The 426153-nt window shown below is 38.3% G+C and overlaps 3 protein-coding genes across 5 annotated transcripts; all 3 read right to left on the reverse strand.

Annotated features, from left to right (window-relative positions):
* Positions 1-34299: 34299 nt before the first annotated feature.
* On the reverse strand, positions 34300-55231 carry LOC139690265 (replication termination factor 2). 2 transcript variants are annotated; one of them, XM_071587610.1, is made up of 6 exons: positions 55003-55231; positions 54746-54925; positions 54398-54613; positions 42017-42163; positions 37061-37256; positions 34300-34747 (listed from the first exon to the last, which is right to left on the reverse strand). In XM_071587610.1, the coding sequence occupies exons 1-6, from the start codon at positions 55069-55071 to the stop codon at positions 34548-34550; spliced, it is 1008 nt and encodes a 335-aa protein (XP_071443711.1). In that variant the 5' UTR covers positions 55072-55231; the 3' UTR covers positions 34300-34547. The 2 variants fall into 2 exon arrangements, with proteins under 2 accessions (XP_071443711.1, XP_071443712.1); XM_071587611.1 differs by having other exon boundaries at positions 54746-54942; positions 55003-55074.
* A 3713-nt stretch (positions 55232-58944) lies between these two features.
* Positions 58945-298308, reverse strand: Galphao (G protein alpha o subunit). The gene is made up of 8 exons (XM_071588259.1): positions 296658-298308; positions 227684-227726; positions 221789-221930; positions 185516-185676; positions 124642-124770; positions 90818-90947; positions 73058-73211; positions 58945-65673 (listed from the first exon to the last, which is right to left on the reverse strand). Exons 1-8 carry the CDS (start codon positions 296773-296775, stop codon positions 65486-65488), a joined length of 1065 nt encoding a protein of 354 aa, XP_071444360.1. The 5' UTR covers positions 296776-298308; the 3' UTR covers positions 58945-65485.
* Positions 298309-300347: 2039 nt separating this feature from the next.
* Positions 300348-365042, reverse strand: RanBPM (Ran-binding protein M). 2 transcript variants are annotated; one of them, XM_071588721.1, is made up of 10 exons: positions 364844-365042; positions 347569-347680; positions 345759-345811; positions 345284-345474; positions 337054-337238; positions 329921-330033; positions 325221-326039; positions 305893-306224; positions 304093-304204; positions 300348-302065 (listed from the first exon to the last, which is right to left on the reverse strand). In XM_071588721.1, the coding sequence occupies exons 1-10, from the start codon at positions 365034-365036 to the stop codon at positions 301932-301934; spliced, it is 2244 nt and encodes a 747-aa protein (XP_071444822.1). In that variant the 5' UTR covers positions 365037-365042; the 3' UTR covers positions 300348-301931. The 2 variants fall into 2 exon arrangements, with proteins under 2 accessions (XP_071444822.1, XP_071444823.1); XM_071588722.1 differs by lacking the exon at positions 364844-365042 and adding an exon at positions 363531-363733.
* Between the last annotated feature and the right edge of the window lie 61111 nt (positions 365043-426153).

Here is a 426153-nt window from a genome sequence, read left to right on the forward strand (position 1 = left end):
ATTTTTTAAATGGCATGCCGCACCGTGGGCTTGCAGCTTCACTCTTCGGGAGGGATTGAGGGAGGGGCGGGGTCCGCGGAAGCAGCCGAGAACCCAGCCGGCCCCGGGGAGGTGGCCAGGTGGTAGGGTGGGGAAGCATCGAAGGGGAGAACACAGAGTAGGGGAAAAGAGAATGGAAAAAAAGAAAAGGTAATGAGAAATACAGGTTGCGTACCCAGGAATTGCTCCTCACACCGCTGTGGGAGCGTAGGCTAATGTCCGTATCCATATCTGAAAACGCCTATTTTCATAAGTGGGTTCCTCGCTCCGAATCGATACTTTTGGCTCTCAAAGAGCGATGAGGGGGGTAGAGGTGGGAGGGGAGGGGATGGGCGAGGGTAGGGGAGGGCGGGACGTCCGGGAGAAGGGTTGGTTGACGGGGATGGAGAGGGAGGGTGAGAGGAAGGAGGGGGTGGTTGGCGAAGGACGCGGAGGGGGATGCGATGGGGCGGGCGGATGGGTGGGAGCACGGAGGGCGGCGAGAGTGGGTCGCGGGGAGACTGGAAGATGGTTTAAAGGCCGATTTTTTCACAATTCGAGTCACTGGGACGATCACTCGTCTTTCCAATTGCTCCATTGTCGATTTGGAGCCAGAGACTGTGTACGTTTCAGCGGATGCTGACCGAGTTCTCTCTAACAAGTTGATTCGAGCGCGAAATATTGTTAAACAAAGTACTCTGATTATTGACAAGGCTTTCCGTCATGAAATTAATCAACACTTGAACGAAATTAATACATTGTTGGATTTTGGAAATCAATTTTGTATTTTTTTTGCTTGCATTAAAACAACGCCAGCAACGTGGCTCCTGTAATAAAACATCAGACATAAGACCACGGTTTTGTATTCAGTCCACCGGCTACGAATTTTCATTGCATTGCCCGAGATTTCATTCTGAAAGATGTTTGATAATGGAATATATACCAGACATAATTGTAAAAAAAACATTAAGTAATCAAATCGACAGGATGATTCCCAACGCCACGCAGATTTCCGAAGGCTTATAAAAAGGAAAACGACAGATATTATTTCAGAGAAAAGCCTAAGATGGCGTGGAAAAGAAATTTAACCATTATCTAAAATTTCAATGCGAAGGATTAGCCAGCAAAAGTAGGGCAAATCTTCAGGAAGATTACGACAGCAAAAACGAATATGGTGTTAATAGCAACGCACGAGAAAGATCAGTCAACATTTTTAGTGTATATTCATAAATATTTTTCCTAATCGCTTTTAAGCAGGAATTCCGCATTTCGAACAACATGATAACTATAAGTAATAGCCAGATTTCTGGATACAAAATTCTCAGAAGTCTTCATATTCCATTTCCCACTAAAATATTGGCAGTATCATTGGATTTACTCGTGGTAAATGGATGACTTATTGATGATAAATATGTATTTCCGATCCGGTAACAAATAAAAAGAAAAAAACGATATCTTCATGCAGACGATATAAAATCTAATATTGAAACTCTTGAATCGTAAAAATACAATGGGAAATGAGTTATATTGAAAAAGATAATGGTTGGAGTTCCCCTATATCAACCCAATAACAGCATTTCTGACCACAACAGAAGAAAAAAGGCGAAGTTGAAATAACTCTAATGCCACACCTTAAAAATATTCCTCTCTTTTCGGCCGAATCTAAGTTTTGATTCTATCGTTTTGGAGGCATTTGTTTGCTTTACATGGTGGCGAGGTAAGAGATCATAAGACTATAAGTTATCCTCACTCGTATAGTGAGGATAACTTGTAATAAGAAGGGATACCGTCATAAAGAACGCTATTTAACAGTTTTGGGAAAGAGGCGTGGAGAATGTGAGCACAGAAACGGAGAGGACTGGAATGCATGGAAAGGCGGATTACGTCCTAAGAAGGTGAGATTATAAAGTAGTAGGAATGACTATAGAGTATTTCAATGAATACGGGTAACCGACACACCGCAAGAATTTGACAGCAAGGAATTGTGAGAAACTAAAGAGGAAGGTACGGGAATAACAGATTGGAAGGTGAAGAAAACTAATCAGCATTCTGGTAAGAATTATAATATCTGTTGGCTATGTCGTCGGCTAGGTCCACAATATTAGAAGTCGCATGCTCCTCTGCCGGCTTAGAGGGTAACCAAAGCAAGTGGCCAGTCCTCGTAACGTTAACGGTTTGCATTCATTGATAATGCGTACAAATAACCATTTTTAACGAAAGAAGCGTGACAGAAATGTTCGTTTTAATTATTGATTAAATTGCAAATTTCTCCATCCACACACTGAACAATTGCAACGTGCATTGAGAAGTAAGATAAGAGAGAAGTTCTGAGTCAAAATTTCATATCCGGCCAAGTAGCGAAGATTACGGTGAAAGCTGTTTGCATTTCTATCCACTACCCAACCTTTCCAGACCTTTATTACGGTGTAAACAATTATGTTTGTATTGGGACCTAGTTACCCTAGAACTTTAATTAAACTACAGAAATAGTCTAAATGTATCATTAGTCACGGAACTAAAATGATAGTACTGTTTAGTGTTATTTCACTTTCCGTTCCTCCAGGACCTCTTTAAGAACTACCGCGGAGACATTTGGAAATCCGCATGCGAATACAAATGGAAGTTCTCTAGGGATCATTAGAAATGAAGAACCAAAGCCAAAATATTTTTAATGCATCATATCTCGTTCTAGACTCATTCAAAGACTGCTTGTTGCTAAACACGTACGAGGGAGGCAATGAGGCAGTAAAAACCCAGCCCTGAGGAACAAGAACCAAAGCAGTTGAATGCCTCAAAATGATTCCAATAGGAAAAAAGATCGTCTTACATATATTTCTCTCCGTAAGTCTAACGGGTTTTGCAACAGTGTATTGAATTTTGAACGTCAAAACCGATCGATTACTTCAACGTCGTACTGTTGATAGTGATACTTTTTGAAGCCGTTCTTTCCTCGTCAGATGATTTTTGAGAATTTAATGTAATTTAGCAGCACATATGTTTTAGTACTAACCTATTTATTTTCTATTCAACATATTTTTCCTCCCTGCATTGCGTACATTCTGGATTAAAGGGATTGGAATTGAATGTTCCTCCCAAGGACTTATTTTCTCATTAAATATTTGTACACGAATTTATAACTTAATGGACACGCACGATAAAATTGGAGCAGTTAAATGAAACGAAGATAATGACATCCCGGACATCAAGATCCTATTTACACCCATTTCATATTCGTGAAGAATTATTAATCTCGAGATCACATAAGCCTTAAACAAATTCGACTAAAATTAGACGTAGATTCTAAGTGCACAAGGGTGTTGGGAGAATATAGCCGAAAAGAAAATAGGAGGGGGAGAGAAAGGTGCAAGTAAAATGGGGAGTGCATTGATGAAAGTCATTATTGGCATCGGTGTGGTATCACATCATTTAGAAGCACGTCAAACGATATCAGTGGCGCAACGTTTATAGGCCCGTCAACTCCCCGAGTCATTAATGCCCACGGCACTGGAAAGGCGGCGGCGGCGGCGACGAAGGAAGGATAGGAATAATGAGCTAGAGAAATGGGGAAATGAAACCTGGCGTAGGAAATGGCCTACTTTGAGAAGAGCGCCCGTTAAGCTCTGCCGCTGCCTAGCCCGTACCTCCTCTCCTCTGCCGATCCTTCACAAGGAGCAAAGGAGATCGAAGTCCTCCCTCGTGCATCTTCTCGTAGGTCACACGGCAAGCCGAGATAACATCATTGTGAAAATGCGCCCTCCCCCGGAAGACGGACGAAATCCCCTGAGTGGCGATGGATGACGAAAACTCTTCGACACAGTACTTTCGGTGGATGACTTGCGCGGCCGTAGAACACGTAATTCGTGGCTTTGAACGACGGGACTAATGCTCCATCCTCGATGGATGCTGGATGTGGCTCTCATGCATGCTTGTTCCTCAGTAGTGTTTTCATTTTGGGTGCAAACCACGCTGAGCGACAGCACTACTCGGCTGGAAACAGAATCAATTTTCTAATAATCGAATCGGTATGCCGTGAGCCACACCCGCGAAGGCGAGCGACAATTCTTGCCAAGCGTCGTGTTGAGCAGATAACGCGGTTTATCACCGTAGTAGTGGGAATGGGACTGTTTTGATCTTTAGAGAAACAGTAGAAGTAATACTATGGCAGTATTACTCCGCTACCATGCTTCACAACTGTTGTTGCTCTCTCCTCGAATGATTCCTATGGCCGATTCGATTACCATAAAATCGATCTGACCTTGGTACTAAATAAAGCAATTGTTGATCAATTTATCTTGATCTTAAATTATATTCAACCTTTTAGGAGGAATGCAACAAATGGGCCTCACAATATTAAACAGTTTTATTAGTCCAATGAAATGGATTAGAGAGATAGAGGATAAAAATTAAACAAAATTAGAGAGCTCTAAAAAATATTATGATAGTTAGGAAATCAACGTATCCATATCTGATTTATAGGAGCAAGCCCTATCCCTAAACCATTGGAATGGATCTTCTTTGTCAGTGTGATCCTATTAGTGCACAAACAACTCCATCGTAAACTCGAGATAAAACGCCGCTTCAGGTAATTTCAACGGAGTATATCCTTCATTGGGATCAATAACATTTATTTCGTGTGCATGACATATTATTATATTATTAAAAATAAGCAAGAGGTCATTTTTTCCTTACAGGGTTCGATATTTACCAAATTTTAATGCCTATACGAAACCAATTAAAGTTTTCTGATTCAGTCGATAATTTCCGCTTATTTTGCCCTAAACCTATGGCCCATTACATTAAGCTACTAGTCAGTTTACGACTTCTATCAAAACAATCCTTTATAGTTTCCCAATGCACATATTTTGACATTAGGAGGCAACCATTTCAAAGTGGAAAAATCATTCACCTTAATAGGGACTCGAATCGGGATCCCTCGTTGTCCGTCCGAGTGCAAAAGCCAACTAAGCTACCGAGATTTCTTCTTACATTCCGAAATCGGCTCCTTGATACGACTCGGTAGCTTAACTGGCTAAGCACTGGGCTGAAAATCGAGCGAATGATTTTTACTCATTGAAATTGTTTCATTGTAATATGCAGTAGTAGATGGTTCCGTTAAAAGTTACTAGTGTGATATCCCCCGCATTTCTTAAAATCTTTTGACATGCATGATAGGCGATAAACATTTAAACAGATTAATTCCATCTGAATACATTTATAGAGTAATCCGTGATGACTCATAAATTAAATTCAAATTTTGATGGATGCATCAGCGGCCAAAATAAAGGAATAAAGAGACTGGGATGGTAGAAAAACGCCTAAAATGACAGAAAATGGCACGATTCTTGTTATCGGAATCATTGAATCGGCCGGAGCTGAGCCGATCGTTTAACTCAGAAACCAACCGCAAGATCTTCATTCGTTATTTTTTCCATCTATAAACACAGAGTGAAAGGCCGTTTCACTCGAAACGAATGGCTTGAAAACTTATGGATTCATGGGCTAAGGAACATTGTGCCTCGACCTGATTGAAATGATTATTATTAGTCAACATAAGAAGTCACGGAAAGACCTGGTGGGAAGAGAAGCGAGCGGTTTGAACACACGGCAATGTCGAACTTTCCACGTGACCACTTAGTGCGTAATGGGAAGTGTTTTTTATTATCCTTAAGCACACCAAGACCGCGCCTCCTTTCTTCCCTCCCCCATCCCCAACCAATTACCCCCCAGAGCATTCCGGCTCGGATCCTCGGGCAAAGAGATGGACCACTCCCGGCGGTGGCGGATGTGATGGAGAGAGAGAGATGGAGAGGGGACGCAGCATCATCCGCCTCCATCCGATGCAATACGAGAGCCATCCGCTGCCCAGCTACGACGGTAGTCACATCGCCGGGACCACCGTGAATTGCATTACGCAAACTTAACTCATCTCGATCATCGATCATTAGATGCTTCGCACCTTTGCAAGAACGATTCCGGAAGGGAGAGAGAGAGGAAGAAAAGGAATAGCGGTCGAGAGGGGTCGGGAACTTCGCCACCCCCGGGGAACGCGCGACCACTCCCAGCGACCCCACTCCCCCCAAACGCGACCGTAAAGAGTGAGGGGGGAAAGGGGAGAGAGGATTGACGTTTTAAAGTCGTTATCCGCTCCCACCCTAAGAGGGCAAAATATGAGCGGGAAAGAGTGCGAGGGGGAGGGGGTAGGCAAGGCATAAGCAAGCCAGTCCTAGCGTGTGCTGCCCATTCCTCCCCAATCCTTCCCTTCGCTCTCACGCCACCCTCCTCCCCCGTCGTCTCACGATAATGCGCGCTGGTGGGCACACGACGTTGCAGATCATCACCCCATCTAAAGACCGGCCGTAATACATCTTCTGCATCAACTCTCCCCCAGGTGTGTGTACGTGCGAGTGTGTGCGCTCTTGATCGAGGTCGGGTGGAAGACGATGATTTCGGCCGACAGGGGAAATCGAAGCCCACTAACCCCTTCCCCGCCCTTCCTTACCGGGGAAGAGGGGAAGCTTCGGGGGTTCCGTCCCGCTCACGCGCTCACCCGCGGATGGGGATCGTGCTGGGGAAGTCGACAGTGAGTGCGGGGGGGGGGGGGGTAGCGGAGGGAATGAGGTGGAGGGGCCGGGCGACGGAGGAAGGCGAGATGAGATAGGGCGGTGGCGGGAATGAGGCGGCAGGAGGCAGGGGAGGGATATGGGAATTTATTAAGAAGAATAATAGAGCGGCGAGGGGAGGCAGATGCGGATGGGACCTGGGAGAGCGGGGGAGGGGAGGTGGAGAGATGATGCGGTGCGGAGAGGGATCGGGGGCACTCGATGGGGGATGGCGGTGGGGGAGTGATGGGGAAAGGAAGGGTTACGTGTGATGGAGTAGGGGCGGCGGGATGGTGCCCGGGATCGGAGGGGGGCGAGAGAGGGGAGTGGGAACGATGAAGGCGAAAGAACCGTAGGGGTGGGGACCGGAGGGGGAAGATTGCGGGCGAAAGACGCTTCAAGTTAGCGAATAGAAGGAGATAAAAACCGTACCGCGGTTCCCCCAGTCATTGCTGCCGTGTTGATGACGCATTTCGGGGGTGTGTGGGGGAGGGAGGGCACTGATCCTTCCCCTCACCTCCTCTGCCCCCCCTCGGAGCCTTAACGCCTGATGCCCTCTTTTTAATAGATGCATCCACTAGTGACGGGGCTAAATATTTCGGGTCGCCGAGTTTAGGTTGTTCGCGCGAAAGCATATTCCGAGAGACGTGATGGTGTAAACCTTCGAAGGACCATCCACAGTACGCGGCCATACACATTTCTGTAACCACTTCTCTGATTGTATCTATACCTATTATCCATCGGTATCATCCGACAACTGATATCCTGCCAAATGCACTGATATCGACCCTGAGGAACTACCTCTGCACGTGTTCAAATTAAAATAAAAATTTTCCTTTTCGTTCTCAAGCCGTTTTAATATTCTGTTTCTAACTCCTTTCACAGGGCTTCTTTTCCTTTCCCAACTTAAACGAATTCCTTCAATCATCACTCACTCATTAATGATGATAGGTTTTGATAGTATGAAAACCGTTTCAGAGCGTGAAAGATGCCAACAGGGTAGGTTTATGTGTAAGTACATTTGACTATGCAAAATCCATCTCTACTGGCCAATTCAATCTATTTTTCTCAAGTTTAAACAATCCCATGAATACACTCTTGTTCTTCGAATAAAGTTAAATATATGATTAATGAATCACTGCTATTTATTTTTTATTTTAATGTTCACTTTGGAATAATTCGCTTCTACGAATATTTTTTTATGGAATAAAAATAATTTTTGTTATGCCTTATTTGTACGTTTTCTAACAACTACACCATTTACAGTGTAATGCTCTAGTATGGTGATAAGGTGAAATGTTCTCGGCCTGACACCGAGCCAATCAGCGAAAAATTATAATCCCTGGCTGGGTGTATGTGTCACTTGTCCGCAAGACAAGTTTTAACAAGTTCTCTCAAGTTGTTTGCCTACACGTATTGTTGTAGTAGACGTCTTTCGTATTTTTCATTAACATGGAAAAACTTAAATATCGAGAAGTCATAAAATTCTTCGCTTTGGATGGATTTACCCCTGAGGAAATTCATCCGAAGTTGACAATGTGTACGGAGGCTCTGCTCCTTAAAATTGGACAGCTGAATTTAAATGTGGTCGTACATCCCTCGAAGATGACCCACGTGAAGGACGGCCAAAAACCATCGAATAGGTCCACGATATGGTGTTGGACCATAGGCGAGTGAGGGTAAGTGAGATAGTTAAGGCCGTGGGGATATCGGAAGAAAGGGTAGAAAGCATCTTCCACGAATAATTAGGAATGCGAAAGCTCTGCGCAGGTTGGGTGCCGTATTTGCTTTTGATTGGCATTCAGCGAGAAGTGATATTTCATTCTAATGGGATAATGATTAGCTTTATTCATATTTGCGTGTAATTTATTTTCTCATGAACGGGCGAGTCACAGTTTCTCATGGAGGGAAGCATGCTGAATGGCACAAGTCAAATGCTGCCGTAGTGAGGACCTTTTCATAAATAGTTGGCCTATCGACTCGAAAAGTCTCCCTAACAGGAATGTATTTTTTCCAAAATGTCCTGATAGACTATTTTTAGGGATTAATATATCCTGTTCAGCTCTGCGTTGCGTTCGTCCTTGTCCTAACGATAGTGTAATTCGTATTTTATGACTCAATGAGATACTCTAAAATGTTCACTGGTCTAATTTAATACGTAAAATCAATACCATTATGCAGCTAAAACAGTCAGGCATAAAAAAATTCGGAAACCAAAAGTTTTAATTTTATCAACCGGAAGTGGAAACTTAAAAATTACTCTATTATCAGATGATTTATCTTTCCACATTCTTGAATAACTGTTATAATTATTCCCCAAATAAAATGCTTCCAGTTTGATAACTTTTGACTACAGTTGTATCAAATTTTTACTCTCGGCGTATTTATTCAAGGTTCAGTCAGGCAATCCATCTCATTTTTTTATTTGTCTCCTAAACTTTTAATTTTCAGTACATTTTCTGTTTCCTTAAAAAAACGCAATTTTTATAGAAAAATCATTGGTTAAAATGAATCTGACACTTGAGATAGGAAACCTCATCACCGAGTATGACTACCGCTAACAAGTGGTATTTCTAAATGTAACCCAAAGGAAAGGCGAAACCTCTTAGCACAAATTTAACAACAAAACAACTTCGATTCGTAAATACATTTCTATGACTGTGGATTTAATCAAACAGCATTACCCTATATGTTATAAAGTATTTTTTATTTATGGTGAATTATTCATTTATAAGTAATTAATTTGTTGCTTATACCATTAGGGCTTAATTTATTATCTAATGATAGTATGATAAATAACAAACAAAGAGTATAACCTGTGCAATACCAAAGCTCTATTTTAAAACTGAATAAAAATTAACCATAATTTCGTAAAGATAGTTTTAGCAACACCAAAGCTATATTCCATGTATATAGATAAAACTTATGATACAGGTTGATTGGTACGACAAACGGCGCATGTGGCGGTATCAATGGTATTTCTCCAAGTTTGAAAGAAACCTACCCAAGCAATGCTACGCGCATGCGGGTGGACTCGGTATTTATCTTACGCGGTATGGATTTCATTCACGTTTCGAAGGTTGGCAAACCTTCCAATGCCGCCAGAATAATCAATTGGGATATTTTAGCTGTCAACAGGTTTCTCACACTCCCACGTCCTAGAAATCTAAATGGTGAATTGTATATTTCGAAAATCCCAAAATATAGAAAGAAAATGGCGCCACCTGTTACACCGCATTTCTCCTTCATGGAGCAATTCCCTTCCACGTTGCAAGACCAAGTTCAATTATGGAATGACACGATATTTCCATTCTACGGAACTGAAAGGAAAATAAGCATTTTACCAGTATTGAAACCCGAGTCGTCTCCAAAGTGAAAGCTAATTCGCCATTCTTATACTAACATCTCAGCTTCAAATCCCGTTCCTGCTCTGTTACCACTAGGACTTTAGTTTGAGACTGGATTCAAACCACGGACATTGAAACTGTCTACTCAACTAGGTCCTAAATGTTCTTATAATTCAAGACTTGTAAGATTAAATGAAAATATACTTTTCTTCGGGACCAGATTATCTTCGATGTCAACAATATAGCTTGATGATAAAAAATAAATGCATAGTTTGTTGTAAAAAATTAATACATACGCCACTGTACCTACACATTTCTCCCATTATCCTCCTGCAATGGTTTTTTTCTTAAAAACGGTTGCAAAATATGGACCAATTGAACATTATGGCTCAAAAACACAGCTGACGGTATCACCATATCTCTCGTATAATGTCTCATGTATAACATTTTAAATTCCAAAATGTTACACAGCAAAAAATATTTCTAATATTTGACAAATGTTTACCCATGAGCGTAAATAACTTATTGACATGTTATTTGAAATTTGAATCGTTACACTAAACGCTTTAATTAGAAGAAATAGTCTTAAAACGCATTTCATGTTCAAGGATTTCTTGTGTCATCAAAAGCAAAGCGGAAAATTCATCTCGGTAGCGTGAGCCATAGTGAATTTGCACAAAATTGGACACCGGAGGCACTTTTGATTTCATAGTTGGACCCAGTGGAAATGATTTGCAGGGGAAATAATCCCTTCACTCCTATCTTAGAACAAAAAAAAGAATTTGATGCCGATGAGAGACGTCAACTGTGTATGTCTTATTGCCAGGGATATTTTCAACGTGATTTACTTCTTCGTTTCCATTTTTATCTGTTACCAGTCGGATAAAATGGCCCGTTCTTGACATTTTCCTCAATGGATGTAAACTCTATCTTCCAGAAAGACTTCAAAATCTGAGGTGACGTGGCTACTTCCTCACCCATGGTAGGGGGTGTACTCAAGGATATGGGTAAAGGCAGTGAAAGCGCTGAGATATATAAAACCTGGTAATATTGTTACCATGGTAAATGCGTCCATAATAGAGCGCGCATGAAGTGGACTACTGTTTCAGCAGTCCCCGAGTTTAATGAATATTATCACGGAAGAACAAAAAACCTTGAAATCAAAACTCATGAGGGTAAGTGATTTTTCTGATAAATTTTACAAAAACAAAAGATTAAAGGTTGTTGATGCATATATGTATAACCTCAATATGATAAAACGAGTCAGTAATTTTTATTATTCTAAGATGATTTGATAAGTACAAATTAAGAAGCAGGAAAAGGAATTAGATCAAGCCTCGTATTTTATTTCAAAGAGGAAGAAGAAACAGAAGATTTATGCATGGCGGGGGCAATTCGGAAAAAAATAGTGTGAATTCATTTCATAGATAAAAGACGCCGAAGAAAATCGTTGAAAGAGGCTTAGTATAATAATAAGGCTCTGGCTTAAGATGATGTTTCCCTGACTATGTACCCACGATACCTGTTCGGATGAAACATTCTAAAGAACGCCCTATTTTCTGTCGTAGGTAATTTGTAATAATGCACAGATTGTGCCTGAGGATCTCACTAGAACTGAACTCCAGTACTTGAGGATTCACTTCCCTTACGTTTTAAATATTCATTTGAAAAGAATAATGCTACCACATGAAGTATATACGAGTATTAAAGGGAAATAAAAAATCACAAAAATTGTGCTAGCACTATTTATTATACAAAGCAATATACGTATATAGTATTACGAACCCCACGCATATAGTGAACAATTTATATTTAATACTTTCTGTCTTCCTAAATGAGTTCAATTGAATGAGTGAAAATTAATGAAAGTCAAGTATGAATGGAAGCATTTTCTTGTCAAGTATTTTACATGAAAATTATTAGACGAAGAGGGATTTCGAATTTGTTATTAATTGATTTCATAGAACTACATTCCGCATCATGAAATCAGTAATAACGTTTTATTCAGCTTTCTAGTATTTTTGCTATCAGCTCTTGGAAATACTAAAACAATTGTGAACGTTAGGCTCACAAATTTCTTTCTGTCTCCCTCTCTTGACTTCCCTCTTTTCTCTGCATTCATGATTTTACAAAATTCGCACATTCTTCCTGATGGCTAGTGTACTTACTAAAATCCTCTTGCCAGGTACATGTCCGATTGGTACCTTGCACACGTACGTTTAGATGTAAACGTGTGGCATATTCATACAAGTAATATATTTCAAATCTGGGACAAAACACGCACATAGCATTACGATTAGAATTTTAGTCAGTGGCTCATACTACAGCAAATTGGCAAAAACGAGTATCTATCGACTGGGCACAAAATGTTGCCGACTAAATACTTTGACTCTCACTTTCTTTTGGAATTGACGACAGAGTTTTCCAGCCGTATTTCTCTAAAGATAGATGATGAAGTGTGAAACTTGAGGAAGTCAAGAAGTACACATCGTTAGTAAAGTGCTCCACGTGTGGAGTGTGAACAATATGAAATAGTTATTTAGAAAAGGGTGAAGCCAAAGCTAGATTATGAGATACTCGGATAGTTTTGGGACGGAGGAAATGGAATAATATATGTGGATTCAGAGGATGTGGGTTGTTTGCGGGAGACAGGTCGAGTAAGTGGTTGCCAAATTTTCTGGCGCGGGAACGAAACAGGCAGTTTAGGCTACCCTGAGGGACGGACATGGGAGCGAAGGGAAACAAGTAGAATTTAAAACAGCCAATGTGGAGTGCAAGATGGGCGCAACGGCGTCGGTCGTAAACACGAGATAAAACTAGTTCAGGACAAACCAAACGAAGGAAATGTCGCCTAGTTCACATTGTCTCATTAATTTCCTTCCTACCCTTTGGAGAACGTCGTGGCATAGGTCAGTCGCGCATATCACTTGATCACAGGTAACCTTCTAAGTCAATGGAAGATAAATTAATGCTATTACTAATATTGAAACAAATATGTTACCATAATATATGGAAAAGTGCAGCTGAAATAAATTTAAATCAATAGATGGGAATTTGATTTTGGTTACAGAAAATGTCCACGTTTAAATACTTATTTATACGCTCATAAACAGAGAAAAATATTCAAAGAACTACAGGCAGTGCCAAGATAGTTCTGTAACTGAGTCAGCCGCCGATGTGAAATGGGATACAGGACTTTAACAATGTAAAAATCGTTCACCTTGGCGCCGTCCTACGCTGTAAATATCTATAGTGTATAAACAGTAAATTTCTATAGTTAAAAAATCATTCACCTTTAGAATTTCACATTGTAGCAGGACTTCTTGGCGAATGATTTTCACATTGCGAAATAAGAGTATATCACTGACGATTAAGTAATGACAAAGAAGTATTCAGTTTATAGCCAATAATAGGTAAACTTGCTTAATAATATGTAAATGTTTGAGAGGACAGAAGACGCTAACAAAATCAAGAAAATTTAAAATTAGATCATGAGTTTGGTATTTGTGTGAATACTTTATATTCACCTCCACTGTTTTAAAATACTAATACTGTATGCTATTTTTATACCTTGGAGTGCCATTTCTTTCATGATTTTTCTTTAAATGACTCCTTGCAGGATTACCGAAAGTATACATATTTGAAATAAATGTACGAATTTAATGTTACCAGTTGGTTGGTAAATGCTAATGAATGAAGGGGTAGGATCTAAAAAAACAAACCACTGGATAATAAAGAATATCAATGGTAATGGACAATAGAGAGGCTGAATTGATATAACATATTGAACATATAATGTCTCAGGATCCAATATTTGTTTTCAAAATGGCCTCTAACAATTCAACCAAGTCGAGTTCCATCACATCGAGACAGCTAGCTTACTTATTCGAACCATTTACCCTTCTCGGTTTGACTAACTGACTCTTGCACAGCCAGAGGGGCTCTATTTTGACTAAAGAATAATATTCTATGCGAATCAAAATTTCCCATTCTCGTCCGATATCTTAAATTGTTGAAACACTGGTTTCATAAAAAGTTACAAATTTCAATCTGATTTTCGAAAATTTTCACCGGACAAGTATTTTTAATGCTAGCTCCTATCTTCACCGTTTTAGGCAGAACGTTTGATTTACCATCACACTGATATAAAAGGGATTAGAAATATAAAAGGTTTTTGATAATGATACAGGTTACGTATTTGATTGATTCCAAATCTTTTGAAATTCATTACCAATCAATTTCAATAGATTTGGAGGCCAAAAATCAGTACTTTCATACTTAGTACTTATGTCTCATTTTCAATTAATATAATATCCTTTTATGATACCATTTTACACTATCGTTTATGTCAATTGTAGAAAAATCAGAGTCCTCATTTGTCAATTGATTCTTATCCGCGAGGAAATTTAATTTGGGAAAATACTTATCCTAAAAAAGAACAACTCTAAGTTGATATTTAATCAAGTTTTTACTCAGCACAGTCGCAAAACCCTTCGTTCATGGCAAAACTCATGTTGGCCGACATCAACCGTTGTAACAATCTGCCAATTCCTTAAGAGTCTGAGACACAAGAACATCATTTTAATGCCTTTCGATAAAGAAGGGGAAGGATTTCAAATCACTGTTCTGCTCCCCATCCCTTCAACACAATTTCCTCCTCCATTTCGAAAAAAATCTCTCCGAGATTTTCAATTAAATCACCTGCACCGATTGAAACCCCTTCCAACCCAATTTTCCCTTTCCCATCGACCTTCCCACCAGCCACCACCAGTAATGAGATAACAAGTGGATTTATTTTTCCAATGAAAACCGCCACACTATTAGAACGTATTTTCCTGCCCTTATTTATTTCAAGTGACCAGCCAACTACTTCCTAATTACTTTTCCTTATTTGTGTATTTTCCTATCCTTGAAAATACTATTTCAAACTTCTCTCTTCTTATGTGCACACTGAATAGCCCTGTTATACATTCAATACAATTAGTTCTTGACTGTTCTAAATCACTACAAAACGTATTGTGACAACGCGAAGGGCGCCAACTTCTCTGTTTAGATAGACTGTGGGTCTATGAGTATTGATCGGAATGTAGTTCCGTTCAATTAAGTTATTGTTGGTTGAATTTAATAAAATTCTTTAAAATAACCTTTGAAAGACTTAAGCTAAATTAAGAATTCCAACACACCAAGACGTTAAAACTATAAATGTTGTTTATAAAGTAAAAATGAAATCCTGTTCTATTCATCAAAGGCATCAAGATCTGAGAACTGAAATTTTTTTCAACAAATTTTGCAATTTTTTTACATGAAGCCACCATTCGATGTACTAGAAGTTTGAGAAAATGAAGTTATGTTCGTTCAAAAACTAGTTAGTGCCTTATTATACGCTTCAGCATTATTATCGTATGTTACTAAAATGGAATAGTGATAGAAGCTATTTTAATAATGACAGACTTACGCCATTATCCATACTTATCCGAGAGGGCTCGGGCTCGGATATTGGGTGAGAAAGCGATCAGTACCAAATTAACCCAATTTCCGTACCCGAAGCTAGGAAAACTAAGGAACAGGGAGTGGAAATGCTTGAAACGAGATAAGAGAAGGCGCGAGAAGCGTTAGGGGAAATGCGCAGAGATGCGATGTTTATCAGTAATTAAATTTTACTACTAACTGTGAAAAAATGCGGAAATGGAAAACAAGTACAGTAATGACAAATTTCAAAGAAACTGCGTGAGATGCCGCAACAGTAACTTTCAACGGAGTCATCCGCTAATGTGCATTTCAATGCAACAATTTCAGAGTGTAAAAATCATTCGCCTTGACTGGGATCCCAGTCAAGGCGAATGATTTTTACACTCTGAAATTGTTGCATTGAAGTACAGTAATGATTTATAAGCAGAGAGAAAATTATTCGAAAAATATGCCACATTGCCAAAAAAAATGGCATCGAGATGAGAGCTGTGCCTTCACCTCATGCATGGATAATGATATATATTTTAACGAATATTCGGAGGCGTGACGATGGATCACAAATTGAACACAGAATGGTAAGAGGAACTAAAAAAATAACTCCAATTACACGCTTAATGACAAGGTCACTTCATTATCAATGAGAAATACTAACATCGAAGTGATACAATTATTTAGACGTCAGAAAGGTTGAAAATCGTAGTATTTGTTATTCCGGGAGGATCGAAAGAGAGGCTGATAGGAGAAGCAATTGGAATGATGTTGGGAATTTTGGCGCGATAGCGGTGGCGATAAGGTAGCGCGAGAGATAGGAAAGGGTTGGAATTTCAGATGGTTGATAGAATGCAGGAGAGAGAGAGAGAGAGAGAGAGAGAGAGAGAGAGAGAGAGAGAGAGAGAGAGAGAGAGAGAGAGAGAGAGAGCGAGGCTTGCCCCTTGATTGGGTCTGAGAAATACGAGGAATGACGGGAGAAGGCAATGAGCAAAGGTGAGAGAAGTAACGGAGATTCGGATCTTTTCACAAGGAAAGAGACAACTCTAACGAATGACTACGGGAAAACGCATTCCGTATTCCTCTGAGTCAAGACCATCAATGGTAATTGCATACTAACGATTAATTGCGGGAAAACAGAAGGAATGAATTAAGGGTCGAATGAGGAGCGGATGCTGGGAAATAAGGAATATATTTTGCTTCCAAATAAGCGTTTCCTATTCCTGGTTTTCAAAACATTTCTTAGCATAGTACAACGTAGACCACCTTGCGTATCAGTCATGTTCCTTGCGTGGCCTAGTGGCAAGAGGTCACAGCCACTAGATGGTCATCGATCGACTCCGAGCAGGCTATACTTTTATCAATGAAACTTAAGAGCTGGTAGTAGTCTTGGTAATGATTGCTCACTTTCTTACAAAGCTTAAGAGTAGATAACATGTTTAAGCATTTATAAAATCAATTTTAACCCTACTAACGTGAGTCCTATCAAAGCCAATCTAAAGTGTTTCTAAGAAGTTTTTCCAATTTAAACTTGCACGTGAATAAATAAATATTGATTTAAAACAGAAAATAAAAATATGTATGGTTAAAATGATAACCATCTTCATTTGATAGGAAAAGGAACAGTGATTATCAAGCTCCTGCTATAGGTTACTCCAAATATAAAATAATATTTCGATAATGAAAGCACAGATAATATTCGTTTTCATTCGCCGAAAGAAATAAATGATGTCTCATGCTGATTGGTCTTTGATAAGTAGCTGATGCTTAGGACAAATCCAAATGAATCTCAACCAATCAAATTATCATTGTTTCACTTCATACACTCGCACATGCAACAGTTTGAATTGGACTAAGATGAAGTTTATTATAATTAGGATAGAATTTGGTAAATTTTTTAGTATTCACGAAAATCAAAACTATTCAACTTCCATCATATCACAACTATTTAAACCATTATGGTAGTCAGAAGCATCAATAAACATCCTTCCACCGAAAATCAAACTAATGGCCTTAGTGAAGAATAATACATATGTAACACAAATCACAGAAATTGTAATTATACTTAATAAAAATCTGTGGGTCGGTGACTATAATGTGCACAATTAACTCAGTAAGTAAATATATGAGGACACTATTTTATAATAAACAAAAAGGGTTGCAATCACATTTTTACCTATTGGCGAAATAGTCATTATTAATTATATGATGAATTACTATCCCAGAAAAATGTGTACAACTATTTGTATTCTCTCAGAGACTAAATAATTTCATAACTTCAAATGAAGCTGTTAGCGTAAATGCCACGAGACGATAAAATATATAATATATAATAAAATAAATGATGAATATAAAAATAATATTTTTCCTCGACGAGTTTTGTTCGAGGCAGAAATTGTTACCCAGATCAAATTTATTGCTGGGCAACTGTTGAGCGACGCCAGAAATGTCAATTATATGGATAACAACGGTCGATACAAAACACATTTACTCCCGTCGAGCGATACATCAAAGCTACCGTCCAAAAATCGATTTTAACCGCCACTCAAGTTCATTCTCCATCAGGAGAAAATGTCTGTGTTTCCTTTGACAAAAGTGAGCCCTGCTTGTGAGAAAACTCGGTTTTATTGAAGCATATTGCACTATCAGTATGATAACATAAATTTCAGTACAAATGAATATCATAACGTCATCAGGACAAGTCGGCCTTCACTTGAAAAAATGTGTTAATCATTTTCTTGATCCATGAGTCAGATACATAAATCCAATACCAACTGTTGAAAACTTCATTTAACTACTTTTGAAAACGAAATTCTTTTTATCATTTACCCTCACATCACTTTGGATTTTTATTAATTAAGTTTTTCATGGAATTCTAAACATATTAATAGAAAATTCAGAAACTCAAGAAGCATAAATAAGCAAGCTAATCAACAAATTAAGGAAAGATAATTCACTGAAGAGTTAACGAATCGGTATTAAGAATACGACATTATGAGTAATGATGCTACATACCATTCTGTTGAAATGCTATACAATTTAGATGCAACAAGCTTATCCTCATTTATAGATAGAATGTTTCATATATTACAATAGCGAAAAATCTTTCTGCTAAATAATGCTATCAGTGGCAGAATATTGCACTGAAATTTCGTAAGCATGTTATTACGCGTACATTCGTTCAAATAAACAAGTACTTGACAATGCAAAATGCACTCACGTCAAGTACAGTTCACTCTAATCCATGTCAAAAACGTGTTTTCATTTAACCTTCAAGGTATCATTATCTCATGGAGGGAATCAATTTTCAGCCGAATGCTCTGAATTCACTTTACGTGGGCCAAAGGGCATGGGGTCAGAACTCCAAAGGTTACGCCTGTGGAAAAAATCTTCTTATCCACCTAAATATCGATCCTCTAAATTATGCGTATATTGTGATTTCGAATTGCAAAGTTGGATGAGGGAAAATGGAAACATATGCTGCGACAAGGGTTTGGGCGTTTCCCGCATTGAACTGCTCGGCAACTTCCAAATCACTTAAAATCAAAGGCTTCGATTGTGTTCGCCTCGCGGAAAACCTCAAATTACACATTCATTTGGCCTTCTTTTCATCTATCTACATTCCACAGTATCTCAAGTTTTGCAAACTCCAGTAGTACAGTTGTATGCGTTTTAAACCGTCGCGCTGGTCATGAAATTATAAAATAACATCAGAATGCCTAGTTCCTGTGACGCCATTGTCGATCGTCCACCGAATATACCCGGGGCAATTTCCTCTTCTTTTTGGCGATGGTTCAGTCTTGAATATTTAGATATAATTGCTCCCTACCTCAACTGTCGTCACGTATGTCTACTATTAATAATATCAACTGGGAACAAATGAACTTTTTAATGTCTGTACAAATAAAGTTATCCGGAAAAATTGCCTTGCTTATATTCCAGAGTAAATTAACAGCGGCAAAAAGTGAGAATCATGAGAACTGGGGAGATATTGTGTTGAAGCATATGAACATTATTTTATTAGAATGATTACATGCAAATTAAAAAGCATTAAACAATACCTTTTCTAATTTGAATAGAAAATTTTAATGGAGAAAAAACACTGATCAACCGAAATGACGTAATACCTCGAAATAACTTTGTGAATTTTTATGTTATATCAAAGAGTGGCGATTTCCTGGGCGAGGTTCCCTGACGTACAGTAACCGTGGATAAAATTGGTCACAGTTAGCCTACAGAGGGCAAAAAAAGCATTAAACCAATAGGCATTTTATAGAAGATGCTTTGTGTTATTTGAAATAGATCAACGTAGTCCTACGCTCTGAAAATTATTGCGTACACGCCATTTTATCAGCTTTTCCTTCAGAGTCAGAAGTATTCCGTTGATATTGTTTTCCAATTATTTCCGCTATAGGACAAAAATGGATTTTGATAAACTATAATTTATAAAATAATAAAATGCAACAAATTCCGAAGGCATCACTTTACTTCTTCCTCTACAACGGACCTGCTATCCAGCTTATCAGTGAACAGCTATTCTTGGCCTCAAATTTCTCCTTCTCTTGCGCGTATCTCCTATTCGGCCATATTTGTCAGATGGGATGCGGACGAAGCGATATTCCTCAGAGGCCGAAATATTGTTATTCAATTCGTGATCCGTGATTTATTCCATTAATTATATATTTTCCACAATTATTAAGTTAATAAAATGTTTAATCAGATGAACGCCATTTATCGATCTATGGTATATTGCAATCAAGACGTTGACCTTCCACCCACACGGTCTAACAGATGGACCAATACAAGCAACCATCACCAATTATGTCATGCCACAAAGTCGTATGAGAGTACAAAAAGTTTGTATGAGGGCACAAAGAGCTGAACGAATTGAAACGCCATCCCCACAACGCCACACAGCTGTGATTGTCATCACAAGTGACTCATGCTTTCTATTCAATGCTTCTGAGCTTCGGTCGGTAATACAGGTGGTGGCCCATTTACCCAATGATAACTAGAAAGAACAGTAAAACGCATACAGGGGCAAGGGGAAGTTGGGGGCTCGGAAGGACGAATGCTACCGCTTTTAGGGGCTCTTGATGAGTTCTAGCGAGGCGCAATCATAAATTGGAAGTTGTTTCGAGCATCGCATCTCTTCCTAGTCAATAACAAAGCTTCGCGGGGGCGGACGGGACGGGGTAGGAGGGCTGAGGGGAAATGGGCGGGAGGGCTGGGTGGTGAGGGGAAGAGAAGAGAGGAGGGGGTGGGAAGGCGAGCGAGGACGAAACCTCCTAGCTCTCTGTTGAATTTCGACTCTCAGTAGCACTACGGTGCGACCTCATTAACGTAACAGCCGCCCTTATGGCCCTAACCAACCACACAAGAAGATCCACTCTTTTTTCCTTCTCCCTCACTCGTCCGCTCACTGCTAACGTTTTCAACATCTCACTTTGCTCAAACGGAGGGAGGATCGGGGGAGGAGGAGGAAGAGAAGGAAGGCGGAGGAGGAAGAGGAGTAGAAGATGGCTCAGTCAGTCAGCGGAGCAACACTTGGGAGGGCGTTGGGTGGGGGGAGCGGGGGTCCGGAGGAGTGGAACTCCCAAAAACCACGGATGTGGGCCGCCGAGATGGAAGCATAAAAATCTCGCTCACTCGCACAAACACTCTCCTCTGAGTGTAAGGAGCCGTGTGGGGAGGAGAGAGAGGTCTGGCGGGGAAAGAGTGCGATGGAATCGGGGAAGAACGGGGATAGGGAGGGAGGAGGGGGTGATGGGGTGAGAGAGGTGGGAAAATAAAAGCTAACCTGATTGTGTGAAGCACAAGATCTCTCATCCGAACTCACACTCCTTCCAATCCCACCCCCTCCTCACACCACCTCGAAAAAGATTACATTTGAGCCACAAATCGATAATGCTGGTTGCCCATTAACGGGCACATTATACACGATGAAGGCTGGGAAAACACACAGAGAAATGGAGAGAGAGAAAGACAAGAAAGGATGTGGGTTGAAGAAGGGCGGACGGATGGAGAAGAAGATGAAGACATGAAAGAGAGGGTGAGACACGGAATGGGAGTTAGCAGCGGGGGACGTCGGTGGCGGCTTGCGTGATGCACATGACTCAAGGGCCAGTGTTGAAGAGGGAGCCAGGGGCGGATGGGGAGAAAGTAGGTGACAGATGCTCACGAGGCCCTGAGCCGAGGAACGTGAGCGAAGGAGGGAGCGAGAGAGAGAGATGCGTAAGGTTAAGTGGTGCAGGGGGCTGATGGTGGCGACACGGGAATATGGAGGGATGGAAGGGCACATGATCGGATCGAAGAGAGACGGACGAATTCGGGAGAAGAGGGTGGGAGGAAAAATGGCGAAATGCGAATAATGACGAAATAATGGGAGATAGGAAAGGGGGACTCGGCGAGGGAGAGGTATGGGTCAGAGGGCGTAGGCGGCGGGCAAAGGAGAGAGGGTGAGTTCATGGAGGAGAGGAAGGGGAGCTCGAACCAAGGGTAATGGAACGGGTGGGAAGGAGTAGAGAGAGAGAGAAAGGAACGCGAACAAATTTTAGCGGAAAGAAGAGGGAAGAAAATGAAAGACGGAAAGAGGGTGTGAGAGAGAATGGCACATGAGGAGAGGGAGGAGGAACGGGAGAGCAGGGGTATTGGGGCGGAATGCGAAGGTGGTGGAGTGGGCGTGAGGGTTTCGGGACGGAAGGGAGGAAGGGGGTGGAAGTGAAGGCGGAAGATGGCGGGGAAAGATGATCGGGATATGGTGGAAGTGATTGAGGGGGTCGGGGGTGGGGCGGGAAAGAAGGCGCCCGAGGGGCAGAGGGAGCAGAGGGGGGGGTAGAATGAGAGAGAGTGGGAAGGGGGAGTGAGTGAGGAGATTTCGAAGGGGGCGGGGCAGCGGGATAGGTGTTCTCCACCCTCCTCTCATACGCGGCGGGGGGTCAAAAGGGATGACGAATAATGGAAAATGAAGGTGGGAGAACGGAGAGGAAGAGGGGCAGAGAGAGTGAGAGATAAGAGGTCGGAGGGAAGCGAAGGAAGGAAGGACGATAGAGGAAAGAGGCGGGTAGCTACTACAGGTTGGCAGCACTGCTCCCTCTCACCAGGAGGCGTCCCGGGCAGAGCAGCGTAGGCAGGAGCGGCGCACCACACACACCCGCTCGACTTAACTTCGAACCAACTCCACCGCCGCCGTCGACGCGAAAGCGCGGTGTGGGTCCGACGGGATGAGGGACGACGACAGCGATGGCCTCTTCTTCTGCTTAGCCTTCCTTCCTAGTCTCCTTCTTCCCTCTCTCACACACACTCGAGGGGAGGAGTGGCCTCCTCCCGCCTTCCCTTCCCTCGCTAACACTTCAGGAAAAAAATAAAGAGCGGACGGCCCCTTTACTTCTTCCTTCTCTCTTCCCCCCCTCCCCCCCGAAGCCGATGACTCTTCGATAAATAATAAAAACTTCGATCCCCCTCCTCTCTCTCGATCACCGAAACGAACTGTTCCCGAACTGTTGACTGGTCCCCCCTTTTTACGCCGATCGATAAGCGGAGCCTCTCTCGGGAGGGAACTGAGGCATACACACTCGGAGGGGCTCGCAACACCGCCCCAGCAGAAGAGAGAGCAGAGCGGCGGCGGCCGACGAAGAGGAGTGCGGCGGCAGCGGACCACTCGGAGGGATACCTCTCGCCCCCCTACCGGGGGCGGGGGGTTTCGGTTGTGGGGGTGCGTGCGTGTGTGTGTAGGAAGGGGGGAGAGCGCAGGAGAGGCGCGCGGGAGAGAGGAGTCTTTAAAGGGGGCTGATGCCAGCAGCCGCGACCCCCCGCGGGGGCCGCTCAGGGACCCCCGACGTCCCTCATTCGACGGGGTCTTTTCTTGGCCGCCTCGGACCGAAAGGTGTCACGGATGGTTTTCGCGGTGCGGGAGAGTTTATGCTCTGTCCCCCTTCTCACCCCTTCTAATTTCTCACTTTTTACTCTGCCCTCTTCTGTCCTCGTCACTCTTACACCCCCGCGGCCGGATACGGCGCCTCCTGCCCTCAAAAAACCGGGGATATTAAAGACACGGCTCCCACGCCGGAGTCCTGCCCTGAGAAAGGAGAAGAGCCACACCGACAATCGACACAAAAGCGCGCGAACACACACACACTCGCTCGCTCACTCACAAGTCACTGTTTTAAAACGCGCCGTCTCTCGCGCGCGCGGCGGGAATGAGTGAAGGAGGTGCCTTCCGCGTGCGACGTCTCCTCTCGCCTATCTGCCGCCTCGGCGCGCAGGGAGTGAACGGGGTTCCCGAGCGAGGTTCGCCTCTTCGCATTGGAAGCCCCGGCGAGCGGCGGGCCAAGCGCACCGAGGAAACCGCCCCTTCGATCGCCCGGTACGACACACTTCCCTCCCCTCCCGACTCGCGCGCCCACCGCCCCTGCTCCCTCCCTCGCCCACCCGCCTCATGCCCCGCCCTCCTCCCCTGCCCCTTCCCCCCCTCCTAGGTCCCCCTCCCGCCGAACCCCTTCCCTTCGAATAGCGGGCGCGGAGAGAGAGAGAGAGGTGTGGTATATGAAGGGGGAGGAAGTTGAGGGGAGGGGAGGAGGTTTGGGGGGCGGAGATGGAAGAAGACGGGAACAGTGTTGAGGCAGGAGAGTTGAAAGTGCGGGGCGGAGAATGGGAAGGAAGGGGTGGGTGCGTGTGGGAGGTGGGTGCGTATGTGTGTGTGTGGCGGAGGGAGGGATGCCGGGTGGGTATTTTTGTGGAGGGGCGGAGGTGTGTTTGGAACGGGTGGAGGGAGGGGGCGGGTGCAGGAAGAGGAGGTTTTTCGGGGGTACAATGAGTGAGGGAAAAAGAGAGAGATGTGTGCGAGGGAAAGTAGGTTTGGGTGGGCGAGGTGGGATGGGGAGTGGTTGTCGGGAGGGAAGGGAGGGGGTTGAGGATGGTGGTGGGCACGAGGCTTTTTATTCCACACCGTCACATGTTCGGGGACTTGCTCGAAACCCAGTCCACATCCCTTCATGACATTCATCCCGTCCCGCCTTCCGTCACCCGGCCACCAACCCTCCCTCACCCACATTTCGCCCACCCGCGACCCTCCCCCTCCGTTTCACTCCACCTCCCACCGCCTCACTTCTTTCCCACCTTCCGCGCCTCCTCCCCTCCGCATCCCTACACACCTCACGGCCTCTCCCCTTACTTCCTCCATCCCCCTCTCCCCTCCCCCACCCTACCAACCCCCAGTCCGACAACTCCCCCTCCCTCCTTCCCCACCCCAACAACCCTCCCGGTACACACCCCTCTCGCATCCTTTCATAAAGTCTCCCATCTCTCCCTCTGCTGTTGGAGGACCCCACCCCACCCTTTCCCTAGCTCCATCTGCCCCCTCCCTGTCCTTTCCCTCTCGCCCCTCCTTTCCCCATTCAGGCTCTACCCAGTTCTTCTATCCCTCCTTTCTTCTCTCTCTCTCCCTCACTTTCTTCCATTCCTTGCACAGCATCCCAATTCCTGCCTACCCCGCCCAAAAGCCGCCCCCCGTGCGCTTGGAGCCATTTCCCTCCCCGTCCCACATCCGCGACTTTCTTCCCTTCTCTGGATCGCCTTCCATTGACCTTTCCCCTCTCTCTCCAGCTCTTATTTCTCTCTCCTCACTATACATCTCCCATTCCACGTAGTCCCTCTTCACTCATTAGCTCCCCCTCCGCCGTCCTTGTCTTTTCCCCCATGTCTTCCTCCCCACTCTTCTTTATTCTCCTTTTCCATGTCCACCTTCCCCCTCCGCGAAATCCTCGGCAAACCCCTCCCCTTCTCACCCTTCCCCCCATTCAATTCTACTCGATTCCTCTCCGTCTTCCCCATTTCTGCACAGACTGCGTGTGTGCATCCATTCCGTTCTCTTCGTCAAAAATGCATTTGGCCTCCTCCTTCACAGCTCTCACTCTCTCTCTCCCTCCTTTGCGTTTCTAACCTACGCACACCCCTTGCCCAGGCTACCCAAGCCCAGAGCACAGCTCACCCACGTGAGGCACATCGCTTTTTGGCGTTCGCTTAAACACCGTGAGGAAATAAAATGCCGCCGACATAACCCAAGGGGTTGAGTGTTTCCCCTCCCCATTCATAAATCCCCGAATTTCCCATCAAAAATAGTCCTCTCGGCTGCGGCCCTTTCAATCGGTTGTTTTTGCGAGACACCAGCGATGGAGCGTTGAAGTGAAGATGAAGAGGACCCCTGCGGTTTGTATTAAAGCATGTGAAGTAATGAGGTTATTTCCATTTGCAATCTTTGGAAACGACTTGCAAAACATCACGCTAAAGGCAACGGCTAACGAGTAGAGTTTTGATTACCCGCCATTCAATTGATGGCTCGAGAGTATTTTCTTCTGGTTGAAGTTTGAGTTCCTGGTCTAAATAAATCCCTCATACAGAGCGTTAATAAAGACATTATTTTCAAACAACAAGATATTTCAACTAAAGAGTCTTAGGTTTCAGTTACGTATTAATGACAAGCTATAGGTAGGCATAGCAGCGGAATATTAAATACATATATAGTATTGAGTGGTTTTCCAAAAACCTTTTCAAATTTTAAATATAGCGTATTAATCCATGGTAGACGCGATGACACTGGGAATATTTCTTATATATTGCCGCAAAAAGTAATCCGAAACTTCTTCAACCTTCACACTTCAATGAATATTTTCAAGCAGTAATAAGAGCACGTATTGGTCCAATGACTTAATGCAATTAGAGTGCATTAAGACCCGGTCTGTCCGATAGGCACGCTTGTAGGCCTACTCGAAGGTTGTGGATTCGATTTTCGTAATTTAGTGTATCTTTCAATGTCGAATCTACAAAGTGCTAGTACCTCAGCGACGGAGCAGCACATATTCCGGTTATACAGTCCATACTACTAGGGAGTGGCTCACCCAGTTACTACTGCTCTGAATACATTAACTGCTAGATTAATCCTGAACTCCAAGTGTATTCAAACTAAAATATACAATTCAGGTGTTCCTCAGAGTTCAATTTGTAATACCACGATACAAATACTTACAGCTAGTGAAGGTTAATTTAAGAATGCAAATGTGGAAATAATGGGAAATCACGAACACGATTGTAAGGATATTGAAGAATTGCATTCTGTTTTCCAGATACACCTTGAACAACAAATGTTTTCAATTTCAAAAAGAGATACCAGATTAATTTTGCAAAGTGAATTGAAAACTCTCGCTGGCCATTCGTAGCGTTTGAATTTCTAGAAATGTCAACAATAAAACAATTCACTGATAATTTTTTAAATTAATTGTAACATCATTACTTCTTACGCTGCATGCACTATGGTAATATAAATTTTCGGCCACAACATAATTTCAATTCATTTTTTCTGCAAAAATATCAAAATGAAAGGTAATATACATCTGGTAAGAAAACTTTTTTTCTGTTTATAAGCCATCAACGATACGTAAATTTCACGATGAATCATCAACAGCCGAGGTTGATTGGATCCAGATTGTTATGAAGTTACCTGCTATCTAGGGATTCATTTTCAACCCAAACGAGTTTTTCTCTCAGAATCAATCCGTATTGAAATCGTCGTGCTGTAGCCCTACGACTATATAAAACTCCTAGGGTCCCTAAAGTAAGAAGGTACTTCATACAGTCATACGCAGTTACCAGTCAGAAGATTGGTTTACTACGTTTATGAGCCTAATTGTACCTGACTATAATACCGACGCGTTGAAATGTGCTTTTTTTAACAGTGAGCAGAAACAATGTTCTTTATTGATTATATTCTTTGAAATCTTCCTTTCGATGAAGCAAAAAATGTGCGCAGCATAATCATGAGCCAAAATCTCAGTTGCATATATCTCTGCCAAACATAGCTTTTTCTTACATAGACACGCTCCCTGAAACTGGAAGATATTAATTACTCATACATGAATAATCATGGCGACCGCTTTTACCTCTAAACCAGTAGTTTTCCATGTTTTTTCTCGAACAATTAAATCCGTGTTTTAAAAATTTAATTAGATATAGTTAAACAAAGGATAATTTATTTCAACAAAGACAATCCAAATCGATTCTGGGTCACATTCTTAGAGATATTCTAAACGGAAGTACTTCACTCCTACGCCATTTATTCACTTACCGGGGATTTATATTAATTTCGCACTTTTATTATTTAAATTCCTTATGGATAAGTTCGTAAGATATGACATATTCAAGAATATTACGCGTGATAACTGTCACAATTTCAATGTTTTTCATGAATATCGGTTTAACCCAAAGATGACGAAATTGTGGTATGTATATTATTATGTACATTTCCTCGAGCAAACATTGTAAAAAAAATCTTTCCACTTTAGTACGAGTATGTTCTTTATTGTGATATTTCTTATGAAAATCAATAACCTCATTCGCAGCGGAAGCTAGGCATCACGCACATTCGCTTGTAAGGACACATCACCCAGGTTTTTTTTAAGCTCAAATTGTCAAATTCAAAAGGAAGATGTGCTTCCGATTACTCAATTGCATAAACTTTAAAAGATCATAAAGTTTGGTAATCCCATGAGACGACTATTCACGATTTGTTTATCACCTCAATATCACGCATTAATAGTTTTCTTCAGATAATAACAAGGATAGAAATATCGGCTACAATTCAATGGAAAAATGACTTTATTTCCAAGTTACATATTTAATATTCCACGCTCAGCATTACGCATGAATAAAGTATAGTTGCAGTTAATGATTTCGCATCTAAATTCATTTTTAGGGCCATATTTTTCGTCGCAACTACATATTACTCTATCATTGATCATTATTTTACTTAAGTTTAACTTTAAAAGCATTGTTGCTGCTACACATGGGATACCCAAATGATTGTTCGCAAAAAAGAGAATGCATCTAAAATAATGCGAAACCCTTTCGCTGAAATTCTCTTAAAAAGCGTTTTACATTTCTTACGCTGACATGCTTCAAATGAGCATGGGTGGACAGAAATGCTGAAGGTAAAAGGGCACACTTTCTCACTCCGGTGGAGCGCGCCGGTAAACAGTCTATTTCGGTCATTTAGAAGTTGTAAATAGCCTCGATGTGTGACCATTGGGATGATATTTACTCACACTAATGAACTTGAGAAAGGAACGAACCAGAAAAGGTGCGATACCAAAATTTACCTTAACAAAAACAAAGGAGGATAGGATCTTTAAGATAAAGTAATTGGTCAGACGTTATAAGACTTTTCTTATTTAAATAAAAAAATTACATGGAGATGATATTTTGATTTTTAAACGAAATCTTATTTTATAGAGGTCTTTATTAGGTCTGGAAGTCCTTGCCCTTGCCCTCTTCAATGGTTTCTGCTAATTGTCAAATATCTTTTCCCACACTAATGTCACTTCAGTGCCTATTTAAATTAATTCATTGTGCTTAGTTGTTTCGTATCTCCGTTCGCTCCGAGAAAACGGTTACCCTGAAAAGCACACAATGTTTGCGAGTAAAGACACACAAACATGTATTTGACAAAAGTTTATTCATTACTGGCTGCTACAGGGACCATACGAAATGATGCGAGAAACAGTGCACTATGGCCAACTTTATCTCACGTACGTGAATTACACATAATTCATTTCGCACCTCCTATTGAGAAAATGTAAACAAGTATTTCATCGCATAGGAGAAGGAATGTGAATTTCACAAGGGAAGTAAATATTTTGGATAGGATTGTGGTCAATATGAAATGAAATATTACGAAAAAATGTTTTGTTCCCAGGAAAAATAATTACACAAACGGGGACCCAATATTACATAACCCATTGAGCGGCTTGCTACAAAAGAACTCATGGTGGGTCAAGGGCGGATTCAAATCTATCAAGAAAATATGGGTTATCACTGGGATATGCAAATCGGGTAGTGACGGAAAAGGGTAAAAAATCAGGTTTGCCTAATTTCAAAGCCAAGGGTCAACATTTAAACATTTGTACCGGTAGATGTAAGTATTTCTACGAATAGCGCATGTAAGGAGCATAACAACAATGCTACTACCTCTTGGAATTAAACTAACATTAGGAGTTCATTATATTTCATCATCGCATCATACATTCGACAGCTGACATAGAAAAAACCAGCAATCTATTGCAAATAATTGGATCAGCTATCGAGAAGTAAACACTTTGTTAAATGCTCCTGCTGAAATGGAATATCCTTTTCGTATAAGGCAACAAAATCCGTTCGCAACACGAGCACAGAAATTTAGCTTGGCACACATCTTAACGTGCAAACTTGAATGAATACTGAGTCTTCTAGTTGTAACACTGTTATGGATTGATACCACCAAAAATTGGCATGAAAAAATACTTGTGCATAAAAACATGCACCTTACGACTTCGATATGTTCTAATGGATTTAAACCATGAGAGACATTGAAATCTTGAAGAATGTGATTGTAGAAATAATTTCCTATTTGTGGAAAAATATGGGGAAATGTATACAGTAGCTTTTTGAGGTGAACATTTTTTTATGTCCAAAGGGAAACAGAAACTATAACGCCTCTGGAAAAGGTAATAATGGAGATCAAAATGTTTTTATATTAGACATAAGTGCTTAACAATGCGTGTAATAGCTTTTAGGGGCCATCCAAAAAGTTTTTCCAATGAAGATTTTAGTAGGGCCACGCATTAAACATGTGCAGACACTTTACTTAGGTCCTACTAAAACCGCGTTTGCCCCTGGGTGCACAGCAACAATATATACTCCCCTGCGTGACAGAAATAAAACAAGGGGTGAAGGGTGACTAGTTGTTATAGAAGCTCCAAGTCATCCCAAAACAAATGCATATGCGCCTATTGTGGGAGAATTAATACTCTTCATTCCCTTTCGAGTAACATGGTTATTTATCCAGCTTATCAGCCAAAGAGAAAAGACAGGGGAAATATGATATTAGCATACTATATTTATCACAGTTACTTACACACTAAACATATTGTCTTGCTAGCTGCTGCTTAAATGTATTATTTTAAAAATAAAATCAGCTGACCTATCAAGTAAAATTTTCCAAGAAACATTAAATAATTATCAAAAAAATATGGTGGCATTTAAAAAATATGACCCTTTAAATGTTAAGTATTACTACATTTTTTACCAATTCCATACCTTTACCTTAAGCATTCTTCATTACATTCCATTTGATTTCAGAGAAATTTTCATGTATTTTGGGGGCCCAAAATAATTTTTTTGAGTTACCCATTAAATTATTTCAAAAAATGAACCTTCAAAAACATACAATACATTTAGAAACCACAAAGTCAAAAGGGTGAGTGGTTTTAAAAAGCTTGGGAGAAAACCACATACATCTATTCGTACAGGTAGTGGCCCTCAACAACAAACAGGTGAGACATTTGGGGTATCTCGCCATGACAGGGGTGGGTAGCACAGAGAAAATTGACTATTTATCAGCCAATCACATCTTAATTACACCCCCCGAAAGACCGAGTCATTCATTAAAAGCTTACTTTTAAAAATCATTATGATGCAGTTCTCAGCCAACCAATTACATGAAAGCTCTGATCAATATACTTGTTAATTCACTGTCCACGCTCTATTAGAAGTTATGAAGAATTCTTTGGCACACCTTATGATATTTTCATGAATAAATGTAATTTTCATGCAATTAATGCAGATAGTTTTTAAATATCTTTATGGATGGGTAAGAATTTACATCATAATTTGGTGTCACTACTGGCTCACAAATTCTATATTTCCCACTCAAGGAACTTCCTTACACATAATGTCGTCTTTCTAAAATTATATTTTGACCTTCTGTTAAAATAATGAATATTCACTTAAAATATTGTCACATGCTTTAACCATATTATTATTATTTAGTAATCTACCAGTTAAGTTAGAATTTGGGTAGACATAACTTACCAAATAATTATTTGGTGACTCCTAACAAAACACAATCCAGGCACCTACTCTACATCAGGCCTCTTCATCTCTGTGCACTTCCTTCCTCCATTCATCCTGTCCAACATCCTATTCTGTTCCTGCCCTTCCCTTGCTTGCCTAAGATTCTCCCCTCTTATTACCGTTTTCAATACCCCACTGCCGATCAATACGCCCTTCATCCATTTTTCCTGCCTCCTAAGGTTTCTTCCAACAAAACACTCTTCTTGCCCACCATACTTAGTACCATATTTTCCCATCGATCTGATCTGATCACCTTATGTATAATGCATACCCAGAAATTTCTAGTTATCATGAATTTGTGTAGATACCATACACCCAGAGCTTCATAGTTATCATGAACACGTATAGATGCCGTGCATCTGTATATATGTACATATATATGCACATAAGAATTGTACATGTTTTGTGTAAAAATACATCTATATCCATGCACTAATAAATGGTAGCAACTAATGAATACATGAAATCATAATTAACTGTGGCTATATCTACCATAAGTATACTGAAGATTAGAGCCAGGTGATTGAAATTAATTCCAAACTACAGAAGGATCAAAAAATAAATAACAAAAGGATTGTTGACTGCTGAAATTCATTGGGAGTTATGCCCAATTTTATGGACCTACAGTTATGAGTGAAGGAAAGGTTAGACAATAGTGCCGTGATTTTAAAAATGGACAAACAAATGTCCATGATGAAGAGCAAAGTGGCAGGCCCAATATTCTGACCAATGAAATTGTTTTGCAAGGGGAACAAAAACTGCAATGTGATCGTCGATTGACAATTAATGGCCTGGCTGAACAATTTCCTCAACTTGGATGCACTACTGTCTACAATATTGTCATGGAAAACCTCAGATACCACAAATTGTGTTCAAGGTGGGTACTGAAACACTGCTGCCAAAACCAATAAGAAAATTCAAGATTTTCGTTGGAAACTCTTTGACCACCCACCATACAGTCCTGACCTTGCACCTAGAGACTACTTCCTCTTCTTGCACTTGAAACAGTGGCTCAGGGGACAAAGTTTCAAAACCGAAGAGGAGCTCAAGAACAGCGTTGTCAATTGGTTCAACTCTCAGGCAGCAAGTTTCTATGCAGAAGGGCTAAATAAGCTGGCGCAGCAGTACAAAAATGCCTAGAAGTGAACAGCGATTATGTAGAGAAGTAAAATAGGCTTGCAGCTAACTAAAAGTGCCAATAAAATGTGTTTCATATGAGTACATTTTTTCCAGTAACCAAATGGCCTTTACTTTATCAGCATGCCTCGTAATACGACATACTCTACGTACACGTGAAGTACTATGCATTAGAATAAAGAAGTACTACATATTAGGATATGTTTCTTCTTTTTCTAATGGATTTAAGAGATGAAATAACTGTAACAGTGGCAGATGTGTATAAAATAGAATGTAATTAGAAAGACATGCTTCCAGACTAATTTATTTTTGCAAGACTCTTCTTTAAATTATTGTGTACATAGGTATGTAAGTTTTTGGATTTTAAAAATTTTCATTACATAATGTGCATCATCATTTTATTTGATAATCTGAACATTTTTGTATAGATAACACGCACATTATCGATGGGAAAATACAGTACTTCATTTGTTTTCCTTTCGGTCCATTTCACCTTCTCCATTCTTCTATCATCCTACTTCATTGACCACATTTCTGCACCGTACATAACTACGCTCCATATCAAAGTTTTGACGAGTTTTTTCTTAACATCCCCACTCAAGATCCCTGCCATCAACTCCCTCCTCCTTGTAAAAGCCTCTTTGACCAGTGCAATACTTTTCCTCATGTTTCTACTACCATGACCATTTTGATCCAAAACACTTCTGAGATACATAAACTGTTCGACCTGCTCTATTTTTGCCCTTCTATTATAATGTTTAACTTAGCCTTTTTCTTTCTGGGAAATCACATAACCTGTGTTTTATTTATATTGATTCTCCTCTCGTATCTATTGCACTGAGTTTCCAATTCACTCAGCAATGCTTGCAAACCCTTAACTGACTGATAAATTAGAGCTTGGTCATCAGCAAACCTAACTGATTTTACGAATTACCCTCCCATTTTTATTCCTAACTACAATTCTTCCCATGCCTCTTCAATCATTTCCTCTACACATAAGTTGAACAGCACCAGTGATAATAAGCAACCCTGACTTACACCTCTTCCTAACACTGCCCATTCAGAATCTCCATTCCCAACTCGCACCCTAGTCTCCTGTCCCTCCAATCTATTCCCATTTTCTGCTATATACTCATTAGATTTTCCAATTCACTCCATTAAATGCCTTTTCAAATTCTACAAAAGAGGCAAATATATCCTGATTGTATTCTATATTCCTCTGAATCAGTAATCTCATTAGTGACTTCAATGGCATCACGCATGCCTCTCCATTTCCTACACACAAACTGATCATCCCCTAAGTAATCATTCACCCTACTCTCAATCCTTTTGTTGATGATCCTGAGAACAACTTAAGCTGCGTGGGAAATCAAACATATTCTTGTGTAGGTCTCACATGATGTAGCCTTTACCTTTTTCAGAATAGGAACTAACACTGATCTCACAAAGTCTTCTGGCCAGATTCCTTCCTCATAGACACTACGAATCAGCTTTTATCATATAATAAGTAATTTATTTGCATGATATTTTTCAATAGATTTGTTTGTACTTACCATGATTACCTGCAAAAAAAACAAATTTGTATCTTGTTATGCATACACCCTATTGATGCAAGGATTATATCATGGCACATAATTAGCATATATTATACAAATTTTCAGAATTTGAGTTGAAATGACACTAATTGGAAGTTTCACTTGAATAAGGATTAGCTTAGATCTTAGTAAAATTGCATAGGTATATTTTTAAAGTAAACCAAAACCAAGATTGATGAATGAAATTACCATTCTATTTCTTCCAAAGTATTTATTTTCAACTAAGTATTTTTAAACAAGAAAAATTATGATAAACTACTGACAAAAATTAGAGTTTAAAATACAGCTATGTATCTTACAAATTCGATAAATAGTATAATTTTGTTTGTCTAAGTATTGATATCACTGCATGCTGCCAAAGAATCATCACTCCATCACAGATAAATGCATGCTTTATCAATACACCAATTAGATAAGAAGATCAAAATATAAATCACTCAGTAAAAATGAAGTGATCAGTTGTAAAATGGATTGTAAGTAACCCAGTGGGCCTTGGTCTGTTGGCGTGCCTTCTCATGGGTGGTGAACAAGGACTTATACACTTCTGATGCAGTTGGATCTTTGGAGACACTGTAGCTATTGGCTGCCTTCTTCATTAGGGGGTCCACCAATTTTGACTTGCCATTGCTACTACTTGCACTTCCATCAAATATTGCTGCATAAAAGAAACATACATTCAGACATCAGACACACTAATAAAGTGCATATTCAACAGCATGGCACAATAAATTAGATGCTTAATCATCCCCTCAATCATACAAAGCAACCATTTCATTTTATTAACAATATTACTAATTAATATCATGGTGGGGCAAGGGGGAACTTGTATCATAGGATTCTGCATAAATCTAAACAAAATCCAAAGCATTTAGATATGATATCCCATCACACCCAGGTTTATAAACTTAGAAGAAATAATTGAGGAGAATGGAATCCCTACCTTATTTGATGTCAAACTAAGAGGGAATAAAGACAATGAGAGGCTAATTATGAGGGTAAAAAGAAACTTAACATTTCCACAATAAAGACAGCTTTCACAATTTCTTTATTGAGAAAGTTTCTTTTTACCCTCACAATGAAGGAATTCCACAAAGTTCAACTTGAAACTGTTTTGAGAGGCTAATTATTAGATTTTACTGACAAAACAGATGGGTCACTTCCTCTATGCCATGCTATAACCATCCTACCACTTTTGAGAACTTTCCCTCTACCCTCCCCACACCTCCCCCTATTCCATCCATTGACTATGCCATAAGAAGAGAACTATGCCCAGCCTATTACCTTCCACCTTCTCCCCAACTCCTTTGCATCCTCCCCCTCCTTACCCACAGCTTAGTAACATGCAGATTCTCCATAATGTATAGCATATTATTATGCCAGTGCGGCAAAATAAATTGAGTCAATGCCTCCTTCATAAAATTTATGGGAACCACAAAGTCACCAACAATCTATCTGCACTTAATATTTTTTAACAACACCAGAATTTACATACATGTATGTGAATTCTGGTGTTGTTATTTGATTCATCACCATGTGTAACAATGAATGATTCATAAATTTGAAAACAAAGAAAATAACATCGAAAAGAAGCATCAGAACGAAAAAAATATTCAACTAACCACACTTGAAAAATTAATCAATAAGAACATTAAAAAGAAAAAATGCAACCAAACTAACTGCACAGTCATCACTAATTGATGGTTAAATGATATTGAGTGTTTGTAATTGCTTATTGTGCAATATCATCATTAAAAAAAGTTCGATGTAAAGGCAAAGGTAATTTTTGCGGATAAATGGGAAATAAATAAAGGGTAGACTGTGGGAAAAAAAATCAAATTTGATTCTCATTAATTACCAAGGGTAAAATTGGGTAAATTATTTGGCATAAAAAAATTGGCAGGAAAATCTGTCACATATTAAAAGGGTTTTATAAAATGTCAAGAGAATATATAACCTTGTGCCCTGTTTTCTATGAGTTAGTGATTAAATGAGCATGAAAGGACCTTAAGGTGGCATCTTGCCTTATACAGCAAATCAATCTTGAAAATGAACAGAAGAGAAGAATATCAAAATAAATAGGACACTGCATACGTAAAAAGAAGTTATTGCTTCCCTATAGTGACCACATAAAAATTTATAGCAAACCATTTTAAGTACAGAGCAGAGCTATTTCTTCCATAAGCTTTTGAAAGTCTTTAAAAGAAATCCAAATAGTAGGGGCAATGAGAGAAAATTGTTGCCAGGGTCATGTAGAGGGTGTGACAACATAACTTCCTTTTTTGAAATCGTCTTGGGCTTGAAAAAAGGAAGTTAAGTTGCTGCACCCTGTATTAACAGAGATAACACCTCAATTGCTCCATTTACACTTGATGAAGCCATTGAAGCATCTGGAAATACTAGCAATCAGATGGTTTACAATCAGTGAAGTGAAATAATCATCATTACACTCTTTTACTCACAATTAATTTTTCAATTTCAATTTGCTTGTATTTTCTTGGCATATAGTTGAACATTCTTGAGGGATTAAAAATATAAACAATTACAGGGGAGATTTAGTAAGTCCAAGAAAAGGCGGGGTTACATAAATATTTTCTAACAAGTTAACCTTAAAGTAACAGTGAACATTAAAGTACACAATTAAAAAAAATGCCTGCAAGAAGCAATATACAGTGACTTCTTTCATCCTATTTCATTTCTTGTCATAGACACTCAATTTTTAAAACTAATCTTTTTTGCTTCCCTGATGTGGTGGTTGGCATTTCCGTAATAAGCCACTTAGACTTGCTTCCATTTTCCTCATATTTCCCAGGAGCCAAGCCAACAGAGTTGACAAAAAATCCATATCATACAAAACCCAGTCCAAGGCAGGACTTGAACATACAACCTTCAAAGTTAACAGGTAGGCACACTACTAATCTGACTAATCTGGCTGGCATATATGATATTAAGAGACACCTGTAAAACATACCTTTTGAATTAGAAAGCTTGCTCTGAGGTTTTCCATTCATCTTAGCTCCGGATGTACTAGGTCCTTCAATTATTTCCTTTTTGATGACCAAAGTTTCCAACTTCAATTGTTTTCCATTTGATTGGTCATCATCTTCGTTTGATTCTTTCTTTATTTCCACATTAATTCCACTTGGCCCTGCTTGAACCAAATCACTCTAAAGATAGAAAAAAATCACCCAGATCAATTAATGAGTACTAATAATATTTTTAAATATCCGAGTACATTATCAAATGGATACGTAAATACAAGCCACTGTCATAAACAATTACTTACCTCTATCATTTAACCCATAATGAAGACAAATTATTACTCTCAATGAAAGCATAATTTGAACTTAAGTACCTTTATCTAATTTTGAAATGTACAGGTTAAAATGCATGTTTAATTAATGACTGTAGGCTATATTATTCCTGGTATATTAGCTGGTGTCAAATGTTATTTTCATTATTTTTTAATAACTTGAATTATTTAGCAATACTTGAAAACTTTTCCTTGATATACATAGATATTTTCATGGGTAAAGGAATGAGTCCACCGCACAGCCATTCTGATAGGTAACATATTGACTTTTTTAAAAAAGACAAAGGATTCTAGTTTTGTGATTTTAGAACTCATAATCTTATAATCCCCTCCCCCACGGATTACAACCTTGATGAGGAAGGGCTTGTGCATTCTGATTACCCCTAGAGCTGTGCTGGTAGGAGCAATGATATTTGCTCCTTGTAGGGTCACCCATGCCAGAAAGAAGATTTAAGGGTAGAACCAGAAGAAAGGTAACTTGCACATAGTGTATGTTCCTCAGTGAGGCAGTAAAGGCATTTAATCCTAGTGGGTTGTCTAATTGAGTAATGGTGTCATATTTAAACACTATTGAGGAAGGCAATGGGAAACTACCCCAATTATTTATCTCAAGAATGTTATGATGAATGCTATTATGACAATGAGTCCATGCAACAATGAGACTTATCCCAACTTCTTCAACCTGGCTTCTTCAACATCAACTTCTGAAAACCTGGCTAAGCACAAGCGACAAAAGCAGCACAGAAGAAATCAAAGGTGACTGAATTAGAAAGAATATTAGGACCATATTGAGGACAGAAAATAAAAAAATATAAGGCAAGAGATAGAGAGAGGACACATGGATATTTTAGGGCTGTGCGATGAGAGATGAAGGGACAGCAGAGATTATGTGATAGTTCTAAAGTAATTACAGCTGAGGAAAAGAGAGCTAGCGAGGGTAGACAATAATATTGAACAAAAAGGTAAGAAGAAGAATAGTTAACACAGTACAAGCAAACTGATAGAATATTATTAGCATAATTAAAAACTGCGCCAATGAACTTAGTCATTGTCTACAGGGGAAACAATCAGACAGAGGACATGATTACAGGTGCTTCAGGAGGGAAACATTGATAGCGATGGGGGATTGGAATGCAACAGTAGGCTATGGAAGACTTGGTAAAGAGATAGGAGACCACAGTTTGGGAACAAGAAATGACTACAAGGGTGGAGTTCAGCAGGAGGCAGGTAAACATTACGAGTGCAGAAGGAAGTATAAAGAACTGAATAATAAACAGAGATTGGAAACCATTAGAGCAAAAGAAGCATAGTCGAAATGCAGTATGAGGTTTTGAAAAGTTTACAAAGGAATGGTGAAACTGGTGATCTATATAAGGGGGTGCCCAAAAATAACGCGAATAGTGCTAGGGTTGGTGGAGCTTACGCAGTATGCATTTCTTCCACTAGGTGAGCATTGCACAAATCATTTTGTAAACACAATTTTGCTTGCTCCTCGTTTGTCATCATGGCGAATTTAAGTAAACGCACGCTGCTGTGAAATTTTGCTTCCTGCTTGGGAAAAACACCACAGAAACTGCAGCGATGTTAAGAGCAGCTAACAAGGATTGTGCAATGTATCAATAATTTTCTCATTTAAAGAAGGTGAAAAGTCACTCGATGACAAACCTAGTTCAGGACGTCCATCAACTTCTAGAATTGACAAATATGTCGAAAACTTTTGTGCAATCATACTACCTTGATCAAAAAGTTCCCGGAATAACCACCGTGTGGCGCTCCCATCGTTCCGATTTGAGTTCTGTTTTTTTTGTTAAATTGGTACATCTGTTGTTGTTATTCCCTTTAAATCTTAGTGTCATAACTTGACATTTGCAAAAGTTACGGTCGGTTTTCGGTATGTCTATCAGTGCTTCCTGCGATTTTTCCATTACTTCCTCTCGGCTGCTAAAACGCGTTCCCCGTAATGGTTTTTTAACTCGATTGAACAGAAAGAAGTCACAGGGAGACAAATCAGGTGAATTCGGTGGCTGTTGGATGGTATTTGTTGCATTTTTCGTCAAAAAATTACGAATAATGATAGCACTGTGCGACGGTGCGTTATCATGGTGCAAAATCCACGAGTTTTCTGCCCACATTTCTGGTCTCTTTAGGCGAATTGCTTCACGCAAACGTCTCATAACGCCCAAATAATACTCTTTGTTTACTGTCTGGCCTTCTGGCAAAAATTCATGATGCACTACACCGTTGTAATCCATGAAAACCGTCAGCATTGCCTTCTTTTTTGACTGAAAACGACGTGGTTTTTTTGGTCTCGGCTCATTTGGTGAACGCCATTCACTTGCCTGATGTCTGGATTGCGTGTCGTACTCATAAACCCACGTCTCGTCTCCAGTAATGATCCTTTTGATGAATGTGGGATCGGATTCAGCCTCGCAAATCATGTCTTTTGCGACGTCAACACGGTCTCTTTTTTGCATGAAATTGAGGTCTTTTGGCACCAACTTTGCTGCTACACGACGGAAACCCAAATCATTAACCACAATGTCTTGGGCGGATCCATAGGCAATGTTCAAGTCCTCCGCTATTTCTCTGATGGTTAATTTGCGGTTATTGACCAACATTTCTTTTACTTTATCAATTTTTTCACCGACTTTCGATGTCGATGGTCTGCCACTGCGTTCATCATCTTCGATTGACTCACGACCACTTCTGAACCGCTCGTGCCACTGGTAAACGACCGTTTTTTTTAGAGAATCGTTGCCGAAACACTTTTCCAACATTTCCAACGTCCGTGCGCCACTAAATCCGTTTTTTACGCAAAATTTAATACAAGTTCGTTGTTGCAAATTTAAATCCATTTCTGAAATTGTAAAAAATCGCCAACACACACAGAGATAGATGTACTCTTGGCTACGTAACTTTGGCAAATGTCAAGTTATGACACTAAGATTTAAAGGGAATATCAACAACAGATGTACCAATTTAACAAAAAAAACAGAACTCAAATCGGAACGATGGGAGCGCCACACGGTGGTTATTCCGGGAACTTTTTGATCAAGGTAGTATTTGAAGACTGATGATGGACTATTGAAAATATTAGCAAGTTATCTTATATAACATGGAGCTCGGTTCAGTACTTTTGTCGGAAGATTTGAATATGTTTAGAAGAAGAAGGGTCACTACAAAATTTGCACCTCAGGTCCTGACTGAGCAGCAAAAGAGAATTGAATTAAAACTTGCCGTGCATTGAAACCCCGATTTTTTTTCTAAGGTCATAACTGGTGATGAGTCATCATGCTATGGTTACGACCACTAAGCCATACAACAGTCAAGCCAATGGAAACTTCATTGTCGCCATTCCCAAAAGAAGTGTAATCAAACCTCAAGATGACACTAGTTTGTTTTTTGAGAGGGATAGTACATGTTGAATTTGTCCCACCAGGTCTTACTATTAATCAGACTTCCTAATTGGAGGTTGTAAAAAGATTGCATAACAGTGTGCAAGAACAAAGGCCCGATTTGTGGGAGATGAAGGACTGGTTTTTACATACACCACGATAAAGCATATCAGCTCATGCGGCCATTTTTTAATTACTTAATTTTTTTGAAAATTTGGAATAAATTTTGAAAGATTAAAATGAATAGAAGACAGCAAGCAATTAGTACAACAGAAGCTATGACTGGAAAAATATTTTGGAGTATTTCAATGAATGCAACAATTTCAGAGTGTAAAAATCATTCGCCTTGACCATTTTACACAGTGAAATTGTTGCACTGTAATGCATAAAAGTACATCATATTAGTGGATGATTCCATTAAAAGTTACTGTCGTGGCATCTCCTGCAGTCAGTCTAATGGCATTTTAATGAAGTTTAGTCGGGATTTTGGATTGGAAGAGCAATTTGGAGGATCAATGAGAACAATGACTTACAACTGGGAATTGAAGAATTCCAGTTTAAAAAAGAAAAAGCTAAATATTCAATTGTTCCCAGCTCAACTTTGTCGAAATTCATGTTAATTAAATGGAGAATACAAGGCATCTTTCCACTGTCCTGGACAGTGGAAAGGTACATTGGAAAGATACATTGTATTCTTCATTTAATTAAGAAAAAGTTACATTAATTTACATCCAGATTAATACTACTCAACATCATCACCACTGCAATACTACTTCTCATTTCTCTTCCCACTAAATTTAATTGAAATACCATTTGGCTCGGCAATATTAATCTACTTAGGATTCTAAACACCATGAGCAGCTTATGCATGCAGAGGAGAACACTAAATTGACTTTTTAAATATTTTAACTAATTTATTGTTGGGAAACATTTACAAGGTCACAGCTAAAATGGCCACATGACCAGTGTTTCCACATAACAGGCAATGCTCTGATGATGATGATGATAATGTATTAAAACTCTGTTCATGTTACTGTTTTACCAGTGCTTCTATGAAATTTTCCTTACAATAAGTTATTAAGGATAACCACAAAGTTTCAAATGAATGAGTTTTATCCATAAATTAAATAAGATTTGAAAAAATACAACTATTAAGATGCTGCCAGAAGGAGCATAATAATTTTTAGTGTATGGTTGTTTTTATTATTGGAATGTACACCTTCTCTTCTGCATGATTTTTCCTTTTCTTGGACTTCCCAGCTTTCTCCCTGGCTTTGCGGGCCTCCATTTTTACAATTGCTCTGTCCACATCATCCCCACTTGGATTCAATACCACAATGTCATCTTCAGTGAAGGGTTTCTGGCACTGCAAAAACAAAGAAATGTTGGAGATATAAACAATGACTTTAAAGTAAATCATGAAAAAGCATATGCCCATCTCTTTTTCTCTTCTGTTTGAGTAGACCTTTATGCAGTCAGATAAATACCAAAGAAACTATTTTAAAGTAGAGGGGAAACCAATTCCATGATTATCCACAAGCACCCTGACTGCTATTAGGGAGGAATTCAATAAGTAATTACGAACACGCATGAAAACATACCATGTCTCATACATTTTTACAGTGAGATAGAAATTATGGTGTTAGTTGTCATTTTGGATTTCTGACTATTTCCCTTCAAAATTAAGATGCTGATGGATATTTCCCTCAGATGTACCTCTATAAGGAGTACCAGTTAAAACTAATGAATATATTGCAGAAAACAGGAGTAAATTGGAAGGATAGGACACTATTCCACAGCCTGTACTAGTCTCAAACTGCTCGGGTGTAAGCGGTGGATGGAGAGTCCAGATGGGCAGTATTAGGAAGAGGTTTAAGGCAGGATTGTACATTATCACTGGTGCTGTTCAACGTATACGCGGGGGAAATGATTAAAGAGGTATGGGAAGAACTGGTGATAGGTATGAAAGTCAAAGGGGAATTCGTAAAATCAGGTTTGCTGATGACCACGCCCTAGTTCTTTCGTCAGCCAAGGGGTTGCAACCATTGCTGAGTGAATTGGAAATTAAGTAAAATAGATATAGGATGAGAATCAATGTAAATAAAACAATGGTTATGCGATTTTCCAGAAAGACCAAGGCTAAAGTTAACATTAAATTAGGAGGGTAGAAACTAGAGCTAGACCACTAGAACTAGAAACTAGTTTTGGACCAAAATGGTGAAAATAGAAGAATTGCACTAGACAAAGAGGCTTTCACAAGGAGAGAGTTGATGACAGGGACGTTGAGTAAGGATATCAAGAAAAGACTCGTAAAAAATTTGATATGGAGCGTAGCTATGTACAGCGCGGAAACGTGGTCATTGAAGTAGGAGGATAGACTTAGATTGGAGGCTTTTGAAATTAGGTGTGGAGAAGAATGGAGAAGGTGAAATGGACAGAGAAGAAAACAAATGAGGAAGTACTTGGTATGGTGGGCAGGGACAGGGGTTTGTTGGGAGAAATCCTATGGAGGCAGGAAAAGTGGATGAAGGTGGTATTGACCAGCAGTGGGATGTTGAAGATTGTGATAGAGGGGAGAATGTTGGGCAAATGAGGAAAGGGAAGGAACAGGATAGGGATGTTGTACAGGATGAAGGGAGGAAGAAAGTACTCTGAGATGTATATGTTACACACACACATATATATACGAGGGTCATCCGGAAAGTAGTACCCGTTCGTGAAATAAAGACACAAAAGTAAATATTAACAAACATAAAAAATTTTATTTGAAAGAGGATACTTTAAACTACTTCTCAACATAATCTCCAAGCAAATTAAGGCATTTGTCATAACGTGTGACAAGTTTCTGTATTCCTGCTGCATAGTCCTTCGCCGCCAGCTCATTGAGATACGCGAGGGACCCATCTTGCACAAATTTTTGCATAATGCAGATGGTGTTTAACAATTTCATGAACAATTGTTCGAGAAACATTGGGAAAATGCTCACAGATGTCATCAATTGTGACGCGCCGATCGTTCCTCACGAATTCGTCAACTGAGCTCACCAGTTGGTCTGTAATGACAGACGGTCTCTCCGAACGCTCATCGTCGTGTGTGTTCCCCCTCCCCATGTTGAAGTTGCGACACCACCGCCGAACAGACGACTCGTCCATTACATTGTCTCCATACACCTCCTTTAATTGGCGATGAATATCACATGGGCGAACGTTTCTTGCATTGAGGAATTTAATCACTGCCCTCACTTCACAACTGGCGGCGTTCTCAATTTTTTTAAACATTGTAAACAATCACAGAAACAACACAGGCAATGCTAGCGTCACGCAACTTGGCTCAGAGAAGGCAGACAAGCCACTGAAGCTATCTGACCTCGTCCAGCGGCTACTCGCGTCGTCAGCACTTCATGCGGCACGAACGGGTACTACTTTCCGGATGACCCTCGTGTATATATATATATATATATACATATATATATATATATATATATATATATATATATATAGATATATATATATATATATATATATATACATATATATATACATATATATATACATATATATATACATATATATATATATATATATATATATATATATATATATATATATATATATACATATATATATACATATATATATACATATATATATACATATATATATACATATATATATATATATATATATATATATATATATATATATATACACACATACACACACCTATATTACTAACCAACAGGCAATGTCAAACAATCAAAGGCAGGCTGTGGCATTAAGTTGCTCCAGTTAAAAACAGAAAATTAGTATCAGACATGTAAAAAATAAAAGAATGAAAGAAAAAAGAAGGAATGAAACACAGTTGGTGACCAGTTGATATGGCATAAGGTGGCTTTCTCGAGCACAACGGCATAATATCACTACAACACAAGGCTGGAAAAAATATCCTGACACCCATATTAAAAGATTTTGTATTTTTCCACAGACTTACGAGAGCAAAGTGAGCAAAAAGAAAGATATGCAGACCCAATAGAGCGATACACAAGGTAAAATTCCAGTGGCTAAGGGAAGATCTGAAACTGTGGTAAAACTTTACAAGGTGTCCTTAAAAACCTCAGAAAGGTACTTGGCATAGGAGTATGTTTGCTGTTTGCGGCTTTCCAAGCCAAAGAATTATTTAACAGTCACAAGGACATTAATTGGTGCAGTGCATGTTTGCGTGACTGTTGCCGGAGTGAGCTTCCTGTTTTTATCCCCAACGAGGAGTTAAATTTCCTTGGAAATCACCACACAATATTTTTCAAAGTCTAGCCATACTGTAGTTGCCCCCTCCCTCAATGTGTGGATTTCACATTCCATTAGACTAAGTATGAGGTGAGCTCCAGCCTCATCTCTCAAACCAATTAGGAATTGATTATTACGGCAACTGTGGTTGCTATTGCATACATGTTTTAATTGTAAAACATTCCACAACCAAGACATGTAACATGTATACACATAAAGTGGGAAAATTTTCCCAATTTATTTGAATAACCATGGCCATAAGATTTTATTTCTTCCCTTTTTCATAAAGTTTTCTTTACTTTTACTATAGTGAGATCTTATAACTTGCCATTCATTTCTCTAAAAAGAAATTGCAACATTCCAGGTGGTAAGACCTGAGACCAGTGTCACTATTATTGTAACATATTTTGATTTTTGTTAGATTTATGATTTTAAAGATCAAATCTCTAGAATTTTGCATATTAATTTACACATCTCTACAAAATCAGGCTCATTGATGATTAAGGCATTGTTGCAACTCAAGATTCTACCACTAGCTTAGCAGAATGCAAACGTACATAATATAAAATATATAAGTGCGAAATTACATATTTCAACACTATTTGGTACTGATTTCTTTGTGGCATTTTGCTAGACCATCTGCTGAACAGTGCCTACCTTGCTGTGGTTTCAAATTGTATAGAGAGAATTATTATTAAAACCAATTATTGACACAACACCAGCTAATTCAAGGGTCATGAGTTAAAATTCCATTTCCAATACAGTACTTCTCCTGATAACCATCATCATATCCATACTGAGGCGATATATACTAAGAGATCTGATTTGCTGACATACTTTAGATTCTCAAATGTTTTCAACCATCTAGTTTTTGAGCTATGAATGGCTAAATGTAGCTATTAGCTACCATCAAAATTCCATGCCTACTTGCAATGAATACATTTTAAGAACCTAACAGGCTATGCAGCACTAGAACAGTTCTTATGAAAAAACAAACTAGCATTGAAGATTAGTGATGGATGGAGTTTGAGCAGTTTGATTATGGGATCAAACACTTGGCTCTCTTGTTATGAGGTAGAACATAAATCAACTATTAAAGCAATAAGTTGGTACATGAGACATGCTGGTTCACTAAGTACGAATTATGCCTATTGGAACTGTGTGATTGCCTGCTGGCTCAATTAGAGAGAGGATATTTCAATAACAAACTTCTTTACTGAGTTGAGACTTGGACTTAACAGTCCCTTCTTCCATGTAACCCTTAACAACAAGGATGAAGCTAATATTATGGTACTGCAAGGTGATGATATTTTTTATTATTTTTCATTAAGGGAATGCATTTCTGGATGAAGGGAAATCAATGAGAGGTGCATAGGTTTGAGAGCGACCACAATAAAGGAGACATCAAACAACTTTGCATAACAGAAGTGGCTTTTAAAGAACTAGGAAAGATAGAGAGGAATGACAGAGAACTGCATTTGCAGAGCTGTGTGTGAAGGAACCAAAGAAGTGTTTCAAATGCATTATTGATATTCAGTGGTAAGTGTACACAAGAAGAGGTTTACTGACAACACATTATTCCATCTTCTGATGAAGACATTAGAAATGATATAGATACTCAGCTCATTGAGAATTACTAGTGGATGAGAGGAATGAACTTACCATGGAGAAAAAAACAGAGACCTTGGTTACTTTGTAGAAACAATCTGCAAACCATAAACTTGACAGTTTCAGGCTAGGTGAAACTTCTTATATATTGCAGGACCATGGTTTCAATGCTGCACATCATCATCACCTGATGATGATGCGCTGCACTGAAAGGAGCACTTAATGATGCTTAAGATGCTCTGCATCATTACATGACGATTATGCCCAACATTGAAACCAGGGTCCTGCAATATACCTTTTTAAGTGGAAGAGCAAAGTTTTTTTCTCTACCCTCAGTACAAATCATGGCATGAGAAGCATAGCTTTTTGAAGAACCCAAACATAGTAGGCTTGAAGTGGAAAACCAAGTATCTGGTGAGATAAAATATGACTAGATACAATATATTCCTGTGAGATGAAGAGCAAGAGGAGTATAAGGATCCTGGGAATAACACCTAAGAAGCAGACCACATGAAACAAGGTTCAGGATTTTACTCGGACATATAGTGGAAGAGTGGACACATAGGATCATTAATGATTAAGTATTAGATTTTAACGGTCTCTGCTTAAAAGATAGTTTTGGACTTTCCTATCCATCTAATGAAGCCACAAAAGTAGAAGCAATAGATAGAAGTAGGTGGCAATCATTAATGGTCTTTCTTTCCCCTCAGATTATTTAACATCAATTTGTATTTAAGGAAACAAGACACATAGAACTGAATACCTCTTTATAAGCATGCAAAGTAATGAAGATAATTGATTATGAAGGCTGCCCAGTCATTATTATACCAACTAGGAAGATTCACAAAGCATAATAATAATATGACAGGTAAGTTCACAACAACATTTTAAGCTTGCCTCATTGAATGACCAGTGGCAATACATTCTTTGATCTTGACTAATGCCTCGCATAAGTTTTCATTTTTCTATGATCACAATAGTACAAAGTTTCAAATTGTTTCCATCACATGGAAATGTTAGCAGTGACTGAGCAAGTGAAAACCTGCTTTCAGTTGATGCATCAAAGCCATTATATAAACTGAGTAATTGACAATTAAAGACAATTTTCCATTAAATACAATTTTAATTCTTCTTTAAATAACAGTAGAGTCCAGGGAATAGCCTATATGATAATACGTTAACTGCCCAAAAAAAATCTTAACTTACAGGTTACTTTTCAGACATAACTAGCATATTACTCAGACCGTTACTCCAACACAGTTCATGTTTAACTGTTTATTTAAGGAATGCTCCCATTTATACGTTTTTCCCATTTCTCTTTCACTACTGACCAGAGGGCCCAAGTTCGATTCCCGGGCAAACCTCACCACTTCACCCAAGCTATGCTATTTAAGGGTACCAAATCTTCCTGGGAAACACTAACCGGCACAGGGAAAGGCACTGCCCTGCCTATCCTACTGTGTTTATGGTTTTCCCATTTAAGGAAAAATGTTCCACTATGCTTAGTTCAACATGTCACATTTCAATTTTGAAACAATTTTGTTGATTATTGAATGCATTATACAACATTTTGCTTTTATTGACTAAATTTGGATTGATATTCATATGTGACACATGATTCTAAGCATCCTGAAATACAAGCTGAGCTTTACTTTCGGTCAGGTCATGACTTATCCACTGATGTACTGATATGCTTCAGTCAGGAATAATTTTAGAATGAAGATTTAATACATTTTAGGGTGATGATATTTGATATAATCTCGAGGGTAACTTTCATTTACTCATGCAATCAGTCTCTCCACTTAAAGTAGGGCCAACAATTGGAAAATCTAACAATTATCATTCCAAGGTATGATACGATTCATCATAAAAGAAACCTTACCACCACAGTGAAGTGAACTCAGAATTTATACATGAATACCACTAACCCTCTTTCAGAAATTTATTTATAACCATAGACCTTAGGCCTATTATGTGGAAACATAAATGTGATAAAAATTATGCCTTTTTTCCTCTTTATTTACAGAACCTCCCTTTATGCACAACATTTCGATAATATAAGTTATTTCAGAATAATCCTATGACATATTTAACATTTTCAACCCAATTGCAACATTTAACTATATTTTTCAGTTTTTTCACCAGTCCCTTTAAAAATATAAATTCAAGGTCTCACTGCATTCATATGACTCTCATGAAGAGAATTGGCATTATTTGGGCATCAGGATTACCAGTGATTGAAAAGGAGCAAGAGGAAGATAGAATAATGGCTCAAGCAAAGAACTGAAGACAGCCTCCATTTAGAATTCATAATAATTAGCAAGAAATAATGCTTCAATTAAAATGAGTGGTTATGTATATTTTAGAAAGAGCTGCTAAGCAGTTTGCACAATCCATGTATGCAGAGTGTTCATACTGTCCTTTTCACTCACACAGCATCATAAATTTCATGACCACAGCAATTATTTTCATAATAAGCGATTTACCATTACTGCAGCTACTTAATCGATAATAATATCTCAATGGTGCAGCACCTTCATGGTGGATTCAGTTTCTTTTTATAAAAGAAGAAACAACTATCTAACAATGGCAAATAGTACTAACCTAAATATTTACAAGTGGTTCATCAAAACAAAGAATGATAGAGGCGATGGGAACATAGTGACACAGAAGAAAGGAGAAAATAAAATCAAGAGAGTGACACATGAAGAATGACAATGAGGGAGTACACACATCAAAGAGGAGAAGAGAAAAATCTAAGGAGACGTAGACTGGAAAACATAAGAAACGGTGGAAATCTAACAGAACACATCCAGAGAAATAATAGAGTACTGGGAACCATAAATGAGCCATAGTGGAGAGTAATAACAGGGAAAGACCTATAATGAATTACTTGAAGCAGGTTATGGAAGATGTTCACTGAAAGGAACCACTAAGACATTAAAAGATTGGCAGGCAACTCAATAGCCTGAAAAGTTACAACATACCAATCTTCAGAATGATAATATATGAATATGTCAGTAACTTATTTCCACACCAACAAAAATGATCAAAAATAACCTTAACAGTCATAAATATACGAAAGAACCAGAACAGGAACTCAGCCAGTTGGATTAATTATTTCTGTAACGCTTGCAAAAGTACAATGCAAGTTACTTCAGATGGATCATGACAATTAACCTACAAGTCATAATATATTAACCAAAAGGGTTGGTTTGATAGTTCAAGGTAGAGTTCACCTAGAACTAAGCTCAACAGCATGTGAAATTTGCACATCAGAGTATGTGCGCCAAAGCATTTACCTGTGCTACCTATGGTTACCCAATAAGTTCTGGTAAATAAAAAATCATGCAGCTTAGATGAACCTGAGGGTGTACAGAGGGCCCAGGAATTCAGCCTGGGTCCTTAAGAGTATTAGCCCAGGGTTCTACCTATTGGACTGCCATGTCCCTCAAGATACTAATGCAGTTTAGTTTACATGTCATTCAATGAAAGAGAAATCAAAGTCAAGCATTAAAGTAGGTTTGAATGAGTTAAAAAGTCAATGGTGAACAGCTTGATCAAGAAATATTTATATAAAAATATGGTGTTCAAAGCAAATGCTGAGTAAGGCAATCTGACTTCCAGGAATATGTTATACTGAGGAAAAATGCTCTGTAGTACAACATTTACATTTAACCCATGACAACTGTAACTTACAGGATTGTATAAAAGGTATCGGTAACAATTTTTTCCTGACATGTCCATGAAGTGCTGAATTTAGACCATCAGTTGAGCATGCGCATGATTGCAGATCATACAGGCATCAATAAGATGATAGCGCCCATCATTCCCACTGAACATTTGGCAATGTGAAAGGTCTGTACTAAACTTATCCCGAAGGTCTAGAAGGGCGACCACAAATAAAGTCGAATGCCTACTTGCTAAGACCTGTAATGCAGCACAATGATTACCTAACCCCCTTACAGTCCTGATTTGGCACCAGCAGACTATTTCTTATTCCCAAAAGTGATATCCTGCCTTAAAGGACATAACCATGGGACATAAAGGATCCTGCCTTAAAGGACATAACCATGGGACCCTAAGTGCCATCAAAGAAGCTTGTATGCATACCCTTAAGGATCTTCCGGAATCCACCGACCAGGGAGCCTTCGGGTTGTGGAAAAGCCACTAGCAAAAGTGTGATGATGCTCAAGGGATGCACTTGAAAAATTTTGAGGCATTGTAGCAATATATGAAATAAATTTATTTTTCCTATACTTTTCCCAATACTTTTTACAAACCGTGTGAAAAATAATATTATGGAAATGTAATGAGGGAAAAGTACCATGCAGTAGTAATGCTAGCATTAGCACAAATAAATTGAATTTATAAGACTCACTCAAGAGTTTAGCAAACTAAACCCAAGAAATGTGAAAAACAACATCAAACAAGTTGCATTGAGTTTGATTTCTCTTACTCTTAATTCCTCTCACATACTCGTACATACTTGTGGCGTGAGCGACCTATAAACCCTCTTCGACTCCTAATAATTATGCTTTTCTAGATCTTGAGAATGACCTCAGTGAAGTGATGTGGCAGTGCGTGCAAACCACAAGGGCATGCTAGAAAACTAATATGCGAGTGGGTTTTTGAACTTTGCCAAATACGATTGAATTAGTTGGAAATCATGACCACATTTAGAGCATAAATTGATGAAAAGAACAATAAGTTGTAGAAAAAATGTTAAGAAGTGAAGGATTCCTTTCGAGGCCTTTTGATTACATTAGATTCTACGCTAACCAAAGAACAGTTTGGATTTGTGGGGTCACTGAGAAAGAAATAATTAAGGCATTTGCCCAGAAGATACAGGAAATTGGGGAAGCTATTTTAGAATTAGTTCATTTGATTGTGAAGTATCATCCTGTGCTATGCAAACATTTATAAATCAAACTGGGAACATAATTTGCTATTTCCCACATGTCTCCTACTACACAGAAAAAGTTTATATAAATTTGGGAGAATAAGTAAGATGTAAAAGTATCGAATGAATTCAACAATCCAAACACTTTTTATAGTATTTAACAGTACTCCTGATATTTGATAATTGATGAAAATATAAAATTAAATGGCAAATAGTACTTCAAATATGTATGATTTTGGAAAACTTTTCGAAATTACAGAACTGACATTAAAAATTACAGGTGGCATGCATATGATAATGCTACTGTGGTTGTATACTGGTGCTCCGTGATGTATTAAGGTAAGTAACAAAAAACATAATTGTAACCTGAACAAATTGCATGCTGAATGTGACAGGTGTACATGAAGATATCATTTCTGTTACCTTTTTTGGAAGTGTGGAATATTTGTTCACTCTTTTCTTCGCCAACCCATTGTTAGGATATTCTGACTTAAGTCATCGGTCAAGTTGTAAAGCACAATGATACTCAATGGAGTGAAAGAAGAGAAGCTGTGAGTGTTGTAAAAAGTAATTTATCAAAAAAATTTAAGTTCTTCAGTCTAATAAACTGTTGTGAAAGAAAATACAGCAACAAGATCAGATGCTTGAGAGCTGTTTGATGCATTGAAACCAGTTTCCTTTCAGTGTTTCTTGGCCTGTGAGGAGCTATACTTCCAGAATTACTTCTATATTAAATGATTACACATACAATGATGTGATATGAGAGCTTAAAAATATGTCTATTTGAAAACATGGTAGATGTAATGAATCATGCATTAACATAACCCAAAAAAATGCGTGAACACCTGGAAATAGTCATTGAGCATAGAAGGGAAAAGACAAATAGTCAGTGGAGAATCAAAAGATTCTGAATTCCCACACAAAGTTAATTTGAGAAGAGAAATGTTTTCTTGTATTTTTTTCTAAATTGGAGTAATAAAGAATTACCTATGACCTACTGTGATCATCATGAAATTGAAAAATCTTTCCATCGCATGCATAAAACACCAACTGACAAGAGGAAATAGACCCTGATAATTTCATAAATGGAGGGCATCAATGCCACCAAAAAGAAAGCAAGAAAAGCAAATTTGTGGAATATTTTTCACATAAGAATTGACATTTAGTCCTCACTTTTACAGTTTATCAATATTTCACCCCCACTTTTTGTTCAACCCATTGATGCCACATTAAATTGTTCACACACAAAAATTCTGTATCAAAGCAAAACAATTCCAGGGTCTCAGAAGGAAATGCATCCCAGAGACTTTGGATTTTGTGAAGAAAGTATACCGAGAGTGAAGAGCAAAACTAAAAAGGTATAACTTGAATATTTTTGCTTTGTCCATGAGAGTCGGCAAAGTCAAGAACCACCCTAAGCAGCACTAACTCTACATAATACTCTACTATAATACAATTTATTTGAGGATATGTAAACTGAGTTCATTTATAACAATTAATCACCTGCATAATCACCACTAAATATGAAATTAAAATGGTTACAAAATCATAACCGATATGATACTCTCAAGATACAAAATGATATTGGTACCATCAAATTCTGACAATTCACACTGGAGGAGGATCAAAACTGAATTAGAAAATCTACATATTCCACTCATTATTTATTTGATGAAAGCACAAATCTCTTCTCTTGATATATTTCCATCTTAAAATAATGTTGATGCATAGTTCACAACTGTAAAATTATCACAATCTTGGAAGAATTAATCTTCCTCCTGTTAACTAAAATCAATGAAGGGTTATTCTTTGCTTCAACCAACTTGATTCACATGGCTTTTACGCCATGGATATTGGTGTTTTCTCATAAATAACGAACGTCTTCTATCTTACTGTTACTTAAGAAAACAATTCACAGTGCCAACATGAGATTTGCACAGCAGGTCAAGTGTCATTTAGTATTGCCAAAAATATACCTAATACCAGCAATTCATCATGAATGGAATCAAATTCTTTATTTTTGCAGGGAAAGTTCGGAATTATTCCATGAGTCTTTAAAGAAAAATGAGTGTTGAAAAGACAACAGGGTATACAGTATGTTGAAAATCCAATAATTAGGCCATATTGACCAAATACCACTTAAATTTGCAATATTGAAATTAATTGTCCTCAATTATTTTCAGGGAAGTCGTTACTCTCTACTCAATTGAAATTCATTACGCGGAATAATTTAAAAAGTAATAGTTTTTTTAGTAACTCACACGATGAGCATATTTCTGAGATAATTGATTGATCATGTGTACTTGCAAGAAATTTAGTCTTAGCTTTTTCAAAAAGTAATAAATATGCTCATGACAAAATTCTGGGACATGGTTTTTAAAGAGTCCAATAATAAAAATGCAAGGTAATATGCAAAACCCATTTTCTATGAATGGAAAATGAAAGTGTAAACATTGCCCTGGGGTTGATCAATTCATTACTGAAGGAAAAAGAGCTGTGAATATGCAGGCCGAATTTAATGTTAATTAATCTGATTGCAATGTTAGAGATCATTGGTATTTTCATTTTAAATTGTTTAAGGAGGGGCGTAATTATTCAGAATTACTTTAAGTAATTGTTTATAAAGGAATGGCATCTTAGGAACGCTCGTGTATATATATGTTGAAAGCTTTGTCATGTATAGCAAACTCCAGATATTCTATTTTTTTCAATTCAATGTTTCAAGATCGATAGTGCCCATACACATTATCCTGAACTTATTTACGAGGAATTCAAGGATTTCGTTTGAAAGAAATTAGTTACATACCTTGTGGCAAACGCTAGTTTTCACCACCTTCAAAGCCCTCTCGGAGAAAACACAACCGCAGCTCCAAAGAAAAACAAAACTAAAACGGCCATTCATTTCCAGCCCAATGACGGGGCATATGTAGGGTGATATCCCGGGGTCTCCAGATGCATCTCCCTTCTCAATAGAGCCATCTTTGAAGGCTGGATTCGGGGTCAGGGACAATTCTCTGACATCCTTAAAAAAAACCGCAAACAATGAAACTTAGGTCATCTGAAACAGATGTTGTTTCAGCTATTGCCAATTGAAAGGTAAATTCATAACATAATGAACAGTTAACACAATTTTTTTATTGCACCGTTACCATACCTTTAAAGTTTTAACATGTTTAGCTACTTCGGGAAATTCTTTTTTTTCAAGAAGGTTTTCAAGCACTGACATTTTACTATAAAGTCTTCCTAGACCACAAGCGACCACAGGTTTCTGCAAAGTATTCTGAGAAATTGTGCAGCAATTCCACCTGAAAGCCAACTCGGCAGCTTTGTCTTTCTGTAAAGCAAATAAAACTGTTTAAAATAATATTTTTAATCTATTTAAATAACAGAATTTTTGTGACATTAAATTACCTTCTCGGGCTTCTTTTTGGTTCTGACAAGTTCATCTCGCCTGGGAATTGTTCCTCCATCACAACCCATTTTCCACCACTTACTTTTAAGCTAAACAATATTTTTCACCACTAGATGATTCTTAGGTCATTTTTTCGGGTGTATAAGAGGAAAAGTCTAACCAAATCACTTAAACAATTGTTTAACAACGTTCGCCTAGTTTACGCTGTTTACCAAACATTCATGAAAAAAGCGCACACGATGCGTAATTGTTTGAAATGAGTTGATTCCGATTCGACCAATGGTAGCACTACGAACGTGGGCCATTCTTCAAGGCTATAAAATGTCATAATCATGAGCTAAAACTGCTAGCGCTTGTGGTACGAAGGAGGGAAAATTAGAGAAAATTATTATTTAAAATACCTAACTTGTCTCCATTCAATTGAAGCATTCTAACGGAAGGAAAAGCTTTAATTGATTTTTTAAATTTACTTGATTAATTATGAACATTACTCACGAAAGTTGCCAAATGTTTCCTTGAATTAATTTGACCGATGTCCTGACTCAATTTTTAACAATTAAAATATTTATGTATAATGGCAACTTACAGCGGCAAAAACTTTTCAACACGTAAAAATTAAATGTCTGAATATCCAAGGATTTGTGAACCATATTGTGATAAACTAATCAGTTAAAACAGGGAAACAAATTCTGTACATTTTCTCGTACTTAAAAAAATTAATTAATGTATTGAATGAGAAGCTTCACTAATGAGGCAACTAGATGCACTCTACAGTGGCCACCACAAAGAGCCAGAGGAAAAAAGGCATTCTGGATATTATAAGGTCCTACCTGGTTCGTTTTTACATGTTGGAGAGAGTAATGTTCTCTGTCACCTTTCGCCCACAATCCGGCTGTTACGGCCGAAGCGTTAATGTAATACAAGAATTTATTCACATCAAATATCCTCAGTTTATTTGCTGAATGAAATCATACTTATTCAAGTTTGTTTTCCCTCTCAGGTACTGCGAGTAGGTGGTTTGCACATTCCATTGCGTGTTGGATGGGCACCTTTCCATAGGATTAAATGGCCCCCAATTCTCACACACTCTGCAGAAAGGATACAGCAACGAAATATATGCCTGGTTCAAGATGGGTAGACTAGAGAGGAGAATCTTCAGTTTTACAATTGCCTCCCCATGCTCAAGAGTCAAACTACCAAACAAAATGGTTGCCAAACAACACTATTAACTAGCATACAGTTTGCTATTTTTTCTTTTAAAGTGGGATTAGTTATTCGGGCAAGAAAATGCATTTTTCAGATATACCTTCATTATACAGAGCTCTTATTGTATCTTATATTTACATTTTTTAAGTTTCTCTCATCTTTTACTCAATTGTCATTAATATAAATTAGCAATTTGGATAAGCATGATGCAGAATGCTACACAATTATTTAATGCTCTAAATGAAGTTGCTTCAACAACAAACCTGATGGTTTTGATTCTTTTCATTTAAGGACTACGGTCACCAGTTTAAATCTTATCCTCAATCACATATGATTTCTCTAATTTGAAAACTTTGGGGTGAGTCAGGAAAGAGAGTATTGACTAAAATGTGGACACTGTTCCAATAAGACTTTTCCAAAGATATGGGTACTACTGGGGCTGTCTGGCAGTATGGAAATCCAGGGAGGGGAGGAATGAATTTTTGAAATGGTTTTTTGTTAGAATATTGTATTGCCATGAAGAAGGTATCTACGAATTAAACCATAATAATATAATACCAACTATTTAAATACCTTAGAATCTAATTTGTTGGTGCTTCTTTAACATCTCTTCTATCTGTATGTTAAACAGTTCTGGCAGTGGCTTAAGTAATTAATTGTATCATACATCTTATAATTACATCTTTGCCTAACTCCACACTATATTTTCTACCCCTTAATACAAAGGCCTACGTTGAGGAATTATCTTCCTGAAATTGATTATATCTCGTCTAATAATCCAGAATGACTTCAATTTCATTCATCAGTGGATGCAGTGCTTTTATGAGTTTATGATATTCTTAGAATTGTGGAGGATGTTTGTCCAGGGTGTAAAGCACTAAAATGCAGACAGGAGGCCCTGGTTTTGATTCTGGGTGGTACCTCTGTGCACCCTTCTCCCAAGATGAGTGATTTTTTGGAACCCAGATCTTTCCAAGTAGCCATAGGTTGCCACCCTGATATTTAAATTTTACATGCTGTTTGGCTTAGTACTATGTTAGCTCTGCTATCATCTCTCAAACCAACCTTTGGTTTAATAACCATGGTTGTGTTGTAAATTTGTACTTCAATTAAAATAAAGGTGAGATAAACTGCTGTCAATAAATTACCTAATTATTAGCATAACATATCTGACATTTGGTGCATTTAATTATGTCATTATGCATACGTTCTCTTGTTCACTGCTACCGAAAGTTTCATATCTTGATGCTCATTCCTCTAGGATCCAACAACCAGATCTATGATGTGCATTTTTTTCTGGGAATTTCAAAAATGATTTCTTGCATTCTCTCCAAGAATATAAGAGAGCATAGTTCCCTAACTTCTAATAAAATTGACTTTATCAGAGGTATCCTTCTTTATTTTGAATATTTAAGAAGAAAAGGAGATCATTAAGCACCTTATCAAGTATTTTATTAAGGGTTATACTACGGCCATCAGATACTATAACTTTTAGTCCCTTAGCTTCTAAATGACTTTTTCAATAATAACTCCTTGTTAAGTGCATAAAAAACAAGAATTTAACTCACTTCAGGGTAAAATGCTAATGACCTGGGGCTTCCCAACAGAACATGGTATACATATATACTGAGAATATTAAAAATGGCTCATCTATTATTGTGCAAAAATCATCACTGTATTGAAAAGAAACCCCAAACAACTTGGAAGTTTCTCGGAAGGAAGTCACAGTATTACTAAACTTGTCAGACCGCACACTATAAAATGTACTGGATAAAAGTCTTTGTGGTGTAAAGAGGAAGCAAACAGAAAATCATAGAAAGGAAGAATTTCATTTATGGGATTATTTCCATTGTGGGTGCAAGGAATAAAGTTAATCAACTTGAGTGAACTGGTGGCCAATGAAACTAAAATAAATACTTCATAAGTAACTTTCCTGAAGTCCATTGATGTTAGTGTTTAAAATGACTCATTTTATATATAAATTAGTTGGTAAGTTAAACATTTTGCCTTTAATGTGAATGGTTATAAAAATCTTCCTTAGCATTTGTTTGCTAAGGTTTTTCTTATAATTAGTGAGAGAATATGTGAGGTTCACTCCATAAAGGTTAGACACCTAGTATGCCCACGTTATTTGTACATTATTTTCCTTCTTTATCTGTCATTACTAAAAAAAAGTAGAATGGGATGAATTCATTCACCACACAATATGTGAAATGATATGGTGAACCTAATCAACTTTTCATTTCATAGTCATTTAAATTGCAGGTACAAAATAATTCCTTTATGAGAATTAGATGACATTTGTATTACTTGCAGGTACTACCTTGCGGATTAAGCGCTGACTGAGACCTTGGAAAGTAAACTAAAAAACTTTTTTCAAGCTTTTCATAAAATTTTCTTGAAATCGAAGCTACCATAATTATATATTTCAATCATCCTCACCACAGGACCAAATGTTGTCCACCACGCTAAACCAATCAGCTTGAGTATATTTTTCCATTGATTACCATCCTTTTTAACTTGAATGCCATTGCATAATGGATCAAGTCATCATCAGCTCGTTAAAATCCATTGTACAGACTTAACTCCACATTTAAATTTAAAATATATCTTATTCGGAGTGCACACAACAAAGACGATAGTCAAAAAAAAAGTATACCGATGAGGAACCAGACACCATCACTAAGGTAATCAGGGTTGTAACTAAAAATAAAATGAAATAACCAACAACAGGGTTTGATTTGAAATGAAATGTACATTTATTTGGCAATATGTTGGTACTCAATAAAAATGGCATCCACTGTCAATGGGTCATCCTTCAAATACATTAATGTGTGTATGTGGGGGTGTATTTTGTGTAAGTGGAGAGAAAAAAGTTTACGCAAGCTTCACTGTCTATATAAACAGATAAATATTCCAGCCAACACAATTTTTAAAAATCTTAACATACAGGGATGGATCTACTATCAAGGATCTTACTAGTGGAGTGTAAGGGAGGGGGAGTAGTTGGCCATAGAATGAAGGGCTAATTCACATTTCTATGGTATGGACACTGTACAAAAATGAGCAGCTGACACCATGCCATTGTTTTTTCTTAGAAGAGACAGAGAAACAGAGAGAATAGGAGGACATTACTAAGTCTACAGACACAAGTTGTGATTGATATATTCCTTCGTCTTTGAACCAGGTCATTGTCCAATCAACATCATCACCTTCATTCACAATGTATCAAATAAATCACTCTTTCAATAATATCTACAGTTCCTTGATTCGAGGGGAATTTAGAATTGTGAAAATTTCATGTTTTTCTTCACACTATACACTACTATAAATGTCCAGTAAACAAAAATCCCAGAGACAGTACTGATCTCTCATATATTTTGTTGCAGCCATTTTGGCCAATTGCTTCTTATTTCTTGTTTTTCATATATAATGATATATAGATAGAAGCATTACCAAAACAAACAGTAATCATCATGTTTCTTATTATTATCATCATCAACAAACCAAGTACAACTATTTGATGAACACCACTGATGAGTCATGCCTCACAATTTTAAATCTTCCTCTCCCATGATAATACAAACATGCTGTAAAAACTCTACAACCATCATTTCTTTTTATATTTTCTCCACACATAGCCACATGAACTAAAAAAAATACACTTTTGAATTAGGGATAGTTTTGTTCTTGTGACACTTTAAAGGAGAAAAACTCCACGTCCTTCTTGGAGCTAAGGATGAAAATGGTAGTGAGATCAGTTTGCAGAGAAATAAGACATAGAAAAACAATCTTCTCTTTTAAAACAGCAGCTAATTTTGGGGGGATGGGGTCACATCATCAGAAGGCATCATAGTAAAAGATCTGCTTGTCTAAAATAACACATTCATTATGATATTCAACAAATCTCTCATTTGGCTCTCTCTTACACTCTATATATTCTAGGACCAAGGAAATGACCACAACTCATATGTGCTTGGCAAGACATCCAGCTTAGGAGACAAACAGCAGCATAATGAATCAATACAAAGACAACTTTTAAATGTTACAAAGGTAAAATACAGAAACTCAGAATGTGTTAAATACATAGTTACTGGAGGGTTAATTTGAGTTGAATGTAAATCAGCTTAATTTTTGCAGAGGATATATTTTCCCCTAAATAGTATTTTTTTCCTTTCACAGTATTACATGTTCCCAAAACTGCTCTGATGTGTAGAGATGGTCCCACCAGGCCAGAGGATAGCCATAAACAGTATGCCATTTTTACTACACCATACGCCCCCTCCATTAAGCATCTCTCCTTCTTCCCATTAATCCTTCCCCCTCCCAGGAAACTCTCGCCTGTCTGTTTCCTCTTCTTTGTATTTTCCCTATGAATGAGGAGTCCAAACCATATTCAATGGCAATTGACACTGAATTTGTCCATTGGCCAGCATGAAATAGAAGGCAGTGCGCATATTCTCCGGGGGAGCTCAGAGGAGGCTATTGGGTACAGTGAAAACGAGAGGGGTTCGCATGAGGGAGGGGTTGGGCTAGAAAGAGAAATTAAAAATATATATTTATAATAATGGTAACTCTACATTTTTTGACAGTTCTACAGAATATCCATTGACAAAAAGAATGAACAGATACAATTGCCTCCCAAAATTTATTTTTTCCTCTTGGCTCTTTTCTCATCTTTTTAAGATTCTTCACTGGAAACCTAACAGTTTTCAGTATTTTGCATGGATCACGCAGTCTCATCTTCACTTGTCTTCAATCACACACTCTTCCCCACTAACTCCATTCTACAACATGATAATCCAAAGAGGAGTCACATTTTTATGAATATAAAATTTTCTAAATTTCACTGCTTCCAACATCAAAACTAAAATTGCACCAAACACCTCTCCCTCAATCATCTCAACTCTCATGTTTAAATTCCCCCTAATTCTTGCCCTTACTTCCTCCTGTTACCTCAGTAGAAAACAGTGGCTTGGGAGTGAGTAAGTCCACACTCATTTCTTGCACAATTTCTCATACATCATTGTCCACAATCAAGTTTACTTCTTTGCCTGAAGAACATTAATATAGTAGTTGGTTCTCTGTTTTAATTTTATTATTATATTTATATATAATAATAATATGTATCATTTTAATTATTATTATTAATATTATTACTTTCACAACTAAGCAACAATACTGTTTTTATGAGTGTATATATGTAAAATACATACTATTTCTTATTTTTTTAGAAAGAAAAAAAAACTCACACATCAGGAAAGTGTTTCATTTTCCATGAAAGGCATTAGAGGAAATGCAAGGAATTATTGGATTGGATACGGAAAAGATCAGGAATGGCTGTTTCTGTTTCCATTTAGCATCAATTGAATTGGATAATATTATACTATTAGTCTCCATTTAGTCAATTCTTTCTTTAATGCCTTCTAAAACAAAAATACTGGACATTGAAATGGACAAAAAACAATGAAATATGATGCTCAAAACATCAGGAAAAGGAGTGCAAAAGGAAGGGAGATAGGTGGGACTAAGGCAATGTCATAACTTGAAGCCTGACACTATCTTCTCACACAAAAATTATACTGCATTCAAAGTCCCATCATACTGGTGTTGACTCAGAGCTATAAGACCACAGATAATGGGAACAAGAAAATGTAACAGGTAAACTGTACTGGGAGAGCTGGATGACTTAACTGCATTCATTAACACATTAAAAGATTACAGGTAATTATGTCACTCAATTCACAACTTCTGCTGCCCACACTTTGTGTATCATGGAAAAGACTCTCTTAACAATAGTTTTGTCCATTTTAGACAACAATATTCATCCTACTGTCCTGCCTCTCGGTCTTTCCCTGTCTCACTCTTTCCAGGCAAACTCAGCCACAACATAGTGGCTTCTTAGGACATAGATGAAAAGAAATTATGCTAATCTGAAGGAATGAAAATGCATTCATATGGATACATAAATAAGCTATAGTATAACAAATAAATTAAACAGCATTAATTCTTCTTTCACTGTTTTCACATCCTCTTCTCACTCATTCTATCGGTTATATCATAGGGCGTGGCATCCAAGAAGGGATTCCCATCAAATTGAGGAGGGAGGGAGGAGGGGGCCAGAAGCCAATCAGGGAATTTTTTGAAAGGAACAGAGAATGACATTCTGTCACATGACTAGACTCATGAGTGACTTAGTTCTTACAATTGTGCCAACATTAACCCTTTGATGTTGTGATTTGCACTGCAGTATTTCATGACAAATAGACAGACAGTGGAAAACTAATAACCCAAAATATAGCGAGTTGATGTCTTACATTAAAGCTCATGGAATGAGAAACTTGTAATATACAATTTTGGACATGTTAAATTACAAAACAAAGAGAATAGATTTTGTCCGTTCAACAAAATATCATTCAAATGTGTACATTTGTCAACACATCTTCTTTTTTGTAATCCTATAAACAATGTTGCTTCAGGTAACAAGTCAGCAATAAACATGCAATTTTTAAGCTGAAGCAGTGAAAAGGTATTGCTCGACTGAGATGATTGCTTTTAAGGCTAAATTAGTTACAAAAACAGAGCTGGCAATTACACCTCTGTTACATAATGGTCAAATTTTCAAAACTTTTCCTACTATCATAGAATGAGATTTTACTTAAAAATTGATTGTGAAGATATTGAAAATGTGAAGTAATAAATCATTTAAGGTCATCCAAAATACTGATATGTCAATGTTATTTTTTTGTGTTCTTTCATTATTTCTCCAGTAAATCAGCCACTTTTACAGTATTTTAAATGCCTTCTCAAAAGAATAGCACGTTGAAAAAATTAAGAAGACGTTTTTTGGAATCCAAAACTACCCCTCAGAAAAGTTTTAGTTTGAGCTTGTGTGCAAGAAAAATAAGAATTTCAGCATTTATAAATAGCTCGTCAATGCAACTAATACCAATTCTTGCTTTGGCTTAACAAATATTCACAGCCATGGTTGATTTGGCTTTAATCCCATATTAATAGTGTCCAATGTCAGTTTCTGGCTTCAAAGCCCATTTTATTATTTGAAAATCCTCCGGCATGTGAAACTGGCAGTTATTAACGGCTTGCTTGCTTCAAACAAAGCAAAAATATCCATATTGGAATCACAACACTTGATTTATGGTGCAGGCTGTAGATTTATTTATGAAGGATTAAAAGAAAGTACTGCATTAAGTAAACAAAATTAAGCACTTAAATTTTTAGTTCCCTATTTGAAATTCCTATTTATAGCTGTGCGCCTAACTCAGGTCCCATTAAATTCATCTTGGAGCTGCATGAATAGTTGAGGTGAGAATGTACTGAAAGGGATACATCTGCCGCAAAAATGGAAAAAAATGGGTAAAATGGAGGCTAAGCTGGAAGAGCGCGAACTGTGAATCGCCTGCGACAAGTATGCGTCCTCCTACAATCCTCTAAAAGTCAATAAAAATAAATATTGTAGACTTTCTACTGAACATTATTTTATCCTTTCCTGTGCTCTTTGTTTGGTCCACAGCTCTATTACTTCTTTGGTAAACATGACAATGAAGAATGATTGTGTGATAAATCCCCATGTTAGTTTCTTTCCTTAATCCTGTATATTTTGCCCCTGCAGCACTCAAAAAATTTCATTCTCACATGGGAAACACCCAACTAACCTTTAACAAATGGGAAGATGTCAAGGAACAAGTATTGGGGGGGCAGGTAGAAGGAGGAGAAAAAAGGCTTTTGGTGATGGTGGAGGGGTAACTATGCTCAATATTACGTTATTCACAGTTTACATGGGGAAAAACTATTTTTCCCCTCCCCTTCACCATTAATACCTATTTTAATCAATTCCTCAGCGATTTTTTTCAACCAAAAACTCACTCATTCTTTTAACTGGCAAGAGGAGGTAGACTTGGCAGGTTTTGCTTACCGAGGCATTTTCTTTGATGACAAGTTCCGAACCATTGATTGCTTCAATAATAGTTTTGAATATTTTACTTGACAACTGCTACAACTTATTTTTGGAAAACTTTTAAAATTTGAATTCTGAAGTGAATATTGATTAGGATTAATGATGATTTAATTTGAAAAATACAATTCATTTTGATATGATGAGAATAGAAATTAAAATTATTCTAGCCGATTTTTTTTACCTTAACAAGGATGAGGAAACATTACGGACCACTAAACGTTTTTTAATGCCATTTAGCTTCTTCTTACAAACATTTGAACACTCCTGGTTTTTGTAAGTTGTAGTTGAGGTGGCCACTAAGGAAGCTAAAAAGAACCAAGTTAACAGACAGGTCGTTCAAACGGAACAACTCGAGCAATGACATATCGACTTTCGTGCCTCAGTGGCAACCTTCAACAGAGTTAGCAGGCCTCCCACGCCTTCTCTCTAAGGATCAAAGCAGGCTCCTTCCTAACTGTTGCCTAACTACTACATCCCAGGCCAAATTTTTCTGCAGAAGGCAGTCATGGCAGCAAGATTTACTGCATTTTTGTCAGCGTAAAGATTGCATTAACATTACATCTGCTCCTTGATACTAATCTTGCAAGCATTTCTATCTTACCTCTTTTATACACAATATCCCATGGCTGTTTCCTTGACTTTCCAATTAACTCAGTGGTCACTCACTTGTCTCTTTTCAAAATTACCCTCACAAAAGCTTTGAACTTTCACACCTTGATTTTTTAAATTCAAGGAAACATTCCTACTTCCCTCATTAATGCATACCTTATTATTTTTCTTCTCGCATTTTCTTGTATCCTTTCAATTTTCCAACCTCACATACATTTTGGTAGCCCATCTCTTAAACCTCATTATACATCCTCACTCTCCTATAGGCTTGTTCAACCATGAACCACATACACCTATTGACCAGCTCCTAAACAAGGCCATACACTGTAACACTGATCAAAAAGCACAATCTTCCCAATTTGATAAATCTGCCATGTTTTCTCTTTAACATTGAGTTTAAAGATTATTCAGCACATACTTCTCCTTTACAGTTCATACATGATATACCCGTCACAGGAATACCTCGTGCCCATTCACACCATCATAAACATACCTTGGCATACAATAACCATCTAACTTGAATCTGCACCTTGTCCCTTAATTCCCACCAAATGCATATCAAGCAACATGACTCTGCTCAATATGAAATGGGTCCTCTGCCCCCTCCTGCCTTGCATTCCATGCTTCCTCCTTTCAAGACAACTCAAACCATAACTCCCTCCCACTCCCTTTCCACCCGCCTCTATCTCTACTTAGTAGAGCCCACATCCTCGCAGGTTGTTAGCAATAATAACATCAGTGACAGCATCAAACACAAACTGGATATTATTGGTGTCAGTGGCACAGGTCATGTGGCAGTAAATCTCTTTGGTAGTGGACTTGTTCTTTGCCTCAAATTGGGCCTGTATATAGGCTGCTGCTTCTCCATATTCCTGAGCTCCTGCAAAAACCAAACACAGGATTTAAAAATAAAATATTGGGAATTCAACCACAACACATAAACACATTAAATATCTCCCCTACTTCCACCAATTTAGAATGTAAGTAAATCATGCATGCAATAATAACACAAAATGACCATACCAAATACCAAAATTATATGGCAAGTACTGATTCCTGTTATAGACCAAAACTTAAAATGGAAACTTGAAAAGGCTTAGAGAAAAGCTGTTAAATATGCACAAGGCAACATCTTTGTTTGCCAAAGTGATTACTGTAAAATTTTGAAAATACTTTTTGCATCAGGACAGAAAGAAGTAACCATTTGCAGAATGCATATAGGGGTTGAGGAATCACTTGATAAAATTAACTGTATACCTAAGTTGACCATGATTCAAAATCTTTGGAATTTGTAAACGTATAATTAGAAAAATTAAGAGAGCAATCAATTCTTATCATTATGAGACATACCCAACCTGTAAAACTTATCTTATAAATTACATGGTGGAATACAATGGTGTACCTTGAAGTTTTGGTGGGTCACCCCTCCAGAATATACTTTGGGAATACTTATGAATGCTTTAATTTAAAAACATAAATGCGTTGTTAACTTTTAGAACACTTAAAGGCTTGCACATTTTATTTTAACTTCATTGATTGTGTGTATTAATTTGTTCTTACTACTGCTGGTCGCTTCTTGGTGGACATATGATGGTAAACCTAAATAATATTCATGGAACAGTTAAAGTGGTTGAAAGAATCTGCTGCAGTAGATGGCTCACCTTTCTGGTATTCCAGGAAACAGTGTCATCCTGGGTTTTTATAAATTTCTTTACATTTGCTTCACAAGACAGCAGTGTGCAGAGCACATAACAATTCCTACAAGCTGATTTAAAGTATGCTTTAAGACACTGGTATGTTATTACACATACTAGAGCAGTCAGAGCATGTATTTTGTAAGGAAGATTTTCCCTCATTGCCTATTGCTAGCATTGGACTTCAAGACACATCTTTTCATCCCCTTTTCTCCCATCTCCTTTTTAGTCTTTTATCACAGAGTTGAGTTGTCCCACTAATCATCATGATTGTAAATAGTTTTATCCATAATTTTGAAATACAATTGCAAAGGAATTCTTCATAATCAGCCAATATTAAGCCTGGTTTGGCACCAGGGTCATCCTGCAACCAAACTGTTTTAAGTCATGTCTAGAATGTTTCATATGTTTCACAATTCCTTTCTTCCACATTCCTCTTACTTCCACATTCCTTTTATTTTCATGGCAGGAATGAAGCATCTATCAAGATTAGGGCAAGGCAAAGGGATATGGCATTACCTTCCATAAAATCTTGAAACACCCTTTAATTATTTAAACAACAATGCCACTCTAAGCTAAGGCTAATGAAAATATGCATCTCACCCCTCTACCTAACTCACTATTCCCTTCCCTCTTGATGTGCTCCACTAAGGCCTAAGTTCTAATTCCTCCACTGCTATTAACATTTCGTTGGTTTCAAGAAATGGTGGTACATATATGTTAGTTATATATATAGAATAATTCAATTCAGTAAAGATGAAATAAGTACAGCATAAATGCATGGTCAATAGTTAACTTGAGCCATAAATATGAATTCATTCATCGAATTGTATGAACTAAGAGACAGTTCAAATTTTCAATTTCACATTTTATGGTCAAATATCGCTCGTCATGGAATTTGCAATCTCAGCTGCTCATAAAACTTGAATTATTCTAAAATGGTAACTTTTGCTGGATAAACTCAAGTTATAGGAACAATTTAAAGACTATTGGGGCCTACAGTATTATATCAGTGTACAGTAGTTTTTCAGTGTTGAATAAATTGATGATTTTGACAATGACTGTGGTATGAAAAATACTTAGATATGGTAATGGAGTATTTTTGAAGATATATATTAGATATATATTATTGTTCCATGATGTCTCACACTGGATTTTGAGGACCCATGATTTGAATATATACATAAAGGTTAAAAAATATCAGTGCATGGTACTCTCAACTTTTGAATCATGAATGAAGTGCGGTTACTAGATTTAGGAGAAACTTCCAAAAATATATGATTTTGATAATAAAGCATACATACATTTATGAGGGAATACAATGAGGAAGAATGTTTTAATGATATTGATACGTGCATTTTTTAATTGCAGATAGAAAACTCTCTTGGCTAATTTGTATAAAGTTACACTTAGGACCTTAAGGCCAGGCATTTTCAGTAAAATGCCTTCAGTAGGTGTTGCCTTAAATACAGCAGCAGCCTCTTCTCCCCTGAGGTAACTGATAATCATGCTTGTGAAAATTCAAATAGCTCTTATTTCTTCTTTCAACAAATTTATTAGGATTAGCTATAGTAAAATTAATATTTAAAATTTAAAAAAAAAATAATATTTTAAATAAAAAAAATTAATATTTAAAATTCAAAAGCGAGCCGTACGGCTAATTGTCAAAGCAGAGCATAATGCTCCTTGTCGTCCATTATTCCATAAATTGAACATTCTACCTTTGCCATGTATTTATATCTATGTATTACTGGTGTACACCTTTGTAAACCTTTCAATGTATGACACAAATTGTGGTATTCACCACTATGGGACCAGGTCTAAAAATGATCTGCACCGAACTTACGTAAGAACTAGAACCACCGCACTAGGCCCTAAATCTATGGGTCTCCTTATGTTTAATAAGCTAAACGAGGACCTGAAATCCAGCACAAACATTTATCTATTTAAAAGAAAATTGAGAGCTTTTCTTCAAAGGAATTTGTTCTATTCTATTAGGAATTTCATGGAACATGAAACTTAGAATAGGCATATGTATTTACATTGTGTATTATTGTATATATTGACGTGTCCTATACTATGTATAATTTTTTTTGTATGATGGTCTCTGGACAAATAAAAATTATTATTATTATTAAAAGAAATTGTCACAAGTTTTGGTAATTGATCAATAAATTCAGTCAAAAGAAGCAGTATCAATAAAAAATTGTCATCACTAGATCATTTTTACTTTCCTATATTTTATTCTGTACCGATTCCATGCATATGATAAACCCATTAAATCTTTAATTATTCTGCATTAAGTGTTCAAAATTTTGACATAGAAATAAATGGTGGTGAAGAAAATACTATAAAGAGCTTTTAAACAGGTCATAGAGATAACATACTTTGGTTGTTCAAACATTTTATAAAAATGTGATACCAGTTTACTCATCAAAGTCAGTTTCTACTCTGCTTGTCATACAGTACATATTCATGGGATGGTTATAATTGCAAATATTAAATTCATGCTTTAATAAACCTTTTGAGCATTCTTTGTTGAGTTTCGCCTTGTATTTCAATGGCATCCACATGTAAGCTTTGTATAAGTTTTCAGAGTAAAAAATCTTGTTAAACTGACTAGTGATCAGTTGGTGTCAGGCTAGGCCCCAAAGAAAGCAACATGGCATGAGTAAGAATGATCTTTCAGTCTTAATGATGCAGATACTTACAAAAATCAAACTATCACTCCTGTAACACATATGCCATAATGAATAATACTATTACCACTAAACTTATTCAAAAATTTATCACAATACCTGACACAAACAAAATCCTTTTGATTATGCACATAATCCTTTGTATTACCATTTTTGTTACTGATATAGAAATATTTCTTCCTCTCTTTTTTTTAAACTTAAACCAATGAATGACTACACAGCTACTTCATCCATTTTTAAGTCTTACTTAAATAAGCCCCAATTAGTGCAAAATAAAAATTATGATTCCATAAACCTGACATTCTTCTCATTCAAAGCACAAATGACATAACGTAACTTGTTACATTTTAGTCTCTTCAGTGAATCTTAGTGTATTTTGATTATTGCAGCAAACCTTGTGGCTCCATTAAATATGTTATACTCATCGCACATATGCACTCCCTCTCTGGGATGCTAAGAGCCACAGCATATTTTTGAAAATATTTTTCAAAATGAGTTAGCTCATGTAAATACTTTTTAATCATAAGGACTCTTATAATAATGAAGGACTCTCTTTAATTAAAAGTTGAGAATCTCACAATATTTCTAATTCCCTTTAAATTTTATGTCAGCAGTGTAATGTGACATATTACTTTCAATATAATGTCATATTAACATGTAAAATAATATATATACATGTAATAGGCACAAAAAATTTGATACTTTACCCTAAATAATGTCAGTTATTTTCAAATCAAAGGCAATAAACTATTCTAGTGTCCAAGCAAATGAAGTAAATTGATAATTTTATGCTGTCATATATCTTACAGTGATATTGGCAAAATACGGCACTAATCTTTAAAAATTTTTGTGGCCACTTGCACGGTATATCCATATGGCACTTAAGCATGTTTTTGTTTACATGATGCTACATTTGGGTGTTCATAAGGTGCACCTCACAGATCATTTCATTTACATGAATCTTTAGATATAGTTTTGAAGAGGTTGAAAATTAAAAAGTTTTTGTGTAGTTTCTGCCTCTAAAAATCAATTAGTTTCATCTTAAACATTTTCAAGTTTGTGACGAGCAAATAAAACAAATCATATGAAATGAAAATATTCAGTTTTTTGCGACATAAGGCCATTTTTTGTGGTCAAAAGTTAGCTTCAAGGGCATCATAGCATCAATACACAACCTGCATGGAATTTTGGCTTTTTCTGTAACATTACCAATGACTTAAGTTACCTTGTTTTGGTAGGGTATAGGTGATTCACATGTGGTATTAGAATTCACAAGTGAGTTATGATATAAAATTAATTCATTTGGCAAATTTCAACTTCTTGAGTCTCCTGCAGGTGGAGTAAATGCTTTTAAGCATACATAAGAGACTTATACTTATTTACTGAATCACTATATCAATCATCTAACAAGCAAACTATCTCAATATGGTATATGATAAGGAAATTAGCTCAAATCACATCAATTAACAGCTAATAATGGTTTCTTAACAAATAATTTATTACATATATTTTTAAAGCCATTATGTAATACTTACAAAACAAGGACTTTGGGTAGTATAAATACTATTCTATGTAGTTAATAAATATGCAAGTAGAAAACATCTAACAATTTTAAATTGAAGAAGTATTATTTATTTCAAATTGAGAGTTAAAATGCTTAATTTAAACAGAGTTAACAATTTTTACACACAATGGAATTTTTATTGTATCTTTATGGCAAGTTTTTACCCTGTTCTATTCCAACACACTAAAATGCTTACTGAATGATTTTTTTAAATTTAAAACATAACAATTAGAAACATTCTCATTACTTATTTCTAGATTTGCTGCCTATTTACACGCACCCTATGCACCCAAAAGGAAGTGTACTTGGCCCGCTCTTGTTTTTAATCTATATAAATGATCTCACAGTAAATATTAATTCTCAGATAAGACTTTTTGCAGACAACTGTATTATCTACAGGAAAGTCGAAAATGACAGTGACCACAACATACTTCAAAGGGACATTGATAAAATGGCGGATTGGGTGACAAATAATGGGATGGATATTAATGTTAGCAAATGTAGCCTTTAGTAACAAGGTATACCGAAACAATAGGGACAATAAATCCTCAGAAAATGTCATTCCTAGAAGTGATAGCTGCAAATACTTAGGTGTATATTTAATTAAGATTTTAGGGTAGGGGCTAAACGTGGAGTACATTTTTAAGAAAGCTTTCAGAACTCTTCATTGGGTGATGAGAAACCTCAAAGGGAGCATTAGAGCAACTAAGGAAAAGGCGTATCTAACCCTGGTAAGACCAATTTTAGAGTACCCATCTCTTGTATGGGGCTCTCATGAAGAAGGACATATCAAAAAACTGGAAAAGGTACAAAGAAAGGCTGCCCGATATGTACTGGGGAAGCATAAGGAGGATGGAGAGAGTGTCTGACATGTTAAAAACGCTGGGCTGGGAACCTCTACAAACTAGAAGAAAAATAAGCAGACTTTGTGGAATGTTCGGCATTCTGAAGGGGGAGAGAGCTTGGGCAGATCTTAGGAAAGAGGTGGGGAACCAAAATTTTATAGGGAGAAATGACCACAAATTCAAGGTAAAATGCCGGGCACAAAGAACAAATAAAAAAGAATTTCTTTTCTAAATGAAACAATTGTTGATCAGAACACCTTACCTACAAAATTATTCAAGCCCTTTCCTAACAGAGTGCATACTTTTAAGAAAAGATGTAAGGAATATTTGTAATAATTCGATTAATGTGTGGTGTAAAATTATATGTAACAGCTTAATTTTTTTTTAATTCATCTTTTTTTTCTTGCTGATTGATTGATGTTAATGAGATGGGGATTTTCTTGCTTTGTGAAAGAGATTTAGGTTTTGAAGTTCCCTTTAAATGTACTTTTGTTTAATGATTGATTTTACCGATTATCTTTTGTGATTACTTGGGACTTGTGTGCCACCTGACACTGTCTATCAGCCCACGTGGATTTTAATAAATAAAAATAAATATAGATTTTCCATTCATTATTTTGTGCTGCCAATGAGCTGAGGTAATAAGGAACCTTTTGAATAGGAATTCATTTGTCTACATTCACTCCCATCTGTCATGTTATATATATTTTCTTGGGACATTCAAGAGCTGGTAATGAAGCGTTCTCATTGCTAAAAAGTCAGACAGATTTCTGGGGTATCTATTAACCATCAAGGTAGGCTAATATTTGGGTAACTTCAAATCCTTCCTCCCTTGTAGACTACACAATTTTCTGTTTTTATAATAAAAATTTTCCTCTGTCCCTCATAAATTCTGTTGTCCATAAGTTTATGAGTCATGGCAACATAAAAATCAACATAAATAGCCAAAACCTAACCTGTTCTAACCAGGACCCTATGCATCTCAAATTTGTAGTAACCTTCCAAAATCTATTTATTTATTATTTCTCCCATTACAAGCCAAATGAAACCACAGCAAAATGATGTTAATCAAAATGTAATATATTACACATAAATTCTTCCATGACAAACTGTACATGTTATCTTTTGCCGTATCTTCAATTTTTTCTTCTTCGTCTCTGTTTTTTAAGTAGATATTCTGTTATTTAAATGTACATCTCTATTTGGTAGCAATGTAATTTGCTCAATATTGATTAGTTCTGTCTTCTAACCCTTTAAACTATAACTAATGATAATAATTATTACCAATGAGATCAATCCGAGCATGAAAATTAAGCATCAAGGAGAGTAAAATTAAAAAAATGTATTGGACAGAAAGTGTTTATGGTATGTTATTAGAAAGAAAATGTTTACCATAAATTCTTTTGATAAAATATTCTCCAGTTACTGAAAGTGTAACATCAATATTTCAACCGCCACCTACCTGCATACTCAACAAAGCATATTGTGAGAGGAGACTTCTTTATCTTCTCCTCAAACAAGTCTTTCTTGTTTAGAAATAGGATGATGGATGTATCCGTAAACCACTTGTTGTTGCAGATGGAGTCAAAAAGTTTTAAACTTTCCTGCATACGGTTCTGAAAATAAGAGGAACAAATGTTAGTCCACCAAATATAGAAAAATAAAGGATATGAGGTAATTTTAATTGAATTTCACAAAAACACAATTTTTATGGATCGGGCAAATAATAATAATAATAATTTTTATTTGTCCAGAGACCATCATACAAAAAAAATTGTACATAGTATAGGACACGTCAATATATACAATAATACACAATGTAAATACATATGCCTATTCTAAGTTTCATGTTCCATGAAATTCCTAATAGAATAGAACAAATTCCTTTGAAGAAAAGCTCTCAATTTTCTTTTAAATAGATAAATGTTTGTGCTGGATTTCAGGTCCTCATTTAGCTTATTAAACATAAGGAGACCCATAGATTTAGGGCCTAGTGCGGTGGTTCTAGTTCTTACGTAAGTTCGGTGCAGATCATTTTTAGACCTGGTCCCATAGTGGTGAATACCACAATTTGTGTCATACATTGAAAGGTTTACAAAGGTGTACACCAGTAATACATAGATATAAATACATGGCAAAGGTAGAATGTTCAATTTATGGAATAATGGACGACAAGGAGCATTATGCTCTGCTTTGACAATTAGCCGTACGGCTCGCTTTTGAATTTTAAATATTGTGTCTGCAAGCGGAGAAGAACCCCAGAAAAGGATACTATATACTATACAGGAGTAGATATTTGCATAATATATTGACATGAGGACATCCATTGTTACGGTAAACCTGATGCTTCTAATAAGGAAGCAAATGGTATTCATTTTTTTGCCCAGGTGACATATATGCTCCCACCAGGACAACCGCCCGTCTAGAACTATTCCTAGGAATTTTGCATGGGGCGCTTGGGGAATTAGTTTTCCACTTGATTCAATTGCAAAAGTGGCCATGTTTTTGTTTTTATTAGCAAAGTAAAGTAGTTGGGACTTTTCCACATTTAAATTCAGCTGATTCCTGCTACACCATGAGTTCAGATGTTGAACGGTTTGTTTAGCATTGTTTGTTAAACTTTGGACTGTAGAGGCAGTGAGTATGATACTGGTATCGTCTGCAAATAGGAGTGGATCATCCCTTTCGTTGGTTCTTATATTCTCAGGTAAGTCATTAATGTAGAGGAGAAACAGGATAGGACCCAGAACTGTACCCTGTGGGACACCTTGGAATACAACTTTACCAGGAGAGATGAATTTTTTTCCATCATTGAGCAATACCACGTGCTGCTGACGGCCCTGAAGATATGAGACTAACCAGTCATGTGCATTGCCCCTAATGCCGTATTTATGCATTTTTTGCAATAGTAAATTGTGATTTACTGAGCCAAATGCGTCAGAAAAATCAAAGAACATTCCTACAGATTCTAACTTGCAATCAAGAGCTGTCAATATATTATCAATTGCCTGATAAGTAGCAGATTTGGTGGACCTATTCTGCCGAAAACCATGCTGAAATTTTGACAGAATCTTCTCAGATTCAACATATGGGATGAGGCGATTGAGAAACACTTTCTCAAATATTTTGCTAAACTGATTTAGGAGAGATATTGGGCGATAAGAATTCATTTCGTGGGGGCTACTTTTCTTTTTATAGAGCGGGATAACTTTTGCAACTTTCAAAGGAGGTGGGAATATTCCTTGCAGCAGGGATTCATTTATAATATGTAATAGAGGTGTCCTGATCAGATGAAATGAGCGTTTAAGAACTGGGCTGGGAATCTCATCCAATCCTGAACTAAATTTATTTCGTAGATTCTGAAAAATATTTTTCAATTCTATGTCTGTGCAGGGGTAAAGAAATAAGGATTTGCAAGAACTGGTAAAGCTTGGCTCCAATGGGTGAGCTGGATTTAGGGGGGCACTTGTTTTGGAGAAAAATTCATTGAAACTATTTGCTAGGATGCTGTAGTTGGAGATAGGATGGCCTTTGGGGTCATTGATATTGAGTTTGACTCTTTGTTTTCCTGCTCCCTTGGCTTCATTAATTATTTCCCATATGGCCTTAGTCTTATTTTCTGCCTGATCAAGTCTATAGTTGTTACACGACTTTTTAGCATCATTAAGCATTTTGCGGTATAATTTTTTCAAGATTTTAAATTGAACTACAGTTTCCTTGCACATCGAGGATTTACAGACCACAGCCATTTCTTTAAGATGAATCGACATCAGACGAATTTCATCAGTGATCCATTTTTTACGCATTGGCTTACAATAACAATGTAGATGAAGTATTCATTACTTGACATCCTGATAAATGCATTTATATTGAGGTCAAAATCTTACATGCATCTACATGTAAGTTCTTTAATTATTCATGGGAATACACAAGATAACATTTACATGCTACTATGAGCCTAGTCACTCATTAAAAATGCCTGGGTAAATTTCACATGGTCCTCTATAGTCATGCCATGAGATTTCATAATATAAACTACTGTCCTAATATAGTACTAACATTAGTGCAGTAGGTGTGATATTAAGCTATACATAATTATTCATAGCAATCTATTACGACCTCCTTCCATAACTTCATGGAAGTTATCTGATAACTTCATGGTATGATTTGATTATGCTGCAAGTGATAACAACATTTACATACATTAGTAGGTAAGTAAAAGAAGGACTTTTCCTAGATGATTATGATTGAGCCTTTTTATATTAACTGCATACAACATGAAAGAATAAAGACATTCAAAGTCAGGTGATCTTGCATATAATTCTGCATATAAGAACAGGTTTTTCAACTAATTAAAATTGACAGACAACAATTAACCCAATTACAGCATCATATTATTTAGCTCTCATTTTATTTTAGATTTTGAATAGAGTTTAGACAGTGCAAATAATGATGACAGGATAATTAGAAAAACAAAATTGGAGCAAAAAATTTTATAACCACTGAGGCAAACAATCAACTCCAGAAACACCCATTCTGCATTCATCCTCAATTATTATTCCATTTATTATTTTATTCTTTCCCACTTCCTTTATCTCCTTCTGATTTAATCTGCATTGCGTCTTTTACTTAAACTTAATCTAACCAGCTCATAATTACTTTATTCAATTTACCTATTGTATTGGCAAGAGAATGATCTTGGGAAATAGAAAATGTGATGATTTTCCCTACCAAGGGTAGACGTTTAATTCTTGGATGTAGTAGGATATTCTGGAGATAATTCAGTTCCCAGTCAGATGAGAGCAATAAATACAGCACCTAACACCTATTATTTGGCTCATTTCCCACTGTCTTGGGTAAGGCCTTCGACTGTGTTAATCATTCAATATTACTAACAAAGCTAGAATATTATGGTATTAAGGGAGTTGCACTGAAACTAATGAAGTCATATTTGGATGATCGCCACCAATTGGTTGAACTTGATGGCTGTCGGTCTGCAGCTCTTAAAGTAAAATGTGGTGTACCACAGGGCTCTGTGCTTGGCCCAGTACTTTTCATTATCATGATTAATGATTTGCCCTGTAATATGAAACCTAGATCTGTTTTATACGCTGATGACACTACTTTTGTGCAAAAGTGTCAACATCCAGAAGATGCAAAGTTACGATCTAGCGCTACCCAAAAACAGGCTAAGGAATGGTTTGATGTTAATCATTTACAATTAAATACTAACAAAACTCAGCATATTGTGTGCAGCCTTAAATCAAAAATAACTGATATTGAAACCGCTAAAATACTAGGAATTTATATTGATACAAAACTTAATTGGGAGACTCACATCAGTCAGACCTGTAATAAACTTAGTAAAGCTGTTTATATGTTAAGAAAGCTCAACTTTATCATTTCAAATGAGTATCGTTTAACACTTTACCATGCCTTCTTTCAATGTCATTTGAATTATGGTGTTGAGTTATGGGGTCATTCCCCTCATGTTAAACAAATTTTGCTATTACAAAAGAGAGCTATTCGCTCTCTTGCTAATATACCACCACGTGATTCCTGCAAACCTTTTTTTATTAGGTATAGAATCATGACTGTATTTTGTTTGTATATCTTTAAGGCTCTGATTCATGTGAAAGTTAATCTAGAAACTTACCAATTAAGATCCAACCTCCATAACTATTCCACAAGAGGTAAATCGAATCTAAATACTACTTATTGTAGATTGTCATCAACTTACAACACATTTCACAATATGAACATACGACTGTATAACTATCTGCCTACTCAGTTGAAATCAGATGGTATCCAGAGTTTCAAGAATAGGGTATATACCTGGTTACTTGCTCACCCACTATACTCATTGGATGAATTCTTTTGTGACAATTTTCATCACATTTAAGAAAGTATGTTTATATGTTAAATAATACTTATATTGACGACATTTAATATGGTTGTACCATTTTTAAAATGAATAAAGTATTATTATTATTATTATTATTATTATTATTATTAACTGCGCACTTCTGATAGTTTCACTCAACTTGTCCTCTTCACCTAAATTTCCCAGATGTTCATAAAATATTGAACTAATTCCATATGAGAGCATTGTCTGCTATGAAAATGGTTTTTATATCACTAATTTTTAGGATCTTCCTTCAAGTCTCTAATCTACCACCACATACTAATTATATAATAACACAGAGAAGTGTGTTCCAAATGGAGTTATGAGAAATCTGATGATTCCATGCATAAGATAGAGATTCAACAGAGTCGGGCGAGATGCAGAGGAAGTTCATATTATGAGAAACAAATTTGCACTATTCCACAGATTAATTGTAATGTACTAGTACGTTACAAAGTATGTTGTAATAAATCTGTGGAAAAGTGAAAATTTGTTTCTCAATAGGAAATAGATGTTAAGTGAGTCATGTAATAGCAAGACTCCTTGCTAGAAAACAAACAATCCTCAGATTGGAGAGTTTAAAACATTGATGGTTTATGTACGCAGAAATTTTCATAAACTTATATGCCATTTTTTCAATATGATAGGTAGTCAATATGAAATAGATAAAATTTAACATGCTATTAATCATGTGCCCTTTCAAACCAATAAAGTTAACGCTTATGTTTTAACTTTCAAGTTATAAAAACTAACACCATTTGGGTAAGGCACTATAAGCCCGTTTTCCACTGCAAATATTAAATAATTAAAATTCAAATAGTTGAATAAGCTACAAGACTTCAGAGCTATTTGATGATACCCAGATAGTGCAGCTCGTCACATTAACAAATTTATCCTCCTCAAATAGGAAAAAATAAACTTTACAAAAATTTTTTACTTAGAAAAATTCTTTTAATTGAAATTTTCAAAATTGGATATACTATTCCATTTTCCAAGGGAAAAAAAAGGTACCAGGAATGCATTGAACGGGGACCCAAAATTCGCACACTTGGGAGAATAAAAGCATACATCCGTAACTCTTCTCCCGCTTTCTTCAACTTAGCGGAAACTTTAAGAGATAATTATGCAGTTTATAATTTTTACTCAGACTGCCTTGATTCCACTTTGTCTGCAGTAAAGACGACAACAATATGAACTATTTTCGCGAAGGAAATTATGAAGAAAGCGCATTTATTCTCGCTGTATCTTGAAAAATGAACTATTACACAACCTCAGTTTCAGCCATCGTGGATAAGGGCACAAATTGATCTCGAGAGGCGATTGCTCACGAAGACATTTTGGGTCAACCATGCAATGAAAAATCTGGTTCTGCGGTTGAAAATTTTCAAAAAATAGTTTCATGAAACTGAGAACAAAACTTTATTATAAGGGTCATTAGTGGAATGCTATAAGTTTCTTTTCACGAAGTCACAAACTGAAGGTACACCTATGGAAAATGACGAGGCAATGCATGATAACTATTAAAGAATATAATTGGTTTTACGAAAAGTATCAAATGAATGCAAAGAAAAGAAAGAGAGTACTGATGAGGAATTGACTGAATAGTCAAAACGCGCATTCTCTGCGTTCATTTGATCGAACAAAGATATTTTAGGGCTTTCTTGACCATGCCTTTCTTAAATAAATAAGATCAATATTTTGGAATCTGATTATGATATAGTAGATTCGGAAGGAATTCGTCAGTCTTGGCATATAATATTGGCAATCGAAATATACATAGAAAAAAACACTTATTGATGGATCTGTCAGAATTTTTGTCAAGAATTGACGATTTCGGCTCGACGTGCGCGTGTTAATTACCAGCGTTTTTGTAGAGAATTCGAAAAAGCTAATGATTTTTTCACCGAGAACTCTTGAGGTCAAAAAGGTCATTTTCACCGACAACTCCACAAGAAACATAAGAAAGAAGGGGAATCGGATTAAATGTTGTCAACCAAACTCTCCTGAGAATGTGCTGAACGGTGAAGCGTTAGTTCTGGGTAGCGAGTCCGGCGCGGACTCAGCGTCCAAGTACTTCGCGTGAGCCGAGGAAATTATTCGGGCGGGCCTCCCGAGAGCCTTTACAGGACAGTCAATGAGATACTGATATGGTTACGGAGTGGAAATAATGGCGCCGTATAAAATATTCGATTCTCAGGGTGGAAAATAACACGAGACCTCGACATAGAACAACTAATTTCAATTCACAAAACAGCCCTCCTCAGGTTTGTTTAAGAAGGAAAAGCCTGAGTCGAACGATATGCTCCATGAGAATTTTTTCTATTCTCACGAAAAGTGCTGCGCAGAGTGAAAATTGATATTCGCGAAGATGCGTTAATGAAACAATCGATATCTAAAGGGCGGGTTGGTATGGGAAGAGGATGAGCGAAGGGCCAAGTTTTGAATATATTAACATCACCTGGGCTATTTTTTCATAAAATTCTAAGTTGAAATTGGGTCATGAAGGCAAAATCGGAGATCCGAAAACTTAAAAAATAAGGAATTTCGAGTACTAACGAAATGCTGAAGATGACTCGACCAGGAGACGTCAAATGTCCATCATCCCAGCCACCGGGGACATGATGATAACATTTTGATACCCCAGAAATTTTACGGTATATTCGGACAAAATCTTCCGCTTTTGAGCTTGATTTCCCTAAACCTTCACCCATCTGAACATGTGCTATGAATTAGTGGAGTCTTTTGCCATTCACGCTGTAATCCTTTTGTCCAGTCGAATTCGAATAAGGATGCAAATGCAGAAACGCAACTGCGCATACCCCACTGCGTATACGCGAAGGCCAGGACAATTACGCCTATTCAAAGTTCCAGCTGAACCGCTTGTTAGAAAAACTAGGGTACCTGGGCGCACATTCAGAGAATTCCGTTTTCTCTCGAGATCGCTGCTTGTCTTATTAGGATATCAAGTACAGCGCAAGAAGCCTAAAGATACAGCAGCCCGTGTAATTTTCTGAGTTAATAAACGATGTTGTTATTAAATAGCAGAAAGCCTTAAGATTTATTTTTTTGTTTTGAAAGAACGATTAATTTCTCATACATTAGATTAATAATTGTATTTCTAATCCAAATTATTAAGCCAAAAATGTTCCGCAGTACATTTATTTTAATTTACACGGTTTTCCCGGTTTCTTGATACACTAGCCTATCTGAGGGACCTTAAGAAGAAACTGTCAGCGCGCCAGGTAAACGGAGATGTAAATCGGAGAAAAATCGAAAGGGAGGGACGATTTAGAGCGAGATAACATTTTTATCAGTCCGCTTCGTCCGCGTCCGCTTCCAAAGACTCTAACTGCAATGCGGGAGAAAGGTAGCGCGGAAGGCCAGGGGAGAAAGGAGAGAGAGAGAGGGTGGGAGAGAGAGGAAGGAAAAACATGGGAGAAGTGAAAGAGAGGAAAGGGATCGAGCAGGGAATGTTACCAACCCGCAGGGAAAGAACCGCAGATGATCGGTAATTCTAGAGCGGTGGTGCAAAATGTTGGTCGGGGAGGGTGAGAATTCGTTGAAAGAGAGAAAGGGTGGCACAGAATATCATGGATGGTCTAGATTTGGGAATGAAGAGAGTGGATCGGTGGCGGCAGGACACGAGGGGAGGTGTGAACAAGAAAAAGTAGCACAAATACAGGGAATCAACAAACTGCTTCCGGATTAGTCCAGTTATCCTGTTTCTTTGATTAGTTTCATTCGTCGGTCTGGTCGATCTGTTCGAATAGAAGACTGCAGTCGAATGTTACAAGCGTGCTTGCAGATATGCACAACAGGAAGTTTTCTGGAACGCTCGATACCAATTTGAATGACGGTGTTAGGGATACAACACGCATGCCACAGAAGTTGTGTCTCTCTTTCCTAAGTGAATTCAAAAAAATCAGGCTGATAATTTACATGATTTTAATATTGAAAAGAAGAGTTGCGCGTTGCACCTGCTATTATGGCAATGCTATCTGGTATAAAATAAAATGACGATGACCTAAAATCATGGAACGCAAACAATTGCCCGAAGTCTGAGTCGAATTATAAACAAGTGATTGTATTCTCTGAATGTATATGCGATTCTCTGTTCTTAAATGGCAAAGTAATATCTCGCTGGTGTCTTACAAAAAAACCAGCCCAATCCGGCACACCAATTATACCTAAGATTTAGAAGGCGAGTACGCCGGCCACTGCGCTAACCGAATTTCCACGAACTCGACGTGAATTTTCATTCTCAGAATGGACATCGTAGGGCTAGACGATAGGATTGCCCGAATTGTTTCACAAAAGCTATTTCATCAGGGCCTTAACAATTAGCAATTAATTTCAAGGACTTAAAGAATCTCAAAGGAGCAAAAATAAAACAGTTTTGAGTCACGCAAAACCCACCAAAACTAAGATATATAAGGAGATATCTTTCAAAAGGCACACTTTTTAAATTGTGCAGGAATAACCATACAGGACAAAACCGACCAAAATGTGAGATATACGTATTAAGCTCCAAGAATTTAGATTATGTATTAAGGATTACACTGAAGAAAAAACAAAACTTAGATTTCTTATTCATAATTCAACAGAAAATTGGAACAATTATTGTAACTAGTGAATTTACATTCAACTAGTAATATCAGGAAAACTACGACGCCTTTATCAGAAGTGGGGGATTAGAACTGCTCAGTTTTACGATTCACAATGCCTTATCTATCCAGAGTAGCGTTTTCACTTCATGTAACACAGTCGCTATTAGTGATGAGCTCTGGACCCCCCAAACTCAATCCAAGACACGCGATTTTCTGGACAGCAGAACTTCCTGAGAAACCACAAGCATTTCACGTCAGAGAAAGGAACTGAATGTCTGAGAAACATATGTTAAAATTTTCGAATAAAATCAGTAATTTGGAATTATTTTCTGACCTGCTTTCTTCAATTAGCTACCAGTACTCATTAGCCTTCATGCATCAACCTGGATAACTCAGTAAGGGTGCTAATCATCTGAAAGTCACGCCGAGGTCATGCCATACTCACGCACGTATGTGTCTAAATACTGCATGTTCTTACGAGATAAGTTTCCCAGCGGAATAAGCACCGTTTTGAGAACGCAGAAGAAACCAAACTTAGCTTCTCATGCATGTGAAAAGAAAATGTGTAATTTTGTCCTCCAGGACGCTGATTTCGACTCCAGCCAAATTCTTTTTCGGCCTATCTCGGTCGTAAGGAGAATAACACCATATTCAGGAAAAAATAGCCTTCGCATGGAGGAAGGGGAATATGAATAGAAGAGAATCGAAAATGGCATGACCTGGCGCACACTGCTCGGTTAAAAGCCACCAGACTCAGGGAGAGGTCGCCCCGGAGCAATCACCCTCCAACTCCATTCGCCGCGACACAAAATTCAAATTCCACACCAACCCCTGGCCCTGACTCTCGTACCTCGGAGCTAAACTGCAGCACTTGGTTCGGGGGTAGAAGAGGTTCTCAGAAACCCTCGCAACCGGGCCTAGGGTCTAAGTCCCACGGTTTAGAGCCCTCGAGGGCAGAGAGAGGGGATGGCCTACGTTCTTTCGGTGTGGGTCCCCGCATATGAATGTATGTACTTCTGTCCGGATCCGAGGGTCGGACGAAGGAGGGAGCGAGCGAAGGAAAACGGTCCACCCAGCCAATGAAAGATTAATGCACCTGCACGATAACGCCTCCTCGCGAAGAAGCGTACAGCTGTGAACACATGTGTAGGTGCAGGGGGATCGCCAGGGAGTGAGAGAAGGAGAGGAGGGAGGGGACTTCGAGGTCTTAGATGGCGGAGAGGAAAGGATTTCCTCAGGACATGGAGGAAGAAGATAGGAACGGAGTTTTAGGTTTAGGGAGTGGATTTTCGGGATGAGGGAGCGGGAGCTCGAGGTGTGTGGGTGGACGAAAGGGCAGATAGGCAGGGAGGGGAGAGGGAGGAAGGGTCGCTGCACCAACTCCTCTCGGGTAATTAAGAGTCAAAAACAGTATGGATAATGGGGCTTCCGAAATGAAAATGAGGTTCACCCTGGGGATTCCCGCGAGAAAGGAAACCTACCTGCTCGACCCCGTTCACAAAAGTTGTTAAGGAAGAGGGAATGGATGGAGGGAGTGAGTGCGAGTTGTAATGGGGTGGGTGGGAAGGCGGAGACACGGGGGCAAGAAAACGTTTCACCGGGTGATTGATAGAGAGAATAGCGGGCGGGAAAGAGAAAGAGGTGGCTACATAAATGCAAGGCGTCAGGACGAGGGAGGAACGGTTGGGAGCGAAAGAAATTATAATCCAGCACACCCGAGGCCCTGCCTTAAGCCATGAAGCGATTTAACGGGCGTGACGAGATGATAGGTAATGGAAATGCGAGAGCGCATGCCGAAGGAAATTAGCCAGGGCAGGACTGGATTGAAAGAGAAAGGGAGGGGAGAGGTGCCATGGGGTGAGAGATGCTGGGTGCGCGGTCGAGAAAACTGAAAGGAAGCGGTAATAGGGAAGGCAAGAGAAGGAGGGCATCGTGTTCGTAATTAATGGCTTTGAGGAGCCTTTGTACCAAGCGACAATAGAAATATCCACAGCGAGAAGTCTGCCAATTGTTATTGACGTTTAATGTAATACGCCTTCTGGCATCCAAAACACAAGAAAGAGGTTTATTTTCGTCTTCAGATAACGCTGCACATAAATTTGAAAGGTTGAAATGAGCATTTTAGGGCAGCAATTCGATCACGTCACCAGCCATTAGTTCTGGTGCGTGAGTCCTGCTTCGTAGGAGAGAGGATATTATAAGTGAATAAATTCAAATTTCGCTAAATTAACTTACATATTAGAACTGATAGCATCATATAAATTTTCACATTTTCCAAAAATTTCGTAAAATGGGAAGACGTGATATTTTCCCAGGAGTGAATTATTTACCCTTGGAATAGAATACTAAAAATGGGTGCGTCTGGCAATAATTTTGCTTGGGGAGACAAATTTGGTTGTGCTTTTGTTACGTGGTTCTTTATGAAACATCCCAAAAAGTGACTGATTGGGTTTGAAATTGGACGAGGGAAGGTTAAGTTTTTGTACCAAATGGAATTGAACCAAAGAACTAACTACCTTAGGAATTCGGCCTATTTTCAGTTAGAGGAGTAAAATCGTTCGTCCACTGCTTAATTCACAAAGCCGCGGGCGGGACACTACTGCACCATGCATCAAGTGATGACCATGAGAACAAAATGATCCAGATAGGCTGCCTTGTTTCCAGGATCACATAACATTAAGGACTTTCGGACAGCAATTAATGCAAAAGCGATGCACATCGGAATTGTAACGGACTCCCTCAAGGGAAGATTAACGGCAATGCTTTCGAATTTGGGAAAGGGCACTGCGGAAATTCCGTACTACGGTTATTGGTGTACTGGGAAAATAATAATAATGGAGTTCCCTAAAAATAAAACATTAAATAATACAACAAAACCATTAAATAGTATTTGAAGCATTACCAATCAAGCATATTACAATGGAAATAGGTAATGATAATCAGCAACTAATTTATTTATTTTATAATAATAAATAGACTTAAAGCCATTCTGGTTGACATTTTCTCGTTGGTAGAATGACAATGAATTGAACAAATGCATTCAATTTTTTGTCAGTAGCATTGACATGTATATTTTTGTTTTTGATTTAAATTGTGCAAATTTACTTACCCGAACACAAATTTTCTTTCTAGTATATTAAGTGAAGGTCTTTGTAAGTAATTTGTAAGGTCATTATAGGCAAATCAGTTAGCATTACGCAAACTTTGCAATCAATAAACTTGACAAGCATTTCTTTTTCAATTTCAGTTAAGAAATTACTTCTTTGACTTCACTACAGTCTCTCGGCTTTTTAAAGTCCATGAAAAATGAAGCACCCGGTAGCTTGATGACAGCAATACATTTCCTACCATTTACAAATCAGAGAGGTTCTGAACGTCTTTCGATTGTGTTGGAAGATGAAGAAGAAAGAGTACCTCTCAAGTGTTCGCGCCAAACATAATCACAATGATGTATATTTCCAACGGCATGTTTTACTAATTAATACAAATAAACAAGAAAAAAAAATTAATTTATAATTCCAACTTACTATCTTGATCTTTCTACCCCCAGGGCTCCAACAGAGTAATATACGATCTTCAAGGCGTGATCATTCTCTTTTAAGGTCTAACACTCAAACTCGTTTTGATAGCCACCCAAATCCGAAATAAATTTCTTCACAATGTAACCTAAAGGTATGATCATCAAAAAGCTTTTTTGCACAAAAAACTGTATATCAAACCCATACGCGGATAACTAAAAAGTTAATCTTGAAGAAGGTGCAACAAAGAGCAACCTACTCCGCTACGTTTCTCGAGAAGCGCGAGTTTTGACGGATAAGGAAAGTGCTAAAATTGTCACGGAAGCGAGGCGCCAATCTCCCCGTCGTGAACGTGCTCCCACACACGTATTTTTTTCTGGGAGCGTTTAAGTGATCTGTGTAAGCAGTAAGGTTTCTAGCGTACAGTTTTGGGAGTCGGGGAACACATGAAGGACACATTAGTTGAACGTCTCCGGGCAATTCTCAGTTAAATCTGCACTTCAGTACAATTCGTCTCGAGAATTGAGCCTGAACCTCTACGATACTGAAATTAGAACCCTACATTATTGATTCAAGTAGGGTCAACGATTCCGACAACCCACAACAGGATCAATTAGCCCTCGTGTTCTACGTATATCCACTCGTTTGCTCTGAGTCGATTACATGTACTCCGTTTGCCACACCATGATATCTCTTCGCCAGACTTAGAAATAAAATTTATGGAATTTAGAGGAAACAATTTTGATCGGGACGGATAGCCTTCATATGGATTGATCTTGGATCTGAAAATAGAGCGAAGTATTTGCAACGCACTTTGAAAGAACACTTTGTTGTGAAAAAAACAGCAGCATACAATCTACTGATAAATAAATTTACATTAGTACAGACACAAAACATTACGCCCTTGTTCCTGAAAGCCATACGATTTACTATGGAGTGTATGGGAAATATAACGTGTGTTACTAGTACAGAGTTTTTCAACTTCCTCTGCTATCTAAGGAAACGAATCTGCCCCCCCTACCCTGATGTGTAAATTTCACATGTACACATAATACCCATTGGGCTGAGTGCTACTTGAGCTCTAACCTCACTTTTCATACCAACCTCCGGGTTGATAACTAAGGTTTTTATATTATCAGAAGTTATAGCAGCAGCATATTTCAAGTCTCACCCATTTAATTGAGATTTTGAACAAAAAATATTCAATTTTCAATGTGAAACATCAAAAGGGAAAAGCTGCATTCAGTGAACAAGTGTGAATACAGAGATATAACCACCTGAATAAAGAGTGAAAATTGACAGGTCATTTTCACAGGGCAAATTTATCCACGAATTATGATGAGCAATCGTTTAGGCCGTCTCGAATTCAAAGACGTTCACACAAAATTGTGAACTCCACAAGATGGAAAAATAAGAGGCGGATTAATCACTTTAATGTTATTATTTTTGGTATTCTACAGGCTAAGGTAGGTTTTGGATGGACACAGCCAACACAATTTTACAACAACACATTTAAATGCCTCTCCTGTAAAAAATAAACATCGGACACTAAGGTGAAGCCCTATACAGGCTTCGTGATTATTTTAATAGAATATACATGGATAGTATAAAAAGTATCGGGAAAATTTTAGGAAAAATAGATTTGTTTCAGATATTGTAACAATGCCTCGAAATTCTTCAAAGTACATTCCCTTGAGCGTCGACACACTTTTGCCAAATGGCTTTTCCACGACTCGAAGGTTCCCTGGTAGGCAGATTCCGGAAGGTCCTTAGGGGTACGCGTGCAAGCTTCTTTGAAGGCTCTTAGGGTCCCATGGTGGTGTCCTTTGAGAGAGGATTCCATTCTCGGGAATAGGAAATAGTCGGCTGGTGACAAGTCGGGACAGTAAGGGGATGTGGGAATCTCGCAAGCAGACACGAGAGGCTGCTTTTGGTCGTCCGTCAAGACCTCAGGGACAAGTTTAGTGCATATCTTTCGCATTGCCAAATTTTCAGTGATAATGATGTGCACTGCCATCTTATCAATGCCAGTACGATTTTAAATCATGCGCACACTTAACTGATGATCTGAATTCAACAAATTCATGCACATGTCAGGAAAAAATTTTTACCCATACTTTTCATACAAACCTCATGAATTGACTTAACGACTCTTCAGGGAAACATTAGCATAAACTGCTCGATTCCATACGTTAATAATGATTTCAGAATCTGACGCGAAAAATTCAAAGAGTTCAATTTTATAAGATCTTAGCGGGGCACAGGGGCGACTGAAATGGGCAATTCCCTTCCCCATCGCACACTTCACCTCCACCTCACTCTTCCTCTTCCGACTGACGCATCTTCAGGCACCATTACCGTGAATACAAGTGGAAAGATGTACTGCAGCGAAATCTATTCTAGGCAAAAAGCAATGCGGAGAAGATGAGAGGACTAGCAACGGTAACCCTCTTTTATTTCTGCATTGCCGTCGAATTTAGATTACTGACAGAATTTTCAATTTCGCCAATTGAAAAGTGGACAATGCGTGCAGAACGAAATGAACGAGTGTAGAAAATAAATAGGGCGTGAGGAAGGGTTTAGGGCAACGGAAGAGAGATAAGTGGGGAAGGACGGAATGATAAAATACGAGGATGGGTAAAGGAAAGTGGGAGAGGTGAGTTGGAGAGAGAGAGAGAGAGCAGGTGGAGGAGGAATAGAGAGGAGGTGGCAATAAAGGGAAGGCAAATAGGATTGGAGGACGGAGGAGAGAAATAGGGGGGACAAGGAAGGGACAGTCAAATTTATGAGTCTTGAATACTGGCTACCTTGCGTGGTTTTTATGGATACACACTTCATGCCATAGGTCGTACGTCTTTTGAGAATGTTCAGAATATGCGTAGTTTTCGAAAAAAATACACTAAAAACGAGGATAAAGTGTAGAGAATTAAGCGAAATACAGATTCGGAGCAAATCCACCAATTGGGTACTTTTCTAATCAAGTAAATATTTAGCAAACGTTTTGACACTAATCTTCAAGTTATAATATTGAAACTAATTTCCATGGCTAAATATTTAAGAAATAGGGAACGAACAACATCTTGGTAAATATTTCGAGTCAATTATGAAACTAAAACCCACCCATAAAGGGAAATGATCCTAGATCTTCCGCCCATGATTGTTTCAAACCGCTCCAGCTAATGATTCGTGGATTTCCATCGCACACGATAGTGGACATGTACATTTTGAATTGATTAATGAGGCAGTCCTTAACCCAACAAGAAAAACGAAGAAGAAAGAATTAGGGTTAAACAAAGTCGTGAGTGTAACAGTCATATTATGCATCACATGATATTATCGTAGCCTGAGGAAAAAATAACGCATTCGAAGAAAGGACTTGAGAACAAATGAAAATTCGTAAACCCGAATTCGTTTTTATGCAGAATGGAGAAGCATTTCGTGACGGCTACTACTCTGAGATGATGAATTATTCGACTAGAAGAAGGACCGATCCTAAAAGATCACTCAAGGGGCTCGTTACTTGGAGTAGGCCCTTGGGATGGAAGGTCTGCGGGGATCACCCTCAGGCCATCCCGGAGAAAGGGACTCACACGCCAAGTTTCGTGGTAATTCGCCCGTTAGTGTCGAAATTTGTATGTACCTTGTACATATTGGGGGTACACACTCAACATTCAAGGCCTCTTCGTGAGGTTGTTTTTCCTCGGCGGAGCAACCTATAAAAGGGAAAGGGAGGGAGGGAGGAAGAGGGACTGGGAAAGGAATAAGGAGAGCAAGGCAAAGTGACTTAATGGGGGGAGGGTAGGTAGGGAGGGAGTGTCAAGAGGGCGGCGATTAATGGACGAGCCAGGCGATAATGAAGGCGAGGGATTTTTGTGTATTATTCACTGCAGCAGGGACAAAGTGGGTGCGAGGGGTGTGTGGATGAGATGGAGGGAGACGAAAAATCCTCTCATCCCGAGGACTCCCACCTACCTCCTCCCCTCTCCCCCTCCCGCCGCCGCCGATCTCACTTAATGACGAGGGCAATCACACCCATGCTAAGGGTGTCACCGGACAGACATCGCAGAGCGATGATCTCAGGAATTACATTTTTTAAACAGCTCATCGTTTTACACTTAACACACATTGGCGAATACATTGTACACCCTACGAGCTACCCCACGAGAGAAAAAATATGCCTCTGTAATATGAAATCATCGATTGCCCCATCTCTGTGTTGGTTGGCTTAAGTTGGCTTAAGATGACTGGAGCTGTACATGCATAGAAAAAATCCATTAGCGATCAGATCTTCTATTATGGAATTCTTGATCAAAGCGTTACGGGTGAAAAGGTTATTTTACTATACTATTTCGCAACTCCCACTTAAATGAATCGATCATTATACACAGTAAACGTGCGACGTAAATGGGAAGATTACACTCAAAGCAATTGATATTTAAATTTTGCAATTGATGTCGAAAATGAAGGACGAGGTTCACTGAAAAAGAATGCATTAGGGATGGAAACGCGGGAATGAACGAATGTGGGATATGACAGTAAATTAAAGTCAATCGCATAAATTCCTCTGATTTTACAGCAAAGAGCTATTTCCTCTTTGATCATTCCCTTCATTATAACTTCATCCTTTCAAGACCATTCCAAGCGATTGGAAGCGATCAAGTCGAGTCATTTATGAATCAATTTTGAAGTTAATGTAACATCGGAAATACGATCTTACGCTTTTATTTTTCACAGTCAAAAGTAGAAATCCCCTCATATTATTTTTTTCCAATATACTCGTATTATTACTAAGTAAGCAAAGGGATATCTTAGATAAGGAGGAAGCTAGGACTTCAGCCAATTTCCTCAGTATTAACTTTCAACTCCCAGAGCCGCCCCTTGTATCTCATCCACCAACAAGTCATGAGACTACTCCACCAAACACTTTTTTGACAAAAGTTTAATTCTTTATTTCAACTAAAGTTATTGCAAAGGTTCTCCATGATAAATCGTATTTCGATCCGAAAAAGGTTCAATTCCAGAAAGAAACTTTCAACAGGAAGCCTTCCTCAAAATTAGCCACAGGAAACCTAATTTTAGATTTCTGGATGAGGCCCCACCGCTGCCAATCGCGAGCTAACATTGCCACACCCTATGGAGCGATTGAAAGTTGACATGCTGATCAAAGGGGGCCGTGTGTAAGCGTTTCTTACCGTGGTCTCGTCTTCGTGGAGCACCTGGTCGTACTCTGACATGGCGACGCAGAAAATGATCGCCGTCACGTCCTCGAAGCAGTGAATCCATTTCTTTCTTTCGGATCTCTGTCCACCTACGTCGAACAGCCTAAGGGGAGAGGGAGAGAAAAAAAGTATGTCAGATACTGATGGAGAGCAGCGGCGTTCAATTGGCCGCCGTTCAACGGCCGTCCTGGAGGACACATCACACACATATCGACGGTGGATGCCCAGGGAGACTCGCAATTGGCTCCGAGAACGGTGAGCTAACCAAGGGGGCATAATCAATGGAGGGCTGAATGAGGGTGGGAGGTTCACCTTTGCAGGTGTCGAGCTCGGGACTCCGACAAACGTGCCGGGTGTTCCAGTAGAAAGTAAGTTTTCACAAGGCAAAAAGAACATTTTGTGGATTTGAATACCATCATTAGAGCACTTCATCAACGGCACTGCGAAATTATGGGAATTTGTGGGCCACTTTAAGCAAGGCCACTTCGGTGGGCGTTGCATACCCAACAATTTACATTCGATATGCATTTTTTAATTAGTAACTTCAAAGACAATGGATCCAGGGTCCGTGAAATTTAGGCGATAAAACCGTCAATTACTAGCAACGAAAACAACAGTGATATCAAAATTTTACCAAAAAGGAGTAAAAGGTATCGTTTCATCCTGATCGGAGTTGATCTCTTATGCCACGTCTCCAATCGATTAGTTTAAAATCAAGAGGTGTTGTTTTTCTCGTATTGGCATTTAAAACGATAAAACAATCGTATGTTCTGCAAATTCTGCTGAGTAAAAAGCTCAATGTTCACAATTAAAGAAAGGAGACGTACGAATACATAAACTTCAGCCTTATGAAACACACCTAAGATACGAAATACTAGGCAAATTTGGTTTCAATACGTATATAGAATTTATATCCATAATTTAAACATCAGGCATAATTTTAAAATACCTGCTCCATAGCTCAAAAAACCTGAAAAAAAATTGATCAGTATGTCACGCAGGACACGACAATCATTTCTTAACTAGCTAACCTGCAAATGATGGCAATCAAGCGATAAAAAATTGTTTAAAATTACAAAGCAAATGAACTGAATTCATACTCCCGTAATTTATTATAAAACCCACCAATAAACAATATTTAACTTCAAACATCAGAGAAAATTTCTAAGTTTGGTCAGCAGTAACTCCTAATTTTGTCAAAGCAACAATCCTTCATCACTCTCTCATTTATTATATTATTATCTTTCATAAAATATTTCACCTATTTGGAACTTTATTTTCATACTTGAAAGGGTGAGTGAGTCAATCTTTCTTCACTCAAAAATTGGCTCACCTAAGCCCATTCTCGGTATTTTCTTCCATCTTGCTGAACCATCTGCGTGAGAGGATAACTCGGTTTCACATATTATGATCGAAGAGTATCACTTTATTTTGAGAGTAGAAAGTAAAATAATATTTAATATCTTATAAATGCCTTTCCGAGGGCTATACTTTAATTTAACTTCTCCCATCAATTATGATCTTCAAAAAGTTAGTATACCTGAACATTTTCCCCATCAACATGATTGTTTAGTAGTTAATGTGATAAGATTGAACGAAATCAAAAGCATTCAACTCCTTAACAAAGAAGCTAACACACGATGAGGTTCTGTTGGCAATTTTTACCATCATAATATTTAAAATACAGGATCGATATTTGTGATGTGGTTGTCGTAATACAGGGAGACCTAAAATGCTTATTTCCAGGGCGGTCATGTTGACTTCGCTATTTTATACCACGCTTCGAAAAAAAGGGAGTCCGATATATATACGTGTGTGTGTGTGTGTTCGATTCAAACGCACCTATAAGATAAAACACTTGTTTTTAGAAAATATTCATGAAACCGAAAATGACTCACTTAAATAGTTCGGTGGTTTCAGCCACCTTCATGGAAGCAAGAGGAGCAACCTTGTCATGTCCTTCTACACCTAATAACATAAAATATTTCCTGCACCGATACTACTCACGAAGGTTGTTGCCGTCTTTCCCCAAGAATATTAACAGAGTGCTTAGTTTCAAAAGGAAAGTACAAGGAAGACATTTATTTTCACGATCACCTCAGTTTCCACTTTTTTTAAAATGAAGAGATTAAAAATTGTCAAAACATAATAGGTAAGAGTTTACACTAGAACTTAGAGAGTGCTTCCTTTCTTTTACAAAGTTAATCCTTTTATTTTGTCATTTCTTAAAATGATTAGATTATTATTACCTCAACCGTAGTTCAGTGAGAAAAGCTTAAATTCGTGCTCAGGAATGGTTGAGGAAATAGCCCGACCTCGAACCATTCATTTCGATTCCTGGGTACTTGAGCCTCCTAGTGCCTCGTTCGAGCGCCAAGACGCCGGAGGACAGGCAACCCCACTGACAACGCCTGAGAATTATATATTCATATATACTGTCACACAATATCGTCTTAAAGACGATGACTTATCTCAGAAAATTTACTGAGAAAAAAAAGAATGAAATAGGAATGGAAAACTGATTTGGACGGATTGCAGAGGCAGCGCTATTTGCCGAACGGATGCTCTTCACCGTTAGTCCAAAGGGAAGGAGGTCATGAGCATGAGCGCCGTGAACAGGTAAAAATAATTGGTAAGGTTTCATAACTGAAACTCCTGATAAGAAAAAGTCACTTACTCTCCTCAAAAAGCATACAATTAACAGCATAAAACTGATTAATAAATATGCTGTCATTAAACATGGATGACTTTTAGGATATTTTGTGGAAATGGAATATATTTTAATTGTAGCTTTTTTACAACTTAAACTGAAAGAATTTTTGAAGGACCAAGGCTCGTATTCTGTAAATTAATACTTAAATTCACGAATGCTAGTTAATAAATTATGAATACGCTCAAGTACTAATACAAGTTATAATAAGTACGCTCAAATATATCGCATAAAACGTATATTTTATGCTTCCAAATGTAGGAGGATGGATGGATCGTAAGGAATAAGCATTTTAAATATTATGTACACGAAGCATTTTGGTTGCCAATGACTCTGACGACATAGATCAAAACGTAGTGTAAAAGTGACACAAGAAGTTCAATTCATGAAAATATGCACTCCCTAGATGAAGTTCGAGCTCATAACTTAGCGCTATCCAGTGAGAGAGCTAGTCACAGAACGCAACAAATCTTATCAGCTAAGAATGAATTAATCAACTTTTAGAAATGGCAAGAGAATTTGCCTAAAATCATCGTAGATATAATTTCATAACAAGGAACTCCATGCCTTCAAATTTTTATGAAACCTACATTTACATTTTTCAAACCATATGGCAATATAAAAGAAAATTAGATCAGACTTCGCGTGCTTCTGAGATTGATTTTTCGGTTCCGTCCATCAATAAAAGTGGAATAACACTGATCGAAGAAGAGGTCCGAAAGGAAAAATTAAAAAGATAAAGAAATAATCAAATGTATTGCCAGAATATCATCGTCAACCTTTTAACGCTTGATCGGAAACATGTAGGCTTTTAAACGTACCGACAAAAAAGCTTGATTATTTCATTTATTTTTCGCCTACTGCACGAAAATTGCAATACTTCAGTTATTAACATTATTAGTAACACTTTCAATTTTCTGTGTTTCATGGATATCTCCGTTGATTTAAATGCATTACCTAACTGAACATGACAAAGAAGATGAGTATTATTCAAGAATCCTACAAAAACAATTCAACGATAAAGCACAACGTAACAAAGATATAAATTAATAAATTTTTTTACAAGCCATTTGAAAAATAATTACGAATTTATATTCTTTATTTCCTCACGAAAAACATGAACGGTTTTCACCGAGTAACGTGAGTTGTTGTCCTCCGACCTTAAATTTTTACCACTTCTGGGCCTTCGAAATCAAATTAATCATCGACATGCATTCTTCACAACAGTAGTGTCGAGGGATGCCAGCAATTTATCTCAAGGACAATCAGATTCTAAGGGGGCATTTTTGTCGGAATGGCGGAGAAAAATATCCTTAAAAATCTCCACAAGATCAAAGCAAAACTGCAGTATCCATTCGAAATGAATAATCAGATGGGAGGATAACGACGACAGAAGATTTAGAATATTGCACACAAATGTTTAGCGGCCGATACTACCATGGTGTATAACAGTATGGCTACTAAATTATATGGTGCGGAGAACGACTTTTACTTTCACGTTTCCCAAACGTTAAACGCACCTCTCTGGGCCGCTAAAAATATTTTTACTGCCGTTTGACCATTTATTCAGGCAGGAAAGGAAGTTAATGTAACGAAGTTTACTTACTTTCGAAAAAGGATTCTTTCTTCCCTATCGATATAGTTTCTGCTGATCTTTTTAAGTCCAGAGGGACTCGCAGTCAGGCTAGACGTTACATTTCCGAATTCGCCAAGGTTATGCTGCGTTGTGCTGTTACTTGATGTAGAGTGTATGATCCGAGTCAATCTGATACACCGAAGTACTTCAAACACTTCACGTTACACATAGCATTAATTATTTTTTAAGAATTCTGGTTGTAATATAGGTAATTTATTGTTAGAAGTTCCGATATGCCAAGTCACAGCTACTCCATTCAACTTATGGGATATATCCCAGAGAGAAATTGTAGGGAGTTTAAGCTTAAGTATAAGACACTTCGGAGTCCTAAATAAAATAATGTTCGTCAAATATTAAAACGAGAACCTTTATCCTATGTTTCTTAAAATATTGGAACTCATGCATATAATGCATGAGTTCCAACATAACCATGCATAAAATACACATTAAAACCGTTTCTTAGGTCCATGATATCACGAGTTTACATAAAGCATTTGCTGAAAATAAAGTACATATGACGCGACAGAATACTAAGCAACTTAAAATAATCTAATATACATACGGTATGATGTGTTCATATAAAGGTTCTGTAATACATTTTCCAAGGACTATAACTAGTATCCAAGTAGGAGTTTTTGAGTTTCGGCGTAAAAGTTATAGGTAACAGATTACTGGTAATTGCTGTCACATAGTTAATTAGGAGAAAAGAAATATACCCCATTCACGGAATCACTTATTTTGTTGCCAGTCCATTTAGAAGCTGAAAACGAGACAAAAAAAGGACGGCCATGAAGTTTATCTTCAGAACAGAAAGTCGAAAATCCTAAACCTCGCAGCTCGTGAAAGAAATATACACATCTTCATCATGCGTCGGCAACGATGTCTCCTTGAGATTTTATTTTTGATTTTTTTGTTGTAAATTCATATGACACACACAATAAAGAGAAAAAAATCAATGATATCCCTTGAACATTAAATAGAGACGCTGCAGGTTATCCTTCACTACCCCGGCCTGGCTTCCAATTTCAAATTCTTCTAGTTCGTATGGAACCGAATACCTTGTAACGTGAAAATTCGTCCCACCATGGCTTGCGGTTGATATAATAGCATTATTTTATAGGCGATAAAAAATACTAAAAGAACATTAGAGAGGTGTGCAATGAATCGATCTTCTTGTGACACCAAGAATAATTCGAAGCTCCTGTAAAGTTGACCGCAACGACTCAGCTCGAGAGGGTCTCTATTCATTAAATGCTTGAAGGTGCTAACGGAAAAGAATAACGATGCGCGGTGGGTTTGACTACTCAACCATGAAGAATGAAGAGAGTATTCATCGATTCCCATATTGATACTAATACATTTAGACACAGCAAATAAGCTTTGAAAGAGAGATAACGTCATTCGCCCTAATCAAAATTATTTTTTATACTTATGTCTTGACCCAGCGAACGAGCGAATTTTTTTTGTAAATTCCTTCAGGTTTCCTTAACACCGTTAGAGAGTATATAAATATATCTTTTCACCCTGAACGAAAGCGTTAATAATAAACTGAAAATTCTATTATCACATACCACTAGAGTATTCAAGCAACCATTATTTGGAAAATTGGAATGGAGTTATATTACGCTAACACGTGCTACTTCCAATACCCTAAGTGTTTCGCGTACTTCTAAGAATGAAATTGCTTCCTTTATGCTGCAATGATTTCGGAAGCGAAGTAGGCGACGCTTAGGTTGAAAAACGTAATTGAGGTTACTGGAGAAAATGAGTCACGTATTCAGTTTGGAAAAGAAGGGCATATTATTCTGCAACATATTTGGCCCTAAAAAGTCGTTACTATACCAACTAATATTTTAAAAAATTAGTCAACACATTTGCAATACAATCGAAGATAAAATTGATGAAAATATTTCAAATAAATTCACTATCTCAAAGTAATTAATTTAATTTTTGGCTTAGGGCGTGGAGTATTAAATTAAACGCCAATAATTTCTCCCCAATCATCCATCCTCTAAGAGAGATTGTTAGTAAATTGACGCATTTCTTCAACGGTTTTGGATTATTAAGCTAAAAATTCGATGAAAGAGTAATATGCATATTTATAAAACTACTTCACCTCCTGGGTTGAATCAAAATATTGTTTGATAACGGTTATTTGCCAGAAAAATATTTTGTCGCTAATGTTAACAATAAGGTTTCCAAGGAACACCTTATTTTCATATTAACATGTATAGGAAATAAAGAATTGATAAATTGAATTCTTATTTCCCCTGGAGCCTGCCATGGTATTGCAATTTTCACGGAACTCATATTTATTTACCACTCTAAGGAAAATGTACTATGCCCGAAAGTTATCAACTAAATCACGACATTCAATACAGTTTACAATGAAACTCATAATTTTCTGACATCGTGATATTAATTTCCACTCTAGGTTCATTGAAAATAGACATGCTATTAATGACTGAACTGATTCATAGCAGATATAATAATTGAGAGTTTATCTCTTATTAAGTGACGTAGGTACTAGGCACTTGGGGTACCAAGAAACCTACGAAATTATACATCATTATAGAAAAATGGTACAATTAAGTTTTGAGGAACAAATTTTGCAGACAATGAGAATCAACACCAATATTTTCTGAATTAATACGAGTATATCAAGTAAAAACTCTCCCCAGTTCTTTAACTATTCAGAAGAGGAAAAAGGCAAGATTCAGGTTTCTCTATGACAGATTAAGTCAATTAAATTAGGAATAGTTAACTTATATTCCATGAAGATAAAGAAAATGGGAATATTTGATTGTGTCTCGTATCAAATTCTTTTTAAGCTGCAGGCTGACTAATAGAGAAATATGTGCTGTGAAAACAAATCTGACAAAATATGCGTAACTAAGCTTTTGTACAGATACAAACTTGAAAATTTTCGAAGAATACACACCAAGAGTTTAACTATTCTTTACAACTCATTAAGCAATGATTCCACAATTAAAGGGGAATGCCTCGTGAATAGAAGAAAGGATCCAAATTTTGGAGCTTCGGTACGTGAAAAATGAGTCCTCTACACGATCGCACGTTACTCCAATCAAAAGAATCTATGTAAGTTCACAAAAGTAAATAACGGAGTGAAGAATAAAAATTCTCCAGCTCACATTAAACATTCTACCACGTTCGCATCCAGCACCCCCACTTTCGACAGATCCAGAAATGTTAATGGCGTAGGTATTTTGGAATTTTCTAAGTAAGACAGCATTCTTAAAAGCGCGGTGGCTGATGGGAGCGGAAATGGGCGAAGGACATAGTGCACACGCGCAAGCATCACCCCTCTACCTATTCCCCGCCGTCTCCACCCTTCTTCCCACCCTTTCTCCCACCCAATTTACTCCCAGTCCCTCCCCTCCCAACCCCCTCGCCCAGAAGACTACGCTCTCGCACACACCCCTCCGCCATCCAAAACCCCTCCCACACGTCCCTCCGACACCCCGTCCCCCTCCCTCTCTCTCCATGCACCACCGCTCGAGATCGAATGTTCACTTGTTTGTAACCATGGCAACGCGGATGGCTCAGCGACGTTGCCACGTCTCCTAAACGGACCCTCTCCCCCTACCCGCCGATTCCCTCTATCTCCTCCCTGCCCTTCGGCTCCGCGGACCCTCTACGCCACCCTCTTTACCCCCAAATCCCCCTCTTCCCCTCGCTATCCCGCACTTCCCCTGAACTCTTCCCCTCCGCCCTCGAACGTCAAAGGGACCAACTCGTACACTCTCCCTCTCTCTCCTCAACCCCTCCGACACCACACCCAGACCCCCGCCCCCGTCCCGTATCTCCGCCCCCACATCGCCCCGCCGCCACGCCACACGCCCCAATGGCTCCTCCCCCTCAACCTTACACACACATATATACACTCACATACACACACACACCTAAACCCTCCAAGGGGCCCATCCCTCCCCACCATTTTGACTCCACCGTACCCCCATTTCCCTCCCTTGACGCACCCTCCTCCTCCCTCCTTTCGCCTGCTTCCACCCCTCTCGAGCCCAACCCTGATTCCCCGCCCCGAACCCAGCCATCTACACCCACGCCGAGAATGGGAGACGGTCCACGAACAGCCCCCACCACTCCCATACCCTGAACCACTCCCCGCCCGTTCGTTCCTACGAAAACTCACCGCTGCGCCTCTTTCTCTCTCATCTTCCTCACCCCATCCTCCTTCCTTCCCTCCGTCCGCCGAATGACATGTGGAATGGGGGCCCCCAAGGTTCATCCCTCCCCGCGCGATGGATTCAGTCATTTCCCTCGCGAATGTCCTTTGCTTAAGACATCTTCTAACCGTCTTCCTCACTTCTCTCCCTTTTCTCTCTCTTTCTTCCTTCCTCTTTTTCGCTTTAACTACAAGGTGGGGTAGGGATGTGCAAGAAACAGTTCTCTCCACGCTCGCGTCAAATTAAGCGAAGATGAGGTCCAAGCCTCGGCGAAAACCCAATTAAAAAGAACGTGTAGCTGACCCATGGGCGGAGGAGGAAAGCGGTATGACTGCGGGGGAGAGGAGGGGAAATGAGAGACGACAACGGAGGCGAGGAAGGGCGTTGGGACGGAGGAGCGAAGCAGAGGAGGCCGAGGATGGAGAGGAGAGGGAGAGAGGTCGTTGACTATGCATAATCACTGAAGTAAATCCAACATTTCTCCCAACTTTCAGGAACGCTCCGTATATTAAACCAAATCGTCGAAACCCGATTAGCGCTGGGAATGAATCCCAGGAAATTACGATGTTCAAAGAAATGGTGATTCCTGGATACCGTGGGCAGAAAATATTTCGTTCAAGAAGTAACTCCATAGTAATAAATACTGGCCACTCATTCCTGGGCGTGAATAATTTTAGCAATGGAAAACGCTCCAGCCAAGAGGTTGACAAATAATATTTAGATTCATGTCAAAAATTACTTGAATCTTTGATAAAAAGTCTGCGGAATCGTAAAATTAAAAGGTTGCATACTTTATCGTTGTGATCCAAAGTGGACAGCATTCTGTGCTACTTTTTCAGTTCTGTCTGATAGTACTCAATCCATTATTTTAAATAACACTTCGGCATGGGACGTGGCAGTAAAAAATTAAAACAATTAAATAAGAAGTGATGAACAAAATTAAATGGCCTAGAATGTTAACATACAGGATATAGTATATTTGTAACTTCGTATAAAAGGGCGATTTTTTCAAGCAAACAAGAAATACTAGGTCAATGAGTTTTAGTAGTAACATTACTATTAAAATAAACCATTAAAACTTCTGAGGAAAACAGGGAAGCCAATGCGAAGATAAAGGGATCAACAGGGTTGTAAAGAACATTTACGGGAGATGATTTGAGCGTGGTAAAAAATTAGCCTTACGAGAATATAACTAGATTAGACTTATTCTCATTCCTGACAAGCATCGCAAAAATTAACCCAAACCTGATGAACAACATTTATCTAAATGGCCATTTCTACAACTCACGATACTACAGAGAAAGAAAATATCTTTGCATAAAATAAGCCTTTAGGGCATGTTTTCATAGGAATTTAACGGCCAATTTACCGACAAAAACCAACTAACAATAGCAGAAGTAAAGGCGTCGCGTTCGCTCGCTCGCATTTTGACAGTTTGCCTACAGAGGTTCAAGAAATATTTAATTCCACTCGAGCATGCAATAAACATGGTCAATCTGTTGACGTTCATGCTCTCGCTTTCCGCCACTCGCCTTAGTTCAAGAGAGAACGGGAGAACCGCGGAGGATTGCAAAGCAGTTTATTTACTGGAGAGAAAGAGGACAAGAGGGATGTCGAGTGGTGAAAGGCTGACGAGCGAAATAAACGAGGGCGTAGAAGAAAAGACATAGAGCCAAAAGGAGAGCGCGGAAAGAAGAAAAGGTGGAAGGGAAATGAAGTCAAAAAGAAGGAGAAGTCTCGGAGAACGAGCCCGGGATGGAAAGAATATAACGGAGAGAAGGAGGCAGAAAGGTAAGACGGCCTAAAAATTTCGACGGCGGTACGGACACCCTCGGGTGCCCTCTTTAAATTTTTTACTAGCGTTTTCCACAGCGATAATAGATAACCACAGCACGTATGGAAAATGACGAGAGGAGAGGACGGGGGACGGGACGGGGGCTGAAAGGGGACGGGGGCTGGATGGGAACGAGGGAGAAAGGGTTCGCTAAAGGGCATGGGGGGCGGGAAATGGGTTGGGGGAAGAGATCGTGGGCGTGTGCGTGTTGTGGGAGTGAGAGTGAGAGTGTGCTGGAGACAGACGGGCTGCCGTTCCGCCGCCGAAGGAGGGAAGGGTGCGGTAGCAGGTGTGGGGTGAGAAGGAAAACTTAGGTGGCGAAGGAAAAAATATATAAGGAAGGAAAAGGAGAGGGGAGAGGTGAGTAAGGACGAAATCGCGGGAAAGACAGCTCTCGAGATTGTGTGTATGGGGAGGGGGGAGTTGGAGGGGAAGGGTGCATTATATATCGATGGGACAATGGTGAACGATTCGATGGAGACGCCTAGGTGTGAACGGTGACCGAGCACTGCTCATTACGATGATATCTCTTTCATCACAGGTTGGAGTCTGAATCTAACTTAAGCTTTAAGACCAACGAAAGATAAAAAATACTGAGAAAATTCTTCTTTCGTTTAAAACGGATAAGTATCTTTCATGGAGGAATGGCGACAATCATTCTCGCTCAATATGATTTTCAACATGGCAAAGCACATTTGGACGTCAGTTGTTACTTAGCATCGAAAAGTTGCCGCTTATAACTTATGGAAAATAGTTGAAATTCGATTGATATCAATGAAGAAATATGTATCAGGTGGGTTTATTACGTAGGAACGAAGAGTATAACCCAGCGAAGAATAGAAGCCTTTGAAACATGGTACTGGAGGAGAATACTGAAGATTAAATGTACAGACCAAGAAACAAACAAGGAAGTATATAGAAGAGCAGAGGAGGATAGGACCATATGGAGAACTCTTAGGCAAAGAAGAAATAGATGAATTGGACACACACTGAGGCACAATGGATTGATTATAAATATAATAAAAGGAAAAATAGAAGGGAAGATTCCACCACGAAGACCAAGAGACATGCACATAGGACGAAGTAAGAAGGACGTTAAACAGAGAAGGTATAATAGATTGAGGGAATGGACATTGAATTGAAAAGAATTGAGGGTTGCATTAAAGCAATCCGAGGATTGAAATACTGATGATGATAAAACCAAATTACATTTCGCGCTAAACAGACCACAAATATAAAAATATGATAAGCGTACTCGAACTAATTACAGACCCAATTTTTCCTCCGCAGATAGCGAAAACTTATAAGAACTGCAGTATTAATCAAATACCTTAAAACCTCTCCCCATTCCTGACTCTCTTAATTGGTGTTTATACCCCTAGGGGTTATATTACTTATGATGCAAGCAGTAGATGTACAGATAAACGAATGACTTTCCCTCATTTCAAAATTAAGCAATAATAGTAACTTTGGTTGGTGGTAAAATGCAATTTAAAGTAACTTCCTGGGCTTGATTTATGTTCTGATAAATGACCAATTATATAATAGTAACGATGAGTCGGTCGTTACTAGTTACCAAAAGACTATTCAAATTCATTTTAGTTGGTCGCAAAATACTAAAATTTAAAACACGTGCAATAAAATAATAGATGCATTTTTTTAGATTTCTCTCATGGTTATAATCAATCGGCCTTGATACTACTATTATGAATTTGGGTTAGCACGATATCGAAAGGTCACCCTCTTGATTGAACATACTCTGGTTGTTTTGAGACCGGGCGGAATTGTTTAAAATAGCGAAGTTCGAAAATATGAGTGATCGCCGGCCACCAAAAGGAAATCATGACCATTTGTTACTAATCGAGAGACCGAAGTGGACGGCACGGTGTCTCAAACGAATGGTGAATGCTCATACGTGACGAAACGCTTTCGGCAGAAATGTAAGGGGGGCTAGCCTAGCTACACCCCTGGAAAGATCGGATGGCAGCATCACCGAGAGTGGGCATTTAGTGGGCAGTTTAGCAGGAGAGGGGGAGGGGCGGGAATCGGGGTCAGGGAAGGGCGGGAATGGGGAAAGGCGGGAACGCGAGGGCTGAGAGGATCATCTTCTTCTTCGAGGGACGGGGAGATGGGGGGAAGGACGGGCTGAAGGGAATGTTTAGGCGACCGAATGGACGGAGCGTGCCGATTATATATGAGATGACGGGGACCGACTAAACGAGCTGCGGGAGGGCACTGTCGTAACAAGCCAATTCCGAGGATTTCCTCCCTCGATGTGTTTTGCGGCACCATCCGTCTTTAACTTGATCTTCTTCCCAAATTCCACAGGGATATAAAAAAATTAAAATGCCGGGAATTTACGATCCGAAAAAGTCACGCGTTCCTGGGGATTTGACATTATTGTCGAATCGTTCGTTGGGGTCCGTGAGTTGCGTATAAAAACCCTGGTGGTTCAAAGATTGTTCTGCAGAATAATGTGCACACGATCCAAACCAAGTGTCTCAAACTATAAAGAGACTCCAGAACGCAAGGTTTTGTGGGATATCTTCCTTCACTCTAGAGGACGGACGCTCTCTGAGGCGCTAAATGCAACGTCAAGCCACAAAATGTTCCATTGCAGCGACAATCGAAAGCGATGAGAGCATCAAATATACATAATTTCGTACTTTCGGACGTCATACGAACAAAACTCACTTTTTATGGCATGACATGAAACAGGGAAAGATCCAAAGGTAAATAATTAAATACCGCCCACAATTTAATCACTTAGCGCAGAGATTTGAAGTATTCGGAAAATAATTAGAGGTTTCTACAAAGAAATAAAGACGAAAAAAACATCAAAAGGCCATTATGACTTAAGGAACAACGCTCTTCCACATGGAAATTTTTCTACTACAAATTTACAAACGGACTAATAAGAATGAATGAAATGAGAAATTCAGATGAGTGAAAGGTTTTTGTTTTGATGAATTGAACAACCGACACCAGTCGCTCACCACCGTTCTTCAACTCAGAGTCAATCCGAAGGTGAGAGTATTGGTACTCGATTGGGGGTGTTTAAAACTCACACAACATTCGATACGGGTAATATATGCCTGAGCATCCTACTATTTCCATTTTAACTTACGGCACTCAGATGTTCTTAGCCATGGGATGTCTAAGCTGCTGATGTATGAGCGTCCAAGATTTAAATCCCTGACCATAAGTCAGGGATTTAAATCTTGGACGCTCAAACATGTAGCCGATTGCTGGATGGCATTCTCTACAGCGATGTGAGTCATTTCGAGAACATGAAACTGGCCAACAAGCAATTACGTACCACGGGACCCAATCCTACGAGCCAGCTTATGAAAGCAAGCACATAAACCTTGAAACTTCAACTAACTCATATTATTTGGATGGCAAGCCTGGTTCTTGGAGGGAGATGGAAGGGGTTCGGCGGGTGAGCGTTGGCGGAATAAGGGGGGCGTTGCGCTGGAAACCGAATTCAGCGCACGCCACCGTCCATACGCGTTACGGCCAACGCGTCACTTTGGCGCGAGGGGGAATTAATCACGTGCGGGGGGAGGCGAGATGAGAGTGGGCAGAATGAGGGGGAAGGGGGAGCCAGAGGAGAGTGTAGTAAATCATTCTTGTTCATTCCAAGGAGCGGAGAATTTTTAGAAAAACTATGGGAAGATGAAAACAGGCTAGATTAGGTGGGGATACGCGAGGAAAGGAAAGGATCGTGCGACCCTGGATACTTCCCGCGACATACAAATGGGCTTGCTGAGAGGGTCGATGAGCCGATGGCCTACAACTTAAGATGCCATTACGATGATTTTTATGAGGAGCTATTTCAGAACGGCATGGTAGCCATGTGGGCAGTGCGTTAGGGCATTGACTGGTGTGCCCCAGGTCCATATCTGGTTTACGTCTTCGGGCACCTCTAACTAAACCGAAGATGAGTCGTTTTCCGAGGTCTACGAATTCCTCGGAAACCAAAATCTCCAGGAGAAGTTGAATTTCCCTTCCTATTATGAGTGTGTGAATTTCACACACTAAGATTAAGTGCGAGATGAATTTTGCGCTCACCAGTCAATATCAACCAACGGGTTAATAAAGGTGTGTAGCTTTTTACAATAATTAGGAATGATAATGAATTGGTAAAAATTGGATCGTGGATAAAAATATTCCTTTCGAAGGAAAATTATCCTAAATTCTTACGCCACGGGAAATACGTGGACCCATCCTTACGGAAGAGTCAGAATTTATGAAAGGAAGAGGATAAGCGATTTTACTTTCCACAGCAGGAATATTTACTGAAACAGAACAATAGAATACGACGATGACTGCCAAAATGGCACATATAGTATACATCCTCGTTTCTCCTTAGCAGCATTAGTAAATATGGCCATAAAACGGTAAAAACAAGGCAGCGAACGAATCCTGAATATTTCCCATTTCTTTCTCCGCGGAGATTATACAAAATGCACAGGCATGGCAAATCGAATGTGCAAAAGCACTGGTTAACACCATTAATGATTTTTCGACGCACATTTCGCATTTTATTGAGATTTGATGCTGGATAGGATATGGTAGCTTACAGGAAGTCAACAAGTGTATGCAAGGTATCATTCTCAAAAATTCACGTACGAGTTGGCTTAATATTTGCTATCCCAAAACAATGAAAAGTGAATAACAAGCCTAAAATTATTTCCACAAACGACCGTCATTCCTAAAATTTAAAAGTTTTGTAGGTTAACAGCTTGAACTACATCACATACCCAGATTCAGATGCTCAAAGATTTCCAGATTCGACAAGCACCCTGTATTCGCCCTTTCTTCTTGCCAACGACAATTTTATAATTTTACCACTATAATACAATAATACCCCCGACCACAGAGCTGCTACCATTAAAAATAACTGCAACTAAAGTCTAGCCCTAAAAAACCAGCTATTTAGAGGATTGAGAATGGAGGCTGCGGAGGAAAGGTCTATGGGACCCGTTAACTGAGTACAATCTTAGGAACGACGCCTCCTTCATGGCATTCACGTTAAGGGCGATTACCCACAAATACGCCTCTCGGCTGAAAGCCGCGGTTATCATCCGCGCGGGTCTTCAGAGAATGGGCGTGGATCGACCGCAGGGAAAGAAAAAAAGGGGAGGGCTCGAGGGGATCTTTCTATCACCCTCTGGTGAGGTTGCCTCGACGCAAATGAGGCCAGGACGGAAGAGTCCTTGCGGAGGAGATGTTGGGTTGGGTTGGCGGCGAATCTGCGGCTATATCACCCGTCTCACTGACCATCACCATCACCATCCACCGAGAACTTCCAGCACTCAAACGAACACGCGCGCAAGTTGAGAGGCGGGGTTGGAAGGCGAGGGTAAAAATAAAATCTACGCCGGCGAGCGGCGGAAAACTATAGCGACCATCCCTGCCGTGTCGTCATTATACACATACAAACCCTTTAGAGTTGGGGGTGAGGAGGATCGATTGAAAAATGTCCACCGCTTCTACTTTTACCTACGGGTGCTCTTTCGAGAGATGTTGGGAGAGGAGAGGGGGTGAGAGGGGGAAGTGGAGTTTTCGGGGATGGGGGCGTGGGCGTGGGGAGGGAGTTGTCGGTGAGGCTGGGTGGGTGGGGTCGTCGCTTTTTTTAAAACGCTCATGTGCGCCTCACGTTTTCCGGTCTTCTTCTGTTCTCCACTGCCGCCGCCGGAGGCAAAAACCCTCCCCGCTGACGCGAGCGCCCTACGCCGCCCCAATCCCCAAGCGCTCCGTCAAGCCCTCCCCCCTCAGCCTCCCCACACCCTGCGCTCCCTTTAGGACCACTCCGGTGGCAGATGGCCGCCGCTTCCGACCCACGGAGGCATCGCATGCACTCTCTCCCACACGCCCATCGAGCCTTTAAAAATCTCTCCCTCTGTTCCCCTCTCACCCTCCTCTCCTGAGATCTCTAGACTTCTCCCCTTCCCCACCCTTGCTCACCCCTTTCGCATCCTCTCCGACGACGCCACGGAGCAGGCGTCTCCCATCCGACGGAGGAAGAAAAAAAAGGAAACGATGGAGAGGATTGGGGAGCGAGGAAGAGGGTAACCCTCCGGTCGACGTCGGCGTCGGGAGGAAGGTGGATTGAGGGGGGAGGCGGAGAAATGAGAGAAAGGAGCGTTGTACGTTATATCTGCATTCCAAATCCTTTCTCGGAGGAGCAGTGACGAAGTTTCCCCGTGACAGCGCTTTCGAGCGCAGCATCAGACATGCTCACATTATATAACGACCACTTGGATGGTTTTAGTGGAGCTCATTCCACAGATATTAAAAATTCGACAGGTGGCAAATAAATATTTGGCCATGTATTCACGATTAATATAATGCCCCCAGATTCATAACTTACCACCAGGCTTTTCGACATATTATCCTATAACATTATTCAGAGAATCAATTCTCTATAATCACAGGGTAAAACAGCTCGTCAAGTCGAATGAAAAGCTTTTCAACGAATCTCAGCATATTTTTATTCATTATTTATTTCTAATAAAAAAAATAAATTCTTACTGCAGATTGGACCACGATGGTTTGAGGTAATAAGTGTTTTTCTTTTCCTTTCTGCCATAAACTGGGGTGCCAGTTTCCATGCACTTGAGCTTATTGATGCCGGATTACGATATGTATGTAGAGAGAGGGTCGACTGAAAATCTAGGACGGCAACACTGTGGCCGTGGTGTGGAAATGGTCCGCGGGAAGAGAGCGGCTAGCCGTGGGTAATGGAAAGGGTCTCTTTCCCTGCGAAGCCTAGGCTTCATCCCTGGCAAGGGGAAATTTTCCGTCCTTCGACTTAATTCCCATTGCAAGTGTGCCCACGGGTACAAGTCACGGTCAGATATGTTATGGAAGGAATTCCAACTCGTGAACCGCGAGCCACTTAAGATAACGACATCATGAGAAGAAAGGATTCAGAATGCATCTGCCTTCGTTACGTTTTATATTTCTTGTGAATATGATCAATTCATCGAATGCGTGACCATTAATTACATTCCGCGAACATTTTTTTTTCGGAAAAAAATGAGACCTGACATTCCGTAAACGGGTCTACACCACTAAAGGAAGTAAACCTATGAGAACATTCGTGAAACTAAAACACGATAGTTTCATCCTTGGAAGTAATTACAACCCAAAGATTAGTTATTTTAAACCCATGCAAGCCACCGCTACGGTGTATGGCAGGGGGCGAATACACACCAGACTATTTTTACCCGAACACCAACCTACCGCGGTCGGACAATGTTATCATGATCCCCAATTGTTCGTGGAAAAAATTACATCTTAAATCTGTTCTAAACTTCATCTCTCTACATGGTTTCTCCTACCGTAGTACGATGGGGGGTAATAATACATTTTCAACATCACTACTAAATAGGTGTCCTACCAATTTATGCCAGAGATTTAATCTGTAATTTAACCTTAGCTCCGGGGGTGATTCCCAGCCTAGCTCCTGTCATATTTTGGATACGCTACTAAGTTTATCATAACAACGTTACAATTATATCTCATCTACGCTGCACGCGATCCCATTGGCATTCAATCCAACTTCATAAGGATCCCATATTCTAGCAGCATATTCTAAATGAAGCCTACCAGCGAAATATAATATTCCTCTTAGACATTTTCATTACATTTACCCAGTACTCCAGGAGTTCAAAGAAATCCTAATTTTTTGTTAGCTTTTCCCCATATTCCTCGTGTGTTTCACCCAGGAGAGGTCGTGAGTGAGGGTAACACCTAGGTGATCAATCGAGTATACACATTCATTTCGTTGTTCCCGATGCAAAAGTAAGAATAATCAAGCATATGAGATACCAACTAGAGTAAATAATTAATTGGAATAAAGTCGACGTTCATCTGATTATTAGGGGATACATTTTCAAATACTGAATCAAAATGACAGAAATGAATCCCTCGAAAATACGAACACAGCAGCCATATTATGATAAAAATTTGGCAGTAGTGCTATAAATAGTGTTTTTTCCAATGACAAATCAAATCACAGACTATTAATGGGTGCGTTTCACTTCTATATGAATGCTTACGCTTTACTTGGAAAAAAATTAAGCGTCCTCAACAGAATAAAAAGAACTCATTTTGGGAAGACAAAACGAAATGAAATGGATCAAAAACATACACAGACCTTCGAGCGGAGGCGTCTTCATGAATATAAATTAGCTAGTGGCAGTTAGTTCCTTCGGGGATTACCACGTCGTGTTCCAACTGTGGACTTAAGGGGTGGTTTTAACGACGGCATAAACGGTTTGTGTGCGCGGGAGCTAAATGGCCAGCGAACTTGCACTCCATTGGGAAGGTCGGGATCGATCTAAAGGGGGCGATGGGCACTCCCGAACGTCGCCAAAAACTCCCTCGTTTTTACACCGCGGAGAAGGACCAGTCAGGAGTCGTGTGGGGTGGGGGAGAGGAGGCTGGGGAAGGGAGCATTGGGAGAGAACGGGCAGGCGCTGGCGTTAATACACTAGCAATAAGTCCTTCACTGACTCTCTATCTATCTGGATCTTCAAGGAAGGGAAATCTGGATGTCGTGATCCAAAGGCGAGTTGAGTGTGAAAAGACTTTTTCCAGCATTGGGTTTTTCTCGCCACTTCGCGGTCGTGCTCGGGAGAGGCCCGGCTTGAATCCTCGGTTAGAATAAGTTTCAAACTATTTTAAGACTTAAAAGCGAGGGGAGAGGAGGAAAAACTACCATTCGCCGACGAGCCGACTTAAAAAGAACGCTCAATCTCGTCAGCCACACAAGGTGGGAATGAGAGTAAAAAAATGTGAGAGGCGGAAGCGACGATGATTGATCTACGGTAGCTGGACGATGGCGAGAGGCATAACTCAGTGGAAATAAATTTGGAGGCAGGTCAACATATGTACAGTTTATTTAATTATACAGCAATAATGTTGGGCGATTCTCTTAGTTAATCTGGTTATAATCAAACCATATTGCCTCCCGTTTCCACCCACCGCGTGAAGGAACAGCGACAAGAAATGAGGGGAAACATGCCGAGTTTTCGTAAGTCAGGATTACACTCCCAACTTTTCATAACGAACGGTAAAAAATCTTATCAAAGATGTGTGTGAGCGGAGAATGTAGGAATGGAAAAATGGAGCAAAGCTATTGGCAGGACAAAAAAAATCGCAAAATACATTTTGCAAAACATTCTGGTTAGAAAAAAGGCGATTGAAAATGGATTGTACAAGGGGGAGGAGGGGAGGCGGCGGGTGGTGGAAGTACACCGGAGATGGGGCGGGATGAGGCAGAGGAGGCGGCGGGGGAAGGAGCGGAGAGGACGGCGGGAGCGAGGGGAACCGAAATCCTTGCGACGCGGGCGTTCGATCGCTCGCCGCTCTCGCTATCGCGCCATGGCGACCCCGGCATCGATCCCAAAACTCGTCGCCGAGGAGAGAGAAGGGGGTGGGATGGTGGGGGCAACAGGGAGCATAGTAGTTTCGTACCCCCCCTTCCCGCCCCCTTTTCTCCTCTCCTCCCGCTCCCTCCTCCCGAGCCGAACGCGCACTCACTCACTCACACACGAGCCCGCTGCTCACCACTCTCTCCCGCAGAGAGACGAAGATAACACGTCTACGTGAAGGGGCGGCGCGGCGTGTGCGAGAGCGGGAGAAGAGATTTGGGGAGATACGAGAGAGGGTTGGATGGCGAGGCGCGAGAGGGCGCGCGCGGGGCGGCTCAGGCGGGGATGATGGCCTCGGTGCGGGGAGAGCGTTTGCCCCCCCCCCCGCACTTCTCTCCACCCACTCTCCGGAACCCCCACCCCCTCCGCCGGCGAGTGAGTGAGAGTTGAGTTGGGGAGGGGAGGGTTGCATGGGGCTTGGCAGCCGCCCCTTTAGCCCGGCTCCACCTCCCCTCTCCCTCCCCCCCAGGGTATCTTGCGGCGGACCGGGAACCTGACGGACGGGCTGACGGACTGACCGGCCGACCATCCGGCGGCCTGGGCAGGTTGGGAGAGAGAGAGAGGGAGATGGGGGAATGGATGGAAAGAGGTCGGGGGAAGAAGGGTCGGGACTCCCCGCGGGACGATGCTACTGCGGCAGATGAGAGCGGAGCTGAGGCGGTGGCTTCCTCTACCGCCGACCTACGCGCCCGTTCGGCAGAGAGAGAGAACGGAAGTGGTAGCGGAGGAAAGAAGAAAGGCGTATGGTGCGTTGTTGGTTCGGAGCGCACGGAGGGAAATCTCCTTTCCCCTGCTTCGCCCTGTGTATGTACACTCTCTCTCTCTCCGGTCCTTCCTTCCGAGCCAATAAAAATTTGAAGCTTGCAGTTGAAGGCGGCGAGGGATGGCAAGTATCGATCTACCTCACAGCACTACGATGGGGAGGAGCCGGGAAGCCTGGGGGAGGGTGCGGAGAGGGGGGAGGAGATGAGGGAGTGGCTTATGGGGTAGGGGTGGAAAGAAGGGGAGCGAGAGGAGGAGAGGGGCGCATGGTAGACGGAGGAGGGGATGGAGGAGGGGGTCGACGAGGGGGGCATCGCTCGGGCGGCGGCAGGGGAGTGGGGGTGCTCGGGGAGGGGACGTTGGACGCTTGCGCCCCGGAGGTTCGGGCGTTGTGGCGCCACCACTGCAGCCACAAGAGAGAGGGGAATACGGGAGGGGGAGAGAGGAGAGAGAGAATGAAGGGGAGAAGGGATGACGGAGAAGAGAGTGGAACGGGGAGAGAGGAGATGTGGAAGGTGAGGGAGATGAAAGGTATAAGGGTAGAGCGACCTACGGACGAATTCTCTTGTGTGCGTGAGAGCGAGGGGAAGGGAGGAGTGAGATGAGGGTGGTTGGAGAGAACGGGGGGTAAGGAAAAAGAGGGAAGTGGAGGAGTAAACGTGCGAGAAGGGGAAATGGGACTGGGTGGGGCGTGAGGGAGGAGAAATTTGCGGGTGAAGAGTAAAGAGACGAAATGGAAAGAGAGAGAGAGGAAAGATAGGGATAGAGAGAGGAAAAGAAAGAGGAAAAGAGAAAGGGAGAGAGATGGAAACATAGGGGAGGAGGGAGTCAGTCATGGTGAGACGATTTCGAAAACGTAAGGATTTTTGGCGGGAGATAAAGACAGAAAACCTGACAGGAAGAAATGTTACTGTATTTACTCTCTGGAACGAGGCCGAGAACAATGCGGTCCGTTATTAAAGACAGTAACGGTCCATGGAATAAAAACAATGATACGAGTTGGCACACCAGTCTAGTGTGAGAAAAAAAATGCACTAGGAGACTCCTCATATTTCACATTTGAAGAAATATTCATCATATTTCAAGAAAAATTGAGGATTTCCCATTTCCCTCGTTTTTCATATAAAAACAAATCCAATTCGGAAGTACGCCCAAGTGAAAGTGAGACGAGGATGCAAATAAACTCCGAGAGTCCAATTTTGAGAGAAGCTGAAACAAAATTCTAAAATCTTACAAAGACAGAAGAGAGGTTAAAAAACGAGGACGGTGGCGTTGAAGAAGAGTTTGGGGCGACTGTTGGAGAAAAAGGGAGAGAACTCGGCGAGGAGAGTGAGCTGTTGAAGGAGGGAATAAAATCGAATGGGAGGGAGGGGAAGACAGTGGGGCGAGGGAGAATAAAAAAAGTGAAGTTGAAGGAATGGGATGGAGGAGAGGGTAAGCACCTGCGGGAGCGACATAGGAGGGCCAGGGCTGAGGCGCGATGGGAGGAATGAGTGGGATGGGAAAGGGAGGAGAGAGATGCCAAGGGGGCGAGACAAAGGAAAATGAAAGGGAAGCAGACGATGAGTGTGTTGGGAGGAGAGGGTGCGAGGGTGAGGATTAGGAAGGAGGTGTAAGGTGAGGAGGGAGGCGCGAAGGCGGCTGTCTGCATTTAGGTGGCATGGAGCCGCAACACTCCTCTCCTCCGCCTCGTGATCCTTCATGAGCTTTGAGTCCCGCGCGACGATGAACACACAAGTTCAGATTGGCGCGCTCCCTCGAGCTCGGTTTCCAGGACCAGTGGCATTCGCGCCGAGTCACGGCTCGACCGCCACGACGGTGGCCCAGGGGAACTTGGCTGCATCAATAAAACGTGTGGTGTTGCTGCTCCTGAGTACGCAATGTGATGAAACAACGCATAGATCTAAATGTTCTTCTTTATCCAGGTATTACTTTGCAAACCGTGACGGATTGGTGGAGATATAGGGGAGAGTGACGCTAGGAACTCTGAGACACCAGCTAATAAAGATGAAGGATAAATGTTAAAAACCATTAAGAGAAAAAAATAAGCGACGAACAAGTTGAAAATGGAGGTTAATTTTTCTGTCTGCATGCATTCCTTCCGGTCCAAGCAGTCCTCCTGCATCTCTGTGCACTTGCTTCCAACCTTCAGCCCGTCCAACATCCCTATCCTGTTCCTGCCCTTTCCTCGTTTGCCTAGCATTCTCCCTTCTATTACATTCTTCAACACCCCACTGCCGGTCAATACCCCCTTCATCCACTTTTACTGCCTCTATAGGATTTCTTCCAACAAACCCCTTTCTTCGCCCACCATACCAAGTACTTCCTCGTTTGTTTTCTTCTCAGTCCATTTCACCTTCTCCATTCTTCTCCACACCCACATTTCAAAAGCCTCCAGTAAACTCTATCCTCCTGCTTCAATGACCGCGATTCCGCGCCGTACATAGCTACGCTCCATACCAAAGTTTTTACGAGTCTTTTCTTAATATCCTTACTCAACGTCCCTGTCATCAGCTCCCTCCTCCTTGTGAAAGCCTCTTTGCCTAGCGCAATTCTTCTCCTTACGTCCCTACTACTTTGACCGTGTTGGTCCAAAACACTTCCGAGATGCGTAAACTGTTCTACAGGCTGTAGTTTTTGCCCTCCTATTTTAATGTTTAGCTTAGCCTTTTTCTTTCTAGAAAATCACATAACCTTTGTTTTATTAATATTGATTCTCATGCCATACCTGTCGCACTGAATTTCCAATTCACTCAGCAAAGCTTGCAAACCCCTTGACTGACTGACAAACTAAAGCTTGGTCATCAGCAACCCTAACTGATTTTACGAATTCCACGCCCACTTTCATTCCTATCTCAAGTTCTTCCCATGCCTCTTCAATCATTTCCTCCCCATATACGTTGAACCTCGCAAGTGACATGGGAAAACACTGCCTTACACCTCTTCCCAACACTGCCCATCCGGACTCTCCGTTCCCAACTCGCACCTGAGCAGTCTGATATATGCACAAGTTGCGGATTAGCCTCCTATCCCTCCAATCTATTCCTATTTTCTGCAATATCCTCAGGAGTTTTTTCCAATTCACTCTATCAAACGCCTTTTCAAAATCTACGAAACAGGCACATACTCAGATGATGTACCCTTTATCTTTTTCGGATAGGAACAAACACTGTTCTCACAGTCTTCCAGCCAGATTCCTTCCTCATAGTAACTACGAATCAGTCCATATAGCCTCTTCCTCCCACATTTTCCTAAACCTTTCAGTAGTTCCGCAGGAATGTTGTCTACCCTAGCGGCCTTATTTAATTCATCTCCCTTAATGCCCTTTCTATCTCATCGTCGAGTATGCCTGGACCTAAGCTGTCTATCTTCCTCTACATCATGTTCTCTTTCTATGTCTAACCTTATTGGCCTGAATTCTTTAACATACAGTTCTTCTATATATTCCTTCCATCTCCCTTGGATCTTTTCTGTTTCAACCATTATCTTACCCGACTGATCTCTAACTGTTAGCACAAATCTTCCCTTCTTACTTCCCGATAGTGATTTAACCTTGCTGTATAGCGCATCACTTTCACCCTTCCTCAGCAAACTTCCTATTTCATCGCACTACGTCTCCCACCATGATTCATTTGTTGCCTGTCTCAAATTATTATTCCACTCTTTGTACTTCCTTCCACCTAGTTCTGTGTTTACATTCTTCCATTTTCTTCTCTCCTCCTTCTTTTTAATCATCTCATCAGTGATCCATGGTTGCCTTGTCCTTTCCCATCAACCGTTTCTATAGTTTTGTTTGCGGTTTTCAATAAGATAAAATGTTACAAATTTGCGCGTTAGTCAGCAGTATTTATTTATGTACCCTGCAAGCTAGGGTGTGTGGCAAGGGGTGAATATACACCAGACTAATTTTTACCCGAACACGAATCTACGGTCTGACAATGTTATTATGATCCCCTATCGTTCGAGGAATAAATACATCTTAAATTTATCTGTACTGCACTTGATCTCTCCAATTTTATTGACATGATCCCTCCAACCGTTGGGCGATGGGGATAATAACACATTTTCAACATCACTGCTAAAGAGACGTTCTTTCACTTTATGCAAGAGCTTCAATCTGTAATTTAACCTCCATTAGTTATTCCCAGCCTAGCTGCTCTAATATTTTGGATACGCTACTAAGCTTATCATAACAACGTTTTACAAATCTAGCTCCTCTACGCTGCACGCGATCTGATTAGGCAATTAATCCAACTTCATGAGGATCCCATTTACTCGCATCATATTCTAAATGAGGCTTAACTAGTGAAAGGGAACATTCTATTTTGCCTTTTCATCACATTTACCTAGTACTAATCTAATAAATTCTAATTTTTTGTTTGCGTGTCCACATTTTCCCCATATGTGTTTTACCCAGGAGAGATCGTGGGTGAGGGTAACTCCTAGGTATTTAATTGAGTCTACACATTCCATTTCGGTGTTCCCATGCAGTAAGCGTTCGGAAGGGAATTGCTCTTTTTCCAAAAATTACTGACGCACTTTTTTAAGTTTAATTCTAAATGCCAAGTAGACGAAAAAGTTTTTAATCCAACCCCGGATATTTTTTATCTATGCCATATGCTTCTAGCTTCGCGAGTAGTTTACAATGAGGCACTTCGTATATATGAACAATAAGTTTGATTTCCCATGCAGCTAAAGTGGTTCTCAGGATCATCAAAAAAAAAGATGGAGGGCAAGGTATATGATTACTTAGGGGATGATCAGTTTGGGTTTAGGAAGGGGAGAGGTGCGCGCGATGCCATTGCAGTAATGAGATCACTAATAGAGACGGTCATAGAATACAATCAGAATGTATTCGCCTGCTTCGTAGATTTTGAAAAGGCGTTTGAATGGGGGAACTGGGAAAAACTAATGAACATATTGCAAAAAAGAAAAACTCGTATATGGGATGAATAGGATATTAATCCGCAACATGTGCATGCCTCAGACTGCTCAGGTGCGAGTGGGGGATGGAATGTCCGGGTGGGCGGTATTAGAAAGAGGAGAAAGGCAGGGTTCTCTATTATCACCGGTGCTGTTCAACATACAGGGTGCATTCCGAAAGTAATGCGACTGAATTTCCCGAGCCGCTCCCAATGATTGGAGTGGAATCAAACCATTTGGAAGAGGTGGGGAGGGGGACGCTAAGCTTTGCTGCGAAACCAGTTTCAGTGCTCTCCAAGCTGTGGAAGCGGCCGGACGTCATTTATTGTAAATCTCTGCGCGCCGACCGTGTCCCGCAAAAAATGAAATCGACGATCGAGTAACGTTAAGCGATTACTAAGTTTTGTGCTAAACTGAACAAAAATCCTGAGAGGAGACTAACTAAATAATTCGTGAGGCTTAAGGGGACTCTGCCCTGTCATACTCACGCTTTTGAATTGGTAGAAATTATCTATAGTACAGACTTCTTTCTCAACAATTTCTACATCAATTTATGATTAATAGAGTTTACGAAAGTGAAAAAGCAAGCCTACTTATGTCTATTGTCATCCTCAATGAACTTACGATGAATTATCCATGTGATGGTATGGTTCATTTTGTGAGAGATACTGAAAAGACGAATATGATTGAGAAACATTTTTATGATCAACTGAGGATTTAACCAAGAGAAAACGGAGATATACGAAAACCCATGACAACGAGACATCAATGATTTTGCTTAGAATTTTGAGCTTCGGTGGAAAATCTCTCTTCAAGATTTTAAGTCTACAAATAATAGACAAGCAAAACAATTTCTTTTTTAAATTAATTAATTAGCCATATGGTAGTCATTAATAGAGTTTAGGTCTTTTTTAAGTCATAAATGATGCCATTAATATACATAATAAAATTCGAAAAATTCGAATCACTAATATTCCCAAGAGCCATAATATTACGCATAAATATAAAAGCAGCGAAGTTTAAAGCATCGGCCAGGGATTGTTTTCATATAAATTACCGCTAAAACGTTGCACCCAATGAAAAGGACTTGTAAAACAACTGCGATGGACTCAATTCCATTCTGTTAACATTCACGGAGGAGGTATCCCTCAATTTTTCATTCCTATACAATTTCAAGCACAACTCCCGGAACAATGGTCAATGTATTCAAAACATGAATCCCACCTTGAAGCTAAATCATTACCAATTAGAAGGATAATGTAAGGCTCAGCACTGTTATGAATCTTGAACGGATTACGCGGGAAGAAGAGTCTAACAGGATTACTCTTCACATTGTAGTTCCAACGAGAGGCTCCAATGCCACGCTCTGACCTTAACAACACACGCCATTTCCATGCATCAACTATTCATACACGGTACACAAAATTGATGAAGAGTCTGGACGTACTTTAAGACCTCACCATATCTATTCAACAGAGTGGCTTGATAGCGATGCCATAGGCTAAAGCATTTCCCTTAAGCACCTGAGAAATTACTTTACTTTTATTTTAAAGCCATAGCCATTTCGTGTCCATTATCTTTGATGCAGGAAATACACCATTCGTAGGTAGGTAGTGAGTTTAATATCGACAGAATTGGGCAATATATTTATAAAAGCAAGCAAAGAAAATTCATCAAGATGAATTTCCTTTGCTTGCTTGGACAGCGTCGGACTTACTCAAGCATTGTAGGTATTACAAGGATGTTATATTACATCAACTAACCATATAAAAAATTACCGAACCAATTAAATTTTACATTTAAGTAGTTCACGCCATGACCTTTCAAAGATCTAAGTATTTTTTAAATTATTTACCCCACATCTTCACAAGGGAATTACCTTATGACGGCTGAAATATAGAACACAACCAAATTTCACTATGATTTGATATTAATGGAATTGAATTGGACCGTGGTCAATTAAAAAATTCACAATGCATAAAGTTGTAATTCTAATATCAACAAATTCAATCCATTAAGAGGTATGCTTATGACCAACCGATTATAGTGACTGCTAATACGAAAAAATGCTAAGCTGTTTTGAGGCCTTAGAGACAATAGTCAAAGTTAAGTAGAGTTAACGGTCTTACCAAAGTCTTACTCCTCACCTACTTTCGTACAAGGGACGTAAAGAGTGACAGTACTAACTGTAACCTCTGTAATGATTGCTACCGGATGTAATGTATAGCCGTGAGTAAAACTTTTCTAGAATATACTTTCCATTCACATTTATCATTTCAGAAGAGAGATGAGGATAATTTAAGTAATTATACATAAGAAATTCAGAATTCGGAAATTAATTTAAAGCAACTGAATAGAGATATTTCTACGATTGCCAAAATAAAAATATCAAAGCTTCAATGGGTATTCGGTATACCATTTCAAGACTTTATTTTTAATCGAAATTGTTTCTTCATTGAAATGAAGATAATTTTGAGACTGAAATTGTTTCTAACACAAAAATTTCAAAAATATGAAAAAATCAACACAAGAGCTTAGGTTAAAATCTATGAATAAAGCCCAAGTCATCACCGGTAACACGAGAAAATATGACCCAAACTCTTTACACAATTCAATGCTAAGGTATTTTTCGCGATTCTATTAAGATGGACCAACCATGAGTACGGTACTAAACCGGTCAACCAAAAACAAAAAAAAGCATGTGCTGTAAGAAACGATAGTGGCGCACTTATGTCAACTACGCTACAGTCGCAATACAGTATTTTTGGCATTAGTCCTGATAGGTTCCATTGTACACATTTATTTTTAATAACGCTGCTGAGGATGTGACTTTCACTGGTGCAAGAACATAGCTCTTGGAAGACGACAGGCCATTGTTCATGTTAAAGAGGGTCCGTAGAGTGCAGCAGGAGTGGAATGTGGGGAGCGAAAGGTAGATGAAGATAGGAGAGGAGGAGAAGTCACGGGACAGGGAGGATAAAGACGAAAAGGATATTGCTTAAGTGTCGTGTTGAGGGAATGGCTGAAAAGATTTCGTGCCCGGAGTGGTATGGAGGGGCCGAGAGGGTTGTAAAGCGACCTCATTTTTTTATTAAACGTGCCCATTGGAACAGCACTCCGCGTTTGAAGCCCCAGCCACAAGTAGCCGTGATAGCAACCACGAGGATAACCTTCGCCCACCCGCTCACCTCACAGACACCGTCAAATCATTTTCTTTTTCCACTACAGTGTACACACTTCCACTAAAGTGACAACGATACAACTAGTTTTGATTTCATTGCTAAAATATTGCTAAAAGTAGAAAAGGTAAGCAACTTTAGTCACCTAGAGTTATTTTCACACAAAGGCACATAATTACGGCAGTGCGGAAAATGTGAATATAAACACTTATGAAATGATAAAAAATGGCAAGAACGGATATTTGTGATGGAAGATCAATTCAACACGGAGGTTGCATCCTCCTTTAGGCCATTAGACCAGTCAATGCCGTTTCCCTAGAGGGAATGATTCTGACGTTAGGGCATCGTCGGAATGGGGTGTAAAATGAATGCAGTCAAGCACTTATTATACCAGTACCAAAGCCAGGATACGTCTTACTTTACTACCTTAGGCCAAGACCAGGAGGGATATTTCATGAAATATGACGGTGTTAATTCGTGAGATATAACTTTCAACTGTGACTAACACGCTAAAAGATGGTGCCATCACCAAACTAAGGAAACCTTACGATGATGAAAAATACAAACGCCAATGTATTAGTGTAATATTTGCTGTTTTGAATCACAGAAAATTTAATGATTAACTACGCCGTTCGGTGTTTATTAAATTGTCGGCTATCTTGACACTAATTGTGTTCATGTATGGAGCATATGAAAAGTCAAGTTAATGCATATCAAACTCACTGGATGAGTTTTAGTCAGTAGACAGCGACTTAGTTAGGATTACGAAAGACAACCTAGATTGCGAGTTGAATAATATGCTCCTGGTGTAACTCTATTTAAAAAATCTATTTCTCGAAACACAGGAGCTTTCTCATGCTCGCCAAAATAAGATTATGACTCAAGTACCGAGGATTTTGTTCCCTGAAAAAAATAAACTTCTACTCCGATGCCTACTCAACATAAAATATTATAACCACTTTAGGGAGCTCAGTCTTCGTAGCACCAGTCATATTTCTACTATTTATCGTCTGAGAAACTCTTGTAGTATGGAGAAAAGTCATTTCTCCAAATTCTCGTAGAATTTCAACTGAATGAAATAAGAAAATCCCTCCCATAAAACTCATGTTCTTAAAACTGCCACTAATAGTCAAGTTTTTATATAGAAGAAAAGTGCTTAGCTCTGGAATCAAGGATTACTGCCTTATTTCCGATCCAGTAACCGTAATTGCTCCATACCAATAAAAATTCTTTTTTTTATGGTCATGTAACACATAAACGTGAAATTGAATCATCAAATCAATCAATGGCAGCGAAAGCATGACGGGATATTTATCATGAAAATGGCATTTGATAAATGAAAAATGTTTTAATTTACATTTCAAACAACTGGAAAAGACGTAAATGCCAACAGAATTCTCCAACTCACCCCTGTTTAGGGGAAATAATCTAACTGTTCTCATATGCATAGGATATTCCACAAGAATTCTAGGTTATCAATAATAAAAAAACAAGGTTGCAAATGAGATGACCTGGAAGTCCGGATTTTTGAACTTAATACATAACTACTTCATATTTATGCATGAATACGGATATGAGGTTCTTCCTTTCCAGCACGGTAGTATATCAACAATGGTTCGAATCTATGAGCCTCTTCATTAATTCTGGCAGTTTGAGGGATATTTTACAATGATACCATGTCAAAAGGTAGTTACATAAATATATTATTAATCTCTACGAATACAAAGATGATTCTATACATGGAAGGGTATTTAAGGTAGATTATATGAATGATAATGAAGACTATAAATTTTGCTGCTCAATTTTTACGGCCATTTTCGGGGAATATCGCTTCCAAGTTTGTGGGAAGGCCAGACATGAATAACCAATAAGCCTCCCGTTCCGCCAATTTCTCAAAACAGGTGTGTCACCCCTGATAATTATTGGTGATCAACCTGTAATTAATAAAATTTTTGACGTTGCAACGTAAATATTAAACGGAGGAAATAAGTGGGCGCTATTCAGCAGACAGCATAGACAAGCTGCGACGTTCCTTCTACACGCGGGAACGCTGGCCAAAACGCTTGACTTTGAGACCTCTGTCGGGTGCATTTTGAATTTTCACATCTCGGAATTCTCAAGCGTTTGCAAATAAAATCACACCGCGACCTTGGCTCCCAGAAAGTTCTCCAGGTTCGCCCTCACAAAATTCACGTTGCTACATAAGGAGAGACTTGAAAAAGAGAGAAACTTCCAAAGAAAATATCTCACGAGGGAGGATGAGCGCGCGAAGTCGTCTACCGATGGCAGCAGAGCCGTGGTGGCTCTTAGGATCAGGGATGAATGAAGAGGTTTGTTTTGAAGGCCATTAGAGGCGTCAAAAAACGGATGGGCTACAGTCGCGGCGGAAATTAAGAACGGAAGAGTGCTGCTTAGGAATGCCGGAATATATTAGGCCTCTTTACCAAACATCCTGACAAGATCTTGACATTTGCATTAGCTGGGATTTGATCGGATTAGGATATCCTCAAATAAAATGGGCTCACGGAAGAGGTAAGATGATTTTTTCCCCCTCTCGACCCCATACTCTCCCTTACGCCGGCACCACAAAATGACCGAAGTGACTTGCAGTTTCATCAGGGGAGAAAAAATGGGATGATGCTTGAGAACGTTAAAATTCAAGAATTATGTTCATCTGTTGTATTTCCATTCGTATGGAATTAAAACGAATCACGAGCATCGCATTTACGTTCTCTTTGAGTAATTTTCTTAGCTCCAGAGGTCAATGTCCTCCTAAGAATGTCAATGCCTCTTTCTGATGCCAGGATCTTTATGTAGCATCTTTTTTTGATTCTTGTCAATCAGTCTTTCTTCCTCCAGAAGCTGACACAGAACACTGTACTGCGTGAAGTTTAACGCATGTGCAGGTTGTTAACATGAAAGCGACGACACGTGACATCATGCGAGATTTTTAGAGCTTTAAAAATCAGGGAATTTTTCTTTTATCTTTTTATTCGATTAACACAAAGATATTGTATTAGCAACTAATGTAGGTTCCTGAATGTTCTCAAATTCAGGGATGACAAAATATTTTTTCAAAAAGCCACTTTTAGATAAGTTTTCGAAAATTTGTTAGAAACCTTGCAAGAGTGCAGAGGACGTCGGAATATTCACCAGAAGAGGAGAAAACTGTTTCATTAGAATAAATATGAAGACAGCTCAGATGTCTGGCAAAAGAAATTAAATTAACTACATCATCTAAAAACCAAGATAAAAAACGTATTGATAAAATTTCAATTGATTTAGAAACAAGGAACTCCTTTTAAGTCCTTAGTGTTAAGAAATACTTGGTGCCATTACTTAGAATGAGAGGTATCGTTAAGTTATTGCTACCTTTATGAAAGCGTTCGCGCAGATCGAACCAATTAATTCAGTATCGACAATTACATCGGGGTAACGCAATTGGCAAACCACAGTCACGTAAAAATAATAAATCTAGACTTCAAATAACAAGATGAGATTTTGATTTCAGGTAAAACAAAAGCCAGAATGTCATCACGACTTTAAAGATTGAGTTTTCCTGTTGATTAGTGCCATTAAGCATTAGGAAATAGGTTTTTGCACTAAAATGGAGTAATCCGAAAAGAATCAATGCAGTATACGAATCGTATAATTACAAGTAGACCTTGAGCTCATGAAAAACCTTTAACGCCTCGTAATTGCGCCACCTTCACAAGGACGTCAATCAATCATTCCCAATAACCGCGTTTCTAACATTCACTACTCCTTTTGACATTTGCCAATGATGTCGCTTTAAGCTTTCTGATCTGAAAAGTGCAACAATCCACAGTACCTACCAAAAAATTCGTAAATAGATGCTCTTCGTCAGAATCATTTATGAGAGTACTAACCTATTACAAACGGCACTAAGAAGGAGAAAATTAGACCACTAGCGCGACTTAGAAAATCTTAAAGAAATTACAATCGAGATATTTTGACGAATTTGTTCGAATTAATGTTTTTTGGTTCCCCCATAATTCCTTGGGCGCGTTTTATTTTCACCATTCCAATTGGAAATATGATCTTAAAATATAACGCAGAACACTAAATGTTGGCTGTATTATTTGGTAGGATTGCAATCGATTTATTTTCTCTGTCACCAATTGGCACCAAGGAATATCATTTGATTGATCAGTAGCTAAGTAATATTCCCAGCGAGGTAGTGTATTAACAACCTCTGTTTGGCAATTATCGTTGGATGCATCAAGGTATAAACCATTATACTATATATCAATCCTTCCGACAATTAATTCAATACATCAGATTTCCCTGAAAACTGCTATCGAGGGCTTCCGATGAAGATACGGCCAGTGGCATTGGCCCCTACAATGATCACTTCCCGCATAACCAGATATTCACCTTGTGTTTACCTTGGTGCCTACGTTTGCGGCGCATTTTTCCAATGCTTATCACAAATTGGGGACGCAAGGAGAGGTGCGAAGGAAAACCGCAGACAAGACAACAGGATGTATCTTGTCCAATTCTACAGCCCTTGTAAAAAAATCAAACCAAAGACGAAAGATAATAATATTCTGGTAAGATTACTCGCCGCAGAAGATATTACACAAACATGTGAATTAAGTCACACAGTCTCAAAAGTCCACAAAAAATGTGATTCATAAGGTCAAAGAAATACATTCAGCACGACAGCTAGACACGGAGTCACTCCATTTCCAGGGTCCTATTGGAATGCAAAGTTATTTCCCTTCGAACCGCGCAAAGATGTGACTTAGTGGATACTTTCTTAGGTATAAGTTAGAGTCAGTGTCATACAGAAATCGGAAGATTTAGACCGGATTTTGGATCGTCGGGAAACTTCGGATATTATTTGCCGACATCCAACCGACCGTGGAGAGAGAGATTACCGAGGATTACCGCACTGAGTTTGCTTTCCCGACACAATTTTATGGGATCGGAGAAAGTTCTCAAATAGTAATAAGAAGCACAGGCATATGGAGGGAGGTATAGGATTCGTCACTTCTAAAATTAAACACAAAATGCGACAAATTTGATAAGACAAATATATGAAGCGGAAAGATGCGCGATTGACGTGGACTCACTTAAAATTGAGGTTCTTGAAGGAGAAGTGCACCTCGACGATCCCCGTCGTCTTCACTCGCGTCCGAAGGATGTCCTGTTCCGTGGGTTGGTAGTCCTTCGCGCCCAAGCGGTCCAAATCGTCCAAGAAACTGTGGGAGAAGAGAAAATTAAATTATTAGTTCAGGAATTTCTCCTATAAAGCTTACCATATTCATCCACCAAAACAACATATAAAAAAGGAAGGGTTACACCCCGACAAAAGAGAAAAGTTCACCACGAAAGGGAGAGACAAGAAATATAATATGGGATGGCGACAATGAATTAGTAGTAGATACGTCTCCGTTGCTAAAGATGATATTTCATTCATATTTATAAATAAATAGGGATTCAATGATGAGAGTATTTTTGACACCAGCATAAAAATAACGGGAGGCCAAACGTATCGCGACGCAACCGTCTTTATCTGTAGTTACTACTTGATAAATTACATATTTTAATTTACAGTATTCACAATTCCATGCTCGAACAACGAGCATTCGTTCTACTGGTTTTTATTATAATTCTTTCCCACTTAGGTTTTCATGGCAGTGAAAAATGTAAATAAATTTCGGTACTCGCCAACAAAATGAAATGGTTAGGTCATTCGCGAGCTTTTGAAGACATTTTAGTGTCAGTTCTATCAGATCTGATTTATTTCTATATACATTATCAAACAGATAGAAGTATTCGAAGAGACTAAAAAATCACTCCGCCCACATTTGCTTGTTCCTATTAGCGCACCCATGCCCCGCAAACTCGAGGAAAATTGCAGATGAACAAAAATTGGCCGCACCGTGGCTCTTCCGCAAAGAGAATACCAAGTCCACCATTATTTATGAACGTAATCGTTTCTGCTCAAGGATTAAATAACAGCAATTCATGAGCGGAAGCCAGCTAATGGGTAGGAATTTAGACAGAAAGGAGGGTGTATCCTAGCGTCCATGTCCATGCTGTTCACGGAGGGATATAGCGTATTTCTGGAGCAAGAGTCAACTAGCTTTTGTTATTAGTCACACCTGACTGACCACTTTGATTTTGCGCTGGGGCATTGTGTGCTTGGACACTTCACATTACTTACGGTGTGCATAGTATCCCTCAATATCTTGGATTGAGACATCATGCTTATTCTTTCAGACCTCACGTACATGCACACTTTCTTTGTTCGATTTCGGAAAGGAAGGGGCGTGGCAAAACGAAAGTGAAGTAGCTTGGAAGCATGCGAGAGAGATTGGGCGCAGCGCAGTAGAGACAAAATGCGCCACCCTGGTTGGCTTCAAGACATGCGGCGCAGGAGGTCACAGGTTTACGATCTTTTCCTGCGGAAGGTCGCAGTGAATGTTCCGGCGGGTGCTTGAAAGATCCGTGGTCGACTGTGCCCAGCCTGGCTAGCGAGATGCGCAGACCGAGTAAACTGATCGAAGACGCGGCCTTGCGATTTTACTTAGGTACGTGCATTGCCTATATTTCACTGCTGGAGGAAACATAACAGAAATACTTTATTACTCGGAAGAGTCTTATCTCCCTTGCGAAATGAAATTGTAGTTTCTCAATCTTTGGCGTTGCGTCAGTAGACACCCGCAGCTTGGCTTTGTTAGATTAATCCATAATGCCAAGTGAACACGATACTTCACATAGTTTCATTCTCGGGGAATTTTCCTCTGGCGTATTTTTCTCGAAAATAATACGACATACTATAGGAATAAAAGGGAAGTGACTATCATTAAGTAGTTTATACGTAGCTGTAGAAGAGAAAAAGATATAGTAGACTTTCATTTATTTGAATTAAAATAAATGTTTTGTTTGAAGTTTCTTGAAAATAGAATAACCGTTCATTTTTCCTTCAACAAATCAGAAGCATGGCCGATCCACCTTGCGGTTTTTCTCGAAGCAAAACATTCTCAGTATTTTATATTTTTCTGTTCCTAGTTCTTTGAAGTTAGGAAAATCATTCACTAGTTTTCGCATCCTTCGATTTGTATACGCCGCTCCACGCAAATAGGAGAAAATATTAGGGTATAACTCGGACAAAATAGTAAATTGGAGAGATGGTGGTATGACATAAAAACACCAAATATTCAAAGATGAAATACTGGGCATCGATTTCCATTTGTCTTTTTCATGTAAAACACATGGAAGGGTTCCACCTTCACACGAGCCACATTTTATGCAATTTTCATTTTCTTCGTCTCCAATCTCGAAATGCTGAATGCGGATTACCTGTTTATGAAATAAGCACTCACCAAAAGAATTTTACGGGATAATGCTCATTTACGGCAGATCTCTGTTTAGCACATAAATGAAATAAAGCACAGAAATTGATGCTAATCTTGGACATATTTAAAGTTTTATTGTTAATTATTTGACTTTTTAATTTAAATATTCGCACAAAGGAATACACATTTTTTTATGTAGCAGCAAAGGAAAAAAAACAACACAATGAATGCGCTGATTTGGCAAAATGGTGTTTTCGAACACAAGAAAGCTCAACAAATCCCTTTACAAAGTCAACGGTATCCATTTACTTCCTTAAATAAAACAATAAAGGAAAATGAAGTTTTTTTTTCACTGGTAATATGTAAGAATATGAGAAGTCTCCAGCCACAAAAGGCATTTTAATCCAGGAAAAATACAATATTGACTTCCTGTGCAGAAGCGCATATACACAATTATAATCCCTCTGCTTTCATTCTATCTCTTTTTGGGCCTAAGAACCGATTTGTTTACTCATTATAAAAAAATGAGCATTTGATAATTACCAACAGAGCCAACAAAGGATTTCACGAATCAAAAATAGCAGTTGTAATTAAAACTCAAAAGACATTTTTCTAAAATTAGACCGGGTAAAAGCCTAAAATGTGTGCAGCAACACTCGCAATACTATACTAGTATATCAAGAGAGCAAAATAGCCAAAAGGACCAAATAATGCCATGGATGAAGCCACAGGAACCAAAGGAGATACATTACAAATATGTAAGAGTGCGAACATCGCTTTTTAACTCCTTAATTTCAGTGGAATATCCTTCACTCATAAAATGAATTTTTCATAAATAGCACCAAAGAAAATTCATCACAGTTAATTCAATCGGTAATAAACAAGTCGTTAATATCTAAATATAAATTATGCTATCTTAAGAAATTAATCTTTGAATAAGTAGAAGAGGGGGATTAACCTCTATTTAATTCTGCATTGGTTCACATTTAATTAGGCAAAGACCATCCACATATATAAATGACTACGGAATATCTACAAGTCACCGTCAGGAAATGCTCGAAGATGAACCTTTTTTAATTAGCTAATTGACAGTTACAACTTTCACCCGACGACACGCTGTTCATCTGTTTTCTTAATGACCGCTCACAAACTCGAGTTCACTAGCCATGAAGAAATTTCATTCAATCACCATTTTACCAAATGCTATGGAACGAAGAAAACAAGTAAAATTGTATAATTAGAAAATATTAATGTATTTGAATTACAGGTATTGCATGCTCTTTTTGCTTATCTGTAGACGCATGTCATTTGAAGTACACCAGAAAAAAATGCTGCCATCTATCTAATGTGACAATAGATTATTTGGAAACCTTGGATTCATATGGATCGCCTAGCACATTAGGAATCATGAGATAAACAAGCAATCGGTTTTTCAGAGCACAGCGAAGAAATGGGTTTTACGAAGAAGTCATCGCTACCTTATTTGAAAACATTGCATTCAACCAGTGAGCTTTTGTAAAAATCAATAAAAAATATTTTGCAGATTGATTCTGTATCATCAATGCATATTTTGGTACTTGTAATTCTGGAAATTATAATCCAAGCATTGTTAAATATATTTGAAGTTAAATATATCCAGTCACTATCACAAATAAATAATCCTTATTCATATGTTTTCCATCCAAAAGATATAATAGATAAGCACATAATTGTAAAGCATATATATCAAAATATACGATGAAAGAGAAAATGTAAGGAAAGAGAAGGAAAGGAAGGAAGGGAAACAATTCAGTCTCAAGATCACAACTGAAGGCGAGAGAAGAGGAATGTAAAATGAAGGAATAAGAGAGAGAGAGAGCGACATGTGAACGCGAATGTCGTTAAATCAAAATATAATCACAATCTTGAAATAAATAAATATAATAATTTTGATATAGCATACCTCCATCTGCCTTAATAACTATGAAGGCAGGTAATTTGAAACAAATTATCACGGAGAAACTCGTGATGTCACTCTGGAGAGACCTTTATACTAATGGCAAATGTATATTAAGTAACATACCGATGTTGGTAAACGCTCGAATCGCAAATGCCTAAAACAGAGGACGTGATGATAACTAGAGTTAAACACTAATTCCACTAAAACAACTGACCTCGCCGATTAATGACTCAAGGCAGACTATGGTAAGGAACTATCAGGGAAAATGGAACGATATGGAAATAAATTTTCTCACTCACATTAGAAGTTACTTAAACAAAACAAATTTCAAGAGGCTTTTAACAACCGGCACCACGCCGTGAAAAACATGTAACTTTTAACAACAAAGGAATGAATGGCATGCAAATCCTTCAAACTTTGACGAGTACAACCTAACAAAACACTGACTTGAAGAAAAAACATTCTGTGGAAAATGAAGCCTTTACTCATGGAAACTCAGTTGACGTCGATGGAGTTAAAGTACCGCACGGGCAGCGTTTTCGCAAAATTATAACAAAACGTGGGGAAGTCCGTCGTCTTGAGTGGTCTCGAAAACTGGGAGGAAACAATTTTTTTGAATGAACGTTTCTTTCCCCTCTGCATTTCTTTCCCACCCTCCTCCGCCTCTTTTGCTGCCCCACGCCCTCTCGAATACCGCCCACTTCGCATGGTGGCCAACTGCCAAGATGGTGTTCCCACTGCAGGGGCAGCCCGGCCACTCCGAATCCCTTGACCGAGGCGAGGCCCGCTCACTTGTTAACCTCCTTTCATCTCACGGTCCTCGCCCGCTCTCCCACTCGCATTGCTTTGAAATCCGAGGATGCAGTTTCCTTATTTTTTTGCCTTGGACCCCTTACGCTTTTCTTAAAGTATAACGTGGAGCTGTGTGGGGCGATGTGGTACCAGGAGGGGTCAACGTATTTTGGTAATGGCTTGGTTGGATTCGGAAGGTAATAGTAATCAGTGATATTTTTCGACTATCAGATCTTGGGAAATCGAAGGCAGAATGGGAAAAATAGCTGTAGGAGCGAATACTACACGATTTTAGCACGATGTGAGCATTGCCTCACCAATCAAGCGCATCTCTAGCGAAGTTACTATTGCTAGGCTAGTTATTGACTAATCGATTACTAAGCGGAAGAGTTTTTTTTTCAATGTTCAAAGGAGAGTAAAATGTCCCAAGAATTACTTGTTTGTGGTAGTGCGGCATTACGTAAACCTTGATGCAGTCGCATTATCCCTACCCACGACTTAAGCATTTTCCATCTCCAGTTTTTCGCAATTCGTCCTTGGCCTTTCTCCATAGTTTTTAGTCTTGCGTAGTTCCTTCCATTACCGTCTTCGGTGCACTAATGAGCCTCGGAACAAACCCAATAAATTTCATTCTCCTTATCAGTTTCCACCATGGATTCCTCGCTTCGCCAACTCTTCAAAAGGCTTATTCGTTATTGCAATGATAAGTAGCACACAGTAGTGATACTGTCTGCTACTTATCATTGCAATTATACCACTCATAACTTATATTTTCTATTTTCAACTTCTTTCACATTTGAAAAAAGCATTCTTAATTTTAATAATGTAACAGTATCGACAGGACGTTCACACTCGACATATTAGTTCTTATTCTTTATCCCCAGTCCTCAAAGTTTGAACTTTTTGTCGCGCTTCTATGTCACACGGACGGAAAAACAATCGAGAATCGTTTGAAGATGTTCCTAATGCATTAGTGAACGATTAAAGTGAATTAAACTCAATCATAGTTTCAAGGTTATTTCCTTTCCGAGTGACGTTTATTCTTACCCATATTTCTAGAGGTTACTTCAATGAAATGAAGAATTAGAAAGTACCCAACTGTGCCCACGTGTTAAGGAGGGAAAATTAGTACAGGGAAGTTATTTCAACCATTGGATTATAGGTGAAGGAACGAGTTTTATTATGAAATGAATTGACAACCGTTTGCATTGATACAGAAAATCGTTATGCTTGCAGCCAAAATATATCATCTAGGATTAATTATATTAGGAGTAGTATTGGCTTTGGGAAGCATCTAACGATAAGTTTAAATATGGTGTTAGAAAAGAGAAAGTAGACAGGTTATATACGAAGAAGACAGAAAAAGTCGGTGGGGGTATTTTGAAAGGTAGTGAAATGTTAAAGATCATCATAGAAGAGATAATGTTTGGAAAATGGGGTAGAGGAAGGAGGAGATTGGGCTTTTTAGACAGCATGAAGGCAGGTTAGAGGAATTCAGAACTGAAGAATGAAATAACATAAGTCAAAGGATTGGAGGTTTCCGTGAAAAGTATTAAATTATTACCATTAGGCAACAAAAAATATTTGAAATACCTGCTAATGAATAATTACAGCATATTCATAAGATAATTATTTTTTATTGCCAATAATATTTTCAAGGTTGAGCCCTTGGTTGCCGATTAATTATCTAATGGTAAAATATCCCGAATGGAATTAATTAACTATGGGAAACATCAATACTATCCTTCAATTAAGATTGTGGTAAAACTGTAAATTGAAGAATTAAAAATATATGCATTCTTTAACTGGGTGAGATGGTGAAAAGGTACCCCACCCATACGTACGTACTGCTGGCTACTGGTTGCAGTCGGAGGATTGGTTTGCCAATCCAAGAAAATATGCACTATTGCCTAAAGCGAGGCGTTACAAAAAAAAACAAGTCACTTAACAGCAATCTTCAAACTCATGGACATTTTTTACAAGTGACTTTGTCACATTATGACGGTTAAATAGACAGGGAGGCACTGCTTTTCTCGTACTTTCAATACGAAAAACATAAGAGATTAAAGTCTTACTTTCTGTTTACCCTGATAGCAGAACTGTCAGGATATCTACAGCAACAAACTTTACACTGACACAACGAATACTAAACACAGAAGCACTAAAATATAGGCTTTGATATCGGTCATATAAATATTTATGGGATAACCAAACAATTCACTTGTTACCTACCCGCAATAGAGAAACTAATCTCTGATGAAAATACTAGAGAAATATTGGCTGTTGAGGCTTCCCAGACTTTCTAGTAACAAGTAACATTTTGATCAAACAAAGTATTGCAATTAATTTCTACGCAATTTATTCGGGGAATAACGCGACTTTACGAATCAACAAGAATCTGGAATTTCCATAGATTTCAAAACAGACATTCATTACTTGTCCTATAAAAATTTTGTGGAGACTAAACTTATCCTTCTATATGACGACTGATAGAATCCTTCAAGTGAAGGATAAAAATATCATTCCTAGCCCTGAACGATTTATGCAGAAATGAAGCAGATTTGACAAAATAGTAACATGAAACTCGTAGGACCATCCCAAAAGCTAAAATATCATTCTTGACAAAGGATTTCAATGCTTCCGGACTGCCACCATGAATCCCTGGGTGCAAATGCCAATTACGAGATTTGCCTTTTGGTAGCTTTCGATTGATAATGGAAGGCGAAAGTCGAAAAACCCAAAAAACGTTGTATCATTAGTGAAGACTTAAAGAAAGGAAAGATAAAAATGAGGTTTGTTGCCAGGTCTATTAACAGGTGCGCCACAATTTGCATATAACGAACATGTAAGTGAGCAAGGGAGACTATGATGTGACAGTTGAATGTAATCAACAGCCAAAGGATAGATAATACCAATTATGCTCTTTGAAGAGAGGCCTTCCACTATCTCAGCTTATAGTATTCAATATCGCTCACGTCCCACAGTTAGATTCCGATTGGTGCACTGAGTTACTGTTGTGGCATCTCCCGAAGTTTCTCAGAATTTGCAAGTGAAGTGACCAGGTTCTAAAAACTAGACGCTCACATTCGCTTAACTCAAACACTTTATTTACACATTTATCCCATATTAAGCATGCATTCATAATTAAACATTATGGGGGATTCTATCTGTCGCTTAAGGCATCAGAATTAAATGCATCATAAGTAAATTTACATCAGACAACCCTGCTCCGACAAACACAAATTCATTCTACATGCATCAAGATAAGAAAGTCATTTGTGAAATTCCGATTGAGCGTTTGCGAAATTGAACATTACTTCAACACACAAGAATGAGAGGACCTCATATAACTTCTAGCAATTTACTAAACTGATATATTAAACCAAAATGATAGGGTGCTGGGAATAAAATATATATCTAAGCGGCTACCACGCTATCTTTCTTGAATTTTATCGTTTTCAAAATTGATATAGGGAACATGGCCTCAGAGAATATTCGTTGTGCGCCCCAGAGAAGGTCCATACGCTAGATGATTCGTATTTGAAAATTTCTTCGAAATATCACTTAAGGTGTCTCTATAAACTTTTCGAAACATCATTCGTCTCCTACCAATGCACGTAAAACTTAGTAATTCAACATTATTCATTTGCATACTCCATTTACTTAACAGGGTATTTCTTATTGATTACTATTTGTATAATATCAATTGCAATAATTAGTTGCAATGTTATTGTTGGAAATTTTACACTCTCTCGGGACCTTATTAATATGGACGTTTGGTAAGCCGTGCTAATGTGCTATCAAAATGGCTTCGTATCCTTAATGACAGCCATTTAACTGTCAATTTAAAGTATTCTGCACGCCAAACGAGTCTTACAACACTATTCCTAAAACGGTAAGGGATAAAGATAATTACTAATAATACGATTATGGTTAATGGATATATTTACTTACATTTTTATCTCTTTTAGGGATATGACACATTTATTTCGGGTTTTTAGTTTAATTGTGATCGGCTGGTTGAATCATTTTCGACTTGAACGTGTATAGTCTAATAGGCATTTCCTCAAGCTATCCAGAAGTGTTATTCTTTTTATGTATATAGTATATATATCAAATTAAATTAAAATATTCCCTTATGACGGTGAATTTTCTTTGCCACGCTGTTGTTATTATATCGACTAGGTTAACTGCTTAGGTTCACACAACGTGCCACTTACGTATCGCGGAGTCATAAAAGCCTCTCGGGGGTGAGGCTGTTATGACTCCGCGATGCCAGTTATTTCCTCTACAGCAATTCCTCACAGTAAAGTTCAAACACGGTGAAATAAAGTGTATGTAATTTTTAAAAAGAGGCGAATCACGGGCACTATGCTATATGTGTACATTTTAAATTGTCATAGCTGCATTTATTGTGAAATTTATCAAAAACCATACTTGAGAATGAAGGAAATATTTGCAAAGCAAACGTAAACCAGAAAAATTAACTGTAATTCACTTACTGACGAGAACTGTTTTCCATTTAATTTATTTTTTTCCCAGGTCTAAATTAAAATTTACTTCCCATTCCAACATTGCATCCTTACGATAGTTTTAGCGCGCACATTCACGAAATACCTAAATGCAATAATGGTCCCTAACAATTACTATCTCAGGTTAATAAATCGATAATTTAATTCAACTTTCCAAAGCATGAAATACAAATTTCTCTACCTTATTTGACATTTTAATACATTTCTGTCTCTCTCTTTCTCATCGGTTACTGCTGACGCATATATTATATGATTTATCGATTTAAAAACTCAAGATGTTTTCCTTTTTTTCTGAAATTTTGAACAAATTGAATGATTCCTGACATCTTCCCTATTTTCGCGGCTGAGTGGCTACTTTGATATTTGGATTTCATTTCGAATTAATATCAATTCAAATTCAATAATCAAAATCCACGAAATACCAGGATTACGTAAGTGACATCATAACACGCCCACTCACTCAAAAGCCTAACCGTTCACGGAACCCATGCGAACGGCATTCAAGAACGTAGATAACTCCCGACATCCCCCAAAAATATGACATATTCAAAACCGAAAACACATTCTGTTTGAAAATATACTATGATACCACTTCTAACGGACAAAATCCTTAAAATATTGACATTTAATTTCGAAGCTAAGAAGGTGACAGCAGCCAAGAGCTATTTATGTGTGTACAGCTAGTGACTTCATCTTAATTAAGGCTATCCCTATCCTATGAGCATCCTGGATACTTTTCAATGGCCTGAAATAAATCGAAAGCAACAACTCGTCACGTAGAATACAAGTAAAATGGGAAAATCCACAGTGAACGAGGTTCCACCTACCCAGAAAGGAGCTAATTTAAAAACTCCATAATCATCATTGCTGGCATCATTGCAGGGAAAGTTCATTTTCGACTTCAAATAAAGAAGAATAAAAACCAAGCAATTTTTTTCTCGTCGGTTGAATTACCTTGGATAACGTACAGAAAAATGTAGCAGCACTGACTGACATGTCACTTAATCAACCACAAATGGCAAATAACGAATCATCCCCATTGCCACCGGAATAACTACTGAATTGTACCTCGCCATATAGTAATTGGAGAGTTCTCACTCCATAGTGTTTCTGTTTTCAGATCAATAAAACAATTCCATAAACGGTAAATACCAGGATAGAAGTGCGGTGAAGAATCACCATCACCGAGACATTTTCTTAATGCGAAGTAGAAAAGCAGCTTAATGTAATAATGGCTAGAAGAATTCCAGGAAAGGAGACTCATAAATTGGGATTTTTCTTGCGAAAAACAAGCCGTTTCCAGTTTCTGTTTCTCACTATGAAAAAAGTTGATGGATATTAGTCTTGGAAAGACATACTTATGACGTGCATGCGTATAAAGGCCGTTCGTGAAACAATAGTGTCATCTGACTACATGTATCGTATTAAATAAGCCCTGAAAACTACTTCTTATCCAAAGAGATACGCAAAATATCCTCTTTCAAGGTCATGACGCTCGCAACGCAAGAAACGTGCTAGATAAAATTAAACTTAAAGATACCTAATTCGCTTAGGAAACTCACCACTGGCTGCGTTTAGTGAATATTTTAAAACTTCTAGCGAAAACACATTCTATCTCCTTTTAAGTGTAGATAATACTGTTGGTAATTCCACTATGGACTTCACTTCTCGACAGCTTGCTGACGTAACTTTTACCTAAATATGATTGTGATTGATATTAAAAATAAAACTGATGTTGATATGCATTTGATTCAGGAAATTTGGTTAAGCTAGATTGAACCGTAACCTAGGACACTATGGTCGACTAAGTTTCAAACTAATTATAGTAAATTCAATATCAACCGATAACGTTGGTCTCTCTCACTACTTAAAGTTCTTTTGGAAGGTACCTCTTCTTCCGTAAAATGTCATCATTTTTCTCTTTGCAGATTATTATTAGATAAACCATATTGCTTCAGCTATATAATACATACCATAACGGGATCAATAGAGCCCAACGATTAAGGCCCACTTTTCGAAAACTGCAGCGATAAATATGGGAACTGATTGAAAATTCAAACATTTGATGATTCGCCTAGGCCCAAGGAATTGAAGGAACTCGAAATATTTTCCATAGAGAGAAGTAAAATTGGCTGCCCAAAATATCTCCATGCTATATGGCATTCAATTGGACAGACGTAATATCGGCAAATTTCTAACTGTATTTCCAACACGAGGGAACCTTATACGACAGTTCATGTTTGAAGCATATTAATACATCACTTAATTATACAGCGTAGTTTATTTAAAAGAAGATAAATTCAGATATTGAATTAATATAGCATTTATTGAAATTAAGAGCTTATTCTTTATTTTATTTACTTACACGGACTTTATTAAATTAAGATAACATTTTAATTGATCCAATTGAAAATATGACAATGTTTTTAAAAAATATATGAGCTTATTTACAGTGACAATAATGATGAAGTTTTGATTTACTAGAATTTTCGTTAAAAATGTTCACTTAATCCTTCAAGCTGCAAGTCGTTTAGTAAAATTCTTATACGGCTGTATTATGTATTTTTTCTAATATTTCTCTAAGCAACACTACAAATTACGAGTCAACTAACTAAAGGGTAATGTAATATTATGAAGGAGGATTATTATGAGGGTTTCTTATTCTCATCATCATCATGACTGCACATCATTCCTGGGGCAGACGAAGTATTCCAGCTATTTCTCTCACCATCCAGCCTCATCATGCCTGCATGTAACTTAAATTTCATGCACACCAATGGCTTTCTTTCATGTATAGCATCGGCCGCTGAAGTTCTCCGAGGTCTATTAAAATAACAACATAGTAAACATTTTTGGGATGAGTTTAACACTTCTTTTAGTGTTTTCCATGCATACATTTTATGTATTACTACTCTGAAGAGATTTCGCTAACTATTCGAGCCTTTCATTCGAATTCCATAATTTTGCAGTAATGCCACATTTCCATAGCTCCCAAAATTCGTTTCTTTCCTGAGTCCATCCTCTATTTCGTCCCTTCCTCTCGTTCGTCATCCTATTTTAAATTTTCTAACACTGATCAGTGTTCCCACACTTGTTGACGCTCATTAAGCCTTTGCAGAACACTTTCCTTATTTTGCTTCGTACTTTCCAAGGCCGTGAGTGCTCAACAAAGCTCACCTACTGAAATAAATTGCTCATCTTGAGGAGTACCTTATCAACTGATGTTATTCTGCCGTGCCCTTTTGGCCTTTGCCGCCATTGGTGACCTTACCTCCGAAACAGAAAACATCCTCTCTTTTTCGAGGTTTTGATTGCATAATTTTAAGTTTTTTCTTCCTTCGGTTCTCCTTCACCAGACTTGTACTTTGGCTCTGACTGTGTTTTGCTTTCAATCTCAGGTTGTGCCGTTTCACAACCGACTCTCAATCTAATTAGCGTCTTCTCTCTCTGACATTAAAGATATGTCATCGACCAAATGCAACTTGCGGACTCGTTGAGCAGGAACTCCTTTCCCCAGCCTTCGGTATATTTAGAGCTATTTCGATGTACTTAATTCAAACACCGTAGGGATGAGTAAGGTAGCATGACGGCTAAGGATGAACTTAGATTTAAAATTAAATGTCAAATATGTGAATAGCAACAGGAACCCTTAACTACATTTAAAATTTCAACGCGTCGACATTTTTTAAGTTCTCATACACAAGTAGTGTGCAATGCATCAACTTTATTACTGCAACTAACATAAAACGGTTTAAATTACAGTGGGAAAGACAGGGTAGAGGTGGGCAACTTGGAGGGTGATGGGGATGGCGAGAAACACAGTCAAGACTTGAGTCCAAAACTCAGTAACGCGCCAATACAGGGTTTCCTCGATGAAGAACCCATACCATCGCAGGGGAAGAACGCAGTGAGCACTCAAAAGATGACGCAAGGAGAACGACTCCTTCGCTGGTCAATCCTCAAAGCCCTTTCACAGCTTCTTTAACGCTTTCTAGACGGACTCGATGTCGTGGATATATGATGGAGTGGGTTAAGGAGTGAGAGAGAGAGAGACAAAGAAGTTCGACGGGGAAGAGGAAAAGAAGGAAGGAGGGAGAGGAGGAGGCAAGACAGCAAGGAAGAGCGGGACATAATGGGTGAGATGGAATGGCGTGTAAGTTAATACGGAATATCACGGGAGATGAGATATTGTGTGATGAGAAGGGTAAGTGGGTTTAGGCGGGGATATCTCAAGTTTAGAGGGGACATTGTGGGGTGTTGGAGGAGGAGAAGGGTGATGGGGCGTGGAGGTGGGATATGGACATAGAGAGAGAAAACAGGAGGGCTGATGTGTGGATGGGGAGAAAGAGTTTGTGCCCGCCCGGGAGGGAGATGGGGCGGGGAGGAGCAAAGTGGTTCCCTCTCCACACTCGTGCCCATCCACCCATTCCTTTCACCTCCAGCCCCCACCTCCTGCGAGACGGCCGAAGTGGGTCGAGTCGGGATCTGCCTGGAAACCTGGAGTGTGGGGTGGTTGGTGGGTTAGGGGGGGGGGGTTAGCGCGAAGGAGAGGACTAGGATGCGAGGGAGAGGAAGGCGGAAGAAGAGGAAGGGGTTGCAGAGAGATCTTATTTTGGGTCGGGGCGGTGTAACGTCCGTTGCGACTGAGGATACGGTCGGACTGAACGGAAATGTACGTACGCGTGAGCATGCTCAAGAACGCGAACAGGTACGTGTTTACATACGCACGTGCACATGCAACACAAACGGTGTCTGTACGTGTGGTTCCATGCACGCGAATCTGTGCTCGTGTGCGGGGGAGAGGGCACGAGCGTGAGTGTCCTTTCGTGAGTTTGGTGGCTTCGAATGGACATGTGCGCGGGGGGGGGTCACAGGCTGTGGGACGAGATGAGATATAGCGGGGGTAAAAGACGGAAGATTTGCGGGCCTAAATGGGATAAGGAGAAAGGGAGAGAGGGGCGAAGAGAGAGAGAGAGCTGAACGAGTGAGGTGCAGAGATGAAAGAGGGGCTGGATGGAAGGAAGGGAGGGAGGGAGAGGAGTTGGGGTGAAATGGGGCTTGGAGAGGCGTTGAGAGAGGGGGCGAGACGAAGCGGGGAAGCTACGTGTCTGTGTGTGTTTGCTTCTAGAGGATGGGACGGGAGGTTACGAACGAAGGGGATCTGAAATAGGATATGGAAAAGGGAGTTGGGGTGAATGCGAAAAGACTAGGGAGGCTTTGGAGGGAGGAGAATATATATATATTGCGAGTGATGGATGGGAGAGGATGACGACTCCGAGGGAGAGTGGGGGAGCGTAGGAGTGAATAGAGGTGAAGATGGAGTGGAGGAAGGTACAAGGAATGCATGAGTAGAGAATGAGGAAGAGTTGGCAATATGGTTATGGCTGAATTGTACGGGAAAAGTGATGGGTGGTGGTGAGTGGGGGGTGCACCCAAGCGAGGGGGTGTGGAAGGCGAGGGGAAGGATAGGAGAAATGATGCAGGGAAGAGGAGGCTGCGTTCCGGCGATAGTCAAAAAGGGTGCGAGGGGAGGACGAGAGTAAAGAGGTGAACGGAGGAGGGCGTAAAAGGTGTGGTGGAGAAAGAGGAGAGGATAAAAAGGTTGTGGGGAGGGGATTTCCGGAACAGGAGGATGAGGCGGGGAGTGGGACGGGAATCAGCCCGAGGATGAGAAGGGAGAGAGGCAGACTGAACGGAGCGCGGGAGGGGGAGTACGGGGAGGGGATGCTAGCTGTGACGTCACACATTTGGGATCAATAATAAGCCAGAGCAAAGCAAAGAGAGGAGGGAGAGTGTGGGATAGGGAGAGAGGGGGCAGAGAGAGAAGTGTTTGTTCGGGGGAGGGAGGCGAAGGCGCATAGGAAGAGAGATGGCAGGGCGTATTGTAAAGATAGGAGAGGGCCACGCACTCATATAATTACATGCTATATATGGACATGTACTAAATATGTATATACGCCTGCCTCTGAACGCATGCATGTATGTTTGTAAGGTCTGTACGCATAAGCTTGTGTGTATATACACCAACCCACAGATATGTATGTGTGTGTGTGTGTATATATATATATATATATATATATATATATATATATATATATATATATATATATATATATATATATACACACACATATAAAAGGGTCGCGTTAGTCAAGGGGAGAAAGTTGGAGCGACTACTGGAGGGCCCGGGTACGATCACCGGACAAGCTTCTTTGGGCACCTGCAGCTCCACCCAAACTAAGTGATTTTTCAGGTACCAGATCTTCCTGGGAAACCATAACCGGCACAGGGGAACGAACTGGCCTCTCTACCCTGGTGTGTGAATTTTACACGCCGTAAGGCTTAGTACTGTGTTAACACTACCATCACCTACCGAACTGACCTTCGGGTTGATTACTGTGTTTATGGTTTAAATATATGTGCATATATATGTATGCATGTATATATATGTATGTGTATATATATGTTTATATATGTATGTGTATATATATGTTTATATATGTATGGATATATATATATATATATATATATATATATATATATATATACACATACATACATATACATGCATACATATATATGCACATATATATCAACACAAAAGGGGAGGATATGGGCGAGGGCCTGAATTGAGAATAGAAGTGAACGAGAATGGAACCTTTGGAAAACCGACCCGACGAAAATGCGTGAAGAGGAGAGGATGAAAGGAATAAGGAAAAAAGGAGAAAGAAGCAGGGAATTAGGAGAGAAGTATGTTGGATGGAGGGAGAAGGAATAAAGGAGGAGCAGCGGGCAGATATTATGGGAAGTCGAAAATTGAAATAAAAGAAGGGATGTAAAGGAAGGAAACGGAGAAGCGGCGAAATACGAAAACGAGATGGATGGAAGGAGGGTAAGAAAATGGGAAAAGGAAAATAAGGCCAAAGAAAGGTGGTCCAAGGGGTTGATGTGACCGGGGTGTGCCGGAACAGGAGAGGGGAAGAGATCGGCATGGGCGGGGTGGGCTATATGGAGGGGGCAGGAGAGGTCCATCGATGGGATCATAGATGCAAAGGCGGGCTTCATGCTTTCACGCCGGAATGCGACATAGATCAAGGGAATGAGTGTGGAGGGAGAGCCAGGGGATGTGGGACTCGGGGAGAACGGGCAGAAGGAGTGGGAGGAGATGTCTGTGGGTAAAGGAGAACCGGGGGCGAGAGGAGCTCTCGGGCAGCGGTGAATGGGGAGAAAGTGGTAAAGGACAGGATGAAAGAGGATTGACATAAGAGAAAAAACTGGAGAGGATTAGAGGAAACGGGATCACGGACGGTGAGCATGTGCTCGGCTGTAACGGGTTTCCCTATCCGAAGGCGATGCTGACTTACGAACGCAGTAGGTGCGGCACGCTAATTGTTACCCACATGTTTCGCACGAAGGGTGTGTGGGAGATGGTCTCAGGGTGCCGGCAAGAATAAAATAAAAAAATGACAAAAAATAGTACATTCTATTTTCTTAGTGAACAGAATTAGCGAGTGGCTTAGGAGAAAATATTTTTTCTAACGGGAAAAAATGACACATTTCAAATAAATTTAACGCATGTGGAACTAATTTTACCTGCTGAAACTACATGAGGGGTTCGCAGGGGGATTCCTTGATTCTTCCTTATACTCATGAAATTTTGAGCAGTATAAAAACCGAGTCTATAAAATCTATATTCCGTTCTCCAATCGGCTTTTCTAATTTTATCGCTCAGCTTTAACCTGACAGATAAATGACCGGTTATAATTATCACCATACTTGGTAAAAACAAGATAACGCAAAGTTATCAGCCGATTCCAGGGGGAAAAAATCAACAAGAGCGCTCAAAAGCGTACTCCGAATCTGGCTCCAAATTAAGTCAGTTTTATTATTTTTCTCAAAGGAAATGCACCGAACGGGAATAGAGACTATTAAGACTGTCACCAGTATCGCGTTTATCACCCTTGAATGAATTTGAGTCTATTGGCTGTGGTTACTTTTTTTCATTCGACTCATCTTTACTAGGCTTTCACTGTAGGCTCTGAAAAAGGCCGACCGCCATTAGATGAGGAGGATGAAACGGGAAGGATGAGCCACTGCCGCTAAATCGGATTTTGGGGACGAGAATGACATTAAGAAGTGCTGGAACACACACAGGATGACGAGCACAAAATAAATGGACGCATCGAGAGAGAGAAGTGTAAACGGATGCTACATTTCCTCGGCGACATGTCCTCAGGGATGCCTCAAATAGGTCTCTAGTTGGCCTTCATAGGAATTCCCCGATTTCTTCTCAGGGAACCTACTCAACACTGGCTTCCTAAAATGTGATAAAGATTCTTTAAATAATCTATAAATTCCCAGAATATTGTGTGAATGACAGTCAACCACTGGAAACACATTCATGTATGTATTTTCTCAAAACACAACGTTGGCTAAATAAATGGAGTGGTTGTCACGGTGCACAGAGGCTTGACTAAATATCATTCGGTAATATTTTGATTGATTTACACATTTTTAATTTAAAATATCGTTTTTCAAATATCTCACTGTTAAATTGATTTGGATTTTTATGTTTCTTTTAAGCTTATGGTAGTATTATTCTCGTATTTTAACATTGAGGAAGAATTTATGGTCTCAAGCGTAATTTTATGGAATCAATTCGTATTAAAAATGAAACATTAACAACTTTGTAATTCCATAGAAAATTCTGTGGAATCACAAAGTTATTAGCATTGTGTATCATTAAAGTGTAAATTAATAGACATCGTCATAAAGCAACGTCATCCAAAGTTAGTACTATAAACGAGATTTAATGACCCCAATGGTATGTCACTTTGAGCACCACCTCGCCAAGGTATCGGGTCTATCGATATACAATATTCACTACAATGATATAATTTATGCTGATTTCAAATCTATGAGGGGGTAGGGACATAAAATGGAATTTCGTTCTCAAAGTCACATCACAACACTTCATTTACCTCAGAATTTGATACAGTATAAAACTAACATCACAGTCAGCAACTCGAAGGTTGGTATGACAGGTGAAGGTAGAGCTCACCCAATACTAAGCCCATTGGAGAGTGATATTCACACATCAGAGAAAAAGTGGGGCCAGTTCCTTTTCCGGTGCCGCATATGATTTCCCAGCAAGATCTGGTACTCAACAAATCGCACAGTTTGGGTGAAGCCAAGGGTGCCCAGGTGCATCCTCAGGAATCGAACTTGGAACTCCTGGTGAGTAGCCTTACGCTCTATCAACTGGACAACCCTGTCCCCGCTATGAGGTGTAAACACCAGAATCGTATTCATTATATTGCAGTTCAAATTTGACAATGTTTAACTAAAAAGTAAAAAGGTATCGTACATGACAAATTGTTTTTGAATTCAGTATAATTTTTCGAATGCACCAAAAATGACAAAATACTGGAACTAAAACAAACACATAATAAGGAGAAGAACACTTATAACCTTCCCGGGTTCATTCACCGACTTCAGATAACACTCATTTGACTTCTCACGGATTTACAGGTAGATTGTCAATAGTGAGTACATAACGGCTTAACATGAGAATATAATCATTAAAAAGAAGGGATACGCAGCGCCGAAAACTGTCGCGATTCTTGTGTTTGACAAAACCGAGGTTCTTCATGCAAAGTGAGGAATCTTCAAGAACGCTTAGAAGGTTTTAGTCACGTCCCAAATCTCTACGTCGTTCTCCGAACTCCATGGTCTCCTTCTCGGAGGAGCATTTAAAGCAGCACATTTAATATGAATGAAAGGATGTCAATTGAAAGTCCCGCGTAACCTTTGTGATGTCATAACCAAAGCAGTCCGAGCGGAATGAAAAAGGGCTCCAATTACACGTTTAAAAGGCAAATATTACATCCAAGCAATGAAAATGCTCCATTATTTAACAAAAATCGACGTAGCGCATTATTTGTTCTAGTTGTGCATACTCCATGAGCGTAAGAAAAATCACTGGACGTGGCGGCCCGTAATAAGGAATTAAAAGAAGGAAGAATTAAAACAATCCGGAAAATGAGTCGAAAATTAATGTATAAGAGTGCATGACAACACGTAACTTAAAAATGAGAACAGAGCATTTAAAATAATTTGAATTTTTTCGGGTACAAACACGGAACAATTAGCACAATTTCCGGTAGGATGTGCGAATAATTTATGCTAATGAGCTAGCTTGACAACAGGAGAATTTCTTGTGGGTTTATAAGCAATATATTCCCCCTCTAAATGGATTAAACAAATGCGAATTATTCTTGAAATGTCACAACTGAGCTGAAGATAAACTTGCACTTTGTGGCTCAAAGTGACGCGGTGTTTATTAACTGTGGATTACTGTTTAATAAGCCCTTAAGCTTGAAGAAATCCTCGAGGTAAAGGAAGGAGTGAGTGGAACTTCTCGAACAAACGAAGGCCCCGGGAGAAGTGATTGAACATGTGGGAGGAAAAATTCCCTACAACTACTTCAGTATTATTTCATTAATATTTTGAAGGCTTTTACGGCCGGATAAATATCCCCGAATCCCTCGGAGAGACCCGGAGGGAATTCTCCTGGAAAGTCGTACCGTCCCAGACCACCAAGCATCACATAAAATAGTAACACGATGCACACGGGGATCAATAGATAAGGCGAAGATAGTATCCCGATGCCCGTTTTATACGAGCATCGTGGGGCGATGAGGGTAGAGCTCGGAGCCAAGTAGGCCCAGAAGGCACAACAAGGGGTGCGGGAGGCAAGGGAGGGGAGGAGGGTTAGAAGAGGCGGGAAAGGGAGGGGGCATCCTTTGTCCTCTAGCTCCCTTCTCTGCCCACATAATTCACGTCCGCAGAAAGTCCACATGGCCATGAGTTCGAGTGGTCGGGTCTGAAGACCTCGACTTCAACCGTGGTCCACCAACCACCAGTCACCGTGGGGTGTTCCCACCCACCCACACGAGGACGACCATCACCATGACCCCCCAATATCAATACGTAAATCGTTTATTTGCGAAAGGGGTCCGCATCATTTTGCTCCTAACACGACTTCCGGATGCTGATTAACCGAAAATTAGGGAAGAAAATAGAGAAACGCAGGCCGAAATTCTATTTTCCGCCAATGATTTTAAATTAGCGTAGCAGTCTAGGGTGGATTTTCCATGTTAAGAGTAATTTTGAGCAATTGCCAAAAACGAGTAAATTCCTCCTTCATTTCACACTGTTCAAATTGCAAGGATGCATATTCGCACATCACAGTGATCCATTAAGAGCATCTATTATTAGCCCCCAGTCATTGCATTGTTTTTATTGAAATAAGATATATGCCTACTCATACTATGGCCAATATGCTTAAATGGCAGGAGATGCGATGTAATTCAAGGATAGAGAATATTTTAGGTGAAATATCTTAAAATATATTAAATTTTTAAATAAATTTGAAATATTTTAAATACCACAGTATCTTCTTTTAACGTAGCTGACTCGCGGATGCTATTTAGAGATCCGGTCACAATTAAAAATCACTGAGCATATATTTAATAACGGCTTTGGGTGAAGTTTAACGACAACATATCGGTGACCCTTGAGGTCATGGTGTCATCACGAGGCGCTTTCGGGGTGGCACGAATGCATTCCTGCTTTCCGAAACGGCGGCGGCCATTTTCCGGCCCCAACGCATCACTTAAAAACCGAAAAGAAATTCCTTGTTTCTCCTTTTTCGCCACACTTTATTTTTTGGGTCTGCGATCCAATCTAGCATTTCTTCCGTCCGCTAGTCCTCTAGAAATGTGTCTGGTCCATTGCCATTTCAATTTCCTCCCTCTTCCATTAAGCTATACTCCCGTTTGGATTCTGACCTATTTCTTTCAATCCCCATCTCCCTGGGCGGTTCCCACGTAATCTTTCAGTTTCTTCGGCCCACGTGCAATCTGCGAGGTCATAGTTCTCCTCTCAAGGAAGCGAAGCAGAGGCGTCCAAAGGAGATGAATGAACCCTAAATAAACTTCAGGCTTAAGAACGATAACATAAGAGCTAGAGAAAAACTTAAAAATGACTTGCTCACGAAAGCAGAAATACCTTATAGCACCATGACAACTCGAAACGTGATTATGTTGCAAGTAAAACTGCCCATTTCACCAACTCATGGACTCCTCCGGAGTAGCATCAAGCATGCAATGACTGATTAAAGGTACCTACGAGATATGCATTTTGCTACCGCAAAGAATGCATTCAGCGACCTCTAGGATTTCATCAAGTTATAGAAGCTAGAAAAGACGGCAGAGCAATCCGTGTCCTCGCTTTATCAATGGTGGTTCAAGTCCCTCCGGAATTAGAGGCGGAGTGTTGCAGTTTAAGCTTATTTCGAATGCGTCTCGGACCTTCTTGGATTTTCCTGTTGCTCTCATTTTTAGCACAAATTTATCACAATTTAAGTGTTTCACGATTTGTAGCGCTGAACTTGAAGCAGCGACTTTCGCTCAAGCTATACATACATAGCCAGTGATTTTCATTGTTCACTCATTTATACAAATTTCGCATTTTTCCATTCATTCGACTATTTTACATTCACTTGCACGAGCAATAAAATGTAAATGTGCTCTAAGACTTCCCATTACCTATTTAAACGGAAATGAAAATAGTTATATACTTATATATTTTTTCTCCATGGATCAACGGATCTAAACAAAACTTGTCACACACGCATTACAATAACTTCATCTTCTTTATCAATCTTTTCTTTATTTCAACCTTCCTCTAATAAATAAAAAATACTGATGAGGTTTTATTTCAGAAAATAACAGTAAGGTCCAGGGCTCAAAATTCACCATATTTTCATTCATGCCAGAAGACGGCATGAGATAAAATATCTAAGGAATATATATTCCCTTATACTGTTCCTAGAGCCTCTAACAGTTGTTTATAAGTATACTTCCTCTATTTCCTTATCTGAATGGCTGGACGTCGGCATATAAACCTGTACTATCACTGTATCCGTAGGTTCTGCCACTGACTTTATCATCATTGCCCTTTCATTATATTGTCAGCACGATATTATTTTCCTCGTCCATTTCTCCGTAAGTATGATGCCTACATCTGCAATTTTCTGGTTGTCTCCTGAATCTATCTCCCGCACAGATACACACACACATACATACATACGTACATACATTGCCCGGGAATCGAACCCAGGACCCTACGGTCAGTAGTCTAATGATCTATCCCCTGGACTACTGCGACCCCCCCCCCACACACACACACACACACATATATATATATATATATATATATATGTATATGATAAGGGAAGAGTCGGAAATGCGGAAAAATATACTTTTAGGTAGGCTATAAATGTGAATACCGAAAAAAAATATATCATTTTCATCAGGCTAACCCAGGAGGTAGCACTTAATATCGTCAGCAAATTTTAACGCTATATTAAATGAAGGGAGGAGTGAGAGGCAGAGAAGGAATAGAAGGAAATGCTGGAATTGACCCAACGCAACTCGATGTAAGACATCAAATTATTAATCTATAAATACGTCAAAATGGATGAAACGATGCATATCTTATGCATAGAAAATCAATGGAATAAAGAAGAAATGCACATAGAAGAGGAAAACGAATGCATAGAAAAGGAGACATTTCATTCGTAGAGAAATCTGAAAATTTCATCAAAACAGAAAATTGTATTTGAAGGGTTATAAAGGAATAATGATGCCAGATGTTGCGGATTAACTCAGACTTAAATAACGTAACATTGAGTTATTAAACGGCAATAGAAAGAAAACCATTACAAACTTTGCAGTTAGAACATTGCATCTATTATATGTCCAGGGAGAAGAAAAGCAAAATTTTTTAACATTTTATAACTGGATATTTGGAGATGAAAAATTAAAAACCTTTTTTCCACTATGTGGACATGTTTTGATAAACGCAATCGTCGTTGCTTTAACATTAATATTTCCTGATTATTGGGTCGCGGTAGTCCAAGTGGTAGAGCGTTGGGCTACTGAACGGAGGGTCCCGGTTTCGATTCCCGGGAAAGTCTCTGGGCACCTGCAGCTCCACCCAAGCTGTGTGATGTTTCGGATAGCATGGTCTTCCTGGGAAACCATTCGCGGCACAGGGAAATGAACTGGCCCCCCTACCCTGATGTGTGAATTTTACACGCCGTCGGGCTTAGTACTGGGTGAACTATACCATCACCTACCAAACCGACCTTCGGGTTGATTACTGTGTTTATGTTTCTTTATTTCCTAAATATGACCATTATCTTCATAGATATACTATCCCTCGTTGCATTTCTGCAGGACTTCAGCTAGTCATATATCTCTCAATACATATAATATGATAACACGTGGGTAATTTTCCTATTTATTTAAGTTAATCATCTAGCTTGGATTCAACTTTTATGGCTCAACTTAATTACGAATACCGCATATTATTTTTGTGATAATTACAAATTAAAAGTCAAAAAGAGAGATTTACTTTTTTACATTGTAATACTAACTCGGAATCGGCTAATGAATATAATGTAAGGCCACCCGACTCCTCGGGCGACCTTACATTATATTAGCGCAAAATGCTATGAATAAATTCATCTCCTGAATACTACAGTTTAAAGGAAAGAGATTGAACGTTTCAATAAACTTAAAATTACAAGTGGAAGTTAAAACTGAAAATTTCCATGACTTTCTCAATACTTCGTTGAATGCGTTTTTGATACTTTATTAGGAAAGGCACACCAATGTACCCCAAAGCACTGCGTCAAAAATCAACATATCCCCTGGAGTCGTTAGGATTAAAAATTAGGAATTTAATAGTCTCAGCGTCGTATCCACCGCAATACATAGATAATAGACGGATTTGCATATTGATTTTTGAACGGAAAAAATAATTCATTTTCAGTAATCTGCCTTGCCAATGTCTGCACATTGGATAGAATATTAATAAAAAATGGGTAAATTGGTGAAATAACAGCGTCCTGAAATGAAATACCTGAGATCGTACCACGAAAATGGAATAAAGTTTCTGAAGAGCGAAAAAGGAGAAAAATGCCATTCGTTTTCCAGCACGAATGGCAGGCACGACACAATTTTCTGTACACATTCACTGAGCTCATAGTCAATTTTTCATAAGTGAAAAAAGCAAAATTAGGATAAACTCCCATAGGATCATTTTTCCGCATTAAAAAGGAGGATTCTTAGAGAAAGAGAGCGAAATGTAGCATATCTTCTTCCAGCTACCATCGGAGACGCATAGTTTGGCAGTGGATCTTGTCACGGCATATACATATAGAAAGTTTCATATTCAAATCAAAGAACGTAGCTAGGCTCTTAATTTTATTACGATAGTATGCGTTCGGATATTTGAAAAATTTGCCTCACAAAACGCTCTTAGCCTTGTACTGGGGATTCAAGAATTACGTGACACCATTGGAGTGGGAAATTTTGTGATAGGATATTGCTTTTGCTTCAAGGGAGAGGAGCGAGGTGATTAGCAAGGTATCATAAATAGGGATCTAATCTATCATGCTGCTGAAAATGCTGTTCACGCATTCGGTAGTGTAATTTCAGCTGTTCTACCGAGCTCGCTCTGCGGTCACGCGGCAGTCGCATTCAACCATATTGACGGCTAGCAAGGTCATTAGTCAATAGGCAAACTTTTAACGTAACCTAGTTTTAAGCCGGATCGAACCTGTACATTTTTTGCGATCAGATAGGACGGATGGGAAAAATATTGAAAGAATTGGCTTTTGAAATTAAATTAATAAATAAACTCTTCAGTGACATTTTGTGACGTTCAGGCCACGGGATACCGTAAACTGAATAAAAAATCGAATTTTTAATTATTATCTTTTGCGTCTGATATTGATCCGTAAAAGCAGGTCGTAGTCGAATAATTTAGCGTGCGAAACTCCATACTCCAAACTTGACAGTCCGTGAAATTGTAGGACGTCCAATTAAGGTAATTTTTTTTCATTTGATGTGGACATAGTCGCAAGTAATTCAAACTTCAAATAAAACAGAGTGAATAATTGTAATAAATCCTTTCGAGAACACTAAAAGAAACATCCATGGAGAAGAGAAGTGGTATTTTGCTGAACAAGACATTAATTCTTTCAGCAGACAAAGGAATGAAGGTGAGAAGCTGCTCGAAAGAGTGGGGATACTCATTTTTATACATAATGAGCCGCTGAAGGCACTAAATCACTGGAGTTAACGAGAAAAAGTGTGAAAAGGAAACGACGCAAAAATGCCGGATCTAGCTTTTACGATATTACGAAGTCGAGGTTCTTTAACTTGCCATCCTCATCAGACGCATGTACGTACTGGACAACCCTAAAATTGAGAGATTGGATTCTGTTTCAGGAATGGATGCTGTAACATACTATGGTTGGCGGACTAAGTAAACAGCATGAAATTGCCTGGGATGTCGAAGCAATATGAATAAAAAATGGCAGCACGAGTTTGGTACTACCCCTTTGATTGTCACCTCCGAAGACTATTGCTCTTGCCCAACCTTAATCTCCCTGCAATCGGGTCCAACGAGATCAGAAGATGTTTCTGACGTGAGAGTACACATTAGATAAAACCAAGTTCAAGATCCAATTTTTCACAAGTTTTATACCGATTGAGTTAACAATTGCTAATGCCTACGTTTCTGCATATGCATAACCTTTTACTTTCAAGTTTGAACGGTGAAACATTCTCTCATTTTTCGAATGAGCAACCATGATTTTATTTGCCAACGAAGATTTTTGTTTTACACATATTAGTCATAGGTTTAGTGAATCCCGCCAATAATCGAGTCTTATTGCATCATAAGCTTAATTTATGAAAAAATATCTTCCATAATTTAGTTCCAAAAATGTGTCGCCCACTGAATTACCACCTTCGTATTTTTCTCCACACGTCATAACTTGCCATAAATACGCTCGGGATAGTCAATAAATCTCGAGCTAGCGCTTTCCTTTTGATTCAATAATACAAGTATGCTTACTTGCAAACTTTATTCCTACGATTTACTTTTACTTCATTTAATATTCACTGCTTACATTCATAAAATCATACATACGAGGGCGATTCGAAAAGTAAGGTCTCCTATTTTTTTCATGGAAAATCAAATTCATTCTCATCTTCGCGTACATCATTGGAAAGGCTGAGCATTTGGCTATTTCTCTACAGAGTCGACTAGACGATCAATCACTTTTTGCATCCTTGTAAACAGCTTTTTAATACCGGCCTCGCACCTTTCTCCCGCCGCGTTGCGAAGCCAACTGATGACTGCTTCTCCGGTATAAATTCACCACCATTCAGTGGAAGCGTACGGTGAGAAGTGTATGGACGCCAAAAACGTGCGGAATTGGTTCAGGGAATTTTTTGATGGCCGGGAAAACGTCCACGATGAGCAGTGGTCGGGGCGGCCGAGTTTGCCGGAATCAACGGTGGCTCCAATTGACGAGATGGTGCGCAATAATCCGAGAATTACCCTTCATGAGACAACGGAAGGCCTTAATGAAGAGAGTGGCTACCTCTCCGTGCAGAATATTGTGTCGAAGGTCCTGGGTTACAACGAGGTGTTTCACCAAAGGAGTGTGTTTGCATCATGACAATGCACGTACACATGTGTCACATCAAACGACCACCCTACCCAATGAATTCGGCTGGGATACCATCGACCAGTCGCCTTACAGCCCGGACGTTGCCCCCAGCGATTACTTGTTCCCCGCTCTCAAAAAACGCGTTGGAGGACAGAAATTCAAGTCAGACGAGGAAGTGCAAGTCGTCAGTTGGCTTCGTGACGCGGCGGGAGAAAGGTACGACGCCGGTATCAAAACGCTGGTTACAAGGATTCAAAAAGTGATTGGTCGTCAAGGCGACAATGTAGAAAAACGATGCACGCACAGTTGAGAATGAATTTGATTTTTCATGAAAAAAATAGGAGACTTTACTTTTCGAATCGCCCACACATAGAGAGTCAACGATACTTATGGTAATGGTCTTTTCTGAAAAAGTATTCTAATATTCTCACAATCAAGCCACGTTTTTAACTCTACAAGTATTTACTTAAGCTTTAACAACTTCTAAATTAACATTAGGATTAAAATAAGGATTCAAGATTCAGAGAAGATATTTTTTAATTCATTAAGGCCTAGGGATAAACTATTAAATATTATTCCATCTTCCCAGGATTCCAACCCAAATCTTCTGACCAATCTCCAAAAGAAGCTCCATCCACATGACGTAATGCTTACCAATACTTAGGATAAAACCACTCAGAGGGCCTGGGTTCGAATCCTAGAGATGACAGATATTTTCAGTGCTATCCCGATCCCTACTTGAGGTTCCTTGTGGAGAGCACTTTGAGTGAGTACGCCGTCCGTCGGATGGGACGTTATACTGCGGACTCCTTGGTGCCTTTCGATAAGATTAGGCTAATACCGACGCTGGGTTTCTTTCCACCCTTCCTCGTTGCCCTACCATCCCTAATGGCGTGAAGGACCTTAGCTGTCGATCTCGTCTACCCTAAAACTATTACCACTACTTAACGTAACATCACTGCCAGGTTTTTCAGCAGCACCACTGTGCACGTATTTCTCTCGAGTTGAGTGACCTTGTAACATAATTTCAGTCACTGGAGGAGGTCGAAATTCTAATAACACCGCTATCGTCGAATCAAATAATAGATGAAGATCCAAATGAATAACTTGTCCACAACATTAGCGTTAAACTAAAGACCTACCTACACTATCAAACAAAACTAATAATACAAATGAGTGAATTAACAGACGGCACTATAAATATCTATTATAAACAAAAGGTGCATTCCCAAAAGGCGATCAAAGCTCCTCCTCAGATAAGGCTACCGGAGTGGAGACTTCTCCTGGTTAGAGAGGTTGGGAAAGGGAGAGTCAGGAATTGAAAGAATCTAGATTCTTATCAGCACTAATAAGGGCTGAGGAAGGTAAAATCTTGTACTCACGATGCTATCCTTACATCTATGATTAACCCACAAATATACTCACACCACGATTAGAGTGAGTTGAAATGTTCATGCCTTCTCGCATCCAACGGAATGATACCCCAAGTAACCAGGATTTTGTAATTGAAAAGTACAAAATATCATTGCTATGGATAAGAGAAACCATAAAAAAACCCACGTACACGATGTATACTTGGAAATAAGGGCGCTATAAACTAAGCCGACAACAATGACGCACATTAATAAACTCCGAAACCATTACTACCGATTAAAATGTCACACGAAACTAAGTGCGCAGATGCAAAGAGAAAGAAGTTAACATAAGAATTTACTTTGAGAAAAATTTTAACAATAATCAGGAGGAAAGCTTATCAAAGTATCATGAATAGTTCGCTCAAAACATTTAGAATTACTGAACTACAACATTTACTTAGGCGGTCTGGTTCAAATCTCGGTCTTGCCTCACGAATATCTCACGGTGACTCGGTCAATTTGGGCACAAGATACTCATAATGGGAATGCCATATACCATAAATCATTCATATGCAAAGTCAGTAACGTAGGAATAATGGCGACTACAACGAAGATACGACGAGCTTTAACAGTTTATATAAATACAGTTTATTAGGTTTGGTTACAGCAAATGAAAGCTAACTCGCAACTCGAATTGCTTTAGCCATAAATTCTGCCAATTAGAGAATAAGAGGCAGAGTTACACGTGGACTCATTCCATTCACAATTTACGTAATGAAGGGAGACCGAAGCAACGATAGAAGCAACTATTGTCCACTCAGCACTTGAAAATTCAAATTCTTCAAATATGCCCAGGGCTAGAGTCGAGATAGCATCCATTCCAGCAGGTTTATGACGTCATGGAGGCACATGGATGGCCCATAGCATATGCAGTAGAGGAATAAATAATTTTGCAATGTGAATGCACCGCTCAACCACTTCCAACTCGATTACTTACAACGTTGCTGAAAGAGAAATAAAATGAAAAAAATCCTTAGCGTCAAAGTCAATTCTAAATTACGTCAGAGAAACATCCTGAAGAAAAGATCCACTCGTTTGTTCTCGTATTCAACCGTAGCGGAGCCGACGGAGAATGACGGGGTTCGGAATGAGAGCACAGGGGAAGGGGGGAAAAGGAGGATGAGGTGCGGGGGTGGGTTGAGGGAATGAGGGGGAGGAAGGGGAATGGGAGGGGAAATGATGAAAATTCTTCCTCGACGGTAAATCGGAACATGACTTACATCGGTCGAGAGAGCCCTCGCACCCTTGCCACCGTGCATACGCTTCTCTCCGGTGGTTATAATGGAATGGAGAATGGTAATGGACAAACGCTCAAGAGGCCGGGGTGAGACGCCTGGTGGGGCGAGAATATGTGTAAAAAAATGGAGAGGTGGGAGGGGGGGAGAGTGATATTTTCGGGGGTGGAAGCGCTGGGAAGGGGGCATAAGAAAAATGAGAATGCGGAAGGGAAGGGATGAACTAGGACTGGAGTGGAAACAAGGGAGGGATGGATGGGCAGCGGGGCGATGAGGAAGGGGGCACCTCGGAGGGAGAGGTGCGGGCAGAGAGATGGGGATTTGTGCGGCGGGAGGGTAGTTGAAGGAGAAATGACGACGGAGGAGGATGAATGAATTTAAAAGCTTTAAGGAGAGGAGGGAATGCGAAAGAGGGCAGCGGGAGGATGGGGCTGGAAAGGAGAAGGTGCGGATAACATGCAGACGTGGGGTTGGCAGGGGGGATGAGGATGAATAGGAAAGGAGTGGAACGACGACAGGCGACGGAGGAAGGCGAAGGAAGGAAAGGAAACCGATATGTGTGTGTTTGGGTGGGGCGGAACTCAACGCGAGAGCGATGACTATGCACATAGGTAAATGCACCGAGAGAGGGAGAGAGAGAATACGTATTCCATTCCCTTCGACCACAACATTTTTGTTTATTAGTGCCTTTAACATTAAGGCCCTTCAAAATCGAAGATGAGATGGGACGGGTTATTTTTTTCACTCGCCCGAGGACATGCAGAAAATAAAATGTTAAACCCACACGGCCTCGCGCAAAAAACACATTAACGATCCAAGCAGAGATGAGTGGGTATAGAGCAAGCTGGAATGAGCCTCACTGCACTCAAATGATATAGGCTAGGTTAGATATATGGGATGGCAACGTGTGTTGAAGTACGCGCTTCCCACACAGCCAGCGGAGGGTTGTCCAAGGGGCCTGGCAGCAACACACTCACCTACTGACCTAAAAGGTCACCAGATCCAATATCGCCACGAGCGCTATGGATTAAACGGGCTACGATTGGATTGGCGCACACTGAGGTGTAAATGCCAGGGACACTGTCCTCAGTCGTCATTGCATCAATTAAATACTACTCTTCGGCGCGCGCTTGGAATTTTCACGGACAATGATTAGGACTGTTTAATAGATTGGGTAGGGAATTAAGTCAAAGCAAATTTATGTCCGATTTTCAACAGATTATCAAGTTTAGATAGGTTATGATGTGATGGGAAATGTGTTTTACACGCACGCATTATGTAATTACAACATATGCACTATAAGGTTTGAGGAATCACCTGTACATCAAACTCCTAACTGAAAATGTACCTCAACAACTAAGTCAACATCTAAATGCAGTGATACCACATGTTTCCTCCTCCGGAATATGTCTTTCCATAACTTGGGGAATTTCTTTAAACCATTAAATGCCATACAATTCAACATGTTTCAATTATACCACACCAAATATATTTCAAAACACTGATATAGATTTTTAAAACATATAAACAAAAAGAAAGAACACTCACGTGTATAGTGTTGACGTTTCTAACTGCGTGAGTGTCCTTTCTTTGGGTGTATGTTTTCAAAATCTATATCAGTGTTTATATATATATATATATATATATATATATATATATATATATATATATATATATATATATATATATAAACACGAGGGTAGGAGGGCTCCAGGGTTCAATTCCCGGGCAAGTCTCTGGGAACCTACAGCTCCACCCAAGCTATGTGATTTTTCGGGTACAAGATCTTCCTGGGAAACCATAACCGGCACAGGGAAAGGAACTGGCCCCCCTACCCTGATGTGTGTATTTCACACGCCGTCGGGCTTAGTACTGGGTGAATTCTTCCATCACCTACCGAACCGACCTTCGGGTTGATTACTGTGTTAATGGTTTTATATTATATCCATACACATACATATATGCATATCGCCCCAGAGACTTCTTGCATTTATATCCTACAAAATGTACTCCCCTGATTTACATTTTTCGCACCTTAAAAAATGCAAAGGAAAGGTTTCACTGCACACAACATTTTCAGCATATTATATTGATTATCCATCTCTCTCTTTTCATTTTATCTATTCTGGACTGCTGTGCAAACTAGTATGGATAAAACTTTTTGTACCCTAGTCACTTAGAATCTACAGTAGTCACTGTACATCTCACGAATATTTCAGAAGTTGAAAATGAAGGTGTCGTATAGGTTAACATATGAGCATATACATGTCATTTAATAGTAGACAAAAGTCTATTATCAGATTGTTCTATGTACACAATTTAAAATTTCCAGCTGAAATCACTATCGGTCTTAGGAAATTAATGTATATAATTGCTATTTTGCAACTAATATAGGTGTAGAATTTGAATTTCAAGGTTCCCCGGCGGCGAAACTCACATCGCGCAGTTAAATCGTCTCGATTTGCTCCTTTGCTCATACTCAACGCTGGGCAATTCTTACCTTGGTGAACGAAAAAGTGAAAATTGTGGAAACATGAACGGTGTGGATATTGTTCGAGGAGACAAACTGAGGTGGGAAAGAATCTGGATTTGGGACGGATGGTTAGGATAATCTGGTTCGGAGAAGGAATGATTGAGGATTCCAGGTAACCTGGAGTATTTGGAACATATTTAAGCTGGAAGGACAAATGGACGGCCGAATACGAACGAAGCGAGGGTTTGGAGATTTATAATGTTTTTTGTATATTCGCGCGAGGCGGCGAGGGCAGGGGATTGCGAGGGTCCTTGTCGAAGAACGAATAAAAGAGCATGAGATCGATGGGAATGGGGACCGCGGTAGAAACGGGGAAGGCTGTGTGGGAGCGATAATAATTAGTTTTCCCACGGAGTGATACATATCTGTGTATCCTCATGAAAACCGCCACCGCGGTTTTTGAATGGAGGCATTAGGACATTACCAATCAGCGGAAAAAGGGCAAAACTCGACAAAGCGGTAGCAGTTTATTAGGCAATTCAGACTAAAATAAACTTCCTCCAAATAATTACTATGCTATTTTATTTTATTTAGGACAATCGTGTTTAATCGACAAAATTGTCTTCCAAACGCTCTATCTACGCTGGACATAATGTCAATGAGCTAACTATTCTCGGTGGTCAGTAGTAAATCCTTCCGAGAACGTTTTCTACCTTTCTAATGAAGTCTGATGAAGGGCTGCAATCGTTTGTATTTCCTTTTGAAATTATACTCCGGGTAAGCTTCCTTTGGCTTGAAGTCTCTGGCGCCTTTTTGATACCTTCTCTCTCTATGGACAATTTTTCTGGCAAATACAACATAATTACAGTAGTCATTTATTTAGCATTAGCTGAAGAGATACACAGTAGAAAAAGACACAATCAAATTATTTTTGCCAAATTTCAAGGGCGCAAATTCTAGTTGAAAGATATTTATTGCAAAAGGTATATTCCCATTAGGTCTCTCTTCTTTTATTTTTACTTATTCTCTTGTAAAAGTGCAGCGTAGTTTCGTGAATCCACCAATGTGTGGTGTATTTTTTCAAAATATCTTTGCAATTAGAGATTCCATTGAAATTCTTCTCCAAATTCGCACAATTTTATCTTTATTTTCCACACAATCAATAGCCACAATCATCACTAATTTTGAGAGTAAAGGCTATTTTTGAGGCTAGACAATCAAAATACTTAATAGACGATCAGTTTTCTTAACATTTTGTCAAAAAATAACTGCAGCAATATACCAGATCCATACAAAACATACAACACAACATACAACAATATATGTTATCCACATACAATAAGCCTACCAACTCCCTATTTTTTTTTCTTGAGCTTAAAACGACAAATTTTCTCCACTAAAGTCCTACATAACCTATGGTCCATTTTCGCCAAATTGTTTTACGAGATCTTTCGGTTATTCATCGGTTTTTCAAATAATATTCAATTAAAAATTTTTTTCGGAAGAAGCAGTGTCTGAGTGTTCATAAACTCAAAACTCTCGATCATTTATAGAAATCCACATGTGCCCACATTCTGGACGATGCCATTGGCAAAATAATGAACAGTTTTTGAGGACCTGATAACACACCCAATTCCAGACCTTGGTATTATTTTGACCACAGTATTTTTCTCTCTATGTTTCACGGAAGAAATAGACTTAAATTATCTTTAACAAGAAAAGAGAGGAAAAACATAGTATAATCGTGCAATTAAAAGTAATTTAAAATGTTTTGCGTAGGGTTTAAGCCAGGAGAAATGAAGAGTAGCAGGATATTTCACACCCTTTTCCCATGAGATGCTATACTCAGTACTCTGCATTTAGTAAGTGTGATTATTTAATAGGCGTCGCCAAACTAAACTAATTATGTTCCATTTAGGGTTCTTTGAAGGCCTCCCCGAGGCCCTTTACACTTGTCAGATTAAATACAAGCCGAGGTATAACACCGGTTAGATCGAGATGGCTAGGTGGATTGCACCTTCCAGCGAGTTGTAAATTCAAATAAGATTTCATGCCATAATCTGATAAAATCAACATTCGCAATTATTGAACAGAGGAACGAATGAACCAGAACGGAATCGATCAAAGCCGAATAAAAATTTTCGCTTAAATTTCTGAACATTACACAGGATACTTAAAAGACGGAACGAGATAGGTCATCTTGCATGGAACATAATCTTGGAAATGTATAGGAGTGGAGGCGCCCGACTGGCAAGCGAACATTTACCCGGCCGCCAACACTCGGGGAGCCGGCAACGCAAGGTCCCACGGCGCCGAGGAAGAGGAAAGCCCCGCCACGGGCGCCAGGTTTCTCCTTCCACCCGGGTCACCCCGCCCTCCCTACACGTCCTTTTTACCCCTTCCTGTTGGTCGCCAATAACTTTAAATGTTGGGACGCTTCTAAACAGAACAATACCATTATCAAAACCGTGGGGAATAGATGGAGCCCGAGGGATGGGAAATGGATAACGGAGAGAGTAACGTTAGGGGGGAGAGCGAGGGTGTGGAGTAAATGCGTAGAAAGAGAAAGGGGTGGCGTGTGGGCGAGAGGAAGAGTTGAGGAGGGAGGAATGTGTGGAAACGGCGGAGGGATAGAGAGGGGGGGAGTTACCCGCTACGCCCCACCCACAGTACCCCTCGTCCACAACCCACTCCCCTCCACCACACCCCTCCCGACACTACATGAAGAGATAGGACATAATCGAGGAGGAAGGAAGTAGAGGGTGCAGTGAGGGTGATGGCTATAAGCGAGTATATATTTTTTCATGCGGGGGAGGAGGAAGAGGTGAGTGGCAAGAAACACAGTTTTGGCGGATGGCTAGAAGTTTTGCGAGGGTAAGAATAAAACGTAGTGGGATGGTGTAAATTGGGGAAACGGGAGGAGAAATGGACGGAGGATGGTGGGAGGAAAAAGAGATGAAGGGAATACATGAGGGGATGTGGAGAAACGGTGAGTTGAGAGGGGAGAAAAATAAAATGGTGCGAAAGAGGGAGAGAGTTGGAGGAGGGCGGGGCCGGGAAGAGAGACGTGGGGAGAGTGGGAAAGGGGGGGGAGAGGAGAGATGGGTGGAAGTGGAGGGTAGCAGGGGGGGGGTGATCCCCGCCCTGCCCCTCAGCCGCCAGGGGGAATCCCCCGCCTAGCCTTCCTGGGGAACGGATCGATAGGAGCGAGCGAGGGCAGCCGCCGCCGCCGCCGTGGAGTGTAGGAGCGTGGGCGGTGGCGGAGATTGCGAAGAAGGCAGGAGAGAGAGAGTTTAGGTGGAGAGAAAGAGGGAGTGAGAAAGAGAGACCTCCCGGGGAGGACCCGGCAGCAGAGCAGAGGGAATCGTTATTAGCGGTCCACGGGGCTGGGCCCATCAAAACGGCCTCGGGCAAGGTCACGTTCGCCAATCGTCCCCTCTCTCATACCCTCTTCGTCCTTTCTCCTTGCTCCATTCCACCTTCCTCATCTTCTCTCTTCCTCTCAGCCTCTTACACCTTCCGCACTCCCGTTCAGCTCCATTGCTTACACCTCCCGCGGTCTCTCTTGTTTGAGGATAGGTAGTGAACATCGACGGCGTTATATGGTCAATCTTCCCCGGACCAATCACTCTCTCCACTGCCTACCGACCACCACGCCTTATTTATGTTCAATCAAGGTCTCACATGAAAATAATCTCTTTTCAAAAATTTGAGAGCACGCACGAACGTGCATACAAGGAGTACACTGGAGAAAGATGCCACACGACGCGACATAAAAGAGTTGTAAAAAACGTGCATAAAACAAATTTTGTCTTTTGGAATTTATGTATGGGTACCGCTATACTAAACACGACAAGATGATGGCAAAAATTATCTCGGTCAAGAACGAAACAAGGTGCCGAGCCCCGACGGCATGAATCTCTCCGTATTCATTCGGAGAATAAACCGTTGTGGGTTACTTTAATATAGCTGAGATATTGTGACGAAATGACGAAATGGCCTCCATCACACAATTCTCCATTAAAGTTCATGCAATTCTTCCGCGGAAAAAAATGGCACGAGAATTTCATTCGCAGTGTTCTGAGGAATAACAAAACGGACTTTCTGTTCCCCGAGCTCATTAGTAAGGAACCTAAAAATGGCAACAAGCAAATGAAGCATTCCATCTGAGAGAGGAAAATGGAGCCTTCTTTCCAGAATTCCTGTTTGGAGGCAGCGATTGTCATTTTTTTAGATGTGAACGTACCACCTTCACGTGGGCCTTAGTTCAGCGGTAGCGGAGGGCGGAAAATGGCCCCTGAACTCCCATTCCGGCTACGCCCCCGTCTTTGGGTAAAACTCCGTGGAACGGCGAAAGTCGTCAACCCGGACAAATTATATCATCTGCAAAATCATCCGCTCGGTTCCATGCAGCACTCTGAAACCCCAATCGATGATTTTCAAAGTGCTTAAATAAATTAAAGCCAATTCTCCGATCTATGGCGCCAAAGAACGAGCTCATTGAAACTGTGTCTACGGTCCATTTTGCAGCATAAATTATTTGCGCAAATTCACATAAAAATCTATAGAAACAATTGATAAATACCTTTTTTTAAATATTCTTATATAAACTACGGTAGAATACTCCACCGTAACAGAAATACCAACTATTACCGTTCAGCGTGGAAAAATTCAACTGGATGAAAACCGGTTAGGAGACCTTCAAAAATCCATTCGATTGAGCATCTATTTATAAAAATTCTCACTAATACTCGATAGAAAGCTGTAGTTTGACGGGGGTTTTCTGAATGCGGTATGATTTTCACATGTCCATTTCAAAAATACTTTCCGTCTCCAAGACGACCTATTAACCTGTTCGCGATGGACGATTTAGTCGGAACAAGTCTCAGTTTGGAAGCCTGCCTATGGCATGAATGTAGTCTTGCCATGCTAGGTTTCCTGTTTGCGAATTGAGAGTTTGGTAACATGCGAGTGTGGCCTGAGCAGGAGATGTTAACCTTATTTGAAGAACCTATTTGTCAACCCGAAATTATGGTCATGCTGTCCTACAACCGCGGCGATAAGCAGATAGAGTAGTTATTTGAGCTTAGAAATTCTATCTTTCCCCACACGCATTATTAAAAAAATCAAAATCATCGAGTTAGGGCTCTCTAAAACCAAACATCCAGGAGTAATTTTAAGGTTTCCAATCGATCCATCACCACAGTCAAAAAATAACTCGTCGAGAAAACTTCCTTAAATTTCTCCGGAGAGTCAAAGGCAACCCCAGAAGAAAGATTTAAGCAAGAGAAATCCTTAATTCAACACTCCCTTATTCCCTGCCTCCGCTCAGTGGGATTGGAAGATGAGCACGCATTTCGAAACCTTGGCTTTGAAGGGAGTGGGGGTGTGAGACGATCCGCCTTGAGTCGCCGTAGGAAGCTATAAGTGCCCTGAAAGTCGGAGAATTGGGCGGATAAAAAGAAAAAAAGCCATCGGAAGGAAGCTTCCGTCGGATTTCCTTAAATACGCAATAACAAAACTTTACAAATTAGAGTCCCATTAAATAAGCTCTGTAATGATAATGGTATTCTCTGACGATGGGAACATGAGCTCTAAGACGGCAACACAAGAAAAATACAAAGGATAAATCGCAGAGCCCAAGAAATTGACGAAATTATAGGTGATATAATCCTAACTTTTAGAGAAACTCAAAATGTCCGTAATTTATATGCTCATAACAAACTTCCAAGTCTGGAAGAGAGTACTGAAATGCTTGATAAAAGATATCTTCCCACGATGAACCTTCCAATAGTTTTTTAGCAGAAGTGTAACGCCGCAGAAATATCAAATATCTTTTCCAATCTACATGAGTAAAATAAATATGACCCTGATAGAAACACCAAAAATAATTATTGACTCGAAAAGTACAAGAATATGTAAAAGCTGAGCAATTTCATGGGATTATTTTTTTATTGAGACTAAAACAGTCAGTTTCTTTACTCTATCGAACGTCGCCGGTGGCTCGGTGTGCCAACTGGGTACCCGATAGAACGCATTTGGCTTTCCATAAGATTTCCCAAAGGCCACATCGCCCGAGTAAGCACAGCACCTATGCCCGAGGTGTCGATTCGATTTCGCGACTTTTTGGTTCGACTACGTGAAACCAAAAAGTAAATCGTCCAGCCAACATAACTGAGTCCATTCGTTTAAGCCATCTTGAAATCGAAGGAAATGAGTCGACAGAAGAAGTATTTTTTTGCATTTTCATAAAGCTCTTGGTAAAATTTCACAGAAAAAAACTTCTGTGTCGTAACTTCAGTTTGGTATCCTTCAAAGTAGATACTTAACACTTTCATTCAAATAGTTTTAAAAAATCAGGAGCATTTGCCCATGAAATTCTTTATAATCTCAATAGTAACAGATGCTCGATTGAAGAAGTTCCGATTTTTTAAACTTATTTCCTGGCTATCCACAAGGAAGCGAGTTCGATTTTTTTATTTATTAGCATCTCAAACGTAACCCTTTGATAGAAGATAAGCCATTCTGTGTGAAGTTTTTTCACCCCATGGAATTTAGCGAGCGGTGAAAAGACTGACTTATATGGTAACAGCGAAAAATAAGCATAACTGAACGAAGCAGAAAAATGAAAATATGCTCCTTCCGTATAGTCTCGATGGCACATAACAGAGCTAATTACAGATGATAATAAATTCTCTTTTACGTAGATGTATTTATAATACGAGCCCTATCTGCTTCACCATTTTCATACCAGATGCGCATAGTTATATGATAAACCAAAAGTACAAATGTTTTATCGTACTAGAGGTGCATAACACATCATCTCTAAATAACTTAAAAGTTAATTCTCCATTAAAAATTTGGGAATGGTTCATCAAACGGTTCCAAAATATATGCCATGTGACGTTTAACGTTACCTATTAGAACCGTGAATAGGGGCATATCAGTACTTGAAGATTAAGGGTGTTAGCACAAAGAACTCCCATATCGGAAAAATATAAATCTATCGATTACATCAAGACACCGAGCGAATAATCGAATATTTATTAATATTATGAAGCGATATGTAATTTTACTGAAAAAATAATTCCAACAAAAATATTAGAAGGCATTTTCTGACGCAATAAAGCAGCAGTAAACATACCATACTAAAAACATCTGGAAGTATCCAACCTTACAAAAATTTTTAATTTTACTTTTTAATAAATATCGTTTCTCTATAAGTCGATACGTGCCTCAAGTTCTCTAAATACAATTACTTTGGTATTATCAATATTTTCCTAGTATGCCTGACACCTGTGAAGGGGTTTTGAGTAATAAAGAAAACAAAAAGACAAAATAATGGTTCCCTCAGCTGCGATTAGATAATTCTGGAGAAACTAGGCGTATAAAAAAAGGAGTTGTTGAAATAGAGAAAGTACTAACAGTCTTAGCAATATCGCTAGCGCCAACAGCGTATCATGAGACCCACGCATTGAACAACATGAAATGGCATGGTGCCAGCTGACGAAGGTGTGACCCCGCTGTTTCCCTCGATGGGACCCCAGGAGAGCTGAAGTCCATTGCATTACTTTCCCTTAGGCCACACCGATGTGGAGAGGGCATATACGCACACCTTCGTACTCAAACACGCACAAACACCCCGGCCATGGAACGACGCCAATGTACAGGTCTCCTTTGACGCGAACGAGTGAGGGGAGGTCCTACAAGGCATGCACTTAACTCCAGACACTCAGGTTTGCATCATATTAAAAAGCCTGGCGCGAAGGCTTGCGACGAATCTGCAGCACGAACTCCTTTGAATAATTCAATGACGACGGGGGAGTATCGTTCGAAAAGCATCACCGAAGAAGAAACACCAGACATCAAGATCAGCGGTCGAAACACGGTTCCCAGGCTTTAGACTTAGGGCGGGAGACCAGTAAATAAATTTGACTTTACTCCTATGTGCTTTAACAGACGGATGGGGAGAAAAATATTTCCCCTTGCCATTTACATTTATTTAAACGATTGATAACATAAAAAAATAACGTTACGGTCAATACATTTAAACTAGTGCCCATGAAAGTATTAATTTGAAAACTGTGGCATTTTTATTGCAATTGAAGGGAAATCGATTCTCGACGGAAAATTAAAAAAATGAGAGAAAATTGAAAAAACCTATGATGTAAAAATCCAGGTTTTTTAAAAACAGAAAAATAGATGGGGGGCTTTAAAAACAGGTACAGTCTATCCAGGCACCATAGCTAATTAGAAACGTGGCTTCTCCATCCGGGCACCTGAATGTTAACCCTGGGGTAATATGGAATCCAGAATTTCTTAAAACAAATTTCAATCATCCAAGTTTTCTGAACTAGTGATGACAGTTCCGACTTGAAATTTAAAAAATCCAGTTCATCCAATATTTTGTGGTTGGAGTAATTTGGTAATAAAACAACACATCTACGAGTGAAAGGGTGGTCAAAATAATATGGTGAAAGTATGTACATGTATATCAATACCGTGCCACATTCAGAAAATGCTTGCTTAGGGATAAAGTAATGTGTGCATGCGATGTTTGAAATCGAGTCTTCACTTATCATAGTGTCAGAATAAGGAGTAATACTGACTTATGAAAGGGTCAGAATTTTTTAAGAAGAGCATTGGGAAAGTCCTCAATCACGACGCTAATATTTACTTACTACATAGTGATTCGTGCACTCATTAAACAAGACGTTGGACTTAATTTTAACTCTTTCACTTTAGGAGCAAAAAATAACTGCAGTGCTCAAAAAATTGATTACCATTACCTGACCACAGTTAGAAATGACCAGCTTTTAATACAGGAAGTTTATTGACTTTGATCTCTTATAGAAAAGAACTAGAAGATGGTTTAAAATGTTGAGGAGGGGAAACAATCGATTTCAATGGAAGGCAGTCCCAGATCTACAGTCAATGTTCATACGGAAGAAAATATTAACTTGGCTGCTGCCATGTTAGAGAAGATTGTCGAATAGCGTAAACAGGACCATCAGAGACACTCTGAAGATGATAACGGAAAAATTGTACATTAGGCATGTCTGTTTGCCGCTGACGATATACTGGAAATACAAAACTTGTACACCTATGAAAATTGAACCACATTAAACAATACGCTACTAACATAAAATGGCACTCAATTTTTGCAAAATAGATCATGACAATATAAATAGGTGAACACTATTTAATAAAATGCTTTCGCATATTTTCCCAAAGACATTAATTACCCTCCCGTCATGGAAGAATGGCGTTAGAGAAGAAATTATTCAACAACCTCATGGATTTAAACCCAATTGACTGATATTAAGGTTCCATTGAAAAATAATTCGGTATGCTTACGTTAAACGGCTTATTTTACCTTCAGTATCTTTTAAAAAATCCTACTACGAGATTCTTGAAGAAGGTAGGGTCCTTTGTATAACAGGAATTTTGAGTGACAAATTGCGAAATTTCCCATTTTTCGAGGTAAGCCTTTGCATGATTGCCGTTTCCACCAGTAAAAAAAAGTTCTGCGTTCGGCGAGTATTACTAAAATCACTACTAAAAAACGCGAAATCCAATCCTGTACGTTGGAATAAAATAAATAAAACCAATTCGGCGAAGGGCTCAAATGCATTGGAGTTAAGAGAAATCGTCGCGAAAGAATCGATCTCTTTCGTCAATCTAGTGATACGTAAATAAACGACACCGCATGAATTAAATAACGAATATGAATACATTTAACATTGTCGCTACATTAATCTCCTAAATCACAAAAGAAGTATGTACGCCGTTATGTTCGTATTTCCCTCTGGCATTCAGCTTCCAATCGATTAAACATCTCACAATTATTTTGGTGAACTACTGACAACGCATATTTCATTTCACTTAAAAAACGAAACAGCTGTAGCTATAGATTTGGCTACACTTTACATATCCTCACTCTCTTTTAACAAAGTTCTTTCTTCAGATTAGCGGATATCAATGTTCCTTCGGAATTGTTTCCCAATTAGCTCCCCAAGTCGACTTAAATATTATATCAATGGCAACAATCACATGGCGTTTTGGTTTTTATTGAATGAGAGGTAGTTTTCCATCAAACAGCAGACCCAAACTAACACTGTAAAAAACTGAACTTATTATGGGTGATATTTTTTTCTTTTATTTGGTAATTGTGATTACGTTATAAATGTATACACACATTTTATATATATATATATATATATATATATATATATATATATATATATATATATATATATATATATATATATATAATATCAGTACTTCTATATCTTCAGATGAAGACGGATTGTTTCCGTCGAAATATTAAGAAACAACGTGTGAGTGTTCTTCTTTTTTTGTGTTTCTATATTGTGTGTTACTGTGTATTGTACTATTCGGCACTTCCGTGTTACGTCTACGAAAGTATATATATATATATATATATTTATATATATATATATATACACACACACACACACATACATGTTTATATGCCAGACATGTATATCTGTTATTTATGTTACATAGTGTTATTTATTTCTCATCCTCTAATATTACTTAACACCTTATTTCTTTATTTTGCTACACTAACTCATTCACCAAGCTTATGTGCCAACATTAGCCTCGTAAACTCATCGACAACCTCTTCTCTGATTTTTTCAAAATGTTCCAACATTTTTAAAGAAATTCTAATATTATATCAAATGTCTATAAGTGATAGGGAAAACTCAGATTATCAGAGTAATCTACGTGTATTCCATCGTTCTTCGATGTAAGTGAATTATAAACTTCATTAATCGATTGGGCTAATCCACGACTTGTTTGTATTTTGAACACGAATCATTTCAATTTTTACTACAGTTATCAACCTGAAGGTCGCTTTGCTGGGTGAGGTGAGAGATCATCTAGTACAATGTGTAATTTGTACATCAGGGCAGGGGAGCCAGTTCCTTTCGCTGTGCCGCATTTCTATTTCTTTGTAGTTTGCATTCTATTGACTAGTTGTCCAACTTTCCTGTCCTCCGTCCCTCCTTTCCTTCCACATCCATCCCCCCTCCTTCCCGGGATAGTAAAATGTATTTAAGACGGCACTTGAATTCATTTTGTCACCTGAAGATGATGTAATACATCGAAACCCGGTCGTGCTATTAAACTTATCGGAAAATATTCACTATCTCTTCTTTATTAACTTTGATTTGTTCATAAACTGGAAGCACGAGAGAAAAATTAGCGCCGTAGGGTAAAAGTTCAAATATATGCATCAAGGACCACTACCCGTAGCACGTAGGCAATTATATTTTTCCGATCGCCGACTTAAAATTAGATGCTGAGCCGTCAAAAGATCACCAGTTACTAGTAATAAGATATAATCTGCCCGAAGAACGAGAATTTCAACCATTTCGGACATGACGACGGATAAATGAATGAGTAATTTTATGGTACAAATATCTATGTATTAAACACAGAAATCACCTTGAGACTACAACCGTAAAACTAAGGATTCATCAACCACTAGGTAGAACATCTTTTTTTTTGTTCTAAGCAAGATATTAACCTATCCTTCGTTTCTCCATTTGCTCAACTGTACCTATTTCCATTTTATATAAGTTACTTCACATGCAAGAACGCCGGGGAAAAAACCTAAAAAATATGCATAAATTACGGACGACTCTACACAAACAAAAAGCCTACAGAAATAGATATCCATTTTCAGGGAGTAGGGGGGGGGGGAAACGCCTGCAACGCACAAAAATAACAGGACACAAAAAAATGAAATAAAAAATGGAGCGTTAATGATTGATTGAAAGGGTAGTGATGTGCAGTGAGTTTTGGGGAGAAAATCAATAATCTGAGGTGTATGCGCGGGGGAGGATGGGATGAGAGGCGGGAGGAAGAGGCCTGGAGATGGGATCTGGAAACCAAAGGGAGGGGGGAGGTTGAATGGGGAGCATAGAGGGGGGGAAGGATGAAAGGGGTCAAAATGGGGAGTGGCGGTGTGCGGGGGAGGAAAGGGGGGGGAGAGGAAGTAAGGGAGGGGCAAGGCATCGCCGTCATCATCGTCATCACCATCCGACCCAGAGGTTCTTCTCCCTCGAGTCGGACCCACAGAGCTCTAGGACCATCATCAGGGCCCTCAAAGGGCCGGGAAGAGCTGGGTGAACATGGAGGGTGAGCGCGTACGCACGAGTACCTAGGCCCTCACCCCCCAAAGGGTGTATAGGTGCGTGATGGAGGTTTTTGATGGATACATGATATCCCAACCCTGAATCCACCGATGGGAAAGTTCACCTGTGGACTCCTTAATGGCTTTCTCGCATCAATAGATGCCTCAAATGATAAGAGATGCCTGCAGCCGTTGCGCGCATTCTCAAGCGCCTTTAACAGCGTATAAGAGCTGTTCAGTAAAGAATAGACATATTTTAACTCGAATACTTATAATCATCCTGCAAATTTTGATGGCCCTTCTCAGAGGAGCCCCCATGGTACAAACATGATGATCGAACATAAAATTAAACGTCATCATCCTCATCACTTAGGAGTTTTCCTTGCTGATTTCCTAACTGAGTGAAGATGTATACACACAATCAAATGGTGCTTCTTTAGCCACGATTTTTTGGTACTTTGTTTAGTTTCCCTGAGCATTCATTTCCTGCGCACTTATCAAGGTAACTCGTGGTCACACGATATTACTATATGACTACAGCTCTTAAGCCGATAGCCTTTGTAACTTAAGGGAGGCACAATTGTAAATCGTAGTTGTACAGTGCATTGAGCTACACGCTTAAGCTTATAAAGCGAAATGAGAAGTCGAGAAAACAAAAATGTAGGTCACCTGTAATTTCCCTGCCAATATTTTTTGCATATCAGGTTTCCATAAAACGAAAAAAAATCATTCCGTATTAAATATACAGGTAATACTAAGAAGATTAATCCTTAAAAAGATGGCTTCACGTGTGTACTTCCTACCAAAAATTACCATTAGGCTTTATTTGCTCCCTAGACCCCTCTGGTACTTCGTGCGCTCCTTAGGATTTCGATAAGCTTTTGGCTTCTAATCAAGCTTCTCAGTGGCCTAACCGCCAGAGTCGATAGGACACCTATACTCGAGGCTGGGATCGAATCCCCGACATTTTGGTTGGCAGGCGAGTGCGTCCACCAACCTCAGTCGTATTACGGCAGACTCTATGAATCTCACAGCTCAACATCAAAATTGTATTTCGCAAATTTTAGTGCGCTCATTTTTATACTCTAAAATAAATACCATGGTGCACTTGATCCTCGACAGAAATAAAATATCAACATTTTCTTTAATAATTGAGCAACATATTATAAAGATAGCAGATCCAGACAGGAATATGGATCAGACATAGCAATATTCGAAGCTGAGTATCCAAAGTCACTCAGAAAGAATACTACTTTTTAATTTCATTGCGTTTGATACAGCACGACTTGGAGACGCTATAGCGCAGAGTAAAGCAACGAAGCGCTTAAATACAAAGGATCTTTCTGTCGACATTTCTTTGGAAGACGCGAGGGATAGGAAAAATTAGTGACAACGAGGAAGTCCAGATGACTCGCTCACTCAAGGGAGTCCATTGATAGAAAACAAGCGAGGCTATCCAATTGAGCGAGTCAGACCACCAATCAAAAGCCCAACTGCGTAGCTGCGAACTCGTGCAGAACTTTAAATGGAATACTCGTGGTTACCCCGCTATCCGTGACCGGCCCAAAGAGTGTTTGGCCAGGAATGAGTACAGAAGCAGCACGCTAACATGACGTGTGCAAACATCATTCACGTAAATAATTCAAAATGCTGGTCATAAATAAAGAGCATCATATCCTTGGCACGCACCGGCTCAAATTCATTCAAAGAGGAAGAAAAGAGAACATGAAATAAATTAGTATTTTTGTAATTTCAAATCAATGAAATTCCTAATCGCTTCAGTTCTGACTCATCTGGTTATGTAAGGAACGACAGAATGCCACACTCACTAACTTGATCAGTCACGCACCTTCTTTAGCTTAACGAGAGCTTGGCCGGACTGAAAAGCGAGAGCAAATGAAATGCGACGAACCGAACGAGCTAGAAAGGACTTCGTTCGCATGCACACGGGATGGACAATGCGTAAAGCGGGCCCGTCAACTCAATTTCAGCTTGACAGTCTGTCGGAAAATCTCTGGCCTTCTTCCATGACGCCTTACAGTGACGGCCCTGGGGTGTGCACGAGCGTTTTGCAAGTCTTCGAAACCCTCCCACACGCTAACAAATACCAAACCACAAGGCGCCCAAGACGGAAGGGAGGGGGGGGAGCGGCGGAGACGAATGGATGGATGTGGATGCAAAGGCCGGATGGATGGGGTGGCCTTGATGCGAGAGCTGGAGAGACGCCTACAGACCACGCCGGGCTCCCTCCTAGGTCCTCACTCCCTCCTCTCCTTCTTCTTCTCACACAAGAATCCATTCATTTGCTCACGGCGGAAGAGGAACGGAAAACCTCAGCGGAGGAGACGAAATGATAAAAAAGCGATGAAAGGAAAGGCTCTGAGGAAAGTGTTGGTAAGAGGGAGGCGATACATTACGTGGAGGAATAGCGCGGCGGAGAGACAACAGCGATGACCGAGTGATCGGAGACCGAAAGAGAGAGAAAGTGTTTGGTAAAAGGGTGGCAAAAGAAAGAGGGTTAAATTCAAGCGTTGAAGTACTCGGTGAAGAATTGAAGTAATGAAGTAATGGCAAACGAGAAATGGATAAACATATACACACATACATACATACATACAGATATATATATATATATATATATATATATATATATATAGATATATATATATATATATATATATATATATATATATATATATATATATATATATATATATATATATAAGGGGATGTAAGGATACACACACATAAACATGTGTTTGTATCGAAAAAATATGTATCTTCGAAAAATAACGCTCTCCAGCGACGACAAAAATTTATCAAAACTTTGATGAAAACATTTGAACACAGAGAAAGAACACTCACATTTGTAGTTGACATTCCGACAGTAAGGCCGTCATCTTCAGATTCTGTAAGTCTAAACGTAAACTAGATATGTGAGTGTCCTTTCTCTGAGTTTCTATACATAAATGTTTATATCAAAGTATATATATATATGTATATATATATCTATATATACATATACATACATACATATACTACCTTGATCAAAAAGTTCCCGGAATAACCACCGTGTGGCGCTCCCATCGTTCCGATTTGAGTTCTGTTTTTTTTGTTAAATTGGTACATCTGTTGTTGATATTCCCTTTAAATCTTAGTGTCATAACTTGACATTTGCCAAAGTTACGTAGCCAAGAGTACATCTATCTCTGTGTGTGTTGGCGATTTTTTACAATTTCAGAAATGGATTTAAATTTGCAACAACGAACTTTTATTAAATTTTGCGTAAAAAACGGATTTAGTGGCGCACGGACGTTGGAAATGTTGGAAAAGTGTTTCGGCAACGATTCTCTAAAAAAAACGGTCGTTTACCAGTGGCACGAGCGGTTCAGAAGTGGTCGTGAGTCAATCGAAGATGATGAACGCAGTGGCAGACCATCGACATCGAAAGTCGGTGAAAAAATTGATAAAGTAAAAGAAATGTTGGTCAATAACCGCAAATTAACCATCAGAGAAATAGCGGAGGACTTGAACATTGCCTATGGATCCGCACAAGACATTGTGGTTAATGATTTGGGTTTCCGTCGTGTAGCAGCAAAGTTGGTGCCAAAAGACCTCAATTTCATGCAAAAAAGAGACCGTGTTGACGTCGCAAAAGACATGATTTGCGAGGCTGAATCCGATCCCACATTCATCAAAAGGATCATTACTGGAGACGAGACGTGGGTTTATGAGTACGACACGCAATCCAGACATCAGGCAAGTGAATGGCGTTCACCAAATGAGCCGAGACCAAAAAAACCACGTCGTTTTCAGTCAAAAAAGAAGGCAATGCTGACGGTTTTCATGGATTACAACGGTGTAGTGCATCATGAATTTTTGCCAGAAGGCCAGACAGTAAACAAAGAGTATTATTTGGGCGTTATGAGACGTTTGCGTGAAGCAATTCGCCGAAAGAGACCAGAAATGTGGGCAGAAAACTCGTGGTTTTTGCACCATGATAACGCACCGTCGCACAGTGCTATCATTATTCGTAATTTTTTGACGAAAAATGCAACAAATACCATCCAACAGCCACCGAATTCACCTGATTTGGCTCCCTGTGACTTCTTTCTGTTTAATCGAGTTAAAAAACCATTACGGGGAACGCGTTTTAGCAGCCGAGAGGAAGTAATGGAAAAATCGCAGGAAGCACTGATGGACATACCGAAAACCGAATATAAAAATTGTTTCGAGGATTGGATCAAGCGCTGGCATAAGTGTGTTGCAGTCGATGGGGATTACTTTGAAGGGGACAATATAGATTTAGATGAATAAACTTGTATTTTTAATTTTCTGAATAAATTCCGGGAAATTTTTGATCAAGGTAGTATAGCCAGAAAGTCGAAAGATCCGTGCTTCAAGTCCCAGTGAAAGAAATATTTTTGCACTTGTGATCTGCTCAATTCCGCCTTGCCCGACTTTCCGTGTTCGTCCTTTTATGTATGTTCCCATCCCTTCCCCTTATATCTATTATCATATGATTATATAAATATATAAATATATATATATATAAATATATATATATATATATATATATATATATATATATATATATATATATATATATATATATATATATATATATATATATATGTGAGCGTTATAAAGCTCGGTTTGTGAAAAATGGCCTAATAATTCTTGCCAAAAACGAAACTATATTTCATATTCTTAACACCAGAGAAAAAGTTAATATCGCCACTTAAAAACACACAAAACTGCTGAAAAAAAGATAAAAATCGGTTAAGTTTGAACTAATATAAAGAGAGCCATATAGACTTCATTTATAAACCGCCAGAGAAGTGCAGAACGACCTATTTATTCATGAAAGAACAAATTCTCTCTAAATACTTCTCGCCAAGGGGTCCGCAGCTTAACGTCCCATCCGACGGACAGCGTACTCACTCAAAGTGCCCTCCAAAAAGCACCTGAAGTAGGGATCGAGATTCCTCTGAAAAATATTCAACACTTCCGGGATTTGAACCCGAGCCCTCTGGGTGGGAAGCCATTACGATAGCCATACACAGTAGTATTATATGAATAATTTTAATGCAATTTGCTTTCAATAGCTATACACATGAATATGTGTGTATATATACTATATATATATAATTATATATATATATATACATATATATATATATGTGTGTATACATATACATGTATATGTGTGCATACACACACATATATATATATATATATATATATATATATATATATATATATACACACATATATATAACCCCCTCCCGTAGAACCCAATTTTTAGGTGGTGGAAGAGCTTGTGCGTTCCGATGTCCCCTGGAACTATGCTCGCGGGAGTAATGATAATTGCTCCTGGTAGGTTCACCCATGCCAGGTCGAAAGATAGGAGCCAGACGAAAGGTGGTGTCCACGCAGTGTCTGTTTCTTAGTGAGGCGGCTGTAAAGGCGTTTGACCCTAGTGGGGCGGCCAATGAGTGATGGTGTCACGTTAAAAATACTATTGAGGAAGGCACTGGGAAACCACCTCCATTATCCAAGGGCAAAGCCACCTCACCCAAAAGCATTATGATGGACAAAATAGAGAATATTAGTCCTGGCAACTACAGGACTCGGCCCAATCCGTCGTGTGGCGTCCCCGGCAGCGGGAGAAGCAAGGCTTCCGCGGTCGTCATCTCAAGAAACACTTGCAAAGGAAAACCGACAGTTGTAGGGCAGAAGACGCAGAAGAAGAAGACCAAATTAGTTAGAATAGGAACTTGAAATGTAAGAAATGTTGAGGCCGAGAAAATTAGAGAATATTAAGCGAGAGATGGAAAGAGGAAATAAAGATATTTTAGGTTTATGCGAGGTGAGATGGAAGGATAGCGGGGATTACTGGAGTGACAGTTATAGAATAATATACAGCGGCGGGGACGAGAGCCAACGAGGGGTTGCCATAATATTATATAAAGGGGTAGGAAAAAGCGTAGTCAACATAGGACAAGCAACGGATAGAATATTACTAGTAGAGATAAAAGCAGAACTGACGAACTTGGTCATTGTTCAGGTATGCACGCCACCGAGCAATCATAAGGAGGAAAAAGTTGATCGGATATACAGCCTGTTAGAGCAAACAATCGCGTTTGTTCCTGCTGAGAAATATTTCATAGTAATGGGGTTTGGAATGCAACTGTAGGCGAAGGAAGATATGGTGATTAGGTTTCGGATAAGTTCAGGGTAAGATACGAGGAATGACCACGGGGAGAAAGCATTTGAATTCTGTGGCAGACAGGGATTAGTCATCACCAAAACGTGATTTAGACAACACAAAAGGCGTCGGTTTACATGAAAAATGCCAGGTGACTCAGATAGGTGTAAGTTAGATTATATTATGGTTAGGCACAGATTCAGGAACAGTGCGATCAATTCGCACAACTTCCCGGGAGCGGATGCGGACTCTAACCACAATTTAGTTGTTATGAAGTACAGCGTCCGTTTCAAAAACATTAAGCAGGGACGGCGGTTATGAAATGGAATGTAGAAACATTAAATGCCTTTGAAGGAAGGAACATCAACAGGCTGTAAAGAAAATCATTGATGAGGGTAAAGAGCTGAGTACTATCGACGAAAAATGGGAAAAGGACAAGGAAACCATGGATCACGGATGAGATGATTAGATAGATAGATGTGGGAAGAAAATGGAAGAATGCCAACACTGATCTAGTCAGAAGGTAGCACAAAGAGTCAAATAATAAATTGAGACGGGAAACAAATTAAGTAAAAGAAGCATGGCGGAAAATACAGCGCAAGGATTTGGAAATCTTGCAAAGGAAGGGTGAAATTGGTGCGCTATACAGCAAGGTTAAACCACTATCGGGAAGTAAGAAGGGGAGATTAGCGCTAACAGTTAGAGATAAGTAAGTTGAGTAAGATAATAGTTGAAACAGAAAAGATCAAAGAGAGATGGAAGGAATATATATAAGAACTCAGGCCAACAATGTTAGTCATAAAAAGAGAACATGACGTAATGGAAGATAGCTTAGGTCCAGACAGACACGACGATGAGATAGACAGGGCATTTAGGGAGATGAAATCAAATAAGGCCGCTAGGGTACACAACATTCCTGCGGTACTATTAAAAGGTTAGGGAAAATGTGGGAGGAAGAAGCTATATGGACTGATTCGTAGCGTGTATGAGGAAGGAACCTAGCCACAAAACTTTAGAAGATCAGTGTTAGTTCCTACTCCGAAAACGGTAAAGGCTATATCATGTGAGGACTGCAGAACAATAAGTTTGATTTCCCATGCAGCTAAAGTAGTTATCAGGATCATCAACAAAAGGATGGAGAGCAAGGTATATGATTACTTAGGGGATGATCAGTTTGGGTTTAGGAAGGGTTGAGGTACGTGCGAAGCCATTGCAGTAATGAGTTCACTATCGAAATAAATACTGAGTACAATCAGGAGTTATTTTTCTGTTTCGCAAATTTAGAAAAGGCGTTTAATAGAGTGAATTGGGAAAACTAATGAGTATATTGAATACGTTATAAGTAATAAATGCACACACACACACACACACATATATATATATATATATATATATATATATATATATATATATATATATATATATATATATATATTGGGAGGGCCCAAGTTCAATTCATGGTGATGCCACTGGGCACCCTCTATAATAGACCTTAACTGCGAGATTATCCACGTACCGTTTCTTCATCGCCGCAGGCAGCACTCGAAAGGAACTGGCTCCCCTAACCTGATGCGTGAGTTTCACATACCGCTAAAATTAGTAATAATAAGTATTCAAAACCTACCTTCACCTACTAAACCAACTTTTGGGTTGATAACTGTATCGTAAAAATTCATTCCAGTCATGATTTTACATCAACGCATGATTCTCCATTTACTATGGTCATGATGGATCTCCAATGGTCTTCAAGTCCATTAGATAGCCTAATAACTCCTCCAAGAACCACTTCCAAGCTTTTAATGCACAGTCAGTAAACGACTGAATGAATCTACCACGAGTACGAATACTGAAGATCAGCAGGCCAATCTAAGGGTAGCATGTTCCAATCTCCGTTTTTGGATAGTAAGTAACCCTATGTCCTCTTTAAAGATAGAGAACTATGCTTACGACCTTAGTCAACGCAAGGGTCACTGGAAAGAAACGCTAAATTTACCCATTCCGAACCCTGCCCGAGGATAAGAATTGCATTGACGAACGAAAACTGATTATGTTGACGTCGTCCTCAAAAGATGCAGATATATCTGATTAGAAAAAAAGTTGAGCACATATATCCAAACGTTTGGAAATACTTGACAATAATTTAGAGAAAACTGGCCGTAAAACACATTGCCACAATCTACTAATATTATACAGCTTCAATATAAAACATCATTAATGTTCAAATTATCTTCCAGGATAATTGTACAAATCTTTTAAAGACTCTAAAAGCAATTATCACAAAATGAAGCTGTTAAAAAGCCTGAGCTGAATAGTCCCACTTTTGATTCTTTTGCTTCAATTATCGCTCAGGTGAACGCATGTATTTGCGACCATCGCCGGCAATGGAACCGGTTGGAATGGAATGGAAATCACCCTCAAACGTTGCAGGAAAGAACCACTCCCTGATAATCTACGGACTAACCACATTTGCAAGTTACTAAACGTTTCCACCTAGTGAGTGAACTCAGCCACGCCCCCAAAACGAAGACCCACGCACAAAATGATTTTGGCCCTGTGCCTGGCGAGAAGAGACGCGAAGGTAGCATGCCCGAGAGGAACTGCGGGGGGAGGTGTCAAGGAGACAAACGTGGGAAAGGTAAGGAGAGTATACGAGAGAAAGAAAAGGAAGGTAAGGTGACGGACTAAGAGAGTTATGCTCTATGGATGAATCAAATCAGTGACTTCAGAATAACATACTACCTTGATCAAAAAGTTCCCGGAATAACCACCGTGTGGCGCTCCCATCGTTCCGATTTGAGTTCTGTTTTTTTTGTTAAATTGGTACATCTGTTGTTGATATTCCCTTTAAATCTTAGTGTCATAACTTGACATTTGCAAAAGTTACGTAGCCAAGAGTACATCTATCTCTGTGTGTGTTGGCGATTTTTTACAATTGCAGAAATGGATTTAAATTTCCAACAACGAACTTGTATTAAATTTTGCGTAAAAAACGGATTTAGTGGCGCACGGACGTTGGAAATGTTGGAAAAGTGTTTCGGCAACGATTCTCTAAAAAAACGGTCGTTTACCAGTGGCACGAGCGGTTCAGAAGTGGTCGTGAGTCAATCGAAGATGATGAACGCAGTGGCAGACCATCGACATCGAAAGTCGGTGAAAAAATTGATAAAGTAAAAGAAATGTTGGTCAATAACCGCAAATTAACCATCAGAGAAATAGCGGAGGACTTGAACATTGCCTATGGATCCGCCCAAGACATTGTGGTTAATGATTTGGGTTTCCGTCGTGTAGCAGCAAAGCAAGACCTCAATTTCATGCAAAAAAGAGACCGTGTTGACGTCGCAAAAGACATGATTTGCGAGGCTGAATCCGATCCCACATTCATCAAAAGGATCATTACTGGAGACGAGACGTGGGTTTATGAGTACGACACGCAATCCAGACATCAGGCAAGTGAATGGCGTTCACCAAATGAGCCGAGACCAAAAAAACCACGTCGTTTTCAGTCAAAAAAGAAGGCAATGCTGACGGTTTTCATGGATTACAACGGTGTAGTGCATCATGAATTTTTGCCAGAAGGCCAGACAGTAAACAAAGAGTATTATTTGGGCGTTATGAGACGTTTGCGTGAAGCAATTCGCCGAAAGAGACCAGAAATGTGGGCAGAAAACTCGTGGATTTTGCACCATGATAACGCACCGTCGCACAGTGCTATCATTATTCGTAATTTTTTGACGAAAAATGCAACAAATACCATCCAACAGCCACCGAATTCACCTGATTTGTCTGCCTGTGACTTCTTTCTGTTCAATCGAGTTAAAAAACCATTACGGGGAACGCGTTTTAGCAGCCGAGAGGAAGTAATGGAAAAATCGCAGGAAGCACTGATGGACATACCGAAAACCGACCGTAACTTTTGCAAATGTCAAGTTATGACACTAAGATTTAAAGGGAATATCAACAACAGATGTACCAATTTAACAAAAAAAACAGAACTCAAATCGGAACGATGGGAGCGCCACACGGTGGTTATTCCGGGAACTTTTTGATCAAGGTAGTATGTTTCATGTTCAACATAACATTCACCATTTTCGATGTCAAGAGTTATCTACATAGAACTGATTCTAAACAAGTTCTTAATGTTAAGAAATCCCGGGTTTTTTATATAAAATGTAGATAATTGAATACACAAATAATTTTATAAAAATTACATTTTCCAAAGTAAATCTACTGTAGTGAAAGAGTTGATTCTAATAATGCTATCTGAGAAGATTTTTTGATATGATGCCTCCACAAAATTTCGTTTTAAATCATTTCATAAGAGCTTCAATGTGGCCAAGGGGGGTAACATGTTTTTACTGAGCCGAAAATAAGAAATTGCGTGTATTATCGGTTACCAAAAGTAAAAGGAGTAAAATACAAAGAATTCACAAACTAATTATTACTTCGCACGCTCTTTACTTTTGCTCACTGACTAGGAAAAATTATCTCCGAGAATGCAATATACCGCACATATATGGATTTACAGAGATTATGAAGTTTAAAAATCTTTTCATGTAAGCACAAACTGAAATTTTTACCTGCTGATTGCATTACATATTGGTTTTAAATTACTCTAAAATGCACTTAATTCATCAAAGGTTTTGGAAAAATGATTCACTCCTTGAAAGTCGTCGCCTTCGGGTATGCACGAACTATAGTAGCTGAAATCTCTCAAAATCCAGAAAATAGGGCGTGTCCAATATCTTTTTTCGATTTTATATGACAATAAAGCATACTAGATGCATAGAACAGGTACCAATTATTAGGAAAATTTAATATAGCGCATGAGAATAATTTCAAAGTAATATAAGAATATTCAAATAAATAATCTTAACAAAAATTAATGCAAGCAAACAATAAACCATAAAATAATGCTACCTGTATGACATGCCATCGTAAACGAATTTATCAGCTATGTCCACTGCTTTAGTATCTCCAAATAGGTTATAATATAATAGAAGCCGGAAAAGAATTACTTAATTATTCCACATATAACTAAGTATTTCTTTTCCGATATGAATCGCTTCCACAAATTGACGTCTCAAACCATTCTATTCGTCATAGAAGCCAATTTCTTATACGCACGTAAATACTATATACCGACGGCCGTCACGAAGAAACTAAAAGCGGCAAACATTAACACGACGCAATTAGAGTTTTTTTTTACTTTTGGAGGATACATAGGAATATCCCTTGGAGATGCATAGTCCTTTATCCCTTACAGCTAACGGCAGCATTGGCAACTTTATTAGTAGACTGGACGGGCAGGAGACAAATTCTAAACCTGTGTACGTGTCAGACAACACAAATTAAAATGGGAAGGAAAATCGGCATAAGAGTCCTAACACCCCCCGCCACACGCCCTTGCGGCGGCTTGAGGGGTATTAAGTAGATGTAGATGTAGAGAGCGACGATGGCCGGTTATTGCCTCTAATTTTTTTGCATTTATGCTGAGGAGCTAAAGCCTTTCCTGCGAAGAGCTTTAGCTCCAAAGTTTATCATAAGTGGGCGGCGAAGTCATTAGTAAGATATGTTTGTACATGACCAACCATTAGTTATTCAGACACCTAAGGTCATGTAGCTATCATTGCGTGCGTTACAGGAGCAATGCTAGAGATAGGTGATGAAGACTAACATCAGAAAACCAAAGTAGATTTTCCAGAAATTAGAATTAGCTAAACTTTACGAGTGTAATAGAAAGGAATAAACTGGTATAGGTGGACTAGAGGAGACCATGTATTTTAGTAGTATGTTGGAGGAAAAATGAGACTAGGTAGCAGTACTGTTATAACAAGATGAACAGCATTGGCGAATTAAGTATTAGTAAGAAGAAAACTGACGGCAGATACGCTAATTAAAGATGTGAAGAGAAAAACTTAAATACCAAGAGTAGTGCTTCATTATTCTGAAACCTGATCTTGGAGGCATGCAGATGAGCGTAGTTTAGAGTCTTTTGAGATGTGGCAATGGAAAACAGAAAATTGACAGAGAGAGAAAGAACCAACGACTAAGTTTTAAATAAGGTACGAGATAATTTGGCTTGATGAAATCCAAAGATAACGGAAGACGTGGCTGGAGGAAACAATGAGAGGAAGTATTAGCGGTGTGTTCATAATCATAGCAGAGGGCAGAATATTAGTTAAGCGGGGTAGGGAAAGGAAGAGAATAGGCTTTTTAGATGGAATGAAGGCAGTAAAAGGTACGAGGACCCGGAGAAGTAAATAATATCGGACAAACGAGGACTTTCACTGGGTACATAATGCGGAGTGCTATTTAGGAAAATGGAAAACCTATATTCAATAGGCAGATTATGTTGGAACTTGGAACTCCGTGGTGAGAAACTCATCACTTAAAGCAGCCTCAAGTAAGAGTCCTTACGAATGCAATGAAGACCTCTGCCCTGCTGGTTAGACGATATTCAGCAGAAACCTATTTATTGTGATCAAGCAAATTTCTATCAGTGGCACCAGACGATGATTCACTAGTGCTAAATACACGTGGTATTTTTCCTTCAGAATTATGTTGAGGTTCGAACTCTAGTTGTCTTTCATATTACTTTCTCCAAATGATATCAATTGGTTACTATAAAACGTAAGCTTCTTTCGATGGAACTTAAATTAATCCCTGTTTCCTTCATCTCGAAGAAATTACTATTTGCACTTTTTCTATAGAGGAGGAGTTACTAATTATAATTTACAATATGAGTACAAAACAAAGCCTAGAAATTGCGAGATGAAAATGTTGTGCTCAAGGTGAGTATGAGGGATGAAATACTAAGGAGTACGTTAGCAATAGTGAGGAGATGGAAGGGTGAATCAGTGTAGAGAGAATTGATACTGAACGGATGGTAGTATTGTATTAAATTTAAATCGAAATGATTTTGCTTTAATTACTTATAATCATATACAGATACATACATAATGTCAGCCGCCCAGCCTTGTCAGTCAGCCATGGGATTGCAAACATTGCTGAGAGAATTGAAAATTCAGTGCGACAGATATGGGATGAGAATCAACATTAATAAAACAAAGGTTATGCGATTTTCCAGAAAGAAAAAGGCTAAGCTATACATTAAAATAGGAGGGCAAAAACTAGAGCAGGTAGACCAGTTTACGTATCTCGGAAGTGTTTTGGACCAACAAGGTCAAAGTAGTAGGGACGTAAGGTGAATAATTGCGCTAGGCAAAGAGGCTTTCACAAGGAGGAGGAAGTTGATGACAGGGACGTTGAGTAAGGATATTAAAAAAAGGCACGTAAAAACTTTGATATGGAGTGTAGCTATGTACGGCGCAGAAACGTGGTCATTGAAGCAGGAGGATAGACGTAGACTGGAGGCTTTTGAAATGTGGGTTTGGAGAAGAATGGAGAAGGTGAAATGGACCGATAAGAAAACAAATGAGGAAGTACTTGGTATGGTGGGCGAAGAGAGGGGTTCGTTGGGAGAAATCCTATGGAGGCAGGAAAAATGGATGAGGGGCGTAATGACCGGCAGTGGGATGTTGAAGATTGTAATAGAGGGGACAATGTTGGGCAAACGAGGAATGGGCAGGAACAGGATAGGGATGTTGGACGGGATGAAGGGAGGAAGGAAGTACACAGAGATAAAGAGGGACTTGATGTAAAGTAGGTTGCTGGATTTTGTTTTGTTAGAAGTCACAAAATATTTATTTAGTAGTTGTATCCACCCAAAACCTACCTACTATACAATCCTACAAAACCTACCTACCTATATATATATATATATATATATATATATATATATATATATATATTGTATACACAAATAATAAAATTTAGAAAGGTCAAGGAACCTTGAAAGTCAGGACAGAGAATCAAGTTCTAAAAAAAGTTACAATTCAAATTTCACCTAACGCTGTGAATTCATCCCGGGGGGGTAAACATCCCTCGCCTCCAACACTAACTCGACTACAAAGACGAAACCAGAGAGCATCGAAGGAGCAGGGTATGGATGTAAAAGAGGAGAATTAGGCTGTCCTGGTATTATAAAGACAAGTATTTGCGACGGAAACCAAATCTGGGGCTTCCTAACAAGAAAAAGTCGGAGTACAAAAGAATCAACATTCAACCCTATATTTTGATTTTCGTGGGTTTAATACCCTTCGCTAGAATTTGAGGCTTAAAGCAAAGAAAAATTTGAATACAACCTTCATTATCATTTAAAATCTGCTAAGAGACATGCGCTTAAGGGGTGCCATGATATTTTGCAATTTAGCATTGGGCGGGAGTGAAATGAAGTCAGGAGGGATGGAACGAAGGAGTGCCCGGGGGTGAAGGGCTGCTGGAGGTGGGTGGAAAAGATAAACTACGGAGACGCGCGCGCAAACACCACCCTGGTTGCAATTATGGACGGGAGTATCAAGGGGGTGGGGGAGGGTTGAAAGAGGGCTTCGTTGGAAGGGGGACAACGCTAGCTATCTACTTTCGTACGCTCATCGTTTTTTCCCCTAGATTTATGGCACCCACGAGCGAAATCTATTGCCACCAAAAACTCCTCAACCTCTTCTTCCCCCTTCCTTCTCACCCACCCACTCCCTCCGGATCCTCCTCTCACTCCCTCCGAAACGCTCTCGAGTCCACCATCGCAAACACTAAAAGCCGACGACGGTAAACACGCGGGCGGCTGGCTGGGCGGGTGAGTGAGGCGCGGGGACCGATAGACGGCTCAGATTCAGAGCCCCGGGGAAATTAAAATTTCAGGGAAAACTTTTTTACGGTGACCGTTTTGCAACTATCTGCCGAGGGGCCCCAGCTCTGGATGTGGGCGGGAGAGGCGGGTGCACACGGCTGTCACGCTCGACTACGCACTCGGAAGTAGAGGACATAATTTGCATTTTCGCCGCCCCAATAGGTCAGACATGGGATGGGATGGTTCATTAGCGTTCCTCGGGCTCTTGTAATTGCGACATTTATCGCGACGCACCGTGGTATCCTCGATCCAATTAAAAAAGGCATGTTCTTCAGTTCGTCTATCTCGGCGCAATAACGAAAAACTATGAGCGATTCAAACGTCAGCGTAAATTCATAGCTTGCGCATCATTATCGCAAGGGAAAACACTCCGTTGAACGAGCATTTAGCTCATTAGGAGGGAAGCGTCCAGAAAACAGTAACAAAAAGAAACCAAAAAATATTTTATAGGACAACGTCCAGGCCTTCCAGTTATTACTACAATAGATTTAATGAATGGAGAGACCATTACTGAAGAAGGCCATAAAGAGCTTAATAGCTAAAGCCTGAGGAAAGCAGAAGATTTCAATCACCGATAGTTAGAGAATAAAAGAAAAGCATATGAAGAAGACACACTGATGCACAAGAAATATATAACGTCCACGAAATAAACCCTCCCGGTTAAGCCTGGTTTCGAAGAACTCCCCATAACCTCACATGTCTCTTGCTTTCGTTAGTTCAAGAGGAGAATATTCCAAAGTTGATATGTTACTGACAGACGAATCGATGGCCAAAAAAGGTTGACAAAACTTTTTGACACAACATTTAAAACACTTCCTTTAAAATTCAGCAATTTTCCCAGGCTATAATTTGGTTAAAGTAACCACTCTTACTGGGTGGCGATTAGGCAGAAAAAAAAATTTCAGCACCACACCTGTGATGCAAATGCAGCAATGTGGTATGCTTCACTCATTGTTAAACACCACAATTTTATACCAAGTTATTGACACACTGACGTTTTAAAATTATCACAGAACCCGTAAAAAAACTACTTGTCTTCTTCGAATTGGTTTAATGAAAAATGAGAGAAGGAGCGTGAGTCAACGATAATACAGGCAGGGTATTTAAAGTGAAAATGGGAAATAAAAAAAGAGTCAAATTAAGCAGGAACGCAACTATGAAATGTAACTCGCGTAAATATGATCAATTAATTCAAACACACTACCATAGTGTTAATTATAATTAATTAAATTGACTTCATTTAATTTTTACATAATTTAAACTTGTTCGTACTGATCATAAGAAGAACCTATCTGCCGAACTCATGAGTTTGAATACAGGGAAGTTTAATCAAGTATCTAGTTTTATGAATATATCCCTATGATCAAAACAAGCCAACAAAGAACCGCAGGAACTATTGAAAAAATCAAGGTTAAAATACGGAAGTGCTAGTATCATTCACTTAAAAATGAAGTTGAAGACTAATTTACGATATTCACAATCCAGAATTCTGCTTTTCGAGTACATATCGGTATGACAATCACTGAAAACTCACTATTTGGCGGAGTCGTTGAGCTGATACTCGTTGGAGCGACCAAAGCACTCCTGCACCCCCGTGTCCGCCCATAGCCTTTTCATGGCCGCGAGGAGTTCCTCCGAGAAAGGTTCTGTGTCCTCCATCCTCTGAATCACGTCAAATACCATCTTGGCGTCGGACTGCGGAAAAGAGAAAATAGAAAAATATTAGGGCACCATTAATTGATTTCTAGGAAACAAATCATGCATACGACGTGTTAATACAGCACATGGGAATTAAAGTTTGATTTCATCCTGTGACTGAACATATTATAAACTGATGGTAGAGACAACTATCAGTACACTTACCATTAAGAGTGCTTTTAGTTAATTATTTTGATTTCAAAATTTCATAAGTGTATTTCTTATTTTGACATGGAATACTTCTCCTGAATAAATACATTTCGTGACTTTAATGTAAATATATTTATTTACCTTATAGATACTCAGAGAGCCATTTATAAATCTCCATTTTTGACAGAATTTGCTTTAATTATGGACAAAATTCACAACAATAGGCTCATTTTTTAATCTTAAACTCTTTGTTCAGGCGTGATGCTGTAATTCGAAAATTCTTTCTATTTTTAATACATAAAAATGAAGTAAAGTTAAACAATATTATTTTATAATCATCTCCAACGTGAACCTTATAACACCCTAAAAGGTATTTCAGCAGGAGAAATGGTAATCGTCGAAAGTATATATGAGCTTAGAATTTGTTCGAACAAATCTCGGAGACAACTTGGCGTCGCCATGACTCTAGGATGACCATGGGGAAAAGCGGAAGCCCTTACTAGAGCAAAGCATTAATTCTGTTTTGACAGCAAATTCTGCCATCTTGAGGAAGACTAACGCATATCGTATTCCGTTTCGAAGTAGTTAAAATTCACGATGTACACAATTTAGGCACTTTATGACGTCCCTAATGTCACTACTATTGAACGGTGATAATTTCAGGATACATATATTTAGGTTAATCATGTTATCGAAACTAATTATAGGCATAACATGTGTCTGATGCTGTCGATAACTGTTGAAAAATATCAACCCAATCTCTATCTCAGATCGTAATAAAGTAAAGCAATTCGACTTCGGCACATCAGCAAATACCGTTCCATTGCTTTCGATTCCATACCTATCACAATTTACGAGTAATTGCAGGTGGAGAATGAAAATGCCCCTTTTATCGCGAGCACTAAAAATGCAATTCTTTGATAAATTATGGTAACTAATAATTTGGATTCTTCAATGAATTTTGTTCAATTTTTTGTCCACGGTCTGCGTGCAAATGATTGAGGGGATGTTGGAAGGGTTGGAGGAGAGAGTACGAAGATTGAGAGGGGCTTTGTGGGATGGCACCGTATGGGTGAGTGGAGGGGGGTGCACGGGCAGTTGAGCAGGAAGTCGCTTGGAGGCAAACGGTAATGGGGATTAGGGGGACACTGTGGAAGGGAATCGGTAGTGGGGGAGGAAATTTAAAGAGGCGCGGGGGAAAGAGGCGGTAAGAAACTAGGATGAAAGGAGGACTTTGGAAAGAAGGTGGGGCGAGATGGCAAGGGGAGGCAAAGGAATATGACCGAGAGTGGAAAAAGAGATGTGAGCGGAAAGTGTAGATCAATGCACCTTTCACTACCCTATCAAATATGCATTCCTCAGTGAAGCGAGAATTACGACGGAGGAAGTTTTTGTTAAGTAATGCACACAAATTAAATGGATCGTTTTACTAACAAAGCCTCCTAAAACCTCATATCCCAACTGATTCTTCAAATAAGACCGCGTGAACATTCGGATTTTTCAGCGCGTCCGCATTGCATATTCGCACGGTCAAAATGCTCGATTCCAAAAAATGGAAAATTTGGGGCATCGACATTTTTTTGGCATTTGCTCAGTCCAGGATGTCACTTTTTACAGTAAGCATAATCTTTTCGCTAAAGACTTCGCTTCTTTTCAGCTCCTTTAAAGTAAACTTCCTCCTTACTTTTTACATTATGAACCCTCTCCTTACTCGTTGCCATGCATTGAAAGATGTGTTTGAAGGTGAATAATAAATTACGAAAGCGCATTTGATGATTATCAATTTTGTAACATGCCATAGCAAGTAGAAAAGTAAACAAAAGATTTATACCCGGCAGATGGCGGATTCATGGCCCACCGTGGGCAGGGACCTGGTTTGGTCGCGGTTTTTGGAATTGGAGTAGCAAAATAAATTAATACTCGATTTGACATTGATACCATTCATACCAGTTATACCACAACTTTTCATTCATTTTACCCAACGAAAACCATGCCCTCTAGCATTACTATTTTCACAGAGAAAGACAATGATCTGATTTTAGACTTTAATTTTTATGAATTAAAATATTCATTACTTTCTTCTGGCTTAGTGTTACGAGTGTTTATAGCTAAATCTTTATCTAAATTCTGCATACTTTTGTAGATCGATTTTCAAATCTTCATGTTTTTATTCTAGGTTTTTATAAACATACATTAGATGACATCCTCACTATAACTTTCCGTTAAATTTCTTCCCATTTCGCTAAATTCTCACTCACTCCTTTTTATGATTTACAATAATTTGTAACGCAAAGTAAGTATATACGTAATGAACCTAAATGCAGACGTAGCTTTCACTCTTTTAAAATTCTCATAGGCGACCTTAAAAGTACACATTCCCAGTTTTGCAAAACGACATTTGCGACATCACTCCCTTCTCTTTTTCGCTATGTGATCCCGAAATGCAATAATCGTAACATTTAATTGCGAAACAGCGCACCAAAGTCGCGTATGAACTCTGACTGAATTAAAACGAGGAAACTAATGAATTGGAAAATGCGGCTACATCCATTAAAAGCGAAGTATTTATCATTGGGGATTCATAAATTTTTATGCCCTTGGGACAACCAGGAAAACACGCATATACGTGAAGTCAAGGGGAAGAAGGATAGTTTGAGTCAGTAAGAAACGAAAAAAACATATAGGTAATGCATGTGCAGGCGCAGATAGCAATCAGGTAGCTTACATTGTTCGTCAAAGATTTAATTATAGAAGTATACAGACTCATTTAATATATAATGCGTAAAACCTAAGTACCAATGTATATACGGCGATATGTGAGGCTTTAGAAAAGATAACAGATGAACATTAATACTAATTATTTAAAAATTCGTAATGTGGAAGCAAAGTTAATCAAGGAGCGATAAATAAATTAAAGGAAGAGAAAAAATTGTTAGCATTAAAATTCATGGGTTAATTTAGACTGCTAGATGATATTATTCAAACAAGCTCCGAACAATTACATTGGTGAGTAGGTACCTGAGGAGAGAGAGATAGACTGCACAACGGGTAGATTTAATACGTCGTTTCTTCAGAAAACAATCAGAGACAGTAACAGGTGCTATTAATATAAAGTAGGAAACAAATAAACCCATCATTACGTGTATATACGACTCTAGGTATGCATGTGTGTGCATATTTTAGTGTATGTATATACATGTATGAATCTGAATGTAGATGTCTATGCATGCACATGCATAAGTACATATATTTAAAGTAGCCCAAGTAATAATTAACAATAAACATATCACTCTTGTTGCATGATTTTACTATAAATGGTGGCGGCGCTATGTGCATTCCCCCTGAGTCCGATAAGTGATTACAAATTCATTTGCATATCAGAATTCCTATCCATTAAATTGTCTCATGCACTGAGTTTGATTTTATCTGCTCGTGTACAGTGCACGCCCGGTTTGGCTACACCCTTTGCCACACACCTTCCGGTAGCTTGCAGGGTTATATGTAGACGTAGATGTACCTCTTGTACGTGTAAATTAATTAATTTCATTCGACGAGAGTTAATGTGGGTTCAGGCGATACTGAGAGGAAATGGACTAAGACTCTCATATAAGAGAATGCTGGGCGAGGTAGTGGGAGGAAAAGATTAGCCATTTTTGTCGGCATGAAAGGAGGTAGGAAACGTGTGAAGTGAAAAATAATTATTGTAATGTGGAGTGCTAGAATATTTAGTGTCGTGCCTTGGTGGGTCCAAGATATCTGGCAGTGCTCAGTAGTCTCTGGGTCCATACAAAGCCTGCCTTGGCCAGGTGCTAACAACGCTAAAAATGCTAACAATAATGAAATCCCTCATTTTTGCATATTCATACACATTGGTGATGTTATGATTTTAATTTACAGACGCAATTAAATTATTTTAATGAACACAGAATCATCATACTGACAGTTTTCACTAAATGGCTTCAAATTTGATAACATCATACGTTTCCTTTTTAAATAATTCTACATTTCCAATTAATGGTAGACAGTATAAATCATTCGAGCTTAAAATAATATCTTTTAAGTACATGTCGTGATAATTAAAATGCTGTTTGCTATAAACCAGGTTAATATAGGACCAAGAAATAAATATCATCATTTAGGTTTACTGGGAAATAAATATCAAGTCTCTAAACTCACACAAACACTACAGAATGTCAGAAATGTGCATGACATTCCAGGCATCACACTCCTTTCGCTTCGACCAAATTTCGAGTCGCTCAGTCATTTTGAATGATCTGAAAAATACTCGAAATTCAATTGTTACCCTGATCAAATGGAAGGGATTTAAAAATTTAAACATATATTGCCGTGTTATTAGATTTACTAGCACTTAGTGGAGAATAAAGTCATCATTAATCTACATCACAACACATAAGTGTGGCGAGTCAAACAATGCCAGAGATAAATTTACTGAAAATAAACTTGGCTCTAAATCTTTCAAAGTGCATCCCCTGAGCGTCGACAGACTTTTGCTAGAGGCTTTTCTGCAACTCGAAAGTTCCCTGGTAGATGGATTTCGGATGTCCTTAAGGGTACGTGCAAGCCTCTTTGACGGCACTTAGGGTCCCATAGTCGTTGTATCCTTAGAGGGAGGGTTTCACTTTTTGAAATAGGAAATAGTCTGCTGGTGCCAAGTCGGGACTGTAAGGGAGTTGGGGAATCGCAATAAGGTCTTCGCAAGCTGACACTCGACTCTGCTTTTGGTCGTCCGTCAAGACCTTCGGGACGGGTTAAGTGCAGATCTTTCGCATCGCCAAATTTTCAGTGATATTGAAGTCCACTGTCCTCTAATCAATGCTAATAGGATCAGCGATCATGCGCACACTTAAGCGACGGTTTGAATTCAGATCTTCACGGACATGTTGCACGTTGTCGGTTCTTGATGTCGACGGCCGTCCACCGCGGGGTCATCCTTCACACTCTCTCCGCCTTCTTTGAAGAGCTTGTGCCACTCAAAAACTGCAGCTTGTTACATACTTTCATCCTTCAACACTTGTAATCATGCCCAACGTTTCCGTACCCGATTTCCATAGTCCAACGCAAAATTTGATGGCGAACCGCTGATCAATCGTTCGCTGCATTTTGCGCTTGCACCAAGTCACTCCACAGAGGTCCACTAAAAACACGATCCAGCCTGAACGAACGCTCGCAGGCGATTGGCGCGTGTTGAAGGTCAGACCCCCCACCGTCGAGCCTGCGCGGTGTGAACGCGCTGCGATGTACAGCTACGCCATGAAAAAATTGTTTCCGATACTTTTTATACAATCCTTGTATGCATATATTACATCTATCCTTATCAAACCGATGGATATTTCGCGTTAAATTCGATTCAAGCGTTAATGCCATTTGATGCTGAGAGAAAGAGCCCAGGATCAAATTTCTTGAACGATGCCAGAGCTCTTTGAGTTAGTTACCAAAGTGCAACGGCTGGCGCATGTCGATTTTTGTTCGTTGAGGAGACTTTTTGGTCGGGATGACATCGTGTCAAATCACAAAGCGATTTGCTAAAGTAATCACGAGATGTGACTTTAACACTTCATAATAGTCTCTACTCTCCCCCGTTCATGCAAGACTCGTTACGACGATTCAACATCACTCAAAAGGGACAGTACGCTTTGCTTCACCCTGAGAATAACTCCTGAGAGATTTTTTTGTCCTGACTACCATTAGGTAATTAAAATAAAAGCCGATGCTGGAGAAGTAAAAAAATTAAAGACCCAGCAACTAAAACTCCTGGAGAAGTCATAATCGTGCCAAGACAATGAGACTGACAGAGTATCAAAACTTTCTTTACAGCTAAAAATACGACCGAGGACCACAAAAGAAATTAAGAGGAAAGTTCTCTCTTAAAGGTTATCACGGGCATATTTTATATTCTGTGGAATTAAATCATATAACATAAATCATTGTGTAACATGGCAAAATAGATTGAAGAACGAAAAATTTCAAGATTGAAATATATAAAAGTTGAAGTAGTATATACTTGAACTTATTTGACTATGAGTAAAACTTAAAAAAACCATATTCGTTCAAATATTAGTAATTTTCCTTGCGTGACAGAATGCCATCACACTTCATGGATATCCTAGTATATTAACCGTCATCCAATGGAAGAATAAAAATTAACTAAATACCCAATAACGTTAAAGCAAAAAATGAACAACACAAAGAAGACAAATACTGAACTATCAATTAAGAGTCGGCTTTAAATAGAAATAGCAGAGATTAAAACTCTTCTATGCAAAGAATTATGAGTGGATTTCCACTTAGTTCTCAGTCACTAGGCATTTCCTGTTTCCGCACTGTATAAAACTTAAGTTCAAGAGGAAGATTATAAAATATTATTGAAACTCGTGGTTGGAATCAATTGTATAGTCAAATTATCTCATTAATTATAACGTTCGTTTCGCCCTGTGACACGACTATAGCGCCATTATTCGGGTGAATTGAGTGATATATTGTCTCTTTGGCCACTTTTTGTCGTTCCATGCCTCTCTCAAAATTGTCACGCAACTTTAAGACGCTCTGCGGTGATTCATTACTTCATCCAGCCCGTCAAATTTCTTGATATGGACACCTTGGGCCCCATTCACCCAAGTTTTCAATATCTCCTTCATTGTGGTATTTTTCTCTTTAAAATGCAAATACAGGAAAGCTGTATCAGTTAAATCCAGGCCTCGAAGCTTAAGCATAATGGAGTTTAGGAAGTTAGATTTGTGAAATTGAGGTATGCCTTCATTTCAAGAGTAAACTCGACCATAGTAACAAGGTATAAACCGAACTGAGATTTTAAAATCTATTTGCGCAACTTAAATAACATAAAAATGACACCCTTAAGATATTATCTATTATCATTGTTAATCTACCAGTTAAGGTCATCATTATGGTCATTATTATGAAAGACATACCTATGATGTAAATTTCTAAGCAATCTAAAAGTGAAAGAATCGAAAAAACTCGTTAGAATTTCATTTAGAACGAGATATGTGATAGGTAAATACAGCCACATAATTTTTGCTCTTCCCGGTGGAAGGGATAATGGAGTAAATCTCACATTAACGGGTAAATTAGCCTCATAGGCTGAAAAATAATTGTAAGCTCTTTGGGTTAAATTAAAACTTAGATCCCGAATTAACACATTCATTACAATATATTAAATTTAAAAAGGCAAAACATTCATATGCAGTGCAATATTAAGGATATCTACAGCCATTGAAGGGGTGAACATAACAGAAGCTTCCAATACGCATTTACGCATAATTGAGGATAATAGAAATATGCATAACTGTGTAAACGCTTGAATGGCTTGTACCAAGAATGTTTTCTTAAAAGAAATTCTTTCAATTTTAGAAACCTAATTTCCACATTACTTAGGGTAATTTTGAAATTAAGTTACCTCGTACGCCGTGCCTGACTCATAAAAAAATCAGAATGCGCCTATTTAATAAAATGACCCAAAACTATATGCGATATTATATTGACAATAGAAGATAATAAGTTGACAAATGTAGTACATTGAATTATGTATTCATCGATCCAACGTTTTCTCTTTACTTGCAGTGATGACACTAATATTACTACACAAAAGAATTAGGGTAATATTTTCGTAATGCATCGCAATCGGTATCATGTCTGTTTGGTAATCATAGCCTCGTTCATTTAAAATTAAAAATCAATCCAAAACTTCAGGGTACGCTGTAATTACATAGAAACAGATAATAACATTGCATACTTAAAATGCGAGAATGTCACCCCCCGACGTAGCGTCAAAATAAATATATCGTTACTTGAAGACATTAGAAAGGTCCATTGCGAAGGACCTCAATAAACCACAGAGGCGCCGCTGTCTATCTGATGGAAAAGAGATCAAACGGCGAAAGGAAATAAAGGCGTGAAATAAACAAAAATGACGAAGGCCAGAAATACTACATAAGTCTTTGGAGTACAAATAAATAACCCACGTGCATGTATTCTTGGAATCCGTGGAACTCTTGCGTCCATCTTCCCTGTCTTGAGTAATTTTCAGCTTTTCCCATCCGCTTATTTTCAACTTCATCGGATTGTGGATGCCACACGTATTTTTACGACCTACTCCATATCCCTTCGCCTACATCTCCTTCTCCCACCAGGCAATTTTTTTCGGCTACATATGTTTTTGCTAACGTTCCTTCCGCTTGAAGCACCATCATTTACGGATTCCAATTCTTATGGGTATACTTTTTACAGCTGATGAGAGACTAACAGATTGTTGCAACAAAACGGAAAATAAAAATAAGCCAAACGTCGAACTCTAACAAACTACCGGAATTCTATTTCCTGCGACTCAAACAACGACGCGTAAGGGTTTCTAGACACGAGAGGGAGAAGGACGAATTAATTGAGCATTGGCGGAGACCGAATACGGGAGATGGCGGAATCGAGAAAAAGCAACAGACGAATGGCGGAAGAAATCAAAAACCATGGCAACACATGGAAGGAATCTAAAACAGTGCTCTTTGAACAGACGCATCGGAACACAAACATTTATTGGGGTGCGAAAGGCAGCGGGGTGAAAGTTAATCAAGAGATTTTTGAAAAAAAATGTAAGGAAAACGCTCATATTAACAAAGTCTCTGGGAGAGAAATCGCCCATAATACTCCACTTCATCCTCTCTGACTCTGAATCATTGCAAATATTGGCAAACCCTTCCATTTAAGATAATGCGAAACGGGAAGAGAAATAACTAAGGACACATTACAAAGGCACCACTTACTGTCGATAGATTGAGCAACACAGTACAGAATGAGAACAGAATGTATTTTCTTCAACTTGACCCTGTCTGCCTTCACTCACTCTCCCATGGGCATCTAGCTACTCGGTGAATTTTATTTTCATCATTCTTTGTTAGAAACAAACATCGCACCTAATTGACTTTTCCGCACTGCTGCTATTGCCCACCTATTACAAATTAAGGTTTACATAAACTGTTGTCTTATGTCTTCTGTCATTTCCTGTTGTTATCTGGTGTTAATGAAAGAAAGAATTCCTATATTCGGTAACTCCGCTATTTTCCTCTGGGTCCTTCCATCACAAAATACTCCCGCTTACAAGTTTATTTTATTCAACTGCATTCTTTGTCAAGGTTACCAGAATATTCCCAGCTTCAACTATAGATCTTCGTTTTACATTTTATAATTTGTACTTTTACATCCTCTTGTCCGTCCCGACCAATACCCTAGACAGATTTTATATCTTCTCTGAGAGTGAAACTATGTCTCCTTCACAGCACATTATTATCTTCTCTCCGCGTAATCAAAAACCCGTTATATCTTTTGCTTTATCTCGTTTGCTGCCATCCCGATTATGTTATCAGTGAGATAGTAGCTTCAGCAATGAATCATCATGCACACAGCCCCTTCTCATTACTGAAGACGTGAGGTCATCAAAATTGAACGAGAAAGCATACATTTGCAGTGGCAATCTGACTCACTCATTTCACAAAATACTCATGAAAAGAATTGAAAGCCAATATGAAAACAATGAAAATGTACATATAAGGATTTATGTACGAGTTTTTCCAACTTATTTCTTAATATTAAGTGCTCGTTTCGAAAGAACGTAAACGCAAAGATCAGGAAGAAAGCCATGATAGTGGCATATACAATTTTCAAATTCACGTGTTGATGGATAAAAAAGAAAACTATTGTAATTAATTCACCCCTCACACTACGAAATGACGAAATAAATCGAAGCAAATTACAGTTTACTGGTTTCTTTAAGGAACAGTGGCTATTCCTAAAATTTTTTTTTTTCGGCAGCATACAATAAATTAACACTTTTAAATGTACCGATTAACTGGCAAGCAGCTCAAATGCTGAAGAAAGCACGCAGACCAATATTATAATAATTACTTCTACTACGGAACTGTAGGTTAAAATTCCATCGACATTTCTAAAAGAATGTAATGTTTCAAAAACGCTGAGCATTCATAGAGACATGCATATAAGTGGAGAAGTTGCAGTGACCACAAATCACTGACGGCTAATTCATTAAGGTGGATATGGAGATCACAAAAAAACACATGATGACTGTCCGTAGGGCAAGAAATTTATTTCCAGGGGTATGAGCATATGGCCAAGTTAAATATAAATAACCGACAAAAGAATTAGACACCCTAGTTTGAGACGAAAGAAAAGGGGCCTTAAAATACCCCTCCTAGTCCCCAACAACGCCCATTTCCCAAATCACACAGTTCACGAGAGGACAAGATTTGATTCGTCGCAGCATACCCGCAAAATTCCTTTCGATGAAAACCAAAATAAGACGATATATCGATCGGTGTTCAAAAATGGAAAATAATAATGGAAGTCCGCATAGGTCTCCCACTCCAGCCGGCTGGCGGCTTGGCAGGGGCACGGGCTAGGGCGTGGTATTTCCATAACAACGACGCCATTGGAGACGTGAGATGATTATCCGTCGAAACACTCCCAATGGCGGTGTTTCTGGATTAGCGAACTCGGACAGTTGGAAGTGCGAGACGAACTAAGCAGCTGCCCAGATGATATTATTCAAAGGGAGCTCAAGCATTCAAAAGCAAACTTTGGTTAGGCTGCCCAAACCAAAGTTTTCCACCATTTAAATTGGCCGCTTCTAAAAGAAATTATCACAATTTCCCCTTAAAGTTTATGGGAAACAATCCATTGAACAATCAGATGCTTTTCTAAAGGCGCTAAGTATACTTTGAGAATAATTCAAGACTGCGATCAGGAAATCATTGAACAATCTGGCCAAAAAGTGGATATTTTCTGTGTTTTCAGTCAGTGATAAGTCATCTATTCCCCGTGTGAATAAAACATTTAGCGCCATTTACAATCTGAATTCATTCAAAACATGCTATTCTGTAATTCGACCAATCGACCCTTGCGTTAAATAGTCAGGGGACTTTTGGTGGTATGTAGATAATGCAATCAGTACCTTTAATCATCAAAGAAGGAAACCCACATGGAGGAAGGAGTAAGGTCGCCAATTATTAGGATTGAGAATCACTGCGTCAGAGCGTGAATAGGTCACGATAACCTGGTCAGAATGATCTCCGTCGAACGCCGACTCTCGAACGAAATAAACGCTCGTAGCCATTGGCAAGAAAACGAAAGCTGTAATTATCTGCATGGAAGACTTAATTTTCATTGCTGACAAAGTGTGGAACGGCTTGCAATAGAAATGTTCGGGAAACAGAATGTCATATCCCCGTTCCTTCCACTTTTTCTTGCTCCCTCTTTCGATTCAATTGCCCTTGCGCCACGTGCAGCGGCGGCGCCCCTGCAACCCTCATCTCCTTTCATTTCCTCCCAGGGAAGGGGAAAAAACGAAGTTCGACAACCCATGACGTCGGGGAGGATGTTGCCATTTTCAGCTCATCCTGCCTCATCCCCACACTGAAAAGCCTGCCGTTACTATGGAGACACTTGGCGGCAGCATGGTGAGGCGGAACATCCATCTACGGCACATGACGAGAAAAAAAAACTCCCAATAAACACGAGTCGTCCAGAAGTATCAAGGCAAACAACTTCTTAGAGAGGGGCGTTTGTTCGTGAAAACTCACACCGAATCCGTACGGTGGCGAAAAAAAAATCTTTACACTCTTTACGAGGAGAACATTCGGATCTAAAATTTCCTCGACGACGTATCATTCCTTCACGGGAACAAATTATAACCTTACTTTCCACATTGTTCGGCTGACACAGCACATAACTTCCCTACTCAATTCGTCTTCCGTGCAATTGCCATCCAATTAACGTTATTCCCGAGCGCCGTCTCCGATATTTTCCCCTCCCCGAAAGCATCTCGCCAATTCATTACTCAATCAAGGCAGCGTTCGACGGGAAAAAGGGGGGCAACGAGAACGGGGAGGGCCTCACGGGTGGAGCATCGAGAGACTGCGACTCAATTAGCTTATAATTTTCGAAAAAGAGGACCATCCAATGTGCTCGGTGGTGGATGCCCCTGACTCAAAAAGGAAGCGACGATCTACGTGAGCGGGAGCATGTCGCCGCCATTCAAGCAACCCTTTCACCCAACCTCTTCTCATCTTCTTCACATTACGAGGAGAACCTTTTTGCGTCGAAGAGCACAAATGGAGAATTCGAAGTAACCGATCAAAATAACTTGCTTTGATGTGCCTCTACTGCACACTCTCCGGTCGGAGTATCCTAAATAGACTAGGCCATGTTTGTCAAACTGTTCACGAAAGCCTTCGTCACAGAACCTGGCGACTACGTCTAAGATGATAGAGGCAACTACAGATGTAGGGTCGTTTAAGTTTTGGATTGAAATTGTTGTAGGAGCGACAAAGAACTTAATAATTTTTCCCACAGTAAATGTACGGCAGAATTAAAACATTCAAACAATTCATGCAATCCTTAGCTAACACTGAAAATAATTAGCAACTCAATAACAGCATCAAAAGATAGAACGATTTGGTCAAGTAAACATTGCGGAAGTTGAGGCAGAATATATTTCACATTTTTTCTTTCCAGCATTTCCAACAAATTGGTTTCTACGAGGTTAACAGATTATGGACTCGAATGAAAATTTAGCCCCATAAGTTTCATATAGTCTGCGTTTTCGGTTGATTAAATAGTAGCTAGAGTGTCATATTCACATCCGATGCCAATTCATCCACCTCGAAAATCATCCCACGAAAGAATTCTATGGTTTAGGGCTCAACTTGATGGAACTTCATGGTCCTGATGATGTCGACTATTCGACGAAACCGGTCGTTTTTCAAATAAAAATCAGTGGAACTTACAAAGTTATTATTTTTCACTTTTCATTCCACGAAAGCTTTAGCTCATAGAAGACGTCGTCGGACACAATGACCTTCACAAAATGAAGACGAAAACGGAGGCAACAAAGATTTATATGGCCAGCAGTAAAACTGTGACGAGTCGCACTGAATGAAGAAATAAAGCTGGGAAAAACCCAGGCTCTTCTGGGTAAATTCACGTTTGAAAGTCCCCAAAGAATATTAAACCAAAAATGCACGAACGCTACGGCACATATTTTGGTCGAACACTAATTCATTTTTTTAGAACAACACTTTCGAAATACCAAAAAGGCACAATATTGACTCTTCAGCAAACAAAAATAGCGCAAGTTTGAGAAAGTGAGAGAAAGTAAAAGAAAATAAAGGAGTGAAGGAATAGCACTTTAAATAGACTTTCGTTAAGCGCTTACCTATACTGTTCATGCGACGAGATTTTTTAGCCTTGAAACAAAATTCCAAAATAATAACATGAAATCTCAATACATCATTCTTCGGACGACATGCTAAATCATTTAAATCAAATATTTCCACGACTGAAACAAGAATTCCTGACATACGAGTATTTGGGTACCTCAATGATTTAGTGTTAGAAATCAACATCAACACTTTTCTATTGCTTTTTCAATGACGTCTCTGAAGATTGGGGGACGATGACAGACTCGACTAAAAATAGAGCCTATTCCGATTGCTTCTCTACTATTTTGTGCCTTCTTGGAATCCAAGGAAAACTCTTTGTGTCTAATGTTTTTTTCCTACTGAGACCGTGAAAAATCTCAAAATCATGGTCCTTAGCTCGAAAATAAGGTCACAAACACGAAAACACCAGAATAAATTTAGATTCACAGGAGGCCCCAAAGAGGCAACCGGTAAAATATGTTCACTACCCGCATTCCTCGCGGAAACGTACTGAGAATATAGCATTTAGAGGGAGGAACGGAAATTTAAAAAAAGAATTTTGGTCTTTTTGATCAATCGAACGTATTATTAAGGTTCTATTAGAGTGTACGTGTGTGGTAGACTTCGTCCCAAAACATCAAATGAACTTTTGCAATAATTATTCAAGTTCAAAAAACACTTTTCAAAAAATAAATTACACCATGCGGTGTTGTCGCAACAGATTTGTTTCGTTTGCGCCCGGGGAGAAAATGCGTCATCCCAGTAATCTCGGAAACGAGGGCATTTGGATTTCGTCGCGAGTAAACCGGTCATAAACAACGCATGCAACCGCGATACTCCCTCGCGGAAGAAGTGGGTGGGGGGGAAATTGGAGGAGAGGGAGTAGGAGCAGGAGGAGAAAGAAGTTTTGGACCAAACTCCCGTTTTCATGCTCGCTGGTTACGGATTCCTGAGAGCGCACGAAGTGTGTGTGTGTGGAGCGGCAGAGAAGAGGAGGATGAGGACGAGGCGGGGACTGTAGGTTTCGGGGCTGTGGAAGAAAAAAATACAGGGAAGGCGCGTCTAAATATAGGTGGAATGCGTGGGCGACCAAGGACGCGGGGGAGGGATTGTATGCATGCATGTAGGGTGTGAGGTAAGGCAATTCTTACGGGAGGGCGGGGGGGGAGGAAATCATGGCCATCGTTGAGCAAGTAGGCCAAATAGGTGGGGGGAGAAGGGAGAGAAAGGGTTTGGGTAGGGGACCTATTTGCCCTCCCTCCCCCCAAATCGACCCAAACCGCGAAAAGGCGGCTGCGGTATGAGAGGAGGGAGGAAAGGAGGGGTACACGCGAGGGAAAGCCCCGAAATCTACTTGCGTATGCGCGCCGCCCCTCGTAGGCGACCGCTGCGTTGGGTCGTCCGGAATCTCTCCGCATCAGCCCTTCCCTCCCCCGCCTCTACCCGCGGAGGGAAGCGGCGCGAAGACGACGGCGAAGAGCCATATCTCAAGGCACTGGTGGGGAGCGGGGTGCGGCTTACCCGCCCACCTACTTGGTCGGTCATTCAAATCACGTGGACGGATAGAATACCGCGGAGGGGATAGGTACACATAAAGAGGTGGCAGGGAAAAGGGGGCAGAGTGAGGGGAGGGGAATTATTAGTTGCGCGGGGGCGTGTCAAGTTGGAGAGGGGGAGGCTGAGGTGCGAATAGAGGAGAGGGTTGAGGTGATAAGAGGGGCACGGTGGGGTGGGCTTGGCAGGGCGAGCAAGAGGGGAGGGGAGTCGCAGAAACGAATTGATAGCTGGCGAAGGGACGAACAGCGATGATCCCTGACGAAGTGTGCTGTATGATAATTAGCCCCGCCGGCCTTCTTTCACCCGCATTGCCAACTGAATGCGAAGCTCTGTGACGGAGGTTGTTAACCTGAGGCTCCTCAAAACTTTTCTGGCGAGTTTTGGATGGTTCCTGCTGTCTGTGCATACACGAATAGTTCGAGTATACCAAGGGGTAAAATAATCACCATCATTTTCACCGTAATCATTTCATAGTTACGAATTGCACTTCAGGTTAAAATTCATTACATTTCCCAAACACTTGCCAATTAATGAGTGTTCTGGGATTAGGGAAAAATAATATTTTAAGGAAAGATACTATTTTGGAAGATTGAAAATCCTTAATACAGATTGAAATTAAAATAGGTAAATATTTAATTATACGTACAATCGATGACGTGCGTGAATGTTTACTTCAAATTGGACTCGCTATTGCGCACAACTCTAGTGACCTAGAGATGAGCTAATTATTTAATATAAAATTAAAAACTTGCTCAATCCACGGCACGGGACATAACTATTTTGACGATTCCGATAGGTTTGTTCATTAGAATCTACAAGAACAATAGGCTTTCGAACGCTTCGAGAGAGTAAAGATCTTCTGGGGTCCCGAAAATGATGGAAAATCTTCTCCTTTAACAGAATGCTATTTTTTCAAGTGGAGACACCAATAATTTCATCTTAATTGGTTCTGGTGTATTTGCTCTACGAGACTTTTCTGACATGTATTAAATGAAAATACTCACTTTCGAGAGAAAATTTTAAGAGTATCATTTAATGCTTAAAAAATTCAAATCCGTTGGTAAGTACCGAATCATTTGCCATTAATTATGCATCTATACGGTTCGCCGGAAATTTTAATTGACTAAACCAAATCGACCTACTAATATTAATGCTTGAACTCTGAAATTTTCTTGATCCGAGCGGAACAAAGAATGACGGGCGTGTAGTTGTTAGGTAAAAGAAATATGTAGCTGATCTTTATTTCTATTTGGAAGTGACTTTGCATTATTAACTGTTCTCTGAATTGAATTGTGTCAATTGTTTATTTCACTAAAATTAGAGGTTCTATAACAATGGAAATGGAACTCGGGTCAAGTCTGTGAGATACTTCGGATGTCAATATTTAGAGTATGGATCTATTCTAAATCCATCGGCTTGGTAACATTACTGTATGAGTTAAATTTTTGTTTGCAGGCTATTTGGAAATTAAGACCAAAGTCAGATATTTTCAATGGATAGGAATAAATAACTGCCGGCATCTCTGCAAAGAATTCCCGAGCAATACCCTATTAAAATGATGAAGAAAAGTATAGAAATTTACACTCTTCCATATTCATTATTAAAAATTAATCTAACTGCCGCATAGCCTGAGTTTTATACAAGAATAACAACGATTTTTTGAAAAATAATCGAAATATAATATTTTAAGTGAAATGGTTTTAATTATTAACGATTGTTTAACAACGATCATAAAATACTGGCAAAATATAAGAGTACCCTGGTCCAACTAATGCACCGGTCACAATCAAACAAACAGCCTAAATCCTTATCTTTTTCCTGTCTACGAGTAACCTTACAAGTTGAAAGTTCTTTTGATTTGTCACAACAAACAAAGCTTCATTCATGTAGTATCTGAAAGGATTTTTGAAAAGGTTCCAAACTGTTTCTCGAAAGTGGCTGTCATATTGAAATTCAACTCTCATCCATTAAGTCACAGTACGTTTCAAGAAATATTATGGCAAATTACTCTTTAATACCATACCCAGCGAACGTACTAGACGTCAAATTTGCATTGGGATTCACTTTCGTTTTCGATAATTTACGACGCAGAAATTCTCGAGATAGCTACCCCGACCACATATGACGCCATGAAAATTTATTGTTTCAAAAAACCTTGAGAGCATTAAAAGCGAAAACCATAGCGGATCCGAGGAACATAAAAGAAACAGATAAGATAGAGTAGGAGTAGAGAATGAGACGTGACATAACACTTTTTTTGAAAAAGATATACGACATGTGATAGTCAAATGTCTCAGGGTTGCGGCTAAAAATATTCTAGCAAATTACTCCTGTTTCATCCTATACCAATTATTACAGTACGAATCCAGCAAAAGAGAATGGCATTAAAAACCGGCCATGTAACGCCGTACGTGAAATTCATTCCTCCGAAAGCATACTACTTAGCACGTCGCAAAAAATGGCAGAAATGAAATTTGGTACGGGTAAGCATGTCCACGGTGTGAAAAAACGTGTATAAATCTCAGTTATGACTGATACCACGGTTAATAAAAAAATCTTCAAGAGGAATAGACGATGTCCTGGTACAGATTATTTATAAGTAGCTATACATGGCAATCTAGAAATGATTCCCTGCACCGAATTAACGCTAATCCACCCCTGCTCCGGGAGAGGAAGGAAAAATTCAATTCCGCTGTCGCGAGTTCACACCTTCTGAGTCCACAGATTTCCGTCCGGTTGGAAAGGAGCTGAATGCAGTCGCATTTCGCCAATGACGACGAGTTATGGGACAGTCCAAATTCGGCGGCGGCGACGACGGCAGACTTTTGCCGGGAAATCCGAGAGGAGCAGGGAAGGGGGTTGGAATGGACGAGAGGAGAGGGTGCACGGGCGTAAGGGAAATGGGAGGAAAATGTTGAGTAGGCCACGAGAATCGGAGATAAATGGCAGGTGATTGAGTTTTATAGCGTTTAGATAGGAGAGAGGGGGAAGATGGAAGGGGGACAGAGTTGATTGCGGATACACTACGAGAAGTCATGACTGAGGGAGTCGCGAGGGAGCACCTGGTGTGCCTGGGGTGAGGGCATGAAAAAGGGTGTAGAGGGAGGAAAAATAAAGGGAGGCATTCATGATTATTAAAAGCAAAACCGCACTCGGTCACGAGAGACAGCTTCGTCGTCAACGAAAGGTGAAGGGGTGTTTACCCACGGTCTAATTTTTTTGGAAGAGCACTTTCGGGCTTTTACGTGAGCCGACGGACATATTTGCTTAAGAAAATGACTTGATTATTAATAGACATAATTAGGAAAAACGCTCCGTGAACAGCTGAAAAATACCCCTTGGATGTCAATTGAAAATAACCCAAGAAATTATTCCAAACGAAAAAATTATTCGGCATTAAAGCAAGAAATTTTTAAAATAGGAAGAGTATTTTTTACGTGATTCATTTTCATCAGGATTTGAATAAATCTCGTAGTGTTTGGGTGCTACTCAGGTCAGCTGTTTGGCGCGGTTCCTGATGTTGTAAAATACGCGAATATTTAGCCTCTTGGCGATCCCTATTTCGGATAAAAAAACATGGTCGCGTACAACGCAATAACGATATAAGGCATGCTGGCTTTATGACAGGGAAAACTACAGGGATAGAGAGGAACTCGACGATAGTGTTAGAGTGCACGAAAGTCACCGAGGGGAACACAATTCAACATCCAGCTAGCTCCAAGGATTGTACATTTGGAGAACTCTACACACGGTGCCCAGTAACGGATTAGAATAGCCGAAATATTCGTCATCTTAGGGAATCAATTCGAATTCCTAAGATAGGAAACCCTGGCAACTAGACACACAACCAGTCTGGCATCCAGACACCGTTTTTTTTTGGAATAAAAAACTAATGCGTCGCGCAGCCGAAGAGACTGTCATGGGAGTTACGACCCTGAAGTATGTAAATACAACACCACACATGGCTCTCACGCTATACCCGCCTCCGGCCCCCTGCTCCTCCAAGCCATTTCCTCTTCCCAGTGTCCACCCTTTACCCCTCTACGGCCAGCCGCCAATCCCCATCGGAAGGACAAGGGTGGGAGGTTGAAAGAGAAAGAGAGGTGAAAGGTGATAGAAGATTTTTCGAGATGGGGAAATGGAGTGAGGTGGTTGGGGTGGGGACGGGTGCTCCGGGAGCGAAGGTGGGGGATGGGAAAGAGGGTGTGCGTGCGAGCGATGGTGCCCGCCTGTCTGAGCAATATTGACCCAGCGGAATGGCAGTGTCAGGGGGTAGGTTGCGGGGAGAGGGGAAGGCGGAAGGAGAAAGGATGGTGGGCGAGGGAGGAAGAGGGTGTGCCGGTTGGTCGGGCGGGGATGCCGGGGCGGGCGGGTGGATGGGGAGAGAGTAGGAGGGTGGGAGGCGGCAGCATGACGGGCGGCGGTGGTTGCACGAGTAGCAGCGACTTCACCTGGCTGGGGCGAGGAGGAGGAGGGGAGAAGGATCTGCTGCAGGCAAGAGCTTTCTTTCGGCTGAGCATTTAGTAGGAGGAAGGAACTGGAAGTGTTTTGCGTTTGTGTATGTTTTTCTGCCGAAAAACGTTCACACACGTGCATACAGTATATACGCTTTGTCTCGGACGTGACGATGGTCTAAAACACAAAAAAAGAAATTATTTAAAAAAATATTTCCGTGACACAACGTTTTTTAACGAAAGGTATTCATAATTCTGCTGAAAAAGGTGGTTGTGGAACGGAATTATTAAAAACAATTTTCAATGTGCTTTTTGGTGTTTTTATGCCATTGCTAAGCCTGCAAGTATGCGTATGCGTATATATATATATATATATATATATATATATATATATATATATGGGGTTCGCGGTAGTCCAGGGGGTAGGGCGGAGCGTTGGATTACCCACCGGATGGTTCCGGGTTCGATTCCCGGCCAAGTCTTTGGGCACCTGCAGCTCTACCCAGGCTATGTGATTTTTCGGGTACCAGATCTTCTTCGGAAACCATAACCGGCACAGGGAAAGGAACTGGCCCCCATACCCTGATGTGTGAATTTCACACGCCGACGGGCTTAGTAATGGGTGAACTCTATCATCACCTACCAAACCGACCTTCGGGTTGATTACGGTGTTTATGGATATATATATATATATATATATATATATATATATATATATATATATATATATATATATATATAAATAGTCAATGTATTTACCTGGATTACGGCAGCCACCCACACAACTTAAAATTTCCTCTCACGTTCAGCGACGAGATTTGTTTGCCGGGGCTTCCAAGACTGACAATGAGACGGGGAGGACTTGTCCTTTTGTAATACTGTGCTTAAAAGCTATCGTGATTTTTTTTTCGAAACTACTTTGACGGCTATGTGATAAATTAAAAATTGTCGGAAATGGCTACGTAAATGAGAATGTTTTGGTGCTGTGGAGCAGATAGCAGATTCCCATAGAGATATGACTTACTTAACGAAAAAAATGAGTTGAATTAAGCTTTTAAAAAAATGATAAACAAACAATTTATTATATATTGCTACGTAACTGTATTCACAGTAAGTAAGAGCGTTTCGATAGCTTCGATGGGTTTGCAACGGACCTCAATATTACGAGATGCTTCATTAAACATAATTCTACTGCCCTGAAGCGACAAATACATCTGCTCTAAAAGTTCTAATCCTTCATCCGGAAGTTTTGATGGAAAGCGTTCAGATCAACAAAATGATTTAGATTTATGTCGGTATGGTGCTGCGCGCGTATAACGCGAATTTGGATCTTAGTAAATTGTGAGCAACAAAAATCGATTTTCGAATAATGTAGTACAGCTGAGGAAATTTTAAACTAGAAAGAATATGGGCAATTAGTTTCAAAATTTGAGAGAAAAAACTGTATACAACCAATACATTATCAATAATTATGTATCTTGTGAACGGACTTTCACAACAGGAAACATGGCTAGTGAATCTTTACTCCCAAAGATCAATTTTTAATGTATCCTTGACGCACAATAAATCGGTTTTAATGACCAAGCGCTCTGCTCGAAAATGTAAACTTGAGTTTTAAAGCTGAATCCAAATGATGGTTATTGCGGAAAAGTGACATCAGGCATGTGAAAATCGAACCTAAAATTAAACTCTATACTTGCACTGTCGGGGCAAAATTTCTCTAAAACATATGTATATTCACGTTTCCCAGGATCGTAGATTCTCAAAATTACCTCGTGAAAAGTAAGAAAAATGAATTACACGGCATCCCGTACTAGCCTGTCGAGGAATTATGGACGATATCACATGAATATTTGAAATGAAAGAACAAAACGTCGAAGAGCTGTTGTACGCAAGGTTGTAAAAGGATGTATTTAGAAATTGGAAGATATAGCAAAAATAGTATTTTCAAACGATGTGAATAGGTCACAGAATAATAGCCACCAGCGTTTATTTTTCTGTAGTACTAAAATAAAATCATAAAAAAGAGAATGATAAATAGATAAAGAAAAAAAGAAAAATGCATCATAAAATGCCTTAAAACACTTGTTAACGAATTACTTTTGAGCAATATGACAAGCAAACAGAAACGTAAATTACCTCCTCTCACGTCCTCCCTTTCTTGATTGCATTCGCTAAGGCGAGAAAGAGAGAGAGAGAAAATCAATCTCTCGCGGCCACTTTGGATGGTCATTTATTCAAACTGCGTTCATATCACATAGAGTTTCATAAGTTTGAGTCTGTACGAAGTAAGGCGAACTGGAATTATTAGTACCATCAAACAGAGACGTGTAACCTGAGCTACTGGATAAACATAATTTCCATTTATTCATAAGGAGATATACATTTTTTCTACGGATTAAAATCCCTTGAATGTGGGAAGACAATAAGTATCTCGACATAAAAATGCTCATCCACGGGCTAGGAAGTGGGACAACCTAATCCAAAGCTTTTAATAACATAAACATAATCAGCAAATAATATGCGCGAACAACGTAAAAATTCGAAGAGAAACATGAGAAATTCAGATAATGTCTCAAGGATTATCACGCTGAGAAAGAACCTAATAAGATTCAGACAGCTGATTTCGTTTTTACGGCGACTACATGTCAATGGACAACGAACGTAAAAATTTCAACGTCTGAGGTGAGAAATTGATTGAGGGCCTGTCACAACCGAAATAAAACATGAATAATGGCAGAGCGCACTAAAACGCGTTATCCTTGAGGTAAAAATGGCTGGCTTCCGGAACGGAGGGCAGGCCACTCTCCTGAGGCCACCAGTTACGCGGCGAACCTGTTCGGAGTTGAGAACCTGAGATACCTAACGGTTACCTGCGTAACATTCTGTGTTGAACGTAGGGGATAAGGGCGACCAGGGCAGGAAGAAAAAAGGAATTTCCTCGAAGGAATGCAACGAAGGAAGAGAATCCGTAAGTTTCAGTGGAGGCATTGAGACGACGAAAACGGTGGGAATCAGTGTGTACCTGTATTTTCACAAAGAACGCCAAGGTCTTTAAGTTCATTCGCCGAATTCAACGAGCTTGGGAAACCAGACAAAATAATACAACGCCATTCCGAAGATGTTCTACTCTAAGAAGGGGAAATAGAATGGATATAGGGATACTTAAATCATCTATCCTTAACAATTGATGAATTGGTTAATAAATCCTAGCATCCCATTCATGTTCACCAACTCAATTCATGGACCATCTACTGGTTTTGAAAACGGCGGGAATTATGTGCTTTTGGACCAGGCATAGCGCTCGCAAAGCCGAAGGTTTCTTTTATCTTTTATTCGATACTTTCTGTATCAAATCAGGTGTGTTTCGCTGCTCAAACGGCCGCCGCTTTCATAGCCTTTAGAGCTATCTCTCGGATGGAGCAAAAAACTGCCCTCCATCAGGACAATTCGTGAAGACTAGACTCTCTTGTTTATTTTCTTCCTCCATTACGGACATCCTTTTATACTTGCCTTAATCTATTTACTCATCCATTTTAAATGGTGAAAATAGCCAGTGCATTCAAACAGCTGCTAAGGCTTCAATAACAGGCTACCATTTCAATCCCGGGAAGTGAGTGAGAGGACATTAGTGTAACTAAGAAAACCTTTCACTAGTATTAAGGCAGTGTTAATCCCATTGAAAATATCCAAAAATGAGTGAAGGAAGAAATAAACAAGGAAGAAACTTTCTGAGTAGTAATATTTAGGGGAGGCGACCGACAGCTGAGGTTATTTGCGCCATTAGGGATGGACAGGAAAGGATTAAGGGTGGAGAGAAACCCGGCGTCGGCATTAGCCTACTCTTTACGAAAGGCGCCAAAAGGGCCGCAGCCTAACGTCCCATCCGACGGACTGCGTACTCACTCTAAATGCCCTCCACAAAGCATCTCAAGTAGGGATCGAGATACCACTGACAAAAAAAATTCAACACCGCGGGATTTGAACTCGGGCCCTCAGGGTGGGAAGTCAGCACGATAGCCACCGCACCATCTCGATCCCCGAAACTTTCTTACTTAACTACATTTCCTCTGCCCACTTTTTGTTCTAAGTTCGTCGGACTACCTTATCGAATGCTCTACATTTTCTAATCCTCGTAATTGAACATTTGAAATAAGTTAACTTCTGCTTCTCATTGATTCTAATTGAATTTTTAATTGTTTTTCACCAACGCATATATATATATATATATATATATATATATATATATATATATATATATATATATATATATATATATATTAACAGATAATAAATGCTAATACGAGTTTCAAAATAACGCGACAATGACCAATCGTGTGCAATGCATAGTAAAAATACGTCCCTATACAAGACCGTAAATGCTATTAATTCCGGTAGTAGAGAAATATAAATGATAAGAAAGTACTGGATAATTAATATGAAACTCAATAATGATTCCAAATCGTATACCATTTACTTCCATACATATTCAGACTTGGATCAGTACCAGAGCTTTGGCGAATCTCACTGCCAACAACGTAAAATTGGTGGAGCATTCAAATTGTAAGAAATCACAGATTTGAATAAACGGAGAACCATTCACTTATGAAGGCGGGAATTGTATCACATCACCTGCTACTACTCTCCATTATTCTCTTTCTCGCTTATGAATTGTCAAATGAGCCACCACGTAAACGTGTGCTGAATCAAAGACGTTTACTTTCAGGAATTATATAACTAAGCTTTTTTAACCACACACATAGATCCTAGTCAAGATACAATAAAGCTTCCTTATGTCCAATATATAACCGGCCACTATTATGTGAATATTGAAGCCATAAATTTAACTCAGTACCTCATAATAAATGGCGAGACCGAATCTTGGCAGATTTTCAATGAATCAGACCTCGGGTATGGATACGGTGCTTACGCCGCTCGTCCGCCCCGCCTTACAATTGACACCCAGACTAATAATCTAGAGAAACCAAAAAGTAAAGAGCTAGACATTCCAACTGAATGCTCTTATTTCACTGGAGTAATTTTTCTTTCATGCCGTTTCCATTTGAACCGAGCTCCCATGTCGTTTTTAGCATTAATCGTTTTTTTGGTAGTGGAGTTAGGAAGTTCAAACTACAAAGGCTACTGTTCATTTGGGAAAGATTGAGCGCCGAAATCTTCACTAATGCCAGAGCAGATGTAACTATCGTGGTGGAATATATACTGTAAGAATAAACTGCACACAGAACATTTTTACTAACGGCGACTAAGTTGTTCTCCGCGTATGTCCTTTTTATTAGGTGGCTGAGGTATTTTTGATGAGTTCCGTCAAAGTAATTACAGAGTTAGCCAACGATCGAATCGTTATTTTTTTTAAAAAAAAGGGGAATCGAGAGCGGGGGATGCCAGCTACTTCCCATGGGGCTGCGCCACCCGAGGGGGTTGACCCGCCTTAAAGATTTTTTGCTGAGTATTATCAATGGTTTAAACAGAAGCACGATTGCGTCATAATATATATATATATATATATATATATATATATATAGAAATATATAGGTATTTAATAATTTACATTTGCCGAGTTATTCACGGATATATAGCATGCTGAAGTGAAGTGGGCACGAAAAGGTATTTCATGAGGTTAACGTTCATGATTATAAATGAAAGAATAAATGATAAACTGCACTAAAGATAAAACAAGATTTGTTTTTGATCTGACAGAAAATCAATGACTTGCTTACTCAAAGTGACATTTGGAGAAAACATCCGCATACAGCGAGGCTAGTGAAATCAGTCTTTTTCTGCGAAGGACTACACAGAGACTGATTTCATTTGAGAAGTTTATGATATCCAAATTTTGAGCTACGTATCCTAGCTGGCAAAAACAAGGACAATCAATGTCTTACCATATGTGCTTGGGGATGGTTTTCGATCTTACATGGATTCCATTTAATTGGCCAAAGGTTTGCAAGGTGTGGGTTCACGACAGGTGAAGGACTTCAATCACACCTTTGATTATGGGTGTATGCCAGAGTTATTCAAAGTCCCGTGTAGGCACGCGAGTTAAATTAGAAAATTCTCCAGGTTTCGTTAATAAAATGAAAACGATACTGAATACATGGATGAATAAACGAAGCACAAGAAGGTAACTTAACTATCCTCGCACCTGGTCAAGAGAGACAGGCTCGGGGGGCATGCAGGTAGTACACTTATAGCGTTGATCCAGCGTAGAAGACAGTCAGTTTTAATGACTTTGATTATGAAATTAATGTCAAATGAAGAGAGGGTGGAAACGGTGAATTAAATTACGTTCACTTGACGATGACGACACATTGAGTACATAAAAAGCTGTACGGTGCGTCAATGCACATATTTACCTTCGAAGCACACATACGTATGTACGCTTACGATGGGACTAGTGATTGGGTTTTCTCCAGACAAATATCCATCAGATCCTAGCAAACGGAAACATATACACATAATTATTGCTAATTTTTAAGCCGCTGACAGTGATGCTCTTGTGACGATTTCCCGAAATAGTGCCTACTAGCTCTTACATGACTTATTTGCTTCTACTGAAGGCACAGAATTTAAATAACAGTTGGGAGATAAGAAAAAATGCGAAATCGACATTTATTTCGCCGGGAACATGGCTATCCATTAATGTCTCAATTTAAATTCGACCGACCAGCCGTTCGGAGCATTCATATCTAGCACGAACGGCAAACTGAGTTACATAACCAATGTTTCGCTACTGGACCGCCTCAAAGGTACGAAGAATCGGACAGACGTCCCCAATGTTAATCATCAAAATGTAAATTGCTGCTAATTCAAGGTTGTTAAGGGGTCTCCGCATACACTGATCGCCCCGAGCCCAGCACCCACTTAGGGACGGCCCTGTTTTGCGCATTTCTGTTTCCGAGCCATTAAAATTTTATGGTATTTATGGGTAAACGAGTTTTCAATCGTGTATCGGGGAAAAATTCCCGATGGAGCCATACAAAGAATATGCCAACGTTCAATGCGTCCCTTGAACTACGGGTGGCTCTGCCGTAATGGAAGAAGGAAACATCTGGATTCTTGGAGTTAGAAATAAGCAAGACGACTGTCAGAATATAAATTTTTTCTAACTTGTATAACCTCGTGATTCATATGGATACGTTACGCGTCTCGTTTAAATCGTATCTTGATAGTCGTTCAGCGTCAAAGAAGCTTTTTCCTTTTGACCAATTTAGCCACGTTTGATGCAATACGGAAAGCAAGTCAATGATGGAGACTGCTACGAAAAAGTGAGCACTACGCCATTTGATTAATATAACTGAATGAATGAAATTACTCTTACCTTCAAAGTAATCTTTCCCTCGTCTTCAATGATTATTTCATTGAGCTGTACGTATGGATTGCGGAATGAGAGTTCATTTTATTTCCAAGGTATGTTTTCACAGATAGATATCTATCATAAAAACTTGGCTGCATAAGAATAGCAAAAAATTTACATCTGCATCATAACATGCGGCGTTTTGGTGGCTTACACATCCATCACATAAGCTGTGCATGGATAGACTGACTCTTGACCTTTTACTTTGTTACTTACGAAATACGTTCGGTTCATGTTCATCCCTTGGGATTAGGGTGCCGTAAGAGGAGCGATTTGAAGCTTTAGCTGTAATTCTAAAAATCAACAAAAAGTTAAATAGACCCTAAATCCTACTTCCGATTGATCAATTCTTTCTGAAAGGAATTTGTCTTCTTAATGCTACATTTAATAAATAATTTCATGAGACAAAATAAAATGAAACGGTTGAATATATTAACCAAAAGTTAAAATTAAAAAGTTGGGGTCGTAGCAGGAGGCGGATATAGGAAACTGCGTATGGCCGGGGCCAATCTCCCTCGGCTTCAGCACCTGGATGCCACACACCCTCGTGATGAGGGCGGGGGAGCATTCAACATACTAGGTGCGGATGTTCAGCACGAGCAAGCGCTCAAGCTTGGAGTTCCGCTTTATCCGGTTGTCCGCTATTGATCTCTGACACAGGAGCCGTCTCTCACTCCTTCTCAGACCTTCCGCATAAAATTTGTGAAAAAAACCAACATTTCGCTCGACGGAGGAGAGAAAAATGACAGGAGTTGGGGGGGGGGAGGATTCGAGGGGGTTTCTATTTTCAAACGCTCTCGCTATCTCTAGCACCCGCTCCGCTCTCCACAGTGTAGGTAGGGCGTACACCCACCACCCGCCCACGGCTATTCCTCTGTTTCGCTCCACTCAACCGGGGCCCCTCCCCTCTCGTCCCCCACCTCCACTTTTTCCTCCCCCCTCTCTCTCTCTCGCCTCCCCTTCCTATCCAATTCTTCTCTCACTAATTCCCTCCCTCCCTCTCACGCTCTTTCCATCTCCCTTTTTGCTCTTTCTGTGACGTTCGCAACCCGTTTGGCACGTAACAAGGAGGGTGGGGGGTGACGCGAAACGGGGAGAGTTTAGAGATTACGCAGAAATGGTTAAGAGGAGGACTGGGGAGGGGTAGGGGGCGGAGGGAAGCGTTCGGCAATTCCTTGTCTCGTAGCATGAACGAGGCAAACATTTCACGTCGTGTACGTACTGTTAGGTGGAGCGAGGGAATGAAGGGGGGGTTTCGGGAAAGGGCTCACTGACCAGCCTCCTTATCACGGAGCACGAGTATTTACTTGTTTGCTTGGTCTACTTAAAGGTGTGGCAGATGGCGTGATAAGCTCCCCCACGATCCTCGCCGCGTGATGGACTGCACGATAGGAACGGGTTCTGAGCGGTAACAAGCCAAAATCTCTACCGGGATGTCCGGGCACTCAACTCTTGAGAACTCTTGGGGAAGGCAGTGGTTGGGTGCTGGTACACGGCCAGGCCTCATCGCCGTCAACATGAAGCGTGCTATTAAATGCAGATCGAACACCAACAATAAGGGAGAGAGCGTGGCGGATACCCGAAAACCCCTTTCGGCGTTCTAAGTACCAAAGTTTAACCTGTTATTAGCGAAGAGCTACCTCATAAGGGAGCTGCGTTGGGCGACATGTTGACATTTTTGTATCAAGTGACCATTAATTAAACGGCCATCCTCCCAAAATGTCGCATTTAAATAGAAACTAATCATTGGTCCCATTTTATGTATCGACTGTTGTTGTAGAGTCAAAAAGAGGGAGAACATAGCGTGATGTATGAGCAAAACCCATATACCTAATCCCACGTGCAACGACTCCATTCCCTTAACTCATTCACACGATATATGCCATCACTAACTCATCCGGAACTTGATTATTGGGCGCTTCTCAACCCTGACCAAGACAACTTTGGTTCGTCAGAAGGCCGACGCAAATTTTGAGCGATCGAGAAAGTTTTGAATTTCTTCATAAATATAAGTATCAAGTGCCAAATTCCTTCTTCAATGCACAGAGAAGACCATCTATTGCACTCCAAAAAAACTCAAGAAAGAAAGTACACCCGTCAGATTTATTACGAAGTCACTTTGTTCACTAGGCGGGGTGGACGAAGTTGAAAATGGAGGACATGCCCATGTTTTCGGAAATTAATGGGTAACTAAGATTGAACAAAGGTTTTCATTTATAAAACCGGGACCCATCGCTTCTTGAACGGTACATACTCGTACATACGCGTTATTATTTTTAGGTAGTCTACCGTTTACAGTAGATTTTGGATGGACACAGACTGAACACCGATACAATTCTTAGAATCCTCTCCGCACACATCGTGTGTATTAGTATTTGCGAATATACAACTGGCCACTTTCATTACTAGCTAACTTTCATTTTCGAAAAATTATTTTCTTACACACTATACAGCACTATTACAACAAGTGGGCAGTAGAACAGTGCGCGCTTTAAATAATAAGAATAGAATCAAAAAGACAATAAATCTTAAAAATAACTTTTCCACGGGAGAGTATCTCCACCGACACTTTAGAATGACAACAACAAACCGATGTGCCTTACACGAGCCATGGCATTACCACATGTAGCCATAGTTCACATATTGTTATTATACATACAAAAAAGCTTTAGTGATAAGGTTTGAAGTTCCCTATACACCTGCCACTAAGCGTTCTTTCTGATTCATGCAAGACAAAGTTTTTCTGAAACTCTATTTCCACTGATTTTTTTCCATAATTTATTTTTTTAATGTATTTCCGCTGATTTACGGTCCATCATGTGGGGATAGTGAAATTTAAAATAAATGTGGCCTCTTTAAGACCACAAGTTGGTGCGCTCGAAGCAAGTGAAAGCCCCACTTCGTCAGGTGAAACATGTCAACAAAATAAAACTTCGTGACAGTGACAGAACGACAATGCCAAGAGAATAGAATATTTATACATAAAATGCGTGCGAAATCTAGCTGACGGAGGTTATTCGTCGATACATTCCCAGGCCGGGTGTCTTTTCAAAATGTTCACAATTAATATCCCCACCTCGCACAGCAAGCTGGAGATTGGGGCGGATGTATGCCAGGCACCGGATTCTTCGGGAATTCGGGCCCGTGGAATTTAGTGGACAAGTCCCGGATATTATCGAGGCTTCCGTTCGCTGAGGTCGTGGGAGAGAGAAAAGAAAACGAGAGAGGCACAAAACGTATGACTGATCGATGTGAGGATTCTTCTTTCCTCCGGCCCCGTTCCGTCAAATATACGAGATGAAAAAAAAACATTTCTGGAAGGCTGGTACGACTAGCCACAATCGGGCAGTTCCCTTCAAACGCAATTTCTTTTGGCGTAATGAAAAATATTCTCTTGGCCCGAAATCAAATTATTTTCTTTCTGAAAATGTTGAGATTCTCTAATTAGTGTGGATGGAGTACATCATCCTTAAAATCACTAGGCATCATTAAACACTTCAGCCACATATTTAAATCAAAAGTGCAATGGAAAATGTGATGATATTTCGGTTTTTAAGTAGTGTATGTAGAAGAGTGAGACTTAAACAAAAATGCCGATCTTCAAAATGTTAAGCAACCTCGTTAATGACCGTAATCACCTCAACAACACAATAAACACAAATTTCAAGGCGAATTAACTAACAGAAGTAATTAAATTGACCGAATTTAGGTAAATAGTATGCTAAAATGCATGTTTTGCCCAAAAAACGCGGGTTGATACATACGTCATATGTGAAATTTTTGTGCGTTTTTGTGAATTTTCTAACGGGTGTAATGAACAAGGAAATCTAAAATGGAAATAAAACAATTATAAGCAAAATCCTCATTAATTATTAAATGGGAAACATGTCTTTCAATCGAATCCATCCAAGTTATAGCGACAAAATCTTTTTTACCGAGCTTCATAAAAAAATCCGTATGCGACAGCGAAGCTAGCAATTCTAAAACAACTAAAATTTTTAAACGCCTCATTTATTTTCAAATCGATGTACAATGAATTCCCTCCAAGTTTAGAAGGTTAAGCCTACGTATTGGGCCAAGATATGCATTTTCATGAATTTACTCTTGAGCAATACAGGGTGAAATTTGGAGAGAATAGCTTGGGGTAAATCTATTAAGTGGAGTAACAAGAATATACTACATTTCACGAGCAAATCCAACCATTCTAAATCTTTGCTTTGATTGCAATACTGCGTTGACTCTTGATTTAGCTAATGAGCCATAACAAAGGCCTAAAAGCGTTAGTGACGTTTTTATCAATCCATTAGACTTTTGAGTACCATGGTCTTGCACAAAACCTTTCGTGTGCGAAATTAATGTCTTTTCTCCTTTTGATTTATTGTATTTCTTTCTTTTATGCCATACTTCTAGCAGCAAAGCGGAAAGCTGACAAAAACAAATACACTCACTTCACTTAATCATATTAAATAAATTTTGGGATACGCTCCATCTCGGACAGATATTTTGAACCACTCCATGATACTTTTTCATTCACAAAGACTTCTTTGTGTTTATGAGATCTTTCCCATACATAATTAGCCTCTGCGTACGTCGTAACGGAATCGTACCGTTTGTATTGCTAAATATTTGCTAAAATGTCAGCCCTCCTATGCTTCTGAGCATAGAGAATGTTATGATCATATTCACCCGATTCAATTGGAACATCACTTTTGGGGACAATTTCTGAGAAATATTACTTCCATAATTCAGTATAAAACGTGTAGTTGGATTCCGCAAATAAGCACGATAGTTTTAAAACCTCAAGCATACATGAGAAGTTCTTCACTGACCTAATATCTAATACATTTCAGAATCGCAATTATTTTAAAATATAAGAACACGGGTAAGCCATTTAGAAAATATGTATTTTATACGCTAATGGGAAAGAGAAAATGAGGTGTTCTTACATTTCATTGTTTCACTTAGAAATCCTTCAAATTTCTTCATCAACAGTTCAATTCCACACAAATGCATTTATAGATGATCATTCATTGCATTGATTATCTACATTATTTTACATAAAAAGGGAAGGTTACACAAAAATTTCAGGTTTAAAATAATTAAAAATTCAGGGCAATACGTTACTTAATTCTTTGATTTTCAAGCATAGTAGTATAGCAATAATGGTAGTGACAGAGCTAATGGTACAATCCTTTAGGTTAGCTTATCCTTAAAACCACAGAATATTATACATGACATGTTTTTATTGAACAAGCGCATATTGATACCGCCCAAATTTTCATTCTAATATATACTACTCAGCGTTTTATCTGTTTTAGATATACAAGATTTATATAAAAAATATTTCGCGAATGAAATTACTCCCTTGTACTTACGCAATGATTTCCATCCTGTTACAGGTGATCCTAAACAGAAAATTCCACGACTAATTTAGTTTAAAGATAGAAGATTGGCCCCATAATTGTTCCCAAACTGTTCTACAGTCTGATAGTAGCAGTTGCTGAGGGAGACGACTAACTGAAATTTTCCTGCAGAATGTACAAACATTCATATGCATGTTCCCAAGGCATTTGAGCATTTTTATCATCACAGAATCTGCAGCAGAAATTCTCAGACAGGCAGGCATGCATTGCACAGCAGGTCTATAGCTCAAACCGACGCTCTCATGTGCACGGGAGACTTCCTTTTTCGTGGGTCCAGCAAGGCCATCGACAGTATTACGCGTATCTCACCGATTCCCAATTTCAGCAAGTGTTATTGTAAAGGTTAAATAATACGGTAAGCAAGCTTAAGTAGCAACATTTGGTGATCTAATGGGCAGACATCTCGCTCGAATAGCCCACAGGCTTATAAGATTAGCTCATGTAAGAACACATGCTATGTACTAGGAGCAGAGGAATAAGGTAAAAATGACGCGGAAAAACTTTATATCCATAAACAAGATTATAATTTTAGCGGGATAGGTTTAGATGACTTTCTATGGACTTTTTTTAGCATAAACGATAACGGTTGCAGGAGAAAAAATGATTAGAAACTAAGGCATGGTTAAAAATATAAGTTAATCTGGGAGATACGTTCCAAATATTTTACCACCAATGAGAAACGGTATTTTTTCTCCACAAGAGCCCATGAAGCTCTTGGTAATTTCATGCTTCACTTGGAATACTCACACTTACAACTATTGGCAAATATGTTTTACTGCAAAATTAAAGTATAATTTTAATACCTAATAACAATTATTAACGGTTTAGTTAACTTTTCGAACAACCCCATCGCCGTATATTGTAATGTTAGATATGGAAAAAAGCGAACACGTACTGATAAAAGAAATTGCATAGGGACAGCAATCAAAGTAGATGGCTGAAGGACAATTTTTAAATATGCCGAAGAAATATCGCTGCTTTCAGAAATTCCCACTATCACTCTCAAATATGTGAAGAATGCCAAGTTTCGACAAAAGTTCTCAAATTTGAAACTATTTAGCGGCATGGGGTTGATATTGAAGAATAAGCTTCGGGTGAATGCAAAAAATATATAAACATATGAGTTTCCGGTAAACTAGCGCAATAGCCATTTAGAAAAATAAAACGCTATCCTTTGATGAGTGACACCAAAAAATTTATCTTCATCAAAAGGTTACCCAACAATAAAATGAATAAAGAAAAAAAATTAAAGATATCGCTCGTGCCGCTCATTGAAAATTGAGGTCACGTTAGTGGCCGCAGTGAAGTACTTAACAAAAACCGAATGAATGATCCTCACAAAACAAAGGAATACAAATTTATCAAAAGAAGCTGTTAACGGGGTCAAGCGTATTAAAGCAATTCTCCATCGGCCTTAGGCAAAAGTAGTGATGGGCTTTATTGCAGGTTAATAATACTTCATTGGGATGTATGGGATATATCTATGCTCAAAATACTCACAGAGGAACATTAAAGGATATACACTGTGTGAACGCGTTAAAATTAACAAACATTTTCTATTATTAATAATTTGGCAACTATAAATTTCCGGATACGTATAGTAACCGAAAAATACCAATTAGTATTGTGTTTATGATGGTACTTTGCCATTAGCTGATGCACAATGGATAAGATGGTAAGCGACATGTACTAACTCTGATTCAGACAACGGTTCTGATAAAATAAAAATGTGTAGATAAAATACGCCGAAACAATGTGGAAACAATTCATGTGAAAGGAAATGGTAATCTTCACTTCCCTTACACTGTGGTCAGGGAGTTCTGACGTCGCGCCGTTCCTTCGACAACTGAGGTCGAAACAGACTCGGAGAAGTAAGAGTACCAAGTGATACAACTGAAAACGTTATTTCCCCAAAACGGAGTATATTAATTAGAAGGGGAATACGAATTTTGAATGTTAAAAAGCCTACCCTCCCAATATCTCCCCATCTATCCACCACTTCCTCGCAACAGTGGATGTGACACGATTGCGGTTTTCGGATTAGGTTGGCAACCATTGCACAGATAACGCCTTCACGCGAAAAGTCATATCTTAACCAACGACAGGTTGGCAACCATTGCATGGTTAAATCCACTGCATGACAAGCCATGCCCACACCGTTGAGGAAATGTCTTGAATGACATTCCAAAACGATGGGAAGCGAGGGACCTAAGAGGCCTCACCTAAGTAGGTGGAATGACTGTATTTGCGGATTGCGGGAAATATAATGCAATGATCGATTCAAGAGATGATAGAGAAGTAAATTAGGCTTCGAAATAATTGCTTCATCGAATGTTGGAGTTACACTACCCGCAAAAATTAATTCTAACCGAACTTGCAATTTCATGGTTTTGCATATGCCTTTGGTCACAATTTGGAAATTAATGCGGATCACAAAAATGAAAATTCATCGGTAGTATACATCACGAGGGGGGACAAGCATGCAAAAATTAAATTTTTAGGCAGGGTAAATTCAGAATGAATAGGATTTTTGCAAAAGGTGAAATCAAATTGATTCGTTCAAAATCTTCTGAGACTGAACTAGGTCAGAATCCCAAATGGCGACTTTTTGGTTTTGGTTAGAGAGAAAAATAAATTGATTTACAGGACCCCTCATACGGTATTATACCAGGACGGTTTAAATAGGAGGATGCATCATTCGTATAAGAGTCCAGAAAGTTACTTTCGAACCGGAAATACTTACGGTGTTTTGCCTAGGAAAGGACCGTATATAAATGGTACGTCGTTAATATCAATTATTTGTTCGTCAATTACTGAAAGTCGAATAACAACTCACTCTAATTCTCACCACGTCCGTGGTGGCCACTGCTCTGTGTCTTCCGTCTGATCCGTCTCTGTAGACAGACACTATCACTTGGTGGAAATAAGACTTATGCCGAAGACTTGGGAGGACTAAAATTATTGCTGCCAATTTAAGAGAGAGCTATGTATTTATCTCACGTATTTTAAAGCTGCATCTTTATGTTTCCTCACAAGAATGCTGGGAGTTTTTAATTTGGCCGGTTTTTGGAAATATTTCTCTAAATGTTAGAAAGTCATACTCCAACAAGAAGAATTGGAGTGGTCAGGATAAATATGGGAAAGCATATTAAACCTGAAATATTTAATGCATTAAATCTATTACAAAGTCGATTTATATGATGTGCATAGATTTTTTTCTTTCATTTATTCTATCCTGTAAATATGAACATCGAGTAATTGAAATTATTTGTTTATTCCTTACCAGAATACCATCCGGTAATCTGTTGGTTTTTCATTGATATATAGAACATGTATAAGCCATGCAAAGTGAATACTTTACTCCATGACAGCTCAATGCAATTATTGTTTAATGATTTTGTCTATGAACCATTATTTCTACGTCTCTTATCAACAACAACCTACTTAATTGTAATATATAACCACGCAATACAAGGTACATCCATTCTGAGTTGAATGAGATTCGGAATTTATTTTTTCAGGGTTATCTATATTTGGAAACCGAGTTCCGATAAATTTTAATGGATTGTAATTAAATAATTACTGATGCAAATACCAATTGATCTAGGTTTATCAATATTTTAGCAATAAATTCCGCTAATTGTAATGATTAGCAAGTTGATATTTTAACTAGTAACCGTTAAAAAATATTGTGTTCAATGATAATTACGCCAACAAAATCTACTCCAGTCATCTACTAGTTCATTGAGAGTGACTATTAAAATGACTCCCACGAACCCCTATTACATTTCGTTGTTATGTTATTTTGAAACACCGTTTCGTTTAATTTCAAAGGAAATTCAACACTCCAGCGATGCGTTTTCCAAAGTTCCCTACAGGACGGGCCAACATTTAGAATCAAGCACTCACCTCTCTCTCATTGTTCCCAAAAGCGATGCCGAGGTTTGGCATGGCACGAAGGATAGCCACGAGTGACTGTATCGTGTTGCTGTAAACAACCGGCCGATATTGCTTGAAGTCTTCCGACGTGAAACCGCTCTCGTGGATGATCCTGGAAGCCAGAACATGCCACATTAGTAAAGGGAGAAAGTGACGAACACAAAACCCTTAAAACAAATGTGAACAAATACTTATCAGATTTTCGTGCAACTTAAGTCGAAAACAATCGCAATTCCATGCAGTTCCTTTCATCAGGTCAACGGGGGGTCAAATTCTATTAATCAACAGTCAAACCATATCAAGAAAATACTTAACTAAAATATTTCGGACATATACAGATTTGATTTCAATAAAAAATTTTCATTCAAACAAATTTTTCAAGGCATCTCAAAACGATGCTATACCGGTGTCATATTCATTACTGAAATAAAAAGGGAATTGAATAGGCAGCGGATGAAATAGGGGAGAGATAAAAGAGAGAGTATTCCAGATATAGCAAAGAGATTTCAAAGTATAATTTAATTGAACCTTGTTAAAAACATTAAAAATTAAGGAATTTATATTCTTTAATCGATAATTACGGTGGCCAAACAGACATTTTTGAAGGATAATAAATATAAACCGACATAAAAACCCTTTAATAATGGAAAACTTTATCTCCACAATATTTATTCACAAGAAAGTGTGGTTGGCAGCGTGGAATCAGATCGTGAGGAGAAGATAATTATTTCGATTCTACATGTGTTTGGGAGAGGATGGAAGAAAATGTAGTTAAAACCACAACATTTTGTTGACACCCACCATCACTCTCAAAATATCATTAGGAGAGTGATGCTATGGGAGTGTAATAGCACTGCATAGGCCACAATCAGGTCACAACTTATAAGTACACCGAAGTTATGCTGTAAACCACAATGTAGAGTGAAAATTAAGTTTAATAATGTGATATATATAAATATATATATATATATATATATATATATATATATATATATATATATATATATATATATATATCATGGGGTGTTTTTAGACAAATACTCAAATTCTTTTGACAAAAAAATAACAAAAGCAAGATACTTAATATCGAAAAGTATATCATTGATAGGTTTTTATTAACCACTAAATTAAATCAAGATACTGCCTTTACCGTAACTTTAAACAAATCATTGAAAGTTGGTCAAATAATTTTTTGTCATTCATATCCACTAGTAATGGACCAAAAATGAATCAGTAATAAACAAAAGAACACGAGCAGTCTTCAAGAAGCAATACTATTACTAAATACATTCTGTGGATATAAATCCGAAAATTTGGAGACATTGATCACAACGCAAAAATTGCATTGCATATTTCTAATAAGACTGCGATTGAATTGCATGAATTTTAGTACCAATTTCCGAAAACTATAACGTAAATTGAAAGCATTTCCTTTAGGATATCACTACCACATCAATACAAAAGTAAGAACGTATTTACACGTGGAACGAATTCACTCCCGCTCGGAATCATCCTCGTGACGCTAACCCTACTCTAACGATGTTTAGCGACACCAGTGAATTGTTCGTGTCGTACAGGTAGGACTTCCCCTCCTCATTTATAAAATACGCCGCTACCCGCCCCAACTTTTTTGATCTCGGAAAGATATTTGTAAGGATGCGGTGCTTAACAAGGCGAGAAACACAGCCACTTGACAGCTTATCGCCCACTGCCTGAGCTTCAGTGCATTCGGCAGCGCACTCCGCCGAGGTAAGAAGCCCTGGAGTGAGAGCTAGTGAGCCTCTCTCTCTTTCTCCCTCTGGAGGCGCGGTTCCAACAGCGGGTGGGCGGGGGAATGCGGGCGAGGGGTTCGGCGGGGGTGTGAGGGAGGGACACTTGTTGCGCGCACTAACGGGAAAGAGCGACCACGATTGCCAGAACCCTCACTCTCCCCCCCCCCTCCCCCCCTCTGGCCATTCTCTCACATGCATGGAGTTTTGGAGGAGGAGGAAAGAACGTGCGAGGAGAAGAAAAGGAGAGGAGGAGGAATAGGGCGATGTTGGATGTCCTTCGGCAGATGCGTCAACTCAGTGAAACAAATGGCACTGTTTAAATATTTATTAGGGGTTTTCTTACCTAGTGGATGTTCCTGAGCCCTATTATTAAGAAATAATTGCGGAAACAATTATGCACTCCTCAAATGCATTTATTTCATACACACAGGGTAGAAAAAAATGCTCCTTTAGGAATACAAATGCTTTAGAAAATGAGTTAACCACACGAAAACATCAACCTTGTAATTTATGAGAATGTCAACGTTATAATTTCCCAAATAATTTCAATTAGTTACCATTTGCCAGAAGAGTATGCAATTGTATGAAACTGGCTACCGATATATTCTCGGATGATATCTGCATTAATAATTATGATATCCTTAGCTCGCATCTACAGTTTATATACTAGGACTGCACAAATATGTTTAGTGGTTATGCACAAAACAATGCTGTTAAATCAACAGCTCATGAAGAAATCCTAGACAATGGAGTTACTGGGCTCGTTCCTATCTGCGACGTTTTCTGTGGCGCCCAAAACTGATATTGGAATTGTGCATGTTTATGATACTGATAATTTCATTCTACTGCTTCTCATTTAAGGGATATTCTTCTCTTGAACATGTACCTAATTTTTATATCTCTTCATTAAATATTCGCCAAGAATCCCATTTCATCTAAAGGAAGGAATCTTATTTCTAATTCTTACTTATTAATTGATGTCGACTAATTTGATAGACTCATAATGCTCAAAGACCTCATAAATGCATTGCCTAACTTCGAGATAGAAATAAGGAATTCACATGAGGGCGCTCCTTCATTTTCGAGATTGAATATTTAAAATAAATAGTCCCTTATTTATACGGATGACAGGTCGCATTAGGAATGAAAATTTGAGCCTTCATGAAACTAGAAATTCAATTTCCATACTAAGTGATGTAGTTCTAAACATAGAAATTAACAAAAGCGTATTGAAGCCCGGCAGTCAATGATCAGCGAAGATAAGAGGCCACTGCATTCAGAAAATGACAAAATATGGCAAGACAGTCCTCGCAACACACCAGCTTTGATGACTTGAAGACTATCGTGTGAAAATCCATTATTACGTATTTCGATCCCACTCTTCCTTCCTCTCTCCATTTCTCTCCCTAAATCGCACCCAAATAAACACATAATTTCCTACGAGTAGTTCCTCCATCACCACATAATTCTCAACCCCGCCTCTCAAAGAACGCCTGCTTTATATAGCAACACCCGACTCCACGCGCCACTTACACCCCATTTCCAACTTCCTTCCCCACCCCTCCCGTACCCTGCCTTTCCGTATCACCCTCCTCCCGAACCCTCCCCTCCCACACCCAGGCTTTCATTGTTCACCAACACCACTCCTCCCCTGTCTCCCTGCGACCCATCCCTCAAACAACCACGCCCTCTCCTTCCCTCGCTCGATCTAGAACGTCGCACTACTCTCGAGCTTCCCCCATCTTTTCAAACCCGCTCTGCCTTCTTCTTTCACTCGGACGAAACTTCTCAATTACAAGTGCCGGTCTTTATTTAACCTCGCCTTCCTTTTCGGTGAACGACAACAGGTGCCGTTCTTCGGCTTCTTTGCGACCGTACCACTCTGCAACCCCTCCCTCCCAAGATACCTCGAGCATGGAATGGCGAGGCAATCGCCAATTATCATCCGAGCCTCGGATACGAGGACTCGGGACCTCTTCCCATAAGCAGCACACGTACACACACTCCAGCTTTTCTTCTCACGCTCCCTCCCCCGGGCCTCCCTCGCCCCTTAGCCCGGCCCACTTTCCCCACCGATTACCAGTACCGCGACCACCCCGAACCCCAACCGCTCCCGTACGCTCCTCTCGCTCTCTTCCTGAATGGCTTCAGATAAACATGTCAGCAACAAATGCCGACCGATGCGGACTGGGGCGTACCCTCCAGGACCCAACGAAGCTTGATGACCGGCGGATCGATTCGCGCGGGATCAACCGGAAGCTAAATCTAAAAATATAGCGTTATCTTCTCTTGATGCAACTGTAATACCAATGAGGTTGGTAGTGGAGCTTACGCTACCTTTGATCCAGATTGAGACCCAGAAATATTAAATATGAAGATATTTGTGTGTACAGGTGTATACGTAGCGAAGAGGTAAAGATAATGGTTGTTGCATGAATCGGACTACGGTTACGAAGAAGAGAGATTAGTAGCATGTGTAGCTAAAACCTCTCCGGTTCGATTGGATGATGTTCGAGGGCTGGTTTTCACGGACTTCATTTACCCACAGAATAGAATTAAACATGCACCACTTCCATTCTGCCAAGATAAACCTGCCGTAGCAATACTGTATTAACTTGGCAAACTACGATACAGAAAAAATAACAACCACCATGAATAGACACCTCTTTTGTAAAAAATAAGTCATTTCTTTATAATTTCAGTTAACACACGAAATATAAGTTATTAAAACGCTCACTGCTCTTAAAAAGAATACCGGAATTTATTTGCCATCATGTTAATATCAATAAATTAATTATTGTTTGTATTGACGGAGCGTTTTTCACAATGACATTTTCCTCTATGATAGTTAAAGGATAGTGTAAGTAAAATCCAATGATCCAATTATTTCTTCTCTCTTCAAACGGCTAAAATGTTCCACGCGAGAATGATTACGCAAAGAATGTTCGGATGCGAATCACAAGATGAACCACGCCGAAGAGGAGAAAACCCATGAAATGAAAATATAAATTTGAGAAACGAACACTTGAAACGATATGATACCATGTGTATCGAAAATGAGGCAATAAGGGAATAATACCAAATATTCCAATAATACAACACTTGTACTTTTGAATGAAATCATATCGAATCAGAATGGAAAAAAACCCTGCAGTAGCCACAGAACATACTGAATTTTTATTTTCCGCAAGGTTTTCATCATAACAGGTATCGAATTATTAAATCAATGAATCAATCAATAGTGGAACCATGATTGTCAGGATCAAATGTCAATAGTTGTTTCGTGGGGAGAATACATGAAAAGGATATAGGCATAAAATTAAATTCACAAAAAAGAGCGAGTGGTATATTTCGTATGAATGCATTGTAATTTTCAATGAATTTACTAGTGTTTCCATGAATTTACAATTCTAAAAATGTCCCTATTCTACAGCTTCTCCCGCCCTCATGTGGGGATCAATGAATACTTAAAATATTAAAAGTCATAAATTATATTGGTTTATTGTAATACCCCGCAATCCCGCCATATGGCATATTTTTTCACTGATTTTTCGAGATTGAATCAAGGTAATGGAAAAAATCTCCAGATCTGGGCAATGCGTCGACCAAAATTACAAATACTGAGTTGTAGTCCCACACATACGTCACGGCGGAAGAATAAACACAATTTTACACATTTCCTTTTAACTAGAAAGATAGGTTTGGATTTCACTGCGAATTGCATCATACAAAAATGACAACTTGATGTAGTACGTACCATAATTATTGTAGGGGAAACAAATATTTATTTGAACTGGGAGAGACCAATGCTCATGTGATTAAAGAAAAACGTGTTCAATTGCCGACTGTCTAACTACAGATATTTAGAATCCATAGTATGATTCAAACCCCTGATATTTCGAAAAATGACCTCGCACGAAATTTGGCTATTTAAACATTTGGAACGAGTAATTTACAGATTTTCTTCCATTAGTTTACTTACTACGAACTGTTTGTTATTTAAATTTTAATTACAATTTCCAGCAATATAAATTAAGCAACAACAACATTTGCAATAATTAAGTCTATACAAAAATTAATCTACGGTACTTACTTCATTTGTTTTACGATTGTGCTTTTCCCGGATTCTCCCGCACCTGGAAAGAAAATAAAAAAATTAATAACGAGAAACATACACACATGCAATAATTAACTGGACATCTTTATGAATCACTCGCATAAAAGGACAAAGAGTTCTACCATCTGTCTTAAGGCACAAAAAACTGCACATAAAATGCTGCACATCGCATGAGTCGATTACCCACCAGCATTCAAATTCATCGCAGAAATAAACCTTTCATCTCAGATTGAATCGGACCATCATTAACTGCAAAGTTTACCTCGAGACCAATTTTGGAAGACATAAATATTGAACGGATTTGAAAATGGATGCAAACAAGGGAAAAAATATTCACCAAGAAAATAAAAAGAATGTAAACGCGAGCTGACATAAAGCAAGATATTAAAAAACCAACTTTGGCATCGTGCTCTTGTTTACAATTTTTCATCAATTTTGGTGTTATAAGACAAAACATTTATCATGATAAAAATAAATGATAGATGCTCATCCCGAGATTTGTTATTCGGGTAAAAATTTCCCCTAGAAATTAATTATAAAAATGATCACTCATCGACCGATAATCCCTCAGCAAACGTACTACTTTCTTCAGCCAGTAGTTCCATTCGGAAAAAAGATATAACAGAGATTTTATTGGGGGGAAGATCGATACATCCTCTTTCACAGTGCGCTGTGAATTTAGACCAGTGACCCTAATATAATAGTCTTGTACAACCTTCATAATCAAAAATCCATTACCGATTTATTTCAGAATTATAAGTCTAGATTTCTTACGATTTCAAGTAATGCAGATAAATTTTTTAGGGGTCGACAATGACCTAAAATGAGTAGTTGGTTATATCTCAAACGTCTCTCGTACTAAATTCTACCCAGGAAATCTATAAAGGCGTATTTTTTATCCGAATATTCAAGCGGTCGGTATTCAGTTGTAATCGAAACTCCTAATTATTCGAACATGAAGTTTGATTGGGACGTTTAAGCGAACAAATCAATATTGGGAGGCTGGATCACCTTATCCAATACACGTGGAAGTATGCCTTCAACTATAGACTTCAGTAAATTTTTGAACGCTACGTACTTGGTGCCGTAAAGTCTCTTTCATTAAGTTCAATGTTTCTAAAATGATAATTAATTTCAAACAATTTTCCCCTTTCAAATTACAATGCTAGCTTCCACCTTTGAATTCGACAAAGGTGATCAATAATCAATAGCAGTAGCATGAGGTACATCGTGGGTCCAAATGTAAAGTAATTCAAGTTGAAAGAAAATTTAAATGGAACTAATGTCAACTATGAAAATCAAAAAGGAAGGTGTCGCAATAATTTACGGTCATGTTTTAAACGATAATTAAAATGATCTAGGTGTGCGTTAATAACGATTACTTTTGGAGGGAAGCATACATAGGCATGTGGCCTAGAAGAGACGACATGGGCGTGCCCATAAGAAAAATGGGCACGCCCATATAGATGACTGTGAAAAAAATCTACGCCGGATATTCATCTTCAAGACTACCCACTGTGATAAAACTATATTTCCGCCAAGCTATGAGGCCAAGGAGCGGCTTCTTTAAAAGCTGCCTCCATCAGGTGTCAACGCTGTCAACCGAAGCACTTGGCCCACAAGCAGTGAGGCGATGGCGAGGAGGGGACGAGAAATTATGGCGAAGAAACCACTCTTTTGTAAATCATGCAATTGCTTCCGCTCTAATGATGCGATGTGATGACGCTTAACCTAAAATTCTTAAAAATTAAAGCTACTCCTGACATGCTCGAACTGAATTCTCGTTAAAGTAATACCAACACATAATTACTACGCACGTCTGTCATGATACAACCATAAAATTGATTTAAGAGTAATACATATGTTCGAGAAAAGAAATCTATCTGATTTGGCACATCAAAGAATGGTTTCTACTAATTCATAAAAAATACACTTTATACTCTACATCAAATCCTGTCATTCCACACATGAACACTTTTTTTCCTGCTGGAGAGGACTTCAGTGGCGATGTAAAAATAAAAGTAAGAAAATTATTTTAACGCAGTAAAAACTAATTGAACGTCTGGTAAAAAGGAAGATAAACTCATTCCCTAATTTTATTTATTTTTTCCAACTTCTTTTCTCGCGTCAAATGTCCATGACAAAGTTTGTCAATAAGTGAGGGACGATGTCGATATTAAGAGAGAATTGATAATGGGACAGCATTAATCGTTGCAGAAAAATAGGGTACAAATAAAACCTTTGCAAATGGTAACATCTGCACACAGAATTCATTAATGCCTATATCAAATCGAAAACGAAACAGCAGAACACCACTTCAGTCGGACCGCACACGGAAAGTTTAAAATTTTCAGTAAGGGTAACGAATAGATGCATGAATTCGGTTGAGTTACAACTCAGTCCTCAGATGTAATAACAGAATATGAGTTTACTGATTGCTGCACGCAGGAAATTTGAAATCGGGCACAGGGCTGTGCTTCGATCACTGCCATTCCAGTCTGCTTTAATAATAGAGTGGGTCTGGATTGGAACATTCAAGACAGAACTTCTCTAGAAACAATTTCCTTGCAAGGAATAATTAAGGTACTTCCGTGGCAGAAACCTATAGGAGACTCATGCAAAAAAACCTGTATGTCAACTGGCTTTGCACTATTAAGAAGTGAAACACTTTTTAACGGGGTCTATAGGAACGCAATTCTAAGCAAAAAAAACCTCAGAATATCTCTTCTGTTGAGCTGTAGCCCATCAATTTCACCGAGTGAATATTATTTAAGATAATTCACGGAATTTTAACAGAGGGAGGGTATTTCAGCGAAAACCTAATATCAAATCAGTTCCATCCACAGGCAATCAACATTTAATGGGAACATTCTTCTGGAAAGAAAATAAAATGTAAAACATCAATCAAGCAGGGAAAGAAACCATATTTTCCAGGAATTAAGATAATTCTCAAACACTTTATAATGAGACGTGGAATACACCTCAGATACCAATCGCAATGCCCTTCGAGGGCTTAATATCACATGCCCTCCTAACATCTCTTCTAGGTTTTGCCGCCTTCATAATTGCATTCCGCAAAGTGGAATAACGTATTCACTTGGAATAATATAAGCGTCACATTTCGCTTGCTCGAGTTTCTTTAAGATTATTGGATTTTTCTTTATTGCAGGGAGAATATGAGCTTGAAGACTAACACTAAAACAATAATTCTATTATTCCACATGCAAAATAAATTTGAATGCGACTTCCAGCGTTCAAATTTCATTTACCATGTTAAATTAACAAGTTTTATATTGACTTAATTCACCATTGAACAATTTCACAAAATGACGCCTAAAACGATATTTTCATAAGGATTTCAGCCGTAATTTTATTCTGTTCTAGAACTAAAAGGTCAATTTTATTTTTAAAATTAGGTTTATTCGTGCAAATAACAGCATCGTCATTCTCTAACAATTAATAGAGTGAGAAAAATTCAAGGTTGGAAGAGCGAGCGATTTGAAGATGCAAAAAAATATGCTTTAAGCAAAAGTAAAAATGACTGCGTGACAAAAATACGGGAAAACTAAATTGCTACCTCAGGTGCGACATCATCAATTTTGGTATTTAAAATATTCCTAGAACTACCTTTGACAAATAAATTAAGTTTTATGTAGGTGAAACCACTTAGAAATGAATTTTTGGAGGCTTACACATACTCGCACATCAATTACGTGATGGTGTGTCAGTTAACGTAAATTTCCGGCAATGCAATAATTTTTCTGTAAGTTTGAAATTCTACGTTAACGAAAACCCTGGCTACGTTTTGGAAGAGAATGGAGTTTTCTCTTCAGCTTTTTGATCTATACCAAAGTCTTCATTAATTTAACATTATGTATCTAATTTCATCGTTCTCTATTTGATGTAATAGAAAACGCGACCCAAAATAACGAATGCCTTGAATTATTTGAAAAATAATAGCACAGCTAAAAGTTTGATACTGACATAATCATTAATTCGTTAAGGTCATGATGCGCATATTTCAACAGAAATTGAATACGAAAACACTTATTATTTCGCGGAGAGTACATTTACCGGCGGGTTTTGGAATGCACCTGAAAACTAAAATAACACTACGTGGATACCTAAATGTTGTGCAAAATCATTCATCTTCAGATCAGAAATTTCCACTCTTTGCTCATTACTTTTCCTTCACCCATATCAGTTTTCTTAATGCATAATGTTACGCTACATGTTTAAAACACTCACGGAACCTTTCTTTCTGTACAACTACTCGAAATTCTGATTAACAGCTTCCTTCAAGTTTTTAAAAGCTTCTTTCTCGGACAGGATTCATCTAAGCCGAAATTCGCTCCAAATGGTCAACAAAATTTATCTAAATGCTACAATTACTGCCTTCCCTTTTTTAATTATTTATTTGTGCTCACTCCTTGAGAATCTACTACACTTCCCTTTTACCTTTGCAGTAAAATTCATCTAGAGAGTTAAAATGAGGCAGCGTTCCTCCAGTTTTCCTATTTGTACTTGTAATTTTTTCATTAACTCTCAAAGATGAGCATAAAATTATATTTTCCTCCAAAACAACTCTCCAGACCGAATCTAATCCATACAAAATTTTTGATAAATTAAGCTCTTGATTAAAATAAGAGACATGGTAGCCGGTGAATTCCTCGCTAAATTTACAATTAATAGATAATACAGGTATATCCACTAGATAACAACGGTATATCCAATTTTAATATTGAATCCGTTTACGGAGAGTAAACGAAAAACGGCGAATAGAATTTGACACTGGACTCACAGGAGAAACACAATAAAATGAATTCCTGCCTTCCTTTCCGGACCCGTTGGCGATGTTTTCTGAACCTTTCAGGAAACAACACGCGTATTACAACAGATTTGCCAAAAATCGCTTTGAAAAAGATTAAAATCAAAGTCGATTGTGATTACGCCATGCAATTTTACGTTAATTATAATAAACGAAGAGTTGAAATTAACGGCGATTATGTAATTCGAAACTTTCGAGCTTATGCTGAAATAGCATTTTAGTTGTTTAGTGTACCTACCTTGGTCCGTGGAAGTTAGTACGAAATTCTGCACACACGCATACCTCAAATGATCCTTGGCGTTAACTCCTGCCTTTAATTTCGCACAGCTAAGTTTTTAGTAGGCGCATCATTCGCCAGTTATACACATTACGTCGCGATGAATTGATTCCATCTCCGAAGTTGCCCGACATTTAATTATTTGACATTATGATCACTTGCATATTTCACTAATCAGTCAATAAAATAAAATATCTGGAGAGAAAACACTGAAAACTGGTAAGAAATGTAACTTACATCCAGTATAGAAATCTTAATGCAGCAAAGAGTTATCGAAATCCATCAAAACTTCCATAACCACACGCCCTTGCGGCGGCTTGCGGGGTATTATGTAGATGTAACCAGACACTCGAAGCTACGCGTTGGAGACGCCATATGCTTCACGGTTCGATAAATTCGTGCGACCGGTATAAACACAGCCTTACCCCATTATCAGCAAGATTATAAGTACACTAAAATGATATTTATGATCAAGCTTCCCGGATGCTAAAAGCCGAGGGGATCTAATGCACGGTAGCGATTCAGAGAGGCATCTGGAGAAAAAGAATTATCATGCCCCTACTGCTTGATATAGCGACATTCGAGTGTAAAATGAATGGAAAAGCAGTACTTCATTACATGGCTTTGGGCATGACTATAACGACATATTAGGTTCGAAAAAAAATAAAACCTGATTAATATTGAAAACGCATAATTAACTGAACGCATATAAGTGATTCCTGGTAAACGTTACGGAAAACTTATTCTATTCTGTAAACAAGGTACTTTCAAAACAGAAAAACAATAACTGTTAAGACTGAGGGATAAGGAGGAACAGATCATGAAGAGTCAGCGCTACGCACCGAAGGACTGAGTGAAGAAAAACGGGACAAAGGCAATGACCCCGTATAATAAATGCAATACGTTTCAATTATTTTAGTCTGCTTCCATGTGATGGATGTAAAAAACGCCCGCATCCAATAACAGGGTGTTGGTTGACTTCACACCTGTTGTGCGGGTGATCAGGCGACGGAAGAATAAGCCGTTTAAACTCCTGGCGTGAAAGATGATAGGGATGCCATAGGAGAGGATTCCGTCTTTCCTCAATACCGCAGACGGACGCGAAGTTAATTGAAACGAACCAAGGAATTGAGAGGAAAGAGAGACCCTTATCGACATTGAGGGCTTTTCCAGAACTTTTCTTTTGAAATGTTTTCAAAATCGAAAACAGTGACGAAATAAACTGGGAGCAAGAGAGGACAACCAATGGGGTCCCAACTCCAGTTATTATGTAGTTAGTAGTGGCGACGTATTTGCCTCGTAAATGCGGGTCAATAATTCGCGAATTTCAAATCTAGGCAATGCCATTAAATTTAGGTTCGAGAGGTCCTATGGGCATCGGATTCATAAATGAACTAATCGAAAAAGCCAGAATAAACTGCCTCTCTCACTAGTGACGCGAAGGCATAAAGTTCTTTAGCGCAATAGATATGCTACTAACGTAACAGATACGTTCATTGATATCACAGATGGCAGATGAATATCTAATTATGGTGGTACGACTGTTCGAGCGAAAGCTAAGGCATCGAGGATGCATGAATGTATGCGGGTGTGATGGGCTCCAGCAACATAGAGAAATTAATTCATATGCACTCAAAATGAGGTACGAGGAGATAAAGAAAAATACCTAAGAGTAAATGCTCGACAAATCTTATTAACATTACTGAAAAAAAATATTATTTGTTAGAACCAGGAGGGATTTAATAATGGTAATATGACTCACTACTGACTACCAAATCGATGTGTAAAGAAAATGAAATTCTGATCACTATCATAGACCGGAACTTTGAGGTCGATTCTAAGAATACTTAAGTAAGCATTTCCATTCATCCATTGCAAGGACATCCTATTTAATATTGCATGCAGAGGTATCTGGGTAGAGCTAATTCAAATGTTGCTATTCAAGCCCAAAATCGCTCTAGCATAAAGTCTATCTTTGCATTACAAAATCTTATCGTTGGCAAGCACTATATTACAGAGCTGATTCCCGAATGACCTGGGATCATAATGTGAAACTTATTTCACATGGAATAGTTTTGGATAGTGTACTATAGAAAATCAATGAATGGCCTTTTTGGATATTCTAGTATAGTCCTGAAAAAATTAATTGCAATAGCTACATTACAATACAGACAATTATAAATCTCAAATTTGGTTTGACGTATGAAGTTGGCCTGAACTAAACTATTACTACGCCCGAAGGCGGGTGAAGTACACACATTGAAGGCAGTCGCAACAGATTAGTGTTCGCAGAGCGATTAATAGTTTCATTCCAAAATTTGAAAGAAAAACCATACTTAGCATACACAATTTCGTCTCGGAGAAAACTGAAATCCTTATTAAAACATAATTCACAGGAAGATACACGCGATCGAATCACATTTTTAAGATACTCACGTTTCTTCCAAGTGGTCATACCTACTAACACAGCATTCCCGTTTTTTATCAAAAGTCCGTCTAAAATCTAAATTTCGATTTGCGACCTCAAAAAAACGAAGAGTGACTAAAGTTTTATAATGTCGCAGCAAGAAGGAAGGACCACTTGATGGATGACCAATGACCCGCAACACCCAGCCAAGAGACTAGATTAGATACCGTATTGCATGTAGGTCTATAAAACTCAGCCATGCTACTATTACTTACATCTGGCGAGAGAGAAATTCCTCACAAGCCGAGCACGTGCCTCGCTAAAGAGGAGGGCTCAATTTAACCCATAGCCTTCATCATTTAAGCCGACTGTCGGGGACGTGGAAGTCATGGTCGCAGACAAATGATTCGTAATTTATACACTTACACTAAGGGTGGGCGGGGAAGAAATTATGCAGGTGTGAGGAATAGGACAAAGCAAAACGCTGCAAGAGAAGGACACCAGCAAGAAGTAATCGATGGTAACAGGATCAGGAGTAAAAAGGGCAAGAAGGTAAGTGAGAATGTTAGCTCGAGAAACGCATCTGGGAAGCAAAGTTTCCTCCTGGAAGCATATGCAAGGAAATATATATTGTAAAGGGCTTAGGATTCATTTTTCAAACAATTAAGATTACTCACGAAAGAAATGCCAAGTTTCATACAAGAATTATATTGGGAGAAAAAACGTTGGTATTACTCGTATAACTTCATATTGCTAATTAAATAGTCAAAAAGCGCTACTGATTCCAAACAAACTGTATTTTATAATTTTGATAATGAATATTAACAACTTTTTATGAATAATTTTAATAGAAATTATGAGTTATATTCAATTCTATTTAGAATTAGGTGGTAAACTAAAAAATCAACTCAGATATTTATGTAAATTATGATCGCGTGATTTCAGAAAAACTCTTTCCTTGAATTATTTACAAGATAGTCGCTTCGTTCTGTGGTGTCCATAAATGATTGCCTTTTTTAATTAATCATTCTGTCCTGGGATATTCTGGATAGGTGTGTACTCGCAGATAATTCCCTCGTAAGTATGCCAGGTCATATATCAGACTCATACTTGCGCCGCAATATTTAGGAAAAATAAAATTATGACGAAAATAAAATGAAAATTATGAAATGTCAAAACTACACATGTGAGTGTCCTTTCTCTGTGTTTCTACGTTTAAAAAATATACACCAGTGTTGTTATATACTTGTGCGTCGCCGAAGAGTATTCTATTTCGAAATATATATATATATATATATATATATATATATATATATATATATATATATAGCAGATCACAAGTTCAAAAATATTTCCTTGACCGGGACTCGAAGTACGGATCTTTCGACTTACCGGGCCGATGCTATATATTGCCCTTAAAAGTAACGAATCATTGATGATTTCCTCCGGTAATCTCGTAAGCCAAGATTGTCAGGTCGATGAACTACATATGCCTGCGAGTATTTCACAGAGCACAATGGAAATGTTATGCATTAAAGTACATCTTCCATTTTTTGTGCTTCGGAAGTTGGGTACATCACACACCCATGAGTTTAAGGAATGGATAAAAATGATGTAATGCATGCCGAACTTCGTGCGAGAACTCTAGTGTCAATGACAGATTCCCTCTCCTCTCCATCTTATCCTCGTGCTTCCTCCTCTGCCTTCCCGCCCCACAGGCGTTAATGACTTGAAACGTCGACGCGCCTAAAAATAGTTCACGACCACGAGAACGGAGAGGGATAAACTTCGGGGTGTGCCGGATGGACGCCAGGAGTCCCATAAATAAACAAAACAAAAACAAACGTAAGCCCTTCACTAATCTGCGTCATCTTCAACGGTTATCAATCCAGGGGTTGGTTTGCCACAACTCTTCAGCTCCCTGTTCTCGTCTCAGATGGCCCTTTCATTTTTTCCCAACATCTCTGGATGAGGTATTCAGTACTTCGTACTCGGTACCTTTGTTCAATTCACATTACATTCCAAGGTTGTCTCCTTGATGCTCCTATTCCACACAGAAAGTTGAATGCCTAAGTTTATTCTTTTTCAGAGAGTTTTTTTTAACAATTTCTTAGATTCTCTAGTTTTCGTCAGATGTTTCCATTGGTGTTTCGCTCCCTCTTTTTTATCTCATTTCTTCTAACAAATCACATCCCATTACTCCCAATTTTCTCCTTTTCACTTTATCGTAGTTCGTGCCACTCTCAACCACAGAGCAGCACACTGCACGTTTAATTACTGCTGTTCCCTTGCTCGCAAAATAATTAAGCTTTCCATCAAATTGCTCCTTACATTACATGGAGATCCTTCAACCCAAGTAAAAAAATCCTTCACTGTTCCATTATTTGCTTCCCTAGTCTTGTCCAAAAATTAGAAAATCTTTGCATACTGAATTTGCTTCTTCCGTATCCCTGAGGTTTTTATTTTACTATATTTATTGCTATTCGAATCAATAATCAACGATCACGGCTAATAAAACATGACTATTTCTACTACTCTATTTCAGATGGCATTTCTCTATAGGATTTTCTTTTAAGTCGCTTCTCCTGGATTTACTATAGCTGTTTCAAAATTTTCCGGTAAACAAATTTCTTTCCATATTTAGGTACCTACGTTAATTATTCCATTCTCTTCAGGCTTTTCTAGATTTAAGGCTAATTATAGTTCTGATAATTTTAGATCTCTGCGCTTATCACTGCAATTTCTTCGGTTCTTGCGTTTCAGTATTTCTTGCTTTCCTCCATGAGATCCATAATTTTCTTATCGACCTATACTTAATGCACTCTTTATGCTTTCCTTAAACTTTCTTTCAGTTATTTATTTTCAATAATATGTTTCTCTTCGAAAGACGCCTTTACTCTCGTCATAATGTAAGCTTCGCCCCTCAATTTACATATAATTCCAATTGAAAGTTTATTTTCTTGAGGTACTCACATACTTGCTGGGGACATAAATTAATCTCAAGCGGAAAGGAACCTTGGGAAAACAAACCAGTTTGGAATTGTATACGCTGCGAGACGAAGCTGACAATATGATAATAGTGAAGGGATCAATCGAAAATAAAACTCAGTACTGAAGCTAGAATAAGTAAAAGAAAGTTGTAGGAAAGAATATAGAGGAAGACATTGGCAAAATGAAAGAGCAAATATGCCAGACATTAATTATTTATAGCCACCATCTCTTCTCCATCGCCACATTCAGGTTTAAATTTTTCTTTTCATCATCAAGAAGCACTATTACTGCTGATATCTCCAAGTGGAAACCTCTCTCAGTCTATATTATGATTTCAAAATCATTCTACACCTGAAAGTTATTATCTCTGCCCAATGGCATTCTCCTCTGACCACTGGCATGCGATAATGATTTCCTAAATCGCACAATTTCCTAAAAATCTTTGCTACTGCAATGCCGATTCGGATCCAGAATTCGAAGTGTCTTTCGTGTCTCGTTTCACTTTCCCGATCTATATTGCCAACAGTTTTTCCAGAGATAACTAAGTTTACTCCCTTTGATATTAATTAATTCGTCTGCCATTCCTCACAGACTAACTTACACTCCCTCTACATCATTTTCTGATGTAGTCATTACTTTCATCATCACTTGCAAGAAAACAATTTCCTTACTTTTAGCTTTTATGCTGCTCATAAATTTCCCTTCGTTGCAATGAAGACATTCTTCTTCTTTCATTCCGGCAAATATGCAAAGAATGAGTCCTCCTCCCTTTTCTTCCTCGGTGTGAGTAAAACATTTTTTTACTGCGTGTCCACTAGGCGCAAAGATATCTATCATTTATATTACTCCTGGTCCCATTGACGCAAGATACCGACAATTTTTACGAGGGTGCTTCGTAACACCGCAATCCGATAATTAGTGAAAAATTACTATACACATATAAACTAGAACTCACTGACGCGTAATCAACATAAAACCGACAATAATACCTTCATGCTTCATTTATTATCGTAAATGTCAGCACAGCGATTAAAGTAGCGAGAAGTGGTATAAGGCATTTCTAAGCAGAAGATGAAGGATTCCGGTAATTCAAGAAAGAGAATGAAAAGCATTTCCTGATCTTCCCGACTATATGCGATTAGTTCTCTCTGCTTCGTGGATGCCAGTCTTTTAAACGTTTCCACGAAACTATCCCGCGGTGACATGGGAGGGAATAAAGAGGAGCCTGAGCTGCTGTAAATGGCAACGCTGCATTTCAGTCCACCCGCCCAGATTTTCTATATTTACTGTGGGCCCTGTAAATTTCCGTCCCGATAACATCGGTTGGGGTATAATTAGGGGCGCGTGGCCTACAGCGATAAGGTGAGCAAAAAATGACGTTCGGGAAAAGCAAATAAAATGAACTGGAAAGATGGCTGCTAATCGAGCAAATTGCAAAAGTGATTAGATAATTCAGAACGAAATATTGCAGCCGGCCCGTAATTTCTTTCGTCAAAACACCAATCCATTAGAAATACAAAACGAATGCAGCTATATGATTGCGATGACAACATTAACTCGTATCTATTCTGGAATAATCAGAGGGAAAAAAAAGTTAGATATTAACTTCGCACAAATAGTTAGGCTGAAATACAGAGACATCGAACACAAACGTGACTGACGTTTCTTCACGTCAAACTGTCGCATTTAAAAGAAATGATAAAAGATGGAAGATACATAATAAATCCTAAGATACTTTTGCCTCAAGGTCAGCCCATGGAGAGTTGTGCTCCGGCAAAAGTATGACAATCTAGTTCTCTCGATCACGTCTCGGAATTAGATTAATTTTAGCCATGTTATTCCACGGAAATTCGTTCTTAAATAAATCAGCGCAAAACTAAATGAGAAACTCCAAAGGTTTTCTTTTATTTCCAAACTTATTTTTGAAAATTGAGCATCAAAAATTTGGCTTTCCATTTTGAACATGGTGATGATATAACAAGAGCTTTTTCTCAACAGATAAAGAGCTAAAATGTAAAATGTTGATGTAATACACCATCTGTAAGTATAAGCCATTTTTAAATGTATGTTTAGTAAAAATTGAATGTAGGTAGACAAATATGACGCCCACACCATTCGGACAATGTACTCCATACGTATGTACATACTATACGTATTTTATATATGTACACCACCCAGAAATTGCATAACAAGCTAACATGGGTTGAATTACACCAAGCTTCAAATTACACAATGAACTTTTCAGAGCATCGATTAATATAGCCGTGCACACAGCTTCAACGAACACTCCATGATATTTCCAAAAACATTCGTGGCTATCTAGTTATTACTGCCAATCAATGAACCAGCAATTAATAATATAACACAATAAAACTAATATTTCAGGAGCATCAAACGATCATCAGAGGATTCATTCAAAATATTACAACTGGCCTAAGTTCGTACACGAAAGATCACAGCTTGAATACTACTACAGTTTCATAGCTATCCCTCGCATGCTCTGTAATATACACCACCAGCAACATTGCAAAATGGGACCAACGGATCTTAAATGGGAGTAAACGGTCGATACAACACACACTCTTTCGATGAGACAAATATTTGCATGTTTAAGGTTTTCTTTACGGGTATACTGTTTACTTTACAGGAACTGTTTGTCTCGTAGAAAACATCCCACGGTTGTTGAATACAAAATTTGTCACCAACCTTGGATGTTTCAGAACAAATGTCGTCCGTTATCCTACAAAAATGTTTGCATGTAATAACCTAAAATGGGTGGTTACATATCATTCAAATATAGGAGGTAATTTCATTTATTATCTTCCCAAGAGTCACCACAGCTGGATGGATGGAAATCTGAATTTTTATACATAATAATACTATTTGGCAATCAAAAATAAGCTCACATAGGACGATTTGGATACGATAAAACACTTATGATAGAAGGGTCACAGAAAGTGATCTTTTCTGGAGAAGATTCACTACGCGTGCTCACCCAAACTTTGAGAAATCTACAACATATATTGAATAATGAATAGAAAAATGTATTCCATTTAAGAATATATAAATATGGTTTCATCATAGATTTTTAAATCATTATTATTAATAAAAAAACAAACATAGTAATCAACCTGAAGATCGGTTTGGTAGGTGATGGTAAAGTTCACCCAGTACTAAGCTCGACGGCGCGCGAAATTCACACATCAGGGTAGGGGGGCCAGTTCCTTTCCCTGTGCCGGTTATGATTTCCCTGGAAGATCTGGTGCCCGAAAAATCACATTTGATTCATGAGAAGTTAGTCAAAGATGGAAAGAGGATAATCACCTTTTACAATCCCTTGAAAGCTTGTCATTCCATAACAATGAGTTTCTGTTGTTTCCTAAAGCGTAGCCTTAATATCGCTCCCGCTAAACATTCTCAACCCTTATACGGCCGCTGCGCATACCACCTGCCACATTGTCCACTTATTCTAACGCCAACATCCGCGGCCCTTTCTCCCTTCCCTGCAATGCGGATCTATTATGCGGTTCATCAGTTACGCCACCACTTAAGGTGCTTTCATTTGCAGAAAGCACATGAGGCCGATGGAAAACATTTTTTCCTTTCAATGTGCCTCTCATATTTTTCCCATAGCCTATAAAACTGAAACGATTGAATCCATTATGCCTCTCTTACCTACATCAAACATTTTAATTTCCATTTTTAATTTTTTCCCGAACCTATCCACCTTCATTTAGTGTTTGCTCAAATATTCTACCGCTGCTTCGTTACTCTGAATACTTTTTACAGGGAAGGTATTCCATACAGCTGGAAGATTATTCAATTAAGTAATTAAAATGCCCCCTAATCTCTTTAAAAAATACCCAGCTATATTACTGCAACTCTTGATACTTTTTGCAAAAAAGAAAAAAAAATTAGGGAGATCTCAAAACTCAATGGAAAGGGCTAGAATAAGGCATCATATTCCCATGCTCATGCACCGTATTTAAGAGAAGATGATAATTAGTCCCACGTACATTGGGACAATTACCAATGTTTTTATTTATAATAGTTATATTTCATTTCCAAAGACTCCACGGGTATGTGCATCCAGGAATACTAACTTTGGCTAATACTTGACAGTTTTTGCACGAGACATCAAGGGCATTGTAAAATGTGGTAATTGTAGAATTGATGTCTCACGGCATTTTGGAATTCATTTATTCATTTAACTGCAAATAAATTGTTTTACTCAACATTTCCTTCTCACTCAATATTTGGTGAATACAATTATTCCATTTGAAGCGATTTTAAAGTGTATGCAGTATTGGTGCTATAAATTACCGTTTAAAATGGCACTGAACTAATAATTAGCAATACTGAAAAGTATCTGCCACAAATTTTACAGCACGACTCCATGAAAGAAAATTTATTACAGGGAATTAATATTTTCCATTGGGATGTAAACAGTGAATAAATTAGTAAATCATAGTTGCAAAATGCTGACTGAAACCCAGGTGAGTTCAAAACGTACGCTCCTTCGAAAAATTTGGTTATTCACATTATATTGATAAACTACCGCACCTATTAAAGGCAGTCACCTATCAACCACAATGTCATTCTTACCCACAATGATTATTTATTATTAGAGGATGCCTAAATTAGAATTATAAGGTATAATCGCTGTTTTTCGACCCATCCACTTTAACAATATTCCAATACTTTTATAAAGATAATTTAGTAATGTCCTGCGACATCGGCGTTAAGCATCTTTTAATTTAGTGAATTCTCAACTCAATTAAACTGAATTCATAATATACACCATTATATCATCTCAATGCACAGTTTACATTCTTGAAAGTTAGCACAGTTCAAAGCATCGATAATTCAACATGCATATTTTATGATTTTCAAGCGTCGGGTATTTTGGCAATGGAAAGCGGTGGACTGGTGGATTTTAAACGAAGTAACATTTTAACTCTAAAATGCAAATACTAATACTTCCCATTTTTATAATTGAAATTTTTAAGCTTACGCAGATAGTGCTAATAATGATACATTTCGAATGAACCAAGGTGCACTATGAATTGTGAGTACTTTTCGCTTCATTGACTCGGAAGCTTGAAGAAGAAAGATAAAACAACATTTTTCTGAAAATGTCAGTCTTCATCGACATTGCAGTACATATAATAAACCTTTAGTCGACAGGCAAATTAGAATTATGGAACTAATAAAAACAGATAGTTTACCTCTTTTAGGTAAATATCTGTAGTGACAAAAATACTTGCTGCGAGCGTTGAGCGCATTTAAATTGTATTATTTTAATGAAGGAATACAATGAAATTGGTAATTATTTTTTGTTCGTGTCCCCACATCATGTCATTATGTTAATCATTGATGATGCATATAAAAAACATACGAACTAACATATTTCAATGGCAAAGCAGCAACTTAAAAATGTGCAATTAAGAGTAAAAAAAAGACAGATATATGGTATATTTTTACCAAATCCAGCTACTCAAATTTTTCAAGTTTCAGTATTCCAAAAAAATGGAATTATCTATTTCAATTCATTACTTACTTTTGTCATCATTGAAAGACTTCTAAAATATAGTCTCACGAGATAACCTGCGACTGCTTGTCCTTTATGAGCCTTTGAGATTTGCGAATTTTCCTATTAAATCGAGATTTGTTCAGATGTAAACCACGTCAGTCATGAATATGACAAATCTCAACCCTAAGAATAACAAAAGAATGAATAACAAAAGAATGTCTAAACATTCCACTATCTTAACTGTGATCAGTTGAAGGACATAAAAACATTGATGAAACTTAATGTAACGGAGACATCTTAAAAAAGGAAGTCATAGGAGTAATATATCGTGAAAAATAAGAATGCACCCAATCAGTTTGTATCATCTGACTTACAGATACTACTCAAATCACGATCACTGTGTTTACTCACACACTTCATTGATGATTCTCATATGCATTCCGTGATACTTTCCCGAATTCTGTATCTTATTCAAATGTAGAAAAAATTTACAAAACTATCAAGTATTTGAATTTGTATTCAATTCATTGACCGTAATATCGCATTCCTGTATGAGTGTTAAATGGTAAAGAAACACCCTTAAGAATAGGTGGTCATTAAAATCGAAGTCAAACGGTAAATAAAGACTCCACTGGACAAATATATATTTAAGAACCGCTTCGGTGTCATTCTAATGAAATTTGCTTGTGCTGAATTCATGATAAATAAATACCGTTCATAGGTAGATACTATCTGATGCTCCGAAACGCTTCTAATTATGCTGCCAACGGAAAACAGATAGGGAAGGAAAATCTAAAAAAAATATCTACTTGCCCGCCCCGCTTCAGGAAATGTAGTGGCACTTGGTTTCCCATTTTTCAAATCCAAACTCAGTTTTACGTAAAGAGAAAGCAATTCCTTAACTCTAGGGGAATGAGTTAAACAAACAACGGTTCTCTCATTTGATGGCATGTAATCCATTTGCTATTCCGGATGGCATGTATTCCATTTGCTATTCATTAATGCATGGAGAAAGATGAGCTCCAAGAAGTTGTAGGGTGGGAGGGAAGGAGAAAGGCGGGGGAAGGAGGGGGCAATCGCGAGGAAGAGGAAAGATTGGGGAAGGGACGGGAGGAATGGCGAAAGGGACGAAGAGTTGAAGACGATTCGATCAAACCCCGAATTGTAGACACCGAGAGCTATGAGGTAAGCGTAAGTATAGCCTTCTTGAGGAATGTCAACACTCAATGCGCTGGCATTCCTTTGTGTAGAAAATAAAAGTAGCCTGTACTCACACTGCACTAAATATAACCCAAAATCTACCCCAAGGTTGGTTTTATAAGCGAGGGTAGAGCTCACCTCCGTAATAACACAAGTGCAGCGGCAAGTGAACAAACGCATCTGCGAAGGGAAGGCAGTTATTTCCCTTGTGCTGCCGCGGTTTCTCGCGAAGATCTGGTACCCGAAAATCACGAAGTTTGAGTGAAGCTGGAGGTAACCAAAATGGAACCCGGTCATTACCCGAAAATGCTCTTAGTCGGCCACCAGCCACACTAAATCGAATATTTATTTTTCATATTTTTGGCCACCGTTTCATATTCCAATCACAATCACACGTTTCGTCAAATGCCAGCAGGTATACGACTCGAAATAAAAGTAAAAATTGCGCTAAAGACCAAGCTAGCCCGCTGGTCAACATGTTCGCCGGGCCGAGTGAAACCGCAACGTGTTTAGATTTCACCACGGGCGTGTTACGTTGCCATGTAATGGATGATCACTAGTTGATTTTCAGTGCTACAAGATCGGAGTTGTTAAAAATTCAAGTCATCGCAACCAAGTATTACGAAATCATTAGTTCGTTCGTAAAATAGCAACTTGTCGCTAGTCAAATTCGTTTCTAACAATAAGTAAGGAATGGAGCACCATTCGATCCGACTTACGTTACACCATTTTATAACAACCAATGCAATTTAATAACAAAAGTATATTGCACTTCATCAAGAATACAAAGACTCATACCACTACACCCGAAGAAGACGATTAGACGGGTGTAAAATGAAAATCCGTTTAATAGAGATATAATAAACAAAACTTATTAAGTTACACAATTTTTTGATTGAAACGACCGGTTTCGTCAAATATTCCACATAATCAGCTGATGTCAGCTGTTCGACGAGAACAAATATTATCAGAATCCCTATCACTGTTATATCCGGAGTTAAGGAACATATATGACACAAGGATTAGTTGAATGTATACAGTTAACCGTGAATATGCGGGAGGTGTGATTTATAAACTGAAGGCCGTCAAGTAATAATATTTCCGTAAAGCAAGACGAACCACTTCGGGGCTCCACGGGACGATATTTTCTCTCTTAGCAGGCGAATACCGCGGGAGATAAGACAGACAAATGATATGCGCATTTATCACTCAAATAAATTTAAATTTTTTAATTATTTTTCGATAATATTAGCAATAACCATTTAAATGTGCAAAATTACAATTTGAAATTATTCACTCCTGTTGATGCAATAGAAAGAACAATAAAATACCTATTTAATAAGAGTAGATCATGTTAAAAGGATCAACTGATTATCATAAGGCATTTTGAAAAACGATAATTAGCGATGAAAAAACGTGTGAGATCGGATAAGTCTCGATGATAAAAGGAGGTAAATTGGCTGTAATATCTTTTTCTGATCTTCCTCAATATCTCTCTGAAAATGCGTCATCTTTACCTCGCCATTCAACCACGGTCGATACTACGAACACTCTTTTTTTAAATAAAATAAATAAATATTGTTATGCAGCTAAATATTGCTCAGTTTATTTATTTTGAGTGCTGATCTCACTGTAATGGATATTCTGTTTAATACATAGCTGAAATCGTGAATGTTGATTAAAGTTATCAAAATTTTTCATTAATTTTTTTAATAATGCAATACATTCATTTTAAATATCGGCCAGATACGTGCTGACCTCGCAGTGATAAGTAATCGCGGTGACGTTAACATGTAATCGTTGTAAGAGAGGACACGACTATTCAACCGGTATCCCTTAACTGGGAACAAGAGAATTTGTTTTCCGACTATATTTTCTTTAGTAACTCCAAGAACCTGTGCGTAGGATATTATTCAAATTAGAACGTACCTACTACTTAATTTTCTTCCATACATGGATTCCTAAAGGAAGGGGCCGCCAAATGCGGAAGTCTGGGTCCACCCCTTAGCCAGATTTCTCGGGACTGGAATGAATTTCTGCACAAATTTCAAGGAAAATCACGAAGACCATTTCCGAGTGCATTTTATAAGGCCAGTACAACATCGAAAGTGCCTTCCACAGGATTCCGGGAAATGTGTTCTAGAGCCACATCTGAAATGCTCGTCGCTTCGAGAAACCGAACTGGTCCTAACACAGCAGGATAGCCGACACAGAAATCTTGCCTCGCTTACTGCTTTTCCGAGAAACGAGAAATATAATGAGGGAAAGGGATTGGCTGACGGGCTTGCGATCCTTTAATGGCCAACTCATGCAAACCAGTCGCATGAAAGCAACATCGCAGATCAAAACCCGAAGACATACGCTGACTAACCCAAGTTAGTTGATCGCCTTTCGACTGTGGTGCATGGTGCAGTTATTGCAGAATGTGGCCGAATTTAATGGCATGACATCTTCTGCATTCTTAGGAAGAGGGCAGCATTTAGGAGCGAGTAAAACATCGCGAGTGGGCAGGAGGGAATCCGAAGCTGCGGTGCATAGCAACTCGGTATGCTGGTTAGTTCCAACGTGTCGTCGACGCCAAGAATACTTTTGATGATCGGGACTGTGAAGTCTCAAGGTTTAATATCTCATCCGATGAACGGAGTACGACGTTTGGAAGTACCATACGGAACTAAATTTAAGAAAAGGAGATAGCCTAAGCAATACCCATCACCGCTAGTATTCAAACTAAGGCCCAGGACTTTGAAAGTCAGTACATTAACCAACCAACCACTCCCATCTCCTCGTTAAACTATCTTATCACGTCTTCATGGGATAAGAAAGAAGGCACTTCATCAGTGTCCAACTCGTAAAGGCAATACTTGGTATCCTCCAAAAAATGGCTAGTGCCAATGCGATCAATAAAATATTATACACGAATGATAATAGAAGCATTTATGTCTTTCCGGCGAATGTCTTTAATGAGATCATGCTGGCCGTAGAATAACATCATTTTTAAAAATAAAGCAAATGTGCCCAGCATTCGGTCATAACTTATTTTGGTATTCCGCTCACAATGAAAGCGTGCCTTTTGTCTGACAAATCCGGTATCTTATTGAGTCCAAAAGTACGAGTGCGCTTGGCGCAGGGAATCTATCAATCACTTCAGGTCGGTTAAGTACTCTAAAATTCAGTTGCTTCCTTGAATACAAACATATTTCATCATAAGGAAACATCGCATCAGCTATTGACCGATAAATCAGCGAAAATACACAATAAATAAACCATATCATGCTAAAATTTGACCAAAAATTGAACAGCATAAATGAAAGAGAATATATTTTCACGAAATTCTATCGTGATAAAGTTTTTATGAAATACGAAGTATATCCAATGCATATAGCAAAGCTATAGATTCAAAAACCCACGACTTGCTATCACCCCAGATGAAATGAATCTTAGTTCATAATCATATCAATTATCTACGCGATATTCATTTCACACAGAATGGCTACATTCAACATTTAACTACAGAACCTTTCGGATTAAATACCCGACTAAATAATATAATCACCGACCCGATGCGTTTCAATGATGACGTAATCCGTAAAAAACGATTCATGCGGATAGCATAATGCTATATTCAATCATGAACTCCTAAAAAAAAACACAATGCTATTATAAGTACGTAAAACCTTTTCTTACACCATTCGATCATAACAAAACTCGACTACAGCTTAGAAATATTTCAATACCAAGATGCAAAAAATTATGTAATGAAGATAGAATACCAGGAAAAAAATAAAACAGAAGTCCCTGTTACCGCTAATCGAGGAACGCAGGCATCGGCTCTCGATTCCGGAATAATAATTACTAGACTCAACATAATATCAGAATAAAAATTTTCGTGTAGTTTTGGCTACTACTGTTCAGGAATGTGTCCATATCAAGATTCAATTACCCTGTGGAGCTAAATCTTTATGTGTAATTATCACAGCCGTAGGGCAAAATCGTCACGTAGCCTTTATGTTTGATGATAATATCCTACGGTTACATTCGTTAACAATCATCATCGGAATACCATATTACAAGATATTCGATGAAAGATTGAGCATTGTGAAAGAGTGCTCGAGTGCTGCGGAAATTCCATTAAAACATGCACATGGGGGCCGGCAGAGGGAGGGCAGAAATGGAATAACCGCCACCATTTCCATTGTGGTAACAGAATTACGAGGCTTAAGAAGCAAACGGCATGACTAATAACTCACTCGTCAGCTCGTACACTTAACAGTTAAGATTTTCTAGAGCTCCTCACAACCGAGATAATTAACGTTCGCGCTACATTTTTTTTGAGGAGCTCATCTTCTATTTATTTTTCCACTTGCTACCGTCACTCCCACCGTTCATTCTCCAAGAAAAGCACAGAGCTACGGAAAATAACACAGAAGTCGGAGAGTCTCCAAGAGTAAGATCAGGTCAACGCACTGACCAGTTACACCGAGGACGGAATATTTCAGGCATCCTTTCTTCATTTTCGCATTTGGGTTTGGCGTAGAGAACCTCTACAAGAAACCCATCTTATTTCGACGAGGATGTTGCAACATGTGATGCAGTTGACGTTATTCATTGAAATTTAATAGAGATTTATTTTCTTCTTTATGATTTAAAGGATGAACCACGACCACTTTTCGAACGCGTTTCAATTCGACACTCAAAGTTAACATTGCTAAATTTTTGCGGGAAAATCGTTTCAGTGTCTGAAAAGAATTCTCCGCGTTTCTCATTTTTTAATCGGAAGTTGTTATCCCGTTTCTAGAGATAAAAATTACGGAACATTAGATCCTTGCTGAATAAATTTCTTGGATTGAACGTTGACGACTGCACTTTAAAGTTTCCCACCCATTCAGTACTAACTCATTCTACTACTGAACGAAATCTCCATTGATTTGCCTCAAAAAGGTAAGATGCTATGGATTGGTTATAAAAATGGATAGATTCGTCGACGGCGAAGAGAAAACATGCATGAAATATGTATCTATAAATCACATATGTCCGTCGTAAAACATTTCAAATGGAGGTTCTGAAGCGGGCACGGAAAAAAAAGCACGGACAAACCCTTCAAACTCAGCCCCATATATGTTCAACTACGAACGCCACTGCATGACAGAGAACGTGCTCCCCGAATGCCTGGGCACGAACTTTCATTGCCGACCGTGTCGATGTCGTTCGTCGTCCCAAACCCTCGTCGGGAGCCCCCGCGTATCGATCCGACGTCGGGACCCCGCGCAGTGAGCGAGTTGTTCATCCCTTTGAGCTGGCCGCCGCCCCGCTCGCCCGAAATCATCTTTCAAGGCACGGCGCATAACCTCCACGGGATAAATAACTACCCCCCACACACACACCCATCGGCCGTCGGCCCTCCCTCCTCCGACCGACCGACCGACCACACGACGCCGTCATCCCCGTCCGACCACCCCGCCGTCTCTTATTCGACCGGCTGACCGACGACACGGCTCGTGACGGCCGTTAATGAGAAGATCGAGCCCATTCCGCACGCGTCCGCCCTCCCGCCCCCAACCCTTCGCGCGAGTGTCGCAGGAAAATCGACCTCCCTGCTCTCCTCCTGCCCCCACCCCTCCCCCTTCCGCTCCCGTCCCGTCCCCGCTTTGACAATGAACGGGGGAGTGGAGGCGAGAGAGGCATGAAGTAGCTGGGTGAAGGAAGGAGAACGGGGAGGTGGGGGTTGAGGGCGAGCTGCCTCCTGCTGTCCCTCCATTCAAACCCTCCGCCCCGCCCTGCCCGTTCCCTCGCCCTTTCCTTCCGCGCCGGCCCCGCGTGATTGCACCTGACGACGACGCATGTGCAACTGTGCACACGCCTTGGTCCGCCTTTACCCCCTCCCCTTCCTCGCAACGGGGACGCTCGTGTTTGTTTTCGCTCTCCCTCTCCAAGTAAATGAATGCTTTCAACGAAAATCAAAAATAAATTATTGCAAAACTACGAATTTTAAAGAATCCGTTCCCCGACAAAACTTATCAACTCGGAGAGTGATTTGTTTAATCTATTTTCAAAACTATTCCTTCCGCTGACATAAATATCCCTAAATGTTAATAGCCGTTTCTTCTCCCAGTAACTGCTATGTATAGGTTGTCTCGTCTTCTTGTAGAGAATTTGCTTTACCATGTTCGGTGTGAATTCATCCGCAAGATGCAAATAATGGTTTGGCCAAAGTTTTAAGTTAAAGATTCGATTAATTTATTATTATAATTATAGATTCGGATTAAGATAGCCCTTTTAAACTTTCAGGCATGTATTCTTGGACGGTTGGCTACCTACCGAAATGAAATTTCAATATTTTAAGATTCGTTTACCTTGTTATTTAGCATTATTATGACTAGGTATCACGAATTAGTGCTACGTGAAATTGCAGTAATTTTTAGATAAACAAAATGATAGGTGAATTTAATAGTTACTTTGAGGTGTAGTAGTGCGATTTACGCAAAAAAATTAAATAAGAAAATGCTTGTGATTGAATTGAGCGCAAACCACAAACGTTTCCACAGCCCACCCACCCACCCAGCCAAGTGCATTTACTAATTGTCATTCAGTCGATTTCAGTCCATGCTCACTGTACACTGAAACTGCAAGATTTCCGGGAAATTCAATTCCAAGCATAATGAAATATATTGACACAGACATACACCACATAGACACACATTCATTAAGACGACAAACAAAGAAGTCAATATACCCAGTCTACGTGTATGAGTGCGCAGGTCGATTAATTTGTCAACAAGAATATATAAATACTTACCCATAATAATGTCGAACGCTTTTCACCATTTCCAGAGTTTGGTCCAAATCATGAGCACTGATATATTTTTAAACTCAAATTATAAGCATAAAACAAAAGCATTACTTGTTAAGTCTGTAGCAAACAGCTAGTTTACCAAACTCATTTCCTTAAACCGAGATGCATCCTATAAGCATAGCGCCCCTTCCTAAGTCCCATGTGAACAGCAGGAGTTATCACTGCAAAGACATAGGTAGCGTACATGCGAGATGACGAGCAACTCAATGCACCCATAAAATCATCGAATAAAAAGACGACAAATTTTACAGACTTATTCAGCATGTAAATGTAACAAAAGAGGCATCAATTTTTACATCGTGAAAACTCTGAATGAAAAATTATATTAATCATAATTTTGATAACGGTGGTATAAAAAAACGGTTTAATCTTCATATAAAAAACCATTGATTAGATGGTGAAGTACTCACCAAGCTTCCAATGGTTAGTTAAACGAATTAACTGTTACGAGGCTAAATATTTCAATTCATTACCCAAAAATACCAATGAATAATACAATGAACGATGCGATTACTAACGCTTAGTCTTGGGAAGGAGGACTGATGCAGGAAGAACCGCTATAATTTGATGATTCAGCCCATTGCTGCGAAACAAAATGACTAATATGCCATCAACATACCAAGTACCCACCTGCCGCTATTACTAACGTAGGCCTAGTGACTAAAAGTCGCGATTACCAAATTTTTTATAGACCACCTCACCAAATGTTGGGGTCCAAAGATTTCAAAACTATACGAACAGATCGATTTTGTAGCATATAAGTACTAACCTTATTGTAACCCATTATTAAACACTTTTATTATTGAAATATTATTAAATAAAACATTATATTACGCCATGGGCGACCAGAAATTGACCACTCTTGTACCGCGAATTCCCAAAATATTTGTCCGTTTCCCTTAAACCTCATCAGTAACTTGACTATCAATTTTGCAACAAAATAAGAGAATCAAATAAGGATTAACTCATTTTAAGTTCCCAATTAGAGTTTGTCGTCCAATAAAAGCCACACCTTCATTTTGAGGTTGACTAAAAATTATTATTACCAATTATTAGATACAACTTTTGGACGGTCCCTGAGATATCACATATCTTCACGGATTTCACGAGGAAATTTACTTATTCATGATAATGATGACAAATATTATTTTCCGAAAAAATGAAGACAGATCCGCACATGAAACTGAACGTTAGCGTTCTTATGACGCTTTAAATAAATCCCTCCTTTATCCCTCAGAGTGTGACATTTGGGAGAATGAAAAAAATACTCTCTCGTCTTTACTATCGTAAAGATGATCGTAGAAAATTCAAACAATGGTTTACAATCCAATGTTTCATTATTTAGCATGGGTATGGTATTTGGCAACAGAGAAAAATTTCCGATCGCTTCTCTTCGGCGATTCAGAGAAATTGAAAATCGGAAGAAAATCCACTCCACAACAATTTTCGGACGTTTTAAGTTTTACAGGACTATATTCACCTGAAATACTATATTTAACTATCCTTTTCGTTTATCCTTCCAAATTGAGTAAAAAAGCAGTTTCCTGGCATTTTCGCATTTTCTTCCTCGCAGGATAGGTCGACATCACGTTGCATTTGTTCAGAGAAGGTCGCACCAAACTTCTCCGATAGTGAAACAACCAATTATCAGCGACTTATTTGCAGAACCATGCAAGCCGGGTGTCTTTGGCTATCTCGTTTCCCACGCTACACCACCCACGATCTAAACAACGATAAGAAATTTCTCATGAATTCAAAGCATTCTTCTTCGATTTCTCCGTCACTCTCAACAGAAATGGCTGGCTACAGGTTAGGGCTTAAGCGAGCAAGTATGGCATGCTTTTGGGTACGCACATGGCAAAGACCTACAGTTTGAATGACTAGAGAGCGCAAGAGACGTCGCACCATTCATCACACCCACACACATGAAAGAGTAGCAGCCGGGGAGGGGTGATAGAGAGAGAGGCCCTGCGATGACACGACGCCCTGAGATCCCATTGATGACGTGGTCGACGGTGGTAGAGCCTAATTGACAAGAAAACTGATTAAACCTCTCTAACCCAACCTGCGGTGAGGGTTCGATGGACCTGCTCAAATAGATAGGCGGGCGGAATGGGGTCGTCCATTGTGTGGAGAAACATCAATTCCATTTAGGAGTCCCGTGTATAACAGCAGAACTTAATTTTTGGTAAAACTAGTCCTCTCAAAACTGCCCATTTCACACTAAATGATAATTAAAATACATTATTCACTCCTGTATGACCCCTGCGTCACCAGAGACAGATTAAACTATTGATTCAAAATGAGTGGTTTACTGTATGACCCGATCATAATCACTAGTGTCACGAGACAAGCAACGAACTGCTTACAGAAAGCGTCGAAAGATTTCACATAACTATTTAAATATTGCCTATAATATATAGAATGGAGCGCACAAAGCCCTCTCGCATCAAAGCCGAGGCATAATATTGCATAAGACTTCCGACACCTTAAAACCAAAGCCGGAGACAATTTTGATTCTCTGTCACACCAAAACATTTACTTCGGTGCACCATCACCATTAACTTTTCAATTATGCTAAAGGAAGCCTTTCATGATCGTGATAGATGTCATCGTATGCTTTCAAAAATTACCTTTAACGATCTTCATATTTCCTCACAAAAGAGGGTGAAATAATTTCAACTTAAAACCTATTTAAACTATAATGAGTACTGAACGGAAAATCCTTAGACGGTGGAGCTATGAATGAATTAAACTGCGAATTGTCAACAAAAACTGACACCTAAAGGCGAACTACACAAGTTTTAAGATGAAAATGAAGCGGTTTTCTTAGATCTGTTGACAGAGTAGATCTACAGCTAAATATATTTTACCGGCCACCGCGAGGATGTCCCTACTACCCGAGGACTACCCAAGAAAACCCTTTAAGACATGTGCACTTCCGAATTTTAAAGAATGGCGTTTCCGGGGACAGGGGCAAAAGTGATCAACTCGTCTTTTAGGCAGGTCTCGACACGACCAAGGTTGACACAGCGCTGTGGCAATAAATGGTGATGTAAGAGAGACCAACACACTGTGGACCCTTCCTTAATTGGTTGAGTTCCTTTATCTTAAGCCTCCTTCAGCTACATAGACCGTCAGGCAACAGAATGAACAACATACAAATAGGTATTTTTATCATCATAATCCTATTACAAAATACGCCAGCAAAAAAGTATATACTGACGAAAGTAGAATTAGCCAGCACACTGGAAGACGAGAGGGGAGATCAGAGGTCGGCTGCTTTCACGTAGTAATACAAGGAATTAATGGCATACCATTAGGCTAAAAAAATGAGTCGTAGAGCAATATATTTTACATTACTGTTAATTGAAAGATAATGCAGCAAAAGTAAAATTCGCATTGGTCCTTACAGGTGGAGTGCATAATGGAGAGTTATACTTTCTCATAATCGAACTGAAGAAAGTTTCACACATGTGATGCGAAACAAATATATCTAAATAATACAAGTTTACATGAAGGGAGAAATATGTCAAATGGTAAATTCCACGTTTTGAGTGAGAAATTGCATAATCAGAGGCATAGCCATTGGAACATTAGACCAGAAATGAATAGGAAACTTTGAAACTTGATGCTAGAGGTGGACGCTGGAAATTTCATGATTGATAAAATTGAGAAATTATGCGCATAGTACGCATACCTTATGAAGAGTTAAGTAGGAGAAGGTCATAAGGAGTACTATACAGAAGAGAACAGGAGTTAGTTTGAACATTGCATATTGCACAGCGGGTTACAACGGGCACAAACTTATTAGGATGAGATATTCCAGGAGGAATATGTGGGAAAAAAAGTACATAAATTGACAAAAAATAGGATTAGGAGAAATGACGGCCATTAGGGAGGAAGTGAATTGACATAGAAGCGGGAAGATTGGGGCCTGCTTTCAACATTGGCCGGATTAAAAACTAATGATTGATTGAATTTTACCTAGAATAGATATTATAACATATATCGATTTCTGGAAAAAGTTCACAAGGAAAAAGAAGCTCATATTCTAATCCCAATAGAAAACATATGAGGAATTATGAAACTGTGAAATGAAAAGATAAAGAAGTGAAAAGAAAAAATGTATTCGCTATTCACATCTTATTCTATTCATACATTCCAATCGTTAAAGATGCCATTAATCCCGTGATACAACCCAAAAAGGTGATTTTAAAAATTCAGAAAATACGAAAATTGTAAATAAAAATTTTCACAATGTACGGATAACATTTATGAAGTCAACCATGGCGAGGGTAGAGTGGTAATTTTAATGAGAAACTATGGGGCTGCGTGCAACTTGGTGCGTCATGAAATGTGACATCCGAGTTTTTTCTGTATCACCCAATTAAAATCCTGGCTGAATTACGAAATTTAGAATTTACCATAATGGTAATTTCCGCGGCAATCATCAGAACCCCACCTGATGACTGTCATCTGATCCCACTAGGATAAATAAAGTGAATGGAATGTTATCAAGTTTATTTAATATCATAATGGAGAGAAATTAGTTGGCACATACAAAGTATACATCGTACAAGCTTTTCGGAGGAGCTAAAAGGATTATATTCAAATTCCTCCCTTAGTAAATATCTTTTTGTGCTTACGGCTTGAGCAAATTTTATGGATGTGACAAGGAATGGCAAATTGAAGATCAATGAAAATCTTTTCATTCCCGTTAAGATATTTGAAATGGTAAACCTTAATGTCTCCAGTTTCTTTCACTCCTAAACAAACATTATTTTAATATCAATATCACATGAATTGACATCAGAAAAGTATTCGAACGACATTTATATCATCAATCATGGAAGAATTCTTCTAAAAGTGCCCGACAACCATGGTCCTTTTTTGCGAAGTAAGGCGAGGGAGCGGGAAAGAGCAAACCCTACATTTTGCACGTCCATGGCTCAAGGAATTTCAATTAGGAAACATCGACTGCCATCCAACGGTTGTCGCCTATGAGGATGTCCATAAAAGGGCAATTCCACAATCACACACTGCCCTCCAGCGGAATGGGAAGGGACGACGAGTTACGACGGCCCCGAGCCTTTTGCGAGATACTACTCACCCCGATAGCAACGGGATATTTAGCCTACATGTAAGAGGGAGCGAAGACACGGAAATTGGGTCACTCAGAGCATAGATCTTTTTCGAAATGTAAAGTTGAAATGGCAATCTGTAAAGATAATCAACGAAACGATCGCGTTAATTGTCAAAAAAAATGTTGTGCCAGATAAAATTGAAATACTCCCACCCCATGGATTATAATTCATAAATTGTGAAAGCTATAAACTTGGGCATAAATTATATGTTTCTTCTGCAAACATGCGAGCAGATTTAGGATATTTTGTAACAATTTGGTTGGCGCCTGACGCAACAGCCATTTCCAAGCATACAAAAGGAACAGGGTTCAAAAGGAATGGCAGTAGTTCAGTTTCAGAAAAGGACTGCTGACGAACCGTTTCTGGAAGCCATATTTTCTATTAAAAACAACTTAGAGGCAAACAACTCTTTAAATGTTGGCGTTCACTGGGTACACATCTGCCTATGAGATCACTTCTGGTTCCTCAGAAGCTTTGTCGTAGAATTATATAAATTCGATATCAAGAGTAGGATACACACCGAGTTCTTCATAATCATCAGTCGCACATATGACATCCACGAGAAACGACAAACGCTCAACTCAAAACTAACTTTAATTACATAAGTAATTTATTTTTCATCTTTTGAGTCATACTTTTCTTCACCTAAATTCTGAGCTGTAATAGTTGAGCCACGTGATTTTATTCGTTTAAAAATACCTTGGAATTTCACGCTTTTCGAATTGCTGAATTTTCAATACTTGGATCCGAAAATACTAAGTTCGATGTGTTGCAAATAATGTATACATTTTCAAAACTTTAATTGATATTAATTCATAAAAATATAATTTTAACAGATTCAAGCACGCACTCGTATCACAAGGATTGTTATTGCAACTATAAAAAAATAGAGTCATTTCTCCGTGCTTACTGCTATAAAAACACGTCAGCCTAAAATTTAGTCCACGGAAATCATAGACTGAGGGACAGGAAGATTGTACATAATAATATCAGTGATTTTTATGGCGACGATAAAGTCACTACGTGATGAAAATAATATGTAATTCATACCAAAGACCTCGGATCTCCAATAGTTCTACGATCACGTTTAAAATAATGGAAATCCACGTGCGTGGATTTGTACTAATAGGAAATAATGCCCCTAGCAGAACGGGCACATCGCCGCGGCAACCAGTGGCGAGGGCCGAGTACGGTGCACAGTTAACCGTCTCCCGCGGATGTGGAGGAGGCGGCGGGGGAGGTGGGGAGAAGGAGGAAATGTGGTGGGGTGGAAGAGGAAAGGAAAAACGGCGAAAATGAGCCGCGGGAAAAACCGTGCCAGAGCATTGATCGATACCGGCGGGTCACGCAGGCCGAGTCACAAGAGTTTGTTATCCCTCTCCTCACTCCCCGGACCACTCGATGGAGTCACTCAAGAACCTCGCCCGGCATGCAGCACTCGAGTCCTGCGCCAAACGGAACGCCGAAAACTCCCTTCGAGGTGGAGTCGGCGGAACGCGCACACACACGTAGGCCTGCCCACCTCCACACACCCACTCGCCCACGACGCTGATGCGCGACGCTACCCGAAAAAAATGTCCAGAATTTTTTAAAATCCTGAGTGCCCTCTAATGACAAGCTTCATCAAGTCGTCTTATCGCTCCTACGAAAAGAGAAGCCCAGCACAACAGTATCTTAAGTGAGTAGAAGGTATGTCCCTTGAGCAAATAATTTTCCCTGACCGCAGTAAACGTCTAGATCTACATCTGAAAAGAAAATATATTTATCGGTTATTCATATGTTAACACTCAAGCACAAATAATCAAATATCGATTCCATTCATGAATTATAAAAATAAAAAACGTAACCCAAGGATTGCGTAAAAGATTACCGCATTCAACGAATTTATTCTAAAATCGTAAACCATGATAAAACTTGCTTAAGAAATACGCACTGAAAAGATTTGCAAGTTCAGGCAACATGTGAAGATAACTTAGCATACATTTCTATCTTACATGCGTTTTAATTTAGTTCCACCGCTGCTCCGTGAGTGAGAAATTCTCTATCTCAGTAACAGACAGAAAATGATCGCAGAATATTGCTGAATTTGGAAACATTTTGCATGTATTGATTAGGATTCATTAAGTGTATGGATATAGTATTGACAAAAACATTGTAAGGCACCATCAGACCTTACACACGGGCGTATGTCATTTTTGTACAGCTCTATATATTAAATTCTACACGTTCACATCGCCATTATCAGGGCCAATTCATGATTTTGTCATTTGTAAATCAGCCCATATAAAGCAGCCATCCAACAGTTTGCCGAAATATTTCTCCTACGCAAGCAAAATGGTGGAAATCCACAAACAGCCTACGCTCGATCTAAAGCGACTATTACACGCCGTAAGAATTGCATGCTCGTTTTTCAAACTCATAAGAATGGTTGTTATGATGAATTTCACTCGAGGGCATTGAAAAAATAAACTGATTCTCATTAATAAAAAAAAGATCTCCAGTGATAGTAAGAATACAGAACATTAATTCCTAAACCTTCAATGGATATGATACTAATTCGCATTGATCGAAATCACGTCAAAGGCCGTGAGAGTGAAAAAGTGAGGAGACAGTGGCCTGGAGATAAGGAAATTTTATGAAAGCGATTCCGCAATCCAAACATTATGATTAAATGATGATGACCAAATAATAAAACAAATTAATTTCGTTATGCCCGTTTATTTTTATTACCCACTTCGCAACGCGCATCAGTGTCACCATTAGTTGCATGCAATAACGATTCTCAAAATGGAACGTGGATATAGAAGTACGTGCAATGGTTGAAAGGAGGAAGAAGTGGGGCGAGCGGAGCTGGCGCTAACAGAATAGGATATGACTCCCTCTCTCTTAGGGAGTTCGTCAGATGGAGAAAAAGTAAAGAGACCAAACTGAATGAACAGAGAAGTACGAGGGTCATCCGGAAAGTAGTACCCGTTCGTGAAATAAAGACACAAAAGTAAATATTAACAAACATAAAAAATTTTATTTGAAAGAGGATACTTTAAACTACTTCTCAACATAATCTCCAAGCAAATTAAGGCATTTGTCATAACGTGTGACAAGTTTCTGTATTCCTGCTGCATAGTCCTTCGCCGCCAGCTCATTGAGATACGCGAGGGACCCATCTTGCACAAATTTTTGCATAATGCAGATGGTGTTTAACAATTTCATGAACAATTGTTCGAGAAACATTGGGAAAATGCTCACAGATGTCATCAATTGTGACGCGCCGATCGTTCCTCACGAATTCGTCAACTGAGCTCACCAGTTGGTCTGTAATGACAGACGGTCTCCCCGAACGCTCATCGTCGTGTGTGTTCCCCCTCCCCATGTTGAAGTTGCGACACCACCGCCGAACAGACGACTCGTCCATTACATTGTCTCCATACACCTCCTTTAATTGGCGATGAATATCACATGGGCGAACGTTTCTTGCATTGAGGAATTTAATCACTGCCCTCACTTCACAACTGGCGGCGTTCTCAATTTTTTTAAACATTGTAAACAATCACAGAAACAACACAGGCAATGCTAGCGTCACGCAACTTGGCTCAGAGAAGGCAGACAAGCCACTGAAGCTATCTGACCTCGTCCAGCGGCTACTCGCGTCGTCAGCACTTCATGCGGCACGAACGGGTACTACTTTCCGGATGACCCTCGTATTTCCTCAATGACAATATAACAATCAATCGGCGAATCATCTAATGGAAGAGGTATATGCTGCCAAATCAAACCAAAAATACCGCATGTCGAAGACAGTGGATACCGCGTCCATTGTATCTCGCCTTTGCTCTTACTACGACAGAGAAGGAAAAACAACGATATAAACTACATACAGCATTAATTTTGTACTTTATTCCCCAATCTTTTCAATTCCAATTTTAATCCACCATCCCGATATCATAATTTATGGTAATACTTCTCCGTAGCCCTCGCAACCGTTCACTTTGTTCGTATGACGAACTCGAAGTGCAGATATTTCAGTGTGAAAATTATTCACCTTGAATGCAACTCGAACCCGAATCCCCCCGGTGCTTTCACCAATCAAGCTGTCGAAGCGTCCTCTATACATTTCGAATTTCTATGATTTTTAAATGGCCAAAATGATGTGATGAATTACCGTGCATTAAATGTCACAATTGGTTGAGCCACTCGGCCGGAAATAGATAGGATCCGGGTTCGAGTCCCGGTCAAGGAGAGCGATTTTTTCGCAGTGAAATTTCTTCATTTCGATAATCATTAGCGGATTTAGCGGACCGTTTAAGTAACTGAAATCTCCCACATAAATATTGAAACTCGTTTTAAAGTAAAACAAATGGGTAGAGCGGATAAATATAATTTGTTGCATACATTTATCAACGTGACGGCGTTCCACACCTAACGTTTAACAAATGCATCGGAGAGACATCATTTAATGTCACACATGTGTTACAAACACATGTTACAAAAATTACATAAGAACTCGGGGCGACCAAAAGTGATCAGTAACTTTGATCCAGCTTAGCCATCATTTCCAGTCAAATAATTTCTCTTTTACAGTATTAGTAATTATCCGATTTGAACATTTCAGATCAGGCTTTTAGGGCAGAATAACTAAACTGGTCGCTTCAAGTAATGTGAACAACCGTTCGTCAAACGGGTTTCTCAGACAGAAAATACCGTAAATCCCAAGAATATTAACAGGCGGCCTCCGGTTCGAGCCGTCGGGAGTTTTATATAGCTGCTAATACAGAACACATGGTGACAACAGGAATTAACAGTTAGTAACAGTCGCGGAGAATGAGAGGATCGCACGTAATGCGTTAAACAGATGTAGAACAATTTACGAGCGGAGGGGTGGCAATTGAGGGATGGGGGGTTGGAGCGGGCCCTTTTGCTGTGGATAAGGTTATCTCCTCGATCGCAGCCAGGAACGTCTGACTGAGTTGTCAGGCGTAACTCAGGAATTAGGAGGATAGATATCAGCACGAGTTTAATGAAGACAATTGAGCGACCGGAGTGAAATAAATAGCAGGAGAAGAGGTGGCGGAATCCAAGACATGAGACACAAAGGCCAGGTGTTGACCAGGCGTTAGTTTTATTTCCCGTCCGTTCACACCCTGTCGGACAAAAACCATTCAGCTATTGCAATTAAAAATTAATAACATGGCGATCGGTGAATTTGGGAGTTGAGCATTAACCTGCAATAGCCTCAGCAAAACTTCTAAAAGGCAAGGCGGCACCTTAATCCCGAGTAACGGATGTGGCTTCCTTTTTATGAAAAATGTTTTTTTAATATGTTTTCTTGCGAACATGACAGGAAGCATTACTATGAAGCCAAGAGTTGAGTTGGTTGGAGCTTTGGAGAGTGGAGTTGGAGGTACTTTGAGCACAAAAATAAAACGACGGATGCACACAAAGATTTAGGTTCGAATCCTGACTCGAAAGAAAAGCCTGAAGTGGCAATTTGATCTTTCCTCCAAACAACCCTACCCAATCACGCATTTAAAATATTGGTAACTTAGTGAGGGTAAGTTAAGTTGTAAATTATTAAAAAGTTTATTAGGACAATGAAACACTTCAAAAGAACCTTAGTAAAAGAAATCAAAACGTAAATTATGATCAAAATTAACAGCAGTGTAGTGGCTTAGAGTAGGTTTTTGATGGGCTCCGGCAAACCACAGTAATGTACTCCTATCCCCTCAGTTAAATGATGCAAATATTACCTAAGCCCTATAATACATATTGCAAAACTCATTCTTTAGCTTGACACACTTTATAACTCCCTTAATTCAATCCAAAATTTTCTTCCATGCCCAAATATTTCCGAAAAGTCTTTTAAGACATATTTCTACCGAAATCCATCCCTTTCAAGCTTCGATGGATAATAATAAACTAAACGCTATAATATCACCAATACTGTCATGCTTGCAAGTATTTCACAAGCTGCATAAAATCAGAAAGAAGACAGTCTTTATTCGACCAGGAAAAACATTCAAATGCCATCTATAATAATCCCGTATACATCGATAGCCCTTACCTTTTCATGCTGATCGTATGACTTGGCCAATTTATTAATATAGTAAGCAAACGCCAAACAGGCATTTTTTGTCAAGCGATATGCGTGACGCATTCTAATACGCAACCACCTTTTGAAGAGGGACACGAAAAACTCACGCACACCATTTCAGTTCTTTGAAATACGTCATTAATAAAACAAATCATGAGCGAAAGGAAGTGAGTCCAAGAATGGTTAAAGGAAAACAAAACAGAGCCAAAGCCAGCATTGAAAATAAAAGCTCACATCAGCAGGGAATAATTTCCATGTTCACCACGCGGAATACAATAAACCTGGAGATGTGAGAACGCAATATTCGGAGTCTTCAAGATACGAAGAACACAATGGATCAGTGAGGCTGACCTGTGTCCTAAATTGCGCGTCCATCAGAATAAGGAAAACCGAAAATTGAAAAGCAAAAAAAATTTAAAAAATTCTCTGTCTCCCTCGTCTTCGCCGCGAGGAGGTCTCATTCGCGTCCCTCGGAGCATGCGACAAGGCAATCAATGGAGTCGTAGGGGAGGCGAGGTGGGAAGCGGGAGCCCGCAACACCGGGCGAGGCCTTCTGCGGGAGCTCGACTGCCGGCGGCGGGGGAACGTTGCACGCCCGATATTTACGTCACGCGGCCGGGCGCGGGAGGCATAGAAGGAGGGAGGGAGAGAGGGAGGGCTGGGCGGGGCGGCGACATTGCGGGGGCGGCGGAGGATTGCGGCGCGGGGACCTCGCGGCTACACCGCCGAGGTCTCGCTCGCCGCTGACGACGAGGAGACGACAAAACGAAGCATTCGAAAGGAAAAACGTGAAGCGAATAGAAGGAACCGTATACGGAGGTAAGAGAGGACGTGATGGATGCGAAAACAATAATCGATCAGCGAAACAGTTTCGTTCTCTCGGGAAATGAGCTTTTTCATCGGTGCCGTCATTATTGCCATCCTCCCCGGGAAACATAACAGTTGGAATATCATCTTCCTCCTGCTATTCGAAGGGTGATTGAGATGGGTGAGGGAAGACCTATTATTGAACATGACCCCGCGAAAAGCGAGACTGGAGGATATATTCACTCAACGAACAGCCTTTGTCCCGTCTTTCGTCCTGCATCCGACTGGTCGCAACGTCATCATCCATTCCAACCCGCGTTCGCAGAAATTCCTGTCGACAAAAACCCCACCCAAACACCCACATCAACCCAATGGGCACCACCAACCAGGGTCCCCCCCACCCCCCTCACACTAAACACACCCAATCTTTCCTCCATCCCCTTTAACGCCATCATCCACATCCGCTGACTCTAAATGCAACCGCCACTTTCTTTCTCCAGCTCTCCCAACCACTGCGCGGGGATCAATAGGGAAGACTCGAGGGCGGCGGACGGAAGAGGGGAAGGGGGGACATCGACTGGAAGAGGGGAGATGGAGGGGGAGATGGGGACGAAGGGAGTGACACGCGGGAAGAGGGAGGGTCCGAGTGGAGGGGTAGTTCGGAATGAGGGATAGGCTTAGGAGAGGGGGGGTGGGGAGGGCGTGGATGAGGGCGACAGAAGGGGCTCAGGGCGGAACGGAGTTTCGGAGGGGGGGCCGAATGCGAGGGTTGGGAGGAAGGGATCCGAGCAGGCGAGGAGAGGGAGCGCTAAAAAGGGGGCCAAAGCGCTCGTTACCACATTAACGCACCAGAGCGACAACAGTGCCGCGCACACAAGCCCATGAATCTGGAGTATTTCTCATTTTATTTCTCTGTGGAGGGTTAGGGAGTCGGGCGTGAAGCATTTCCGGGGGTAAGAACCAAATGAGCTGGAAAATTCACTTAGGGAACTAAAATGCGCACTCCTAAGGCCGAGCACCGTCCCGGGACGTCTTCGGAGAAAAGGTCCAACCGTGACATCGGGTTTCAAGTGAGCGATGTAAGCTTACCCGGCAGGCAGCAATTAGGTGGAAAATTCAAAGAACATGGACATTCCGTTAAAAATCATTGGTTTTAATGAAAATCGTTCGTATTAAAGTAGCCCGCGCGTGAAATATATCCTCGCGCCTCTTGCCAAGAAATACTGAAGGGTGAGCTAATTAGTCAAATCCGTTAAACAGATGGCATAAGTATTGCAAATGGTCCGGCGAGGCACAGAAGGGCGATGTATAACAAAGGATAGAAGATAGAAGTGTATCAGAGAACAGTTGGGCTAAAAGGATGATTCCTCTATGTTAACTAGAAGGTGATCCTTGAAAATGGAAGTATACTATATCTAGGTACCTAGAAAAATATCAGTATGCCTGTTAGATGCAGAAAATACCCTTCAACGATCCCATGTGGATACCAAAATTCTCCTAAGATGAGTAATTTAGTATGTTCAATCAATAACTTTTTCAAGAATTTTCAACATACCATTGACAAAAAGATGAAGTAATCCAAATTTAGAATCAATTACTATTCGCGATTGATGTGCCGTCAGAAGGACGGGACGTGACGATCGTGACTCGCGTATCTCGTGTACCGAATGCTATAAGTATCATTTTATCAAGAGATTTGGTGTGATCAGTGGCCCCGTTCCTCGAAGGATTATGATAGGGTTGAACACTGAAACGGAAAGTGTTTTATTTTCGATCTATCACAGTTATGAATCGGAAAGTTTGTTTAATAGTTGGTAACTCACCTCACACTGACAGTACAACCTAAAGTATGTGTAATTCACATAACAGGGTACGGGGGACAGTTCCTATCCTTGCTCCGCCTATAATTTCCCAGGAAGATCTGGTACCCGAAAAATTACACAGCTTGGGTGAAGCTGAGCATCACCAGAGGCGTCATCCAGAATCGAATCCGGGCCCTTCGGTCAGCTGCTCTACCCTCTAGACTACCACGCCACTCTTCTTTTCAATAATAGACTTAATTTAATTGCAATAAAAAAACCATTAACACAGTAGTAAACTCGAAGGTCGGTTTAGTAGGTGATATAGTTCACCAAACGCTAAGCACAACGGCGTATGAAATTCACACATCAGGGTAGGGAGGCCAGTACCTTCCTCTATGCCAGTCATGGTTTCCCAGGAAGATCTATTATCCGAAAAATAACACAGCTTGGTTGGAGCTGAGGATGTCCAGAGAGGCTTACCCGGGAATCGAACCCGGTAGCTCCGGTCAGTGGTCCATCGCTCTACCCTTGAACTACAGCGGCCATCAATTGCAATAAATGGGTACGTAAAGACGTAAAACACGATTGTAGAAAACTGATTTATTTAATCAGCTTATCAATCTGCAGCGGACTTCAAATTGAAAACCCAAAATACGGCAAAGTAGCTATCCTGATGCAGACGGACGCCCTCGATAGGGGGGCATACGTTCACTCGCAAAATGCGGAAATTAACCAATTCTAAATATACTAAATTTTAAATTGTAATTTTTTATCTAATTCTTCTTCCTGAATTTGGAATTGATTCCACAGTTCATATCTCTCCGGAGCAGAAGGCAACCTTCCGAGGAAACATGCGATAGAAAGAGCACAATACTGCCGCTGTTTAACTCTCGATTCGACGGGGGAGCGGCGGGGCCCAGGGGGCCTCTAAAGAAGATCCCACCTTCGCTCACAGGGTCAAGGAACTTATTACATTCTCTTATACCCAATTACCAAGACAACTTAAGACTTTTCCCAGTGACATCGAAGTGGAGCGGATCATCATGTGGTTTGGCGCGGCCGCACGTAAAGTTCACGCACGTCAGAGCGAAGAATAATGAACCGAGAGAAGGTGGTTCGAACGTGTTTGGAGGGGCCCTAAAAGATTTCGCTGGCAGAAGCAAGGCAAGCAAACGTAGGAGATCAATGGAGGATGCCTGCCAGTTTTAATTTACGAGATAAAGGCTACCTACGGCATGTGGCTGTGTGAGTGAAAGTGGCGAGGAATAGTGAAAAGTGTTGTGACGAAGTCTTCTTCGGTCTGAAGAGCGCAGTCAGACAACGTTTAAGTGAAATTATTCTCACATTCCGAGTCATTTAAAAGGTTGGGAGGGTGGTCCTTACCGCGACAATGAAAACAAATTGCTCCTTTCACAAAATCCCACGAGCTTCAATTAGCAGCATGCTGTGCTCTCAAAAAGCAATTGTCATCAATGGCATTAAGGCTTTTGTGTTGGCAACAATAGAAGCTGTTCTAATGAAGATAAGAACTCTACTTCCTTGCACTATCATTTGTCCATAATTTTGCGAAGCTATGGCATTCGATCGTTCGGCTAGTAGCACTGTGCCTGATTTAATCGTAGCACGCGTTTCTTTTTCACAGTCCCTCACCTAAACATTAGCCGTGAGGATAACTCACTTGAAGAGGATATTTCCAACAATCAAGGATCTAGTACTGACTGTGAGAAAGATCCACGGACGACCTGTCGATGGAAAAATATTTTAACTGCTTAAACTAAATTAGAGGGAAATCAAGATTATAGTATGCAATCATAAATAATTCGGTATCTACTTGGCGACTCTTTTCTAGTTATTTTGCAACAGAATACTCAAGGTGATCCCCCGCACAATTATGCTTTCAATTTACCTTCTTCCAGACCAATGCCTTCATTTTTCTTGACTTTTTAAAAATATTATACCTCCTCGATTTCCAATACGCATATCTCGTTTCCATCATTTTCCTTACCTAAAGAGAGAAGAACTGAGAGAATATGTCGCGGAGATTGGACTGGTGGTGCGGTGACCATCTTATTCTCAGTTCCATGATTAATCTCCGGGAGGTGGAAGGTTTTCTGCGATACCCCAGTTCCTATTTTGGTGACATGTAGAACGTGTTATTCATATTGCACACGTAGTGCGTGGGAAGAGATGTTAAACGACCTCTTGATGCATTGTGATAGTGTCATTTGAATACAAATTCATCTTTCCGCCAAAATTTCCCCACTTTTTAGACGACAAATTTAATTAACAATTACATTAAATAGATATAGCAAGTAAAATAGTTTATCATTCATTTTGTAGTTAACGTACCTACAGATATTAGAAAATGAACTAGATCTGACTTTTCATTAATGCATGAATTAGCTATCAGATTTCAAACTTTCAATCGAAATTATTTTAATTTTTTTACTACTGATAGATGCAGGAAAATACCAAAAATCCAAAGGGATAATATTTTTAATTCGGTGATTTTAGTGTAGAGAGAGAGGAAGAAGAAAAAGAACTTGAGGACAAAAATATAATAGTCATAAAAAAATGACTTTGAGCACTCTGGACTTCCTGATATAAGATTGAATATATAAAGATAGCCAACATTCAGGGTAGGCATATATACTTTTCAACATGAGCATACATTAACCTGAAATCATAACTTTCCCAATTCAAGGGGTTCCTATTAAAAACAATTTTAAATGAACAAACTCCCTTTCACAGAGATGAAAATGTAAAAAGGTTGCCAGAGTATACATGAACACAAGAATAGTTCCACGAAATTCTATTGGCAGTGATTACTTATTTTCTCTTGAGCAGGCATATAAACAGCAAATATTTCGCTTGCTACCCTGAGGTCCTTTTGAAGCTCTTGCATTACTAAGTTCATGAATAGTAACGTCTGAGACCGGACAGTGAAACGAATAACTTAAAAGATCCATGGTTGGAAATGGTTATCATTAGGTAATGTTTTTCACTCAACAATAAAATCTTCATCATAGTGAAATAAAGGCACCTATGAGAGGACATGAAATATAACATGATAGTTCATATTTTATACATGGTACCCTGCAAGCCACCACAAGGGTGTGTGACTGGGGGTGCTAGTACACCAGACTACATTATTATTAGGTTATCTACCGGTTAAGGTAGGTTTTAGATGAACATAATTACTAATTAAATAATTTGTGACCCCTAGCAAAACACAACATCACTTTACAGCAACACCAGACTACATTTGATGTAAAATATTATCCCCCCTAGCATGGTCAGACAATTTCATTCAGATTCCTTATCGTTCGTGGGAAAAACGGCATCTTCACTCTATCTGCTCTACTCTTAATCTCTCTAATTTTATCGAAAATTTCTCTCTTACCATATTACAATGGAGCTAGAAACACATTTTAATATCATCGCTGAAGAAATCTCCTTCCTATTTATTTTAGAGATTTAATCTGTAATTTAGCCTTTTATTCCGTGAGTGATTCCCAACCTAGCTCCTCGAATAATTTTGACACGCTACTCAATTTATTATTATGTTTTACAAATCTAGCTCCTCTATTATATCATAGGTCTTTGAGGAACACACTTAGATGGAAACCTTTTTTTTTAAATGTATTCTGAAGGTGAAAAAATATGCTGGCAAGAGTGCAAATATGAATACAATTGGTAATATAAATGTAAAATATAGGGTTGAGAAAAAGATGAACATGGTGTGGGAAATACGGTGTTTGAAGTAGTAAACTATGTTAGCCTTTTACACATTACAGTAATAATTCCACATGACCCAGGTTTCAATGTTCTGAAGTTGTATTCCAGATCACACAAGTTGCAATGTTAGCGTGTACAAGCGTTAGGACATAAATACTAAAACGAACTTGCACAAAGTTCCCAGCAGTAGTCTCATCGGTGGATTAGTAGATATTAGAATATTGATAAGTTTAAGGCAGCTATAGAAGGGAACGTGCAAGGAAACAAGAGAGCAAAAATTGGTATTTTGGATGGCATTAAGAGAATATCAATGTTGAGGAACTTTAGAAAGTAGCTACAATCATGTGTCATAGAAGTTTTTTAGAACACTGTTCACTGTTTTCAGGGCCTACCAAAAACGTACCCCAACATTGTAGCATACGCATAATGTTAATTAGACCAAATTCCAAGAAACTGGGGGAAATGCTGCAAGAGTAACTTTTACCAGAGTCATCCGCTAATATGCATTTCAATGCAACAATTTCAGAGTGCCAAGTCAAAGCGAATGATTTTTACAGTCTGAAATTGTTGCATTACTTAGACCAATCAACACCTACTGCCAGCCTGTAAAAAATCTTTAATCTCTAGTTTACAACGGATGTCTATTGTATTATAACATTTATAAATGTCCATATGAATTAAGGTTCCCATTTAAAACAAGAGATGTCCATAATATGAACATATTTAGCATGCATCAGCAAAAAAGTATTTAGGCCTAACCAGCAACCTTGCAACTTTTGTCAGCCACAGCTTATACCATAGTTAGCAAATGTTTGGTGAGCAGCTAGGAATGTATGAAGAATAAATGCTAGGCAGCACATGCTGTGTCCAAGCCAATTCTACAGAATCTAACAAAACCACCAAATGCAGATATGAATTTAAATAAAACAATTGGAACTTCACCGATTGTAACAACTATTAACAGATAAACTTAGACTAGAGCAGGTATCTACAGGAAATATTTAATCTAACATCCCATTAACTGTTGGGGAGGAAATGAGGATGTAGGCCATATTGAATCCAAAGGAATGTTAATGGAAGAGGAAGGGGGAGAACGCTGTTTAGATGAAGAAATTTAAGCCATATGTATTGGAATTTTGAATAGGTAGATAAGGAAAAAAAGTAGGAAAGGAAAAATAACTGTGCAAGTGAGGAAAAATGACGCATATTGAACTGAATAAAGAAAGAAAAGAAATATGTGGAATATGAAATTATTGTGTGTGGGATGTTGTGGTGTAGTTTATTGCACTGTAGGATTTGTAGCGTGGAGTGATGCTGTACATGGTGTTGCCTTTGGTTTGCATTGCAATGCCATGCTAGACATAGTAAAATTGTTGCAATGCAAGTCTGTCCTGTTCATAAAAAAATGTGGTGAAAATGCCAATTATCTTGAAAACAATAGGCAATGAAACATTCATAACCATCGAAAAATATACATTTACATATGTAAAGCAGAGATATGAATCTCAAGACGAATTAATTTCAAATATTAAAAGCATGATCGAAAAGAGCATAATAAAAGCAATATATACTTCCCAATACTTGTCAGTTTCATATTTTATTTCGGGTTTGCTTTGCTCTATTAGGTTTTCTGATTTACAATGCATGGCAAGTGTATTGGACTTTCTATTGTAAAGCTAGTTTAAATTATTGATGGAGTCGAAAAACTGTTGGGAATAATGGCCGTAAATCTTATGGAATAGAATTATTACACATTAAGTTTGTAACGTTGCATGTAATTCATTCATATATTAGAAAAATGACATGAATATCACTCACTATATTGCTTCAATGTTTCCTAAGTAGGTTGTTCACGGTTCTAACCCTATGTTGCAACGTCGTTCACAAATCTTTCCGTAATTGCAACTCAGAATTCCTTCCATCTAAACAACTTTTTGAAAAAAACAAACATAATTACCTGGAATATAATAAAAAATATCTTCGAAAAGTTGATCAACATCCTCCAAATGCCTTCACAAATTACAAATAAGCCCACCGGATACATAGACGTGAACTTGGCCAAACGGAATATTAACGGGCGTAACATCCAAGGATACAAATTCAAATTATTTTAAATTAGAATGGGGTGCTAATATTATTCCCGTGACGCTTTAACGAATGTGTTGGAATGCGTACCCACATAAAACATTAGTGCATACTATAATGATTAAAATCAGACAGCATAAAACGAAAATAATGTCACTCACTAAACTCCCAGTCGAGTTTGTAATTTAGCTCTAGCAACTTACGCTCTCAAACGATTTCAAAATTTACAAAAAAATATGAAATTTTCATTAAACGGTGTTTTCAGTAACTGGTTAAGTATTTTTCTCATGTCGTAAATACATTGCCATAAATAACAGATTTCCATGATTTCAAACAAATAAGTGGTGGTTAGAGGGTAAACTTTGAGAATCCATAGACAAATGAAATATATTCTTAGAGCAGAAAAAGCTCGTGCTCGTTCCCCGAATAAGAAATCTCATAATCTGTTGATAACGTATTAGGATGACCGACTAGGCACGCAAACTGGTGATAATTTCATAAGTAACCCACAACATTGACTATCGTAAATTCTCAGAAGCAAAGGATTACTATACTTTTCCACTCCGAGATTCTCACAAAATATTCCAATTTTCTGTGTTTCTCTTCCTCCCATTCAGCAGCTTTTATAACACTTCACCATGAAAAAAGCATTTGACATGTATCCGTTATCAGTTACATATTCACATAGGTCACAACATTTCAGTATAAAAATGTATCTAGGATGTGACTCTTAGAGAAACTGGAAAACCCGAAGACTAAATACTATCACTAGCCCAAGAGAGATTCCAAGATTCAAGATTCATGCATGGTTCAATAATCAGATATATAGAAACAAACTAATGTATTTTCAAGAAAAACGATCGATTCGGAACCTCACCTGATGAAAAATTCCCATCCCACTCAAAAATATTACATCCATTTTCCTTGTTTCGTAACGGTTTCTGACGTGAGCGAAGTGAGCGTGCTGAAAATTGAATTTGACATCATCATAGGTTCCCTTCTGCCTGAATCAATGGCATTTCCACTGAATTCGGGAGTAAGAAATTCGGGTTGTATGAAATTAATGAAGAATAATTTAGTCGATGATTTACTTAAGGAAATGGCTTAATGTTGGAGATACCTTCTCCAACTACCCCATCAGCGCGAACTCACGTGAAAGATTCCCAAAAATGGAACTGTTACACATTTCATGGGCATTACTTGCAAAATATTTTAAACAATACATGTAACCTTCAGATATTATGAGGTTATGGATGAAATTCCGATACGACATTATTATACGATAAATAAAATTTCAATGCGCAAACACAATTATTCAGAAGATCATACTATCATAGTATACATAAGGAGCGCAGTATTTGAGGACGGTTGCGTGGGATAAATTTGTAGATTCACGCCTTCCACAAATGTAACTCGAGAAATTGTGTGAGTGTACTTCGAAGAATATTACGGCGAAGCGAGAATTTGAAGAACGTTAACTTATAAAAAAATTTTCGTAATCTTCAGAATTAAGGAAACTAAAAATCAACAACATCCTGAATAGCATTGAGATTAAAACAAACTCGCGCGATAAGCGACGTTTTTTCTCACAGTACGATGTCAGAATGTTGAAGTCGACACATGTACGAAATGCCACAACATTTGAAATTCTTCCTCTAGATAAAACAAAAAAAGATAAAGAGTTGTAGGAACGGTCTCTGTGCTTTTGAGCAGAAATCTATAAAACGAGGCAACAGACGGTGGTGCCTCATGACGACTGCATTCTTCGTCTCCGGTTGCAAAGCCAAATACCTCCAGCTGAGACGCAGCTAGAATACTGCATCCAGGGCAGCAATACATGGCGAAATGTAATCGTTGAATTTTGTATCAGCGGCTACAGCTTCACTCCAAAGAAAGACAAATATGAACATAACCGGTGTGCCAATAGAGTTTAGTTACTAGGACACGAGTATGGACGGAGAGAGAAACTTGACTCTCCTTCTAAATAAGGCGTTCTTCATACGCATTACAAATTTAGAAACATTGAACGACCTATGACTTCTGACAATCCTATACCTTTTATCAGCCCTCGCCACATTAATACTCAGTTGAGATAAAAAGATATGCCATATGAATGCAACAAAATAACTCTACATAAATTAAAGCCGGAAAAATAATGGCACAAAATAAGGACCATCAGCCATTTACTAATATACACGGTATTACAGAAGTAATTAAAAAAAGGAATATCGACCGATGATCGAGGATCTTTGGCGAGATTCCAGTATGCCCAGATGGGTCTTTTTTAATTACCCAGTTAAGTCCTTTGCCGAAAAGGAAAAACTGGGTTATTTAAAACGATGGTTTACTAAAGCACGTTGTTAAATCTTTATTAATATGAGTACAGGCAAAGCTTGGCAATTCCACTGCAGATATAATACTCTATCATAGTTTCGTTTCTATGAAATGTTTCATTGTTATAGTGGGTTTGGATTTGTTAGCAATTTGCCAAATTCTACCTTCTGTTTAACGAGACACTATTAAATCAGGCCCTAATCCAGTCATTTGTTAACTGAAACATTCTACAGTATTTGGTATCACCACAAGCAACGATCATAACGTGTATACACGAAGTACCGATGTTATAGTTGTCGAGGGGATGGTTGTCGGAGTGAGAGATAAATAAAGTTGTTGATGCGTGGTGATTGTACCAATTCCAAAAGGAGTTAATGCAATCAATGCAACCGAAATTCCATAACACTATATCAGCCTTTTTAAACAGGTATCAATACAGACGCGTATGGTCTGACTCATTGATTCAATACCACAGAGCCTCAAACATAGTCCCAAACCTCCGAGAGCCATGAAGTTGATGAGCAGGAATGGGAAGGAAATAGGGTATTAAGGCATGATTAGAAAAAAACCACATCTGATCTCATTATTTAAATTCCTTAAATACAAGTAGATGTAATGATTATGAGGTTATGATGCCGAACGCAGGACAATTGCAATTATTGCATTCCATTATACTTCCAAACTGATCAAAACCGTACCTGGATTCAAGCTTTGCTGTGATTATGAAATAGTAGCATTAGAACCATTGAGAGTCCCACCCCTGCTGCAAGAAACTGGGCGGTAACGATGGCTTGACGATGCATTTCGATAACATTTGTAACCAGCTGTTGGAGATAAAACACATGTATAATAGAATGAATATACAATAGGATGAATGCGTGGAATAAAACTATATGGCATGTCACTACGGATAAATGAGTGAAGTAGTAGTATTTTAAGGGAGGCGACCGACACCTATGGTCATTTGCACCAATAAGAATGGACAGGAAAGGATGAAGGGTGGAGAGAAACCCGGCGTCGGTATTAGCCTTACATACTGTTAACAAAAGGAGCCAAGGAGTCCGCAGCTTCAGCCCCATCCGATGGCGTGCTCACACAAAGTGCCCTCCACAAAGCACCTCAAGTAGGGATCGAAATACCATTGAAAAATATTCGACGACAACGGGATTCAAACCCAGGGCCCTCTAGGTGGGAAGCCAGTGCGATAGCCACCGCACCATCTAGACCCCCTACATGAGTCAAGCAAAAAGTGAATAACACAAAAGCATTTTTGGACTAATTAATAATAGGATATTAGGCGATGATATATTACAAGATTTTCAATTGTACAAGCCATATTGTATAAGCCATCAGCTTTTAAAGAATATATCGTAGTTGCATTATAATTAATAATTTTTAATCATGTTTTTGTGAATATAACTATTCATTATGATGTCAGTATAATGTTTTATTTCGATGTATTTTTCAGCTAGTGCAATATTAAAATAACCAATAATCACCTAAGAAATAAGGAAAATATACACTCGGAGAATTTTCGAGCATTAGGATGTTTAAGAAGCTTTATTGAGAGACAGCGTCGGGATGGAGGATCGGCACCGTCCAAGCAGTGCCTCAATTTAATTCAAATGTGAACTGTAGCAGTTCTTCTTTATATGGGAGAAGGTGGAGATTGCACAGCCACATCCGTCTGAATGTATGCGTGGTGAAAGACAATGGGTCAGCGGAAGGCGACGAAATACAACCACATTAGTATCCCTAGGAGCAGAAGCTTACCATATCTTTATGTATTTCCATTAATAAAGGACATGACGACACCCTATTGAATAATATATCCCAGAGGCTTACTAGTCCTCAATTCGGATCTCCGACCGGGATTACTCGAGAGTGTACAACACATTCATAAATCAAATGCAGACAATGATTTAGGATGCCAAGAGGAAGAAATTTAAAGGCAAGACGAAGCGAGCAAGGTGAATCGATCGGAAGAGAGCTGCATTTAACTTATTTTAGGGTTGATAGCTTACGGTGTCAGATATATGGTGGGAAGATCTACCCGCTCCGTACTTTTCAGTCAAGTGAAAGGGGGCAGGGAGGACAGGCCGTTATGCTGTCAACCCACAAATTCTCAAGTTATAATGGAAATTGAACTGTCGGAGAATGAGACCGATATTTTCCCTAACCATTCCCAGATGAACCAAAACACTTACTATTAAAACAATGGCACGTGTATGGAATGAAAATTGGAAGGTCGCCCCTTATCAAAGCCCTTAGGGAAATTTCGCTTTATAATTTACAACCGTCTTGACCGGAATTCGAACCTGGGTACCTTGAACACAGGCCGAACGCTTTAGCCAGTTAAACTACCTCGTGAATTTCTGAATCAATCGACTGGAAATCGACGCATCCGGGTAAGAATCCCAATTTAGCAATATGATTTCTGCGCCCTGAATTGTCTCGTAGTCTGTACGCTCACTACCGAGTGACTCCGCTAACGTTATTTTTAGGGCATTTTTGTAATTTTTTATTATTCCCTTTTGGGAACTTCTAAATGCATCTCTAGTAAGAGTATGGTTTTCAAAAATGAGATTAAGACAACAGAACGATTACCTGAATTGTAACAAGAAAAAGAACGAGAAATCAAACGACAGAATCGTATTTTCATCCAGTGAATTACACCAAGCATCTATCAATCAATTAAACGTTCTCATTTATAATGTGAAAAAAATAAATAAGGCAACCATCCTATAAAATACAACAATCAATGCACGTTGAAAATACTACCACTGTGCGCTCACATTTGAACAAATGTTCGCCAGACAAGGTGAGAGTTTCATTCAAATAAATGACGAGGGTATTCCCTATCGTATTTTACGTTCTGAAAACGACTTTAGAGAAAAATTGACGGAGGCCAAAGAAACAAACTGGGTATTGAACTCTCAAAGCATTTAAGGATAAGAGACGCTGAATAAGCACTGCAAAATTTTCGATGCACAAAATCGTGATGTTTGTTTGAACATGACGACTTCGTCTTTCACTACCGAATATCTCTCCGGCATAGGGGCTACTAGATTTTTAAAAGTTCATTTTAAATCGAATTTTCACACTTCTCGTTTCCACGTGTACCATGTCGAGCATATTAAAAATAATGGCATAATTAGTAATTCTAAGCCTTTTTTGCCGAGGAAGATATGTAAAACATATGAGATAGTCACAGGCATCCTGCAACCTTAATAATTTCATCGCATTTCGATATCGACTAATCGAAATTCCCAACAGAGCGATGCACCGCGAGGAATGGAGGGGGAAGGAAATAAAAAGTGACGGCTCAGAGGTAGGGAAGGAACCAAACATCCTCCCTTTGTTAGATCCCTCATCCATGAACCAAGGGAACAACTCACCATGGTATGCAACCCACCCCTCCCCATCCCTACATTTCAAATGGATCTCCAAAACAAAGGGGGAGAGGAGGGCTCATGAGGGATTGGAGAGGGGTGTGGGATTTTGGCAAACGGCGAGACTGGGGTCGCGCGCTTTGGTGATGGAATAAACCTTGTACTGACTGATCCGAGGGGGACGGGAGTTCGCGAGGTAACGGGGTGATGGAGTGAGGACCGGGGTTGAAAAGAGAGGAGGGCATCGCAACAAGAGGGAGGGAGAGAGTCTGTGTAAAGGGCTCCTATGACTTTTTCACTGTTGGATGAACTGTCTCTTTGTGAAGATTTCATCGGCAGTGCATTGGGGGTGTGGGGGGGTAGGGGGCAAGAGGATGACAGTCAAAACGAGCGTCTGGGCTGACGTTAAACTATGACGCTCCTACGCTAACTATGCGTTGCAACAAATCGCCGATTCACAGTATATCAAGTACACTAAATGACAAGAGAGAGAATGCTATACATAAGATGAGGCACGTTTCTGCTCTCGGCCACATCACTCTTCCACAAGGGTAACCAGAGTGCTGATGGGCGATTGCAATCCCGAATTCTTCGTGAATTTAACTTTTCATTTCTTGGAGTAAAGTATTATGCTATTCCACCGTCCATATCTGGGCTTTTCAATAATGTTCTCGTTCGACACCCTGATGACTCTCGATATTCCATTCGAAACCCTAACACTTGGCACAAAAGCACTTGGGGATATTGGAAAGATAATAAAAATTGTAGCTGCTTATTAAAATGAAAATAACATTTGGTATTTTCCTATTGAGTACACTTCGATGTACGTGGATTTCAATATGTGTGTAGTAATTTTCTATCTTCTTTATTATTAACCGATTCCAAAAATACTTTAAGATCATTAAGTTCCCAACACACTGCATGCCAATAATGAACATCTTATTGGAAATAAGTGCTCTTAATTGAAAACTAAGAGCGCTTTTTGCTAGACTCCATCTTACGAAAATAATTAATTTGGTCATTGCTGAGAATCCTCACAGGGGACTCGGTCCCTTGCCAATCAGCGATTTGTGTCCACGGGGTATTTCTCCCAACTAGTAGAAGCTGATCGGTTATTAGATTAGAGACCACACCTCCCAAAAGAGTATTAACTGCAATGGTCATTAAGTTCTGTATACGCAAACCTCCTAGAGCATAATATGGAAAACTTTTCGAAAACAGCTGATCAATGATAGCAATACTTGACTCATTTTACGAACTAAAAGAAATTAGGCAACCTCCGGGAAATAATTCCCCAAGTTCATTGAGCTTCCTGCTTACATCTTGCATGACTAACCACGTTCTAAATCCCACTACAATGGAACGAACTTGGGGTTCGAGAAGGGGTCTTTAAAATCTCTTCTATTCCGTTACGCTCCTTCAACTCGGTATCTTATGTTTACTCTTGGTACAATTTGTCACCTTTCAAACTATTGAGTCCTCGGGCTTACAGAAACAAGATCCCGCCTCGTTAGTTACAGCTTCAGTTCGCCATTTTAAAATTTTGCCTCACCAGCTAGACCTAGCTAGGAATGGGGCGTCGGTTATCGATCCTACGAGACGGATTCATTTACATAGAGATTCTGACGTCGTTCCTCAGACTGCTTCTTTCTTTTCTCGTCACCCCAATAACAGCACATTTTTTATTTTCCCCAATGAATATATAAGAACTAAGCCTCTTGCACAAACTCAAGCTGTACTAAACAAAATGCAATAGCAGTACTATTTTTATTACAAATAAATCCTTAATCAAATTAAGTAAACTCAACCAACCTTTAAACCTTGAAGGACGGAAAGGGAAAACAAAAAGGGCACGGCTCTAATGACAATACCAGGCGGAGAGTACGCCCTTCGCTCAAATGAGTCAAAATACTCGAATAGGCACCGAAGAGAAATTGCGATTGAATATTTTCATTAAGAGAACAAACAACTTGACGCGTAATTTCCATTCAATCACGGCACTATTCACGCCAATGAAAAATGCCGCACGCAATTTCCCACCTCTCCGATCGCCAGACACGCTTGCTAATATGTTAGTTCAAATCCGTCGATACCGTCATTCTGCCAAGGGGATGACGCATGTGGTCTGCAAGCCACAAAACAGGAAGCATCCAATTTAGAAAGTAGACGCTCAAAAACTCAACAGCTCTTATTCATTGTTTTAACAGTTTAAATACAAAGTAAAATACTGCGTTTTAGTTAAATGGTATTTCCCCTCAAGATTTAATGTTACTGAAAGGCGTAACTTGATGGTCGCTTAAACGAGACACTCGCACTAGGAGGACGTCCATCGTAAGGGCAGGGTTTTCTAGCATTCCGGCGGTGCTCGCTCAACCAATCAGGGAAGGAGATGAGCATCGAAACGAAAGCATTCGCGTAAACACAATCGCGTCAAATTCATCCCACTTTCCAAGTTAGAATGCATAAAAATCTCTAAGAGATCAAATGATTTATTTCAAAAGAAAATTTTCTGCAACATCATATCCACAAAAACCGCTTAAAACTATGTATAAGGCTCGACGGGTTATTCTATATCAGTTCGATTTTAAATAGCGACTCACATTGTGAACGCCTGAGGGGAACATGAAGAATAACTCGCGCATGTATATATTAATACAATTCTGTAAAAAGGTGGATAAAAAAGTATTCAATGAACATTTTGCCGGAAATCGAACAAATTGTTATAATATGACACTCCCGATAATCTCGTGCGAATATATTCTCGTATTTCTCAAAGAAAAAAATAAATTCCCATCTTGTATTTAAAATGTTTACCGCAATATTGAATACCTCACTGTTGAAGAGATCTAATCCTCCAACGAAATATGTATTATTCTTCATCCTCATTTAGCGCAGCCTATAAATGCAACGCAAAACATAGAAAAATTCGATGAAGTTAAATAAGATGCTCAATGTCGACTGTGGAAACCATGACGCAAAATATGGATGAGTGCTAAACGAGGGTACAATGAACTAAAAAAAAATAAAAAATGCGTGTTTCATTTTCTTAAAGCATTATCGTTTATTCACAGTTTACACGCAAACTGAAAATACAAGATGAGGGAGTATGCAACTCGTTGCGCACAAAATGGCCCTCTACGCTCACATTTCCCATAAATAATACCCCGAACCACGCTTATTCCTCTTTCACTTCAGTAATCTACCACCTCTTTCCGTGATAACAGCGGCCCTCAAATCACTCCAAGAGGAGCTAAAAGTGATCCATCCAGCCCCTCTGACAATTTATGGAAAGGCCACAGCGTATCACGAATGGAATGGAAAAATCAAAAGACTCATCATCATCATCTGGAAAACGATTAAAGTCATAGTTTCCTCAAGCAGATGAATATAGTTTGCCGGTTCAACAACACGGTTCCATCGCCTTCCTTTTCCCCCAAGTTAGTGTGATTCTGGGGGAGGGATGGCTGATGGCGGGGGGGGGGGGGGAAGAAAGGCAGCGGATGGTAGAGTGCGACGATGGGTGTGGGAATTGGGCCAAAGGGGAAAGAATGGGGAATCAGCGGCCGAAGGCACGAGGTGGAGGACACGAAAAGGGAAAGCGAGACGTAGACGGTGAGAAAGAAAGAGGGAGAGAGATGTAGTAGAGATAGGGGGTGAGAGGGAAAATCAGGGATTGAGAATCAACACTGACGTTGTAATACAGCAGTAGTTGTAATTGAGCTGACTAATTTACTGATTTCGGAGTACAATATTTCTTTGTCAAGAGAAAAAATACGAACGGTACGCTTTAGACCTTGATGGGTGTTCCTTAGCTTTTTACGCAAAAAGTCAATTTTTTCAGATCACAATTTCATTAGGGAAATTAAAAACTTTCGTTGTTCTGGTTGGAACTAGCAAATGGTATAACAAGCACGTGCAGGCGAGCTCTCTCTCTCTAACTGGGTTGATAGGATTTAAATGGTAAGCTAATCATGGGCTGAAGGCACTGTAACAGTTCTAGCTAATGGAAAATTCCACTTCATGAACTAATTTACCCGCGGTTTTCGGGGTTTTGCTAGCCTAACAAATTAACTCTCAGAAAAGATAATATCCCAAACCTATAATTTCAGGTTTGACGTTGCAAATTTGCTGGAGTTCCGTTTTTAACCGAATGAAGACAATGGAGATGCTTCTTGATTATACGTACGTGTGGGAAAGCATCATAGGTATCGGATCGAACCTTTCAGGTGTTTTATGACCCTACGAAATACATCCACAACACAAGGACCACCGACTTGGGAGCCTTGGGCAAAACATTTAAAATTTCAGAATTTCTCGCATTTGATCACAAGTTACAAGACTTTTACACCCAAAAGTGATACTTCTAATGATCCTGAATGTTTAGAGGCGTTAAAAACTAAACTACCCATTATCTGAACCTCATGCGTCACTGATTTCCATATTTTTCAGATATCAGCAACATACACGAGATAAAACAGTGAGAGAGAGACAAATAGTTAGGGCGTAAATGGAGGTGTGTGGCCATGAGTTCTCGCGCCATCTCGCCCGCCGGGGCGAGTTGCACATACTGAGAGTCACCGTATGGCGATGGGTACCGTGAACGGTGCGAAGTGCACTAACCCGGCGGGGTTTAAGTGAATCGAAGCGGCTTCGAAAATATATAAACATTCAAGATGTGAGCAGCGATCGAAATTCGAAGCCATACCCGTCCTCTCGCTTCCCATCCTCCAAAGGACGGTTTAATCAATGTGGAGGGTGAAAGGTACACCGCTCGGGGATTAATTAGGAGTGAGACGTAATTTCGCCGGTTAACTCGAGACGACAATGTTTAGAATCCAGTTTCAATGGAAAATTAGGGTGCGTTCCTCGTCCAATGAGGAAAATGTCGTCATGCGCTCGGAGAGAATCTGCCGATGTCCACTTTTTTTAACTGTAATTGCCAGAATTCCCGACGGAGGGATCCACGCATGATGCAGGGCTTCCCTCGGGTCCATGGTTTGCACTCAGGAATCCCCATTTAGTTTCATCCATCCTACTTAGTGTCCCCGAAACAACTACTGCAGACGCGCTCGGAGATGGGGGCGAATACCTCATTCCAAGATCCCTACCACTTCAGCTTCCTCTCTCGCTGATGATATTGCTCAGAATAATAGCCTCCCGTTCCATATACTTTATCGACCTTTTACAGGAATCCACGTTTCTTAGATTAAGTCCGGAATTTTTAGCCACTGCGATGGGACCGCCAGGGAATTTGGCAATAAAAGAATGACCTAGTTTCAAAGATGACACTCGACTTGCCCAAAAATGTAACGGAAATAAGATATTACCAGGCCAATTTATGAATTAATTTGGAAGCCCTTGTAGTACTTTACGAAGAGAGAAACTGAAACTATAACTCTGTCAGTTTTGGTAAAAGGACAATCGACTCGGATTGTAAAACCGAAGGCATATTCTTCAATTCCTAAACTTCGGGCCTTACATTATATGCGATTTAAATTCTATTTTGTCAGGAAATTAATAAGGTTGAAAAAACTACTAGTTTTGATCAATAGTTCTTGTTTTTCCTTCATGAATAAATCTGTCCTCACTTCCCACTATTAATGGTGGGTGTCCTCTGACGTCTTTCCACAGGTATATTGTAGATACAGAAATAACGGCTAGAAACTTCTCCTAAAATATCAACGGCTAGAAACTTGTTCTAAAATATCGACACCACATATCGATACGTCATACTTCCTAACCACGTCTACTTCACCACCAATACGTTATTTCGTCAAATGTGATTCTGTTGCAATTTAAATCAAACCTCGACCACGCAAACAACATCCATATATCGTGATCATTTGAACGGAGAATAGAGCCGAGATTAAAGCTGCCATTAATTTTTCGATAGGGCATGAATGGGCAATGGCAATAGCGCGGTGCCCTACCAATCGTGCCATAAATAATGAACTAGGGGCCGCCGCAAATGGCCGCCGGTGTGCGCTGGCAGGCTGCTCTTGGAACGGCCCTGGCGGGAGGATGCGGCGAATCGATGAGGGGTGGGGGGGCGAGCGGCTGTGCAGGAGCGGACCGAGGGCAGAGATTAGCAAAGGAAGAGAGGTATGTTTTGAGAGTGTATGGCGAGGCACATTGCAAGTAGAGACTGGGAGGGAAAGGATCCCTGAGGATAAAAGACGGAGAGGAGAAAGAAGGACAGCTGCTTCCGCAAGAGCCGCGTGACCCCAACGGTGTCTAAAATGCTCACCATCCTTTCCCGAAAAACATCTTCGAAAATAGGGACTGCCATTTCACCACTTCAATTTCGCAAGGGTACGCAAGGGGACAGCAGTTATCGAAGCACAAAACTGGCAACGATCCTAAATTATTATTCATGCTCGAAGTTTTCCTTTTAACACTCGATATGGTTAAACAACGGTAAAGAGGAAATGCTCGATAGAATCATTTCTAGGCTTAAACTTGACGAATGTAAGACGAGAAGAGTGAGACAATGAAACCCAACAACACGTAACCATTATGCCAGAGACAGTCTCGGATTTTACGAGCCAATAATTCAATTCTAGATTATTTAGTTGACAAGGCAAACGAATTACCGACGACATAACTACTGCAGGCAAATTACATGGCAATTCCTGGTAGCCACCTTAACTTGACCACGAAATGGGGTCCTAACTATCGTACATTTCAAAAGATATGCACCCAGTACGGACGGTCTTCAATACTGATCATATCTTGTAGCTGAAAATCATTCCGAGCAATAATTAATTAGAAGATAAGGGACAAACTGTAACGGTATTTTTTATGAAAAAAGAGTCAAGTTACTTAAGTTCCATTAAAATTGTAACCAAAAAACCACAGTTATCAACTCGAAAGTTTGCCCCTAAGTTGAGGGTAGAGCCCACTCACGTACAGCTACTAAGCCGAACTGCACGGCATGTGAAATTCACATGCCAAGGTAGGGGGGGGGGCAGTTCCTTCTCATGTGCCACCAATGGTTTCCCTGGAAGATCTGGTAATCGAAAAATCACACAGCTTGGGTAAAGCTGAAGGTCCACAGAGGCGCAACCTGGAATTTAACCCGGGTCTTTCGGTCAGTATCCGAGGGCTCTACCGACTGGACTGCTCCACGTCCCCCATGAAAAATATAAACTAAGTAAAAATGTATTGGTTGAAAATACTTACGATTTAAGGGATCGTGAAATAAATAAGATGCCGCTGTACATCAAGTTGAATGTATAAAGTTTTTGGAACTCAAATTTCGACCCCATCTATTATTCCTAGCCCCTTCCAACTTCAATTTGCAGAACTAGATCAAATTACTACAGAACTCCAAAACGGACGTTACCACTCATTTTGGTCCAAGAAAAATTTTAACTTGATAAGGAGGGTGGACATTCAAATTAATGTGTAAAGCCCTCGACTGAGCTTTTTAGCACCCGCACTGGAATTTTACGGCCGATTGCGAGGACCATCGACGTACATTAACACTTCATACGCAGGGCGATAAAAGCTAACACAAAAAGAAAAGATTCTTCTTCCTGGCAAATGGGCGTCGAATAATGATTGTTCATTTTCAGCGAAGCCACAGAAAATGAATAGTGGTTTGCATGCGCTCAAAATAGCAATAATTGCTAATGGTGTATTTCGTTACCAATTTATGAAAGGTTCACTGTTCTGAAAACAGAAAATATGGCGATATCGCAGTCCCAAGTCGATAAATGCCAAAGAGCTTGCACATTCTTAATCAACAACCTCTATCTCAAGACAAAATTTGCGGGCCAAATCCAGTATGAAAACTGTAGTCCGCATTTGATTAATAAATTAATGCCGATCTTTCAAGGTTTTCTCACTTTACCCTCGAAAGTTTCAAGAATATTATATAAGCATAAGCTCCTCATATTGAGTATCCTCAATAGTTTTTGTGACTATAAGTGTACTAACCATGATGGTATATTAAAATGAAACTGCCAAATCGCCATTATTATTTAACAATTGTGACAATTCATTCAAGCATGCAACAAATGAACAGAGCATGACACATTCAGGGATCGCGGGAATATTCATAAGAGTACATTTACGCATGAGAGTTAGGGATAACAAACAGTATGGTTTCTGAAACAATTGGTAGCAAATACTCAGTAGACAATTCTAAATCGCTCATTTTACCTCATCAGTATCCACGATGCCGAGGAGCCTATTAACTGATCACGCCCAAACTAATACTCACTGAATATGCCCATGCTCATAATAGACGATCAAAGTGAACGATGAAACGATGAGGTACCAAAAACGGTCTAACGGAACTATCCAACAGACACCGCGCTAAATCAGCTGGTCAAATTAATGTGGGTTATGGGCGAACAAGAAAGGAATTTTAATCGCTTGACCTCATGTGATAAAGAAATGGCATTTGATTCATATATAGTATTTTTTGAAAATAAAACCGGAGCAAATAGCAGTGATTTGAAATTATCGAAACGATCACCGCGCTCACAAAAAACGCGAATACGCACTACACTTTTTACACGATTACCGCATATTCCACACAACTTCTCGGATCGCGGTTTCATACTGCGGTCTTGAAAATTTGGGCAGAATGAAGCATGAATAAACAATGCATACTAGAAGAAAACTGAAGAACCGTCTGGCCCTCAAGAAAATAAATATGGTATTGACAAGTCCCCACATCAACCCTCGAGCGCCGGTTTTGGCGAGATTGGACGGGGGCAGGGTGGATGGGGGATGGAGGGAGTGGACGTAAACGACACGATAGTGAGGACTTGGCGGAGGACAGCAGGGGCCGAGGGCTTGCGAGTAAGATTGGAGGTGGAGGAGTGTGTTGACGGTGTAATACGTCTGGGACGAGTCCAGGCGGGGGGGGGGGAAGTGAGAGGGTTGAGGAGGAGGGCGGGGGGAAGAAAGCGTTGGGGATGGAGGGGCGAAGAGGTAAGAGGGCAGCGGTGCAAAAGAGGGATATCGAAGGGGGAGCCGTGTTGGCCAAGAGAGACCGGAAAGGGAGAGAGGGGGTTAGGGAGAGGCAGGCGGGGAGGAGGGGCGGCGAGTGCGACAGAGGGGATTTGAGGGCACCAGAGAGAGAAAGAGGGGATGGGGGAGGTAGGAGTACATACTGCTTACGAATTGGGGTGAAGAAAGGTGAATGGATGGGAGGGTTGCACCCACAACCCGGGGCCGGGAGGCGTTAAAACATTTACTGCCTCGAACGCGGTTTACGCGGCGGCATTATTCGCTGTCGCCGTAGACAATTACGTGCATCAACAACGACACTCGTTACAGACGGAATCAAGGATGGGGACAATGAAAAACGAGTCACTCTCCCGTTCTCTTTCCGTTTTTTTCTGCTTGCACTCCTCGCGGTTTGTGCCGCAACGGGGCGGAGCAGACGCTTGCTCCTTCCACAGGGTCGAAAACACTTACTTGCTTAGACAAATTCCTCATGATGTCTCCCTGGCGTGGGGCCAAACGAATGATAAAACTCTTGCTATCCCCTTCTAACGGAAAAAGAAACTCCCAATCTATCGTAAAAGTTCTTGTGCGAATAAAAGTAGCTATTCCTCGAAAGGTAATATAAAAATGAACCCGAAGACTTTTTATGAAAGTTCATTGCGGTATTCATTTTATTATTTATTTATTTATTAGGGTGGTCTAAAAGGAAACAAATACCTCCAAAATTTGCCACTTGTACCAATCATCACCCTTGAAACATAATACAGTAACATAATAAAGAGATGGAATGGAAACTTTTCAACAATAGTTGGTTCAGGAAACGTTCCCGAAGGTAGAAATGGCTTTTATTTTCTGTCACATTTAACTAGTCCACATTGACGACACAGTTGGGACAGTCTTGTCCAGGTAGTGTGCTGCAACACGACTAAATGGTATGTGTCCAAATAATTCACTCTCACACTAGAGCTGTTAATTAGCTTTTACTTACTCTTCGAGGAAGCTGCGACAATTGGTGTGCACAGAAATGTGATAAGTTTGCAATTATAAAAATCATTTAGTTTAGGCAAGTGATTTTGGCCCTGTGAAATTGTCTCATTCATGTGCATGCCAGCGGGCGATTCCGTTGAAGTGACCGTTACGCCATTTCTCTCAATCCCCTGGTCCGAATACCCTAAGGATTCTGATGGGGCACCCATAGCCTTGATATCATGTTTCCCAGGGGCCGAAACCAAATTAGCGCTTTGGGCATGGTCATTTTTCCTACGACCTTTCGGTTAGCAGACGGTCGAGCTATCTACCTAATCAAACCTGACGCACCGGAAGTTGTTATTCTTAAATCCTTACAAATTACAACTTTTAATATTGTTTTTGTAGCTAACTGTAAATTTGATAAGACGGTTAAGTGGAAAAGGTTGGAAATAAAAAACCAGGACCTAAACGAAAAAGCAATAAAAATTGGAAAATCCAACTGTAGAACATAGCGAATTATTTCTCTTCCATGTTACTATAACCAAATAATAAGCAGCGCATTCCGTTATTCTCATGAACTAATGTGTTTATTCACAGAAACTTGCCATTTTTAAAAGTTAAGTTTCATCGCACACCTCGGATAAGATATAAACAGCACTGGGGAGCTTGAGCGGTGAAGTCATAAAGTAGCTAAGGATACATATTTCTTCATTGCCGCGCGCCAATGTTTAATTTCGAACGAAAGAAAAACATTTAAGTGGATCAACGACCATCGGAGAAACAAACTCACTATCAGTATTTTTGTTTCCCTTGTGAAAGAAAACAAAGTTATTGCTCCTGTTGATATTGTTCGTGGATCTTATTTATAAAGTTAAGTGTTCTACCCCCGTCAGACCTCCTAAACAATTCCACGTATTATCAAACACAGCTTAACGAGACATATAAAATAAAATGCCCACTCTCGGGTGAGCTTGGAAGTGGTTAAATATAAACAAATGACACAGTTTCAGGCGTAACATGGTGGAAATCCTTCATGATGAAAGAAGATACTTTGCTTTTCCACGCAAAATTTTATTTATTACGACCTAGGTTTCATTACAGCGTAACATCTTCAGGTTCACCTGAAGATGCTACGCTGTAACGAAACCTAGGTCGTAATAAATAAATTTTTAAGTGAAAAAGCAAAGCGTCTTCTCTCATCAAATATTAACAAGCCTAATTTCTATGTTCATCTCAGATCAGTCCTTATTCATTATTAAAAAATTCAGCCTCTCGGAATTGAAAACCACAGGTTTCATAAATAGTGGTGAGAAATAATCCGACGTCTTTTAGAACTGACAGCATAAACGAAGAATACCCATTAAGGGTTAATATAACATTCTTTAAAAGCCTACTTATTGCGTTAAAATGACAATTAACGGCGCACAACAGACCACCGATGAAGGGAAGAATCCTGGACACAGGAAAAATTTAGGCGAAGAAATATATACCCAAGTGGGCAAGGAAACAAGAACATCATTCGTGAGTAAACATTATTGAGGAATCGGTTTCTTTCTTTGGACCCTATCATGAAGGGATTCCATTTAGTAAAACCTGAAATAGTATCCCTTATTTCAAAGTAACAATTGAAAATGACAGAAAATGGAGAGATTGGGGTGGTAAGTGAAAAATGAGGAAGACCATCCTGCAATCCACAGTCGCACGCACACGCAAGTAAGGCTGTGTCGTTGGGAAGGCTGGACTCCCGATAAACTAACTACGATCTGAAGTGAATGACAGAAGTAATTATAGTAAGTTACAAAGGGAGGCACCCTGCTGTCTTGGTCTATTACAACACCCAGGTGGTTTGAGGATCGTGGATAGAAGAACTACTGGGAGTTAAGGAGAAGTCAACAAGTTACAACCTTCCATCCGATAGGCCTACGCAGAAGTCGGAATCCTCTAACCCAAAATCTGCCACCACCGGGATTTGAACTCGGACCCTGGACAAGAGAAGCCAGTATACTTGCACTGCCATCATCATCTAATGGACAATGACAAGAAGGCAGACGATTTTGTAGGAATCGAAAGAGTAACGTGTGTTTGAGGAAGGCCCACCACACTGGAAGTCGATTTCGTAATTTGAAGATAGTGGGATAACTCAGACAAGATAAGAATCAGGGAAATAAGAAAGGAAGGACGGGAGGAAGTCCGGCATCGTCATTAGTCTAATCTTACTGAAAGGCGCCAGTTGAGCGTTTCATCTGGCTGTTGATACAAATCTTAAAGCGAACACTGTTTGAAGTCCATTGGGAATCTAAAATAGAACTAACAGTCAACTTGGGAAATCAAGCCTTGGGAATGGGAATCTATTGCATGGTTTCAGATCACGGAAATTTCAATTCGAACTTTTTGAACGCTTGACTGCAAAACCATCAAGATGCAATTGAAAGGGCAATAATTGGACTAAACACAATAAATCCTCCGAGATAAGAAGGAAATAACACTTCTTAAATCTACTACACAGCATTAATTCCACACCCTGTGTTTGTATGCTGCAACGAATTGCATCGCACTAAAACTTATTGAGTGACATTACAAAGTGCTATATTTTTTAATCATGAAGCAGTTCCAGGAAAACGGCTTGGAAACCATTTCCAATTAAAAGGAAGAAAGTGGAAAATTAAGGGGTGGGTGCACTTATGAATATGCGAAACATACGGCCTGACACCGCTGAAGAGTTCACGAACAATTTAGACGGTCGAAGTGTACAGTGACTATCTCAATTTTTCGGTAAAGTGATTGATGCTGACACAACCAAAGGATTAAATGACTGAGAATATCAGTCCATTCTTAAAGGTAAGAGAGGAAAAACTCCTCCGAGTTTTACATTTTAACTACATCAGCCTCATGAATTTGCCCGCGGGCGAGAAGGGACTTTGCGAAAGTTAGTGAGCCCATTCCGTGAACTAGTGTCGCACTCATATTCGACCGATATACAATTTGGAGGCAACGCCTTCAACATGGAGTTGTTTTTTCAAAATATGAAGATAATTGCCCTCCGCGTTAATATGAAGGTAATTGCAAGTCGCGTCAGTGAGTTTTGTTGTTCAGAAGGAGAATTAAGTGCAATTTCGTTCCGCAACGCCTACTGGATTGAAAACTGAAATGTCTTCCTGCTAGAGTGGCAACTCCTGCAGTAAGCGTCTCAAAGTGAGACGTCTACCATTAGCGCACAAGTGGCAAACGTGAGCACTGTCACGTTAAATGGGGAGTGCCTAATTTCTAGTAGCACTTTCAAATAGGCGTTCGGAATGGTTCACATTTGAGGCCACCGCGATGCCCTCTCAACTTCAATGAAGAGTCAAGCAACGCATACGTTTTTCAGAATTTCAGTTTACGCTGGGGACAAATGAAGAAATCTATTGAGTTTCAAGCTAATGAAATTGTTTCTGTTGAAAGTGTCGAACCACCGAAATTCCATTAGGCCGGGATGCTTAATGAGATACCTATGCACCACTGGACTCGAGGTTTCCCTAACGACATCACATTTTAAGGACACTTTATCATAAGGGGCAATCGAATGTGCCACTTGCGATTGTTATTTTATTTTCAGTGATTTTGATTTTGGGCCTTTGGGAATTCACTCGCAAAGAGTTAAAAAATATTTTTGATAACCTCAGGTTTACTTGAATTAAGGAGTTGATTTGTTGTCATTAATGATAAGAGCCTACAAGAGTTTACTTCCTAAAGATAATAGATGATCACCATGGAATCAGAAACCAACAGGACAAAATCATTCATGTGATAATCATTTATCTACGGATTTCTGTTGTCGGCTCACTTAAACGACAACAATATTTTAAATACTAGAGAAAGATCGCTGCATCAAATAGCGGTCCATAAGAATTAGAACGGTGTATTCATTTTGAAAATTTCACTTTAATTGATGGATGTTAGTTTTGTAATTATTTAGGTAGCGTCTGATCTAAGAATAGCATTTCCATAGTACTTCGTGAACAAATGGACCGACTTCATCTTCAATTAAAATCCGCGACTGTAAATCATCGCTCTCAATTACATTTTAAAAATAGGAATAGCCAGGTTTTATGATTGTACACAATACTTTTTGTTAGTAGCAGAATCTATTAAACCACAACAGAAAAGAATGCATCACTTTTGAGGCCGCTGCAATGTCACAGTTGAAGGAACGGCATGGCATGGCTAGCAGATTATACGCACCACCCGAAGAATGTCGGGGAAGATGACGATGAAATTACACACTTGAAGTCTCTCAGGATGCACTCGTCCAACATGGGTGCCTACTCGAAAAAAATCTTAGGACGCTCCCAAAATGGAACCGACTTAGAAACTTCTTATACCGAATGCCGATTATCATAGGCGACCAATAATCAAAGGAGAGATATAAAAAGAATTGGGATCAATTCATAACGAAAACTAATCGATGAAGCAAACTGAAGGTGAATTTCGGAGGAAGTAATTTGTTAGAATAGTCACTGGATTTCTATTTCACCAAACACTTGCTTCATATTCGCCTAGTTCCTAGAGAATAAACGATTTACTTACTGAACTGCCTAGGTATTCCAAAACAAGAAAAAGTGAGATAACTAATGCAGAAGTAACACGTTTAAAAGGGGAAATTTTTGATGAATCATTTAAATAATAATGAAAGATAGACGATCTTTACTCAAAAGATTAGAAAATATAACTGAAACACAGAAACGCACAAATCCTATTATTTTCAGTTAAATTAAAATTCCTGAAAAACAAAGTAAAAAGTGATTCAATTTGAAGAAGTTAGATCTGACCGCCTTTTTGCATATACGATTTGAACAATGCTTCTCTGACAACAACCCACCAGAACCACCAGGTCTTCCAAAACATACCCACCTCCCTCGCACTGTCACCGGAATTCCAGCTCTGAGATACCTCTTAGCCGACCTTGGTGAGTTATTTCCAATATTCTTCCATCCCTACTGACTTATTATCACGACACCATTTGTAAGAGAAATATCTCCTAATGATTAATGAAGAGAGATTATAGGGGACCTGGTGCTCATATCGATACCGGTGTCTTGAATCAGTTGCTCTTATAAATCGATATTTGATCTATCACGATAGTGGGTTCTTCTATCTCGGTCTTCAGCCTACTCAAAGCCACTATTCACCCAGTGAAACTTCAAGGGTGTAAATTTAATACATATATAAAAATATTTATCGAAATAAAATGGGTACGAGCATAATAACTTACGCATTTTTACCTCGGAAATGTGGAGATCGTATAACCTTACCTCGCCACAGATTTGGCCGTCAAGTGGTCCAATGGCCTGGGTTCTGGCCTATTGTTGAATATCGCACAACCCTAATCTGTAAACCCCTAGAGGTAAATGTACGAAAACTACAAATCCATGCCATTTAAAAACATAAAGACACACATCACTATCTTACCCTTAATTTTGTCTTGGTTTATTTGGACATACAGTTTTTGTGTTTCCGCTATCGGGCTCATTTATTTTAAGCTTTTGGCACTTAATGGCGGTTGTAGGAGGAAAATAGTTGAAAGAAAATACATTTTTTTAAGAAAAATTTCATTAGTTAACTACTTGTACAACAACAAAAATCGATGAATGACTTTATCTAATGAGTCGACATATTGTTTAAAATTTACTTAGTAAACAATTTATTTCAGGCAAAAACCTCCTCTGAATGGCTTGTGACACAATTTCCTCTTCCATATCAATCGCGAGCCTTCTTCCCTATTATCTGGACTGACGAAGTCTTCAGACAAGGGTAGTGAATTACTAATAAATGTGGAATAATATTCTCCTTCTTATAAAACTTCTTCTTTATAGTTTATTTTTGTCAAAAAAGGAAAATTAAAGCAATAATAAAAAAGTGTAATTCGCATTTATCGCGACTAAATGGCCATAAAGGAAGATGAAAATCAGAATTGTGGTAGCATAGAAAGCAGCACTGTAACCTTACAGCCGCAATTTATCTCAGGATAACTTATTATCCTTCATATTTTAGGGAATAACACCAAATTTGAATGAATAAACCTCGATTATTATCAGATCATTGAATTCCCTCATTATTCATTCAACACCCTCAAAAAAATGGATGATATTTTAAATATTTCAGAAATCCTCAGGGAACTGATTTATCACTTTCCCCATAAGCCATCCACGACATTTCACTGAGGTATATCGTGTACCCAATAAAATTCCCTCAGAATTCGTACCTCATTCAATCTTCAATTTGAAAATGTAGCGACAAGAAGACCAAGGAAAAGCAACGTATTCTTAAATAACGCCGTATTTACGAACTTATATGTTATTAGATGATATAATTTTTACGAAAGAACAGGTATATTCGTAAAATATGACCAGCAGTAATACACGTAGACTGCACATTGCCTGAGATGGTCGATCTCAGTTTACAGTGCAATTTTTCAACTTTCCCATTTTATATAGATAAAAGACTTACTTGATAATAGTGCCATGTTTGTGAACATTATGGATCCAATTAACATTAGAATAAAAATAAACAGAAAACTAAGGTAACGTATAACCAATCGAAAGGCAAGGAAAATAATAAAATAAATATCACATGAAAGGAAATGCAAATTATGTTAAACGCGTCATGTAATGTTCACCTGTTGCCCCTTCAAGAACTTTTGGCATCTGTGACTTCCAAAAAACAAGACCAAAATCTTGAAAAAAATAAGCCAAATAACTACTATAAATGGTGTTCACCGAATGAACATATTAAGGAAAGCGGCTTTTGAACGCTTGATAGATTCAGCCATATTACGCCATTTGACATTTCCTAAGCCTTGCTTCGTTCCATTGAGAAAAAAGCAATGAGTTCATTCACTAGGAACATACGCGATCTCAATGGACTTTGTGCGCTCAATGAAGAGTGGCAAGTACCGACCACAGTCGACCCGCGATATTGCTAAAATGGCTGACCGAGGAAAATTACCCCGTGAATGCCTTCGTTTCTGCGTAAAAATAACTCCAATAAGTGAAAATTGAAACTGGATGAGAATATTTTCACAATTTTTTACTCAAGCAATCGACATTACAAATTCTCAGCATCATCTATTGTCACAAATTTCGATTTTCCAGTAAGTAAGATGACGATCGCATTTCCAGGCTATCTTATCCCGTGAACGACACCGAGCTCGACTGCATCAATAATCGCCAGAGTTCAATGAGTGGATTACATGCAACATGTCCAGGAGGCAACAAGACGTATTTGTCAAGTCAGAGGACTATGCAATACAGTTACAGCAAAATGCGTAATTTTGCCACGTGAAAACTGCTGCAAAGAAATTAATACCACTGCAATGCTTTGAATGAGCAGTAAATGCATTTGAATGCTACAGGTTCACATGGAGATCATGGCTCGTTATCCGCTAGAAAACATCAATGATAACGAATTCTGAACTACGATCTAGCTAACGATTTGTCAGGATGTTTCAGTGATACTTTTTTTCAAGATAAGCACAAAATTAAAAACAAATATTTCACAACAAGTTTAGAATACTGCAGAATAAAAAAAATATGCATATAAAATCTGAAGTTGTGCTTACTTTTTCCAAAATATACCTCCAAGTTTTGTTTCTAGCAGAGCTGATCTATGGGAGATGGTATCCGTCGGGGCAGTAGGGATACTTAAAGACTATGAACTGAGATTGGCATTTTTACTAATATTTTATCAATTTTAATGGCACCTGATTACGTGTCACATTGCAGTATACAGACAGAAAATGAACGAAGTACATGTTGAAAATCGTGGAATATATATTCAACAGGCATAAAATGGCATAAATGCATTATTATATATAATTTTAAAATAAAAAGCCACAATGAAAGGTGAAAGACATTTTTGACAAACGAAGTGGAAAGAGATAAGTCCAATACTGATAAAATGGTGATACTTAAGAAAATGTAAAACATTTTATGCTTAAGCCAAGAGCATATTTAATTAAAATCTGAAATTTGAAATCATTGCCCGGCTATAATTTAGGTACATTAAATAGGAAGTAGGAGCCATTGTATTTCAATATTGTATTCATATAACAGCATGTAATTGGCACACATTCTCCAAATTTACTCATAAAATAATTAATATTTCACAGACCGATTTTATTGGCCCATTTTACTATTTCTTATATCTAAATTAAAAATACTAATTCTTTAACCAATAATTCATGAACCAAAATGGCGATCGAGCGGGGCATATCACAAGCACAGAATATTGTACAGAAGGAAAAAACCGACGCGGAGATTAAGAAAAATGGTAAAAATACCAAACAGCGAGGCGTGGGTATTTAAATAATAACTTTTTAGAGGAACCATTGCATTAGAACATGTAAATACCACAGGCACAACCTGTTAACTTTCCACGGGTCAATAGTCGGTTTCCTGTGACGTCATCACCTTAGCAACTGTTGCCACGACGCCATGATGGAATGAAAACACTCGAACAGCGGAATAATATGTTAAATGCAAGGAGGGGTTAGAAGTAGAATTACTACTACACAATAATAAACTTCATCCTTCGTAAACTCAGTATCAGAATGGGATGCACCTGAAACAGCACTTGCACCATAAGACAAGTAAGAATATTTCCATTTTCTTGCTTGGTCTCAAAAGAAAAAGATTATAGCCGGGACCGCCACTTTTTACAATATTAACAATTAACAGATAAAAAAGGCTCAATCTTGGTACAGCCAACAAAAATTCAAGGAAAATAGATAACTCTGGTTTCCTTGACTTGAAGTTTACGACAACTGTCATATACTATCTAAAAATTGATTTGTTCCTCCATTTGTATGCAAATAGGTTACTTTAGTGGATGTATATGAAAATTGGAATGCCTTATGTTTGTAGTTCAGGAGTATGTACCTTTATATGATAATAATCGAATACACCATATAATCCGTTATAATATGGAATACTGTCTCGACTTACACTAATGGTACTTCATTTAAAAACTATGCAATAAATTCGTGTTTCATGAAGCAGTCATTAAACCACTGGCGGAGATCCCTGTCCGTTTTCTCGCTCTGTCTCTCTCGCATACACATGCGCTTGGCCCCGCCCAGCCGTAGAATCGAACTTGCCGCACTCGGTAGGGGGAGGGGGCGGCAGGAATAGTGGGGAGGGTGTGGGACCCGGGGTAACTTTTAATCGAAAGGAAAACCCACGATGGCGGCCAAAAGAAGGATGTAGGTAATTCTGACAAATGCACGTATGCTGTCGGAACAAATTGATTAAAGAGTGACGACAGAATTTTCACGGCGTATAATAACGAAACAGAGAAAACACAATCCCGAGATAATAATGAAGCCGCCGCTAATCTCCGTGCACCTATATGACTGCACGACAAAAGGGGGCCCAAAGAGCAGTCTCGCTGGGATCACGATGCCCGAGGTGCTCACACACAATCGCTTCGTCACGCTCACAGTAAATAACAATTCTCCCGGGGAAATCATTGGAAAACAGGCGAGATAAGGATTCACACTTACCTAATAGTAATAATTTTATGTCCTTAGCTGCTTGAATTCCGTCTTCCTTGAGGTTTTTCTCTATCTGTTTGCTTCGGGCCAGGGCGGCCCTTTCCTCCGCCGACATAGCACACCCCATATTCCCACCGTGGCACCCGCACGCCCACAAATATCTCCTAGAACAACCACCGTCTCTGCCGACACCCCTTCCGGCCACCTTTACGCACCCACCCGCCCGCCTTAGTCAGTCACCGCCAACCTCGCCCCTTCTTCCCCCTTTGCGGCCACACCGGGTGCACGGTAAGAGTAGCCGTGGCTCTCGTCTTCTCGGTCCACTCTAGCACGACGAGCGTCAAGGAATCAACAACATCCAGCCTCTTTTCCCTTCCTTCCCGGCCGGGCGATGAGGTCTGGCCCCGAGTAAGGGAGAGAGGCAAAGAACGACGGCGGAAAGGCACCAATCCACTCCCCGGGCTCCGACACACCACCACCTCCTTTTCAACTTTCCTCGGATTTCGCGCGAGTATTCCGGGGGATGAAAAAAATCCTTTCAGCGCGCGTGAAATGAGATGAAGCTAATATGGCGCGGTATGAGAGAGGACTTTTTGAGGCAGAGGGGGGAGGAACACGGCTAGGTGGGGGAGGGGACGAGAGAAGGAATATCACTAGGACCGGCGGCAGGCACTACGTATTATGAAGCCGCGCACAGTATTCACCATCCGGGGAAGGACAATTTGCGTGCGTACGAACGTAACAAAATACTCACAGCGTGTTACATAGAATTTAAAACGAGCACGATTGTCACGCTAGGACATTTAGCATGGGCGTCGACGACGATCCAGCGGGAAAAAAATGTAACTGGCGATTCTCCGGAGCTCTATCTTGGGCCGAAATTCGTAATCCGCTCGTTGATCGTGGTTTCATAAGCCCTCTTCACCTCGGGCTATGGAGGAATAGAGGTGAGCGGAATTGGATGGAGAGAGAGAGGGTGCTAGGAAGAGAGACGTAGAGAAAGAGGGTGAAGAGAGATAGGATGGAAAGAGGGGGAGAGAGAGAGAGAGGGAAGAAGCAAGAGAAGGGAGTTTGGATGCGGGAGGAAAATGGGAGTGGTTGCCACTGATCTTCCTCGCGTCGTCTTTAGGGTGGGTCCACGGTGGAAGTCGTCCTTCTCTCTCTTCTTCCCCGCTGGGTCTCCCACCTCCTAAGCAGGAGCGTTTCCCTTCAGCCTCCTTTCGATCTCACCCAGGGCGCACAGGACACAACTGACGTAATGCACTCTTTCCGAACCTCTCACCAGACCCGATGAGAACTCAACTGGGAAAGGCTGTTGTATGCTCCTTCCTCTTCCTCCTCCCGAAGAGTCCAGTTAAAAATATATATGTATAAAGGTAGTTTTGATAGCGAGCACACACGGATATTGGAGCCCGGTACGAGGAGACGCACCCTTAGTTCCCCCTACACACACACGCACGCACTCACACAAGCTCACTGGACACACTCTACGGGAACCTGATTAACGCTACCTCGACCGTGAGCTGAAAGTACTGGGTCTACGACAATCATTCACCACATCGTGACACGTTGGGTAACATTACTATTCCTCTAAGAGTTGAGCCAAACTGAAAAACATGCTCTCTTCTCCACTCTTCGGATAACCTCCAGCGCCTGCTCCCGCCGGCTGCTGGTCTCTTAGACCCACTCCCCTACTCGTCGTCCCTTACCCTCTCTCTCCAGGCCCCCGCTTCCTCCCCTTCCCATACTCAACTTTCCCCCTCCACGTACGCCGACAGCCCTCCTCTATCGCCGAACTGGAGCCTCCCGTACCCACACCCCGGAGCGCCCCCTGCCGCACGCCCTCCCCTCCAATGACTACCCACCTCCGGCCCGGCAAGCTCTGTTCACTGGATGGCGTTGGCTCTGCTCGACAGACGGGTCACGCAGCGCTGATACAGCATCCTTCCATAAGAACATCGAAAATTATCCGCCATCCAATTTCAATACCAGTCATTTTTTGAAGCTAAGTCGATGAGAACGGCAGAATATAAACCGCTCTCAACCTCTTCGATCTACAGTCATTTCCAACTTTCTTTAATCATTTAGTGTCATTTTACGACTGTAGCCTCGCCAGGTTGAATGCAAGGGAAAAATAAACACAATATTTTTTAAATTCATCAGTAATGAGTTCTAGTTCAGAACTTTTTCTTCATTCCAAGCAAAATAAATAACTTTCATGCACACTTTCAGTGAATATTTGAAAACAGCTTAGGCAAATCCTTATTTAATTCAGCAGAGCATCGAAAGAAATAATTTCAATCAAAAAATTTTCATTCCTGATCAGGACCCCGCCTCGTTACAATAGCTACGAATCTGGTTGACGTCATTCGGGAATTGCAGAAGCGTGTTGTGCTGCCATCTGTAGAGATACGGTCGAATCATCTAATCCTCCACGGCAATCCTACTCCTGCAATATGGCAATGTTCAAATGCAGTTTAACGGAGAAATATTTAAACGTCCAATGGGAACGGTATTGGTCAACAACACTCAAGGAAATGGGGTCAATTTTCTATCGATTTTATTTCTCATTGAAAACGAAAATGTCTCAGTATTTTCATCACAGCTGAGCCTGTGTTAACATACACAGGGTTATAAAAACCAACTCAAAAGATATTATTCACAAAGAGATGGAGGGAAAAAATCATTTCATTGTAATTGTATTATTTATAAACACGCTGGGTACACATTTTTACAAAATCCCTAAGAGGGAAGTGAATTAATGTCAATGATAATAAAATAAAAACTATGTTAACATAGAAGAGTTATAGTTACATCACATCAATCTTATAACTTTATAATAATTAGATCTTTTTAACTAAACATAAAGCATCATTTCAAGCTATACAACGAAAACCAGCAGTTACATACTCTTTTCTAGCATTCCTTAATATGTTCTTTCTCAATTTATCACCTAGAGGAAATGAGACTCAATAATTATATATCCACAACTCATTTCAATAAATTTAAGAGATATTATTTTTGTATAAAAATATTCTCTCACCTTACTTAAAATGTGACTTTTTTTAGGGTAGGAGACAGTAAATGTCTATATATCTGCAATTAACAAATGCACATATTAGGTTCTCAAGTATGACTTGAATTCAAACCAAAATTCAGCTTGTTATAGTTACAAGTTCGGAGAAATTATAGATATTTCGACGATAATTAAAATTAATTCAAATGAGTGAATTAAGGTGATTACTTCACCTTGGAAACACATTCTAATAATTGAGCAAATCCCTTCGCAGGCATGCAATGGTATAATCAAGGCGAAACAAATGTGTACAGAAGATTTAACACAATGGTGACTTGACAAAGGTAAGTTGAACTGCCTTGTTCCTAATTCTGTTAAGAACTTTTAAAAGTTGTTGGTCAAATAATTTTAGATAAAAATTGGTACTACTAATATCCTTTTTTCACACACACAAGCACATTTTATATACATAATAATTCCTTTGCTTGTTACAAAGCATTCATCCTAATATTCCATTCAATAAACCCAATATTTCCTTACTCCTTTTAAAGACACAATTGTGTTTTATTTAATTTATTACCTATATCTCTTTCTTAAAGTCAAGAGTAACATTCGGAGTCTTACTCAAAGAAGTAGCCAGTATTTAAGTGATTTGTTTCTTCAAATAAATGAAATGAAGTTGGCACATTATTGAAAATTTAATTAGGACATTATTTTTTCAAGAGACATTTTAAAATCAACATTAATATACACTATTGACAAAATATTTTTTTAAACCACAATGACATTTTAATAATTGGAAGTGACTTTCATTCTGTGATAAAAGAAAGTGAAACCAAGTTCCATCTGGAGATAAACTCCACTGAAGCAGAAAAAATGTAACTGCAATATAAATTCTTAGTCTTTCCTTAATAAAACTAAGTTATTGTTGCCCACATACAAATATTAAATTATAATTTGTTTGAACACATAATTGGCAGCCTTGCCTCAAGCCTGCCAACACTAACATTACTATTGAGGAATTGACAAGATATGACAGTATATTGCCTAGAAAACAGACATCTTTGGTAGGCACTTATTGCAAATTAATGATGTGGTTGTCAAGATACTAAACACAAACTCTTTAATCAGCACAATTTTCCAAATTATTTAGATAGTAACAAAGGAGATGGAAATAGTGGAGGTTTTTTACAGGGAAATGTCGCACTTCCTATGATAAATCATAATTACAGATCAAATATAAAAAAAATATGTTAAAATTAAATAACAAGCAAAACATCAGGTCAAATTTCTTAAACAGAAACTTGGACAGCAGAATGTTACTCTTTTTGAAACCAACATTTACTGAAGCCGGGATATCCTCTGCCACAATGTACACAAGTACATTACAACCAATTTGAGAGAAGGGGACTGGGCATAAATGTACAAGCTTAGCTAGAGGGTTGGGGTTCACTCTTCAAGAGCTCCCCTTCCTCACCCATCCATCCAAAGACAAGATTTATTCAATGAGTGATAACTCAGGCCATCTTATCAATGAATGAAGGAAGACTTAGCATTACTTATGCCGCCATCACTTCCACATTAATTCAAAATTATATACTCTGAATTCCACATAAAGAAGCAATTTTGGTTGATGGACTTCAGCATACATAATAGATCTTTTAACTTTTTGTAGCTTTAAAACATTAACAGGAGCTTCTAAGGTTGTGGCAGTGATGACTCCCTATTATCCAGGACAAAGAGGAGTAACGATTTGGCAAGGTATAATTTTTTTAGATGGTGTCCCACTGTAGTAATTATAATGAATGATTTTATACCTCACCCTGCAATTTATCCATGATATCATCTGCCCAATCACACCCAAGAGGAGAGACATAAATCAGAATACAGGATTTTTCAAATCACCCTTGATTGCCACTACCAATACCATCCACATCAATTTTTTTATTTTTCAAATGCAGTTTGAAGGCCTGCAGGGTGGAAATGAATGTTGAAAATGTCACCACTTTTAATGCTTAAACAATGGTGCAGTTGGCTGGGGCATTTCAAAAGCAGCCAGTAGCACACCAATCGCTATCATAGTGGATCTTGTTTGAGTCACTGCCACATTCACAATGGACAAAAATGGCATTAAGTCACAGTTAGAGAAGACCACAAAGGAGAGATCTTTCTACTCTGATAATGTTGCTCCAATTTATCCACTAATCACGACAATGCTTCACTGCTAGGAAATAGATGCCTAATGCCACCATAAATTTAGCACAGCATCAGTGGTTCAAGAGATCATCAACACTGGCAAAGGCACATGAGCCCAGCCCAGAATAAGACATTAGTTGCACCAGCTCACGGGCATGGGCCATTGCCACCTCTAGCGGAGGCCTCCTGGGAAGGTTACTTGACTCTGGTGGAAGAAACACAGAATTAGACACAGCAGTCATAAATAATCAGTTACACTTTTTGAATAAATATTTCCATTTCATTTAAAATGTTCATGGAATATGATGAAGACAGAGAGTGGTTGAAAATATCAACTGAGACACTCAACAAAATTGTTAAGATTATAATAAAAATTCTCTGATTAATCTTCTTTAATTTTACATTAAGCTATACATTCTCCCTTTGGTTTTTTCTGACTGGGGAGTAACTTAATGCATTTCATCATTAATAATCAAACACTAAAAAAGCTAGACTTCGAGCTAAAGATTCAAGTCATTGAAGTACTCAGTACTCATCCACCTTACAGTCTGTATCTTCAAGAGACAGCAAACAGAGACCTGTAACAAAGTATTGCTGACATTTATGATCTCTAAATACACAAGGAAACAATCAGCTTATGGACTCAACTGAGCTCCAACACACGAATGAGATTAAAAATTTTTAACAGTTTTCCTTGTTTATTCTAATGTCTGAAAGATCATAAGGCCTACTTTTCACTTCCCAAGTCTTAGGAAGCTATCCATTCCACTTCCACTGCCTCCCCAAGAGCCTAGCATCAACATCATAATGACTTAAGACATCATCAACCACTTAATTCAATGACCAAAAGATAAACAATAGGACATTAAAATGCTTGCGGTCCAAGTATAAAGTAATAATAAAATTACCCACTGGACTACCACATCCCCAAAATTGGCACAAATCTACCAATAACCTCTCTTCCATTGCCTTTGAGAAAGCCCAGCATTCAGATGTAAGATTGATAGCATGATGCAACAAAGGCATAAAAAAATTTGATATAGGTTTGATCAATTCAAGTTTAAGGACCTGCTCCTATTTGTATGATGCTCAATTTCATTTGCATTGACCCTTGATGTAGTTAACAGAAATTAGTCCTTCAGGAGGATGTGAGTGTTTTATCGTGGAAGAAATTAAGAGCAAAAAGATAGAAATACCTTTAAAAAGTATGCAGAAAAAATTTCAAATAGCAAAATCTTGATGACACAAAATCTTCAGAAAAGGATACAAATTTGACACAAACTAAGTTTCATCAAGTTTATAAGACCATGGCCTGGCATTGAATTTCATCATATAAACATATCTCAATTATCATGATTTATCTAATGATTAATCACTATCATAGCAATTCAAAATCACCTTCAACACCAAGGCTCCTTTTAGCATGACGAAAAATTAAAGACATGAAGAATCTTATAATTATGAAACAGTATATCATCAGCAATATGCCATACTTTCAAATTATATGGATCAAATCCTTGGTTTCTGACAAATCTATTTTCAAGATGCACTACCAAATTTTCTCATAAATCAGGTCAAAACATAAAGAATGAAAATGAACAAATAATCAAGGGTTAATAGAGGGGAAAATGTATCAATAACAAGCTAGGGTAATTTTGCACCTGTGATCAAACTGTTACTGACACTTTCATATATCTGTAATGTAAGTACCAAAATCCATTATCAGTGTGCAACAATTTCCAAGGGGCATATTAACCAATTTATCATAAGAATGAATATAAAGTAATTACTCTATCAACAACAATTCACCAAATAGCACTTCCTCAAAGACCCTAAATAACTGCATTGGATGATATTTCAAAATGATTAGGATCAGACAACAAGGTTTTACTCTGATATCCATAAGAAAAATATATCAACTCTTTGGCTTGACTGCAGGCATTGCTCCAGGGATTTACTCTGAAGAGTTTTCTATTTCACATTGGTATTGAGAAAAATATGGAATAATGTTTATAAATAAAGGATATGATTAATTTTATTTACAGTGCTCCTGCAAAAATATTTTTAGGTTATATTGCCTGGATTTACAACAAAACATCTGCAAATTACTTGCAAATAATTAAAGGATAAAAACCTAGAGTAATTAATTGTTCATTTAATCAAGTTTCCGGTGATTGCTGTTTTGTGAATAAATCATTTTTCCTTAAGTCCAGCTGTTAGACAATACCATACCTAGGATAGCTGAATTTAGGGCTGCACATACTGGCTCACGCTGAACTGGATCTAGCTGCCAGCCAACAGGACTACTCCATGGATTAGAGTATGCCAGAAGGCTAAAAGCATCCTAAATATCAAAGAAAAAGATTTCACTGAATTAATAACAAAATGAAATAAGCAAGTTACAAGCACACGCTCCAACAACATGACAACATACTTTGCAATAGAGAACAATTATGCAAAATATTTCTGGTTTTACAATTAAAAAATAAATGTTAAATGGAAGCCCAACTTTTGTCTTTTTTATAACTTCCTTGGAGTTCAGAATATGCCATAATTTAACAGGAGTAGCAGATAACTTTAAAACAGATTAATATGCTCAAAATCTATGAGAGTAAACTGACTTTTGGAGAAACTTGACCAAAATAAAGCATAAATTATTTCGATAAACAAAACACATTTGATTAAAGAAAATATCATCAAGAGCAGAAAAATAAAGAGGTTGAACTACATTTAGAACAAAATTACAACATTTTACAAATATTAAGACCTAACAACACAACTTTTTATTTTCATGCTTTCAGGTTTTCTTTCACAGCTTGCAACTAATTTAAAAGGTCATCATTAAGGGAACAATTTTATACAAATACTTTAGGGTCTATTCAATTATGGTTTCAGAAAAAGTTATCATTAATGTTAAACCAAGATTTACCAAGGAGTGCCTTCATTTTTGGTACCCTAATTCAACAACTGTTGCCCAGTGACTCTTTGTAAATGCACACTTAATTTACCAGAAATGCTTTTTAGCTCAGGCACAATTTTGATAGGATTTTGAGAACACATGGCCCGTTAAAGCTCTTTAACCATGCAGTAAAAAAAATTTGAAGTAAGAATCCACTTCAATCATTTTACATCACATTTATCATTATATATTATAAATCACATTTATTATTATTTCAGCTCAAAATAAACTATGGTAACAAACAGGGGAGCAATGCATACATTATTCACTAGGAGTGTGACAATATGGCTCAAAGATTTGAGCCACTAGAAAAGCAGACAATAGAAGAATACTACCCTTCTAAAAATGATGCTGATGTTAAATCCTGAAGATCAAGTCAACCATTAATTTGACAGAAACACCTATGAATAAAAACCTTTCAGACTTATCTGATGAAGGGTCAGTATGCAAAGTTGATTGCACCACTTAAGCCCCATTATTTTAACCTGGACACACCATAAACACTATCAAGGTTACCTGAAGGGTATTATATAGATGTGGATATGACTTTATATATTGCATGAAAATGGCGAGACCAATTTCCCCCCAGAATAGTCTATTTTTATATTTTCATGGTTTTAAGAGGAAAAAATATTTTGAATTTGGTTAAAAATACTTTGGTGATACCAACAGAAAAAATTTCACACTACGCACAAAATTACCCAAAATTTCCTGAGAGTAGAGAATTTTCCTTGAAGCTGACCACACAACTACTCGATGAATCTAATTTAACCAAAGATTAATTTTTTCTAAAACCTAACACTGTCACAATCAGGGAATAACTATCACGAAAGAATGAACATAAATAGAAAATTTAGTGGCTGATTTCATTCCCAGCATAGAATCATTAAATTTTGAATTCACTGAAAAAGTTAATCTGATTAAGATTGGAGAATCACTTTTTCTTATATATATTAATATAATTGGAAGTCTATTTCTTACAGCTCCTAGACCCACGCATGCGTGTGACAATATTCTACTTTCATTTTGACAACACTTTAGGGTAGCTTAGGGTGACAGCTTCTTCAACAAACCTGCAACATCTTCTTGTTGGTTTCACTCTTCCCATCCTCCCTCCTCAATCGCAAGCTCATGTTATACAGCTCCCGCCCAAATTCCAACATTCTCTCAACAGCTAGACGACTTCCACCACATAATCGCCGTTCAGCTTTGAAGCCATCATTTGCCCCACCACCTTCACTCACACCACCACACCCTCCAGTCACACCCATCATGTCCCCACCAAGGGGAGATGCAGGGGAGGAAGGTGAAGATGAAGATGAGGATGACGAGGTGGATGATGAAGAAGAGGTTGAGGAAGCTGGTGAGGTAGGCCTTTGTGGAGCAATAGGTGCCTGATCCACGTCTGAAAAAAAAATGATTTTTTAATGAGGGGTCAGAACATTAAAAAAGGGAATTTTGCTGAATGCACTCCTAATCATTAGGATGCAAAATTACTAAAGGCATTGCCATGCATACATTTTTCAAAAATAAACAACACTAGTTTCAATGTAAAATTACCAATAATATTATTTAACTTAATCAAAATGTTTATATGTTTACAAAACATGTTGGAAAAATGCTTAATTCAAATGATGGTATTCTCATATATAGAAATCTTCAGCCATCAGGTATGCGGAAATATGATTTTAAATGAAACTTTATGTTGCATCAGAAACGTAAAATTAAAAATTTACTTGAAATTTATTCCAGCTAAAAGCTAAAGATTTTACAGCTAACAAAAATACTTTCTTCCCTGCCACATGCCAATCTTAACTATGTACAACCCTCATTACGAAAATCATAAAAAAAGTTTTGAAATCAAACAACTAATATAACCACAATAAAAACACTACTATTATTGAAAAACAAATTAAAAAATATTAAAAGTATAAAAAAGTTTAAATTTTGATTAGTATTTATTTAGTCCTCCATAAGTTCTATGTGAACCTCAATACAACTTTTATATCATTAAGTAGCAAGGCAGCAGTCGATTTACTTATTCTGACACGACAAAAAATATTTTGGAAGTGAAAGCAAATGTTCCTAATATGATATATCAAATTAAAAAATGCTTGATAATTAAACTAATCACACCTTAAGGTACTAATTACATCTTATAACCAATTTATCAATCCAGGAACCATTCTAAAGATGAAACTATATTGTTATGAAACATGATTGGTTATACAACAAATGGAATGATATGTAACCATAATAACTCATATAGAACATAATTGTAAATATTTTGCAGTACTTTAGTGGTACATTACTGAAAAATAAAAGAAGCAATACAACAACATAGGAATGAGATACCATGTGTTTTTAATAATTAAAAGATTTTTACCTTTGTAAAGGTAACATTTATGTAAAAACAACCTTTATTATAGCATATACTATTTAGGCAAGTGATACTACATGCTGAAACTCCTTATAAGAGTGCAAGAATAAGTTGTCATAATGTTCAACTATTCATTTCACGAATTTTTATGGAGTAAAGGCATCTGTAGTAAATTGAAAAAAATTCAACAATAATGTCACATTGAAGTACCCTGAAACAAGATAATAAAATAACATACAGCTAAATAGTTTAGACAATGAATATTATAACAAGGTGAAAAATAGATCTGAACAATAGACATGATTTTTTTAGCCTGAGAACGGTTTAAAATCTGCAGTGGCTCCAGAAAATGAATTACCAGAATTTAATAAGTACAGAAATGTATACAGAGAAGGTTGTTACTTCAATGAGTCTTAAAATGTATTTCCTACATAGGAACTGCTCAGCTAGGCATATGGAGAGCACTAGTGACTGTCAGAGCTCATTGGCAACCTTAATCTGCTAGAGGGGGATAATGAGAAGAAAATATGAAACTTCTGTGGTATCCACATAAAGCACTTAAGAAGCAATGGATTCAAACCTGCTCTCATACAATTAAACAAAAGATTCGAATGCACGTACATGCTACCACCTCCCCTCTCCCACTCACTGCACTGCTGATCCCCCTCCCCCATAAACCTCAACTGACTCTTCGCAAATGTTAAAACCAGTGTCTGTGTCACAAAAGCTGTCAGGAGCATTATCGTTGGTCGAAGGTTAGTCACCCATAACATACAATAATGCTGAAGGGTGAAGATATCAATTTTACATTCCATTTCCAATAAAAATGTTTATCATTTAGGATTCTTTTTCAGATGAGACCTCAGCAATGAAAATGCTGCACATCACAACCATGTAATAGCCTTATACAGCTATTATATAAGGTCTTTGATAATAAAACATTCATAAGTTAGAAATATTAAAGCAAAAACATCAATATAAATTCAGTGTAGACACAGGAAAATTTTCATGATCCGTGGTACCAAATAGTGACATTTACCATTAATGCCTAACGTCTCTCCCAAGGAGTGAATACCATGATGCATCCAAGCCAATTAGAGTGCGTCATGATTAAGATAGCCAGAAGTGCCCCAAGTGCAAGGAGTCTCTCTTTTGCTGCAGTATTCAGCTTTCCAAATTGAAAAGCATTAAGGAAGTTCTCTGGTATATGATTCATCCCTTTTGTACCCAACACAGGAGAGGCCAGATGTGAATTCAGTACAGCAGTGTCTACTTGCATAATATTTCATACAGGTGTAAGAATTTCCAAATAGTGTTTTAAACATTCCATTTCCCAATAATTTTTTAATCTTGAAAAGATACAATTTTCATTATAGAACCCTGAAAATACTCATTATTGCCATTACAGACTCAGCACCTTCTGTGATACAGATTCCTCAAGCAGAAAAAAGTATTGTGTCTGAATTACAAGACTTATTACTGAGACAGAACTTTGGATCTCCCAGTGAGCTCAGGGAGAATTGAGAAATATCCCTCATTATTTGATTTTGAGAGTTCATAAATGTTTGAATTCATCATTTCTTTTATTTGCACCTATCTAACTATTATTGACATAACGCATGAAGAAAGAATCAAAGACTTGGCATTTTTACAGGAAAGAATCTATTTTCTTTCCTGCGGAAACGAAAAGTCTTTGATTCTTTCTTTGTGCGTTACAAATGGATTTCCACTAAGTATCGACCTCAAATATTATCCCTCAAAATATATGTCTCAAATATTATCGCCATTTTTGTCTATGCTTTACTCATTCCTTGAAGGAAAATGGCAGAATCAAGTGGTCACTAGTCTTATAACTCCATCCAACAGCATTACTACCTCATATATGGTTTGTGAAGCTTCAATATTATCAATTTCAAGGCATATTAAGTTTGAGCTCCTTGGCTCAACTCCTGGTGGAGAAACTTTTTTCTGCTTTCAGTCATCTTCCTCCAGCCTTCCCCAATAAACTTGGGCTCACCCTATTACATGTTCCTTTGTCTCTTTTCTTATCCTACATCCTTGACAATATATGCATGTATGTATATACAGTAAACCCTCCCTAATCTGGACAGAAGCATGCCATATACTTTGAGGGGCTTATTAAGGGGTCACAACAAGCAGCATTACTGCACTCTACCGAAATACTTTTAGCTCACAAGTATTTATGGAAATGGTCGAAGATGATTATAAAATTTCAATCACTATACCAGCTGGGCATTTCAATTCATGAATCAACTGTGGCTATATGTAATATAATTCATTTGTTCATCTGAATGCCACATATTTTGCAGACATGACAGGACCAAAAACCAAATCCCTGATCTCCATACTCTTAACGGTTTACTGACCTAAGTTTCTTAACCGTGGGGTTTTTCAGACACCAATCCCATGTGGGTGATGATGCCTGTATTTATAGATGCACATGAGCCGAAAAAGGTTCAACAAGCACAGCATAAATATAATCAATTCCAAACATCACTACCATTGTGAATGTAGCACATTAAGCAGGTTCCAATGAATACATCCAAGCTTCAGGTATTAGGATGTTTTTCCTGATCATAAACAGCATCAAACTCTATTTTATAAATTCCTTGAGACCACACTTCGAAATTGTTACATTCTATTTTTTGATATATTTTCTAGTGAAAAATTAAGATCAACTACCCTCAAAAATTTTAATAGGTCAAAGATTCTATTTGGATATCTCTCAAAAAACAACAATAAATGGCAATTAATTAATGGCAAATAATGGCAATAATAAATGGCAGTCTAATTACCTTAACCTAGTCATTGTCTTAGCAAATTATTGATGCTGTTCAACTAATATCGAGATCATGACAAATACTAAATCAATACACACGAATTTCATGGGCCAGAGGACCCATAACCATCAGGGGCCACATTTCTTGGCTTAGAATGACATTTTAGACATCTTTCAACTAACAAATGATAAATCAATAACTGTGACAACTGTTTAATGAATATGATGGTATTAATTCCCACTGAGCATGATTGAAGTGATGATTCTTTCAATCAAACAACTATTGATTTTATTTCGTAGTAACTATTTACTAACATTATAATATACTAGCATTAAACATACAGCACCCTAATTATTAGAGAAAATTTTCTTGACAAAAAATTGCGCATTAATTTGACCACAGTTATTAACCTAAAGGTTGATGTGATAGGCGAGAATGGAGCTGAGCTAGTCCTAAGCCCTAAGGCATGTGAACTTAGGGTAAGGTGGCTAGTTACTTTCTCTGTATCACCTTTGGTTTCCCAGGAAGTTTTGGTATAAAAAGAATTACAAAGCTTCCATGAAACTGATGTTGCTCACAGGTATTCCTGGGAATCAAACCTGTGCTCCATGGCCAGTAGTCCAATACCCTACAAAATTTTATTTATTTATTTATTTATTCAGTATAAGTCCGAAAACAGCACATTTAGGCCTTTACATCGAACTATTAACAACGATAACAATGTCACATTTACAAACACCTAAGCCCTAGATGGAGGGAAACTCACCCAGGCAGGAATCGAACCCGCGACCCTTGGAATGGCAGATGAGGACGTTACCCGGCCGCCACCGGGGCCGGCTAAAATGAAGTACCTTTTCCCAATTTCAAATTATATTAGGAAAATTACAGGCCGCGGTAGTCCAGGGGATAGAGCACTGGACTACTGACCAGAGGGTCCCGGGTTTGATTCCCGGGCAAGGCACTCTGGGCACCTGCAGCTCCACCCAAGCTATGTGATTTTTCAGGTACCAGATTTTCCTGGGAAACCATAACCGGCACAGGGAAAGGAACTGGCCCCCATACCCTGATGTGTGAATTTCACACGCCGTTGGGCTTAGTACTGGGTGAACTCTACCATCACCAACAAACCGACCTTTGGGTTGATTACTGTGCTCATGGTTTGTTTTATTAGGAAAATTATGATAGTTTCATGATGCTATACAGCTGCATACTTGCAACTACAAATGAGAATCTGTACAAAAAGTGTAATACTGATATTTATATATATGTTCATTTCACTTTCACAGAATCAATGACACAATCTTTGTTTAGGTATATGTGAGAACAAACTTAATTGTATCTATATGCATGAACAATGTGCTACAAATAAAATGGTATACACCTAGCAGCTTAACACAAACAAGAATGAAAATATAGGAGCAGCAAAAGCTTTTTAAAATCACACCCAGCATAAAAATTAGTAAAGTACAGTGAATTATACTGCTCAGAAAATTAATTCAATCAATAATTATGTGGACTTGTAATGCTTTATAAGCCATTACTGGCTTGAAATTAAGTTCAGTTTTTACATCATTTCAACTAACAATATTGGGTTTCTCAAAAGTTAAACTTGCCATTGATTGAGAAATAAGCAAAATACTTAAAAATTTATTCATAACACTGTTTATTTTTTAACTTAAATCAATGTTATACTTAAGGTCAGTGATAAGAATTAGAAATTATGTTATCATGATAGTACAACCTAGGTTGGACTGTCTTCACCCAAAGATTTTGCTGCTATATCATAAATTATGCAGAAACTATTGTATTTTCCCATCGATAATTCACACATTATTTGTACAAAAATATTCAGATAATCATAAAAATTACGATGCCCGTTATGTTATGAAAATTGAAAAAATCAAAACAATTACATACCTATGTAGACAATAATTTAAAGAAGAGTCCCGCAAACATAAATCAGTCTGGAAGCATGCCTTTCTAATTGCATTCTATTTTATACAGATCTGCTACCAATACAGTTATTTCACCTCATAAACCCATGAGAAAAAGAAGAAACATATAATGTACAATGTTCATATGATATATGTATAAATATATGATAGAATAGATAGATCACTCCAATCCGAGAAATTCTTCACCTGAATCTTATTACCTCTTACTATTACTTCAGGCACATCACCAAGTGCACTCTCCGAAGTTAACTCTTCCTCATCTTCTAGCACTGGCATTGAAATATTGCCTAAGGCTTTGTCAAATCCATTTTCTACACAAGTCCCTCTGACACCATGGAAACTTTCCAGGGTCCACTGGCTTATTTCTTCATAAGAACTTTTTTAATCCTTCCCGATTCTGTGAAGTCTTTCATACCAGACATCATCCTCTAATCCCAACTAGAACTTAAATTTGATTTAAAAGATGGATAAATCCTGGCAGACTAGCGATTTCCTTTTTATTTCGCAAAACTGATGACTTGTAGCTTAATCATAGCTTTATACGATTTTTCTTCTCCATGGGTAATTTTCTTGAGAAAATTCTAAAATACAAAAGTTTAACTCAATTCAGGTTTGACGCAATCACCATGTAGGCAGCACTTTCATAGAACTTGGCGGGTGTACACAACAGATAAGCGCCAATACTAACAAAGCGAAGTAAAGCTAACAAAACAAGAAAATTCTATTTGATTCATTCTGTAATTGTTTCATATTTGATTTGCTGAAAGTTAATTTATAAAGCAAATTAAAGGGCACAGTAAGCTTATTTTGTACGCTTGTTAATACTGTTAATTTTGAATCCTTCTATTGTTTGGAATTCATTTCAATTACCTGGCTCTAATCTTTTGTACACTTATGGTAGACACAGCCACAGGCAATTATGAATCCATGTATTCATTGCTGTTACCATCTATTACTATATGGATATGGACATATTTTTACACACAATATACATAATTTTTATTCAGTTCCTTTCCCTGAGCCGGTTATGGTTTCCCAGGAAGATCTAATACCCAAAAAACACATAGCTTGGGTGGAGCTGCAGGTGCTCAGAGACTTGCCAGGGAATCGAACCCCAGACCCTCTGGTCAGTAGTCCAATGCTTTACCTCCTGGATTACCCCGACCCGCACACATTATGTATGCATATATATATATATATATATGTATATATATATGTATATATATATATATGTATATATATATATGTATATATATATATATGTATATATATATGTATATATATATGTATATATATATGTATATATATATACACATATATGTATATATACACATATATATATACGAGGGTCATCCGGAAAGTAGTACCCGTTCGTGCCGCATGAAGTGCTGACGACGCGAGTAGCCGCTGGACGAGGTCAGATAGCTTCAGTGGCTTGTCTGCCTTCTCTGAGCCAAGTTGCGTGACGCTAGCATTGCCTGTGTTGTTTCTGTGATTGTTTACAATGTTTAAAAAAATTGAGAACGCCGCCAGTTGTGAAGTGAGGGCAGTGATTAAATTCCTCAATGCAAGAAACGTTCGCCCATGTGATATTCATCGCCAATTAAAGGAGGTGTATGGAGACAATGTAATGGACGAGTCGTCTGTTCGGCGGTGGTGTCGCAACTTCAACATGGGGAGGGGGAACACACACGACGATGAGCGTTCGGGGAGACCGTCTGTCATTACAGACCAACTGGTGAGCTCAGTTGACGAATTCGTGAGGAACGATCGGCGCGTCACAATTGATGACATCTGTGAGCATTTTCCCAATGTTTCTCGAACAATTGTTCATGAAATTGTTAAACACCATCTGCATTATGCAAAAATTTGTGCAAGATGGGTCCCTCGCGTATCTCAATGAGCTGGCGGCGAAGGACTATGCAGCAGGAATACAGAAACTTGTCACACGTTATGACAAATGCCTTAATTTGCTTGGAGATTATGTTGAGAAGTAGTTTAAAGTATCCTCTTTCAAATAAAATTTTTTATGTTTGTTAATATTTACTTTTGTGTCTTTATTGCACGAACGGGTACTACTTTCCGGATGACCCTCGTGTGTGTGTATATATATATATATATATATATATATATATATATATATATATATATATATATATATATATATATATATATACATATATGTATATATATGTATACATATATGTATATATATGTATACATATATGTATATATATATGTATATATATATATATATACATATATGTATATATATGTATATATATGTATACATATATGTATATATATATATATATATATATATATATATATATATATATATATATATATATACACACATATATATATATGTACACATATATACATATACATACATATGGCTGCGTAGGTTTTTGCGGCGGTGGTTTGAAGTACTCTGCATTGTCGTGTTTCACCACGTCGTTGTTTGATTCAGACAACAGTTTTGCCGAAGTTGCATTCGGCGTCTTCAGGTCGAAGATGAGGGACTCGGAATTTTGCCACCCTTATATAGGTGGTCCCGTCTAGTGGCTGCTTCCTGATTGGTCCGTTCCCGGAGAACTCTCTTCCACGCGTTGTGGAGATGGTAGCCTTCATCCCTGTTGATGTTCTCCGGGTTTTTTGTGATCTCAATTGCTTCCCTAATTAAACGCGGGTAGTATCTACTCTCCTTGGCTATGATGTTTGCTTTCACACTAGCTCACCGAGCCTATGAAATTTCTGACGCCGATTCTTTGCCAGCGGAAAAGAAACATCTCCTAAAAGCATTGCAGCAAAATGGCTATCGGAACGATATGGTCCTTAAAAGGACCGCCAGGGAAGAAAGGCGAAGGCGGGATTGGGAAAAGTTCATCAAGCAGACGGAACCGGACCCAAACGCATACGCTACTATTCCCTAGGTATCCGGAACATCCGAGAAGATAGCCAGAGTCTTAAAAAAACATGACGTGGTGACAAGATTTAACTGCACCAAGAAAATAGCCGACGCTCTCCCTGGACCGAAGGACCAAATTCCGAAAGACTTATATGAAGGGGTCTACCAAGTACCCTGTTCATGTGGGAAAGCCTACATCGGGGAAACATGCCGCTCATTGAAAGTTCGACTAGAGGAACACCTCCGGGCAACTACAAAAAAGCAGTTTCACCTGTCGGCCATTTCAGAACACCAATGGAGTGGAACCTGGTCACGAGATTTCATTCCAAAAAGCAAACATCATAGCCAAGGAGAGTAGATACTACCCGCGTTTAATTAGGGAAGCAATTGAGATCACAAAAAACCCGGAGAACATCAACAGAGATGAAGGCTACCATCTCCACAACGCGTGGAAGAGAGTTCTCCGGGAACGGACCAATCAGGAAGCAGCCACTAGACGGGACCACCTATATAAGGGTGGCAAAATTCCGAGTCCCTCATCTTCGACCTGAAGACGCCGAATGCAACTTCGGCGAAACTGTTGTCTGAATCAAACAACGACGCGGTGAAACCCGACAATGTAGAGTACTTCATATACATACATATATACATATACATACATATCACATATACAAACATATATATAAATTGATACACACGGAGTGCATCATTATACACGTTCAAGATAACTATGAAGCCCTTAGCACGCATTATCTATACAAACTCATGATAACTACAAAGTTCTGGGTGCGCTTTATCAATGGGAAAATACGGTAATACATGTATCCATTGTCCCAGGACTGTACATAAATGCATGTGTGGAGATGTAAAGGGTTATGTAACACTTAATTTTATTGCTAACCCTGATAGAAAACCAAAAATACTTCATTAATATCATTTATCGATGAATTTATTCATAGTACTAGAATTTTTCACATTTTTGCTTTAATCAAGAGATTTAGTGTTTAAACCAGTAGCATATACACATTCTAAAGCTGAACAGAGGTGACCATGAGCAATACAATCAGGATAAATGTTACCAATACTAATGCCAGAGTTACTGACACACAAAAACTATCTAAAAACCTCATCAATAAAGCTATTTATAATCATATAATAGAAATCAACTTGATATTTTCACTGTGGCTATGGCAAAAGATATGTTATCCCTCCAAGGCTGTAAATGTAACTGCAATGAATGAAATTGCCAAATTCTAAGAATGATTTCTACATGCCTTTTATAAATCACACTACATCAATTCTAATTCTTCATGATAAAAGTGTATGGAATATGTGACTAGAAAAGCAATAAATTAAATGTGATCTTGGATACTTATCTTGACATTCAAATTCATCCCTATTTGAAATCTTACATGGAGAGCGAAAGAAATACTTTGCTAACATTGATATCTTTACATAAATAAATAAAGGTTAAAGAATTCTTAAGTATGTAATGTACAAAAACAGGAACTTTAATGAAAAGAAATAGGCTATCACACAAACACAATTAAAAAAAATTAAGAATTGAGAAGTACACCTCAATTTCCTATTTTATGATCTTGAATCTGAAAACTACCCGCATGCAAGCTTTGTAAGTTACTGGTGACACATGCCGGTTAAAACTTATTTTCTGTATTCACAGCCACATTCATCTATACAGCATGCTTAATATGCATAAGAAAAGAACCTTAAAAGCAAAAACAGTGGGCCGAGCAATCAACAGTTCTGTGCTACTGCCATTTTATATATTGTGACTACTGTAATATCCTATCCATATTCAGTAACTAGTTGAAGCTTTTACTCCTCTTCTTCTACTTGAAACGCCATTTCAGTGCAATTGGATGGAAATTTACTTGCGTTTGATCCTGGAAACTGTTCATGTATGCCTAATTCCAAATTGCCTATTGATAATAATGGGAATACTGCAATTTGCCATTAAATGTTTCTTGTAAAGCTGCAACATGTACATAAAAATGATATTTGTTCCAGAACAAATTAACATGTACATAAAAATGATATTTGTTCCAGAACAAATTAAGAGTATGCTAAAATTGCACTACTGAAAAAATCATTACAAATCATAATTTCATGAAATACAGGGACAACCTGCAATATCACAAAATTATCAAAACCAGGAGTAAGAAAATCTTTAAGGAGTAACCAAATCTGAAGTTTTTTATTTTCCTCAATATCATGTAACCTTACCTAAGTCATATCTGTAAAAAGCCAAAACCGTGAAGGATTTCCAAAATTTTTCATGCAGAGCTAGTAACAGTGTTGCTTCATAAGAAGCTTAAACATATTCCATTAGACAATGAAAAGTTAGGAATTACAATGTTTGTACTTGTAAATGGGCTGTGTTTTGAAATAATTTTAAGAAAGTCATTCAGTTGGTGTGCACACAATTAATATTCTAAGTATATGCCTACCTGTGTATTTAAAACGTTAAAGGGACAAAGAAATTTAATCCTAAAAATCAGGTCTGTTGGGAATTTGAACCTGGGATTCTTGTTATTGAAGTCAGACTTGTTATGGTTGAGGTATACTGACCTGCTGCAAAGACAGAGTAAAATATAAAGTGTTAAACCAGACAGCATTTGAGATTCATATATAACTGATGAATGGTGGAATAATACAATTTAAGTACATATATAGCATAAGAAAAACATGCATGTCTGGGCAAAAGCTTTCATTATAAAAAAATATATTTGTCCAAGGGCAAAATAAAATTATAACAAATATTGCTATACCATCAAAGGAAATATAGGTTGTCATGCTTTCTATATATTATTACAACATTTATTATGCCACGGTAAAAGTTGATACGGGCCAATTAATGAATATATGCTACAAATAAATAACATTGCAATCAGCACACAATATTTTAAAGTGGGTGTGGGTCAATGTTTAACTGAAGTGTATAATCACTATGTATCATTAAACACTAATGCATAGAACTATAGAGGGTTAAAAAAAATGAGGTATCATGTATTGTGGCTTCTCTGCAGTAGTAATTTCATTACTTCGCCACTATTCCCCTGAATAACGAGTAAACAACTCAAAAGGGAAATAAGAACTTCAAAATACTGCACTGCTTGTTTAAATAAACACTTTTGTTCATAGCGATTGCTATGAACAATACATTCCTTGTAGATGGTATAATGAATGGGGATGGTCTTTTACCTACGATGGGGATAGGAGGTTATCCTAAAATGTTTTTAACTACAAATTACAATAAAAACTAACTTATGTTTGGGTAGGTATGGTATTATAGGCAGTATTTCTATCACATAGCGGGAGTAATAATTAAATTACCTTCCTTTAAATAATAATTTTAAATCTGGGGGGAAGGGGATTACTGAAATCAATACAGTAAACTCTTAATGCAATGAACTGCTTCATAATGATTTCCTTATTAAAGTACATTGAAAATAATCTGTTCCTCGCAGTAAGGATAGAGACTCCATTATTTACCATTATTTTTAAATCGTGATAGAGAATTTCTCATTACCCACCTATCACAATATTTTCACATAACTTATTTCTGAGGAAGGTTACATCTCAGAACTTGTAATGCAGTCAGAAGTGAGAATTCAATGGTGCAATTTTATGATCTAATTTTGAGTGTCAGGTAGCTATCAGCACTGTGCCTGCTGTAAACTAAAATACAATTCAAACAAAGCCAAAGGTAATGTCATATAATAGAAATTTGCATAAAATAGAAGGGTACACAGCTCAATAATTATTATAAAAACCCTATGGATATTGCCTGTTTGATTTACTTGCATGTACAAAAATACAAGGTTTTCCAATAAATTATGATTAAACTAATGTTTAACAAAATTATTCCAATACTTCACACACAGAAAAGATGTTTTACTTGTGCTATCAAAATTATTAATGTTTATAGTTGGAAAATAACAAACTAAATTTTACAGTCATCATACAATGCAAACGTAAGCATTGTTCAAGACTTAATACTAGTTAAGAGTAGTTATACTACTCTTCAGTGTAATGCAAAAAAAATACTGGTGGGAAAATTTGTGATATACTTATATTATTTGACCTCATGATAATTTGAAATTTATTATATTACACTTTGTTAATACACAAATAACATCATTGATACTTATTGAAGAATATAAACAAAGGTATTACTTTTTGTTTGAAAAATTAATCTATTAAATACTGTTAACAGAATAGTTTTTTCTGCAGCATTAAAGGTATTGAAATGGGAATGTTACCAAAGTGAAATCAGCTGAGGACAGCAGCCTTGTCTAAACATTAGCAAACATATTGAAGTACAAATATTCAATTTATAAATCATTAGGTCCTTTTATTCCTGACAAAGAAACAATAATAGAAAATTAATGTTAAAGGGTTAATTAATTAAAAGCCTATTCACCACTTACATTCAATGTCCAAGGATCATTCTTTCTACCATTTAAAATTTTTTCACAGTTAATGCATCATCTTGTATTTATTCACAGTTAATGCATCATCAACTTGCATTTTATATTACTTGAACAACAATATAATAATTAGTCATTCAAATTAGGTGTATTTACTAGTTTTTTTACTTAATTCTTGTTCCATATCTAAATTATTCCTTTTTATACGAGGTTGGAACTTAAGATCTACATATGAGGGGGTTCCCAAAAAGAAACGGAATAGGGCTGCAGTTGGTGGAGCTTACATAGAATGCATTACTGCACAGGAATCATGTCATCTGGGAAGGTTGAGTTCAGGCACAACAATTTGTTTTGCAAAAGCAGTTTCACTTGTTCCTTGTTTTTTGTCATGGCGGATTTAAGAGAACAGTGCGCTGCTGCAAAATTTTGATTGCTGCTTTACAAAAACGCCACAGAAACCATTATGTGTGAAAAACAGTTTACAAGAATTGTGCTATGAGAAAAACACAAGTGTACCTACGGTTTAAGAGAGAAAAGATAGTAACACTTTTCCACTGGATAAGTTTAATAGTATGACTGGGTTTTGATGTACAATTTGTATGTACAAGTTGTATTATATCGTCCGATGAAATCTAGTCGTACTATTGAACTTATCTAGTGGAAAATTGTTACTATCTTTTCTTTAATATGCTCGAATTCCACCACATCACACCTGGCACTACTCAATTTCCACCAATGGTTTTCTCGTTTCAAAGATGTCACTTGATGACATATCTCAATCAGGATATTGATCAACTTCTAGAATTGACGAAAATATTGAAAAATTTTGTGCAATCATACTTGAAGACCAATGACGGACTATAGAGAGATTAATACTTTATCTGAAACAACCTGGAGCTTGGTACAGCGAATTTTGCCAGAATATTTGAAGATGAGAAGGGTCACTGCAAAATTTGTGCCTTGAGGCATGGCTGAACAGCATCATGAGAATCGAATTGAAACTTGTTGTGGATTGAAAGACCATCTCCGAACAGGCCCAGATTTGTTTTCCAATGTCATCACTGGTGATGAGTCATGGTGCTAAGGTTACAGGAAGAGGGACCTGAAAGGATGACATTATGATGACGTGGATGCAGTAAAGAAAAACCAGAGGCAGGAGCTGTACGGTATCACAACAGACAAGTTTGAAAAATGTTTCCAGGAATGGAATTGCAGATTGGACAAATATATTGGAGGTGTAATGGAGAATACTTTGTAGTTGATATGGCTGTTTTGTAAAAATATTAAATACATAGCATTAAAAAAAATAACCCCAGTTATTTTTGGGTATCCCCTTGTATGCATACCATTTCTCTATTACATTCTAGTTTATTTAAAATTAATGTCAGCGCAGCATATTTGAATTCCCAGTAAAAACTGATATGCTATACTTATTCTTCTACTACAAGGCAATTCATTTCCATCTTCCACCTCTAACAACCTTTTACTGAAGTTTTAAGTACACATTTTGCTGTTCATTGTTACAAGCCTAGCAGCATATGTTGCTTTCTACACCGGCCTTTAAAAATTTATCTGAAATGTCAATAAAAATTATCCATATATACCAGTCTAGTAACTTGTCAGGCAAACTTAAAAGAAATGCTTTTGATAGAAGATTGATTTCTTTGCTTCAGAACCTACCTTTGATTTTCCTAAATAGTATTCATACTCCATTGAATATTAATAGTGGTCTCTCTTGTTTGACTTAAGTCCTCAGATTCTTAATCAGTAATGGAACTACTAGAGTAACCTTTTGAATCCTCATAATTCATTCTATTTCCAAAACTCTTATACTTTGCTATGAATATTACATAGACTAACTCAGGAGGTCAAGCAGGGAGCTACGTATGTTGAAATGAATTGCACCATAACTGAGAAAGAGGCCAGAACAAAATGCATCACCAAAGAGAAAAGGCACCTCATACCTACCATGAAAATTCATAATCAGGAACCCTCAAGAAGAAAATTTAGTCTCTTACTAAAAAGCATTTTGAGTGAGCTATGCATCATCATTAATTGTGAAAGTATTGGCCTTAGTGTTTCCCAAAGTTATAAAAAAACAACAAAGTAATGAAGAAACTTCCACCCTCAACTTGAAAGCTGAGTGGTGACCACACAATGAAATGTGTTGTTCCTAGGGACAGCTCGTGAGTGAGCCAGGGAATCAGAGTATGTCCCACAGCAACCCAAGGTTTGCTATGCATTCTACTTATCTTTCAAGTTGTCTAAGAATAGGTACATAATATGCAATTACCAACATGACAACATTAGAACTAGAAAATGATCACTGTTTCTCACTGCATAGTACGAGGGTCATCCGGAAAGTAGTACCCGTTCGTGCCGCATGAAGTGCTGACGACGCGAGTAGCCGCTGGACGAGGTCAGATAGCTTCAGTGGCTTGTCTGCCTTCTCTGAGCCAAGTTGCGTGACGCTAGCATTGCCTGTGTTGTTTCTGTGATTGTTTACAATGTTTAAAAAAATTGAGAACGCCGCCAGTTGTGAAGTGAGGGCAGTGATTAAATTCCTCAATGCAAGAAACGTTCGCCCATGTGATATTCATCGCCAATTAAAGGAGGTGTATGGAGACAATGTAATGGACGAGTCGTCTGTTCGGCGGTGGTGTCGCAACTTCAACATGGGGAGGGGGAACACACACGACGATGAGCGTTCGGGGAGACCGTCTGTCATTACAGACCAACTGGTGAGCTCAGTTGACGAATTCGTGAGGAACGATCGGCGCGTCACAATTGATGACATCTGTGAGCATTTTCCCAATGTTTCTCGAACAATTGTTCATGAAATTGTTAAACACCATCTGCATTATGCAAAAATTTGTGCAAGATGGGTCCCTCGCGTATCTCAATGAGCTGGCGGCGAAGGACTATGCAGCAGGAATACAGAAACTTGTCACACGTTATGACAAATGCCTTAATTTGCTTGGAGATTATGTTGAGAAGTAGTTTAAAGTATCCTCTTTCAAATAAAATTTTTTATGTTTGTTAATATTTACTTTTGTGTCTTTATTTCACGAACGGGTACTACTTTCCGGATGACCCTCGTATATATAGCTATGGGCATGCAAAGCTCACAAAAGACAACACATTTTTTTAAGGTGAATTTTGATTAATTTAGATGAAATTTCACAATAATAATACAAATAAATATAAGACTAATTAATCCTTAGGCTTCCGCGCCGTCTATCTGATGAATCAGGTTGAAGACGCCTCCAGGACTGGGGGCGAAACAGTTGTCAACCAACTAAACTACGCGACGGTAATTCCCGGAAATCAGCATGGATTCAAATATAAGACTGCTTTCAAAGCGAATTTACTGTTTTATTATCCCTACTATTTTTGGCATTCCGGCTTGATCAACCTAATTGTTCAACAAAATAAGATTTTGGAAGCCTCCCCATGTGAAATATAAATTTTAAAATTTTACATAATTTTGTCTGCATGCGATTTAAAATGTTATTGTAATGCTTTAGTTTTTTGCAATTTGCTTTAAATTTTGAATTTCACCATTGAGATCAAATTTGACTAACTTGATAATCACAATAATCATGTTAACTATTGGCAAGTGCCTATCTTGGGTTAATTTGTAGTTTATTTGAATGCCCAAATAATGCAATTTAAAATATTGGAAATCATTGTTTTAAACAATATTTTTTCTGCATGTGAAAGCAAGAAGCATTATGCAAATTTAAAATGTTACAAAATTACTGATAGTACTACACAATTCCTAAATTACTTAATTGATAAAGCTCGTGACGAAGTCATTATGCCAATGCTTTCAAAGCAACAAAAATAGCTTTTTCTCATTTTGAGGGCTCACTGAAGTGACCACTATTGTAAATGGGGTAACTGCAAACTCCTTGGTGTGGGGAGGAGAATGAAAGAAGACTTTATGTCACCTTCTACTCAAAGAAGTCGATTACATTAAAGAAACATAGGAACATAGAGAAAGTCCTGTTCCCTTCACAATGTTTTTTTTCATAATCCCTCCCTCAAATTTATTTTTCATACAACTGTTTCCTAAAAACTATAAATAGCCACTCATGGATGACAACAAGATGAACACAAACCCCAAATCCCAAGGTGAAGATGGATAAACCAACAAATGAATGATAAGAAACATTACACAAGCAAAGTGAGGATTCATATTAACTATTGATGATTAAATGAATTAGGGCGAACATAATTAAATTAGCTTTGAGTGCTTTGGGGTTATAGACTTAACCGACACAACATGATTTTATTCATTGATATCACACGTTGTGGAGTAACAACACTTTCATGGTAACATAACACCAACTACCACCACACTATAAACTCATATTTTCCTGATCTTACTCACTAAAAATACATACTGTACCAAAGCTGAATGGATTGAAAATATTAAAAATTGGTATACGTAAGCTTCTCATTAAAATTCTGCTCTGGTTTAAGATTTAAGAGAACCAAGTGCATAAATCAATGCCACTTTAATGCAGGTTACTAAGTTGCTCATATTGAGGTCTCATTATGAGCAATGGTTTATAATCACTTAATAGGTTATTTCCATGCATTTAATGATGGTATAGTGGGTATTTTACATAATAAGTATAAGGATATCAACAAGGAAATCATTGATAACAATAAACTATATTTACGTGGATGATTATGTGATGTTGCAGTGAAATCTATGAAAAAGTTGACGGTAAAATTGTTTGGGAGTGGCATGGAGAAATAACGAGAGTAAGTTTTAAAGAAAATTTCCTACAATACCATAAACGAAAAGGTGAGTTTTCAACTGATGCAGATGCTGCAGAGGGAAATGAATTTATCTTTTCTATATTCAAATGATGCTTTGAACTGTTAACTTGGGGGATGGTAATGTTTTTAAACACACATTATCACTTTCAATTTATCCACAATATTTATACCATTCCTTATAAATGTTGAAGGTTTTTCTGTTTCATCAACACCGCATATATTGCAACATCATTCATAACTTACCCTTCCTACACTGAAGTTTTACCAGAACAATTTAATATTGTCTTAGATGAACTTTTGCAATCATTATTCTCCACTCATATTCATTAAATATCTTAGACATCAGTTTCCTATACAGTCTTCAACCATGGCATATGCAAATGTGTCTTAGTGTTCATCAAACTAATGTAAGTATAAGATAAGATATAAGTGTAAGATAATAATTGAACTCAATGTGGAGAGAGAATTTTTTATCAAGTATGGCTTAGCCAACTCCATTATTCAAATTAATGTTCAACATGCTTATCTAATCAAATTCATAGCTTAGCATGTCGAGTTTTATGTCCAACCCATGAAAGAGAAAAGTATAAGTTAAGATTAAAGAATGGGAATGTAGCAATTTCCTTTGCGAATACTTTCAAATAAATCCAATCTAACATTCAGAAAATACTTTGAAGCTTCACATGACATTAAAAAAATAAAAGGAACTCTTTCTTTATTGTTAAATAAAAATAAAGCAAATATTGATACTAATCGACTGCCAGTGATGAATGTGCCTTGCCATAGAATATATTTCTTGGCTGCAACAGGAATATAGATAATTATTTATAAACATTATTTAATTAAATATGACCATTTTCTCACCGTTGATGTGACATGTATTAATGTAATCTCCATATTTTATTCTTCAATACTTTGATTCATAAAAACACCAATAATAATGCTGTTGGTTGGAGTCACAGCAGCATATTTTCTGTGAATTTCAAATGATATCCCACCACAACATCACATTACATCAATCATTAAAATAGCCAACAGCAGTAAAAGTGTTACATCACAAAAAAGAAACAAAAAAAGGAGAAATGCCTTAAAGAGGCATAGATGCTCACCCATTTCCTCCTCCTCATCATCAGCTGCTGCTGCCCTTACTTCTGCCACATCACCTGATGTCTCTGGTGCTATGGTTCCATTCTCACCACTCCTTCCATTCTGTCCCACACAGGAGGGGGTAGTGCCATTCTGGTACCCATTTGAAGGAGAACGGTTAGATGAGCTGCTCCCATGTCTTTGGTGTCGCCCACTACCGTCCCCACTACCTTCACCACTGCCCACTCCACTAGGTCGATCTTCCACAGCCATCTCCATTTCCACATCACTTCCACCAATCTGAGGCACCTTGGAAATGCCATCCCCATTCAGTTCATCAGCAGCACCATCACCATTTGCACTGTTGGAATCGTCCGCTAGTCCCCCAGATGCATAGCCCTTGGTGGACTGAATCACAGAAGTCTGTATGGGGCCAGCAGAGGATGAGGGAGAAGGACGGGTCGGTAAGACTGCTTGTGGAGGTGATGGCTCTGGGCTATCCCCATGAGACCTCCGAGCTGATGGTGACCTTTGCGACCGAGAGGGTAATGGGGGAGGTGGTGGGGGTGGAGGAGGGAGGCCATTTGCATGAGGAGGAGAGGAAGATGGAGGAGGGGGTGGGGGAGGAGGAGGTGGAGGTGGTACTGGGGACACATCCTGGGATTTGTTTGAGACTGAGGCAGCAGCTACTTCGGAGTCTGTGCCATTGACCATTTCCACAAATTGACGACATTTCAGGAGGAAGAGGAGGTTTCGATCACGCTCCAGAAGGCCTGGATAGAGTCTCCCAGCTGCATCTATCGCTTCTCCCATTCGGCCAGAGAGGACCAACTTCAGTACCCCTAAAATTTGGAAAAACACAGAATGAAAAAATTCATGATAAGTCCTGCATAAGGTCAATACAAAAGTATTACAACATAAGTCCTGCTGAATCCATTTTTTCCTCATTTTTGAAATAGATTTCCATTAGGGAAATGAAATGATCTCTGAATCAACTATAACAATAAAATATGATCTCATGTAAATGCATGCTATTTTTCAGCCAAGATATACTGTCCACATTTTTTTAATCAAGAAGACAGGTTTCTGTGATAATGGGCTCAGTTGATGTTTTCATGAAATGCATGCAACTTGTAAAAATGAAGAAACAAAAATACATGAGATGACGTATTAAGCATAACATACAAATAATCTCATAATTAATAACAATGATGAAGTGTCAAATTTTTCAATTAGGTAAGGGATAGCTCAAAATTTTGATTTCATAGCCTTATTTTGTGGAAAACCTGATTTCACACGATAGCATGAGCAGCCTCAGTCAACTTTTTCACAGTGTGCATTCTTACATCTACGAAGCAGAAGCCATATTAAAATTAAATGAAAAATACAGGCAATCCATATGAATACTTGGGAGTATAAAACTGTATGAGGTATGACAAGGTTTAATTTTCTTTACGTCAAATGAAGCAATGGATTATGATGGTGATGCGTTATGCCAAACTTTAAAAGTTTTTGAAAAAGCACTGGCTTTAAATGTTGGCTTGAACCTCATGGACTGGGGCAACATATGCACGACTAAGAATGGATATGACATACGTATGGCATTTATAGTATTTCATCATCATATCTTGTTCCTTTAAAGCCTCTAAAATTTCAAAGGGTAAGAGGACACCTTAGTAGCTTACTGGGCAAAAGCTCTGGGCTAGAAGCAAGGAATGCGGGTTCAAATCCCGGTCGAATTGAATGATTTTTAGAATTTGAAATTGCATTTTATTGTAAAAGACCTGGGGTATGATATATTCTAAATACAACAAATGATTAAATACACTGAAAAAACTTCTAAACTAAACAACGCCTTGACAAAAAATGGGGTTGTCAATATATTTACTAAACCTGACGTCATTACACACTACTCGTTTTGAAATTTACTCCATGAAGATTTACAAGGTAGCACAGATTCATCCATCACCAAGTTTTGCAGATAAAATTGAGGTCAAACATTTAACCACCTTGATTTTCATGGCATTGGAAATATGGGAAGTTGTTTTAGCAGAAATTCTAGTAGCTCGTAGAAATTGCACTATTATGAGATTTCGCATTTAAATTGAAAAGGTTCAATGTAGGGTGGATTTGTGGAAAAGACTTGTAATTTTGACTAGCTATATTTAATAATTGTGATAGAGTGCTGTAGTTCAACATCCAACATGATGTGAAGCTTATTTATCTCATTTACTACTCTATATGAAATTTACTCCATATTGCAATGGAAAAGAGGCAACAAAAATTGCATTTTACAAATGAGGAGCTCATTAAGGGAATGAATAGCATTATGATTAGTGTTTGGTTGAACCCTATTCATCTTGAGTACTGCCCTAAAAAATCATATTTTATGATCATTTTACACTTTCTCTATTAGGCTCATTCTTATTTTGAAATTAAGTTTGATTGGACGGAGGCCCTTTTTTAATGAAAAATTGGATGACTTTATTCATTTATTAGGACATGTACCCTGGTCAGACCACCTAATCCAACTAAGGGTAGATGATAGTTTCCATTGACTCCTCCCTTTATAACTACTGTTTCCCTTTGACATGCAAATGCTTTGGAATGAAAAAAGGGAAATTTTTTAGAAATATTTCTAGACATGTGAAATGGTATCCATAAGAACTGTGAAGAATGTGGAGAGCAAGGTGATGGCCCATTACAATTCAAAGGTTGGGCTAGGGATAAGGGTGAATTAGTCAAATTAAGAAATAATTATAGGCAGGTCACTGAACAAGTAAAACTAAATGTAAATGTGATCTAAGTAATAAAGGTAACAACAAATGTAAGACTACTTGGAAAATGATTAACTCTGAGGCTAGTGAAAAGGATGGATACCCATAGTCCACCATTTACCACTAGGGATTTTGACCAATTTTGCAGGAGTTCTATGGATTAATTAGCTAGCAGCATCATCTCACTGGATGTTGCAATCCCTGAATTAATTCAGAAAAATTAATCCATCAACAAATACAATAACCTGGGTGAAAGTCATATCACCAGATACTTCTACAGTAGCCAAGCAGATGAAATGACCAGCAAGTAAGGATATATATGAAGTATCAAATAACCTTATTAAATCTATCATTTGTTATATATCAGAGCATCTAGCTTTGTTTTAATACATGTCTGTAACAATGTATATTCCCAGATAAACTGAAAATAGCTCCAGTACATAAATTTGTGACAGAAATAGCACTAGCAATTGCAGACAGTTATCTATTTTCCGAGTTTTTACAAAATTTTTGAATCTACTTTACACACATTTGCTAATACATTTTATTAAACACTTAGGGAAACAAGTGCTTCCTTCCTAAGCATAGTGCAAACATTAATTACAAATGCAACAATTTCAGAGCGTAAAAATCATTCGCCTTGACTGGGACTCGAACCCAGATCCCTCAATATCCGGTCGAGTGCTTTAGCCACTTAAGCTACCGAGGCGTCCTCTTAAACTCTGAATTGTTGCATTAAAATGCACATTAGCGGATGACTCCGTTAAAAGTTACTGTTGCGGCATCTCCCGCAGTTTCTTTGGAATTTGTCAAAGGGAAAACACCATACGTGTTTAAAGTTGGCTTTAACCTCGTGGACAGTGGCGCCTCGCGCACGACTACGAATGCAAGTGACATTGTATGTACGGTATTTCGTCATAACATCTAGTTCCTTTAAAAGCCCCAAAATTTCAGAGTTTAAGAGGACGCCTCGGTAGCTTAAGTGGCTAAAGCACTCGACCGGATATTGAGGGATCTGGGTTCGAGTCCCAGTCAAGGCGAATGGTTTTTACGCTCTGAAATTGTTGCATTAAAATGCACATTAGCGGATGACTCCGTTAAAAGTTACTGTTGCGGCATCTCCCGCAGTTTCTTTGGAATTAATTACAAATTTGCTAGGTCACCTAGTCTGATACATTAATGGACAGATAAAACAACATAACCAAATTCAGAATCATATATTTTTTGTTTGATTAATTTTAACCTGGACATTTTGATTTTTGATTATTTAGGTTCCTTGATTTTTGAAATTTTACTGAGGTAATTATGGCAGGAATGTAGAAAACTGGAGCTATTACAACATACCTTAGAGGTTGGGCAAGAGAAGAAGGTGTTTAGCCTCAATCATGCACCAATAAAAGCATTTTATTACTGATATTCTTATTTTAAAGCCTCCAAGGGGTTTAAAAATCCCATACCATGATCAGTGCCTGGTAAAGGATATATCCCTTACACAACACCTTATTTGGGGTTAAAATCACCATATTAAAGCAGTTCTAACTTTAAAATAAAAGAAACTAATAAAGATGTCAACCTTAACCTCTCAAATCACTACAAAATTCATTATGTACCTGAGGTACTACACCAATTCAGAAAAACTATATGTTGAAAAACTACCATTTTTCGGGAAAATCAACAGGACGTGGAAGAGAAATGACTAGCTGAAACAAGGGCCATTAAAGAAATAAACCTACCACTTCTACAAAGAGCAAAAGATGATATTTTGAAATATATTCGCCCAAGTTTCTAGAGTTATTGACAGCCTTCAATTAACTAGGTTATATTTATGGTAATGGTAATAATTGATTGAGAAATTTACATTGAAAATTCCTGGAGGTAAAGAAGAGTGAGAATGCCTCACGTGGACACATGCAAAATGCTGACTATATCCTTTGAAATTGACTCACTTTGCCTATTTTTGATTGATGCAAGATCTTCTTCAAATGACTGCCCTGTTGCTCGAGCAAATGCTTCAGCTGTTGCACAGTATCCATGATGCACTAAGTACGTTGACACCATTCTAGGGCAAAAAAAAACTCCATTAATAACAAATAAGAGAGGAAATTCAACAATGAATATTTTTATCTAAGTATCACTTAGTTTAAATACCTAAATGATTTAAATTTGCTACTATAAGTCAAGACTAGCATGAAATATACACAAGATTGTCCATCAATAAGTTGAGAAATGTGCTTCCAAAGAGACAGTATGCATTAATTTTGATGCTAACAACATCAAAACATTTGTAAATATGATTCCTGATATGCCAAGCACAACATTTAATCAGACTTTGAAGTAAGGAGTAATGTTAAAGACAGTCTTTGGTGCCCTTTGATTTACATGTAAAGTAAATTGGTAATAGCAAGGCCTACACATTAATTCAACAGTGGTTATTTGATAACATAGGTGATTCAACTTAAGCAAAGAAATAGAAATCATAGAATTGCATCACAAATTTATGGTTCAGCACACACATTTTCTATCATCTCAGCCTACCCATTCATGATTTTCATGTGTACATGTTTTTGGTGTCTTTTTTTGCTTCTGAAAGGTTAATCATTTGAATCAAACCATAGCCCCATTATGACTCGTTGTGAATTCAAATTAAAATTCTAGACATCACATCATTTTCCCTTTCAAACTGATTTGGCTTGAAATCAACAGGATAAGCAGCTGCATAATATGCTCAATACCAGTTCCATCGGCAGCATAATTAAAACTCTTCTTAAACCAAGGTGAAGGCTTAAATATATTGTTGAGATATTAGAAAATTAAGATACATAAAGTTATGATGGCTGACTAAATTGGATCAGAGGAGATGCATTTAAGGCTTGATTGCAAAATTTTGAACCATTTGCCGAAGAGGACATTTATAGAAATAATTCCTGCATTAGACCAACACAAATGAGATGAAACAGGTCTGTTTTCTACAACCTCCTTCCAGATAAAAGATTTGCTGGATAAAGAGCAACTAATGATGGTGGACAGGGAAGATTGTTGCAACAGAAAAAAATGCAATCATCCTCCTTAGGAGTTAGGCTTATCTTAGGCTTATCCAGATAAAACTGAAGTTGGCAGGAAGATGAATTTGATGTTTTATTTTGATTTGATGTGCATCTATCTCATCATCATCATAGATCAGCTTATGTTGATACTCTGAAGTACCTATATTTGGCCTTAGATGGCAACACAGTAAACACTAGCTAATCCAGATCGACTCTTCCGGACAGAGCCTCGTCGTCTATTACAGAAGGCTTATTAAGGGGTCACAAGAGGCAGAACTGCTATACATAATCTGCCAAAATATACGGTTAACTAGTAAGTACCTTAACTTGAGGCTGAAAATCATAATATTTCAACAATGTATGAAAATTACAGTTGAACACTTGAAATTTAGAATAAACTACTGCTATATGAAACAATTCATACATTCATCTGAATGCCACACATTCTGTACATGCAACACCTTTATTTGAAATAGATGGATAGTTACTTCCAAGTGATTTAGTTAATATCCATACATGTCCGTACTCAATGATTACGGGATCATCTGGCCATTAAGTAAATTATGACAATAGTATCAAAAACATCTGGCAGTAAAAGAGGCACATAACTTAGTATTAAACAAGGTGACATTTATTGAGAAATTGGATAAAGAGCTTCCTGTTGAGAGCTGAGTCATTGCTTAAGAAACTATCTGATCTGAATCTATTTGCTCTAAATCGGAACTTTTTTATTAAAAAAATTATCTTAACAGTGTTTCACTTTATGAAAGTCATGGACCGCTTCTTCCAGAATGATCATAAACTCCTCTACCAAATTTTTCTCTATTTCTCGAATGGTGGCAAATCTTTTTCCTTTGAGTGGCATTTTTAGTTTAGGGAACAGGAAAAAATCACATTAGGCCAGGTCTGGTGAGTATGATGGGTGGGGAAGCACAGCGGTCTTGTTATTGGGGTGAAAAAACCACTCACAGCTCCTCCCAAGTTTGGCATTTTTGCCTGATTCTCTTTCTTAGGAGTTTCATAACCCCCAGGTAGTACTGTGTGTGGAATACCTGACCTTTAGATAGGTATTCTTGATGCACAACCCCCTTTGCATTGAAAAAAGGAAACATACCCCTTGGCATTCCTGCAAACTTGTCAAGCTTTTTTGGGAAGGGGGATGTTTCACCAATCCATTGTGAAGATTGCAATTTTGTTTAACATCATATCCATAAACCCATAACACATCACCTGTTATGATCCTGGACAAGAAGTTTTCTTCCTCTTCAGCTATATCAAATAGTTCCTGACAGACAGACTCTATGTTGTTTCTGATCCACTGTCATCAGGTGAGGCAATAATTTGGCCCCTTGATGTATCCTCAATTTTTCAGAGAGGATTTTAGAGCATGAACCAATCAAGATGTCACACTCTTCTGCAAGTTACCTGAGAATCAAACGTCAATTTGCACGAACGAGATTCTTCTTTTCCTTGATGTGGGGGTGACCAGTTGACATTGATGGACTTCCAGAATACTTGTTGTCTTCAACTGATTGTCACCCCTTTTTGAACCGGGTAAACCACTCATATCACGCTTCATGACATTTCCACCATAAGCCTTGGTAATCAAATCAAAAAGGTCTGCGAACGATTTGAAGAGTTTCAGGAAGAATTTCACAGAACAATGCTGTTCCTTCAAAGAGTTCATTTCCGCTGAGCAGATTTTCCGCTGCACTCCACCAGCACCCCTTCACATAAATGGCCGCACTAACCAACAACACACAATATCAGCCAAGTGGTTGAAGTCAGTTATTCAGGCAGTTTCCATGGACACAATACCTCCAAGCGCATCAATAAATAACCAACTGGAGGCAGGCAATAAAAAAGTTTGAGAACGTTTTGAACAAACCTCGCAAGTGTATGAATTATCATGCGAAAAGGAAATGCATGGCACTAATATGCAATAAACAATATAAAAAGCTGGCCAAATGCTTTCATGCAAAGAATGTAACTGCAAGTAGCTGTTATCTATGGCAGTTCAGGAGTTTTTATTGCCATGGAATAATATTTGAAATTAAAATGCATCTCTAGTGCTCGCAGAGAACCACTGAATCACTTCCACAATAATTGCAAGCACGGATGGACGAATATTTCTAATGAAATGGGTCTCTACTAATGATCTTTGACATAAGCTATGCAAACTTTACAAATTGAATCTAAGTTTCCGGGATGAAAAATCAGCCAAGAATGGACTTATTTAATTCTGCATGGCAATGTTGACGGTAACTACAAGTTGAAGAGTATTGCCATGTTAAAATATTGACAAACTCAAACTCTGAAAGAGCATAATGGTCTGATGATCTCTCTTCTACCAGAAAATAATTCAGTGAATGCATGATTTATTGGAGTTATCATGAAGGATTAATTCCACATTTATTCATTCCTTTGATGTTCTGGAAATTCCTATGCAAAAACTTAGTGATTTTTCTGAAGTACTGTAGACAGGTGAAAAACTGTAACAATTCAGTCCCATTAAAATTATCTATCACAGAGGTATTTATTTGTTAACAGATGATTAACTCCATTAACCACATTCCTCCAAGGTTAGCAAAAATCTCATTCGAGGGTTGCTATTTATATTTTCAGCCTAATAATGAAAAGACAGTAATTTATTGTTGAAAATGGGTTCATTGTTTTTCGAATTTCTCAATGATAATCAATACACTTTTGCAAGCGCTCGAACCAATTTTCGTAACACTTTTTCCACTCTGATTACTGTACCTCCAAACCATGGTTTTTGAATGCATCAATGGCTTCATCAGGCACCAAAAAACATTGGCCATGCAACTTTTTCTTGATAAACGGGAATAAAAGAAGTCATTTGGCGCTAAATAAGGGCTGTACAGAGGATGACCCACCAATTCGGCATTTTGGCCAGACAATAGGTACTTGTTTAAGCTGATCTGTGAGATCTTGCATTGCCATAATGAAGAATGATCCTTCACTGCCGCATCTTTTTCTGAATTTCACCAATCACTTCTGGCTAAAAAATGCTCCTGTACCATTCAGAATTCATAGCTCTATGTTGCTCTAATGGTACAGTTGCCATACTACCTTGAACAAAAAGTTCCCGGAATAACCACCGTGTGGCGCTCCCATCGTTCCGATTTGAGTTCTGTTTTTTTTGTTAAATTGGTACATCTGTTGTTGATATTCCCTTTAAATCTTAGTGTCATAACTTGACATTTGCCAAAGTTACGTAGCCAAGAGTACATCTATCTCTGTGTGTGTTGGCGATTTTTTACAATTTCAGAAATGGATTTAAATTTGCAACAACGAACTTGTATTAAATTTTGCGTAAAAAACGGATTTAGTGGCGCACGGACGTTGGAAATGTTGGAAAAGTGTTTCGGCAACGATTCTCTAAAAAAAAACGGTCGTTTACCAGTGGCACGAGCGGTTCAGAAGTGGTCGTGAGTCAATCGAAGATGATGAACGCAGTGGCAGACCATCGGCATCGAAAGTCGGTGAAAAAATTGATAAAGTAAAAGAAATGTTGGTCAATAACCGCAAATTAACCATCAGAGAAATAGCGGAGGACTTGAACATTGCCTATGGATCCGCCCAAGACATTGTGGTTAATGATTTGGGTTTCCGTCGTGTAGCAGCAAAGTAAAGACCTCAATTTCATGCAAAAAAGAGACCGTGTTGACGTCGCAAAAGACATGATTTGCGAGGCTGAATCCGATCCCACATTCATCAAAAGGATCATTACTGGAGACGAGACGTGGGTTTATGAGTACGACATGCAATCCAGACATCAGGCAAGTGAATGGCGTTCACCAAATGAGCCGAGACCAAAAAAACCACGTCGTTTTCAGTCAAAAAAGAAGGCAATGCTGACGGTTTTCATGGATTACAACGGTGTAGTGCATCATGAATTTTTGCCAGAAGGCCAGACAGTAAACAAAGAGTATTATTTGGGCGTTATGAGACGTTTGCGTGAAGCAATTCGCCGAAAGAGACCAGAAATGTGGGCAGAAAACTCGTGGATTTTGCACCATGATAACGCACCGTCGCACAGTGCTATCATTATTCGTAATTTTTTGACGAAAAATGCAACAAATACCATCCAACAGCCACCGAATTCACCTGATTTGGCTCCCTGTGACTTCTTTCTGTTCAATCGAGTTAAAAAACCATTATGGGGAATGCGTTTTAGCAGCCGAGAGGAAGTAATGGAAAAATCGCAGGAAGCACTGATGGACATACCGAAAACCGACCGTAACTTTTGCAAATGTCAAGTTATGACACTAAGATTTAAAGGGAATATCAACAACAGATGTACCAATTTAACAAAAAAAACAGAACTCAAATCGGAACGATGGGAGCGCCACACGGTGGTTATTCCGGGAACTTTTTGATCAAGGTAGTATGCCCAGTTATTCCCATGAAACGCAATCATTTGCTTCGATGGGCTTCATGCATGAATCACTTTTGCAGGATTTGGCCCGGCTTGGAAGACCCATACAGTGGATTACTGTTTCGTTTTGGGCTCATTTGCATAGAATCAAGATTTGCCACCTGTGTCGGTGTTATACACCACTTTTAATGCAACACACGATTATATTTATTGAGCATTTATTTGCACCAAGTGACCAAGCACCTTTTTGAGCTTTTGTCAAATTATGCAGGATTCAATGATATCAAATATTTTTTTACAGCTAACTGTTCATGCAATATCTTATATGAGCTTGTCATACTAATCCTCAAGGATGCCTCAATCTCACAATAAGTCACATGATAATATTCCTTTACTAGTTCTTGCACAGCATCAATATTTTCCTGTACAACTGTATTGGACGACCTTTAAGACTTTCGTCACTGAGCGAGAGCAGTGGCCATGATGGAATTCGTTATACCAGTGTTTCACAGTGGCAAAGGATGGGGCTTCATCGCCAAAAGTGGAAGTAAGTTGATTGATGCACTCCTGTCTTGATAATCCATGTCAAAATTCATAAAAAATTATTGCAGGAAAATGTTGGAGAGTTAAATCCAATTTTTTGCTGAGACAAAATTTTTGAGTCACAGTAAACAACACAAGTTATGATCAATCGACAAAAATGTTCAGAATATAGTTAGTGTTAAAAGGGTTAAACTTTCAGATGGAAACATCAGATGGTGCCTAATCAAGGCTCAAAATATAAATAGCTACCCTCGTAGTATTTCCTGAATCATTATTGAATCTAAATGCTGCTGGAAATTTAAGACGTGCTTAACTGATGTTGTGTCACATTATTAACATTATACAAACCATTCTAAGTGAATTTTTTACTAGTTTTTACTACGGATCCACCATTTTCAACAATTGACTGATAAAATCAAGTTATTTGGATGATGACAGTCAACTGTTAAAATAGCAGTATAGAATTAAATACAGAACATTTCCAAAAATATATTTCTCCATAGTATTGAACAATTTCACAAAATGAAACCTGATTCTATTATTTACATTATTAGTAATTATGCAAAATGGTTTCTTTTACAGTTGTATCTTTTTAGTCATTCATTTTATCAATTGGGAATAAATGATTTGTAAAAAAAAATCAATGGAATCAGAAATCAAAATTTATGAGTCAGAACAGGCATCTGTAAAATTGTTGAGTTGATCCATCACTACAACTAAATCATATATTTATTGAGTTTAACTCTTGCGGCAGATCTTTTTACAATTACATATGCCAAAGAAAACAAAACCTTGATGTGAAAATTGAATCTTGCAAATGCAATCAATTAATGATAATGTGTGCCTAGAATCATCACTTTGATATGCAACAAAGACCCTGCCCCTTAAAATATACAAATGTGTAGATTAAGAAGCCTAAAGACTACACCGTTCAGTTCAAACATATCCCAGTGAAATGGTCATGAACGTTATTTTCGACATATTATAAATATTTACCTTATATATCACTTGATAATAAATTCAGGATGATTAGCAATTCATTATTTTGTTCTAAAACTCAATTGTGTAGTCATATCACTGTTAAACATACTTGTGCAGAACAGCTTGCCATTCACCCTGTCCCTGGGGCACAGGATGCCGATGCACAGCAAGGCGAGTACGGGCACGGAGTTCACGGGCCATATCTTCCACATCAAATGCAAACGGACACTGGCCAAAATTTGCATCTACAACTTCTCCAGGAGTCTGAAGTCCTACCGTTGGGAACAAATTAGGCTGAAATAAAAATAGCAAACACAGTAAGAAAAGTAACCTCTGCCTTTTGACTTCAAAAACATAAAATTTAATTAAACAACAATCACATTGCAGCATGATGCCTTACCAAGCTACTTTAGATTTCATGAAAAAAAACGGATTCACTGTATTTTAGGTCAGTAAACGTAAAAGAAAATCAGAAAATAAATACTTGGTTATTACACATGAAATAAATCCCTTCCACAAAGTGATGCCTGGAACCATTCTATTCAAAGAAAATTAGGTTAAGGTAAGTGATAGTATAATGACCTAAACAAAAAAAATATTTCAATTTAATATTGTGGTGATAAATAATTGCAAATTTTTCCCAGATAAATCAATAGGAACATACTTATAACTACTGGAGTATTTTATAAGTTTTTCAATTTGCCACATAAAGGTGCAAACATTTTGGATCACAAGGGTCCTCAGGGGCCTTGTTCCTGATGATTGCTCGGTGAGCCAATATACTGGAAAACCAATATACACAATACCTGTAGGTGTAAAATGTTTGATTTTACAATATGGGTTTCTTCCACTACATCAAGCCTGAAACTGTAGACCTTATGAAATTACTACATTTGAAGCTGTGAAGGTAATAACCATAGAGCAATTGAATAAGAATTTAATTTCTAATTCTGAAAGGGCTGACTCAGATGGCCTATCTCTATCCAGGGTCTCTCACATATGGTGTGCAGATTTGAGTTCCTCATATCTTCTCATTTCTTCTTTTCTATGCATTGATTTGAAGGGGGAGACAATATTTTTCATATCCTCCTGGCATATGAATACCATAAGGGTAGCTGATTCATGAAAATTAGTCAACAATCACAAAAGAAGGAACAGCATGGAGGAACAAATACAAGGTGTGCTCAAAAAGTAAGGCGACTATATTTTAATGAAAAAATATTTATTTATTCTTCAATATTCAAGTTTTCCTCTTCAAAGCCCCCCCAGATATAATACACTGGTGCCAATGCTTTTTCCAATCCCCGAAGCAATCCTGATAAGCACTTTTTGGTACAGTCTTTAACTCTTCCAGTGATGTAGTCTTTATCTCCTCAATCATTGCAAACCTCCATCCTTTCATAGGTCTCTTCAGTTTTGGGAACATGAAAATGTTGCAGGGGACCAAATCCAGTGAATACGGTGGCTGAGGCATCATTTTGATGTGGTTTTTGGCCAAAAAATTGCTTAGAAGCAACACTGAGTGAGCAGGTGTATTATTGTGATACAAAAGCCATGAATTGTTTTTCCACAATTCTGGAGGTTTTTTTAAATTGCTTTTTGCAAACTACACATAACTTCAAGATAATACTCCTTGCTGACCATACGACCTTGTGGTAAAATCTCCTGATGCACTACGCCACGGTAATCGAAGAAAACAGACTAGCGAAACCTTGACTTTTGATTGAACTTGTGCGTGCTTTTGTCAATCTTGGTTCTCCTGGATTCTTGCATTGGGACGATTGGGCTTTGGTTTCAACGTCATAACCATATATACATAATTCATCACCAGTTCCTTTTGAGCAAATCAGGATCATCATTGATATCATTCCACAGCTCCTGAGCGATGCTCGTGCGACATCTTCTGGTCAAAATTAAGCAGTTTTGGAACGAACTTCAATGACACATGTCTCATGCACGAAACATCCAAAAGAATTGCATAACACGAGCCAACCGATATGCCAAAATCCTCAGCAACTTCTCTTATAGTGATTTTAAGATCTTTTAAAACAATTTTCTTCACTGCTTCAACGTTTTCATCTGTTATTGACATGAAGGGGCATCCAGGCAAGGTTCACCAATGGCATCTTCTTGGCCATCTTAGGAGAGCTTGTACCACTTAATGACATTTTTTTACTCAAAGGAGAGTTACCGTATGCTACCGTCAACATTTCAAGTGTTTTGGAACACTTAATTCCATTTTTTAAACAAAATTCGATACAAATCCTTTCACCCACTTTTTTTAGCAGAAAATCACAGAGCACACCAAAACATGTCTAACATATGTATCTGTCAATAACAAACTAAATATACAATATTATTGACACTGTCATAAAATATCAGGGACATCTGTACCAACACAACAAAACAAAAAAATCCAAAATCAAATGCATGATGCCCGCGTAATTTGAAGAGTCACCTTACTTTCTGAAAAAACCTCGTAGTTCTGATAACCCAGTCATTCATTGTCCATGTTTGTATGAGCCATACCATCAATTAAATGAACATACTAACTATGACCTGGTCTGGATAGCAATATCAAGTCCCAAACTTGGACTCAAGCTGCATTTGATATTTCCAATGGATGTTCCTATCACTCCAGTGAGCAAGGAAAAAATAGCAGGTAAGGTAGGAGGAAGAGATTGCTGGTTTTAAAGTTGAATCACTATTGCTAAAGAAGGAATTGGAGCTGAAAGTGAAGTGGGCGGCGGGGGAGTAGATGCAGAGCCACAAAAAACAGCATATGTTTGGGAAAATAAGGTACTATTGCTAACAAGTATTGGCGAACGTGTAACAAAGTACTAGCAAGAAACTGATAGCCACAGAAACAGTCTTGAAGGCATCTTCAGGTCAAAGTGATATTCAATGCATTTCGACCTCCGTGAATAGTGTTTCACATCTGGCCATCAGCTCTCCGATTGGCTCTTCTGAAGCTTCATTTTTCTCAAGGACTATGACTGGTTAGTCCAGAGTGTTGTGAAGTTACTCTTTTCAACACTGAGATATTCACTTATCTTACCAGTATGTCTGGCCTTCTAGTTAAATTTCTTTTCATCAAGACTCAACGTTTTGTCATATTTAAGCTTTAAGATAAAGGACTGTAATGTGTATTCACCTGGTCTTGAGTACCTTCTCTCTGTCACCAATAGTAAATTCTGCCAAAATGGAAAACCTTTCTAGGTTAAGATATGATTTATACCATGTATACCCACAGCAAAAAAACTTTTCTAATATTATAGATAGACACAAACACAAAGAAGTTGTGCTTAAGAAATGACATTTCCTATTCTTGGGATCAAACCCAGATATATTCTGACTTCAGTGGCATGTAAAGGAAGCCAAGAATCATCAATAATCTGATGACATTGTACAAAATATATTATCAGTAGTGAATACATGGTAAAATTTTAATTTTCAATTTGTTACAGAAATGGTAAATATTATAAAAATATAACAAAATTGGGTTCCCTCTTCATCCAAATTGCATACTTAGTGTGCAAGGGAATGGATAAAAAGTTGTTCCTTTCATGATTTTTGAAACACTAAGATTGATACACCTGAAATTGATATACCTATACAGGGTGCATGCCCTGAAATGTGCAATCCAGGGTGCAAGTCATGAAATCTATTTTTGTTACCGTACCCCTACTGGTCATGGCATCTTCGGACCAGTTGGATTAGGTGGGAGGAGGTACCTTAGCTGTGCTGATTTAGTGATCCCTATTTTGAGGCCATGCCATGATGTGAGACGGCGGAATCAAATTCTGTGCAAAACTTGACAAAAAAGCTGTCAAAACTCAAAAATTGCTTAAGCAAGCCTACAGGGAGTCTGCTCCAATGTAAAGGGCAAGTTACAAGGTGGGTGATTAAGTTAAGGATGGCCAGGAAGGGTTCGACAATAACCCCTGCTCTGGATGGCCATCAATAAGCTAAAGCGATGAAAATATAACATGTGTCCAAGAACGCACTGAAAGGATGTCAATTTGACAGCATTGAGGCTATCCAACACAATGCCATTAAAATAGCTTCAAATAAGGTTCTCGTCGGGGCCTTAAAAGGGCATGGGAGAGTCAGTGGAAAAAATGTGTAGATGCTCATAGAGAGTACTTTGAAGATTAGTAGCACTTTGTACTGATATTGTCAATGCATCTTTATTTTTAATATATTTCATGACTTTTAGGACACACCCTGTGTATTGGCTACAAATTATCGTTTTCCATGTTCAATTTAAATGTGAAGATAACATAATATTCACTGTGGTCATTTTTATGTTTCTTTCTGGTGTAAAAAACAATTTTATTCTCATTATACAAGGACATTGATGGCATTATTATATGTGATGAACTGAACATGGTTCTTTAGCATGAGTTTCATGATACATTTGAACTACACAGTATGTTTCATCATCATGGCCTGCAAAACATAATGATAATTTGACCAAAATACAATACAATACCCCCATTTCTGCTACAATCATTTACTTTGCAATATCAGATATACTTGATGAAAACTTTCCTCGTGAAATGATAGATGATGAATTTTGTGACCATCAAGCAGTCATCATTAAAGCTTCAAAATTTCTTTTTAGGCGGCATTCCCAGACAAAATGTAAAAAAAAGTTTTAAGATGAATCTATCCATTTCTTTGTCTTCATATTATTAAGAAACATTTATGAATATGTATTGAGGATTTTTTCTAAAATATTTCAACGCTGATTTTCCTAAAGAAAACAAGCCAGACACAGAATTCCTAGCCATGAGTCTAAAGATTCTGCATATTGAAACTCTATCCTCCTTGATACACATAAAAATGCCTTGAGAATTTTATGAAGTGTATTAATTAAGAGAAGAAAGACTTAAATTAGGTCCTTGGGTTCTCTACCTTGAAACAAATCAAAATCTGCTTGGTAAATTAATTAATCAAACAGATATGCAGCTAATTTACCAATGCAAAGAAGAATCTCCTTCAAAACAATACTTCTAACTCAGAGGAAATAGTGAATAACTTCAACATTCAGTTTTACGAAGTACTACCTCCCTTTATATTTGAATTCACACACTAGATCCATTTTTCCTTTTTCTTCTCATTTATTTCTGTTTTCTACAGAATCACAGGAAGTGAATAGGGTAGTTTCTTCCTTCAGGAATAGATGGATTTCCTTTCTACATGAATAAGGCAAATAATAGCAAATTTACTTATCTTTAGAAGGAATTATAAATACATCCCTTACTGAAGGCCAATTCCTAGCATACCTATTAATTAGAAAGTGTACACACCATTCACCAAGGACTCCTTGTCAGATTCTAATAATCAGGAATCAATATCTCCTTGGCCCTCTCTTTTTCAAAAATCTTGCAAAAGGTATTTCAAAATTACCTTCCTCTATTTATAAAATATACTATTTTATTCATAATTCCAATATTGCTTTCAAAATACTAGACCTACCAACTTCCTTTTTTAAACCAAAGAACTAAATTTTCAATGTAACATATTAAAAAAATCTAATCTTATGTATCACTTATGACCAGTTAAGTCACCAACACATGTCACAGTCATGCAACACAATTAAACATAATTTACTACACTAAAATTTAAAGATACCTAAGATAAATGGAAATGCCAAAGGCTTCACTAGATATTTCTGAACTGATTGACAAAAATGGATAGATATACCCTCATTAATAACACCCATAGAAGTACCATTAGTGTCTGATAAAAACACCAGAAATTTGTTCAAGCTCTATCACATATCCATTTTATACCTCACAATTGACCTTACAGCCTCCATTTCAAAACATAAACCAAAAAGAGTACTGTATGCTCTATCACACGAATAGTCATTCCCTTAATTTTTAAAAATGAAAAGTTCAACCTTAATTTTGAAGTCAACCATTTTTTACGCTGATGACACGTATATAAGAAGATAAAACATGAAAACTAATCTTAGTACTCAAACAATATGCAATGTCTTTGTAGTTTCTTCCAAAAAAGCTGAATCTGCACTGAGAAGACTTCTTTAGTTACTATTTCAAATTTAGAAGTCATTCAGATGCAAAATTCCTAGCTCTCTCCGCGAATGAAATGCAAAATTGGCAAACACATTAGAGTATAACAGACAATTTACGGACCATTGCTCTCACCTGGGAAAAAAGTATAACAACTCACCTTTCCACATAATATTAATATTCATAATTTTAAAATATTCATCATATTCTTCAAGTCATCAAGATGAGAGACATGAAAGTGTAATAACTAAGGAAATGTAATTACTACGATACTAACCTGACTGGATTTTTATGGAAGAGAAAGAATAACGTATCTGTTTTTCCTTTGCAGTAGTCACTAAAATAAACCTCCCACAATATCCGCCACTATACAGTCTCAACTCTTGAGAATAGTGGAAAAGGATTAATATAAAATAATTCCATTGAGAGAACAACCAGTTGTAGAGATTTATCATTCCAAAGAATGAACCACAAAATGAGTAGTTTAAAACACAATGAGACTCAAAAGTACAAAAAAAGGATAACCTAACAATAAACAAGATTAAAACATGTCTTGGTCTGCAGTCAAAGCAGGAAAGATAATCACCAAATAAGACTAGGATAATACATTCTGCAACACATGGAAGAGTTCACTATTTAGGTAGAAAGGTCAATAGCAGTGGAAGAATCAAAATGGATATAATAGGCAGCGTGGAGATGTTGAAGAAGGCTTTCTATCATATGAAACAATTGATAATAACTAATTGTACGGGCATAGATAAACGGAAGTGATTCCCAAAAACTTATACGTGGAGTTTAATTTCTTATGAATGCAAAATGTGAACAACATGAACGGAAGAGAAAAGAAGATTGAAGGTGATTTAAATGTGGTGCTACAGAAAAAATGCAGGAAATGGACAAAAAAAGTAAAAATGAATAAGTACAAAGTGCGACATCATAACTTCCTTTTTTAAAAGTATTTTGCATTTGAAAAAAGGAAGTTATGTTGCCGCACCCTGTATTTAAAAAAATTAAGTAAAGAGAGATACCTATGAAGGACACTAATATGAAGAAGATGGAAATAACTGAACACATCCTAAGGCATGGTAGCTAACTGAAAACCACAATTGAAGGAATTATTATTGATTAATTACCTATTAAGCTGCAAAGCCTAAACTCAAAGGCAGAACTTAAAGTTTGTTTTGCATATTTTTGAGCAGCATTTAATTTAAAAAATCAATTTTACTTTTACTTAATGAGCTACTATATAAACCCATATACCATGCAAAAAAATTTTCCCCAAAAAAACCAATGAAAAAGAAGGAGCACATCTCTCTCTTAGCTCTTGACCTTTTTGAAGATCCTGAGGTAGACGAGTCAAACCCTCCTCTACCTCCTAGGCTATGAAGCACATCATGAGGTCAGAGAGGGTCAGTATCACCTGCTATCTTGAAATTCAAGGCCATCAGGCACTAGCTAGAACACCCTATCATAAGTATGTCATGTTACCACATGAATGTTTTTCAGCCGCTACATTGGCATTAGGATTTCAGTCTGCAATAATTTGCACACAGTTCAATGTAGATCTTAAAATGAACAGGAGCAAAAAGTCACAGGATTTTACAAATGAAAAGCTGAAAGATAACTAAAAATGTACTGATGAAAGAGGAAATAAATCTGCATGACAAAAGTATGGTATGTTGAAATCTTGCAAAAGAAACTGGATGAATGGACTGGATGAAACTGGTTGCATTTCTAATACATTTCTGGTACTAATATGGGCAAAACAGGTTTTTGAGAAAAACGTGCCAGCTGTCCTTATCTTTGAACAATGGCCAAGCACATAAAAGATATAGGGACAATTAGATAATGTAGTATTGAGAGAAATGGCTGTGACTTGACATGTGAAGGACATTGGCTATGGGTTCCTTAATCACCACCTGTTAAAAATGCTGACATAGTGATGTTTGCTACTAAATATATTAAAGTAAGTAACTTTTATTCCATTAAACATTATCATTTGTCAAGCATGTCAAATTTATTCATTAATTTCAGTACTTAAAATTAGGGCATGCTTAGGTGCACGTGGTACAGAGGTTTATATGACAGTTCCATAAAATTCAGAATTTATAGCAAAAAGAGCATTTGGAATAGAACCACTTTGGTTGTTTCCTTGGAGGAGCATCTGGGATTTGGTAGTATGCACAAGATGTACCTAATATCCTTCATGCAAACAAATCCCTTAATAGGCATTGCAAATCATTGCTATGTTACCATAAGATTTGCCTTAAATTTAAAATAAGAGCTACAACATACCGGCAAATCTGTGAATGCTATTCCTAGGTTTTGACCATTTTTAGTGTAGAAACAGGTATTATCCACCAAATTTACTCCACAGCCTATTACATCACCAGTTGTAAAAGTTGGACCATAAGGCTGACCAGTTCCAGAAGAGCAGAATGAATGGCCATCATCTCCATGGTAGCCATATGAAAGCTTGTCCCAACCTGGATCACATAAAATAATTGAGTCGTTAACTTATAGGGTTTGAGGCAGAAAAATTACTATTGTTTTCAATTTAAATATTAGTGTCACAATCTAAAATGTTTTCTGTACTTTTGTAAAGACTTCCTAACGCAGTGTTAAAATTTAATGGTACATAATAATTTACATTTATATGTATAATGGATTTAACGAAATAAATATACGAGGACAATATGAATAGCTAAACTGAAATTGCATCATTTCAAGATATCATATTTTACTATTTCTCATGACAAAAAAACTTTACCTGGAAGGCGATTCATATTAACGCCTACAGCAGACAATCCGATGCCCATATATCTGAAATAGCAGAATCAACATATGAGAACTACATAAGCTATGGGCAGTAATTGATACAGTATTGCTTTCGATTAGCCAGCATCTCAGCCATTTAACAATTTGTTTATTATGTCTCTATTAGCACATAATTGAAATTATCGTTGGTCAAAACCAGTAATAGTTTCATCCTAACTTGTAGAGAATAAAATAACCTACTTATTCAGGGTTCATGGGAGGAGAGATGGGGTAATTAGCTAATTTGAAAACTCATTAAAGTCAGGGAAATAAAAGTAAAAAAACGAATATTCAAGAGGAGAGTGGATTCCAAACTTGAACCATTGGAATGCCGACATTCAAACCTTGACTTCACATTTTTCTTCATTCCTGACTCCATGTAAATCAATTAAGCTGTCATTAAGTTGAATATTGATGCATTTTTATAATGACTATCGAAAAAGTTAATTGTGAACACAATCTAAACTGCATGAAATGCTGTTGTTTCTTTTGGTTTTCTAATGGTAGAGGTTTATTTAGATCAACTAAAATAACATCACAGCAGTTGAAAAACCTAGGCAGTAGATATTATTTTACAGTAACTAATACTTGTTTGTCAATTTCAAATACTTGAACAAGGACACAATAAACATGAAGCCAAAAGTTGAGCATTCCAAAAGAAATAGACATGGAAGTTGATAACTTCCTAGAAAGTTGAACACGTTTCAAATCTGAAAACAAGAGAAGAGAACAAGCTCCAAATTTTAATTATGGGCACATTAAATTGCTATTTCATCTGACTAAAAGTAAATACTCAATAAAAAAATATCTTTTTAAATCATCATTATTTTTGACATCCCAAGAGATTTGTAAGAGTTAAGAAGATCCCAAAAAAATAAAACACACTAATTCTTTAATGGGGTAATTATTATTATTATTATTATTACTTTGTTCATAATGAACACTGCACATCATTTACAGAGAGTGTGTACAGGTAACGTAAACACCTTGAAAGTGTAGCTTATAATGTTGTCATTTTATCTAAATTAGATAAATACTTTCAATTTCTATACAAAAATTGCGCTTCAAATTTTAGTGTTCTTCTTCTTCTGTGAAATCGTCCTAAACTAGATATCCACTGACTCTCAGACCTTTGTTCAACACATTCTTTTGTAATTTCTGCCTGCTGTTGAACAACCTATTGATCCTTTTCCTTTCTCTTCTACTTTTTCCATCGATATTTACTTCAGTGATTCCTCTCTGTAAACAGTCCCTTTTCAATATGCATCCAACCCATGTATTTTTCCTTGTTTACACACACTAACAGAAATCTTTCTTCTCTAGTTCCACCTAACACTTGTTCATTTTATTTAAGTGTTTCCTAAGATTCTTTAAACACTTTGTTTGTACATTTTTGTACAAAAGTAATATCTTATTTAATTTATTATAATCCAGTGGGATATTTAACAGGCACTAAATCCATAAATGCACTAAACATGTTTTCCCTCCTGATTTCAATTTTTCAAAAGCAGTAATTATACCTATTTTTCACTAGCCCCCTCAAAAACAAAAATTTGATGTATTACTTAATGGAAAATTTTGTGATGTTTACAGGAAAAGACAATCAAGAGAATAGTATTTAGATCAAAATGTCATGATACCAAATTCAGATTTTAACAGGACTTTGAGTTGGCCTATAATACAATAATATTTATTGTTCTTTCTTATTTTTAAAGGAAAGTTGACCCATCATCAATGCCATACAGTGATAAAGAAATACCAACCCATCTCTTCCTTTGCTAACTATCTTCACTTCAAAATAATATAAACCACACGCTGATGGAATTGGATGTGTTGCACGGACACTGGCGGCATCCTTGTGTGTTTTACCATGGCCTGCAAAAAGAATAAGAAAATTTAGCTAAGGAATTTAGTACTGCAGTAACTAAAATTACCCATTTTAAGAATGAAAAATAACAGTCACAAGCAAAATATTAAATTTGAAAAATCAAAGTTTTAATAAGAATACAATGCCAACATATTTAAGTATTTTCCCCAAGTTTATTTTTTAGATCATTTGCACTGAAAAAGCAATATAAATAATAAAATGAAATTTCCAAAATAGTATTGGCTAGAAAACACTAAAAATTGGAAAATGCTATGCTAACAAGGTGGTGGATGAAAAGAAAAGAACATACTCCCAAAGTATCAACTTTACAAACACATGGTGCATAAATATACAACAATTTTGATTGAAAGCTCATTTTATCTCAATTTTCAAAGGCTACTAATGTCCCCTCTATTTATCTCTATCAATCTAATAAACTCTAATTAGACAATTCCATCTCCTGCCAAGCTGAAGATGGCTATTATATTTTGACATTGGTGACTGAAAAATAAAAAGCAGTTTTCAAGACTGAGCATGCCTATATCATATCAGTCCTAAATTGGCTCACCATATATTATATATCATATGGTAAGAGAATACTTCAAACTAAAAGATTCATACACATAATTGAATACTGCTATGTGATCTTCGTAAATTGGACTACAACAATCAAATTAAAAAAAATAATATCAACTTTTTCTTAGCTAGCACAATAATTTTTTCATACGTTCTAATCACCATGTACACATCATCTTCATTTTCAACCTTCTTACTTGCATGACTTAACTCCCCTATTTTCCTCAGGGTAATATTTCTATTAGAGATAACTCCCCACTCTCCTTATCAATTCCCTACATATTTTATGTGCATGAGATTGGATCTTCACAATGTGGGAAATAAAACATTTTACCACTCAATATTCCTGTTTGCCAACAAACTATTGAATACATTTCAAGGACACATTTTAGCAAATCAATTGTCATTTTACGAGTAATCATCTCTTTGTCTTCTGCTTTTACAATGATTCCCAGCTTGATGCCATTAAAAAAGTCACGGACACATTTGGTCTTCTATGGCAACCCATCCAAGGTTTGTGTATGGGTCACTCCATATCAAATCATACAGCCATCATTTCCCAAAATTTTGTTCCTTTTATGGTTATTGTAATAAATTCAAGTTTTACCAAATTTGGGTAAGTCCTTCATGAAACACATCAAATTAAGTTTCAAACTTTACCAATATTAATTATTATTAAAAATTGGTTTTGGGGAACAGTTGCTTCTAAAACTTACATAAATTTGAAACACTGCAGTATTTGGTTAATTTTTTCTGTTTACAAAAAACTATATTAAATAGATAAAATATAACATACACTAACATAACGCAATTTCCTCAAGAGACACAGTGAATGTCACAAAGATTGGTCAAAAACTAAATGGAAAGATTTTTTTTTGCTCAATTGCAATTTGACACTGGCGCTTAACCATCTTATTTTCATTCTTTGATGAGATTTGATTTGATTCTTTCAAGATGCTGGTATGATTGGACATAAGCAGGTGATTCTTCTAAGTGATGGAATAAAATTCCTACCAACTCTCTTATCTTATCCTCTGCGATGAGATTGGCAAAGCTAGTTGCAGTTCTTAAGGTAACATGTTTGCAAAAACTGTCATGGTCTTTACAATGAAAATTTTTTACGAGAAATGAGTTTCTTAGTGAGCAAAGTAATTTTTCAACAGACAAATATACTTTTTATCTCATTTCACATGCACATACAATATCCATAAAATGATTTGGAACATTGAGAAGTACTGTGGAATATCCAAGATTCACACAAAACATTGTGGAAGTTCGTAAAATATTTTGGAATATTTAATATCACCTTTTATAAGTACATTGTTGAAGCAATAAAATAATAAAAAAGCATATACAGCAAACACTCAATTTTCTGACCTCTAAGATGCATGATGAACCATGGATAATTGAAAAAAACAGATAACTGTACGTGGAAAATATGTACATGAAATAGATATATATGGAGACACTCCTTGTAATTAAATTGCAATTTTCAGCAATGGAAAGTGCAATTTTTCTATTTTCAGCCATTTTTTAAGGTTGGAATTATAATTTTACAAGAACACAAAACTATGCCCATGTGAATAGCAAAATGTATTTTCCTCAATAAATCACATAGCCATGAAAAAAACAAATGGCTGGTAAGGGCAAAATATTGACCAAAAATTGCTGATACAGATTCATATTCGTCATATGGTACAGCTTAAAATAATGCAGTGTTCATACTAAGTGGCTTATTTATTGCATAGTCAAGCAATAGTGTCTACTGGCCTAAAAGGAGAATATTATATTGTCAGAACTAATTATTATGAGGGAATCAATAACAGGAAAGTAGAGATGGTACAAAAATGTTTAAATTAAAACATTCAACACTATAGACAACTTTTAATTTTGTCATCAAAATTAAAAACTTTTAACAAAGCTGAGGTCTTTCTAACTCATACGTTTTGAAAGTATATAGAAGTTTCAAATCATTTAATTATCCTTACAATTGTAATTTTATTAAACATTTTGAGGAGCTGAGAAGAGAGAATTGTATGGATAACCTGCACACAGATAATCAAGAGTTTAGTGTAGACCATATTTGGATCAAGTGATTCTGACTACAATGGTAATGAGTGCTTAATTGAATTATATTATTTGTTGAATTTATTTCAACTATTAAGATAATCGATCAAAATTTTATTTGAATAGGAGGAGAGTTTAATTTCTGAAAAAAATTAGATTAGTTTTCTTATTTAATCTTCAGTTTTATGATACAACAGATGACATTGCTCTCCGGCATAGTTAAATCGACTATAGAAATACAATCACTTACATAATTGGTTGCTACTGCTAAAATATTTAAGAATATTATAGCTGTGTTCTTTGAAACACTATTTGATTATCAGTATTTGAATTCCATTTGATTTAAGTGAAGCTCCAATGGATTTACGTAGGTAACAGAGTTAATCAGCTGCTGAATGATGTGTATTGCTTCTGAAGCATTTTTTGTGATATTTTTAAGCAAATGAATGATTTGGGACTTTCATTTGATGATAGTTACTACGAAAAGTACTTTTATTTCTTCCAAAGGAATTTCCAGAGCATCAAATTGGTATTTAGTAACTTAGAGGAAGAAATGATTTATGGAACCAGCCTATAATAACTGTGATCAACTATGCATTTGCTGAATATTTTTTAGGTAGATTAGTCATTTATTACTCTCTTCAGAGATTGCCCAAATTATACCATGGCAACACTACTCAACATGTGGCTATGATCAGCATTAGAACACAGATGCATAAACACCCTTCCTTTAGTGATTTTGCATTCAGGGATCTTAAGAGTCACTTACAAAAATTCGAGTGCTTTCTGTCAAAACTATTCAGTACTCATCTATTTCAACTGTATTACACATCTCAGATTACTGTGATGCATATTCAATCATCAGTACTTGTTAATGTTCGGTAAAATGTTCAAAAACATCACTATCAACACTCCTAATTCCCTTTTGTTAATAATATATGAATATATGACCACTACTTGCATCTAAGTTTTCCCTACACAAGCATTTGGAAAGTTTTTCATGATGCCATCTCCTATGCCAGCACCACACATTTCAACTTTACTTGAACTTTAATAGTAGTAGTATTTAGGGAGGCGACCGACAGCTGAGGTCATTTGCACCATAGGGGATGGACAGGAAAGGAAGGGTGGAGAGAAACCCGGCGTCGGCATTATCCTACTCTTTACGAAAGGCGCCAAGGGGTCCGCAGCTTAGCGTCCCATCCGATGGACAGCGCACTCACTCAAAGTGCCCTCCACAAAGCACCTCAAGTAGGGATCGAGATACCTCTGAAGAATATTCAACACCACTGGGATTTGAAACCAGGCCCTCTGGATGGGAATCCAGTACGTTAGCCCCCACACCATCTTGATCCCCTTGAACTTTAATGGGCATATCACCTGGGGATTGCCTTTTTCTATAATTCAACTTCCAATGATCATTTCCCAAACCTGCCTTTCTATTATATAGAAATGTCATTCAAACCTAAGAGCAAATACATGAACTTTACTCTACCTTTTCAGATTGTAGTGTGTAAAGTTATATGAAACTCCCTAAAGAAACCTCAAGTTATTAATGCTCGAAGTTGCATTTACTTTTACCGTCACTCTTCTCTGGTGCTATTGTCAACAATTACTTTAGTTATTCTTCCACAAGATCCCATAAAAATTGAATATCTAGGTACCTGGAGATTCACAAAATCATACAGACGGAATGAACTATCTATTTCAGATTTGTGACATCTTCAAAATGCCCAGCAATGAGATGAACATATTAATTACATTTCACGTAGCAAAATTATTCATGCTTAAAAATGTACAGCCAGAATATTAATTGCAATATTATAAATTTTTAGGACTATTTTCATAGAAACTTGCATGCTCAACACATATTTCAGCTGAGTACAGCAAGGTGGTTTCTCATAAACCTTTCGTTAGCCACCTGCATTAAAAGACCAAAATCAAGTCTGAATTAAATCAACCAGGATTTACTGCAATCATGACATGGATCAAGCTGGGCAATTTTTGCTTTGGGATAATATGAGGAAAACACACAGGATAATACCTTTTAACCCTATACCCGTTTCTCTTACAAAGGTTATCAAAGGACCATGTACCTCTAAGATACATTAAGGAGGTTACAAATTATAAAATGATGACCAAAGAGATATAATTTAACAGAACATTATGTGTTTTCAGCCATTAAAATACAAATCACAAAACTGTGTGATTCTGGCAGAACTGAAATAAACATAGTTCACAGAAATAATCATGTATAGAACATATTATGATAAATATTCACGAAAAATATTTACGTAGAAATAATATAATCTAAAGTAACTGACCAATACAGTAAATGCTTGAACAGTGTTTTACGGTTATGCTTTCTGGGTAAATTTTACATTTGTATCTTTTCAACATGGTCCTTTTCCCAACCTAGTAAACATTATAGCCCTTCCCAGGGATTTTGGATATCAATTGGTAAACTACATTAGTGAATGCAGATGTATTTGACAATGTTATTTACAAGGCAGTGTAATAGTCAGTCAGGCCATGTGATACATTTCCCCACAAACAACTATGTATGCTTAGACCCATTATTGTCATACCCTTATGAGGTTTTCTTAAAAACCTCAGAAAGGAACCTTTAATAGGGTATGCTTGATACTTGTGGTTGCCCCAGGCAGGGAGTAAATTTTCTTGATAACAGGCACTACGATATGCATTAGTTGAGTACAATGTGTGTGATTTTTGAGTTTCATTTCCATTTTATAGCTGCAAACATGATTTTTCGGAAGCTATGGTCAATGAGTAATTGCGAAAAAATGTCATCACTCATTAATTACACGTGATATTGCAGTGTATTCGGCTGCTGATTGTAGAGTCACAGCTCACTCCCAGCTGGTGCCTTTAGGCATCCTGAACTTTACCAAAGCTGTGTAATTTTTCGAGTATAAGATCTTCCTGAAAAACCACAACCTCCACTGAGAATGGAGGCCCCACATACCCTGATGTATGAATTTCATATGCTGTTCGATTAAGTACAAGGTGAACTTAACCATCACTGATCAAACTAACTTTGGATTGAGGCTTTATCACATTACGGCATATTTTCATGGATACATAACCAGGGAAGGGCCACTTACAGTTGAAAGCATTGGTCAGAGGTACACTTGGACCTCAACGCCAGTATGGTTAATTCTGAAAAAAGGTAAATTGTTTCCATAAAAAGTCTTTTTTTAAAAAATAACATACCATGACATGGGGTTTTTCTGAATGCAATCCATCTGTCTACAGATGTGTGGCATGGGAGAGAATAAAAGAAGTGATACAAAAGAGGTGCTATAGGCAATTGATACAAATAAATAGATTGACCTAGGAAGTAATGTAGAAATACTATGAAAAGTTGGTGAAGAGAGAAGCCTATTGAAAGACTAGCAAAATAGGGACATTGGAGACAGAAAGTATAGTGAAGATTATAATAGAAAGAACCAGAGATAAGAGAACCTCAGAGAAAGACCAATGATGATTTGAAAGAAGCAAATGGTGAAAGTTGTCAACGTATTGAACTACCACAGTATGAAGATTTTATTATTAACAAGACAGCTTGGACAGCTGCTACCAAGAAATACTTAAATGATCCATGGTTTATGACTTGATCACAATGCCTGTTAAGTAGTATCAAATGATACAGCGTGGAAAAACATGTCTTTGAAATTGATAAGGAGGGACAGATTCATGTTCCATGACCTAGAATGCATGAAAACACGAGGAAAGTTGGAAGACATGCTAATTAATCCATGATATGAGAGTAAACTGAGAAAAATTGAGAACACTAGAGTGGGGCAAAGGTAAAAATTTACTCTACTCGGCTACTACTAATCTACTACAGTCATGCCTCTTGATCCCACTACCAGTATCCACCAATAAGGGAGGGTGAGAGTCATGGAAAAGCCAATGGAAAAGGTGTATCGATGCATAAACTGAACTTTGAAAAATTTTGAGGCATTGTCCAATATCTAAAATTAATTATTTTTCTCAAACTTTTCTTGATACTTTTTAAACAAACCTTGTGCGGCATGGGGTGATAACACATTTTCAACATCATTGCTAAAGAGACATCCTTCCAATTCATACAAGATATTTAATCTGTAATTAAACCTTTGCTCCATGAGTGATTCCCAGCCTAGCTCCTCTAATAATAAAATAAGGGTTTAATAGAAGAAGGGGCCTTATGGTCTCCATTTTCCCTTAATAAAGACGCTCATCTATATATCTAATACGTTAGATAAGCTAATAGGTTTATCATAATGACATTTTAAAATCCTAGCGCCTCTATGCTGCACACAATCCAATTTGGCAATCAATCCAACTTCATGAGGATCCAATATACTTACAACATATTATAAATGAGGCCTAACAAGCATAGGACCCCATTGACCATTTCCTCCTTTTGAGTAAAACTGATTAAGTGGATGTAAGAGGCATTGCCTTACAATAGCTAAAATCTTATTAATTTGGAAGATCACAAACAGTGCAAATAACACAAACCTATAAAATATACATCAAATTCTTATTCTATTATTATGGGAATCCCACAGGTCTCAATTTTGGGACCTACAGGACCTGTATTTCATTTTTGTTATTTATTAACGACTTACCACTAATAAATAAAAATTACCAAAGCATTAATAACATAATATTTGCTCATGATTCAAACTTCATCATTTCTGATAAAAGTAGTCAAAAGACTTCTGGTTAAAACGCAGAAGGTTTTAGACGGTATCTGGAACTGGTGCTATGACAAAAAACATTACTTTGTAAAAAGACACAGGTCTTTGCATTTAATCGAACAGTATTGCAAGAGGTTGTTAATTTAAATCTTAAAGGAAAGAAAGGATTAATTGTGCATCCAATACTAAGTTTTTAGGCCTACATGTTCTGCAAACTGGTGCGTGGAATATTCATGTCAATAATTTGTGTCCCAAATTACACCCTGTGACTTACACTATTAGGTTCCAACATAACACAGTGTCTTTAGAGGTATTGAAACTCGTGTCTTATTCAAACTTTTACTACAGGGCATCACATGGAATCGTGTTCTAGGAATCATCTATATGCATGTTGCACAAAGTTTTCTTAATTCAAAGCGAAGTCATTAAATGCGTACTTGGTGCTTTTTATAGGACATCAATAGGCCCATATTAAAAAAATTAAATGTTCTTATCATACCATCCATGTATATATTTGCCATTTCTGTCTTCATCAAAGATAATATCCATCACTTTCATGCAAATAATGATATTCATTCACATTCAACTAGAAATCATCACCACATCCATTTAAGTTACTAAATCAGCAATTTCATAAAATAGCCCAATGGCAATGCGAGTAAGAATTTATAACACATTACCACACTCATTGAAAACAAGTGATAAATTAAGTAGTTTCAATTGAAACTCAAGAACTTCCTCCTAATGAAGTGTTACTATTCATTGAATGAATTTTTAAACGATAAGGAGTTTTAATGCATTATGTTCTTACAACATACTTTAATGTTCAGAGAGTAGAAATGCACTTATATTGTACTTTCGTTTATGTTTGACAACTCCGATACCTACATGATGTGTATGGTCAGTGAACAATAACAATATTATTATTATATGTTTCACCGAGGAGAGGTCGTGAGTGAGGATAACGCCTAGGTATTTAATTGAGTCTACACAATCCATTTCCAAACTTTTCTCTATACTTTTAATACAAACCATGTATGTTCCAATTCAACCATATCACAATTGAAACTACACAATTTAAGATAAAACCACTTTTGCAGCAGGAACCAGAGGATGTGGTCTAACATATTGTAATGTGATGCAATGCTATAAAATGATGAAGAGAGTTAAGCCATGGATTATTCCTTGGAAAAGTGAGGTTAGGTCAAGAGAATGATGATGAAAAATCAATTAAGAGGATATAGACAGAACTTCTTAAAATGTAGTTATCATGGCAGAAAAAGTAAAATTGCCGAAGAATCATTAATTGGAAGAAGTGATAATATGAGATTAAAAGCAAATGAAATTAATGACATAGGGCACAGGGTGGTCAAATGTTTGGTAAAAGCGTATGATGATGCACAAGTACAAAACTGACCAAATATTATACATAATTAGAGAATGGACACAGTTTATTACATTCTGCTGTTGTCAAGATATCACTTTCTCCACATTGTTTACCCGTTCATACACAGCAAAAACAAGTAAAATACATAGGAATTCAGAACATTTTTCATGATGAAGGAGTTGTTATGGGTGTTAGGTCACCAGCCATTAGATTAAATGGTGCCTTTAGCAGTAGGAACACTTTTCAGAAGCTTCAATTGAGGTAATTTGTAGAGTACTCTGGGGTATTGAAGACTAAAAAAGATGGAAAAGTTCAGGAAAGAAGGAAGAAAGTATTAATATAGGAAAGAATGATCGTAGATTGAGGGCATGACAAGTTGAAGGAAATAGCATAAGCCACACAGATTTGAAGCTGGTAAGGTTTAGAAGTTTATGTTAATGTGTAATTGGTTTTAGGAACTATTTGTCATATATATCCCTACTGATAGACCTCTGATGAGAGAATAGACAAGCCAGAGATGAAAAAAGAATTCTAAATTGAGTTGGAGTAGCAACTAAATTAATTATACATATTTAATGAACAGAATCATCAAAGGTATGGATGTTTTTTAGAACAATGAAAAGTGCCACTATAAACTGGTTAATACAATTAAATACACATTCAGTATTACAGAGAGCATTATTTTGAAGCAATAAAAGAAGATACAAAAAAGAATGATTAAGATCTAATAACAGATGTACCTGAATTGTACAAATAAAAATAGTGTATGAGCTGAACTTATCATATATTCTGAATACTTCTAATTTTAAGTGAGAATCACAGAGGAAAAAATGTTTTACAAGTAAAAATGACATTTAAGTATGGTAAAATGTAATATAACTAATGCTACACAGTATCGATTAACACAGTGTCAATTAACATTAGCTGTGGTTTTGACTACCTCTGGCAACATGCAATTAATTATGTTTTAAAAACATTGATATTCTACCTATGTTATTTTTACGACAAAGTTTTTGCCAATTTGATGAAAGCACAAGGCTACCTATTTTAATATTTGATTCTCAACAATATGCCCTGAAATTGAGACAGTGTAAACATTAAGTATCTTATTGATTGTTTTGAATGTTTAAACTGCACTTTTCTCTCAAGATGTTCATCTTTTCCCAACTCTCCCCATATTTTCTCTTCCACCATCCTCAAATTCCAACTTGGCTTCCTCAAACACAATTAAGCATAACCTTCCTACTTCTCCACAGCGGTATGGCCATGACCATTCACTTATGAATGAATCCGTGCATTGTGCCCAAAGTTATTACGTAGTAATGTCATGCAGACCACACAGCTAAGGCAAGCAACATTTCATCCCATGATATTCTCACACAATCAAATATTTTAAAAGTCTCAGTTAACCACTGAATTGGTGGAAAAGTCAATTATGGAAAAAGTTATTTTCTAACATAAGCATTAATCAAACTTAACTAATGACTGAAGCATTAAGAATGAAGGTGAAATTGCATATTCATTTTAAGGAGTGTACAAGGTGATCCATTTTGTGTATGCGTTTCAAAAACCGAGGTCACTGATTTTCTGGAGATTGTAACAAACAATTTTTAAATTAATTTCCTCCACACACATTTAGGAAAAAAGTTTCCTTTAAAAATATTTTTTAGCATGATATAAATGAATTCACTTCTTTAACTTCAAATTATTTGTGTGTACATAATGTAAAAGTAATATATATAGAACAGTGTAATAACAATAATTAATTATATACATGGATTGTAAAAGTACTAGAGCAATAATAAGAATGAAAAACTAGATCATTGAGCTTTCTGGGTTCAAAATTGAATGGTTTTTTTTCAACACTCATCAATTTAAAAAATATGAGAATTTGACACAGTTATCAAATTACAGATGACTATGTTTCAGAAGATCAAACCAGAAAAAGCAAACAGTAGAGTAGTAGCAGTTACTACAAGAAATGAGAACCAAAGATAAATACAGGCTGTACTTCTAATGGCTGTGAACAATTAGCATCCTGAAATTAGATTTAACCTTGAACGATTGATTGTGAACAGGATCCTAAATACAGAAACAATACTTAAGCAAGGAAAAAATGATCAAACCTATATAACTGCTAACTTAAGTTGATGTTGATCAACTTTAGCTAGCAGTTACATTTTTAATTCACTTTTAACGTGATCATCATCTTAATAATGATTTCAAAATGACCAGAATGCCTACATCATCCATTTCTAAGCATTTTTTAGTGAATACAACCAGTTTCAAAATTGCAACATAATCATGTGTAACAAGCGAAAGTCAGATCCCTCTTTTATCTGCCTTGCATGGGTTACGCCTGATAATGGCATTAAAACTGTTTGTTTACTAAAAAATGCATGAAAATGGACATAAAATTATTTATTCCCTCTGCTAATTATTTCACATAATAAAGACTATGTTTTCTCAATTTAGTAAGAATTCATTAACTGAAGCATGTCTAGGAAGTCCAGCTTGACAGTTTTTCTTGAATTACAGTTGAAGGAATAAACAAATATACAAATTAAATGATATTGAAGAAGGCTTTATTGTATACTGTAAAGTTATCATTGCCAATATAGTCATGAAAAACCAAAGACTAGGTTATATCACAACAGGCTCAATCTTAAATGAGGCTTATTGATTGGATTGAGCTCTTACGACTAACAGTAATGAATAAATGAAATGACTTCAATAGGCATAAACAGTATACCATTTTGAAGGAAGCGGAAAAAATGCAAAACAAAGCACAAATGAGGTTAGTTGGCTAACGCCACAAGTCAAGAGGATGAGGTAAAAGTAAAAACGGATGAGAAAGGTAAATACGATAAGTCTGAAGTCTAAAGCATAATGGGCCCCAAAGCACTGACTTTACTTTTCACCTTTACATAACAGAGAAACAAACAGCATGTAGTCCTTTATCTCAGGTGCTAATAAATTGAAGATTAAGATCTGAAGTACATATATGTAAAGAGTTATAAATCACAGGGTGCCCTAAATGTGTTCAGAACTCTACGAAGATAAAATAAAATTAAAATCAAATTATGATAAGAATTAAATTGAAATACATTAAAATAGCTTTCAAGGTACTCATAAGATTTTTTTGCCATTGATGAACCTCATCCTTGCAAATAGTTGTTCAAGTTAAATGCCAAATTGCAGTTCAAAGCACTACAGTTGAAAACTACCAGGTAGGATAATTATGCTGACAAAATGGCATTATGACTTTAAAATTTTTGAATTAATTTCATTTATTAAATCTTGAGACCAGATTTCAAATTCTAGTATCAAACTTAAAAGCAAGGCTGTGTATTTTTCACTGCTCGCAGAACTATGTATAGCAAAGGTGTAAAAATGCATATGGTTGCTTACCTCTATTTCAGCTTGTCATTATTTCAGTTTCATTTTGAATTCTTTAATGGCTTGATTAATTTTCTGATAAATTAATTTTCATCCATGTATATGTTTATCTTAATTAAATAAGCAGTAAAATCATGCTAATGAGTAATCTCCCAAGAGATCAGCAGTAATCTTCCTTCCTCCTAATCCTTAACCTTGAGATGGGGACTCATGTAACTCCAATTCTTACAATGCATCTTTTTGGGACATCTCTAAGGTCATAATTACAGAATTATACCAGCTTTGACCAATCATCTTTCTATAAAGTTAACAAATCATTAAGTTTAGCTAATTCAATTTCTTCTATAAGACAAAAATATCAAAATACACCCAAAACAATTTTAAACATTGCTTGTCAGGCTTCAAGTAAGGCCATCCTGAGAATCATGCGACCCACACACCATAGTTTGGACACCCTGTTATGAAGCCTATGTTATAGTTCATACCACTATGAAATTACTGGCAATGAGGATATGGGAATCTGGTCAAATAGTTGCCCATGATGAAATTCAAAACTGGTTAAGATACGCACAAATGATAGAATTCTAAAAAGAACTAGCTCTCACCATTGTTAGGTTGAAATTAGTAATTATTACGAAGTGCATGGCAATAGAAACTATTAAAAAAGACATACAGTAAAATGGAATATACACATATTAGAAGATTATCATTTATTTATTCAGTATTAGTCCGAAAACAGCACATTTTGGCCTTTACATCGAACTATTAACAACGAAAACAATGGTCACATTTACAAACACCCAAGCCCTAGGTGGAGGAAAACTCACTCAGGCGGGAATCGAACCCGCGACCCTTGGAATGGCAGACGAGGACGTTACCCCGCCACCACCGGGGTCGGCAAAACCATGAAGAGAAAAACAAAGTAAATGGATCAGAAGACTCAGATAACTTGAATAGTTCAAATTTTGAATGCAACTGATGATTGCTCATTCTGGAACGGTGAATGGTAATCAAGATTACTAATTATCAAGTATCGCAGAATATTTGCTAGCCACTGCATAAACAATGGAGATGATAACACACACGCATTATGAACCATGACCAAGACCATCCCTCCAATGGTGACACATTTCTTGCTCTAACATATGAGAAATATAACAGGCACCATCAATCACAAAATTCAAAATGGCTAGTTATTTGACCATTTTCACCTTCAGCAAAAAATCTAAATTACAAAGGAAAAGCTTTTCTGGAAATCCAAAGGAGAGCTAACAATTATGAAAGATTCAGATAGAACAAAATTTTTGCTGGCCATTAAAATCATACTGGATAAAAATCAATTTAACCCTGATTGGAGAGGATAAAAAAAAACTGCAGGTTCATACAAACCTGAAGTAAATATTCAGAACAAAGAGGCAACCAAGCAACTTAAAAATCGAATTAAAAAACAATTGAAACCAACCACTTTAAAATTCATTGCTAAGAAGCCTAACATAACATCATAAAGGCCAACTAACCAAAAGATTCCCTACATATACACATATTAAAAATATAATATATGTTAAGCATATTAAAATGAAAAAAAATGGAAAGCTATTTTCTCCTATTTCAATTACAACTATTCAATCATCATTTATATGCATTGCTGAATGAGACTCCTCTACAACTAACTTCTACGCTGGTCATTAGCCTTATATTATCCTTACAAAAAATAACATGACAGTTCCTGCTTGAAAGGCACAAATTCAATCTGCAGTGAATAGTCAGTCACAGAATGGCAAATTTCACAGCATAATAAAGCACTGCTTTGTAAAACAACTTCTGTTACTGACTTTATAAAAAATGTATAACATCTTCAAAAAAATTCCAAAGTAAATAGGGGATCTGCACAAATGATTCAAACCCCACCAACAATCAATTACCTCCTATTAGCCACTCCCAATATGAGAAGTCATGATTCAAAGACAGGGGGCCAAAGCCACGATTTAGCAAAAGCCTTACCACATAGAGAACGCATTCTGAAAGGTACAAAATATTTTTCACAGACCAAAAATATTTGAAACCACTGTATTTAACAATGCCTGCATATCACCAACACTAATTGCTTCAGTTCTACTGTCAATCATTAATGTTTGAAATTTAATGGAAAATTAGAGGCAGTATGTTAATATATGATGTAGAGCACTTTACTACCTTGAGGGTCAGTTTCACCACCTGGCTGATGCCTTGGGACAGCAGGTATAAAAATAAGAAGTTTTGATTTTCTCATTACCCTCAACTTCATAGAAAATTGATTGTGGCACAGGCAAAAAATTAGCCCCGAAGCCAACTGTGTCATAGTCATATACCTTAAGGATTAATTCCAGTCGATCCATATTGCCAACTTCTAAATAAACCTTTGAGTTGATTCCTGCGTTGATTAATCATATCAAGGTAGAGTGTGGTCCAAACCAATCAACAACCAACTCTATTACAAATCCTTTCATAGTTATATGCCCTAATAAAAGCTAGCTGGTGTTGGACCAAATAAAACAACCTCAAAACTGACATATTAATAACAACACCTTGAATACTAAATTCACATAATAACAGAAATATGAAATACTGCAAATAACTAGCAAGTGACATGTGCACACCAAAGCACTTGCTGCACATAGAGTTAAGCTACTTCACCGATTTTTTTAAAAAAAGAAATGCACTATAAGTAAGTTATACATTACCTTATAAAAAAAAGTAGCCTCAACTCGTACATTATTATGAGAGACATCTAATTTGCAATTTCTAAATGTCAACAAAAACAAGCATTTCTTTTCAAGATAACTGTCAAGGACAGAAATATCAGTAGAAAAATTTTTTAAAGTTCTTTTCACTAGTAAAGAGGAATGACATTAGCATAAAGGATGGCTATTCTCAGTTATGTCAATGCCATGGAAAATTTATAACGTCAATAAATATCGTTTTCAGCAATATCATTACTTAGGATTGGTCACCTCTACCAAACACAAGAGGCCTTGCATTACACCAAACACTTGTTTAAATTTTGCTCAGAAAATAATACTCTAGCTTCGTTCAACAGTAATGACATCATATGATGAAAGATATATACCTCCATATGATACTGCATGGTACAGATAAAACTGTTGGCGGAAAATTTATATTACCAGCGAACAGTGGCAGCTGAACCACCAATGATTAAAAAATAAAAAATATTAGCTAAAATTAACTATGAATTACTATAAGGATCCACATGGCTAATATTTAGTCAGTGATTTATATTAAACACGGGAAGAGGACTAACTGGAGCTAAACACTCATACATTGCAATAGCCATTACATGCGTACTTGTGTGGGAATATAAAAAATATGTATTTAAAAAGAATCAATTTTAATTCACATCTCAAAAGCTCGGTTTCATGTCTGGATATCGTGTTCTTAAGCTTTGAGACCCCTGCTGGCACTTGTCGTGGGAGAGCCAATGCGACACTCAAACAAGGTAGGTCTTTTAGAGAACGGGTGCAAAGAATTGACGTACTTTCTTGAAAATAGTATTCCAAGAGAAAACACTAATCGAAAATTGGAATCCCAGTTCATTGAGTATCACGTAATTTACGCGGTCCATTCAAGCATTAATTTTATTTCACAATATCTAATTCAGATTCACACGTAATGTCGTTTCTTTACAATTATTAAACAATCACGCCTTTCAAGAGTTATTACCAATTACAGCATTCAAATGACGCATGAATAATTAGAACACGGAGATCGAGGGTCACTAAGAAGGCAGTAGTAGTACGACGCAAGATAGATGGAGGGCAGAGTTCGAAGCCAGTGCACGGCCTTGGAAACAGAAAAGAAGAAATACCCTTGCAGAACCGTAAGAAAGAGTTAAAATAGACACTGCCGGAAATGAACAGAAATCTGCGCAATAATGCCTTCAAAATGGCGGAGAGTACAAAATAAATTATTGAAAACAATATTTTGTGCCATTGCTCGGGGGGACCTCCATACTGCAGATGAAATAAAATTCATGAACTGGGATCAATTCGCCTCATATTCGTATACACTTGCCACATATGAATTAAATTGTAAGAATTTGAGCTAATCATGAATTGTATTATTACAACTTGTAGAAATTTACATAATCCAAAACATAAATAAATATTCCGTGAGGTTGCGCAAGGCGATACTACCATTTTCGAAAATGACAAACCAAGAATCACGAATTAAAAATATTGTTACGATTAAATTACTAATTATAATCGGACAAAATGCACAAACACGAAATACATCCTCCCATAAAATTTGACGTGATTCGCAATGACGATTCAGACACAGCTGTTCGACGTAAAAGCTGCAAGAATGGTATGATGTACACTGGTAAAATAGTGAAGGTCGCAGGAGACCTCAAATTAATCCTCCACTGCACGATATTTACAATATGCCATCTAAAAATATATTTTATAACACACCTCTGAAATACATTTATAAAAACACCTAGCGCGATCTTTTTGAACTTCAAGAATTTGCTATATATGATATCGAAGGTAAAATTTTCTGTCGCAATCATCGCAAAAAAACATTATATTGTTGTTATTGTCGCCATTGTACATAAAACAGGATGGGAGGTTAGGATCACAATTTATTTAATTTTTCTTTAAAACTCTAAAATTTTAATTAATTACTTAGACGCCTCTCTATTATTTTCACAACTCAATAACTACGTTCTACGCATTTTCTATAAAACTTATCACTTGGGTCATGACACAACCAGATACCAGATCAGCTGATTTCTTTGTTTGGAGACATGGCAGCGGAGTTCACTGGTCGATGACATAGACGAAACAAGCTTTCTCAAGTAATATCACAATGACAGGCATTTTCAAACTTTTACATTCAATGCCAAATGCACGAAAGGCGAGTGAAGAGCAGATGTTAGAGGATAGGAGAATTTGGATGGACAAATATATCCCTTCGTGAAGCAAAATCCATTATACGCATAAAGCCAATGAATGTAGAGCTACAAGACTTACCTTTATAGTGCACTCGCAAATTATTTTGAGACAGTCCAATGTAGTTGTATTTATCTTTAGGGCTCCACGATCTCGGTAAAGGAGTTTCTTCTTCATTTACCATTGGATAAAGTAGCTTCAAGCGATCCATGAGCCCAGCAGGAGTGCCTCCTTGAGGATCCATTTGGGTCCGTCCAGTACTTGGAGCAGCCATTTTTAATTTACTAGGCTCCTGGATGATTACGTCACATAGTAGTTGCGCTGGATTTGAATAGGTGGCAGAGTGTCTATGTTACTATGGCAACAGGCGCATTGTGTTTGGTGTTTATAGTGAACTATTGTAAAAGATACAAAAATATTAGTTTGAAGTAATATAATTAATAAGCGAACCGTATGTAACAAAGTTTATAAATCAATGCCTTCTACTTTATAAAGATAATAATATCTTGTATTTTTGTTCAGACGTGCATATTATGGTGTGGCTCCATTTTCGTGTTTCAATCATTCCAGAATTAGGCTTGGCCCTTGTTGTTTTTGGCGAATGACATTTTGATTTGTAATAGGTGACGTTTCTTTAAATTCGTTGTTAAACGGTTATCCATGTGTTCAAAAAGCTAATTCTACCTTAGTCGAATATTTTTTGAGTCAATATTTGTCCGAAAGTAAGTAATACCTTCTCTCAGTTGGTTATTATTTTGAAGAGGCTGTCGTAATATTTTTGGGACAATGTAGCAAGACGGAGACTTTGCATTACTATGAACGGAATAGTAATATTTTTATTTATAAAAGTTAGAAATTATGAACCCTGGTGGTTTAAGAGCTATGCTTCGTATCCAATTTGCCTTCTCAGTTTCATTCATAGCCATTCTAATCAATCAAAAGTCGTTTGACTATGTAAAATGACGGCTATTTACTTAAGCTGCCTCAGCCTCGCGTATGGAATTTTAAATTATTCCTTTGCAAAATTGCTGTTCTTATAGTTATTACCAATGTGTGTGTGTGTGAAGTAGTTGCACTTCACTATTCCTTTTGCACCTACCTAAATTTCAAACAACTCCAACTATGGTCAGTAAAATGTTGATCCTTAATCAATTTTTTAGATGTATTTGCTGGTTAAAATGTATCCGTTGTTAATTGTTTGCGAAGAAATGATTTAGTTTTAAAAATTGGAAACATCGTTATTGATAAATTTGACTGATCCATATGCGATTTTATTATACATAAATTTTGAAGAGAAGGTAAAAAAAGTTTTTTGGCATTAATTTTCAGTGTGTTCATAATTGTGTATGTACGTTGTGTACTAATAAGTTATTTGAGACAATTATACTCCGTGGTTTGAATATTGCAGAATGGACTAGGTGATGACGGAGATAGAAATCCCCCCTTAAATAATCCCTCTAACCCGAGAATATTCATAGGTGAGATACAAAAGGATACGATGCTGGTGTTCTCGGAGAGGGAAGGGCAATACATATACGATGAGATTCGAAAATCTATATAATAGGAAGCATTTACATAAACAGAGTAATTACATAGACAATTTTGGGCATGTGGCTTTTGAAGTAATTGCCTCAATGATGTATCTAATGCATAAGAATTACTTTTGATTATGTATGGTAATTAAATTCTATCTATTTGCATGGCTGTGCAACTGATGGCTTATGAGATTTTGAGATGAGTTTTTGTTGATGTTAACATGTGCTGTTACTTAGCTTAACATCTTTTTTGGATTCTTGTGGTAAAGAAACAAGCGATGGAATGAATATGGTTAGGAGAATATAGGTTTTACAATAACATGTACTATTTTTATGGTAATAATTATGTATTAATGAACAAACGAATAAAGGCATCAAATGGGACTTGCAGTTGGCAAGGAGGATCAACCACAATAAAGGTGTTAAAATATCATTTTTGAAGAACACAATGTATTTTCCTCTGTAATTTATTTTTGTACTACTTGTTTCAACGCTTATGCGTCATCATCAGGTGCCTACATCGGTAGGCGTTGAAACTAGTTGTACCAAACTAAAGAACAGTGGAAAAATATATTGCGTTCTTCATTTAATCAACATGAACTTCTACAAAGTTGAGCCAGAAACAATTGAATATGTGTTATAATATCTTTAGAACATATCATGCTACAGGGCCTTTTTGTGAAAGAATTCATAGTTATATCTTCCCCTCATTTGGTTCTTCAGAAGGGAAAAACTTCAAGGGAAAGCTTAATGAACCCATGGGAGATGTAGGGTGTTAGAGAACGAGGAAGAAAAAATGCTGAGAGCTGGTTGTGGATTGTCTCTCCTTAGGAATAAGAGTATGGAGTGACAAACATTAAATATAAAATAGCAGGTGGGAAGGAAGTAAAGTGATTTACTGCCTAAATTTTAAGACATTCCAGTCTTCAGAAGAAAAGATATGATAATATGTTTGAGAAAAATGTTTGAAAATCAATCTAAGAGCAGAGTAAAGATGGTGTTTTGTACTAGAATGATTGATTACACTGGAAGGAAACAAAAATAATTATTTGTTAACACATCAAGTTTATATGCTTCCTCATTAAAAGGATGAGAATGTAGAAACATTCACAAGAAAAAGAACAATATTTATCTCTCATATTTGGCTAGTATCAGGAAAATAATTGTCTCTGTTCTATAAATACATCCTCTATGATACGAATGGAGACATTTTCAATTGACTAATGCATCAATAGCATCCCTGTTAGTGCATCATTGAGGTACAAATCAATTTTCATGAGAAAATTAATTGTGTCCTGAAGTATACAATTTGATTTCTTAATTTTCTTCTACGCAGTGTTAAATTCAGTATTGTAAAAGAAAGGGTGTATTGATTGGTTAGCTTTAATGTGTGAAATTTTTAGCTAATTACTAGCCAATATACCAGTATTCTGAACCCTCTGCGTGTGAGATAAAGGGGAGGATAAAATTTACCTTGAACCATAATAGTTCTAATAAATACAGTACTATTATACTCATTATTGGTACCATATGACAAATTACAGTTGTAAGTAAGTAAAACAATGTCAAACTGCATTCCTGGTATAATGTTTTTGTTTAGTTTAAATGGATACATAATGAATCTGATTATTTTGTCAGCCAGACCATCAACTGAACAAAAAGTTGATGTTTGAATCAAATTGCTTTATATGGCAGCAATGTGGTTAGACTGAAAAGTTAGGGGGTGTGCCTCATTAATGGGGGTCATACACAAAATAATAAAGGTTTTCCTCTGCATATTTTTCAAAGAACCAAACAATCATGTTTGGATAAATGGTAAAGCCATTATAAAGGATGAAGTTAATATTTCAATTGGTTTTGTAAAAACTATCATTTTAAATTGTTTTTATTATTCATTGGTATTCTGCCATGTAAGTTAGGTTTTGGAAGGGTACAGGCTGAAAATCCCAAAATTTCTTTGCTTCATCTATCAAGACACACCCTGACACCTCAAACTATAGTTAACTGTTCGTACTTTCTCCAACTGTTGTTATATTTGATTTTCATAGAATTTTCTGGGGGATTAGAGGCTGCAGAGCCATTTTTTGGGGAAGAAACGGTGGGTGTGGTTATCAATCTCCCCATCCCATGACCCCCTGTTGTCGTGTCATTGCCAGCCATAGATTGAACCTATTCACTCTTATGAAGTACACTAGGAAGACGTTTTATCCAAAAGCCAACGGGAATACTTCTGTTTACTCAGTGGTGTTTTTTTTCTAATAATTAATTGTTAAATAAAAAGAAGAAATCTTACCTTCAATGTCATACAAAGCAATCCTCACCATTTCAGAGCCTTCTAATAAAGCTAGAGGACTCATGTATTGGAAGGGCACATACTAGTTAGCTCCTAGGTTAATGGTAAAAAGAGGGTCTGATTTGGAAACACTGCATAAAGACATCACTCAAATTGTTCACTTGTATTTTCATGCTACACCATCTTCATGATACTGTCAGTGAAGATACATTTTGCTTGAGTGCAGAGCCACTTAGTGAATGGCATCATCTTTTAGGGCCATTCACCTCATTCAAAAAAGGTTCCTATTTTCTATTAGAAAAAGGGCTGCCAAGACAATATTAGGAGAACCATATTGGCCTCAAGGTCGAATTTCATTTAAATCATTGGAGATACTACCATATCCATGCCTGTATAAGTTGCACTGTGGAATTTTTGTCTGATCAAATAACACCCAGTTTTTTTAATAATGAGCATCACTATGATTATTACATATGTAATAAAGGTGATGTACACAGAGAAGATTACAGACTGATGACCTATCAAAAAGATGTATTTAATACAATAGCAAAATTTTATGATAAACTCTCACTATTTGAGAAATCTTCTCCCAAAAACAACATCTTGAAAAAAAGAATGAGTTCCATCCTCCAGGAAAAAAAATTCTTTGACTTAAAAGACTATTTTTTCTAACCAGATTTGTTTTAAACCCTACATTGTAAACTATGACCTGTTTCATGTCAAAGCTATGAAATTAGAAACCAATAGAGATTATTATTGATAATGGAGTGTTAATCTTACCGTTGGCTCTGGGATAGAAATACTTAGTAATTAATCAACCTTTATTTGATTTGATAAGTGAGGATAGAGATTACTTAATGGGTACTAAACTCAATGCTGTTTGAAATTCACACAAAAGGTAGTCCATCAACAAAGATGTGGTAACTGAATGAATCATCAACTAAGGCCAGGTTTTGCAATGTCTTATTAAACTGAAGGTTAACTTTAACCTATGGTTGAGGCTGACACTCAGCTTTATGGCCGACTGCTAATTAAGTTGAAAACCAACCATTAAACAGCTCAATCAATGACTTACAAATAGTGTTACTAAGGTTACAATTTTCACATTCACTAATGAGCAAACTTCTTTGCTTTAATTTTTATAAAATCGAATTTGTTGGTCATCTCCATACTAAGTGAATATTCACATTAGTAAGTGATTGGATTTGACGTGACATTATAAATCCTTAGGGTCAACTGAGATTATGCATACCATTGGTATTACTGCCCCATGAAATATCTGAGCAGCTCAGTACAGTTAACCTTAAATGCAAAAATGAAGTAATCAATTCAAAGGTTGGTCTGATAAGTGAGGGTAGATCACAATTACTACTGCTTTTAAGCCCAACATACTTTGAATTTATACATCAGGGTAAGTTAAGCAGTTCATTTTCCTGTGGTGCTTGTTGATTCCCAAGTAGATCTGATAGTTGAACAATCACTCAACTTGGAAGAAGCTGAGGGTCACCCAGAATCGAACCTGGGTCCTCCAGTCAGTAGGTGAAATAGCGAAATATGAGGAATCATTTTGAAAAATATAACATACTAAAAAAACACAAAATAAATGAAGTAGAGGATTTTTACAAAATAATAGAAATCTGTCAAAAGTTTCTTCCTTATTTTCAATGCAACAATTTCAGAGTGTATAAATCATTCACCTAGACTGGTATCACGGTCTTTGATCCCGATTTTCACACTCAGAAATTGTTGCATTGAAATACAGATTAGCTAGCAGATGTCTCTGTTAGAAGTCACTGTTGCAGCATCTCCCGTAGTTTCTAGGAATTCCTTGTTTTCTTGAGGAAATATCAGAATTGATTCTGAAAAATCAAGCTTGTTAAGTAATATTACTTTAATTTCATGTAGCTTATTGATGTGTAATCCAATCTCTCTTGCAGCATTGTACCACTTTACAATTCTTTTAAATTTGGAAAATGATCATTCTTTTGTGCATTTTTTTTACCATTAGTGATAGAAACACAAATTCAAAAAATTTTGATAATCAGGGAAAAAAATGATATGCACAAATATGTTAGATGTTTCAACAGGCAGGTTTTTATCTTTAGAATCTGAAGATGGCAGCCTGTCTGTCAATATGTCTAACAAATTTGTGAGTGTCCTTTCCTTGTGTTTCTATGCTTGGTTAAGTTTTTAACCAGAGTTTATATGTATATCTGTGTCCTCACTTATGAATGTTTGCTTTACATATTTGTAAAAATATTTAGTGAAGAATATGAATTCTGATACTTTTTACTTTTCCAACAAATTTTGCATAAAAGGTTATAAATTATTACTGAGTAACCAAGAGTAAATTGTCTAAAATGGGAATTGGGAGTAGTCAATGCTGATGTCCTAGGCCTTAATTAAGTTGAAGAGGAATGCAATAAATTTTCTCTACCAGATTACTTTTGCAATTTTAGAGATGGTTCCCAAAGTCAATGGTCATCCAAGGAAAGTGAAGTAGAAGCAAGGGTATCCTCTTTTGAAACAGGAATCCCATTATATACTGCCACTTAAATTTGTTGGTGAATGAGGGTTTAACTAAAATATTTTAAGACTATGTCAGGAGGATTGAGCTAGAGTCAATAGCCAATCAATGGCCAGTCTCACAGTTTGCACCTCAATAATTCATGTGGATTTGTCCCAACTGTATGAAATACCATGAAAGATTTGGGAAAAACTAGCGTGAATTCTGTTCACAGTTTCGGGCTAGATTTGACGGAAGATATTATTATTTAAAAAAAGAGTATTATTGCATTTCCACAAAATTGGAAGTCTTGATCAACCATTTTACTCACCAAGTCATCTTCAGAGTAGCATTTTTCCTAAAGAGACTCTTTGTAAGTTACAACATACATTGTCGATTAAAAATTTTATGCTTTGGAAAAATATTAAAGTCTCTTTTTTAAATCTAAGATGATTATCCTACATGTGGTGATCATATTTTGGTAATTATTGTGGAGATACAAATACACATCAAAAGTCCAGCAGACTCAGTTTAATTTTTTAAAATTAAAAAAATGTGTTATGTATTTTTTTTGCTCTAGTGTTGAACTTATGTTGGTTAAAATTCATTATCATTATAACACATACAGGTTATGCACCAGAAAATGTGGCTGATTGCCAATTAAATTGGAATATTTATCATAGAGAAACCTGTAAAAATGACATCACTGATGGTCCATCTATATTCTCCTAATGGTCATTGAAAATTTTGCTAGGAAATAAAAACCATATGCCAAATGGTTTTTTTTTAAAAGTATATCCTCCTAATTTTGTGTAAATAAGTTAGTTATGATGGTGAAGTTTAAAATTAGCCTTCATTACACTTTCTTAGACTAATTAACAGAACACACGTTGTGTTCAAGACAGAGGGACTTACAGATGAGGTGAAGCTTTTTGGTGCATGCCACACAATTTTCAATCAATAAATTGGAATGTGATGACTAAGAATGAAGAAGTTGTTAAAGCATAGAAGAGAAATATAAAAAGCGAAGTCTGTTGAAGTACATCATATTCTCCATGCATGAATAATGATAACAATGTGGTTCAACATCACTGATCTTTCCACACCTGAATCATTTGCTTAAACAAACTCATCAAAAATCCCAGCATCGTCATCACTTCAGTAGATAAAGGTTCCAGAGTTGTAGCACTTAGCACCATAGATTAAATCAAAGAGACCATGAGATGGCTTAATGAAACCTCATATGCAGCCATCTTGACAGACCAAAACCCTATCTTTCAAAAAGATATCAGAACCTTTCTTAAGGATAGAGGTCCCTTTGAAGGTCTACCTGACAAAGAACTCTCTAAACTCTCTCCGCATGAACCCCTCAGTTCTACATCCGCCCGAAAATTTATAAACCTGTCATTCCTGTTTAACCGATTGTTTCCTCTCATAATTCTTGAAGAGAATACATCTCCGCATTTGTTGACTACCATCTCCTGCCAATTATCTAATCCCTGGCATCATACATAAAAGACTCAATTTCCTTAAGAAAAACTTAATTATACCTCCTCCCTCATAATACAGGAATAATTATTGCCACTGTTGATTTGACCTCCCTATACAAATCCATCCCCAATGGAGAAGGTCTCCCCTCTCTCCAACATTTCCTTTCCAAACATCCAATCCACAAATTCCTAATACAGATTTCCTTTTACAAATTGCAAAAGTCATTCTCACATATAATTCTTTCATTTTTCTTTTCAATCGTATCCCGATGAAGTTGGCTGGGACCACCAAAATATTTAAGTGAGTTATTTTTAGTTTTATTAATCTTTTTTTAAAAACAATTTTTTATCAATATATATGTGTGAGGGCATAAAATATATTTACACTATTTTGAAAAAGTACATGATCCCATGAAGAATCGCATAAAATCTATTTGATCTTCATAGTTTTAACAATCAAATCAACAACAAAGTTTTAAGAAAGTCTTACCAGAATTCCACAGAATGACTCTTTATGTATACATACATAATACTGTTATATTACATTTTATATAGTATGTTATGTGGGCCGCGTTAGTCCAGGTGTAGAGGAGGTGAGGTTCGACTACTGAGCGGGGGGCCCGGGTTCGATTCCTGGGCAAGTGCAGCATAAACACCCAAGCTATGTGATTTTTCGGGTACCAGGTCTTCCTGGGAAACCATAACCGGCACAGGGAAAGGAATTGACCCCCCTACCCTGATGTGTGAATTTCACACGCCGTCGGGCTTAGTGCTTGGTGAACTATATATCCTACCAAAACGACCTTAGGGTTGATTGTTGTGGTTACGGCTTTTGTATTGCATGTTACAATTGAAAGAAACAAGACAGCAGAATTGCATACAAATTTACAAGCAAAATTACCACTGAGTCTTTGGATGACGTTTTCAAAATACTATCTGTATGCGTAAAGGTAAATTCATTATCGAGTGTTAACAGAATGACCCATTTGGAATCTGTATTCAAATAGTAAATAAATGAAACTGAAATGGTATATTAACTATTCGAACGCGATTTGGGAAAAAATCAATTTAAGATAAGTATTTCAATGAAAATGATATAAATCAAATTGATAGTGTGTATACTTTTGATTTTGATAAAACCATAAAAATGCTTTGGAATGTTTCGATTTTGTAAAATTTATTTTTGTAATTTTTCACTATTTTTTGCCCGGCAGTAAAATCGTGGATATTATTGGGTTCACTGTAAAATTAATATTAGTCTATATTTGCCCCTAATCTATTATATATCATTCCAAATTCATTCAATACCTTCAGATTTTGTTTTACGACTGTATACGAAGCTCTACGCCCACCTGAAATCACTCATTACTTTCATATTCCGCCATTATGATTGTGGGTAAAGTTTGATTGCATCATTAACATGAGGCGGAGGTCTCCATCAAATTATGCTTTTTTTAACGAAGAACTTATGCTGTTGTGTTGTAAAATATTGTTTAGCTTATTTCAATCATTTATTAGAAAGAAATGATTTTGATTTCAAATGTTGGCAGGTTCCGAGGTGGAAAGCCAATTCTATTTTGAAACCCGCCATCAAAAGTAATAATTTTCAAATCCGGTAGATGGCAGAAAAAGGTAAACTGACAATTAAGCGAGGGAAAATTAAGTTCATGAACACAATACAAAAAATATCTTTGACGTGATAAATGTGAAGATTTACTTTTACTTTGCAAGATGCGTATGAATGCTCGATTGAATTCTACTTAATTATTTTTATTTAATGAGAAAATCCTCTGAGTATTATATGGTAGTTTTATCTAAGCCAATCAGCATGTGGGAGTGAGTAACGAGCGAAGTTTACCATATTTAAAGGAGTTAAATTTTGAATTTTGCCAAATTGGGTGGACTATATTATTTTTTCATAGTATTGGTGGATTAAAACTAATACTATAAATATGTTAATATGTGAAGCCAACACTTAAAGGCGTTTAATATGTATGAGCAGTTATGCCGATTAATTAATAGGTAAGTTTAACCTTCGACTTACGGATTTAATGAGCCCCTTACTTTGTGACTATACTTGTGGGAATATTCACATTGGCGAAGGATACTTTTCAATATAGTATTTTCTGTGATTAAAAATAATTTCTCTTTTACACTGTGATGTCCATACCCCAAATCGATCTTCAATCGAAGGCATAAAGTATGTAACTTTTTTTATGGAGTCCAAACTTAGTGTCATAAAACGCATGCGTGGTGCATTCCATTATTAGTTTTAATGTACTTTAACTAGAGTGTGATGATTTTTAATTTATAATTGAAAATGTAGATGATTCGGAACATGCATATCTAGAGCAAACAGATAATATCAGACTAATCAACAAAGTCCTATGTACATAAACCTGTGATCTCTGGATTATCTGTAATCTGCATACAAGAAAATTATGCATCCTTCGAGGTATGTGATATAATATTTCAGCTCAAATGTTTCAGTGTGGTCAGAAGTTAATATGGAGCAAGCAATTTTTGAGCATCCACGGTGTACTGAATATATAGTGAAATTGTTGGGTGATGTCATCAGAATTTATCAGGAACTAATCTTAGGAATCTCTTCCAATTTAGACTAAGTAAGTGCGTTCAACGTAGTTGGAGAAGTGATAATTGAACTAAAATGAATGAATTGAATATATAAATTAAATAACTGATAGAATTGACTAATCAATTGGTCATTGCAAAAACAAAACATTAAGCCAGGCTTTTAAAAGTATACCTCTAATCAATTTGACATTAACCTTCATTAATAAATAGGCAAAACTTACACTTACTTACCAGAACCTCTCACTAAAAACTATAAAAAGAAATAACTATCCATAGTGAATTCTATGATAAATCTAGAATAAATATGCCTAGAATATTTGGTTGGTGGTTGCTAGTAATACTTCATAGTCTGGTTTACCATCTTCTCGGTATGTTGCTCACCTTTGATGTGCTAAACATTTCACAAAGTTTCAACCTACCCTGAGGAAGCTTTTGAAGGGCTCATTGCCCCCCCCCCCCTTCTGATGGGAGAACTTTAACTTTTAAATTGTTTTTAATTTAAGCTGTGCCTTTATTTAATATAGCATTTAAACAGTTAACTTTTTCACTAGATTTACAGTCAAGGGACAAATAAAAAAAATATTCAATCAAAAGTATTTATTCCTTGGAGAGTATACTATGGTAACATTCTGAAAATTTATGTAAACAGCTTCAAGGTATTTCCAATCCATAATTTCTTTAATAACTTTATATGTGTGTGTGTATGTATATGTATTTATATGCGCTAAATATATATATATATATCCCTCCCCGGACTACAACCTTGACGTGGTGGAAGGGCTTGTGCGTTCCGATGACCCCTAGAGCTGTGCTGCTGGGAGTAATAATAATTGCTCCTGGTAGGGTCACCCATGCCAGATAGGTCGAAGGTTAGGAGCCAGACGAAAGGTAGTCCACGCAGTGTCTGTTCCTCAGTGAGGCGGCTGCAACGGCGTCTGACCCCAGAGGGGTGGCCAGTAAGTGATGGTGTCACGTTAAAAACATTATTGAGGAAGGCAACGGGAAACCACCTCAATTATCATTCCCAAGATTAACATGATGGACGATACAGAGATTTTGAGTCCTGGCAACTATGGGGCTCGGCCCAATCGGCCGTGTGTCGTGCCCAGCAGCAGGGGAAGCAAGGCTTCCGCGGTTGTCATCCCACGAAACCATTGCAAGGGAAAACCAGCAGCAGCAGGACAGAAGACGTAGGAAAAGAAGACCAAAGTAGTTAGAATAGGAACGTGGAATGTAAGGACAATGATGAGGAGAGGGAAATTGGAGAATCTTAAGCGAGAGATGGGAAGGGGAAATATAGATATTTTAGGTCTATGCGAGGTGAGATGGAAAGATAGCGGGGATTACTGGAGTATTAGTTATAGAATAATATAAAGTATAGGGGAAGAGAACCAACGAGTGGTTGCCATAATATTGGATAAAAAGGAAGGAAAAAGCGTTGTAAACATAGAACAAGCAACGGATAGAATATTACCAGTACAGCTAAAAGCAGAACCGACGAACTTGGTTATTATTCAGGTATACATGCCACCGAGCAATCATAAGGATGAAGAAGTCAATCGGATATACAATCAGTTAGAGGACATAATTGCGTGTGTTCCAGCAGGGTAACATTTGATAGTGATGGGGGATCGGAATGCGAGGGTAGGCGAAGGAAGAGATGGTGATGAGGTCGGGGACTACGGTTTAGGCACGAGGAATGACCGCGGGGAGAAAGCAGTTGAGTTCTGCAAGAGACAGGGGTTAGTCATCACCAACCCTTGGTTTAGACACCACAAAAGACGTAGGTATACATGGAAAATGCCAGGAGACTCAGGAAGATATCAGCTAGATTATATCATGGTTAGACACAGGTTTAGGAACAGTGTGATAAATTCCCACAGCTTCCCGGGAGCGGAAGCGGACTCAGACCACAATTTAGTTGTTATGAAATGTAGCGTACGTTTCAAAAAGATAAGGCAGGGGCGGCGAGTTAGAAAATGGAATGTAAAAGCATTAAATGGGTTGAAAAGGAAGGAATACAAACAGGCGGTAGAGAAAATCATGGAGGATGGTAAAGAGCTATGTACTATCGAAGAAAAATGGGAAATTTTCAAGAAAGGGTTGTCTAAAGCTGCAAAAGACACTATTGGAACCGTTAACGCTAAAAGGACTAGGAAACCATGGATCACGGATGAGATGATAACAAAGATGGATAAGCGGCAAAAATGGAAGAATGTAAATACAGAGTTAGGGAAAATGAGGCACAAAGAATTAAACAATAAATTAAGGCGGGCAACAAATAAAGCAAAAGAAGCATGGTGGAAAACGCAGTGCGAGGATATGGAAAGTCTGCAGAGGAAGGGTGAAATCGGTGCGCTGTACAGCAAAGTTAAATAGTTATCGGGAAGTAAGAAAGGAAGAGCTATGCTAACAGTTAGAGATAAGGCGGGTAAGGTAATAGTTGATGCTGGAAAGATCCAAGAGAGATGGAAGGAGTATATAGAAGAACTGTATAGTAAGGAGCTTAGACCAACAAAGTTAGACATTGAAAAAGAAAATGACGTAGAGGAAGACAGCTTAGGTCCAGGCATACTAGACAATGAGATAGAAAGGGCATTAAGGGATATGAAACTAAATAAGGCCGTGGGGGTAGATAACATTCCCATGGAACTTTTAAAATGCTTAGGAAAATGTGGGAGGAAGAGGCTATATGGGCTGATCCGTAGTATTTATGAGGAGGGAATCTGGCCGGAAGACTTTGTGAGATCAGTTTTAGTTCCTATTCCGAAAAAGGTAAAGGCCACGTCATGTGAGGACTACAGAACAATTAGTTTGATATCCCACACAGCTAAAGTTTTTCTCAGGATCATAAACAAAAGGATTGAGGTTAGGGCAAATGATTACTTAGGGGATGATCAGTTTGGGTTTAGGAAGGGTGTAGGTACGCGTGATGCCATTGCAGTAATGAGATTATTAATCGAGAGGAATATAGAACACAACCAGGAGGTATTTTCCTTTTTCGTAGATTTCAAAAAAGCATTTCATAGAGTGAATTTGGAAAAACTAATGAGTATATCTCAGAAAATAGGAATAGATTGGAGGGAAAGGAGGCTAATCCGCAACCTGTACATGTCTCAGACTGCTCAGGTGCGGGTGGGGAACGGGGAGTCTGGTTGGGCAGTGTTAGGAAGAGGTGTAAGGCAGGGTTGCCCATTATCACCATTGCTGTTCAACCTGTATGTAGAGGAAATGATTAAAGAGGCATGGGAAGAACTGGAGGTAGGAATGAAAGTGGGCGGGGAATTCGTAAAATCAGTTAGGTTTGCTGATGACCAAGCTTTAGTTTGTCAGTCAGTCAAGGGGCTGCAAGCATTGCTGAGTGAATTGGAAATTCAGTGCGACAGGTATGGGATGAGAATCAACATTAGTAAAACAAAGGTTATGCGATTTTCTAGAAAGAAAAAGGCCAATCTTAACATTAAAATAGGAGGGCAAAAACTAGAGCAGTTAGAACAGTTTAAGCATCTCTGAAGTGTTTTGGACCAACACGGTCAAAGTAGTGGGGACGTAAGGAGAAGAATTGCGCTAGTAAAAAGAGGCTTTCAGTAGGAGCAGGGAGTTGATAGTAGTTGAAGTAGGAGCCTAAAGTTAACATTAAATTAGGAGGGCAGAAACTAGAGCTAGACCACTAGAACTGGAAAATAGTATTCGACCAAAATGGTGAAAGTAGAAGAATTGTGCTAGGCAAAGAGGCTTTCACAAGGAGGAGGGAGTTGTTGACTGGGACGTTGAGTAAGGATATTAAGATAAGACTCGTGAAAACTTTGATATGGAGTGTAGCTATGTACGGTGCGGAAACGTGGTCATTGAAGCAGTAGGATAGACATAGATTGGAGGCTTCTGAAATTGGGTGTAGAGAAGAATGGAGAAGGTGAAATGGAGAGAGAAGAAAAAAAACGAGGAAGTACTTGGTATGTCGGGCGAAGAGAGGGATTTGTTGGAAGCAATCCTATGGAGGCAGGAAAAGTGGCTGAAGGGGGTATTGACCGGCAGCGGGATGTTGAAGACTGTAATTGAGGGGAGAATGTTAGGCAAACGAGGGAAGGGAAGGAACAGGATAAGGATGTTGGACGGGATGAAGGGAGAAAGAAAGTACTCAGAGCTGAAGAAGGACCTGATGTAGAGTATGATGTTGTGTTTTGCTAGGGGTCACAAATTATTTAATTAGTAATTATGTCCATCCAAAAAAAAGCCTACCTTAAATGGTAGATTACCTAATAATAATAATTATATATATATATATATATATATATATATATATATATATATATACATATACTCATTTATATAGAAAAAGGAAAAGGGATAGGAACACACATAAAGGACTAACACAGGAGAGGTGGGGAAGGTAGAATCAAGCAGATCACGAATGCAAAAATATTTCCTAGACCGGGACTTGGACTCTGGATCTTTCCACTTGCCAGGCAGAGGCCTGAGCTAACCATTTGAGGCCCTTAACCACTTGAGCTATCCAGGAAATATAGTTTATACTGAGATCTGCAATGCTCTATGCAAACAAGTGCCCCATTTCTTTGGCCAAGAGATGGTGTCAGAGAGCTGTTTCATCAACCAAAGGAGAAAATAGAAAACACACAAGGGGAAAGGATAGTAGTAGAGCAATCATACAACATCATAAAGGATAAGAGATGTTCCTATCCCTTTTCCTTATATCTGTTTATATATATATATATATATATATATATATATATATATATATATATATATATATATATATATATATATATAAACATTAACACAGTAATCAACCCGAAGGTCGGTTTAGTAGGTGAAGGTAAAGATCACTCAGTACGACGGCGTGTGAAATTCACACATCAGGGTAGGGGGGCCAGTTTCTTTCCCTGTGCCGGTTATGGTTTCCCAGGAAGACCTGGTACCTGAAAAATCACTTTAGCTTGGGTGGAGCTAAGTTGCCCAGAGTGCCTTGCCCGGGAATCGAACCCCGGACCCTCCGGTCAGTGGTCAAACGCTCTACCCACTGGACTACCGCGACCCATGTATATATATATATATAATGATATGTGTATATATATATATATATATATAATGTGTGAAAATGTTATGCTTTTTTAAACAGCTACAATTTTCTTTAAGGGAAAGACATTTTTATATAGAACAATACTTTGTAAAGAATCAAAACTTACTCATGTGAACAAACGATCATTGAATATTATTTTTTGATAAGAGTAGATTTAGTTGCAGTTGGGTAATGTTTACGGTCTTCGGCAATGATCTGAAAAAAAAAATTATTTTTCATTTGCATCTTTTGTGTGAATACTATTGTATTCTTGAATTAGTTTGATACCTCTTTTTGCAACATTATTCACAAAAACTGTCTTCTCCAGTTTTTCAATTGCACTTTTGTAGTCAGCATCATTCTTCCATGTTGAATGGTCTTTTACGAGGAAACCATTACTGATAGAGAATCTCATTGAGAAAGTTTTTTTCACGAGAGTCACAAAAGACAAAAACTCGTTGTTTGTAAAGGAAGAAAAGCCATTTTGGTGCCCAATGTACCTCTTTAGTTGATTTTTTCTTCTTCCTCATCTTCACCTTTATCTGCTTCTACCATAATATGGGTCATATTTTTTGACGGCAATTGGAACATTTTCATCAAATGAGGATAAAGCCACAGTTTTGGGAGCTAAGTACCAGAGATGGTTTAAAGATGTTTTAACAGTGACCTTACTGGTTACTGGATCAATATCCTGATAATTTAACAATTGATGCATGGATAAGAAATTGTGATTAGGTGCTTTCATTGCTTCTGATGATAGAAACCAGGCTCAAATGTTAACTCGAGCAAGAAAAATACATCATCTTTTTAAAGATTTCTTCTTCCCATCAGATAACTGAAATTGATCTTGAAATAAGTTAATTTTGAGTACGTAAATTCCCTTGGCCATCCACCTACCATGACTCACTGCTCCTGGTTAACAAAATGATATCCCACTATTCGGAATACCACCAAGATAGATCATAGTTAACTCCAACAATTCAAGGTAATCATCTCGCTGTTGTTTCTGCTCATAAAGATGGTTTCCAAGAAATCTAAGAATGGTAATGTGGAGATCATTAGGCACGTTATTGCTACCAGTCCTTTAAGTCTTCTTGTTGAGCGTTTTCCAGGATTCTTGAAATCTTTTGAAAAGCCCCATATCTGGACCCATGCACCCATCACTGAGTTGACACGGCTCCTCAAAACTAACTCAAGCATGTGATGACGGCAAGGAAGGTACAACAATACGATTGAACAATTTTTCTAGATTTCTGTGGGCACCATTTATTCTACCTGTGTTTCTTGCAGTTGTATCACAACAATGTGCCTGAATTTTATTGACTATATTTCTTCACTGCTCGGTAAACAGCCATGGCTTGCTCTTCTCCTGAAGATTATTGGATTTCAGGTACTCCCAGCCATTGCTCCTTGCCTTCAAAAGTTACTATTATTGCCAGTCTATCAATATTTGCAACACCTGCGAGTGCCAGAAGCAACTTTTTATCCTAGTGCAACTCTAATTCTTGGCAGTTGTTTAGTATGAATTTGTGTTGAATTTTTGTGTGTCTCGTTTTTCTAAATTTTTTTCAAAGGTGTTAAAATGAAGTTCAATTTATTACCAGGTTTTTAGTATCCACCCAAAAGCTTCCGCAGCTGCCATAAATATGTAAACCCCATTTCTGTCAGTGATTTTGCACCTATCAAAAACCTCAGAGAGATGGGGAGTAAAACACTACAATGTACCTCGAGTTTCAACTGTTGCTACTGCTGTATATGTTGCTGTTATTTGTTTATCAATGGCAGAAGAACTTTTACTGTCATCATCCCCATCACTGCTTTTGCTGCAAACTGATATAGAATAAACAGTCTTTGATATCTCAAAATTTTGTTCCAATTCTTCCAAAGTTCTTTTTTTCCTGGCAGCATGTAATGCAGTGTCCTTTAGTGCTCTTTCTTCCTTGTGTTTTAGTTCTCGATCTACACCTGCCATTGAGCCCAGTTGCCCTTATTGGTGCTGAAGCACTGAGAAATTTTTGATCTCTTCATTCTTCATTTGTCCCTAAGTATCTGAATGAGCTATGTCAAACAAATCATCCAGTTTCCACGAAAATATCTCTTTTTTCTTATTCTTTGCCTGTAATTATAGACAAATTTTTCTGTAACTGTTTCCATTCATCATAGAATTGAACTAACTTATCAAGCAGGGGTCAGTTCTTCTAGTAGTAATTTATACTTTTTGCCAAAAAACACAAACTTCTTGAATCACCAATGCTGCACTTTCTATTGTTGTAATATTTACAACTCTTAGATTGTAGAAAATGATGCTTAAAAATTGCCTGTTTGAAGGAAGTTTGGCTCCAATGACTTCATTGGAAATGTAGCCAACAAGAGTGGACATGAAATTCTTTTCTTAACTTGTGAGCCAAACGACCAGGAGATGTTGATGTTATTTTACAAGTCTAGGAAGAACAATTCTTAAAAGTAACCTTATACTAGCAGCACAAACAGTTATGAAATGATAATTAAAAATCAATTATCAAACTTAGTTCAAAATGAAAAGATGAAGCACACTGAAATAATAGCATAAATTTATCTTTAATGATAAACCACTTGACATAATTCATATGGCTAATATTTAGTGATTTTTTGTATTAACTTAGTAATATAAAATCACATGCTATGGAAAAAAATTGTATGTTATACTCTGATTCACATTAATTTCCTTTATTAGTTGATTCTTAAAAACTGACAAAACAGCAAGTAAACAACAAGTAACAAAACAACTAACTAGAAATCTTATAACCAGATAATAAAATAACTAAATAGGTTTTATGAAAATATGACCTTCTGAGTGAAACTTTCAAAACTTCATGGTCGATAAGTGTCACCTCGCAGTTATTCAATTGAGCTAGGTTTTTGCACATGTTGTTTTTTTATTGATTAAAACAAGATAGGCAGGTGGGAGTGAAACTTTTAGGAAGTTGAAAAATACGGGCCACCCTATTATTTATACATATATATATATATATATATATATATATATATATATATATATATATATATATATATATATATATATATATATATATATATATATATATATATATATATATACATTCAAACACGAAATCCCGCCAAACGGCGAATAAATACTCATATATACAAGATCCGGTGTTCGAGTCCCGGTTGAGGAAATATTTTTACTCTTGTGATCCGTTCGATTCCGCCTTCCCCACCTTTATTGTGTTCGTCCTTTATATGTGTTCCTATCCCTTTTCCTTATATCTGTTTCTGTATATATGAGTATATATATATATATATATATATATATACATATATATATATATTTTTTTTTTTTAAGGTAATCTACCGGTTAAGGTAGGTTTTTGGATGGAGACAACTACCAAACAAGCATTTTATTATTCCTAACAAAACAAAAAAAATCCATCATCCTACTCTATATCAGGTCCCTCTTCATCTCTGAGTACTTTCTTCCTCCCTTCATCCCGTCCAACATCCCTATCCTGTTCCTTCCCTTTCCTCTTTTGTCCAACATTCTACCCTCTATCACCGTCTTCAACATCCCACTGCCGGTCAATACCCCCTTCATTCACTTTTCCTGCCTCCATAGGATTGCTCCCAACAAACCCCTGTCCTCGCCCACCATTTCAAGTACTTCCTCATTTTTTTTTTTTTTAAGGTAATCTACCGGTTAAGGTAGGTTTTTGGATGGAGACAACTACCAAATAAGCATTTTATTATTCCTAACAAAACAAAAAAAATCCATCATCCTACTCTATATCAGGTCCCTCTTCATCTCTGAGTACTTTCTTCCTCCCTTCATCCCGTCCAACATCCCTATCCTGTTCCTTCCCTTTCCTCTTTTGCCCAACATTCTACCCTCTATCACCGTCTTCAACATCCCACTGCCGGTCAATACCCCCTTCATTCACTTTTCCTGTCTCCATAGGATTGCTCCCAACAAACCCCTGTCCTCGCCCACCATTTCAAGTACTTCCTCATTTGTTTTCTTCTCTGTCCATTTCACCTTCTCCAATCTTCTCCACACCCACATTTCAAAAGCCTCCAATCTACGTCTATCCTCCTGTTTCAATGACCATGTTTCCGCGCCGTACATAGCTACGCTCCATATCAAAGTTTTTACGAGTCTTTTCTTAACATCCTCACTCAAAGTCCCTGTCATCAACTCCTTCCTCCTTGTGAAAGCCTCTTTGCCTAGCGCATTTTCTTCTCCTTACGTCCCTACTACTTTGACCGTGTTGGTCCAAAACACTACCGAGATACGTAAACTGTTCTACCTGCTCTAGTTTTTGCCCTCCTATTTTAATGTTAAGATTGGCCTTTTTCTTTCTAGAAAATCGCATAACCTTTGTTTTACTAATGTTGATTCTCATCCCATACCTGTCGCACTGAATTTCCAATTCACTCAGCAATGCTTGCAGCCCCTTGACTGACTGACAAACTAAAGCTTGGTCATCAGCAAACCTAACTGATTTTACGAATTCCCCGCCCACTTTCATTCCTACCTCCAGTTCTTCCCATGCCTCTTTAATCATTTCCTCTACATACAGGTTGAACAGCAATGGTGATAATGGGCAACCCTGCCTTACACCTCTTCCTAACACTGCCCAACCAGACTCCCCGTTCCCCACCCGCACCTGAGCAGTCTGAGACATGTACAGGTTGCGGATTAGCCTCCTTTCCCTCCAATCTATTCCTATTTTCTGAGATATACTCATTAGTTTTTCCAAATTCACTCTATGAAATGCTTTTTTGAAATCTACGAAAAAGGAAAATACCTCCTGGTTGTGTTCTATATTCCTCTCGATTAATAATCTCATTACTGCAATGGCATCACGCGTACCTACACCCTTCCTAAACCCAAACTGATCATCCCCTAAGTAATCATTTGCCCTAACCTCAATCCTTTTGTTTATGATCCTGAGAAAAACTTTAGCTGTGTGGGATATCAAACTAATTGTTCTGTAGTCCTCACATGACGTGGCCTTTACCTTTTTCGGAATAGGAACTAAAACTGATCTCACAAAGTCTTCCGGCCAGATTCCCTCCTCATAAATACTACGGATCAGCCCATATAGCCTCTTCCTCCCACATTTTCCTAAGCATTTTAAAAGTTCCATGGGAATGTTATCTACCCCCACGGCCTTATTTAGTTTCATATCCCTTAATGCCCTTTCTATCTCATTGTCTAGTATGCCTGGACCTAAGCTGTCTTCCTCTACGTCATTTTCTTTTTCAATGTCTAACTTTGTTGGTCTAAGCTCCTTACTATACAGTTCTTCTATATACTCCTTCCATCTCTCTTGGATCTTTCCAGCATCAACTATTACCTTACCCGCCTTATCTCTAACTGTTAGCATAGCTCTTCCTTTCTTACTTCCCGATAACTATTTAACTTTGCTGTACAGCGCACCGATTTCACCCTTCCTCTGCAGACTTTCCATATCCTCGCACTGCGTTTTCCACCATGCTTCTTTTGCTTTATTTGTTGCCCGCCTTAATTTATTGTTTAATTCTTTGTGCCTCATTTTCCCTAACTCTGTATTTACATTCTTCCATTTTTGCCGCTTATCCATCTTTGTTATCATCTCATCCGTGATCCATGGTTTCCTAGTCCTTTTAGCGTTAACGGTTCCAATAGTGTCTTTTGCAGCTTTAGACAACCCTTTCTTGAAAATTTCCCATTTTTCTTCGATAGTACATAGCTCTTTACCATCCTCCATGATTTTCTCTACCGCCTGTTTGTATTCCTTCCTTTTCAACCCATTTAATGCTTTTACATTCCATTTTCTAACTCGCCGCCCCTGCCTTATCTTTTTGAAACGTACGCTACATTTCATAACAACTAAATTGTGGTCTGAGTCCGCTTCCGCTCCCGGGAAGCTGTGGGAATTTATCACACTGTTCCTAAACCTGTGTCTAACCATGATATAATCTAGCTGATATCTTCCTGAGTCACCTGGCATTTTCCATGTATACCTGCGTCTTTTGTGGTGTCTAAACCAAGGGTTGGTGATGACTAACCCCTGTCTCCTGCAGAACTCAACTGCTTTCTCCCCGCGGTCATTCCTCGTGCCTAAACCGTAGTCCCCCACCTCATCACCATCTCTTCCTTCGCCTACCCTCGCATTCCAATCCCCCATCACTATCAAATGTTTCCCTGCAGGAACACACGCGGTCATGTCCTCTAACTGATTGTATATCCTATCGACCTCTTCTTCCTTATGGTTGCTTGGTGGCATGTATACCTGAATAATAACTAAGTTCGACGGTTCTGCTTTTATCTCCACTAGTAGTATTCTATCCATTACCTGCTCTATGTTGACTATGCTTCTCCCTACCTCTTCATTTAATACAATGGCAACCCCAATGGCAGCCCTCTCCGGACTACAACCTTGACGTGGTGGAAGGGCTTGTGCATTCCGATGACCCCTAGAGCTGTGCTGGCTGGAGTAATAATAATTGCTCCTGGTAGGGTCACCCATGCCAGATAGGTCGAAATTTAGGAGCCAGACGAAAGGTAGTCCACGCAGCGTCTGTTCCTCAGTGAGGCGGCTGCAATGGCGTCTGACCCCAGTGGGGCGTCCAGTAAGTGATGGTGTCACGTTAAAAACACTATTGAGGAAGGCAACGGGAAACCACCTCAATTATCATTCCCAAGATTAACATGATGGACAATAGAGATATATATATATATATATATATATATATATATATATATATATATATATATACATATATATATATATATATATATATATATATATATATATATATATATATATATATATATATATATATATATATATATATATATATATATATCTGCTAGACCAAGATAGAGATTTGCATAGAAGGGGCTGAACCTGCTGCCTATGGCACAACCCTTGATCTGCAAGTAGAATTTATTGTTAAAGGGGAAGGAATTACAGGTGAGAGTGAAGTCGGAAAGGTTAAGGATGAAATTCATTGCTAGGTATGTATAGCTTAGGGCAATGAGAGGTATCATTGGAGAGCAGAGACCTTTTGAGTGGGGAATGGATGTATATAGGGATGTAGCATCAATGGTGGCAATGGTTATCTCAGTAACTGCAGGGAGGGAGTTTCGTTTTAGCCTTTCCAGGAAATGGTATAAATCTTTAGTGAATGATGCAGGTGTGGACTATTGGCTGCAGGTAATGGTCTACAAATGCAGAGAATCTTTCCATTAGGGAGGATAAAATTGTACGACCAGGATTGCCAGGCTAATGGATCTTTGGAAGGATATAGAAATGGGGATTGTGCGGATGGGGAGGGGAGAGGAGGCCTATTTGTGAAGGATATAAGACTTTCATTGGGTCCATTGGAAGCGAGAAATTCAATGAGTTCCTCCTGAAGTGCAGGATTTGGGTCTTTGGGTATTTGCCTTTTGACAGAGGTATCAGAGAGTTGTGTGTTAACCTCCTTTATATAATCTGTTCTATTTAAAACCACAACTATTGAACATTTGTCTGTGGAAGGAATGATATTATTTGGATTATTAATTAATTTTCTTAATTCTGAGGTTTCGAAAGGTAATGCGATTTTCCAGAAGTACAAAGACTAAGCTTAACATTGAAATAGGAGGGAAAAAACTAGAGTGGGTGGAAAACTTTATGCATCATGGACATGTTTTGGACCAAAATGGTCAATGTTGTGGGAGGGAGGTAAGGAGAAGAATTGCATTGGGCAAAGAGGCTTTCACAAGGAGGAGGAAGTTGATGAGAGGGGCATTGAGTAAAGATGCTAAAAAAACGCTTGTCAAAACTTTGATGTGGAGCATATCTATGTATGGCGCGGAAATATTTTCACTGAAGCAGGAGGATAGATGTAGATAGGAGGCTTTTGAAATGTGGGTGTGGAGTACAATGGAGAAGATAAAATGATCCAAAAGGAAAACAAAGAGGATGTGCCAGGTGTGGTAGGTGAGAAAAGGGAATTGTTGGGAGAAATCATAAGGAGCCATGGTAAATGGACGGAAAGTATCTTCATCGGCAATGGGATGTTGTCGACTGTAATAGAGGGGAGAATGTTAGGCAAACATGGAAAGGGCTGGAATAGGATATGGATATTAGGCAGGATGAAGGGAGGAAGGCAGTAAACAGAGATGAAGAGGGGATGAAATGAAATAATTTACTTTGTAATTCCTCACACTTTATTTAAAAAAACACAATCAGATGATGATGACGTTCAACTTCGAAACCTGGGTCGTTTTTTTAAATAAATTGTGTGGAATTACAAAGTAAATTATTTCAGTTCATTTCAATATGTTATGCAAAATCCATAAAGTTATGCCTGAGACAACAAATTTTATGAAAAGGGACTTATTGTAGAGTAGGATGTGGGATTGTATTTTGTTGGGAGATTTGGTAATTGGTAATTTTGTTATTTGGTAATTGTGTCCATCCAAAACCTACCTTAACCAGTAAATTACAAAAAAAATATTCATACTTATATATTTATGGGTGTGTGTATGGTAATCAATCACAGAGTATGTATATACTCATAAATACATAAACACATAAATTATCTTGTTGCAATGTAATGGTAAAGTTTAAGGGAATGATATCCCTGTGGCATTTTTCTTATGTATTTCCTATGCCACAGTTTCCCTGACACTACATTAACTTATGTAACATCCACAGCATTCTCAACTAGCTTCTCTTATCCTGTATGGAGAGTATTTTGCAACAAAGCATTTTGATGGGCGATGGGATGTCGAAGACTGTAATATAGAGGAGAATGCCAGGCAAACGAGGAAGGGGTAGAAGTAGGCTAGGGTTGGTGGGCAGAATGAAGTTAGCTATGAAGTAAATGTAGATGAAGAGGGACTTTGTTGCAGAGTAGGATGTTGGGTTTTGCTTTGTTAGGAGAGAAAATAGAGTTATTTGTTTGTTGTTTGTATTTTCAAAACTACCATAACTGGTAGATTAACTATAGCAATAATTAAAGAATAACACCACATATGTACTTGTTCATAACCATCACCTTCTTGCTGGCCAAATAATTGTTTTCCAAGGTTACTGTAGATGTGGCATGGTTAATTCAGCTGTTTTTAAAATGTAATAGCTCATGGAAAAGTTTATCATTATCATATCAGAGATGAGTAAATGAATTAAATAAATGATTAATTTCTTCCATTCTACATATTTAAAAATTTTCATTGTCATTTTAGGGAAGACAGCAGAGTGTTGCAGGAATGGGAGGAGCCTAGCTAGGATTGGTTGCTGAGTTGGCTGGACATACAAATGAAATAACTGGACATCTAAGGAAAGTTGGATGTTGCAAAAATAGGATTTCATATTTAGGTAAGTAAATACCATTATGGTACTCTATGTCAAGATGAGTTTGAATGGTTGCTGAGACAATGAGTCCTTTGCAAAAACTGCTCTGAATTGCTTTTCTGGCCCAAATTTTTTTCATGAACTTTATAGGTATTTACTTCATTTCCCATTTACACTCCAATGCATTACATTTTCCTTCTTATGCGGTATTCTTAGGTGCATAAAATACATACTTTGATTTTCTGTTTGCTATTTTTCTCCAATTATGAAAACTTTTGAAAATGTACTTTGTCACAAAAGTCAGTGTTTCCTCGAGTTTCATCTTTAAAATAGTCATTGGGAGAGAATATTGTAACATTCCATACGGAAAATTCTGCAACTCCCTCTTTTCTCTGAAAAAGCAAAATATACATTTTTTTTTCTGTCTTGGTTTCATGTCTCTGCAACAATTTATTCAGCTGGCCAGTTTCCCATTTAACATTTTACTCTCATCTTTAACCTGTGGGTGATCTGTTTATCAGGCCAATTTTCGTTTTTAGCAAAACATAGCCACCCATTTGAAATACTTTTTCCAACTTTCTTTGGAATCGGACTCTTTCTCCTACTAAATCATTGGAATTTCTCAAGTGCAGCTAATGAAAAAACTCATAACGTATTCAATAATTTTTAATTCCATGGAAGAAGATGAAATTGAAATATTGGTTTCCTTGCCTCCCATCCCGCTCACAGCTAGACGGAAGAAAGACTTTAGCTGGGAGTTAAAACTGGCCCATTGCCTAATATACCTTAGTTTGAGATAATCATTAATGATATGAATGAAAATTAAGGTATAAAGCAGGGAACTAGCTGTTTTTCTATAGTTGTGATATTTGTATTCTTAGGTTGACTTTTTCTGCTAATGTACCACAAGAGAAAACCATAGAATGTGGCACACATCCTCTGGAATTCTCATCAAATTAGCATCATGGCCTGTTACAAAATCCTTCCCCTTTCCATCTGTGAAATTGTAATAATGCCCCTTGTTGTTAAATGGAAATGAAGTAAGATATTTTACATTTTGAGAGTAATAATTGACAAACCTTTGGATTGAGAGTAGAAAAGAGTAGGCAATGATAGTTTGATGACTTAAACTTTCCTTGTCAGTGTTGTATGCAAGAGCAGAATTTTGTTTGAGAATTGTACCTACAAATATGTGAGGTGACTCTTGGTGCTTGACATGTCAGTTATATCTTGGCAAACTCAACGGTTTTAATATATTTCCAAAAATATTTATAGCATGGAATCAGAGGCTATGCTTTTGTGATATTACAGAAGATCTACCTATTGCATGCATCACCAAAAATCGGCTTTAGCCATTCTCTTAACTTAGGTACCCGTGTTTACCTTTCAATGGAGATATTCACATAATATGTTGCATTTGCAAGCTGTGCACATCGCCGAACTTCCGCGCGTGTTTGGATTCTGTGGAGTATCATGCTTGGGATCAAGATAGGCACGAAACAGAGTACAGAGGGGCATTGATTCGAATGACTATACAGTCAGTGACAACGATTTACATGACTAGTATATAGAAATTTTTATTTAACGGGGTAAAATAAAAATTGCTGGCGTGCGGTCAGCCAACCAGAATTGTTCAAGAAATAAACCCATGAAGGAGGTTAATTCATGCTTTCTTGCAGTGCCAGTGTTTTATGTTGGTGTTTATTAATAAGGTTGAGATGTCATTGATTGGAAGAATTAAATACAGGAGAACTCACTGGTTAATGATGATTTCATTTATATGTATCATTACTACTGTTGACTTGCAATTAGTGGTGTGTGTTTCCTCCATATAACATGTTTCGAATAACTTTATCTAATATGTTCATTAAAAATCAAAGTGAATGATTCCATTTGCCCTGTATTTGACAGTCTGCATCTAGGAAACTGGTAGATAGGAGTCATATTTATATACTTTATATTTTCTATAAGAAATAAAGAGATAACTTTATATTTTCTCACAAAAGATGCAATTAGGAAAACTTTTCAAGGAATGGAAGAAGCAACTTAAGAAAAATGTTGTAGGAATATAATAAAGCATGATATCTATTTAATGCAATATGAGGTCTGTTCAAAAAGTATTACGGTTTTGTATTTTTTTCAGAAATTAGTTATTTTTTCATGAATATCTATTTTGTCCTCTTCAAAGTAATCCCCATTAGATATTTTATACTTATGCCAACGTTTTTTCCAATACTCGAAGCACCCCATAAAATCATTTTTTGTGATCTTGTTCAGCTCCTACTTCAATACAATCTTTATCTCGTCAATCGTAGCGTAGCGTCGTCCTTTCATATGGGCCTCTTCAGTTTCGGGAACAAGAAAAAGTCACTGGGGGCCAGATCTGGGGAATACGGTGGCTGCGGCATCATTAGTGTGTTGTTTTTGGGCAAACATTCGCGCACAAGTAACGATGTGTGAGCAGGGGTGTTGCCATGGCGCAAAAGCCAATTTTTGTTCTTCCATAAATCCGGGAGTTTCTGGCGGATTGCTTCGCGCAAATTGCGCATAACTTGCAGGCAATATCCTTTATTTTCCGTTATACCCTGTGACAAGAACTCATGACGCACCACGCCCCTGCAATCGAAGAAAACTGTAAGCAAAACTTTCACGTTCGACCGAACTTTTTTCGGTCTTGGGTCCTGCTGCAGCTGTGAATTGGGAGGATTGAGCTTTAGTTTCCACGTGGTAACCATAAACCCATGATTCGTCACCAGTTATGACCCTCTGGAGCAAATTTAGGACGTCGCGGACAGAGTCATTAGCAATGTTAATGCGCTGCTGTTTTTGGTCGAAATTGAGCAATTTTAGTATGAATTTCGCGGCGACCCGTGTCAAGCCCAAATTATTGGTAAAAATCAAATGACATGGGCCAGTCGATATGTTGAAGTCCTCAGCAAATTCTCTGACGGTGATTCGACGATTGGCCAATACTATTTTCTTCACTTCATAAATGTTTTAGTCTGTTGTTGACGTGCTCGGGCGTCCAGCACGCACCTCGTCGTTCACATCTACTTGTCCCTCTGAGAATATTTTGTACCAACGAAAACGTTGCTTTGGTCCAAGGTAGCTTCTCCATACACCACAGTGAACATTTGGAATGCGTTCGCGCACTTAACTTCGTGTTTCACACAAAATTTGTTACAGATTCTTTGATCCATTTTTTGGAGCAGGAAAAATCGAAGACGAGCCAAAACACGTCCAAGCAAAACAGCTGTTTACAATTAACTGAACATATAAAATGTCCTAACTTTTCGGCATAATTACCAACATAACGCCACAAAAAATCGGAAATCTTTACGTGACCTACGGTAATTCAAAATTCGCGATAATTTTTTAACAGACCTCGTACACCCACAAATGCAATGAATTTTGATTAAAATCAATCAGCTCATTAAACAGTCAAAATTGCGACTTAAGTGCCAGCTATATCATGAGAGATTGATTATAGGCTATTAATGTTGATGAATAATAATTAATTGGCAGATGAGCGTTTCGGCGCTGCTGCAAATGAATAATTATGAAGTCTGTACGAAGGAAGAAATATTAAAGAGAAGAAGAGCGGAGAAGAAATGCTTCATCATTAGACTGCGCCTAATGAAAGCCGCCATGACGTAACACTGTATACGGAGTGCTACACTTGAAGTGCTCTTCAGGTAACAACCAAGATGGATCCAGAATATCATGGAAAAATTCGCTAAGTAGAACTAAGTGCTCTAAGCACTGCGCCTACCTGGTCCTAATGTAGTACGTACTTATTTCGTACTAGTTTCCATATTTTCGTAGTTATTTGAAAGCTTCCCATTTTAGGCAGTTATTTTATTTGTTTCTATCCCCACTAAACTAACCCCGTAATAATTCAGTTTGCCACTTCTTTATTTGTACGTTTTTAAATCGATTGTCTTTATTAAACTCGTTCCTGGAGGCCAGCATACTTCTTCGTAGGATTTGTCCAGCCATTGTAAAATTAGAGGCGTTTATTTAATTCAAGCAAGTTAAGAGCAATGCATTTTTCTATAATTCCAATCCTCACATTTACCATATATTCTCACACTTGATTTTTAGATTTGATTACATATAACCGTTATCTTGAATTAGGAAATAATCATCAAGAATACCTTGAAAGAATTTTTGGAGTTAGCCCGAGCTACCCTCGAGGGTACTAAATAAACCTTGGTTTTATCTAAACAATATTTCGTACCAATTTTTAGCTCGAAATATTTGTTAATTACATTAATGATATTTAAAAGGGGTTGTAGTTAGAAGCATTATTTTAAAATTCAATTGGGTTTTAAAGGTATATTTTATAGTCCTAAGAACGCATTTAAATAAGGATACGAGAATATCACTCAGTATTAATTTCTCACTTAACCACTTTGTTATTCATGAATCTCATTATCTTGGGTGATAGAGACCATCAAAAAATCTTAAGGATATTTCGGTAAACTGGGTAAACTATAAAATCTTTCATGGTTACTATGGCGTTGGTTGTTTGAACGGTATTAACAATCAAATTAGCGGTCATTATGTCCTTGCGTTTGGTCGGATGGACATTTTTCTATTGGTTTTATATATTTATACGTATTTATGTTTGCAAACAGAAGTCAAATAATTGAAATAAGCTTTATACCCAAGTTTCATTACTTTTGTGGCATAGATATTTTAAGAACTTTGTTTTATTTATCTTGCCTAATTAATAAATTTTTTTCAATAAAAAATTAAATGGATTTTAAGGACGTTATAGAAAATGCCGAGAAGACATTGAAAAATGGCTTATCTACTGTTAACGATTACCCGGATGATGATGTTGAAGTGGAAATCCGTGAAATGCAGGAAATTGACTCAAAATTGCAGGTATATTTGTCAATATGCATTGAGTGTTGAATCATCCAGTATACCTCTTCTTGACAAGTTTTAAATATTTTTTTTGCTATTTTTATCTCAATTTTGAAATGAAATTCCTTACTATCGTCTTATTGAATTTAGTACGCTATAGAAAAGTGAAGTTTATTCCAGGTGGCGAGGGAAGCGTTGCTTGTGTTTGCTCGAGGTTTTTCTACAGCACGTCCTTTATTACTGAATATGCACGAATTGTACCGGTCGGCTCTGGAAGTCCGGAACGCCAGACTGGAGGAATACATAGGACTCGCGGTATTTTACGTCCTTTTTCTTTAAACACTACGGAAATATTGTTACAGTGGTTCATGGGCAGCTTCGACAGTTTTCATTAAGGAAGACGTTCAGCCCTATGCAATATTTAAACTCCGATAAAAATATAAATTAATAGCCAATTTAAGTGCCATGGATATTTTTCACCTTACTCATTGAAGAATATTTTAATTTCGCTGTTCCGTGCAGATATTATTGGATAGTTATATGGGATCCCATGGATAAAAATTAGGGAGAGGAGGTAGTGGTGTGCGAGAGAGGGAGAGAAAATTGTCTGGAGCCACTATTACGAGCTTAGCTTAACCAGGAGACTAAGTGCCCTTGCTTAGTCTGCCGCACTTGGTGTTCTCTTCACGGAACCCATTTAGTGACATAAAGCGATGAAATACCAATGGAAAATCCTTGTTACTAGATATCGAAGCCTAACTCTTTGTATGGGAAACATGTGCAGCAGTTACCGCACCAATTCAACCCTTTTGAAATTTGTTATTTATATATTTTGTATCATAACCTTTATCAACGTAAACCCTACCATCATAGCTCGTGCTTAGCGTATTATGTTTTGAAGCCATGCAAAATATTTTTTCTTTTGAAGCCCGATTTTTACACCATTACTTTCACTTGACAAATGGACGTGCTTTTTTCTTGAAACTGATGCTAGCGATTTAGTTCAAGAGTACATACGGACATTTATTTACCTGGGATGGGACTCAAAATAACTGCACTATGAATTTCAAAGCTGGTAATATATTCGGAAAAAGAGTTTGATTCACTGCGCTGCACTCAGCGATGTTAAGTAGATATTTATGCCTCAGCTATCAATAAACCTTATTTATTCATTTTTGTTTAAAATCATGTACTGTTAACAAAAAGTATTATTTAATGGTCAGTTAAGGATAGCTGAGGTTACCCGCAAAAGAAATACTAATAAGTAACGTGAATAGAAAAATTAAAAGTGTGGAGAAACTTATGCTTTTTTATTAGATGCAGCCAAATATGTAAAGAAGAAAATGGTAGTCCAATTATGTTAGGTAATAGTATGATATTTCTTAACAATTTAAAAAACTGGTACCTTAAATTCATAAGAGTTCAAGCCGGACAATCTATATTTCTTTACCGCAATGATTAAAGAACCATGTTCACTTTGTGCACTCAAGTTTTGCTACAGTATTAGAAATTTTAACCCCACTCTAGAGGGCTCTCCTGGGTATAAAACATATCAAGATGGATCCTATGGCATACTTGCAAGTGAAGACCAAAGAAAAATGGGAATCATTGGTGAAGGAAAATATGAGTTTGCTCTCTACCGTCAAATCATTGAAAAATGCTTTGGAAGAAACAAATTTCAAAATGAATGAGGTATGATTTAAAGAAAACATGACATTATCTTATTCAACATTAATGATAGCATTCATTTCAGTCCAATAACCGCTAGAATACGCGCGTTTTAAATACGCTTACCTTGAAAAATTATTGTGTGACCGTAGTTAATTCTATCAATTTTCATCGTTCATCCAATGCCACCTTTTTTATTTTTTGAAGCTAATCAATCTAATCAATACTACTTGCAAAATATGCGAGTCTTATTTATAAAAGTCTTCGTAAGCGATGTTTTGTCTCACACAATACCACTTACTGGTTTTTATTCGCTAGAGCTTCCACTACGGGGTTTCACTTCACGCTAACAGACATCTTTATTTCAAGAGTTGTTCAATTGGGTTGATAAACTGAAACTCACCCTGAGTTCTATTAGAAGTTATTCAAAAAATAAATATCCATTACGAGGGGCATTTTATTTCTGAAAATTTCTCAATAGTCATGAATTGGAATCATTCGATTACAGTTCTGAGAGTATGAATTGTTTGTGAAGCGAAGTATAAAATTCGGCGTTGTAGAAAGGATAAGTGGAGAGTGGCAGCACCTCAAAACTGTCGACCAAACGTCTTGGTGGAGTTAAAGTTATTAATCTGATCTCTCTTTTTGTGGTACTATGCTCATTCGCAGGTTAAAGGACATTTTAATATCTTAATCTTTAATTTAGCAGTGAACTTATCTCATTTGCCTATACTCATGCATAATGTTCATTGCCTATGGTTGTTCAAACTGTGAATTTATCTCAATATCAAATGTTGATTCACAGTTGGAGAGTCAATTAGAGTATAATAATAATCAGATAAAAATAGAATACCAGGCACGGCTGTCCGCAATTATGGAAGTGAAACAGATTCAAGAGCGAATAAATCATCAGATAAAGGAAAGAAATAACGAGTGCTATCCTGTTCGGAGCGAAGTTAGTTTTAAACCAGAAATCAAGCCGCCTGTGAGCGGTGTCATTTGCTCCCAAGAAATTACTTCTACGACAAGAAGTAAAGATCCTATATTCTTGGAGGAGGAAATCCAAGCTTGCAAGTGAGTCGATACCTATTATATTTTGCTTTGTGTGTTTTTAATTGGTTTGGAACCTAAGCAGTTTATAGTTCGTGGTTCATTCTTGTTGCCAGCATTCTATTTGAAAAGGTACTATTGTAAAATTTTATCTTTCCTCTACTGCTTTTTTATTTTTTATGGTTCTTGCGCTATTTCACGCGATCCTATTTTCGTCCAGCTCGTTTTGTGTCACAGTTTATTCGTATTATTCCTCTTTATGTTCCCAAGTTTCTGAGGCAAAAGAATACCATATTAAGTATCATAGGTTATCATCTTTTCTTTGTCTCTTTACTTAAAGGTTCAGACATTAAACATTTTATTTTCAAATGGCAAACTCTTCCCTTCATGAGGTACTTAACCTAAGGAAAAATAAAGTGTAAAGGCTTTTGCGTTTCTCTTGTCTGTAATGTTATCATGTTATTCATTGCAGATTTTAGTTTTCAATCATTCATGACAGATAGGTTACATAAATGAACTCAATAAAGGGCAGGGTATATATTTACATTATAGAGTCGTCTCATCCTTAGGTACAACTTCATAGCGATGGTCTTTTTATTGGCACATTTAAGAATGATAATTTAAAAAAATTGGTAGCATATTTTATCAATAAATGAAAAGTTTGAACAAATATCACTGAGTGTTGTAGCCTCAGATTCTTTTAAAAAGCGACTGAACGACTATTTGTAGGATGATGATCGCTCCTTTTCAATTACTGAATTTAGTGTATGTAATTCTATGGCTTTATTCTCTGACCGAGATGATACTTGGGTATCCGAGGATTAAGTACGAATAAAAGTTGAACGGTGGTTCTGGAAAGGTAATAAAGAATAGGTAGAAATTTGAGTCAATCTTGCATTTCCTTGAGACTGTTCGGTTTGGAGTTTTGGAGGTATTCACTCTCTTTTAAGGTAGCGATTGTTTAAGGTACATTTTAATGCCAAAATACATGTTTACGACTGGACATTAAAGGTACTTAAGACCATTTAAATATTGTTTTGGTACAAGACCTGGCGAGAGTCAGTAAGTACTGGAGATGTAAGAACTATATATTTTTTTAGTTACGTAGCATTTCATTTTGAAAAATGTCGAGTATCGCATAGGATTCAATTTGAACAGCTGGAGTGCTGAATTAAAAAAATAAATACAGTCTAGTATTTTTCCAATCCGATCATCCTCCTGCTGGGACTAAGGATGGAAATGACTGTGTACTCAGGCATACGGTTTGTAGCTAGTTTCGAAGTTATCTCATCTTCTAAAGTTGTCCCAATCTCACCATACTCTGCCAACCATTCACAGGCGTACATCCACATTTGAAGAACCAATTTCGCCCCTGTCTGGTGCATATATTGCGAGAGTTGGGGGATACAAGTTCCAGGTTTCCCTCTGATGAGTGTGAATACGCGGAGTACACCACAAGAGTTGGTTACGCTACCAACCTAATCAAGCATAAAATGCTTGAAGCATGCTCTGGAAGTAATGCTGGTAGGAGAAGAGGAAAGGGAAAGGGAGGGCGAAAAAACTTGTACCTTTTTTACTTACAATTTGCGAAAAGCTAGTAACACTGTTTTTTGCCGTCGAACACTCTTTTTAAATTACTTTTAAAGTTCACAGAGAAGAGAGAGGAAATAATGCCGTTATTGACGTAATGACTCCTTGAACTTCTTAAACCAAGTCATTATTTAGCTCATACTCTTCCGCGGTCGCGCATTGTTAGAGGAGAAAACAGATTTATTAAATCCGTTAACTTGAGAATTCGATTTCTCTCTGCAGATTATAGTGTTTGAATTAACATTCCCCCTCAGTGTCACAAAAACATTCTTTAAGTTTTCTTTTCAGATCTAATTAATATTAGTTTAATTTGTCTCATTTCGAGTATTTGGCTTTGATAAAGGAATAGCGTAATAATGCAGTAAAGTAGTAATTTGTAATTCGAAGAAATAAAATAATGCCCACCACTAACCTTTCTTAACACTAGAATCCGATCTCAGCTACGATAAGCCGATTTCATGATAATAAATGTGAAGAAGTTGGTAGGTTTCGGGATTATTGAAATAAATCGAAAATAATTTTTCCGACAGTACTCTTTAATTTCAGCGTTGATATTTTTTTATTGAAAATTGCATAAATGATTTGTATAAGGTGAAGGATTTCTTTGCACTTAGGAAAGCATATTCTGAATTGTCCACTGAAATGTGCGCCTTGAAAGTGATGTACTCCGAATCAGTTCCCCTGAAGCGATTTGAAGCATTGGAAGAGCTGGTGAAAGCTTTGGTAAAGAGGAAAAGTGAACTGCAAGACATTGTTAAAACCCTGAAAGAAGAGAATGTAAAACTGACAGGTTGGAAAGTAATATGTATAGTTAGAGATTTTTCATATGATTGCAGTCGTTACTTGGTGGACTACAATGACTATAGTTCTCGCTTATTATTTTTACTTTAAATAATAGCCAAACCTGAGTACTCAAAGCCATTGAAATCTCGGTTGAATAATGGAGAAAAAATAAAAACTTAAGTTAGATTCATGGAATGATTAATTACTATAACCCTGGTTTCCTTGCGTCGCGACATCTTTAGGTACACCTAAATATGTGCAATAACCCGCAGGTTGCCAAAAGGGCCCGTGGAGAGGGGTGTTGGGGCACCAGCCAGGCCTTACAGATCTTACCTGGCAGAGTATGTAAAGTGAAACCCGGGTCGTAGTAATAGATTTATTGGATTTAAACGAGTTTATCATCTCCGCATAACGTCCACAAAATAAAGCCTGCAACGTTTCCCCCGTTCATTTATATCATTTTATTACAATTAATTATTAGCTAAGATTTTTAGACCGAAACTGAGATAAAAAATAACTTTTGGCAATATGCCTATTGAATCAAAGAACGAACATTTCCTTTACGTGAGTATTCATCAAGCAAATGAATTCAAAACAAAGCGGAGTTATTGTTGTAATGGATTTCAATATTATTTATAATGATATTTTTTTTATTCACTTTATCATAATTTATCTTTCATGATTTACTTCTCTTTGGATAATTTTTCGAAGATAATGCCATCGGCGTAGGGTGATGAAAAACAGGTGTATTTCATTTATGCGTTTTTATCCGCATGAAATTAAAATCCCACCTTAAAGAAATGTACTTAACATCAAAGCAAAGAAACTGTGTAATCATTAATCCCTTTAGTATTGAAATGAAAGCTTATTGAGTTGGAGGGACTTTTGAAAACATAACAGACCATTTACAGCGGATTAATAGTCGTGGTAAAAATTAAATTATATTTAACATTGTATTCGCTTTCATCGGAAATTTTAAGCAAGATAAATTTCTTATATCATTTTAATAAAATTAGCATTTTTAAGTTCTGCGATAAATACACCAAGCTGTATACCTAACTAATATTTTTCTCAAAATGAATGCTCTACAGCTATTGATTCTAGTAGTGTCGCGCATTTAATTAAGTGCACGGTATTTCGGGCTTGAGGAAATACATTTCCCAAGATATGTATCTTGAAAATATTACGATTCCCAAGGAAGCAGTAAAACTTAGGATGGAAGATGTCAGATATTAAGCTCAAAGCGAAACCTGTTTCAAAAAACGATGCTGGAGATCCAACGGAAAGATGAAGCATGGAGAAGAGCAGAATACGACAAAGCTAAATGGAGCGGTATATATACCGAAAAGGGTAATTTAACGGATTTGCCGTATATTCAGGCACAATGGAATACTTAAGATCAAAATGAAAGGGAAATTTCCACGAGGAAGACTAAGAGACGCGAACGCCAAACAAAGAGGGACGAAGGAATCGAGACATAAAGGAGTTGATAATTATCATTTGATGTGAAGAATAGAGAGTTATAGTCAACCAATTTTGGGTATGATAGACTGATGAATTTATCTGGGATTACTAAATGGCGCATAAGTTCCTTTACTAAAAATTAAGAAACAATATATTCTTATAATCAACTTGGAATTTCAAAGTTTTGGGCATATTTCAACTCAAAAGAATCTGATGATTTGCTAGACAGGCTGGCAATCCGGACAAATGGAATGGTCCATGAAGTACCTCAGTAAATATCTAATATTCTTTGGTTTCGCTAACCATAGGATTGCAGTCGGGACGTGCGTTACCCTCCATTTTTTGCACTGGTGCAAAATACTGTGACTCTGTTCTCAGTAACGAATACTTCTCCTTTGAAACGGATCTGGACCTATTTAAGGCAACAGACGCCCACATATCATATGCTACTTGCCCAGATTATGCTTTAGTAACGGAATTTAGTAGCCCACTTCTGATATAAAGTTGACCCTTTCCGGCTCGAAAGAACCAAGCATTATTATGGTTATATATTGTCGTAAGTTTGACTCCATTTTTTCATTTAGGAGAACAATTACTATCCACCGTATGTGAGAACAACTGAATTTAATTTAAAACCTGATATGAGTCCCCCAAAATTTAGCAAGAATGAAATATCGAGGAATGATATGTTGGTAAATATATGCAATAATAATTTTGAAGCAGATGTACATATTTTTAAGTTTTAAAATTATATGATGTCAAAAGAGGAAATCTTCTTACATACAAGGTTGATAACTAAGGTCTCTTAAGAGAGGCTGTTCATAATAAAAATCTTTATTTTGAATTTATTTATTTACTTCACGCTTGATTCAAAGAATGAAGATAATAATGAAATATTGTAAAATATGATTTTTTCCTTTTATCGATTTTAGTATGCATAAATGTTTTGGTTTAATACAGGATGATTTTTTTCTAGAAGAAAATAAAATAATTCACAAGGAGAATAAAGAATTACTAAGAAAAATAGAGGAGTTGGAAAATGGGTCCTCACTCTTGGGCACGCACTGGAACAGGTAGTTTAATTTTCTTTTACATTAAGCCAATTTTATTTCTTATCAATATATAGGGATTCCGGAATGAAGTTATGTCTAAAATAGATTTCTCCCATCCCCATAATGGGATATTTGAAAATGATATTGCAAATTCATGGCTTTGCTCGCAAAATGGAATTTCTTTATAGAGTGTGTTTTTAAACTTCTTTAAACCATTATTTTAAATCCTCAAAAGTCTAAGACTTCGATGAAGGTTGCATGCCATGTTTTTGCTTGCTTTTTTGGAGTATTTAGGAAAGCTATTTGGATAATAGCAGGGCATATCTAGATAAATTAAATGGAAATCCTCATTTGCATCTCGTGGGAACAGATTTTGATTGATATTTTCGTTATTATGGTTAATTTTTTTGAAATGCTGCGATTTTGAAATTTCGAGCTGTCCCTACAGGTGTGCTGAATATATGCCCGGAGGTATCGAACGATGGAAAAAGATTTCGATGGCGAAGAATAATGCACAAAAACTGGAAATTTTTGTAAAAGAATTAGAAATCATGTCCGCGGCGTCAAAGTACTACGAAGATAATGTCTTATTTCGGTAGCATTATGTTCATCATGCATTCTCGTTATTATCATTTTTTATACCACGAGATCTTTTACAAACATTTTTTCTACCGGTAGTCTTACCTAGACCATTACTCTTTAATTATGCTGATTTATTTTTTCTTCACACGTATGTTTATATTATTGTTACAAAAAAAATTTCTCGTCTCGTTAAGTTATGATTGCTGAAAATCTTAGATATAACTGTAATGACGGACACCAGAAAATTGAATAAAATACTTTTTTCTGAATTCTAGGAAACGATTGCTTATCTTAACTTTAATAGCTTTGTTAACCTTTAATGCTCACCTGAACTATTTCAGTTGGCGATCCGTGATTGCTTTCTTAAATAGAAAAATAAAGTATGTTCACTATGTTCTTGCTATTTATATTTGTTAATTATTGGTCTTTGGACGTAACTAAATAAATATTTAATATTAAAGTTTTTATCCGCCAACGATTAAACTTAAATAGGAGGGGTGGCGTACCAAATACACCCTGCCGTTTATCATGATTCTACTATTGACGATCAGAACTGCTGAATGAAAGGCCTTCCAGCCGTTTGGGATTTACAAATAGTGGGCTAATGGGACGAGCGAGATAATAGCTCATGGAGTTGACGGTTCTTCCTTCTTCTTAATCACAAAAATTAACTAGATGTTAGCACAAGATAAAATAAGCTTCCTGAATTTGTAAAATAACCTCAGAGCCTCCCTTCTGAAACGTGGCTATCCACCTTCCCTTCTCAATCGCCGTATCAAAAACGTTGTATACCCACAGTGTAACACTGCAGTAGTAGGGGATTGTTCTTTTTTCCAAAAATTCATCACTAATCACTTTATTAAGTTTAATTTTAATTGCCAAGGGTCGAACTAACGTTATAAAGCATTTAGGTCATCTGATAAAGCTGCTGTGTCCCCAGGATCACGGAATCTCTGTAAACCACTGCATCGGTAAATATACGTATCTTACTAGTGACTACGGAGTAAATGTCCTTAACGTAAAGTAGGAATAAAAGAGTCCAATAACACTTCCCAGGGTAACTTCTACTGCATTTGTGCTAACTCTATCGATGACTACTCTCTCTACACGGCCATTCAAAAAGTCTTTCATCGAACCCCGGATATTTTAATAATGCCATATGCTTCTAGCTTTGTTAGCAGTTTACTATGAGATAATTTATCAAAAGCTTTCTTAAAATCTAGAAAAACCGCATCCACTGGAACATTGTTCTCCCTCGAAGTACCATAACCCCACGTAAAATGAATGTGTGGGAAACAGGTCTGTAATTGCTCGGTTCCTCGTTGTCTCTGAAACACAACTAGACCGTTGGTAAAGGGCAGGTGGATGGGGAAGATCAAAACCAGGACTTGATGGGACTCGTCCGTTCACATCAACAGCCAAGAGCAGAGTTTGTGGCGAGTTTGGGGGGTGATTTAGAGGGGTAAAATAAATTTGGGTAAAATAAATTTGGCACCTTGGCCCATCACGAATCTAATCCTGAACCTTGCACACTATGGGGTACACCCTTCTCCTTCCCGTCGCCCCTTACGGGCGACGGGAAGGAGAAGGGTGTACCCCATAGTGTGCAAGGTTCAGGATTAGATTCGTGATGGGCCAAGGTGCCAAATTTATGCCGAATCGAGGGTTTTGAGTTTTAAACGGTGTGTATGAAGGGGGATGGGAGGCAATGAAAGACACAATGAAGCAATCGTTGAATGAAACAATTTGGAGGGAGGCATGTTGAGGCACTGGTAGAGAGGCTAATGCGGAGGAAGGTTTGCATGAGGCCAGGTGATTGCTGATGCGGATGTTAAGGGGCGTGGTGCACTGCCAAACGTAGAAGGAGGGACAGAGTTTACAATTAAATTTATAATATTATATTTCGGGATATGCGTGAGGGAGTAACGTGGGATGGGAGAAAATGGGTAAGCTGAGAGGGGAGGCAAGGAGCGATGCAGTATACTGTGCGATGGGCAGTAAATTCAGCCTCACATATGCAAACCTCCACCTATGTCTCCTTTAAAGTGACTTCATTTCCTGTTATCTCCTGCAACCTCGTCTATGGGCAACACCTTCATATAGATGTTATACTTCCTAATTTAGTTTACATTCTTCCATTTCCTCCTCTCGCCTATCTTTCTAATCATCGTCTGTATTTCATGGTTTCCTTGACCATTTTCTATTTTTTTTTTCAGTTTTGGTTGCGGTTTTCGTTATCGAAACAACAACTTTTTTGCTCCTTTTTTGCCCAGATTTCCTTCCTCGCTCGTGATTTCCTCTGTATACTTTCTTATTTAGCTGCGATTAATGCTTCTACATTCGATTTCCGTCGTTCCTGGTTTATACTTTTGGATCTGTTGTTATACTTCATTAGTTCTAAAAAATGAATGCGCTCTCACTCCATCTCAATCACACTCAATCTATGCCGAACCATAATATAAACCAAACGTTGGTGATGATTGACTCCTGTCTTCTGCAAACACTATTACTTTCTCGCCGCGCTCATTCCTTGCTCCTACACCGTCATCCCCCGCCTCAGTACCATCTCTTCCATCGCCTACTGTCGCGTTCCGACACCCAATTACTATCCGATATTTCCCTCCAGGGACACCCGAGATGATATCCTCTAGCTAATCTTACGTCCTATCGACTTCTTCCTCCCAATGGTTGCTTGGTGGCATGTAGACCCGAGCAATGACCAAGTTCATTGGTTCAGCTTTCACTTCTACTGATAGTATTCCATCATTTGCTTGCTTTATGTTTACTACGCTTCTCACTGGCTTTCTTCCCTTTCGCTAAATTACTTTATTACTATCACACCAATAATCCTCATGGAGCCTCAGTAAGCCTCCTTGAGGAACAGACGGCTTTTCTTCCGGCTATTATCTATCAACCTATCTGTCATGGGTGGTGGCCTTACCAGGAGCAAATATCATTGCTGCCGCTAGCACAACCCTAGGGGTCTTCAGGACGTACGAGTCCTTATACCACGTCAAGTTTGTAGTCCATGGGGAGGGATATTTGATGCAAACACATTTATTATAAAGAAAAATGAAAAGATTGACCAAAACGAAATAAATTCACTTCAGTATGTCGGTGGTCCGAGGCACCTTCATCAGGATACGAGGATTCACAAAATACTCATATATAATGTGTGTGTGTATATATATATATATATATATATATATATATATATATATATGTATGTATGTGTGTGTGTGTGTGTTATGTGTGTGTGTGTGTTATGTGTGTGTGAGTAAATAGTGACTCCTCGTACCATGATGAAGGTGCCTCGGACCACCGAATATATATATATATATATATATATATATATATATATATATATATATATACATATCTGTGAATACATATATATATACATACACGTACATACCTACACACACACATACATAAAGGGTGAGTCAAATTGGAGTCCCCCGTTTTAAAAAATCACTCAAGAACTAAACTGAATATATATATATATATATATATATATATATATATATATATATATATATATATATATATATATATAACGATTGTACGGAAAAAATCGCACGAGCGGCACAATAATGGGACGGCACAATAGAACACAAATAGAATAGCAACATTTAAAAGGACATTCACACGGTAAATTGTTCGAGCTTTCGGCCCTCTCAGAGGCCTTCTTCAAGTGACTCTCACTTGAAGAAGGCCTCTGAGAGGGCCGAAAGCTCGAACAATTTACCGTGTGAATGTCCTTTTAAATGTTGCTATTCTATTTGTGTTCTATTGTGCCGTCCCATTATTATATATACATAATGTGTGTGTGTGTATATATTCGGAGAGGGATATAGTATATACCTGTATATATACACATATATCCCTCTCCGTTTGTTTCTTTCATGGAAAACATTCGGCGTTTATATTTTCTGTCGTTTTCGTGCTGATGCTCCCAGCAATGTCCTATCTTAACGCATTAGTCATAAACTTGTTTTTTTCATTCATGTATTAATTTTTTCTCCCTCCCTTAACTAGTATCCTGAATGCCTGCTTTTTTTACATCCTTCTTCGTTTAAATTTACCGAAATTCTTGAATTACCAACCATTAGATGATTGACATTTTTTAAAACTAGGATTAATGATTTCATCAGGTCTCTTGTCGGACCTCCCATCATTTTTCATTATCCTTATCTTGCCATATATGTGTTATTATTATTATTTTCATCCTCAAGCGTTGCTGTATTTTTCACCTTGTTTCAAAATCTCTAATGAGGAAAATGCTCCAAACGATCTAAAATGTTCTTCTTGTAAATTGCCGCTCTCATGAAGGATACGGCGTTTATCTTTAAAAGTAAGATAAATGCTAAATATGTTGATTGAGGATCCCATTGTTGTATTTTTATTCGTTTTCCTCATTCAAGTTTTTTTTGCCTTACGGCTATCCCAGTGAGTTGACGAGTAGTTGCAATCGTTGGGTGGCTCTCTCAAAATATTTATCAAGGGCAAATTCAGCTCGTATGTTCATCTCCCTGCATACTTACTTCCTGTATAGCTTCTCTCATGCGATTCATTGTTTGCGAATACTTAGAGAAAACTATTTATACATTTTTTGCGTTTATTATAGTACTAATGTATGAAATTACCAAGTTCGCGTTTCCACCGTTTCCCGCGTTGCCTGGTATAGAATTGATCTATAATGCTTATTTTCATAGCATAAGTTAACAGAACTTCACCTAAGTTTGGGATATGTGATACAATAACTTATTTTGAGAACAAAAGGGTGCAGATAACAAAGAATTAGACAGAGCTGCTTCCGGAGAACTCTAAGGAAGCTAACTTAGCCGTTGCTGAGATAGCTTTTTTGCATGATTAATCATGACTATCAAAACTTTCAAAGTGCTAGGTAGACTAATGGAAAAATAAGAATTATTGAACGTAGGCTTCGATAATGCATTAAATGATTGTTTGGTAAAATGGGTATTGAAATTAATCAAGAGAATATAGAAAAATCGCGAATTAGGTTGTTATTTCTTTAATAATTGTCAAATAGTAAATATTTTCTTGATTTACTCTACCGACTTTATTTTACTGAATTTGAACAATTTGAACTTACAGGCACAACTGCTACTTCCGATGCCGTTGAAAACAATTTTGAAATCCAAAATACATAAATGGCTTAAATTTAGCTTCAATATTACAGACGAGACCTAAAACCCAAAGAATAGCGAAAATTCTTCCAACGACCTAGTTATCTCTCCTAAAAATGAGTACAGAAAAACTACTTTGATACGACAACATTAAAAATTGTGTTTAGACTGAAAATATCATAGAAGCCTTCAATGATTTGACTTAGAACTTACTTTTGCGTAAAACTTGTAGCGGAAAATGCACTATTTTACGAAAGAAAGAATTTTCATATGAAGTAAGCTGTTCTTTCGTTTTTTTCTTAATTTAAAGGAAAAAGTATTAGTGTTTCCTTTACATAGTAGCAACATTATATTTCTTAATTGGTAATTTGTCCATTGATTCACAAATATTATTTCAAGGTAGTCAATAATGCATCTCATTTCTTATAGATACATTGACACCTTCGATTCCTGGTGAAAATGTAATAGGGTGTTTTGTCTAATTATATTTGAACGATGATTTTAAATTATTCCAAATTGTTTTGCTTGAAAGAAGTTTCTTACCCAAATGGTCTTAATTAACACAGCCCACATGCTCTTTATCGGTTAGCTCTGCCTGATGGCCGAAATGGGGGTGTTACCTGACAGCACTTTCAGCATTTTTAATCTAAATTGATTTTCATATTTCTTGAGAATTCCCTTTAAAAAATTCAAATAAAAATTAATTCACGGCGAAGAAAAATAGAAACTGTGAGAAAGGAGTTTGAATTGGAATTGGTCTGTTTCATCTGTTTCTTCCATTGATTTTCAGCGGGAAATTATGCTGTTTTACGAGGAAATCATCAAAATTCTTAAATTATCTGTATTCGAAAGATTAGGTGTTTCATTCTAATAATTGCTTTTGCTCGAGATTTTGGTCACATCGATAAACTTACAAACCCATTGTGCTCGAATAAAAAAGTGCAAAATGCTCGAATCCTTGGCTCTCTCTCTCTCAATTGAAGCTATTCTGCAAATTAGTCATTGGTAATCATAAACGTGAGGATAAGTTTTTTGGAGTGCTCTGAGTTTTATATTTTAATAAAATAGGGGAGCCAGTTTATTTAAATTTATATGCATGAATAAATACCACCGCTGTGACCTAGAAAATAAGTCTGTACTAGTGCAGATTTGTATGTTTTTGTATTTATTTTCTAATTAATTTTACGATCAAGATACATGTAGAGTATGATATAGGGATGCGCATATCCATTAGAATAGTTTTGATAGCAGTACAAGTTAGTTTTCAATACTAGCAAGTGGAGTGGAACAAGAGGTAGACTTGCTGAAATATGGTAGCATAAATATAATAATTCGTATGTAAATGTGAATTAGAAATTTAGGTTGAGGCAACCACAGTAAAATACTCTTTACAAGATTCAGGTAGAGACATCAGATATCAGCAACGATCTCGATTTTTTATTTCCTAAGAAATTCTAAGGGCATGGTAGACGTTTTTATTCCAGCCTCTAAGTCAGCTGTAGGTGGGCGATCCAATTAGTTTATATAGATTAATGGGGCTTAGGAGAGACTCACTGCTTTCGTTCGATGTCTCGCATTCCGCCTTCAGCTTAGATGTTTTAATGTGATAGAACTGATTTATGCCTCTGGTGCGAGAAAACATTAGCCTGGCCGTCGTCTCAAATTCACTAACAGCAGAAATTATATACGTATAATTGTACTGATCCAGGTATTTGGTTAGGTAGTATTTTTAGACCTGATATAGTATTTTTATTATTTCGTAGTTTTTGTTACTGATATTTTCATTTTTTATAGATTTTCGTCACTAAAATTTATTTTTAAATTATTAGCAAAACGACACTTATCAACCTAAAGGTTGGTTTGATAGATGAGTCTAGATTTCGTCTAGTTTAACGCGGCGTGTTAAATTCGCACATGAGTGCATTAAGGAGGGAAAGTTTCTTTCCCTGCGCCGCTCATGTTTTTCCTGGAAGATCTTAAACCTGAATAATCACACAGCTTGGGTGACGCTGAGGGGCCATCAGAATCGAACCCGGGTCCTCCGGTCTGTAGTCTTTAAGTATGGTTCTACCCACTTGACTAACACCACCCCGTAAAAAATTATATGCCCTAGTAATCAATATTGATTTAATCATTTCTTAGAGGAATATAAGGCGCATCAAATTTCATTTTATACACTGAAAAGATTAATGGCAATAGTGATCCGGAATTTACGTGCTCAAGAAATGAATTTGTATCTGTGAGGACTCAATGTACCAATATATCTTCGTGATATTTAGAGGGAATTCCCTTTATTCTGTCCCAATAGGTTTAGTAAGATCGAGGTCGAATTTCTGGCTACTCGGGTTATCATGTTTTCTCATTACACGCCCCTAGCCTTCCTCCGAAGGAACGACACCTTTAGCTATTTAAGTAAAACAATGACAAAAATGTTTCCTTTTCTGAATTGAAACATCTATTTTTACGTAAACTGTGAATTTCTCCCAGCAATGTTTAACAATTCCTGCGAAAAATCCTGTCATTACCTCATGGTGGGTAGAAGAGTTTTCTGTTTCATTTACAGTGCTTTTCCGGAAAACTCCTAGTTCATTACTGGGGAATGCTAAAAAATATATTTTTCAGGAATTATTTGTAGGGCCATGTCTCTTCTGTTTAATTAACGATCCGAGTCCTCTCTCATTAATTGGATGACGTTGGCTTTAAGATTTCCACGGGAGGCAGGCAAACTCATCGCATAGGATTAAACTCTGTTCGAGAATAAACAGGAAAGAGATTAGTGTCGGGGCGGCGTAGGATTTAGTCGAGATTGGGATTCTCGGGAAGGCAATTACGCAGCGGTGCAAGTGATAACTAGTATGGAAGAAATTTTGAAAGAAAAGGAAGTAGTCGTGTATTCGAGGATTCAGTTATGTACTCTTCTTTTTCATCGGGAAGTGAGAAATGAAATACCGGGCGGTAGCGAAATTCGCTCAAGACTTCATTGATATTGTCTCAGTTGTTTCTCTCTCTCTCCCCCACCTCCTCCAGCTCACCCATGCTCTTTTGGAATAGTAATGAAACAAAAATGATGAGTAAACTCTTTTCAAAAGTCTCCGGAGCAGTTAGAACTGCTTCCGCTCCCTCATTCGACATCGACGCATTCAGTCTTTCGAGAAATCCGTCACGCTCCCTTTTCAGGAATCCATCCTAAATGGCCAGGGCTATACGTACGTATCTCTCTCTCACTTCCACCTGTACCCATAACCCTCATCTTCGTCTTCCATAACCCTACGAGGGTGGCTCCTTATCTTTGTTCATTCCAGTCCTCCTCGTTCTGCCCCTTTTATGTCGTCTTTTCCTCTTCCACCGTTGGCCCTATCCCCTTCATCTACCCTTTCACTCCTTATAGCGCGCTCTCTCCTGAACGCCCGTCTTTGCCTGCGACTCAGAGATTCCACTAACTTAATCCCGAACTTCTCTTGCCGCGCACAAAGCAACTTGGTGCTTTTCCCGGAGAGTTTCGCCACAGTGCGTAAACTCCCATTAGCTCCGACGCTTTGTCTGTCTGCCATTTCACCAGCGAGTGCCAGCCGCTCCTATACCGTCAAAACAGGTTTCTAAAGGTAAGGTGGTGAACTTTTGTGTGGTGAGAAATCATAAAATTTCCCCGATCCGCTGATCAAGTGCATGCCGTTCTCATGTGGCCGCTGGGTTTTCGGGTCAGTGGGATTGCCATTGGCACCTGTATTGAAATCGGCATAAAGTGAGAGCGCTCTCGTGAGAAACAATGGTCACACGTTTTAAGAAAGGGACACCTCTGATGTCCACCATTTTATGTTTCAAAAACTGAAAGCTTCAGCGCCATCATCTGATTATGTGTGGATTGGTTCTCGAAATTCAGAAAAGTTTTAAAGACACATTGTTACTTTGAAGAAGAATTACCGAGAAGAATTCACCCAACATTGTTACTTTGATTGAAAAATTCCTAGCGACGATTTTCTTGTTTTGAAATGCTATTATTGGCCATTGGAGGAGGGTGGGGGGTGGAATCATATGTCATGTCACTCACGATGTATCCTTAACCTTTTTCGGAACAGGTTCTAACTCTGATGTCACAAAGTCTTCCAGCCAGATTCCTTTCTCATAGGTAATATGAAACAGTCCATATAGGTAGACTGATCTTCCCTCATTTTCCTAAACCTTTTAGTATTTCCACAGGAATGTTGTCCCATTTATCTCATCATCGAGTGTGCCTCGACCTAAGCTATCTTCATCTTCGTCATGTTCTCTTTCTACGTATAACCTTTTTTGCCTAAGTTCTTTACCATACAGTTCCTCTATATATTCCTTCCAAGTCTCTTGGATCTTTTCTGTGTCCATTATTATCTTACCCAATTTATCTCTGCCTGTTAGTACAGATCTCCATTCTTACTTCCTGATAGTTATTTAACCTTGTTTATAGCGCCCCAATTTAACCTTCCTCTGCAAACTTTCTATTTCCTCGCACTGCGTCTTACACTATGATTCTTTAGCTTTATTTGTTGCTCATCTCTATTTATTTTCTTACTCCTTGTACGTCCTTTTCCTAACTCTATTTTTACGTCCTTCTATTTTCTCCTCTCATCTATCTTTCTAATCACCTCATCCGTGATCAATGGTTTCCTTGTCCTTTTTCCATTAACGGTTCCTAAAGTTTCATACGCGGCTTTCGATATAATTTTCTTCATACATTGCCATTTTTCTTCAATAGTACTCAGCTCTTTACCGTCATACATGATATTCTGTACAATCTGCTAATACTCCTTTTTTGTCAGTCTATTTAATGCTTCTACATTCCATTTACTTAACCGCCGCTCCTGGCATTTCCTTCTGAAGCAGACTCTACACTTCATTACAACTAAATTGTGGTCAGAGTCCGTATCCGCTCCCAGGAAGTTGTGCGAATTGATCTCACTGTCCCTAAACCTGTGCCCAAAATTATTTTGGTTTTCTTCTCGTGTGTCTTCTGTCCGGCTGCTGTCAGTTTTACTTTGCAAGGGTTTCGTGGGATGACGACCGCGGAATCCTTGCCTCCCCCGTTGCCGGACGCAACACACGGCCGATCAGGCCGAGCCCCGTAGTTACCAGGACTTATATTCTCTATAGTGTCCATCATTTTGCTCTTGGGAATGATAATTGAGGTAGCGTCATGTTGCCTTCCTAAATAGTGTTTTTAACGTGACACCATCACTCAATGGCCAGTGTGTTAAATGGCACGTATAGTTAGAAGAAAGTAATGAGCCACATTGGCCAAATACATATTCAAACACGAAATCTTGCCATGTAGTGAACAAATACTACCTTGATCAAAAATTTCCCGGAATAACCACCGTGTGGCGCTCCCATCGTTCCGATTTGAGTTCTGTTTTTTTGTTAAATTGGTACATCTGTTGTTGATATTCCCTTTAAATCTTAGTGTCATAACTTGACATTTGCAAAAGTTACGTAGCCAAGAGTACATCTATCTCTGTGTGTGTTGGCGATTTTTTACAATTGCAGAAATGGATTTAAATTTGCAACAACGAACTTGTATTAAATTTTGCGTAAAAAACGGATTTAGTGGCGCACGGACGTTGGAAATGTTGGAAAAGTGTTTCGGCAACGATTCTCTAAAAAAAACGGTCGTTTACCAGTGGCACGAGCGGTTCAGAAGTGGTCGTGAGTCAATCGAAGATGATGAACGCAGTGGCAGACCATCGACATCGAAAGTCGGTGAAAAAATTGATAAAGTAAAAGAAATGTTGGTCAATAACCGCAAATTAACCATCAGAGAAATAGCGGAGGACTTGAACATTGCCTATGGATCCGCCCAAGACATTGTGGTTAATGATTTGGGTTTCCGTCGTGTAGCATGCCAAAAGACCTCAATTTCATGCAAAAAAGAGACCGTGTTGACGTCGCAAAAGACATGATTTGCGAGGCTGAATCCGATCCCACATTCATCAAAAGGATCATTACTGGAGACGAGACGTGGGTTTATGAGTACGACACGCAATCCAGACATCAGGCAAGTGAATGGCGTTCACCAAATGAGCCGAGACCAAAAAAACCACGTCGTTTTCAGTCAAAAAAGAAGGCAATGCTGACGGTTTTCATGGATTACAACGGTGTAGTGCATCATGAATTTTTGCCAGAAGGCCAGACAGTAAACAAAGAGTATTATTTGGGCGTTATGAGACGTTTGCGTGAAGCAATTCGCCGAAAGAGACCAGAAATGTGGGCAGAAAACTCGTGGATTTTGCACCATGATAACGCACCGTCGCACAGTGCTATCATTATTCGTAATTTTTTGACGAAAAATGCAACAAATACCATCCAACAGCCACCGAATTCACCTGATTTGGCTCCCTGTGACTTCTTTCTGTTCAATCGAGTTAAAAAACCATTACGGGGAACGCGTTTTAGCAGCCGAGAGGAAGTAATGGAAAAATCGCAGGAAGCACTGATGGACATACCGAAAACCGAATATAAAAAATGTTTCGAGGATTGGATCAAGCGCTGGCATAAGTGTGTTGCAGTCGATGGGGATTACTTTGAAGGGGACAATATAGATTTAGATGAATAAACTTGTATTTTTAATTTTCTGAATAAATTCCGGGAAATTTTTGATCAAGGTAGTATTCATTTACACGGTAATAGTTATAAGAAAAATGATAGGAACATATATATAAAGGACGAACACAGGAGAGGTGGGGCAGGCGGAATCGAGCAGATCACAAGCGCAAAAATATTTCCTTGACCGGGACTTGAACACTAGATCTTTCGACTTGCCGGGCCTATTCTCGAAACACTTGAGCTATCGAGGAAATGTAATTTAAACTGAAATATACGGGGGGTTCATGCGACTAAGTTCCCCGATTGTTTGGCCAAGAGAGGTGTTAGGGAGCTTTTTCACCCTCCAAGGAAGAATTAGACCACACAAGAGGAAAGGAAAGTAGGTAATCAATCATACAACATCATAAAGGAGGGGAATATATATATATATATATATATATATATATATATATATATATATATATATATATATATATATATATATATATATATATATACACATTCAAACACGAAATCCCGCCAAACGGCGAATAAATACTCATATATACAGAAACAGATATAAGGAAAAGGGATAGGAACACATATAAAGGACGAACACAATAGAGGTGGGGAAGGCGGAATCGAACGGATCACAATGACGCCATCTCTTGGCTGAAAGAATCGGGGCGCTTGGCGACATATTAGACCCACGGATCTCAGGGTAAATTGATTATCCTCGATAGCTCAAGTGGTTAAGAGCATCCGCCCGGCAAGTGGAAAGATCCGGTGTTCGAGTCCCGGTTGAGGAAATATTTTTACTCTTGTGATCCGTTCGATTCCGCCTTCCCCACCTCTATTGTGTTCGTCCTTTATATGTGTTCCTATCCCTTTTCCTTATATCTGTTTCTGTATATATGAGTATATATATATATATATATATATATATATATATATATATATATATATATATATATAATTTCCACATACATGTACATATGCACACTTATACATATAAACACGCACACACACATATATATATATATTTATATATTAAGACGCATACACGTGCATGTGGCCATTATTACGATGTAAACATTTAAAGGAAAGGAAGACTAGGTCCACAGATGTGACAGAGCAGGAATGGAACATTATGTATTGTAAGAAATTATCGATGATAGCACAGTCAATCTTACAAAAAAACGATGGACGAAGCCTGTTCAGCCGGGTCGGCATCGGCAGGCTCGCAGGCATTTCTCGGTCACTAGACCGTCTGAATTGCTGCGTCCAGCGAAAGCTGTTTACAGCATACTTCTATTTAGGTGGGTCATATATTATTTGTTTATTATTAATATTATTTTTTCAAAATTATTCTTTAGTATATTAGTGTGCTACAGTGCCGTTTCCTGTTGTTCCTATTTTCGGTCTCCAGTGAGTTGTAGAATCTCCAGTATGGAGATTGCTTGATTGCTTGAAGTGCTTCGTAGTGATGCTTTCATGTCCAAGGCCATCTCTTTTGCGATGGTCAGAATTGGTGTTAAAATGAGGTCCAACGAGAGTTCTGGTCGTTGCCAACGTCGCTCCGGTCGCGGCTCGACCCTGGGCGATGAGTCCTCGCCGCTTCCCGGGACACCTCGTCCGAAGGGTCGACGAGCGAGGGTGGTCTCCACGAAGAGCGGGCAATTTGGCAGCGGTCCACCGAGAGACCACCGATGTTGGCCGTTACGGAGCAAGAGGTGGCCTTGGGAAGGTCTGAGTGGCCGAATTAGGGTCATATGCCAAAGGGGTGTGATCGGGAAAAATCAGGGGAGATAGTTCAATGTGGTCTGCCTCTAGAGGAGCCCCAGGAAGATCGTCAACATCTTGGCTGTCCTCAATAAAAGCGTCGACTGCCGGAGTCGGCACGCTTCCTTTATTGTCAATCACAAAGTGGTCGAGGGGCGATCTGTTGGGGACAGGAAACAATCGCAATCAGAATCCTCCTCACCTTTCATTAGAGGTTCTCGGGGTGTTTGAAGCCCGCACTGCAAGGATTGCGAGGCGAGGGCGTCGGTGATATAGGCGGGGGTAGGAGGGGCGAAAGATATTCACTCCTTATTTCACGGGGTCACCAGACGACGATGAGGTAGGGACGTGAGCCACTCGTAGGCAAGGAGCTTGTGGTCATTTGTCCTCTTCTTTTACGGATCTCTTTTCTCCGCTAACGATTTTCGTTCCCGCTGATATTTCCTTCCAAGTGGATTGAGGTGCGGAGGTGGCACCCTCGATGACTAGCAGCGACCGCGCCCTCTCCTTCACAGCCACCTCGGGCTCGTCCATCTCTTCGGCGGCACTCGGGTTGGATGGAGGCCGTCATCATTGCCTCCGCATTGCTCTTCCCTCCCTAGATCCGAGGGCAAGTATTGCGCTCGTGGCTTTCTTGGTTGCAGCGGGCGCAAGTGTGGCGCTGACCCTCATAGATGATGATGGGCCGCTTGCCGACCAGACGGAGGTATGAGGGGATATTTCTCTCGACCGTCATCCGAACCACCCCGGTGCCCGTAAGCCCACGCGCCATATTGTCTCCTGCCCACCTATTCCCCCTCGAGCCTTGGATTTTAACAAAACGTTGGAGCTCGCTTGTTATGTCTTTGGACGGGGTCTTCACGGGGAGACAAAGAACCCTGACATTACACGGGCTGCCGGAAGTCTCGTCAATAGGAATTGTTATCTCTGGTCTTTTAAATACGGAAACAGTAGTTTGCGCAGAGTATTGTCTAAAACCCTAGTCATTGTAACTTCGGTTGCCAACTTCAAGTACAGCAAATGGCGATTGTATCCAAATTGGATCGCAACTATCTCTTGGGGTGTGAGGCCCTGCGACTCTAACGCGAAGAGGTGGAACTAAAGGGGGTAGGGTGTTTCGGCTTCTCGTCAACTTGCTAGGCGAGCGTGTTTAAGCGAGGCTTTCTCTTACACTTCAAAATTTTTGGGGGCATTAAAGGACCAGGATAAGAGGGCAATTCAAAAAGATAGGTCTCCTATTTTTTCATGAAAAATCGACAGTATTCTCAACTTTGCGCACTTCGTTGGAAAGGTTGAGCATTTAGCTAGTTTTCTAAATAGTCGCCTTGGCGATCAATCAATTTTTGCATCCTTGTTAGCAGCTTTTTAATACCGGCGTCGTACCTTTCTTCCGCAGCGTCGCGAAGCAAACTGATGACTGCTCCTCCGATATAAATTCATCACCATTTAGTGGAAGTGTACGGTGAAAAGTGTATGGATATCAAAAACGAGCGGAAGTGGTGCATGGAGTTTTTTGATGGCCGGGAAAACGCCCACGATGAGCAGCGGTCGGGGTGGATGAGTTTGCTGGAATCAACGGTGGCTCCAACTGACGACATGGTGCGCAATAACCGGAGAATTACCCTTCATGAGAAAAAAGAAGGCCTTAATGAAGAGAGTGGCTACTTTTCCGTGCAGAATATTGTGCCGGAGATCCTCGGTTACAACAAGGTGTCTCACCAAATGAGTGTGTTTGCATCATGACAATGCACGTCCAATGCACGTCCACTTGTGTCACATCAAACGATCACCCTACTCAATGAATTCGGCTGGGATATCATCAACCACACTCCCTTACAGCCCGGACGTTGCCCCCCAGCGACTACCACTTGTTTCCTGCTCTCAAAAAACACATTGGAGGACAGAAATTCAAGTCGGACGAAGAAGTGCAAGAAGTAGTCGTCAGTTGGCTGCGTAACGCGGCGGGAGGAAGGTACGAAGCCCGTATTAAAAAGCTGGTCATTAGGATGCAAAAAGTAATTGATCATCAAGGCGACCATGCAGAAAAATAGCTAAATGCTAAGTCTTTTCAACGATGTACATAAAGTTGAGAATAAATTTGATTTTTCATTAAAAAAATAGGAGACGTTACTTTTCGAATCACCCTCGTATTTTGACGAAATACCGTACAAAGGTTAAACACCCTTTGTTTTTAAAGTTGGCTTTAACCTCTTGGATAGTGGCGCACGACTATGAATACTGTGACATTGTATGTACGGTATTTTGTCCCAACATCTTGTTCCTTTGCAGCCCCCAAAATTTCGGAGTGTACGAGGACGCCTCCTTAGGTTAAATGACTCGGCCGAATATCGAGTGATCCGGGTTCGTATCCCGGCCAAGGTGAATGATTTTTGCACAAAAATTGTTGAAATGATGCATGAAATTGTTGCATTGCAATGAATATTAACGGATGACTCCGTCAAAAAAGTTACTGTCGCGGCATCTCCCGCAGTTTCTTGGAAAAGGTAATGCGTTTCCGACGAAGATGAAAACAAAGCGAAATGTTAAAATAGAAGGGCTGGTGAAATTAAAGCAACTGGAACAGTTTACCTATCTAGACCTTGTTTTGGACGAAAAAGGTCAAAGTAGTTGGGACTTAAGGCGAAGAATTGCATTGGGAAATGAAGATTTCACAATGTGGAGGGAATTGATAACGGAGACTTAGAGTAAGGACTCGTCGAAACTTTGATTTGCGACGTGGCTTTGTATCATTCGGAAATATGGTCATTGGAGCAGGATGATAGGCATATATTGGAATCTTTTGAAATGTAAGTGTGAAGAAGGATTGACAAGATTAAGTAGACTGTACGGAAAACTAACGAGGAAGTGCTAGAGGAGGAGAGAGGATTTTTGGGGAAGTCAAAAGCAGGTAGGAAAGAGGGATTCAGGGCGTTTTGATTGTTAATGTGATGTTAAAGACTGTGATAGGGGTGGACGTTGAGCGAACGAGGAAGGGGAAAGAGTAGGATATGTACGAGGTCTCTTAAAAAATTATCGTGACGTTGTGTTTTTTCAAAAATTATTATTTGTTCATGAATATCTATTTTGTCCCCTTCAAAGTGATCCGAATTAGGTATTAGGCATTAGGCACTTGTGCCAACGTTTTTTCCAATCCTCAAAATGCTTCAAAAATCGTTTTTTGTGATCTTGTTCAGCTCATCCTTCGATCGATAGGTTCTCAGCAACTTCTCTAACGGTGATTCAACGATTGACCAGTACTATTTTTTTCACTTCATCAATGTTTTCGTCTGTTGTTGACGTGATCGGGCTTCCGGCACGCTCTTCGTCGTTCACATCTTCTCGTCCCTCTGAGAACATTTTGTACCACCGATAAACGTAGATTCGGTCGAAGGAACCCACTAACTAGCCACATTCAACATTCGGAATGTGTCCGCGCACTTAATTTCGTTTTTCACACAAACTTTGACATAGATTTTGTCATCCATTTTTTGGAACAGGCAAAAATCAAAGACAAACCAGAACACGTCCAAGCAAACAGCTGTCAACAATTAACTGGCCATTCAAAATGGCTTAACTTTTCGGCATAAGTCCAAACATAACGCCACAAAAAAATCGAAAATCAAATATACGTAACCCGCGGAAATAAAAAATTCACGATATTCTTTGAACAGACCTCGTATGTTGGACGAAATAAAGGGAGGAAAGAATTATGTGGAATTTGAAAGGGGTTTCCTGTAGGGCCCAATTTCAGGTTGTGCTTTTTGTTATGAAAAGACAAGTAAATAAATGTGAGGTAGTGGGAGGGAAATAATAAACATGTAGGACGGCCTAAAGGGAGGAAGGAAGTACAGGTATACAGAATATAGGGTCCAGCAGGATATCACGTTGTATCATATTTAGTGGGGATTAGAAATTAAGCTTGAACTTTTGTGATCAAATTAAACCTACCGTAACTCGTAGATCATCATTAATAAATAAACGAGTGATTTTTCAAAGGCATAATGTACATTAAAATGTAACAAAATTTGAAATAACTTAATGCGTAATGACGACATAATTCTTGGGAAAGAGGCGAGGATGGAAAATATTCTGCTCAGCATTTATTGAGTCTATGAAAGACGGAAATAAAGTTTCGGCCACATCTTTTTGGTGTTCTGGTTGGAGTTTTGAGTTTTATCATCGAAACACATCTTGCTCTTCCTTTTCAATTAAAGAACCTACTTCTTTTACCGGAGAGTAAGTTTTCTAAGGAAATCAAATAATTTTCAGGAAATGTTTTACATCTTTTAAGTTTTAATTTTTGCAAGATATCCACTCCCACTATTTATACGTAAATAATATGGAAAAATGTGTTTACTTAGAGTATAAATGCAATTGGTCATGTCAAATAGTAAAATGCGCAAGGGCGATTTATTGGCTGCTTTTTAATAGAATATGAGTAATGTGAAGAAGCACGACAAGAAGACCGAAATACTTCTCTTTCGCTGAATGTTGACCACATTACGAGTTCAAGGCATGCATGCAGTATTTATGCAATTCTATTTTCCTCTAAAAGGTTCTTCCCTATTCTCTTTGTAACTTATCGAAGTAATGGGTGTTAAATTATATTTACATTTTAATAGTTTAAATTTATATTATTTTCTTTCTCACGAGCTTTGACTGTCTTTTTTATTTTGGGAATTTTTGTTTGATGTAAACCCTAATTAGCTGAATTGATTTTAGTTTACAGTGAGCTGAATGCAAATATAGAAACTTCTCCTCCGTTCTCTGTTCCGTTTTTTTAGAATCCCAGGTTCCTTTCAGTGACAAGAAATGTTTTTTAAACGAGTTATTAATATAGCTTTTGCAATTTATTTAAAAGCCAAGAATGCCACCTGGGATTTCAATTTTAAGTAGCTCAGCTTACCGGATGACATTAATTCCTGCTCCTTCCTTCGATCCTTTGAATTTGATCATTTATCTGCTGGAATCGAACATTCAATGAGAGGGAACCACTACTGATTTAGTGTGGAAGTGTCAATAATTTTCCTCAAAAGGTCTTCCAATTATTTATTTCGAAACCGCTTTTTCTAATTAATGCTCTTCTTATTCCTTCTTAAAATATGTCCACAAGCCCTTCTTTGAAGCTGTCGTCTGCTGCAATATGCAAAAAATGTCTCCCACTCCAGGAGATACACTAGACTCCTTCTACAAATCAATTCACATTATTAGTGCAGAAATGGAATGACTGTTTGTCTTTGAGTGTCTTTCTAAAGATATCTATTACTTAATGGAAATTCCATGACGCGTTAAGTCACCCAATGCCATTCTTCGGCCGGCATTCGAAAATGGCATATGTGGTTATTCCGTGTAAGCCGCCAGTATCTTCGTCAATAAATGGCATCCCTTACCACGAATACAGTTTCTGACGCCAGAGAATCTTACCTGAAGAGCCAAGTTAATGCCTTATGGACGGCGTTTCATTCTGTGGGATGACAAACAAGGACAATTTCTTTCAACCAATGGGGAATGAGTAGTAGTGCACCAGCACGCATGGATTATTCGTTTTCACAAAACGTGAATTTGTTACATTTACATTCTAACGTTTTTGTCCGAGAATAGTTTGTAAGTAAAGCGTTCTGAAACAAAACTAAAAGACGATAATGCTGTTACGCCCAGTTACTCGTTCTTGAACTACTACTGCCTCCGACTTACTTTAGGTACCTGTGTTCTAAACACCTTATAGCGAATTATGGAATTTCCTATTAAATCGGAGGTACACTAATCCACCAAAGACAAGCTTATTCACTTTTATATATCTGCTATGGTTCATCCACATTTATTTTGTCTTTTGAAACTAACGGCTGGCTTACAAACATTACGAAATCGTTATCTCGATGGTAGCCACGTAGATATTAGTGTGAGCTAGAACTGCTTTGGTGATAAATAAAATTCTGCAAAACAATAAATAATGCTTCAGTAGTTCCTTGGTAACTTTTAAATAGTGAACAGAATATTCGTCGCGCATCTTGAAAGGGTTTGGTGAATCTTGCAGCCTTCGCATTTGAATTACTAGAGCATGTCGTTCTACGGCGTGTTGCAAGCGGATGAAAATAAGCCGTATTAACTGCTAACTGCCTGAGTTATCCCGCTCTTGTCAAGCAGTATGAAGACGAATCATGGTAAATCGGAGATCTTTTCTATGATAGTTACTGAAATGAAAATTGCCATAGTGCACGGGAATAATCGATAAATTGTTTCAAATAATACCAAATTATTTTATACTGAAATACGTCTTCCCATGGAAATCTCATTTGCGTAATTTTTATCTATCTTAAGTCAGTGTATACAAAAACCTCTGTCTTACATTCACTATAAGCATACGTATAAATAGGTCATTGTTGAACTGTCGACGAGCTAACGTAAAAATGCTACAGAGCTACAACATTTTTTTTCAAAAGCTAGTATCATGAAGTATAAATCCGTGGTGTGTAACACCTCTTTAAACTTAACTGCTGCCTTCCAATCATGTAATTATTTGCATTAACGTCTTCCATTATCTGCTTCTCGTAATTTTCCATAGCTTTCTCATTATTTTTTTTAGCTCTATCCACAATTGACCACGAGCACATACTCTCTATACTGATAATAAATCAAAATTCTGTTGCCCTAGTTATCCACGTTATATTTCATTCTTCTTATTTGATGACTTTAATTTGCTGAAAGGTCGAATACAATTTAGGAAGGTTTTTATCTTTCCCGTCGCTACGGTATCTGATAAATACAAGCTAAATACCTTATTTTAACTCTCAAATTACAAACTGATTTCACCTAAACTCTCTTCTGCTTTCCTCTCAGTTCTTCAGTAAATTACTCCTACCAAACTCTTCGATGTTAATATTATAGGGTCAATTTTTCGAAAATATTTTAATTTGTCTACTCTTTTCTCGTTCAATGTGGTGTCGTTCCACTTCAAATCTATCGGTTTTTCTCATTTCATATTTAATAACATTTTAAGTTGCGTTAAGTGAGTAAGCTTAATGTTTAAGCTTTACGTACTTAACTTTAATTGTATTTTTTGTTTTTAAGCCGGTTCCGGCGAGATCAATTCCTGAATCTTGTTATTTTATTTCAGAGAATATCTTCTAATGCTTGTGGTGATAGACAATAGCTCTATTACACCCGCGAGTGACGTGTTCTTGCTCCAATTCTTCTTCGAAAAATCTTGCATGTATTTTCATTTCACCATAAAGATAGCCGAAGTTCTTTCTATCTTCGACATCATTAAGAATTCCACCATTGCCATCCAGAGTAACTGTGACGTTTGTCCTGTTATCATTGAAGAGATGTTTCAAGATTATATTAGTGCTTCGAATTTTAACTCTACGGCTGCTTCTACTAATTCTATGGCACACTCTAACTTTGCAATCATAATATAAATCGTTCTTTTAATCTTCTCTAGTGCCACCTAATTTTTGGCTGATTTTGCAATTTCTTTCTCTACAACATCATTCCCTTCCTCAATTTATGAATATTTTTACTTTCTTTTTTATTCCATCAGAATTAACGCTTCATCATTAAGCATTAATTTCACAGATTTTCTCCGGATTACTGGGTCCTTTCCGGCCGCCGATGTTCCTCTCTTCATACTACCTTGATCAAAAAGTTCCCGGAATAACCACCGTGTGGCGCTCCCATCGTTCCGATTTGAGTTCTGTTTTTTTGTTAAATTGGTACATCTGTTGTTGATATTCCCTTTAAATCTTAGTGTCATAACTTGACATTTGCAAAAGTTACGGTCGGTTTTCGGTATGTCCATCAGTGCTTCCTGCGATTTTTCCATTACTTCCTCTCGGCTGCTAAAACGCGTTCCCCGTAATGGTTTTTTAACTCGATTGAACAGAAAGAAGTCACAGGGAGCCAAATCAGGTGAATTCGGTGGCTGTTGGATGGTATTTGTTGCATTTTTCGTCAAAAAATTACGAATAATGATAGCACTGTGCGACGGTGCGTTATCATGGTGCAAAATCCACGAGTTTTCTGCCCACATTTCTGGTCTCTTTCGGCGAATTGCTTCACGCAAACGTCTCATAACGCCCAAATAATACTCTTTGTTTACTGTCTGGCCTTCTGGCAAAAATTCATGATGCACTACACCGTTGTAATCCATGAAAACCGTCAGCATTGCCTTCTTTTTTGACTGAAAACGACGTGGTTTTTTTGGTCTCGGCTCATTTGGTGAACGCCATTCACTTGCCTGATGTCTGGATTGCGTGTCGTACTCATAAACCCACGTCTCGTCTCCAGTAATGATCCTTTTGATGAATGTGGGATCGGATTCAGCCTCGCAAATCATGTCTTTTGCGACGTCAACACGGTCTCTTTTTTGCATGAAATTGAGGTCTTTTGGCACCAAATTTGCTGCTACACGACGGAAACCCACATCATTAACCACAATGTCTTGGGCGGATCCATAGGCAATGTTCAAGTCCTCCGCTATTTCTCTGATGGTTAATTTGCGGTTATTGACCAACATTTCTTTTACTTTATCAATTTTTTCACCGACTTTCGATGTCGATGGTCTGCCACTGCGTTCATCATCTTCGATTGACTCACGACCACTTCTGAACCGCTCGTGCCACTGGTAAACGACCGTTTTTTTTAGAGAATCGTTGCCGAAACACTTTTCCAACATTTCCAACGTCCGTGCGCCACTAAATCCGTTTTTTACGCAAAATTTAATACAAGTTCGTTGTTGCAAATTTAAATCCATTTCTGAAATTGTAAAAAATCGCCAACACACACAGAGATAGATGTACTCTTGGCTACGTAACTTTTGCAAATGTCAAGTTATGACACTAAGATTTAAAGGGAATATCAACAACAGATGTACCAATTTAACAAAAAAAACAGAACTCAAATCGGAACGATGGGAGCGCCACACGGTGGTTATTCCGGGAACTTTTTGATCAAGGTAGTATTTTATAATCTTCGATTTATTTTATTTTTCTATGATATCCATTTTTTTGTGGTATTCTCAGGAATGCTGTACCTGATTGATTTATTTCGAAGTTTTTATCTGCCGTAGGCCCTGCTTTGTTTTACTAAGTTTCACGAATTAAGGGTACATTTGATTAGCCTTTATATTGATTCCGTTCAATGTCGATATCGGTATCGGGGTGGTTGGTTTTTTGAGCATATTATTTGATATGTGTCAGCAAGAATGAAGTCAATTTGTATTCTATATCTCCCTGGACATCCAGAACGTATTTTCTGTATGTTATTTTTCCAAATCTTGTTAGCCATCAATTGTCAACCTTCGGCGTATCTTCCGCCTCATCCCCATCGTTGTTAAGTTATTGTTACACTTGTATTGCAAGATTTCACGTAGATTTTGCATCTACCTTCACCTAGTCTCTGCAATGCGATTAGAAGGTTAACAATTCCATTGATCCAAAACAACATAGTAGTATCATCTAATTGATGTTATTGCTTAGTAAGAGTAATTTATTTATAACGGAATGAAACCTAACGGAGCATGGTAATATTAAAATAAAGTTTAATGCGTGGGAATATTAAACCAAATTCTTACCTTTTGTTAGATAATTGATTCATATCATGTTAATGCAATTCATTTACTTACCATCGCGGCAAATATATTTTTTCAAATGATGAATTACTGTTAGGTTTTTCTAATGCCAACAATTTGAAGTATCAGGGATGCCAGTTAATTTAGAGCGAAGGATCATTTAAAAAAATTTGCTGAAGTAAGAGAAAATGCATTAACATTATATTTTATGGCAAAAAGGTTTAGGTAGGTGCCTACAATCTTGAACTTTGTGAGGCTTTCTTCGGTAAGGTAAATTCCTTGAAGCAATTCTATTATTATTGAGCTGTTATCAAATGCTGTTAATAATATTATTATAAATGCTTGGGAAGTAGTAATTTATCGATATAAATTGTAATATAGCGGTTCTGCTGGTTTAAATAAGAAGCGCGACACTCTTTGTGCTGTGCATTAGTATGATATTGATTTAAGAGA

This window comes from Hetaerina americana, unplaced genomic scaffold, assembly GCF_022747635.1.
Source record: "Hetaerina americana unplaced genomic scaffold, ioHetAmer1.1.p SCAF_3, whole genome shotgun sequence".
NCBI classification, from domain to species: Eukaryota; Metazoa; Arthropoda; class Insecta; order Odonata; family Calopterygidae; genus Hetaerina; species Hetaerina americana.

Excerpts from the sequence above, each read along its gene's own strand:
- LOC139690265 (XM_071587610.1), bottom strand. The coding sequence starts at position 55,071 with ATGGGTTGTGATGGAGGAACAATTCCCAGGCGAGATGAACTTGTCAGA. Across the intron at positions 54,926-55,002 it reads CCAAAAAGAAGCCCGAGAAG|AAAGACAAAGCTGCCGAGTT; the intron begins GTAATTTAATGT and ends TTTGCTTTACAG. Across the intron at positions 42,164-54,397 it reads AAACTAGCGTTTGCCACAAG|TGCCAGAAACCCTTCACTGA; the intron begins GTATGTAACTAA and ends TTGTTTTTGCAG.
- Galphao (XM_071588259.1), bottom strand. The coding sequence starts at position 296,775 with ATGGGGTGTGCTATGTCGGCGGAGGAAAGGGCCGCCCTGGCCCGAAGC. Across the intron at positions 227,727-296,657 it reads CATAAAATTATTACTATTAG|GTGCGGGAGAATCCGGGAAA; the intron begins GTAAGTGTGAAT and ends TTTTCTTTCCAG. Across the intron at positions 124,771-185,515 it reads CTCAACGACTCCGCCAAATA|TTTCTTGGACGATTTGGACC; the intron begins GTGAGTTTTCAG and ends CTTCTCCCACAG.
- RanBPM (XM_071588721.1), bottom strand. The coding sequence starts at position 365,036 with ATGGCTGCTCCAAGTACTGGACGGACCCAAATGGATCCTCAAGGAGGC. Across the intron at positions 337,239-345,283 it reads TAGCATTCACAGATTTGCCG|CCTAATTTGTTCCCAACGGT; the intron begins GTATGTTGTAGC and ends TTTTTATTTCAG. Across the intron at positions 302,066-304,092 it reads CCTAAATTCAGCTATCCTAG|AGTCAAGTAACCTTCCCAGG; the intron begins GTATGGTATTGT and ends TTCTTCCACCAG.